At 44.1% G+C, this 502,853-nt stretch overlaps 4 protein-coding genes, 1 long non-coding RNA gene and 2 pseudogenes across 11 annotated transcripts; 5 read left to right on the top strand and 2 right to left on the bottom strand.

Annotated features, from left to right (window-relative positions):
- Positions 1–52,199: 52,199 nt before the first annotated feature.
- Positions 52,200–63,560, top strand: BCL2A1 (BCL2 related protein A1). Its single transcript, XM_003921689.3, is given in 3 exon segments — positions 52,200–52,828; positions 63,272–63,359; positions 63,362–63,560. Coding segments are annotated over 3 exon segments (612 nt in total). The 5' UTR covers positions 52,200–52,408; the 3' UTR covers positions 63,466–63,560.
- LOC141584641 (uncharacterized) lies at positions 52,775–81,391 on the bottom strand. The gene is made up of 5 exons (XM_074399918.1): positions 79,038–81,391; positions 76,972–78,354; positions 63,902–63,954; positions 59,295–59,552; positions 52,775–52,862 (listed from the first exon to the last, which is right to left on the bottom strand). Exons 2-4 carry the CDS (start codon positions 78,299–78,301, stop codon positions 59,397–59,399), a joined length of 1,539 nt encoding a protein of 512 aa, XP_074256019.1. The 5' UTR covers positions 78,302–78,354; positions 79,038–81,391; the 3' UTR covers positions 52,775–52,862; positions 59,295–59,396.
- Positions 81,392–81,746: 355 nt separating this feature from the next.
- On the top strand, positions 81,747–378,194 carry MTHFS (methenyltetrahydrofolate synthetase). Of its 7 annotated transcripts, none has more exons than XM_074399920.1 (7): positions 81,747–81,972; positions 89,893–90,154; positions 122,231–122,424; positions 186,890–187,062; positions 242,932–242,995; positions 357,380–357,464; positions 375,821–378,194. In XM_074399920.1, the coding sequence occupies exons 1-6, from the start codon at positions 81,856–81,858 to the stop codon at positions 357,398–357,400; spliced, it is 831 nt and encodes a 276-aa protein (XP_074256021.1). In that variant the 5' UTR covers positions 81,747–81,855; the 3' UTR covers positions 357,401–357,464; positions 375,821–378,194. The 7 variants fall into 7 exon arrangements, with proteins under 7 accessions (XP_074256021.1, XP_039336008.1, XP_074256025.1 ...); XM_074399924.1 differs by lacking the exon at positions 81,747–81,972 and adding an exon at positions 82,129–82,179; XM_074399923.1 differs by lacking the exon at positions 81,747–81,972 and adding an exon at positions 82,193–82,408.
- On the top strand, positions 147,371–147,470 carry LOC120368124 (U6 spliceosomal RNA; annotated as a pseudogene).
- LOC120368190 (U2 spliceosomal RNA) lies at positions 347,339–347,501 on the top strand (annotated as a pseudogene).
- A 35,405-nt stretch (positions 378,195–413,599) lies between the features above and the next one.
- On the top strand, positions 413,600–415,542 carry LOC141584640 (uncharacterized). Its single transcript, XR_012517813.1, has 2 exons — positions 413,600–413,659; positions 414,854–415,542. It is a non-coding gene; the product is annotated as an uncharacterized LOC141584640 (long non-coding RNA).
- Positions 415,543–430,693: 15,151 nt separating this feature from the next.
- MINAR1 (membrane integral NOTCH2 associated receptor 1) lies at positions 430,694–447,653 on the bottom strand. Its single transcript, XM_003921692.4, has 3 exons — positions 445,198–447,653; positions 438,684–438,938; positions 430,694–433,788 (listed from the first exon to the last, which is right to left on the bottom strand). The coding sequence occupies exons 1-3, from the start codon at positions 447,493–447,495 to the stop codon at positions 433,591–433,593; spliced, it is 2,751 nt and encodes a 916-aa protein (XP_003921741.1). The 5' UTR covers positions 447,496–447,653; the 3' UTR covers positions 430,694–433,590.
- Positions 447,654–502,853: the final 55,200 nt, after the last annotated feature.

Below are 502,853 nucleotides of genomic sequence, written 5' to 3'. Positions count from 1 at the left end.
GACTCCATCTCAAAAAAAGAAACAAAGGCTGGGAGCAGTGGCTCATGCCTGCAATCCCAGCACTTTGGGAGGCCAAGGCAGGCTGATCACCTAAGGTCAGGAATTCGAGACCAGCCTGACCAACATGGAGAAACCTCATCTCTACTAAAAGTACAAAATTAGCTGGGCGTGGTGGCGCATGCCTGTAATCCCAGCTACTTGGGAGGCTGAGGCAAGAGAATCATTTGAACCTGGGAGGCAGAGGTTGCAGTGAGCAGAGATCGTGCCATTGCACTCCAGCCTGGGCAACAAGAACGAAACTCCGTCTCAAAAAAAACGCAGGGGGTGGGGGAAGGAACCCCTAGTAATTATGACACAGCCATTTTATGCGTTGTTATGTAGCCATTAGAACAATCATGTCCATCTGCAGGGATGTCACCTACTGGTGTCTAGGCTGTTCACTGCACAAGGGCGCCACTGCCAAGGGAATTTCATCGACATCTTAGACATATAACAAGATATGAGAGCTTGCTTGTCCTCGTAAGATTTTGTACTGGCGCGCATAGCCACGCACACTCTCAGAAGAGCATGCACCCCACTCATCGGCACACACGTGGATGTCACTAGAAACAGTCCCACGTATTCTAGGAGCCCACTGAAGTCTCTTCTGATTCACCTGCTGCACAAATTCCTGCCTCCCGCCCAATTCCGAATCTGACATGGATTCCTCATCTGGAGGTGGACTGTGCCCTCTTTGGAGGGTGAAGCACGCTGGGATTCAGAGTATAAGTGGGTAAGCGTGGGGTGCACAGCCAGGCTATGCCAGAGCTGGGCCACACTCTGGAAAGCACCCTTGGCGGAGCTGACCAGATTGTGCTAACTTAAAAAGTATTTATTTGATGAAGGAGTGCCTTTTTGTAAATCCAGTAAAGGCATTGAATAGGCTGGCGAAGGTAGATTTCTACATGTGTGTAAAAAGCAGGTTGCAGAACAATAGGAACAGTGTGATTCCAGTAGGTAAATATGTTCATATATGTAAATGCGTAGAAGAGAGACTCTTACCCCGGCTATTGCCGGACAGGAACACGGATGGAAAAAACAGGAAGGTAGACGGCTCTTTTTTCTTCCTTATAATTTGAATTTGTTTGTTTGAGAGAGGGTCCGGCTCTATTCCCTGGGCTGTAGTGCAGTGGTGGGATCTCAGCTTACTGCAATCTCTGCCTCCTGGGCTCAAGCGATTCTCCCACCGCAGTCTCCCGAGTAGCTGGGAGTACAGGTGTGCACAACTAGACCCGGCCAGCTTTTTGTATTTTTAGTAGAGATGGCGTTTCACCATGTTGCTCAGGCTGGCCTCAAACTCCTGGGCTCAGGTGATCTGCCCACCTCAGCCTCCCAAAGTGCTGGAATTACAGGTGTGAGCTACTGCACTCAGCCTCTTCCTTGTAGTTTGAATTTGTTTTAATGTGAATATATCCACAGAGTACTTGTATAATTTAAAAAATAAGTTAAAATCAGGAATAACAAAGAAGTGTCAAAGTTTTAACAACGACAGCCATTCAGTAAAACATTTCAGTTTATAAAGAGTCTGGAAGCTAACTTTGAAAGTTAAGTGAATAAAGCAGGAAGGAATGTTCTATGAATATGAAAATATGCCAATAATTTAAGTGAAAAGGCAAGCCACAGAACAGTACTAAGTTAAGATCCTATCTGTGTTAAAAATGTGGACACTTGTATACCTACAAATGAAATAAATGCCTGAAAAGATGAATACCAAATTGAAAATAGCAGTTATTATCTCTGAGGGATGGGTTTGAGTAATGAGAAACCTTACTTATGATGTTTGAATTTTTTATAGTGAATATATATTAATTTTATAATAAAAATATATATACAGATATATAAAGTATGTTTATGTAAACATGTATGTATATATATCTATAAGTATCTCCTATGTGTAAATATATATACATATATAAATATATACTCACATATACATGTATAAATATAAACACATATATATGCCTAGAAAAATAGATGTTTATATTTTATATACACATACACATGTGTGTATATTTACATATTTGGCATTCTAGGTGATGATTACTATTGGTTTTTTTATTCATGTGTTTTTCATATTTTCACGAATTTTATAATCTGGCAAGAGTTTTTTTTTTTTTTTTTTTTTTTAGACGGAGTTTCGCTCTTGTTACCCAGGCTGGAGTGCAATGGCGCGATCTCGGCTCACCGCAACCTCCGCCTCCTGGGTTCAGGCAATTCTCCTGCCTCAGTCTCCTGAGTAGCTGGGATTACAGGCACGCGCCACCATGCCCAGCTGATTTTTTGTATTTTTAGTAGAGTCGGGGTTTCCCCATGTTGACCAGGATGGTCTTGATCTCTTGACCTAGTGATCCACCCTTCTTGGCCTCCCAAAGTGCTGGGATTACAAGCGTGAGCCACCGCGCCCGGCCAAGAGATTTTTTAAAAACCAAAAGGTAGCCCGGGTGTGGTGGCTCACACCTGTAATCCCAGCATTTTGGGAGGCCGAGGGCAGCAGATCACAAGGTCAAGAGATCGAGACCATCCTGACCAACATGGTGAAATCCTGTCTCTACTAAAAATACAAAAATTAGCCAGGTGTGGTGGTGCATGCCTGTAGTTCCAGGTACTCAAAAGGCTGAGGCAGGAGAATCGCTTGAACCCAGGAGCAGAAGCTGCAGTGAGCCTGGATCGCACCACTGCACTACAGTCTGAGCGATAGAGAGAGACTGTCTCAAAAACAAACAAACACACAAAAAACAGAACAGCTGACCACCCTAGAGTGAATGGGGATTCCCAGGAACACCAAACTGGGAACTGGGAGAATCACCATTCTCGCCCCAACTCCCTGTGTGGTGTTACCTCACCTCTCAGGCCTCAGTTTGCTTATCAGTAAAACAGTACCATCTGCCCAGACTCTATCTTAAAGGGTAGTTTCAAAGAAAAAAAAGAAAACAATGCGAAATTACATTCCAAACTAAGAACTGTGTCCATAGGGGAGGGTCAGGGTGGTCTTTGACCTTGGGGGAGTCAGCTGGAGCCAGGGAGGGATGACCACAGTGTTCTCATCACAGCCTACTCTCCATTCTCCTTGACATCCAGGGTCACACCCACCTAAATCCTCTCACGAGCCCAATCCAACGGGTCTTCAGCTCTGGTAAGGTGTGATTGCCAGGGTTCTACAAACTTTTTCTGTAAAAGCCTTTGATGGTTAATTTTATGTATCAACTTAGCTGGATCACGGTACCCAGATATTTGGTCAGACATTATTCTGGATGTTTCTGTGAGGGTACATTTGCATGAGATTAACATTGAACTTGGCCAGGCACGCCGGCTCACGCCTGTAATCCCAGCAGTTTGGGAGGCTGAGGCGAGTGGATCACAAAGTCAGGAGATCGAGACCATCCTGGCCAACATGGTGAAACCCTGTCTCTACTAAAAATACAAAAATTAGCTGGGTGTGGTGGCACATGCCTGTTGTACTCAGCTACTTGGGAGGCTGAGGCACGAGAATCACTTGAACCCAAGAGGCAGAGGTTATGGTGAGCTGAGATTGCACCACTGCACTCCAGGCTGGTGACAGAGCAAGACTCTGTCTCAAAAAAAAAAAAAAAAAAAAAAAAAAAAAATTGAAATTAGTGGATTTTGAGTCAAGCTGGTGAGCCTTGTTATACGTAAATTTTCAGTGCTGCAAAAATACGAATATAATTTTCCTGAGCAAGGCAATTTACTTCTAGAGAAGGTGCGGCTCACAGATGGAGCAATGGCACAACCTGGGAAGGGAGGGGAAGGGGTTCTTATTCCTGACGGAGATCACCCCTTCTTTTTTTTTTTTTTTTTTTTTTTGAGACGGAGTTTCGCCCTTGTTACCCAGGCTGGAGTGCAATGGCGCGATCTCGGCTCACCGCAACCTCCGCCTCCTGGGCTCAGGCAATTCTCCTGCCTCAGCCTCCTGAGTAGCTGGGATTACAGGCACGCGCCACCATGCCCAGCTAATTTTTTGCACTTTTAGTAGAGACGGGGTTTCACCATGTTGACCAGGTTGGTCTCGATCTCTCGACCTCGTGATCCACCCGCCTCGGCCTCCCAAAGTGCTGGGATTACAGGCTTGAGCCACCGCGCCCGGCTCTGGAGATCACCCCTTCTGCCCTGTCCTTTCCCTACTGGCTCGGGTTAGACCACACAGTCTAGTCTCATTCTAATTGGTTATTTTAAGGGGAGCAGGGGTACAAGCCGGAGTGGCAGGGTGGGTAGTTTGACAGGAAGGATGGTTATGGGACAGCTCAGAGCAGGTAGCCGGGGGTGACCTAGGGTCAAAGCAGGTGACTAGAGGAGGTGACTGTAATGAGTCAGGATGGAGCAGAGGACCAGGGGAACAGATGTGAACTACTGGTTAGAACTGGTAGAAAAGGTTATTTACTGAAACTACAAGGAAGTTAAACTTTAAAAAGGAGGACCAGGAACTGAACATCCTGACATGCTGATTCTTTGAAGAGAAACTTGGGGTTCACGATATCTAACACCCCCCAGAATGTGGGTGGGCTTCATCCCATCAGTCAAAGCGCTGAATGGTACAAAGGCTGACCTCCCCTGAGCAAAAGGAATTCTGCAGCAGACAACCTTCAGACTCAAACTGCAACCTTGGCTCTTTCCAGGTCGCCAGGCTGCCAGGCCACCCTGCAGACTTTGGACAAGCCAGCCTCCATAATCACGAGGCAGTTCCTTAAATCTCTCTCTCTCTTTTTTTCTTCTCTCGCTCTCTCTGTACTATTGGTTTTGTTTCTCTGGAAAACCCTGACTTAGTACAAAATCCAAATAGAACATATTTTGGGCTCTGCAGGTCATGTGATCTCTGTCACATCTACTCAACCCTCCCATTTTAGCTCAGAAGCAGCCATAAACAATACCTAAGGCATTCTCCACCTTGGCGCTCTGACTTCTGGGCTGGAACATTCCTTGTTACGAGGGCTGTCCTGTGAATGTAGGATGTTTTGCAGCATCCCAGTCTCCACCCAATTGGTACCAGTAGCATTCCTCAGTTGTGACAACCCAAAATGTCACTGGTTGGAGAATGGTCTGACATAAGTAAATGAGCATGACTGTATTCTAACGAAACATTATTCACAAAATGGTTGGTTTGGCCCATCGGCCAACGTTTGCTAACACCGCTCCCCGCAAGGAGGACAAACAAGCAATGTCAGCACTGACCTGGAGCTCTGAGGAAGGGGATGCGTGGTCGGGGAGTGATGAGGGAGCCTGCAGGAGACCCGTCATGTCAAGACATATTCCTGTACCAAAGCTTTGGACCGTACCAAGTCCCAGGCTCAGGATCCTGGCCATGTCTTAGGTGGAGGTTGTTGGGTCAGATGGTGACGCTGTCCCCTTGATAGTGCAGTTGCTGCAATGAAGGGAGGCTGAAAAGAAGCTCGAATTTTTTTTTTTTTTTTTTTTTTTTTTTGAGACGGAGTTTCGCTCTTGTTACCCAGGCTGGAGTGCAATGGCGCGATCTCGGCTCACCGCAACCTCCGCCTCCTGGGTTCAGGCAATTCTCCTGCCTCAGCCTCCTGAGTAGCTGGGATTACAGGCATGCACCACCATGCCCAGCTAATTTTTTGTATTTTTAGTAGAGACGGGGTTTCACCATGTTGACCAGGATGGTCTCTATCTCCTGACCTTGTGATCCACCCGCCTCGGCCTCCCAAAGTGCTGGGATTACAGGCGTGAGCCACCGCGCCCGGCCGAAGCTCGAATTTTCTTACTGTGTCTCCCAGTTGGGGGTTGAAGGTTTGTGGAGGGCAGGGACGTTAGGTGCCTCACCACTTCCCCTGGCCTTCTCTAGTGGCTGCCTCATTTCCTTCTCAGTGTTTCCACAATCTTCAGTCCGTCAAGAAACTGTGTTTCTGAACCTTTTCCCATTTCCATTTAACAGCCAAAGCAGGTTAGCCTGTTTCACATGGAAAGCAATTGTGTTTCCTGCTTGTCTATCAGCCCTTTTAGCCCCGGCATGTACACAGGGAAGAAGAAGGCAGAGGACGTAACCACAGACCCCAGGGAGGAGGGGCATTGCAGGGGGTGCTGTGGAAGGGTTCCTTATCTGTGACCTGGCCTGTGTCTCCAGCACTGGGCACATCTCAAGCTCTCAAAGCTCTGGTTAACGGGAGCTTCACGCGAATTTATATTTCAACGGGAGACAATTTTCCTGATCGTGTTATTTGCAAAGGGATGGGGGCATTTTTGTATCTGTATTTATAAGGACGGCTGTTCTAATGAAACATTACTTACAAAATAGTTGGCTGGTTGGTTTGGCCTGTGGGCCCATGGTTTGCTAATGCTGCTCTAGGCAGTGGGGATACCAGTGTCAGCACTGCCCTGGAGCTTTGAGGAAGGGGGCCCGTGATTGGAGAGTGATGAGACTGCCGGAGACCCATAATGTCAAAGAGTGACAACTTAAAGGCACCCTTAGGGAATGAGTTTTCCAGGAAATCTTGGCAGAGAGTTGTGCTTGGCCCTTAAATGCAGTTGGCAACCAGTGCCGCCCAATCAGGCCAGCCACGTGCGACACGCTAGCGTTCCAGCAATGGTTCTGAAACCCTAGTGTGTGTGAGAATCACCTTGAGGGCTCATGCAGCTGGCTGGGGGCCAAGCTCATTGACGTACACAAGGGCCTGGGCGTTTGTGTTTTGACCGTGTGCTCCAGGTGGTTCTCATTCCAACCAAGAATGGAGAACCACTGGGTTCAAGCCTCGCTACTCAAGGTGTGACGCGTGGACAGGCAGCATCAATACCATCTGAGCGCTTGTTAGAAATGTAGCATCTCGGAGTCTGCCAGGATGTGCTAAATCGGTATTGTCATTTTGACAAGGTCCTTGGAGATTTTTATGCACCTTATAGTTTGGGAAGCAGTAAGGTTGGATCATAGAGTAACAGCACAGCAGGTAGGCCCCGAGCCAAAGTGACTCCAGGCCCAAAGAAGAGACTTCAGCTGAGCGAGGTCACTCATCTGAACTGACAAAAACAGGGAAGAGTCCAGTCAGACAAAAGAATCTCCCAAGGGAGGAGAAGAGGCACTGTTACTCAAGGATCACGGATCCTGAGTCTGGGGTGATAAAGAAATCCTGGGGAGCAGCAGAGCTCCCGGCCAGGCCGGAGATCCACTGCAACAACAGCCCCAGGCACCCGTCTCATTTGCAGGGCCTCTCACAGCCCATATGTGCTTTGTCCAGCCTCCTTGTCCCAGGCCAGTGTCTGCCTGAGTCCTAACCCCTCCAATTTTGCCCTTTCTCGGCCCCAAACTCAGCCTTCACATCTGATAATGAAATTCAGCTTCTCTGCTTTGCAGGCTCTGGTAACCAGCCCGCAGTCCCTGAAGTTGCTCTAGGAAACTCTCCTGGGGAGTCTGGGAGAGAGAGTGCATTTGAAAAGCCCGCAGGTTGTTCCCATAGACAGCTCCTATATATCACTCCATTTTGCGGGGTCCAGTAACTACCACTCGATCCCCTGGTCCATCAGTCCTAATGGGTAAGATCTCCACTGCTGGGGGAGGCAGACCACTGCACTCTCTCTGGGGTTCCCCTCTATCCCACCCACAGCTTGGTAAGTAGTCCTTTAATAAATAAATCTTCCTCATCTTATCCTAGCTTGAGTGCACCTGTCGGGATCTAACTGCTACAACAGATCAGTGATGGGAAAGATTATATCCTTAGGGGGAGATCTCATCTCAACCCACAGTGGTACTGACAGGGTCAGCTCACCGGCATCCAGGAGTGCAACGCTGGAATGACAAGCGCACGTAGGGAAGACATCCTAACAGCAGGCGCAGTCTAATCACAGAGCACACCCCGAAAGGGAGCGAGCCACCCATGAAGGCAGGTTCAAGCAAAGGCTTCAGGCCCATTTATCGACAGAGTACAGCAAGTTTGCTTTCCCGCTCAGGTGGGAGGGTGGGCTCAGTGACCCAGACAGTTCCTGCCAGCCGTGAGGTTGTGAGTCTTCAAATAGCCCCGTGCTCCCCCTACGCCCTCGTCACAGCTCTGCAGAGACTCAGGTGGTAGCTGATGGTAAATGTGTTGATTCGAAAAAAGAAAAGATGGGAACTTCCTGTAGTAACTTGTTTTCCCTTCATCACCTGGCTGATTGTGACTGACCCTGAAGGTGCAGCTGGGTGGGGTGAGGGTAGAACCCACAAGCGTTGCCAGCTCAGAAGTTCAGAAAAGTCAGCATGCAGATTTCCCAGGGGGATGTTTGTAAAACCCAGGATCCCCATCTAGGCGGCTGCCAGACCTCAGGCTGTGGGTGGCAGAGCTGCCAATGCCCTGGAGATATGCCCAGGAAACTCCAGCACTTGGGAAGTTGGGCAGGCACAAGGCAAGGCCACTTTAGGATGAAAGGGGGCAGGTGGCAGTCAGATATTGGCCAAAGGGGCCTGGGTAGCCTTAAAGAGTCCCAGTGGAGGCTGCTCGCGGTGGCTCAAGCCTGTAATCCCAGCACTTTGGGAGGCCGAGGCGGGTGGATCACGAGGTCAAGAGATCGAGACCATACTGACCAACATGGCGGAACCCCGTCTCTACTGAAAATACAAAAATTTGCTGGGTGTGGTGGCGTGCGTCTGCAGTCCCAGCTACTCAGGAGGCTGAGGCAGGAGAATTGCCTGAACCTGGGAGGCAGAGGTTGCAGTGAGCAGAGATTTTGCCACTGCACTCCAGCCTGGTGCCTGGCGACACAGTAAGACTGTGTCTTAAAAAAAAAAAAAAAAAAAAAAAAAAAAAGTCCCTGTGAAGTGGGATAGTGAGAGAGGGCTGGGTTTCAGGCAGCATGGGTTTTCTGGGCTGGTCTCTGGGGTCTTGGTGTCCTGTATTTGAGTTGCAACAGAGAATTTTGGAGGCAGGTGGAGGGAGTTACCTGGCAGGAGTCAGAGGATTTAATCTAAGCCCCACTGAACAGAGAGAGACTAAGATCACACCTAACTCATTCATTACTGACGTCCTGCTCCGGGGAGTACCGTGCTAGCTGCTAGGGATACAGTGATGAAGAGCAGCAGGGTCTCTACTCCCCTCACTAGCTCAAGGCCACCTGCCCTGCCTCCATCAGGACTAGCTCAGATGCCAAGCTGTGGCTGAGTCAGCAGGCAGGAGGTGTGAGTGACCTGCATCTTAGGAGCTGGGGTTGGCAGGGTGCCAGATTGGAGAGGCAGGTGCTGAGGCTAAGATTCCACATAGCAGTTAACGCCTCTCCTTCTGTGATCCCCGATCCGGGCCAGTGGTCCTGGCGTGTGTGCAGACTGACGATGCAGCAAAGCGCACAGACTTTCGGGTGACAGTCCCAGTTTGCCCAGGGCTTGGTGTTAGTATTGTCCCAGGAATCCCCTCTAGTGCGGGATGGAGGTCCATGGGTGGCTAAGAGTGAGGAGTGGCTGCATGCCAAGTGGGTAGTTGCTGGTGCTGTGGCAAAGCCCCCAGGCTTGGTCCTCGGAAGTTTGAACGCTGTTGGGCTGGTGTTTGTTCCCAGCTGCCCTGAATGACCGCACAGCTGGGTATTTGGGAAACAATTAGTGGCCTCCCTGACCCCAATACCTCCAATCTGCTGCATTAGTCACTCGTAGATGAGGAAATGAATTCAGGAAAAACACAATCATGTATTATTTTGGTGCGAGTGTCTGCTCCCCAGTGTCCCTGTGATGCTTCGTTCTCTGATCACTCTAGATGGTGAATTTTTATTATTTAGCTGTCTTTCCCACCAGGCTCTCTCATAGAACCCTGAGTCTGATGACTTAGTGTATCACATATAATAGGGACTCCGTGTTTCTTGAATAAATGCACGAAGATCCGATCTGTCTGTTGCAGAAACTAGAAGGCAAAAGGGCAGAATGAATGGTGAAACTGATTATTTTCAAAGCTGGTGAGTCAAGGTGAAAGGGCCAGAATAGACATTGTAGGAAGTCTGGTTTCAAGCAAACCGGAAGCATTCAGACAACAACTCACAATCATTCATGGGGCTTCGAGTCGTTAGATTTCCCGGCAGAGGTGCTGTTTGTTTAGGGGCCTCCCTTCCAGCCGCTCGGCCTGCCAGGCCCAGTGTTCTCTCTCTTCTGCTGTCTGTTCCTTCCTCCAACACACATTTACTCAGGCACCAAGTCGGGCACTGGGCTGGGCATTGGCAGGGTGCAGAGGCTAGAAACAGGATGTCCCCCTAGGGGGTGCATCACACACACACAGACACACACACACACACACACACACACACACACAAGATACAGTAGAAAAAGCAGTTAGGAGTCAGAGGTGTGGGTGCCTCCTTTTGAAGGGTATTGTGTGTGACCTGACAGGTGTAAGCCATGCTCTTTGAAGGCCAGAAGGGTGCCATCCCCCGGGTGATGTGGGCCCGACTTGCAGCCCCTCCTTGCATCTCGTGCACCTACCTGCTTTGTTGCTCTTCTCCATAGACTCTGGGCTTGTCTCTAGATATGACTGTCAAATGCCACTGGCATGTAAGTGCTCCACTTGGCTCTCAGCCCCTCCCGTGCGGGCTGACACTGGCAGCTGACGGTGTTTTTTTACTCATTCTCAGCTCCACCCTCTTCTGCCCCATTGACTTTGAAGCTGGGTGTCTGCCTCCTATGCTTACCAACCCATTAAATTTTTATATGCAATGCTTCCTCTTTGCCTGTGGTGGGTTGGGTGCTGAGGCTGTATTGGTAAACAAGTTTCTGTGGAGCTCATTATTATGGAGGAGGAGGGAGACAATAACCAGTCAATTACATAAAGTGTGATAAGTGCTGTAATGGCCCAAGCTCCTGGGGCCATAGGGTGGAGTAGGGATTGGAGGTGGGCAACCCTGGAGTCAAGAGACCAGGAGGGAGGCTGCAGCTCTGTTTTTCAGTGGTATGTTGCACCATGATTAATTTCATTTTTTTACTCATCTGTTTCCCACACTCATCCCTCCATTCATTCATTGGCTCTTCAGCAAGCTCCTGAAACACCTATTACATGTCAGGCACTCTGCTAGGTCCTGGGAATACCATGATAAAAAAGACTGGTTCCACTACCACATTGGACTTTTGGCTTCCCAAATGTGTCCAGCTCCTCCCTGCCTCAGGGTTTTCACACTCACTGTTCCCTCTGCTTGGAAGATCATAGTCCCTATCTCCTTGACCAAATTATTTCCTCTAGCCTTTAGACCTCAGCTTAAAAGTCACCTCCTCGAGGAAGATGTCCCTGACCTCTTAACCAGTTCAGGGCTCATTGTGATGTTCTCACAGCAACCTGTAATTTTCTTTCATAGCACCTGTAATTATATATTTATTAGTGAGACTATTTCATTAGTGTTGGTGTCCCTAACACTTGGTCCTCTGTCAAAGACTCTTTTATTATAATATACTCTCTAACCCCTGGTAATGTATTTAATATATATAAATTAAGTGGATGGACAGATGATGATGGGATGGATGGTTGGATGGATGGGATGGATGGCTGGAAGTTTAGATGGATGAATAGTTGGATGGTTGGATGGTTGGATGGTTGGATGGATGGATGGATGGATGGATGGATGGATGGATTGGTGGATGGATGGGATGGATGGATGGATTGACAGATGGATGGTATGGATGGATGGTTGAATGGTTGGATGGTTGGACGGATGGATTGATGGAGGTGGATGGATTGATGAATGGATGGGATGGATGACTGGATGTTTAGATGGATGAATGGTTGGATGGTTGAATGGCTGGATGGTTGGATGGATGGATTGATGGATGGATGGGATGGATGACTGGATGTTTAGTTGGATGAATGGTTGGATGGTTGAATGGATGGATGGATTGATGGATGGATGGATGGATGGATGGATTGATGGATGGATGGGATGGATGGATGGATTGACGGATGGATGGGATGGATGGATGGTTGAATGGTTGGATGGTTGGACGGATGGATTGATGGATGGGTGGATGGATTGATGAATGGATGGGATGGATGACTGGATGTTTAGATGGATGAATGGTTGGATGGTTGAATGGCTGGATGGTTGGATGGATGGATTGATGGATGGATGGGATGGATGACTGGATGTTTAGATGGATGAATGGTTGGATGGTTGGATGGATGGATGGATTGATGGATGGATGGATGGATGGATGGATTGACGGATGGATGGGATGGATGGATGGTTGAATGGTTGGATGGTTGGACGGATGGATTGATGGATGGGTGGATGGATTGATGAATGGATAGGATGGATGACTGGATGTTTAGATGGATGAATGGTTGGATGGTTGAATGGATGGATGCTTGGATTGACAGATGCATGAACTGGAGCTGAGGCAGAGTAAAGGCAAGGACAAATTCAGAGACTGATCCAGTAGTCAGAGCAGAAAGGAGATGAGAGTTGGTGAATGGGCCAAGACGGTAAACACGGAAAAGCTGAGGAGGCAACTGACAGCAGGAATCTGCAGAATGTGGTCTCTGGTTGAATGTCATGGATGAAGCAGAGGGAGGAGTGCAAGGTGACAGCCAAGCTTGTGACTGAGGGCTAGGGAGGCTGCGAACAGAGGAGAGCAAATCTGGAGGTGTAGGATAAAGAGGGTAACTGCTGATTTAAGGACCTGCTGAGGCAATGAAGCAGAAATTTAAAAAGATTCGGGGCCACTGTGATAGCTAAGATATTATTACTATCTGCCTAAGAATAAATTCCACAATTTATGAAGTAGTTGCTATTTCATAAAGGCCTGTTTTAGAGATGAGAAAGTGGATATTTCATGAAGATAAATGACTTGACCAAAATTACACATATAAATTATGGGAGAGTCAGGATCTGAACTTAGGGCCGTTGCTTGTCAATTCTGAGCCTCTATCTAAAGCAACAAGGTATTTCCCACCTGTGTTTCTTCCCAGTTATGAGAACTATTTAATAAACCTCAGGGAACAGAGAAAGTCAAGAACAGTTGCTGAGCCTTCTGCACTGGCCTAGCAGACAGGCATGGTCGCTCTAGCTGGGAAATGTTATGTTCAAGATAAGAAGACTGCGAAATCTCAGTCTCTAACTGAAGTTTGGACAATTTTTAATAATTGATTAATTAATTAATTTTACTTTGTTTTATTTTATTTTTTGAGATGGAGTTTTGCTCTGTCGCCCAGGCTGGAGTGCAGTGGTGCAATCTCAGCTCACTGCAACCTCTGCCTCCTGGGTTCAAACAATCCTCTGCCTCAGCCTCTTGAGTAGCTGGGATTACAGGCCCTGCCATCATGCCTGGCTAATTTTTTTATTTTTAGTAGAGGCAGTGTTTCACCGTCTTGGCCAGGCTGGTCTTGAACTCCTGACCTCATGATCCATCCGCCTCAGCCTCCCAAAATGCTGGGATTACAGGCATGAGCCATCATGCCCGGCCTTTTTTTGGCGGGGAGGAGACAGTGTCTCACTCTGTCACCCAGGCTGGAGTGCAGTGGCACGATCTTGGCTTATTGCAACCTCTGCCTCCCAGGTTCAAGTGATTCTCCTGCCACAGCCTCCCAAGTAGTTGGGATTACAGGCACCTGCCACCATACCCAGCTAATTTTTGTATTTTCAATGGAGATTGTGGTTTCACCATGTTGGCCAGGCTGGTCTCGAACTCTTGACCTCAAGATATCCACCCACCTTGGCCTCCCAAAGTGCTGGGATTACAGGTGTGTGCCACTGAGCCCAGCTGAAATTTAGACAAATGTTTGGCTCTATGTTCTTTTTTTTTTTTTTTTTTTGAGATGGAGTTTCGCTCTTGTTACCCAGGCTGGTGTGCAATGGTGAGATCTCGGCTCACTGCAACCTTCACCTCCTGGGTTCAGGCAATTCTCCTGCCTCAGCCTCCTGAGTAGCTGGGATTACAGGCACGCGCCACCATGCCCAGCTAATTTTTTGTATTTTTAGTAGAGATGGGGTTTCACCATGTTGACCAGGCTGGTCTCGATCTCTTGACCTCGTGATCCACCCGCCTTGGCCTCCCAAAGTGCTGGGATTACAGGCGTGAGCCACTGTGCCCGGCCTGGCTCTATGTTCTAAGAAGCCATGGGTATATGCCAACAGGAGATAGGAGTACAGTAACCTTTAGACATCTAGGCAGGTGGGCCTTGAATATCTAGAAAGTTGGACCATGGGGAGCTGAGCCATAGCCACTGAGATTTGGTGAATTTTGTTGAATAATTCACAATTTATTTTAAAAGAGTAAACATGTACTGATTCTCCACGGACACACCAGGCCTAGGGAAAGGCAGCAAACCACATATGGCATACACATGGATTGGTATATTGACATCCATTCTAATTGAGAGGCTAGGACTACAAATAGCATTTCCCATACCCCTTGTAGCTACCGTACAAAATGGGAATTACTTTCAATTAACCAAATATACTTGCACGTGGTGTTGAATTTTGTAGGGAGAGAAATGTGGCAGCAGTGGTGGCAGAGGCTATATGGAACTGGAGGCTGCCAGTGGTTTCCTGGTTTGGGAGGTGGCTTCCTGGAGGTGGCAGGGGTGGCAGCTTCCTGCTTCTGAAGCTTCTCGATCATGCTGACGCAGAAGGTCCCTTGGCTGTGTTGTGGTTTTGGGAGTCCTTCCAGAAGGCTCATTCTAATGTCTATTTCTTTAGTGCCTCCAGTGATTCTGTGATCTGTCTTCCTTTCTGTTTAAAATAGCTGGGGCGGATTCTGTGGTCTGCAACTGAGAACACTGACCCACACCCCATGCCCGGGAGAAATATACCTGGTTGTATTAGGTTCTTCCTAGTAACTCACAGGCCTTCAGAGAAGCACTTTCTGAGCACGAAACTGACTTGTTGCCCTCTGCCAGGATTAGGATGGTGCCACTGCTCTGGTTCCAGCAGAGTGGCTGTATTCTTTCTGAAATAGAAGCCCACCCTGCTGGGGAGGTAGTTATTCTTCCTCGTATCCCTCTTAGAAAGCAAACAAGAGGGATGAGGTGTTCATGCCTTCCTGGAAAGAAAGTAGAGAACCCTACTCGAGCACCTCTTTCAATAAAATCCTTGTCCAGGGGCTTCTTTCTCTGAGTTGCAGTCCCACGGGTAGGAGTGATATGTGTGTGTGTGTGTGTGTGTGTGTGTGTGTGTGTGTGAAAGTCCAATCCCTGGGGGCATTTGTATGAATTCAGGACTGGGTCTTGCCCCTTATATTAACTATGTCTTTTATTTCTGTATTCTGAAGCTTTGACATCTTGGGTCCTCCTCCTTGACTCTAGAGGGACTGCCCTCCTCAGGTTATTCAAGTACAAACCAACCACTCCAGAGTCCTCCCTCCCAACCATCTCTTTTACTGGGCTGTCACACTCCCTGTCCTAATAACTCCAGGGCCAGGTACCAAATAGCTAGAGATAGCTCCTATACCCTGGAACCCCTTGTAGTTATTCAAAGCGGCCAATTCCAACCCTGTTGACTGACCCTGTCTCCCTGATTCCTTCCTATAGAAACCACAACAAAGGTTCTTTTTTTTTTGAGATGGAGTTTCGCTCTTGTTACCCAGGCTGGAGTGCAATGGCGCGATCTCGGCTCACTGCAACCTCTGCCTCCTGGGTTCAGGCAATTCTCCTGCCTCAGCCTCCTGAGTAGCTGGGATTACAGGCACGCGCCACCACACCCAGCTAATTTTTTGTATTTTTAGTAGAGACAGGGTTTCACCATGTTGACCAGGATGGTCTCGATCTCTCGACCTTGTGATCCACCCACCTTGGCCTCCCAAAGTGCTGGGATTACAGGCTTGAGCCACCGTGTCCGGCCACAACGAAGGTCCTTGTCCACAGTTTTCTCCTCTCCCCCTGCCTTCTGCCTAGCCCTAGTGCTTTCCTGCGTGTTCCCCATGGTGCGGCATGCCCTCTTCTTATGCGATCTGGGAGTATAACAAAATATCTTTCCAATGGCGGTTGTCTCCCAATCTGTTGGCCTTGCCATACCTAAACAATAAAAAAACCTACCTTGTAAAATGTACCTTTAATCATTCATCCCATTCATCTAAAGCAGCGGTCCCCAACTGTTTTGGCACCAGGGACTGGTTTTGTGGAAGACGGTTTTTCCAGGGACAAATTGTGTGCTTGCAGGGGATGGTTTAGGGACGATTCCGGTGCATTGCATTTATTGTGTACTTTATTTCTGTTATTATTACGTTGTAATACATAACGAAATAATTATATAACTCACCACAATGTAGAATCACTGAGACCCCTGAGTTTGTTTTCCTGCAACTAGCTAGTCCCATCTGGGGGTGATAGGAGATGGTGACAGATCATCAGGCATTAGATTCTCATGAGCACAATTCTAGGAATCTAGAATTCTGTGATGTGTGAATCAGACACTGGAGCTGCCTTTAAGAAATATAAATAGGGCAGGCTGGGCACGGTGGCTCATGCCTGTAATCCCAGCACTTCGGGAGGCTGAGGTGGGTGGATCACTTGAGGTCAAGAGTTCAAGACCAGCCTGACCAACATGGTGGTCTCTACTAAAAAAAAGGGGGGTGCAGGCATGGTGGCTCAGGCCGGTAATCCCAGCACTTTGGTAGAACGAGGCGGGTGAATCATGAGGTCAGGAGATCAAGACTATCCTGATCAACATGGTGAAACCACATCTCTAATAAAAATAAAAAATTAGCTGGGTGTGGTGGCGCACACCTGTAGTCCCAGGTACTCGGGAGGCTGAGGCAGGAGAATGGCTTGAACCCAGGAGGTGGAGGACCAGTGAGCTGAGATCATGCCACTGCACTCCAGCCTGGGTGACACAGTGGGACTCCATCTCAAAAAAAAAAAAAAAAAACACACACACAAAAGAAAGAAAAGAAAAAAGAAAGAAAGCAAAGAAAATATGCCACACTAACACCAAAAGTGGGAGTAGCTATATTAATTTCAGACAGAGCAGATGTCAGAGCAAGGGAATTTGGAGAGATAAAGAGGGTAATGACATTGACAAAAGGATCAACTCTTCAGGAAGGCATAACAATCCTTAATATGTCTGTGCCTGGCAATGGAGACTCAGAAGACATGAGGCAAAAACTCACAGAACTGCAAGGAGAAACAGATGAATCACTATTATAGTTGGAGACTGCAATACCTCTATCAGAAATGAACAGACCCAGCAGGCCGAAAATCAGAAAGGACGTGGTCGAACTCAACAACGCCGTCACTCACTGGATGTAACTGAAACAAGGACAGATCAGTTCGTCCAACAATAGCAGCAGCACATTCTTTTTTTTTTTTTTTTTTTTTTTGAGACGGAGTTTCGCCCTTGTAAGTTCAGGCAATTCTCCTGCCTCAGCCTCTTGAGTAGCTGGGATTACAGGCACGCGCCACCATGCCCAGCTAATTTTTTGTATTTTTAGTAGAGACGGGGTTTCACCATGTTGACCAGGATGGTCTCGATCTCTTGATCTCGTGATCCACCCGCCTCGGCCTCCCAAAATGCAGCACATTCTTATCCATGGAACATTCACCAAGATAGAGCACATTCTCAGGCATAAGACACACCTTAAAATTTTGAAATAGAAATCATACAATGTTCGTTCTCAGACTACAAGGGGATTAAACTAGAATAATAGAAAGAGCTGGAACATCCCCAGACACTCAGAGATTAAACAATACACTTCTAAATAACGCGTGGGTTGAAGAGAAAAGCTCAAGAGAAATTTAAAAATTTAAAAATAAGTTGAACTGATAAAAAAAATGAAAATATAATTTAGCAAAACGTGTGGGATGAAGTGAGAGCAGGGCTTAGAGGGACTCGTATAGCACTGAATGCTTGTATGTAAAAAGAAAATACAAAATCAGTAATTTGAGCTTCCACCTTAGAAAACTAGAAAAAGAAGGGGAAATTAAGCCCAAGAGAAGCAGAAGAACAGAAACAATAAAAACTAGAGCAGAAATCAATGAAATCAAAAATAGAAAATTAATAAAGAAAATTGTCAAAATTGGCGGTGTGTGGTGGCTTACGCCTGTAATCCCAGCACTTTGGGAGGCCAAGGTGGGCAGATCACTTAAGGTCAGGAGTTTGAGACCAGCCTGGCCGACATGGTGAAACTCCATCTCTACTAAAAATATAAAAATTTGCTGGGCATGGTGGTGCATGCCTGTAGTTTCAGCTACTTGGGAGGCTGAGGCAGGAGAATCACTTGAACCCAGGAGGCAGAAGTTGCAATGAGCCAAGATTGTGCCATTGTACTCCAGCCTGGTTGAACTTCATCTCAAAAAAAAAAAAAATCATAAAGCTTTTTAAAAAATATTAACAAAATCAATAAGCCTCTAGCCAGGCTAAGAAAAAAAAAGAGTTGACAAATTATTAATATCAGAAGTGAAAGAAGTGACATAATTACATATCCCATGAACATTAAGCGACTAAGAAGGGAATTTTGTGAATAATTGTGCCCAGGCATTTGACAACCTAAATGAAATGGGCAAATTCCTTGAAAGATACAATCTGTCAAAACATAGGAAGAGAAGCAGACAATCTGAATAGGCCAATATCTGTTAAACGAGTTGAATCAATAATTAATAACTTTCTGTAACAGAAAGAATCAGGCCCAGATGAGTTCTGGTGAATTCTACCAAATATTTAAGGAAGAAAATTATTCTGACTCTCTAATCTCTTTCAGAAGATAGAAGCAGAGGGAATAATTCCTAGCTCATTCTCTGAGTTCAATATTACTTTTTTTTTTTTTTTAAGACAGAGTCTTGCTCATTCTCGAGGCTGTAGTGCAGTGGTATGATCTTGGCTCACTGCAACCTCCATCTCCTGGATTCAAGTGATTCCCCTGCCTCAGCCTCCTGAGTAGCTGGGACTGCAGGCGCACACAACCATGCCCGGCTAATTTTTTGTATTTTAGTAGAGATGTGGTTTGACTATGGCCAGGATGGTCTCGATCTCCTGACCTTGTGATCTGCCCGCCTTGGCCTCCCAAAGTGCTGTGATTACAGGCGTGAGCCACCGCGTCCAGCCAATATTACCTTAATAATCAAAACAAGACAAAGAAAACTACAGACCAGTATTTCTAATGAATATTAATGCAAAAATACTCAACACCATATTAACGAATCAAATCCAACGATGTGTAAAAAGAATTATATACCATAACCAGTGCCGGGCTTCATGGCTCACGCTTATAATCGCAGCACTTTGGGAGGTTAAGAAGGGAAGATCTCCTGAGGTCAGGAGTTCGAGATCAGCCTGGCCAACATGGCAAAACCCTGTCTCTACTAAAAATACAAAAATTAGCTAGGCGTGCTAATGCACGCCTATAGTCCCAGCTACTCAGGAGGCTGAGGCAGGAGACTCGCTTGAACCTGGGAGGCAGAGGTTGCAGTGAGCTGAGATTGTGCCATTGCACTCCAGTCTGGTTGGCGAGAGGGAAACTTTGAAGAAGGGAATTAAATAATAGCAATAATAGTAAAAACAAAAACCTTATAATCTGTAGTTGCTACATAATAAAGTAAATTTTGCTGTGTTGTGTGCTGTGTAATATAAAACCTAACCCCCAGCTATGCTTAAAATTAAGTAACTCCCTGTAAAACTTACCTTATCTATTCTCCCCACATTCTCAGCAAAGTTCCCAGGCATCTCAAGACTCCTGTTTTTCTTGCTGACCAGCTGCAAGGTCACAGGGCAAGATAACACCCAAAGAATGTACAATGTGTTTCTCAAAATGTTATTTTTCAAATGTAAGCACATCACTAGACATGTTGCAAATTGATTAACTGTTCTTTGTTCTGATTTCTGTAAACCCCTTAGCTGCCATGTCATCCTGGATGTATCAAAGTACTCCATTTTTTTTCCTCCAGGGCTCAGACTTGAGATGTAATCCTTTGAGCCAGTGGCCATCTTAATAAAATCCTGTGTTTCACCCATTGGTCTCTTTGATATTCTGGATATTCTGTAACAACTTCATCTCAAAAAACAAAACAAAACAAAAGAATTACATACCATGACCAAATGGAACTACCCAAGGTATGCAAGCCTGGTCAACATTCAAAAAAAGAAATCACTATATCCATCACATCAACAAGGAAAGAAGAAAAATCACAAGATTACATCAATAGGTTAAAAAAATTTTGACTGGCTGGGCGCGGTGGCTCACGCCTGTAATCCCAGCACTTTGGGAGGCGGAGGCGGGTGGATCACGAGATCAAGAGATCGAGACCATCCTGGTCAACATGGTGAAACCCCGTCTCTAAAAAAAAAAAAAAAAAAAAAAAAAATTGACTAAGTCTGACACCCATTTGTGATAAAAACTCTCACTAACCTAGGAATAGAGCAGAACTTCCTGAATTTGATAGAGAACATTTACAAAACCCTACAGCTAACACCTATTCATGGTGAGAAACAAGAATCTTTCTCTCTAAGCTCAGACACAAGGTAAGGATGTCCCCATTCACCTCTTTTTCAATGTCATATGGGAAGATCTAATAACATAATAAGACCAGAAAAGAGAAGATGTACTGATTAAGAAGGAAAAATAAAACTATCTTTGTTTCCAGATGATATGATTGTCTATGCAGAAAATCTATAAGAGCTGGGTGGTGGCTCACACCTGTAATCCTAGCACTTTGGGAGGCCAAGGCGGGTGGATCACTTGAGAACAGGAGTTCGAGACCAGCCTGACCAACATGAAGAAACTCCATCTTTAGTAAAAATACAAAGCCAGGCATGGGGGTGTGTGCCTGTAATTCCAGCAATTCAGGCGGCTGAGGCATAAGAATCACTTGAACCCAGGAGGCAGAGAATGCAGTGAGCCGAAGTTGCACCACTGCATTCCAGCCCCGGTAACAGAGCGAGACTCTGTCTCAATTAAAAAAAAAAAAAAAAAAAAAAGTCGGGCATGGTGGCTTACGTCTGTAATCTCAACATTTTGTGAGGCCAAGGTGGGCGGATCACCTAATCTCAGCTGCTTGGGAGGCTAAGGCAGGAGAACTGAACCCAGGAGGCAGAGGTTGCAGAGAGCAGAAATCCTGCCACTGCACTCCAGCCTGGGGGAAAAAAAAAAAAAGAAAAAAATCTGAAAGAATTGACCAAAACCTCCTGGAGCTAATGAGTGCTTATAGCAGCTTTGCAGGATATAAGGGTAATAGGAAAAAGTCAATCACTTTCCTAATTATCAGCAATGAACTAGTAGAATTTGAAATTAAAAGCACAATACCATTTACATTAGCACCTCAAAAAATGAAATAATTAAGTATAAATCTAACAAAATATGCACAAGATTTATGTGAGAAAAACTGTAAAACTCTGCTGAAAGAAATCGAATAAGTAAATAAATGGAGATACATAGTCCATAGTCATTCATAGGGAGATCCGATATTGTCAAGATATTGATTCTTTCCAACTTGATCTGTAATTTCAATGCAGTTCCAATGATATGGTTTGGCTGTTTGTCTCCTCCAAATCTCATGCTAAAATATGATTCCCAGTATTGGAGGTGGGGCCTGGGAGGTGACTGGATTGTGGAGACTGATCTCTCAAGAATGATGTATCACTATACCCTTGGTGAGAAGTGAATTCTTGCTCAGTGACTTCACTCAAGATCTGGTTGTTTAGAAATCTAGAACCTCTCCCGCTGGCCACTGGCTTGTTGCTCTCACTCCAGTTACATTACGTGCCTGCTCCCACTTTGCCTTATGCCATGTTTGTAAGCTTCCTGAAGTCCTCACCGGAAGCCAAGCTGATGTTGGTGCCATGCTTTTATAGCCTGCAGAGCTGTGAGCCAATTAAACCTCCTTTCTTTATAAATGACTCAGTCTCAGGTATTCTTTATGGCAAAGCAAGAATGGTTGAAGACACCCCATCAATATCTCAGCAAGTTATTTTCTGCATATTGCCAAACGGATTCTAAAAGTTATATGGAGAGACTTAGGATAGCCAACACAATATTGAAGGAAGAGAACACAGTTGCAAGACTGACATTACCCAACTTTGAGACTAATTATTAAAGCTACACTAATCAAGACAGTATGGTATTGGCGAAAGAATAGATAAATAATATTAATGGAACAGATTAGAGCCCAGAAATAGAGTCAAATAAATATAGTCAACTGACCTTTGACAAAGGAACAAAGCAATACAATGAAGTAAAGATAATCTTTTCTAAATAAATAAATAAATAAATAAATAAAAGATAATTTTTTCAACAAATGGCACTGTCATAAGAGAATTACCAATTAAAACAACAATGAAATAACACTACTCACCTATTAGAATGGCTCCAATTCAAAGGAGAGACACCACCAAATGCTGGTAAGAACATGGAGCATCAGGAGCTCTCATTCATTACTAACAGGAATTAAAAAAGGTATAGTCACTTTGGAAGAGAGCTCAGCAATTTTTTTTTTTGAGACAGAGTTTCGCCCTGGATGCCAGGCTGGGGTGCAATGGCACAGTCTTGGCTCACAACAACTTCTACCCCTTGGATTCAAACAATTCTGCAGCCTCTGCCTCCCGAGCAGCTGGGATTACAGGCATAAATAACCATGCCAGGTTAATTTTGTATTTGAAGTAGGAGTGAGGTTTCTCCATGTTGGTCAGGCTGGTCTTGAACTCCCAAACTCAAGTGATCTGCCTGCCTTGGCTTCCCAAAGTGCTGGGATTACAGGCATGAGCCACTGCACCTGGCAGAGCTAGGCAATTTCTTAGACAGCACAACATAGACTTATCATATTGCTCCTAATTTGCCCAAATGTTTAAAAACTATGTCCACACAAAAACACACACATGACATTTTTTCTTTTTTTTTTTTTTGAGACGGAGTTTTGCTCTGTCGCCCAGGCTAGAGTGCAGTGGCATAATCTCAGCTCACTACGACCTCTTTCTCCCGGGTTCAGGTGATTCTCCTGCCTCAGCCTCTGGAGTAGCTGGGATTTATAGGCATGCACCAACGCATCCAGCTAATTTTTGTATTTTTAGTACAGACGGAGTTTCTCCATGTTGGTCAGGCTAGTCTTGAACTCCCGACCTCAGGTAGTCTGCCAGTCATGGCTTCTCAAAGTGCCAAGATTACAGGTGTGAGCCATGGCGCCTGGCCAACACATGAATATATATAGCAGCTTTATTCATAATTGCCAAAACTTGGAAGCAACCAAGTTGTCCTTTAGCAGATGAATGAATAATCTGTGGTATATCTAGAAAAATTGACATTATGTAGTAAAAAACTTAAATCAAGACATAAAAAGATAAGAAGGAACCCTAAATATTAGTAAGTGGGAGGAGCCAATCTGAAAAGGCCGCATACTGTATTATCCCAACGATATGACATTCTAGAAAAAGAAAACTATGGAGCCAGTAAAGAGGTCAGTTATTGCCAGGGGTTAGGGAGTAGGGAGAGGTGTGTAGGGAGGGATGAATAGGCAGAGCACAGAGGATTTTTATGGCAGTGAAACTGTTCTGTACAACATTATAATGATGGGTGCATGTTATTACACATTTGTTCAAACTCACAGAATGTTCAACACCAAAAGTGAATTTAGACTTTGGGTGATAATAACGTGTCAGTGAAGATTCATCAGATGTAACAAATGTATCGCCCTGGTGTGGGATGTTGTTAGTGGGAAAGTCTGTGAGGGTAGAAAGCAGGAAGTGAATGTGAACCTTCTGTTCAATTTTGCTGAGAAACTAACTACTGAAAAATAAAGTCTGTTTAAGAAAGGATCAACTGACTCCCTCTCTGGCCTCTAGCTATCTTGTCCCCTGTTACCCCAAGCAAGCAGAACTAATTTATTTGTTGTTAAAGAAATAACAGTGGTGGCCGGGCGCGGTGGCTCAAGCCTGTAATCCCAGCACTTTGGGAGGCCGAGGCGGGTGGATCACGAGGTCAAGAGATCGAGACCATCCTGGTCAACATGGTGAAACCCTGTCTCTACTAAAAATACAAAAAATTAGCTGGGCATGGTGGCACGTGCCTGTAATCCCAGCTACTCAGGAGGCTGAGGCAGGAGAATTGCCTGAACCCAGGAGGCGGAGGTTGCGGTGAGCCGAGATCGCGCCTTTGCACTCCAGCCTGGGTAAAAAGAGCGAAACTCCCTCTCAAAAAAAAAAAAAAAGAAAGAAAGAAAGAAAGAAAGAAATACGGTGGCTCACACCTGTAATCCCAGCACTTTGGGAGGCTGAGGCGGGCATATCACGAGGTCAGGTGATCGAGACCATCCTGGTCAACACGGTGAAACCCTGTTTCTGCTAAAAATACAAGAAACTTAGCTGGGCATGGTGGTGCGTGCCAGTAGCCCCAGCTACTCCGGAGGCTGAGGCAGGAGAGTTGCTTGAACCCGGGAGGCGGAGATTGCAGTGAGCCAAGATCACACCACTGCACTAAAGCCTGGGCAACAGTTTGAGACTCCATTTCAAAAAAAACAAAAAAAAGAGAGAGAGAAATGGGCTGGTTGTTTTTAAAAAGTTATTTTACAGAGGCAAAATTTACATATAATAAAATGCACCCATTTTAAATGTACCATTTGATTTTTTTTTTCAGTTCAATGAGTTTTGTCAAGCGTAAAACCCCTGTGTAACTGCCAGTCAGTACAATCAAGATAGAGAATATTTCTATCACCTCAAAAAGTTCCCTCATGCCCCCTGGCAGCCAATTCCCACACCCCAGCCCCAGAAAACCACTGATTTGCTTTCTCTGCCATTACGGGATTAGTTTTGCCTATTCAAGAAATTCATACAAACGGAATTTATGTGATAGGGATTTCTTTTTGTTTTTGGTTTCTTTTACTTTAACATGATTTAAAAATATTTATTCATGTTGTTGCATTTATTAGTAAGTCATTCCTTTTTATTGTTGGTTAGGATTCCATGTATGGATATATTATTTTGTTTATCTATTTTCCTGTTGACGGCATTTGAATTGTTTCCAGCTTTGGGCTATTATAAACAAACTTGCTATGAAAATTTGAGTAGACTTCCTTGGGTAGACATATTTTTATTTCTCTTGAGTAGAATACTGACAGTGGAATTGTGTGGTCGTATGATAAGTTTATGTTTAACTTCGTAAGAAACTGCCAACCGGGCGCGGTGGCTCACGCCTGTAATCCCAGCACTTTGGGAGGCTGAGGCGGGTGGATCACGAGGTCTAGAAATCGAGACCATCTTGGCCAACATGGTGAAACTCCGTCTCTACTAAAAATACAAATAGCTGGGTGTGGTGGCGCGTGCCTGTAGTCCCAGCTACTCGGGAGGCTGATGCAGGAGAATTGCTTGAACCCAGGAGGCAGAGATTGCGGTGAGCTGAGATTGCCCCACTGCATTCCAGCCTGGTGACTTCATCCCCCCCCCCAAAAAAAAAGAAAAGAAAAGAAACGAAAAGAAACTGCCAAACTCTTTTCCAATGTGATCACACCTTTTACACTCCCACCTGTTTGTAGGAGAGTTCTAATTCTATGTCCTTATCACACTTGGTATTGTTGGGTTCTTTTATTTTTGCCAGTCCAGAGGATATTGAGAGGAAGTCTCTCATTGTGTGTTTTGTGTTGCTGTTGTTTGTTTGTTTTGAGACAGAGTCTCACTCCATTGCCCAGGCTGGAGTGCTATGGCATGGTCTCTGCTCGCTGCAACCACTGCCTCCCAGGTTCAAGCGATCTCTTGCCTCAGTCTTCTGAGTAGCTGGGATTACAGGCACCCGCCACCAAGCCCGCCTAACTTTTTTTGTGTTTTTAGTAGAGACAGGGGTTCACGATGTTGGCCAGGCTGGTTTCAAACTCCTGACTTCAAGTGATCCACCCACCTCAGTCTCTCAAAGTGCTGGCATTACAGGTGTGAGCTGCTTCGCCCAGCCTCTCAATGTGGTTTTAATTTACATTTCTCTGTTGACTAATGATGTTAAGCTCCGTTCATTTGCTTATTAGCCATTTATATATCTAGTGCAAAATGCCTGTTTACATCTTTTGCCCATTTTTAGAAGTTGAGTTTAAAAGTTGTCCTTTGTTACTGAGGACGAGAGTTCACTATATACTCTAGACACAAGTTCTTTGTCAGATACACAGATTTTGATTTTTTTCTTACAATCTGTAACTCATCTTCTCATTTTCTTTCTTTCTTTCTTTTTTTTTTGAGACAGAGTCTCGCTCTGTTGCCAGGCGCCAGGCTGGAGTGCAGTGGTGCAATCTCGGCTCACTGCAACTTCTACCTCCCGGGTTCAAGCAATTCTCCTGCCTCAGCCGCCCAAGCAGCTGGGATTACAGGCATGCGCCACCACGCCCAGCTAATTTTTGTATTTTTAGTAGAGACGGGGTTTCACTGTGTTGGCCAGGATGGTCTCGATCTCTTGACCTCGTGATCTGCCCGCCCTGGCCTCCTAGGGTGCTGTGGTTACAGGCGTGAGCCCCTGCGCCTGGCCATCTTCTCATTTTCTTAACAGTGCCCTTTGAATATTTGAAGTTTGATAAAACCAATTTATCATTTTGTTTTGTTTTGTTTTAGAGTTGATGAGCTGGGTTGGCCTTTTTTGTAAAGGCTCTTCCGATAGGATCTCTAGGGCTACTGTAAGGTAACATGAGAGAATGAGACCTTTTGGGCTGCAGTGGTAATAGATGTGGGTAAGGAATTCCGAGGATCCTGGGGAGGCAGGAAAATTAGGCAGAAGCTTCCAAAGGTCAGGATCTTCAACTAGGAGAGTGGAAACAATAATAATACCTAGTTTTAATATTTATTGAGTGCTTACTATGTTTCAGGCCTTGTATTAACTTATGCAATCTTCACAGCACCACTGTGGAATAGATGCTATTATTATCCCCGATTTGCATGTAGGGAAACAGGGTGATTAAGAAAACTTGCCCAAGGTCATGTACCTGGTAAATGTCAGAGTCAGGATTCAGATACGAGCCTCACAATTCATACAATGTGGATCCTTGCTTTTTTTTTTTTCTTTTTTTTTCCTGAGATGGAGTTTTGCTCTTATTGCCCAGGCTGGAGTGCAGTGGTGCAATCTCGGCTCACGGCAACCTCCACCTCCTGGGTTCAAGCAATTCTTCTGCCTCAGCCTCCCTAGTAGCTAGGATTACAGGCATGTGTTACCACAGCCAGCTAATTTGGTATTTTTAGTAAAGATGAGGTTTCTCCATGTTTGTCAGGCTGGTCTCGAACTCCTGACCTCAGGTGATCTGCCTGCCTTGGCCTCTCAAAGTGCTGGGATTATATGTGTGAGCCATTGTGCCTGGCCTCTGAGCCACCACGCCCGGTCTCAGCTCCTTGCTTTTAACCACCATACTTGGGTGTGTCTGGTCAAGTGGAGCTGCTGACTGGTAAGTGTCATGAAAGTAGGCTGAAAACATTCTGCAGCAGGAGTATGAATGTCCATTGGCATCCTCCCCAGAGTACCACCCAGGTTTCCATGCCAATGAGCTGTTCAGTCATCATCTGAGGGGCGCCAACCTAAACCTCTGGTACTACCAAATGCAAAGCAACATTGTGTGACACACAGAAACAGAACTCACACAAGAAACAGGGTGTGTCTGGCCGGGCGTGGTGGCTCATGCCTGTAATTTCAGCACTTTGGGAGGCCAAGGCAGGCGAATTATTTGAGGTCAGGAATTGAGACCTGTCTGGCCAACTAAAAACACAGACCAGCCTGCATCTACTAAAAATACAAAAATTAGCCAGGGGTGGTGGTGCGCACCTGTGTAATCCCAGCTACTCGGGAGGCTGAAGCAGGAGAATTACTTGAACCCGGGAGGCGGAGGTTGCAGTGAGCTGAGATCATGCCACTGCACTCCAGCCAGGGCAACACAGTGAGACTCCGTCTCAAAAAAGAACAAAAAAGAGAGAAAGAAACAGGGTGTGGAGATCACAGGCCTCTGGTTCTGCTTCTTGACTTGCCCCCAGGAAGGTTCTCATGGGGTTTTACGTCTAACCTCCCACACTGGGAAGTCCATTTCCATGCCTGCTAGGACCCTCCCGCGTCCTGGACATGGCCCATATGTTTGCATCGCCTGTCTCTGACTCTCCCTCCAGACCTTTAGTACCATTTTGGTCCTTTGGTCCTGTCTGTGCCCAGTTCTGAGGGACCTTCGTGGAAGTTCCTATCCCACTACTCACGCCTTACAGGTTAAGGGCTGCAAGGAACAAGAGAATGTCGGGAGTTCCCATGCTTTCACTTCTGTAGGTTGGGTGTCTGACTATTGTTAAAGATGTGGAAATATGATACACAGTGAACATATTTCAAAAAGTCACTTGAAGAGACAAATCTTTTTCATGTCTTTTTTTTTTTTTGAGACGGAATCTCTGTTGCCCAGGCTGGAGTGCAGTGGTGTGATTTTGGCTCACTGAAACCTCTGCTTCCCGATTTCAAGCAATTATTCTGCCTCAGCCTCCCAAGTAGCTAGGATTACAGGCGCACGTTACCACAGCCTGGTTAACTTTTGTATTTTGAGTAGAGACGGGGTTTCACCATGTTGGCCAGGCTGGTCTCGAACTCCTGACCTCGTGATCCACCTGCCTCGGCCTCCCAAAGTGCTGGGATTACAGGCATGAGCCACTGCGCCTGGCCTTCATGTCATCTTTTAAGCTATGAGAAAAGTTTGTGTATTTTGAGATTATTCTTCTTTCAGACTATCAGGACAGTATTGGCTTCTTCATCTTAGAAAAAATGGACGTCTCTAAGCATCTGCAGACGAAGAGTTGATAATAACAGAGAGAGACTAGAAAATGAGAAGTGGGACATTATTATTATTATTATTTTGAGACTGAGTCTTGCTCTGTCACCCAGGCTGGAGTCCATTGGTGTGATCTCAGCTCACTGCAATCTCCACCTCTCGGGGTCAAGCGATTCTCCTGTCTCAGCCTCCTGAGTACCTGGGACTACAGGCACGCACTACTATGCCAGGCTGATGTTTTGTTGTATTTTTAGTAGAGATGGGGTTTCACCATGTTGTCCAGGCTGGTCTTAAACTCCTGACCTCAGGTGATCTGCCCGCCTTGGCCTCCCAAAGTGCTGGGATTATAGGCATGAGCCACTGCACCCAGCCTGGGACGTTAGTATATATCATAAAATACTGCTCTCTCCAATGATGTGAGGTAAATAAAAAACCCTCAAATGGTCCAAGGCCTGAAGGACTCAAAGTGAGCCAGATGAGCTATTAGAAATATTAATGCAGTCAAGGGCTTGTTAAAATGTGACGTTGAAATGAACTTTTCATTGGACTCACCTTTGCTGAGGTTTAAGCGAGACCCCTAGGCCACAATAACTCATATTTTTAAAGAGGATTTATCCTTAATGGAAGATCTTTAACTCTCAAATGTGGACAGTTTTTTTATTTAATAGTTTTGAATTACATTCCTTTTGTTACGTGGTAATTAGATATGACCGAGTTTCATTTGGAGCCACTCACGGCTCATTTTCCCAAATGTCATACAAAAGGTGTTCGCACATCAAAGCAGAAAAGGCCAGCTTTTGAACGACAGTAACAATCACCTCTGTTTTGTTCTTGTGACATGATTGAGTATGGAGCAATTAACTCCAGCTAAATGGAGCAGGTTGAAAGGGTCAGGAATCTCTGGGCACGCGGCTTGCGGAAGCCAGAGAGGATGTTTTTGAATGGTGTGGGTAGTTCCAGGGAGAACCACCTCTGAGAACAGCAGTGTGGCATGGATGAGGCCACACAAATCCTTATACGCGGGACATGTCATTCTCAGTATTTCAGCTTAATTCACTCACGTCACACCAACATCCTGACTTTGCAGAGCAGGGACGGGATATGTTGGCCAAAAAAATGTGACGAGAGGGCAGGCATGGTGACTCGTACCTGTAATCCCAGCACTTCGGGAGTTGGAAGTGGGAGGATCGCTTGAACCCAGAAGTTTGATACCAACCTGGTCTACTGGTCTACACAGGGAGACCCCGTTTCTGAAAAAAAAAAAAAAAAAAAAAAAAAAAAAAAAAAGCTTGGCACAGTGGTGCATGCCGATGGTCCCAGCTACTTGGGAGGCTGAGGCTGAGGTAGGAGGATTACTCGGGCCCAGGAGGTCGATGCTGCAGTGAGCCGTGATTGTACCACCATAACTCCAGCCTGGGCAACGGAGCAAGAACCTGTCTAAAAAAATTTTGTGTGTGTGTTTGGACATAAAACATGATAGAATACAGTATCAGCCATGCAGCTGAAGTCTATGGTTCAGCTTATGTAAATACCACATTTTTGCTTTTATTGAATCACGATAAAGACGAGAAGCAGAGACAAATTCTGGATATTATCTTTTGCCCTACAAGAAACGGCAAGAGTCCTTATCAGTAAGAGCACACAAGAATGGGAAGTTTGGAGCCAGCACTATCTGGAGACCCAAGCAGAGTACACTGGTTCTAAGAAGGCTGGGGGCCAGGTGGGTTTTTAAGGACAGAGACTCGGGTCTCTATGACACAGGGACCAGCAGCCAGACTGCCTTGCTGCTGAAGTCCCTCAAAGCTTCTGGGGCCCCCTAATTCTCCCAGTCTTGAAGCTTGGGGCATGGGAGTTAGACGGTGTGTAGAAGAGAGCCACAGGCAGAGGAAAGGAGGCTGGCAGGAAGCCTGCCACCTGCTGTGCTCCAGGACAAACGGGACTCCCCAGCTTACTGCCCAGTACTCATGCTCATTGGCTCACCTTCCAGCTAATTTGAACAATGTTTGCTTATAGTAGTGTCCTTACTCACGGACGAAGGTGAGAGGCGGTTTTCCAAGACACTCAGCCAATTCAAGGATTTTGTTGTGAAGAATTGAGATGCAAGGGTGGTCCACACCGGTGATCCCAGCATTTTGGGAAACTGAGGCAAGTGGATCACCTGAGGTCAGGAGTTGGCGACCAGCCTGGGCAACATGGTGAAACCCCGTCTCTACTAAAAATACAAAATTAGCTGGGTGTGGTGGGGGGTCCCTGTAGTCCCGGCTACTCGAGAGGCTGAGTCAGAGAATTGCTCGAACCCAGGAGATGGCGCCACTGCACTCCAGCCTGGGCGACACAGCAAGACTCCATCTCAAAAATGAAAAAAGAAAAAGAAGAAAAAAGCGATCCCAGGGTGTGGAGTGTGGAGTGGGAACTGAGGAAACCCATCTGGACTGCCATAGGTCTTTGGCACCCAGTGTAAGACTTTCCTGCCCCTTTCGATGCCAGCTTCTGCAAAGCCTGCCTGGGTAAAATCTCAGGAAACAGCCTGATCTTTTTGTATTTTGTGTAGCAGCTGAGACCTGCTCCACCTGTGAGATCACCTTATCCCACTAATGACCTTAATTGCTGAAGCCTTTAAAATGCCAATATTGGCCCAGCCTCATAATGGTGATGGATGGAAGCTCGGGGCCAGTCAGACTGCGATGTTTCAGCAACCTTACAGCCACAGAGTGCTCCGAGGCTGCTGGAGGGGATGCCAGAGAAGGCAAAGAATGGGTAGTGGCAACCCTTTCAGAGCCCTCTAATTTGGGTAGGGAAGAAGGCTTACAGGACTTGAGTCTGATGCTGAGAGGAGGCCTGATGCATCTTAACATTCAGCAGTGCCTCCAGAATAAAGGCCCATATTTTCTCCGTTATATATATTAAAGCTTTCAAATTACAGGAAAAAAAATATAATAAGACACTGTCTTCTCCATGAGGTGAAGTTTTGTGCAATTAGAAAGGATTTCTCTTCTCTTAGAAGACCCAGCATATGCCAGGTGAACACCTTTGCCCTCTTGGCTGGCACCTGGCCGCAGGGCACAGATTTCAGTCTTGTGTGGTGGTTCTATTAGTGGTTCTTCATAGCCTGGCCTTGAACTGTCCTGGCTCTGTCTCCCGTTGCATGCTTCCTTGAGGTGGGAACTTCAGACATTTCTTCCACAATTCTGCCAAGCCACTAGCTTGGTAGGTCCCAGGCCCTTTATCTCCCTCATGCTCTCTGCACTGTCTATAAATCCTTTCTTCCCTTCTCTCAGGTTAAGTCCTACATGTTCTTGATTTTCCCTGTTAATTTTTTTATTTTTTTTTTGAGACCAAGTTTTGCTCTCGTTGCCCAGACTGGAGTGCAGTGGCACGATCTTGGCTCATTGCAACTTCTGCCTCCTGGGTTCAAGAGATTCTCCTGCCTCAGCCTCCTGAGTAGCTGGGATTACAGGCACCTGCCACCCACCTGGCTAATTTTTTGTGTTTTTGATAGAGACAGGATTTCATCGTGTTGTCCAGGCTGGTCTCAAACTCCTGACCTCAGGTGATCCATGTGGCTCAGCCTCCCAAAGTGTTAGGATGACAGGTGTGAGCCATTGAGCCCAGCCTTCCCTGTTAATTTTTAAGTTTCTTTTTTTAAAAAAAAAATATTGCGAAATGTAACACTCACTTGGACAAGTGTTATCAAACATGAACTCACAGTTCCATAAACTGCATTAAAGCAAATACCAAAGTAATCCACGCTCAGATGCTCAGATGATGAAACAGAACATTCCCAGTCTCCGGCATCACCTCCTCCCACTTCAACTCCTCCTCCCAAGGCCTTGTTTTTGTATCTGCAATTCTTTCCCTGCATCATTCTGACTTTTAAGGAAACCACTTCCCTGTCCTTTTTTTTTTTTTTTTTTTTTTTTAAGAGACTTGATCTTGGGGCTGGGCGCGGTGGCTCACGCCTGTAATCCCAGCACTTTGGGAGGCCGAGGCAGGTGGATCACGAGGTCAAGAGATCGAGACCATCCTGGTCAACATGGTGAAACCCCGTCTCTACTAAAAATACAAAAAATTAGCTGGGCATGGTGGCACGTGCCTGTAATCCCAGCTACTCAGGAGGCTGAGGCAGGAGAATTGCCTGAACCCAGGAGGCGGAGGTTGCGGTGAGCCGAGATCGCGCCATTGCACTCCAGCCTGGGTAACAAGAGCGAAACTCCGTCTCAAAAAAAAAAAAAAAAAAAAAAAGAGAGAGACTTGATCTCACTATGTTGCCCGGGCTGGACCCAAGCAATTCTTCTGCCTCAGCCTCCTGAGTAGCTGGGACCTCAGGCACACGCCACCACACTCAGCTCCTGACTTCACTTTTTTCTTTTCAAACTTTGGATTATTTCTAGTTTTTGATATTTATGAATAATTCTGCTGTGAATTTTTTTTTGCATGTCTCCTACAGTTTACATGCATGCATTTCTGCTAGGTACAAAACTTATGGTGGAATTTCTGATCTTAGAGTGTGTATATCATCAACTTTAATAAAGACAGCAAACCAGCGAGTGTACCAATTTACACATCGCCAGCTGTACACAAGAGAAGCTTGCTTCTCTGTCTGTTCCAATATTTGGTAATATGGTCTTTTAAGTTTTAGTCATTTTGGTAGTGTAAATAGTTTTTGTTTTGTTTTGTTTTTTGTTTGTTTGTTTTGAGATGAAGTTTCACCCTGTTGCCCAGGCTGGAGTGCAATGGCGTGATCTCGGTTCACTGCAACCTCCGCCTCCTGGGTTCAAGCAATTCTTCTGCCTCAGCCTCCCGAATAGCTGTGATTACAGGAGTGTGCCACTATGCCTGGCTAATTTTTCGTATTTTTGGTAGAGACGGGGTTTCACCATGTTGACCAGGCTGGACTCGAAATCCCGACCTCGAATGATCCACCCACCTGGGCCTCCCAATGTGCTAGGATTGCAGGTGTGAGCCACCATGCCCAGCCCATATATGGTTTTTATTTATACTTCCCTGATGATAATGAGACTGAGCCAATATATTTATTGGCCATTTAGTATCCTCTATTGCAAAGTGCTTATTCATGTCTTTTACTCATTTATTTACTGTGTGCTGTTTTTCTTTCTTTATTCTGTAGACATACACACACATACACAAACATGTACACAGAGTCAGCTCTTTATATAATATGGATATAATGTTTTGTCTATTAGAAATATTGCAAATATCCCCACCACTCAGAGGCTCGTCATTCTCTTAATGTCCTCTTTTGATAATGGGAAGTTTTTAATTGTTCATGTGGTCAAATTTATCAGTCTTTCCCTTACTATTAATGCTTTAATGTCCTATTTAAGAAATATTTCTCATGAATATGTTCTTTTGTAGTATCTAGTAGAAGCTTTTAAAAATATTTAAAATTGAAATATAACATGCATAAAATGCATGAATTGTAGGAAGCTTAAGTGTACAGCTCAGGAGATTTTTACATACCTCTATACCCAGAGAACTTCTGCAGAACAAGTTGGATATTTACAGCAAACCGTAAGGTTTCCCAGTCAATTACAATGCCATCCTTAAGGCCGTCACTTTTCTGACTTCTATTCATCTTTTCTCCTTGATGGATATTTGGGTTCGTTCAGTTTTGGGGCTATTACAAATAAATTGCTGTGAACATTCTTGTATGTGTCTTTTGACGCACATAACACAGATTCTCTTGGGTGTATACTAAGAACGGGATTGCCAGGCTGAGGTATTAATTTATTTGTAGATAGTGCCAAACCTTTTCCAAATTTACACTCCAAAAGCAATTGAGAGTTCCCATTTGTCCACATCCTCACTAACACTTGATATTGTCAGACTTTTTAATTTTAGCGGTTCTTCTGGGGTCTGTAGTGTTAAATTCATACTGTTAAATTCATGTTTCCGGCCGGGCGCAGTGGCTCATGCCTGTAATCCTAGCACTTTGGGAGGCTGAGGCAGGTGGATCACGAAGTCAGGAGTTCAAGACCAGCCTGGGCAAGATGGTGAAATTAAAATACAAAAATTAGCTGGGCATACTGGCAGGTGCCTGTAATCCCAGCTACTCGGGAGGCTGAGGCAGGAGAATCACTTGGGCCCAAGTGGCGGAGGTTGCAGTGAGCTGAGATTGTACCACTGCACTTCAGCCTGGGCAATAGAGCGAGACTTCGTCTCAAAAAAAAAAAAAAAAAAAAAAAAAAAAAAAGAATTCACATTTCCCTAATGACCTAATGAGTAATGATGTGAAGCATTCTTCCATATATTTATTGGTTATGAAGTTCCAGACCAAGCCTATTTTTTAAAATGGGGCTGATTTGTTTTTCTTCATGGTTTGTAGAAGTTCTCTGTGCACCGTCGTTTGTGAGTTCTTTGTTGGATGCGTTTTACAACGATACTTTTCATGGCTTGTCCTTCTGGTCTTCTAATAACGTCTTTTGATTAAAGAAATTCTAATATTAATACAGTACAATTTGCCAATTTTTTATAAAGAGTTTTTTATGTCCTATGTAATAAATATTTGCCTACCAAGAGGACATAAAAATATTCTCCTGTTGCTTCTGAATCCTTATTATTTTACCTTTCTTATTTAGCTTGGTGATCCAGTTCAAGTTATTTTTACGTATGTTATGAAGAGTCAGAGTTCTCCTTCGCTCCCCCTAGAAAATGTTTACTTTATCCACCACCATTGAATGAAAAGATCATCCTTTCACCATTGAATTGTGGTGGTGGCACACTGTTTATAAATCTAGGGATGTGTACATAGGAATCTATTTCTGGACTCTGTTCTATTCTGTTGCTCTCTCCGCTATCCTTATACTAATACTCACTGCCCTAACTAACACAACTTCACAGTAAATGTTGAACTCTGGTAGGACAAGTCCTTCGATTCTGTTCTTCCTCAACATTGTCTTGACTATTTAGGCCATTTACATTTCCACATCTGTTTTGGGATAAACTTGAGTGTGTGTGCGTGCGTGTGTGTGCATGTATGTGTGTGTGTGTGTGCGTGTGAGTGCATGTGTGTGCATGTGCATGCGCGTGTGCGTGTGTATGCATGTGTGAGTGTGTGCGTGCATGCGCATGTGTGTGTGCGTGTTCTCCTTTTAAGACAGAGTCTCTCTCAGTTGCCCAGACCGGCAACTGAGTTCTCTCAGCTCACTGCAACCTCCGCCTCCTGGGTTCAAGTGATTCTTCTGCCTCAGCCTCCCGAGTAGTTGGGACTACAGGCTCGTGCTATCACACCTGGCTAATTTTTGTATTTTTAGTAGAGACGGGGATTTCTATGTTGGCCCGGCTGGTCTCGAACTGCTGACCTCAGGTGATCTACCACCTCGGCCTCCCAAAGTGCTAGGATTACAGGCGTGAGCCACCACACCCAGCTGGGAATGCATCTCTTAATGAAATAGATGGGACTTTACAATGATCCGATCTATTTGTTTGCATATCCATGAATGACTATTTCTTTCCACTAGGGCTCAGTGTCACTTTTTCTTTTGCTTTTTTTTTTTTTTTTTTTGAGATGGAGTTTCGCTTGTTACCCAGGCTGCAGTGCAATGATGCGATCTCGGCTCACCGCAACCTCCGCCTCCCAGGTTCAGGCAATTCTCCTGCCTCAGCCTCCTGAGTAGCTGGGATTACAGGCACGCGCCACCATGCCCAGCTAATTTTTTTGGATTTTTTAGTAGAGACGGGGTTTCACCATGTTGACCAGGATGGTCTCGATCTCTTGACCTTGTGATCCACCCGTCTCGGCCTCTCAAAGTGCTGGGATTACAGGCTTGAGCCACCGCGCCCAGCCTTTCTTTTGCTTTTATGACCATAAGCACTGAGAAATTTTTTAAAAAACAAAGTAAGGCGATGGAAGGAAGGATTCGTTATATAAACATCATTCAATTAGAAGTCTCCCCCCAAAATCACATAGTAATCTATCATCAGAATTGCTTTTAACAACTTATTAGCTGATTATTTGATTGGTTCCTAACGATGCTGCCAATATCTACACTAAAACTCTGAGTTGTCCCTTTGCTCTGGCACCGTAAAGATTTTCATACCTTGGGGAAAAATGCAAGACCATGACAGACTAGGATTGTGGAGTAGGAAGTAGGAAAGAAAATCACCAGCAGAATCCTTCAAATATTGGTTCATTGACAGGCAATCTGTGCTTAGAAAAGAGAGCACACGACCGGGTACAGTGGCTCACCCCTGTAATCCCAGCACTTTGGGAGGCTGAGGCAGGTAGATCACAAGGTCAGAAGTTCAAGAGCAGCCTGCCCAAGATAGTGAAACCCCATCTCTACTAAAAAATGGAAAAATTAGCCAGGCGTGGTGGTGGGCACCCATAATCCAGCTACTCAGGAGGTTGAGGCAGGAGAATCACTTGAACCCGGGAAGTGGAGGCTGCAGTGGGCCGAGATCGTGCCACTGCACTCCAGCCTGGGCGACAGAGCAAGACTCCCTCTCAAAAAACAAAAAACAAGAAAACAGAAACAAAAAAGAAAAGAGGATACATGAAATTGAAGATTCTCGTAAAGTTCCATTCCTGGATACCCTCTGGAAAATCTTCAGTACTCTGGGAAGAATGTATCCCACGTGTGCCTGTTTTTATTTCTACGTCTCTGGCCTGTCTTCTTGGTCTTGTACGCCTCCTCTTCCACAAGCTTGAAAACAACACCCAGCGTCCCCCAGGTACTGTCCTATGCTTTTTTCCTAGTCCCACATGACCAGCAATTCGTGGGTGAGTTCAGTGTCTTCCAAGACCAGAGCTGTAAATATACGAATGGCTCCCAGTCTCCGGCTGAAACACCTCTCCGAAGCTCCAGACCCGCTGAACTGCCCCTTTGAATGTTCCTTCAGTATCAGTTCGACATGTCCTAACCGGACCTTATCCTCTCCACCAAACCTGCCCTGAGGTGTGTATCCTTTACTTACAGCTCCTCCAGTTTCCTCATTCCCAAGTCCTCAGTCACTGTGCTTTTGCTCCCTTAATGCCTCTCAGATCTTTTTCTCTCCACCCGAGCACGTCTTCCTTAGTTACAAAAGCGGTTACAAAAGTACAAAAGCAGCTGAAGCAGGCTCCATCGTTTCTGGTCCTCCCCCTTCCTCTGTTATTAGACTATTCTTTCTGTAATGCAGATCTGGGCTGGGCACAGTGGTTCACGCCTGTAATCCCCAGCACTTTGAGAAGCTGAGGCAGGGGGATCACTTGAGGTCAGGAGTTCGAGATCAGCCTGGCCAATACGGAGAAACCCTGTCTCTACTAAAAATACAAAAAAGAAGAAGAAGAAAAAAAAAAAAAGTCTGGCGTGGTGGTAGGCACCTGTAATCTCAACTACTTGGGAAGCTGAGGCAGGAGAATTACTTGAACCGAGGAGGTGGAGGTTGCGGTGGGCCAGATCACGCCGCTGCACTCCAGCCTGGGCAACAAGAGCGAAACTCCATCTCAAAATAAAATAAAATAAAAGCCGGGCGCGGTGGCTCAAGCCTGTAATCCCAGCACTTTGGGAGGCCGAGGCGGGTGGATCATAAGGTCAAGAGATCGAGACCATCCTGGTCAACATGGTGAAACCCCGTCTCTACTAAAAATACAAAAAAAATTAGCTGGGCATGGTGGCGTGTGCCTGTAATCCCAGCTACTCAGGAGGCTGAGGCAGGAGAATTGCCTGAACCCAGGAGGCGGAGGTTGCGGTGAGCCGAGATCGCGCCATTGCACTCCAGCCTGGGTAACAAGAGCGAAACTCCGTCTCAAAAAAAAAAAATAAATAAAAATAAAATAAAATAAAATTCAGATCTAACTGAGTGCCCTGCTCCAAGCCCCATCACCCGCAGGAGACGGTCTACTCTTCTCAGCATGGCTTGAAGATCCTTTATGACCTGGCCGCCGGCCAACTGTGCCCTTTCTCCCGCTGGTTGTTAACTGGACTTTGTTAAAATTGAAAGACCTGCAGTTCTCCCCCAGCTTCTGTTCACTTTTCTATCCTGTCCCTCATCCTGGATCATCTATTTTTTTTTTTTTTTTTTTTTTTTTTTTTTTTTTTTTTTTTTTTGAGATGGAGTTTCGCTCTTGTTACCCAGGCTGGAGTGTAATGGCGCGATCTCGGCTCACCGCAACCTCTGCCCCCTGGGTTCAGGCAATTCTCCTGCCTCAGCCTCCTGAGTAGCTGGGATTACAGGCACGTGCCACCATGCCCAGCTAATTTTTTGTATTTTTGGTAGAGACGGGGTTTCACCATGTTGACCAGGATGGTCTCAATCTCTTGACCTCGTGATCCACCCGCCTCGGCCTCCCAAAGTGCTGGGATTACAGGCTTGAGCCACCGCGCCCGGCCCCTGGATCATCTATCTTTAACCCCTGTAAGCCTGACAGACTCCTACACACGCTGAAGCTTCAGCTCCATGGAAATCGCATCTGGGAGGCTTTCCAATTCACTCTGTGTTGCTATCAGAGCGCTGGTACATGCAGTTATGATTTTCACGCATTTGGCTGTTCCTTCACTAGACTGTGAGCAACTCGAGGGCTACGTCTTCCCTCTCAGATCTCCCCTACCTTAGCAAAGGGCTGTCACAGACAAGGAACTCCTTAGATCGTGAAGGAGGTTTCCTGCGAACACGGCAGAACAGCAACTCTGATTCGCAGGTGTTTGCGCACAGAGAGTTGCCAGAGGTCTCTGCTTTTCTCAGTTCAGGCTAAGCGTTTGGTAATGGTGCCTGCGGCACTTCGCAGTTGGATATTAAGCAGAGAGAGAGGAAGGGGCTCCGGGTCTGCAAGATTCCTCTGCTGCAATTCCAGTTGTCAACACGAGATGGCGCGCTGCGGAGGCCTGTTGAGACAGTCCTGGGACCTGTTTCCTAGGTGACAGCCTGCCAAGCCCAGCAGCAGCAGGTGCCCCAATAACCCGCAGTCAGAGATGAGAGTGACACCCAGTTTGTTTGTTATGCTGAATAGAGCTATAAAATGGTTGCATTTATTCATTCATGTCTATATGTGAATTTAAGAAAAAAAGATTTTTCTTTAAAGACGGAACTTCACTCTGTCACCCCCACTGGAGTGCAGTGGTGTGATTGTAGCTCGTGCAATCTCGACCTCCTGGCCTTACATGATCCTCCTGCTTCGGCCTCCCAAAATGTTGGGATTACAGGAGCGAACCACTGTGCCTAGCGGAAAAATCTGTAAGTAGCATTTAATCTATGTGTTTTGGAGTCAGAGGGCCCTGGGTTTTCATCTTATGTAAGTGGTTCTGCCACGTACTAGCTGTCTGACCTGTCAAGTTCTAGGTCTTGAGTTCTTCCTCTGTGAAACAGTTAATAAGTCGTTTTACAAACTTTAAATGAGATGAGGTTTATAGAATTCTCAGTGTGATCCCTGGCACATACTAGATATTCAGTAAATATTCATTTTTCCCTTTTAAAAATCCTTGTGGCTGGGTGTGGTGGCTCCTGCCTGTAATCCCGTTACTTTGGAAGGCCAAGGTGGGCAGATCATGAGGTCAGGAGTTCGAGACCAGCCTGGCCAATATGGTGAAACTAAAATTAAAAAAATACAAAAAGTTAGCCAGGCGTGGGCACATGCCTATAGTTCCAGCTACTCGGGAGGCTGAGGCAGGAGAATTGCTTGAATCCCGGAGGCAGAGGTTGCAGTGAGCCGAGATGGTGCCACTGCACTCTGGACTGGGTGACAGAGTGAGACTCCATCTCAAAAAAAAAAAAAAAAAAAGTCCTTACATCACCTTACATACTTGGTTTGAAGTAAAGGATCCTTTACACTCATTGCTTTCTATTTTATTTTATAACTTTTCCTGTTTATGTATTATTGCTACTTAATCTAGTTTGGGGAACTCTTTGAGGGCAGGACTTGTCTGATTTTTCTCCACCTTCAGCACCCGGCTCAATGATAGCTATATAGCAGAAGTTCAATAAATATTCAATGAAAACAATAATGAATCCAGTTCATATGGGGACATTCCCCCAACTCCCTGACCAGTGTCCTCTTACTGGACCACAGAAAAAGCAGACTTATTCAGAGAAAAAATCTTGGATATTTTTTGCTTAAAACACACAGCAGGGAAAATCTGGTAAAACCTGAACTGTTACTGTTAGACTCCAGAGATTTGTCGGCCTGCGTGTGCCATCTGCAGGGTGGCTAGAACAGCATCCTTCCAGGCTGGGTGGGGTGGCTCATGCCTGTAAACCCAGCACTTTGGGAGGCCAAGGCCAGCAGATATCACTTGAGGTCAGGAGTTTGAGACCAGCCTGGCAAACGTGGCAAAACCCTAAAATACAAAATTTACTCTACTAAAAATACAAAAATTAGCTGGGCGTGGTGGCGCATGTCTGTAATCCCAGCTACTTGGGCAGCTAAGGCATGAGAATCGCTTGAACCTGGGAGGCAGAGGTTGCAGTGAGCCGAGATTGCATCACTGCCCTCCAGCCTGGGTCGAGACTGAGACTCCGTCTCCAAAGAAAAAAAAAAAAAAAAAAAAGAAAGGAACTTTCCAGGCAGACTTGCCTGGCTGTGGAGGGGAGTGCAGCCCCTGAGGGCAGACACAGGATCTCCTGTTATGGGCAGGAGCCAGCAGCCGGGACTGGCTTGGCTGGCAGAGACAGAATCAGGACAGAAAGGACAGGTGGGCTGGGAATGCCCTCCCTCAGTTTGGACTTAGGTTGGAGTCCCTGTTGTCCTGACAGCCCCTCTGTTAGACAGGGCGTGCCTGGGCTTGGAAGGGTCGCTGCATTTCCTTAGGATGGCCAGCCCAGCTGGATGGGAAAGTGGGAGCTACCCACATTGCCTCAGGTTAAGGGAAGACCTCCTGAGCAGGACCCTGCACTATGAACAGTCCATGCAACTGAGACATGAGGAGATGCTTTGTGCACAGGCCACGGAGTCTCCAAACCACGGCACTGAGCCCTCCCGCTTCTCCAACGCGATCCAAGTGCTACCAAACACAAGGCTGGCAACGAACCAGGAAGAGATCACCTCTGACCATGAACTCCTCTGTATCCGGACGAAGACCCATGATGGAGACTCAGCTCTAGGCAGAGAGGCTTTGCCTCGGAGGCCTCTTCATGTCTCCAGCTTGGCCAAGAATTTGAATCCTCTCCTGTCTCTTGTCTATGACTTGTGACTTTATTTATATGATAGGTCAAGTGATTTGAGAAACGGGAAGTGGGTATAGAAGATTCTGGAAACTCCCCAAACTGTTCTGATGCTGGAGTGGTGTGGCTGTTGAAGCTGTCTGTTGTAGAAGATGGAGATGGGGATACCAAAGATGACAAAAGGAGGGAGTTTCCTGTGGAAGGTACCTTTAATTAAACAGGATGGATGCCTCCCCAGAGTACCAGAAAACAAAGGTTGTAAAGACACTCAAATTCAATGGAACTTCTATTTTAATTAATTAATTAATTAATTAATTTTGATTTTTATAAAGACAGGGTTTCACCATGTTGGCCAGGCTGGTCTTGAACTCCTGACCTCAGGTGATCTGCCCGCCTCGGCCTCCCAAAGCGCTGATATTACAGGCTTGAGCCACCACGCCCGGTTGGAACTTCTATTTTATAAAAACTTTTTTTTAATCCGGGAAAATTTTTAAAAGACACAAAATGGAGAGATGTTTACCATCTTCCTTCCCAAAGTGAGAAACACAGCCACTAAAGCCATTGGGCCTCATATCTGGAATGTGTCTGTTGGAGAGAATGGAATTGTTTTTGCTGTGTTATTAAAATTACAAATCTCAGGCAGGATGCAGTGGCTCATGCCTGTAATCTCAGCATTTTGGGAGGCCGAGGCGGGTGGATCACGAGGTCAGGAGATCAAGACCATCCTGACCAACATGAAACCTCTACTCTATTAAAAAAATACAAAAAAATAAAAAAATAGCCAGGCGTGGTGGTGGTAATCCCAGATACTTGGGAGGCTAAGGCAGGAGAATTGCTTGAACCCGGGAGGTGGAGATTGCAGTGAGCCGAGACTGTGCCACTGCACTCCTGCCTGGCACCCTGTCTCAAAAATGAATGAATGAATGAATGAATAAATAAATAAATAAAATAAAATTACAAATCTTGAGGGAGGGCTCTAATTGGCTTTGGTGGGGTCAGATACTATATAACCTGGGGGTTAAAAGTTTTGTGGCAAATCTGATACTTATAATTGAAACCTTATGATTGGAGTTGGTGAGTGGAAAATTTCTCAGAAAAAAGGGAAGTGTTGTTTCTAAAAGAAAGGAAGCCTGCAGGGTAGACAAACCATACATGTCCATTACAATAGCAGATCAGTAAAGATCAATTTTTCTTTACCAAGGGCGGGACTTCCTTTACAGCTAGTGTAATAGTTTGGATTATTCAGTAAACACTCACTGCCCTCCCTCTAGAGCAGGCGTCCCCAAACTACGGCCCACGGGCCACATGTGGCCCCCTGAGGCCATTTATCTGGCCCCCGACGCACTTCAGGAAGGGGCACCTCTTTCACTGGTGGTCAGTGAGAGGAGCACTGTATGTGGCGGCGCGCAAAGCGCGGTGTTGCTCACGTACAGTACTACTTCCGGTGATGCGGGACGCATGCGTCACGGCTCTGGAAGCGCGTCATATGACGCACATCCGGTCTGCGGCTGTGGCGCCCCACATCACCGGAAGCAGTGTGAAATAACAGCAGAAGTAGGAAGAAAGGCAAAGCACTGTAACCATTACTACACAGTACAATGGCCCCCATACTCCCCCAAATGTACAACAACATAATGGCCCCTATAACCTCCCTTTGCCCAAAAGTCTCCCCCCACATTACTACACACCGTGTTTCCCCTATTATAAGACCCTGTCTTATATTAATCTTACCCCCAAAAGACGGGGGCTGTCTTATTTTTAGGAGGTGTCTTATAATAGGGGAAACATGCAGCAGTGGGCTTCCCACAGAAGAGGCCCACTGCTGCTGCAGATGTCCAGGACGCTGTATGCACAGTGTCACAGGCTGATCACCACCATCCCTGTAGACAGCACTGGAGGTGGTGCCAGGCCTGTGACACTGTATACCGCTGTCTGGGATAGTGAAGGTAGCAACGCTGACTGTGAAGGGTCTGAGGGACAGTGAACTGGCCCCCCGTGTAAAAAGTTTGGGGACCCCTGCTCTAGAGGACTGGCCATGTGATTTGCTTTGTCAAAGGCATGTGTTAAGGGACGAGGCACAAGCAGAGGCCTGAAATGAGCTTTCGTGGTTGGGGTTGCCTGTGTCTCTGCCATCTCGGTGAGAAAAGTGCATCCCATGGAGAAAAGTGTATCTCACTAGTCCCACAGGATCAGTGCCACGGGGAGCAGAGCCAGCCCCGCTAACCTGCAGCCCTGCAGCTTGGAGCAGAATTGGCCCAGCCGATCCTGCAAACTGGTGGGCAAGGTGCTGAATGATTGGTGTATGACGCTGAGTTTTGGGGAAGTTTATTGTGCTGCATTATTGTAGCAATGTAAACCGATACTTGTGACATACTTTCAACATTGAATAGTTGTGCAAATAAAACATGCATATGTGAATGTTCACAGACACTTTATTCATAACAGCCAAAAGTTGTAAACAACCCAAATGTTCATCAACACGAGAATGGATAAACAAATAGAGGTATATTCACACAATGGAATACACCACTCAGTTATAAAGGACAGATTACTGATGTATTGAACAACACTGATGAATTTCAGAATCATCACGCTAAGTAAAAGAAGCTAGACAGAGAAAGAGTACATGGTGGTTGATTTTACTTGTATGAAATACTTTTTTTTTTGAGACTGGAGAGTGCAGTGGTGTGATCTCAGCTCACTGTAACCTCTGCTTCTGGGTTTAAGGGATCCTCCTGCCTCAGCCTCCCAAGTAGCTGAGAATACAGGCGCACCCCACCATGCATGGCTAATTTTTGTATTTTTTGTAGAGATGGGGTTTCACCATGTTGGCCAAGCTGGCCTTGAACTCCTGGCCCCAAGCAACCCACCCACCTCAGCCTCCCAAAGTGCTGGGATTACAGGTGTGAGCCACAGTGCCTGGCCAATTTATATGAAATTCTAGGATGGGGAAAAATGAATCTATCATGATGACAAGCAGATCAATGGTTGCCTGCAGCCAAGGGTGGTAAGAAACTGACTGCAAGCCCAGCGTGGTGGCTTACGCCTGTGATCCCAGTACTTTGGGAGGGTGAGGTGGGTGGATCACCTGAGGACCAGAGTTCAAGACCAGCCTGGCTTACAGGCTGAAACCCTGTCTCCACTAAAAATTTAAAAAATTAGCCAGGCATGGGGGTGTGTACTTGTAATCCCAACTACTTAGGGGGCTGAGGCAGGAGAATCACTTGAATCCGAGAGGCAGAGGTTGCAGTGAGCTGAGATTGTACCACTGCGCTTCAGCCTGGGCAACAGAGTGAGACTTCATCTCAAAAAAAAAAAAAAAATTGTCTGCAAAGGAGCATAAAGATATAAGGGCACATTTTGGGGTGGTAGGAATGTTTTATATTTTGGTAGGGATGTATACATTTGTATTTACAATTGTCAAAACTTATCAAAGTCACTGGTCAAGTACAGTCCCTCGCTTTGCACCTGTAATCCCAGCACTTTGCAAGGTCAAGGTGGATAGATCCCTTCGGTTCAGGAGTTTGATACCAGCCTGGGCAACATGGCAAAGCCCTGATTCTCCAAAACAAAACCAAACCCAAAATACCATGCCCCCAAAGTCATCAAAGTATAGACTTAAAGGGAGTGGATTTTATTTTTGGAAATTACGCCACAATAAAATTGATTTTACGAAATAATCTCTGCTATTCCTGATTCTAATTTCCCCAGAAACAAGTTCATTAGAAACAGGACTGTCCAGGCCGGGCACGGTGGCTCATGCCTGTAATTCCGGCACTTTGGGAGGCAGAAGCAGGCAGATCACCTGAGGTCAGGGGTTCGAGACCAGCCTGGACAACATGGTGAAACCTTGTCTCGACCGAAAATACAAAGATTAACTGAGCCCTGCATGGTTGTGCATGCTTGTAGTCCAAGCTCCTTGGGAGGCTGAGGCACGAGAACTGCTTGAACCCAGGAGGCAGAGGTTGCAGTGAGCTGACATGATGCCACTGCACTCTAGGCTGGGTGATAGAGTGAGACTCAGTCTTAAAAAACAAAAAAAAAAGGCCGGGCGCGGTGGCTCAAGCCTGTAATCCCAGCACTTTGGGAGGCCGAGGTGGGTGGATCACAAGGTAGAGAGATCGAAACCAACCTGGTCAACATGGTGAAACCCCGTCTCTACTAAAAATACAAAAAATTAGCTGGGCATGGTGGCGCATGCCTATAATCCCAGCTACTCAGGAGGCTGAGGCAGGAGAATTGCCTGAACCCAGGAGGCAGAGGTTGCGGTGAGCCGAGATCGCGCCATTGCACTCCAGCTTGGTTAACAAGAGCGAAACTCCGTCTCAAAAAGAAAAAAAGAAAAGAAAAGAAAGAAATAGAATTGTCTAAATAAAGCTTCCTAAAATTCAGATCTAATCATGTTACTCCCTTGCTTAAAACCCTTCAAAAGTTCCTTTTAGTTTTCAAAGTCAGTTCTGAACTTCTGACCCAGTACACAAGGCTGCTACAACTGGAATTCTGCTCCCCTTTTACAACTTAGCCACAGCCCCAGAGTCTGCATTTCAGCTTCCTTAGAAGCAGAGCTCATGATTCACACCTGTACATTTACCAACACTGTGCTGCCTGCATAGCGGCATAGTCCCACCTTGCATGTCAGCCTCGTCTACAAGGCCTCTCTTGTCCCCTAGGCTGAACTTCATGTCATTTTGTACTGTGGCTCTTAACACTTCTGCAGGTGAATTTTCTGGTGGTACATGTGACACTCCTGTTGTCTGGCGAGCAAAATGCAACCCAGTGTATGTATATCTGGAGCCCAGCGCAGGGTGCTGCAGGCAGTGGTGCTCAGTAAAGTCCGCTGAGCAGCGGGCTGAGTGAGCGGCTGTGGATTCTCTAAACTTCGCTTTTTGGTGCATTCCGAGGCCTTGACTCTCCCAGAGAACTGCCCTCCAGGGGCCCAGTTTTGCTTGCTGTCACTTCTGCTTCTTTGGTTTGTGTCGAATCTTTTGCTGTTCCATTCCGAGCAGTGGAAAGTCCAAGGCCTTCTGCCCAACTTACTTAAAGGTCCTATTCAAATAGGCTTTTCTCTTGTACTTCCCCCCCAGATGTCATTTAGGGAAAGAAAAGAAAATTTTGCTTTTGCTTTGCAGAGTAAAAATGAAGAGAAACACTAATTTAGCTTCAGCTACGGTATCGGCCTGATTATGAAACAGGGTATTTGTGGAATACTCAACATTACCGGCAATGCTAATAATAGAACGCAGTCAGCATTCATCATGTGCTTAGCATACAGCAGTCCAGTCACTATGCCTTCTGAGGGAATCAAAGAGAAATCAGACAGCCCGCTTCCTAGGAGAGCTGCCCATCTGGAGTCCAGGAAAGGGTATAAAACAACATAATGCCTGCAGTATAAAATACACCATGAGACCCGCTGTTACACAGGCACACATTCCTTGGGGACACAGATCAAGAGGTTTTTTCTTGGCCGGGGTGAACAGAGAAGGCTTTATTTGACTGGGCTTTGGAGATGGAGAAGGTTTAAAGACACAGGAATGAAAGACAAGAGGCATTTCAGTTAGAGACAGCAGGAAGAACGTTGATGGTGGCAGGGAAGTACGTGCCTTTGGTGTCAGGGAAGGCACTAGCAGGGGACTGGAGTTGACCTGGAGGCTGAGTCAGAGCACAGGGAGCCTTTTAGGAATCTGAGCTCCTCTTCACGCGCAATGAGAAGCCTTTGGAGGATCCTGAGCTGATTACTGGAAGGACCAGTGGATAGTAAAGTCAGATTCCCAGGGGGTAAGGCAAGGCCGTGCTGGTCACACACCTGCATGCACAAGTATGCCAGAGGGGATGGGGAAGGACGAATTAGTGACTTGGTGACAGCTGCACCACCTGTAACTCTAGCTCCCCCACTGGCTTCCTTTCCCCCACTCTTTCCTCCTGTCTCTTTTGTGTTCTCCACAACCTCAGTCTAAACCTTCTGCCCCACTAGGCAGGCTTTGTGACACTCCTTTCCTTCCCTCCCTGCCGCTCAGCTCTTTTGGTTCACAACTAGTCACCCTTTCGAGCACCCTCTTAAGCCTTGTTCCCACATATAACCGGAAAATTAGGGGGAAATCCTGCTGACATGGATGCTGGGCTTGTGGAATTTCCTGGAAATTCATCTCCTCTGATGAAAACCAAGCTCCCACTGAATGAAGCCTTGTCACACTGGGCCTCTGGCTTTTCTGGATAGGCTGGGGGACTTTACTCCATTGTGTGCTCTGGGCTAGGCCCCATGGACCCAAGGGGGACAACCAGAGGACAAGCAGGTGGCTTCTGGTGCCTATTTTCCCCCTCCCCTTTGTGTTACAATTGTGTCACTATTGAAGCTCGCTCTCCCCTACAGACAATTTGCCCTGGTCCAGGCCTTGGTATAGGGAAATAGCCATGATAAGCTCCAAGAAGCTAAAGAGCATACCAGGGGTGGGAGTTCCCATGAGTCACTTCCTCTGAAGCAGCCAAAAACCCAGACAATGTCCGGTTCCGCCTTTGGAGAAAGGAGAAGTTGACCTCAGTACTGCAGTTCTCCCAGAAATCCCAAACCTTGTCTTGTAGTTCGCGTTCCTCTGGGCACTCATCAGCCAGGGTGGCTTCGGGGTTCTTCCCTCTTATTCCCCATCAAGACTTACCTGGCTAGGGTGTCAGCCATTGCTTCTGTTCCCTGGTCAGAGGAGAGCCAAGTCCCAGCCATTTGGATCGTTCCTGCTAAACCCCAGAAATCCCGGAGCAGAGACCAGTCATTCATCCTGATTGAGTCCTGTTGAAGTTAAGGTTCATGAGCAAAATACATGACGACTGTTTTAAGCCACTAATTCTGAGGAACTTAGTTACCAAAGCCATGGATAACTGGAACATATGTGTATAAATGTGGCAATTTATGGAAGTACAATGAATATTCATGAGGTTGTAGTTCACATAGATGTACATGATAAGAAGTCCAAAGCACCAGACACATGGAAGAAATTGTTAGTTACTAGGATGATTCATATTGTTATTTTCATAAAAAACACTAGGAGGCCGGGCGCGGTGTCTCACGCCTGTAATCCCAGCACTTTGGGAGGCCGAGGCGGGTGGATCATGAGGTCAAGAGATCGGGACCATCCTGGTCAACATGGTGAAACCCCGTCTCTACTAAAACTACAAAAATTAGCCATGTGTGCTCTTGGGTGCCTGTAATCTCAGCTACTTGGGAGGCTGAGGCAGGAGAATCACTTGAACCCGGGAGGCGGAGATTGCAGTAAGTGGAGATCGCGCCATTGCACATCAGCCTGGGTGACAAAAGCGAAACTCTGTGTCAAAAATAAAAACAAAAACAAAAAACAAAAATAAACACACAAAAAAGCATTCTGAGGTCAAGGTCTATCTTTTTCTATCTCCACCCATTGCCCAAGCCAGGACCCAGTGAAGGCAGGGAGTTGATCTTTGTTGAATATCTGTATGCTCCTTTGTTCTGTATAATACATGCCTAAATAATTGCCTAATTTTTGTATCTTCTTTTTTAAGTAGAGCTGAGGTTTTACCATGTTGGCGAGGCTGGTCTCGAACTCCTGACTTCAAGTGATCTGCCTGCCTCGGCCTCTCAGTGTTGGGATTATAGGCATGAGCCACTGCATCCAGCCAAGGATGCTTAATTGTAATTAGAAAACCACATGCTTCTATTGTTATTTATTATTATTATTATTTGTGACAGGGTCTCACTCTGTAGCCCAGACTAGAGTGCATTGGCATGATCTTGGCCCACCACAACTTCCGCCTCCTTGGTTCAAGCGATTCTCCTGCTTCAGCCTCCTGAGTAGCTGGGATTATAGGCGCACGCCACTACTGCCTGGCTACTTTTTGTATTTTTATTAGAGACAGGGTTTCACCATGTTGGCCAGGCTGGTCTTGAATTCCTGACCTCAAATGATCCACCTGCCTCAGCCTCTCAAAGTGCTGGGATTACAGGTATGAGCCGCTTCTATTATTTTTAGAGAAATGTTCAGCACCAAGGGAATGAATGGGCGAGAGAAAACTCAACCTTCCCATCCTTTCCGTGGTTCTTACGATGCTCAAAGATGATTTAAGGAGGGAAAACAGCCTGCTCGTGGCTTTGTGCTCCTGTGAGCCGACAGGCACAGTTTAGGAAACATGGGAGAACTTTCCCAGGGGAAATCCCGGAGGAGAAGTAGCTTGCCCATGTATCTGTACGGTTCTTTGTTCTCTACAGTTCTACACCTACCAGTCCACATACTCCAAAACCATGCCACAAAAGGGTTAGCTGTCTCACAGATTTACTGGGGTAAATTCCTGCGAGGGAAACAAAGGAAGGGAAGCAGAAGAAGCTGTCAGACCACAGTGCAGGACTGACCCCTGCAAAGGAGGGCAGAAGGAATATGGGGTAGGAAGTCTCCCACGACAGTGGAGTTGAAGGAAGTTTCGGCAAAGTCCATGGGGAGTCACTGAACCGAAGTTACCTGTCAAAGGAAGTTGACTTGCAGGAACTGGTCTTAAGGTTTTGCTCAGTCATTGGCTGGGAACAGCCTGTGGGATGTGTGGCCTCAGGGCAGAAACGTGGCAGATTCAAAGCATCTTGGCTGAGGACCTTGGTCAACTCAACTCCCGCAGGAGGTCTGAAAGGTGCAGTTTCATGGCTGCCACCCCATTAACGAGCATTCTAAGGAGCATCTCTCCTTTACTATTTAATCCTATGGTGATAGTTCGGAAATACAAGTTATATATGAATCCTTTTTCCTGTTGCAGCTGTTCAGAGACAAGATACAAAGACTCAAAGTCACTTCAGGTGTGGATAGAAAAGAAGTAAATTCAATTTCTCCATGGCCCATGAATCGTCTCCTTTTTCTTCCACCCACTACAAACCTTTTCTCAGAACTGCGGCAGTAGCTAAATGAAATGAGATTTATATTTCACTTACAAAGTTATACCCTTGCTAGGTAAAGAATTTGGGAGGCCAAATTCTTCTTTAGTCCACGAAGAAACAATGGGGAACTAGCTTTGATTAGGCACCTACATTTTACCAGGCTTGGTGATAGAGGCTTTACATAGGTCACCTCTTTGAACTTCACCTCAACCCTCTGAGGTCAACATGTGTTGCCTCATTTTACAAATTAAGCACAGACCCAGGGCACGTACTGAGTTAAGAAAGGGATTTGGCTGGGACTGAGTCTAGGTCCTCTGACTGTAGGTCTGGTGCTCTTTCTGGTCCTGCAATTTCTAATCCACACGTTGGATAGTTTACTGGGGTTAAAAGTATCAATTAAGTCAGGCTTAAAGCAGGATTTTGTTTTTTTTTCTCTCTCTTTCTTTCTTTGTTTTTTGAGACGGGATTTCACTCTTGTTGCCCAGGCTGGAGGGCAATCTCCACCTCTGGGTTCAAGGATTCTCCTGCCTCAGCCTCCCAAGTAGCTGGGACTACAGGCATGAGCCACGATGCCTGGCTAATTTTGTATTTTTAGTAGAGACGGGGTTTCACCATGTTGGTCAGGCTGGACTCGACTCCTGGCCTCAGGTGATCCTCCTGCTTCGGCCTCCCAAAGTGCTGGGATGACAGGCGTGAGCCACAGCGCCCAGCCAGGATTTTGTTTTCCCTCAGAAATTCTAGAGTAGGTGTAAGGTGAAGACCAAAGAAAGTATTTTCTTCTTCCCTGTCAGTATCATCCTTACTCAATTACAAATGATCATGGGTGGTACTGTCAAGAGCCACCTCAAGATGCCCTGTTCTCCATCACCCAGGCTGTTCTGTAGTCTCCATCCCATAATTTCCTTACTCCGGTTTACCCCCTGGACAGCATTTAAGACTTCTTAAATTTGAAACTCACAAAACCATTTTAAAGTGAACAAGTCAGTGGCATTTTAGTACCTTCGCAGTGTTCTGCAACTACCACCTCAATCTAGTTGAAAACATTTTCATCATGCAAAAGAAAACCTTGTACCCATTGAGCAGTTACGTCTCCCTCATCCTCAGCCCCTGGCAACCACCACCTTGCTTTCTATCTCTAGGGGCTTAACTATTCTGGATGTTTCATAGAAACAGAATCACATAATATATGACCTTTTCTGTTTGGCTGCTTTCTATTAGCCTAATGTTTTTGAGGTTCATTCCTGTTGAAGCATGTTATCAGTGCTTCATTCCTTTTTTTGGATGAATAGTTTGTCTGTTGATCAACAGTTGAGTTGTGTCCACCTCTTCGCTGTTGTGAATAGTGCTGTCATGTACATTCCTGGGTAAGTATTTGAGTATCTATTTTCACTTCTTTTGGGGGTATATACCTGTGAATGGAATTGCTGGGTCTTTTGAATAATTCTGTATTTAACTTTTTGAGAGCTGCCAACCTTTTCCCAGAGGTGGCCCCATTTCACATTCCTACCAGCAATGTACAAGGATTCTAATTTCTCCACATCCTGCACTTAAGACTTGTAAAGCAGAATTAATGACAGGATGAGGAAGTGTCCTCTCCGAAACATTTTCCTCTTTCACATTTTAAACTTTCTCTTTCACGCACGACATTAAACAGCCTACGCATGAAAGTGACTAGGAGGAAGGATACTATAAAGCGATGCAAGCAGAAATTCCACCATGCTCTACGTGTCATCATGTGTCATAACTCAGCCAAGCTCAGTGAGCATTCTCGTCAAATTGCCTCAACAGCTTCGAGGTGAGCCAGCTCGAGCCTTTGCTCTCCACCAGGCAGAAGATGACAGACCACGAATTTGGATATATTCACAATCTAACTCAGGACTATCTGCGGTATGTCCTGCAGATACCACCATCTGGAACGGGTCCAAGCAAAACGTCCAGAGTACTACAAAAGGTTGCATTCTCAGTCCAAAAGGAAGTGGAAGAGAGTCTGAAGCCATGCTTGGACAACGTTCATATTGTGTCCATGGACAATGCCAGAACAATATTCAGTCAAGTGATGGAAAAGGAATTTGAAGATGGCATTATTAACTGGGGAAGAATTGTAACCATATTTGCATTTGAAGGTATTCTCATCAAGAAACTTCTACGAGAGCGAATTGCCCCGGATGTGGATACTTACAAGGAGATTTCGTATTTTGTTGCTGAGTTCATAATGAATAACACAGGAGAATGGATAAGACGAAACGGAGGCTGGGTATGTGTGATGGAAAATTCTTCATTGTTCTTTACTGTGAAATAGAAATCGAGAATGTCCTTGCTAATTAAAACAACAAAACATTTACCCAAGAATACTATTTTCCTTGGGTGGTTTGAGTTAATTTTTAAAATAAAAGTCTATCTTCTGGCTTATTTCCAGTGAATCCTTGAACTTGAACTTTACAGTTGGAAAGCACTTGTGTTTCCAGATTTTATCTTTAACAGTATAAATTATAGTAGTGAGGCTTGGGCACTGATAAAGCTCCTCTCTCATGCAGCTTCAGAATCAGCAGTGCTTGCACTGTAATCTAGTACTTAGCTTTGCTAAGGTTGTCATGACCGTACAGACAGTGCAGACGTTCCTACAAGCAGTACAGAAAGAGCTGCTATTAGATGCTGTTATTTTTAGGTATTTATGAGGTTGCAAAAGGCAGGTGTACATTTTTGAAAGTTCTTGCTAACAAATTGATGTTTTTCAGTTTACTAATACGTAACAAATTGATATTGCTAATATATAACAAACTGCTACTAACAAATTCTGGGCTGTTAAGGTTTGTTGATTAAAACATAATGTACTGTCCCACCAGCAAGAACCTTTATCTAAGAATTTTCAAATAAAAACTCACTTTATTAACAGTGCCTCAAAAAGCCAAGACTGTGTAGGGGCCTTTGTTCAAACTCTTGTTGGTAAAAAGCCCGACGCATCTGAATGTATATGCTTTCCTTTATATCCCAATATAATTAATAATTATTTTTTTAAAGCACTTAAGTCTCCATGGGCCCTCTTCCAAACCCCTAATTCCTGGCCTTCACCGCTCCCAAGAGGTAACCACTGTTATCAATTATTTTGCATGCAAAACATGCCTACTGAATATACCATAGAAAATAAACAATATTTCTTTGTAAAAAAATTTTTGTAAAAAGTTTTATGTAAACTGTACATGTGTGCTTATGTTTTACATTAACATGTTATACCATATAACACACAAAACATATAACACATACATTTTTACATATAATATACATTTCGCATACATATTTTTTACATGTGTATATGTAAAAGTAGTATATGGCACTAATTCTGCAACTCTTTTTTTTTTTACTCAGAGTTATTTAAAATAGTATTTTTTTTTTTTTTTTTGGGACGGAGTTTTGCTGTGGTTACCCAGGCTGGAGTGCAATGGCGTGATCTCGGCTCACCGCAACCTCCGCCTCCTGGGTTCAGGCGATTCTCCTGCCTCAGCCTCCTGAGTAGCTGGGATTACAGGCACGCACCACCATGCCCAGCTAATTTTTGGTATTTTTAGTAGAGACGGGGTTTCACCATGTTGACCAGGATGGTCTCGATCTCTTGACCTCGTGATCCACCCGCCTCGGCCTCCCAAAGTGCTGGGATTACAGGCTTGAGCTACCGCGCCCAGCCTAAAATAGTATTAAGAGTGCTGTGTATATTCTTTGTATGTAAATACTGTAGAGTATTTGGCCACTTCTAGCTGATAGCTGTTGAGGTTATTTCGAGTTTGCTATCACACACAATGCTTTATTGACTATCATTTTACCTCTATCTTCCCTTGTCCATGTGTGTATTTTTCTAGGGTGGATGTTGGGTTATAAATTCTGGGTCATGGTGTACATACATTTTTTAATTACCTAGGTCCTTGCCCTCCAGAGTGGGTCTACCAAGTCTAGCAAGTGACAATCCCCTCAGCATGTTGTTAGAATATCCAACAGTTCCCCCTACCCCAGCTGACTAACATTAGGTTGCTGCAATTTGTCATAATTTCCTTCATTTGTTGGGCTAAAAGAATACAGTTTATCTTGTTTTAATTCTCGTTTTCTTTTTTGAGACGGAGTCTCACACTGTTGCCCAGGCTGTAGTGCAATGGTGCGATCTTGGCTCACTGCAATCTCTGCCTCCTGGGTTCAAGCAATTCTCCTGCCTCAGCCTCCCGAGTAGCTGGGATTGCAGGCGTGTGCTGCCACACCTGGCTAATTTTTTTGTATTTCTAGTAGAGACGGGGGCTTTCACCACGTTGGCCAGGATGGTCTTGATCTCCTGACCTCATGATCTGCCTGCCTCAGCCTCCCAAAGTGCCAGATTACAGGCGTGAGCCACCATGCCCGGCCTAATTCTCATTTTCTTGATTTCTAGTAAGGTGAATCTTTTTTTTCCTTTTTGAGCAGCTTTTCATGTATTAACTGATTATTTGTAAGTATTCTGCAGCGAATTGCCTGTTTACATCCTTTGCCCATTTTCCTATTGTCTTTTTCTTATTGATTTGTAGGAATTCTTTGAATATTCTGGATACAAGTTATCATCATTTAAATTATTTGAGGCAGAGTTTCACTCTTGTTGCCCAGGCTGGAGTGCAATGGCATGATATCGGCTCACTGCAACCTCTGCTTCCTGGGTTCAAGTGATTCTCCTGCCTCAGCCTCCCAAGTAGCTGGGATTACAGGCATATGCCACCACACCCAGGTAATTTTGTATTTTTAGAAGAGACGGGGTTTCACCATGTTGGTCAGGGTGGTCTCGAACTCCTGACCTCGGGTGATCCTCCCCTCAGCCTCCCAACATGCTGGGATTATAGGTGTGTGCCAAATCATTTTTATATATGTGGCAGATATCTTTAATTTTGCTGATTATCCTTTAAAGCTAGTGATGTCTTTGGTCATTACAAATGTTTACAAGTTTGTTGCAATAGAATTTATTGATCTTTTACTTGATGCCTTTTTAATTTTGTTCAAGGTCTTCCTGCATGATAGACCTTACTACAGCTACTCCCCTTTCTCAATCATCTTCTTCCTGGAACTTAGTTCTTTCTAACTCAGCGTGACTGAGGCTGGGCGAAGCATGTGAAATGTTTTGTCATGTTTTCTTCTGATTGGTTGTGGGAGGCTATACTGAAGGACTGGTGGAAATTTCAGCTGCACTGTGTACATTTCAGGTGAAGGCAAACGTTCTCTAGCACAGAAGACCACATATGAACCTGAAGAGAAATACTCTACTAGTTTGCAGGCTCTATGTGGGCTTGGACTGTATTCCCAAAGCCTAGCATAGAACTTGGAACACACAGACGGTGATTGTATGTTACTTAAAAATTTAACTTCGCCACAATAAAATCTGTGAGCTCCTGGAACTCATTGTTAGCAAAGTATGGAATTGTCTCTGAGAATTTCTCGCAGTGCCCTCATTTTTGGAGGGTGGTACGATGTAACCATGAGTGTGGCAGGATAAACCTCTCTCGAGTGTAGATACAATACACACATTGCCCACACATGCACACAGTCAGCCTTTCTAATGTTTCCAAGGTCTTTTTTAACACCTGAACAGTTCAGGTTGTAGAAATGAAACACTCTTAAGGTGTCATTTCAGCTCAGATGAGACATTGGTTCTGTTCATGACGGGCAGGGCTTTTCTGAGTCAGTGCAAACTGGCATGGGAAAACTATCTTCTTTTCAGGGTGATGTTGACAAATCTGCTCAAATGAATGAATTTACTCTTGAATGATTCACTTCAGGGGAAATGGAACAGTCTCATGCTTATGCTAGTGGAGTCAGCGGCCAGAAGAAGAAGTAAGAGTAGAAGAGGCACTCTCAACTTTATTGAGAGCACCAGCTTCTCACTTTCTACCTGCCTGAAAAAACTCTCAAGAAATCACTGATCATAAAACATACAATCTATAATTTAATTAAAATTTAGAAGTGCCCAGAGACTTTATGAAATCTTTGAATTAAGAATGCAGTATGTGCCAGGCATGGTAGCTCACCCCTATAATCCCAATGCTTTGGGAGGCCAAGGTGGGCAGATCACCTGAGGTCAAGAGTTTGAGGCCAGCCTGGCTAAGATGGTGAAACCCCATCTCTACTAAATATACAAAATTAGCAGGGCATGGTGGCGGGTGCCTAGAATCCCAGCTACTTGGGAGGCTGAGGCAGAAGAATCACTTGAACCTGGGAGGCGGAGGTTGCAGTGAGCCATTGCACTCCAGCCTGGGTGACAGAGTGACTCCGTCTCAAAAATAAAAACAAAAACAAACCAGAATTCAGTATGTGAGTACAGCATAGATGTTCAGAGCACCAACTCAGAATTAGATTGACCTGGTTTCATTTTTGGACTCGAGAGCTTACTACCTGTGTGAATTTTACAAGTTGCTTAACTTCCTGAAGCCTTACTTCCTCATCTGTAAAAACAGGAAAATATTGCAACCTATATCCTGGGACTGGTATAATGATTAAATCAGTTAACACATGCAAAGCACTTGGAACAATTCCTGAAAATGAGTACTCAATACAAGTTTAGGGTTGTTGCTATTGGTAGTAGTAGTATTATCTAGGTTCCATTGAGTGAATCTGACTACATTTAGTCTCCATAAATTATATGATCAAATATAGTTAGATATTAATTATCATGTAAAACAGATCCCCTAGTGGGAAGAAACAAGACTGGTTTATCAGTACAGGTATTGATAGACTTACAACCTATGCAACTTATGACCATTCGACTTTACGACCACAATCGCTAGCCACGACTGCTCTGCGTCTGGCAGCGCAAACGTTGCCCAGCTGGGCGTACGACAGTGCGGACCAGCTTCCAGCAGCACTACCATCTCTTACGACTTAAAGATTTTTATGCCGGGCGCGGTGGCTCAAGCCTGTAATCCCAGCACTTTGGGAGGCCGAGGCGGGTGGATCATGAGGTCAAGAGATCGAGACCATCCTGGTCAACATGGTGAAACCCCGTCTCTACTAAAAATACAAAAAATTAGCTGGGCATGGTGGCGCGTGCCTGTAATCCCAGCTACTCAGGAGGCTGAGGCAGGAGAATTGCCTGAACCCAGGAAGCGGAGGTTGCGGTGAGCCGAGATCTCGCCATTGCACTCCAGCCTGGGTAACAAGAGCGAAACTCTGCCTCAAAAAAAAAAAAAAAAAAAAAAAAAAAATTTTTATAACATCATTTCACAGTACTGTACATATAGCCTACTCAACTTACGACCAAATCATGTTACGACCGGTCTGTCGGAACCAATCATGGTCTTAAGTCAAGCACTAGCTGTAATGGGATTCATAATCTCTTTCCTTGTTCTTTCTCCGTTTTATCAGCTTGTCTTGCCTGCCTTTCTGCCTGCCTGTTTTCCTGCCTTCTTTTTCTTTCATCTCTCCTTTTCTTTTCTTCCACATTTACCATGATTTCCTCCTGTCCCCTCTCCTAATTTGAAGGGCTGAGAAAGGATGGGCTCTCACAAGATCTGATAGGGAAGCTAGTGCCATTTGGCTACCTTCCGCATTCATGAGGAGAGGATGCTTCTTAAAAACCATTAGGGCTGGGCACTGTGGCTCACGCCTGTAATCCTAGTGCTCTGGGAGGCCGAGGTGGGTGGATCACCTGAGGTTAGGAGTTTAAGACCAGCCTGGCTATCATGGTGAAACCCCACCTTAAAAAAAAAAAATTAGAATGGTCCTGAGGTGAAACTCCGTGTCTTCCCTTGAGATCACCCTTCCTTTCGAACCAGGTGGCTCTTCCTTTCTCCCTTTCGGTGAAGCATTCTCCTCTGCATATGCTGGGGGAATAGAAAGAATGCGTGGCACTCAGCTCCACCTGGGAGAAATCATGTCTACTAAATGCATCACTGTATACCTCATACATAGGACCTATCGCAATAGAACGTGACAACAAATATTTGCTGATGAAAGGATTCCATGAAGCAACACTGGAACTGGAGATTTGAACTCTGGTTTTCTTCCTCACTAGAGGTATAGCCTTGGGTAAGTTACTGAGGTACATCGAGACTCAGATTCCTTATATAATGTATATGATAATATGATAGGATATATGATAATTTATTATATCTATAATATTTAATGAAAACAGTATTACCTACCTTTAAAGGAAAGCTAAATGATTATAGAACACTTTTTGTAAAAAAGTGCTTTGCAAAGTGTCAAATACTATGCAACCAGGAGGGTTATGTGGGAAATTCCAGGCAGTTTAAATAATGTAATTCTTAGCTCTTCTGAAAGCAGACGTACCGTCAGAGTGGTGCTTTCCAAGTAACCACAATTTTAAACCTTGGGTCATACTGTTAGGCCAAGAGGGGTTTTTTTTTTTTTCTTTGTTATCCTCTTACTCTAAATAATAGTCTGGTCAATTTGAGGCCAAATAAATGGATACACAGAGACATGGAGATGATGAAGCGTTCACTTTTTCAAAGGCATTTCCAAAAGGTATAAAGATCTAGCAGCGAGGTAACACCATCTCCAGGATTCCTATATGTCCTTTGATTAAGTAAATTTGGGGGCCAAATTCTTCTAATTCTTTTGAATTTTTACTTGAGATTTTAAAATCATTCGGTGAAAAACAAATGACCCTCAAGTCAGGCAGAAATGCATGAGGCCGACACAAGACCGAGAGAAAAGCACCTCTCCTGAGGCCCGGTCAGGCTCTCTAAGGGCCAGTTCTGTACCTTGGGAGTCAGCCTGGACTCCTGTCTCCCATCCATCAGACATCCTCCTGGCTGCCCTTCTGAAATGCTGCAATCCCTTGGGCATCTAGGCCACCTTCTCTCTCACTTGACTCTGCGAGTAGCCTCCTCGTAGACTTCATGTGTCCATCCTTTATCTGCTGTAATTTGTCCTCCACGTAGCAGCCACAGCGATATTTTTAAAACTTCAATTAGATCAGGTCTTGGCCTAATCATGAGCCTCCAAGCTGCCCCTTCACCCTGGGAACAAAAGCACAAAATTCTGACTGTGGTACTCAAAGCCCTCCATAACCTAGCCTCTAACCGCCTCTCGAATCTCATTTTCTATGAACTCTTCCATGTTCTCATGGCTCCAGCCTCCTTGGATAAGCTGAGCACATTCCGCCCTCAAGGCCTCTGCACCTGCTGTTCCCTCTGCCTGGAATACTTTTCCACCGAAGTTGGCCTGACTTCCCTCTTCTTTTTGCTCAGGTCTCCGTTCCAAGGTTGCCTCCTCAGAGAAGTCTTCCTTGATCACCCCATCTGAGAAAGTACCACTGCTGCTCTCTGTCTCCCTACCCAACTTTATTGCCTTCCTAATAGTTTTCATGACTGGACATCCCATTGTATATTTGCTTATCTGTTTGTTGTCTGTGTCTGCATGAGAATGTCAGCTTAGTGAGGGCAGAGATCCTATATGCTTTGTTCACCGCTGTGTTTCCAGTGCTGTAAATGCTACCTGGCATGTGACCAATGCTCAATGAATATTTCCTGAATACATAAATAGTCTTTAGAGAAGTGGGAGTAACATCATAGTATTTGCCTGTATTTTTTTGTTTTTGTTTTTTGAAACAGGGTTTTGCTCTGTCACCCAGGCTGGAGTGCAATGGCACGATCTTGGCTCACTGTACCCTCGACCTACAGGGCTCAAGCAATTCTCCTACCTCAGCCTCCCAAAGTGCTAGGATTACAGGCTTGAGCCACTGCACCTGGCTGCCTGTATCTTCAAAAATTCTGAGGTTCTAAGGGGATGGAGGCAGCAAACCACATTGCCATGTATGTAGCTATGCAACAATCCAGCATGTTCTTCACATGTACCCCAGAACCTAAAGTGCAATAAAATCTAAATTAAAAAAAAATTCTGAGGTTCTGATTTTCTTTGCATTAGTGATACAGTGTATCATTTTATGCTTCAGGCTTCCTTGAAGCCAAGGTAGATGAATTTAACAAACTATCACTATTCCCAGAAATAATAAGGCCTGAACAATTCTTATTTACTACTACATTACTGATAGGATATTGAATCCTTATTTGTATATTTATTTTTATATAATGGTTTTAAGATGCAAATAGCATCATTAAAGAAAATATATTTGAAAATAACATTTTTGAAAGGAAGAAAAATTACTCCCATCACCCTAACATATCCACATGCAGACATTATATGAAATTATAATTAGGGTATACAGAGGAGTTTTTTCTGTGTGACATTATATTATAAATATTTTCAACACCGTCTCACATATTCCATGTTAACATTAGACATTAATTTTTAATCTTGGTGCCCCCTACTCTCCAATATTTTAGAAGACTGCCTCATGAGAAATTTCTAAGGTTTATAAGGTATGTGTGTAATTACAATACTCTAGCATATTGGAAAACATATTTTCTTCCCAAAAGTATTATATCAATGGAACAATATCACAACAAACTTATCAACATGGGTGGTACTATTAATAATTTTGAGGGTTTGATAAGCATAAAATAACAAAACCAGTATAATAGGTCTAAAAAACAGTAAGACTGTGTTAAAAGTACATTTCTTTAACTGCTCTTACTGTTTTCCCACATACTTGTTAATTATTTGTATTTCTCTCTTTAGTGGTCTTTCCCTTTTAAACTATCAAGGGCCTGAGGATTTTCTCTTACCTTTGAATGAATTATTTCATGGTATATGTAAATATTTTCCTAGTCCATTGTTCTTTTTAATTTTAATTTTTCATAGTTAAAAAAAACTTTAATCTTCATCTGGCTGGAATCATCAATGTTTTTCTTTGTTCCCTGTCCTTTCTTTAGACAATGATGTGTATAAGATGACATGTTAACTGTTCAATGATCATAGACAGTGATTGTTGTCATAATAAAAAACATCATTTCAGAGGGCCTCATTATACTCACGAAACATGGGCTTTATGAAAACTCTAGGAAGGAGTGCAATGAAGTGGACACCTTCTAGAGTGTATAGGAAATCTATGAGCATGCGCTGGCAGGAGGGAAGGAGGAAGAAGAGAGGGGGCAGTTTCCTGTCAAGGCATGACAGCATGTCTCAGAGCACAAAGCACATTTAACATGCAGGCAGAAAATGGCTTTCTTAGGCAATCTGTCAAATGGAAAGTCCCGCTGGCTGGTCTTTATACATCTTTATACATCTACTCTGCCAGTGATGCTCATAAATGATTCCAAGGCACTGCAGAGCTCTTAAGTCTCCCAACTACGGAGGAGTTATGCTTGGTTTATGTTTCAGTATTAATCACACCAAGTTCTGAGCTACTTGCAGGCATTTGTAGCCCCAGGTTCTGCAATTGGTAAGATGCAGGTGTAAATGTTTGCTAGATGACCATCTGAAACAAAATTTTTAACAATTTTCTAATTCCTTTGGCAGTTGTCTGGAAATGTATGGAGTGGAAAGAAGTAGGGTCTTTGCATTCTAATCCCAGTCCAGGCACAAGGAGGTGGCTAATCTTAGATAACTTATTTTTTTTCTCTGGGCCTCAATTTCCTCATTTGTTAAAATAAGGGAGGGTTTTAGGCTAGATGATCTCAGAGATGCTTTTCGGTAAGGATTCTGTGAATACAGATTGTAAATTAACTAAATAAAATGTCCAGTTAATTGGATTATCCTATATTTTAAAAACTATGTCTGATCAGAGAGTGAGTAGATTTTAAAAGAAACTGTAGCAGGAGCGGCCAAAAGAAACAGATCTCTCAAACACTGAATGGGGAAGGGAGGGGTTTATTATGGCTGGGAGCCAGGCAATTAGTTGTCTAACAAAGGAAGGTTCTGCCTTTATAGAGGCTTACACTGCAGATATTACACGTGGAAGAATCTTAGTTTACAGTCTTAGAAATCACAGGTGAAAGGGTTTTGGATTTACAGCTTTAGAAATCACATATGAAAGCGTTTCTGGGTTTACAGCTTTAGAAATCACATGTGAAAAGGCTCTGGTCTCCAGATGGAGGAGTGCGGTGGGGGTTTGATCTTGTTTTAAGTAAAAACAGTGTCTTCCGTAGAGTTTCCCCAATACCAAGCGTGTTATTTACAGGAAGGTCATTCAGGAGGAGCCAGTGGCCTGCTTTTTCTTCTATTGAAGTGCATCGTGGAAGTCGAGGGGGAGATGATCCCAGATGCCTGGGTCTCCTTCCTCAAAACCATCAACCTTTTCAGAGGCACTGATTTAATCTGGATTTACTCTGAGTTCTCCTGATTTTCAATTCAATGCAGCTTACAATATAAAATAATTTATATTACAAATATAAGTGCATTTAAATCAATGCTGGTCGATTGAACAAGGAAAAAAAAATAGGCTTTCTATCCTCTAGAGCTGCGTTTTTTGTCCACTATGGTAGTGAAATGTGGTTGGTCTGAATTAAGATGTGCTGTTAAGTACTAAATACTCATTGGATTTCAGAAGGTTATGAAAAAAGAATATCTCATCAATGATTTTATACTGATTACATATTAAAATAACACTAAATGTATCTTAAAAGTTTTACCTATTTTTTTTACTTTTTAAAATATGGCTACAAAAAATTTAAATTTACAGATGTAGATCACACTGCTGTTACACAGTGTTGCTTAAGAGGGGTAGAGGGGTAGAAGATTAACTATTTGCATTATTTAAATGAAAATATTTTTGCTTTTTATTCCAACATACTTAATCTCCAGTGATTTTTAAAACACTAAATTTTTTTTCTCCTAGGAAAATGGCTTTGTAAAGAAGTTTGAACCTAAATCTGGCTGGATGACTTTTCTAGAAGTTACAGGAAAGATCTGTGAAATGCTATCTCTCTTGAAGCAATACTACTGACCAGAAAGGGCACTCCATATTGTGAAAACAGCCTCATTTTCCTGACTCTTATGAAAACGATTGTCCACACATACTTCTACTTCTAAAGTAGAAGTTTCACAGCTTTGATGATGTAACTTGACTTTCCCAAGTTACAGAAATTTTGTCCCTATGTAACGAATAAATTGTTTGTATCTCTCCATATGCCATTTTGTCTTAATTTCTTGGGTCTGCCTGGACATTCAGCCAAAGGGTAAAGCTCAACACAGGAGACAGGCAATGAATTACGGGATGACAACCAGGAAGGAGTGTCTTTTCTGCCCCATGGCAGACCCTTTAAGGTGTGCTCATTACCCAGAAGTCCTTCTCTGTGTCCCTAGACTAGACTGCATGGGAAGCAGACACAGGCTAGAGGCAGACTCAGGTCGCTTCCCTCTTCCCTCCTTCCTTCCTTCTTTCTCATGCTTTCTGCAGGTCCCAGCGCCCCTGGCTGCTTACAGTTTCCACTGATGCCTCCTCCCCAGCCTTCTCTCTCCGGCTTACCATTTGGGGTTCATAGATACGGCAACCTGATATGCAGGATCCTCTGGGATATTCTGAACAAAGAAAATGAGGTAAATGATTCAATGTGGAGCTACTGTTTAAAAATACGAACAGATTGGAAAATTATGTAGTTTGTTAGACCTTGTTTTCTAGTTTTTAGGTTAGCAAATCTGATTGCAATAGGAGAACTCTACACCTTGTTCTAGATCTTTCTGTCCTTCCCTTCCTCTTACAAAACAATCCCCCTGGGGCTTGTGTAAACCCTTTCCTGGAAGCTGTTGACAGATCCCATAAAGAAGCCAGAGCTTGGGCCATGTACATTCTTGCTGGGCACTTCAGTTAATTAATAATTTACCTAGGAGGTATGATTTTGTTTGTTTGAGATGGAGTTCTGCTCTTGTTGCCTCGGCTGGAGTGCAGTGGCACGATCTTGGCTCACTGCAACTTCCATCTGCCTGGTTCAAGCGATTCTCCTGCCTCAGCCTCCCAAGTAGCTAGGATAACAGGCGCTCGCCACCACGCCCAACTAATTTTTTGTATTTTTAGTAGAGACTTGGCTTCACCATGTTGGCCAGTCTGGTGTCAAACTCCTGACCTCAGGTGATGCACCCGCCTCAGCGTCCTAAAGTGCTGGGATTACAGGTGTGAGCCACAGCGCCTGGCCAGGAGGTCTAATTCTTTTTTTTTTTTTTTTTTTTGAGACGGAGTTTCGCTCTTGTTACCCAGGCTGGAGTGCAATGGCACGATCTCAGCTCACGGCAACCTCCGCCTCCTGGGTTCAGGCAATTCTCCTGCCTCAGCCTCCTGAGTAGCTGGGATTACAGGCACGCGCCACCATGCCCAGCTAATTTTTTGTATTTTTAGTAGAGACGGGGTTTCACCATGTTGACCAGGATGGTCTCGATCTCTTGACTTCGTGATCCACCCGCCTCGGCCTCCCAAAGCGCTGGGATTGCAGGCGTGAGCCACCGCACCCGGCCAGGAGGTCTAATTCTTAACGGTTGATACTAGGACACAGGGGCTATCAGTGGAGAAGCATATTTGGCAGAGACAGCTCTGATTTACTTAGGGAGTCATATCTGAGAGGCAACTATCTATGCCATCTGAGACTCATGTCTACTGGGAGCAGGGTAAGACGTCGCAGTTTCCTTTTCTCTTCTCTTCCTCCAAGTGCCTCACCCACCCCCCAACTGCTTTCAATTTTAATTCATTTTGTGTGTTAATCGGAGCTGAGTGATGGGAAAGAACAGTCACTGAAGGTTGTAACAGGAAGTACGTACATGGGCACTATTACCTGGAATTCACACGAGAAACCACAAAATCAAGTGTTTGAACTGCAGTTACTTCTTCAGTGATGTAACACTGGGAAATCAGTAACTATTTCTGATTTGGTCTGTGACCTGGTTTTTTAAACTGCACCTTGCTGTTTGTTTTATTAATTTACTTTAAAAAAAGGTTTCTATGGCTTGCAATGATGGCTCATGCCTGTAATCGCAGCACTTTGGGAGACTGAGATGGATGGATCACCTGAGGTCAGGAGTTTCAGAACAGCCTGGCCAACATAGTGAAATCTCATCTCTACTGAAAATACAAAAGCTAGCTGGGCATGGTGGCGTGTGCCTGTAGTTCAGCTACTTGGGAGGCAGAGGCAGGAGAATCACTTGAACCCAGGAGGTGGAGGTTACAGTGATCTGAGATCGCACCATTGCATTCCAGCCTGGGTGACAAAAGTAAAACTCTATCTCAAAAAAAAAAAAAGAAAAGTTTTTATAAACCTCAACTCACTTCAGGCAGCACACAAAAATTAAATGGAAACAGACCACATTCCTAAATTTATCTGAAAACTATACAATGTCTAGAAGAAAATATAAGAGAAAATCTTTACAACCTTGGTGTAAGCAAATTTCTTAGGTAGAACACAAAAAGCTTGAGCCAGAAAATAAAATATTGATAATTTAAACATGAAAACAATTTTAATTTTTACTCTTAAAAATACACTTTTTTTTTTTTTTTTTTTGGAGACAGAGTCTCACTCTGTCACCCAGGCTAGAGTGCAGTGGTATGATCTTGGCTCACTGCAACCTCCGCCTCCCGGGTTCAAGCGATTCTCCTGCCTCAGCCTTCTGGGTAGCTGGGATTACAGGCATGTGCCATCATACTGGCTAATTTTTGTATTTTTAGTAGAGATGGGGTTTTACCATGTTGGTCAGGCTGGTCTCGAACTCCTGACCTCATGATCTGCCTGCCTCGGCCTCCCAAAGTGTTGGGATTACAGGCGTGAGCCACCGTGCCCGGCCAAAAAAGATGCTTTTAAGAACTTAAACAGAAGGTATTTGAATTATACCTCAACAAAGCTATTTTTAAAACACTCTCAAAAAGGCAAATCACACAGTGGGAGACAATATATACCACACTAACATCTGATAAAGAACGTGTATCCAGAATATATATGATACTCTTATAATTAATTCAATAACAAGATCATCATCCACCCAATATTAAGCATGAGTGAAAGATTTGGACACTTCACAAAAGCAGACAGGCCAATGGACATGGGAAAGATGTTCAACATCATTAGTCATCAGAGAAACGCAAATTGAAACCACAGCAAGAGACCACGACACACCCTCCAGAACAGCTAACATGAAAAAGATAGAAAATGCCAAGCTTTTGGGAAAATGAGGAGCAAATGGAACTCTTGAACACTGATGATAATGTAAAATTGTAGTACTACTTTGGAAAACAGCTTGGAAATTTCTTATAAAGTTAAACATAAGTTTACTGTAGGACCCAGAATTCCTCTCCCAGATATTTACTCCAAAGAAATAAAAATGTATGCCCCTATTATTCATAGCTTTATTCATAGCAGCCCAAACTGGAACCCAAATGTTCACCAAGAGGGGAGTGAATCAATACATTTGGGAATATCCATAAGACAGAATGTCACTCAGCAATAAAAAGGAATGGACTACTGGTGCATGCAACGGAATAAATCTCAAAACCATGTTGAGTGAAAAAAGCCGGTCATAAGAGTACATAGTGTATTATCTCCTTTGTATGAAACTCAAAAAAGAACAACATAGAGTATCAGAAAACAGGTCAGTTGTTGCCTGGGGCTGGGGTGTATTGACTGAGAAAGAACTTGTCCTGGCGTGAAACAAATATTCTTCATTTTGATTGTGGTGGTAGTTACAGGGGTGTGTAAATTTGTCAATACTCACAGAGATGTACGCTTAAAACTGGCACATTTTACTTTCGATAAATAATGTCTCAATGAAGTTGACACAGAAGAAAGCATTTTTGTGAAAAATGATTAATATGCATCAGAAGCAAGGTAAACAATAAGAAAAAATACAAAATGAGAGAAATAAAAATCACTCCAGCCGGGTATGGTGGCTCACGCCTGTAATCCCAGCACTTCGGGAGGCTGAGGTGGGTGGATCATGACGTCAGAGGTTTGAGACCAGCCTGGCCAATATAGTGAAACCCAATCTCTACTAAAAATACAAACATTAGCCAGGCATGATGGTGCACACCTGTAACCTCAGCTACTCAGGAGGCTGAGGCGGGAGAATCGCTTGAACCTGGGAAGTGGAGGTTGCAGTGAGCCGAGATCCTGCTATTGCACTCCAGCCCGAGCACCAAGACTGAAACTCCATCTCCAATAAAAAATCACTCCAAGTATGAATTTAAAGTAGGTTATTAATGCCATGAATAAGGTCCTGAAGCACCATTATTTTGTTTTCCTTGTTATTTAAGAGGACTCTGTCATCGCTGACACTCTACCAGGCCCCCGCTGCGTGGTTTGGTCTTTACAATGATTGTCCCACTTCATTTCAGTTGTGTCCTCCTGGGGATCTGTCTTTTCTGCAGCTTTGCTGAGCTGTTTTCAGGACCTTCTGCCACAGATGTTTGCCCCTGCTGTTCCCCCTGCCTCCAGCTCTGCTTAATGCTTATTTGTTTTTCAGGTTTTAGCTCAAAGTTTACTTCTTTAGGGATACCTTCCCCGACTAGGTTAAATTCTGCAATCATAGTCTTGTAAAACACCACTGTCTCAATTATGGGGTTACATTTGTATGATTTTTATTTTTTTGGAGAACTAGTCTCGTTCAGGCTAGAGTACAGTGGTGTGATCTCGGCTCACTGCAACCTCTGCCTCCTGGGTTCAAGTGATTTTCCAGCCTCAGCCTCCCAAGTAGCTGGGACTACATGTGCATGCCAGCATGCCCTTCTAATTTTTTGTATTTTTAGTGGAGACAGGGTTTCACTGTGTTAGCCAGGATGGTCTCAATCTCCTGATCTCGTAATCCACCCGCCTTGGCCTCCCAAAGTGCTGGGATTACAGGTGTTAGCACCACGCCCGGCCTTTGTATGATTTTTAAATCAATATATCTGTTTCCCCAACAGATAGTAAGTTCTGTGTGGGCAGGAACCATGGCTGCTTTTGTTTACCATTTTATTTCAGAGCCCAGTTCAGAGCCCGGTAACAGCTCAATAAATATTTGTTTAAAAAGAATTGGGGGCCAGGCACAGTGACTCATACCTGTAATCCCAGCACTTTGGGAGGCTGAGGCAGGAGGATCACTTGAAGTCAGGAGTTCAAGACCAGCCTGGCCAACATGGTGAAACCCCATCCCTACTAAAAATACAAAAATGAGCTGGGCGTGGTGGTGCGAGACTGCAATCCCAATTACTCAGGAGGCTGAGGCAGAATTGCTGGAACCCAGAAGATGGAGGCTGCAGTGAACCAACATTGTGTTACTGCACTTCAGCCTGGGCAACAGGGCAAGACACTGTCTCAACAACAAGAACAACAAAACCACAGTAACAAATGGGAATGAACATTAATTGGTTTTGGTTATGTCATTTGGTAGCAAATGAGGCTGGGGTGAGGCTGAACATCATATTCTCAGTAACAACATGCGCTGTGGTTTGACTGCTCCAAAACTCATGTCAAAACTACATCCCCAATGCAACGGTGTTGAGAGGTTTGGCCTTTAAGAGCTAATTGGATCATGAGGGCTCTGTCCTCATGAATGAATTAATCCATTTATGGATTAACAAATTAATGGGCTAATGGATTATGGGTTACCATGGGAGGGGAACTGGTGGCTTTATAAGGAGAGGAAGAGAGACCTGAGCTAAGATGCTCAGCCCCCTTGCCATGTGATACCCTGCACTGCCTCAGTAGTCTAGAGTCCGTACCAGCAAGAAGGCCCCCACCAGACGCACCTCCTCAACCTTGGACTTCCTGACTTCCATAGCTGTACAAAAGGAAATTTCTTCCCTCTACAAATAAACCATTTTAGGTATTCTGTTATAAACAACAGAAAATGGACTAACACAGTATGGGAGAGTGTAATGGCTGTTTAATGGTTGTTTTCCATGTGCGAAGAATTTTAGATACATGATTTTTAATCTTCATGACAACCCTCTGAACTAGATACTTTCCCTATTTTACCATTGAAGAAACAGTCTTAAAACCAGCAAGAAACGTGTCCAGTGTCACGGAGTAGGGGACATCTGACCTCCCGCTAGTCCTCACTGGCCCTTAGTCACAGGGCGTCCTCCTCCTACACAACTTCCTCCTGATCTCATGGGGCCACTCAGACCCTCTGCTTCCTTCCCTGTCCATTTCACAAGATGAAACTCTGCACGAAGGCCAACTGGGTGAAACCGGTTTCCCCACTGATGGTAAGGACCTTTGGTGGCCAGGGGGCCATCCCAATATACTACATCATCTTCATCTTTTACACTTTTCTACGTGTTCTCCCAGTCGTATTGTCCTCAACTTAAACTGGTTGCTATTATTTTGGATCTGGACACATTCTGCATAGTGTGCAAAGTTGCTGACAGGGAAATATTGCTTTGTAACATCCCACAGGACATGAAAATCCAAGAAATCCTTTATTTATAATTGGGAGCTCTGTGTGATTATTTCTGCTTGAAGATGCTATTAGGATCCCATCATCAGGACAGGGCAACACTGAATGGTTTTTCTGCAGTTTGCGTTTTTGTGGATTCATCTGCCTTATGACTGAAGGCAGCATTTTCATGACAGCTGACTGAGCCCAGGACTACGATTTTTTGCCTTAAAAGCTAAGCCTAACCAGCTCACATGATATCCAAACCCGTGATCAATGTTTCCTTGCCCTGTTTTAAAGTAGGAGGTAGATGACTATGGTATCTGTGCAACAGAAGAATGTCAATGTAGAGTTTAGTATTATAAACACTTGCAACACAATTATTTTCACATAATCTCATCTTGTTGACCTTGCTTCCTATTTCACTGAGAATTTCTACATCCTCTCTCCACCATATCTAAGTCCCCTCTGCACCTACATTGGCTTATTTTCCCTGCCTGCTATTATGGCGAATCAGTTATTCTAAGGCCAGCCCCTACACTTGTGTGTTAGACTTTCTTATTTCCTCTGCAGGAGGAAACTATTCTGCATCGTACAGTTTACCCTCTCTAATGGACCAGCCCTATTAGCACATGAACTTGCTACAGTTTCTCCTATAGTAAGAACAAACAAAAAACAAAACACACAGTCTCTCAGTGACTACGGTATTTTTTCTGCTTCCTGTCATAGAAAAAGTCCTCAAAAGAGCTGTCTATAATACTTGCTGTCCCCAATTCCTCTCCTTTCATTGTCTCTTGAACATGTATCAGTCAGACTCTTATCCCCACAACTAAGTTCAGGGATGAATTCTCAGTCCTCAACTTCCTTGATGTGACATTTGACACAGTGAATGAGTTTCTACAGATTCTAATTTGACTTCTGGGACGCTACTCCGTCTTGGCTCTCCTCACATGTCACTGATTACTCTGTCTCCCTTGATGAATCCTCATCTCCTCAAGCTAATCTCTCTTAACTCTAAATATTGGAGTGCCTTGGCTAGTTTTTGTCTTTCTTCTCTTCCTTACCTGCCTTCACATGCTAGATGTCTTTTTCAGTAGTATGGCTTTAAGGGTCAACCATGTGCTGAAGACTCCCAATATCATAACTCCAGCGAAGACCTCTCTCTTGAAATCCAGGTTCAAATATCCAACTGCTGACCTGATGTCTCTCTATTTGGATGTTTAACAAGCACTTCAGACTTAATGTCTAAATCTGAACCTCAGAAGCTCTAACCCGTGAACCCTTCACTATCTGAGTTGATGGCATTTCCTTCTTTTTACCCACTTAGGGTAGAAATCCTTTGGACTCATTGACTCTTTTCTTTCACATATGCATTCAATCCGCCAGGTAAAAAACTGTGTGGTTCTTTCATCAATGTATTATATAGGGTCTAGATATATTATCTAGGGTCAGGCGTGATGGCCCACGCCTGTAATCCCAGCACTTTTGGAGGCCGAGGCAGGTGGATCATGAGGTCAGGAGATCGATACCATAGCCAATGTGGTGAAACCCCGTCTCTACCAAAAATAGAAAAATTAGCTGGGCATGGTGGTGTACATCTGTAGTCCTAGCTACTCATGAGGCTGAGGCAGGAGAATCTCTCAAACCCGGGAAGCAGAGGTTGCAATGAGCTGAGATCCTGCCACTGCACTCCAGCCTGGCAACAGAGCGAGACTCCATCTTAAAAAAAAAAAACAACAAAAAGCAAAACATCTAGTATTAAATTACTAAACTACTGCTGGCCTGACTCTAGCCACTCAAAGTCCCTTGTATAGATTTTGCAGTGACCTCCTAACTGGTCGTCTGGCTTATTTCCTTGCTCCTCTACAGTTTGTTCCCAACCTGCAGTCAGAAGGATCCTTTAAAATGTCCGATCACTGTGTTTCCTCTCCATTCACAACTCAATGGTTTCTGCTGCACACAGAAAAACAGTCCAAGTTCTTAAACTAAGCTCCAAGGCCTTTCACAACTTACCTCCTTGTGAACATCTTGACTTCATCTTTCCCTTGCTCAAGAAGCTTCTCTACAGTGTCAACCACACACTCGCTTCCCCATATCTGATGTTACTGAGTCTTTTTTAAGGATCTCGATCTCCGCCTTGGTAATATGGCAATGAAGCTTAAACGAAATTGGGTGGAATGGCCACAGAGCTCTCTGGGGGTTCAGAACCGTCATGAACTTCACACCTAGTGTCGTGTGTACGAGTGCTGATGCTTTCAAAGTACAATCCTTGGCTGGGCGCGGTGGCTCACGCCTGTAATCCCAGCACTTTGGGAGGCCGAGGCGGGTGGATCATGAGGTCAGAAGTTCAAGACCAGCCTGAGCAAGATGGTGAAACCCCATCTCTTCTAAAAATACAAAAATTAGCCAGGCACAGTGGCAGGCGCCTGTAATCCCAGCTACTCGGGAGGCTGAGGCAGGAGAATTGCTTGAACCTGGGCAGCAGAAGTTGCAGTGGGCTGAGATCACACCATTGCACTCCAGCCTGGGTGACAGAGTGAGACTCCATCTCAAAAAAAAAAAAAAAAAAAAAAAAAAGAAAGTACAATCCTTGATGGAAATGCGGAGTATGAATACTACATTGTTGTTACTCTCAAGGATTTACCTAACTGGACAAGGCTGTTTTATTTTTAAAGGGTTCTGCCCGGGGTGTACAGTCATTCAGAGTAGATATGGATACATGGAAAATCTATGCCTTTGAAATTCTGCAGGGGCACCTGACCCACAGCATTCTTCCTCCATGTGCTGGGGTCGCCTGCATCGGTGAGTCCTCAGCCTGCTCTGCCTGCCGTTTCACTGTGTCCTTTCAGTTTCACTCTTCTTGATATCCAATCAGCTCCTCAACCAGTAACTTGGTTCCCGGCAGTCATCCTCAAACCTTCCTCCATTCCTTTCATTCAACTAAAAAAGAACACATCCTGCCAATCTTACTTCTTCACTATCTCTTAATCTACCCACTTTTCTCATTCTTAACTTTTACACCAGCCCGACCACTGATAGAACTTTTTTTTTTTTTTTTTTTTTTCAGATGGAGTTTCGCTCTTGTTGCCCAGGCTGGAGTGCAATGGTGTGATCTCGGCTCACCACAACCTCCAACTCCTGGATTCAAGCGATTCTCCTGCCTCAGCCTCCCAAGTAGCTGGGATTACAGGCCATGTGCCACCACACCCCGCTAATTTTGTATTTTTAGTAGAGGCAGGGTTTCTCCATGTTGGTCAGGCTGGTCTCAAACTTCCAACCTCAGGTGATCTGCCCACCTCAGCCTTCCAAAGTGCTGGGATTATAGGCATGAGCCACCGTGGCGGGCCAAAACTTTTTTACTGATGTATCTGTATGTACTCCTGGCTCCATTCGCTACATTCGATACAGCCAGCATATTAATCTTAAAATGGAACTCTGATGTCAGATACTGCTTAAAATCATTCAATTGTTTTCCACTATTTTTAGGGACTCACATCCTTCTATAAAACCCTACTTTCCCACCTGAGCATGAGCTGGACTTGGTGACTCACTTCTACAGAATATAGAAAGGGTAAACAAAGGAACTCTTATATGGAGAAACCTGGAAACACTACTTTGGCCAGGTGATCAAGGTTAAGGTGGTAAGTTGTGTTGATAGCACCCCTTGTTATCATTCGATGAAAAGGCATTTAATCTTTGTGGTATTGTTTCCCCAAAACCCATAATCCCAGGAAAACATCAAACATAAATTTGGGGACAGTCTACAAAATACCCAACCAGTATTTCTCAAAACTGTCAAGGTCATCAAAAACAAAATGAGGAAATTTTCACATTGAAGACGAGCCTATAGACTGGGTGCAGTGGCTCACACCTGTAATCCCAGCACTTTAGGAAGTCGAGGCAGATGGACCACCTGAGGTCAGGAGTTCGAGATCAGCCCGGCCAACATGATGAAACCCCATTTCTACTAACAATACAAAAATTAGCTGGGCATGGTGGCATGTGCCTGTAATCCCAGCTACTTGGGAGGATGAGGCAGGACAATCGCTTGAACCTGGGAGGCAGAGTTTGTAGTGAGCTGAGATTGTGCCACTGCACTCTAGCCTGGGTGATGGAGTGAGACTCCAACTCAAAAAAAAGAATAAAACAAAAAGAGAAGCCTATAGAGACACAATGTGGTATCCTGGATTGATCCTAGAACAGAAAACAGACATCACTGGAAAAACCAGTGAAAAACCTTTGGAGTCTAGTTAATGGTAATATGTCAGTGTTTCTTAGTTCTGTCAAATGTGCCATGGCAATGTAAGATTGGGAGAACTGGATAAAGGATATGTAGGAACTATTTGTACTGTCTTTGTAACTTTTATGTGAATTTCAAATTATTCCAAATGTTCATTAAAAAAAAAAAAAAAAAAAAAAAAAAGACACTGGCCAGGCGCAGTGGCCTGTAATCCCAGCACTTTGGTAGGCTGAGGCAGGCAGATCACCTGAAGCCAGGAGTTTGAGACCAGCCTGGCCAACATAGTAAAACCCCATCACTACTAAAAATACCAAAAATTAGCTGTGCATGGTGTCAGGTGCCTGTAATCCCAGCTACTTAGGAGGCTGAGGCAGGAGAATTGCCTGAACCTGGGAGGCAAAGGTTGCAGTGAGCCGAGATCGTGCCATTGTACTCCAGCCTGGGCAACAGAGCGAGACTTCGTCTCAACAAAAACAGAAAAACACAAAACAAGCTCATGCCGTCTGGACCCTAGTTCTTCAGCTTCAGCTCATACCTCTCTCCTCCTGGCTCCTGGCTGATTAGCCATTGTAGCCACCTTTCAATTCCTCTAAAATATCATGCCATGGTTCCCTGTAGAACCTTTGTGCATAGTTGTTTCTTCATGAAAAATTTTCTGGTTTTTTCTCTCTTCTCTATTCTCACTGACTCTCTCACTTAATGAATGCTTATTTAGCCTTGCGATTTCAGCTGAAAAGTCATTTCTTTGGAATGGGGGTGGGAGTGATGGTGGCAAGGGGGAAGTAAGGGTCACTAGCAACCTCCTGATCTATCAGAATGGAAAGAATACTCCGTACAGGATGGCTGTATTATCCTTTGCATGATAATTCTATTTCTTCCTGCAAATCAGCACTTGGTTTATACACTGATTAACTGTAGGACTTCCTAAACTTTACTATGGATATGAATCCCCCAGGGATCATGTTAAAATATTGACTCAGACTCAGCAGGTCTGGGGAGGGCCTGGTATCTTACGGGTCTAATAAGCTCCCAAGTGATGCTGATGCTGTTGGTTCACAGATCACACTGAAGCAGCAAACATTGGTAAATGGGTCACATTTTGTCATGCTGGCCAAAATTAAGTTGTGGGTCTATAAATCAATTTAAGGACGAGACCATTGATATACATAAATTCAGTGCTTTGTTTTGAGACGGAGTCTCATTCTGTTGCCCAGGCTGGAGTACAGTGGCACCATCTTGGCTCTCACTGCAACCTCTGCCTGCCAGGTTCAAGCAATTCCCTGCCTCAGCCTCGCGAGTGGCTGGGATTACAGGCACGCACCACCATGCCTGGCTAATTTTTGTATTTTTAGTAGAGACAGGGTTTCACCGTCTTGGCCAGGCTGGTCTTGAACTCTTGACCTCGTGATCCACCTGCCTCAGCCTCCCCAAGTGTTGGGATTATAGGTGTGAGCCACCACACACTCGGCCGCTTGTTTTATCTTCAATGACAGAAGCTCTTGTCTATCCATCTCTGCTATTTCCTCCCTCAACTTGCTCAACTTACTCAACTTACATGTAGTATGTTGAGCTGAAAGTAAACACAACCAGTGAGACCGCATGGCAGGGTTATTGGGTTTTCTCTGGTGACACTACCACTTTTCTTTTAAACTTCTATAATGGCTGCATAACACCTTGAGCTGAGGGAGTCACGCCTTCTGAAAACTAGCCTGCCATGCCACCCTTAAAATGTGGTGCAGCATTTCAACTATAGCTCCATCAGCAAAGAGTACAATGGGGTTTCTTTTCTTTTCTTTTTTGAGATGGACTGTCGCTCTTGTTGCCTGGGCTGGAGTGCCATGGCGTGATCTCAGCTCATAGCAACCTTCACCTCCCGGGTTCAAGTGATTCTCCTGCGTCAGCCTCCTGAGTAGCTGGGATTACAGGAGTCTGACACCATGCCTGGCTAATTTTTTTGTGTTTTTAGTAGAGACAGAGTTTCACTATGTTGGTCAGGGTAGTGTTGAACTCCTGACCTCAGACGATCCACCCGCCGTGGCCTCCCAAAGTGCTGGGATCATAGGCCTGAGCCACTGCGCCCGGCCGGGTTTCTTCTCTTGACCTGGACTTCCAACAGCAGCTGGGGATTTTATTAGCTTAATAAGTTGCTCTTTCCACCTTGTCCTTGCATGACACAGCCTTCCCTCACTGACTCAGCAGCTATCTGCCAAGCATCCCTTCCACACCAGGCCTGGTACTGAGCAGAGAAGAAACAGGTGAATACAGAACATGGGCCCGTCGCATACTGCACGGGAAGAACAAGAACAGAGCTCCGGAGCTAATAAAACAGTGCTGTGACAGGGGACGAGGTGCGGTTTAGTGTCAGTTTTGGAGATCTGGGTTAGAATCTGATGACCTTTACGTAGCACCTACGTGAGCTAGGGCAAGATACTTAGGATTTCCAAACCTGCTTCCTCTTCTATAAAAGTACTGTAATAATACGTACTTTGTGGTTTGTTTTGAGGAACACAGAGAGTACATGGGAAATTTAACACGGCACCTGGCACTGAGTGAACTCAACAATGGCACCTGTCATCACTGGCCTTACTTTCGTCCAGATGCCCGTTCTCTCATCGTTCACTTTTAAAATTTTGTCTCATACGAATCAGCCTTACGTCTAACTACAATCCACGGACACAACTGTGCCAAAATGCAAAAATCAGCCGGGCATGGTGGTGCCCGCCTGTAACCCCAGCTACTCGGGAGCGTGAGGCCGGAGAATCGCTCTAAGCCGGGGGGCGGAGGTTGCAGCGAGCCAAGATCGCGCCCCTACCCCAGCCCGAGAGGGGAGACTCTCCGCGCCCCCCCCCCCCAAACAACAACAACAACAAGAACGCGCTTGGCCTAGGGTCCGGCCGGTAGGAAGCACTCACGAAATTCTGATTATTTTGACCTTGGACCTCTCGTCCGACATTCAGGTTTCTTACTTTCAGAGGAAGAAACGGGACACAGGCGGTCTCCGAGGCTGCCGCCAGCGGAGACAATCTCCAATGAAAAGCAGCCATCGATTAAATATTTGCTCAACAAAGTCAACTTCTCTCCCCGGACCCCGTCGAGCGCCCACTCGAGACCTGGCCCGGAGCCGGGCGGGACCGATCCGCGGGTCCCACTCGCCGTGTAAGTGGGTGGAGAACACCCCACACGCCCGGACCAACAGGCGGGGTGGACGAGGACCGCGTTGGCCGCCTCAGCCCATCTTGCCGCTCGCCTCCCGCTCACCTCCCCGCCCTCTGCGGCTTCCCACTTCCGCCGGCAGTGCCCACACGCCCCTTCCGGCCTAGGCCCCACCCCGACGGGAGCTCGGGGCTCGGTTCTCCCAGCGCCCGCCGGCGGCCACGCCCACCCGCGACTCTCAGGCCACCCGGCGGGCCGACCCGCGGGAGGTGGCGGGACGCAGGGCGGATGGCGGCACGGGCCGGGATGGAGGACGCTGACTCCAACGCGAACGCAGACCCGGAGGTGCGGGAGCTGCAGGAGCTGCCGAAGAAGCCGGGGAAGCAGCACGAACCGCGGAGGACACTCCGCCTCGCAGGCGCCCGCCCTCCCTCCTAAGGCGCGGGGTCCCCTCGAGGCTTCCCCCTGGGCTTCCGCGCCAGCTCGGGCAGCCGCGCCGGGTGGAGCCGAGGCGGACGAGCAGCGCAGAGCCGCGAGGGCGGCTTGCTGGAGGAGCTGGAGCGCCTGCCACCCTGGGAGGAGCGGGAAGAGAGCGGGAGGGTGCGGGGCGGGGCCGGCCCTGGGGCGGAGAGCGTCCCCGGGGGTCCCTGCGGTCCCGCGCCTGGCTTCCTGCAGCCAGGTCCGCCCTCCCGCGGGGACTCGTGGTGTTCTTGATCTGGTATTGCAGAGGGAAGGCCAGCTGGAGTTGGGGGTTCGAGGCATGCGAGTAACGGGGCTTGTAGCTGCTTCTCTGGATTGTGGACCCTCGGTGCTGGACACTGCTGGGGTCTGTGGGTTAGTTGGATTGTGCGCCGTGGGGAGGAGTCGGAGGTGGGAAACTGCTATGTATAAGAGACCGGCTTTCGGATGGTGGCCTGGGCATTTTGGATGTCGGGGAGGGGTGGGCATGATAAGGTATTGGTGTTTGGGATCAATTTCTAGCGGAGATGGGGAGACCGTGTGGATCAGCACCCCCCTTTGGGTAGTGGAGTAAAGCTTGCCACGTGTGAAGAAAGCAGAGGATGGTGCTGCTTTGTGTGAAGAGTCCAGGGTGGAACAAGAGCCCTGGCTCTGATTTTTTAAAACAAGAAGTGAGTCTGGCATGTTGAAGAGCTCTGATTCAGACAGTTACATCCATCCTTCATTTCCACGTCCACCTAGGGGCAGAGAAAAAGAGTCCTATTTAAAAATCTAAACCAAAGCTGTATTGTCATAAGCCACTTCTTGATGAAACTGTGACCCACACTTAATATGACTTTCATAAATAGTACATGGGAGCTTTTCCCCTCGTTTCACAAATATTTTACAATATTTTACAAATAAAGCACCCTACATGGGTGCGGTGCCTCACGCCTATAATCCCAGCACTTTGGGAGGCCGAGGTGGGTCGATCACGAGGTCAGGAGTTCAAGACCAGCCTGGCCAACATACTGAAACCCCATCTCTACTAAAATAAAAAAAAATAATAATAAAAATTAGCCAGGCATCGTGGTGTGCGCCTGTAGTCCCAGCTATCTGGGTGCTGAAGCAGAGGAATCACTTGAACCCAGGAGGTGGAAGTTGCAGTGAGCCGAGATTTCGCCATTGCACTCCAGCCTGGCAACAGAGCGAAATTCCGTCTCAAAACAACAACAACAAAATTAAACAATTGTCCTCTCAGAGAAGTTTCTATCTGCAGTATTCCTATAGGTTCTAAAATTAGTTTGAATTAATAGAAAATTAAAATATTTTACCTACTTTGTGAAAATGAGTAAGAATGACAAAAATCTATGTAGGTAGATGTGATCCACGTTTATATATTTATAAACATATAAAATGGTATATTAAATATGTGTTTAACCTCAACAACATTGAAGTGCTAAAGTTGCTTTCTGACACTGCTGTGCTAATGCCCGTGCTGAGGGTCCCTCTGCGATGCGGAAGGTGTTCACGCCTCATGCAGGGCTCCTCTGCAGTGGCGCTGGGAGAACTGCAAAGGCTCCAGGGAGAAAGACGGAGCGCTTTGACAGAAGTAGATGTTCTCATGTGTGTTCTCTCCTTCAGCTCTACACAGGGTGTGGTTGAAGAAGAAATATTGATTCGTTCTTCCGATTCCAAATTTAAAATGTCTAGGTGGAAAAATATGTATATTTGAGATATATTTACTTAAAGTATATTTTTAATTTTAAAGGTATGTTTATATATCTTTTTTGCTATTGCTGTTCTTGACCAATTTTTTATGCTTTATTACCGGTATGGCCTGTAAAGATTTCTGCCATATATGTAATATACCATGTAATATACATGTAATACACACATAACCATGCTATATGTAAATATTTTCCTATTGTTCTTTTTAGTTTTTCATAGTAAAAAAAAATTTTTGGCCAGGCACAGTGGCTCACACCTGTAATCCCAGTATTTTGGGAAACCAAGGCATGTGGATCACAAGGTCAGGAGGTCGAGACCATCCTGGTTAACACGGTGAAACCCCGTCTCTACTAAAAGTACAAAAAATTAGCTGGGTGTGGTGGCACATGCCTGTAGTCCCAGCTACTTGGGAGGCTGAGGGAGAATCTCTTGAATCCAGGAGGTGGAGGATGCAGTGGGCTGAGATCACACTACTGCACTTACTCCAGGCTGGGCGACAGAGGGAGGCTGCATCTCAAAAAAAAAAAATTAATCTTCATCTGGTGGAATTCATCAATATTTTCTTTGTTCACTGTCTTTTCTTTAGACGTTGATGTGTATAGAATGACATGTTAACTGCTCAATGATAATAGACAATATTGTCATAATAATAAAAATCATTTCAGAGGGCCTCATTATACTTGCAAAACATGGGCTTTTGGAAGGAGCACAATGAAGTGGATACCTCCCTAGAGTGTAATCTCTGAGTATGTACTGGCAGGAGAAAAAGAGGAAGAAGAGAGGGACAGTTTCCTTCCTCTGTCAAGGCATGACAGCTGTCTCAGAGCACAACCCACACTTAACGAGGACGCAGAAAATGGCTTTCTTAGGAAGTCTTTCAAAAGAAATCCCCCGGGCTGGAGGTATCATCTGCTCTGCCAGTGATGCTCATAAAATGATTCCAAGGCACCACATTGCTCTCAAGTCTCTGCCAACTACCAAAGAGTTACGTTTGGTTTATGTTTCAGTATTAGTCACACTAGGCTCTGAGCTACTCGCAGGCATTGTAACCCCAGGTTTTGTAATCTGTAACATGCAGATGCAAATACTTGTTAGATGAACATTTGAAAAAAAAATGTTTTGACAGTTTTAGAATATTTTGGCGTTTGTTTTGAAACGCATGGAGTGAAATGAAGTGGGTGTTTGCATTCTAATCCAGGTCCAAGCACCAAGGGGTTGACTAATCTTAGATAACTGATTTTTTTGTGTGCCTCAGTTTCCTCATTTGTTCAAATAAAAGAGGGCCTTAGGCTAGATGATCTCAGAGGTACTTTTCAGTGAGAATTGTATGATTATAGATTGTAAATTAAATAAAATGTCCAGCTAATTGGGTTATCCTGTATTTTTAAAACTATTATAAAGAGAATAGATTATAAAAGAAACCATCAACCTTTTTATAGCTTCAAAGGTATTGCTTTAATTTGGATTTACTGTTCTCATGATTTTCAAGACAATGCACTTTACAATATAATAGAATTCATATTACAAATATAAGTACATTGAAATCAATGTTGGACGAATTAAGAACGAGAAGAAAAAATAGGCTTTCTATCCTCTAGAGCTGTGCTTGCTGTCCACTATGGTAGTGAAATGTGGCTAGTTTGAATTAAGATGAGCTATAAGTACTAAATACTAATTGGATTTTGAGGGTTATGAAAAATAATCTCAGTGATTTGATATTGATTCACATATTGGAATAATTGTATCTTAAAAAATTAATTTTTCCTACTTTTCTTTTTAAAATGTGGCTACCAAAAATGACAATTACAGATGTAGGTCAGTCACATTGTGTTTCTGTTACACAATGCTGCTATGTAGCATCTACACATTCATCACATAAGGAGACATTTCCATCAACCACTGTGGTCCCTTAAGATGATAATAGAGCTGAAAAATTCCTAATACCTACTGATGCGGTAGCCAAGCAACACACTACCTTTTCTGTGCTGAGATACACAGGTATCATGATGCTACGATTGCCTACAGTATTCAGTAGAAAATACGCTGCGTCAGGTGTGCAGCAGCTTTGGGTAACCACGCTGATGTCCGCACAAGAAGGAAATGGTGATGACTTCGCTGCTTGCCCTGCCTTGTCCTCCTTTCCTGGCCCCCGAGGCCCCGGTCCTGCACAGTTCGGGGATCCCAGGCCCCGGGGAGACTGCCAGATGCTTTTACCGTCCCCGCCGGCGGCTCTGCCACCGCCGCGGTCCCGCCGAGGGCCCGGGCCCAGGGAGGTCCGGGGGCAGGCGGCCGCGGCGCCCCACCACGAGTCCCGCCAACCGGGGAGGGCGGGCCGGACCACGCGGGCCGCGCCAGCGCCGGGTCCTACGGGCCGGAGGCGAGGCAGGCGCGCGACCCGGAAGCGGGCCGGGGGGCGCTGCCCCGAGACCAGACCCTCCCCTAGGCCGCGGATCCTCCTGGGAGCGGCCAGGGGCGGGGACCGAACCCCGGGGCACCGAGGGCGGGATCGGACTCGGCCGGGCCGTGCGATGGCGGCGGCGGCGGTGAGCGGCGCCAAGCGGAGCCTGCGGAACGAGCTGAAGCAGCGTCTGCGGGCCATGAGCGCCGAGGAGCGGCAACGCCAGTCCCGCGTGCTTACCCAGAAGGTGCGAGACCGCCCACCGCGGAAGCCGAGGCGGGCAGACCCCCCGAAGGCCCGGCGGCCGGCGCCCGCGGATCCACGCAGGTTCCGCGCAGGCGCTGCGCTACGCGCCCCGGCGCGCGCACGTCCCCCTCCGGGCGCGCGCACGTCCCCCCTCCAGGCGCGCGCACGTCCCACCCGGGAGCGCGCACGTGCCCTCGGGCTGGTCCAGGTGCTCTCGGGAACTATGGCGGGGAGAGGGGCCGGAGATGACAGTTGCGGGGCTGACGAGGGAGAGGGCGGTGGTGGTTGGCAGATTTCTCTCTGGGAGGAGAGTTCGTTTGCATGAGTGGCGTCTGTGCTGCTTGAAAACTCCTCAGTGGGGATGACGGTACTGTGGTGAGAGCAGGGTGAGAACAGAAATTTGTGGTAGAGGAGATGGGTGAACACCTGAGCGCCAGGTGAGTCCTAAAGATAAAGAGCTACGAGTAAGACTCCAGCTATATCAGTAAATGAGCAGAGAAAGATGCAGGTGCTTCCAACGAGGGCGCACCGGAAAAGGGGTGGAGATGCCGAAGGGTAGAACTCAGATGTTGGCTGCACTCCACTAAGTGTATGGAGGGCTAAGGTTGCGTCTCCCGAGCTCCAGAGCCTCAGCATTCAATGCTGTTTCTTGAGTGAATGAAAGGAAGACGTGGCTATCACACCCAGGCTTCCCAAGAGCGTAGGAAGCAGAAGAGAGAAATTTGAGGAGTAAGTGAGGGTCCCTGTTTGTTGGTTAGCAGACCTCGGGTGTATGACTTTCACCGACTCCACTGCTATGTATTTTCAGTCTGTCTTTGTAATGGCAGTTTTTTTTTTTTTTTTTTTTGGTCAATAAAATGGCAGCCATATCCTGTCGTGAAGGCATGTTCTAAAGAGTTTTTGGGGACTCATTTTTGTTAGACACGAGGGGAAGAAAAATTTAATGTCCCCAGAATAAGTACATATTTGTAATTCTTTGGTAAGTCAGACTGATGATCTGTCTTCCCAACATCATGTCTCCGAGATACTGGTGGATATTTGGAGACTTGATGTTCGTTGGAATCAGTTTTACCGTCAGGCTTTCTTAATTATCCTTCACTGTTCTATTATCCATTATTTACTTCAATTCAAGGTACCCATGGGTTAAAGCAGTAAAGCAAATATGCTCATTTCACCCATCTCTTCATGTATGTAGGTGTGCATGACGGAATCTATACAGATATTAATTTGTTCTTTCAAGCAAATATTTTAGCTATTACGAGGAAGCACTGCTGGGTGTTTTAGTAGATATAAAGGATATAGACTCTTGTCCTTACTATGTAGTTGTTCAAAATTTAGCTAATTCATTCACATATGTTGAACAGCTATGTAGTGCACACGTGGCCATGCACTGGGTTGTGGAGATGAAAAAGATAGGATTGTTGCTCTAAAGGAGCAGAGAGCCTAGGAGAGGAAACAGACATGAATAAAGAATTGCACTGAAGCCAGATATATGATAAAGGTAAACACCAATGTTGTAATATTGTGGAAACTAGCCTTGGGGAGGGGGAATTGAAAAGCTTTCTATTTTTTTTTTTTTTTTTTTTTTGAGATGGAGTCTTGCTCTTGTTGCCCAGGCTGGAGTGCAGTGGCATGATCTCTGCTTACTGCAGCCTCCTCCCCCCGCCCCGCCGCCAGGTTCAAGTGATTATCCTGCCTTAGCCTCCCGAGTTGCTGGGATTACAGACACCCCCCACCATGCCCAGCTAATTTTTTTTTTTTTTTGGTCTCTTTAGTAGAGATGGAGTTTCGCTATGTTGGCCAGTCTGGTCTCAAACTCCTGACCTAGTGATCTGGAGTTTGCAGTGCTGGGATTGCAGGCATGAGCCACTGCACCGGGCCTGGAAAGCTTTCTATAGGAAAATGTTTGAGATGAATTTTGGAGAACAAGAGATGAATTTTGTCAGGTGAAGGGAAAGATGGGATAGGGGAATGTGAGTAGGGATACTTAGGCAAGAGATGACAGAATACAGTTTAGCATGGACTTTGGAACTACACAGATCTGGGCTTAATCTGGCACCATTGTTTTTTAACTCTATGGTCTTGGACAAGTCTCTCAGAACCTTTGGTTCCTTGTCTATAAAATGGATAATATCACTCTTGTAGGTGTATTGTGAGAGTTAAAGAGGTGTGTAAAGGGATGTATTCAGTGCTTTACTTATTTTTTGATGCGTCCTTTAGGAAGAGTACACTGGCAGTATTTGGATAATGGGTTGAGGGAGGAAGGGAGAAAAAAAAGTACAGAGACCAGTGAGGGGCTGTTGTGCCAATTCAAGTGAAAGATGAAAAAGATTCCATTTCCTCCTGTTTACATAGACTATACCCTTTAGGATTTCCAGCAATATCTGGCTTCAGGATGCTGCCTGCTCCTGGCTGTTAACTCAGCCTTGCCTTATTATTACATTTTCATCAAGTATTTTCACACAGGGAGTCTATAGCACCATTCGTCATCTGGTGGATGAATCTCAAATCTATGTCTTCATCCATGCCAACTGGATATCCATCTAACCTAAATTTTTGAGACGTTTACATAGTTACTTTAATTGTATCTCAAATTCATGATGTCCAAACTTTAACCGAATATCCATAATACTTTCAGCTTAGTACTTGACAAAGTAGAGAATTCCAATTCTCTTTCTTCTTGCATCAAACCGGCTTGTTTCATGATTTTCTTCATTGTGTTGTGAATGACACCACGTTCTCTATAAATTACACTTAATAAATTCAACGAAAAATTAAAAAAAAAAGATGCAAACGAGAGCATGGGTAGTGAAGAAAGGTGGGGAGGTAGGGGTGGGGGAGGCGGAAAGGAGGCAGGTGGGAGACTATTCAATGAGAAACAGCAGGACTTGGCAACTGATTGGAAGAGGTTAGAGAATACTGGAAGGGGAGGGGAGTGACCTATGATTTCAAAATTTAGAGCTTTGATATAATGATGTTTAACCTTGGGCATAAGGAATGTAGGAATTGGAACAAATTTTGGAGAGGCATGGGGTAAATAAAGGTGAATTCAATTTCTAATCTTCTACGGTGTCTTTGTCCACAGAAGATTAGAATTCATAAACTATAGATGGGAATAGTAGCTACATAGATACAGAATTACTGACAATAGAATGACAACTGAGACATAGAGGAGAGAGAAAAATTAAAAAGCAGACCCATGACCCTCAGTAATAAATACATTAATGTTCTACAGCTCTTACCACATACAAGAAACTTTAATATTCTTTTTTTTTTCCTGAGACAGAGAAAGGCTGTCACCCAGGCTGGAGTGCAGTGGTGCAATCTCGGCTCGCTGCAACCTTTGCCTCCCAGGTTCAAGCGATTCTCCTGCCTCAGCCTCCCAAGTGGCTGGAACTACAGGCACATACCATCACACCCTGCTAATCTTTGTATTCTTTGTAGACTTGATGTTTCACTTTGTTGGCTAGGCTGGTCTCGAACCCTTGACCTCATGATCTTCCTGCCTTGGCCTCCCAAAGTGCTGGGATTACAGGTGTGAGCTATTGCACCCAACTTGAACTTTAATATTTTCTATTCTGTTTCATTTAAAAATTCTGATTGTAGCCCACTGTTGATTTCCTGACTGACCAATGGATCATTGCTGGAAACATCAGTGTACTGTGTAGTGTTTTGCCATAGTGAATGCTCAATAAAGGTGTTAAATTATGTTTTTCATTTAGAAAAGCATATTTATTCTTAATTGGCACTGTACCTTTTTATAATTTAGAAATTTGTCAGAGAAGTAATTTATATGGTAAAGAAATTCAGCTTTATGTCATATGTTGAGTCCATAACTAAGATGAGGAAATTAGTGCCCTTTTACTCACTATGTTTTCTACTCCCTTTGTCAGTTTCTGACATCTATATTTTTATGTTGTCAAATTTTGTAATATTTAAACTTTGTTCTGTAACTATGAGTCTAACTGAGCAGTATTTGTGACCGATTTCCAAACTTGAGATTTCAGGAAATAGTATTTACAGTAAAGAGTATTTACAGAAATACGTAAAGCACTGAGTTATTCCTTGTATTTTTGTTCTATAGATGGCATTCATCCTAGAACCAAGTTGTGTGATGAAATATGTAAGAAAAGACATAACTTTACGTCACTAGATACGTGTAGCCCGGAAGGTAATGCTCCAAGGGTCAGCACCAAAGCTTTCCTCTTTTCCCCCATAATGGCTCAAAACCATTCTCTGTTTCGCTTTGTTTTCATTTGGAGTATATGTCTAATTTAGTTCTGTATTTCTCCAGTAGCTTCTGATTGCCTTTATTTTTCCTTTTTGACAAATCAAGAATATACGTTTATCTTATCAATCAATTCTTTTTCGTTGTCTGTTAAAATAAATCCGCTCTCTTTTTGAAAACACTCCAGCTTCTTGCTTTTTGTGGTCTGGTTGCCTCTGGCCCATCGCACAGCCATTGCTCTGGGGTTCCTCCTTACTCCACTTCGGAGTTGGGGCTGCTTTTTGAGTCTAGCCTCTTTGTCTTTCTTGCATTGGTTTCCCTTCATCTTGTTCGAGTATATCTTCAGATAATTTTTTTTGAGGACGTATCTATGGGGGTGGTAAACTTTTTTTTTTTGCGACCGAGTTTCACTCTTGTTACCCAGGCTGGAGTGCAATGGCACGATCTTGGCTCACCACAACCTCTGCCTCCTGGGTTCAGGCAATTCTCCTGCCTCAGCCTCCCGAGTAGCTGGGATTACAGGCACACACCACCATGCCCAGCTAATGTTTTGTATTTTTAGTAGAGATGGGGTTTCACCATGTTGACCAGGATGGTCTCGATCTCTTGACCTCGTGATCCACCCGCCTCGGCCTCCCAAAGTGCTGGGATTACAGGCTTGAGCCACCGCGCCCGGCCGGTAAACTTTTAAATATACATTAGGAAATGTTTTACCCTTATACTTGATTGATAGTTTGAATTTCGAATTTAAAATGATTTTTCTTGTTCTGCTCAGCCCCCATGGCCCCTTGGCCCCCATTCAGTATGGAGACTAGTGTTTTTTTTCTTCTTCTTCTTCTTTTTTTTTTTTTTTTTGAGATGGAGTTTCACTCTTGTTGCCCAGGTTGGAGTGCTGTGTGGCGTGAGCTCGGCTCAACGTCTGCCTCCCGGGTTCAAGTGGTTCTTCTGCCTCAGCCTCTCAAGTAGCTGAAACTACAGCCATGTACCACCGTGCCCAGCTAATTTTGTATTTTTACTAGAGATGGGGTTTCACCATGGTGGTCAGGCTGGTCTCAAACTCCTGACCTCAGGTGATCTACCCGCCTTGGCCTTCCAAAGTGCTAGGATTACAGGCATGAGCCAAGTGTATCTCCTTTGATTATTTCTTTTCCTTTGTGTCTTTCTGGAACTCTTGTTAATCAGATAATAAAAATCATAGATTAATCTTCTCTGGTTCTTAACATTTTTTTGATTTTTCCTATTTTTGCCTTGTCCTCTACTCCAAGGCTTTCTCCTAAGTTGTTTTAATTTTGCTAATCACAATTTTAGTTCCCAGTGATTATTTCATAAATCTCTGATTGCTTCCTCCCCAGGGTAGTCTATTGTTTTAGAAATGCCTGTAATCCCAGCACTTTGGGAGGCCGAGGAGGGCAGATCACCTGAGGTCGGGAGTTCAAGACCAGCCTGACTAACATGGAGAAACCCTGTCGTTACTAAAAATACAAAATTAGCCGGATGTTGTGGCGCATGCCTGTAATCCCAGCTATTCGGGAGGCTGAGGCAGGAGAATCGCTTGAACCTGGGAGGCAGAGGTTGCAGTGAGCTGAGATCATCCTGGGCAACAAGAGTGAAACTTCATATAAAAAAAAAAAAATGAAAGAAATGCAATTATCTTCTTGAGTTTGTCTGAGAAAACGAATTAGAATTTCAAAAAATTACCTGTTATCTCTGTCCATTTTTTCTTCCCTTCTTGTTTTTTTTTCCCATCCATCTATTTTGTATTTTTCCTTTTCAGAACGTGTGATGATCTTTTATTGTCTGTACATATTTGTGAATGAAGGTATCATAGCTAATGGGGATTTCCTCTGTCTTTTATGGTTTGCTTTGGGATTCTAAGGGAGGAATGGATTCTGCCTGACCTGCATCCTTCTTCTCTGAGTGTTGTGACCTGCTGCTGTTTTGTCAGTAAAGTACTGTCCCCTCTACTCGTTGTCTTCCAGAAAGTAGTCAGGTCTCTGTTCTCTTATTCTCAGTACTGTAATGGTTTTTCTTTACCGTCATATAAATGGGATTTGAGGGAGGAAGATAAGTGTGTGCACAGTCTCACACTGAGTGTTAACTGATGTTTATTACTGCTTATTCAACTCTTGATCTTCTATATTCTGCTGTCAAGAGAGCAAAAAGGATACCTAACTTTCTCATATAGTACTTGGATGCCAATAGCCCCAGGCCTGCCCAAGTCTGGGTTTCACATTTCCTCTCTTTGCCTGTTTCAGGCCTCAAAACAATTTTGTAACTTTTCAGAGTGTGAGAGTTAACTTTCTTCCTTGAACTAGTTTGATGTGCTCTATCTACTTAATTTCTGTGTTTCCTTTTTTATTAGTAATAACTTGACTTTCCGTTCCTGTATCTTTCTGCCATTCATATTTATAAGCTACTTTTATGGCTTACAAATATGTAATAATAGCAAAAGTTCTAAGAAGTCTTATAAAGAATGAAAGTATTCTTTTCTTTTTAGTTTGGAGAACAGGGAAGAGCAGAAAAGGAAAGGAAAAAAAGAGAGCTGGCCAGGCACCGTGGCTCACACCTGTAATCCCAGCACTTTGGGAGGCCCAGGTGGGTGGATCACTTGAGCTCAGGAGTTCGAGACCAGCCTGAGTTACATGGTGAAACGCTGTCTCCACAAAAAAATACAAAAAATCAGCTGGACATGGTGGCATGTGCCTGTGGTCCCAGCTACTCTGGAGGCTGAGATGGGAGGGTCACTTGAGCCCAAGAGACAGAAGTTGCAGATTTCGCTACTGCACTCCAGCTTGGGCAAAAGAGGGATACCCTGACTTTAAAAAGAAAAAATGAAAAAAGAGAAAAAGAGAGCTAAGGGCTAACTTCTGAGTCTGGATAAGTTCCTGAGAATGTTGACATTTCTGTGATGAGCAAAGCTCAGTTCCCTTCTCCTGCCTGATAAATGATTCAGCTGAATATGGTTTCTTTCATCAGGATCTGCCCCCACCCCATAATTGTGAATATCTTAATATTCAATTGAACAGATGAATTTTAGGAAATGGAATGGGGTTGGTAGAGCTAAGAGAGAATTGTAAGACATGTTCTCTGCCTCGGAGAGCTCAGTGCCTGCACTGGTTAGGGATACCACATTTAGGGCACATGAAACAATTTGTGATCCATTCATGACAGTACATCATTATTAAGTTATATAGTAACTCTAAATGTAGTTAAGGGTTCTGCAGAAGTTAGGAAAAGTTAGGGCTTGCATTGGGCTTTAAATGGGTTGAATTTGGGAGGAGAGAGAAGCCTGACAATCCAAGGAGTGGGGGACCTTGTGGGAGCCAAGGTTCAGAGGTAAAGCAGACTGTAGGGGAAGCGTGTGAAATGACCAGAGACTACTCAAATGGGTAGGTGGGAATCAAGCCTGGAATTCTCTAGAAAGACAGCTTGTCTCCATAGTGGCCTTTTAGTGAGTTTTCACACCTACCAGAGTGGGTGTGCCAGGAAGGGATAAAAGGAGCAGGTAAGTGCTGGGTCCCAAACTAAAAGCCTTCAGGATGCATCACTGTCTGACCCGCCATATCACTGTGCCCTTTTTTTTCTTTATAATATTTAAAGAAATTGGAGAAGGCTGAGAGAGAAAGGAGGAACTGTTGAGGGGAGTTGCTAAATTTAGTCTTGGAAATATAATGGCTATCATTTCCCATTTAGGTGATTGCCCACAGTCAGTATCAAAAGTCCCAAAGAATTTCCATCTTTCTGAGCATGCAAGATGAAATTGAGACAGAAGAGATCATCAAGGACATTTTCCGGCGAGGCAAAATCTGCTTCATCCCCCGGTACCAGTTCCAGAGCAATCACATGGATATGGTGAGAATAGAATCACCAGAGGAAATTTCTTCACTTCCCAAAACGTCCTGGAATATTCCTCAACCTGGCGAGGGTGACATTCGGGAGGAGGCCTTGTCCACAGGTGAGTATTATGGTGTTAGGATATTGTTAGATTCTGACCGGTCGTTAGAGCTCAGATCCACCTGTCATGTGTGGGTCAGTGGAAGTCACTTTTCCTGTAGGGATTAATTTGTATTTTACCTGTGTGTTCCAAGACACCTGTATTACCTGGTTTAGGATGTGATGCCTTTTGAAAACTGTGAAGTGTAAAAGAATAATATAGTTGATTTCTCACATATTGTTGCCCTAACCTTGTGGATTGGATTGTATATTTTCCCTTAATAATTATTTCCTGTGGTTTCAGTTATGGTTGGCTTGCTAATGAGCATATTATTATTAATGCTAATGAGCACTTATATCTCCAACTTAGACCTGAAAACTACTTTCTGGACATCTCTACTTGGATGTCACATGCACATCCCAAACATGAGATGTTCCAAACTGAGTCCTTGTCCCCTCAACCTCGACTGCCTACTGTGTGTTTATCTCAGGAGATGGCACCCCCAGCCACCCAGCTGACCCTTCCAGAAATGTCCAGGTCATCCTTGACCCCTCTTTCTCTTATGCCTCACATCTGGTCTATTGCTAAGTCCTGATGATTTTACCTGGTGCTTATTTCCTTAATCTGTCCATTTCTCTCCAACTCACTGCTACCACTGCAGTGTAAGCTGACATCTCCTGCCTGTGTTCCCGGAAAGGACTCCTCTCTGTTCTTTCTGTCCGTGGCTTGCATCCTCTCTTCCCTCTCTATTGGTTATTTAAAAGTAATTGAAACAAGATTTTGAAAACACAAGTCTGCTGCTTCTTTCCCCTCCTTAAAGTCTTTCTGTGACTTACTGTTGCCCTTAGGTTGAAGTAAACACTCCTTAATGAGATTCTTCCTGATCTTGGCCCTGCTTATCTTTCTATTTTCACAACTTTCTACTCCCTACTTCGTAGTCTGAATTCCAGCCACTCTGAATATCTCTGTTTTTTAACCCCACTTTGCCTTCTCTATTGCTGGGTCTTAATACATGCTGTTCTCTGGCCAACAGCTGCTTGGGAAGTTTTATCATTATGAAACAGGCAAAGAGCTGAAAGCAAAACAAGCTAAGGGCTTTTTGTTTAATATAATGCCTGAAACCCATCTTAGAGATATATATTTTTGACTAAGACTTAAATGGCTGCAAAGAAGCCCCAGCACAACTTCATGCAGTCTTTGCTCAGTTTCTGCCCCTTCCAACATAGCACCATGGCCTATAAAGTCAGTATGATGGAGTGGGAGGGGAGAGGGTCAAGGACTTGTGACAGTAGGGGTTATGTACATTGCTAGCTTCACTTTCCCTGTATTATCCAATCTTGGGCTTTGCTAGATGTTTAGGCACCAAAAAGACATTCAGATCTACCTCTGTCATGTCCTGCATCAGTAGGCCAGATGAATGCCAGCATTTTAAAACTCTTTTCATATTTTCAAGGGGAAAGATTGCAAGCATTTTAAGGCAATGAAATAATAAGGGATACAGAGTGTTGGAGAACAGTGTAGGCTTACAGATAAGGAAAGACAGGAAATTATAGCTACTGACTTTGTTCAAACTTAATGCAGCTACTCGCAGGCTTAAGGGTGGAACCCAGGATACTGTCCCAATCCCAGTGACCCTGTTAACAGCTCCTCCAATGCTTGCATCATCTATAATGTGCCTGCTAATTGAAATTTTACTTGGTTTTCTCCAGTAACCAATTCCTCTAGAGGCAGCTCATTCCTTTCAGAACAGCTCTGTTGCTTCTAGAACATCTTCCTTGGGTTGAGCTAAAGTCTGTCACTTTGAACTTCCCTGCATTTTTTCTAGCTCTATTCAAGTATAGCAGTGAAAAGACTAAGGAAGAAGCATGATTTTTCCTTTTAACTTATTTGCACTTCCTGGTTAGGATAACCTCAATCCAAATAAGTGAGTCAATCATTTATGTATGGGTTGATTTAGTTTTTTTTTTTTTGAGGTGGAGTCTCCCTCTGTCGCCAGGCTGTAGCGTAATGGTGCGATCTCAGCTTAGTGTAACCTGCCTCCTGGATTCAAGTTATTCTCCTGCCTCAGCCTCCCGAGTAGCTGGGATTATAGGCTTGTGCCATGACCCCTGGCTAATTTTGTATTTTTACTAGAGACAGAGTTTCACCATGCTGGTCAAGCGGTCTTAGACTCCTCAGATGATTTTCCCACCTTGGCCTCCCAAGGTGCTGGGATTGCCGGCGTGGCCCACTGTACCCAGCCTATATATGGTTTTTAGCATGTCATTTGGCATGTAAGAGCCATCGAATAAATGGTAATTTATTAATTTTAAGCAAGGAAGTCAGAATTATTTATTATAACATAAACTCATTACTACCCAAGTGGTTAACATTTTGATAATTTTCAGCAGGTATTTTCACACATCTACTTTGTGTCAGACACTATTTTAGGCATGGAAAGATAAGGTCCTGATTTGAAGGGACTCACTGTAGCTGGTGAGACACAAAATGAATGTAAACAGAATATTCTAACCTGTAGTATATGTCAAATATAAGTGTCAAATGAAAAGATACTGAATATTAAAAACATAGAAATTTAGAATATGGTCCTGAATCGAAAAAAGTCCTCTAAGAAAAACCCCACAACTGGTTGTTCATTTGTTTTCTCCTCCATAGTACTTTATTCATGCTGTAGTTTTGGTAACAGTGGCTTTCTTCCCCTCATGCATTTTTCGTTGCAGGTATTTGCAATCTGGGTTGTAAAGGGATAGGGGATTTTACCAGTAGTTTCTCAAAACTGCAGTCTGGGGTCAAAGCTCACTGCTGTTGTTTATGGAAATGTTTGAGTAGGCAGTCTCGGCTGCTTGTTATCTCCTAATATCACACTCTGTGCTGTGGATTTCTACTTGTATCAGCAACTTAAAATGTGGCAACTTCAGTGCTTAAGCATAAATCTAGCTTCACTGCGTTTGTGACAAGCTGATCAGAGTCAGACTGTCCTTGGTGTAGCCTTTGTTGTCTGTTTATCTTTCTTGTTTGCTCACATTATCAGAGCTTAGAAGAGTGAGCCTTTGTGTCTTCAGTTGCAATTAAAAGTTCCTAAGCAAAAATTTCCCATGGGCTATTCTTGTATTACATAAATAGCAAAAGAAACAGATTGCTAAATGAAACAGAGGGTCTGATTCTTTCCCAAGTTTATACGTAAGATAAGGGCTGCTTGGGCAGTTCGATTAGCCAGGAATTTTTCCATTGCAAGTATACAGTCTGGTTCCACTTGACTTAAGCAAAAATGAGATTTTATTCGCCCAGAGACTGAAAAGTTCACAGAAGGGCTGGCTAGATCGGTGGCATCAGGAGCTAGTCTATCTCTGCCTTTTGGCTTTGCTTCCATCTATGTTAGTTTCATTTTCTGGTGCCACGTGGTGGCCCATGGCAGCTCTAATTCCATGGCATCCTTACTGCCAGCAATAAATAACAACTTTGTTTTTATTGTTCTGCTCCTAACTCTCCGTGACAAGTCCTGCTCCTAACTCTCCTTGACCCAAGCGAGCGTCTTGAAATTAATCACTATGGCCAGAGATATGGAATAGGCTGACTGGCTTAGGCCTGGGTCTTCTGTGCACCACCACACTCCAGAGTACCTTTTTGGCCGAATAGATCTGTATACCTGAGCAAACAGTGTTTTCTGCTGGCTGTTGCCAAAAGAAGGGACATTGGATGAAATCCAAACATTCAGGCCACTTTCTGGGCCTTACCTGCCTTTCTTTTTTCATTTTTTTCATTTTTTTTTGAGACGGAGTCTCACTCTGTCACCAGGCTGGAGTGTGGTGGTGTGATCTCGGCTCACCGCAACCTCTGGCTCCCAGGTTCAAGTGATTCTCCTGCCTCAACCTCCTGAGTAGCTGGGACTACATGATGGTGTGCGCCATCATGCCCAGCTAATTTTTGTATTTTTAATAGAGACGGGGTGTCGCCATGTTGACCAGGATGCTCTCGATCTCTTGACCTCATGATCCACCCACCTCGACCTCCCAAATTGCAGGGGTTACAGGCGTGAGTCACTATGCCTGGCTTCTTACCTGCCTTTCTACCTTGATACTTGTGCCTCCTTGGTACAATTTATATTTCAGCCAGAGCGGTCTGCTAGAAGACAGTATTTCCTAGTAATAGAGAATACAGATTTGAGAATCAGACTAGCCTGGATTTGAATTCTAGTTTTGCTCCTTTCTAATTGTGTTAGCTTGGGAAGATCACTTAACTTGAGTTTCAGTCTTCTTACCTGTAAGTGGATTCAGACCTACCGTATATATCTGTTATGGAGCTTAAATGAGATAATCTATGAATAGTGTTTGACACATAGTAGGTGCTCAGTAAAAATGCCCTTGTTGCTACTGTGGCTGCCGTTGTTTTTGCTGCTGTTGAGTGGTCAAGCATAGCATAATGTTATGTGCTTTACTGTGAAAGTGATTTTATTTATACCATTTTCCAGACTAGAGTGTATTGTGTTTCTTCAAGATAGTCTCTTCTAGTCTGCTGCTTAAGGTCACTAGCTTTGGAGTCAGACTGATCTGAGTTTGAATCTGGCCTTTACCACTTGGGCAGAATTAGTTAACATCTCAAAGTACAAATTTCCCCATCTGAAAATTGGAGATAATTACAGTACTGACTGTGTTGTTGAGAGGATAAAGTAAGATGATGTGTGTAAAGTGTCTAGTACAGTTTGCCATGTAGTCAGCAATCAGTACATCGCAGTTATTAACAATAAGCCGAATTGTTTTTCCCCCAAACCTTCCCTGGCTACCTGCAATGTACTAGTCCCTTTCTTCTCTGATTCTTACGTCTTTGGCACTTTACATATATTACCGTATATGTTTTGTTAATTCTTTTTGGAAGTATGTTCCTTTTCTTTTATTTCTTTTTTTCTTTTTGAGATGAAGTCTCACTCTGTTGTGCAGGCTGGGGTGCAGTGGCACGATCTTGGCTCACTGCAACCTCTGCCTTCTGGGTTCAAGTGATTCTCCTGCCTCAGTCTCCTGAGTAGCTGGGATTACAGGCACACGCCACCATGCCCAGCTAATTTTTGTACTTTTAGTAGAGACGGGGTTTCACCATGTTGGTCAGGCTGGTCTTGAACTCCTGACCTCGTGATCCTCTTGCCTTGGCCTCCCAAAGTGCTGGGATTATAGGCATGAGCCACTGCATCCAGCAGTATATCCCTTTTCTTTGCTGATAGACTTAGACTCTTAGGAGCAGAGGCCTTCTTCTAAATCATTTGTATCCCTGGTGTCTAGTCATGTGGTTTATGTTGTAGACTTTCGTAAAAGTTTCCTGAGGTGAAGCTAACAGTTTTGAATTCAAACAATGCCTGTATAAATGAGTAGTTGACCAACACTTCATAGCTATGAGGATGTTGAATATTGGCCCCCACTCTCTTCTGGCTTGTCAGGTTTCTGCCAAGAGATCCACTGTGAGTCTGATGGGCTTCCCTTTGTGGCTCCCCTTAGCATTTTTTTCTTCATTTCAACTCTGGTGAATCTGATGGTTATGTGCCTTGGGGTTACTCTTCCTGAGGAATATCTTTGTGGTGTTCTCTGTATTTCCTGAAATTGCATATTGGCCTGCCTTGCTAGGTTGGGAATGTTCTCCTGGATAATATCCTGAAGAGTGTTTTCCAACTTGGTTTCATTCTCCCCATCACATTCAGGTACACTGATCAAATGTAGATTTGGTCTTTTCACATAATTCCATATTTCTTGGAGGCTTTGTTCATTTCTTTTCACTCTTTTTTTCTCTATTCTTGCCTTCTCATTTTATTTCATTGAGTTGATCTTCAATGTCTGATATCCTTTCCTCTGCTTGATGGATTCAGCTATTGAAACTTGCGTATGCTTCAGAAAGTTCTCGTGCTGTGTTTCTCAGCTCCATAAAGTTGTTTATGTTCTTCTCTAAGCTGGTTATTCTAGTTAGTATTTTATCTAACCTTTTTTCAAGGTTTTTAGTTTTGTGCATTAGGTTAGAACATACTTCTTTAGCTCAGAGAAGTTTGTTATTACCCTCCTTCTGAAGCCTGTTTCTGTCAGTTTGTCAAACTCATTCTTCATTCAGTTTTGTTCTTTTGCTGGTGAGGGGTTGTGATCCCTTTGAGGAGAAGAGGTGTTCTGGTTTTTGGTGTTTTCAGCCTTTTTGTGTTGGTTTCTTCCCATCTTCATGGATTTATCTACCTTTGGTCTTTGAAGTTGGTAACTTTCGGATGGGGTCTCTGAGTGGACGTCGTTTTTGTTGATGCTGAAGTTATTTCTTTTTGTTTTTAAGTTTTCCTTCTAACAGTTAGGCCCCTCTGCTACAGGACTGCTGGAGGTACACTCCTGACCCTGCTTGCCTGGTAGTCACCTGTGGGGGCTGCAGAACAGAAAGGATTGCTCCCTATTCCTTTTTTTTAGCTTCATCCCAAAAGGGTACCCACCAGATGTCAGCCAAAGTGCTCCTGTATGAAGTATCTCTTAGGATAAATGGGGGTCAGGGAGCCACTTGAGGTGGCAGTCTATCCCTTATCAGCGGTCAAGTGCTGTGCTGGGAGCTCTGTTGCACCATTCAGAGCTTCTGGGCAGGGACATTTAAGTCTGCTGAAGTGGAACTCACAACTGCGCTTTTTCCCAGGTGCTCTGTCCTGGGAAGGAGGGGCTTTATTTATAAGTTCCTGATGGGCTGCTGCCTTTTTTCAGTGACATCCTTCCCAGCAAGGTGGGAGTCTAGTCATGGTCTGCCTGTAAAGAGGCCTTGCTGAGCTGCTGTGGGCTCCGCTCATCTGCTGTGTAAATTTCCTTGCGGTTTTGCTTACACAGGCATGGTTAGAGCTGCCTCGGTAATGGCCACTGCCTCAGTAAGGCAACTGCCTTGGTAATGGCAGACACCTTTCCCCCTACCAAGCTGGACTGTTGCAAGTCAGGCTTAAACTGCTGTGCTGGCAGTGAAAATCTCGAGCCAGTGGGTTTCAGCTTGCTGGTCTTTGCAGGGGTGGGACCCCCCAAGCCAGATCACTGCTCCGTGCCTTCAGCCTGCCTTTTTTCAGGGAAATGGGTGGTTCTGTCTTGCAGGTGTTCCAGGCGCGAGGTAAAATGGTGGCCCAGTTTTGTGCTGGACACCCACATGGCACCGGTGGGAATCTCCTGGTCTGTGTGGACTGTAAAGACCGTGGGAAAAGCGCACTATATGATCTGGAGTGCTGGAGTGTCCAGTGAAGTCCCCCATGGCCTGCCTTGGGTAGGATAGGGAGTCTTTCGGTCCCTTTCACTTCCTAGGTGAGGCAACACCCCACCCTGCCTCGGTTTGCCCTCCTTGGGCTATACTCACTGTCCAACGAGTCCCACTGAGATGAACCTGGTACCTCAGTTGGAAATGTGGAGATGACTCGCCTCTGCGTTGCTCTCACTGGGAACTGTGCTCCAGAGCTGAGCCTGTTCGGCCATCTTATTTTGATATGAGTTACAGCTTATCTTCTCACTAAAAGTGTTTCTAAACCTTTAACATGTGTTTCTTTAGCTTAACAAAAATCCTCCTCACTAATTGTACTTGAACTTCTGAAATAAGTTATTATGACTAAAAGTTAATGAAAACAATTGTAATTTTGGAATGTGCTTTTTACCTTGCACATGCCATTGTAGGCATTTTGGGTGATGTCCCTCTCTGGACAGTTGAGAACATTGCCTCCTGAGTTAGGCACTGTGGAGAGAGAGTGAACCCTTACTGTCCTCGGTTGTCTTTGTTTTCAGATGGGCTAACTGCAATCCAGGGAGGTTAAGTGACTTCCCCAAGGACACACAGGCAGTTAATGATAATGTGAGGTCACCCAGTTCTGGTTTCCACTCCAGTGCCCTTTGAAGTGCCATTTTTCTTCACACTTCATTCATTCAGATTGCTATACTACCTAGATTTTCTTCTCTCTCCTGTCAGCATATTGCATTAAAACCATTATTCATGAAACAGGTACCCTTGGTAATTGTATGCATGGGAACATTGTCATATTTTCCCAAGGAAGAACTTGCACTGAGGTCATGTATCTAAAAGTACACCGGTCTCGAAGTTAAGCTTTTTCTTCAGTAATTTTGTGTTCAATTAAATACACAAGAAGAACCAGCTACAGCTTTGATTTATAACAGGGCCTTTCATCTGAATGATAAGTACACCCATGATAGGCTTCCTTGGTCCTGTTCCAGAATTGTCTATTTATCTTTTGCAGCAACTTTAGAATATATCCTCATTTCAGAGAATGGTAATTTATTTCTTGTTAACTCCCAGCCCATTAAGATTAAAAGATACTTCCTTAGGGGTTATGGCCTTTATTCTTGCCAAGATGGGTTAGCCTGCTAAGTGTTCTACTCAAGCATAGTGATTCATTCATTGAATGTACTATTGAACACTTAAGTATCTTTAAAAGGACTAACCCAGGTGACTTAAACTTCACTACATATAGAACTTCAGGTGTTTAAACTGCTCTTCCAATTCAATTTTTATTTTATCACCTTTAATTGAGACATTAAAATGTCTAATAGTTATATATATATTTCTGTATACATTTAATTCAGAGAAAGGGCAGAATTTTTAAGTGGAGTGGAGTTGGAGTTAGAAAAAATAAGTTCTTTTTTTTAGTTCATTACTCTGAACCTTAAATTTCAAGCTAGCTGAAATGCTGCCTCCTCCAAAAGTCTTTTTAGATTTCTTAGCCGTATTTAAACACTTCTTCCTTTGCTTTCTCCCTGTATTTTGACACTTCAGTATACCTTTTGTTATTGGATTTGCTTTATTATATCCTATATGTATAATTTAAAAGTTTTCTTTTTTTCGCTTTAGTAATTGCAGGGATTAGGAGTCCAGCATTTAACAGGGAATCCCTCTTCACTTACACCACTTCATAAAAGGTTAGAAAGTTTCTCTCCATATTAAGCTTATGGCTTCATGTAACTTTCACCTGATGGTCCTTTAGAGAAACATAAAAATAGTCTTCAAACATTTTCCTTGGTGTGTTTGTGCTTACTGTGGTACCCTGATGAAGCTGAGGTACCATCTTTTTCTTCAGTAACTTAAAAGTATCCTTTTAAAAGTATCCTTTTAAAAGTACACCTGAGAATTGTATATTTCGTGAATGACTGATAGTGCTGCAAAGAAATGCAGATGTAATGGCACATGATCGATGAATGTTTATCTTTTATGCTAATCGTCATCTACAAAACCAGACTTGTACTGATTATTATCCCTAAATAAACAAGCAGAATAAGCTGACTTATTATTGGATGAAGTAGGCAGCAAACTATGAGATGGAAATTGAACAGAAACAAACAAACAAAAATGTCTTCTTAACTGTTCCTGTCATTACGTTGGATTAAAGCAGTGAAATCCACTGTGAAAATTTAAGTGTTCTGTGGGTATAGTGACACAGGGAACCAGAATCACTTGTAAGAAGACCTGTGATTAATTAAAAAACTAGGAAAGAGCAGGGCGCAGTGGCTCACGCCTGTAATCCCAGCACTTTGGGAGGCCGAGGTGGGCGGATCACGAGGTGAAGAGATTGAGACCATCCTGGTCAACATGGTGAAACCCCGTCTCTACTAAAAATACAAAGAATCAGCTGGGCATGGTGGTGCGTGCCTGTAATTCCTCGGGAGGCTGAGGCAGGAGAATTGCCTGAACCCAGGAGGTGGAGGTTTTGGTGAGCCGAGATCGCGCCATTGCACTCCAGCCTGGGTAACAAGAGCGAAACTCCATCTCAAAAAAAAAAAAAACAAAAAAAAAACTAGGAAAGAAATTTTGATTTTAGTCAGAGTTTTGTGTTTGTATATGTGTGCATGTGTGTGTTGTATCCATTTATATACAACACACACATGCAGTATATATGCATGTGTTGTATATAAAGTGGATCATGATGTTTTTCTTACTGTAGGTTCTAACACGTTTGAAAGACACTGATTTAGGCCTGTTTCTCAAAAGGGCATGCATCTCTTACAGACCCTATTGGGTAAATTTTCTTCAACTATTAATTTTACTGAAATATTTTGGCAGAAACAAACCAGAAAAACAAACATACAAACATACAAAACACATTATTTTTATAACAAATACAATCACAAAGTATATAGAAGATACATAAAATTCACAAATTTTAAGGATAAAAATTAGTTGGACATGGTGGCGGGCACTTGTAGTCCCAGCTACTCAGTAGGCTGAGGCAGGAGAATTGCTTGAATCTGGGAGGTGGAGGTTCAGGGAGCCAAGACTGCACCATTGGACTCCAGCCTGGGCAACAGTGAGAGACTATGTCTCAAAAAAAAAAAAAAAAAAAAAAAAAAATTAAAGGTAAAACACAATATATTTAAGCAAAAACTTTGGCTCTCTGGGCAGGCCTTCAGACAGACCCTCCAGGGATTTTAACTTTCTCTGCAGTTACCTTAGTAAAAAATTTGGGAAGTACTGGTCATTTGGTGGAATTTCAAAGGCATGATACACATGAGAGAGGAAATTTTTTGTGTTAAATCTTTTTTAATGTGCTATTTTTAGTTCCTCTTTTGATTTTTAAGTTATGTTTTAAATTATTTTAGTGGTTTCTGGAGGGATTACTTCTTTTATGTAGTACAGTCTTTTTTAGATTAGTGTTCACTTGATTCGAGTAAAATATAGCAACTTTGCTTCTGTATAATTCTGTTCTCCCTTCTCCATTGATGTTATTGTTGTCATAAAAGTTACATCTGTATGTACTATAAATCGAACAAACAACATTATAATTATTGCTTTAAGAACTCTTATGTTTTAAAAAGGAATAGAAGAAAAGAGAAAAAAGTCTTTTGTGTTTACCTTCCTATTTGCCATTTCCATTGCTCTTCATTCTTTCCTGTGACTTTGAGTTACCATCCAGTGTAATTTTCTTTTGGCCCAAAAAGGACTTTCTTTAGTCTTTCGCAGACAGATCTGCCAGTAATTAATTCTCTCAGTTTTTGTTTATCTAGGAATGTCTTATTCTGCCTCTATTTTTGAAAGAGTTTTGCTGAATATAAAATTCTTAGTTGACAAATACATATTTTTTCCTTTCAGCATTTTCAATGTTATTTTTCTGCCCTGTGACCTCCATTGTTTCTGATGAGAAGTGAATAATTCATTGTATTTTTGTATTTCCCTGTTTATAATATGTTATTTTTCTCTTTCAGCAGTTTGACTCTGATGTGTATAAATGTAGATTACTTTAGTTTTATTGATGGGCATTTGGCTTGGTTCCAGGTCTTTGCTATTGTAAACAGTGCTGCAATGAACATTCGTGTGCATGTGTCCTTATAGTATGACAATTTATAATCCTTTGGATATATACCCAGTAATGGGATTGCTAGGTCAAATGAAATTTCTATTTCCAGGTCCTTGAGGAATCACCACACTGTCTTCCACAGTGGTTGAACTAATTTACACTCCCACCAACAGTGTAACAGTGTTCCTATTTCTCCACATCCTCTCCAGCATCTGTTGTCTTCTGCTTTTTAAATGATTGCCATTCTAGCTGGTGTGAGATGGTATCTCAGTGTGGTTTTGATTTGCATTTCTCTAATGACCAGTGATGTTGAACATTTTTTCATATATTTATTGGCCTCATAAATGTCTTCTTTTGAAAAGTGTTTGTTCATATCTTTCACCCACTTTTGAATGGGTTTGTTTGTTTGTTTCTTGTAAATCTGTTTTAGTTCTTTGTAGATTCTGGATATTAGCCCTTCGTCAGAGGGGTAGGTTGCAAAAATTTTTTCCCATTTTGTTGGTTGCTGGTTTATTCTTATGATTGTTTCTTTTGCTGTACAGAAGCTCTGGAGTTTAATTAGGTCCCATTTGTCTGTTTTGGCTTTTGTTGCCAATGCTTTTGGTGTTTTAGTCATGAAGTCCTTGCTTATGCCTATGTCCTGAATGGTTTTGCCTAGGTTTTCTTCTAGGGTTTTTGTGGTGTTAGGTCTTATGTTTAAATCTTTAATCCATCTGGAGTTAGTTTTAATGTAAGGTGTCAGGAAGGGGTCCAGTTTCTGCTTTCTGCACATGGCTAGCCAGTTTTGTCAACTCCATTTATTAAGCAGGAAATCCTTTCTCCATTGCTTGTTTTTGTCAGGTTTTTCAAAGATGAGATGGTTGTAGATGTGTGGTGTTGACTCCAAGGCCTCTGTTCTTTTCCATTGGTCTATATCTCTGTTTTGGTACAAGTACCATGCTGTTTTGATTACTGTAGCCTTGTAGTATAGTTTGAAGTCAGGTAGCATGATGCCTCCAGCTTTGTTCTTTTTGCTTAGAATTGTCTTGGCTATGCGGGCTCTCTTTTGGTTCCATGTAAAGTTTAAGGTGGTTTTCTCCAGTTCTGTGAGGAAGGTCATTGGTAGCTTGATGGGGATAGCATTGAATTTATAAGCTACTTTGGGCAGTATGGCCATTTTCATGATATTGATTCTTCCTAACCATAAGCATGGAATGTTTCTCCATCTGTTTGTGTCCTCTCTGATTTCCTTGAGCAGTGGTTTGTAGTTCTCCTTGAAGAGGTCCTTCACGTCCCTTGTTAGTTGTATTTCTAGGTATTTTATTCTCTTTGTAGCAATTGTGAATGGGAGTTTGCTCATGATTTGGCTCTCTGTTAGTCTGTTATTGGTGTATAGGAATGCTTGTGATTTTTGCACATTGATTTTGTATCCTGAGACTTTGCTGAAATTGCTTATCAGTTTAAGGAGATTTTGGGCTGAGACAATGGGGTCTTCTAAATATACAATGATGTCGTCTGCAAATAGAGACAATTTGACTTTCTCCTTTCCTAATTGAATACCGTTAAATTTTTTTGTTGTTGTTGCCTAATTGCTCTGGCCAGAACTTCCAATACTATATTGAATAGGAGTGGTGAGCGAGGGCATCCTTGTCTAGTGCCAGATTTTGAAGGGAATATTCCCAGTTTTTGCCCATTTAGTATGATATTGGCTGTAGGTTTGTCATAAATAGCTTTTATTATTTTGAGATATGGTCCTTTGATACCTAGTTTATTGAGAGTTTTTAGCATAAAGGACTGTTGAATTTTTTCGAAGGCCTTCTCTGCATCTGTTGAGATAATCATGTGGTTTTTGTCTTTGGTTCTGTTTATGTGGTGGATTACGTTTATAGATTTGCGTATGTTGAACCAGCCTTGGATCCCTGGGATCAAGCCTACTTGATCGTGATGCATAAGCTTTTTGATGTGCTGTTGCAATCGGTGAGTCAGTATTTTATTGAAGACTTTTGCATCTATGTTCATCATATTGGTCTGTAGTTTTCTTTTTCTGTTCAGACTCTGCTGGGTATTGGTATCAGGATGATGTTGGTCTCATAAAATGATTCAGGTAGGATTCCCTCTTTTTGGATTGTTTGAAATAGTTTCAGAAGGAATGGTCCCAGCTCCCCTTTGTATGTTTGGTAGAATTCGGCTGTGAACCTGTGTGGCCCTGGACTTTTTTTTTGGTTGTTAGGCTATTAATTGCTGCCTCAACTTCAGCCCTCGTTAATGGTCTGTTCAAGGGTTCAACTTCTTCCTGGTTTAACCTTGGGAGGGTGCAAGTTTCCAGGAATTTATCCATTTCTTCCAAGTTTACTGGTTTATGTGCATAAAGTTGTTTATAGTAATCTCTGATGGTAGTTTGTATTTCTGTGGAATCGGTGATATCCCCTTTTTCATTTTTTATTGCATCTATTTGATTCTTTGCTCTTTTCTTTTTTATTAATCTGGCTAGTGGTCTATTTTGTTGATCTTTTCAAAAAACCAGCTCCTGGATTTATTGATTCTTTTTTGAAGGGTTTTTTGTGTCTCTATCTCTTTCAGTTCTGCTCTGATCTTAGTTATTTCTTGTCTTCTGTTAGCTTTTGAGTTTTTTTGATTTTGCTTCTCTAGCTCTTTCAATTTTGATGATAGGGTGTCGATTTTAGATCTTTCCTCGCTCCTCTTGTGGGCAATTTATTGCTATAAATTTCCCTCTGGACACTGTTATAAATGTGTCCCAGAGATTCTGGTATGTTGTGTCTTTGTTCTCATTGGTTTTGAAGAACATCTTTATTTTTGCCTTCATTTCATTGTTTATCCAGTCAACATTCAGGAGCCAGTGGGTCAGTTTCCATGAAGTTGTGTGATTCTGAGTTAGTTTCTTGATTCTGAGTTCTAATTTGATTGCCCTGAAGTCTGAAAGAGTGTTTGTTACGATTTCTGTTCTTTTGCATTTGCTGAGGAGTGATTTATTTCCAATTATGTTGTCAGTTTTAGAGTACTTGTGATGTGGTACTGAGAAGAATGTATATTCTGTGGATTTGGGGTGGAGATTTCTGAAGATGTCTGTTAGGTCTGCTTGGTCCAGATCTGAGTTCAAGTCCTGGATATCTTTGTTAATTTTCTGTCTCATTGATCTGTCTAATACTGTCGGTGGAGTGTTAAAGTCTCCCACTATAATTGTGTAGGAGTCTCAGTCTCTATGTTGGTCATCAAGAACTTGCTTTATGTATCTGGGTGCTCCTGTATTGGGTATGTGTATATTTAGGATCTTTAGCTCTTCCTGATGCATTGATCCTTTTACCATTATGTAATGCCCTTCTTTGTCTTTTTTGATCTTTGTTGGTTTAAAGTGCATTTTATCAGAGACTAGGATTACAACTCCTGCTTTTCTTTGCCCTCCATTTGCTTGGTAAATCTTCCTCCAACCCTTTATTTTGAGCCTCTGTGTGTCCTTGCCCATAAGATGGGTTTCCTGAATACAGCACGCTGATGGGTCTTGACTTTTTATCCAATTTGCCATTCTGTGTCTTTTGACTGGGGCATTTAGGCCATTTACATTTAAGGTTAATATTGTTATGTGTCGATTTGATCCTGCCATTTTGATGCTAGCTGGATGTTTTGCCCATTAGTTGACACATTTTCTTCATACCAAGTAAGTTGAGAAATGTAGTGTTGTAGTGAGATTCATGGCCTCATGAATAAACTCGTTTTTCTGCTACTAAGGAGGAAAAGGAGAATGATGTCTAGGTGGGCAACCACCAGCCTCTGCTGCACTCAGCTAAAGGCAGGTTGTGATTCAGTTGTCATGGCCTGAGCTGAGGCTGGAAGTCCACCTTGTGAAGGGTATTATATGTCACACACCTGGGATTCGAACTTTATTCTGTAGGTGCTGCGAGCTAGTTATTGAAAGACTTTAAGAGGAGTGACATGACCAGTTCTAAGTTTGGGAAAGGTTGTTCTGCTAGTAATAAGGAGAACAGGTGGGGCGAGATGCGGGCCAAAGAGACTAGGAGCGGGCTATCCATTGGGAATCTGATGGCTTCAAATGGATGAGAAATGATGACCACTTTCAGAAATTGAGAGGATGAAACAAGTTCTGACACATGCAGAATGTAGAGTCTCCAGGCCTTGGTGACTGGCCACTTGAGGCTGTTGAAGGACAGTCTGGCTTTGCCCTCTGCATGTGATGCTCTTAACCAAGGCAAAGAATGCAGGAGAGAGAGCAGATGGGGGGAGTTGGGGTACAGATCGTGAATCCCATTTGAGGTGGCTCTGGGGCCTCCCAGAAATGTTGGTAGATGGCTAGTTGGATGTATAGATCTGGCGGTCAGGACATAGGCGATATTTATTCAGGTTTTGTCAGAGTGTGGTCTTTGGGTGAGCCCTGAGATTACAAACAGGGAGCTTAGTGGCTAGGGGATGAGGCCATGCCAAATGTGAACCGACCAAGATCAATTTGCCTTTTTCTAGATGAGGGTTTCTAGGTGAAATGTTTTTGAAACTATTTTGTAGCCTAGTATAATTTATAAAAGTAGAGAGAAACTCTAAATATAAATTTGGAAAGGGTTAGCTAAAAGGAGAAAACAGCGGAATCTTTAAATATATAGAAGTGGATATTAATTTGCTAGAATTAAGAGGCTACAGGTAAAGAGAGGGTTTTTTTTTTTTGTACCTCTTTTTGCTGTGGAAAGGGCAGGATAAAATGATAAAGGGATGCTGGAATAAGGAATGGTAACTTTAGGCAAGATGGTCTTTTGTGAGGGCTGATACGATCAATGAGAGAAGGACATTAGAAATATAAGAACTGTCCTGCCGCTCACCCATCAGCATTTTCCATTTCCCCTTCCAAGAGTGGTAACTTTATGCTTTTAGCTGTACATTCAGTTAGTGATAAACTGTAAATAAAAGCAGATTTAATTGGTTGCCCCCAGGTATGACTTGCCTCTCTCATGTACCCTTTGTAAGTTTAACAAATAAAATGTGAAGGAAAGGTTGATGTTACTTACAGTTAAGTTTTTTTGGTGGTGAGGAGGAGGCCTATCTGTGTACAAGCCGCCAAATCTTTAAGATGAGGATATAATCTTTGAATGACAAAGCAGGAATATGAGAGGATTGATACACAGCTATTTAGGCCAGCCCAGGTTAACTGTACTTAGTCTATGTTGGTGTTAAAAACAACGAAAAGGAAGAAAAAAACCCAAACAGTAGAGCAACGATTCATTCATTCATCAAAGTAGTTATATGCCAGTGTAACTAATTACATGGTCAATAATTTAAATGGTTTAGAAGGGTATAAAAGAAAAAGTCCCACCTCTCTTTTTCCCAGCCTGTTCCCCAGATGTGACCAGTGTTAACGTACTTGTGTATCCTTCTAGATGTATATATTTGTATCCTTTTAAAATATACCTACAGATAGGATTGGACTTCATGTTTTGTTCTACATCCTGCTTTTTCACTTGTTAATAAACCATAGAATTCTTTTCATAGCAACACATAGACTTAGCACAGTGTTTTAAATGGTTACATAGCATTGATGTGCTCTAAGTTATTTAACCAATCTTCTGCTGATAGCTATTTAGGTTGCTTCTGTTTTTTAATGATAATAAAGAACATCCTGATAGAGATGTTTTTACATAGTTATGCAAGTAAGTCCATGGATCAACTTCTATCCATGAAATGGCTGTGAATTCTAAATTTTTGTAGATGTTTCTGTGTTGCTTACCAAAAAAGGTTATGCTACCCTACGTACTCATCACCAGCGTATGAGAGTGTGTTGACCTTGCCCTGAGTGAGTGGCTGAAATAGCAAATGAACATGCAGTCATGACTACCAGTTGTGTGGCAGCCCCGGTGTAATGCCCTGGAAACAGAAAGATAAATAGGGGTCAGTGGTGTCTGGCCATTGGAGCTGACACTTTGTTGGGGAAGACAGGTGTGTGGAGAAGAAGAATGGATACGCAGTGGTTAGGCTGAGGTTCTGGTCTCAAGTGGAGTTGAGTTTACTGACTCTGCTGCATACTAGCTGAGTGAACATGAGTAAACCCCTTCACCTAAGCCTCTGATCATTTGAAAATGAGGATAATAATATCTGCTTCACTGGATTGTTTTGAAGATAGGAAATTTACATAAAGCTTTTAGTACAATGCCACTGCATAAAAGTGCTTGATGTTGATGATGATGACGATGATGACTATTCCACGTGAATGAGTGATTTCAATCCTGGTGCTAAGGATCCCATTGGGATGTGCCCAGAGTGCTCTGGGGACCCAGGATGGAGAGTTTTCTTTGCCTGAAGTGCCTGAGAAGGCTTTAGAAGTGCAGTTGTATCTGAGTCAAGTTTTTAATTTTGAATAGTAGTTTGCCATAAGGTTTTATCAGAAGGAAATATACTCCTTTTAATAAATCTTTCAAAAAAGTATACTGTAAAGGAAACATCATTAATGTTTTGAAAAAATTATTCTCAGCAGAAATTCATTTTGGGCATCTTATAACCCTGCCGTGTGAATTTTCAATCTTAGAAGTAACTGAATTTGGTCTTATCAGTGTTTCTGGTTTTGTTTTGAATAACTAATCAAAAGGATAATTCTTAAATTTTAATTTCCCCTTGTTTCTTTTCAAAGTTATAATAATTAAAATATATTCGTTATGAAAATTTCAAAGTATATACTAAGCTTTTAAAAATGTTTTTTAACCCTTCTAATTCATCTTTAGTAAAGTGCTGTTCTTTGCCCCATTTCGTGCTGGGAATTTATCTTTCTTTCGGTATTCATTTATTTTCTTCCAGGTTGGTGACAATTCTTTATGTATTAAAATATTAACCATTAGTCTGCCATGTATGCTGCAAATAATTTGTATCAATTTTTAAAGCTTTTCTTATTTTTTTGTATTTTTGGGGGGAGCATGCAGATGTCTTAAAACATTATTAGTAAAGTCTTTTAGGATTTTTGCCTTTGGCTTTATTTTTAGGAGGTTTTACTTCACTTCAGTTTATATAAATCTTCATTTCATCTTAGTAGTTTGTGTTGTTAAATGTTAAAGTCTTAATCCTTTTTGAATTTATATTTGAATCTCTATATATACAGGAGAAAATATATATTTTGTAAATAAATGCTAGCCAGGTGTCCAAACACATTTAGTGAATAATCTACCCTTTCCCTGCTGGCTAGGGAGTCACCATTTCCATAAACAAAATCTTATATATGTTTGGGTCTGTATCTGGATGTTTTTGTCTTTTCCATATATCTGTTTGCCTATTTTGTCACTAGTGTCATAGTCTTTTGATTAATGTAGCTGTATATTGGCTGTTCAATGGATTTTAATACCTGGTAGCATGAGTTCTGCCCCATTATTCTAATTTGAAAAATTCAGCTGACTATTCTAAATTTATTTTTTAAGATTAACTTTAAAAGAATTTTGTTAATTTCTCCTCCAAAATCCCCTTGAGAGCTTGATTGGAATTGTGTTAAATTTATAGATTAACTTGGGGGAAATGGATTTCTGTGCAATATTCAGTTCTTCAGGAATATGATGTGCCTCCCCATTTATTCCAGGACTCTGCTGTGTTCCTTTGTAAGTGCTTTTGCTTCTAGTCATGTTGTTACTGCACAGCTCCTGTTCAGGTGTATTGTTAAGTATATTCCAGATCAGTTTATATTTGTTATTCTTGCAAATAGAAATTTGTCCATTGTATTGTTAAGCTGGTTATTTTTGTCATATAGGAAAGTGTAGGAGCACAGGTCCCAATTTACAAATGGATACAGAAATTTCTGAAGGAATTTTAAAGTTATTCAAAATTTTCTTAATTTCGATAAAATAAAGTATCAGAAGACTTAATTTGAAAAGAAACTTGCATCCTTGATAACATGTTTTCAAAACAAAGTATTCAAGTGTAGGTTTTTAAAGGCTGTTTCTTAGATGGATTGAGAATGGATTCTCAATTTCCAGCAGATGTCAGTGTTTTACGAATTTATTGTTGGTCCACACAGATGGATTTGTCTGCAGCCTCCCAATTTGTATATCCTTTAGTCATTTAATTGGCACATTGGGGATTATCTGAATTGGAAAGGATTTGAAGATCGTCTAAGCCAATTTTTCATTTTGTATATAAGAGAACAGGCCTAGGTGAGAAATGATTTGTCCGAAATCACAGTCAAAAAGAGGAGGGCTAAAACCCAGGTGTTCTTGTTTTCAAAAGGCTGTTCCTCTCGAAAAGACATCCTTTCATGGCTGATACAATAGGCCACCTCCCTAGTGAGGTTTTCCTGTGCTTAACTCCCTTCTCAAAGAAATCCAACTTTCTTACTTTGTACCCGTTACCTTGGAACTTATGTTACTCTACCCCTTATTACAATTATTTAATTATCTCTTTGCAGACAACTGATGAGATGAATTTTTAGCTGACCAGGTTGTCAGTCCTAGAGGGTACGGACAGTATTCTATCTCTGTGTTCTCTGTAGTTCCTTGGACAGGGCCTTCCATAAAGTGAGTTATTAGTAATGACTGTTTATTGATTTGATTCCATTAAATTTTGATTGAGGTACCAATCTTTAGAAACGTTTTTCTGCGTTTTTCCTGTCAAGTTGTTTTAGCAGGTTTTAGGGAGGATTATGGTTTTTCTGTTTGTTTTTGAAGTGGAGTCTTGTTCTGTCACCCAGGCTGGAGTGCAGTGGTGTGATCCTGGCTCACTGCAACCTCTGCCTCCCAGGTTCAAGCAATTCTCCTGCCTCAGCCTCCTGAGAGTAGCTGGGATTACAGGTGGGTGCCATCACGCCAGGCTGATTTTTGTATTTTTAGTAGAAATGGGGTTTCACCATGTTGATCAGTCTGGTCTCGAACTCCTGACCTCGTGATTCACCTGCCTTGGCCTCCCAAAGTGCTGGGATTATGCGTGGCTAGATTATGGGTTTTAAGAGCAAGTTTCTCCACCACCAGAAAAAGACAACAAGGCTAGTTGCAGTGAAAGAGGTACTTGGAACTCACTGGAAAAGGACTTTATATTAAATCCAGGTACTGTTATTCCAAAGTAGTAGATTACTTTGTCATAGACTTGCTGTAATAGAATTCGTTCTAGATGGCACAAAGCTCTTATTAGCTGGGCTGAGTCCTCTTAGGTGTGCAAGAAGAGAACAAGCAGGAGAAATACAATGCACTGTGTGATTTTATTTTAGTTAAATGTGCTGGACCAGAGAGGTTGCAGGACTTTCAAGTGGTTATTTAACAGCTCAGTAAAAAAATGGTGAAAGGCAGGCAGAAGCTTCCTTTTTACTAAACTCTAAAGGCTCAGAAATCATGCGGTGTAATAATTAATTAAGAATAGTGACTTTGAGAGCTCATCTTTTTTTTTTTTTTTTTTTGAGATGGAGTCTCACTCTGTCCGCCAGGCTGGAGTGCAGTGGCACAGTCCCAGCTCACTGCAACCTCCTCCTGGCTTTAAGCGAGTCTCCTGCCTCAGCCTCCTGAGTAGCTGGGATTACAGGCATATGCCACCATGTCTAGCTAATTTTTGTATTTTTAGTAGAGATGGGGTTTCACCATGTTGGTCAGGCTGGTCTAAAACTCCTGACCTCGTGATCCGCCTGCCTTCGCCTCCCAAAGTGCTGGGATTACAGGCGTGAGCCACCTCACTCGACCAAGAGCTCATCTTCTAAAAAGTGAGAAAAATAGAAATAGCTCCAAAACACCCTTACATTTCTGTATCTGAAGAAATTGTTCTTCACTCCTTTCAAGAGTAAGCCAGACTTTTCTTTCTTGAGTACACCCTCACATGAACGTGAGCATAGATAGGATGGGCTGCTTTCTAGACTCTTCCCTCAATGCCTAATTTTTTCTTCCTTTTTTTTTTTTTTTTTTTGTTGTGATAAACATGTAACAAAATTTACTATCTTAACCATTTTAAAGGCACAGTTCAGGAGTGTTAAGTAGATTCACATTGCTGTGCAACAGATCTCCAGAATTTTTCATATTGCCTATCTGAAATTCTATACCCATTAAACAATTCCTCTTTCCCTGCTTTCTTCAGCCTCTAGTAACCACCATTCTGCTTTCTGATTCTATGAGTTTGATTAGTTTCAAGACCTCACTTAATTAGGGTCATATAATGTTTGTCTTTTTGTGATTGGCTTAATTTATTTCTTGATTGAGTCACACAGATAAAGAATTGTCCTTAAATTCTCAGAGTCACTAAGCTTTGATTCTAAAGCTTTGATTTCATCATTAGAGAAATACAAGTCAAAACCACAGTGAGCTTTCATCTCACACCAGTCAGAAGGCTATTGTTAAAAAGTAAAAAAATAACAGATGCTGGTGAGGTTGTGGAGAAAAGGGAATGCTTATGCATTGCTGGTGGGAATGTAAATTAGTTTAGCCATTGTGGGAAGCAATGTGGCGATTCCACAAAGAACTAAAAACAGAATTACCGTTTGTCCTGGCAATCCCACTACTGAGTCTATACCCAAAGGAATATAAATCCTTCAACCATAAAGACATATACACATGTTCATTGCAGCACTGTTCATAATAGCAAAGACATGGAATCAGCCTAAATGCCCATCAGTAGAGGACTGAGGAAAGAAAATGGGGTACATACATACCATAGACTATTATGCAGCCTTAAAAAAGAATGAGATCATCATGTGCTTTGCAGCCACATGGATGGAGCTGGAGGCTATTATCTTAAGCAAACTAACACAAGAACAGAAAACCAAATACTGCGTGTTCTTACTTATAAGTGGGAGCTAAATGATGAGAATGCATGGAACAGAGAGAGGAACAACAGACCCTGAGGCCTCCTTGAGGGTGGGGGCAGTGGGAGAAGGGAAAAGATCAGAAAAAATACCTACTGGGTGATGAAATAATCTGTACACCGAACCCCTGTGACATGAGTTTACTTGTGTAACAAAACTGCATATGTAGCCCTGAACCTAAAATGAAAGTTAATAAAAAAGATACTGGAAACTTCATCCATTTAACAGATGAGTAAAGTCAGACAACAAGAGGTTACCTACACTTAGTAAAAAATCCTAGGAAGTTCTGTCATTTCTTATCTGTTTCATTTTTAGGTCCATCTGATTACTGACAACTCAGATGCCAAATAAACATAATATTTAGAAATGCCACTTAGATTAAGCTACTGCTGATGTGGATCCTATTTTCTGCAGACCATTTTTACATGTCTGCAGTAAAGAGGGTTTAAATTATACTTTTTTCCAGTAAGATTTATTTTTGTCAGTATCTGCTAAGATAGGATAAGCTGATGTATAGAGTTTTTGTTAAAAACCTTACGGCAGAAGCTTTAAAGTTGGGATTGGCAGGGCATTTTTTCTGCAGAGGGCCAGATAATAAATATTTGGGGCTTTGTGGTCCAGACAGTGTCTGTTGCAGTGAGTCAGCATGGCTGTGTCTCATTGAAACTTTATTTACAAAATCAGTCAGTGGACCAGATTTGACTTGTAGGCTATAGTTTCCAACCCCTGGTAGTAAAGTATTGGATCACCATTCCCAGTTTTCAGTCCGTGGCAACCTAGCTTGCCTTCTTTCATATACAATTGTAGTTGTTTATGGTGATGGTGATGGTCACTAAGAACATAAGGTAAATCAAATTATCCGTTGACATAATTTTAGAGTTTTTTTCTAGACAGCATAGAAGGCTCAAGATATAAAAAACACGTAAGAAAATAGCATGTTTGAAGTACATCTTCAAAAAGAAGACTGAAAATTTTTCTGAGTATGGACAGTTTTTTTCTAAAGGAAAATAGCTTTGTTCTTATTACAAAAATAAGACATAAAGAAGAAATGAAAAATAAGCCCAAATCTCCAAGCCAGGAGTAACCATTGATAATAACTGTATTTCAATCTTTTGCTGGGTGATTTTGGTTGGCCTCTAGATCCACTCCCTATCTTTTCTACTTGCTCAGTGGAGGGAAAACCATCCTCTGTGCATGGCATCAGCAGGCACCAATGAAGACCAGAGGGTGCAGGAGAGTGAGGTGGGGTGTTATCCCCACCCCCAGTGCACATCTATGCTCCAGTCAGGCAGCCTCCTCATCACAGCTCTGCAGGTTCTTATAACCATGCCCTCCCCAGCCCTGCCCCTTGCACCTTCAGGCCGACTTGATGGTACCATCAGCTACCCCAGGGACTGTACCATCTCTCTAGCTTTTTCTAAGCATCTCTATGTTAATCTTGACTCATTTCCCTAGCTTGAGTGTGCCATCTGTCCCTCACCTTGGTCCTGACCTGACCGGTAAAGATGCTGCATCCAGTTTGACTGATTCCACCACCAAGGCAGATAAGCAGAGCTTTCCCTGTCTGCTTTAACTTCCTAGGCAAGGAACAAAGTTTCCACACTTCACTAGAGCTACACACCCATTCACATTCCCGTGCCTGTATTTCCTAGCTGTATGACTTTGAGCAAATTACATTATCTTGGTTTTCCCATCTGAAAAAAGGGGAGAACAATACAGACCTCATAGAATTGTTGGGAAGGTAAAATGAAGTCATGTTTGCAAAGAACTTAGCACGGTGTCTAGCATGCGGCTGAAGTGCTGATAGGGATTGTGAAAGAGCAACTTCATTTTTCTTGGTTTGCAAACAGATACGCCTCAAAGGATCCTTTTAAAGAGAAAGGCTGTTTCTAACAGAGGAATGCTTTCCTATCACCCTGTATCAGAGACTGCGTGTTTCAGCGAGCCATGAGGGCTCCCGCTCCACCTAAGGCTTGAGCAGTTTCTTATGGACGGCTCTCACCTGCACATTTCTAGTCGACAGGAGGTGGCAGTAGAGAGCTAGGCCCACCCTTGCCCATGGTTTGGGCAGTTAGGAAATCTACATGGTAGCTCTTGGAGTGTTAGTATTATGACTCAAGAAATAACTTTCATAGTCAACAGAAATAGGGTAGGCATTATTCATATCCCCAAGTATAATGTTGTTAGCACTTATTGAACACTTACTAGAGTTTTATCTCTTGTAAAATAGCATTATTTTTATCTGAAAGAGAAGAAATTGGGTTTCAAAGAGAGTTTCAGTAACTTTACTAATGTTTCTTAACTAGTGGCGACAGTTACGGGATTCCAACCCAGGCAGTCTCTGTAGAAGCCTGCATAGATAGCTGCCGTGCAGGACTGTCTAATACAGAGACTGCCTGGGTTTGTCCTTGATGTGCTAGAAGGATGGTATTTTTAAAAATTTGGTTCCATATTCACATGATTAAAATTTAAATCGTAGAGAAGAGTAGCGTGAAAGTGTAAAATATCCTTCTCATCCAAGTATCCTGTTCTTTAATACCTGGTTCCAGAGGCAGCCAGTCTCGTATCCACCCTGAGATATCCTTGTAGGGGTAAACCTGCATTATGGGTAGAAGGATTGGTTTTTATAACCCATTTGAGCTTGACTTCCGGCCTGTTGTCTGTGATACTTTTCTAGGCTCTTTGGATTAGGTCAGAGGAGAGTGCTGTTGGTGAGATCTTCAGCAGTCAAGTCACTAAATGTTATTCACATTTCTTATTTGCTTTCAACCTTACTTGGAAGAGTCTAAATTCCTGTCACCTCTTACTTCCTTCATTTAAACACAGAGTCGAGTTCATAAGGTTGAGTGAAAGCCTTGAACCCGTAATACACTTAGGTTTTAAATATGAGACACACAGAGATTGTCTTATATTCTGATCATTAACTGATCAGTAGAATGACCTGTGTCACCCGGGGATACTAGGAGAAGGGTTACCTTACATGGTGTTGGTACTTATTTCCCGTGCTTTTGTGATAAACACGGTCCCTATATTCTGGTGCAAATGTTAGTATCTGTGTTAAAAGAAAGAATTTTACAGTAACAGTGCGGATGTGGTCAGTTATGATAATCTGTCTTTAATGATGGTTCTTGCTACAGTGTGTTTGATTCAGTGTGACTATTCCCAGATGGCCAAAATATGTTGTGACCATTCATAGCAGAAAGAGTGAAGGTGTGTTTACAATGTAATTTCTAAAAATTAGCAGTCTATATCAGGTGACTTAGTTAATTCCTCCTTAAGTATGTTATAGATTTGCAGGGAAGTGTATTTTTAAAAAACCCAATTTTTATAAATAATCAGAAGTTGAATATGTTTTATTATTGCAGTCATGTAAATGGTTTTGTTTATTACCTTGTACGTGCTGTACTGTTTTATGTGAAGAGTGATTCAGGGATGTTGTGCTTCAATCTGTTCTTCCTAAGGCTATCATAATGAATTCAAAGCATATGGTATTGATTTTTGACAGTTCTGCCTCAAGAGCTATCATGAATTATTGGTTTTGTATTTTATTTTAGGATTTTAGGCTCCTCGTGTTTCAGAAGCGTGTCTGATGGAAGTGCCTGTGTCTCTCTCTAATCAGCCATGTGGCCTAAGGAGTAGGCATGCAGCAGTTGATTAAGTTGACATTTGGTATTAATAGCTTAGAGACTCTTAACATCATAATGTGTTTATCCATTTTAGATTTTAGGTGAAGGCAATTTTGACTGATGTTTCATAGCTAATAAGTGTTAGTGCTGGCTTCAGAACCGGGCAGCCTGGCTAGAATCCTACACACTGAACCCCTCTCCTCTACTGCTTCCAAGATGCGTGGCCTGGTTGAGTTCCCTCCATCCCTTTGCTGAATCTCATCTGCATCTTTTGACAGTAGGAGCCCTGTGTGATGTGGAGTCATTGTCCATCTGGAACAGCAAGCCCTCAGCTTCATCTCTTATGAGCTGAGTCTCTTATGAGTTGAATGACGTTAGGGAGTAATTTGAGCTCTCTAAGCATCAGTTTATTCTTCCATGAAATGGGGATAATAGTTCCCACCCTCCTGCCTCCCTAGGTAGTTGCATTGACCAGCTGGTTTTATTCATCCTTCTCTTGCCAGGACATGGCATCTTGCCTGACACATTGTAGGCACTTTACAAATGTGAGTTTCTCTGCCCTCCTTCTCTTCTAGAAGCAGGGCTTTGGTTCAGAGTTAGATGTCTCATGGGACACCTAACGGAACAAGTCACTCCTTGGATATAGTCAGGAAACTAAAATAAACACAGCAAGGGAACTACTCATTATATCCCTTATATCCTTCGCTGTCATTCCTTCTTTTCACAGTAAACAGAACTGAGCTCGGACTGTCTGCGGAAAGACTCAAAAGTTCTGTTCCCAGAAGGAAGGGAGAAGGATTCCATTCCTACTTAATGGACCACCGGCGTTCTTGCAGCATAGAATAAGAGCTGGTCACACCAAACTGCATGGACTGGGAGGGCTTGATGGAAGTTTAAGATTTGTGATGTTATGATTGTTATGATTAGATAAATTAACAAAAAGACTAGAAGGCCCTTACAGGAATGAAGAACGCATAGCAGGAGTAAAGTGTGCAGGTAGGAAGAAGCCCACGTACCTCGTGGGCTCTAACACTTATTTTTCAGCCTTCTCTTCAGTGTTACAGTAAAGACAGTCCACTGACTGAACTGATTATATTCTGAAAAGCTCAGGACAGACAGGGAGTCTGAGTTCAGGACATCCTGGGAGGTGTCAGGGGCCCAGGGCTGCCTCGACGCCAGATTTAATAAGAATGTTTTGTGAAGCTGAACTGAATTCTCAGAGCCTAACACTTCAGTCTCGGGAAACGGAGGCATTTATAGAATCTTACTTCTTCATTTTCTTTCAAGGCCTACCACGTAGGCTTTTCCCCCAGTCAACGAAGAGTCTGCAGCTCAACATCTGTCCCCATCTCCCCGCTGACATTATCCTTATCCCAGTGGTTCCCTAGTTGCCAAACCTGATGGATATGTTTGTGTCCTTACCTTACATGGCCTTTCTGCCACATTCGACACTGCATCTCCTTCTCTCTCCTTGAAACTCTCTTTCCTTATGTTCTGTGACAGGGGTTATCACACTGCAGCCCCACTGGCCAATTCTGGCCCTCCACCTGTCTTTGTAAATAAAATTATATCAGAACACAGCCACAGTCATTCATTTGTGTTTTATCTTTGGCTGCTTTCATACTACACAGCAGAGTTATGTTGTTCTAACAGAGACCCTAAGGCCTGCGAAGCCTAAATTATCTGCTCTGGTCCTTTGTAGGAAAAATTTGCTAATCTGCATTCTATAACTTCACTCTCCCCTGGTTTTCTCCCCCGCTATTTGGCTCTGCTGAACCCTGTTGCTGGGAGAACATGTAAGAGCCAGTTCTAAGGTAAGGTTGTAAAAGCTCTGGTCAAAAAAATACTTGAAGTATTGGAGAAACTGTACCCCCTTCTCTGCTACCTGATTGAAGAAATAGTGCCTGAGATTTCTTTAAAAAGAAAAAATTGAAACTTCCCCTAATAAATAGAATTGTCGTGAACAGATGCGTTGCATTATCTGGTACAGTTTTCATGAGCAGCTCCGTTTTACAGATGGGAAAACAAACGGAAGCCCAGAGATTGCAGTGGTTTGCCGGTGATCACACAGTGAAGAAATCGCCTAATCACCACACCAGACTGCCTCCAGGGGGCACTGCTGTTTCAGAGCCAACACCAAATGAAAAGACACAAGATGTTTTTGAGCATATAAATGCAGTGTGTGGGGCTGGGTGAGTTTTCCAAAGGTTAGCTCTGCAGTTTTGGAATGCAAGATCACATTAGAAAGCTAGCGAAGCCTGGAGAAAAACACCCAACAAACCATGACTCTGCAGAACAACCTTATGACATCCAGAGAGCTCTTTCTGAACACCATGTTGCAATCCTGATGCAGCCAGGGCTCTTTGGCTCTGCTGGTCACATTCTGGGCTAGTGGGCGCCTGTGAAGCAGGTGTATACAGAATTAAACAGAATCAGAGCAGGTTGGCTCTAGCACGTTGTGCTGTCAGTGGACACTATGAATGAGCCCTTGGTAATTTGAAAAGAGAGTCATTCCAGAGGCATATGAGGAACTGTGCATGGACTCAGGCTCTTTCTTCTTCTGTCTGCCCTACTGAATTCTGACCTCGTGGTGTGTGAAGGTGGCTTGGTCGTCTACCTCTGTTAGTGGGACCAGTGTGTGCGAGGGAAGCTTGTTGGACCTGTGCGTGATTTTCAAGCCCCACTGAGCCATCACCTTTGAGGGAGAAAAGCGTCCAGCATCGTGGTCCCAAAGTGTGAGGAGCCCTGGGGGTGTGTGTGGGGTGGGCGATGCCTGTGGGGATGGTGGTAAGGCACAGGAAGAACTTCAAGGGTGACAATAAATAAAGTCAAGCAAAGAGTACACGATGTGTAAGTTTTAAACACTTAGATTCACCAAGTAGCAGAAGTGGGAGCAGACCAGGAGGAGTGTCTTAGGGACCTGAGGCCAGGAGCAAGCTGCGATCCCCGTGGTTGAAGGGAGCAGCAGGAACAGTGCTGTGGGCAGGGCTGTAACAGCAATACCCCATGTACCAGGTAAGGACCTCCACGTGGGAAGGGCCATTTCAGAGACTTGGTTACCTGGGAATCCAAAAACATTCTCCTCTTGCTTCACAGGTGTAGAACTCATTTTGAACAAGCACCCATACAAAGTTGTGTTTTTATTATTTTATTTTATGTTTTGCCTGTTTGAGCCAAACTTACATACTTTGGAATTATTAAAATAGGGGTTGTCATTCTGGGATTGATCCATTCTGTAGGCAATATACTCATTTTTCAGGGTTTCTTTGGCCTAAAATTCTATTAAAAGCCAAGCATGAAAGATGACTTCTTTTCCCCAAAGAAATTTTCTGTCCGGGGGGCAGACAGAGACGTGTACCATCAACTGTGGCACAAGGTAGACCTCAGTGAGAGCTGTGATCAAAGTACAGGAGTAACAAGGAAAAAGGGAGAAAGATGAACTCTCGCTCAAGGGATTTGAGAATGCTGTTTTCTTATCTCTGTTTCATTTCTTCATTCTTTTCCTGCAGCTGCCTAAATGTGGATGTTCCAAAATTCTGCCTTTTCTTTCTTGTGTATTGACCCTGGTGGAAATCCTAACAATTCTCCTGGCTTCTCTTTTGGTCTCTGCCTTTTTAATTTTTTACTGCGGTGAATACATATAATGTGAGATCCACTGTCTTAAACATTGTAAGTGTCTGGGAAAGTATGGTTAACTTCAAGCATAGTTGTGCAGCAGATCTCTGGAACTTTTTCATCTTGTCCAAATGAAACTGTACTCATTGAATGGTGACTCCCTGTCTCCCCCTTTCTCCTGCCCCTGGCAACCATCATTCTACTTTCTGTTTCTAAGAGTTGACTACTCTAGATACCTCATGTAAGTGGCATCATACACTATCTTTTTGTGAGGACTTAGTTCACTTGGCTCAATATCCTCATGTTAGTGGCATCATACAGTGTTTGTCTCTTTGTGACTGACTTATTTCACTTGGTGTAATATCCTCAGGGCTCATCCGTGTGTTGCGTATTGCAGAATTTTCTTCTTTGATATGGCTGAATAATATTCCTTTGAATGTATGTACCACGTTTTGTTTGTTCATTAATTCAATGATGCATACTTAGGTTGTTTCCATATCTTGGCTGTTGTGAATAATGCTGCAATGAATACAGGGTGCAAATATCTCTTCAGGACCCCGACTTCAATCCTTTTGGATAAATACCTAGAAGTGGGATTGCCGGGCCATGTGGTAGTTCTATATTTAATTTTTTTGAGGAACCCGTATACTCTTTTCTGTAATGGCTGAACTGTTTTACGTCCCTACCAGCAGCATACGAGAGTTCTAATTTCTCCACATCTTTGCCAACATTTGTGGTTTTGTATGTTTTGGAAATTGGACATCCTCGTGAGTGTGCAGTAATATTTCATTGAAGTTTTGATTTGCGTTTCCCTGATGATCAGTGATGTTGAGTATATTTTCATATGCCTGTTGGCCATTTGTATGTCTTCTTTGGAGAAATGTCTGTTTAAGTCTTTTGCCCAGGTTTTAATTGGGTTATTTGGTTTTTTCCTATTGTGTTCTAGGGAGTCTTTGAGACTTTGACCCCAAATCTCCATGCCCCTACCTAGTGAACTCTACGCACGTCTTCTGCTACTCCTCAGCTTGATTCTTCTGTCCCAGCAAGTAAACTTCTCCCCACTCCCCTACTTCCTCGCTCAGCTCTTGCCACCCTTCTTTTGGTTTCTGAAAGATATTTAGACCCAACTCTGACACAGCTTCAAAATCCAGGTCAAGCTGAGTTTTCTGTGAATTCCTCCCTGACCACCCAGCGTTTGCTCTCCCTCTGCTGAGGTCTCTAGTATTTGTCCCTGTTGCTTCTGGGGCATTTGGCAGGGACTGCTGCCATGCATTGAAATGGGTATTACATGTGGGTATATTTTGTATTAACTGAACTACCACCTTAGTGGAAGGGAAGAGATTGTGTGTCCTCCAGAGGACCTTACAGAGCCCCTTGCCATACTGTAAAGAGGCAGGAATCCTTAGAAAGGTGTGTGCATGTGTGTTCTAGGTATAGAAGACAGAACTGAACTTCAAGCCTGACGGTGCTCTGGCAACAGAAAGAGGACACGAGGGAGTCAAGTCCAAATGCACAGGCCACTGTCAATCCCAAGAGGGACAAATGGGCTGGACAGGGACAGGGACGAAAGACAAAGGTCAGTGACCAAGACCTTTGTAGCAAGTTGGGATTGGAATAGACAAGCAGGTTTACAGGGGAAGGTCATTACTATAATCTGAGGCATGCTGTACTGGATTTTGGCAGGAAGGGGGTGACCAGGTGTGTGCTGGGAGCCAGAGAGAAGCTGAGTCCACCTCACAGTTCTGCAGGTAGTCAGAACATCTGCTGATAGCAGAGGCCAGCTGAGCTGGCAGTCTGATCTTCTCTACCCTGAACACCGTGTTTGGAGAATTCATGGCTTCCAACCCTGTTGTATCTTGCCGGCAATGCTATGTGTATGATTAGTCCGCAACTAAGCTGTAGGTCACCCAGAAGCCCCCAGGACAGCTGTCAGGAGGCCAGGGCTCAGTACAGGGAGGCCACAGGGCAGACCACTGGGTTGGACATGTGATGTGGCTCTTGTGCTGACACTGGTACCCCCTGCTCCTTGCCAGGGGCTGGAGGACCATTCCCTCATGGAGATCCTTCACCTAGTGACCTTTATTGCCGTCTTCCTGGGAGTCCCCACACACCCTTACCTTAATTGGGTTTCTGTAGCCTCCAGGACCCTGCCTCCCACCTTGAGCTCCAGCATTCTGTCCTTATAATGTCACAGCCAGTTCTGGTCTTTGTGTTACTTGAGACGGTTCTAGCCAGAGGACTAGATGTGGGTCCCCGTCTTGTACCTTTGGAATGTCCCTGAGTAGGTCAAAGCCTGCTCTCACAGTCTCGGCAGCTTGGCTTTGCCTCTCCAATGGGAGGGGGAAGGAGGAGGGAGTAGGCTGTCTGAACTGCTTAGTACACCTAACAGCAGTCTCTTTCTGCTCACTGACCCTGAGAACAGCTCTGTCCTTTATGGCCCCTCCTTGATCCTCTCCCGCCCTCCAACTGTCATTATCCTGGGGCATTGTTTTCTAAACCTGACAGGTATGGAGAATCACCAGGATGCTAGACAAAAGAAGGCCCTATCTGGAGATTCTCTTTATTTAACTAAGTATGAATGGGGTTTGGGAATCTGGCACTTTTGTACAGATGTATGTGAAAAATCTGTTGGAAGGATGAATAAGAGACTTACTGAGTTGCTGAGTAAGTTTTATTTCCTTTTTTGCTTTTTGTATATGAAGGGTCATACATTGTTTTTAGAAATCAGAGGAAGAATAGATATCGTTGCAAAACAAAGAAGACATCCATTTCAGGATGAAACATTTCTTTCAGAAACATTAACATTTCTTTCAGAAACGTTAATCCTCTGAATTTGTTCCTCTTTTCTGCAGGGGGACTGGATCTCATCTTCATGCCAGGCCTTGGGTTTGACAAACATGGCAACCGACTGGGAAGGGGCAAGGGCTACTACGATGCCTACCTGAAGCGCTGTTTGCAGCATCAGGAAGTGAAGCCCTACACCCTGGCATTGGCTTTCAAAGAACAGATTTGCCTCCAGGTCCCAGTGAATGAAAATGACATGAAGGTAGATGAAGTCCTTTACGAAGACTCCTCAGCATCTTAAATCTGGATAATTACAGCCAAATAATTAGTGTTTTATATGAGAGTAAAGCAAATTATGTCTATTTTTGCCTTGTCAAAAATTAAAATTGTAATTATAAAATACCTTATATAAAACCGTCTTTAAAAACAAATAGAAGTGTGAATAGTAGACTATTAATTAAAATGGAGGCTGTCATCCTAAGATTTTCAACTTAACTTCCTGGTGTTAATGTGACAAGTTTATCTGTCTGCTTTGCAATTTGAGTTAAATATTTATGAGGAACTATGCTCCGACTGAGTGCAAGAGGAAGGTAAAGTCGCTGGGAGTGGACACCGTATTTCATTATGTCCTGTCGTGACCTGGTCAGTCTCTGGCAGGCACGTGGAGACTTGGGGACTATTAATTGATTTGTTGGTATTTGTCTGGATACAGAATTTCCTAAGGCTATCATCTGACTTCATCATGACTTCCTTTACTCGGTCTTGAATTTTCTGTTGGACACTTGTAGCTTTTGGTGCTAAGTGGAGGGAAACATTTTATGATGTAAATACTTCCACTCCACTGATGGGTTACTATCACTGCGTGTGTCAGTCCCTGATGAATTTCAGATCTGCTGTCTTATTAGTTAGAAATTATTTCTGTTTACTCATGGTTTCTGCTTTGAAAATGAAATTTGCTGTGGGTTGAAAGTTGGCAGATGACAACAACACAGCTAGGGAGCAATCATTTTGTTGTGGGGAGGATTTGGTCATCCCCAGAAACCCAGGAGTCTTCATAGTCACGGCTCTCTTACACCCCAATGTCCATCCTGTCACCAGGTCTTGTTGATTTTGCCTCTGAAATGCCTCTTAAATCTATATTCTCCCTTAGATTGCCCTGTCGCTCCTTCTATCCTGCCTTTTAGCATGTCTGAGCTGGACTAGGCAGGAGTGTCACACCTGCTTCCTTTGCCTTCCGTCCTGCCTCTTCCCATTTATTTCTCAAGCGGCAGTCACACTGATCTTAGAACACACGAATCTAATCGTGCAGCACCCCCGACTAAGATCTTTCAGTGGCTCTTCAGAGCCTCCTGGGTAGCAAACAGCTGGCTTCTTTTGTATACAAAGCCTCTTAAGAAAGGTCTCCTCGCCTACTTTTTCTAGGCTCTTCTCTCCCCAGTCTCTCATTCTCCTGTAACACGGACTGAGCACTGCAGGCCTCTCCTGCCCTTTGCACATTGTAAGCATTGCATTTCTTTCTGTCTGAAATGCTTTCTTCTTTTGTTCATCTGGAAGACTGTTTACCCTTGAAGACTCAGCACTACCATCACCTGTGAAGTCCTTTGCTAGGGTGAGTGCCTTTCCCAGGCAGGGTGAGTGTTCCTTCTCTTGTCTGGATGGCCCCGGCCATTGATCTGCTTATCATGTTGTCTTAGGTATCGAGTTAATTTGTTGTCATATTTGTCCCCTTCACCATACTGTGAGCTCCAAAGAAAAGAATTGATCTTTATACTTCTTATACTTAGTAGACAGCTAGACATATAGTACATGTGTGTGATAATTTTTTAATGAATTAATTGACTACATTGGAAGTGTCTCATTCAAAACACTCATCCGTTATTCTTTGGATAATAGCATAGATTTGATATTTTATGTGCAAAAGTAAAAACATTTGAAAAATATCAGTTAGGCTAAATGTGAATTTGTACAGTAAATTATGCACAGTGAGAAATGGGAAGGAAGCCTAATTCCTAAAAGCTATGAAGTCACGTTATTGTACCGGTTAAAAATAGTGTTAAGTATTGTTTCGACTGTAAGGCTAAAGTGAATGTTGATGTAGCTGACATGACTGTTGGTCTGAAATGGTTGAGCAGTAAAATTCCTGACCTGCTACAGGTCTCGAAAGTTTAGCACTGTTGAACTCAGTCTGCGTTATCCTTTTATCAGATCAGAGCATTTAAAAACCACCCTGCCAGCTCCTCAAGTGCAGAAAGAATGCAGAATTAACTGGCCAGAAAATGCAGGGTGCTGAGATTCAGGAAAGTCAGAGAGGGCCACAGAGTCTTTGGCCTGAAAAGGCGAGCACTCCCTAGTGGTCAGTAATGCACAGTAGCCTTTGTGCAGAGGGTGTTGGAAGGGAGAAGATGCCCCTATGATGCGGGTGATGACAACATTGTAACTCTGATTAGGGCATAAACAGAGACTGAGGACAGGGCCTTGGGCTCAGGAGGAAAGCACTTCAGCACCGACCAACATGAAGCGAGAATGATGAGCATCTCAGATGAGGGGACAATCCGGGTAGAAGAGAAATAGCAACTGGCTCTGTACAAAAACAATTTCAGATATTGGGAAACTGGAAATGTATCAGGGCCTCAACATGGGTCAGTGTTTGCTGTATGTACCATGGAACTGTGCTTAATTTAATTAGAAAGTAAACTCTATAAAAGTTCTAGTCAAGAGCATTACACATTTAATCACGAAGTCTTACTGACTAGGAGAGTGGTAAATGTGTCTAGATGTGAGTGTCTTGCTGCAGAAGCTCAGTTCCTGGTCCCCGTTTTTTTTTTTTTTTTTTTACCCAGGCTGGAGTGCAATGGCGCGATCTCGGCTCACCGCAACCTCTGCCTCCTGGGTTCAGGCAATTCTCCTGCCTCAGCCTCCTGAGTAGCTGGGATTACAGGCACGCACCACCACACCCAGCTAATTTTTTGTATTTTTAGTAGAGACAGCATTTCACCATGTTGACCAGGATGGTCTCGATCTCTTGACCTCGGATCACACTGCTCTTTAATCGTATGTTTACATGCTTAATTTCTTCACTCTCCTACGATCTCCTCAAAGGCAAATTCTCTGCCAAATTCATGGTTTATCCCAGTATCTACCACAGACACACAAAGGCCGATAAATTCTCGATGAAGGAATGAACCAGTCTGAATGTTGCCCTGCCTGTGCTGTGCACTTGCTCGTTTTTATGTTGGCTGCTGTTTGCTGCTAAGATTCTGTCCCCTCAGCATTGTCTCAGGCTTGGATTATTCCAGAACAAGGTTCCTGGTACTGCATTGCGTTGCGTGCGGCTGTCCATATGTGTGTGTTGTGTTGTCTGTGCTACTTTTCCTTCTCAGTGCTCTCTTTTTTGCTTTTCTTAGTTGTCTTCTTCCCTGTTCCTGGGAGGTCATAGACCTCTTCCTCTTCAATGGTAGTTTCCAATCCCAATAAGCACCCACTCCAAATATGTGTATTTATATGCTTAAAGTAATGATATGTTTTTCTGAGTAATAACATACATCATAAAATATACACACAAGAGATGAGATAATGTTGAAATAGAATATATGGTATATAATTTATAATATACTTATTTATATATTTTATATATAATGTATACTTATATATATGTATACATATATAAATATAAATATTCTATATATAAGTATTCTATATATAAATAGAATATGATATATAATTTCTAATATGCTTATTTATGCCAAAGTAAATACAGAAAAATTTATATATAAAATATATATAAAATATATACTTATTTATACATGTATATTTATATATAAATTTATATATTTATATGTATATTTATATATAAATTTATATCTTAAATAGAAATAAAAATATATATTATTTATAAATTTATATATAAATATACATAAAATATAAATAAATTTATATTTAATATAAAAATTTATATATAAATATATAAATTTCTATACAAATATACATGTATAAAGTATACATTTACATATGTATAAAATATATGTATATATTTATACATATATAATAAGTATAAATACTCATTTTTAAAAAGAGCAATATGATTACCAGAGCAGCGTGAGATAATGTTGAAGTAGAATATATTATATAATTTATAATATACTTTTTAAAAAGCAGTATTTTTAGATGAATTTTTTGACATTTACTGTTTTTGAAAATCTTATTTTAACACCTTTTGAATGATTCAGAATTCTGCTTCTAATTTTAGTTTTTATCAGTATTTGGTTTTAAGGGCTATTAGAGCTGAAAAAGATACCTTCCGGAGCAGCAGATTCAGATGGAAGGAAAACTATACCTACTAAAATTTTCAGTCCTATTTACCAGTTTTGCAAAGATAAGTTTTTAATTTAAATCCAGCTAGGAAATACCCATTTTCCTGATGTGAATCTGGTATTTTTGCATGTTCACCAGAGGTGCTGCACATTTTACTTTGTTATCAAGTAGGAACAGGAGTTTGAGGTTACAGTGAGCTATGATTGCACCACTGATCTCCAGCCTGGGTGACAGAGCGAGACCCCGTCTCAAACAACAACAGCACATAAAAAACAAATAGGTTCGAAGCTTATTGAAATTCTTTCAGATTTTAAATCTAGTTGGGAAAATTCTGCTTACAAGTGTTTTGGTTGTGTAGATGTGAAAGTAGGTGTCACACTATTAATAGTTTTTGGCAACGTAGTCATATAATGATGAAAATATTTCCAAATAACCATTTTTATATGCACGCACCATACAAGTCTCTGAAAGTAGTTCCTTTCTGTCTCAGTGATGAAATATAAATTTCACTCTGAAAATTCAAATGAGATGTATTTATTTCTTTGGAGTTTACCAGCAGCCATTTACAACCACAGAAAGGTCAGAAAATTTGGAATACTTGCCCTTTGTGCAAAAAACACAGGTAAAACTCATCTTTAAGTTTACAGCTCTTTTTTATTTATTTATTTTTAGACAAGAGTCTTGCTGTGTCACCCAGGCTGGAGAACAATGGTGCAATCTCGGCTCACTGCAGCCTCTGCCTCTTGGGTTCAAGCGATTCTCCTGCCTCAGCCTCCCAAGTAGCTGGGACTACAGGCCCCCACCACCATGCCTGGCTAATTTTTGTACTTTTAGTAGAGATGTGTTTCACTGTGTTGGCCAAGCTGGTCTTGAACTCCTGACCTTGTGATCTGCCCACCTCGGCCTTCCAAAGTGCTGGGATTATAGGCATGAGCTACCATGCCCGGCCAGTTTACAGGTCTTTTAAAAGTATTTTACCTTGAGATGATCAGAGAAATTTAAGTGAATCGAAGTATTGTTCATGGGTACTTCCTATTGCATCCCAAAGACTTATAAATATTCTACTATAAAGGTCTTAATTTTATAAGATTTGTATCACTGATACCCCTAGCACATGGGATGTTTTGCCTGTAAATTATTTAGTAATGCTATTGCTGAATTCTTAATGTGGAATCCACCAGCATTTATATATATATACACACACAGCGTCTCTTTCTGTTGCCCAGGCTGGAGTGCAGCGGCGCCATCTCGACTCCCTGCAACTTCTGCCTCCTGGGTTCAAGCGATTCTCCGCCTCAGCCACCTGAGTAGCTGCTGTTACAGGAGTGTGCTACTGCACCCCGCTAATTTTTGTATTTTCAGTGAAGATGGGGTTTTGCCATGTTTCTCAGGCTGGTCTTGAGCTCCTGGCCTCAAGTGATCCACCCACCTCAGCCTTCCAGAGTGCTGGAATTCCAAGGGTGAGCCACTGTGCCTGGCCCCATATCACCTTTAAAAAAACATGTCAGTCAAAGTAGCCATTCCATCAGGGATTAGACTTAGTCTACTCAAAAAACAAACTTTTTTTTTTTTTAAGGTGGATTAATTTTGAGAAATATATCCTCACTACTTCATCTCTACTTTAATGCCTTTCTTCCTGCAGTGATACTGTAAGAGAAGACATGTCAGAAACATCTCTCCTTCTACTCAACCTCATGCCCTGAAAAACTTGTTCCTGTACTTATCTCTTCAGATGGTCAGTAGTGTTTTCTACTTCTCATTCAATGTATTTCCTGACAAATGATGCATCAGGGCTTTTTTTCCCCCTAGTTTTACCAGTATTTCATCCGTATTTCCATGGCATGAAGCACAAGTATTTTTTCAATGGTATGTTACTTTTTGTCTTTTGCTATTAAGTGGGGAAACTTTTGAAAGGTTTATAAACATTTATATTTAGTGAGCATTGCTTAGCAAGTATTGGAGTTATCTCATGATGTTAAGTGTTGCTGAACACACTATGGAGGCTTGTCTCATTCCAGATCTGCAGCTTCTGCTAATTATGATGGCTTCACACTTTTCATTGCGTGTATCTGAAGAGTGAGGTCCATCATTAACTGTGGTGAAACACAGATACCTACTTAAAAAAATCTTTGTGCTAACAATTCAAAATTTTTGGCTGACTTCTTGGCAAAACTTAATGTTTCTTCCTGGCTGTTGAATAGCTTGCACCAGGAACAGAAGTATCAGCTAGTCTTGTCATTTTGCTTGCAATTACAGGCTCAGTATCTCCTCTCCGGAATCATGGGACCAAAAATCTTTTGGAATTTGGAATATTTGCATTATATATTTACTGGGAAAGCATCCCTAACTGAAAATCTGAAATCTGAAATGTTGCCGTGGACACTTCCTTTGGGCCTTACGGTGGCACTCAAAAAGTTTCGGGTTCTGCAGCATTTCAGATTTTGGCTTTTTGATTTGGAATGTTCAACCTATATCAGAATTATCCTTGGTCTGTTGTTTCTTTGCAAAAATCTTTTAAAGCTACTTGTACAGTGGCTTGATTTGGTAAAAACTACATCATAGGTAAGCCCTTGTGTCTGGGCACATCCTAGAAACTTCAATACCTCTCAATATGCTGAAGTCAACTAAACACCCCTTCCACATTATCCAACTCCTACACCCCCTTAACTCCCACCACAGCCTGTAAACTGTACCTGACATAGGACCTTCTGCTATGCAGATGGAGGCGGGGGCTGATGTCAATCTAAATTTTAACCTTTAGCAAAATGCAATTTCTTGTCTTTTGAAGATGAAAAGTAAAAATCAGTAGAGGTTCTAATGTCTTCTTCCCAAACCCCAATGGGTTAGGTTCACTGGTCACTCCACTCAGTGGCTCTGCTTGAGCTACAGGGTCATGGGCTCCATCAGTCCCTCCTCTGCTGTGTGTGCTGACTGTGTATATGTGTGTAGTCTCTTGTTGCTTCCGGACTCCTCACGATTTCTTCATCTTTCTGGTCCCCCAATGTCCCAGTACAAGCCTCCCTGTCTTCTGTCTGAGTGCTCTGGTTGGAGCTGTTATTTTGCCCACAGTGTTTGGGTGGTATAGCTTCTTTAAATTATTCTTTTAAGAACAGAGTGCCTTCAAGACTCCTGTCACCTACGAAACAACAGATCCCTTTCTTTTGGTCTTTTGTTTTCAGACTTCCCCTGGCTACTTGGATCTATGTGTGAGTAAATCAAAGGATTTCCAAGACTGGATTAAGCATTAGAAATACTTTTTAAGTCGCCTACTCTTCCAGTCCTCCACTCTCCTCTTTCCATTTTCTCCCTCTTCCCACCACCAGTTGCAATGGTTTTTCAGTTTTAATATTGAGGCTTATTATGACAACAGACCACATCATTGCCAACGAAAAATACATCTGAAGGAAAATCCATTGTATTTATTGCTTTGATTATTAAGTGTTTGTGAATGTCTTACTTATCCTTTTAGTCTTAAAACAGTATGTTCAATAATTGGCATCGCTTTCGATGCCAATTATTGTTTCAATGGTGAGTCAGATCCCAGAGTTGACTACTATAAATGGCAAACATTTCGTTTATCACTGAGAAATAATCTCTACAGGACTGAAAGGCAAAAAGTGTTTTCTATTTCCTCCCAAGCTTAGAGATAAAGAATACTATATTCGTCTGAAGATCTGGGTTGGCATACTGTGGAGGTGGAGCGTGTAGAAGGGAGACATTGCTCTAAGTCCTAAGTACTTGCTGTTCCTCAAATCTAGGGTAAGATAAGATAGCAAGTCCTGCTCCCTGTAGGTATGCTTAATATAAGAACCAGTGGATGGTAGAGATTAGTCATCTGTGTGGCCGTCTCCTCTAGGCCATCTTCTGTACTTCCATGATTATCTTCCTAAAACATAACTCTGCTCAAGCCACCTACCTGCTTAACAGCTTTTGATGGTTCTCTATTGCCCAAGGAATAAAGTCCAAACCCTTAGCTTGCAGATAGGGCCCTATCCAACCTGGTTACAACCTTGCCTTCTCTCTCTCTCTCTCTCCATCCCCATCTGTCCCCTCTGCACCTACGTGTTCTCTCTCTCTCTCTCTCTCTCTGCCCTTCAGACTAATAATGCTAGGTACCAACAATGCTGGGTGAAAACTAGATGTATACAATTGAATAGGAGAATTAGTATATAACAGGAAAAGTGTGTTAACAGATAGTGGATGGTTCAGGAATAGAAGACTCAGTGAACCACCAGAATATTCTAGAGAGTATTAACCTTTATTGGCATGTGGATCACCTGGGGATCTTGATAAAACGCAGATGCTGATTCAGTAGGTCTAGAGTGGTCTAGGGTGAGGCCTGAAATTGTGCATTTCTGACAAATCCTGGGTGCTGCTGTTGCTGCCCACTTTGATAAACGAGATTCTGGGCTGCATTGTTCGATGTGGAAGCCCCAGTTACATGGGGCAGTTTAAACGGAAATTGATTAAAATTAAATGAGATTTAAAACTTCCTTGGTAAGCAGTTAAGGTGGCAACCATCTTAACGGCTATGTAGGCTCATCTGGCTAGTGCCTACTGTACTGAATAGTGCTTTGTTTCCATCATTGCAGAAGGTTCTGTTGGATAGCGCTGTTTTCTAGAGCACTATTTTTCAAACTGTTCTCTGCGACTACCTATTAAATCAGAATCTCTGGGGCAAATTTGCATTTTACATAAATATCCCAGTGCCTTCTGCATGTTAAAATTAGAGGAATACTTCTATAAGGGATCCAAAGTCTGCTGTCCAGAGGTAAATTTAATGTGAGAATAGGCAAATATCACAGACAGACATGGGGCAGCTCAGCATGGGAATCATACCCAGTTTTTACAAGTGCGGCAGCTTTTTCCTGGCAGAGTTGACTTCTGATACCAAAGCTGCATAGGCAGCCTGGGCAACGTAGTGAGATCCCATCCCTACAAATTAAAAAAGTTAATTGGCCATGGTGGCATGTGCCTGTAGTGCCAGCTACTCAGGATGCCGAGGTGGGAGGATCGCTTGAGCCCAGATGGTTGAGGCTGCAGTGAACCGAGATTGTATCACTGCACTCCAGCCTGGGCATCAGAACGAGACCCCATCTCGCTAAAAAAAAAAAAAAAAAAAAAAAAAAAAAAAAAAAGAGCTACATAGAGGGGTGGAACTACAGTCCTCCAGCCAGTGGCATTCTGCAGCTGTCCCAGGTGTGTTCTCTGGTCTCATATGCCTTCTGGTCCTCCAGGTGCTAATATCTGGTGAGGACCAGAGCCTGCGTCTGGTTTCAAGGGTGACTCGCAACCCTGGAAAGTACAATCAAATTCTTCTTCTTTGGTCCTTAAAGGACCAAATCCTTTAAGGATGACTTCGGTCTATTAATAGTTCCATTTGAAGTGACCACTTGGCTAAATAGGTGATTGGCTGCATGCTCGCCCCACCAGACTGCAAATGTCACCCACACCCATGCTACTCTTGAGGGCTGCTCCAGACAGTCCACCACTGTCAGAGTTCTGCCGCTTCCCCAAGGGCTGGAAGTCACATGTCACATTCTCCCAGGAACTGCTGCTGCCGTCCTCCCAGGCCTGTAGTAGCACCAGGGTACCTGATTCTGCCAGGAGGGAGATTTCGTCTTTTGGCAAACAATTCCATGCTCTGAAGCAGCCTTTACTTGGCTTGGAACGGTGGCAGGGAATCGTGGGGGAGGGGAGGGAAAGTGTCACAGCACTCTTACAGTTACAAGTCCTCTTCCTTCAAACAATCTGCTTGATCTCTTATCTTTTCTAATACAGCCTGGAGAAGGATGGCGATGGTGACTGAGGAGCCATTCTGGCTCCCTGTTGGTGAATCCTGCATGGATGTGTGTTGGACACCCCTTGTCCGGCACCTACGTCCTTCCAGACCACATTTTCACTCCAGCTATTGGGTACAGCAAACTGGCTGCATACAGGCGAAGCCAGACAGCACTTCTCATCTGCATGACTGTCAACCCTGGAATGCCACACGTGAGTGAGACCCTTGCAAGGACCTTCTCAGTCATTCTGGTGCACGTGCAAACCTGGAAGTGTGTGGTAGTTAACACCTCAAGGAATGATGTTTGACCAGTGCAGATCAGAAGCCAGTGGATCAATGATCCTCTTTTCCAGCCTTGGGCAGACAATTCCAAGGGTGTTTTCTCCATCGTGCCTGAGAGGATTGCCAGGCTAGTAGCAGCGAACTTCTGTGCCCTTGGTGGCAACCAGGTGGATAATTCACCCTTGAATTGGCCTTCCCTCTTGTTCCCTCTTCCCAGTCCCTACTCCTGTTTTTTGGGGATCATTTCCCAAAATATACTTTCTGTGTGAAATTCCTCGTCCCAGGCACTGCTTTCTTTGGGACCCAGTCTAAAACAACATGTTAGCTCTCTTTAGAATATGGGGATACTTGTCCTTTATCGCCCTTGCTTTGCGTAAAACTCTAGAGACAAGAAGCCCCATCTCATATCCTTCTGCACATCGTTACTGGAAATGGAAAGCTGACAGTCATAGACTGATTGCCACGCAGAACCCCACTCTGCTTAACAGCTTGCACAGCGTTCCTGTTGATGTGAGTTCGTGTTCTTGTTCTGGTTTTTGAAGGAGGGGAGGTAACGTGAAGTGGACAGATAAACCTTGATTTAGATGTTGAAGAGGTTCTCTTAAGAGCAGGAGGTAAACTGGAGTCTAGTCTGAGATTACTTTGTATACGTCAATTACGGTTCTTTGCTTCAAGCAGAGACTAGAGTAAGAGAAAAGAGAGTTACTGGAAGGAGTGGTAGGTGCTGTGACATGCCTCCCGATTCCTCATTAGGAGGGAGGTATGCCCTCCTCCAGCTGCCAGCATGCTGGCTGCAGGTACCTCTGAGCTGAGGCCTCCCCTGCAATCGTTCTTGGCTAAACACGGTCACCTGCCCAAGGTTACAGTCCCGTCTTGATGGCTGCCTACATCCAACGTCTGGTCATTTTGGAGGTGCAAAGCCTCTGTTACTTCAAGGCAGGACAGTTCTGAAGGGCCAGCCTAGCTCCGGCTCCCCAGGAACTGGCTGAGGCCTATGTGCTGTGTACAGTTTCATTTTAGGTCCTGGTCTCTGCTCAGTCCTGCTTCCCTCCCTCCCTCCCTCACAGGTGTTATTCCTGGAAGCACTTTCCAGCAATCTTTCTGCACACAAATCCCCAGCTCCATCTTTTCCTGGGGAACTTGAACTACAACAGAATGATACTGGGGAGTTTGCAAAATCAAACTAAACATAGGCAGCAGGAAGGACACAAAGCAGGGGAGCCCCAGAAATCTCTCGGTGGTAGAAACTTTTAAACCTCTTAGGGTACCACCAGGGTATCTCTGCTAAATGTTTAAATCCCTGGAAGGGAGCCTCTGATTGGCCTCTTTTGAGTCAGGAATCAGGGCCCTGTGATCAGAACTACCTGGTGTACTAATGATTGCTTCCTATGTACCAGAAAGCCACCAAATATCATTCTTCCTCCTCTGAGTTCAGAACCACCTGATAGACAGACACAGGGGTCATATGGGGCTAGGTCAGAAGATCAGCTGGATAATGGATTGGTGGAAATAACTTACATCAGCTGGATAATGGATTGGTGGAAATAACAGACACTTCTACTCTCCAGCCAGTCATGAGCAGAACTGGCCAGACACCTGTAGACTTTCTCGCCAGGACAGGAGCTCAGCACATGGCACAGAGCACTCTTCCTGTGGGGAGTCAGATCCCAATGAAAGAGACCAGATGGGGCTGATTCCGACATGCTCAGCTGCTTCTGTAAAACTCACCAGCCAGAGTGAGGAGGAATGAGGGGAGGAGGAGTGAAAGGCCAGGTGGTTACTCTGGCCAAAGTCTTTCCATGTGTGCTCATGGAACGGGGGAAGTGGAAGTGTGGAACAGCTCCTTTGCACATATTTACATGTATTAGCATATCTAGTTCTCATAATACCATGAAGTATCACTGTCCCCATTTTATAGAAGAGGAAACTGAGGCCAAGGCCATCTTCCAAGGAAGTACTGGCTTGGGATCTGAACCAAGGAACCAAGTGTCCTCTGATCTGAAAGCCCATCCCATGTTCTTTTCAGTGCCATGTATCTGCTTCTCATTTGGAATGCAGGGGAAGGGGAGGACTCCTGCTGTCTTCCCCAGCACTCACAGGGAGCCCTTCTGGGTCCTGAAGCCACCAGCTCACCTCGGGTCTGGTTGCTTGAGTTACCCCGTGTACCTGAGTCCACAAATGCTTCTCTGGGAATGTGACAGATTTGATAGGGGCAGTCACTGGGCCCATACCGGGAAGGCTGGGAATAGGCCTCCTTTCCTGTGGTGCTTAGCCTTGGTCTCCCCTGCGGGACCTATGCCTGCTTGCTAGACCAGGCTATCTCACATGGCCAAAGAGGCTGCCACAGAGGCCTCACCTTGGCTCCCACCAGGATGTCCTGGACCAGAGCGAGAGCAGCTACTTTAGCTCAGCCTTTCAGGTCAGGGCTGCAGTAATCAACTCCTTCCAACCAAGGGCAGGGCCCACCGGGGTCTCTGTTAGCTTAGGCATGCCTTTTAGGCTTAGTTCTCTCTGCTTACGAAGCTCTAAGACTCAGCCCATCCCCAGCTGGCCAGTCTATTCTGTTGGACTCTGACGTTTGCCCCAAACCTGGCTTTTCTCTTGGTGTCCCTACAGTCCTTTGTCATTCACCAAGTTATACATTTCTTGCTTTTCAGTCTCTGCAGATGTTCATCCCCCTTCTTCCCCTCCCTTCCCATCTATCTCTTCCTCTCTCCATTTATCCTCTGTCTCTTCTTCCTCCTCTCTTCTTATTGCTCACCCTCCACCTTCCTCTCTGCTTTCCCCTCTCTTCCTCCCTAACCCTTCCCCTTGAACCCCAGGGAGAGAGGCCTGTCTGCAAAGGAAAGACCTTAGTCATGTGATGATTAGATCCCCAACACGTTATCTAGTAGAAGGCAGCACAGCAGGAGTTTCCTTCAAGGGGCTGAGGGGTTATAAAGGATTTCCGAATATTGTAGAAAATCATCCGAGGATGCTGGGATGAGGGCAGCTGCAACAGGGGTCTGAAGGTGGGTCACAGCCCCCCCATCCCCAGGGAGAGGAAAGGTGACAAAAGGAGAGGAGAGGTTCCATCCCTCATTTTATTCTCTTGACACTTTTGCCCAGAATTAGTCCTGTCTATGTTATTATCACTTGTAAAAGCATTTTTTCATGCCATTTAATCTATCAGCCTTTTATTAAAGCTTAGATAAAAATGGGGGAAAAAAAAATCTCATCAACGCCAGCCGCCAGAAGGGAAATTTCAGAGACTGAGATGATCAGATTTCTAAGTTTATTGAAAAATCTACAGATAACTGCATGGCTGCTTATGCTATTTTATAAAACAAGTGCAGCCAGGCGAGCCGTTTAATAACGTGGGAATTGTCGGCCGTGTGGATAGTGGACAGAGGATGAGCTCATCTCAGGAAGACATAGGCTCTGGCGGAAATGAATACTGCGACACGCTGCAAGCCAGCAGCACAGTGTCGCCCTGCAGACTGAGCCTCGCAGCTTCTCGGGAGCTGTCCACGGCACAGCCAGCCACCAAGGGACAGGGTGCCTCGGTCTTTAGTAGAAGACTCACACTTATCCCCTCCCATGTTAGCCACATGGGAGGAGTAGTGTGGAACAGCTCCTTTGCATATATTTACATGTATTAGCATTTCTAGTTCTCACAATACCATGAAGTATCACTGTCCCCATTTTATAGAAGAGAAAACTGACCCCAAGACCATCTTCCAAGGAAGTGCTGGCTTGGGATTTGAACAAAGGAACCAAGTGTCCTCTGATCTGAAAGCCCGTCCCATGTTCTTTTCAGTGCCATGTACCTGCTTCTCATTTGGAATGCGCGGGAAGGGGAGGACTCCTGGCTGTCTTCCCCAGCACTCACAGGGAGCCCTTCTGGGTGGGAGAACAGTGGAACTTACACTAATCCCCTCCCATGTTAGCCACACTCTGGAGCTCACATGTGGAGTAGTAACAGGCTTTCAAAGGTATTTAATCTCGCCACAATGCTGAGACAGGTATTAATACCCCTCTTTTCCAAATGAAGAAACTGACCACCACTGGAGGGAAGGAACTTGGGTAAATCTACAGAGTGACATGGCGGTGCTGGGGTGATTACCCAGGGTTTCCAGTTCTGGTCCTGTGGTCCTTTTGCTCCATTGGGCTGTCGCATCACCAGAATCAGTCTAGAGGGGGAGATGTTAAAGAAGCCACCCTTTGGCCCTCGGGACAAGTGTGTGAGAATTGGTGAGTGGGTGGGGATAGGTGAGTCAGGTTTGGGCAGTAGAACATAGAAGTAGGATATACTCTAAATAGGTTCATTTCCTGACTCACACCCCCTTATCTGTGTGACCTTGTGTAAGTCACTTGACTTCTCTGTGCCTCTATACAATAAGGAGTGATAATATCTACCTCATGGGTTTGTGGTAAAGTTTAAAAGAGATAATGGATCAAGCATTTAATGTAGTATAGTAATAAATGGTATAGAGTTTAACCCACTTTTGAAATCAAAAGAAATTTGTAAAAGTGCCTCGATTCCTTAAGGACCTAGAAATAGAAATTCCACTGGACCCAGCAATCCCATTACTGGGTATATATCCAAAGGATTATAAATCATTCTACTCTAAGGACACATGCACACGAATGTTCATTGCAGCACTGTTTACAATAACAAAGACCTGGAACCAGCCCAGATGCCCATCGATGATAGACTGGACAGGGAAAATGTGGTATATATACACCATGGAATATTTTGCAGCCATCAAAAATGATGAGTTCGTGTCCTTTGTAGGGACATGGATGAACCTGGAAACCATCATTCTCAGCAAACTGACACAAGAGCAGAAAATCAAACACTGCATGTTCTCACTCATAGGTGGGTGTTGAACAGTGAGAACACATGGATACAGGGAGGGGAGCAGTACACACTGGGGTCTGTTGGGGGGAAACGGGAGAGGGATGGGGGGTGGGGATGTGGGGAGAGATAGCATGGGGAAAAATGTCAGATATAGGTGAAGGGGAGGCAGGCAGCAAATCACACTGCCACGTGTGTACCTATGCAACAATCTTGCACATTCTTCACATGTACCCCAAAACATAAAATGCAATAAAAAAAAAAGTGCCTCAACAAAATATCTGTCCTGTAGAGGTGAACAAGTACTTTCAGTCCCTTCCTGACCTCTTTCCTGTGGCTACCAGTCCTTACTGGCACCTGGGGCACCTGCTTCCCCTGCTGTGGACTAAGATGCCTGTAGGTACCAGGTTAGAAGAGCTGCTTCTTGGAATTGCCCTGTGACTGTACAATGTGCCATCTGCGGCCTTGCTGTTGACTCGCGATATAACCTTGAGCTGACCTTAGTCTTACCTGGCCGGGCCTCTGTTTCCTTAGTTATAAAGGGGTAAGGGCAGAGCTTATGTTTGCGGAATTGTAGTTTGTGTTTCGACATCAGAATCAAGTCCATTGTTGATTCTTGAAAATGTCGATTTGTGGGCCTGCTCCCAAGTTGTCTCGATCACAGTCTTTAATAGCGCTCTAGAATGTATATTTGTAAAAAGCCCTCGCCCCTGGCCCCATGCTCTATCCTAACTCTCAGAGATTCTCATATAATTGGCCATTAATGCATAATGAAAGTATAATAATGAATTAATAAATTAAAAATTGATTTACTTTATAACTTTGGCTGTTTGTAAGATTTTCCTGTTTGTTTTTCTTTTTTAGCCGTTTTACTACATGTGTCTAAATGCGGTTTTCTTTGAACTCCTCTAGGGTTCATAACACTTCTAGAATCTGATTTGATACCTTTTGTCAATGTTGGAAAATTCTCAGTCATCATCTCTGTAAAAATTGTTTCTGACCCATTTGTTGTTTTCCTCTCCAGGACTCTAATTACATGTATGTTAGACCTGTTGCCATGTCCCATTATGTCCCATACAACTTATGCTACCACCTGTATTTTCTATTCATTTTTTTCCTCTCATTCTTTCAGTGAGGATATTCTCTATTGACCTGCCTCTGAATTCACTAATCTTTTCATCAGCTGCGCCTAGTTTGCTATTAAACCCATCTATTCAGTTCTTAGTTTTAATTATTGTAATTTTCAGTTCTAGAATTTTCATTCGATTTTTTAAAATTGATTTTAATTCTTTGCTAAAATTAATTTTCTTGGACGTATTAATCAGTTATTTTGAAAGTCTTTGAGTGATCATTTCAACATCAGTCTCCTTAGATCTTTTTCTTTCTATTTCTGTTTTTTCTCTTGGTTTCTGGCCTTTCATGTCTCCTGATATTCTTTATAATTCACTTATTAAAAATTTTTTTTTTTTAGTTTTTGTAACTTTTTATTGAATTTTGGACATTGTGTATGAAAAACTAAAGAATGAATGTGAGCCTCTGGATGATGCTATTTTCCCCTTAGAGCATTTACTTTTGCTTTTGGAAGTTAGGATAGGGGCAGATGGTTATAATCCAGTCTGGGATGGGGCAGATTTGAAGCCAGAAGCTTTAATCTTTGTGAATACTGGCTTATTTTGGGTTAGTCCTTATTCCCAGGCTTCAGGGGTTCCTTCTGAAAGCTTGCGTGCCCACCAGGGCCACTCCCTCTTGGTGATGGCTGGTCTATTTTGTTCCCCCAGGATGGTGGGACAGCAAAGCTCTGCTTAGCTTTTAGCCTCCTGGGTGCCAGTTTCTACTTCATGTCTCCTCTTGGTTTTTTCACTGATCAGTTTCTACAAAGCACAACTTCTCAGCTTTTAAGTTTTTAAGAATCAACAAATGCTTTGAGGCAAAAAGCTGTGCCAAATATTAGGTTCAGTTCTGTGCTTTCTTTCGGAGATCTTGGTACCTTCAGACCTCACCACATTTGATAGTTCTCTGATGTGTTCCAACAGGGCATTTCTATTTGTTCTTGGTAGTAGAGTTGACCTGAATATGTTAGCCTATCAAAGGCAGAAATGGAACTCCCTGATAATGGTTTTTAATCTCCTCAGGTGATTTGAGTATAAGATGCACTGGACAAAATCAACTTCTTGCCACAGCATAAGAACCGCCTTGAGCTGTTGTTTCAAAATGTTGATTTTCTGGTCCTATCCTAGACAACTGAACCAGAATTTCCAGAAAAAAAAAAAAGACTGATTTGTCATGCTAGCAAGTGCTTCTAACAAAGGCACACTTGGGACGCTCTGAGTAAGTGGCTCTTTAGAGTCCTCCTTGTTCTGGTTGCCTGAGCATATTCTGGTGACCCTAGTGTCCCCACCCACCCAATGAACCCTGAGTATATATTTGCAGGAAAGAGCATGGTTATTCTGATATGCAGAGGGCAGTATGCTGCCTGTACCACCACCTTTGACTATTTTGCATTCTGTAACTCCATGAGAAGTAGCTTTCTTCGCTGAATTATTTCTAATTTTTTCCATGGACATTTTAATCAGGGATGAAAAATGACTGGTCTTTTGCTAGCAGTTCAATCTAAGAGGAAGTTATTTGCCTCTTAGAGGTACATTAGTTTTCATTGGCTTTTGTTCAGAAGGCAGAGGGTTGTTGTGGAAAGGGACTTGGATTCTGGGGATCAGGGATAAGCCCAGGGCACTGGCTCAGGAATTGTAGGAGTCACTGGCCCCTCTCTTCTTCTCTCCACTAATGTAAGTTTCCTTTGCCTGCTTGAGTGTATCTCCGAATTAGGTTGTTTTCCAGCTAACAGAAGTAGGACTCTAGTGCAGTTCTGAACCTCATCTCTGGAACCCTTTCTCACCCTGCTGGCTCCTCTCCAGCGGATTCCTTCCTGTCCACACCAATTCCCTCCCCTTCGTCTCTTGCCCACCTCCTTTTCTTCTCTTGTCCTTCCCTTCTCTTCTCACCCCCACCCACCCCCACCCCAGTCTTCTTTCCCCCATTCCAGAATCATAATGAGGCTGTAGTGTCCTCTTGTGGACCCTCCCTCGACCGCTTCGGTCTTCGCCAGCTGCTGCCCACGTGGAGCTTATGCAGGAGGGCAAAATGGTCCAATTCCTTTTCTCAGGGCCGTCTAGCAAGACCAGTTCCCGTGGTTCTCTCTGGCTCACGTGAGGATGCTTCCCACTTTGGAGGTCTGTGATTGCCCTAGTCTATGGCTGCCCAGTAAATGCTACTCAGTAAGAAAACAATTACATGTGCCCAGTTGTCAAGGGGCAACGGACATAAACGGGTAATTTACACAAGAGGAGACACAGCCACAAATAGAGGAACTATTTAGTTTCACATTTCATCAAAGAAATGCAGTTCGAACCATGTGAGTAGTAAAAAATCACCAGAACCAGTCAAGTGTTGGCGATGCTGCGTGGAAATGGACACACGTACTGCTGGGAGAGTGAATGTTCTTCAGTCATTCTGGAGAGAAAGTTGGTGAAATAGAACAGAAACCTTATAATTTTCCATAACTTTTGATCCTGTCATTTTCTCAGGAATTCATCCCAGTGAAATAATGAATGTGATTTGCAAAGGGTTCTATGCAAGCATATTCAGTGTGAGGCTGTTCTGTGTGATGACTGCTGTTACCCAGTGAAATACAGCCATACAGCAATAAGGGGCCACTGCATTCATGCCAGTTGTACACTCTGTTGTCATTAAAAACATCACACACAAATATTTAAAGAGGAGGAATGTTCAAGCTCGGATTTAAAAAAAAAAAAAATAAAAGCAGTATATCACAGTAATTGCATTTTGGTGAGGAGGAACCAGCATAGGAAAAAACTCAATGGACACGAAATGTTACCATGTCTGTCTGGTGTGTTTTATCATACACAAAAATCTACGAAATGTGATTAAAAGAGAGAAGAAGAAAACAAAAATACTGCTCCCCAGCATGTGGAAAGACTGGCCTTCATTCTAGTCCTGCCTCTTGTTCTCTGTGAGGCTTTGGACAGGTCACCTTGGCTCTTTTTCTTTCTTTCTTTCTTTTTTTTTTTTTGAGGGAGCGTTTCCCTCTTATCCAAGTTGGAGTGCAATGGCACAATCTCGGCTCACTGCAACCTCCGTCGCCTGGGTTCAAGCGATTCTCCTGCCTCAGCCTCCTGAGTAGCTGGGATTACAGGCGCCCACTACCATGCCTGGCTAATTTTTTGTATATTTAGTAGAGACGGGGTTTCATCTGATTGGTCATTCTGGTCTTGAACTCCTGACCTCAGGTGAACTACCTGCCTCAGCCTCCCGAAGTGCTAGGATTACAGGCTTGAGCCACCGCGCCTAGCCCACCTTGGCTCTTTTGACAGGCAGTTTCCTCATCTGTAAAGCAGAGCTGGCTCGTGTAGCAGCATTCATGTCTGTTCAGTGCTTTCCCAGTCCCTCTGCTAACCATATTTTAGTTTGATCCCACATCTGTGCCTCGTAGATCAGCACTTTGTGGGCTGTTGGCTGTTTTACCATCACTTAATGATTGAGAAACTCACCTTGTTTTCAGGTACTGTGATACAAAGAAAAGCTTCTTAAGGGTCACTGGAGGGCAAGCATTTGAAGGAAATGGAGTAGCCTGGCTCATGACCTGCTGCAGTGGCTGAATGACAGCTGGTCCGGAGGGCAGATGATCCACTAGGTTGGGTCTGGGGTCAGTTAGTAGTTGAGGATGGGACGTTGGGAGCGGATCAAGGCCAGGACCAGAACAGGCCTGAGAAGTGTTGGAAAAGCCAGAAAGCAGGGATGGAGAGAACTGCTCCAGGTTGAGGGGATGTTCCAGGAGTGGTAGCTTTGCTGGAGGTTCAGTTAGGGGTCCTGGGGGTCAGATACCAGGACTTGGAGGCCTCAGGAAAAGAATGGGAGTCAACCCAGCAGGACTTAGCTGGGCAAAGGAGAGACGTTTTCAAGGCTGTGAGCAGGTGTGACAGGCATTACTGGAGATCCCAGAAAGAAGGATTTGGCACATGCAGGCTTATGTGCAAATTGCAAGTCTGCATTTAGATAAAACAGGCAGCAATGGAGAATGTGTAATAGCTGGGCCAATCTAGAGATAGCCTGGAAAAAGGAACTCACTTAAGTAAAAATCGAGCTGTTTACTTCCTGCTCACTAGCAGGTCGAAGCCTAATCTTTAAAACTGATGTCCTTATCTCAGAGCTCCCCAGGTGATAATATTAGCCCTCCCTGACATGGTCTGTCTTCTCCATAAACACCTTTCCATTTACTCCAGCAACAACAACACAGCAACAACACACTACCACCACCACCATCGCACAACACAACACAACAATCACAACACAACAACATACCGCCACCACCACAACACAACACAACATAACACAACAATCACAACACAACCACAGCACAACAACAACGACAACACAATGTAGCTTTCTAGTCCACAGGGCTGTTTTTTGATTCCTAGTATGCCCTGAACTGAACCCGTTGGTTTATGGAAGAGGCTCAATGTGAAACTGCAGATCAACTCTTTTATCACAATCCTTTTAATTACTACATGTACCCAATTTTATTATCCAATTATGGGTAAGATTAAAGTTCATCAAACTACTTGTTTTATGTGAAGTTCCTTCATTTCCAAAAGATCAGTGGAACATTAAAGAACAAATGAAACAGCGAGTTGCAGATTATCCAGGATGATTTATCATTGATCTTCCATAAACAGCAAAACTGCCTCTGGTATTTTCCCCAGCGTAATAGGCCTGTGTATACAGTACACTGTATATCTTTTCATTTCAGCCTTGAAAAAAATATGATATACCCCCAGTGGGAGTCATAATTTCACTGAATGTATAGTGCTTAAGGCTCCACAGCGCCCAGCCAGTTTGTTACAGCAGATGGATAGGAGCCCACTGTTTCATGAAATTGCTTTTGAATATTTGCAGGATGACCTTTTCCCACACTATCCCACCAAAACGTATTAACTCCTTCTGCACAAGATGGAAACGCGCTGTGCTGAACCACGCTTCTGCAAGGCACAGTTGAGATCTGACAGCCTTTAATATAAAACCTTTCCTGACATGTTCCCCTCCGTCAAAAACAATCTCTGTTTCCCAGCAGTTCCCTTTCAGAGAGAGGAAAGCAGAAGGCGCAGACAACTCCTGGGTGACATTTACCAAGGTCACGCAGCTGGTGGTGGGTGGTGCCAGGATTATAATTCAGGCCTGGCTATCTCTAAAGCATTTGCTCCTTCCATGCCTCTGGAGCACATTGTTTACGGCTTTTATCCTTTTTTTCTCTCTTATTTGAGCAGTTTGAGCCCATGTTCCCTCCATCATAATGTGAACTTACGGTTTTATGTCTATCCTTCTTCTCCACCACTTCAAGTGTACCTTGCATTTAGTGGATACTTGCTGTGTCAGCCAGGGCTCAATCAGCGGAATAGCCACCGGGAGGTCCTACATGTGTTAATATGTATCCGGCTGTGTTATAGGGTTTGTTAGAGGAATTTGGCTTTTGCATCTCGTGCTAGAGCTTGAAGTCCACATACCAGGTCATTGGGCAGAGAAGATAGAGGAGAGCAGGAGCCTGCTGGAACCTCCAAGTGCAAGCTGGAGACCATGGGATGGGCTGGACTCTGGGTTGTTTCTTTTGCATCTGACCTTGCTGGTATAGGTGTTCTACAAAGCCAGGGCCCCTTATCCTGCAGCCAGTCGTATGTTCCTGGCCTGGGAGGTGGAGAAGCTGAAGCAGGAAGCAGGGGAATATAGAGCAGCTGCAGGCCTGGCTGCGAGTCGCATCAGTGGCAGCATGCCGGAGCAAAAGGCTGCTGCTTCTCTTGTTTCCACATAGCCCATAAGGATCTCCCTTGGGTCCTGCCCTAAAGGGAAACCTACAGGAGAGGGAGTTCTGGGAAACATTGTTCATCTTAACCAAGTTGTCACATTAGAAAGTCACTGCGGTCCACTTCCATCAACCTGACGCCCACAGGTATCACCTGCAACCATACTTACTCTCCAAATAAAGACAGAGCAAAGTCATGCTTCTGCGCAACGTGATACAACCAATGCACACACGGCCACACGTGCTCACGCTTTCCCAGAAGACGACAGAAAACCCTGCTTTGCCTTGCAGTAACATCTGCTCTGCTCTTAGCTACTTCACACTCCTCCTTCGATGCATGTGACTTAAATCCTGAGATATACGTGCAGTTGCTACTAACCCTGCTATGTAGATGATTAAGGGACGGCAGAAGTGGAAACAAAGATGTGGTTCATCTATATGAACATGTATATCAAAATGAGAAAGACGTACAAATATTATAATCCTTATTTCTGAAACTGGTCACATGGTCATAGCTGGTATTTACAACCAGCTTTATTCTTTTCATTTAACATTGCCTTTGCCTTCAGCAAGAATGGCGGGTTGTAGGTCTAGGCCAAGAATCAGCAAACTTTTTTTTATAAAGGGTCATATATTAAAATGTAGGCTTCGAGGACCATTCAGTCTCTGTCTCAACTGTGTTACCACAATAATGTTATTTACAAAAGCAGCTGGAGGGCTGGATTTGGCCTGTAGGCTGTAGTTTGCTGATCACTGACCGAGGCCATGAGCAGTCCTGCCTGAACTGGATTGTATTGTAGTTTTCCGTTAGCTTTAATCATAGAATATGGGAGTATTAAAAGGCACCCCAGAGGACTTCGTGAATTCCAGTCATGCTCCTCCTTTTCCTTTTATGTAGAACCAAAAATGCATTTTACCCGTGAGAGTTGGGATCAATCACTCCCGCCAGTGCAGTGACCCCTGTTGCCTGATAACTCAGTGGCAGGAGGGGCTCAGAGTGGCTGGGTGGCGGACTCAGCATCCAGGTCAGTGGAACCAGTGGTGTGTCCTCTGGTGGATGCGTTCTTCTCTGTGGGTGTGAGACATCTAGGCACAGAGCCTAAGGTCATTGGGACAAGAAGCATGACTTTGGTTAGTACGTATCTAAGAATAACAGGGAGAGAAGCCACTTTGTCCCTGGTTAGAAGCTGCTGGCTCCTGACGGAAATAGGAGAATTTAGCAGTCTCCATCTTTTCATTCAGTTAGCAAATGCTTATTGAGCATCTACTGTGTGCCAGGCGCTGGCTGGAATGCAAAGGTCACCAAGACAAATACCGTCGCTCTTTCAGCAAGTGTGAGGTGAGCTTGCACCATCATGGAAGGCTTTCATTGTAGCTACTGAGGTTACTGCCAGCATTTCCTGTCTGCAGGTCGGTGGAGCCAGCGGTGCCCATCACCCTTTCCTGTTTTAAGTCAGTAGAGGACAGCTTTTCCATGGCGTTCCATATTAGGCTTTGCTAAAGCCTTTTCCTGGAATGGAGTCAGCAAAATTGTTGGGCCCCAAAGAGGGGTGCTTCTGCAAATTGGGATGATTTAGTTGGATCTGCAAGTGTCCTGATACACAGAAATGTATGTCATTTAGGCCTTGCCTTGGTTGCATGTGACAGAATACTCATCTAACTATGGTGTAATCACACAAGAGTTGGTTTTTCACGTGTAACAAGAATCCTAAAGAAGTCTGTTCAGGACTGGTTCAGTTGCTTAAAGGATAAACCAGATGTACAGTTGTCCAGATTTCTTTTGGCTCTCTGCTTTGCCGTTCTTAATTGTGAGTTTTATCTTCATGGTTGCACAGTGACTGCTCTTCTTCCAGCCCTCACTTTCACATTCCAGGCAGGAAGACGAAAGGCAAAGGCACAGACCATGCCAGCCGAGGCAGTTCTGTTTTCCTAAGTCCTCACACAGTAGACTTCGGTTGGCATCCCGTTGGCTGGCTGGGTTCACCTAGTCTAGCAGCAGTGGGACTGGAGAGGCGTTTTTAATTCGACATATGGCCATGCCGAGCAAAATCAGAGTCCTATTGTTGGAATGGAACATGGAGCGAAGGAGAGAATGGGTATTAGCCAAGCCACTAGCCGTGTCCACTGCAGCTAGGAAGAAAGAGTGGTGGGTTGGCGTTCGGGAGAGGAAGAGGCAGAGCATGAGAAAGAGAACAGGGGCCAGTCGCGGTGGCTCATGCCTGTAATTCCAGCACTTTGGGAGAGCGAGGTGGGTGGATCACCTGAGGTTAGGAGTTCAGGACCAGCCTGGCCAACATTGCGAAAACCTGTCTATAGTAAAAATTAAAAAAAAGCTGGGCACGGTGGCGCACACTTGTAGTCCCAGCTACTTTAGAGGCTGAGGCAGGAGAATTGCTTGAACCTGGGAGGCAGAGGTTGCGGTGAGCTGAGATCGCGCTGCACTGCAGCCTGGGCGACAGAATAAGATTCTTTCTTAAAAAAAAAAAAAAAGAGAGAAAGAGGGCAGGGCCACTGATGCCTCAGTAGTGCTCATTATAAAGCTGAAATGTCATGTCAGCAGTTTTTAAAAGGTGCTTGAACTATTTCACCTCTTTCTAAATGGGTCTTTCTTGACTCAGCAAATATCCAAAACGTTTCCTGTTACTGTAATTTGTACCCTCATTTGAATCTCCTTCTTTGCAAATGCCCGACTCATGAGACCATAACGTTTTTCTTTCTTTATAAACCATTCTTTCTGGCTGTTTAGGAAAAGAAAAAGATGGATAATTAAAAAACACATAATTACCCCAAAACTACATTAATTCTGCTTTGGTGTCACAGCAGGGAACTCCATCCTGGAGAATTCATGAATGGCTGACCTGGAGAATTGTAATGAAAAAAATGTCACAGGAGACCAACATTTTGAATTATTGATTAGAAGGGGTTTTTCCAGGCTCTTTTGGCTTAATTACACACTGTGAAAGGGGCGGTACAGGCCAAGGGAGAGACGGAAGACGCAGAGGAGACGGGAAACTGCTGTATTGCATTCACCTTTTTTTATGAAGCTGTAGCTGTGAAGTTCATGGGCAGTGCTCAAAAAAAGGAGCCTTGGAGGAAGAACCTAAGGATTAAATCATAAGAGCCCCATGCTTTAGCAGCACAGATACTAAAATTGGACTGATATACAGGTGAGCATGGCCCCTGTGCAAGGATGGCATGCAAATTTGTGAAGCATTCCATGGGAAAAAAAAAAAGATCCCTGCCGGTCTTTTGACAAAGAGATTTCTATGTATGAATACTGTGCTTACTCCGTCGCGTGGGCAGGTGGGCCAGGACCCTCCCTTCACTGCACAGTTACTCTGAGAAGCTTGGCATTTGAACACAGACTTCCCCAAACTCCATTTTCCTGAGAATCATGTGCTGGACTTCACGGGAGAAACAGAAGAAAGGTTTCCTGGGACTAAGTCCTGATTTGAGGGAAAAGGGATCAAGATTTTGGAGCTAAGGCAGTAGATGAAGGCTGCTCTGTGCTCTCAAAGGAACATCTAAATAACCTAGAAACCATCCAGGGGTGCGTCAGTGGCTGGGCCTGGCTTCTGGCTGGGATGCTCTTTTGTGGGTAATGCTGGGTGCTGCCATTCTGGTGGCTGCTAAGCCAGCCCTGGGATGCTCATCACAACATGCTGTGAGGTTGGCAGTGCCCTTTGGGACCCCACCCCTGCCTGCTGCTTTCTGCCCTGCTGGCATTCTGTAGGCCTTCTCTCATCTCGGTCCATCCAGAAGCTGCTGCACGGGTCCCTTGCTCTCCCAGAATGTTCCCCGGCCTATTCACCCTCAGACAGAGTGGGTGCCCTCCTCCTTCTATCAGAACTCTGCTCACTTGCCACCTCCTCCAGGAAGACCTCTGGCACCTCCTTTTCCTACACTAGGTCAAGGCCTCCTGTTAAACACTTTCCAGCATCTGGTGCTTTTTATTTCTACAGTTGATTGCAGTTTGTGATGAAGCGTTTATTTGTGGGTTGAGTTACTTAACATCCACCTTGGCCATTAGGCCGTACGCCCACCAGTGTAGGCGCCCTGCCCGTGTTGCTTACAGTGATGTCTCCAGAGCCTTCCTCACCACTGGGGACGTAGTAGGCTCTTGGACTAAACACCTCTTCCTCTCCATCCTCTGGGCTGATTTACAATTCCCATTGTATGAATGTGGAAGCTCAGAGGAGTTCATTGACTGACCTGAGGTCACACAGTAAAGGTTACCAGCAAGGGTTGAGCTGGGATTTGCACCCATGTCTCTCCAGTTATGAGCCTTGCTCTTTCCAGTAATGTTCCTAGCAGCAGCTGCACCCAGGGAGTGGCCCCCTGTGAGCTGGAAGCAGAGCAGATGGCAGCAGCCTCGTCCTAACACCAAGGGCCTTGCTGCAGTGGGCAGTGTCCTTGCCTGTCACCCCTGCATTCTTTGCTGGTGGGCCCTCTCCTTGTCTGGATGATGTCCCCTGTGTCTCCTTGTACTAGAGGGCCTGTGAGCCTGTCCCCAGAGGGCACATGAGGACCCACTGTTAGGCCACTTTTCTCCAGCCAGACTCCCGACCTTTCCATCCCTGGAATCCTTCCTTAACTTGACCCTCTGGATTCAGGGCACACCTTTGCCAGCAGGATACCATCCTTTGTTGCTATGTGAAACTTTTGAATTTAGGCCAGATTGACCCAGAGCTGGCTGTTCTACCCTTGTGCCACCCACAGATAGTTCCATCTCACCCTCTTCATCCTCCACGAGACTCAGCAGCTGGCACCGTGTCCCTGACCCAGATCATGTGTCTGGCACCTGCTTGCCTTCTGTGGGTGCTGGTTCCATGGTGGCCCAGGAACCCTTGCTGCCAGCAGGGCCCCTCAGCCAGGGCCTGGCATGCTGTGCCCAAGCAGATGGTGCTGGAACGTGGTGAGACTCCCCTTCAGGGCAGGAAGCGGAGAGAGGAGGGTTGGACACAGGGCCTGGGTATTATTTGGTGTCACTTTGTCACTGGAGATGTACCAGGTGCATCCTTAGAGCTCAGAGCAGAATCCTCTCGCTGCAGCCAGATGGGCTCTGAAGCGCCCAGCATGGATCTCCGTCTCCCGGCTGGGGAAGGAGGCAGGCTGAGGGGTGGAGAGGCCTAGAGGGTGGATGAAGGAGAGCCAGTGTGAGCGTCTGGCCTTGTTCTCTCTCCCTTCGCTGTTGCTGTTCTTCTAGTCCCTTCCTTCTTGTACTGTCACTTCAAACCCCTTTCTGTAAAATCATGCAGCTAATGTTACCGAGTGCCGATTCTGTTTCAGATCAGCTGCGCTGGGCTTTGGGGCTCTGTGGCTCTGCCTTGTTGGAATTTCAGTCTCACGGGGGAGATGCTCTAGAGAGGGGCAGATCATCACTAGAGAAGTGTGAACTTCCCTGTGACACGCACTCGGAAGGAGCAGGACATGGTGTGACGAAGGTCCATCATGGGAGGAGTGGACTAGTCGGGGACGTGGAAGCAGGCTGCCTGGGAGATGGTGCCGATGCCCTGGTCTCAAGGATGAGCAGGAGTTACCTGGGAGACAGGGAGGAAGGGTGTGCAGGCTGGGAACAGAGAGCGCAGGTCTCATGGGATGGAGGAAGGCAAATTGGAGGGAGTCAGGGAAGGCCAAGGTGGCGGAAGTGGAGAAGTCCAGGGCCATGGTGAGAGGGACTCTGCTGGCTTCTAGGATAAAATGCAGGGTGTGCAGGGCCTGGGAAGCTCCTTCCTACTGCGGGCTGAGGGGACGCAGGTTTCCCAGCATGCACGGGAGGAAAGGGCATGTTGGTGATGATGCCAGCTGTCACCATCATCATACCAGTAGCTGACACCTCCTGGTGCCTGCTGTGTGCCGGGCCCTGCTCTGAAGGCTTCAAGAATTCTCAGGAAAGAAGGGAAAAGGGTAAGGCACAGGGAAGACTTCCAAAGCCTTTCAGGGCTTGATTTGGAGTCAGCACAGAGGGAATGCCAGCAATTTCACACACACACACACACACACACACACACACACACACACAAACACAATTCCTCCATGTGAATTCACACACACACACGCGCACGCACACACACACGCATATACAATTCCTCCATGTGAATTCACACACACACACGGATATGCAGTTCCTCCATGTGAATCACACACACACATGCACACACACAAACACAATTCCTCCATGTGAATTCACACACATGCACGCACACGCACACACACACGGATATACAATTCCTCCATGTGAATCACACACACACACACACACACACACGGATATACAATTTCTCCATGTGAATTCACACAGACACACACACACATGGATATACAGTTTCTCCATGTGAATTCACACACACATACGGATATACAATTCCTCCATGTGAATTCACACACACACACACACACACACACACAGATATACAATTCCTCCATGTGAATTCACACACACACACGGATATACAATTTCTCCATGTGAATTCACACAGACACACACACGGATGTACAATTCCTCCATGTGAATTCACACACACACACGGATATACAATTCCTCCATGTGAATCCACACACACACACACACACACAGAGATATACAATTCCTCCATGTGAATTCTCACACACACACACGGATATACAATTCCTCCATGTGAATTCACACACACACATACACACGGATATACAATTCCTCCATGTGAATTCACACACACACACAGATATACAATTTCTCCATGTGAATTCACACACACATATATGGATATACAATTCCTCCATGTGAATTCACACACACACACACACGGATATACAATTCCTCCATGTGAATTCTCACCCACACACACGGATATACAATTTCTCCATGTGAATTCACACACACACATATATGGATATACAATTCCTCCATGTGAATTCACACACACACACACACAGATACACAATTCCTCCATGTGAATTCACACACACACTCACACGGATATACAATTCCTCCGTGTGAATTCACACACACACACGGATACACAGTTCCTCCATGTGAATTCACACACACGGATATACAATTCCTCCATGTGAATTCACACACACACACACACACACAGATATACAATTCCTCCATATGAATTAACATGAGCATTTTTTAAGTCAGTTTGGGTTGTCAAATGCCAGACATAAAGCTGAAATGATTCAAGAGACGGGAAAGCCAAGATGATTAGAATGCGTTTTACCTATAAGTTTTTAATACATTAGAAACCTAAAAACTATATTTACCCTTTACAAGCAAATTAAATGTTATTTGTTTGTTTTTCAAAGAGGTAAGTCACATGATGGGTTTAGAATAGATGTCTTCAGAGATCAGAGTCATCGCTTCCTTTTTTAGGAAGCAGAGGAGCCAGAGACATGCCGTTTAATGCTGTGCCGTACCAGGGTACTTTTCTTTCTCTGGAGTGGACTGCGTGTGTCTACCTAATATCTGTGGCAGTTGTCTGATAATAGACTGCTTTAGAAAATGTTATACTTTTATTTCAGAGCCAATGATTTCAAGGGGTTTACAGGAAAGAAGTGGGTTCTTCTCTGCCACATGACCTCGAGGACGGGTAAAAATCTCTTTCCTGCTAAGGGTTGATACATGATTTAGAATTCTAGGAGCAAAACGTCCTTTTGCACATAGGAGTCTAGCTGACATCCCACGGTAGAAACCATTCAAACATGCAGTTTCCTCATCTGTAAGTCTCCTCTAATAAAGTGGGGATAAAACAGAGGGATTCAAGTGAGAACACAGAGCATGTGGCTAGCTCCGTGAGTGTGAGCTGCTGTTATTTACATGCATGTTAACATGGGAGCACATTCACAGACCTCTCCAGATGCATAGCCATAATGACACACGTATGTGAATACATCTCATATCACACACGCACACACACACGCACACACACACGCACACACTCTCTCTCTCTCTCTCTCTCTCTCTCTCTCAGAGGTTTGCTGAAATTCTCCAACAGAAAACTAGTTGTAGTCGTTTTTTTGCTTGTTGCATTGGGTTTGACTGGGGCCAGGGTGAAGGTAAATGAATCCACCACTCAGCCTCCCCAGCCAGTGCCCAACTATGCCTGTGGGCGGCTTCCTGCTGACTCTCAGGTATTTTTGATCTCCAGCCCAGCCCGAGTGACCAAATTGCCCCACAGGGATCAGAGCAGCCAGTCCAGGTGTTTAAGCCATCACGGGGACCTGCACTGGCAGCTAAGAAGCTGAACATGGTGGCAGAGTGAGTACAGGAGCTGTGCCCCCTCAGATTAGCTCCTGCCTGGGCCCCACCGCCTGGGGAAGCAGAGGGGACAGCGCCGATGCAGCCATCTGAAGGACATGCGGGAGTTAACTGGGAGAAGGGAGGAAGGGTGTGTAGGCTGTGAACAGAGGATGCAGGGTCTGCCGTGCCTGGTTGGCTTCACCTTTACTCTCTCTGGCGCCTCTGCCTGGAATACCCTCTCCACGCAAACAGGTTCTACGTCACCCACACTCCCAGCCTGGCTCAGATGCCATCTCCCCCTGCTAGGCTCTCTGGATCTCCCTCCTCACCTCCTCTGAGCCTTTGTCTTTGGACCTCTCATAAATTCAGCATGTCGACCTTGTGCCGTGGCCATCAGAGCTCCCGGAGAGTGGTCACTCCCAACACTCTGCATGAAGCTGGGCTCAGAGGGCATTTGATGATCAGAGCTGCTCCAGGTATCCTGTTTCCACAAAGGAGCTCTCCTGAATTTGAGTTTGATGAGATCACTCCCTTGCTATACATGCTTCATTGGCCCCCTCAGCACTTAGGGTAAAATCCAGTCTTTCTCATGGCCCTAGACTGCCTGGTTTGACCCCTCCCTACTTCTCCCTACAGCCTCGTTTCCCCTCCCTCCCTCTCACCAGGCTCCGGCTCCCTTTGCCTGTGCAGGGAGAGTGCCAAGCTCATTCTGGCCTCCGGGCCCTTGCACATGCTAAGCCATCTGCTCGGAATTTCCCTCCCCTTCACCTGGCCACCCCTACTCATCCTTCAGGTCGGAGCTCAAATGCCACTCAGAGATCTCTTCCCTGACATCCCCTCACTCTATTTGTAATTGCTTATTTGCTTTTGTGATGGTTTAAGGCAGGCACCCCACTAGAACTCCAGGAGAGCGGGGCAGAGTCTGTGTTGGTCAGCACTGTATCGGCAGCACTTAGTACAGGTTTACATAGAGCAGAAAAATAATTATTTTTGTGAAGAGAGGCACAAATGCTATGAGGCCTGAAAGACCCCCCCTCTTGGCTCATCTTCCTCCTGCAACTGCCCTTTTTACACCTCTTGTTTTGGAATCCAAGCCCGGCCTGAGTTTAGTTCCTTGCCTGTGAAACGTGGCTCTGCAGTGTCACCAGTCCAACTTAAAGCAGCTGCTGCCACACCCACGCTCCTGGCTCTCGGGTCTGGGGTTCAGCAGGAGCTGGCCACATTCCAAATACTGGGGTCCACCGCTGCAAGTGCCGAGAAACTAACCGCCCACCAGCTGCTGGCAGGGGCAGACAGCATTGCTGTGCAACTCCACCAGCTCCCCCAGCCATGGGGAGTGTATCCTACGCCCCTGGCCACAGTGTTCCTGTGGGGTAAGCTCCTGTCACCCGTAACGGTGGCTGGTTTGACAAGCCACCCCTTATAGGCTGACTTCTCTTCCCTGTCTCCTTCCCACTCCCCACCCCAAACAAACTACTTGACCTTGAATCCTGATCGCAGAGTCTACTTGTGGGAGAGTGCACACTAAGACAAGCACTGTTGCAGCATGACGCTGTGCTGTTCCGTTATGATAGGCACGCCGACCACACGCTTCTGCACGTGTTTGCTCATCAGATCCTCCCATGAATACCCTCTACCACGTGATGTGGCCATCAGAGTGGATGAGAGTGTGGAGACAGAGGCCCAGGCTGTGAAGCGTGTCCTTATGCCCTGAGACCATCTACCCTTAGAGAAGAGCATTAGGATGATCGGTCATGGACGGCCACACATGTCCCTGGAGACTCATGCACTCACACAAATGGCAGTGTGTGCACACTTGGACCCACATGTGCAGAAACCTCTTAGTGGCAATTTCAATTTCCTAATGAAAAGCAAATAAGGAAGGCATGTCCTATCCAGCATCCCACACGCCAGCTTATGGAGTCCAGGGACTTCCTCGGGTCATCTGGCCCAGCCTCCTGCATCTAACCTAAACCAACATGGAATGAGGTCTTGTCAGCTAAGAAGCGGTGCTTAACTAGCCACTGAGTGAGCTGTTAGGGACTCTGGGATAATGACAGGCTTCTCAAATGAGAAGATGAGGAGGGGTGTGTGTGTGTGTGTGTGTGTGTGTGTATTTTTTGTGTGTGACAGTTTGAGGTTTAAAATTACATAGTAGAACTAATAGGCCTTTTCTGTCTCATAATTATGTTTGTCGTGATATAAACCCTTAAACGTTTGGCTGCTGATCTTGGATGCAACTCTCAGCATCAGATGGAATTGTAAAGCCATGACGAGTCACTATGCTGTGGCCGGGGGTCCTCCCTGTGTGACTCGCTGCGGGGGAGTGCTGCTGTTCTCGGCATGTGCAACAAGGGCTCGTAATTGGAAGGAGGTCGTGTTTTCCATGGAGCTGTCACTCGGGACCCAAGGACTTGGAGGCAGGAGCTACTGGCTCAGGAGCCCTTGGGAGTTAGACGGGACGTGGGGCTCTGCCATTTCCCCCTTCGCTGGAAACACAGAGCTTTGCGAATGCTGTAGTCCAAGCAAGGGCGGCACCGGGCTGCCGTCTTCTACATGGAGATTGCTATTCCTTCAACAGGGCAGTTTCAGCTAATTGAACTTTAAATTGTTCCATCCCTAAGAATAATGAACGTTGAGACCATTCCGCCAGGATGATGAGTTTAGTCCTGGAATAGATGTCGTACAAGTTGGGCAGTGAACTGCACCGAACACGCCTGGAGTGATGTTAGCAAGACAGCAAGCTGAAAATTAGCATTCCAGAAGGGATAAAGCCATCGGCATACAGTATTAGAAGATTTTTATGACATTATGATTCTAGGTAGTTTGGACTTCCTGAGTTAGTTAAGAAACTTAATTTTCTTCCCATCAGAAATATCTTAGGGCTCTTTTGGTTGCAAGTAAGAGAAATCAATGTACAGTTGTGCTCTGTGGCACACTCTGACCTCCCGCTCCCAATGCCAACCAGCCTGTGTTCCAAATGACTGTTGAAAATCAGCTCCGTTCTTCGAGGACAAAGTCTTGACTTCAATGAGAACATTCAGAAGATTGTGTTTCAGGTTTGCGAAGCTGTTCCTAGGAAGACTATTTTGTGGTCTTCAGAGCACATATTTGAATGGAGCAAGCTTCATTTGCATATGCAAGATCGGGTATTTCTGTTGTAAATTTTTTTTTTTTTTTTGGTCCAAAGGAAGATCTGGGTTTATATTCAGAGCCTGCCATGTGACAGCTTGGTAAACTCTGAATTTCAGTTTTCTTATCTGTAAAATGGAGATAATTATACTTTCCTATGGGTTGTTGAAAGGATTAGAAAAAGCAATTTATGTAAAACCTAGCACTATTTAAATAACAGATGCAAAGCTTAGCACAGTTGTTCAATAAATGATCGCTATATTTGTCTTGTTCTATAAATACAGTAACATGAAATTAAGTTTGTGAGAGTCAGACTGGATTGTGAGTGGGCTTGAGTTGTTAAAGCTGTGTGTCTCAGTACATAGTTCACTGTGAACAGCCATGTGTAATTTATTGTACCTTCTATATGTATATGTAGTGATTTTTTTAAAAGCGAAAAATCCTAACTTTTTTTGTTTTCCTGTTCTTGTACATGCCCAATTCTCTGCTGAATTTTTACTGTTTTACGTGTTTCCCAGAATCTGAGTGCCATTCAGCATTTGTGTGTGTGGTTATTTGAGGAATGTGTGATTTTACTGCTAGAGCGTAGATTCCATAAGGATTGGAATCATGTCTGCTTTTCCTTACTGCTGTGTTTCCAGTGCCTAGGCCGGTGCCTGGCTCATGGTACACGCTCAATAAATACTTGTTGAAGGAACGCCGTGCGTGGATTAGAGACAAAGCCTTGAGAGAAAACCGATAAGAGGCAGGTGGGAGTGGCCAACACTGCCAGATGCTGCCAGGAGGGCACGTATCATGAGGCCTGGACACGTGTGCTTGGGATTTGGCAACCTGGAGATTACTGGTGACCTTGATGAGAACAAATTCAGGGAGTTAGGGAGGCTGGGGCTGGCCCACAGCAGGCCGGGGGCCGAGTGGAGTGGTGGGAAATCGGAGGAGGGTGGATGAATTTTCCTAGAATGGCAGTTGGCCAGGAGCAAGCCCCCAGGACAATGTTTACTCTTCTCCTATGGAGACACGTTTTCACTGTGAGCAGGACCTCCTCCTTATCTGCCGTTTCCCCTCAAGCACAGCCCCAGGAAGCTAGCGAGTCTTCTCAATTCCCCGTGGAGATGGGATGCTAGCCTTTTGCGGTTGCACGTGCCTGGGATCACCGTGTAGCCCTGGTATATTCCTGCCCCTGGCTTTGTGGCAGCCCTCTGCTGATGCAAGGAAGTGACAGCCTTATCCTCAAGCATGGGCGGCACTCATGAGGCATGAGCAGTCAAGGGCTCTAAGGTCGCTCAGCACTTTCTCATCAAGGAGGCTGGTGTCGGGTCCCACACCCACCGAGGGTGCTAATGCCCTGGGAAGGGTGGCACTGGTGTCTAGCTGGCCACCTGGAGTTCCTTTCAAGGTCTAGAACAGGAGCAAGTAAGAATTGATGTCCACCGATCACTTTTATATAAATACATTTGTCATTTATGTAAATGTCATTTAGAGGCAGGAGCTCAGGATCATTTCAACTCTAAGATACTGGAAGTATCCAGACCCGTGTTTGCATCGAACTGAATGGCTTCTAGAGTCACAGACCTTACGGATGTATCAGGTTCTGCACCCCCTGCGTATCATGCGATGAAATCCCTGCAAAATAGCCTCAATCCTCAGACTCAGCACTTTCAGTAACAGGGACCTCCCTGCTTCCTGTGACAGTGCAGTCTTCGGATTACTTTTCAACTAATGTTTCTGTCAAGCTCTGTTTCAAAAACAGTTGTTCCTTAAAACTAAAAAAGCTCTTCCCTCTTGCCTTTTCTAGACCTATCCCCTCTTTGGCGATGGAAACGTAGAGCTACCCAATGTGGTTCTCAGGGGGCCTGAGTCCGTACCGTCCACACCACGTGATTCACATGAGGTTGACCTGTGTCCGCTATGAAAAGGCCTTTTTCTTTGCGTGAGGAATGTGTGTACTGAGTGAAGGACTGTGGAAAGAAAAGATAGGTAGAAGCCTTCTAGGCTGCTATGCAGTCTAAGGAAAATTTGGCAAAGCTGTTGGGGAGTCCTAGAGCTACAATTAGCCATTGGAGGGCTCACCTTAGTAGCTCTGCTGTACTTAGTCAGTGGCTGGAAGCAGCTTTGGGAAGGTTTACCTGGGCACAAACATGATCACACATTTCAAAGGCAACCGAAGTCGGCTGGGCGCAGTGGCTCACACCTGTAATCCCAGCACTTTGGGAGGCTGAAGCAGGCAGATCACCTGAGGTCAGGCGTTCAAGACCAGCCTGGCCAACATGGCGAAACTCCGTCTCTACTTAAAATACAAACATCAGTTGTGCCTGCTGGTGCACTCAGAGCACCCAGCTACTCGGGAGCTGAGGCAGGAGAATCACTTGGGCTGGGAGGTGGAGGCTGTAGTGAGCTGAGAATGCACCACTGCACTCCAGCCTGGGCAATGGAGTGAGACTCTGTCACTCACACACACAAAAGGCAGCCAGAGTCCCAGGTCAGTTATTCTCCCTGTAGTTGGAGATCTGTGAGATGAATCCCCATGGCCACCATGTCACAGTCTCCCCTTCGGTGTCTGGGACAGTCAACAGCCTTGCAATAGGGAGAATAAAATGTTGGCCTGTTCTTTCTGTAAAAGGGTGGTGGTGACCACAGATATTCTCCTATTTAGAGCTAGAGTTCAGCGTTACCTGTACCTTACGGCGAGATGTTGCCTCTACCCAGCTGTCCTCACTGGGAGAGAAAATTACTACCTGCAGTGATTATTTTTCTGGTGGCAACAGTTATGTGCTTATTAGCTCAAACTAGTGAGGAATGTGGAAAAATCGCCACATGCATGGTACATTTTGGTTCAAAGGTATTTTCCATCCATTATGTCATTTGATTCTCACCAAGACCTTATGAAGTTGGTAGTTCAGGTACACATTTAGAGACCAAGACTTAGAAAAGTCAGAAGGGTCCCAGTAATCCCAGCACTTTGGGAGACCAAGGTGGGTGGATCACGAGATCAGGAGTTTGACCGTCCTGGCCAACATGGTGAAATCCCATCTCTACTAAAAATACAAAAATTAGCCAGGTGTGGTGGCAAGTGCCTGTAATCCCAGCTACTTGGAGGCTGAGGCAGGAGAATCCCTTGAACCCAGGAGGCAGAGGTTGCAGTGAGCCGAGAACATGCATTGCACTGCAGCCTGGGCAACAGAGTGAGACTCCGTCTCAATCAAAGTCACATCGTCTCTTAAGTGGGAGAACTGGGACTTAAATTCAGGTGCCTCATTCTAGATCCTGGAATATTTTCATGATATTCCACCCGCCGTGGTGGAGGAGACCTGGGAACAAGTAGAAAGAACTAGACTCCTCTTCCTGTCTTTCTGTATCTGGTGGGATTGTGAACAAGGAACATAGTTTTATATGGCCTGAATGACTTTTATATGGCCATTGAGTTTTCTATGGCCTTAATGACTCGACTGGGCTGTGCACTCTTGGCAGCCTCAGTTGGCCAAGGGGAACACCTTTCTTTCCATCTTCTCAGCAGCTGCACACAGGGACAGCTCACGTCGAGCAGCCTAGGGAACTGAGCATGGGAATCCATCGTACAGTCAGATGTATGTACTGTTCGTCCCTGACTCCAAACTGAGGCTATTTAGCACTTTTCAGTCATTATCTTGCTGTATGCCTTGCGTCAGAAATCCTGGTTTGCTGCGTAAGATAGCAGGGACTGTGTCTTCTCCACTTTCTCCTCGTGGGTTTCCACACACCTGCCATTAATGAACTGTATTTCCAAAGCTCACGTTCTTTGTGTGTGGGCTCAGCTTTTCTGATTGCAGTGGGCAGAGCGTGGCAGGGCAGGAGGGGAAAAAGGATGAAAAGATGGAGAATCTGGCAGTTTGGAGTCAAGCTCCAAAGATTCATCCCAATGTGAGGAGCCTGTGGTCTTCAACTCAGAAGAGAGAGAGCCTCTTTCAGTCCATTCTTGTGGGATAGAAATCCTGCTCTGTACCACATACACCGTGAAATACTGTGCAGCCATAGAAAGAAATGAGATCACATCCTTTGTAGGGACATGGATAGAGCTGGAAGCTGTTATTAGCAAACTAACACAGGGACAGAAAACCAAACACTGCATATTCTCACTTATAAGTGGGAGCTGGACATTGAGAATACATGGACACATCAGGGGGAGCAACACCCACTGGGGCCTGTCGGGGGTGGGGTGGGGAAAGAACATCAGGAAGAACAGCTACTGGGTGCTGGACTTAACACCCAGGTGGTGGGTTGATTTGTGCAGCAAACAACCATGGCACACATTTACCTATGTTACAAACCTGCACATCCTGCCCATGGACCCTGGAACATAAGATAAAAATTGAAAAAAAAAAATAGAAATCCTGCTGTGCTCACTGGTACTATGAAACAAAAGCCCAGCTTCCATCATATCTGACCAGGGACCTCCAAACATTAGAAAACTAACAAAGAGATAACTTAGCTAGAGAATAGAATCAAGGCCTCCTGATTTTGACTCTAATACTAATCATCGCGATCATAGTAATAACTCACATTTTCCTCATACAGCAGCTTAGGAAACATTGTTTGTGTAAATTGCTGTTCTTTCATTTCCTTTCCTGCTTCTAGGTTCTGTGCTCTCCAGCACCACAAGGGGCCCTGTAAAGATAACAGTCTGCAAGCTCAGCAATGTATGATTAATTTTACCTGATTACTATATACGGAATATGCAAAGCACAGGTCTGGGCCCCAAAGGAGGAATTCATAAAGAATGCATTTAGTGTATGGTGGAACCTGAATTTCAGCTATGCATTCTGATTCATAGCATCAGCCTCCACTGAAAGTTCATGAAGGGGAAAAAATTAGTTTATTTAAAGCAACGTTAGTCCACTTTTAGAACACACAGGTGAGAGTGGTTTTCTATCTGATATGATTGGATATACTAGCTATTTTTTATTTTTGTTCTTTTTTTTTTTTTTTTTGAGACGGAGTTTCACTCTTGTTACCCAGGCTGGAGTGCAATGGCGCGATCTCGGCTCACCGCAACCTCCGCCTCCTGGGCTCAGGCAATTCTCCTGTCTCAGCCTCCTGAGTAGCTGGGATTACAGGCACGTGCCACCATGCCCAGCTAATTTTTTGTATCTTTAGTAGAGACGGGGTTTCACCATGTTGACCAGGATGGTCTCGATCTCTCGACCTCGTGATCCTCCCGCCTCAGCCTCCCAAAGTGCTGGGATTACAGGCTTGAGCCACCGCGCCCGGCTATTTTTGTTCTTTTATAAAGATTGTCTTACTGTGTTGGGCAGGCTGGTCTTGAACTCCCTGGCTCAAGCAATCCTCCTACCTTGGCCTCCCAGAGTGCTGGGATTATAGGTGTGAGCCACCACATCTGGCCAAATATATTAGCTATTCACACACCAAGAGACAGCTGAGGTCTATGTGAATATTTAAATGTAATCAGACTAAGCCATCTTCTACTATGTTGTGCTTGGGGGAGAGAAGTTAAGCTTTGCTAGTCTAATTTGAATATGCAAATTTGGTTTATATACTATTATTCTGGCCAGGTGTGGTGGCTCATGCCTGTAGTTTCAGCACTTTGGGAGGCCAAGGCAGGAGGATCCCTTCAGCCCAGGAGTTTGAGATCAGCCTGGGCAAGATGGGGAGACCTCATCTCTACAAAAAAAAATTTTTTTTGAAGTAGCTAGGCATGGTGGCATGCTCCTGTAGTTCCAGCTCCCCAGGAGGCTGAGACAGGAGGTCCCTTGAGCCCAGGAGTTGAGGTGTCAGTGAGCTATGAATGTGTCACTGCACTCCAGCCTGAGCAACAAAGTGAGACGCTGTCTTTAAAAAAATAATAAAGCATAGGTATTATATATATTCCTTATTCATTATCATGTATGTACTATTAGACGCCAATTTTTTCTTTTAAAAGAAACCCCATAGCTGAGCATTCAGCTTTGCTAGGCCCCTCATGAAAACTATTACAAAGGAAAGAAAAAGCACTTTTCTTGATATGATTGAACGTTATCTAGAAGTTAAAAATCTGTGCAAGACAAACTGGAAACTCCTCTCTCTCTCTCTCTCTCTCTCTCTCTCTCTCTCCCCCCTCTGTGTGTGTGTGTGTGTGTGTGTGTGTGTGTGTGTGTGTGTGTGTGACAGAGACATGTACAGTTGAATGGAAGGGATGATTTATGTCCATGCCTGGCCCCAGAACATTGCTTACAATAACCATAAGGTTTCTGGTTTATAAAAATATTTGGAATGGAGGCAAGAAGAGGATTTTTTTGTCACTGCTTGAGACCTCTCGCCCTCAGGAGCTATGGCCTGTGACACAGGGAAGGACAGGCTGGTTTGGCCCATTGGCTCTCAGAGCACTTTATAGACTTTCAGGTATCAGTTGACATCACAGAAACACACAACATAACATCCCTAGTTCACCGAGTCATTTGACTAAAGTGTCCATAAATCAAAATCCCGTCATTGAAACCAAATGAAGTAAAACAAGGATATGTAAAAAGCACAAAAGAGCAATCCTCATGAAGATTTCAGCTGCCATTTTTGCAGAAAGCGGATCCTAAAATTCATATAGAAATGCAAAGAACCCAGAATAACCAAAAAATTTATTGAAGAACTCAGCCTTCTCAACTTCAAAATTTATCACAAGGCTGGCTGCAGTGGCTCACGCTTGTAATCCCAACACTTTGGGAGGCTCAGTTCGGAGGACTGTCTGAGCACAGGAGTTTGAGATCAGCCTGGGCAACATAGCAACACTTCATCTCTACTGAAAAAATAAAAAAATAACTATTAAAGAAGCTCACCACAGAGCTGTAGTAATCAAAATAGTGTGATATTAGCACAGGGATAAACATATAAGTCAATGGCGTAGAATTGAGACTTCAGAAATAAACCTTCACATTTATGGTCAATTGATTTTTTGACAAGGGTACTAAGTGTCGGAAAAAAATAGTCTTTTGAACAAACTATGCTGGGACAACTGAATATCCATATGCAAAAGAGTGAAGCTGGACCCCTGCCTTACAGCATGTGCAAAAATTAACTTGAAAGGAATCAAAGACCTAAATGTCAAAGCTAGAATTACAAAACTCTTACAGAAAAACGTAGGAGAAAATCTTGATGATCTTGGGTTAGGAAATGGTTTCTTAAATATTAAAAGCAAATGTGGGGGCCAGGTGTGGTGGCTTATGCCTATAATCCCAGCACTTTGGGAGGCCAACATGAGTGGCTCACCTGAGGTCAGGAGTTCAAGATCAGCCTCACCAACATGGTGAAACCCCATCTCTACTAAATATAAAAAATTAGCTGAGTGTGGCACATGTCTGTAATCCCAGCCACTTGGGAGGCTGAGGCAGGAGAATCACCCGAACCTGGGAGGCGGAGGTTGCAGTGAGACGAGATCGCGCCATTGCACTCCAGCCTGGGCAACAAGAGCGAAACTCTGTCTACAAAAAGCCAAATGTGGCAAAAGAAAAAAATAGATATACTGAACTTTGTCAACATTAAAAATTTTTGTGTTTTGGAGGATGTCATCAAGAGAGTGAATAAAGAACCCATGGGAAGGAAGAAAATATTTGCAAGCCATGTGTCTGATAAGGGGCTGGTATTCAGAACACTTACAACCCAATAGTAAAATGACCAATAACCCAATTAAAATGGGCAAAGGATCTAAATAGACATTTCTCCAAATAAGATACATCAATGGGCTGGGCGTGGTGGCTCACACCTGTAATCCCAGCACTTTGGGAGGCGAGGTGGGCAGATCACTTGAGGTCAGGAGTTCGAGACCAGCTTGGCCAACATGGTGAAACCCTGTATCCACTAAAAATACAAACATTAGCTGGGCGGGGTGGCACGTGCCTGTAGTTCTAACTACTCAGGAAGCTGAGATGGAAGAATCACTTGAACCCAAGAGGCAGAGGTTGCAGTGAGCCAAGACTGTGCTGCTACACTCCAGCCTGGGTGATGGGAGTGAAACCCTGTCTCAAAAAAAAAAAAAAAAAAATACAGAAATGCCCAAAAAGCACATGAAAACATGCTCAACCCACTAATCATTAGTGAAATGCAAATGAAAACTACACTGAGATGCCACTTCACAACCACTAGTATGGCTAAAACAAAAAACAGATGATAACAAGTGTTGATGAGGATGTGGCAGAAACTGGAGGCCTGATACATTGCTGGTGGTGATGGAAAGTCATGTAGCCACTTTGCAAAAACAGTTTGGGGATTCCTCAAAATGTTAAATCAGAGTTATCACTTGATCCAGCAAATAAGAGATATGAAAATACACATCCACAGAAAAACTTGAACCTACAGCCAAATATGTAGAATGTAAATAGCCAAAATTTAGAAACAGTAAAAATATCCATTGACTGATGAAGACAAAATGGTGTAAAGTACTGGTGTATGCTACGGCATGGATGAACCTTGAAAGCAGTGTCCCAAGTGAAAGAGACACAGAAGGTCATATATGACATGATTCAGTGATAGGAAGTATTGGGAACAGACACATCTGTAGACATAGATCGTGCAGTGTCTTTTTGGGGCGGGGGGTTGGGGGAAAATGGGATGGAAAATGCTAATCGGCATGGTGTTTCTTTTTGGAATGGTGAAAGTGTTCTAAAGTTGCTTGTGGTGATAGTCGCACAGCTCTGTGAATAGACTAAAACCATTGAACCATATGATTTAAATTGATTAATTATATGGTATGTGAATTACATAGTAATAAAGGTATTAAATTCTCTCCCCATGTCAGCTCTCCTCTCAGAAACAGCGCTTTCAACAGCATCAAGCCTAAATTTTAAGTAAGTTTATACAACTCATAAGCTGTGATTATACAGGCCCATATGACTCCTTTGGTCTGGAGAGACATGTTTATTCACAGCGCCACAGGCAGGGCTGTCCTCAGGGGAAGGTACAGCTGCTCTGGGGAGAGAAAAGATCAGGACCGTAATAAGGAGCAGGTGTGATAAGCAGCGTCTTCTAACCAGTCAGGCTCAAAGTTGAGATTTCAGGAATTTGGTCTTGAGATGGTCCCAATTCTTACATGCAGGGAGCTTGACTCCCCTGGCATAGCTTGGAGTCAGGGGCAGTCCAGATGAATTCCATGAAACTGAAAGACCCAGTGCTTTTTTTTTTTTTTTTTTTTTTTTGCAGAGAACCTTGGGAAAGGGAAATGGGTAAATGCTGGCCAAACTATCCTGCGGGTGGAGCTTCCATTCGTCTCAAAGTGCACCTGCCCCAGATGCTGTATCCTCTGGTTGACCAAAACTGGCTACAAGGATGAGAGGTAGCTCACCAAATAGAAAACGGGGGAAAAGCCGTTTCAAGCAGAATGAACCACCTGTTCAAAAACAGGGAAAGAACCAGAGACAGTGAACCCGTCCTCCGCCAGCGTCGCTCCCAGCCCTGCAGGTCAGTCATTTAGTCAGCCTCGTCCCTCCCAGGACTTGGTTTTCTACCGATTCCAGCACTGCTGAGAACTGTTAAGCTTATGAATATTGATGAATGCTAAGTGTATTATAGAATATGTTGTTTCCTAGGAAGAACGATGGCAAGGAAACCCTAGCCGCCCCCACCCAGTAGGAAACAACCTGTGGTATTCCAAAGTGGCAGGACAATGCGTAAATACCACACACCGGTTAAAACAATTCTGTAAGCCATCTGACCCGCCCCCTGGTTCCCTCGTGGAGAATACTTTTTAGGTTGTTTTGATCAGTGGTAAGCGGGCATCAGCTGCCTACTTGGCGTGTTTTGTGTTCTGAGAAAATACCGAACACCTGTTTGTTAATGGTGATCACCTGTTCAGAGAGAATAAATGCATGGGTCAGCGTCTACTCGGGGCCTTCAGCCCGGAATGCTGTCGGCCTCTGAGGCTCTCCGTTCAGAAGGTTGCTGTCCCCTGATGGACCCACTTTGCTGTAATACCTGGGTGTCTGCCTCTCAGTTCCATCAGCATCGCCTGGGTGGGGGTCTCTAAGGCTGAGCTGGTTCTCTGTACACCACAAGTGAGTTCTTTATCCAGAGCTCTCGGGAGAGCTGGTATCTTCTCTTCCTTGTTTTTCTACCTCCATGTCTAACCAAGGTAGCTGCTTAGTAGGTCCTTAGTTTATTTGTTTATTAGCGATTATGACATAGTATGTAATGGTCTTTAGTTTTCTTGAGAAGGCTAAGGACAGTTTAATCATAAGAAACACTAAGGGGCGGGGCCCGGAGGCTCAGGCCTGTAATCCCAACACTTTGGGAGGCCGAAGTGGGCGGATCACAAGGTCAGGAGATTGAGACCAACCTGGCTAACATGGTGAAACGCCGTCTCTACTAAAAACACAAAAATTAGCTGGGTATGGTGGCACATGCCTGTAATTCCAGCTACTTGGGAGGCTGAGGCAGGAGAACCGCTTGAACCAGGTAGTCGGAGACTGCAGTGAGCCAAGATCACGCCACGCACTCCAGCCTGGTGACAGATCGAAACTTCGTCTCTTAAAAAAAAAAAAAAAGACTAAGGAACAGAGGTCTGTGATAACATGATTTGATGATTTCTTGCTTTCTTTAAATTGACTCATCAACTTGAAAGTGTTTTTTTGTTTTGTTTTGTTTTTGTTTTTTTTTTTTACAATGAGTGCTTGCTGTGTTTGCTTCAATTACCCCAGAGATGGTAAGGTTAAGAGAGGAATAAGAGTGAGACACCATATTCGACCCATCTTTGCAGAGAAGCTATAAGATGGGTACATTATGGATGTGTCTCCTGATTGGTTGGAAGATGTGACAAGCACAGATAAGGAAGGCCAGCAGTTTGGGACAGATCAACCTGACTTAAAGCAGGCTCCCGATTCGGCCTGTCTTGGTAGAATAAAGACAGGCATCATCCCAGAGGCTGTTCCGGGGACTGGTTTGGCTGCTGTTCTCGGCAATATTAAGTCAAGGGAGAGGGACTTTGGGATCATGCTTCCACTTGCGGGCGTGGAGAGTGGCCAGGATTCAGAAGCTTCTTTGGAATCTAAGGACAGTTCAGCCACAAGTTGATGGGTTCATGGAAACTTTAGTTCTTTTCTTTAAAAAAAAATTTTTTTTTTTTTTAACTTTTAGGCTCAAGGATACATGTGCAGGTTTGTTACATAGGTAAATTCGTGTCATGGGTGTTTGTAGTACAGATTATTTTATCACCCAGGTATAGTACCTGGTTATAGTTATTTTTTTGGAGCCTCTCCTTCCCACCCACCCTCCCCCCTCAAATAGACCCCAGTGTCTTTTGTTTCCCTCTTTGTGCTCTGTGGAATTCTCAGTTCTTATTTCCATGACTGCAAATAGAGGTCTAACTCAATTCCCCACTCTTCATCTCTAAGGAGTGATTTGGCAGATGGTTAGAATGGAGCCTGAGCACCAGGCCCCTCTCGATGCCCTGAGGGGTGTGTTAGGAGCTGGCTGGTTGGTCTCATTCATCTGCTGGCCAGCTCAGCCTAGCAGTGAGCACATTCAATTGTGAATACGAATGAGAGGAAGTGCCTCAGACCCTAAGACAAAGAAAATGATAAATAGCCTCATTTTATCTATCCAATTTCTTTTTACTGTTATCTAATTTTCAATTATTTTGTGATGTATTTAATAAATCACTGTTTTGGAAATGGCAGAAAATGGAGTTTGGCAAAGGGAGCTTGCCTCTCATCTGCAATCAACTTTGGAACCTAGTAGCTGCCATCCAGGGCTCCTTGTATGTGAGCATTTTGAGGTGGCACCCATGTCTCACCATCTTTCTAGTCCCCCTCCCCTTCTAGTCTTCCCCAGGAACCCAGTGCGATGTTCTATGCCACGTGAGAAGTTAGAAGGTTAAGAGCATAGGAATCCCTGCATCATCAGAGGCTAGCTGGCTGACCTTTCACCCACCCATCTAAAACTGTTCTGGTTATTCCAGTACAGGACACTACATCATAGAACATGGCAGACTTTTATTTCTATCAAATGTTATCGGGGTTGGGACTAAGGTGAGGCAAATAACCTTGTACATGTGTGACTCTGAGAGTGAATTCCTCATTAAATTTTGGACTCCAGGCCCCCCGACTTGCCTCACCCCAATTGTGACCCTGGCTATTACACAAACATAGTGAATGAATGCACTCTCCTCAAAGAGCTCTTGGAGGATATGTCCATAGCTCAGCAGTTCAAGGTAAAGCAGGCAGCAACAAAGTCCACACAGTGATTCAGGTCCTGCCGTGGTTCAGAGAAAGGAGATATCATGTCCTGCTAAGGGCATCCTGGAAAGCTTCATGGAGTAGGTGCCATCTAATTGACAGCTCTGAAGGATGGCTGGGATGAGGCAGCTGAAAGATATAAATAGTGGCACAACCTTGGAAATAAGAGCAAGATCAAGATTTAACTTTGCCGTTAACTAGATATATGACCTTAAACAAGTCACTTGGCAAATAAGGGTTCTAATTTCCTGATGATTTATAAGGCACTCTAGTGATGGCTCCTATAAATAGTGGTGCAGGAGCATCAGCAGAACCTAGTGCTTCTCAAAATGGTGCAGAGATGGTGAGTCCATCTCCTAACGTTTCCTGTGGACCAGTGGCCACCTGAGGAAGATGCTAATTGGGTTGATAGAAATGGGTTAAAGTGTTTAGCTGGGCTTGGCATGGGATATGTTTGGGGACTGATTTTAATTTTAGAAACAGAAAATGTTCATAGCATTTTCTCTCCTACTCCTTTTTCTTTTTCTGAGACAGGGTTTCACTCTGCCTCCTACGCTGGAGTGCAATGATATGATCACAGCTAATTGGAACCTCGAACTTGTGGGTTCAAGGGATCCTCCCACCTCAACTTCTCAAAGCTCTAGGATAACAAGTGTGAGTCAGTGCATCTTAGCTCATAATATTTTCTTATTATAAAGTTTTTTGGAGCCAGGCATCATGACCCATGCCTTTAGTCCTAGCTACTCAGGGGGCTGAGGCAGGCGGAATCTTTGCCCAGGAGTTTGAGACTAGGCTGAGCAACATAGCAAGATTTCATCTCGGAACAAATGATTTTTTTTTTTTTACTTCTTCATAACCTTGCAATTGATATGTAACTTCTTGGATAATGATGAATTCCTATTTGTAATATACAGCTTTAAAAAGATGGAATTGTATTATTACTATGGTTCTAAAATACATTTCCCCTATTCTTCATAATGTAGCCTGGGCAGCTTTCCAAATCAACACACAGTTCTACCTAACTTCCTATTTAAGGTGGCATAGTTTTCCATTGTATGCTGGTAACAGTGTTTTCTATCCAGTCCCTTGTTGATGGTCATTTTAGTTGTTTTTTTATGCAAATAATTCTGCAGTGAGCCCACATGTACATATAACATTAAATATATGGGACGATATATTTGTAGGGTAAATTCTTGGATGTGGAAGTGAGATGCCATCTATATCCTCTTGAAAGGTAAATTTGTTTTATTAATTATTAATGAATTCACATTGAATGCCTGAATGTGAACTACGACCTGGAAGAGGGTGAGACAGGGAGCAGGGAGGGAGTTTAGGGGCTGCTTCGGAGGAAGGTACTGATGGGACATTCCTATAAAGTTCCAACTGGGGGCATCATTTTTTGGGTCATTAACGGGACTTGAGGCCTACTGTAGTTGTATTTCTAGATGTACTCTCATTATTGGAGTTTTCTAGAAATTTTGCAATTTCAGTTTGCATTTCCCTTGACCTGTTTAATAAAGAGTTTTAAAACATTTCCAGGTAAAAAGACATTATTTCAAATAGTTTGTCAGTAATTTATAGTTTTATTGTATTGTGGTTACAAGTTTTTGGCATTTCAATTTTTGCAATTAATTTAGATTTTCTTTGTAGCTTAAAATATGGTCAATCATTATAACTGATTTATATGTACCTGGGGAGGAGATTATCAGGAGGTAGGCTTGAATATTTAACTGTTTGATACATTTTTTGATTAATTTAGATTTTCTATATACTTGCTAAATATTTCCCCTTTAATTTGTCTAAGTCTGAGGGTGGTGTTTTAAATTCTCTTATTAGTGTGAGTTTGTCTATTTTTCCTTCTGTCTTCTATAATTTCTGCTTTGTGAAAGTTGTTGCTATATTATTTTGTGCATACAGGTTTACAATCTCATGCATTATAGATTTTAACATTATAAACTATCCTTCTTTGTCTTGTCTAGTGCTTTTAGTTCTAAATTCTAGCATATTTGACCATGACACCTGTTTTTATTTTAACTTTGCCATTTGAAATTAATTTTTTACTTTTTGATTTGATCTTTCTAATTAGTTTTGTTTGTGTTTCTTGAAAAAACATAGGGTTGTATTTATTTTGTTAAGTTTTTTTGAGTGGGTGCATTTAGCCTATGTACATTTACTGATATTAATGGTAGGTGTAGTTTCAATAGTCAAATTTTTTGCATTGCCTTTACTATAAACACGTGAAATCCTTTACTCTTTGGCTTCCTGGTGTGAAAACCTAACACAAACCAGCTTAAACAAAAATGTAGGACTTTTTGGAAGGTCCCTGGGATGGCTCATGGAAGATAAGGTGGACCTAGAAACCGGGGCACCAGACGGAAGAAATGTTCATAGCCAGATTGACAGAAACTTGGGATGAAGCAGAGAAGAGATGGTTGGGAGAGACTGTGGATGGATGAGGACCCGTGGAAAAGTAGCAGGGAAGCTTTCAGGCTGTTGAAGAAATGTCCAGTGAGGTTTAAGAAGACTGTCTTTTGTGTAATTTTAAAAAATATTTAAAAATTTGATACAGGAATATTCAATGATGTTACATCACAGCTTTTTGAATAGCTTTTTTTATTGTGGCAAAACATGCATTGCATAAAATTTATTTATTTATTTTATTTTTTATTTTATTTTTGCAGGATCTCACTCTGTATCACCCAGTCTGTGTGCAGTGACATAATCATGTTCACCACAGCCTTGACCTCTGGGCTCAAGTGATTCTCCTATCTCAGCTTCCCATGTGGCTGGGCCTATAGGCACATGCCACCTGCCTGGCTAATTTATTTTTAATTTTTGTAGAGATGGGGGTCTTGCTCTGTTGCCCAGGCTGGTCTGGAACTCCTGGACTCAAGTAGTCCTCCCTCCTTAGGCTCCCAAAGTGCTGGGATTACAGGCATGAGACACCACACCTGGCTTCATCATAACCATTTTTAAGTGTACTGTTCAGTGGCATTTAGTACATTCGTACTATCGTGTAACCATCTCCACCATATATCTCTAGAACTCTTATTATCAACCCAAACCTAAACACTAAACACTATCTCCCTATTCCTGGCCTCCTCCTGGCCCCTGGCGATCACTATTTGACATTCTGCCTCTATGAATTTCACTGTTCTAGGTACCAAGATACAAGTGGAATCCTACAATATTTGTCCTTTAGTGACTGGGTTATTTCCCTTAGCATGATGTCCTCAAGGTTCACCCATGCTGCAGTAATGTCAGAATTTCGTTCCTCTTTAAAGCTGAATGATATTCCATCGTATGTATGTACAACATCTAGTTTATCTATTCATCCATTCAACTGTCAGTGGACGCTGGGATTGCCTTCTCCTTTTGGCTATTCTCAATAACGCTACTACGAATGTGGGTGTATAAAATCTGTTCGTGTTCCTGCTTTCTGTTCTTTGGGGTCTATATCCAGGAGTGAAATTGCTGGATCACATGATGATTCTGTTTGATATTTTACGGAACCACCATTCTCATGCACAATTTTAAGTTGTTGGGTCTGTTGGACTTTCCACATTTCCAAACTTTCTAAGTCTGCTAAAGACACTAAGGTCTGTGCTACCTATAACACCTCTCTCTCTCTCTCTCAAGCTCCGCATCCAGTCCTTCATTGTTGATTTTACCCTAGAAATAGCTCCCTCTGGCCCGGCGCAGTGGCTCATGCCTGTAATCCCAGCACTTTGGGAGGCCGAGGTGGGTGGATCACCTGAGGTCAGGAGTTTGAGACCAGCCTGACCAACATGGTGAACCTCCATCTCTACCAAAAAATATAAAAAAATTAGCTGGGCATGGTGGTGGGTACCTGTAATCCCACCTACTTGGGAGGCTGAGGCAAGAGAATTGCTTGAACCTGGGAGGTGGAGTTTGCAGTGAGCTGAGATTGCTGCACTCCAGCCTGGGTGACAAGAGCAAACCTCCCTCCTCAATCCCTGTACTTCCTTTCCATCTCCATGGTCACCATGGCTGTCTGATGATATGGTCTTCTCTCTCTGGGCCACCTCACATCTATTGTTTCTCTACAATCTGCCGTTCACACCGCAGGCATGGTGTATAAAACAATATATGCCGTATGATTCCACTGTAGTCTAAGGACAGGCAAAGCTGTGGTGAGCAAAATAAAAACAGTGGTAGTTGTGGGTGGGGGGTATTGGAGATGGACTGAAAAGGCTTGATAGAGAACTTTTTGAGGAGACGAATGATTCTGTATCTTATTTGGGTATTTGGTGTTACTAGTAATTACATTTGTAACACTCATTGATTTGCCCGTGCCCCTGTTTTTCTTGTAAATTACAGCTACGCCTTTCATCACCCCTCACCCCACCCTAGATTCTCCCCTCCACCTCCACCTGAAATTCCTCAGTGTCTTTGCCCTGCTCTCAGGTGAAAGACCCCATGTTAGCCTTGACCTGCATGCTGTGGCCCACCTGAACCTCCTCCCGTCTCTCATGGCACTTGTCTTCTTTCTGCATACTGCGCACCTGGCAGTCTTTGGTTTCCTTGGCTTAACACCTGCCATGGGGCCTGAGGATATGCGATTCCCTCTGCCTGGTATTCTCTTCTGCCTTTTCTTTGCCGAGTCAATTCCTATCTATCCCTTAGAATTCAAGGATGTGTCATTGATCCAGGGAAGTCTTCTCTGACCCACCAGGCTGCAAGGTGCTCTCCAGCCTTACGGACAGCCCTTTTGTTTTTATGACTCTATGATTCTGAATCAAATTGTATCGTGATATGACTCATGTCCATCTTTTCTACTGGAAGCTGTGTGACAGCGCGTCTGAGCTCACGCATCAGTCTGTCCTCAGTGCCTAGCATAGTTCCGAGTACACGGGAAATGCCCAGCAAATGTTTGTTTGGGGAAGACTGAAAGACAGGTGGAAAGAAGGAAGAGAAGAAAGGAAGGCAAAAGAAAGAGTGATAAATAAATAAAATTTGGGGAAGTCCAAGACTGGGCTTCATGTTCGAAGGAACAACAAATGGAGTGGGTTGTGAGCGAAACCCAGAAGGCACAGGGCATTTGAGTAAAGCTGTTCCCGTGAGAATCTAAGGCTAGAGGAATTCACAGAAATCTTAGAGCGGGATTGGCTTTACCACAGATCCCCAGAGAGGAAGTCTGAATCAATTCTCTCTGTATTCAAAGGACAAGGTGACCCTTGCAGGACAATTCTCTGGGTGGCCTTGAGCTGGCTGACTTTCTCCCCTGCACCCGTCTCATTCATAGCTGGTAGAATGTTCTGTCAATGCAACATCCTGAGATAAGAGGGAATTGGCTGGGACAGCCTAGGATCTATTAAGCTCCCCATGGAGACCAGGATGGTCTTCAACACCTTAGCCCAGTGTGTCATGATACCCCGAGGTATATAATCCGGGACAGGCTGCCATTTGGGGTTCCTCAGCTGTGGTGCAAGTGTGCTATGTGAAGATAAGACTCCTGCTCCAGGCAGCTTTTCAAAGCCTGGGAGGGACCAGGTCGCAGTAAATGCTGGGCTTCGGTCATCCCTTGCTGTCTATCTGTAAGAAATGATCCTGCTTCTTGTTGCTTGTGTATGAATGTGTTCTGTCTCGCTGACTCGGACAATTTGGGAACTAGTGCATAGTGAACGTGTTCCAATGAGGATACACGTGCTGGTGAAGTTCTTAGGAGGGAGCAACCTCAAAGTGAGTGTTAATACCCCTTCCCCCTTCTTTCTCCATTGGGTGAAGGCCTTACGTTGCATTGTGGTACCCTGGCTCTTTGTTCATCTTTTTCTTCCCCATCAAAAAGAGAGGAACATGTTACCTGGCTGTTCTTTTTTCTTTTCTTTTCTTTTTTTTTTTTTTTAACTTTTAAGATGAGGGGTATGTGTACAGGACATGCAGGTTTGTTACATAGAGAAACGTGTGTCATGGGGGTTTGCCGTACAGATGATTTCATCACCAGGTATTAAGCCTAATGCCCATTAATTATTTTTCCTGATCTTCTCCTTCCTCCCAACCTCTCCCCTCTGGTAAGTCACAGTGTACATGGTTCCCCTCTCTGTGCCCATGTGTTCTCATCATGTAGCTCCCACTTACAAGTGAGAACATGTGGTATTTGGTTTTCTGTTACTGCATTAGTTGATAAGGATATTGGCTCCCAGCTCCATCCATGTCCCTGCAAAGGACATGATCTTGTTCCTTTTTACGGCTGCGTAGTTTTTCATGATGTATATATACCACATTTTCTTCCACCAGTCTATCAGCGATGGGCATTTAGGTTAATTCCATGTCTTTGCTATTGTGAATAGTGCTGCAGTGAACATATGTGTGCATCTGTCTTTATAACAGAATGATTTATATTCCTTTGGGTATATACCCAGTAATGGGATTGCTGGATCAAATGGTATATCTGCCTCTAGGTCTTTGAGGAGGCACCACAGTCTTCCACAATGGTTGAACTAATTTACACTCCTATCAACAGTATAAAAGCATTCCTTTTTCTCCACAACCTTGCCAGCATCTGTAGTTTTTTGACTTTTTAATAATAGCCATTTGGACTGGTGTGAGATGGTATCTCATTGTGGTTTTGATTTGCATTTCTCTAATGATCAATGATATTGAGATGTTTTCCATATGATTGTTAGCTGCATGTATGTCTTTTGAGAAGTGCTTGTTCATGTCCTTTGCTCACTTATGGGTTTTTTTTTCTTACAAATTTGTTTCTTATAGACGCTGGATATTAAACCTTTGTCAGATGCACAGTTTGCAGATTTTTTTTTCAACATTCTTTATCCAGCTTGCCATTCTTTGTCTTTTAATTGGAGTATTTATCCCATTTGCGGTTAAGGTTAGTATTGCTATGTATGGATTTGATCCTGCATCATCATGATGCTAGCTGGTTATTTTGCAGACTTTTTTTTTGTGGTTGCTTCATAGTGTCACTGGTCTGTGTGCCTCAGTGTGTTTTTGTAGTGGCCGGTGATGATTTTTTCTTTGTACATTTAGTGCTTCCTTCAGGAGCTCTTTTAAGGCAGGTCTAGTGGTCACTAATTCCTTCAGCATTTGCTTGTCTGAAAAGGATCTTATTTCTGCTTTGCTTATGAAGCTCAGGTTGGCCAGATATGAAATTCTGGGTTGGAATTTGTTGAATATCAGAGGGTCTGGCTGGGAGGTCCCACCCAGTGCAGTGGAATGGATTGAGGTCCTGTTTAAAGCAGCAGCCTGGCCATGCGTCTGCGAAGCAGCTGTGGTGTGCTAGGGTATCATTTCCACCTTCAGTTGGTTTAGGCTCTCCAAAGCCCACAATCTGGAATGGCTGAGTTGCCCAAAAAGCCAAAGTGGTGGCCCGCCCTCTCCGCAGGCACTCCATCACACAGAGAAATCGGAACTCTTGGCTGGTGCTAGGATATGGGTGGGGTGGCTGGAAGCCCTGGCTGGGAGGTCCTGCCCAGTGATGAGAAATGGATCTCAGTCCTGCTTAAAGGAGTCTGGCTATGTTTTGGTAAAGTAGCTGTGCTCTGGTGGGGAATCCCTTTCTTCTCTGGTCCATTTGGACTCTCCAAAGCCCACAGGCTAGAAAGGCTGAGTTGTCCAAACAGCAGTGAGGATGGCCTCCTCCTCCCCCTGGAACTCCCTCCCATCTCAGGTAGACACTACCCTGTTGCCAGTGGCTGGTTGGAATTCCAAGCCAGTCGATCTTTTTTTGTGACGTGCCATGGAGGTGGGGCCTGCAGACTAATGCTGCTTGGCCCTCTGGATTCGGCCCCCTTTCTAGGGATATCTACAGACCTTTTGCCTTGCCTGAGTTGCAGTCACCTTTGCTGGGGATCCTGGGGCTGAAGTATATAAAGCTTCTGGGTCTCTGCACACCTGAGCGGCTGCTCTGCCGAGACTCCACACAGCTGTGTGTGTCAGACCCAAGGCCCTGGTGGAGTGGGTTCATGAGAGGGGACCTCCTGGTCCCATGGTTGCAGAGAAGTGTGGTTTCCTGGGGTTGCACATTCACTCACCACTTCCCTTGGCTGGGGGTGGGGGTTCCCCTGGCTCCCTGTCACTCCCAGAGGGGTCATTGCCCTGTCCTGCTTTTCTCCATTCTCCATGGGTCGAGCTGTTTCCCTGATTAATTTCAGTACAAGTACCTAGATGTTTCACTTGAAGTTGCTATATTTACTCATCCCTTCACTCCTCTCTGTGAACGTGGCCCAGTATAGCTGCTTCTCACCTGCAACTTGCCCTTCAATCTGGCTTTTCTTTTTCTGCACAAAAACTTGACACATGCCTAGAATGTGTAATGACCACATGTATCACATAAATATGTACAAATATATATCAATCAATAAATTACAAAACACTTGCCACTTTCTGCTCATCCAGGAAAAGAACCATATTAGTGGTCTTAAAAACTTGTGGAAAGCAGACAGGGATATATATCAGTATCAATCAATAACCAACCTTTGTTAAGCTATTAATTATTTTAAATCCTCTTTAAAAAAAAATCAATAACCAGGCAGGTGCAATGGCTTATGTCTGTAATCACAGCACTTTGGGAGGCCGAGGTGGGTGGATCACTTGAGTTGAGGAGTTAGACCAGCACAGACAACATGGCAAGACCCTGTCTCTACAAAATACGATTTAAAAAATCTAGCTAGTTATGGTGGCTCATGGCTGTGGTCCCAGCTACTTGGTAGGCTGAGGAGGGAGGATTGCTTGAGCACAGGGGGTCAAGGCTACAGTGAGACATGTTCATGCTACTGCCCTCCAGCCTGGGCAACAGAGCAAGACCCTGTCACTTAAAAAAAGAACTTAATGACCACTTTACATTGAAGACTTATTTGCTTTCTTTAGTTGTTTTACATCTGACTTTCTGTCAGATATTTAACAGGGAAGGACATTTTTCTGAACAGTTGAATCACAATGGACTAAAACAGGGTAGCTTCGAAACTGGTTTGGTGGTTTTCTTGTGCTGGTTCCTTAGGTTATTAGCTGACATTACTGGCACCCAGACTTGGGGGTCCATTTTAGAGTTCAAGGCAAATGTCTATAAGCACATTTCTTGAGTTAGGCCCTTGACTCCCCATTTACCTTGAAAAAGTGAAGGGGTTCCATGCAGACCTAGACTGTCTAGGCCAGTTGTGCTTGCTTGGGGGTGATGCTGCCCTTTATGGGACGTTTGGCAATGTTTGGAGACACCTTTGGTCGCTACAACTTGAGGGAGGGGTGCTACAGGCCCCTGCTGCTAAAACTCCTGCAATGCACAGGACAGCCTCTCACAACAAAGAACTAAGTAGGCCGAGATATCAAGAATGCCACGGTTGGAAATCCTGCTTTAGACCTGCGTGCATGTGTGCTGTGAGGGATCAGGGCCAGGAGTCTTGGCTCCCTGTGTTCTCGGGGCTTCCACATGAGAAGGCAGGTAGTACCCATAAACACTGACTTTGCGATGAGACACACGAAGATATTAAAGAGGGAATATGAACCTCTCAGGTCAACATGAAAGAACTTTCTATTCTTAGTTGAAAGCAAAACATGAAAACTGTGAAAACCACCACTGTGGGGCTTCAAGACAGGTCCACACAGAAAAACAAAATTAATATAAAAGTCAGCCCAATTCCGTCACCCATCTCCCTATTCAACGAGGCTATCCTTTGTTTAAGGGAGTGTCTAGACAGTTATGTATGCGGTTTTTTATCCACTGTGTGGGACGTTTAGGTTCTAAAGTAATGATGTTTAATTACTCTCAAGTCACTATGCTAATCTCTAAGTGAGGGGTATTGAAAATTTGGCTGTTTACTCTTGGCAAACATGATTTGCAAGCATTGTCAGTGATGTTATTTCAGACAGAGCTCATTAAATTCTGGCCGAGAAGCAGAGCCCTCAGTGCTGTGGGGCCACCTTCTCGATGCTTTGGTGTCGTCAGATGCTGTGCTTAATGAAAAACATGCCCGTTTCAGCCTTAAATGTCTGTAATTTGACTTTCCCTTTACAAGTGTGGCCAGGTCCTTAGATGTAGAGATGACCTCTGGCAAGGGTAGGTATTTATTTATTTTTTTTGAGACGGAGTTTCGCTCTTGTTACCCAGGCTGGAGTGCAATGGCATGATCTCAGTTCACTGCAACCTCCACCTCCTGGGTTCAGGCAATTCTCCTGCCTCAGCCCCCTGAGTAGCTGGGATTACAGGCACGTGCCACCATGCCCAGCTAATTTTTTTTTTTTTGTGGATTTTTAGTAGAGACGGGGTTTTACCATGTTGACCAGGATGGTCTCGATCTCTTGACCTCATGATCCACCCGCCTCGGCCTCCCAAAGGGTAGTTATTTTTATGTTAGCATTTGACCCTTAGTGCCCACCCAGCTAAGGAACAGGTCTCCAGATACACTCATGCCCTTTGCACAAGTGTCTAGGTATGTGTGTTGATGTCGTTTGGACATTTGTTGATCATGGAGGGACATCCCTCATGGTTAGGTGCTGCCTTTGTGATTGTGAGATCTGGTCATTTAAAAGTATGTGGCATGTGGCATGCTCCCTTCTCCCCATGGCCACCTGCGTTCCTTCTCTCACTCCTGCTTTTGCTGTGCGACACGCCTGCTCCCCCTTCACTTTTTGCCGTGATTGGAAACTTCCTGAGGCCCTCACCAGAAGCAGATGCTGCTGTGCTTCCTGTACAGCCCACAGAACTGTGAGTCAATCAAACCTCTTTTCTTATAAATTATGCAGTGTCAGGTATGGATTTAGAGCAGAGCAAGAACTGCCTAACACATGAGTGCAGAGTATGGGGTGGAGGACAGGCAGTGCTCAGCCTCTGTTCTCCTGTAGGACCCTCCTGATATTCCCACTGCTGTTGGCTTTGCCACTTCTTCTTGGCATTTGACGACCCACTTGATTGACTGTTTTGTATCCCGATTCCTCTGCCTTCAATGACAAACCAGGACGAGGACCACTGCTGTTGACGTGACTTGGCCTCTGCTCTTCCCACTGTAGCTACCTTTATCACTCCTTTCTCTCTCACCCCAAGTCAGAAATCCTGAAAGCCAGGAAAGGATTCCTCTCTAAACGTGAACACAGCTTTCCAAGTTAAACTCTGATGGCTTGACTTCAGCCAGCGCATTTGGCTACCGGGCTTCAACTTCCAGCTTGCTCAGGCTGCCACAAGTACTTAACTGAGTCTGGTGGAATCTCAGGCCAGCTGCAGGCTCTGCCATTTTCAGAGTTGATCCTAGGTCAGCAGACATTTTAGCCGCACACTGTCTCAGGCACGTCTAGCCCTCTATTCAACACTCAGTTTGCTTACTAGCTTTCCGGCACCTCAGTCCTCACAGATTGTGGCCTTGGTCAGTCAACCTTCCTGTAGTTTTCTCCAGTTACGATTTGTTTCTTCCCTCACCTCCTGGTCCAGTTCTCACTATTCTCACAATTTCCCCAGCAGGCATTCCATGGACAGCAAGAATATGCTCAGCCTTTATTTTCAGCAAGGCTCAAAACTACATTTTCAGCAAGTCCCATCCCCCATATCGTCTACCTTCCCCCTTCTGCCTTTACCAAGATTCCTACGGAATGCAGGATTTTATGAATCTCTGTAAATAGGTAATCTAGATAAGAGCTCACCCTCCAAGCAGTGCAGCGTTAAGTCAATGTTGCATGTAGCAAAATATATCCAGCAGCCAAGAGCAATTTTAGAGTTGCTATCACACTCTTCTTACTGTATGTTAACAGAGGTCCAGTTAGGAACCCACAGAAATAGTTCCTAAAAGTTACCCTTCCTGGAGATAATGAGTAGTTACTAGGATCTGGAAAGGGGATAGGGATGCAGAGGGCTACCCGGCACACCTGGGAGTGGTGATGGCTCTGGCTCTTCTAAGTGTTGTGTTTAATTTTTGCTTCACCTTTGTAGATAGTCTCTTTCTTAGTCTCTCTTCAGATGAACACTTTTGAGTATGTCATATGGGTCCTACCAGGACCCTGCTTGATACAGAGTTAATCACATGTGGATCCTTCCAGGACCTAGCATGATACAGAGTTAATTCACATATGGGTCCTACCAGGACTCTGCTTGATACAGAGTTAATCACATGTGGGTCCTACCAGGACCCTGCTTGATACAGAGTTAATCATATATGGGTCCCACTGGGACCCTGCTTGATAGAATTAATCACATATGGGTCCCACTAGGAGCCTGCTTGATACAGAGTTAATCACATGGGTCCTACCAGGACCCTGGTTGATACAGAGTTAATCACATTCTCATCCGTGCCCCCTGATATAGTCGGCTCTATGTCCCCACCCAAATCTCATATTGAATTATAATCCCCAAGTGTTGAATGAAGGGCCTGGTGGGAGGTGATTGAATCTGGGGAAGACTTCCCTCTTGCTGTTCTCATGATAGGATTCTTCCGGGATTTGGTTGTTTGAAAGTACGTAGTGTAGCACTTTCCTCTTTGTTCTCTCTCTCTTTCCTGCTCTGCCATGGTAACATATGGTTGTTTCCCCTTCACCTTCTGCCATGATTGTAAGTTTCCTGAGGCTCCCTAGGAAGGAAACTTATGATCAGGCCTCCATGCTTCCTGTGTAATCTGCAGAACTGTGAGTCAATTAAACATCTTTTCATAAATTACCCAGTCTCAGGTAGTTCTTTAGAGCAGCGTGAGAATGGACTAGTACACCCCACAGCAGCTTGTACACCTCCCTGCTTCAGCAATACCACATTGTTTTATAATCCATTTACAAGTCAGTCTTTCTGAGAAGATTGTGGATTTCAGAGGGCAGGGACAGTGTCTTGCTTACCATTCTACCTAAAATCCAAGGAAGTATCTGGTGGTATCATCGTGAATATAGGAGATGAGGAGAGTCTCTTCCTGGACAGGCAAGAGAGAGAGTTCCCAAACAATCCTACCAGGCCTGTAACATCCCTGAGCAGGGACCTCCCACAAGCCAAGAGTAGGGAGAACAGTAATTGAGACAAGGGGCTTGTCTTCCAGGTGCAGGCACCCACTGGACTGCAGGCGCACAGTGTGTACACACCGGACTGCAGGCGCACAGTGTGTACACACTGTCCTGAGACAGATGAGTTATTTAACCTTTCTCTACCTGTAATATGGCTATGATAACAGTCCCTTTCTTACGGGATTCTTGCAGAAATTAAATTTAATGCCACGTACTTGGCATATGGCGAGTGTTTAGTAGTTGGTAGCTTAAAAATACATGAATGAGCCTCCCGTCTCAGGGCAGAGTGCACACTGTGGGGCCAGGAGGTCTGAGATCTCAGGAGAACTTTCTTGTATGACTGTGAGCAAGTCAATTAGCTTCCCTGGGGTCTAAAGATCCCTCAGACCAACTTTCCACTGACTTCTGAAGAGTTTTGGGAAAGCTAATTCTTCATATATTTCTGCAAAGGAACCATCCTCTTCCCCCCCCTGCACTGGACACTTGCACCCTGAGAACCCTGGGCGATGGCTTCGGCCTTTCCCTCCACCCCTTCTTTCTTTCCCCCTTGGAGGCAGGGGCAGGACACCTGCTTCATGGGCGACGTCTGGAAAAAGTGCCATCACACAGGTGTGTCCACACAGGTGTGTCTTTACCTGACTTTGTTGTTGTTGTTGTTGTTGTTTTTTGTTTGTTTTTGAGACAGAGTCACTCCATCACTCAGGCTGGAGTGCAGTAGCGTGACGTCAGCTTACTGTGGCCTTAACCTCCCATCTTGGCCTCACCAGAAGCTGGGACTATAGGTATGTGCCACTGCGTATAGCTAATTTTTTTGTATTTTTTTTTTTTTTTTTAGACGGAGTTTCACTCTGTCACTCAAGCAGGAATGCAGTGATGCGATCTTGGCTCACTGCAACCTCCACTTCCTGGGCTCAAGCTATTCTCCTGCCTCAGACTCTGGAGTAGTTGGGATTACAGGTACCCACCATCATGCCTGGCTAATTTTTATAATTTTTAGTAGAGACGGGGTTTTGCCATGTTGGTCAGGCTGGTCTCAAACTCCTGACCTCAGGTGATCCGCCCATCTCGGCCTCCCAAAGTGCTGGGACTACAGGCTTGAACCACCATGCCCAGCCATTTTTTTTTTTGCATTTTTTTTTTACAGAGATGGGTTTTTGCCACATTGCCCAGGCTGATCTTGAACTCCTGACCTCAAGCAGTCCACCCACCTCGGCCTCCTGAAGTATTGGGATTACAGATGGGAGTCACCATGCCCAGGCTATTTTGGAAACTTACTGGCACCTGCCTCCTCTCCTTTTCTCTGTGTCCTGTGCACAATGAGCAATGGGGGACAGGCTCTGCCCCTGCAGGGACACAGTGAGGAGGCCCGAGGAGGAGCCTGAAGTTGTCTAGATCCTCTGCTTGCAATCGGATGGGGAAAAAGCACTTTGCCCTTGGGTATAATTTCCATTTTCTAATCTCATCCAACTTTTCCAGCAATAAATAGGTATTTTGATTTCTATGAGATGCGTGTGTTCCACAATATGAAATGGAGAGAAGTGCAATTAACCACTGCCCTGAATCTTGAAAATATGATGTACTGACTGGAAAACCGTAGAGAGAAATGGTAATGGCATAGTAAGCAAAATCCTGCATGGCGAGACTTGATTGGCACAGCCTGGAAGGTTTAATTAGACTACTTCGTGTTTAGTCTGCAATCGTTTTTAGTGTGACTGACGTTTTTAGGTGAGTAGCAGGTTGAAATAGGTGCTGGCTGAACAGGCGTCTTTCATGTGAATGGACTTCATTGGTCAGTTGGTTACCCAAGCAAGGCTTTGCCTTGTTTATCTTAGGTCAAGATGGACTTGTTTGAGAGCTTAGCATGCAGAAGTCTAGTCTCAGGCTGAAGTAGGTATTTCCTCCTGGGTCTCGGGACAATCTTTCTTATGGAGCTGATACTGATGAAGCAGCTTTACTCCTTGGGGACTGCAGAGTCCCACATGAAGAGGGCAAGGCCTTTGCCATGCCCTAGACTGTAGAGGAGGAGGCAGACCCTTCATGGTGTTTTGCCCAAGTCCCTGTGGCACAAGGTTCAAGTGCCCATGCATTGATTTCCAGCATTTACACTTCATGTACTGCTGAGGATTGGGGGTAAAAGGCAAATAAATTTTTTTTTTTTTTTGCTTGTTTCTGCTTTCATCCTTTTTTTTTTTTTTTTTTTTTTTTCCCAGCCCTGGTTTAAGGGATTGGCATCCAGGATAAATCAAATCTTGCTGAAACAGAAAAAGAGTGGGTGCAAAGGGTTTTTATACTCCCATCAGAGCTGAGAAGGTTAACTAAGGCACGAGAAATTAAAAGCTGAAAAGGCAAAATTCGGGGGAAGAGCACATGGTGGAGGATATTACCTCTCTTCGGGTTTCCAGAGGAAGCCCAGGGCTGAGAGAGCTTCTATCTTGTGCCTGGTTAGGGAGGAGGAGGACTTGGGAGGACAGCTGCGCCCTTGATGAGAGGTTTCTTCCACTTGAGTGAACGCTCGCTGGTCATGAACTCTAGATGACCAGCATGGGCGGGCCGGCATCCTGGCACAACTGAAACAAAGAAGCTTTTACTTTCAGGATTTTTCTGTTTGCCCAAGAGGCCACTAAATCTTACTGGATTGTTTGCCCATAATAGCAATGTGGGTCTGGGTGACATTGGGCACTAGAGGCCACCGAACTGGCCTCTGAAATCAGAATCTCATCTTATAAACCCTCTGCTAATGAAACATGAATGTCCCCTGGGCCAACTGGTATCTAAGGATGATGGTGGCTGAGGCTGGTGCTCTGATACCTTCTGTAGTCTATGGACATTTAGGGTCTAAAATACCGAGCCTGAAAGAGTGTAAGCCACTCCAGAAAGAGAGCCCACATGGTGAGCTGCTGACAGAAGCTTCTCTCTACTCAGGCTGTAACCTTACCGGCTGAGATCGACACATTGAATTGAAGGGTCAGCAAACAAAAGAAACCATGAGAATTTGCACGAACTTTAAGTTACAAGGGAAGAGAACTTAACGTTTTTGGACTTTAGCTTTTCTTGGGAAATTAGACCTGAGGCCCAACTTAGAGCACCATGTGTGTGATTGGCATTGTAATTCTTGGAGAATTTCTGTGTGGCCGTTTGTATGTGTCACTTACTTCTGTGTGGGTTATCTAGACAATGTGGCCATGCATAATTTAAAGTTAGAAATAGAGTAGTGGCTGCCTTTCGGCCTAAAGTTCAGTATGGCCTTTAGTTAATATGCATTGGACCATTCCAGAGCTCTGGAATGGTGGCAGAAATGGAACTGGCCGTCACTCCCGAAGGAGAGGTTGCTGCCTGCAGAGGAGCCATACAGAAAGGAGGAACAGGCCTGTCTTGATGAAATTCTGGTCTCCCTCTTCTGTCCCAATTCTCAGAGTACACCAGTGCTCCTGGTTGACCATGTGTTTCATTGTGAAGGCTGTAGATCAGTCACCTTGAGGAAGAGAAACCATGTTTCCCTGACCAGGCTGGCTCCTGGGAACTTCCAGAGTTACAGAGGGGTTGAGGAGAAGGCCCTGCTCTTCTTACCCCTAGTGTGATCGGATCGGCTCACTTGATGACGGGGTTAGAATACGGCTTTGCCCCTACAGAGCCTAATTTCCCCTCTCATTTGGACTTCTTTTTTGGGCATTTTTCATGCATTCTTGCATGGGGTAGGCCTAGATTCTTGGTGAGGAGAGACGCAGGTGTCCAGCTGTTGTTTCTGTAACTAAGAGCTCCCCCATAGGAGGGAGAAGGAAGACCGCTTTATCCTTGGAGCTAACTAGCAGCCATCAGACGGACACACTGATCCCCATCTGAATTCTGTGGCATCTCTCAATTGGTTGAAGGCATTGAAAGAAGAGGAATGCTTTATGAGCATTCTAAGTTCCAGCCCTTTATTCTCTTTCTGGTGGCCACAGGTGTCCCACAGAGCAAGGCCAGAATCCCACGATCACAGACATGGTGTGCATTCATCCCCAGCCCCTTCTTTGCACAGACCACTCCTCTGCTGAGGAACGAGGGCTCTGATGACAGGGAAAGCCTGTCTTGTACATGGGGCATCCTCAGCAGCTGGTTCCGTACCTGGTGCACAGTCAGCCCTCAGTAACTGTAGAGTCCAGTTGTTCCTTAAGATTGCCAGAGAGGGAAATGCACTTAGTTTTCCAAGGCATTGCAAGGTACTCAACCTCTTTTTTTTTTTTTTTTTTTTTTTTTTTCCGAGACGGAGTTTCGCTCTTGCTACCCAGGCTGGAGTGCAATGGCGCGATCTCAGCTCACCGCAACCTCCGCCTCCTGGGTTCAGGCAATTCTCCTGCCTCAGCCTCCTGAGTAGCTGGGATTACAGGCACACGCCACCATGCCCAGCTAATTTTTGTATTTTTAGTAGAGACGGGGTTTCACCATGTTGACCAGGATGGTCTCGATCTCTTGACCTCGTGATCCACCCGCCTCGGCCTCCAAAAGTGCTGGGATTACAGGCTTGAGCCACCACGCCCGGCCTTGGTACTCAACCTCTTCTAAACGCCTAACCTGGAGTTTCTAATTATTAGACTATTTTTTTCCCACATTTTGCGAAGTCTTAAAATTTTTTTTTGAGAACTCACTGGTTAATCAGAGAAAACTTTCCAGATGCAAAAATGGAGCACGCTCCCTCGCTGTCCAGTGTGGTAGCCTCAGGAACTGCATGCAGTTTTTTTTTGTTTGTTTGTTTGTTTTTTTTTTAATAAGATACCATTTATTTCTTAAAAAATTAAAAAATAATGCCGACATAATTTCATCCATCCGCAAGCATGCCTCCTGCCTCCCAGCAGCCTCCCAGAGCTGGGGTCCCCTCCTCCCCTGGCTGTCCTATGTAATAAAGGGAAAAACAATGAGTGGGCTCAGTCAGGCACAGGGGAGGGAACGCAGACCCAGGGAGAGAATCAAGATGCCACAGCAACTCAGCCTCACATTATGGCAAACCCAAGCACACTGATAGAAAACATTTGTCTAAAAAGTGGGGAGGGCATCCTGGTGGCGATGTGCTGAAATAGAGAATGCACTGTGGTTTGAAAACTTCATAAAGAATGTAAAAGATTTAGTTAATAGTTTTTTCTATCGATGACATGTTAAAATGATAATATTTTGGATATACTGAGATAAATGAAATATGTATTATTTATGCATTTGTGGCTTGCGTTGTGTTTTCACTGAACAGAGCCGCTCTGGGTTCTCTGATCTTCATTCTCATCTTGAACCAGAAAGGAAACGGGGAAGGCGGAGCTTATTGTGTATCTTTAAGGAAGTCCTTGCTTTCCTCTGGCCTCTGTTTTCGCTGCTCTGAAGTGGATCCCATGCCCTGTAAAGTCAGTTCCAAATTCCCGTTTCATGGGTTGCATAGAAGAAGGGCCAGTTTCCCCAGAGGTTCTACCAGAGAGGTGTTGAAATATTTATTGACTGGTAGAGCGTGGCCAACTGCTGATTGTGGTAGATCTGGGCCATCAGCAACAGAATGGCTGTGATGGTGTGTCCTGACGGAATGTGCGTTGCGATGCCACCAACCAACAGGAAAATCTCATAAACAATAGAAGTAAAATTGGCTTAAATAGATTAACAAAATGGGAAGGAGCATGGATGTTCATTGCTCTGCTGATTTAGATGTTTTGTTTTTGTTAACCTCTGTGACTGAACTACATCTTGACAACAGTTGGAAGATGAATCAATTCTTCATGTTCAGGCAAATGGCCAGTAGAGGTACTTAATACAACACAGGAGAGAGATGCTGCATTTGGAATGATGACTACCCCCCTCCCCGTGCCCTGATCACTGTCCCTACACATTTAAATACGATGCTCAGTGCTGGTTATGGAAACAGCAATCTAAATGGCTCGATTTTTTCTTCATCAGACTTTGCTTAATACAGACTCATTGAAGTGGAAATCTAGTTTGTACAGAATTATTTCCAGTTTGTTGGCTTTTTTAAAAGGATCTGTTTATAAGAAGACACATAATGGGCTCAACGGAGCTGGCCTCTGAAATCAGAATCTCATCTCATAAACTCTCCGCTAATGTGCTGTGATCTTCTCATTCCTCTCATCGGCCCTGCCTGTTGGCCTGATTTCTGAGGTTATGTCCTCACAATGGGCATTCTTTTATTTTCTCAGCCTGGCATCGGATGTGGGAGAGGATGTGTACGTCCTACTGCAGAAACCAAAATGGCCAGATGTTTGCCATCCCATGTCCAGGGAGCGGAGATGCAGTCATGTGATCCTGGCTTGTCCAAGCAGATGCTTCCACCTGAGACCGTAAAGCTGGAGTTAGCGATGCTGAGAAGCAGGTGAGAGAGAATTCATTCCTCTGTCAATGACATCCACAGTCTTGGGGTAGAAGTGATACTCAGGGTCTCAGGTGGGCAGCAGGCAGGTGCCGGAAGTAAGGAGTGACCTGCGTGTGGCAGTGATGTCTCAGCTAGACGAAATCAGACCTATCTTTCCCTGTCCCCTCTCAGCATCCTCGAGGCTCTACCAGAGAGGTGTTCAAATATTTACTGTCCAGTATAGCATGGCTACCTACTAAGGGGAAGATAAGTCTCTCCCTTATCTTCCTCTACGTTTTACGGAGGCTACATTTGCCATTTTCTAATATACCATGTTACTTACTTTCTAAAATGTCTATTCATGATTTTCTCCACTGGAATATAAGCTTCCTGGGGATGAGTGCTTTGTCTGTTTTGTATGCCAATGTACCCCAAGGGCCTCGCACATGGTAGGCACCCAATCCATCGTTGTTAAATTAAATATTTGTTGGAGGAATGAACGAAGTCTTCCTGTGGTGTGATTTTGGTGATCTGGGCCCCCTCTATTACCTCCTCTTTTTTTCTGAACCTTATTCTACAGCATCCCCATGGATCTTAGGAGTCATCCAATACCATTCCCAAGGCATCCCTTTTTTTCTTCCTTGAAATGAACCAGAATCATTTTGTTATTTGCAAGCCAGATCTGAGACTGGAATAGGGTCAAATCCTTTAATCTGTGAACATCTAGGGGGGATTTTGCCACCAGGGGTTATTTGGCAATTTTTGGTTTTCATTCTCCTAACTGGGAGATATTTTTGTGTGGTCACAACTGGGAGGTGCTACTGGCATTTAATGGGCAGAGGCCAGGGAATCTGCTAAACATCTTACCGTGCCCAGCACAGCCCCTGTACAGCAGATTTATCTAGTCCGAAATGTCAGCTGTGCCAAGGTTGAGAAACTCTGCTTCACCTCCTAGGAATGTCTGCGGTGGAATCAGGTGGCTCTGAGCGATGGAGGTACAGGCTCCAGGGCCTGGGGACCTGCCATTGGATCCTGGCTCTGTGTCTGATTGGGTGTGCAATGAGCCATGAGTCCCTTGTTGCTGCTGACCTGTGCTTTCCTGATCTGTTCAATGAGGACAATAATGCCTACTTTTGAGAGGAGTTTAGAGGCTTACAAGAGGAGCTGTATATGACAGTAGCTCATAGACTCTGATGGGACATGCTAGGTGCCAGCCTTGCCTTCCACTCCTGAGGGTCACTATTCTAAAGTGGAGTGTTTCTGGGAATTTTGAACTTCAAGTTCAGTCCACAATGTGATGTTCCTCAGAGTGGAGTGAAAGGAAATGGGAGCTGTCCTGTCCTGCAGATGGAGCCCAGGGAACAGGACAGCAGGCAAGCAGGGAAGGGCCCGGCTGGAAGCTGGGCCTGGCTGGGGCAGCAGAACGCCAGCTGTCGCATAAGCTGTCACCTTAAGGGGCTACATTTGCAAGGCCAGCTCTCTCCTGCAGCTGCCTGATTGCTCTTTGTATGTCAAGACTCCACCCATGTGGTTTCAAGGTCAAGCTCACCATGGTCAGCGACAGAAGAACCTGAGAGCAAGGACAGTCTTCCTTGCCCGAATATGACTTTCGTTCTTATGAAAGTGAAGTTTATTAATTTGATATTTCTGAGGGCCTGATGTGGGTCACGGATGATGTTGAGATGGAGAAACAGAGGAGAATACTTAATCAAAGTACTCAGATTCTCAAAGGGGAGAATTACTGTTCAATAATCATTAAAATAACTTGGAATAAATGGCAACAGATTTATACATAATGTGCCTTAAGGATAAAGGAGCAAGGATAAAGGAGCAAGAAGCTGTCACAGAGGAGGTGACACTGGGGTAGAGTCTTGTAGGATGAGAAATGATGGGAGAGAGTTTCGACTCCCAGAGAATAGAATGTGGAAAGGCCCAGAGGTAGAATAAGCATGCCTCACGTGGGAGAGCCCCCAAGAATCTCTGTAAGGTTGGAGCAGAGCACCTGGAAGACAGGTCAGAGATGAGCTCTAAAGCAGTTGTTCTCAGCCTTGGCAGCACACCGAAATCCCCGGGGCTTTCAAACACCTACCGTCCTCCAGACCACTCCCACCCCCACCAGCTCATAAACAGTTTCCCAGGGGATTCCAATATGCAGCCAAGGTTGGGAACCCCTGCTCAAAGACAGAGGTTCCACATCAGGCAGGAAGGCAGCTAAGTGTAGTAGTGGGATCAGCTGGGCCTTGGAAACTGGGGTTCAGGTTTCAAACTTAGATTTAGAATTGGATTCAAATCCCACATCTATGCTTCTAGCTCTGTGCCGTAGGTAACGACTTCATCTGTGACTTTCTTTAGTTAAAAAATTGGAATAATGACTTAACCTCTCAAGGGGGTTATAAGATTCAAATGACCCTTGTAAAGTGGTTGGCACACTGTAGACTTCCAGCAAATGTTAGCTCCTCGCGCCTCTTCCCTTATAGTAGTTCCTATTAAGGAATTTAGCGTTGTCCTCTTAGCGACGGGGAGCTGCTCAAAGATAATCAGATGACATTATTGCATTATCGAATGTGGTTTCTCTCTGAAATGCAGAAGATACACTAGAGAGGGGAAGCTTGTGTGAAAGAATACGAATAAACATGGTTTTCCAAAAAGCAATGGCAACAAAAGCCAAAATAGACTAATGGGATCTAATTAAACTAAAGAGCTTCTGCACAGCAAAAGAAACTATCATTAGAATGAACCGGCAGCCAACAGAATGGGAAAATTTTTTTTTGCAATCTACCATCTGACAAAAAGCTCATATCCAGAATCTACAAGGAACTTAAACAAATTTACAAGAAACGACCCCATCAAAAAGTGGGCGAAGGATATGAACAGACAGTTCTCAAAAGAAGACGTTTATGCAGCCAACAAACATGGAAAAAAAGCTCAACGTCACTGGTCATTAGAGAAATGCAAATGAAAGCCACAATGAGATACCATCTCACGCCAGTTAGAATGGCGATCATTAAAAAATCTGGAGACAACAGATGCTGGAGAGGCTGTGGAGAAATAGGAACACTTTTACACTGCTGGTGGGAGTGTAAACTAGTCCAACCACTGTCAAAGACAGTGTGGCGATTCCTCGAGGACCTAGAAATAGAAATTCCGTTTGACCCAGCAATCCCATTACTGGGTATATATCCAAAGGATTATAAATCATTCTATTATAAAGACACATGCACACATATGTTTATTGAGGCACTGTTTACAATGGCAAAGACTTAGAACCAACCTAAATGCCCATCAGTGGTAGACTGGATAAGGAAAATGTGGCACATATACACCGTGGAATACTATGCAGCCATAAAAAGGATGAGTTCATGTCCTTTGCAGGGACATGGATGAAGCTGGAAACCATCATTCTCAGCAAACTGACACCAGAACAGAAAATGAAACACTGCATGTTCTTGTAAGTGGGTGTTGAACAATGAGAACACATGGACACAGGGAGGGGAACAGCACACACGGGGGCCTGTTGGGGGACTATAGGAGGGATAGCAGGGAAGTGGGGGGCTAGAAGGATAGCATTAGGAGAAATATCTAATGTAGATGATGGGGTGATGGATACAGCAAACCACCATGGCACATGTGTACTAACCTGCATGTTCTGCACATGTACCCCAGAACTTACAATAATAAACCCATGGCTGTCTGTGTTGTCTAGAATTGCCGTCAATGCCTTAAAGTGGAGGAAAACAAATACTAAATATTCCACATCGAGAGCGGCGTCAGAGCCATCTCCCTGCGTCATGGAGAGTACCTTTCTGAAAAATTCATGCCCTGCTGCCTCTCACCTCCCCAAAGAACTGGCACCTGAGTGCCTGTTAGCTACGTGGAGGGCATGGATGGTCAGTCGGTGTACCTAAGAGAACACTTGGGAGAGGAGATAGCATAAGAAGTTTAAGTTTTAAATGCAACTGGACTTTAAAAAGAATTACCTGAAAGTGACCAGAAAGTGATGTAGTTTTGCTCTAAGTGTCATCAAGGTGGTGACAAGAGAAACAGACAAGGCAGAGTTAAAGACTCTGAAAAAAATGTGTGTCCCACTGAGTTCAGACCATCAACAAGGCATTTCCATGTCTTCAGAATATTTTATATAACTTTGAGAAGAAGATTTTAAAATGTGTATTTCAGAGAGATTTTGAAATTTACTATAGAGTTGAACATAGCATCCTCATATAATTTTTATAGAAAGAGTCCCCATTTGGGGCTTCTGGCTTCTGCTTGGGAGAGAGCATGGAGGAAAATAGTTTTCATTTTTCCAGCAAAGGCAGTATTGGAAACCTACAAATACACAGCTTTTCTTGAATTCATCAGGGAGCTGAGGCTGCAGGATAACGGACTGAAATAAAACCTAGGGCAAGGCAGCATCGCCAAGAAGAGATGGGTCATGAGCATTTACTTACCCAGGGTAGATGGCAGTGGATGCTGGTAAGAAGAATTCAGCGAACCTTGACAGAATGTTAAAGGCACAGTGTGGGCTTGTGAGACGTTATGCAGTATCTGGGACCACAGACGCAAAGGGAATTCCCACCCACCTGAGACTCTTCTCCAAGGATTTCGACTGGTACTCAGAAAAAACACTAGGGGCAGGGTGAGCATCCTCAGAAAGTGTCCCTTCTGGTGCAGGACTCGGGGAGTGGAACAGCATGTCTTCTCTCTGGGTCTAAGTCCCAAGTCCCGTGGGATAGGGAAAACCCCTTTGCCTGTACGGCACTGGTGAAAACTCATTGCAGTGGGGGGAAGAAAACAGAAAACCCTCTGCCCCTAAGAGAGGGGTAAGGATAGGTACCTAGTCCAGATCTACAACTGGGAACAGGGAGGACCACTGAAAATATCCCACCCTTAAGATTCGTGGGTACAGTGCCTATCCATGTCTGAGGCTTAACTAAGAATATTGAAAATGCTTCCCCCCATTTTTCACCCACCTCATCAGGCTAATAAATGTCAAGTAACATTGGTATATTCTAGGAGAGGGGCAACAGCATGGGAAGAAACCTCCTCTGAAATTCGGTGCAAAGAAAAGCCCGAAAGTTGTGGGTAGAGCATGTTAAGAAACCCTCTCTGGGCCGGGCATGGTGGCTCATGCCTGTAATCCCAGCACTTTGGGAGGCTGAGGCGGGTGGATCATGAGGTCAGGAGTTCGAGACCAGCCTGACCAACATGGTGAAACCTTGTCTCTACTAAAAAATATATATTAATTATCTGGGCGTAATCCCAGCTACTCAGGAGGCTGAGGCAGGAGAATTGCCTGAACCTGGGAGGTGGAGGTTGCAGTGAGCCAAGATCGTGCCAATGCACCACTCCAGCCTGGGCCACAGAGTGAGACTTTGTCTAAAAAAAAAAAAAAAAAAAAAAAAAAAAGAAACCATCTCTGGCATACCAGCCCCCTACTATGAACAAAAAGCAAGCAACACCAGAGAATTTTGAAGACTGTAAAACACTGAGATTAACCATAACAACAAATTCCAAAACTTGTTTAACTTCCAACTATGTTGATTCAAACCTCATATAAAAGTCCTGACAGAAGGAAAGGGATTTCCAGGCATAATACTTACTTAATACATTCTCTAATGTCCTATCGGCTTTCAACATGTATTTATGAAGCATACAAGGAATCAAGAAAAAAACCAACACACTGAGAGAGAAAGAAACCATAACAGACTCAGATCCGACACAGAAGTTGGAACTATCACACGGGAAATTTAAAACAATGATTAATATGTTAAGTATAATGGAAAAGGTAGGCAACGTGCAGGAGCAGGTGGGTACTTTTATTAGAGAGATGGAAACTATGAAAAAATTGGATGAAAATGCTAGGACTGAGAAACATAGTAACACAGAAGAATTCTTTCTATGGGCTCATTAGTAGACGCAACAGAGCCAAGGAAATGATCAGTGAACCTGAAGATAAGTAATCAAAGTTAGCTAAATGAAATTTAAAAAGGAAAAAGTTTGTTGTAAAAAAGTAACAACCCACAAGAAACCCAGAACAGAGCGTTTAAAATCTGTGCCAGTGGTGCCGTGGAGCTGCCTTTCACTAGCTCATGAGAGCCAGTTACGTACATATATTTCCAACTCTTTGTTCAGTGACAAAGAACTGAACTGAAACTGACCTTAGTGGAATTATTTATCATGGAAATCAGCAAATGCCACAAATCAGGAAGCATTCTCCACTCCCTGGAAAGCTTATTGTTGCATGTTAACCATTGGACAATATCAGACAGAGGCCAAGTGTATGAGCAAATTGAATCTGAGTGACAAGAGAAAAAGAATGCCTGAAGAATGGTTCTGCTAGGGCTACAACCCGCTTGCTACCTACAAGAGCTTTTACTTTAGATGCTATCAACTAGGAGATGAGCAGAAATTTCTCCAGCCCATTTCAATCTACATGAATGCTATAAAATTTCTTGCCTTTGATGGCACTCTCCATCGCACTGATACAGACTTTTCTGTTTTTAGACATTTTATTAGAAAATTGGGAGATGAGGAAGATGATTGCATAGGGTTCACTCTCCATCTGGTAACAGGCTAGAGAAGCTCTTGAACAGAAGAATAACATCATTTAAGTGGGGGTTATGAGCTGCCTTTTTGTACCGTCCTTCCACATGCAGATTTTCTAATTACTGTGTCAGCACACCTTGGACTAACAATCCTTCCAACTCGTTCCTTCCCAGACAGCTCCCCGGCTGAGGCAAAGCACCGTTTCCTTGTCGCGATCTTCTTGAGGTCCATGCTCAGATGATGGTTTAAGCTCCCACCTTTGCTGTCCAGATCCCTCGCTTGTATCCTCTTTGGTTACAAAACCTCTCCTTTGTTAGACCTTGTATGGTGTCAGAGGTCATTCATTCATGCATGATATTTTTTGACTGCTCCTTGCCTACTTTGATTGAATTCTCGATATTCCAGTTGAGGACACTGGCTCTTGTTTCAATGGGAGTTTCAGCTCTACACATTAAAAAGTGATATGGCGGAAACTTTTGTTTTTCTGCCCAGTAGCTATTCTTCTCCTTTTTCTTACTAAAATGAAACAAAATCAAACAAAAACCCCTTTATTGAGAATTACATTGTACTCAGATGAAAACTATTATTCTACACCATCTTTGAAACCAGTGGTTGTAAACAAAAACCTTCTGGGGATTATTGAGAAGGTTTTGCTTTCTGAAACACTGTTCCTTCCTCCTCCTGGTCCTTCCCCATTATTGGAACTCGGATACAATGACTGGAGCTGAAGCATCTTTCTTCCAAATATGAGGAAAAGGCAAGATACTTTTAGAGATCTTGGTCCTGACATCCTTGAGCTGGCAAAGCAATGCCAGGAATGATCTATCTCTAGGTTTACTATTACAGGACAGAAATAACCTCCTTCCTTACTTAGGCTTCTCTCCCTCTTTCCCTCTTTTTGAGATGGGGTCTTGCTATGTTGCCCAGGCTGATCTCAGTCTCCGGGGCTCAAGCAATCCTCCTCCTTCAGCCTCCTGAGTAGCTTTGCTCACAAAGGTGAGCCACCATGCCTGGTTCAGCTTCTCTTGAGTTTCTGTAACAGTTAACCAAATTGAATGACTGGCTGATATTGGTAATGTATTGTTTACAGTGTGTTCAAATGCAAGTAAGCTCAAAATGGCTTAATGGACCCAGGAATTTATCATCTCGCATAGGAAGGAAGCCCATGGGTCACACAAACTGGAAGTGTGACCCTTCAGAGCTCCGGCTGTTCTTCCCTGCATGTGTTTTGGCTCTGGCCTTCCCTGCACATTGCTTTCATCAGTGGTTCCACACATCACATCCACACCTGGCCACACTCACCTGAAAAAGAGAGATCACCTCCTTCTGTGTCTCTTTTTCATCTTTCACAGGTGGTCCCCAGCAGACTTCTCCTCACATCTCTGAACCAGCATTATGGGCCATGCTTCTTCCTAAAGCAGTAGCCCATGCCTGGGTGGGAGATTGTAGTCCCTGGGTAAAATCAGGTTTTCGTAGGACGAAGAGGAGGTTGGCCCTTGAGTAGGCAGCCAACAGTGTCTGCTACAGAGAGGGGTGTCAGTGCCAGGTTGCTGACCTCTGGCGTTTACTATTGAACTTCAATTTTCTGGGTTTAAACCCATCAGTGATTCCAGAGTACAGCACACTGAATTAAATTCAGAGGCATGCATCTGGCCACCAGCTCACCTGCTGTTACCTCTATGATTTACAAAGTAGTCATATATGTTTTATGGCAATCTAGGTTTCTGAGACAATATTTGCACAGGCTGGGCTGAGGACGAGAGAACTGACATTCCTCATATACCTCACCAGGCAGCGAAATCTCTTAACAATTCTTCAAAGAACAAAGAGAGAAAATGTTGCTACGTCAGAAGGGCAGTTATTAACTAGGTCACTCTGACCACATACATCTAAGTGAGAATCGTTAAGAGATAATCATTACTGAGAATGATTCTCGAATGATTCTCAAAATGAGAATCAGTTAAGAGACATACTGTATGGCACAAGGTATTCGTGCTTAGCGAGACCACCCTGACAATTTAAAAGCTCTGAGTGTCAAAGTTTTCTTTGGTAAAACCAGAATAATAAGAACTATATTACCAGAGTCTATGCACTCAGAGAACAGTTTTTTTTTTTTTTTTTTTTTTGGAGACGGGAGTTTCGCTCTTGTTACCCAGGCTGGAGTGCAATGGCGCGATCTCGGCTCACTGCAACCTCCGCCTCCTGGGTTCAGGCAATTCTCCTGCCTCAGCCTCCTGAGTAGCTGGGATTACAGGCACGCGCCACCATGCCCAGCTAATTTTTTGTAGAGACGAGGTTTCACCATGTTGACCAGGATGGTCTCGATCTCAGAGAACAGTTTTATACAAACATACACTGAGTGAGCACAGATGAAAACTGAAATCAAATACAGGGAAATGCTACATAAACTACTAAACATCATAGACTTTCATTTATTTTTTCAAAAATTGATTTGGCAAACATTCATGACTAGCCATTCTGTTCCAGTAGCTAGACATGCAGAGTGTTAAGAATGACCCACCTAAACTGGACAGGGAAAACGTGATACATATACACCATGGAACATTACACAGCCATCAAAAACGATGAGTTCGTGTCCTTTGTAGGGACATGGATGAACTGTCATTCTCAGCAAACTGACACAAGAGCAGAAAATCAAACACCGCATGTTCTCACTCATAGGCGGGTGTTGAACAATGAGAACACATGGACCCAAGGAGGGGAGCACTACACACTGGGGTCCGTTGGGGGGAAATGGGGGAGGGAGGGGTGGTGGGGAGGTGGGGAGAGAGAGCATGTGGAGAAATGTCAGATATAGGTGAAGGGGAGGAAGGCAGCAAATCACACTGCCATGTGTGTACCTATGCAACAATCTTGCATCTTCTTCACATGTACCCCAAAACCTAAAATACAATAAAAAAAAATGACCCACCTGAACCCAGGAGGTGGAGGTTGCAGTAAGCTGAGATCACGCCATTGCACTCCAGCCTGGGTAACAAGAGCGAAAACTCTGTCTCAAAAAAAAAAAAAAAAAAAGAATGATCCAGTACCTCCCCTCAGGAGATGTAAACCAGTAGGAAAGATGGACACATGAGTATATGTGTTATATAATAAAGCAAGAGCAGCCATGGACTTCTGTTCCAGGACAGCTTAAAAGGGAATACTAAACTATACAGGAGAAATTGGAAGGGTCTACTAGTTATGATAATACTATCTGTAGCATTGCAGCAGCAGCAACAAAATTCCGAGTTTCAGTCGCTTGACTTTATGGAAGTTATTATCCATTTAATAGTTTATTGCAGGTGGTTTTGGTGGGTGGGGATTGGGGTTGTGGGCAAGGGAGTAGGGAGATGGACAACTTCTGCTCTATGTCTCTGGAGATTCAATCTAATAGAGGCCATGTCTCTTCAATGTGCTGTGGCTTCTGGGGTCTCTATGAGAGTTGAACTCCAGCCAGCTGATAGGAGAAGAGAGAGATTGAAGAAGATACATGAAGTTTTTAATTACCTTAGCCTGGAAGTGACACTTATCTCTTTTCCTCACATTTTATTGGCTAGAACCAATCAAATGACCCCATCTAGGCTTTAGAGAGTTGGAAATGTATTCCCTGGCTGTATAGCCTTTTTCCAAAATCAGCTCTGACCTACCGAAAGGAAGTATAAGTCTTTGGTGGGCAGCAAGCCAAGCCCCAGAGGACTTCCTGAAAGAGGTAGACTTAAGGTAGAGTTTTGAAGGACAAATTGTCGTTAGCCAGAAACTCCAGATATTGACAAACATTCCAGCCAGAGTGAAAATGTTTGCAAGGGCATTCATCATGCGAAGATTTGGAAAGATTTAGGATCATCTTTGTCCATTAAAAAGCTTTCAGAAGTTTCATATTTGATAGTGTTCAATAGAGCAATTTATTATCCATGTGCGTGGGACAAAGATCTGTAATGCAATTTCTGGGTTAAGAGAGAGGACTTCAATTTTCTTGCTAAGAAAGCTGTCTGGATGTGGGATTTGATCATGAGTTCATCTGAGGATTAGATGAGTCAGACGGATAGCTGGCACGTCCTCCATTCAGGGCCAGAAGCTGAGTGGGTCAAGCATGAGGCTGGGCCAAGGGGAGATGCAGCCAAGTTGAAGAGCAGGACAGGCTTGGAGTTGCAGGGACAGCACCTGTGGGAGGCTTAACAAGGAGGAGGGTCAGCCGAACGGACTTTCTGAATTTTCATTTCTCCATCTGCAAAATCATGCTACTTGTGAGTGCCCAGTTCTGCCTGCTCGAGCCACGTGGTTGTTGGAAAATAATAAATAGCAAATGAGGGAAGGTCTAAACAAATAAGTAGAGACATTTGTGAATGATGAAGTGTTATGCAAATTGTTGAATTAATTTGCATTTCTATTTAACAACGTTTGATGAATAGTTATTCTGGGACAGTTCTAAAAGCTAGAAGTTGATGAAGGGCCGTGAATGTAGGTGGCAAACTAGGGTATGTTCTACAAGGTGTGGGAAAACACCGACAGTTTTTGTTCAGCCAAACAGTGCTCTTTCGGGAAGATAAGCTGGTGGCCATGTGAGGACCGTGACCCTATCAGTTCTGTTTTCTGAATTGCTCCTGAATTTGTTTCCTCCTCTCTAGTCCTACAGACACTGCAGTACTTCATACCTTAACACTTCTCTTGTGAAATAAACTCCTACATGGTCTTCTTACTTCTAGCCTTGATTGCTTTAATTCATTCTTCTTATGCACCTAGAGAATTTTATCCAATTATTTCTTGGCTTATGCATTCATTTATTTGTTCAATTCACACAGCATTTCTTTTCTTTTCTTTCTTTCTTTATTTTTTATTGTACTTTAGGTTCTGGGGTACATGTGCAGATCCTGCAGGATTGTTGCATAGGTACTTACACGGCAAGGTGGTTTGCTGCCTCCATCCCCCCATCACCTGTATCTGACATTTCTCCCCATGTTTTCCCTCCCCAACCTCCCCACCCCCCTGCTGTCCCCCCATCCCCCCGCTACAGACCCCAGTGTGTGATACTCCCCACCATGTGTCTATGTGTTCTCATTGTTCAACACCCACCTATGAGTGAGAACATCACCCAGCATTTACTGAGCTCTATCATGCATATGGCCTTGGGAACATGGCAGTAATGTTTGCTTATGGGCAGGTCTTAGCATACTGCTGCTCATTATCCCCAATACAGCAAAGCGAAAACCTCTTAGCCTGGCCCCAACACCACTGAGCAGCCTGTTACCATTCTCATGGCTCAGCATCCCTTTCTCTGCCTTACAATCTTTTTTGCATTCTGTATACTGTTTGCTGTTAAAGTGGCAAGTAGGACTCTAGTATAAAGATCGGGTAAAATTATGTTTTGGAGATTTAATAGTGAGGTGACCTTGAGTAAATCACTCAGGCTCTCAGTTTTTCTATTTGTAAAGTCAGTATTATAAAGCATACCTTAAACATCTACTGTAAAAATCAATGAAATAAGGCATATAAATTGATTAGCATGTTATCCTATTTAATTTTATGTGTGTGTTTGGTTATAAACATATTTGATGTTTAAACAAATATGTAACAAGAGACTGAAAGTAGTTTTTGATATTGATTTGGTGGTTCAAAAATGACAGAGCTGAATTTCTGGACCTTTCCCTCATGTGGGTCACCTCATGGTTATAAGATGGCTGCCACAGTTCCAGACTTCACATCTACATCCAAAGTGGAAAGAAAGAGGAAGGGACACTGCCTGCCATATTACTTCCCCTTTTTATCAGGAAAGCAAAGCTCTACTAGACCTTGAATGGGAAGTAGCAGACTTCCTATTAGATTATTTTGTGCAGAAGCAGATCATATGGGCTTTTCCAGCTGCAAGGGAGGTTGGAAATTTAGAGGAAAAAAAATTTCCAGATTGGTAGAGACAAATCATGATTTGTCACTTGAGGATGAGCACATTGCTACTCTGAACAAATCTCAAGTCCTGTTAACGAGAAAGAAAAGTGAATAGTATTCAGGAGCAATTTTTAGTGTTTTCCCCCCAAATGCCACCCATGTTCATGTGCCTACTAGGCATTTGCAGATGGTAATTCCTGTTGTCTCTACCACTGTCTTCCCACACTGTACCTATACAATTTGTTATGTTTTTTTCAATATCAAAAGCAATTTTCCATTTTTCACTTATTCAGTATTATTCATATATATATATATTTTAAGATAGAGTCTTGCTCTGTCTCCCAGGCTGCAGTGCAGTGGCACAATCTCGGCTCACTGCAACCTCCGGCTCCAGCTCCCAGGTTCAAGTAATTCTCTGCCTCATTCTCCTGAGTAGCTGGGATTACAGGCGCCTGCCACTGTGCCCGGCTAATTTTTGGATTTTTAGTAGAGATGGGGTTTCACCATCTTGGCCAGGCTGGTCTTGAACTCCTGACCTCATGATCCACCTGCATTGGCCTCCCAAAGTGCTGGGATAACAGGCTTGAGCCACTGTGCCTGGCCCAGTATCATAATTTTTAAAGGATACACAGGGGTCCATTAACTGGTTGCAGCATGGTTTAACCTTTTGTTTTTTTGAGATGGAGTCTAGCTCTGTCTCCCAGGCTGGAGTACAGTGTTGTGATCTCAGCTCACTGCAACCTCCGCCTCCCAGGTTCAAGCAATTCTCTGCCTCAGCCTCCTGAGTAGCTGGGATTACAGGTGCCCACCACCATGCCTGGCTAATTTTTTCTGTATTTTTAGTAGAGATGAGGTTTCACCATCTTAGCCAGGCTGGTTGCACTCCTGACCTCATGATCCTCCCGCCTTGGCCTCCCAAAGTGCTGGGATTACAGGTGCGAGACACTGGGCCCGGCCTATTTAACCATTTTTCAGTAGTTGGATGTTTATGTTGTTTCAATTTATTATTATGTAAGAGGATATTTAGTTTTGTTAAGTTCATGTTCCTGGCCACATACATTACATAGATTATCTCATTCAAACCTTGAAACCTTTCTGTGTGGTAGGCATTATTTTCATTCAACAGTCATGGATCTCTAGGTGCAGAGAAGTTAGTTTGCCCTAAGTCCTACAGCTAGTGAGTGGTAGAGTAAGGATTCACACAGAAGATGACACGCCTGGGGCTTCTTCACTGGAACCCACGCTGAGGTGGACACAGTGAAAAACCACAGCTACACTGAGGTGTGTATCAGACCTTTCAGGACCTCGCAACTTCCCCATCTCTATGGCTTTTGGGCATCGATTCCTGAACTGCCACTCTGGATATACCCTGTCCAACTTCACAGAGGCACAGCTTATTGCATTTCAACTCCTGCTTCCGGGTTCCTTGTGGAATCTGGGGTGTGAGACACGGTGGGACCCTCTCAGTATCCACACATGTGTAAACCTGGAAGTATGAAGGAATTAATGCCTCGTGGGGCAAGACTTTGACCAATGGGAGATGAAGCCATGGAATAAAGTCTTCATCTCACACCCCCACCCACCCATGGACACCTTGAGTCACAGTCTTGCTAGGTCTTGGAGAGGCTGTCTAGTGAGATGAAGCAGTCCGTCTCGCTTAATACCTAGCAATGGGCAGCTCAGTAAGGCACCCCATGCTCTTCCTTCTTTCTGCTTCCTTCCCCTTTTCCTCTTACCCATTTCCTTGACATTACACCCTTTAATAAAGTAGTTGCACATAAATGTTCGTAACTTCAGCCTAGTTTTCTGGGAAACCCAGGCTAAGACAGTGCGTAAAGTTTTTTTTCATTATTTAGGATGATTTCCTTTTGTCTAAAACAGTCTCTGCTGTTGGATTACTGAGTTTAAAAGTATGAATAGCCCCATGCCTTTGAGAACATTACAACAGCCTTCAAATCTATGCACTCCCGGCCTTTGGGACACCCTGACAGATGACTATGAGGTCAGACCAGCCTCATTCATTACTGAACCAAGGGCCAAGCTAAGATCCTACTGGCAACGGCTCACAGAAAACACTGTAAACAGGAACATTTATGGCCACATTTATTTAACCAAGGCTGGTTCAATGATAACGTAGGGAAAAATACAATCTTTGCCGAATAGACATTTTAACCCCATTTGTGTATGTGTTCCCAAGAGAAAGAAAACCTGGGCACACAGCTTTAAAGAGCGTGCTGGAGCCTGGTCATTGCTGTGACTGTTGGTCAGCTTCCTGCGGGAACTGCTTTTGCGTTACAATCATGCACTTTCCAGGAGAATCCAAGTATCAGATACCTCCGTGGGTAAGAAAGGGTTATAGCCGAGGCCCTAATAAGAGCCAGGGGAAGGATTTCAATTGTTCGGGTGGGGCCAGCTAAGGTGCATGCAGTATACATTATAACAGTCTTCGGATTTACCCAGCCCTGGCCCTTGGGTCAACCCATGGATGACTGTGAATCGAGACAGGCCCCACCCAAGCAACTGAAAGCCTTCTCCTGCACTTTAACTAGGACCCAGGCAATGAGAGTTTCTCATTCACGGAGGTGTCTGGTATTTGTTTTCTCCTGGGAAGTCTGTGGTTGTGACTGAGCAAACGCAAACGCAGTCCCTGCAAAAGCTGTCCAAATCATCAGACTCTCTCCAACTATGTGTTTCTGGGGCTAGACAGATTCCAGACCCGTCTGTCTGCCCCAGAAGCCTGCTACCTCTTCTTGGCTTCTTTGGGCCCTGCCTAATGGACTTCTGATTATAGCAGTCCCAGAGTAAGCCCAGCTTTCATATGAGGAAAAGAAATCAGCAGGGAACGCTCACTTTATGATGCATAGCGAATGAGCTGCTTTCTGGAAGTGCAAATTTTGAAGGATAAAAATCTCACTTCTGAATACAAAATGGGTCTCTAATTAACTCACAGGTAATTAGAGCAATTACCAGGGGCCAGTGCACTCCTTAAGGCTATGTGCCCAGGTTTTTTTTTTTTTTTTTTTTTTTTTCCCTACTTGGGAACATAATACCCAAATGGGGTTAAAATTCCTCTTCAGCGAAGATTATATTTTTCCATACATTATCATTGAACCAACTTTGACTGTATAAATATGGCCATAAATGTTCCTATTTATAGCATTTTCTGTGAGTCATTGCCAGTGAGTAGGACCTTGGCTTTGCCCTCAGCTCAGTAATGAGTGGGGCCAGCGTGTCATTGGTATGTGTGTACCAATAAGGTGGGCTATGGAGTTCCACGTGGTCTGTGAGCTGCTTGCTTCCTCTGCCTCTCCACTGACTTCTACCTTGTGTGTCCTGATGAGTTGAAGTCCAGTTCCCAGTCTTCTCACTTCATCCAAAAGTTATGGCTTATTCTCAACTTCCTGGGAGGAGGGAAAGGGGAAGGAAGAGATGGCCTCCTCCCACTGGCTGGTTCTGAGCAGGTTGCAGGGATATAAGCTCCTCAGGGTGGATCTGTCCCCAGAGAGACCTCAGTGCACATGATATGAGCCCTGGGCTTCCGCCGGGGTGTGGGGGAGCCTTGAGGTGCGAATTAGAACAGGATTAATATTTTAGTTCTGCTGAGGTTAATAAACTCTGCACTGTGCAAAGAAAATCAGATTTGTGTGCTAGGAGGCTTTGATTCCTAGTTCTAGTCTTGATTGATTATGTAATCTTGCCCCTTCCCTGGAACTATTGTTCCAAAATGAGTAGGTCAGACTAGAATAGGAACGGCAGGTGTTTCTCAAGCATGCCGTCATTGCCATGACCTCTGCTAGTGGTGGGTATTGCTCATGGATTACAGATTTATTTTACCTGGCACCCAGGCTTGGCCTCACAATTCTTCTTAACAGCCCATACCTGGTAATCACACCAATTTATTAGAGTTGGCTTAAAATGCAGCCTGTTTACCCAGAGTCAAATAATCTCCAGAGTCCCTTCTACCAACATCCTGGAAGCTGGTTAGTTCTAAGCAGGCGAACATCAGAATTGAAAGCTGGCTTACTCGAATCATTTGCTTAGCAAAGCTTCCCCACCCCCTCTGCAAATAACTCTCTGTATTGGTTTTCTTAGCTGCATAGCAAATTACCACAAACTTAGCAACTTAATTTTTTTTCTCACCCCAAAACTTCCATTTATTATTTTATAGTGTCGTAGGTCAGAAGTGGAGGCAGGCATGACTAGGTACTCTGGTTAGAATCTCACAAGGCTAAAATCAAAGTGTCTGTTGGCTGGAGCTCTGGGAGGTTCTGGGAGTAACTGTGTTTCCAAGTCATTCAGGTTGTTGGCAGAATTCAGTTCTGTGTGGCTGTAGGACTGAGGTCCCCATGTCCTTGCTGCCTGGTGGCCAGGGCTTGCTCTCACTTTTGAGAGGCTACCTGCATTTCCTAGCTTGTGCCCTCTTTCACAAGAGGGCATCAAATCTTCCTCAAATCTCTCTAACTTTCCCTTCTGCCTTCCTCTTATGGACCCAGCCATAGAAAGTTCTCTACTTTTGGATTATAAATCGTTCTACTATAAGGACACGTGCACACGAATGTTCATTGCAGCATTGTTTACAATAGCAAAGACCTGGAACCAACCCAAATGCCCATCGATGATAGACTGGATAGGGAAAATGTGGCACATATACACCATGGAATATTATGCAGCTAACAAAAACGATGAGTTCGTGTCCTTTGCAGGGACATGGATAAACCTGGAAACCATCATTCTCAGCAAACTGACACAAGAGCAGAAAATCAAACACCGCGTGTTCTCACTCATAGGCAGGTGTTGGAACAGTGAGAACACATGGACACAGGGAGGGGAGCATCACATACTGGGGTCTGTTGGGGGGAAATAGGGGAGGGACAGCAGGGGGTGGGGAGTTGGGGAGAGATAGCATGGGGAGAAATGCCAGATATAGGTGATGGGGAGGAAGGCAGCAAATCACACTGCCATGTGTGTACCTATGCAACCATCTTGTATGTTCTTCACATGTACCTCAAAACCTAAAATGCAATTAAAAAAAAAAAGAAAGTGCTCTACTTTTAAAGGCTCATGCAACATTACATTAGGTTTCTGGTTAACTCACCCTTTTGAGGTCAGTTATGCCACATGACATAAACACAGAGTGATAGCTCATTATGATCACAGATTCCAGGGGATTAGGGTGAAACTTCTTTGGAATGTCATTTGAGAAATTCTGTCTACTATCCTCAATTAGAAATATCACAGATTTGATGTGAACAAAGTTGGAATTAATGGGTTTGACAAAGATGTTGCTTCATTCATTTAACAGTCAAGCCCCTATTAACATAAGACATTCTTTCTTCAAGAAGGACAAAGTCTAGTGGGAGCCAATAATTATGTAACAATATAGGGGCTGTTTCTGATAGAAGTGGGCACAAAATATATTGGTGGTGATGAAGAAATAACCAGCTCTGCTTGGGGTAGTGCAGGACCAGGTGATTACTGACGTTTTTGCTGCGTTAAAGGATCTAGTTCTGCCTCTGAATTGCATTTGGTAAGTACCCTTTTTTCTCCCCAGAAGATGAGCTCTATAGGCCACTTCATTTCTATTGTCATTGGAACGTAAATTCCAGGCACATGAGTGTACAGGAGATGGTAGCAAAAATGAGTGAGCATAAAGAGGGTGAGAAGATCCTAGAGATAGTCCTTTGTCTGCCTGCCTCCTTTAGTGTCAGCTGCATTCCTCTGTCCTGCTCAGGAGGGAGATGAGAGATGTGGTCTAACATCCACTGGGATGCCAAAGAAAGATTGAAATTCAAACTGGTGTCAACGTGAAGGGCCTTAAGACCTGAGACCCAGAGGTAGGGAGACGTGGAGCTGACTGCATCTAGCAGCACCCCTTCTACTGTCCCGCAATCCTCTTGGTTCTGCTCTTCGCAGGCTGGCGGCAGAGTGGGTGCTGATGTTCTGCCCCACACATGCAGGTGCAGCGGTATCCGGAGAACCCCCTCCAGCAACCTGCTCTAGAGTCTCACTGGCTCCCAGTTGAATCAATCCTGAGGACACAGGAAAACTTTATGCTGAAAAACATCATCCTGGTTTTTTTTTTTTTTTTTTTTTTTTTTTTTTTTTTTTTTGAGACAGGATCTCTTTTTGTTGCCAGGCACCAGGCTGGAGTGCAGTGGCGCGATCTTGGCTCACTGCAACCTCCGCCGCCCAGGTTCAAGCAATTCTCCTGCCTCAGCCTCCCGAGTAGCTGGGATTACAGGCATGCGCTACCATGCCTGGCTAATTTTTGTATTTTTAGTAGAGATGGGGTTTCGCCATGTTGGCCAGGATGGTCTCGATCTCTTGACCTTGTGATCCGCCTGCCTCGGCCTCCCAAAATGCTGGGATTACAGGCTTGATCCACCATGCCCAGCCCCATCCTGGGGTCCTGACCTATTCATCGGTAAGGAAGATGGGAGCACTGTGACTGACTTAGACCAGTTGGGATGCACCTCTAACCTGTTACACACTGGGGGAGTTGGGGAGCCAACCAGAATGTCCGCTCACCGGTTCTGGGTCCTGGCCTCTCATCTCAGAGCACTTAGGGCCCTTCCTGGGGTCCAGGGATGGACCCAGCTTTGCCAGAGCACGGATTATGGAACCGTTAGTGGGATGTGACTCCTTTGGGATTCAGAGAAGTATAGGCAAAAGGGCCTTGCAGGGAGGCCTGGGTTGTTCCTGTGGGGCATTGTGTCAGTAGGTCAGCATCTCCAACAAGACCCTATGGCAGTGATTACATGGGATGAATCTCAGAGACTGCTTGTGAGAGCTTTTGTCAATAGGCCATATTCTTAGAATAAAATATAGGTAAATTACACCCGGATAAAAAAAAAAACCGGGAGCTCTTCCTCTTTAAATCAAGCCTTCCTTTTATTCAGGCAAAAAATTTAAAAATTCAAAGGCAGAGACTTGTTGCTTTTCCATGCGGTGGCTCTGCACCGTTGGCTCTGTCTCGTTTTAGAGGCACAGGAATTTATAATTGGTTTTTCAATTGTCACCGAGGCACCTTAATGGCTTTTTACAAATTATTTGTTGTATGACAACACTAAGGGAAACCAAACTGCAGAAAAAGAAAAAGAGAAAAATTAACCCATGCTCTGACCATTGCCACACAAATCAAGCTGTTGATATTCATTCATGCTTTGTTCAAGTGATTGCCCATGTTCACACAAAATTTAATCACAGAACAGCCATCATTTATATTGGCATATTCTGAGCATATTCTGTGTTTGCTGTGTAATTGTCATAATTATACTTTTTAATGGCTGTGTGGTCTATCATGGGTTTCTGGAAATGAAAATCGACTGTCTTTGATACGACCACTCCTTTGGCTCTCCCTGTATCCCAACCAGATTTGGAATTGGTATAGGGTGAATTTTTCCTCCATGCCTATTTCATTTTTGCAGAAAGAGAGTTATTGCTCTCAGGTGAAAGAAGATGAGTGTGCATTGTGTGTTTCTAAAGGAATATCTCCTACTTCTGCAGGAAAATTTGTAAAAACAATTTTGCAATTTTAATTGCATATATATTTTTCTTGACTCTATTATTTAAGAATTACACCTTGAATAATTCCTAAAGGCATTGTGTGGGTTAACAATACAGAGACAGTGTGAAGCCTAATTAGGGGTTTGTCTTAAAATAAGGCCAAGTCCTGGCCCAGGGAAAGGAAGAGTGAATAAGATAGTACAGGGATTGCAAAGTCCTGGTCTAGATCCATAACCCTTCCTTTGGAAGACGTCGTTATGACACTCTTCCACACCAACTTAGATGCAACCTCAAAAGCATTTAAAGACTGGTTTGTGAAGAGCTTGGAGGGGGTATCTGTTGTGCTCATCTAGCTTTTCCGTGGATTAGACTCCCACTGAATTCTGGAGGGTGTTTAGGTGACTTTTTTTTTTTTTTTTTGTCAAAATGGAGTTTCTCTCTTGTTGCCCAGGCTGGAGTGCAGTGGCACAATCTTGGCTCACTGCAACCTCCACCTCCTGGCTTCAAGTGATTCTCCTGCCTCAGACTCCCAAGTAGCTGGGATTACAGGCACCTGCCACCACGCCTGGTGAATATTTTAATATATTTTTGAGTAGAGATGGGGCTTCACCTTGTTGGCCAGGCTGGTCTTGAACTCCTAACCTCAGGTGATCCACCTGTCTTGGCCTCCAAAAGTGCTGGGATTACAGTCACCACGCCCAGCCTAGGTGACTTGTTTTACCGAGTATTCCAATAAGCATCCTGCAGCAATAACACATTAGAGAGTTTCTTTTTAACTTTTATTTTAGATTTGGGGATGCATGTGCGGGTTTGTTATATAGGTGAACTAGTATCACGGGGTTTGTTGTACAGATTATTTCATCACCCAGGTACTAATTCTAGTACCCAATAATTATTTTTTTCTGCTCCTGTCCTTCTTCACCCTCAAGTAGGTCCCAGTGTCTGTTGTTCCCTTCTTTGTGCTCATGTGTTCTCATCATTTAGCTTTCACTTATAAGTGAGAATATGTGGTATCTGATTTTCTGTTTTTGCCCTAGTTTGCTAAGAATAATGGCCTTCAGTTTCATTCATGTTCCTGCAATAGACGTCATCTCATTATTTTTGATGGCTGCATAGTAGTCCATGGTGTATATGTACCACATTTTCTTTATTCAGTCTGTCATTGGTGGGTGTTTAGGTTGAGTCATGTATTTGCTATTGTGAATAGTGCTGCAGTGAACATTCACATGCATGTGTCTTTGTGGTAGAATGATTTATATTTCTCTGGGCATATACCAGTAATGGTAATGGGATTGCTACATCAAATAATAGTAGCACTGTTTTTTGCTCTTTGAAGAATTGCTGTACTGCTTTCCACAATGGCTGAACTAATTTACACTCCTACCAACAGGTATCAGCGTTCTCTTTCTCTTTTCTCTGCAACCTCACCAGCATCTGTTATTAATGCTTTTTGACTTTTTAAATTTTTTAAATTAAAGGAATTTTAAATTTATTATTATTTTTGAGACGGAGTCTCACTCTCACCCAGGCTGGAGTGCAATGGTGCGATCTCGGCTCACCGCAACCTCCGCCTCCCAGGTTCAAGCGATTCTCCTGCCTCAGCATCCTGAGTAGCTAGGATTACAGGCATGTGCCACGGCACCCAGATAATTTTTGTATTTTTAGTAGAGACAGGGTTTCAACACCTTGGCCAGGTTGGTCTCGAACTCCTGACCTCGTGATCCACTCGTCTCAGCCTCCCAAAGTGCTGGGATTATAGGCATGAGCCACCGCGCCCAGCGTGTTTTGACTTTTTAATAAGTCATTTGGTGTGAGATAGTATCTCATTGTGGTTTTGATTTGCGTTTCCACGTTAGAGGGTTTTTATGAACACCTCTTTGCCTTGTACTATTCATGGGATAAAGAGGGGAACTAGACATTATGATTTAGAACTTCAGAGGGTGTCCTTCATGGACACTTGCACATTTTATTAATAGAAGCTCCCTGGTCCTCTTCTTGTTTCTCCCACGGTCCTCTTCATAAGAGTTCCACCATCTGAAGACGAATCCTTCCTCAGAACACATTACTCCACTCCACCTCGGAGCAGTGATTCTTCCATGGTTTGGAGTTCTTTTTGCCCTAAGTTTTTGTTGGCTCCAGAGCAGGGATTGATGAGCTATGGACCCGTGGGTTGGGGTGGTTGATGGGGTGGGTCCATGTGTGGCTCAGCTTCTCACAACCTGGAATACCTGGAGCATTTTCATTATATGAGGGCCAGTATTTTTGTTTGTAAAAATGAAGGAAAGCTGAAGTAGGGTTGCAAACGATCATATGTTGAAGTTTATGTTTTATAAGTCAAGAGTTCCAAAATGAAAGTGTCCCATAACAAATCTGCTCTGAAGAATTAATTCACACTGTTCTCCGGGTTTGATGATGGGCTACACATTTCATGCCCCACGTTGAAAACATCTTCTCTCGGTCTGTCGCTGTAGCTCAGTGACTCTGTGTTTGCCCTCATCTGGAGATGACATCAAAACATGGGCCTTTGAGACCTCTGGGAATATAAGGCTGTGCCTAATGGTCCCTTGGGCTTCTCCTGTTTGGACCTATCCTCTGGTCTTGCTTCTTGCATGACGATGGCTTCCAATTCCTTCTTGAAATGGCCAAGATGAAATACTTCATCTCAAGTGTTAATTTTTCTCTAAAGACTAGTCTAGTCTCCTCTAAGGAGCTTGCATTTCTTTTTCACAGTACTATGGCCTTGCTTCTTATGAAACATTCATCCTGATCTCCTTTCTGGGTCTGCCCTCAGTCCAAGGAGCCTTCATATTAATTGATAAAGCCTTGTCTAAACCATCTGGGATGGATGGTGCTATCCTCAGATAGTTTCTATGTAACTTCAGATTTCTTCTGAAAAGCAGAGGGATGTTTCAGTTTATCTCACTACGAGTGACCATCTTAACAGTACTGACGTTTTCTTTCATCACAGTGTATTCAGTGTTCTTCAGTTAGCTCTGAACAACGTCATGGTGTCAGACAGGGTGGCTGGCGCATGTCCAATATCCCCATCTTCTCTTATAATGTCCTGACCCTCATCATCACCACATAGACTGTGGCTAGTGTGATGGATCACTTCAGGAGTTTGGATCTTAAAATCACTCTGTCACTTGAACAAATAGAAGTCTGATTTATGTTTCTCAAACTCTGTGAGGGCAGATTCTATGTACTGTAATGTTTCATGGACTACATAGTGTTTCTATGTACGTGTAGTGTGTATTGGACTGTTGTTTTGTTCTTTTTCCTTTTCTAGAATTAATTTTCTTTCTCCCCTTCCCTTTCCCCTCCCCTTTTTTGAGATGAGGGTCTCACCTTGTTGCATAGGATGGTCTCAAGCTCTGGCCTCAAGCAATTCTCTTCCCGTGGCCTCCCAAAGGGCTGGGATTACCGACATGAACCACTATACCTGGCTCAACTTGTTCTATCAATGAGACTTTGGGACAACATACTGAGTTTGGAGGTTGTGTCAGTCAGATGGGTTGGCACTCTGCTGCAGTCATAAATACCACCTAAGTCTCACCTGTTTAAATTAGTAAAGGATTATTTTTGCTTTTGCCACAAATTCATTCCCATTTTGGCAGGGGGACCTTTTTCACATCTCACGCAGATATGGAGTCTGACAGGGACCTCACCCTCTGTCTGTTATTGGTCTCCATGTCAGGAAGAAGGAAGGGAATGTGATAAATTGTATATGGAATTCTTGTTTGTTTCATTTTGTTTTGTTTGTATTCAACTTTCCTGAGTGGTAACTGAAGTATCATAAACTGCATATATTTAAAGTGTACCTTTTGATGCATTTTGAGACACACAGGTACCTCTGATATCCTCACCATGATGAAGAGAATGAACATTTTCATCACCCCAAAGATTCCTTGTTTCACATGCCTCTCTTTACTCCTGTCCTCATGGAATCAGGGACCTGCTATTTGTCAATGCAGGTTGATCTGTGTATTCCAGAATTTTATAAATGAAAGCAAAAGCACACAATACTTACTCTTCTTCTACTGGCTTCTTTCATGCAGCTCAGTGATTTGTGGAATCACTCGTGTTGTATATGCATCAACAGTTCATTCAGTTTTAGTGCTGAGTAGTATTCTATTGTATGACTGTACCACAATTGGTTTATCAATTCACCTGCACATGGAAAATTGGTTTGTGATGATCACAAATCAAGCTGATAAGAACATGTGGACACAAGTCTTTGTGTAGATGTGTGCTTTTATTTATCTTGGATACATACCTAGGAGTGAAGGTTTTCCAAAGTGGTTGTACCATTCCACATTCCCTTCGCAGTTTGTGAGCGTTCCAGTTGCTCCACATCCTCACCAGCACGTGGTCTGGTCAGTTTAAAAGACTTTTCATCTTTCTAATAGGTGAATAGTGGTATGCCAATGTAGTTTTAATTTGCATTTTCCTAATGACTAATGATCTTGAGCATTTTTCATGTGTTTATTGGCCACATTGTGGAGTATCCTTGGTTGCTATATTCCAGGCTTTGCTCTGGTGTGTCAATTTGGTAGAATGACTTGTATCCAGTTTTTCCTAGTGAAGCTTCTAGTTCAGGGGTCCCCAAACTACAGCCCGCGGGTTGCATGCGGCCCCCTGAGGCCATTTATCCAGCCCTCGCCGCACTTCAGGAAGGGGCACCTCTTTCACTGGTGGTCAGTGAGAGGAGCACAGTATGTGGTGGTGCCACAAAGCGTGGTGTTGCTCACGTACAGTACTACTTCTGGTGACGCGGGACGCACACGTCATGGCTCTGGAAGCGCGTCATGTGATGCACATCCGGTCTGCGGCTGTGGAGCCCCACATCACCGGAAGCAGTGTGAAATAACAGCAGAAGTAGGAAGAAAGGCAAAGCACTATAACCATTACTACACAGTACAATGGCCCCCATACTCCCCCAAATGTACAACAACATAATGGCCCCTATAACCTCTCTTTGCCCAAAAGTCTCCCCCCACATTACTACACACCGTGTTTCCCCTATTATAAGACCCCGTCTTATATTAGTTTTACCTCCAAAAGACGGGGGCTGTTTTATTTTTAGGAGGTGTCTTATGATAGGGGAAACATGCAGCAGTGGGCTTCCCACAGAAGAGGCCCACTGCTGCTGCAGATGTCCAGGACGCTGTATACACAGTGTCACAGGCTGATCACAGCCATCCCTGTAGACAGCACTGGAGGCGGTGCTGGGCCTGTGACACTGTATACCGCTGTCTGGGACAGTGGAGGCAGCAGCGCTGGCTGTGAAGGGTGTCACACCTTGCACAGTCCGGCCCTCCAACGGTCTGAGGGACAGTGAACTGGCCCCCTGTGTAAAAAGTTTGGGGACCCCTGCTCTAGTTAGTACAATCTCTGTGTACTGTAGCACTAGTTAGCATCTTGTTTTTTATCTGAAACACTTCAGCCCTTTCGTTTCTCCCCTGACCTGTGGCTAGTTTATGGGCTCCCTATAAAAAGTCCCCTCCCATTTTCTCAATACCTGTGTCCTCAGGGCATTCTGTTTCTCCAGGCTCCGCCCCCTATTCCTGTCCATCTGGTTGACTTGAGTGGCAGATCCCTTTGCTTTAAACCTGACTTTTCCTTCTTAACCTGTTTCCCTTTGCCCTCATTTGGGCTACCTTGACCCTGCTACTCTTTTGACTCAGATTGACACCATGTCCCAGAGTTGAATGTGAGCTCCTGCCTGTTCTGGCATCATCCATCATCCAGTTCCTGGGGATTCTATCCCCAGCCAGAAACCTGAAGAGACTTCTCTCCTAGGGTCACCCAGACAGCCTTGCAAAGAAAGTGCTATTAAGCAGGACAGTTTGTAGACTGTAAAGAATTCATGAGAAAAGTAAGACGACATAAAATCCATTCTGTTCGTCTAAAAAAAAAACAGCTAGCCAGGCCCAGTTGTAGCTCCTCTCAAATCTCCTGCCAAGAGTGTCTTCTCCTCTAGCATCAGTCAGTCTCAGACTGAAAATCAGTGCAGGGTTTCCAAGGTTATGGCAGACTCTGGTTGTTACTTGCAAACAACTGACAAGATGAATCAGTAGGTGTCCTAGCAGGAGGCTAAAGGTGGACGGTTAAGTGTCTGGCAGACCCAGCCACGATAATGAAAGCTGCCTGTCAAGGAAGGTCGGGCTCCGGAAGCGGGGTTGGGTACCGCAAGAACAGAAGTAAAACTCAGGGATGGGGCCTCAAGCCAGAAGTACAAACTGGAGCAAGTAAACTGGGTCTGAGGACCTAAGAAGCTACCTGCGAGGTCTGGCGTTGCATCCATGTCAGGCACACAAGACTGCTGAGGACACTGAGGCCTCAGGCAAGGGTTCGAGCTTCCACAATTTGCACGGGTCCTGCGAGCTGGGGCGGGTGGGGGTTCAGGCTTCTCCAGCTGTGGGTGCTGATGAGAGTGACGGGGCAGGCACCAGGCAGAGTGTGACGAAGGATGGCATGTGCTTGGCTTATTTATAGAAGACTAAAAATGAAAACCCCTTCTAGATGCAAACACTCACCCTCGTGCTAAAGAACCCAAGAAAAGAAGCCCACAAATCCAGTGTATGGAGAGAGATTCTTCCTAATGATCTTAGCGTGTTATCTCATTTGTAGGAGTCACAGGTGGAAACTGTGATCATTCTGGCTCTTCCCTGTTATGGCCACCCTGTAGTGGACAGGGCCACTTGGAAGCACTTGAGCAGGAGAAGACCTGCCTCAATTAGGTGGTGGGGCAGGGAGGGTGGAGAACTGGGCATGGAGGAAGTCCAGTAAGCAAGTGAAACACAGCATCCCTTCTCAACCTCAGTGTGTATACGCCTGGGGAGCTTGTTAAAATATGGATTTTGATCCAGTGGGTCAGGGGTGGAGCACAAAATTATGCATTTCTAAGTTCTAGGGTGATGTCTGGTGCTGGTCTGTGGAGCACAGTCTGAGTAGCCAGGAAATACGATATTCAGAGGGTGGCAGTGGATATGAGGGCATCAAGGTGAAAAATTGTTGTCAGAGAGTAAAAGGGTGATGGGAATATTTGTGTAGGTGGTGAAAATTAGTGACAGGGACAAGGAACAAGTGACATTTAGATTGAGAGCCACAGTGTGCTGTGCCTGCATGTGACACTCTTAGTGGGAGCTGATGTGGTGTGGAAAGAACGTAGGTATTGAAGCCAGATGGACTTGGTTTGGTGCCTGGGTCAGCTCTTCATTATTTCACCTTGATCAATTTAGCAAGGGTTTCTGGGGGTGAGTTTCCATATTGGTGCAAACTTTACTGGATCGTTGTGAATATTAAATATTGTAAGCTCTGTGACAAATTGACGTTGTGCGCCTCCTGATACGAAACCCTGAGACGAAAACTGAATCATACCTGTTATTTTTGCATAACAAAAATCTAACCATGTGGAAACCTGAAGCAAACCAAAATGTGATGTCCTACAATGGAACTGGATTAAACTCTTCTAAAATATTTCGGTTGTGCAATGGAGCAGAGCAGAGAGCCTGGGAGTAAAACTACACCTACAACCATCTGATCTCTGACAAAGTCAGGAAAAATAAGCAATGAGGAGACGATTCCCTGTTTAACAAATGGTGCTGGGGTAACTGACCTGTCATATGCAGGAGAATGGAACAATCACTGTCTTTCACCATAAAGAAAAATTAACTCAAGATGGATCAAAGACTTAAATGTAAGACTTAAAACTGTTAGAATCCTACAAGAAAATCTAGGAAATACCATTCTGGACATGGGCCTTGGCAAAGAATTTTCTGGCTAAGATCTCGAAAGCAATTGCAACAAACTCAAAAATTGGCAAGTGGGATTTAATTAAACTAAAGAGCTTCTGCACAACAAAAGAAAATATCAGCAGAATAAACACATACTCTATGGAGTGGGAGAAAATGGTCACAAGCTATACATCCAAAAAAAGTCTAATATTAAGGTTCTATAAGGAACTTAAACAATTTAACAAATGAAAAACAAATGATGCTATTAAAAGGTGGGCAAAGGACCCAAACAGACACTTCTCAATAGAAGACATGCACACAGCCAACAAATATGTGAAAAAATGCTCAGCATCACTAATCATCAGAGAAATGCCAATTAAAACTATGAGACACCATCTGCATTAAAATCTTCTCTGTTGGTTCTATTGAATCCTCCCTGGAAAAACTTTGTAACTGTCCAATCCAATAGACGCTTTTCAGTATTTATATTATTTGGCCTCTTGAAAGCCACTCAAATTTATTGACGAATCCCTCCAACCCAAAACTATTCTACACTGGCTTCCTTGTGACCTTTTCCTGGTCTCGGAAATGAAGGGGCATCGCCTTCATCCACCTTCATCCCAGCTATCTACGTGGTTACCTTTTTGTCCAGCTTTTCCTTAAATGTTGGAGTTCTCCAGTTCACTATCTTTTTTTTCTTCTTTCTCCACAATATGCTTCATTCTTTTTCTCCTTCTCTTCTTCAAGTCAGGATACTTTTAGTCACATGTGACAAAAACTCTACTCAGTTCTTGTCTCAGTTTTTAATTGTGGCAGAATACATGTAACATAAAGCTTACCATCCTCATCAGGTTTAAGTGTGCAGTTCAGTGGTGTCGAGTACATTCACATTGTTGTGCAACTACTTGGTATGTTTTCATCTTGTAAAATGGGATCTCTGTTCCATTAAACAGTTCCCCATTCTTCCTCATTCCAGCCCTGGAAACCATCATTCTCCTTCTTGTCTCTATGAACTTGACCACTCTGGGGACCTCATGTAGGTAGAATTCTACAGTATTTGTCCTTTTAAAATGGCTTCTTTCACTTAGAATACTGTCTTCAAATTCATCCATATTGTAGTATGTATCAGAATGTTCTTCCTTTTTAAGGCTGAAAAATATTCCATCATATGTATATACTTCATTTTTCTTTTTTTTTGAGACGGAGTTTCGCTCTTGTTACCCAGGCTGGAGTGCAATGGTGCAATCTCGGCTCACCGCAACCTCCGCCTCCTGGGTTCAGGCAATTCTCCTGCCTCAGCCTCCTGAGTAGCTGGGATTACAGGCACGCGCCACCATGCCCAGCTAATTTTTTGTATTTTTAGTAGAGACGGGGTTTCACCATGTTGACCAGGATGGTCTCGATCTCTTGACCTCGTGATCCACCCGCCTTGGCCTCCCAAAGTGCTGGGATTACAGGCTTGAGCCACCGCGCCCGGCCGTATATACTTCATTTTGTTCGTTTATCTGTCAGTGGACTCTTGGGTTGCCTCTATCTTTTGCCTATTTTGAATAGTGTCACTATGAACATGGGTGTACAAATATCTCTTCGAGACCCTGTTTTCAGTTCTTTTGGACATCTGCCTAGAAGTGGCATTGCTGGACCACTCCATTTCTAAACTCCTCCACACACCCAAAAAAGGAGAAATAGGAGAAGAAAGGAAAAAAAGGGAGAGCTGTGGGCACAGTAACTGGGGCGTGCGGAGGTGGCTTCAGGCCGTGTAGACGTATGAGCTTGGATGGTGCTGTCACAGTGCAGTTCCTCGTTTTGAGTCTCAACTCTTTCCTGTCTGCTGACCTGGCCTTGCAGAAACTCTCTTTCCACGTGGTGAGAAAATTTTCTCCAAAGGCCTCAGATTCATATCTTGTCAGCAGAGAGAGACTATCTCTCCTGAGACTACACATCAATCCTATACAACTAAGGACAAGAAGCTACTCTCCTGAGAACGCCAGAGCAGACAGGTAGAAAGGGCTTTGCTCTTGATCATACCCTTGAACTACTTGCGAAAACTAGCGCTAATTTCCTACAGACATCTCTCAATGTGAGGTAATTAAATGTCTGCCTTGGTTAAGCCTCTGTTATGCATTGCTACTTGAAGGAAACACGTAACTTCTATACCGTATGACCACCATAAAGTCTCCCCTTGCAGAAAAAGAGAGGAGAAATAACATGCTGTGGTCACATGTTCTGCTGTAGTGGAAAAGCAGCAGTTCCCTTCTCTAGCAGTGAAGTGACTCGTCATCGGTCAATGTGGCTACCCTTCATTTTGCACTTTAAGAAAATTTCTCTTGTCCGTTTGAGGAACAGATTCAGCTGATAGGCTTTTCCTTTTTCCTTGGAATATAGATGTGGTAGCTGGAGTTGAGCAGTTTGGGGGAGGAATATGAGGGAAAGGCCAAGAAAATCCAAGACTTTAGCCCTAAATCTACTGGATTGATGTCAGTAACCACCTACTTCCAGCCTTCTTGTTGCACAGAATACTGTTAAGTGCTTTTTGAATCCAGACTTCAGCTTTTTTTATTTCTGTGTCTTAGCTACAGGCCTAGATGTTTTGCTTTGTAGTTTTCTTCAGAGATGGCTTTGCGACAACATGAAACAACAGAACTGGGAGGTAAGGCCCTTGCCCAGATAGCATCACCATGGATGGGTTTAACTCCAGAGGCAGGGCTCAGACACTGGACCAAATTGAGGACTAGCTAAAAGAAGGATAGAGTGGAAGTTCCCTTTCCTAAGACATGTCCACCAGTGTGCCCTGTCAGGTCACCAATGCCATGGCAACACCTAGAAGTTACCATCCCTTTCCATGTCAATGACTGATGACCCAGAAGTTACCACCCTTTTTCTAGACATTTCTGCATATGGTTAAAAGTGGGTATAAACATGACTGCAGACTGGCTCTGAGCTGCTACCCTGAGCACACTGCCTGAGGGGCAGCCCTGCTCTGCAAGGGGCAGCATCTCTGCTGCCGCTGTACACTGCTGCTCCAATCAAAGCTGTTGTCTAACACTGCTGGCTTGCTCTTGAATTCTTTCCTGGGAGAAGCCAAGAACCCTCCCAGGCTAAGTCCCAGTTTTGGGGGATGCTTAACCCTGCATGAGGTTCTCCTGCTGGCTCCTGTATCTGCCAGCAGGAGCAGTTGAGAGGAGCTCCACCTGGTTCTTAGTCTTATTCCCAACCACGTGTCCCGCTTTGTAGTTTTCTACGAAGCATTCTCTTCCTCATCAAACTTTCACTTACTAATTTCTGCATCTACTAATAATTCAAGCCTTAGTCAATTATGACTGTAGTGTTGGCCATATGGTGATTTTCCTAATTCCATTATTTCTTCTGCATTTATTAGTTGTTACTCTGCTATGAGGTAGAACTTCTCCTTTGTGCATTTATCCATTTATTTATTTAAATGAAGCTGTGCTACATTTATCTTGGGTGGAGAATTTGGCTTGTGTACTTCCAAAAACAAATGGTTATCTGATGAATAGTGGTCTTTCATTACTGACCACGGATAGAAAGCATCTCTCAGGAAAAAGCTGTGAGTCCTTATACTTCCACTCTCAGACAAGGCAGATGGAACTGAAGCTTGTCCTTTTCTTGAATATCTGGAGAAGCAGTTAGCACATTACAACAAAATACTATCTGGAGGAGTGTGTGTGTGTATAGATGCCATTTTGTTAAATTAACTTTTTAGTTTGAAATTAATGGAAAATTTGCAAGAATAGAAGGAAGAATACCCATACACTCCCTTCATCTAGATCCCTCATTATTAATATTTTATCTCATTGGTCTTATCATTGTCTCTCCCTGAATCTCTCTCCCCCATATATGTAATGTATGTATGTAGGTAATATGTGTGTGCATGCATGTATATGTGTATATGTATGTAATTTTTTTCTGAACTATTCATATTTCATGACCTTGATATTTTAGAAGAGTATATCCTACTTATTTAGAAGGATGTCCACAATTTGGTTGATTTGAAGTTTCATTGTGATTAGATTTGGGTTATGTGCTCTATTTTTTTTTTTTGGCAAGAAATAGCAGATATAATTCTGTATTAATCTCAGTATCACAGTGTCAATTTGTCCCATGGCTTATGATGTTAACTTTTACTACTTTGTTAAGATGGCATCTGCTAGTTTCTTCACTGCAAAGTTAATAAATAGGTACTTTGTGCTTGGTGATTAAAATGTGTTCTATGATGAGATTCTTTGAGAATATGTAAACATTCTCTTCCTCATCAAACTTTCACTTACCAACTATTACATCTGCTAATAATTCTTGCCTTAGTCAATTATGACTGTAGTGTTGGCCATATGGTGATTTTTCTAATTCCATTATTTCTTTTACATTGATTAGTTGGTATTCTACTATGAGATAGAACTTCTCCTTTGTGTATTTTTCCATTTATTTAAATCAAACCAGATTCATGGATTCTCATTTTATTCAATGGGTTACAATCCATTAGTATCATTAATTGTTTTGATGACCAAACCTTTCTATATTTGGTCAGTGGGAGACCTTCAAAGCTGGCTCTTGTGTCCTGTGTCCATGTTTCTATTAATCTTTGAGTATTTTCTTTCCTTTTGGCATATGAAGGTATTCCAGATTTATCTTGCACTTTCACTGCACTCAGGTATTTATTTCTTCATGGAGTCCTGCTCCCTTTAATGAAAAGTAAGATCTAAAAGCCAAAATTCTAAATGTTTCTGGGAGGTCATAGCTTCTCAGCCCTCTTAGTGGAAAGAGTCAGGAAATATGTATCTACATAAATTTATGTACATACATACATTCACATGCCTCTTTATTTCTTTTTTTTCTTTTTTTTCTTTTTTTTTTGAGGTGGAGTTTCGCTCTTGTCACCCAGGCTGGAGTGCAATGGCGCGATCTCGGCTTACCGCAACCTCCGCCTCCTGGGTTCAGGCAATTCTCCTGCCTCAGCCTCCTGAGTAGCTGGGATTACAGGCACGCACCACCATGCCCAGCTGATTTTTTTGTATTTTTAGTAGAGACGGGGTTTCACCATGTTGACCAGGATGGTCTCAATCTCTTGACCTCGTGATCCACCCACCTCGGCCTCCCAAAGTGCTGGGATTACAGGCTTGAGCCACCACGCCCGACCGCCTCTCTATTTCTATATATAGCTCCCTTTGTTTATTAAAAACCATAAATCCACATTGATATTTCCAGTTCCAATCCACCACTCCAGGTTCACATCTTTCCACTTTTCATATGCTACCTCTCTTTGGTGACAGTGAGAAATATGGCTCCAATGACCTGCAATAGGATTACTTGTGTACTCAATCTCTTTTATGTAACCCATTTCTCAGTTCTGGACCTGTTGCACATGGTAGCTACACTAGCCAAGTTCTATTATCCCCTCCCCCAGATGCATATTTTCTAATTAGGTTCGTTAAGATTCCAGGCTTAGTGGGCAGATGAATCCTGAGATAAGTGAACATTCAGCTACTTACTTTGCTGCTATGCAACAGGCATCACCAGCTTCTCAGTCAGAAAGCAGAGGGATTTCCTTCACTCTCTGTTTTGCCTTGACTCAGCCAATTCTGTTCTTTAGGCTGTTTTGTTTGTTTGTTTGGTTTTTTTGGCAGCACCTCACTTCTGGTACCAATTTCTGTGTTGGTGAAGACTATTTGATTTGTAAGAAACTCGAATCAAATTCACATAGACAACAACAATAATAAAAGGTAATTTATTGGCTCGTAATTGGCAAGTCCAGAGGAGAATCCAGCTTTAGGCTTAGCTAAATTAGGGTGCAAGGGTTGTTGTCTAGACTTTTTCTTTTCATCTCTTGTTCTGTCTTCCTCTGTGTGAGGGCTTTAGTCTGCAGTTAGGCTCCCTCAGTTCCATGTTTTACCTCAGAGAAGATTCTTCATTGGTCTCTCTTGGCTTAAGTGCTTATCCCTGGAATAATGGCTGTGCAAGGGCCTTGGTTGCTATGATTGGCCATGTTTGGTCTGGGGGATGTGACAGCTTTCTGACTGATATCCCCAACAGTTACACGTGATACTTCCACATCAGATCAAGCAGTATGTCCTCCATACAGGCGATCTCATCTGGATATATCACTTTAACTATTAGCAATAGAGTGCCAGTAATTCCCAAATTGAATTCCTTTGTCTTGACATCTATCTTGAATTCAGGACCAGGATATCCACATGGCTGCTGGAGATCTATCCCCATCTGTGCATCCTCAGACACATTTCCAAGGCTCAACATATTAGTGATCACCTTGCAAAGTGCCAGAAGAAATTGGGAAAATCCTGCTCTTCTGCTTGGATTTATGACTTCAGTCAATACCAGCACCTTCCCCTTAGTGTTCCCAAGCAGTCACCTAGGAGTCATTCTAGATTTTTCTCTCCTGCATCCCACCCCACCTCTGTCAACTCTTTGTAAAAACTTACGAGTATCTTTCCTCCTTTTCTTTCTTCTGCTTCTGCTCCCGACGAGGCTTCTCTGACGTTCCGACTTCCTGCATATTACAACAGTCTCCTAGTGTGTTACCCTGCTCCCAGTTTCTTCATGCACCACCACTGGGAACTAACACATGCACTAACACATTAGAAGGCTGTTGCGATATGCAGGAAGTGGGAATGTCAGAATAGCCTAAACTGGAACAGAAGCGAAAGAAAGAGCACTCAGATCTGCCCACGTCGTTTTTCTGTGAGAGAACCTCTGGAAGCTCCTCACCCTCACCTGATAAAGCCCGCATTAAGGGCACCCTGGGCTTTTTAGGGTTTGCTCTTGCCAAAAGATAGACAATGGTGAGGACCTCAAGCCCCCACCCCATCCTACTCCCAGGATCCTTTGGGGTCTGCAACTCTAAGACAACCCCCACCCCCATCCTGAATTATTCTTACTTGGAAAGTAACTTTGAAATAGTGCTTTAAAATTTCCCAAGAATATACACGTATTTTTTATTTTAACTTTTGAGCATCATAACAATACCATGAGGTTTGGTTTCCAGTCCCATTTTAGAGATCAAGCAACTGAGACTGATTTTGAACTGTGTTGGCAGGACCGTGGTGTGTAGTTCAACCGAGGATCACGCTGGCCAGGTTATTCTGTCTAGATATGATGTCAACATGTATTACACTAACATTCCAGAAGCTCAGAAAAGATACTGTAGGACCTGGGATGCTGGGAGGCGTGCACTTGACTGGTTCTTCAGCGCATTCATTCATTTGCATGTCTCCTGCCACGTGTGAAATAAATTTTCTGCAGTTACCCTTCATCATCCGCTAAGCATACATGTTTGTGATTTGTGCAGAGTGGGCTACAGATGTCAAGTTCTCTCTTTAGAATGAACTGGAGATTTTCCATTTAAAGTCAAGTCTTTCATTTCGAAATGCTGAATAGGATGGCACTTGAGAAAGAATTCCAGATGGTTAAATTAGGAGGCTGAGAATAAAAAAAAGGCCAGCCCAAGATTACTCACAGAGCCTGAAGCCTTTTAATTTGGTTATGAATGAAATGCATTTTTATTTATTTTGAGTGTGTGACTCTTTATATTTTGTTCTGAAGCCGTCACTAAACCCATACCTGTAAGGCTTTGGGCATTTTAGGTATGCCCACCTGTGCCTGACTTCCCTCACAAATCTATTTTGTTTGCCAATTCAAGACGAAGATGCTCTGCTTAGAATAAGATGAGATATGCCAAGATGTTTTCCTATATGGTTTGTCTTTTTGAGGGAGATGGGTCTGTGCGGTTCAGAGAAAGGCTATGGAGGCTGTTAAGATGGTCCTTTTTGGGCTTTGTGGGGAGGGATCCCCCACAGAGGACTTTCCCTAGGTTTCCCCTCCAGGAGCAGGCAGCATCTTCCAGCGTTGGTGGATAGGGGCTGACAGGCTGAGACTGGCGGTGATGCCTGGTAATTTCTCCTGGGGAGATGAAGCGCTCCCAGTGTGTCATCGGAAATCGTCCTCCTATCTGAGATTCTCAGAGAACAGGTTTCTTCTCTCTGAGTGCTCTGAGTGTGTATGTGGGGAAGGTGAAAAACTGAAAAGGAGGAGGAGTAGAAAGGCAACTCCTTCCCTGTGGTTTAGGTTGCCACTGACCCCTATCAGTGAACCCAGAAGCCACGAGAGATGACGGATCCCTTCGTAACCTCTGCAGCTTGAGCAGCAGCTGGTTAGAATCCAAATCCGGATACTTAGGGGAGCTGTAACTTAGGTATCCCCCTGGAAAAGCTGAAAAGCTCCCAGGCTTCCTAGAAAGCCTTTCCATAACATGGAATGTCCCCCAAGTGAGGTGCACACAGCCGTCTTCTTCAGAGTAGCAACCAAAGGCTGGTTCTTTGCTCTACCTTGTAGAACAAAATGAACTCTTTCTGTAACTCTGACCGGGCTGTGTAAAACAGTACAGTCATCTGTACTCGTCCTACCTGGCATGTGTCCGTCTGTTAATCTGTTTATTATCTGTCTCCCACACTCGCCTGTTCACTCTGTCAGGGCAGGAGTTTTGTCCCTTGTTTTCACTGTGGTGACCTCCACTCTCTGAATCTGTGCCTGCCTCCGAGGGAAGCCTTCGGTAAATATGTAGTAAATGAGTGAATGAATAAATGAATGAAAAAAATTTTTGGAAGGATGAGAATCTTTATTTACAAGATCAAGCTAAATAAAATGATGGATAACAAAATCTTTGCAAGGCAAATATGATATTTATATCTGGGTCATTCTGGGGTCAAAGGCTGAAAGGAATAACTAGAGAGACTGGACTGAGGAGGAAGGTAATAATAAAATATAGCATTTACGTATTTTTAATTTTATGTGTCAGGCAATGTTTCAAGTGCTTTTTATGTATTGTTTTATGTATTTCTTGCAGAAACTTGTTTGTTATTGCTGTCCATTTCGCTTCTAAAAAAATTGAGGCACAGAAGGGAAAAGTAATTTGTCTAAGCACTCACGGTTAGTAAAAGGTTGAACTCATTTCTGTCCCAAGTGTTCTGGCTCCCAGGTTAGACCGGCACAGTTACGACAAGCACAGGCTTGCTCTTTAGGCCTCTAGATTGAAGTTCCTAACCTCTTTCACCCATCAGGTGCTTTCTTTGAAGTAAGTGAGTCACTGAATTTATCACAGTTCATAGTTTGATTTGAAATAATCAAAACTGACACTGATATTGGTTAAACTTGAACTGTTCTCAAAACACATGTCCCTAGGCCCACAATACTCGTTTATTGGAACAATTGATTTCAAAGCATCCCTGACTCAAAGGCTCTCAGAACCGGGACCCTTAGAGACCTCTGGGTCCAACTCTATCGTTCTACTGATGGGAAACTGAAGGAGGTGAACTCTGCACCTCCCAGACCTCTTTTATGGCGTGGTAGGATCAACACAGCATGGAGATTAAGAGCCTTGTATTTGCTCCGTCATTGACCATCTAAGTGATATTATCCATTTCTTCCAGGTTTACTGGTTTATGTGCATTGAGTTGTTTGTAGTAATCTCTGACGGTAGTCTGTATTTTACCAAGCCAGCGGTCTCAGCTCTCTGCCTATGGTGAACTGGTTGAATGAGGGTGGTAAAGAGTCTTTGTCTTTTTCCCTTCCCAGAACTGGATTAACAGGGAAAAAAAGTCTATGAACTAGTTTACTATGGAATGAATAAATGGGCTTTATTGAAAAGAAAATGCTTTAATGAACTGTGTCATCTTAAACAGCTGTCTCATTGGTACCTATGCAAAGATACACAAAGAATATGGCCTGAGAAACCCTATTGGCAAAATTCTTCTTTAAAAGTAGAAATCGGATTTAAAACAAAGATCCTTTGGATGCTCAAACTGCCTGCTTTGGGTCTCCTGTGGGATTTGTAACAAAACACTCCACCTTGTAGTCTAATCGTTAAGATTCCCTGCTTTCATCATCACAGCCTAGGTTCAACTCGTGGTCAGGGAACCAGCTACTTGGAAATGTAACTCCTTTAATTAAGGAGAAGGAAGAAAGGAGGTCATATATAATGACAAAAGGGTAGATTCAGCAAGAAGATGTAACAACAATTCTACATACATATGTACCCAGCAATAGAGTACCCAAATTAGATCTAAAGGAAGATATAAACTCCAATACAATAATAGTAGGACTTCAACACTCCACTCTCAGCATTGGGCAGAGTAGACAGAAAGTCAACCAAAAATGGATTTAAATAGGACTTTAGGCCAAATGGACCTAACAGACAATTACAGAACATTTTATTCAACAGCTGCAGAACACACATTCTTCTCATCAGCACATGGAGCATTCTCCAGGATTGACTATATGTTAGGCCACAAAACAAATCTCAACAAAGTTTTAAAAACCAAAATTATATCAAATATCTTCCCAGACCACGTGGAATAAAACTAGAAATCACTAGCAAGAGAAACTTTGGAAACTGTATAAATACATGGAAATTAAACAACAGGCTCCTGAATGACCACTGGATCAGTAAATAAGAAAAAAATAAAAATATTTATTGAAGCAAAAATAAAAAAAACCACCACATACCAAAACCTATGGGATACAGCAGACACAGTTCAAAGAGGGAAGTTCATAGCAATAATACCTACATTAAAATTGTAGAAAGATTTCAAATAAACAACCTAAAAATGTATCTCAAGGAACTAGAAAAGCAAGAACAAACGAAACCCAAAACATGTAGAAGAAAAGAAATAATGAAGGTCAGAGAAGAACTAAATTAAATAGAGATAAAAAGCAATAAAAAGAATCAATGAAATAAAAAGTTGGCTTTTTAGGAAAAAAAATTTTAAGCCACTAGCTAGACCAACCAAGAAAAAAAGAGAGAAGGTGCAAATAAAGTCAGAAATGAAAAAGGTGACATTACAACTGATAGCACAGCAACTCAAAGGGTCTTCAGAGATTATTATGAGCAACTATATGCTAACAAATTGAAAAACTTAGAGGAAATAGGTAAATTCCTGGGCATTTACAACCTCCCAGGAGTGAGCCAGGAAGAAATGGAAAACCTGAACATACCAAGGAGCAGTAACAAGATTGAATTAGTAATAAAAGTCTCCCAAAAAAGAAAAGCCATCTAGTCTCATGAGACTAGATGGCTTTACTGCTGAATTCTATCAAACTTGAAAAAAACTCCTATCAGTTCTTCTCAAACTATTCCAAAAAATTGAAGAGAGAATTCTTCCTCACTCATTCTGTAATGCCAGTACTACTCTGATACTAAAACGAGATTAAAAAAAAAAAAAGAAAACAACAACGAGAACAAGAACAACAACAACAACAACAACAACAACAACAACAACAGAGAAAACTATGGGCCAATATCCCTGATGAACATAGATGCAAAAATCCTCAACAAAATACTGTCATACTTAATCCAACACACATCAAAAAGATAATAACACTATGACCAAGTGGAATTCATCCCAGGGATGCAAGGATGGTTCAACACATGCAAATCAATAGATGTGATATCACATCAACAGAATGAAGGACAAAAACCATATGATCAGCTCAATAGATGCAGAAAAGTAATATAAAACAACATTTTTTCATGATAAAAAATCTCAACAAATTAGGCACAGAAGGAACATGCCTCAACATTATGAAAACCGTGGATGAAAAGTCCACAGCTAGAATCATACTGAGTGAGGCAGAGCTGAAAGCCTTATTTTATTTTATTTTTATTTTTTGAGACAGAGTCTCACTCTGTCACCAGGCTGAAGTGCAGTGGCACAATCTTGACTCACTACAACCTCTGCCCCCTGGGTTCAAGCAAGTCTTCTGCCTTGGCCTCCTAAGTAGCTGGGACTATGGGTGTACACCATCACGCCCAGCTAATTTTTGTATTTTTAGTAGAGATAGGGTTTCACTGTGTTGGCCAGGATGGTCTTGATTTCCTGACCTCCTGATTCACTGGCCTCGGCCTCCCAAAATGCTGGGATTACAGGCATGAGCCACCATGCCCAGCCTGAAAGCCTTTTTTCTAAGAGCTTTGTCTAAGAGCTTGTCTTTTTTCTAAGACAAGAATGCTCACTTTTACTGCTTCTACTCAACATAGAAGTTGTACTGGAAGGCCTAACCAGAGCCGTCAGACAAGAGAAAGAAATAAAAGGCATCCGTTGGAAAAGAGGAAGTCAAATGATCTCTCTTTGCAGATGACATGATCATATGTATAGCAAAACCTACAGAGTCCACCAAAAAAATCTAAGAAATGATAAATTCAGAAAAGTTACAGGATACAAAAATCAACATTCAAAAATCAATATCATTTCTGTATTATCAATAATGAACCAGCTAAAAAAGAAATCCAGAAAGAAGTTCGATTTATAATAGCTACAAAAGTTAAAATACCTAGAAGTAAATATAAGCAAGGAGGTGAAAGACCTCTATGAGGAAAACTATAGAACACGGATGAAAGAAGTGGAAGGAAGTGCAAACAAATGAAAAAACTGGATGCTTATGGATCAGAAGAATTAACATTGTTCAGATGACCATACAACCAAAGCAATCTACAAATTCAATGCAATCTCTATCAAAATAACAATGACATTCTTCACAGAAACAGGAAAAACAAAAAAAAAAAAACAAAAAACAGTCCTGAAATTTGTGTGGAACCACAAAAAACCCTGAATAGCCAAAGCAATAGTAAGCAAAAAGAATCAAAACTAGGAGCATCAGATTATCTGACTTCAAAATATACTACAAAGCTATAGTAACCAAAACAGTATGATATTGGTAAAAAAGACACATAGACCAATAGAATAAAATAAATAACTCAGTAATAAATCCATGTATTTACAGAAAACTGTTATTTGACAAAGGCACCAAGAACATACATTGGGGAAAGGACATATTCTTCCATAAATGGTGCTGGAAAAAACCTACATGCAGAAGAATAAGACTAGATCACACCAAAAATCAAATCAAAATAGATCGAAAGCTTGAATCTAAGATCTGAAACAATAAAAATATTAAAAAGATTGGGTTAATACCCCAAGACGTTGGTCTAGGTAGACATTTTTTTTCTGTAGGACTGCAAAAGCAGAGGCAACCAAAACAAAAATAGACAAATGAGATTACATCAAGCTAAAAAAGTTTCTGCAAAGCAAAGAAAACAGTAAAAAAAAAAAAAAAAAAAATGAAGAGAAAACCTGTCAGATGGAAAAAAATATTTGCAAACTATTCATTCAACACAGGACTAATAGCCAGACTATGTAAGGAATTGAAACAACAGCAAAAAGTGAATAAATAAATATCCCAGCAAATAATTTCATTAAAAAGTGGGCAAAGGATCTGAATACACACTTCTCAAAAGAAGGTATACATACAAATGGCCAATAAATAAGTATATGAAGAAATGCTCGACATTGCTAATCACCAGGAAAATGCAACTGAAGCCACAATGAGATATCATCTCACCTCAGTTACGATGGTTACTATCCAAAGATAAAAAAATAACAAATGCTGGTGAGGATGCCGAGAAAATCAAATTCTTATGCACTGCTGGTGGGGGTGTAAATTAGTACAGCCATTGTGGATACCAGTATGGAGGTTTCTCAGAAAACTAAAAATAGAACTACCATATTATCCAGCAATCCCACTACTGGGCATTTATCGAAAGGAAAGGAAATTAGTATACCGAAGGGATACTTAGCACGCCCATATTTACTGCAGGGCTGTTCACAATAGGCAAAATATAAAATCAATTGTCTATCAATGTATGAATAGATTAAAAAATGTGGTATATATTAATAATGGAATATTATGCATTCACTAAAAGGAATGAAAGTCTGTCACTTGCAGCAACATGGATGGAACTGGGGGTCCTGATGTTAAATGAAACAAGCCAGGCACAGAAAGACAAATCCCACATGTTCTCACTCATCTGTGAGAGCTAAAAAAGTTGATCTCATGGAGGCAGAGAGTAGCATGATAGTTACCAGAGACTGGGAAGCAGGGAGGTGAATAGGTTAATAGGTACAAAGATAGAGTTGAATAGAAAGAGTAAGTTCTAGTATTTGATAGCACGGTAGGGGGTGGCTATAGTTAACAATAATTTTATTTAAAAATAGCTAGAAGAGAAGATTTGAAATGTTCCTAAGATAAATAATCAATGTTTGATGAAAATCCTAATTACCCTGATTTGATCATTACACATTGTCTGCATGTATCAAAATAATCACATGTACCCTGTAAATGTGTGCGACTATTATGTATCAATAAAAAAGAAAAGACATAAATAAAGCAAAGAAGAGTAAACTTAAAAAGACACTGGGGAGTGGGAGATACTGTTTTAAATGAACAATTCCTGTGAGGTTAAGAGAAAAAATCATTCTCCGTAGATATTACTCATGGATTTCACAGAGATGGAGCCGAAAGACCACGTAAAAATGAGATTTTAGATCAGACCAGGACACCATTGCTGGTTTTACCACTCGGAAGTTCTATGGCCTTGAACAAAATAATTAACTTTCCAGAACTTTAGTTTCTCATTTTTAAAGTAAGGATAATCTACTTTGTCTTGTAAGAATTATAAGAGCTGATGATTTATATATGAAAAGTATTGCTTCATTATAAACCACCCAAAACAACAATTTCAAATTTGGGGTTTGGCAATCTGGTCGATTTTTCTTCAGGTCTTGCCTGGCATCCTTCATGTGACTGCATCTTCTGATGGCTCAACAGGGGCTGGAGAGTCCATGGCGACCCCACCTGCATGTCTGGTCATGGTGCTGGCTGATGGTTGGGATTCCTTGGTTCTCCTCCGCATGGTCTCTCATCCTCCAACAGACTAGATTACATGTCTTCACAGCCCAGTGGTCCCAGGTTTCCAAGAGCAAAAACAGAGGCTGCAAGGTTCCTTTGGGGCAGGGTTCGAGAATTTGCACAACATTATTTCTGCCACAATCTGTGACCCAAAGAAATCACAAGTCCAGCCAAGATGCAAAGACAGGCATGTCCTATTGCAGTGGGGCTGGAAACAAGGAAGGGGATTATTGGGCCCATTACCATAGTCATCTCTCATGCCCATTAACGTGTGGACATTCTCAGCCTTTCTCCTTCCTGCTACTTCCTCTCGTCCCAACCCAGTGAAGATCATTGTCTTTCCATTGTCACCCATTGCCCATCTTCCAAGATGACTGCTGATTTGCTCATCTGACTCTATGGATGTCTGTGACTTAGAATTAGAAAAATAATTAGAGAGGACCAGAAAAAAAAAGGAAGATGGGGGTAAGAGAAAGGAGTTCAGAGTCTATCCCAGTGGCGGTGGTAGAGTTTCAGTGCATTCTGGGTAAAAGAGCGGCCACAGCATGGGTGAGAGGCTCCAGAGCTGCAGAAGGTACATGAAAATAAGTTTAAAGAGGCTTATTTCCAAATGAAAGTAAAGAACTATGTTTTAATTTCTTTTGACTACCGGACTGTATTTCTTTGAATGTGACTTTGCCTGGAGATCGGGTTATACTGAATCTTAGAATTTATTTGGGTAAAATATGCAAAATGCCTCTTCAGTATGCAACCTAGTGGGTATTCAATAAATGATACATGCTGTAATGATTATAATTACTGCTGGCTGATGATTTCCAGTTTTTTAGGCTAAATATGGTGGGTCTATTTTCAGGCACTCAGGCAGTCTTTGCCTTCATTCTTATCCAGCCCTTATGGTGAGATACTACTTTTGCAAAACCCAAAGTAAAAATCTGGGGCGTGGCTGCTAGGCATTAAATGCAGGCATAGCAGAAAGAACACATTCCATTTTCCTGCTTCTCCATGCATCATGTGAGGCCATAGATTCTGAGGAAACTGTCAAAAGCACAAGCAGCACTGGCAGGGAGAAAATTCACTGGCCTAGGTCTCTGGGACTGCAGAACCACACAGGCCCTTTTTCACCATCAGGAGTACATGAATTTCCAAATGCTCTGATCTCATATTGCTCTGTGTTCTTTTGAGAGGGACCTTCCCTTTCATTTTCCTATTTGGACAATGATACTTTGAGTCATTTCGGAGCGACATAAGATATACTTTGAAGTCCCCCAGAGGTGACAATCTTCTCTTACTTGCAAATGAACGTTCAAAAAGGAGTTTTCCTAATTTTACTTACTGTCTTTTCTCTTTATTACTATATGAAATTATTTTATATAACTATTCCCTCATTTGTTTTCTGGTCTTTCAGCTAGAGTGTAAATTACATGAAGTTTGGCACTTTATCTGTTTTGTTTACCATTGGATTGAGAGCACTAAGAAAAGCACCTGGCACAATTAGTATTTATTGAATAAATGAGTGAATAAATTTTCCTTCTGAATTCTTTTTTATGTTGTCAGAACATAATGGGGTAGGCACATCTCCAGACCTTCAGAAACTTGAAAAACAGAGAAGTAAAACTTAAATATTAAGGTCAATTTATAATGGACTAGAACAAAACAGTGCAAAATCATTTGGAAAAGGAAGACTTTTTTTCTTTTCTTTTTTTTTTTTTATGCTTGAAGTTCTGGGGTACATGTGCAGATCGTGCAGGATTGTTACATAGGTATACACATGCCATGGTAGTTTGCTGCATCCATCCCCACGTCACCTACGTTAGGTGTTTCTTCTAATTATCCTTCCCTGATCCCCCTCCCCTGCTATCCTTCCCCTAGCCCCCCGCCACCCCCCAACAGGTCCCAGTGTGTGATGTCCCCCTCCCTGTGTCCATGTGTTCTCGTTGTTCAACACCTACTTATGAGTGAGAACATGCAGTGTTTGGTTTTCTGTTCTTTTGACAGTTTGCTGGGAATGATGGTTTCCAGCTTCATCCATGTCCCTGCAAAGGGCATGAACTCATCCTTTTTATGGCTGCATGGTATTCCATGGTGTATATGTGCCACATTTTCCCTGTCCAGTCTATCATCGATGGGCATTTGGGTTGGTTCCAAGTCTTTGCTATCGTAAACAGTGCTGCACTGAACATACGTGTGCATGTGAGAAAGACTGGTTTTAAGGCTTGAAAAGCTCTATATAACATGAGCTTTATTGAACGTATTATCATAGATAAATGAAGAATATGTCAGTTAGAAAAGAGGTTGGTCAGTCATGGAAATACAAATGAAAAGACAGGCAGAGAGGCGATTTCTGCCTCAAAACAGGAGAGAAGGGAGAATCCTGGCTGTTGGACTTTATTGCTTTCCCACTGAAGGGCCCTCCCTATGATGAGAATTTTTTAGGCTGTCCCAACTGGATACCACTGAGGCCTTAACTCATCCACCTGATCTTGAGTTCCTGCTTAGCAAGCTGTCTTCTGATGGTGATTCAATTTCCCACCTTGGTTTGCTTTCTGGGAGAAAGTGTGCTGGTCATGCCTGCCAGAGGCCTCTGGGCCCTACTCTGGTTATACTTCTTGTTGTAATACAACTACTTGGTATTCCAGTGTTGTACATCATTCTCATAATCTTGGCTAATGGGAGTCTAGACTTGAGAGTCAGACCCATTCTCAGCATGCTGGCAGTTGCCGTTTGCACAGCCACAAGTCAGACCTACGTTTTGGCAGTTCACTGTCATGGATGCCTTCCTATAACGGCACCAAAGACATTGCCACCATCTTCTTTTAGAGCCATTGTGACTTCACCATAGGTCACTCCCTTTTGACTCAAACATCTTTAGAGAAAAACGGAAATGACCTTTGTAACAAACATATTTCACAAACACTGCCCATCTGGGAAGGTGTGCCCTTACTCCAGTGGGGCCATCATTGCTCCAGCCATTTCTCATCTCTTCTTTGGTCATGACTTCAAGACCATGTGCCGTAATCTGCTATATTATTAAGGCTTGATTTAAATTCAAGCACTAGTTTGTGCCTCATGCCAGGCAGAATGCCACTTCCTTAGGGGCTTTGCTGTCTAGCAGGACCCGCTCAGAGACACTGGGCCTAACCCCACAATGAGAGCACCCACTTGGTTAACTAGCAACTTACCTGACATGCTTTAAAGTGGTATGTTACTGATTCTGGAGGTTAAATCCTCAACCAAAGTTAAAACTTTTGACCACTCGAGACATTTTAAGGAATCTATCTCAGACACAAGTGGCAATTTATCTCTAATAATTTTTCCACAATGACAGCATCATTAAAATAGGTTTACAGCTTCTCTTCGTGAAATCACAACTTTTAAAGGACATAATAATCCAAATATATAACTCCTAGGATTTTTGTTTATGACAGCTTTTCTCAAAAGCTCGTTTTTGTATATTCATTCTTAATTCACTTGTTGGACAGTTTTATTATGAATGTTAGCATTTTCCATTTCTAAGCATATTCTGTTTTTGCAAACACATGAAAAGAGAGTGTTTTATATTCTTAAATCTTCCTTTTAATATTCAAAAGCCATTTAAAAGTTTCTGAAGGGTGAATGTGGAGACAATGCTGTTGAAAAGAATGTGCCCAGTGGTTCTCAACCCTTGCTACACATTAAAATCACCTAGAGATGTTTTAAAATAACTACTCAGGTCCCACTGGAGAATGATTAAGTCAATCTCGGGAGGTGCTTTCTTAGGGGATTCCAATGTACTGCCGTGGATGTAAGCCATTGAATTATAAAACACGGAGGTGTATTCGCTCATCTAGGTATTAAAGGGGATGATCAAAAAGCCCTGAAAACCCAGTAGCCATTGCTTTCTTCTTTTTAAAAAATGTTGATTAATTCACAAAGTTGACAGATAAAAATCATACATATTTATTGTACACAATGTGATGTTTTGAAATGAGTTTATGTTGTGGAATGAATTAAACTATTAACATATACATGACTTCACATGCTTGTCATTTATTTGTGGTGAGAACACTCAAATTTACTCCCTTAGCGATTTTCAAGAATACAATTCCTTGCGATGAACAGAGTCAGCGTGTTATAAATGGAGCTCTTGAATTTATTTTCCCTGTCTAACTGAAACTTTGTACCCTTTTACCAGCATCTCTGCTTTCTCTGTATCTTCCCAACCCCAGCCTGTGGTAACCACCATTCTACTCTCTGCTTCTATGAGATCTTTTTTAGATTCCACATTTGAATGCAATTATGTAGTATCTATTTTTCTGGGCCTGGTTTATTTCACTTAAATAAACCAGGTCCTCTAGGTTTGTCCACGTTATCACAAATGTCAGGATTTTCTTCTTCCTAAAGGCTGAACTATTTCATCAGGTATATATACCACATTTTCTTGATCCATTGATCTGTTGGTGAACACCAGGTTGATTCCATCTTGACTATTGTGACAGTGCTTCAATAAGCAGGGGAGTGCAGACGTATCTTTGACATACTATATCCTTTGGATATATACCCAGAAATTGGATTGCTGGATTAGATGGTAGTGTTATTTTTAATTTTTTGGAGAACCTTCATACTGTTTTCCCTAGTGGTTGCACTAATTGACATTCCCACCAGCAGTGTTCACCGGTTCTGTTTTTCTCTATATCCTCACCATTGGTTTCTCATCAGAAACTGCTCATGGACGTTCCCCAGCCAGGTGCCTCACTGTCTTGTGTGGGGTCACCAATCACCCTAGTTTTCCCAGGACTGAGGAGGTTTCTGGGACATGGGACTTTTAGTACTAAAACCAGGAGAGTTCCCGTGAACTAGGGTGAATTGGTTACCCTGTTCGTGGATGAACACAAGCTGGTTTGGGTCCTGTAGATTGAAATGGGACTGTTATGACTCTGTCTTGTGAACTTCAGCTGTTGACTTATGTTCACCCGAAATTCTGAGCTCACCTGGGGCCCCTCCTCTTGATGTTATGGATACATAGACTGTCAGCTCACTCTGATTCTTCTGCTGAAACCATCTAATTTTCATGAGAAAGAATTTTTTCATGCTCTTTTATAAAGATTTTTAGCATGACTTTGAGCCTTTAAAATCAAGAGGTGTCTCCTGTTTATCTGCACATGAGCTTGGGTGCCTTTCTTTGGGGCTGGGGGTGGGTAGGGGGAAGGAAGTCAGGCACCAATATTTATTGAGTGCTAGGTGCTTTACATGTGTAATAATCCTCTAGATCAACTTCATGAGGTTGATATGTTGCATTTTTTTTCCAGATAAGTCAACTGAATCTCAGAGAGGTTAAGTAAATTGTAAAGCTCAAACTCTGGTCTATACGATTGTGATTCCATGTTTTCTACACAGTGTTTCTTCTTTCATTGCTTAAGTTGAAGAGGGAAACTGTACATTTCCGGAGATTTTGATGAGGTAGTGGAATGATAAATCAGTAATCACCAACTGATTTTAAAATAACTTTTCTGAATGCTCCTGGCTAGGAGGAAGGCATCGGGAGGTATTGTCGGGAATGGTCAATTGTCCGTTTATACTGTTGGGTATAAAAAGAGGGGGTCATGTGTATGCTTTTTAAGCGTTAGCCTCATTTCAGCTGAATCGCATTAAGAAAATATGATTTTGCTGGTTAGTATGTCAAAGAAAACAGCTGGGATATAAAGAAACGTGATGCTGTGTGTTGCAGCTAAAAAAACCAAAAACTAAACAAAACCGAGGCATTGAGTCCCTCTGTTCTGAAGCCACTTTTTTTACTCACCCTGATGCCTCTGGCCCAGTGATTGCAGCAAGATAGCCTAGATCCCCTAAAAACATGGAGAGGCTCCTGGGCTCTGTGGGTGAGGACAGAGGGGACAAGGAAGAGTTGTGGATAGAGTTACGCTGGTGATGTTCATCTATTACTTAGTGGGAGGTGAAATGCACCTCCAATGCCCAGTGATGTATTTTTAAAAGACAAATTTTGCTATAAATGGCCTCTCGTCTGTTATAATTTTTACATATAATTTATTTCAGTAAATGCTCATAGTTTTTTTCATAAACTATATTAATTATATGTTCCTCTTAACCTTGACAAACTGTCTAGTTAGGATACTGTGATGGTTAATACGGAGAGTCAACTTGATTGGATTGAAGGATACAAAGTATCGATCCTGGGTGTGTCTGTGAGGGTGTTGCCAAAGGAAATTAGCATTTGAGTCAGTGGCCTGGGGAAGGCAGACCCACCCTCAATGTGGTAGAATATAAAGCAGGCAGAAAAATGTGAAAGGGAGAGACTGGCCTAGGCTCCCCAGCTACATCTTTCTTTCGTGCTGGATGCTTCCTGCCCTCCAATATTGGACTCCAGTTCTTCAGTTTTGGGACTTGGATTGACTCTCCTTGCTTTTCAAGCTTGCAGACAGCCTATCGTGAGACCCTGTGATCGTACATGAAAACTTGATAAACTCCCATATATATCTACACACACACACACACACACACACACACACACACCCTATTCTGTTCCTCTAGGAAACCCTGACTACTACAGATACCGTGGTTGTAGTATTAGTAGAGTATCATAAAAACAGGTCTCATTCACTCATTCAAAAATAATTTTTGAGTATCTACTCTAATCCAACATCGTGCCAAGTCATGGAAAATAGTAGCAAAAAGCCCCAGTTCCTGTGCTCACAAACTGTTTAGGGGGATATACAGATAACCATACTTGTAACTTACTATGGTAGAGTACGTCCTGATAAAGGTTGGTCTAGGTTGCTACCGGGGCTCATGAGAGAGGACCTAGGAATGGCTTCCCAGGGGAATTGAGTTATACACTGAAATCTGAAGTATGAGCTGGGTAGAAGGTGGTTGGGGACCTGGTGGGGCTGGAAAGAGAATATTCCAGGCAGAGAGAACAACAAGTGTACAGGTCAAAGGAGCATTTGGAGAAATAAAACGTGTTCAGTATAGGACGTGGGGTGTGTGTGTGTGTGTGTGTGTGTGTTTGAAGAGAAGGGAGTGGGGATGGTGGGAAATAATGCTGCAGAGAAATGCTGGGGCAAGATCATGCGAGGTCACATCCATATCAAAAACTCTGAATTTAATTAGAAACAAGGAAACATTGGTGGGTGTCCACAAAGACATAAAAAGATCAGATTTGAGATTTTAAAGACTTTCCTGATTGCAGCATCAGACTGGACAGGAAAGAGGAAAGCATGGTGGTGAGGAGACCAATGAGAAAGTGGCTGCAGCAATCCAGTTGAGATGTGATGGTTGTTTAGCCAGGGCAGTGCCTGTGGAGTTGACGAGAAGTGGATTGATTCAAGGGCATCAATCACGTCGACATCACTTGTCATGAGGGAAAGATGGTCTCGGTTGCTAGAGAGAAAGATGACTTGGGTATTGGGTCATTTTCAAAGATGATGAAGGCAGAGGTTAAGATGATAATGAAATTTAATTGGGTTACGTTGTGTGTAGGGAGCTTACGGTGGGTGGCCAGATGGAACTGTTCGGAAGTTGGGCATAGAGGTCTGTTGGCTAACAATGGATTTGTGTTTTGGAAGTCAACAGCACATGAATGTTAACCAGAGCACTCAAGGAATGCGTGTAAAGAGAAAGGGAAGAGGACCTAGCCCAGGACACTGAAGATATATAAGGTACGGGCAGAAAACAGGCTCGGGAAGACTAGGAGGAAGTGAACAGAGTGGCTGGAGGAAAAGTACAAAATTACATTTTCTTGAAAGCCAAGAAAAGAGGGTCTTTCAAGAAGGAAGAAGCAGTCAGAAGTGTCTGGACTGCCAAGAGAGGGAGCCAGATAAGGACTGAGGAGTTCCCATTGGTTTTAGCACAGGGAGGTTCTTGCTAACTTTGTGAAGCAGATTTGGAGAGGCGGGCAGTAGCCGGATCACAGGAGGCTGAGATTTCCAGGGAGGAGAGGAAGTGGTCAGGGCAAGGGTGCATCTCGTTTATTAAGAAGGTTGGCTGCCGAGGGAGGGAAAGAAGACAAAGCTGGAGGGGCGTGTGGAGTACAGGGAGGATGTGGTGGTGGTGGTGGTGGTGGTGGTGGTGGTGAATGGGAGGCATGCTTTGGATCTTTTTTCAAATAAACGAAGCCAACATAGGAAGAGGCTGAAGAGATAGGGAGAAGATTATGGATGCAGGGATGCATCAGGTAGGGGTACAGTGTGGGAGGGACAGGTGGGAAGGAGAATGGACTGCGGGTAGGTACGGGCGCCAGCTCGTAGCAGGCAGCTGAGGACAGTCGGGTTTTCCTTTCTCCAATGTTGGAGGTGAGGTGAGGTTAGTTGTCGATGGTGGCAGTGGAACAGAAAGACTGAGAAAGGACAAGACCCGAGGAGAATGAATATAGGACAACATTAGAGAGAGAATTTGCCTTTCAAAAATTTCTATTTTTTTCTGAGTGTTTTGGAGTGTTCTTGAGACCATAAAAATAAATAAAAGAAATTGAATTCTCTTCATGCTTTCAGGAAATAAAAAATTACCTTTACAGCTACTTCTGGAAGTCTTTCCCTGGAAGCCAGGGACCAACCGAGAACATTGTGCAACGTGCCATGAAAGTCAACGTTCTCAAATAACAGTCATTGTAGCATCTATGGAGGTTTGGGAATAAGAATAGGGCAGTCTTTTGCGGACACTTTAGTTCCTTAGCAGCAAATGGAAAATTAGACCTTCTATGTTGATGCACCTACTGAGCACCAGGCACTGCCATCATCACAGCAGCTTGCTTTCTTTTTTTTTTTTTGAGATGGAGTTTCGCTCTTGTTACCCAGGCTGGAGTGCAATGGCGCAATCTCGGCTCACCGCAACCTCCGCAACCTCCACCTCCTGGGTTCAGGCGATTCTCCTGCCTCAGCCTCCTGAGTAGCTGGGATTACAGGCACGTGCCACCATGCCCAGCTCATTTTTTGTATTTTTAGTAGAGACGGGGTTTCACCGTGTTGACCAGGATGGTCTCGATCTCTTGACCTCGTGATCCACCTGCCTCAGCCTCCCAAAGTGTTGGGATTACAGGCGTGAGCCACCGCGCCTGGCCCCACAGCAGCTTTCTAAGACCGATCTTACTACCATCACCTTTACAGGTGAGGAAAGTAACAGAAGTTAGAGAATTTAAGACCAACTATTGTTCAGGGGCAGAGCCAGGATCTGAACCGAGTCTAAAATGTTTCCATTATGAATTATTTGTTCAATGCATTTGTCATGGGGAAAAATCCCTGGTTTCTCATCTTGTTTTCTCCATCCTGTAAACTAGACTTTTCCTGCATGTTTAATGAGCCCTTTTGTATTTATATTTCTCTGCGGTTGATTAAGTAGGGGTAGATTTTAATGTGTTAGCGTAAGCTGTTTTAAAATCTTAAAAGATTTTCTTGGGAAGTGTTTTCTCAACCAAAAAAAGAAAACGACTATTCAGAAATGATGTTGGGACAATTCGTTATCCATATGGAAGACAATCAAATTATATGTCTAACTAAAGCCATACATCACAATAAATTCCAGAGGGACTCAAGTGTAAAACGAATAAAGTCAAACCATAAAAGTTACAGAAAAAAATGAAGAGGGATTATTTATAACCTAGGGCTCGAGAGGCCTTCCCACACAAGACACAAACTCAGAAGCTGTAAACGAAAAGATTGATAGACTTGATTCCATGTATGAGGATGCTAATTACGGCATTGTTCATAATGGTGAAAAATGAGAAGCAATCTCAAGTTTCTTTAATAGGGAGCTATTAAGATACGTTATTGAACATTTACATCACAAAGGAGTAATGAAGCTTAGTAGTTAAAAGCAGGCATTCTGATGTCAGACTATCTGGGATAGGATCTCACCTCCACCAGTAATTTGCTGCGTTTTGGGGAAAATTACCAATGTTACAAAAATTAAGGAAAGAAATTTCCTTAATTTCTTTCTCAATAAAATAACCACAATAGTTTTATTAACGTCATAGGGCTATTGGAGAATTAAGTGATTTAATAACGTAAATCACTTAGCATAGATCCTTAGCATACTTATCTCTACAAAAATATTAGCTGTTGTAACAGTGTAGCACTTGAAAAAGAGATAGGCTAATGTGAAATGATTCAGTAAAATTTCAGACATACTATTAAGAAAACAGGTTTCAGGACTAGAGTCTGATTCCATTTTTCTGAAAATTTATTTGTATTTACATATGAATGTATGAAAATGAAGACTGCAGAACAGGAAAGCCACCGAACTGTGAATGGCTGGTATTTCTGGAGGACAGTAGGAGTGTTTGGAAGGGAGTATTACAGTTTACACTAGATACAGTAATTTCGCATTGCTTCAGTCTTTTATAAAGAGAATGAAGTTACACACTTTGTGTTAAGAATAAAAGGAAGGAAGAGGAAGAAAGGAAGAAAAGGAAGGACAAAAGCAAGGGAAGAAGGAAGAAGGGAATAAGGGAGAAGGGAGGGAAAGAAGGAAAATGTTTCTAATATCTTCTGCTGTCCATATGGGGTAAGATTCATAGCACAAAAACAAAACACACCCACTGTGGTACAGGTACTGCCCCCTCCCTTTCTGACATACCATGCCTAATCTTAGAAATGCATCATGGGGCACAGCATCCGGAGGGAAGAAGGAAAGAAATAGAAATGGGTAGTCCGAAGCATGTGGTCCAGATACTCTTTACGATGAATGAGGAAATCAAGTCTAGGCAGCTGACACACAATCCAGGCATCAGCTTAAATGGAATATTGAGTTTTGTTTTGAATCAAGAGTCAATTCTCTTTTCTCAATGAGACCATTAGTGCTTTCCTTAAATCTTCATTCCACATTTGTGCGTGTTTTAATTTTTTTTTTTTTTTTTGAGACAGAGTTTCACTCTTGTTACCCAGGCTGGAGTGCAATGGCACGATCTTGGCTCACCGCAACCTCCGCCTCCTGGGTTCAGGCAATTCTCCTGCCTCCGCCTCCTGAGTAGCTGGGATTACAGGCACGTGCCACCATGCCCAGCTAATTTTTTGTATTTTTAGTAGAGATGGGGTTTCACTGTGTTGACTGGGATGGTCTCGATCTCTCGACCTCGTGATCCACCCGCCTTGGCCTCCCAAAGTGCTGGGATTACAGGCTTGAGCCACCGCGCCTGGCCTCACATTTGTGCATGTTTTAAATCAGAAGAGGAGTTTTCTCATAAATTTCCAGGCTAGTTAAAGAAAAACACTGACGTATCCTCCTGAAGCAGCATGTCAAATATACGTTGACTATAGATGAAGAGATTTATTTCTGGACTCTATATTCTACTTTATTGAGCCATATGTCTGTCTGTGTACAGTACCACATTGTCTTGATGATTATTGCTTTGTAGTAAGTTTTGAAATTGGAAATTGTCAGTCCTCCTACAGTGTTCTTCTCCCTCAAAATTGTTCTGGATATTCCAGGTTATTGGCAATTCCAAAAAACATTTAGAATGAGCTTACCAATTTCTATGACAAAGTCAGCTGGGGTTCTGATAGGAGTTGCCTTGAATCTGGACATCAATTTGATAGTGTTATATTGGATGCCTTTTCATTTCTTTCTTTTCTTTTTTCTTTGTTTTTCAATAATGTATAATAGTTTCAGAATGTAAGTTTTTCACTTTTGTTAAATTTATCCCAAAGTATTTTGTTCTTTTTGATGCTATCATAAATAAGAGTTGCTTTCTTAAGTTTTGCATTTTTTATTGCAAAATCACTTCATTTGCATTGTCGATTGCAAGTATATGGAAAAAAATTTTTGTATATTGCTCTTGTATTCTACAACTTCACTAAACTCATTTGTTGTTTTTTGGTATGATTCTCTAGGATTTTTAATATATAATTTGTCATATGCAAATAGCAATAGTTTTACTTCTTCTTTTTCAGCCTGGATGACTTTTATTTCTTTTTCTTGCTTATTTGTCCTGGGTGGAACCTGTAGAACAATGTTGAATAGAAGTGATGTGGAATGGACATCCTTACCTTTTTCCTGATCTTAGGATGGAAAGCATCCAGTCTGTTACCATTATGATGATGTTAGCTGTGGGTTTTTGTGGATGCCTTTTATAACTGATATAAATACTACTGTGTTTTAAATTTCAAATCCCAACGGTCTTTTACTGATATATGGGAAAACGATGGACTCTTTTATGCTTACCTTATGTCCTGTAAACTTGTTATCATTGCTTGTTAGGTTTAGGAGGGTTTTTTTTTTTTTTTTTGTCAATTCTTTGGCATTTTCTACATGACCATGTCATATGTGATATACGGTTTTTTTTTTTTTTTCCTTTCCAATGTTCATATGCTTTCTTGTCTTTTCTTGCCTTATTTAATTAGCTAGGACTTCCAGCACGATCTTGAATAGGAGTAAGGGAGGGCTGCTTGTTCTGTTCCTGCACTGAGGGGAAAAACGTTTGGTCTCTCTTCATTGAATATGTTAGCTATAAATCTTCTGTAGATTTTTAAATAAAGTTGAGAAAGTTCCCCTTTATTCTGAGTTTGCTGGGAGTTTTAAATCCTAAATGGCTGCTGGATTTTGTCAATTTTTTTTTTTTTTTCTGCATGCATTGATTTGATCATGTGATTTTTCTTCCTTGGATTTTTCTTTTCCCCGTCCGTTGATGTGATGGCTTATGGTAATAGATTTTTGAATGTTGAACTAGCCTTGCATATTTCAAGTAAATCTTCTTGGTCACGGTATATAATTACTTTTATACATTGTTGTTTCAATTTGCTAATATTTTGTTGAGCGTTTTGTATCTATGTTCATGAGGGATAACCGATTGCATTATTTCTTCTTGTAATGTTTTTGTCTGGTTTTGGTAATAAGGTAACACTGGCCTCATAAAAAGAGTTATAAAGTGTTCCCTCTGCTTCTGGAAGTGGTTGTAGAGAAATAGTACGATTTCTTCCCTAAATGCTTGGTAACAATAAGCAGTGAAACCATATTGGCCTGGTGCTTTCTATTTTGGAAGGTTAATTATTGATTGTACTTTAAAAATAGATATAAGTCCATTACAATCATGTATTTCTTTTTGTATGTTTGTCTGTTTGTATGTTTCAAAGATTTATTGCATTTTATCTTTGCTATTAAATGCACGGGTATAGGGTTGCTTATAATATTCCTTTATCATCCTTTTAATATCCCTGGCATAAGAAGCGATGACTTCTCTTTTATTGTTGATATTAATAATTTATGTGTTCTCTCATTTTATGTTGGTTTTCCTAGCTAGAGGTTTGTTAATTTTTTTGACCTTTTGAAGAAACAGACTTGGTTTTATTAATTTTTCTATTGGCATTTTCTACACGATCATTGATCATAGTTTCTGATTTAATTGATTCCTGCTCTAATTTTTATTATTTACTTTCTTCTGCTTGTTTTAGGTTCACATTGCTTTTCTTTCTCCAGTTTTAAAGTGGAAGCTCATAATACTGATTTTAGATTTTTTCTTCCTTTCCAGTGTATGCATTCAATGCTATAAATGCTCTAGCAAGTACCGCTCTCACTGCATGACGCAAATTTTGGTAAGTTGTATTTTGATCTTCATTTAGCAAAACATATTTTAAAATTTATTTTGAGATGTCTTGATTCATGTTTTATTTAAAAGTGTGTTGTTTTAGAAAGCTGTAGTTTCAGGCCAGGCACGGTGGCTCAAGCCTGTAATCCCAGCACTTTGGGAGGCCGAGGTGGGTAGATCACGAGGTCAAGAGATCGAGACCATCCTGGTCAACACGGTGAAACCCCGTCTCTACTAAAAATACAAAAAATGAGCTGGGCATGGTGGCACGTGCCTGTAATCCCAGCTACTCAGGAGGCTGAGTCAGGAGAATTGCCTGAACCCAGGAGGCGGAGGTTGTGGTGAGCCAAGATTGCGCCATTGCACTCCAGCCTGGGTAACAAGAGCGAAACTCCGTCTCACAAAAAAAAAAAAAAAAAAAAAAAAAAAGAAAGAAAGCTGTGATTTCAGGCTGCTGGTTTTCAAGGGTACTATGGAACTGGGATTGTGGGTTGATGACTCAATAGAAGGCATGTTAAATACCACAAAGTTCACTGTTTTTACTGAGATCCATCTCTTATTTTATATAATAAAATAAATACTCTTCAGATTGCTGCAGGTCTCTAGTTAATAACCAGAGTTCTAACATTTTGATGTAGACAAATTTTTCCAGCGGTCTTGTGGCCTTTAGGGAGAAGGGAATTTTCGGAGGTCCTTACTCCGCCATTTCCATTGATATCCTGAACGTTGTTTGATGTGCTTGTCATCCATAGCTTTTCTTTGCTGAAGTGTGTGTTCAGGTTTTATGTCTATTTTTAAAATTTGATGGTTTACTTTTGTTGTGCTTCTAAATAAATTTTATTTTGGAACAACTTTACATTTATAGAAAAAGTTGCAGGAATAGTCCAGAGAGTTGCCATGTAACTCTCACCGTTTCTACTGTTGGTAACATATTTCATCACCTTGGCATATCTGTTAAAACTCAAGAAAGCAACATTAGTTCATTATGATTAACTAACTCCAGACTTACTCTAGGTTTCTTAGTGTTGTGTTTTGAGGGTTGTTTCTGTATTGCGGGTAGAAGTCTCTTGTCGGATGTGTGATTTGCAAGTCTTTTCTCCCAGTCAGTACTTTCTCTTTTTCTTCTCTTATCTATATTACTTTTATTTTTAAAATGTCAGCAAAAGTTATTTGGGTGATGTCATTTTTTGTTTCAGTCTTTATATTTCACTTTAATGAATATGAATGTTTTAAATTAGCAACATATTATTCTAAAATATCATGCTTGGTTTGACTTATTAAATAGCTTATGAAAAAGTTTTATTTTTATGTTGTTTTTGACTTAAAAATACCATGTGTATTAATCTGTTTTACGATTTAAGACAAACCTTAAAATTCAGGATACAATTGTCGGATGCTATTAATACCTGAGGGCAGCCTAATTTTTATGGTGACGAATCAACTTAGTTTTTCACCTGAGATTCTAAAGTCGAGTTTAATAATGACTGAAACATCATGACTAGGCTATCAATGCATGTAATTTCTACCCCTTTGCAAGTTTAAAGCCACTGATCTTTAAATATTCAGGCTTGGACATTTTCTCCCGCCCTGCCATCTTTGTGGTCCCAAGTGTCCTTCTCCAGTAATGCTTCCATGCCTGTTCCTGAGCCCAAAGTACTGGTATTGAGTGTGACAGAGACTGAATGGCTAAGGACACTCTAGCTGCCTCCAGCCGCACACTTGCCTAAGCTGTAACCAGCTCTCGGTGAGGCTGGGCGTGGAGCAGGTAGAGTCAACTTTCTCCTCTCTGTCTCGTCTCCGTTGCATCTTCATTTGGTGCCTCCCTCATGGACGCCTATTTTCTTCCTCCTGCCTGTTCCTGTTGTCTTTCCAGGCTCCTGGCTGTCCTTTCTGTCATAGCAGCCCCAGGGATTTTGACCATGTCCGCAAGAGCTGAAAGCTGTCGCCCCTCTGTGAGAGTTGGATAGGGAGCTGCATGAAATGCTGAGGGAAAGGAAAGGGAGTGGAACAGTCAAGTGTGCAAGGGTGGGATTTGCCATAGGTGCCGACTACTTGTGAGAACATCTGTCACTCTTCAGCATAGTGTACGAAGGAGTGTTGGAGGGGAGATCCAAGCCTGGAATTTTCCGCCAACACTGGATTTGACCAGCTGCGTGCCTTGGAGTTGCAGGAGTGAGAGGCTCACTCTGTTTCTCCCTGGGCTCAGTTTTCTCATCTGTAAAATGGTGCTGGGGGTAATGTCCTGGGGCTGGATTGATTGATCTTAAGGTCTTTCAAATTCTAAAGTTCTAGGTAGGACAATGTTCTTCAAACATTTTTTGTTCATGTACCTCTAAACAACTTTTGAAAAGCTCTGATTCTATGCACATGTTAAAGTTTATATCTAATATTTTGCATCTTCTATTTAAATAGTTGCAAAAGATATGATTTCTAATATGTCGTAAAATTTGCCAGTTTTAAAGAGAGAATTTAAAATGTAAGAAGTATCCAATGAAATTTAAATGCCATACTCATATGAGACCCCCTTTCTCTGCTAAGAAATCTACAAACTCTGATTTTTCAACATTTTTAGATTTTATATTTCCCTTTATCCATGATTTTATATTCTACTTTCCCATAGGATTTTATATTAATGCACATATATTTTATTTGTTGATTGATTGATTAAGATGGAGTCTTGCTCTATAACCTAGGCTGGAGTGCAGTGGTGTGATCTCGGCTCACTGCAACCTCTTCCTTTCAGGTCCTGGTTTAAGCAGTTCTCCTGCCTCAGCCTCCTGAGTAGCTGGGATTACAGGTGCACACCATCATTCCTAGCTAATTTTTTAAAGAGACAGGGTCTCACCATGTTGGCCAGGCTGGTCTTGAACTCCTGACCTCAAATGATCCATCTGCCTTCGCCTCCCAAAGTGCTGAGATTACAGGTGTGAGCCACCATGCCCAGCTCAATTTTTTTTTTTTTTTTTTTTTTTTTTTTTTTAAGTAGAAACAGCATTTCATCATGTTGGCCAGGCGCTGGTCTTGAACTCCTGACCTCGTGATTCACCCACCTCGGCCTCCCAAAGTGCTGGGATTACAGGTGTAAGCCACCACATCTGACTATGCACATATATTTTATGCTTGAAAACTTTTTATTGATCACTCTATCATACTTATCACAGTGCGATTATGCCTTATAAATTCACATTTTGAGGTTTGTTTTCTTTTCTGTGACTGTAAGGCTTTAAGGGCTAAAAAAGTCTTCTGTTACGATTATTATTGGTACATAATTGATCAAAAAGAAATAACATATTGAATTTTTAGAATCATGCATTGCACAATGACATTTTAGTCATCGATGGACTGCATATACAGCTCTGGTCTCAGGATTATAATGGAGCTGAAAAGTTCCCATCGCCTAGTGAATAGCCATCCTGATGTTGTAGTGCAATGCATGCTCACGCGCTTGTGATGATGCTGGTTTCAGCAATCCGCTGCACTGCCAGATGCATAAAAATAAAGCACACACAATTACGCACAGTATATAATACTTGATAATGGTAATAAACAACTATGTTATTGGTTTATGTATGTTTTATACTATACATTCTATTGCTATTTTGGAGTGTACTCTTTCTACTTATTAAAAAAAAAGTTAACTGTAAAACAGCCTCAGGCAGGTCCTTCGGAAGCGATTCCAGAAGGAATCATTGTTGTCACAGGAGATGACAGCCCCATGCATGTTACTTCCCCTGAAGACCTTCCAATGGGACAAATTGTAGAGGTGGGAGACAGTGTTATTGATGATCCTGACCTGGTGCAGGGCTAAGCTAATGTGTGTTTGTGTCTTAGTTTCTAATAAAAAGAGTTTAAAAAGTAAAAAAATTACAAATAAAGAATTTTAAAAATAAAAGCTTATAGAATAAGAATATAAAGAAAGAAAATGTTTTGGCCGGGTGTGGTGGCTCACGCCTGTAATTCCAGGACTTTTGAAGGCCAAGGAAAGTGGATCATTAGGTCAGGAGTTCAAGACCAGCCTGGCCAACTTGGCAAAACCCCATCTATAATAAAAATACAAAAATTAGCTGGGTGTGGTAGCAGGCACCTGTAATCCCAGCTACTCAGGAGGCTGAGGTAGGAGAATTTCTTGAACCTGGCAGGCGGAGGTTGCAGTGAGGTGATCGTTCCACTGCATTCTCCAGCCTGCGTGACAGAGTGAGACTCTGTCTTAAAAAATGATGCAATAAAATATATATATTAAAGTAAATAAAAAAGAGCATTAAGAAACAAAGAGAATGTTTTGTACAGCTGTACAATGCATGTTTTAAGCTGTTATTACAAAAGAGTCAAAAAGTTGAAAAAATTTAAAAGTTCATAAAGTAAAAAAGTTACATACAGTGTTCTAAGGTTAACTTATTATTGAAGATAAAACAGATTTTAAAATAGATGTAGTGAAGCCTAAGTGTACAATGCTTATAAATTCTGCAGCAATGTACAGAAATGTCCTAGGCAGGGCGGGCACGGTGGCTTATGCCTGTAATTCCAGCACTTTGGGAGGCTGAAGCAGGTGGATCACAAGGTCAAGAGTTCAAGGCCAGCCTGCCCAATATAGTGAAACCCCATCTCTACTAAAAAAGAAAAAAATACAAAAGATTAGCCAGGTGTGGTGGTGCATGCCTGTAATTCCAGCTACTTGGGAAACTGAGGCAGGAGAATTGCTTGAACCCAGGAGGCAGAGGTTGCAGTGAGGCAAGATAGCACCACTGCACTCCAGCTTGGGCAACAAAATGAGACCCTGTCTCCAAAAAAAAAAAAAAAAAAAAGGAAAAGGCAAAAAAAAAAAAGAAATGTCCTAGGCCTAGGCCTTCACATTCACTAACTACTCATTGAATCACCCAGAGCAACTTCTGGTCCTGCAAATGCCATTCATGGGAAGTGCCCTAGAGAGGTGTACTATTTAAAAACCTTTTATACCGTATTTTTACCATACTTTTTCAATGTTTAAATGTACAAAAATTTACCATTATGTTGCAATAGCCCGCAGTATTCAGTCCACTGCCATGTAGTGCAGGTTTGTAGCCTAGGAGTGATAGGCTATACCATGTAGCCTAGGTGTGTAGCAGCCTATACATCTAGGTTTGTGTAACTACAATCTGTGATGTCCACACGACAACAAAATCCCCAATAATGCCTTTCTCAGAACACATCCTTGGCATTAAGTGATACATAACTGTATTAAATATAAGTAATTTTTATTGGAAATACACTTGTTAATGAGATGATGTGGTATTTTCCTAATGATTTCATATGCCTCTGTAGGAATATGACATTTATGCAAGGAAGCAGAGCCCAACATCGGTATTATCACTATTCTCCTTTTTATGGGTGTAAGCACTGAGAAAATATGTTCACATAAAAAAGTACAATGGAAATGTTTGCTATGTCACTGTCACCTGATTGTTTGACTACCTTTTATTTGTTGAAAATTATACACTGATTTATAATCAAGATTATTTTCAATTTTGTTAAGAGCAAAGAGTTGGGAACCACCTGACTTGGAACAGGATCTGTTGTTCATTCCTTAGAGCCTGATTCACTATTTCAGTTCCTGGGAGGTATATAAAAAAGGGCTTTACAAAAAAAGGTTTTACAAGACTGTCAATTAACTGTTAATAATTCCAGCTATTTTCACTTAGAGGCACCCTGTTTAACTGGGCGTATTTTTTTAAATTGTTGGAAAAGATCAATGTGTTATTAATTTCTTTCCGCTTCTGCTGAGACAATATTTTTCGTATAGTGCTTTTCTGACATCATGTGCTTTGAATGTATTCTCATGAAAATCTTGGAACTATACGTTTGGCTTATTGAATATGTGAAAAATAACTTCCATATAATCTATTTGGCAAAGTCAATCCTCACTGTAAAACCGATCAGCCAAATAATTCTTACTTCTCTTAAGATAAAAATCTGATGTTTTTCAGTTCCACCAAACATGTTAATACACATTTCAAGGGCTACTATAAATACTACTGGCAAAAAATGATGGAACCCATCTTGTAGGATAGATAATGAAATCAATCAAGTCAAGATTAAAATAATGCAGCACTAATGTGATTTATTCATTTCACAGTGTTAGTAAAAACAAGATCATAAATCCATATGCTGCTCCTCTGTTCTGAATATGTAATAGGGCACTGTTATGCTTGTGTCAAAGAACTTTTGCAAACTAGATCTGGTAAATATGGATGTGTGCATGTATCAGGCATTGTTTTGCTGCTCTGGAGAATAATTAAACAAGAGTCAAATACAAAGATGAGAAATGACTCCATCAATTTTATGAAACAGCATGATCAGACTTTCCTTATATGGTAAATGAAAGAGAATGATATCCAATTGCTAAAAAATGCATCAGTCTGGAAGTTATGCTGTAAGTTTCTCTTTGGCTAATGGGGTGAAAAATACTGAACATTTGAATATCTGGGGTTCCCCTGATTTTTAGTGTAATGCCTTCCTTGGGTGAAGGTGACGGGAACTGGAACCGAGCCCCAGTGCCCCACATCTGAATGAGCAGGGGAGAGGGACCCTCAGTACCTGATGGGGGGGGGGTGCCAGATGCTGTCCACAATGTCTGTGAGCAGCTCTGAGCAAGGTGGGTGTAGAAGATGGACCCTGACCTCTAGGGAAAGGTGGGTCCTCCCCTCCAGAAGCTCCTCACCCAATTCTCTGCATTATTTCCTCCTGCTCCTTGAATATCTTCTGAATATTTTCTTTCCTCAACAATTGCTTTAATTTTTCCAGTTCCATCTAACTCTGTTCACTTCATTTTGAACTTTCTGAGTCCGGTTTGGGACTCAGTGGCTGGCTAATTCTTCACAAACTTGGCCCAAAGCCTAGAACCCATTCTTCCTCCCTTCCACCCTTCCATTCCAGAAAGGGATTCCTTTAGCTCCGCAGGCTGTCTCCCAGAGGACTCAGCGTTTTGGAGGCCTCTTTGCTCCTGGACATCTAGTTCCAGAGGGCATAAGTGTCCCCCACCCCTCCTGGGATCAGTCCAGCCATGTGCTCTGCAGCAGGGCCCTGGGTCACCCCTCCCTATTACCTGCCTGTCTGCATATTTACCTGACTCTGTGGATGCAAACTCATATCGAGATCCAGCCGTTCCTCCTGTGGTGCTGGTTTGACTGAGTGACAGGGAACCCTGATTTTTTAGGTGTTGTTACGTCCCTATCTATACCAGACCTCCCCAAACTCCTGGGTGATTTCTAAGGTGTTAGACTGCTGCAACCCTGCTGGCAATCTCAGAGGGGATTCCTAGAGACTCATCACCCACAGTGGGGTGGGAGGACATTGGTGCCTTCGGACAGACCACGCAGCCCCCAGCCACCATTCCCTTAGTGCTGGGTGACTTCCCCTCCAGGGCTGTGTTCACCTTGAGACAGGAAAGCCACCTAATCACTTATTCTTCCAATGTCATGCTCCATTCAGAGTGGTCCAGCCAAGCCTGACTGCTGGCCACCCAGTGACATCTTTTACTCCATGGGGCACAGGTCCCATCGCTGGAGTAGCCTCCTTTGCTTTTCTGCTCCTTCCAAAAGGCCATAACCTCAGCATGCAGGATTTCTCCCTGCAGTGTTCACCTGCAAGGGATTGTTGGGTCTCTTTGGGGTCACCACTTCTAGTGTAACAGGGCTCCAAACAAATTCCACAGTGTCTCATGATATGGGTTTAGGAGCGTTATTGGGAAGGAGAAAGCTGGAATGAGCAAAGAAACAGAAAGGGATGTTCCCCGTTCCTGCTGTTTAGTCCCTGGGGAGGTATGGGGATTGGTGGCTTCCTTCCCAGGTAGGCAGAGCTGGACTTTCCCGAGGCCCCAGGTGCTGGCCAGCTTGCAGGCCAGACGACCCCAGTAAACAGCTGGCATAACAGAGCCAAATGCTGAGCCCTAAACAACCAGTGCCCCATGGGCAAGGCTGCTTTCCTATGGATGTGCTATAAAATGACTGAGTCCCAGGCACAGCTCCTCCCCTGGAGGGCAGACATGGGCTTTGTGGGCTTTGTGAGCTCCCAGACCTCAGCCCACAGGAGCCTGAGAGCCTGACCCCTCTCCCCTTCCTGACTCAGGCCTTGTGAATATTCTCTCCACAAAAGCTGATTCCTTAATCAGTACCAAGTAACACTGTGGAGTTCATGAAAGCGTGGTGGCTGGCAGGTGGAGTTGTAGCTGGTATCCACCTTGCCGGGGGATTGCCTATGTTTAACTATGTGGAAGAGGCGGATAGTAAAATCCCCTCTGTCTGCCTGCATTGTCTATTTTGCTCTAACAAGATTCTCCCTTACGAGCAATGTGTTCTTTGACAATAGCCCGGGGACAGGAGAGGCAAAGTCTTTAAACAAAAATTGTTATGACTCGCGCTACTGCTCTCTACTCTTACCTAATTCAAAACATCCCACGGAGTCTGCTTGCTTAACGCTCCTGCACCCCGACAGGAAAGTAAGTAAGCAGGAAAGCCAGGAGCCCCAAGGATCTGATGCTGCAGTGACACGCTGAGGGGTTTTCCTCTGCTGGACTCTGAGGGCTTTTACATCCTCAGCAATGCCTCGTAGTGAGAATGAGGAGGGGCGTGCTTTTACCTTTCTTTTGTCAAATGGACAAAGGGTTGGTGAGCAAGGGGGTCATTCTTTGGCAGATCAGCTTTAATACAGATTACATAGAGGCTCAGTGCTTGGGCGATGATTCCCTTAAGGTCATCAGGGTTCAGGTATCCCTTAGAATGTCTCCACCAACCCCTAGAGATGTGCCTTCCCTAGTTTGAAGACCAATGATTGCTTTAGGAGGCCGAGGCAGGTGGATCACGAGGTCAAGAGATCGAGACCATCCTGGTCAACATGGTGAAACTCCATCTCTACTAAAAATACAAAAAATGAGCTGGGCATGGTGGCGCGTGCCTGTAATCCCAGCTACTCAGGAGGCTGAGGCAGGAGAGTTGCCTGAACCCAGGAGGTGGAGGTTGCAGTGAGCTGAGATTGCGCCATTGCACTCCAGCCTGGGTAACAAGAGCGAAACTCCACCTCAAAAAAAAAAAAAAACAAAACAAAACCAATGATTGGTCTGGTAATCTAGGATTCTGAGGTGTCAGACTCAGGCTAGAGTGCCCTGGAGCCTGCCTGAAAGCTGATAGCCTCCTTGGAACAGTAGCTGGAGGCAGCATCTTTATAAAGAGGTCTTTGTGGGTGATGGAGGTTTTCTTCTTCCCACTGATACATACACAGCTGCAGGAGTTAACCAATGCTATCTTTTCTGCCTTCCAATGTTACTGCTGCTATTATTGCCCTCCCCCTGTTTATTCTCTAGTAGGTCTTTCAACACACCAGGCACACTCAGTCCTCAGGGCCTTTGCACTGGCTGTTCCCTGTGCTGTAATGATGATCCATGTATCTGCGTGCCCAGCTCCCTCATCTGCAAGTCTGTACCCCAGGAGGCCTGTCTGTTTAAAGTCTATTTAAAGTTGCAGCTACATGTTCCTCTCCGCCTCCTCTCTGTCCTTCATACACTCCCTTATTCCCCCTGTGGAACCTATCATCTCCTAAAACACTGATTTATGTATTTATGTTTAACGAGTTTGTCTTCCTCCACCACCTCACACTCCCTGGAACAGAAATTCTTTGAGGGCAAGGATCCTTGCCTGTTTTGTTCACCAATACACACTGAATGCCTAGAAGGGAGCTGGCACACGGTTGGTGCACAGTAAATATTTGCGAATGAAGGAATGAATGAACAGACTCATTTGGTTAAAAAAAAAAAAGACGTTCTACTTTCACAGCTTGAGCTGAGCCACATGACTTCTCTCTTAAAAAATACGCAGTGCACCATAGCATCAAATTATACCTCAGCTCTGAGAAGTGGCCAGTTTTCCCTTTTTCTTTTCTCCTCTGGTCTTCTTCCTCTTCCTCCTCCTTCTTCCTCTTCCAGTTCCTTTTGTTTATCAGCCAGTATACATGACCCTGACTGACCCCTTTAGTCTCATCTCTGGTCCTTTGTGAATAAGCCCAGAGGCTGTAAACCAGAGACCAGGAGCCAAAGCTGGCATGCAAGACATGTTTTTTAAGACCTGCAAAATATTTACCTTCACAGTAGTTAAAATGAATAAAAATATGTAACCATTGTTTGAAAAAATATGTGTATATATATGTGTGTGTGTGTGTGTGTGTGTGTGTGTGTGTGTGTGTAATTTTTTAGAGACAGAGTCTCATTCTGTCACCCAGACTGCTGTTCAATGGCATGATCATGGCTCACTTCCACCTCAAAACTCCTGGGCTCAAGTGATCCTCCCACTTAATTCTCCTAACTGTTTGGGACTACAGGCGAGTGCTAATAGGGAATATTTCAAAGATATTTAAACTTCAAAACTATCAAAGATATCAACATCTTCTATCTTCCAAAAAATCAGATTTGCTAACATTGGGCCACATCCCCAGTGGGCAGAAGCTAGGCACCAGCTGCCCCTTAGGGCATGGTCTCCATCACCTCCTATTGTGTCCCGGCCACTGGCACCAAGATGAGCGGTGTTCTTGCTGAGCTGCGGCTCCCTCCATAGCCTGCTTTATGTGCTCTGCGATTTGTACCCACCCGGCCTCTATAGAAACTGGAGTTTATAGTCCTTGATTCTAAAGATAACGAAGAGCTCTGCAGTTCCCAGAATTTGTCCTGTGATCTTTTTTGTTTCCAGGCCTTTGCCAATGCTGTCCTTCAACCTGAAACATTTGCCTTCCCCTCTTCCCCTGGCCAGCTTCTACTCATTACCTTAGATGGCACTTCCTGCAGGGAGCATGCTTTGGCTTTTCAATATAGGGTTAAGTGCCCATCCTTGTTACAACACAGGACGTTCCCTTCCTTTCATTCTGCTGTGAAGTCATCTCGATGACTCTGTATTATAATTTTATCTTCTTCCCTATTAGATTTAGAGCATTTTTAAGGTAGGGACACGTCTTGTTCACCTTAAGTCCAGGAGTTGGCAAATTATAGCCCACAGGTGAAACCGAATCCGCAGCCTGTTTGTATACAGCCCTTACACTAAGAGCGTGACTACATTTTTAGAGTATGGCAAGAACAAAACAGTATGTGAGAGAGAGTCTATGTGGCCGGCAGTGCCTAAAATATTCACTCTTGGGAGCTTTACAGATAAAGTTAGTTGATCCCTCTTCTAGCCTTAGAGTCCATCTAGCATAAATAAGTATGAATAAATGTGAAATGAATAAACACCTCGTCTTATACATGGCATTCCAAGTAATACACATGTACTGGAGATTCTAAATTGAGTGGAGAGATAAAGATATTGTATAGCTTATCCATGTATGGTTACTTAACCTCACCATTTTACCCACTACAGGGGAACACCCCTCTGCACTTCCCCCTGCATGATGCTGCTCACACATTACATGTATGTAATAATATGTTTCTATCACAATAACAAATGTATTGTGATGATATATATTATTTAATAGAGCATAATATATTCATAAATAAATATACTTACATAATAACACGTAATATATTTACATAATAATTTGTTCTTATTATTTTCTGTTTCACAAACACTCAGATCTTCCAAGTTTGTTCTAGACACAGGACCTTTGCATTTTCCAGTCTGTGTTTTTCCTCCGGATTTCTGTACAGCTGGCTTCTCTTCAACATTCAGGTCACAGTTCAAATATCACACCTTCAGAGACACTCCCTTCTCTTTATCGTATTACTCTGTTTTTTCTTCTTCACAGCACAATTCACCATCTGAAGTTAGCATATTTCTTTGCCGACTTATTTATGGTCTGTCTTTCTCCACAAAGGATGTCAGCTTTATGAAGGCAGGCACGTGGTCTGTTTTGCTTACTTTCTGTATCCTCACCATTTAGATCTGTGCCTGGCATTTGACAGCTTCTCAAACACATACTTTAAATAAATGCAATTAGATAGAAACCAAGTGCGTGCTATTCACATCAGCTTCGTTCTTGCACAGCTATTCAAGGGCTGAATCTGAGAGTTGACCCTCAGATTCAAGAGAAGTGAAAACTTTACGAGATTAAAGTTGTTTGTGCTACAGTTGGGCTGATTGAGGTGTGATGTCACTGGGAAAAACAGGCTTCTCCGAGAAGTCTGCAGCTGCAGGGACAAGGCTGTGTCCCACTTGACAGGAAATCCTGGGAGTCCCTGCTACAGAAAAGCAAGAATGAGTCTCTGCAGGGAAGCTCTGAATTAATGAACGTCACTGGCTGGCAGGCTTTTGGTTCACTCTTGGTAGATAAATCAAAGGAAGAGGGGTGGTCATGTTTGCTTGCTAGCTAGTGCATGTAACATTTTCAGGGCCTTAAGGCATCAGGGACTACTTTATTTTTATTTTTATTTATATTTATTTATTTATTTATTTTGAGATGGAGTTTCGCTCTTGTTACCCAGGCCGGAGTGCAATGGCGCGATCTCGGCTTACCGCAACCTCCGCCTCCTGAGTTCAGGCAATTCTCCTGCCTCAGCCTCCTGAGTAGCATTACAGGCACACACCACCACGCCCAGCTAATTTTTTTGTATTTTTAGTAGAGACGGGGTTTCACCATGTTGACCAGGATAGTCTTGATCTCTTGACTTCGTGATCCACCCGCCTCGGCCTCCCAAAGTGCTGGGATTATAGGCTTGAGCCAAATTGACATAGCTCCCTCTAGGGCTGACTGCAGTTTAAACTCTGGGTCTCTTTGTTAAAATATGAAAATGCTTCTGCATACTTGAAAGTTCTGTCATTCTCATTGTTCTCCAGAAACACATCTCTGAGAAAAACATTTTTTTTCCAACAGAAAATCTGTAAAGATGAGTAACAATATACAAAATCTGGTGTCAAGAAATAGTTAGCCAATTGATACCAAATTTAACTACCTTTTGAATATTTAGTGCCAAAGAGAGTATGTCTTGGTCAGGAAACGTCACTTGATTTCCCTTTCAGCTGATTTTGTGTCGTTAATGCTTCTATTTTTCTCATTCCATCCTTAATAAATCAGTAACTGTTCTTTTGAACTGTTCTCTTGCCTACTCAGGGTGAACCCAGCAGTAGAAATAAACAGCAGCCAATAAACCTTTCCGGATAGAGTCATGGGATTTGATATAATGACACAGCACCCTCAGACACAGAGATATCCAGAAGCATTTTGTGAGTGAAAATTGAACGAGAATTCATAGGTAGCTGTAGGCAGATCTTTTATGCAGGGCGGACACTTAACTGGCATCCAGCCCTTTCAGAACTGGATGAAGTGTGGGAGGGAATGCCTGTGAACAGCTGAGATCAGTGTTACCAAGACCAAGCCTGAGGGACATGGCCTGAAACCAGCCATAGGAGAGGTCTCCATCAGAACTGATCTGTTTCCTCTGGGCTTACAAGAAACTTTCATTCATTCCATTAATTTTATGGCAGTTGTTATATTCCAAGCACTAGACCAGGTTCTGGGATAGGTGAATCAGATGCAGTGTCTGTACCCGGGAGCTCACTAAAGGAACAAGAACGTGAAGTCCTGTGCTGAGCTGAGGTGATGGGCACAAGGACTGAGGGCTGGCTTCTGGCTTCTTTGGTTTCTTTTCCTTCAGGAAGGACATTGATCTCCTGGCCTTTCTGACTTGCATTACAGACCTCCTGAAAGCCACTCCTTCATTCCTGTACTCCACAGGCGAGGAGGCTAAACCCACGGACACAGAGATGACTGAGCAGTGACTGCCCTCTGGGAACGGCAGCCTAGTGGTGAAGGCAGACAAATAATTACGATACAAAGTCAGCCCTAATACCAGCTTCTGCTGGGCTATGTGTGTAACTCTTGAGGTGCCTCAAAAATCCATATTTGTAGGCCTCATCCACAGGATGAGGTTGAGAAATGTGTATTGTTGAGAAGAAGTTGAGAAATGTGTATTGTTAACAGTGTATCCTAGTGACTGCAGCGTGTGGCCAGGTCTAGGAAAGGGACAGGAGACCAGGGGGCGCTAGCAGAGGGGCTGTGTGGGTGAGAGCTATGGTCCTCTAAGACTTCAGAGGCATTGGGTTTTATACCAGGCACAGTTTGGATGAACGAAGACTATGCCCAGGATATAGGATCACATGGTACAGCCCAGGGGACGATGAATGTCTGGGGCACTGAGGGAACTGGGAAAGGCAGGAGTGAAAAAAGCTGAACATGGGCAGGAGAGAAGGGGGTTGGCGACGAAGGATATCTAGCAAAGGGTTAAGGAACTTGGCATGGATTCCGTAGCAAAGACGGTGGCATGGTCCCAGCAGATTTCAGGAACACAGTGCTGGTGGCAAGATGGCAAGGGCCTACAGTGGTAGGACCAGAGACAGAGGCATTGTCTTAGCTATCAATTGCTGTGTAACAAATTACCCCAGAATGTAGTGGCTTCATACAATAACATTTTATTTGCTCCTCACTTGCCATGGGTGAGGGATCCAGGCAGGGTAAGGCTGGGAAGTTCTACGTGGTTTGGCTGTGGCTCAGCTGGTGATTGGGCTGGACTGGAATGTCTGAGAAAGCTCCATCCTTCTGCCTGACACCCCAGTGCTCTTCCACGTAGCCTCTCTCCAGCGGCGGGAAGGGAGTTGCTTAGGATTCTTCATGGAATGGTGGTTTGGGGCGGCGGAACTTCTTATACGGGGGCTGGCTTAGCGTTCCAAGTGGAAAAGGCAAAAATCTCTTAAGGCCAGCCTTGGAAATTACTTTTACAACCGTGCTGCTTTTGTGGGTTGAAATAGGTCACGGGGCCAGCTCAGACTCAAGAAGAAGGGAAATAGACTCCCCTTCTTGGTAGGGAGGAGGCAAGGTCATATCATGTAAGACATGGGGGTTGGAGATACTGACACAGCTGCCTTGGTAAACACCATCTACCACAGGACTAACTGGAATGCTGTGATCTTTTAGACAAGAGATGAAGAGGCCGGAAGCGTGGCAGTAGCAACAGTGATAGAAAGGGATGCTCCTGGGAGATGTTTTAGAAGTCGAATTACGTAACCTGTTTCCTGACTGGACTTGCGGAGGAGGAAGGAAGGGACAAGACCAATTCCTGTGTTTCTGGTGGGCATAGGTGATGCCCCCCCACTGAGAGACAGAGAGATCTGGGGTAGTTTGATGAGTGTGAGTGTGGCCAAAGCTGAGGTTGGTTTGTGACGTGCTGAGTTTGAGACCCCTCTGCATGGAGAGGTTGAACAGGTGTTGGAGCTCGGGAGAGAGATGTGGCTTAAAGACACAACAAGTCCCTGGCATGGAAGCCTTGGGAGTGGATAAGCCGACATACCTAGATGCTGTGGTTTGACTCCGTCCTCGCTCACATTCAGGTGTTTCTAGCATGGCAGTGTTAAAAGACGAGGCCTTTAGGAAGTGACCAGCCCATGAGTGTTTCTTCCTCGTAAATGAGATTATCAGCTGCCCTTGACGAAGGGAGTTAGCCCTCTCCCCCGTTCTGCTTTCTGCCGTGTGAGGATGCAGTAAGAAAGCCCACACCAGATGTCGGCCCTTGATCTTGACTTTCCCAACCTCCAGAACTCTGAGAAAACAAATTTCTGTTCTTCATAAGTTATTCAGTCTCAGGTGTTCTGCTATGGAAGTGCAAATAATCTAAGATAGGTGCATCCTCTTATTTTCATTTACAGGTGAGCAATGCAGGGTTTAGAGGCTCAGGACATTGCCCAAGGTGAGGATTGGCAAGTAGTGAGTCAGGATTTGAACCAGCCTGTCTTATGCCCCAGCTCATTCTCTTAAGGATTGCCTTACTTTGTTCTCAGCAGGCAGTCCCTGAGCCCTTGTGATCTTGCTCTAAGGGGAAGTCAAGGACCTGAAAACATTAACTTACGACAGCAGCTGCAGATGGAACTCTAGTCATAATCACAGACTGGGCTCCAACCACGGACACACACTGAGCCTTGACCCTGATCCATACTGAGCCCCAGTCCTGATCACATGCTGAGCCCTGACCTTGGTCCGTACTGAGCCCCAGTCCTGATCACACACTGAGCCCTGATCCTGGTCCATACTGAGCCCCAGTCCTGATCACATGCTGAGCACTGACCCTGATCCATACTGAGCCCCAGTCCTGATCACATGCTGAGCCCTGACCTTGGTCCATACTGAGCCCCAGTCCTGATCACACACTGAGCTCTGATCCTGGTCCATACTGAGCCCCAGTCCTGGTCACACACTGAGCCCTGACCCAGGTCCGTACTGAACTCCAGTCCTGATCACACGCTCAGACCTGACCCTGGTCCATACTGAGCCCCAGTCCTGATCACACACTGAGCCCTGATCCTGATAATACAGTGTGCCCTGTGCTGTTATTATAGCCCAAAACTAAGACACTAGATTTTCCTTTTTTATCTTCATCAGCTTTACTAATGTCAAGAGCAGCTTAAATTTTTGATTGGATATATCTTTTCTAAACATAAAATGAATGTAAAAACATATCTGGGTTGGGGGCCAAATGACAGACACAAGGCAAAAACAGAAACCAAGGAAGGAAGATGAGCAAATCTCCTCCTCAAAGTGAATCAGAAGGCATCTGCTTTTTCCTTCCGCCTGCTGTGGCTTCACGGAAGTAGTTCTTTTGCAATTACTCATCATTTCTACTCCCCCTTCTCCCATCCCAAAGAGCAAAATCGGAAGCATGAATCAAGTCTCAACTTAGCTGTTGGGAAGAACACTGTAGAAGCTATGTTTTAAAAAATATCTCCTCAGAGGTGACTTCCAAGGGGAGAAACTCACTTAAAATATACGTATTGGGAACATTTTCTTTTGAGTTGTTTTTTTGTGTATTCATTCTACACAAAAATGTAAAAGTTAAGGTTCCTGTATGTGATTAAAAAAAACTTTATTTCTCTTTATAAGTCCGATTTTCAAGGATCAACTTCTATTCTTAGATTGTAGGGAGACTACATCCAGAAACTATTTTAACGCTAAAATATCTTTATCAATATAACCATACAAAAAGGAGGAAAATTCTAGAAGTCTCCTAGTCTGAAACTGCTAACAGCTTCTGAAGACTGTTTTTTCAGGTGATACTTAGTCCCTAGAATAGACATACAAAAAATGAAACAAACCGTAAGACTTGTCTTATAGTTGAATCTCAGTAGTTTGATGCCATACATGTGCAAGGCTTTTATGATGAAATGAAAATATTCTATTCTGGGGGAAAAGCAAACATTTGTTTCAAGATATATTTATTTAAGATCATAAAGTATTAGTCAAGTTTTTGGTAAAGATAGCAGGATGAATCCAGGTCATAGAAATTTCCTAATACCTGATTACATAAATAAAAAACAGTAAAATAACAAAAAGGAAAGCTGGAAGGGATACCATTTCACGTCCTAACTTTAAAAATGGGATCCTAAGAAGGAAATAAACTTTACTGGGAAGATTCCATGTGGGACTTGACATAGCCTCTACCCCACCTCAAAGCTTTACTGGGGAAAGAAGATGGACTTGCCAACCCATCTTGAGAATTTCCAGTTAGATCCCAAATTTCAGAAGTAATACACTAAGGAGGTGAGTGAGCTACTTGGAGGAAACATAAAAGAAAATCCTCAAGAGAAAAAGCATCAGTTTCAGTGATTGCAGCATCCTAGGATGGCATCTAATGCATAGAAAAAAAAACAAACAGGAATATTCATTTTTTCCGGTCTCTTTGCTGAACTTGGGGATCTAATAGAGCATACTAAATTAAGGGTGACAAACCCAGGACATTTTATATATTCTTTGAAGGAAGAGCTCTCTCTTTCTCCCTCTCTTTCCAAATTCTATGGTTATAGAAATAATAGGACACATTACTCTGAGTCCTCAAACTATAGCTGGAAAGGGAAGATAAACAGATGTAATATTAAGGTGAACATGGTGCCAGAGAGAACTCATCTGTACTAAACAGCAGCAAGGAAAAGGTGTGGATGACAGTGCCCACGTAAGCCTGAGCAAAATGCAAAGAAACGTCACAGTAATTATTCAAATGTACAGTTTTATCGTATCTAAAATGGAGCAAATAATTGCATCTGCCTAATTGGGTTGTGTTATAAGAATTAGAGGATTAATATATGGAAATTGCAGAGAACAAGGTCTGGCACACAGAGAACCATTCAGTAACTGTTAACAATAAAAATAATGGTTTTATTAAAATAGTACGGGAAAAGGTAAGATGCATCTAGCACACTAAAGACTGATAAACAATCTGCAAAAGAGGACCAGCTATGGGAAAGACTACCTGAGAGTACTTTACTCTAGAAAGCTTAATAAAACTATGAGTTTTATCAAATAAGTGTTTGACAACAGATTTAAAAAGAAAAACAGAATAAGATTTAAAACAGGAATGCAGAGAAACAAAAAACCAACTGTATTACATAATTTATAACTAAATTAGAATTTTCAAGGATTAGAATGGCTATCGCCGAAAACTGAATTGCTAACACAGAATAAAGGCTTGATTGGATGCAGAAAATAATCGAGAGAGAAAAGCAGTTCAGAAAGGACTAATAGATATAAATGATTAATAAAGAGGATCCAGCATCAACAAAATAAATTATGTGCAAGAAACTATAGAATGACATAGAAACAAGTGACACCAAAAAGTATAGCCCAAGTTGTGATAGGAGAAAATTTTCCTTGAAATAAGTAAAAATCTAATATGTATATTGAAAGAACCCACCATGTTTCAGGAAATGTGAACAAAATGATATGGAATGCTGACACAGAACACTAGAATTTACTCAACACACGTTAAATAATTAATTTTCCATTTTTATTTTAAGTTCGGGGTACATGTGCAGTTTGTTACTGAGGTAAACTTGTGTCGTGGGGGTTTGTTGTACAGATTATTTCACCATCCAGGTATTAAGCCTAGTACCCATTAGTTATTTTTTCTGATCCTCTTCCTCCTCCCACTCTCCACCCTCCAATAGGCCCCAGTGTGTGTTGTTCCCCTGGATGTGTCCATGTGTTCTCATAATTTAGCTCCCACTTATAAGTGAAAATATTCAGCATTTGGTTTTCTCTTCTGTTAGTTTGCTGAGGATAATGGCCTCTAGCTCCATTCACGTCTTGGCAAGAGGCATGATCTCATTCTTTTTTAGGGCTGCATAGTATTCCATGGTGTATATGTACCACATTTTCTTTATCCAGTTTATCATTGATGGACATTTAGGTTGATTCTATGTCTTTGCTATTGTGAATAGTGTTGCAGCGAACATTTGCATCCATGTGTCTTTACAATAGAACAATTTATATTTGTTTGGGGAAATACCCGGCAATGGAATTGCTGGGTATAATGGTATTGCTGTCTTTAGGTCTTTGAGGAATCACTACATTGTCCTTCACAATGGCCGAACTAATTTACACTCCCACCAACAGTGTATGAACATTTCTTTTTCTCCCTAACCTCACCAGTGTCTGTTATTTTTTGACTTTTTAATAATAGCCATTCTGACTGGTGTAAGGTGGAATCTCATTGTGGTTTTGATTTGCATTTCTTTAATGATCAGTGATGTTGAACTTTTTTTCATGTGATTTTTGGTGGCACGTATGTCTCATAAACTTTTTCAAAAAGAAGAAATACGTCTTCAAGCACCTAGGCAGAAAAATCAAGATACCTACAATTGAACAAAATCTTGCTGACCTAGTACTTTTCCCTAGCAACATTCAATTCCCGAACACAATGGAACAATGTCTAAAGGTCAAGGGTAAAGAGGGTTTGACCCGATAATTTTCTGCCAATTTAATAATCTCACATATGAAGACCATATGTGGGAAACACTGCAATGAGCATTATAGCACACATGAGTTTACTTGGGAGAAAACAAGAATATGAATACCCACTGCTCAGATGTGAAATCAAGGCGGTCACTGATTATCCAGTTTACAAAAGGAGAGTCCACTGTACAAGGACTAGGGGATCATTTAGAGTTGGAAGCCAATGGAGCAGTATCTATAAGATGTGGAGCAGAAGAAAATGTGACATGTGAGTAGTATATGCAGTTAAGTTGTCTTTTGAGTATCTGAGCACAGGTCTTTCTCAGACATATGTGACTAAAGCATACGTGAGCAAAACAACCTGACAATGAAACCCAACTAACCAAAAAATTAAACACCCTTCTTTCCCAAGGAATTCAAAAGTTTTTTAAAAAAATTGCCAACCCTGGTAGTCCTTTTATTGTGGGAGTTATACTTCTAGAACCAAATACAAGATTTGTAAACCTTGGGAAATGGAAAGTATTTAACAAAATCTAAATTTTGTTAGGAGTGAAGAAGGATGAGAATGTTAATTACTCATGTAGCAGCGTGTTAATATGGGACTCTTCCTGTCTCGGTATCTGGAGAGGTTTCTAAGGCTAAGGATAAAACACTAGGTGCCACCTTTCCCCATGTTTCAAAGTTTGGTGCTGGACTCCATTTGCAAAACTTTTAGAAGGAATGGCCAAAAACATTTTTATTTTAAGAATATAAAAGGCTGGGTGTGGTGGCTCAGGCCTGTAATCCCTGCACTTTGGGAGGCTAAGGCAGGTGGAACACCTGAGGTCAGGAGTTCAAGACCAGCCTGACCCATATGGTGAAACCCCGACTCTACTAAAAATACAAAGATTAGGCCGGGCACGGTGGCTCACGCCTATAATCCCACCACTTTGGGAGGATGAGGCGGGTGGATCACGAGGTCTAGAGATTAAGACCATCCTGGTCAACATGGTGAAACCCCGTCTCTGCTAAAAATACAAAAATTAGCTGGGCATGGTGGCGCGTGCCTGTAATCCCAGCTACTCGGGAGGATAGGCAGGAGAATTGCCTGAACCCAGGAGGCGGAGGTTGCGGTGAGCCGAGATTGCACCATTGCACCCCAGCCTGGGTAACAAGAGCAAAACTCCATGTCAAAAACAAAACAAACAAACAAAAAAACCCACAAAGATTAACTGGGCTTGGTGGTGCATGCCTGTAGTCCCAGCTGCTCAGGAGGCTGAGACAGGAGAATGGAATGGCTTGAACCCAGGAGGTGTACGTTGCAGTGAGCTGAGATTGTACCACTGTACTACAGCCTGGGTGACAGAGTGAGACTCATGTCTCAAAAAAAAAAAAGGGAAAAAAGAAAAAAAGAGCAGTACCTGCAACACTAGAAAGATGGTGGAACCAGAGCAAAGAAAAATCCCTTTGGTTCCAAAAAATCTCCTGAAAAATAGGAAGTCTTATCAAGCCCTCAAAGCCACCCTGGCAAAGCAGGCACTTTTGGCAAAGAAGAAGCAGAGGAAAGGAGAAGGGCTGAGGTTTGAGTGACTGGAATCGTTTCTGCTTGACTCCTGGTGGCAGAAACGTGACAAGGGGCGTCTCAGATGACTAGAAGTGAAACCTCACGCCTTGGAATTGCCAGATAAACGTTCCTTGGCCTTTGCTGTGTGCATCAAAAGGATTGACTGCGTGCGTTTACTGCTGCAGAGAATCACTGCAGGCCTTCGCCGAAAGAAAACTTTCAGTGGCGTCTTTGGAAAAGTCATCCCCAGAACCTAAAAATGCTGTGTATAGTGGAACCTTACGTGACCTGGGGGTTTCCGAGTCTGAAATCTGTTTGGGAACTCATTCGGGTTTTTTTTTTTTTTTTTTGAGATGGAGTTTCGCTCTTGTTACCCAGGCTGGAGTGCAATGGCGCGATCTTGGCTCACCGCAACCTCCGCCTCCTGGGTTCAGGCAATTCTCCTGCCTCAGCCTCCTGAGTAGCTGGGATCACAGGCACGCGCCACCACGCCCAGCTAATTTTTGGTATTTTTAGTAGAGACGGGGTTTCACCATGTTGACCAGGATGGTCTCAAGCTCTCGACCTCGTGATCCACCCGCCTCGGCCTCCCAAAGTGCTGGGATTACAGGCTTGAGCCACCGCACCCGGCCCTTGGGAACTCATTCTGAAACATGGACAAGCCAAGGTCAAGAACGAGACCATTCTTCTGACAGGCAACAGGGTGATGGAGGAGCACCTGGGGTAGTTTGGTGTCATCTGCTTGGAAGGCCTCATTCATGGAATTGCCTTCCCAGGGAAGCGTTTCCGGGAGATCCCATGGTTGTTGTGCCCTGTCCACCTCTCAGTGGCCCGTCGTGCTGCCAAAAAGAGAGTGGGCTTCCTCTAGGAGATGGGCACACCTGGCTGTTGGGGCGAATGCATCAATCAGCTCATCTGCCAGCTGAAGTAGACCCAGGTGCCAAAGTGCGGTAGATTTTTATCAATGAAGTGGAAGGATGTGTTTTTGTTTTCTGGGGAAATTTTTATCAAGTCTCTTCAGAGAAGATTATTTCCTTCTTTATCTTCAAAAACCGGAAAGGAAGGATCAAAGAAAAGACAGTAGCTTATGTTCATGGCAAGCACCTCTCATCACAGTCCAGCTCCAACTTTCTAGCGTTTTCTACATTGGCTTCCGCCTCGCCTGAAATCAGCACATCCCATGGAGGAAGGAGTCCTGCTGAGTTGCATCTTCTATCCTGGGGTTTAATGCTGGTAAATGAGTAACTCTAGCATTTGTACAAGGCTCCTGAAGACTCCTGCAGTGATCAGCCAAACCCAGGGACATAATTCAATCTGGAGATTTCTGAGGCCTTGTTTTGAAAAAGACTTGAAATACACAGAAGAAGAAAGGCCTCAAAATAAATGTTCACTTGTCTCTGGAAAAGAAAAAGAAAAAAAAGAGTATAAGAATATTTAGGGAGATATATATATATATATATATATATTTTTTAAGACGGGGTTTCACCATGTTGGTCAGGCTGGTCTTGAACTCCCCACCTCAGGTGATCTGCCTGCCTTGGCCTCCAAAGGGGGATTATATTTTGATCCCTTAGTCCGTCACTCTTCTGGAGAGTGTGAGTGAACACTGAAGGAGAAAGAGAAAAGTCTCTCTGGAGAAAGAGGCTGCAGTGCTGTGGCAGTTTTCTCTCTCCTGGGCTGTGGAGAGTTGCTGAGAGGGATGATGCTTTGAGATCACTTGAGTCCTGGTGTGAAGGTCTTCACTTTTAGAACTTGATGTGCGTTCTGAGGGTCGAAGTGACGCAGTGGACTCAGGACTATGAAATCTAAAGGCAGGAGGTTGTGGCAGGCTTTCGATCCCAGGAAGCAGAACACAGAGGAAGATGATTGCTTTGGGGGTAGGTGCCACTTCCACCACAGGCAGGGATGAGCTCTCAGGAATGTTTCCGATACAGCAGATGTGGGCATTGGGAAAACCAGCATAGAATGTAGGCTTCGTCTAAGGAACTTTGTCCAAGAGGGCCGCTGGGAGGGCACTGGGGTTCTAACAGGAGTGTGTACAAGGCCTGTCTCTGGATGCCAGGTTTCAGGAGTTGGAGTGATATGTGGCCAGGCCAGGGGAAAGGCATCACTTACATCACAAAAATTTCCACTGGAGTTTCCCAGTTTCCCAAACTGCAAGAAAGCCCTAAAAGAGTCTATAGATGTCACAAAAGTACCTGCAAAGTAAGGTTTTCCCCTAAATTCCTTTTCCTCCTATGCTCAGCTGTGAACAGGTCATCTGGGAAGATGAGTGAGCAGGGGAGCAGGGGAGAAGAGAAGAGGAAATCCCCTGTTAACCTGACACCCCAATGTTATAGGACCTAGCAAAGGGGTAGGTGTCCTTGATTTTTCATTGCTGCTACCTGACTGTCACTTCTTCCTTCTCCCTAAAACCTGGACCTCCAGTCATCAATCAAGTCTACTGCATTTCTTTACTTTCATTTTCATCTATCATGCATTCCATGGTTTATCATTATAACAGCTCATTTGCTTAACCACTCAACTCTCTCCCCGCCGTCTCCCTCTGTTATACTCACCTAATCTGGCTAAAGGCAGTACTCTGTTTACTTTTCACCTGTAACTATGCAGTTAAATGTGACTAGAAAACGCCATAACCATATGGTCTTGCTCTAAATTCAGGACCATCCGGCTCAGCAAGCCTTATCCATTTTTCTAGTCCGTTCCTTTGTCCATTCTCCTGAGTAACCACTTCAACCTTCTTCCCAACCTCCCACCTCACCCTCATCCCTTTTAAGTCTAAGCTAATGACCTAACTTTATTTTTAAATAAGGAAGCAAGTAATCAGAATATAACCTCTTCATTCTCCGTAACTGGGCCTGCACACCTACCAGTATCTGCAGTGCTTCCATCCTTTTTCTTCCCTTCTTGTATAAAGGATACACGCTCCTGCTTGTGCATAAGGCCAGGTTTCATTCTGGTGCCCTGGATTCCAATTCCTCTGTCCTTCTCATACTTAGCTTCATTAATGATGCTGTCTCTCCTTTAAGAACAATTTTCCCTTCAACCGAATCATTCCATCACCAATGAAACATACCCCAATGTCTCCCATATAAAAAATTACTATCCCAGGAATCCACGTGCCCCTCCAGTTATAGCCTTATTTGTTTATTTGTTTGTTTATTTATTTTTGAGACGGAGTTTCGCTCTTGTTACCCAGGCCGGAGTGCAATGGCGCGATCTCGGCTCACCGCAACCTCCGCCTCCTGGGTTCAGGCAATCCTCCTGCCTCAGCCTCCTGAGTAGCTGGGATTACAGACACTTGCCACCATGCCCAGCTAATATAGCCTTATTTATTTCCTTCCCTAAAGGCGAAACCATCTTTAAAGTGTTTTCTGCACTCACCTTCTTCGCATCCCATGTTCTTGAAACAGATCTAATCACCACCACTCAACTGAAACTTTTGTCAGAGTTACCAATGACTTCCATGTTAAGTCTGGTGATCAATTCCAAATGTTCATCTTGGTAGATCCCTCAGCTCCTTTAGTGCATTAGATTATTCCCTCTTTCTTTAAATACTTTCTTATTTGGTTTCTGAGACTCTCTACTCTTCTGTCTTTCCTCCTACCTCGCTGCCAGCTCTGTCACAGTCTTCTTATTCTTAGTTCAATCCTTTATTCACACTTCTAAATGTTGGATGTCCCAAGGTGCAGCCCTTAAATCATTTTTTTTCTGCCTGCATTTGCTTCCTAGGCAATCTCATCCAGCTTCATGGCATCAGAAGCCCTAATGCACTAATGATTTCCAAATGTACCCAGACCATGTCCCTCTTCTGACCTCCAAATTTGGAAATATGACTGGCTTCTCTGTTCTCTATACAATTGTCTCATAGATATCTCAAACATAGCATTTTTAAAGCAATTCTTTATTTACTTCCTCCCACAAATCTGGTCATACCTCTCCCATTCATTCTCCCCCATTCCCATATAGGGCACTACCATTCACTCCACTGCTTAGACTGAAAGCCAAGACATTTTTCTCACCTTTTCTCTTTCTTTCACACCCTGTTATAGATTGAATTTTGCCCCCCCTAACCCCCCACAACAAACACCAACAAACAAAACAATATGTATTGAAGTCCTGGCAACCCGGACCTCACAATGTGACCTTTTTTGGAAATGGGGTAATTAGTCAAGATGAGGCCATACTGGAATAGCATGGGCCCCTAGCCCAGCATGATGGGTGTTCTTGTAAGAAGATGGCCATGTGAAGACAGACGTACAGGAAATGCTCTGTGTGACAGCAAAGGTAAAGACTGAATTTACAGCAGCAGCACACTAAGGAATGACAGCAAATCACCAGAAGCTAGGAAGAGGCAAGGGATGATTCCCCAGCAGGCTTTGGAGGAAGCAAGATCCTGCTGATGCCTCAATTTCAGACGTCTAGCCTCCAGAACTGTGAGATAATACATTTCCATTGTTTTAAGCCACTCAGCTTCTTTATTTGGGTACAGCAGCCCTAGGAAGCCAATGTGTGCCCCATATTCCACCCCCTAGCAGGTCTTCTTGGCTCTGTCTTTGGAAAGACAGCCATAACCTGTCAATTTGTCTCCTTGCTTCTACTCTTGCCCACGCCCACCAGAGCTATTTTCTACCGCTCAGTTCAAGTGATCGTTTCAAAATGTAAACCAGGTCATGCCATTTCCTTGCTCAAGACCTTCCAATGGCTTCTCGTGACAAACAGAATAAACCTTAAATGTCTCACCCAGGCTTATCAGGCTCTGTGTAATCTGGCCTCCAGCCTCCTCTCATCTCCTGTCCTTTTACCTGCTGCTCACTCAGGTCTCACTACATTGACCTTGTTGCTGTTGCTGTGACATTCTGAGCTGGTCCAGCTGATATGCTTTAGATATTTGTCCTCCCAAAATCTCATGTTGAAATCTGATCCTTAATCTTGGAGGTGGGGGCTCGTGGGAGGTGTTTGGGTCATAGGGATGGATCTCTCGTGAATGGCTTGTTGCGATGCCTACATTAATAAGTGAGTTCTCACTCTGTTGGCTCCTCCAGAACTGATCATTGAAAAGAGCCTGGCACCTCCTCCTCCTCTCCTGCTTCCACTCTTATCCTGTGATCTGCACACACCCATTCGCCTTCGCCTTCTGCCGTGAGTGGAAGCTTCCTGAGGCTCTCGCCAGAAGCAGATGATGGCAGCATGCTTCTTGTACAGGTTATAGAACGCTGAGCTGAATAAACCTCTTTTCTTTGTAAATAACACTGCCTCAAGTATTCCTTTATAACAATACAAAGATGGACTATGACACCAGTCTTAGGTCATCTGCGTTTGCAATTCTATCTAGAATGCTCTTCCCACGTGTATTCGTGCCTCAGTTCTCCATCTCATCAGGCTCCTTCTCTCATCCCCAGAGAAGCTCTCTGTGCCTGCCTGATCTTAATTGGCCCTTCTAACACTTTACTCTGTGTTCTTTCTCTTCCTAGCACACATCCCCATCTGAAAATTTCATGCTTATTGATTGCACTATTAAATTGCCCGTGCCTTTGCAGAGTCATGCATGTGGCAGATAGTGAGCGACTGAATGAATTCGAGCATTTGTCCAAAATTCAGATAGAAAGCTAAAAAATATGACTTCTACCCCTTTCATTTTTAATTAAAGTTTTCCTGGTTTGTTTTTTTTTTTTTTGAGACGGAGTTTCGCTCTTGTTACCCAGGCTGGAGTGCAATGGCACGATCTCGGCTCACCGCAACCTCCGCCTCCTGGGTTCAGGCAATTCTCCTGCCTCAGCCTCCTGAGTAGCTGGGATTACAGGCACGCACCACCATGCCCAGCTATTTTTTTTGTATTTTTAGTAGAGACGGGGTTTCACCATGTTGACCAAGATGGTCTCGATCTCTTGACCTTGTGATCCACCCGCCTCGGCCTCCCAAAGTGCTGGGATTACAGGCTTGAGCCACCGCGCCCGGCAAGTTTTCCTGGTTTTGACAGAACTTTTAGGAATGAGTATCTCTGTGGTGAAGAAACATTTGTCTGAAGTTTAGCAATTTCTTCAGCTTCTTGGCAATTCTTGCTTCTGTTAAATACAGTTAATTTAAATTAAACATCTTTTATTTAAATAACATGAGAAATATAGTCCAAGTTGCTGTATAAATGCAAAGAGCAATGTCTGCAGCGATAGTTCCCCAACAGGAATGATGATTTATAAGGAGGAGTTGGATTTGGGGAAGATTTTTGTTTGTTTTCTTTTTTGTACTTTTAGGGATCACTTGAATGTATATAGCTAGTGAAGAAATATAGCTAGCTAACAATATACTACCATTATTCTTTTAAAAAAAATCTCTAAAATAAGGTTTAAATGGCAGAATATAGCAAAATTAAAATATAAAAAGGCAAGGTTTATGCTTGACACAAGGTGATGTAAATCTTAAGAGAAAACGTTAAGTTATGTCTCATTTTCCCAGGATCTAGGAGAGTCAGAAATTACTTTTTATTCATTCAGACTAATATTTCACAGCAAAGCAAACTGCAGTAGTTTGGCTATTTGGTGCATAGGACTATAACATTAAGAAGTAGGAAGAAGTATTTCCTAGAACTCTGTGAATTCAAACCGCATGTATTTCCAAAGACGTTTTAAATCTGCCTTTTAGAATTTCACTCTCAGAGATGGATCAGATTTGACCTTCTCTCAAACATCATCTCCTTGGAGAGAGATCATCTGAAGGATACAGGTGTGCTCGTGAATGGAGAGGAAAGGAAAGTGACAGTTTCTGCTTGGTGGTTGCTTGGGAACCTTCAGCAGGAGCTGGGTATTGAAGAATGGGGGAGGAGAGGGAAGGGAAGAGAAACCCAGAAATAACTGTGGGGATGAAGGAATGAGTCATACAAGCTAATGGTCTATCCCAGGAATGCCACGTAATCTCCATGTGGCTGGACAATTTGGGGAATGGGAGAAAGCAGAAGGAGAGGAAGCAAGAAAGATGGAGGGACCAGACTAGGAGGGGTCCTGAATGCCAAATCAAAGAGTTTAGGTTTGATTCTGGAGGCCAGGAGCACAACCCAAAGAGAGAAGGAAGAGCACACAGATGTACGATCCCAAACACAGATGTAAAAGCTGTTTCTGATCTGTGCTTTTGAAAGATAACTCTGGCTGGGCGCAGTGGCTCATGCCTGTAATCTCAGCACTTTGGGAGGCCAAGGCGGGTGGATCACCTGAGGTCAGTAGTTTGAGACCAGCCTGGCCAACATGGCGAAACCCCGTCTCTACTAAAAATACAAAAAAAAAATTAGACTGGCATGGTGGCATGTGCCTGTAGTCCCAGTGACTCGAGAGGCTGAGGCAGGAGAATTGTTTGAACCCGGGAGGCGGAGGTTGCAGTGAGCTGAGATTGTGCCACTGCACTCTAGCCTGGGCAACAAGAGTGAAACTCCATCTAAAAAAAAAAAAAAAAAAAAAAAAAAAGATAACTCCAGTGATGGCATGGAGGAGCGATAAGGCCAGGGTGAGACCCGATGAGAGGCAAATTTGTTCACAGGCTGTTGTGATGATGGAGGGAAGAGAGAGTAGGGACCAGAGAGAAAGATATCAAGACGCACGGATGCAGGATTGATTGGGTTTGATGACTGATTTGATATGGCAGGAACTGGGAGGAGATCGGAGAGGAACGAATTAAAAGATGACCCTCAGATTTACAGCTTGAATAGCAGGTCACTGGGCTGAACTAAGAATTTTAGAAAATGAACCACATTACCATATTGAGAATGAGTTTCTGGTTTATAAAATCTGGACATGTTCTTGTTCTGCATAAAGTTTCACCTTTTGGTGATTTACTAAAATGCAGATGCGATGCCAGGCTAGGGAGCATGCCCTAGCTGAACAATGTGGTCTTGTGCCAGGTACTGCCCCACAGCCACAACTAGGAGAGATGCATTAAGAAACGCCTGCAGAACATCGGGGCAGGTATAACAATCTTTCTGAACATTTCAGAGAAACTTGCAATGTGCAGGTTTCCTTGGCAAACTTTTCTTTCTTTTCTTTCTTTTTTTTTTTTTTTTAAGACGGGATTTCACCATGTTGGTCAGGCTGGTCTTGAACTCCCGACCTCAGGTGATCTGCCTGCCTTGGCCTCCAAAGTGCCTGGATTACAGGCATGAGCCACCGCGCCCGGCCCCTTGGCAAACTTTTCTAGTGACACCATTGAGATTCAAATAAGCCAGTAGGTATCCATAAGGATTTTTCAGCCAAATTGTCAAATGTGAGTTATCAGTCTTTATTCCCCAGGAAGAAACAATTATCAGTAAAAACAGATGTGGTGGTTGCGACATTTAGATGAAATATTGATGACTTGTAAAAGGCCAGCTGGTAATCACTATTCCCTTTGATTCTGGAACCAATGATTGCGGTGATTCAGCTCTGCTGTCATTTCTTAGGGAACATGGTGTGGGGGGAGTGTGTGTTCCGTGTTGAAACTTTCGGAACTTCTCAGCTCCTGGAGTCCCTGAGTCTTTAGAGCATCCTCCCAAGGTGAGAAATCAACTAAGGCTCTGCAACAAAATTTATCATGCTTAAGTCTCATCTTGCGAGTCCTTATCTGTTTTTTAGCAAAATGTCAAAATGCTTATCGGTGAAGCACATGCTTGAGGTTTATCTCGATGAATATTGTTTTTCTGACCGACTCGATTTCCAAGGACTCTGGTGCTTCAGACAGTCAGTCCTGGCCGCCTCTGGTCTTTGCTCCTGTGATTTCCCTCATCTGATATGTTGCCTTTGTCATTTCAGTGTTTATTTAGATCCTTTTGATGCTCAAACCCAGCTCATAAGCTCCATATTTTTGAGAAAACTTCTCCACTTGAATTTATTGATTCATTCTTTGTATTTGTTAGAACTTTGTGTATATACTCAAAATAGCATTTGCTAATTTGCCCTGTGATCAAAATTACCCTTACTGGACTTTAAGTGTTCGAAGGAGGGACTGTGGATTGACCTATGTTGATGAATTTCTGCCCTCCCCTGGCCCCTTTCCTCCAGTGCCCAACACAGTGTCTTCAAAAGCAGCTGCTATTTTATTGAGGCTTTTTGTATGATTTTCGATGCAAATACTCATGCAATCTTCAAAACAACTCAAGAAAATCGATGCTATTTTTATCTCCATTTTCCATGCTCTTTGACCTGGCAATTCTATTTATAAGAATTTATCCTATAAATATATTTGCACATATGAAATTGGCCCATCTACAAGGGTATACAAGGTTGCTCACTTCAGCACTGACTATGGCAATGACTGAAAACTTAACTAGAAGACTGGCTAACCAAACTATAGTGAACCCGTGAAATGAAATGTGATCGGTGTGGAATGGTGTCTCAAGGCACATTTTTAACTGAAAACCAAAAAGCAACCAAGTTGTACAGATGGTGGGTATAATATATTCCTCTATTCCTATTTATATAAAATAATATATTTGTACATATAGTTGCATATCGGTGCATAGATTGCCTTTGGAAGGATATATACTATAACGAGTTGACAACACTTGTTACCTCTGGGGAGAGTAACTCCGAGTCAGGTTACCCTGGTCATCACCTGGTGATCTGACAGGGCCCCCACTCTCATCTTGGGGGTTGTCCCTCCCCAGCATAGTTCAGCCACTTAAACTGGAACCACATGACCACTAACGGTGGCTCTAAGTGCTTCATTTTTAAGTCTAGTAGAGGTTAAGAAATCAGTGTAAAAGAATCCTTCTGTAATTTAGCAAGTTGCTAGAATTCTTTCTTTTTAATTAAAAACCAAAATGCTGAGACCATGCAGCCGCACATTAATCACAAGAGCACAGTGGTATTGTTCCGTATTAATGGAAATTTCAGAAGACAGTCATATTAAAATGTTCAATTACAATCTACAAAGGCATGAACCTCTTGGATGTCGGTGGAGACTGAAAGGAGACCCTTGGTGTGCCCACTGGGTCGCTTCCTTCTGCCGTCAGTTTCCTCAGTTCCCTTCAGGGTGGTGTCCATGAAATTTTCCTCTAAGGGCACTCCAGCCGAGCTGTCAACTTCCCGGGCTTTAATGCATAGTGATTGCTGCTATTTTTGTTATTTTCCATCTCTCTGACGCTGCTCCATTGTCCCTCCTGCGGTTGCCCTTTTCTGTTCTTTAGTATTTTAATTAATGTTGTTTAATTATACTGGGCCCCCTGAGGATTCTTGAGGGGTGAATTCAATGGGAAAGACTCAATGAATAAATTCCCCAGTCTTTCGCACACTTGAGCTTCCCCCCCAGGGCACACCCAATTAATTCTGACACATCAATAAAGCCAAAGGAAGGGATGATGGAGTGTTTAGGAAGAAGAGAGGCCTGGCGAATGACTACTTTTTATTTCATGGACCCAGTCTATAAGATGAGGTCATTATATGATTGGTATTATAGGGGAAGCCACATTTTACTTATACCCTCTTATTGTTTTCTTGGCCGAGTCTGAGAATTAAATCGACGTAAGACAAACTAACAAGAGAAGAACATACGAATTTATTTAATACAAGTTTTTTTTTTTTTTTTTTTTTTTTTTGAGATGGAGTTTCGCTCTTGTTACCCAGGCTGGAGTGCAATGGCGCGATCTCGGCTCACCGCAACCTCCGCCTCCTGGGTTCAGGTGATTCTCCTGCCTCAGCCTCCTGAGTAGCTGGGATTACAGGCATGCACCACCATGCCCAGCTAATGTTTTGTATTTTTAGTAGAGACGGGGTTTCACCATGTTGACCAGGATGGTCTCGATCTCTTGACCTCGTGATCCACCCGCCTTGGCCTCCCAAAGTGCTGGGATTACAGGCGTGAGCCACCGCGCCCGGCTTAATACAAGTTTTATGTAGCAAGGGAGGCTTCACAGGGAAATGAAGACGCAAAGATGCGGTTAGACTTGAACACTTGTGTGTTGAATTGGATAAAGATCAGTAAGTTGTGAAAATGTGGGAAGGCAAAGGGGCTAGCTAGGGTAGGTAACTGAGGGGACAAATGACCAGGACAATAAGGGTTGGTTTCACAAGTGCTATAGTTTGGTTTGTTTGACCCCTGCACATTTCACGCTGAAATGTGATTTCTGATGTTGGGAATAGAGCCTAACGGGAGGTGTTTGGGTCATAGTGGCAGATCCCCTGTGAATTTCTTGGTGCTGTCTTCATGATAATGAGTGAGTTCTTACTCTTTTAGTTCCCATGAAAGCTGGTTGTTGAAAAGAGCCTGGCACCACCTCCTCTTTTTCTTGCTTTCTCTCTCGCCATGTGATCTGCACATACCCTTACCCTTTCTCCATGAGTGGAAGCAGCCTGAAGCCTCACCAGAAGCAGGTACCGCTGCCATGCTTCTTATACAGCTCGCAGAACTGTGAGCCAAATAAACCCCTTTTCTTTATAAAACACCCAGCCTCAGATGCTCCTTTATAGCATCACAAAAGGGCTAAGACAACAAGGTCTGTTTGCACAGACGTCCCTCAGCCTCTCCTCTCCTTACGATTTCCTTCTGGTATAGGGAGGACATCTTTCACATTGGAATTTCATCTCTTGCTTTAAAGAAGAAGGAAGGTGAGAGTGTTCTTTTTGTGCCTGCTGTTTTCTAAGTGCTTTTAAATCAAAATAGTTAATACTCCAGAATGGCATATTTGGAGTATGATGCCAATGAGAGTAACACTTCTGAACACCTCTGAATTAAACTTAATTCAGTTTATCTGATTAGTGATGCCCATTGTACATAGTTAACAAAATGTAGCCCAGAAGTGATGAATCCTTCCAGGGAGGGTTGCTTTCAGCTCTATCAATCAGCGGTCCTCTGTCTCTCTCCTTCGTCCCTTTAAAGGGGACACATTGACATGGAGTGTCACTGACTGTGCCCTTCTGTTCACCTTCAGCCCTCCTGTCATGGTGAGGAGGATATTCTTTTACCATTTGTACCTCAGCCTTTCTCTCCAGAACCTGCTTCTTGTTCTGACTTCTCATGGTTATAGTTTGGTCTCTTCGGAGTCCATGACCTAACAGGCTCAACACCTTAGGCTCCCTGGGAGTTCTCTCCTATCCTCAGCCTGATTGGCTTTTTCTTCTGTTCTGAGTGCTCCTCACATTTGCCATTTCTTTCTTGAGACTGTGCCCAAGCCCATCCTTCCTTTATCTCTCCACAGCTGTCTTCTCAGTGCTGGTCCCAGGGGTCTTGCTGCTAGGCCGTTGCAGTCAGTGATTTCCTTATCAAGCCCCTCCCTTGCATATCAAGCCCCTCCCCAACCTGATATCCTACATGATTTCTGCTACCCAGACGGTAACTGCTGAATGCTACCGTGTGAAAGACCACCCTGTGAAATCGCTGGTTCTGCAAAAATAAACACAGATGACCCAAATGAGAACCAGTGAAGGCTGTTTGTTTTGGGCAGGCAAAGGAGTCGACCAGCGTCACTTGCATTTGGCAGAGACTCGAAGTGGAAAACTTTACAGAGGACAAAAGGAGACAGGAGGTGTGCCCTGACTGGAGGCTGTTGGAAGTAGGGGAGTTACAAGCAGGCTAACCAGAAGTGGGGCGTCTTATGCTATGGATTAGGGGAGCATATTTAGCTTTCCTTGATTGCCCCTAAGTTGCAAATGGGGGGCAAAAATAGGGAAGCTGTCAGTTATTAATGAGTCTTGATGATTTGGAGCTGCTTGTTACGGAGGTTGAGGTCTGGCTTCCCAGCCTGGTAGCTGTAAGTCATTGATCAGAGCTGTTTTAGTAAATGGTCTGGCCATTGTCTGTTTGTATATTCAGTCCATCAATTCATGTTTCCCACCTCCCATATTTTAACAGTTTAACCTGAAATTGACAATCTTATATTCTTCAACATGTCATCATTTAGTTGACAAAGTTTTTTTCCTTTGTAGTTCAAAAAATAATGGTACACTTAACATTTAATGGCATCTTAGATTTGATGAAATATAATATTGTAGGGAAAAACTCTATTTTCCCTTCTCAAGATTTCATAGTATAGTGAGGGAAAGAAGACATCCAGAAAAAAAAACCAATATTTCAATATGCATTTTCGGCACCTTTATATGATTCATTATTAAAGCATTGGTCTGGATAATATGGCCGGAATTGTGGAGGTGGAAGAGAGCTTTGGTCTGAGTCTTAAGGATGTTAAGCTGCAGAAGCAGCAATAGAAATGGCTTATAGAGAGCCTACTGTGGGTCAGATGTTACTCTGTGTGTAATATATAAATTCTCTTTTATATAACAAGAAAGATTTGGAAGGCCAGAGAAAAGGTGACAAGAAGGTAGAATTCTCTTAGGGTCAAACCCAGACAAAAATAGTACCTTAAACAATAAAGATGTTTAATTCTTCCACATTATAGGGAGTCCAAAGAGAGGCTGTTGAGGGATGATGCCAAGACTCAGTGATCTACTGGACCTGATTTCCCTTTCTGTTCTTGCTGTCTGGTTACCTTGCTGTCTTTAGGATGGTGGCTTGTCTGCTGATGGCCACCCGATGTGTCCTGTAGCTCCAGGCTTCGTGGCTATGTTCAAGACACACAAAGGAATCGTGCCAGCTGCATCTGCCCAGTTAATCAGAAAAACCAAAGCTTCCCCAGGCACTTCTAGCAGACACCCATTAAGTATCATTGTCTGGAGCTGGGAGACGTGGCAACTTCAACCTATAAGCACGCTGGGAAGTCATGTGCTGGGCAAAGAGGGAAATGATGGGATTGGACCAAATCACTGTTCACGGGGTGGGAACACTGCCACTGCAAACAAAATTGGGATTCTTGGTTTGAGGGCCAGCAAAAGGAGAAATATTGTGCAGGTCACTAAGAGTGATTTCTGTTGTATGCAGAACAGGAATCCTGCATGAGGGGGAACACCAGGTTTCTGCAGAAAGCATAGGAGGCGAATTTAACTGCAGAGAAAAATGGATGTGAGTGGCACCAAGGGGACGGGGAAGCAGGTTTAGAAAGCAGCCCGTGACTGCGCCCCGAGGGTCCAGCACTTGGAATTTGAACCTAGTGTAGTCATTGTTGGGAAATCTCTCAATGCTGTTGATGGGGGATTGCGAAAAGGGCACATTTTCTAACTGGAAGGGACCTGATAGTTCATCAAATCCAACCACTGCTTTTTAGACGAAAGAGAGATTTAGTTTTAGACCTGTATTGGCACAAAGTAAATTAGAAGAGGAAAGTTCTCTTGGTTTTTAGGCCCGTGCTTTTTCCTCCCCATTCCCGCTGCTCTGCTTCCATAGCAGAATAGGGCATGTGGTCGTTTTCAATTCAATTCACTTATTGAGTGTATATTTTAGATCAGGTGCCTTGATAGGAGGGGGAAGGAGGAGACAGGAAATGAAAGCGTTAATGCAAAAGTCAGAAATAATACACTTCCGGGGGACAGCCAGTCAAATAAATGAGTACATAGGGCATAAGAGCCTAAACTTTATGTGACTTTTAGCTTCAGGGTTGCAAAGACTGTAGGGAAGAGTGGGGACTGGGGGAAACGGGGGAGTACACACCCTTTTGAAAGAGTCCATCAGCCATTCAGATCTATCTGATTGGTGATGTGTAAAAAATGTGGCTTACACTTGTAGAATGTTTTATTTAGAAAAAAATCAAGAGTCCAGCTTTTTATGTGAGGTTTCCAGACTTCACACTGTTAGCAGGGAAAAAAAAAAAAAAAAAAAAAAAAGGTCTCTGGGTCAGATGCTGCCAGTCTGTGACTCTGGCGTAAAGAAGCAAGTCATTCAGGAGTCCTGCTCTCCACCGGCTCACGGCCTGGCCACCATCCCCAGGGAAAGTCCCTGACCCTACCTGGGTTAGGCATCTTCTTTCTGCCCACCTTGATCACACTCCATTGTAATGATCTGTTCTATGGCTGTCACTGAGTCTGAGATCTGTACTTGATCCCACTCATCAGGATAGACAGAATTGATGAGTGCCTGGGCACTGTTTCCCACAGCAGCCTGAATGCTCTCCAGCCTCCTAATGGCAAGCCAGGAAGAGGGCTGTCTCTCTATCATGGCAGTGAGAGGAGAGCTGGATTGCAGGTCCCTGAGGGCTGTCTCCTCCTCAGCCCACACCCGAAGCTTAGGGCTTAAAGCCTCTGGCTGAACTTTCCATGGAGACCAAAAGCAACCTTTTTGTCACCCACAGACTCTTGTACCCAAGACTCCCCCCAGCCCCCCAATCTATATGTGATCAAGGGTTTACAGTTTCTTAGGACCCTTCTTTGTCTCTTGGGTGTGGTGGCTCCTCCGTATTATCCCAGCCCCACTTCCTTCTGGCTTGACCCTCAGGTTTCTCTCTTATGGGTGATGATGAGAGGCACCGTTTCTTTTTGGGCCTGCCACTGACCATTAAGGAATCTAACTCTGCCAAAGGGAGATTTGCTTATCCAAGGTTAATGATGTTTGTAACTGGTTCTTGGGTCCTTGAGTAGAATCAGGTAGCCCATATTACATGAAAGACAGAGCTTCTTCCGTGTGGCTTGTCTTCCTATGGAAGGAGGAAGGCATGAGCACAAAGGGGAGGGAGTGCAGATGTGTATGACCTGTCCAGGCATGGACAGGTTTGCTGCATTCGGACATGTGAGCCTGGAAGAGGGCGCAGCCTGAGCTTCATTCAACAAAGCCACCAAGGTGGGCAGACTGGCAACAGCGTGACTGATGACAGTCATGCAGGCAATGGAGTAGGAGGCAGCTGTAGAACCAAGAAAGGGATCCAGCTTCCATGGGGTGCACCGGATGAGCTTGTTGACCAAGGAACAAGGCAGAAGCTCAGCTCCCTGAACACGGCCCCCTAAGCAGATCTGGAGCAAGGGAACACAGTGCTCAGTCATTGGAGAGCACACCTGGGGCTCCTTTAATCTTAGGGCAGGCTGGGTCCTACAACCTATGATATGGCTGAGTCTATAGGCCTTCTGTGGATGTGAATGGGGATTGATATGAGCCACGTAGTCCAGGATTTTGTTTCTAGTTTTATTTGATCAAGAAATTCCTGTCACTCAACTGATGATCAGATTCATACTCTTGACATTCCTTCTTATTTGTTTTTTAGGAAACACAAGAATTTTTGTGGCTGGTGGTACCCTTTAATTCATGAGGAGGGTAGGGAGGAGTCTATCTTACCTCTTCCCTATCATCCAAAGACCCAGGGCTCTTTGGCCAAACTCCCTTTTTCAATAACGTCCTTTCCTGGGACTCTCTTCTCTTATCCTGGCACTTCCCTTAACCTCTTTACTTTCTGTTCTTTCAGCATCCTTCCTTCTTCCGTGCCAGTTCAGTTGTGAGGTAGTTCATAAGATAATGGTGGCAGAGTGGCAGTAGAAGGTGATGGAGCATGAGCCAGCAAACTATGGTGTGTGGGCCAAATCTGGCCCTCTGTCTGTTTTTAATCAATAAAGTTTTATTGAAACACAGCTATGCCTTTTTCTTTATATCTTGTCTGTGGCTGCTTTTGTCCTACAATGACAGAGTTTAATAGTTCTAACCAAGACCTCATGCCTGGTAAAACTTAAAATAGTTACTATCTATATGACCTTTTACAGACAAAGTTTGCTTATTTTTGTAGTAAAGGAATCTGGAGTTGAAGCCAGTACATTTGGCTTCAAATCCTGTCTCTGGCACTCTGTACTTCAGTTTCTTCATCTATGGAGCAGGGATAATAACACCCCTGCACATGGCTTATGGAGATTGCAGTGGATAATAAACATGAAAGCCCTTTATAAACTGCAGACTGCTGCATGAATGTTAGAAATTGCCATTTCTTCCTTTCCTTTGAGCCTTTTGGATTGCTCCAGTTCCTTAATTTGATTCTCTCTGGTTATTTCTGTGACTGTGACTAGAGCTATTAAAACCTGCAATTTGTAGGTAGAGCTAATGCTAATTTTCTAATCAAGCTACCTTTCTGTAGGCTGTCAAATGGCAAGGATATTTTAAAATAATCATTACGTAAAAGAATTGCGTAATTAGATATTACGTAAAAGAATTGGTTCGTGAATGAAGCCCACAATCATATATTTTACTCCAAGAGTTAGAAAAATTTCAGTTTATATATTCTCTGTTCAATGAAGAAATTGCACTTGACTAGGAACTATATTTATATTCTCCATGTCACTTGCTTTGGTCAAATATTCCATTTCATTATAGCAGTAATTTTGTGCATGCATTTAGGAGGAGAAGCTCTGCGGATTTCACAGGGGAGGGTATGTTGACATGGGTCAGTACTCAGACACTAGGCATGCTGGCTGCTCAGTAGCTGAGCTGGTTAGTATAAGAAATAGAAAATCTCAGATGGCAGTGGGCAGCCTCCATGTTTCCCCAGGGCTTGGGTGGAACAAATAGTCCAGATTATGGGGCACAAAGAATGTCATGTACACAGGCTTAATTTAGGGTACATCTTCTTTCCACAACGTAAGGCCGGCTGCCTTGCAGAGGGTTAAACGGACACATCCGTCTCTCTCTGTGCCTGATAACTGCATCATCACCCAAGCTTGTTATCTGGCCTCGCCACATGGCTTCCCCACACCCACCTCTGCATACCAGACCCAAGCCCACATTCAGCACTAAATTATGCATCCAACCCCCAGCCTGCTGTTGAAAAACTCTGCAGAAATTTTTTTAAAAGAAGCCCCATCAGACCCTGCCTGGTAGCAGTCTGCCCTGTATGCCCCCAGAAGGCCCACTTACCCAAGGTCCCGCAGGCTTACCCATGGCAACTAGCTCCAGGTATTTCCTGCTTCTTAATAGCCAATAAGATTGCCTTTACTTTGTTTCCCCAACGGCCAATCAAGGCCCTCTTACCCAAAGTCCCACCCGCCTACCAATGGCAACTAGTTCTAGGTATTTCCTGCTTCCTGACAGCCAATAAGATTGCCTTTGCTTTGTTTCCCCAATAGCCAATCAATCGCCTTCCCTCCCCACAAAACCCCATGACCTGAACAGCTGGGCACGACTTCTTTGGCCCCTTCCCGGACCACAGAACCTGGCTCAGGAGCTGAATAATTTAGCTTCTCATTTTCTTATAATTGCCCCAGTTTCTTCATTTTACCTCGGCAATAAATCTTACACACAAGACTGAGTAATTTGTAGAGGAACTGTTGGAGGTTGCAAGCTGGTGGGCCTTGGGGCCAAATAAAGGCTGTAGACTTGCTTTCTTTGGCTTACTTCATGGCGAGTATATATTTTTATATATTCTTTGAATGTCTTTAGGTGCTTCATTACCAGGCACCAGAAATGGCATTGTTTGGTGTTAGTGACCTCTTTCATGCAGTGAGCAAAGAGTGAGGCATTTTTACTTAATTTGATTATTCTATGGGTAACTTAGATGTCCCTGCGTTCTATTATGGCTAAAGCATTACCCCAGAAGCACATGCAAACTAAATTATTATTAAGTGAAAGTTAAGTGAAACATGATGGCATATAACAGGGATCACAGAGTTAGTGCTAAACAAATAACCTCAGCTTCCACTGATACCCCTCCTTGCTGCCCAGATTCTGAGGCGGAAAGTTCCCTCCTTATCTGGGGTACGGGGATGCCACTGGTGCCTAAAGAGGAGCATTGCTAATGCTTCCTGATTATGCTCTGGGCATGGAGAACATCCCTAGATATGCACCTTCATTGGGTGGGCCTCCCTTCTGTGGAAACTGTCTCCTGCACCTTCTCAAAAGGTGATCTTCTATTTCATGGGGTCAGCTCAAGATCGCTTTTGACCAGGGGCCAGCATGCCCCTCCTCAGGGCACCCAGGGTCCTCTGAGCTTTATTCCATTACATCATCTAACACAGGGTATTATGATTACCCAATCCTGTGACTCGCTCTTTTTCAAGTTTCCTAGCTTCTGGAGGACAAGGCCCAGGTCTTATTTGTCACTGTATCCTCTAGAGCAGGCATCCCCAAACTACAGTCCCACGGGCTGCATGCGGCCCACTGAGGCCATTTATCCGCCCCCCCGCAGCACTTCAGGAAGGGGCACCTCTTTCATTGGTGGTCAGTGAGAGGAGCGCAGTATGTGGCGGCCCCTCCAACGGTCTGAGGGACAGTGAACTGGCCCTCTGTGTAAAAAGTTTGGGGATGCCTGCTCTAGAGTGTTACTTCTTAAACTATAATGAGCAATGGCACCACCAGAGGATCGTGTTGAGATTCGGAGTCTTGAGTCAGCAGGTCTGGGGTGGGGAAGATGCTGTTTCCCTAATAAGCTCCCAGGTGATGCCAAAGCTGCTGGACCAGGGACCACTCTGGGTAGCAAGCAAAGCCTTAATGTCTTTAATGGTACCCAGGCTGAAGTAGGTGTCAGAAGCACAAATGTTCTGAGCTCAACCAGAGTATCACACATCAAAGTACTTGGAGAACTGTAAAACATTAATGAGCATGTTCCCAGCAGATGTAGCTACTTTCTTTTAAATAGGCCTGCTACCATTTTTCAGCTACCAAACTAGCCAGTTGAAAAGTAAAAGTCACAGATCACTTATCTGTGTGGATTTTTAAAAAAAAAAAAATAATAAACATACAGGAAACAAAAACTGTTTGCCTGATTTTTCTTCCCTCCCCCCCCCCACTAGCTGCTTGAATTGGCTTTGTATTTTTGCACTGGGGACTGGTATTTGGATATATTAGTATCTGTGTGGAGACAGATGGATGATTCACTCCTGTTCCATTTTTCAAAGGCAGTCTCTAAAATTGATTCAAAGCTAATTCACTTCAAGAAATAAGGGAGACAGAGGTGAGCCTTTTACAGTGATTGGAACATGTTTACTTATCGTTCAGATTCCCGGCTTTTCTTCTGCTCCTCCATGTAGGTGAATCTGAAATCTGTAGTTGGGTCCCGAATTGCAGCTGAGGTTACTGAGTTACTGATATACCATCTACATGGGCTGAGGATCTGAAAAGAAAAGATCACCAATGGCGCCTTCCCCAGCCCCTCCCTCCTCCAGTGTCCAAGGACTAGACAGGGCATACTCAGGCTTCATGGGACTGACTTGAACCCCCACCCAAGCCTGCCAGCCCCACTGATGTTTTTCTAATGGGAAGCTGCCTTTTCTCTCTTTTGGAATGGATTAGCACTGAGGTTGGTGAAGTTCAGCAAATTGTCCTGGATGGTAAAATCCTATTGGTGAAATTTAGTCCCACCCTTTTCAGAAAAGTAATGGTTTGAACACCAGTGGGCTTCAGTAGGCAGCAACTCAGTTTGGCTCAGTGGTTAACAGGGTGAGTGCTGAAGTCAGATCCCTTGGATCCAAATCCTGGCTTTGCTACTTGCTTTGCAGGGGTTGTTATTTAAAAGCTCTCTTCCTCAGTTTCCATACCTAAATGAGGACACCCTGTAAGTACTTGCCTGACAGGGTTGGTAGGTATCAAAGGGAAGGCGAGGCTTAAACCAAGACACACACACACACACACACACACACACACACACACACACACACACACAGAAAGAGAGGGACTCAACAGCACATGCAGGCTTTATGTCCAGCATAAACCTACAGAAGTAGGGGCCAGCCTAATGCCAGAGGCCACTGCTGCTTACAGGCTGGGGGTACTTAACGGTATGGGTTGGAGAGGTCTGGGTAGCATGGCTTGCTGTCTGAAGGCTATTGATGAGAGGTTCCCATGACGAGGTGGTTCTGGTCCTTGTTCTGGCGGGACGTCATCATGGTGCTCCTTGGACCTCTGTCCAGCAAGATACAATAGAAATGTTCCCTTAGTTTGCCTTTGTCTGCCTTTTGGTCAGGTGGTTGGGCAGGACGGTTCTCATGGCCTGAACCCCCATGAAACGTTTCACTTTGACCAAGGTCTGCAAATAGCGGGAGCTTACAGAATGGGGCAGTTTGCACCAGCAAGGATGGTTATGAAGGATAATGAAACAATCAGCACAAGCCATCAGCACAGTGCCCGGCGTGGCAAACACTCAGTGAGTATTAACTCTTTTGATGACTGTTTGGATTTTGCCTGTGTAGGTGGACACCTAAGTGTGCTGCAGCTGCTGCCCCAGGAGCTGGATTAACCAGGGTGACTTTAGCAAGTAGCAGGAAACTTGGCTCATGCATCGGTTACTTCACATAATGAGAGTTAACTTAGGAGAAGCTCCAGGGTGGGTTGACTCTGTCCCGTTGTTGTCCTCAAGGACACGGTTCTCTCTTCTCTACAGTCACCTCAGGGGGTGGCTTGATCTGCAGGCTGCTACCCCTCATGAGTACAAGCTGGTGGAGGTAGCATTATGGACAATATAGATTCTTCTTTGTTCATACTCGGCTGGGGAGTTTGAGAGAAAACCTCTCCCTGGACTACGGAACATTCCTATTTCCCTTCAGTCTAATGAGACCAGCCAGGGCTAGGCGCTTCCCTGAGCCAGTGACAACAGCCGAGGGGCTGATGCATTACTTAGCTTAGACCAGGAACCCTAAAGTTGACCAAATATAAAAGCTACTTGCAGAGTTTATAAAATACAGTCTGCCAGGCCCCAGTAAGTCTGATGGCCAAGGACGGGACCCATAGCAAGGGACATAGGCATTTCAGTGTGCATGCTAGATGGTTTTGATGCAAAAGGAAATACGGAGCGTGGACTAATCGGGAGCCACCTCTGGAGCTGGGTATGAGGTTGACCACCCCAGGACAGAACAGTGTGTGGGGGGGGAAATGCCAGAATAAAATCAGGTTCAGCCAAGAAGGTGGGAATGGCAAAAATAGTACCCTCTGTAGGAGTGTGGAAAAGTCAACCATCAAGGACCCAGATACTGAAATCCACTGGCCAGTGGAACAACTTAGCAAAGCCAAAAACCATTCATTCATTCATTCATTCATTCATTCATTCATTCAGTGTCTTCTATTGAGTACTTCCTAAGGCCGGGTACTGTGCTCACTGCAGTAAATAAGCTCCCTCAAGCTCTAAACAGTATGGTGGGGTAGGCAGACAAATGAAATCAAGAAAGGGGGAATGGCCCTGGCGTTTTTAAGATGCACGGATGATCATGTTTGTGGGATTGTGGGAGAAAGGAAGAAGGCGCCAGCATGCATTTTATTATCCGACTGCTGAAGCACCCTCCAAAGCACCAAGATTTGATGAACTCGCCCACTCTCAACTGCCCTGTCTTTTGCTTTCCAAAGATGGGTCACCTCAACGCAACCCAGAGAGCAGAGTCCTTGTGTCAGCGAGGTGGAAGCAGAGGCTGACAATTCTGTCATTGCCCTTGGGGAGAGGACCCTGAAGCTCATGCTGTCCTGGCTGGGCTGCCCCTGGGTCTGGTCCTTCTCAACCCTGACTCCTTTGCTGTGGGGTGAGGGTGGACGATGGGAGTGAAAATGCTTTGCAGACTATGAATCACTGTACCCCTGATGGATAGTGATCATTAATACAGAGCATCCGTCTTGCTCAGTCTCCCGGTCTGACTCATGGGCTGGGGATGACAAATACAAAAGAGACCAACTGTGTATTAAAGACATTTGTCATTCACCTCTGGTCTGAAAGTGTCCTCTCAAAGACAGAGGCCCAGCACCACCGATTAAGTAACAATAGTAGCAACAATTATGACACCTTAAATCTCCTGAATGCTTTATATCTTCAAAGGGCTTATACATAAATGATCTCATTTGATGTCTGGAGTCTGGTGATGTCTGCTGGTCTGAAGCTCAGAATTCTTCAGTGTGGGCTGTCTGCCACCTCCTTGTGATGCGTTTGCACCCTGCTGCTAGGAAATGTCATGCCTCCTCCTCTGTCTCCCCCTTCCTCACACACAGCTGCCCATCTCCTCTTTGTTGCTGCTGTTTCGCTTTAAAATAACTTCTTCAAGTCATCAGCTCAGACAGTCTGTTTCTAACATTGTCTCTTCAACTGATTTCCCTGGACAATTTCAATACCATGTCGAAATCATCCCAGGCTGTAAATAGAAGAACCAGGGATGTATTTAATAATAATAATAAAAAAGAGACTTTGGGTATAAAACACTTGCTTTTGCTAAAAATCAGAGTTTAGCAAATGATGTTTGAAAAGAACACCCTTTAAACATTCTGCTTTCCTAGAAGGCTCTCGGATCTGTTTTCTTTATAGTTTCCAGTCTCCTGGGAGAAAACCTGACAATGGCTCAGTACGAGTCTCCCTGTGTGTTGACTTTCAGGACATATTGCGTCCCATCCCCAACCCATCTGGCTTCGTTTCACCGCAGGAACGAGGGCGCAGACTCCAGAGATTTCTGGAACGAGACTTCCCTCCACACCTGCTGGTACCCACAAAATGCCAAATGGATCTGCCTTGTCAGGTGATGGGGCCGGAGTGGTACATGGAGGTCAGGAAGCTGGGGGGTTTGGAAGAGCAGAGGTTAGGCAGTCAGGGGTTGAAATCCCAGCCCTCTACTAATGAGCTGTGTGACATCAGTGGCTTGCGCCTCTGAGCTTCTGTGTACCATTCTGATAAGTATGGACTCTCTTGCTGGATCATAGGCCTCATATTCCTGGATGCCTGTAAGGGTCAGAAGAGCGACCCAGGCAACAAGGCTGCACAGACTGACCACGCCTGGGACACTCACACAGGCCACAGAGGAAGTGAAGCTGAGCTGTCTTCTGTCTTGCGGTCAAGGTGCTGCTTAGTGACCAGGGGAGGCACTGGGTCTCTGTACCTGTCATTTATTTCCCCCAGTGACCCTGCGATTTCCAGGAGTTCTAAGCGAGTCTGATTAGATTGGTGTTTCTTTCTTTCTTTCTTTCTTTTTTTTTTTTTTTTTTTTTGAGACAGAGTTTCACTCTTGTTACCCAGGCTGGAGTGCAATGGCGCGATCTCGGCTCACCGCAACCTCCGCCTCCTGGGTTCAGGTGATTCTCCTGCCTCAGCCTCCTGAGTAGCTGGGATTACAGGCACGTGCCACCACGCCCAGCTAATTTTTTGTATTTTTAGTAGAGACGGGGTTTCACCATGTTGACCAGGATGGTCTTGATCTCTTGACCTCATGATCCACCTGCCTCAGCCTCCTAAAGTGCTGGGATTACAGACTTGAGCCACCGCGCCCGGCCTATTTTTTTTTTTTTTTTTTGAGACGGAGTTTTGCTCTTGTTATCCAGACTGAAGTGCAATGGTGCGATCTCAGCTCACTGCAACCTCCGCCTCCTGGGTTCAAGCAATTCTCCTGCCTCAGCCTCCTGAGTAGCTGGGACTACAGGCGTGCACCACCATGCCCAGCTAATTTTTGTATTTTTAGTAGAGACGGGGTTTCACCTTGTTGACCAGGATGGTCTCGATCTCTTGACCTCGTGATCCACCCGCCTCATCCTCCCAAAGTGCTGGGATTACAGCCGTGAGCCACCGCGACCGACCAGATTGACGTTTCTACAGCAGAAGACGCATCCTCTTCCCTTTATTCTATTACAATCTCTAGGGTCCCCCAATAGTGTCTGGGGGGTTCTCACCATGCTGCTGACCCAGGTTCTGAGACCCGTAACTCCATTTCCCATCACCATCCTGTGTGTGGGGCTATCGTGTTCTCAACAACAATTTGTGGCCTTCCCTGTCTTTCCTTCATGGTGACTACACCATGCCCTGCTATGAAAACAATGCCAGATATTTACATCCTGTTAGTCCTTGAAGAAGTGTGTGTGCGTGCACCTGCGTGCCTTCTGAGCAGTGTGTGTGTGCACCTGTGTGCCTTCTGAGCAGTGTGTGTGCACCTGTGTACCTTCTGAGCAGTATGCGTGTGCGCCTGTGTGCCTTCTGAGCTCTGTGTGTGCGTGCGCCTGTGTGCCTTTTGAGCTGTGTGTGTGTGTGTGCCCGTGTGCCTTCTGAGCAGTGTGTGTGTGTGCCTGTGTGCCTTCTGAGCTCTGTGTGTGCGTGCGCCTGTGTGCCTTCTGAGCTGTGTGTCTGTGTGCCTGTGTGCCTTCTGAGCTGTGCGTGTGCGCCTGTGTGCCTTCTGAGCTCTGTGTGTGTGTGCCTGTGTGCCTTCTGAGCTGTGTGTGTGTGCACCTGTGTGCCTTCTGAGCTGTGCGTGTGCACCTGTGTGCCTTCTGAGCTGTGTGTATGTGTGCTGTGTGCCTTCTGAGCTGTGTGTGTGTGCGCGCCTGTGTGCCTTCTGAGCTGTGTGCGTGTGTGCCTGTGTGCCTTCTGAGTATGTGTGTGTGTGCCTGTGTGCCTTCTGAGCTGTGTGTGTGCGCCTGTGTGCCTTCTGAGCTGTGTGTGTGTGTGCGCGCCTGTGTGCCTTCTGAATATGTGTGTGTGTGCCTGTGTGCCTTCTGAGCTGTGTGCGTGTGCGCCTGTGTGCCTTCTGAGCTGTGTGTGTGCGCCTGTGTGCCTTCTGAATTGTGTGTGTGAGCCTTTGTGCTTTCTGAATTGTGTGTGTGCACCTGTGTGCCTTCTGAGCTGTGCGTGTGTGCCTGTGTGCCTTCTGAGCTGTGTGTGTGCCTGTGTGTCTTCTGAGATGTGTGTGTGCCTGTGTGCCTTCTGAGCTGTGTGTGTGCTGCCTGTGTGCCTTCTGAGTATGTGTGTGTGCCTGTGTGCCTTCTGAATTGTGTGTGCGCTTGTGTGCCTTCTGAGCTGTGTGTGTGCTGCCTGTGTGCCTTCTGAGCTGTGTGTGTGCATGCCTGTGTGCCTTCTGAGCTGTGTGTGTGTACGCCTGTGTGCCTTCTGAGTGTGTGTGTGTGCCTGTGTGCCTTTGAATTGTGTGTGTGCGCCTGTATGCCTTCTAAGTTGTGTGCATGTGTGCCTGTGTGCCTTATGAGCTCTGTGCGTGTGCGCCTGTGTGCCTTCTGAGCTGTGTGTGTGCCTGTGTGCCTTCTGAGCTGTGTGTGTGCTGCCTGTGTGCCTTCTGAGTATGTGTGTGTGTGCCTGTGTGCCTTCTGAATTGTGTGTGTGTGCCTGTGTGCCCGCTGAGCTGTGTGTGTGCGCCTGTGTGCCTTCTGAGCTGTGTGTGTGCATGCCTGTTGCCTTCTGAGCTGTGTGTGTACGCCTGTGTGCCTTCCGAGTGTGTGTGTGCCTGTGTGCCTTCTGAATTGCGTGTGTGCACCTGTATGCCTTCTGAGTTGTGTGCGTGTGCGCCTGTGTGCCTTCTGAGCTGTGTGTGTGTGCCTGTGTGCCTTTTGAGTGTGTGTGCACGCCTGTGTGCCTTCTGAGTGTGTGTGTGTGTCTGTGTGCCTTCTGAATTGTGTGTGTGTGCCTGTGTGCCTTCTGAGCTGTGTGTGTGCGCCTGTGTGCCTTCTGAGCTGTGTGTGTGCGTGCCCGTGTGCCTTCTGAGCTGTGTGTGTGTGTGTGCGCGCCTGTGTGCCTTCTGAGCTGTGTGTGTGTGTGCCTGTGTGCCTTCTGAGCTGTGTTTGTGTGTGCCTGTGTGCCTCTGAGCTGTGTGTGTGTGTGCTTGTGTGCCTTCTGATCTGTGTGTGTGTAGCTGTGTGCCTTCTGAGCTCTGTGTGTGTGCATCTGTGTGCCTTCTGAGCAGTGTGTGTGTGCGCCTGTGTGCCTTCTGAGCTCTGTGTGTGTGCTTGTGTGCCTTCTGAGCTGTGTGTGTGCGCCTGTGTGCCTTCTGAGCTGTGTGTACATGCGCCTGTGTGCCTTCTGAGCTGTGTGTGTGCGCCTGTGTGCCTTCTGAGCTGTGTGTGTGCATGCGCCTGTGTGCCTTCTGAGCTGTGTGTGTGCGCCTGTGTGCCTGCTGAGCTCTGTGTGTGTGTGCGCCTGTGTGCCTTCTGAGCTGTGTGTGTGTAGCTTTGTGCCTTCTGAGCTGTGTGTGTGTGTGTGCGCCTGTGTGCCATCTGAGCAGTGTGTGTGTGCGCCTGTGTGCCTTCAGAACTGTGTGTATGTGTGCCTGTGTGCCTTCAGAACTGTGTGTGTGTGCCTGTGTGCCCTCTGAGCTGTGTGTGTGCATGCACCTGTGTGCCTTCTGAGCTGTGTGTGTGCATGCCTGTGTGCCTTCTGAGCTGTGTGTGTGTATGTATGCCTGTATGCCTTCTGAGTGTGTGTGTGTGTGCCTGTGTGCCTTCTGAATTGTGTGTGTGCGCCTGTATGCCTTCTGAACTGTGTGTGTGGGTGTGTGCCTGTGTGCCTTCCGAGCTGTGTGTGTTTGTGTGTGCGTGTGCCTGTGTGCCTTCTGAGCTGTGTGTGTGTGTGTGTGCCTGTGTGCCTTCTGAGCTGTGTGTGTTTGTGTGTGTGTGCGCCTCTGTGCCTTCTGAGCTGTGCATGTGTGTGTGCCTGTGTACCTTCTGAGCTGTATTTGTGTGTGTGTGTGCGCCTGTGTGCCTTCTGATCTGTGTGTTTGTGTGTGCGCCTGTGTGCCTTCTGAGCTGTGTGTTTGTATGTGTGTGTGCCTGTGTGCCTTCCGAGCTGTGTGTGTTTGTGTGTATGCGTGCGCCTGTGTGCCTTCTGAGCTGTGTGTGTTTGTGTGTATGTGCCTGTGTACCTTCTGAGCTGTGTGTGTGTGTGTGTGCGTGCCCGTGTGCCTTCTGAGCTGTGTGTTTGTATGTGTGTGTGCCTGTGTGCCTTCTGAGCTGTGTGTGTTTGTGTGTATGTGTGTGTGCCTGTGTGCCTTCTGAGCTGTGTGTGTTTGTGTGTATGTGCCTGTGTACCTTCTGAATTATGTTTTAATGTACTCTTATTTCTGCAGTTCAATCCACACAGTTCTAAAATATAAATTGACATTGAACATGCTAATAGCTTTTTTTTTTTTTTTTTTTTTTTTTTGGAGACAGAGTCTAGCTCTGTCACTGCGGCTGGAGTGCAGTGGCGTGATTTCGGCTCACTGTGGCCTCCGCCTCCTGGGTTCAAGCAGTTCTCCTGTCTCAGCCTCCGAGTAGCTGAGACAATAGGCACATGCCACCATGCCTGGCTAACTTTTGTATTTTTTGTAGAGACAGGGTTTCACCGTGTTGGCCAGGCTGCTCTCAAACTCCTGACCTCCAGTGATCTGCCCACCTTGGCCTCCCACAATGCTGGGATTATGGACAGGAGCCACCGGGCCTGGCTGGACAGGCTAATAGTTTTTATTGTTTATTTTACTCTTTGTAAATAGTCATGGTACTTAAATCCTTTGTTTGGAGTGCATGAGTTTAAATGAGATAATACATGTAACTCATTTAGCACAGAGCCTGGAACATAGACCATGCTGCTGTCGGGGGAGGGACATCAACAGTGTCAGAATCATCAGAGACATCAGGATGATTGTCCCCGGCTCTGCATGGTCCCGGCAAGGCAAGGCGGGTAGTGTTGGATTTTTTTTTTTTTTTTTTTTTTTTTTTGAGACGGAGTTTCACTCTTGTTACCCAGGCTGGAGTGCAATGGTGCGATCTTGGCTCACCGCACCCTCCGCCTCCTGGGTTCAGGCAATTCTCCTGCCTCAGCCTCCTGAGTAGCTGGGATTACAGGCATGTGCCACCATGCCCAGCTAATTTTTTGTATTTTTAGTAGAGGCGGGGTTTCACCATGTTGACCAGGATGGTCTTGATCTCTTGACCTCGTGATCCACCCACGTCAGCCTCCCAAAGGTGTTGGATTTTTAGATCAATGCAAAGGCATTTTCTGGGCACATGTCTTCACTTGCTGACTGGGAGATTTTACCATTTTATTTCCCACTGAGCATGTCCAAAATTGAATTCATACTGTTTTCTCTAAAACCTAATGTCTCCAGCTTAGAGTTCTGCAGAGCTTTATATTCCTAAGCATCAGAATTTGCTAACAGGTGGCCTGGGGACTGCATCTGGCTCACAGAAATGGCCCAAATCGTGCTCTTTAAAAAGTGGAATATTATCTTGTGTTAAAGTCAATAGCGTTTACACTAAAAAAATCCATATTTCTGGATTCTCTTGGAAAAGGGGGAGATCTGGCAACATCAGGCCCCGCTGGCAGCTGTTGCCTAGTCCAATGGGGACTTCAGATGGGAATGTGCCCTCCGATTCTCCACGGTGCCGTCCACTCCATACCAGATCCTCGGCATTGAAGCCTAGGCACTAGATGCGTTTAACCACCGTGTAAGTCTACGACAGAAGCTGGGAAGCTGAGGTGTTAAGAGGACAAGGAACAGAGATGGGAAAAGAGCTGGCAAAGCTAGGGAAAGAATGCAAACTAAAAACATTGCTCTAAAGATGAAATGAGATGGCATTATGAGACATGATAGAAAACCAAGTTTGTAATGTGAAGGGAAATCTTAAGGAATATTTCTCAAAGGTAGCGGAAAAGACACTTAAAAGTAACCAGAAAAGAAAATAATGACACGGGAACACAGACAACAGTGATCAATATAGAAAGATGTGACAGTTTTGAAAGACAGCAGGTGGAACAGAATATTCAAAGACATCATACTGAAAGGGTCCTCTAAGTTCCAGACAACACTAATAAAAAGAGGCCAATACATAGACATATCCTGGTTAAATCCCGAATTGCAGTCATGGCAAAAAAATATCTGATCTGCTGGCAGGTAGAAAAAAAAATCAATATGCTGCCATGGGATTTTTTAAAAAAGAAAAACATAGGTTTTCAAAAAGCAAAAAAGAATGAGGCTTGGAGGCTTGCCGAGAAGAAACTTTCCCTCCGTGTGTCTTCGTTCAACAGAAATTTATTCATTACAGTTTTGGAGGCTGGGAAGTCCAAGATCAGAGTGCTGGCCAGTCGGTTCCTGCTGAAGGCACTCTTCTGGTTTGCAGGTGGACACCTTGCTGCGTGCTCACATGACAGAGAGAGATACCATCTTTCTCATGTCTGTTCTTATAAGGCAGGCGTCCCCAAACTTTTTACACAGGGGGCCAGTTCACTGTCCCTCAGACCATTGGAGGGCCGCCACATACTGTGCTCCTCTCACTGACCACCAATGAAAGAGGTGCCCCTTCCTGAAGTGCGGTGGGGGGCCGGATAAATGGCTTCAGGGGCCGTGGCCGTAGTTTGGGGATGCCTGTTATAAGGGCACTAATTCCATTCATGAGGGCTCCACCCTCATGACCTCATTTAACTCCCACAGCCCCTCTTGGGGTTCAACATGCGAATTTGGAAGGGGACGACATACACGTTCAGTCTACAGCACCACTTCAGACAAGGCAGCAAACATAATGTGTAGGAAGAGAATTCCATAATGTGCTGAGTTGACATTTATATATGGAGGTACAGTAAGATATTTGAGAAAGGCAAGATCTGAGATAGCTTACTAATCCATGTTTAAGTAACTTTGGGAAATTGGGGGTTAACGAAGTTGAACATATTTCTTTGCTCCAGCATCACTCTGAAACTTTAATGTGATCATATACATTGTAAGTTTTAAATGTGGCCACAGACAGCATTTCCTAAACTTTTTTGACAAGATAATCCTTTTTTTAAAAAAACCTACATCTATTAATGTCTGCCCAAAGAGTATTCTATGGATTATAATTACAGACATGACGATTTAGACAGGTGCTCAAGATTCATTCCTAATAAAAGCTTTTTGGATAATTTTAAAACACAAAATAATGTTTCATTAATGTGAAAAAACTAATTCCAAACATAGAACCAATTTTATAAATGATAGTAAAAGGATGAAAATCAGGAATAAGGATGCCTGCTATTATTAATTTAGTAATCTTCTAGTCATTCTAGATAAAACAATAAGTATAGAATAAATGAGAGGTATAACTATCAGAAAGAGATAAAATTATCACTATTTCTACATGTTTTGTTTGTCTGCCTAAGAATGCCAATCTAAGCAGCTAGAGAACTATCAGACCTTAGTGAGGTTGCTATAAAATAAACATGCAAAATATTTTCCCCCTAACCTAGCACCAGCTAATTAAACAGATAGAATACAAAACTATTCAATTTTCCTTAGGAAAAAGAACAAAACAACACACAAGCTACAGATACATTTAATACAAAATGCATAGGATCTGTGTAAAGAAAATGGCAACGTGTCACTAGGGAACATAAGATTTAAACAGAGATATAGACATGCCATATTCCCAGAGGACAAAACTTTATTAAAAGATACTAATTCTCACTAAATTGATTTAGAAATTGAATTGTGTTTCCAGTATAAATCCCAAAGAGTTTGGGAAGGGGAAGAATTTGATTCTAAAATTCGTTTGAAAGAATAGACCAATGAGAACAGTCAGGAGTTTTTAAAATAAGAAAGAAAAAAAAAAACAAGTCTAGGGCTCTTGCATTAGCAAATGTTAAAATTTCCAGTCAAAAACTGTAGATCGTCTGAGAACTTGTTGTCAAGATTGCAGGTTAATCTGCCTAAGATTCTGGATGCTGGCAGAAGTCACCAATCCTTTTTTTTTTTTTTTTAATATATATATATTTTATTGCATTTTAGGTTTTGGGGTCCATGTGAAGAACATTCAGGATTGTTGCATAGGTACATACATGGCAATGTGGTTTGCTGCCTTCCTGCTCATCACCTATATCTGGCATTTCTCCCCATGCTATCCTTCCCCACCCTCTGCTGTCCCTCCACTAGTTCCGCCCTACAGACCCCAGTGTGTGATGCTCCCCTCCCTGTGTTCATGTGTTCTCATTGTTCAACACCCACCTATGAGTGAGAACATGCGGTGCTTGATTTTCTGTTCTTCTGTCAGTTTGCCGAGAATGATGGTTTCCAGCATCATCCATGTCCCTACAAAGAACACGAACTCATTGTTTCTTATGGCTGCATAGTATTCCATGGTGTATATGTGCCACATTTTCCCTGTCCAGTCCATCACTGATGGGCATTTGGGTTGGTTCCAAGTCTTTGCTATTGTAAACAGTGCCGCAATGAACATCCGTGAGAAGTCACAGATTCTGAGGCTGAGACAGGAAGTTGGTTACTTGTGGCGTAGCTGCAGCGTGAACGTCGTGCTTATATTGGTCCCTGGTCTTCCAAGTACCATCATGGCAATGCAGAGGGGCCCAGGAAGATGCTGGGTACTTAGGTGGCTTTCATCACAGCTGAGGAACCCTGAGGTTAGAGAGCCAGAATCTTTTAGAGTGGACAGTAAGCAGATCTGCCCAAGATTTGCCCTGAGGGAGATTTAATCTTTATTATATTAGAGTGCAGCAAGCCTACCCCTTACCCTGGAGGGAGACACTGTCTCTTCAAAGGCCTTTTGCCACCTTCGCATCCTTGAATATGTAGCAAATGCCTCTGCTCGCAGACATGCAGAAACACAAGAGACCCGTGCAGAATTGTCTCCCATAAAATCTGCTCCTCGTTTCTATACCGTCTTGGCTTCTGGTGAATTTTCCAATGAATATGCCATTCCTTCCACCACTCTGATTAATATGAACAGCTGAGCCTGGGACCAAAGCCAGTCAATTTGTCCCAGATAGCATTTAATTAAGGATACTATCAATACGACTCCAAGCATCAGGATGAGGCCAACCTGCAAGATTGACCTTAACCATGTCCCCTGGGTCCCTAGACCCAACCAACTGAACAAATCCCACAGACTGTCAGCATAGACCTTGCAAAATTACTTTACTCTTCCCTTAAATTTCTGTATTGATCTTTCCGTTTGGCCTAAGACATTAATGCAGCTATGGGAAGATATATTAGTGATTGCAGAGATTCTGTCTTGGCACACAAAAAGGAAGTCTAGGGAAATTCTGTCATCCATAACAACCCTGGCAAGTGAATTGAGGCTATCCTGATTGATCATGTCAGTGCAGGAGGAGAATCCAAGGGACTGAGACAGAATTAACTTAGAATTCTCCAGAACCCCTATTGGCTGTGTTGCCCTTTGGGGCTGGCCTGAGATTGCTGTGAGGAGAAGAAAGAGGAATCATACCCAGGAATAGTCAGGGTAGAATCCTGAATTTTCAAAATAGGTCTCTATTCTCCCCACCCTTTTTTTTTTTTTTTGAGACGGAGTTTCGCTCTTGTTACCCAGGCTGGAGTGCAATGGCGCGATCTTGGCTCACCGCAACCTCCGCCCCCTGGGTTCAGGCGATTCTCCTGCCTCAGCCTCCTGAGTAGCTGGAATTACAGGCACGCGCCACCAGGCCCAGCTAATTTTTTGTATTTTTAATAGAGACGGGGTTTCACCATGTTGACCAGGATGGTCTCAATCTTTTGACTTCGTGATCCACCCGCCTCAGCCTCCCAAAGTGCTGGGATTACAGGCTTGAGCCACCACGCCCAGCCTCTCCCCACCCTTTTTTGTCCTAACCATTATCCAGGAAATGGCCGAGAGAGGCTGATCTCTTTCAGGAGGCAATTGCGTTTGGTGACCAGACTTACAAAGGGATAGACACCAGGAAAAGATGAGGGTGGTGGAGTCAGAAACCTTTCTGAGTTGACTTTTGAGGAGGTTAGTCCACTGCGCAGCAATCTCAGATGCCTGTGGATGGTAGGAGCATGGAAAGCCTTGATTCTCAGTCCCATTTTTTAGTAGCTTTTGCAATGAAAAGGGTACCACTGTCTGATTGCAAATGCTCTCAAAAGCTGAACACGTAATACAGATTAATTTCAAAGGGCGGACAGGTGTGACTGGAGTCAGCTGATTGGATGTGAACAGCAACACCAAAACCTCAAGTGTCGACGGCAGGGAGGCACCGCTGGTAGCTCCAGGAGGAAGTCACAGGGCCGCCGCCGTCAATCTTCCGGGAGCATGCAGGGCCGCGCTCCGTGCCATCTGGCTTCCCTCACTGAGAGATGAAGAGGTCAAGTCCCGGAGCCACCGTATGGCGTGCAGCCTGGAGTCTGCGTCAGGACCACCGAGTCCTTGGTTGTGTGGCCTGTCTGTGGTCTGTGTGGGGGCTGCGCTGACCATTTCTAGTGCAGGGATAGATCCAGGCAGCTCTTGTCGCGATCTGAGCAGCACAGGCTCCTTCAGCAGCCCCCTTCCAGCTGGTCTCATCAGAGAATGAGCCTTTGCCATGGGATCTACGTAAATGACCCAGAGAGTTCAACCAGCAGCTGTGATCTGTTCCCACTGTTTGTGCGAGGTGTCCTCATCTGCCAGTTTTCCAAGTGGTAGACCGAACAGCTAGGCCATTGGCAACTGTCCAAGGGTTAGTGAAAATGTAGCAAAGTTCATCATGAAGAGCGTTTTCCACGAGAGCAGGCTTTAATTTTGCCCATGAGCAGTGACTACCCCATCTTCAGTTGTGTGTAGCAGATGCTGAGGCCAGGCAGCCCCGTGGACACCGCTGGGTTTCAGCTTAGCTGAACCATATGTGAACAAGGCCCAGGCATTTAGGAAAATCTGTGAACCGAGGGCCTTGTTGAGCCAGCAGCTTTGCTTCAGGCAGTAGAGGGGAAGATAAACTCTCCCCAAAGAGACAGGTGCCTCTTTCTAAGTTATAAACTTAGCTGTTGCCAAAGCCAAGCTGGCTGCTTTCTGGAATATTCTATTTCCTTTGTTAGTCATGGAATCTGAGTTGACCCATTCAAAGTGGACCATCAAGTCAGAGAGTCAGGAAGCCTCCATGGGCCAAGCATTCACTTTGACCAAGAACCCATTAGCAAGCTAACAGCTGCTTTGAAAAAAGGGGTTTAGGATGTGGTTATTGTGCTATGGGTTTGTCAGTTATTACCAAAGGGAAAACTAGGTAAAGGGTATGTTTGATCTCTCTCTACTCTTTCTTATAATTGTGATGAATTTAAAATTATCTCAAAATTAAAAGTTTTAAAAAGTTGATCTCATGGAGGTAGAAAGTAGAATGAATGATAGCTACCAGAGGCCGGGAAGGGTGGGGTGGTAGGGGTAGGCAATGAGATAAAGAGGTTAATTAATGGGTACAAACATACAGTTAGAAGGAATCAGTTCTAGTGTTTTAATAGCAGAGTAGCATGACTACAGTTACCAATAATTTATTGTATATTTCAAAATAGCTCTAACATTTCAAATGTTCCCAATACAAAGACATGACAAATGCTTGAGTGATGGATATCCTAATTGCTCTGATTTGATCATTATACATTGTATGCATGTATCAAAATATCACATACCCCCATAAATACTTACAATTATTATCAACTAATGAAAATTATTTTTAAAAATTAACATTTTTTTAAAAAGTTTAATTTCTTCCTAAACCCCAAAGGGCATTTCCAGATGGAGGCTGCCTTCCTTTGGCAGAGACTCTAACTGATGAAACTATTAGTTGCCGAGGCGTCTCTCTCAAAGGCATCATGTTAGGATTGTGGGGACCTGCAGGTACCAGCACTTTTCTGTGTCTGGCTCTTCCCAGTCCAGATCAGCATCTGGCATGTATGAGCATGCGTAGTACAGGCACGGGAAACATCAGTCCAATTTCGTTCTGTGGTGGAAACTACAACAGCAGTACAGCGAATGGTCCCAAAGGATCCCATCCACAAGGTCACAAGTCCTGCCCAAACCTTGTCAGATGAATCTGGTAGCTCCTGTCACGGGATGAGGTAAGGTGACGACCAAGGTGCTTGTATTCAACAGAGCCACGCGAGTGTCAGTCCCCCAGAGTTCTCTAGTGTACGCAGATGGGGGCATGTGGGCTTCTGCCCTCCTTGGGGACAGGGAGACCTTGGCCCCACTCCCAACCATCTTTTTCCTTGAAATGGCTGAGGCCAGGGTAGAAGGTAACAGACGAATGAGTGGGTGCAGAGCGAGGGAGCAGCCTTGTGGCCGTAAACATGGCACATTTCTTTCAGTTTTTAAGTCTTGTGGTGGCTGTAATGGTATGAACCAACAAGCTTCCAATGCTTTTGGCACACCCAAAGCTCACTCTCCTTATTGCTGACACCCATCCGTTTCATCTTTGGAGACTCCCTGATTCCCTGCTACAGCCATTTTGCCCTTTTGCTGAGGTCTGGGGCTTGCCACCCCATCGTCATGAAAACATTCCTTCTTCCTTTTGTCCAAAGGAGAGTAAGAAACGATCAAGGTATCATGCAGGTAGCTTGTTTCAGTTTGACCTCTTGTCACTCAGCCTGTAGCATCCACTGACAGGTAGGACAGAGATCTTTATTCCTCATTCCTTTCTTGTCCACCACTTGGGTACTAGCAATTACAACGATATCTCAGGATGTCTCTTTATGTCTTCTAACCTGGCCCAGGAGCCCCTCAGCTCTTCTCTTCTAGAAAGTGATGTCTCTATCTGCATCTCATCCACACTGCCAAAACCTGTCCATGATCTGAGATTTTAACTTACTTGCAAGCCAGCAAGTGAGCCTGCCACGGTTTCAGAAAAGTAGTAGAAGACATGTGACTCCTGGGTCAGAGACAAATGATTTTTTACTTCATCGCACAGTGAACAGTGTGAATTTTATGTTGCCAAGTCCCTTATGGGCAATGTGAGGGAGTGCACAGGCTCTCTATGCATAGAGTGAGCTGGGTTCCCCAAGTACAAACACACATGAGGAAACTGAACTTAGGGAACCCAGCTCTTGTATCATACACAGTACATAAACCTGAGAGACATTGTTTGTATTACACCAGCAGTAACCAGACTTGTTCTTTCCTCTGGAGAAAGACTTCCTTTCTGTCTTCCAAAGATGTTCACTATACAGACATCCTAGAAAAAGTAGTCTGGAACAAAAGGAGTCTATTGTAAGATGTTTATAGAAAATAAAGTTTAAAAATCCAGACTAAATCATGTCGTATTTGGGTATTTAGGAAAGAAACTCTTAGGAATCATTTTATTAAAAAGTTGAATAGTAAGAGGAACAAGTGAATTATTCACTGTAACACCTCAGAACAATTTAAACTTGAATAGTCTTTCTCCTTCTTTCCTTCCCTCCCTTTTTTCCCTTCCCTTCCCTCTCCTTCCTTCTCTTTAATATTTTAAATAAAATATTAAATTTATTGACATAGAAATATTCTTTTTATTCAAGAAAATATTGTTGCTAAGTCCATGATAGTTGGCTTAAAGCATCTATTGAAGATGCTGTAGAAATGTATTCATATTAAAATACATCCCCCCCCCCCCAACTTTTAAGCTTTATGGCAGGCAGTTAGAAGCTGATCACTGTACTTAAAAGAGAGATTCAGATATCTTATTTTATTTACCCAGAGTCAAGAGAGGTTTCTATTTCCTTCTTGGATATTATTTTTAAGGCTGCAACCATTAACATAGTGTAATGATATAGAACCAAGTAGAGATATAAGTTAATCATACAAAGTTTTACAAATGACAAAAATAGAATTTCAAATTGACAAGATAAAAACTGAAAATTCAATAATTTTTTTAATATACATGGTTAATTTAGGAGAAAATCCAGTTTGAATCATAATGAATTCTATGATGAGTCGTATGTGAAAATAAATGTATTAACATTTTAAGATAAAGTAAGTATTAGCTTCTCCTTTTCTCTGCTCTTTGAACCACCCATGCTGGATATGCCATGAAATTGCTTTATAAAAACTTCACTGACAGCAGATTTTCTTGCCCTGTTACAAATTGTCCTACGGACCCAAGTGCTCAGTTGACGGTGCCTGCTCTTTAGCTCTGGTAGCCAAGGTTGCCAGTGCCTGCACAATTTCATCAGGTCCGTGTGGGGCTATGGATCAAACTGGAACATGCAGTTGTACTTTGCTTCCGCCAGCACATGTTAACATTTATGATGTGCTATAGATTCAAAGTGGAAGTTTGATTTTACACTATGGGAGATTGCAAGTTTTCATCCGGGCTCTTCTTACATCAGAAGGGATTTTCCCATTGATTCCCTCATGCTACCAGCATTTGCCAGACCTCCTGCCTCTTCCCGCTGCATGCCCGTCTTTGTTCTCATTCTTTATTTTCATCTTGATTGTCTACCATACCTATGTATTCCTCAGCCCTGCTGGTCTCTTGACCCTATCCCCACCGTCTAACTCACTGTCTCTCCTCAGCTAACTTCAGCCACATTCCTTAAGTACCGCCACCAACCCCCTTTCTAATGAGTGTCCCTAAGTCCAGCTTCTTCTCTCTAATTAATCCTCCATATCACCAGTAAAATTTTCGCTTATTATAGATCTGATCATTTTATGTTTCATGTTCAAACATTCTGATGCTTCCTCAGGGGACACAGAGTAAAGCTGAGCCCCCTTCTCGTGGCATTCAAAGCTTTAGCTTTCCTTTGCCTCTTTGGATCTTCTTAGTGCCTACTGGGAAATTAACAATTAACCTTTTTTGATAGGTTGTAGGGTCAGGAGTTGGGGGAAGAGGATTTTTCTGTTCTTAAACTAACAGAAATGTTAAGGATTCATATAAAATTATGATAATTTTAGAATGTGTCAATTCCAGATAAAGATCTAGTTTTAACTGCTGTTCTATTTGAAACAAATTCCACTTGCAAACAATAGTTTATTGAATGCTTACTCAACACCAGACACTAACCCAGACACACTCAACATATAAACCATCCTTGGGAGTGTCCACAGTGGGTCAGGTAAACCAGAACAGCCGTGTACAAAGACATATGTGCCAGTACACATGTGGGCACTCACATACCCAAGCTTATGAGTTCTGTCTTTTCATTTTGTTTGTTGATTTGCTTTTTTCCCCTTTATTCCTTTTTGTCATTTTTCTTGCTTCTTTGGTGCAGGGGGCTGACTGCAACCATATACAAAGCCTTGAAGGGAAAGGATATCATCAACTTGCTCTCAAATGCCTTGATTGAATACAGGTAGCAAGTAAGAAGCCAAGGATAAGTGAAAATAACTTAGGCTTGAGTAATTTGGATGCCTTGTCAGCTGGCAGTCAATGTATTTTTCATAGCCTACACCCAACCTCTTTGAGTCAGATTTTCTATAAGATCTTTAAAAAACCCTCTGAGCTGAAGTAACTTATGTTCTGATTAAAAATAAATGATAGTAAGTAAATGGACAGGGAGAAGCCAAGATGGATGGATTGATGGGAATGGGATTTATGAATTTTCACTTGCTCATGGCCAGCGAGCTCTTCAGCTTGTGTCAACTGCTTTACAAATGCTTGTTTATTACTTACTCTTCACAGTGTTTCTTGGAGGCTGAGAGATAGTCTTGTTTCCATTTGAAGATGAAAAATAAAAGTTGGCAAATGTCTCTTGCCAGGCTAATGCAGAATTTGATCAATTTTCTGAGACTTTTGGCGGGGGGTGCGTGAGTCCCATCTATAAATTCTAGATTGGCTATTTCAATGGCTTAGTGGCAATGAGACACTATCAGAGGATTTGTTTAATACTTTGGATGGGCACATTTGGAGAATGAGTTTTATTGAACTGAGAGAATATGCCACTTCAGGTTTTGGTGCCTGACCATTAGCCACCTGATAAAGTCAGTTAACTGAAATGAAGCAAGTGTTTATTTGCTCGGTGTTTAGTACTGGGTATTTGCTACAATTAATATAAAAGCAGCAAAATACATGAGGTTTACAATCAAATTCATGATATCTAATTCAGAGCTGGCAACTCCAAAGCACATGTGCTATCATTTCCCACTCTCATGGCTCAAAAAGACTTCACTGAGAAATCACAGTCCTTTTCCTAGCTTTGTCTGGTTGCAGCCCCAGAAATAGTCTCAACCTAGCTCTGCAGGCAGGCTTTATCAATAAAATAGAGTTGGAATTGTCCATGAAACACATTTGCTGTGTTAGATCTATTTATCAATACGTACACTGGACAGAAAAATGTTAGTGTCCACTCTGCCTGGAACAGTGGAGAATGAGGCAGATGTGGCTTTAGCCCTCATGGAGCTAACTCTTTAGTATGGAGAATGGATGGTGAGTACATAATCATGCAATTATATATTTCATCATCATTGTGAAAAGGGCTGCAAAGGAGCAATACAAGGTACCAGAGAGTCTTAGTCTTCTCATCTTTAAAATGGGCATAATACCTGCCCCTACCTAAAAGGTGGTAGTGAGGAGCAAATTTCAGTGAATTGCTCATGCACACCAAGCACAACTGCAATGTGTTATATATTATGGTCAAGGACATATAACTATGTATATGATAAGCTCTTTTTGCTCCCTGAAACCAAGACAATGATAGTGAGAATGTCAACATTTATTGCAGCAAGCATCCTAAATATTATGTCAAATGTTTTTGCATGTTATGTGTGTTTCCCGTAACCCTTCTGACTAGCCCACAGGTTCTCTGAGGGCAGGGCTCTATTTTCCATTTGTAATCTTGAGTGCATAACAGAGACCCATGCTGTAAGAGATTGGAAGACATTTTTGAGTGAAAGTGACCTGATGTTCTCTTGGTGTTAGGTGAAACATTTCACCTCCTGTAAAGTTGCAATACATATGGCTATAGTGTACCTTTAAAAATTCATTATAATTTTACTTTGAAAGAATTATCTGATGATATGGATATTATTTGAAGCAAATCTACCTGACAGATTTGAGAGATATTAACACAGTAGTGGTTGGAATCTGGTAGAAAAAATGTCTTATGATCTGGATTCTTTTTTTCTTTTTCCTCAACATAGTGAGCTCTGCACACAGGAAAAGGGGTGGGGGTGATAGAATAAAAGTATCAGGAAGCTTTCAGGATATCATCTATGAAAACTTCCCCAACCTTCCTAAAGAAGTCAACATTCAAATTCAGGAAATGTAGAGAACCCCAGTAAGATACTACACAAGAAGACCATCCCCAAGACACATTATCATCAGATTCACCAAGGTCAAAAATGAAAGAAAATATTACAGGAAGCTAGAAAAAAGCAGAGGTCACCTACACAGGGAACCCCATCAGGCTAACAGCAGACCTTTCAGCAGAAAGCCTACAAACCAGAAAAGAATGGGGGCCTGCATTCAACATTCTTAAAGAAAATAATTTCCAACCAAGAATTTTATATTCAGTAAAACCAAGCTTTGTAAGTGAGGGAGAAGTAAAATCCTTTCAGACAAGCAAATGCTGAGAAAATTTATTACCACCAGACCTGCCTTACAGGGGGTCCTAAAAGGAGCACTAAATATGATAGGGAAAGACCATTACCAGCCACTACAAAAACGTACTGAAGTACACAGACCAGTGATACTATAAAGCAACTACAATCAAATCTGCATAACAACCAGCTAACAACAGGGTGGCAGGATCAAATTCACACATATCAATATTAACCTTGAACATTAATGGGCTAAATGCCCCAATTAAAAGGCACAGACTGGCAAGCTAAACAAAGAAGCAAGACTCAATGGTATGCTGTCTTCGACAGACCCCTCTCACATAGGCTCAATGACACAAATAGGCTCAAAATATAAAAAGATGGAGGAAAATATACTAAGCAAATGGAAAATAGATAAAAAGAAAAGGTTGCTATTCTAATTTAACAAAAAAAACAGACTTTAAACCGACAAAGATCAAAAAAGACAAAGAAGGGTGTTACATAATGGTAAAAGATTCAATTCAACAAGAAGACCTAACTATCCTAAATATATGTGCACCCAATACAGGAGCACTCAGATTCATAAGGCAAGTTCTTAGAGACCTTCAAAGAGACTTAGAATCCCACACAATAATAGTGGAAGACTTTAACACTCTACTGACATTATTAGAATATTGAGGCAGAAAATTAACAAAGATATTCAGGACCTGGACCAAATGAACCTGATAGACGTCTACAGAACTTTTTCATCCCCAGCAACAGGCAATACATTCTTCTCATTGCCACATGGCACATATCCTAAAATTGGCCACATAATCAGACATAAAACAATCCTCAGCAAATAAAAAAGAATAGAAATAATAGCAGCCATTCTCTTGGACCACAGTACAATACAATTAGAAAGCAAGACTAAGAATATCACTCAAATCCATACAATTACATAGAAATTAAATAACCTTCCAAATGACCTTTGGGTAAATAATATAATTAAAGTAGAATCAAGAAGTTCTTTGAAACTAATGAGAACAAAGTTACAACATATCAGAATCTCAAGGACACAGCTAAGGCAGTGTTAAGAGGGAAATTTATAGCACTGCATACCCACATCAGAAAGTTAGAAAGATCTCAATTTAACAACCTTACATCACCTGTAGAGGAATTAGAGAAACAAGAGCAAACCAACCCCAAAGCTAGCAAAAGACAAGAAATAAGCAAAATCAGAAGTGAACAGAAGAAAGTGGAGTCACATAAAATCCCATGAAAGATTGCTGAATTCAGGAATTGGCTTTTTGAAAAAATTAATAAAATAGACCACTAGCTAGACCAGGCGTCCCCAAACTACGGCCCGCGGGCCGCATGTGGCCCCCTGAGGCCATTTATCCGGCCCCCCGCCGCACTTCAGGAAGGGGCACCTCTTTCATTCGTGGTCAGTGAGAGGAGCACAGTATGTGGCAGCCCTCCAACGGTCTGAGGGACAGTGAACTGGCCCCCTGTGTAAAAAGTCTGGGGACGCCTGAGCTAGACTAATAAAGAAAATCCAACTAAGGACAATCAGAAATGACAAAGGGGATATTAACACCTGCCACACAGAAATACAAAAACTCTCAGATACTGCTATGAACACCTCTATATACACAAACTAGAAAACCTAGAAGAAATGAATGAATTTCTGGACACATACTCTCCCAAGACTAAACCAGGAAGAAACTGGATCACTAAACAGATCAATAATGAGCTCCAAAATTAAATCCGTAATAAAAAGCTCACCAACCAAAAAAAGCCAAGGACCAGATAGATTCATAGTTGAATTCTACCAGATACGTAAGAAAGAACTGGTACTAATTCTACTGAAACTATTTCAAAAAACTGAGGAGAAGAGATTCCTCTCTCAGTCATTTTGTGAGGCCAGCATTATCCTGATACCAAAACCTGGCAGAAGCACACAAAACCAGAAAACTTCAGGCCAATATCCTTGATGAACATAGATGCAAAATATCTCTTCCATGCTGAGGGACAGGTGTTTGCACTTCACCCCCCCCCCACCACCAAGAAGAGACACAGAATTGGTGGGTCTTTTTTATTTTGGAGGCAGCATATACCACACTTGGGAATGTGCTGGTGATCTATTTGTCAGGTGACTCTGAAGCCTGCCAGCTTCTAGTAGGACTAAGAAGAAGAAAGGGGTCTGTGGTAGATACAGGCTGCGGGGAAGTTGCCTTTCTGCCTGAACCCCATGGCCCAGTAGATCCAGTGGCGTTTGAGGGATGCAGGGCAGACATGGTGGCTAATGTGTAGTCTTTGATAAGCTTCAGCTGAGACTAGTGAGAATCTGTAACCACTGAAGCCAAGAGCTGTTCTGATCCTATCCATAATCTCTCCTCTACGCCTTGCATTTTTCTTGACCCCTGTAATGTAATTCATGCAAGTATGCCTTCTTACTTTAAGCATCTCGTCTTATGCACTATTCACCATGATAGGCCAATTGCTGTAGTAGATGACCTTAGAATTTCAATGGTTTAACAAAATACGCATTGATTGATTCTTCATCCAACAGTCTGATATGGGTGTTTTCTTGTTAGAGCCTCTCCTCCAAGAAGTGACTCAGGAACCCAGGGTTCTTCTTCCGTTTTGTGGCTCTGCCCTCCATCAGTGCCTCAGCTCCTCTCCATTCTACCCATGGAAAGGGAAAGAGCGTAGAGCATTATGCATGGGAAGGACCTCACTCTGCTCATCTGGCTAGAACCCAGTCACATGGCCCCACCAAAGTGTAAAGGAGGCTAGGAAATGTGGGCTGGCTGAAAAATCAGGAGGAAAAGGAACACTGGTTTGGTGAGGTACTAGCATCTGCTGTGCGTCCTCACTCAAAGACCCACTGCTATGTAACCTGCAGGATCTGTACCTCTACCCCAGCACTTAAATTATGATACATAAATAATTTAAAAAAAGAAAAAGACACACCTTGAGGGAAAAGGTTACTCAGTTGAGATGAATGAAGGTTTTGCTTCCTTCCCACAGATGGCAGATGTTGGTCACGGCTGAGCTGTCAGAACCCAGGATCCCTTGTGGGTCTCTGGGCTCTCCATTGTGGCGGCATTCTCTGCACCACATTGCCATAGGGTGATGAGTGAGGGTTCCAGAACTCCTTTATGTAAAAGGAAACATTGTATGCATTGAGTGGGAGCTTTGTTTTAGAGAAACAAAGCCAAGACATGATTATTCTGTCTGTGTACCACTCTTCAGCACCTACACGGGGACAGCAGCTCAGGAGAAGCCATTTAATCATGTCAAGCCTCAGAGTTATTAAACTGAGAAAAACAAATGTGAATCTGTGCTCTGGCCAGGCGAGTGATATGAAATAGGAAAGCAAGCCAGGCATGAGAGGTGGGAGGTTGTGCCTGGGTGAGCAATTTGTAAATGATGGCAATTAATTTAAAAAGATGTTGTGAGAGCCAAACAAAATGTATCTGCAAACCACACACTTCCCGGTGGGTGACCTCTGCTTGTCAAAACTACAGCCTCTCTTGGTGCCCATGTTCCCTAAAACTCAGGCCCTCTATTTTAGGCTCGTGAGAGACAAGCATTTTCTAAGACTGAGAAGTAGTTTCTCAGCAAGCAGTCTCCTGTGAACACCACTCCAGACAAGATCATCTTCAGCCAATGAAGATCATCAGCCAAACATCTGGTTCCGGCAGCCCCAGCAGCTGCATGCACTTTGAGTTCAAGCATCATCCATATGGGTATCATTAGCCTCCCAGTCGACCTCAGGGTCTGGATGTGGAAGAGGGCAGCCAGGCAGTGTGGAGGCATCCATGGGGCTAAACCGAGAGACGCTCCCATCTGTATGTGGACACGGCTCTGTGCAGCTGGCTCTGGGCATGACACAGGAAGACCAGCTTGACTCGGAAGTCTCCATGTGGCAACCACAGACCCAGTCAATGGGGCTGCAATCCCCAGCACAGGAGCAGGAGGCTGAGGGCAGGTGAATAGCATCTGGGGAGTGGAAGGAGTCACAAGGGCTATTGTGGGTGATCTCTAAACAGAAACAACACGTGTAGAGTTTCTTACTTACTTGAAATGTTCTGAGAATCTGCTACCTTTCTTACTGTTCTTTTTCAAAATTGTGGTAAAATACACATAACAGAAAATGTACCATTATAACCATTTTAAAGTATACAGTTGAGTAGCATTAATGATAGTCACAGTGTGTGCAGCCATCCCCACCATTCCCAGAACTTTTTCATCACTCCAGGCAGAAACTCTGTACCCCTTGAGCCATTCCCTCTTCTCCCTAGCCCCTTGAAATCTACTTTCTGCCTCTATGGACTTACCTATTCTGACTATCTTGCATGAATGAAATCATTCAATATGTGTCCTCTTGTGATTTGTGAGACTCCTGCCTTTTAGAAAAGTATGTAGTTCTTGCCTGAGAGTGGACCTGACTCAGTGGGAATTGGGGTGAGTCTGATGGAAGCCAGTGCAGGTGCCTTAGCCCGGGTCTCCTGGAGACACACTTTGAGATAGGGAAGAGAGAACAAGTGGTTTATTTGGGAGATGATCCCAGAAATTGCATTAGGAAATTGGGGAAGTGAGACGGGGAGGGAAGGAAGCATGGCCCTGAGCGGTCACCAGCTGTGGGCGGCTTGGGCTCGTCCTGCCAAAGAGATGGCAAAGACCACACCTCAGAGTTGTCTCTACTGAGGGTGGGAAAGTTGGGGCACTCATCCACCAACTCCTGCCAGTACCTGATAATGGCTACTTCTGGGGGTTCTGTCTCCCTGGATTTAAAGCCAACCCTGGAAGAAGGAAGCCATGAGGTTACGTTGGGTTGGGTTGTCAGGTGCTGGAAGGGTGGGTGAAGAACTGACAGCCTCTGCTGCAGGTGGAGAGTCCCCAGGGCCAGGTCCAAGGCGGAAGGTACTTCACAGTTGAGCTGGGTCAGTGGCTTGGCCTCATCAAGAAGAAGATGGAAGAGAAAGCAGCAGATAGCAGTAAGGCTAGAGCAGGGGTGATATGGGAAAGGAGCCAACAAGCTGTGAAGCTGGGGGTGCAGGGGGACACTCAGGAGCAGGACAGGGAAGGTGTGAAGAAGAATGTGGGAAGTGGTTTGAAGCTCATGAGCGAACAGAGTTTAAATCCTGTAGAGCCCCTCTTATGTGGGGTCTGCGTAGGCTGCTTAGAGGAGACAGCTCTGGCTGGAAACGCACACCCTCCATGGACAGAAGGCAGCCTGAAGTTGGCATGCCACTGACTATCACATCTCTACTCAGCCCACTCTGAACAACTCGGCCACAGGGACCAGCAGGCTTTGCTATTAAAGTCCAGACAGTGACTATTTCAGGCATTACAGGCTATTCCGTCTCTGCCACAACCACTCACTGCTGCTGCTGTAGCACAAAAACAGCCATAAAAAATACAAAAACAAATACGCATAGCTGTGTTCCAATAAAACTTTATTTGCAAAAATAGGCAGCAGGCCCAATTTGGCCCAGGGGCCGTCATGCCACGCTCCTCTCTAAAACAGTGCCTTTCCCAGTGTTTTAAACCATGACACTGTTACTGTGAACTGTGTACCTCTCCTCCACTCCCTTAACCTGGGCAGCATTCTACGGGCTGTTGAGGGACCCCAGAGACTTTCAAAGCCCCGTTTAAAATCACTGCTCTGGGTATAACTGGGAACGTTTCCACACTGCCTGCTCTCAGCAATAATGGGGAAGAAAAGAGGAAAAGAGTAACAATAGTAATATTCTCAATAATAATGCGTTCCCATTCTTTTAGGTGTTTTGTATGTTTTCTTACTTAATGTTAGCTAAATTCCTCAAGGTAACTAGAAATAGCCCATTTTATGTGTCAGAAACCTGAGGCTGAAGGAGGTTGGTTTTCCCAAGTCACACATATAGTAAGTGGTAGAGCAGGAACTGAAACCTGAGTGAATTTGATCTCAGAATCTATACACCTTGCGCTGCGTCTCTTTGTTAGCCGAGCTCTGAGAAAACAAAGAAGCAATGAAGCAAAACAAAACAATAACAACAAAATAAAATCCCCAAACCGAAATACTGCTCTGAGTTTCCTGACACCCGCGCTTTCTCAGTTAGTTGTATTTGGTTGCTGGCAGCAGATATTAGCTCAGCCTAATGTAAACAAGAGGAGAGATCGCAGCTGGAATAATGATGGGGACCACAAAGCTGATGGAAATCTGCACATGCCGACGTGGGAATGGGCGGGGGCTGGGCAGCTCCTGAATTGGAGAGGCAGAGTAGCAACAGCAGACATAGGGCCTGGAGGGTCTGGGAAGGACCCGCTCTGGGGACTGAAGGGAATTCCAGCCATTCTCAGTCTCTTTGTTTCTCCTTTCAAAATTCAAATTACAGGGAGGGAGCATCTAACGCCTCCCTGCCTGCACACACGTGTGTGTGTGTGTGTGTGTGTGTGTGTGTGTGTGTGTGCTGATTACACTCCCACCATTTGGGGAAAGCAATAATTCAAAAGGTATTTATTTGGATGTTTGGAAGGGGAGGTGGATGCCAGGTGCTCACAACCTAACAAACGATCTCATGCATAAAGCAACAAGGAATCAGACTGCTGCAAGGGTGACCACTCCCTGACCAAAGGAGGAATTCGCCATTCGTTTTTCAGAAGCTTTTTCTAGTTCTGGACTTCAGGAAATTATATGGTTCTTTATATAAGGAACATCAAACAACAGAGGAGATGATGTCTCCAAAGCATTTTTACAAAAGAGGTCTTCTGTCACTGGGTCATAGTAAAAACCGAAGTTAGATAATTAAACCACAGGTAAGCCCAAACATTTTTACAAGGAGTCATAGTAACAGAACTTAGCATACAGATTCCTGCTGATTTGATTTCAGGCAAGATCAAACTTAGAAAAGGGATAGTGACTCACTCCTTGACTCTCCTTCCCCATCAGTCAGTCTTGGCTTGAGATTACTGGAGCCTGGTGCAAGGTGGTATCAATGGAAATGTCATCTCTGAGACATCCACCTGCTCAAAGGGCCAGTGACAGCTACTGTTCAGTACTTTTAGCCACCTCATGTCTGCTTCGCCTTCCTAATAACACCCCAATTCCTTGGATTAAATCAGGGTGTCCTGCTTTCCCAGAAGCTAAAGGGATCACAGGATGTTCCTGCTGCCAGATCCTCCCCGTCACTGCTCTGGTCCAGCCAAGGGTGGGCGCTCATCTAAGCCTGCCCTCCAGATTCCTCGTCCTGGGTTGTTGGGGCTAGAGCAAAATGATACAGAGTCGATGCCATTAGCCCATTCCTGAGGGTTCACTTGTTTTTTTATCTCATTTTCATGCTGTCTCAAAATCTGGGTGTCCGGCCTTCCAATTAATTAATTGTGTGAGTTCCTTAATACCTACTGAATAAGTACATTAAGTAAGCCAGATGTATTTCTACTGTACGTGACCAGGAACAGTGCCTGATACAGTAAGCAGGGGTAGGTGTCACTAACAGCAACAAATAACTTCAACCACAGAAACAAAAGCTCAAATTCCTAGATGCTAAATTCAAGGAATTGAAAGAAACCCGGGGATGCTTTGTGGCAGTGCCAAAATAATCTCATAATTCTTCTAATTTCGAAACAGAAATAGCCAAAGACCGAAGTCGGAGTTTGAGCCCATGGACTGCTGAATGATGGTGTCTGTGGAATATATGGCTCCTGTGTACGTTGAAGAAAGAGTGGGGCCCTGACAATGGAAACAGGGGCATTCTGGGGTTGGGGTTATAAAAGGCAAAGCACTTATAATGTCTAAATTTCTCTTAAGGAACAGCCGGCTGTCCAGCTCTGTCAGTATGGAAGAGAGGGATCTATGGAGGATAATTATACCCAACACAGGGTTGCAGCTGAGGGCTGAGCACATGACCTGAGTTAGGCTAATTGCACTGTGTCTCAGAACCTTGATTTTTCAATGGAGAGACACAAAAAGGAGAGGATAATTAGGAGTTCATTAATTCCAGGCCCCAACAGTCAAGTGGTTTTTGTCCTGTAAGGCCAGTCTTCCTGTCAGTTTTGTGAGCATGCAGGTATCTTTCCAATCACTTCCGTTGTATGCTTACACCAGCTAGTGTTGGTTTCTGTTGCTTACAATCTAAGAACCTGACAACTAACCTCCTCCACACTGTACCCTTCCAGCACTGCCTTTACATTGCTTCAGGTAAGCTACATGATCTTCTCCAGTATTGGGGCTTACTTACAGTGAAAGTATCCGAAAGTATCCCTAAGCCAGGGATCTTTTATTCTGCTTTTCCTTCTTCCCATGAATCAAGAACAGTGTCTTTAAGATTTTTTTTTTTTTGACATTCACTGAGATCTTGCCATGTGCCAGATGCTTCGAGGTGCTTTGGGGAACAGACATTAAACCCTGAACTAGCCCTCAAGATGCCCCACAGCTGGTGGAAAGGTGACTCCCACACAGAACTAGCTATAGGCAAGTTTGAACATGGTAATGTCATGGGGAACACAGACAAATGTGTACGGGTCAGAAGAGAGATCTTAATTCAGGTTGCCGAGGATCAGGAACATGTACTAAATAATGTTGGAGAAATAGACTACACAGATCGCGGAAGCCTTGAGAGCCAGATTAGGAACTTGGACTTTATTTTGTAACTCAAAGGGGGCACCAGTGTAATTTTCTGAGCATTGGAGTGGCAGAATTAGTTATATGAGTCTCATTAGGTGTGAATTGAGGGAAGTCACTGAGCCGTAGACCAATCTGCTGCTGTTTCTGAAACCTAAGCTCTCTTCCTGGAAGATTGAAGTTAGTGACAGATGGAATTTCCAAGCACTGGAAAGGAGGTAGTATATGCAGATGCACAATGCCTGGCACATAGTAGGTCTTTAGTGGCAGTTCATGTCTCCATGTTTCTTTCTAGTTATCACAAGGAAACTTTCAAGGAAAAACAAATACGTATTATATAGAGAGGCAGTGTGGTATAGTGATTAGGAGCACCTCTTGGGTTTCCAACAGATTCTGGGTTTAAATGCTGCTGTACAGCTGTTAGGCACTGCTATGTGACCTTCAGCAAGTTGTTTTTCTAGTCTGATTCTGCATCCTCCTTTCTAAAACGGGAACAATACCTTCATTACTGGAATATTTCAGTGTAAAATACGCTAATGTATATAAAATGCTTAGCACAGCACCTGTCACACACTAAGCATTCAACACATATTATCTGTTTTTAAAAATAAACATTGGTTTTCCCAGTAGAATTCTTTCCTGGCTTTGGTCAGTAGGCCAGTCAAAAGAGAGGGAAGACTTAAAGACTTTGGCTTCCTTAGAACTTTTTTCAAATCTGGATACAAAGAAACAAGTTAAAATTTTGCCATTGGAATATACTCTAAGCCAATATTCTCCATTCTTGCTGCCTCTGTAAAGAGGCAGTCACCATTCTCAGAAATCAGAAAACCTGCTTATCCTGGCTCTTCTCTCAATAAATATCCACACCCCTCTGGACCTTAGAAACCCCCTCTGTCCTTGGTCAGTGGTTTTCAGTTTTCATTATTATTGTTATTGTTTGTAGCAGTAGAGGTTGCTTTCATCCCAATCATACATGGCAGCCCAACCTATACATCACATGACGGTGGAGATGCTCTCAGGGAGGTGGCGGCTCCAGAACCTGAGACGGAGCTGGCCCTGGGAGCAGGCGCACAGCTCCTCCTCCTCAACTGTCTCTTCATTCATCTCCAACCACCTTCTCCTCTCCAGCCTCTGGTGGAATCTTAATCAAGTCTATGGCTTGAACATGGGTTCTTTGATTAATAATTCATTTATCCTTCCTATTCTTGTTTAAGGCATAAACTCTAGTGATTCTGTTGAACTCACAATCCCATTCTTACCAATATTGCCTCCATTGGGAATTTCAAAAGTCTAATTTGAAAGTCAAAAGCTGAGAATTGACTTTTTTCTCTCTGTTGCTCAGCTTCTGGACACAGCAAGGGCAGACTGATTAGCTCTGCCTGGAATTAGAGGGAGGGTCATGGGGCAAAAGGGAATTATAAGAAATGACAAACATGTAGGTTACTATCAGAATGCTACTCCAGCACACGCCTACAGGCCAGGGGCTAGGAAGACAGTGACAAAGAAACAGCTGTTGCCCTTGGAATGAAATCAGTTCTCTGTCTATCACCACCTGTCTCAATTGCAGCCACTGATTTCCCTGAAAAGTAAAGATACCATCTATTGTGAACTGAATTGTGTCCCTCTCCCCCTACAAAAAAATAGATGTTGAAATCCTAACCCTTGATACCTTCGAATGTGACGTCATTTGGAAACAGGATTATTGCAGATGTAATTAACTAAATGAAAATGAGGTCACGCAGGAGTACGGTGGGCCCTTCATCCAATATGACTGGTGTCATTACACAAAGGAGAGACGGAACACAGAAACAGGAGGAGAGAAGGCCACGCAGTAATGGAGGTGGGCATTCGAGAGAGGCAGTGACAAGCCACCAAGGATTGGCAGTGACACCAGAGGCCGAGAGAAGAGCATGGCACAGATTCTCCTCTGCAGCCTTGGGAGGGCACAGCCCTGCTGACACCATGATTTCTGGCCTCCAGAATGGTGAGGCAATAAATCTCTTCTGTTTGAAGCTACCCAATTTGTGACACTTTATTACATCAGCCATAGGAAATGTATACACCATCCCCCTCTCCTTCCCTTCCAGCCTCAGTACCCTTCCTCTTGCTCAGGGTCTCACCTGAGCTCTGGATTCCATCCATCCTGCCTTCTCTGAGGCCTCACTCCCTAACACCCGCCGTGTTTTCAACTGAACCTTTCCCTTCACTCTTCCTCCTTAGCACAATATGCTCCCACCTCCCTCCTCTGGAAGGTTTTCCTTTGCTCTCTTCCCTTTATCTGGGGCCTTCTTTTACCCTTTATTTCAGCATGGTACTTCTAGAAAGAGATGTTTACACGTGGCTCCTTTAGTTCATGCATTTGTTTCTTGAGCTACTTGAGTGGAGCTTTTGTGCTCATTACATCTTCCAGAAGATGATGATGTCCTGTATGGCCAGATCCTGTGGCTGGCTTCCTGTATCTCAAGAGACACTGGATCTTGTTGATAAATCTCCTTTAAGGGCTTTTCTTTTTTACTTATATGGACTCTTGGTTTTCTTCTTATCTCTCAGAGTACTTTTTTTTTTTTGATGAGGGGCAGGTTTTCGCATTTCTTTTCTTCCACTCACAACATAAATACATTTACAATCTGTCTAAAAGTCCTCCAACAGCTAGGCAGAGCAACTCAGACTTAAATTCTGGGACTCTGAATCAGGATTGGGGTCCTAAGCAAGATGGTCAGGAGAAGGAAAGACAAGTGAAACAAGCCTGCATCATATGAGTCCTTCGAAGCCAGTCCAAAGGGCAGGCGTGAGGCAGAAGAGAGACCAGGACTGGAGCTAGGTGGAGCTGTCCAACTCCAAGGTCCTGAAGCCAATGATATATATATATATATATATATATATATATATATAAAATATATATATTATATATATAATTTTTTTTTTGAGACAGAGTCACTCTATTGCCAGGCTGGAGTGCAGCAGCACGATCCCAGCTCACTGCAACTTCTGATTTCTGGTTTCAAGCAATTCCTGCCTCAGTCTCCCGAGTAGCTGGGACTACAGGCACCCTCCACCACACCTGGCTAATTTTTTGTACTTTTAGTAGAGACGGGGTTTCACCATGTTGGCCAGGATGGTCTCGATCTCTTGACTTTGTTATCTACCCACTGCGGCCTCCCAAAGACCAATGATTTCTTTGTCACTCTGTAGCTGCAGTGCTATTCACTAAGTAATTGTTCAGTTAATGCATCTTGCTTGTTAAAAAAGGTCAAGAAGAAAGTGAGGCAGGTCCTTAATAATGACCAAAAATGAGGCATAAAGGTTACACTCTGCTTTGGTGGCCGTCAGCATTATACTATAAAGATAGTTTCAGGTGGCTTAAAGAGATATCACGAGTGAGTATCACCAGAATTTTCTCCTTGACTGCCCTCTTGTCAGTGCACAGACCTGAACAAATCCATGTAGCTTACCCTTGTGGCTTCACCCACCATCTATGACTAGCAATCCCAAACTGTAGCTCTCAGTGTCAATGTCTGTTGGGCCATTAGCAAAAGGGTTCCCCGGTTGAATACATTTGGGCAGCATGAGCTTTAAACAGATGGCTTGCTTGCAGGATTTCTTGGAGTCTTTTATATACTACAGTGCATTGGGCTCTCCAAGATGAAGCAACGGGACAGAATATGGTATTTCTTAAACTCATTTATCAGCGGCTTCCTTTTTTCAGGCACGAGAAAGTACAGTTTTTGAAAAACTGTAATTCCTAACTATATTTTGTCAGAAACAATTTTTTTCCTGAAGTTCTTAGGTCAGCCGAGACATCTCTTCTGTGATTCTTTTTGATTTCTCCCCTAGAGTGCTTTGCAGGAATTTCAAATTTCCGCATATCGAAAACCAAGTTTGTCTTTTAGTGCCTCCAAGCTCAGCACATGGGCTTGCCATCCTCCTAGGTTTCAGGAATCCGGAACCTTTTTCCTTGACCCCTTCTTCCACTTCCCCTCTGTGTCTAATCTAATCACCTGCTTCACTAATTTAATCTCAAGAATCGTTTTCAATTTTCTGTTCTCTCTCCTGTGTTAATGCATTAGCCTGCTCTTTTTGGGGGTGGAGAGGGGGGAGAGGGTTGGCAGGAATCTCACCTGAACAAATATGGTGGCTTTCTAAGTGGTGGTTCTGACTCTAAACTCACCCTTCTCAAATCTATTTGCCATACCTGTGTCACACAGAGGAAGTCCCCGTTGCCTGAGACTGTTCCACAACTCCTTGCTGCCTCTGGGCTATGCGGATGCTCACACTCCTTAACATGGCGTCTGAGGGTACCATGTCACAGCATGTGGACCCCTCCAGCCTCTCCTCTCTTCACATAGACCCTGCAGCTCTTCTGAACTCCATGTGGTTTCCTCCCACACGAGGTCTTACTGGCTCTTTGTTCGTCCTTTGGTCCTTTATTCATCCATATAATTCCTTCCTGTCTCTCAAAATGCAGCTCAAACCTCTAGTAAGTCCTTGTTGGTGGCTACCCAGCCCTGGTCAGGTCTAGCTGCTGTCCTTCCTCTGTAGTTGTTCTTGTGGCTAACTCTACACTGCATGGTAACGTGTGCACAGTAATGACCTAACTACACAGTAACATGTGCACAGTAATGACCTAACTCTACACAGTAACGTGTGCACAGTAATGACCTAACTACACAGTAACGTGTGCACAGTAATGACCTAACTCTACACAGCAACGTGTGCACAGTAATGACCTAACTCTACACAGTAAAGTGTACACAGTAATGACCTAACTCTACACAGTAACGTGTGCACAGTAATGACCTAACTACACAGTAACGTGTACGCAGTAATGACCTAACTACACAGTAACATGTGCACAGTAACATGTGCACAGTAATGACCTGACTCTACACAGTAACGTGTGCACAGCAATGACCTAACTACACAGTAACGTGCACAGTAATGACCTGACTAGACAGTAATGTGTGCACAGTAATGATCTAACTCTACACAGTAACGTGTGCACAGTAATGACCTAGGTCTACACAGTAACGTGTGCACAGTAATGACCTAACTCTACACAGTAACATGTGCACAGTAATGCCCTAACTACACAGTAACATGTACACAGTAATGACCTAACTACACAGTAACATGTGCACAGTAACATGTGCACAGTAATGACCTGACTCTACACAGTAACGTGTGTACAGCAATGACCTAACTACACAGTAACGTGCACAGTAATGACCTGACTAGACAGTAACGTGTGCACAGTAATGATCTAACTCTACACAGTAACGTGTGCACAGTAATGACCTAGCTCTACACAGTAACGTGTGCACAGTAATGACCTGACTCTACACAGTAACGTGTGCACAGTAATGACCTAACTCTAAACAGTAACACGTGCACAGTAATGATCTAGCTCTACACAGTACGTGTGCACAGTAATGACCTAACTACACAGTAATGTGTACACAGTAATGACCTAACTACACAGTAACGTGTGCACAGTAATGACCTAATTACACAGAAACATGTGCACAGTAATGACCTGACTCTACACAGTAACGTGTGCACAGCAATGACCTAACTACACAGTAATGTGCACAGTAATGACCTGACTAGACAGTAATGTGTGCACAGTAATGATCTAACTCTACACAGTAACGTGTGCACAGTAATGACCTAGGTCTACACAGTAACGTGTGCACAGTAATGACCTGACTCTACACAGTAACGTGTGCACAGTAATGACCTAACTACACAGTAACGTGTACACAGTAATGACCTAACTACACAGTAACGTGTGCACAGTAATGACCTAACTACACAGAAACATGTGCACAGTAATGACCTAACTCTACCCAGTAACGTGTGCACAGTAATGACCTAACTCTACACAGTAACGTGTGCACAATAATGACCTAACTACACAGTAACGTGTGCACAGTAATGACCTGACTCTACACAGTAACGTGTGCACAGTAATGACCTAACTCTAAACAGTAACGTGTGCACAGTAATGACCTAGCTCTACACAGTACGTGGGCACAGTAATGACCTAACTACACAGTAATGTGTACACAGTAATGACCTAACTACACAGTAACGTGTGCACAGTAATGACCTAATTACACAGAAACATGTGCACAGTAATGACCTGACTCTACACAGTAATGTGTGCACAGCAATGACCTAACTACACAGTAATGTGCACAGTAATGACCTGACTAGACAGTAATGTGTGCACAGTAATGATCTAACTCTACACAGTAACGTGTGCACAGTAATGACCTAGGTCTACACAGTAACGTGTGCACAGTAATGACCTGACTCTACACAGTAACGTGTGCACAGTAATGACCTAACTACACAGTAACGTGTACACAGTAATGACCTAACTACACAGAAACATGTGCACAGTAATGACCTAACTACACAGAAACATGTGCACAGTAATGACCTAACTACACAGAAACATGTGCACAGTAATGACCTAACTCTACCCAGTAACGTGTGCACAGTAATGACCTAACTACACAGTAACGTGTGCACAGTAATGACCTAACTCTACACAGTAACGTGTGCACAGTCATGACCTAACTACACAGTAACATGTGCACAGTAATGACCTAGCTCTACACAGTAACGTGAGCACAGTAATGACCTAACTCTACACAGTAACGTGTGCACAATAATGACCTAACTACACAGTAATGTGTGCACAGTAATGACCTAACTCTACACAGTAACGTGTGCCCAGTAATGACCTAACTACACAGTAACATGTGCACAGTAATGACCTAGCTCTACACAGTAACGTGTACACAGTAATGACCTAACTCTACACAGCAATGTGTGCACAGTATTGACCTAACTACACAGTAACATGTGCACAGTAATGACCTAACTACACAGTAACGTGTACACAGTAATGACCTGACACTACACAGTAATGACCACAGAGCTTTCTTTCTTTCTTTTAGAGATAGTATCACACCATGTTTCCCAAGCTGGTGTGCAGTGACTATTTATAGGTGTGATCATAGCACACTGTAACCTTGAACTCCTGGCCTCAAGTGATCCTCCCACATTTTTGTCCCCAGCTAGACTTTGAGCCCCTGGGAGATCGAGAACCGTGTCTTAATTAATTTTGTAGACTTCATGCTGACTCACCAGGGCCTCACCTTACCAGACTGTGAGATTGTGGGGGCTTGGGAATCATGTTCCTTTGGGACTGGATGCTGGGCACAGGTCTTGGCTTGTGGTAGGGCTGAATATCTGTTCGATGAGTGTCTTTGGTCATCTTGACACCTAGGCAGATCCACACCTCAGCAGCCAAAGCTAACAATCGAAAGGGATGATGAGTGAGGGTCAGGCTGGACTGTGGCCTGGGAGTATGGTGCCTGCTGCAAGAGACCCTGGGAGGGAGATCAAGGCTTATTACATAACAGTTAGGGCCTGTTTTACACTTGGACCTGACTGGCACACCAGAGGGCTGCTCTGATGAGTGGAGCATAAGGACAGAAGGTACAGTTTGATCATGAAAACGTTGTTTCTGGGTGAGAGAGCCACTCAGAGCAGGACCTAGCAGTTGCAACCACTGGGCTCAGGGTCTGGGATCCTCCCCCAGTCCCCAGCCTAACAGATACAATCCAAGAATGACAGGAAAGGGAATTGAGGCATCAACTTCGTTGAATGCAAAAAAGAAGGGGAAGGTCAGGGAAAGACTCTGACCTGATGGACATAGGAGTGTCTGATGCTCTTCTCGGGTACGGAAGTCTAGATCCTACCCACAGGTGAAGCTGTGGTTCCGGATCATAACACTCCAGCCTCTAGGGGAAGCTCAAGAACCTCACAGGGTGGACCAGGCGGAGTAAAGCTGATGGGGCAGAGAGAAGGTCATGTGATTGGATCACGTTCTTGGGAGGCGGCTTGTGCACAGGAAAGAGGTTTACACTGTGATTTCTTGGCTTATTTGTTTTTAGATCGTTTTACTCTCATTTGCCAGTGTCTCATATTCTTACTTTCTTTCTCCTTCATCGTCAGAGCCAAAAAGGAGGCAAATACCCTTGTCCTAGAAAAAGATGCCTGTGATGGGGAGCTAGTGTCTCCAGCTGAGCAGGGATGACAGACGCTGATCAAAGTGACAACTCTCGTGATAGAGTCTTGCCCTACGTAGCAAGTCTGAAGCCTAAGACATTTTAAAAGCAGACATTTTCAACAGCAGCCTGTAAATGCACATTTTAAATAACAGATCGTGCATATGACCTAACACTGAATCCATTAAAATGGGAATGGTGGCTTATTTTTAAAGCCTCCACTAATGCTGCTTTGGCTTAAAAAAAAAAAAAAAAAAAAAAGCTTCATGTGCCATCCACAGTACAGAATTCCAGTCCCATAGGGTCCCATATCAATAACATCTGCTGATTCTGCCTTTTAAACAAAGTAATCAATCCTCCCCTGGAGGCTGCAATGGAGAAAAGGAAGCACTTTGTCTGGGAGGCCATCTGTGCAATTCTCAACCTGGCCGGTGTCACCTCCAATGATGCAGAATGCACTTGACTCCTCACGGGAAGCCACAGAGGGGCCTTCAAGGAGACCCCTCGTCCCGCCGTTTTGCAGCCTGACTGCACTGCTTCTAATTATTACATTTCTCAATGTGTTTATATGCGTCATAGCTTCTGAGGTGAGGCACCCACCAACTCTGACACCACTCCTGGCTGTGGGAACAGCTGTCACGGAAGCTGCCTGTCCAGGTGTCTGGAAGATGATTTATAGTGTGTATCTGACCAGACTGGTGATATTTTATTAATCCAAATGTCAGAAAACGTAATGATAATGTGTTTGCCACAGGGCTCAACATTTTCATTTTTTTAAATAAACATTTTAAATGCTGACTTCAGGTTTCTGTATAAAAGATAATATTAGGGAATACTATTAGGGTAACCTTAATGTCAGCATTAAAATTAGGGGATAATATTCAAGAATTTATTTTGCTTTTTTTTTTAAACAAATACTACAGTTTTACTCTATGCACATTTAAGAAATCCCAAGCAGATCTCATTCTACAGAGACGGGAACTATTATTCTTGTTTTGTATCTGGGAAAAATGAATATTTCAAAGGGCATATTCATAAGTAATCATTGAGTAAGATTTTTGATGATTTGTTTTTCACATTTTTTAAATGCCTTCCGCATGCCTTGACTTGCAAAGTTCTTTCACAACTGCTGTCTTTTTAAACTTCATTTTCAAAACACTTTTGTCTAATAGATATTATTATCTCCATTTTATGGATAAGGAAATCAGGCTTATGGGACTTGCCTACATCACGCAACCAGTGAGTTTCAGAAATGGGCTTCAAGCTCAAGTCTCTGGCAGACCTTTCCCTCTCTTAGACCAGTACACTGTCTCATTCACTTACTTGTCTGTTACTTTGATCAGCAAGCATCTGAGTGTGTCTGTCTCCTGCGTTCCCAGACTTGAGCAAAACATCGGGAATACAGAGGCAAAAGCACAAAGTTTATCCTTGAGGAGTTCCCAGTCAGATGGGCAGTCAAGAATATTAACTACATATGCTAAGATACTTGAGAATATTTTAAAATTTAAAATGGTTGTTTAATATATACCCATGGAGCACTTATATGTGCCTAATATTATGAGAAACACCAGAGATATAAAGGAGAATGAGACATAGACCCCTGTGTTAGGTGTCCCAGTCTAGCTAGCGAGCAGCAAAGAATCAGTACATCTCCCACTGCAAACTCAGGTGTGCAAGAAATGCATGCTTGTGTTCATGATCCAACTTGATTCTGTTTTAGCTCATGTGATGCGAGAGCAGAGAAAACGTCGGTCAATTGTGGTGTCAAGGCTCTTGCACTTACGTAGCTGTTGGGAGGTAGACAAGGTTCTTGATGATGAATCCACACAGGTCAGAGCAAAGGGCTGTTTTACTGTCCACATGGCCCCTTTCTATGCTGCCTCTGTGTCGTACTTGGGGGACTGGGAACATTTCTATTGCTTCTGCTCAACAGGTGGGAAAGGGTACCAAGGCCACCTGAATACTGCTGGCAAAATGGTTCATAGCTGCCTTTTTTATCTGTCCCTTGATTCAGAGACCAAGGATGTGCCACTCAGAACATTGCTTATCTGTTAGCCTGATAGATGAAATTACCTGGCTGTTGTTTGCTCATGCGACACCCACTATTTTTCATTGCTGATCACAAACTCCCCCCAAACAGCTCCACGGTAAGTGGAAAAGGAAGTGGCCCTTGAATTCCAGAAGTTTCCGGGTCCCTTGAAAGACCCAGAAACTTCTGAAAGTAATGTATTCTGGGAACAGTAATTTCAAAGTGCTCACCCTTCATGCAAGCAGAGAAACAGACTTGGGATATAAGGCGTCATTAGAATTCCAGGAGGCGGAATTTGTCTGGAATCAGGAAGTATGCTGGAATGTGTGCATATCAATTTACCTTCTGCCGTAATGACAGAAAGGCATTTTTTTTTTTTTTAAATTTCTGAAGGAGACAGAAAGTCAGGCCAAGAGCAATCTGCTCACCTTGACTGTTGACAATCCCCTTCTTTAAACTTACCTGGCCTGGTTAAGGAAGAATGAAGAGCAGAGGTGGGAAATGGGTTTTAGAAAAAATCTTGCAAAATAAAAGACAGAGAACAGCACCAGACAGACAAAGAGGAAAGAAGACTCCTCTGGAAATTATCTACTGTAGGGTCTAGAGAAGAAATTGCAAGATGGTCTCTGGCAAATTCAATGCAAGGCAAAACCGCAATACAGTCAGGGCACTCAGGCAGGAGCCCCGTCCTGCAGCCGGAGCAAATCCCAGCAGGTTAGGGAAGGCAGAAACGAATCTTCTGGCCTCTGGCTTCACGCTTCAGGCAGCACCCACTGCTCTGGCCCTCTCTTGACTCTATTGAACTGTTGTAATGTTCCACAAAGGCCTTGCTTCTGTCTCTAGATGATCCACGTGCAGCCCCAACCCCACTGCTGACACGTCTGACGCAGCTTTCACGTTACGGTAGATTCACCAACTCTATGTGGGTTACTGTGGCTCCTGGAGCTCCTTTCTATTTCTACTCTACCACTCATCGTACTGCATGATAATTTTGGTTTTTTGTTTTTCTGTATTCCCGGTTAGACTCTGTTCTTACTGCTAGCGAAGAATGACTTTTTTTTTTTTTTCCAACCACCATTTATTGGCCACTCTCTTTGGGTATGCTAAGTCCTTTATGTGCAGTGTCTCACTTAGGCTCAACCCAATCCCACACCTATCCTGCCCTACAGATAGAGAAGCTGAGGCATAGAGAGAGAGGGCACCTTGCTTGAGTTCACAGTGCTGGCAAGGGATGGAGCCAAGTTTCAAATCCATGTTCTTTGGACCGCAAAGCCTGTTTTCTTTGCCAAGAACCTGTACCCCTTCTAGAGGCCCTCAGAAACCACAGAGGGGACATGTTTAGGAGCTAAAAAGCACCAAACTAATGGGCCAGAACTGGCAACCTTGAGGGGTGACGATGGGGTGGTGTGTACAGAAAAGCTGGAGATACAGAATCTGTGAAGCTGAGACCTGGAAGGAGTTCCTCTCATTCTTCTGGGTTGGGCCAGGGGAGGAAGACCTTCCTTCTACTTCCTAAGTTCCAGCAGTTCTGGGACCAGGAGATTGCTAGTCCAGGGAACATACCCCGTGGCTGGTTCCAGGGCTCGGGGGTCTTGCTAAGGTTGATAACACCACCTCTGATGTTGTTGGGGTCCTGAGGAGGCGTTTAGAAGTTTCCAGGCCTAGACTCAGATCACACAAGAGTTCTGGGTCTCAAGAAACCCCTCTAGGACTATTAGTGTGCCTAAAGTTGTAATTTCTTGATTTCTCCGTCCACACTGAGTCATTGCCTGTCCTACTCATTTAACAAGCAATTACCAAGTATCGGCTTCATCTCAGGGCCTATGTCAATTCCTTGAATACAGACACAAGCAAGATACAGTGCTTGCCCTAGAGGAGCCCACAGCCCAGTGAGAGAAATAGCGAGGAAAGAATAATACGATAGGCGTGATGTGTGAGCTCAGGGTTCTGTGGGGTCCTCAAGGAAGGTATGTGTCCCAATTTGGAGCAGGCCAGAATGTGGAACATTCCCCGGGTAGGTGACTGAACTGAGTCTTGGAAAAACATGAGTATGGGTGGACCCAGAAAAGAAGTCAGAGAAGCAAAGACACAAAAGTGAGAGGGACCTAGCAGTTCGTCACAGCTGAAATCTGCAGTGTGTTCTGGAGACAGATGGAACTGCATCCAGTCCTGATTGAAAGGTAGTTAGTGAGCCTGGTTGAGGTCCCAGATGTGATCCTGAAAGGAACGTGGCCCGTTTCTCCCCGCTGAGATCTGGCTGGGCTTGGACAAGTGCCTTCCTCTCTAGCTTGGACCAGATTTCAACCAACACAGCCCTGTCTCTCCAAAAGCCTATCTTAACTTGTATAGGTTTTTAAATTTTTCTGTCATGGGCTCCTCTGGGTGTCTCATGAATTCTATAGACCCCTTCTTGGAAAGGGGAGTGTGTTTTTGAAACTTCTTACTTTTAAATAAGTTTTGATTTACAAGAGTTGCAAAAATAGTCAAAAAGTTCATGTGTGCTCTTACCAGCTTCCCCTACTGTGTTAACACCTTACATAACCACAGCATATTTATCAAAACTAAGAAATTAACATTATTACAGTACTAAGAACTAGACTCCAGACTTTACCCAGATCTTATCAGTTTTCCACCAATCATTTTCCATTTCTGAATGTTCCGACGCGGATCCAATCCAGGGTTCCATATTGCATTTAGTGGAATCAAGTTTTTAAATGCAGAAAGCAAAATGCAAGAAACTATAAAGTGAACCAAATTAAAAGATAATTACAAAAATACTAAAAACAATATGAAGAATATGTGATTGTAATTTATAGGTCTATTAATCCATTTCAAACAAGAATATACATGTAAAATCAAGGAGAATGAAAGTTAAGTTTTATTTTTTAAAAACAATGTAAAATTGGTTGTGGCCTAACTTGAGCTGAGCAATAAACTTGGAGTGGTTTTTACTCGTTTCTTTTCTATATTAATAGAATATTATTGAATATTAAATAATCTATATTAATAAAATATTAACATTAGAATATTAATTAGAATTAATATTCTAATGTTAATATTCCAATATTAATATATACTATGTTATATATTATATAACTTTATTATTTATTAAATTTTATTTAAATAATAAATTATATTTTTATTATATTATTAATTTTTTATTTATTATTAAAATTTTATTATATTATATGTTATATAATTCTAATAATAATAGAATATTAATATTAGAATATTAATATATTTATAATATTCTATATTAATAGAATATTATTGAATATTATTCTATATTCATAGAATTATATTCTATATTAATAGAATATTATTGACTATTAAATAATCTATATTAATAGAATATTAATATATATTACATAACTTTATTATATTTATTTATTTAAATTTTATTTAAATAAAAAATTATATTTTTATTATATTTATTATTAATTTTTTATTTATTATTTAAATTTTATTATTTATATGTTATATAATTCTAATAATAATAGAATATTAATATTGGAATATTAATATATTTATAATCTAGATTAATAGAATATTGAATATTCTAGATTAATAGAATATTATTGATTATTCTAGATTAATAGAATATTATTGAATATTATTCTAGATTAATATATTATTATTGTAGATTAATATATTATTGAATATTATTCTATGTTAATAGAATATTATTGAATTTTGAATAATCTATATTAATAGAATATTATTGAATATTATTCTATATTCAGTGAGCAATGAGAGACAGGGAATACTGGAAGGCAGCAGAGGCATCCAGATCAGCCTGTGAGAGTGACCAAGTTACCTGACCTCACTGTTTGGTGGCTGAACTTCTGCCCAGTGTAGAGTTGCTTAATAATTGGTCAGCCATATTGCACAGCCTTCTCTAGGCAGGCAGATTGAGATCCAGTGGAGGATTTAATAACTACCCTAATTTTGGCAAGTGTAAATTATATTTCTAAATATCTGCAACAACTAAACTGCTTTAAAAATATCTGTGATTTCCCCTAGGGGACAGAAGTTACAGATATTGATAATGTGGTTTGTAACCTATATTCATCATGAAATAAAATGCTAAATTTAAGTTGGAGGTTAGTAAAAGTAGAGACGTATTTGTTTTTAAACTGAGTTGACAGATCCTTTGAATTCTGTCCACAGAGTTCCAGATTAGAGTCTTGGAACTCCTGGAAGTTTATAAATTAGCCCCCGTCTTGGAGTGAATTCAAAGTACTTTTTAAGGTCCGGTAAAAATAATTAGAGTCAACTGTTTTAAAATGTGAGAGTTTCATATAATTATTCAAATGTCAGCTTCTTTGTAAAAAGGAGCTCCTGTGTCACTGGCTTCCGTCACAGCATGGCAGCACCAGCTGGGGCTGAGTAAAGGCAGTCTCATATGCAGGTCGGGGGTGGGAAGACCCAGGCCTCAGAATCCCTGCAACTTCCTTGCAGGTCCCTAGCAACGAACTAAAGATCAGTTGTCATGAACCATCCTTCTTTCACTGTGATTATTTTTTAATACTTGCCCCCATTTACTCATTTATTTTATTTGTCTAGTCCCTATGGGCATGTGAGTTTGTGATCTCTTATTTCTGAGTTTGGAAGAGGAGAAGGAGCCTCCGTGTCCTGAAATATCTTCCATATCAGATTCAGCACTGGGTGCTTTACTTACGGTATCTCTTTGAGTTACAAAACCTACATCCAACTCTTGGATAAATCACTCATTGTCCTCTTGACCATGGGTAAGTCACTTCTGGGCCTTAGTCTTTTTCCCATTTGAAAAAGAGAAAGCCCAGCCGGGCACAGTGATGCATGCATGTAATCTCAGCACTTTGGGAGGCTGAGGCAGATCACTTGAGGTCAGGCATTTGAGACCAGCCTGGTCAACATGTTGAGACCTCATCTCTACTAAAAACACAAAAATTAGTTGTGTGTGGTGGCGCATGCCTGTAGTCCCACCTACTTGGGAGGCTGAGGCAGGAGGATCACTTGAATCTGGGAGCAGGAGTTTGCAGCGAGTTGAGATCACACCACTGTACACTAGCCTGGGCAATAGAGCAAGACTCTGTCTCCAAAAAATAAAAAATAAAAAGAGAAAGTCTGATTTGATGGTTTCTGAGACCTTTTCCTCCTCTGACACTCTTCCATTTCATATCCTCTGTTCCTCAGGGGCAGGACCATGACTTACTGAGTGCAGCTGGTCACGGCACCACACACAACACCTGAAGCTCACTCAGTGAATAACCGATGAATGAACGAGCACATGATAGTATAGCCTGAAAATCTGTGGACAGAACTCAAGGGATCTGTAAACTTAGTTGGAAAATAATTATATCTCTATTTTCACTAAACTCCAAATTAAATTTAGCATTCTATTTTATTACGAATATAGGCTACAAGTCATTGTATTAGAAAAGATGAGAGAAGTTGGGAAGATATTTGATTAAGAAAGAGAAGAGAACTAAACATTTTTGAGTACCTACTATTTTCCAGGACTTGTGCTAAGTTACTTAAATACATTTTTTTTTTTTTTTTTGAGATGGAGTTTCGCTCTTGTTACCCAGGCTGGAGTGCAGTGGCGCGATCTCGGCTCACCGCAACCTCCGCCTCCTGGGTTCAGGCAATTCTCCTGCCTCAGCCTCCCGAGTAGCTGGGATTACAGGCACGCGCCACCATGCCCAGCTGATTTTTTGTATTTTTAGTAGAGACGGGGTTTCATCATGTTGACCAGGATGGTCTCCATCTCTTGACCTCATGATCCAACCGCCTCGGCCTCCCAAAGTGCTGGGATTACAGGCTTGAGCCACTGCGTCCGGCCAATACTTAAATATATTTTCTTGTCTCAGTGGACATGTTGAAGCTCCAGCCCCAGCATCTGTACCTGGTTTCCACGAGGCCTTGGACACTGTGGCACTCACGTGTCAACTCCTGTTTCTTTGTGAAACGGTTGATTCTGTCCCTTATGATACCCCATCTCTTTACACCGCACCCCCACCATCACCAAGAGCTAGTCATGTGACCCAAGTGATACCAATTAGACTCTCACCTGAGAATTGAATATTGAAACAGGAAAGTCAGACTCCCAGCATCCCTGTAAAAAATGCCTTCACTCTTAAGTTTGAATGTGTTTCTGTTACTTGAAGCTAGAGCCCTGACAGATAAGTCTGAATAAGACACAAACCTATGATGTAGGTTTTATCAAGCTCCATTTCCTAAAGGAGCAAATGGATTTCTCTATGTTCCTTTAATGCACTGTGGATAACACAAAAAAAGGCAACTAAAATCTTAGGGCAAAGGTATGTCCCACAACCAGACAGGGAAGCAGCTGCTGCTTCTACAAGAGATGTAATCAATTTCTGCCCTTGCCAATAGGCCAGACCATCCATTCACCTCACTGCAGTCTTCAAAGAACAAACAGAAGCATCCCTGAGAGTCCTCATGAATCAACTTCTTCTTGAAACTTACTCTCACATCACTCTCTCTTTCTCCAGGCTATTATTTCCCTCCAGGAGTTTGGCCCTAGGAATAAGAGAAGCGGGGCTTACAGTTATGTATAGGAGGGTTTCTGAGTTTCAGAAAGAAATCACTTCCCTTTGTTTCATCTGCTGTCTAAGAATGCAGGCAAGTTTCCTCGGGTCTTTTGGAGCAGGCAGAAAGGTTAAGGAGTGCCTTAATGGTTTTGTTCATGAGAACAACTGACAGTCAACAGGTTTCATGTGCATCTGGGCTTAGTGTAGAGAGAACAGGAGATCTGAAAGGCCATTTTTGCTTTGGGAAGAAATACCTTGACTAGTATTTTTCCATTTTGGATAGAACTTCCTTTTTCCTTGGCTTGATAAATGCTGTTTCTCTTTATGCTCCTTTCATGGGTAATTCAAATGTCGCTGGGGAAAAGTCCAAGGGAAAAGCGGGCTGCCTGGATGTGTACTGTCCTTCTACAACGAACACACTGGTTTGATTGATAAGGTAGCATTCTCCTGAAATACATAGCCAAATGTAAAAGCACTGAAATCCCTAGGTTATAGAAATAGCACAAAGGTTTTTTTGAACAGATGAAATGGAAGCCCAAAGGGGTATGGAAACAAGCTATAGATGCTAGTGGTAGGCATTCCAATACTTAGACGGGGGTAAAACCTGTGATTTGAACGTATGTTAGACAGTGAATCATATGAAGATATGCCCTTTGAAGCATATACCTATGAAAAGAGGCTACAGACGTGCCCTGCTAACCCAGAGAAGTGGAGGGCAGCTTGCTCCATATCTGAGGCTCTAGGTAGAAACTGAAGCACCAACCCTATGCCTTATGTGATATAAGGCATGAGTTTTTAGTAGCCACCAAATGTGTAATTTACTAGCCACCAAGTCTGTAAATTGCAGACATAAGGGATCAGTAGAATTCTTGGGACTTTGGGAAAGTATCTCTGTGAGATACTTTCAAAAACTATGGCATGTGGGACTTCTCAGAAAAAAAAATTAATATTCATTCACAATAATAAGTTACAAACCACACAAGGAATTGAACCACCATGACATAAAGCAGATATAATAAATAAGACAATTTATACACAGAAACATTAAAACCATTTGGGACTACAGAAAGAATTTTTAAAAAAGGGTTAAAGTAATAAAAAAAAGAACTGGGCAATATACAAAAGAACAAGTTGATATGAAAAAATAGAAACTATATAGATTTAAAAATATATCATATTTAAAATGAAAAAGTAGAGCAGTATTAGCTGGGCATGGTGGCACATGCCTGTAATCCCAGCTACTTGGGAGGCTGAGGCAGGAGAATTGGTTGAACCAGGAGGCGGAGGTTGCAGTGAGCCGAGATAGCGCCATTGTACTCCAGCCTGGGTAACAAAAGTGAAACTCCATCTCAAAAAAAAAAAAAAAAAAAAAAAAAAAGAAAAGAAAAAAGAAAAAGTAGAGCAGTAGATGGGTTAAATACCAGTTTAAAGACATTTAAAGAGAATTAGCAAAAAGATAGAGCTGAGTAACTCACCCACAGTATAGCATGGGATTTAGAGATGGAAAATATGAGACAGGAAAGAAGGAGATTCATGTTTATCGAACAGGAGTTTCAGGAGGGGAGGACAGAGTCGAGGGCATATTTGAAAAACAGTAGGTGAGACATTTTCAATATTGTTAAGGTCATAATTCTGTTAATTGAGGAAGTACACTGAGTATACAGCAAGACTAATTTCATAAGTAGACATAGCATAATGAGATGGTAGAGTAATCACAACAAAGATAACATCTTTTTAAAAATCATAAAATGAAACAAAGCAAAGCAAATTAGAATGTAATTCTAATTACACTGATGTAATTAGAATGACTGTTTTTTCCACAATTTTAGAGACCAAAAGATTAAAGATTAACTTCAAAGTACTGAGGAAAAATAACTAACAACTTATAATTTCATACCTAGGTAAATTATTATTTGAGAGATAGGATAAGAAAAAACTTTCAGGCACAGACTAAGGATTCATTACTTATAGGTAATTACTGCAACAACTGCTAAATAATATAATTCAATAAGAAACACACTGGATGGAAAAGAATATTTAGGATACAGGAAGCAATAGTGAGCGAATAAGTGGGTCTATACATTAGTAAATATAAATAAGCATTTATTGTCAAAACAATCACAACAATAAAGACAAATTTTTGGAAGGCCAAAAACAAGCTGGAGCTAAAATAATATAAAATTGTGGTATATAGTGTGGTACCCACTAGCTCCATGTGATTACTGAGCACTTGAAACATGACTAGTACATCTGAGAAACCACATTTTGTATTTTGTTTAATTTTGATGAATTTAAACTTAATTTTAAACCAGTATAAAATATTTTTTATTAAACAAAATTTCATTGTTTTAATTCGGCTACATTTCATATTAATTGTATTATATAAGACAATTGTATTATATAAGACATTATTTTTTATGATAGCGGGCATATCGGGTACATGCCTTGTTTCCAATAGAAACTCAAAACACACAAATTGACCTAGTCAGTATCAATCACTTAAGCGCATCATTTATCTAGTCAGTATCAATGAACTGATTCCTTTTGAATTAGCCTTTTTCTCTGCATGGATACAATCTTGTAACATGCTTGATTGTATTGTGCAAATCACATGAGTTATAGCGTTTGAGTTGATAACTTTGGCCACCTATAAGATGGCTTGGATTCTTGTACAAAAACTAAAGCCACTTTTAGATGGAGAGATGATGAAATAAATTATTGCTTATTTTCGTTATGACAATTTTGGTAGAATATTATGAAAAAAGTGAAAATTATGTTTTTTTACAAAAAGTGAGAGATCTTCAATTAAGCCACCGAACAATCTTCTATAGGACATAAGACTTTTATAATAATAGTAAAGACTGATTGAATCAAAGGTTGAAATATTGCAAGTAATTTTTTTTTAGCTTTAGGTATATTGTGCAATATGAGATATTATTCAACTAATACTTGGTGTGAGTTTGATCTCAACTTCCAAATTTATAAAGAAAGGTCAATACATGGCCTAAAATATCAAACTTGTGGCATAGATATATTTGAGTATTTTAATTTGTCAAAGAATTTTACATAGACATAAATTGCTCTAGCTACATAAAATAAAATCAAAATTTATTGAAATTTCAAAATGAGACCACACTTTCTGTACTGCTTCATTATAATGTATGATATTGCAAATATTTGTGCTTGTTTTCCTGAAGCAGACTCCATAAAAAGTGTTATATGTAGCATAAGCTCAATTTGAGATAAAAAAGAAAAAAAAAAAGCTCAAACAGCCTAATGGAAGAGAGAAAAGAAAAATATAAAAAAACTAAGGAAAAACCTGACAGAAAATACAAAATAGGAAAGCATAAGTAATTCCAAATATATCATTAATTATTAAATATAGAACAGTTACATTTATCTGTTAGAAGATACAAATTCTCAGACTATACAAAAAATACATTTTAAAATGCAGCCATGCGCTGTTTACAAGAGACACACCTATAAAGTGTAAGGATATCAATATAAATTTCTAGACAAATATTAGTCAAACAGAAGCCAGTATAGCAATATCCCTATATTAGGGTTCTTGACTGTGAGCCATAGAAGGCTTTCTAGTTATTTAGGCAAAAGCATATTCATTAGAGGATATTAGCAGCTCATGGAATCTACAGGAGGCTGGAGAGTTAAGCTTTTACACTAAGCAGTCAGGAACAGCAATCAATTATATCAGGAAGCCATGACAACCCTGTACAGTTCCAGCAATTGAAATTCTGGACCAGATAGATAAGTCTTCCACTGTTCTACTGCATACTTTGTAGAAAAATGGATATCTAGCTCCACTATTGGTTTATATCCCTCACTTTCTAAGTGAAGTCTAGTGGGCACATTTAATTATCAGAGCATGGGCCTTAAAGGAGGCTGGGCAGGAGTGGTGGGAAGAAACCAGGATGCTACTTAGTAAAAGGTGCTACTTGGGAGGCCCCAGGATGGTACTTGTTTAGAAAGAGATCAGAAGGTTGACAATTTCTCCAGATAGCAGAAGGCTATTCAGAAGTTTCAGGGGATCCAGAAAACCTGATAATATTAAATAATCTATTAAAACATAATCTAAAAATTCATGCTGAATAACTATAAGACTTATGTAGTTATAATTTATTCTTAGGAATAAATATAAAATATTTGCAAGAGATTAATGAAGGAAATTATAAAGTTTTATTAAAGAATGTCAAGGAAAACTCAAATAGATAAATGAGAAGGCTCAATATTTTAAATTGTCCTTCAACTAACTTATAAATGGATTGAAGTTTCAATGAAATTCTTATGGGCTTTTTTACTGAAGTTCAGAAGCTGGTTCAAAAAGTAGATTTAGAGGTCAAGAATAGCTAGGAAAATTTTGTAGAGATATAGGAGGAGTATTTTCTCCTACCAGGTATCAAACCTGTTCTAAAGACATAACAAAACAATTTGATATTGTTTCCAGGAATGCACAAAATAAAGACCCCACTTGGTATATGATAGAATTGTCATTCAAATCTGAAGGGAAGGAACAGGTTTATTTAATTAATAGTGCTCAAATAATTGGTCATCCCCATAGGGAAAAGCAGTTCCTAACTCATGCTATAAACTCCAGATGGACTAAGAAGGGGTGAATTTTAAAAGTTTTACAAGAAAATATAAGAGACATCTTTATTGTGTCAGGGTAGAGAAAGATTTCTTAAATAATACACAAAAGCACAAACCATAAAGGAAAAGACTGATGAATTTGAATATATTAAAAATAGAAAGTTTTATATGATAAAAGAAACTATAAACAAGGTGAAGTCACAAATCATAGACTGGGAAAATATTTACAATGCATTTACCTAATAAAAGATCAATATCCGGAATATGTAAGGAATGAACCTATACAAATCAATATATAAGAAGATAAGGGCCAGGCGCAGTGGCTCACGCCTGTAATCCCAGCACTTTGGGAGGCCAAGGCAGGAGGATCACGAGGTCAAGAGATCGAGACCATCCTGGTCAACATGGTGAAACCCCGTCTCTACTAAAAATAGAAAACATTAGCTGGGCATGGTGGCACGTGCCTGTAATCCCAGCTACTCAGGAGGCTGAGGCGGGAGAATTGCCTGAACCCAGGAGGCGGAGGTTGCAGTGAGCCAAGATCGCATCATTGCACTCCAGCCTGGGTAACAAGAGCGAAACTCTGTCTCAAAAAAAAAAAAAAAAAAAAAAAAAAAGATAAACAAGCCAGTGTAGAAATGAGCAAAGCAGTAGACAGGAAATTGATAGAAGATACCCAAATGGCCAATACATGAAAAGATGCACAATCCTGCTAGTAATCAGGGAAGTGCAAAATTAAACTGTGAGATACCCATCTGTACCGTTTTTAGCCGTTAGACTGTTTAACATTTTAGAAGACCGATGATGGGGAAAGTGGTGTAGAATCTAGAACTTTTCCATACCATTGCTTTGACTGTAAAATGTTTTGATCGCTTCAGAGAACAAATTAACAGTATCATTCTGACCTGGATGAAGTCACAGGGACTGGATTTACCTCTGGCCGGAAATGACTAGAAACAAGAAACAAAATAAAGGAAACCGTAAGGCACACAGACATTAGGCAGCACAAGACCAAGACCATGGCCTCTGAGAGACAGACAACAAGCAAGTCAGTCCTGCCATCATTCCAGCTTGCTACCTCGAGAACTGACAGATGCCACTCAGGCACAGCCCAGTGCCCTCCCAAGTTGTGTCAAAGAGACGGAGTTGGGAGTCTACCGACAGCAAGAAGGCTACAGTTGACAGGAAATAGCATAGGAGGGGAAAGCTGCCCAGAGCAAGAGAGCTTGACTGACCCGGCAAGGGTTCCTCTTGAGTCTTAGCTGAAGGCTGCTCAGTGCATTTACTTAAGGAAACTACTCAAGTATTTCCATTGGAGAAAACAATGGAAGTAATTAGTGGGTGCAATCTCTGGAATTCACACAAGACTGAGAATGGTTTGTGTCACCAGCCAGAGTGGTAAAATCTCATAATTCACAGGGTATCAGGGAGAGTGATCAGAAGTAATCAATAATGGGAAAAAAGTTAGCCATGGACTAAAGACTGTCTGGTTTCCTCTAATAAAGCTTAAAAGTGAGTCTCAAAAGGATAAAATGTTTCCGAGTACCTTAATTGCATCCCAGGACAGAGCTCAAGGATATTTATAGGACATAAAAATATGTACTGAAATCACAGTTGTGAACAGCCAGCAGTTCCACTGGCAGGCATCTAATTCTCGCATGTGTACGTGGAACTGTGCACTGATGTATTGCAGTAATTGTGAAAAATCAGAAGGAACTCAAGGGTCTATCAACAGAGGGATGCATAATTAAATTGAAGTATATTCATACAATGAGATACTACACCCCATTAACAATGAACTGAATCTACATAAGTCAACATACTCAAATCTCAGAACACACTGTTGAGTTTTTTTTTTTAAAAAGGATATGTGCAGATGATACTATGTATGTATATTTGTAAAATACTTTAAAACAATCATATAAATTGTTTATGGATAAACACATATGTTAGAAAATACATAAACATATGCATTACTAATAATAGTTAAAATGTATCAGTGCCTGTTGAAAGTTAATTTGAAACATGGTGTTGTTGACAGAGGGGCATTTAAGAGACAATTAGGTCATGAGAGTTCTGCCCTATGAGTGGATCACCACGTGTTCATGGGCTAATGTAATGATGGATTATCATGGGAGTAGGACTGGTAGCTTTATAAGAAGGGGGAGAGTAACCCGAGCTCGCAGGCCCAGCGCCCTCACCATTTGATGCACTGTAATACCTTGGGACTGGGCAGAGAGTCTCCATCAGCAGGAAGGTCCTCACCAGATCTAACTCCTCAAACTTGGATTTCGCAGCTTCCAGACTGCAAGAAATAAATTTTGTTTCTTATAAATTATCATCTAGTTTTGTATGTTATTTTATAAGCAACAGAAAATGAACTAAGATAGAGTCTCTATGTGCCAAGTGTTATTTAAGGGACTTAAATGCATTATGTCATTTAATCCTCCCAACCTTATCTTACGGATGCTGAAACTGAGGCACCGGGCTGGTAAGTAGAGGAGCTGGGATTCAAACATTTATTTTTGGCCCCAGAGTCCTGCCATCAAACTCTATTAAACTCATGTATTAGAATGCTACATACCCACTTTAGGATTAAATTAGGGGGATAACTTCTGGACATAGGGTGAGGGCAGGCTGGGGATAAAAGTAGTTGTAATTTATATTCCTTTCAGAAACAAAATCAGAGCAAATACGACAATGGATTAATATTGGTTAAATCTGGGTGGTGAATTCTTAAGTATAACTTGATTTTCTATTCTTCTTATTACATTTAAATTATTTTATATTGAAATTTCTTAATTTAAAAAATCTTTATAGAGGAGATGTGAAATTGTGTATCTTGGCCACAGAAGACTCCTGTGGGAAACAGAACAGCAGACCTAACTCCTTTCTCCTTATAAATGAATGATTTCTCAGGTGGATCGTGGGTGTTCATAATGAAGGACAGCTTGAAGGACACTAAGACCCTTCTTTTGACATCTCTAACCTCTTTCCTGGAGAATATATCAGAAATGGGCAAGAATAGGACAGAAGAGTTAGAACCAATGCCCCAAACTCGGTGTACATATCAAGAAAGATACCAGAGGCCCATTTTCATGGCCATAGCTGTGGCCATCACATTGGAGAGAAAGGTCCTTTCTTCCTTCTCCCAGTATCCTTGGAGGAACTGCTTCCGGGCCCAGGCACGGTAGTTCTCCACCACCCCTCATACCCACGGACACTGCCGTTTTCAGCAGGGGCACTGTGAGGCCAGGGCAGCAGCTGGGAAGGCTCGCTGGTGACCAGGCTGCATTCTCTGGGTCTCTGTCTGCATGGATGGCCTTTAGGCTGAGTCCATAGGGTTTAAGGCTTAAGAAGGGACCCCAGTGAAGCGAGAAGGACATTTTCACATTTGCTGAGCCGAGGCCTTGAAATCTCTCTTTTTTCTTAAGTGACCTGATTTTGCAGCTCCAGCTGATAAAGTGGGACGTCCTGCTTGTATGTAAGGTCAGGGGAGTCTGTGAGGTGGTGATGTGTGCTAAGGGTCAGAGATTGCCCCTAGCAGTGAGACTGAGGTCTGAATAGAGGACTTCTGCCCCGTCAAGGCCTGCGGATGAAGACCTGACAGTTCACTTGGTAACTATTTACCGAGCCTTGACTATGTGTACTTTTGTGATGATTCTCTACGTTTCCCAGTTCTTAGGAGGCGGGAAGGTTGGGGAAGGATGCAGGCCTGAAGAGAGGAGCAGATGATGCCTTACACACAGCTATGCTTGATATGCTAAGGGCCTTAAGCCTGTTGGTTATAGAGAATTGGCCACACTATTTTCACCTAATAGACAGTGTCTGATGCTGGAGAGGTTTCAGGTGGAGGCAAAGGTCTAACAGAAGAAAGGGAAGAGAACTGGGTGCAGCAGCCTCTTGGCCACTTTTTAGACAGTGCCATGGTGGCAGCCACAGTGTTCACTGTCATTTTGTAAAATTTAATGAGGAAATGTCCATGGAAAAATATTCCATAGTGGGGAGGCTGTTGGACAGATGACTTTCAAGGTGACGTCAACATTATATAGCACCTGCCAGCTGCGGGCCCCATGCTCATATGTGAGCAACATTGGATCCTCTGAGGCAAAAATCTCACTATTTAGTGGAGCTGCCAATCTAGCTAGCCAGCTCAGCCCCTCCTGGTTCTAAGATTCTGTGATAGGATGGCTCTAGCTGAGTCTCAAGAAGTTACAAACTATTACCAGTTGAGAGAGAAAGCAGGAAAATAATTCTCTGATGTGTCATGTGTCTATCCTGCAAGAAAGCACACTCTTGGGTGAGGGTGGAAACCTAGTATGACTATAAATAGTGACTGAGGGTGGGGAAGAGGGCGTGAGGCAGCCTTGCAGGTTGGTTCCTTGGGATTCCTGCCTGTGTCTGCCAAGGTTTGGAGCCTAAAAGTGGTTTACCCTGGTGAATTTCTTTATAAGGCATTTTTCTTTGAAGAAGGGGAGCAGGCCATAAGTAAGGCTTGGAGTTTCAACAGATAAACATGGGAGAAGGAGGGCTAAAGCTTGGCTTCCCATCTGGCCACGTTGGGATGGAGGCTCCTCATGGTGACTGTGGGAGGCATTGTCCCCAGAAATGTTCTGGAGGTTTTGTGTTCCAGGTGGCACAACGTTTTTCTGGAAGAGTAAAGATGGTAACTAGGGCAGAAAACTGGGAGGAGGAGATGGGGACATTGAGCAGAAAGAGGCTGATCTCGAACACAAGGTTGCTCCCCGACCCTGCCCTGCCAGGGGCCCACAAACACACTGGAGCAGGGGGTCTTCAGAGGGGGCTGTGGTCCTCGGGTTAAGCTGAAGGCTGCCGTGGAGTCTGCATGCTTCTGCTCTTTCCTCCTGTCTCCACAGGCTGGTTGGCCCAGGTCTGCATGAAGGACAGTTCTGTGGCATAAAGAGTAACAGGTGTCTGGAGAGGCGTTTCCTTTTAACCAAACTGGAATAAAGGATATCTCCAGAATCACCTTTCACTGAAGAGTTTCTCTGTCTGACGGGGTCTGCTCTGGGCCTGAAGAATCTAGAGATCAGAGACACCTTCTTCTAAGGCTGTCATTCTTCTGGCCAAAGTTACCCAGGAGCACAGCAAACAGGCTTTGGAGCCAAAGGAACCTGACTTAAAATCCCAGCAACACCTTTTCCTAGCTGTGTGGCTTTGGATAAAGCTTTTACCTTTTCTGAGCCTCAGTTTCCTCATCCATAAAGTGGGGATGTCCTGATCACAGTGCTGAGGTGAGGATCAAATGACATGATGTATATAGAATATGCAGTCCCGTGGCTGGCACACAGTAGGTGCTTAATAAGTGCTGATTCACTTTTTGTGCCCTTCACTTAGTTGGAGAAAAACAACCCCATCAGCTAAAGGCAGGACTGGGACGGAGCTTACACCCTATGTTCTTGGTCTCGCGTGGGCCCCAGATTTTAGGCTCCCCTGACAGAGGTCAACAGCTGGGCCTGACCCCGGACCTTACCCACAGCCGCATAATGCCCAGGCATCTTCTGGAGCCTTAGAGTCCTTTGATTTTCCTTGGATTCCAAAATGGCTGTTTTCCGACAGGCTTCCTCCCGGCCAGCTGCCCCCAGGCCTGGCAGTGGTGAAGCCTGCGTTTGTCAAGAGGCGGCTTTAATGAAAAATGAGGCGCAGACTCACATGCATTAGGAAGTAACTGAGCTTTCTCGGCCACGTCACGCTACGAAAACCTGTTCTGTGCAGCCCAGATTGATTTCCTTGAGCCCTTTATCTCACTCCGAGATTTTATCTCAGAAAGTCAGTACCATGGGTATTGCCATCTAAACAGGACTCTCTCCTGAGCACATATTGTTGGATGGGAGTCCGGGAAATTCTTTCCAAACAGTCGTGTGTTTGATCATCAGAAGCCAGCTTCTTTTTCGCTTTGATTCGAGGAAGTCTAAGCTTTGGTTGGCCAGCCAGCCTTGCATGCAGCTGAAAACATGGCACATACAGATCCCGGCAGGAGATCGACTTTGGGCCCCAAGAGCTGTCTATTGACGGAAACAATGGAGAAGTCAAATCTTGGTGCATTACTCTCCTGCAGTGGTGAAGGTGGCTTGAGAGGCAGAGGAAGTGTTTAGAAGTAGCTTAGGCGATGCTGGAGTGTCGGCAACTTAGATTCATACCTTCCTGGGGGCTGCACAGGTGTGGACTGAAGTCAGCTTGGATTCTCTCAACTTTGCCTTTGTTTGATCACCCAGAGGAGTCAGATCCTGAGAAAACAAGTCATGTTAGCCCATGGAAGGCTAAGTATAGACCAACTATGCTTTACTGATTTGTTATTGGAGGTCTAGGACCAGTAATGGGGGCCTGTTCAGAAGGCAAATGACACATCAGAGGGATGCTCAGCACAAAGTTAGAGCAAAGAGAGCAGGATCTTCTTGTGGAACTGTTTGTCCTTCCTTGTTCCATCCGTCCATCTCTTCTTCCTTTCTTTCTTCCTTCCCTCCTCTCCGTTCAGAGCTTAGTGAGCCTTTTTATCATGAGCCTGGTCCTTGCCAGGCTCTAGGAATATACAGATAACCGTTTCTATCCCCGGAAGCTCACATACAACCTCACGGAGAGTCAGATGAGTCAACAGAGAATATAGAGTGCAGATGTCAGCTGTTGTGTCGTCACTTGTAAAGCATGTGGGCTCAGATGCTCACTCACAAAGCATGTGTCTCAGTGAGGGCTCACTGAGGCAGTGTCCATCATGATAGTGATAGCACAGTGCGTGGCTCACAGCACTCAATACATGTTAGCTACTGTTCTTTTATTCCTCGTCGCCTTAGTGCCGGTGAACACACAGCAGAGGAGAGGTGAATTCTCTGGGAAGTCAGGGCAGGCTTCCTGCCCAGGAGCATGGGAGGATGACTGGACCCCCTCTGGATGGAGAAGGGGTGTGAGGGTCCCAGCCAGGAGGCCAGACGCTTGACACTGTGTTCAGTGAATGACAAGGGACCTTGAGGTAGAGGAGGGAAAGGGGCACAGGACAGGAATAAGATAATATAGGGTCAGATAGCCTGGGTGCTGAAGGAAAAATGGAGGCTTTTAAACTGTGAAAACATGACCAGAGTTTTGGAAATCTGGCAGTGACAATAGCACAGAGCAGGGATTAGATCAATTGTAAAAAGGGCCCTTTTGATAGGGCAAGGTGTGAGAGGAGGAGGACCTGCTCTGAGGTTTCATTAAGAAGATGGAAAAGAGGCCAGGCGCGGTGGCTCACACCTGTAATCCCAGCACTTTGGGAGACCGAGGCGGGTGGATCACGAGGTCAAGAGATCGAGACCATCCTGGTCAACATGGTGAAACCCCGTCTCTACTAAAAATACAAAAAATTAGCTGGGCATGGTGGTTCGTGCCTGTAATCCCAGCTACTCAGGAGGCTGAGGCAGGAGAATTGCCTGAACCCAGGAGGCGGAGGTTGCAGTGAGCCGAGATCGCGCCATTGCACTCCAGCCTGGGTAACAAGAGTGAAACTCCGTCTCAAAAAAACCAAAAAAAAACCAAAACAAAAAAACCCCAAGACGATGGAAAAGAGAGACTGGATTGGTGATACACTAAGGTAGAATTGTAGGAAAGTGATTACTGATTGAATTTGGAGGGAAAGGAAAAAGGAATGGCTGAGTGTATTCTTAGGGTATTTGGATGCATGATGGTCTCACCAGCCCAAGCTAGCCAGTGAGAGAGGAGGAAGAAGAGGAGGAGGAGGAGGTGGTTTCAGTTTGGACAAGAGTGCTTGTGGGACATCCAGGTGGAGATGGGCTGGGGATTGGAGATGCCGCTTGGGGGCTTGTGAGTAGGCGCTACCGGAAGTACTGGTCACTTAAGGAAATGTACAGACAAGGTGGAAGGCAGGCAAACAATTGGGTTGTCGGGAAGAAGAGAACCCCAACTAGGAGTCTAAGGAAGGAGTGATGTGGCAGCAGGGGGAAGGGAGCCGAGGACAGGTGTGACCACCTGTGCCTAGGAGCACGAAGAGGCAAGTGGAATGAGGACTAAAAAGAGGGGACATTTGGTGTCTGGGGTGCTGCATTTCAGACAAGCCCTGTTCCTGGATAGATACAAACAAATACTAGCGACTCATCCAACTTGACTTTTCTAAAATTCCTTATTAGGCAGCAGAAGTTTTCTTGACCACAGTATAGCTCCTTTGCTGGGCCCAATAGGTGTTTCAACCAAGATTGAACAATGAGATCTTACCATTTCCAGCCTGACAGCTTATCTTCCTTCAGGCCTGTTATTAAGATTTCAGAAGCTCCTCCATCCGTCCAGGAACACACCGGTGTCACTTTAGGTGGATGGTTTCCATGGAAACTAATCTCTTTGATTTGGTAATCATTTTTCTTCGTGCTAACGTCAGCAAGTGACTAGTTCTAACGCTGTCTCCTTACTCTGGTCCTGATCCACATGGATTAGGATAGGGGTATGGGGGCACCTGGCCATCTCTGACTGTGAAGTGGCCGTCTCTTCTGTACTGTGTATGGTTTTGCAGCGTGGGGAGAAAACAACCTCTATCTAGACATCATCTAAGAGGGCAGTGCAGTTTAGTTTTAAATTCTTGCCATCCCACCTTTGACACATGGGATGTTTGGCAAGTTACGTAAATGCTCTAAACCACCATGTCTTCATCTATGAAGTGGAGATAAATCCTAAATCACAGGGCTGTTGGGAGGATTAAAGGAGGTGAGATATTAAAAGTAGGGCGACAACAGCTTGCAGTTGTTGGGATTGTCATTATTACTGTTCTAGAAATGGTTAACTTTTGAAGGAGGCAGTTGATCTCATTCCCAGTATCTTCCTGAGGCGCCCTCTTCTGTGACTTATTAAGGCTTTTACTTTGCAACAGGGAGGAGGGAAGCAAACCCACATACACTTGCGTGGGGCTGTGATGATAAATACTATAAGGGATAATAAGCCCTGGACAGGTTTTTAAACTGAACATGTAGCCTGGGCTCCTGTTTCCTGCTCAGGAAGGAAAAGTCTCACAGTCTCTTGTTGGCTGCACCCAGAGACCTAGACATTAAGCATCCTCCCTTCCTCTCTCCTTCTTCCTCTCCCTCCTTCCTTCCCTCCTTTCTCTCTTCCCTTCCTCCTATACTCTGTCCCTTTTAGGTAGCTGTTATAGAGAATTTAGGCAAATCACTGGCTCATCATGCATGTTCAGTTAAGAAACACCGCGGTGGCTCACGCCTGTAATCCCAGCACTTTGGGAGGCCGACGTGGGTGGATCACGAGGTCAAGAGGTCGAGACCATCCTGGTCAACATGGTGAAACCCCGTCTCTACTAAAAATACAAAAAAATTAGCTGGGCATGGTGGCACGTGCCCGTAATCCTAGCTACTCAGGAGGCTGAGGAAGGAGAATTGCCTGAAACCAGGAGGCGGAGGTTGCGGTGAGCCGAGATCGTGCCATTGCACTGCAGCCTGGGTAACAAGAGCGAAACTCCATCTCAAAAATAAATAAATAAATAAATAAATAAATAAATAAACACTGTATATATTTTTTTTCTGTTTCTTTTTGAGACTGAGCAATTGATGACTGGCTGACCATGCGTCTTTGGTGAATTCTTTGGTCTTATCTTTTGCTCAATTTAGTTGCTATTTAGGATGTTAGTTTTTTCTTGGTAATCGTTTTTGAGTTGTTTTAGTAAGAATATTTTCTGACATACTTTTCAAACATTTTCTCTGTTTGCCTTTAAAGGGGCAATGCACACATGTACAAAATGCAAAACATTCAAAAGGCTTCATGATGAAACAGAAGGCTCTCTCCATCCCCTGGGTCCACCACCCATTGTCCGTCTCCAGAGGCTGCTACAGACACACCTCGGAGATATTACAGATTTGCTTCCCAACACCGCAATAAAGTGAATGTGATAATAAAGCAAGTCCCATGAGTTTTGTAGTTTCCTAGTGCATATAAAAGTTATGTTTACACTATACTGTAGTCTATCAAGTGTGCAATAACATGTCTAAAACATGTACATACCTTAATTAAGAAATAATTTATTACTAAAATAGGCTAATGATCACCTGAGCCTTTGGCAAGTCATGATCTCTTTTGCCGACAGAGGGTTTTGCCTGGGCGTTAATGGCTACTGACTGATCAGGTTGGTGATTGCTGAAGTTTGGGGTGTCTGTGGCAATTTCTAAAAGTAAGGTAACATTGATGTTTGCTACATCAATGGGCTCTTCTTTTATCAAAGAGTTCTCTGTAGCATGCAATGCTGTTTGACAACATTTTCCCCAAAGTAGAACTTTCAAAATTAGTCATTTCTCTCAACCCCTGCTGCGGCTTTATCAACTACATCTTTTGCTGTCATTTCAGTAATGTTCACAGCATCTTCACCAGGAATAGGTTTCATCTCAAGAAACCACTTTCTTTGCTCATTCCTAAGAAGCAACTCCTCATTCATTTCAGTTGTATCATGAGATTGTAGCAATTTAGTCACATCTTTGGGCTCCACTTTTAATTCTGTTTTTCTTGCTTTTTCTACCATATGTGCAGTTATTACCTCCATGAAGTCTTAAACACTTCAGAGTGAGGACCTGAATCAACTTTTTCCAAACTCCTGTTAATGTTCATATTTGGGTCTCCTCCCTGGAATTACAAATGTTCTTAATGGCATCTAGAATGAAGAATTATTTCCAAAAGATTTTCAATTTATTATTCCCAGATCCATGAGACAAATCACTATCTGTGGCAGCTATATAGCCTTACAAAATATTTTTTTAAATAAGACATGAAAGTAGAAATTTCTTGACCCGTGGATTGTAGAATGGGTATCATGTTAGCAGGCCTGAAAACAACATTCCTCTCTGGGTAACCAGGTGTGTTGTCAATGAGCAGTAATATTTTGAAAGAAATCTTTTTTGTTCAGCAGTAGGTCTCAACAGTGGGCTTAAAATATTCAATCAACCATGCTGTAAATGGCTGTGCTGTCAGGCAGGCTTTATTCTTCCATTTATAGACCACAGGCATTAGCCTGACTCTAAAGGGCCCTGGGATTTTCATGATGATAAATGCATATTGGCCTCAAAGTCACCAGCTGCATGCCCCTAACAAGAAAGGCAGCCTGTCCTTTGCAGCTTTAAAACTAGGCATTGAGTTCTCCTTCCTAGCTATGAAAGTCATCCTCAATGGCCTCTTCTTCCAATACAAGGCTATTTCGTCTACATTGAAAATCTGCTGTTTAGAGTAGCCACCTCATCAACGATATTGGCTAGATTTTCTGGATAACTTTCTGTAGCTTCTACATCAGCACTTGCTGCCTCACCACGTCCTTTTATGAAGGCAGCTTCTTTCCTTAAAGCTTGTGGGCTAACCTCTGGTAGCTTCCAACTTTTCTTCTGCAGCTTCCTTACCTATCTCAGCCTCTGCAGAATTGAAGAGAGTTAGTGCTTTACTCTGGATTAGTCTTTGACTTGAGGGAATATTGTGGTTAGTTTTATCTACCTAAACTATTAGCAGTTTCTCCATAGCAGCTATAAGGCTATTTCACTTTCTTATTATGTGTGTATTCACTGGAGTAGCACTTTTAATTTCCTTTAAAACCTTTTCCTCTGCATTTACAATTTGATTGTTATACATAAGAGGTCTAGTTTATGGCCTATCTTGGCTTTTGACATGCCTTCCTCACTAAGCTTAATCATTTCTAGCTTTTGATTTAGTGTGGGAGATGTGAAACTCTTCCTTTTTACTTGAACACTTAGAGGCCACTGTAGGGTTATTAAGTGGACTGATTCCAATATTGTCATGTCTCAGAGAATGGTGAGGTCCCAGGAAGGGGAAAGAGACAGAGAACAAACAGGTCATTGGTGGAGCTGTCAGAACACACACAACATTTGTTAAGTTTGTTCTCTTAGATGCACGGCTTGTGGTGCCCCCAAAACAATTACAATAGTAACATTAAAAAGATCACAGGTCACCACAACAGATATAATAATAATTTTAAAAGTTTGAAATATGAGAATTACCAAACTATGACACAGAGACACGACTGAGCATGTGCTGTTGGAAAAATAGTGCTGATAGACTTGCTTGACACAGGATTGCCACAAACCTTCAATTTGTAAAGACACAGTGTTTGAGAAGCATAATAAAATGCAACAAATCGAGGTATGCTTGCACTTAATGCCGGAATCTTATGCATCCTTCCTGTGATATTACATGCATATACAGATTGTAAGAATATCCACATATATGTAAGAGTCTATATATTTATACATATGGTAATTTATATAAATTTATTTACCTCTAGCTTTTTCACTTAATAAATATCTGGCAGATCATTTTATATAAATTTTTATAGAGCTGACTTATTATTTATAATGACTGTATACTTTTCCATCATATGTTTGGACTATAATTTCTTTAAACATCAAATATTGATGAACATTTAAATTGTCGCTAATATTTTTTATCTCAACACTGTTGTAATGAATATATTTATAATACATTGGTTTATCTGTAGAATATATAATCGAGAAGTGAAATAATGAAGTTAAAGTTTGATAGATATGATCAGATTATCTTTTATAGAGTTGACATCAATTTATACTCTCTACAGAAGTATTGAAGAGTATCCCTTCTTGGCCTTTTGGCTTAAATCAAGTGTGGTAGCTGTTCTTATCAGAAGTATTTAAGAGTATCTCTTTCTCTACAGTTTTTCCGAAGTTAAATTTCATCAAAGCTTTTGATATTTATGAACCTGATATGCAAATTTTTAAAACGCAGCATAAGTTCTAATTATACTGTTCTTGCTATAAAAATGGTTGAGATTTTTTTTTCATATGAAGAAAATTCATTTATTTTTCTGTTTTGGGGAAATATGTCTTCATATACTTTGTCCATTTTTCTATTAAAGCATTCCACTTTTGATTTGTATAGCTCTTTACTTATATTAGTGAATTTACCCAGTTGTGACATAAATTGAAAATATTTCTTCATAGTTTATTGTCTTTTTTAAATGTTCTCATACAGAAAATTTTTTATATCTAAGTTATTACATTGATCCCATATTTTCCTTTGATAAGTTTTAGGTTTTGTGTTATAGTTATAGCAGATATAAAGATATCTGCTCTAAGAAATTGTTAAACTCTTTTTATAAGTAAAATTCCGATGCTGCAGAAGAAACAGCACTCAAAGATAAGTTCTCCCAGCAAGGCAGTTTACTTCTATAGAAGGGTGTGGTGTAGGGATGGAGCAATGGTCCCGTCCCTTGAACAAGGAGGGATGTTTTTATTTTGAGAAATCTACAAAGTGAAGAAGACTGCAAAAAAGTACAACCCCTAGAATTGGAAAGTTGTCAACATCTTGGTATATTTGATTCAAGGCTTGTTTCATTTTACTTAAAAGATATGAAAGACAATCCCATAGTGAGTGTCTTTTTACTGAATATGTGCCCAAGATTATCCAAAGTGTAGACCTTGAACTGAATGGCTGAATGTTTTCTGAAACAGTCACAGGATGAGTGTTTTCAATGATCCTGGATAATGTCAATTTGCTCTGAAAGTTATTATTCAAGTTTAAATACCGACCAGCAGAGTATGAGAGTACCGACTTCCCCCTAGCTTCAGCAAGACCAATATTGACAATTAAAATTTAATTTCTGCCAACGGGCTAGGTGTGAAATGTTATCGCTTTGTTTAATTTGCCTTGTCTTGAGTAAGGGTGAGCTTGAATATCTTTTCACATGTTAATGAACGGTTTTCTTATTTCAGAATCACCTTGGTTATTGTCTTTGCTTTTTTTTCTGAGACAGAGTCTCACTCTGTGACCCAGGCTGGAGTGCAGTGGTGCAGTCTCGGCTCACTGCAACCTCCACCTCCCTGATTCAAGCGATTCTCCTGCCTCAGCCTCCAGGGTAGCTGGGATTACAGGCGCACGCCACCAAGCCAGGCTAATTTGTGTGTGTGTGTGTGTGTGTGTGTGTGTGTGTGTGTGTGTGTAGACAGGGCTTCACCATGTGGCCAGGCTGGTCTTGAACTCCTGACCTCAGATGGTCTGCCTGCTTCAGCCTCCCAAAATGGTTTTGTTCTTTGTTGACTTGAAATTTGTTAGATATTTTGGAAATTGATTATATGTCCCTACATATATCACAAATATATTTTCTAGTCTTTTTGTTTAACTTTATTATGTTTTTTAAATCATAGATTTTAATTTTGATGTAGTCAGATTTAAAAATATTTTTCATTATGATCTGTGCTTGTTATCTTTAAGAAATTATCCCCTACCCTCAGCCCATAAAAATATGATCAGATATATTCTTCTAATTGATTTCAAACTTTTTCTCTAATGTAGATTTTAATCAATATGATACTTGCTTGGAGACCTTATGATCTCTTCAGCAAATGTGGAAATTTGAAATTAACAGGGTGAATTAAATTTTTCTTTACTGGTTAAGAATGGGTAGTATTGGATAGAGATTATGAGTATCCTAAATATTTGGGCAGGTTTATCAACAAATCCACAAGGATCACTGAGAAATTACAATGACATATCCTTGCTTCCTTTTTGCTTTTAGCTCCGCTTGTTTTGGGGGTACATTTGCATGTGCTATGTGATTCTCATACGTACACCTGCACGACTATGGACATGAGCATGCGCACACACAAACATGTAAAAAATATTCTTAAAATTTGTAAATTCTTCACCATACAATGATATGTAATATTATTGCTACATACCTTACACTTTATCCTTTCCTCTTAGCTGCTAGATTCTCATTCTCATTTCTAATCATCTGTTTTGTCTTTCAGGTATTGTTTCATTGTTTGTTTTCCTCTCAAAGTTCTAGTTTTTCGTAACACTAGTATTACCACTACTCTTACAATACCAGCAGCTACCACTTCCACCTCTCAAGATTTAGTAAGCCCGTATCCATGATCCACCAGACACTATGTGTGAGCTTTACCAAGTATTTACTTTCATTTAATTTTCACAACAATCATATATAGTTGTTGTATTTTACAGATGAAAAACGTGCGAAAATGGGGACAGAGAAATGAACTAAATGTTGCAAAGTTGCAGAGCCATGTGTGTTGAAATGAAAACGCAAACCCAGCTTCACCTGACCTAAGATATGGGCTTATGGTCCCTTTGTTACCCTTTTCATTCCATTATTTCTCCTGCTTCTATTTTTTGCTGATATGATTTCATTTCTTCTGTTTTCTCCTGATGGGATTTGTTTTCAGTTCATGCTCCCTTCTTGCTTTCACTGCCTCACTCTCTTGCTCTCGTGTTTTACACACAGCAATGTATAGAAGGTTGTTTTTAGTTTCTATATATTTGAGTTTTTTCTTTTTAACATATCTTATGAATGTTTAACTCATTGCATTTTGATCTGAAAATAATAGCTGTAAAAACTCTGCTGTGAGGTATTTATCAATTTTTTTATTGCATTTTAGGTTTGGGGGTACATGTGAAGAGCATGCAAGATTGTTGCATAGGTACACACATGGCAGCGTGATTTGCGGCCTTCCTCCCCTTCACCTATATCTGGCATATCCGCTGTCCCTCCCCTGTTTCCCCCCAACAGACCCCAGTGTGCGATGCTCCCCTCCCTGTGTCCATGTGTTCTCATTGTTCAACACTCGCCTATGAGTGAGAACATGAGGTGTTTGATTTTCTGCTCCCGTGTCAGTTTGCCGAGAATGATGGTTTCCGGGCAGACCACTATCAATGTTTTCTTTATGATTTAGTATATGATCATTTTTTGCTTACAGCCCGTGTACATATACTTTAAAAGAAAAAGTAATCCATATTTTTGCATTACAAGATTTGACATAAGTCTAATAGATGTACTTTTTAAAATTGTGTCATCCATTTTTTAATGTCCTCATTTAATTTTCGTATGCTTGGGTCTGTAATAGACTGATACTAGTAAATTCTATTCTTACACCCACGTGTGTTTTTGATTTCTTATGTAGGTTAACAGTTTTTGCTTTATGCCCTTTTCTTATGTAAAGTTTTTACTTTTAAGCACTGTGCTGTCCAGAATTAATCTGGCTATTCTTTGATTTGAATTCAACTGGCATGTTTGGATCCAATAATTCATTTTTAGGCTTTTATTATCTTTCTGCCACCAAAGCAGAAGCGTATCTTATGGACAACTTAACACTAACTTTGAAAAATCATAATCTTTACATAGCTCGAGACAGGCCACTTACATCCATGTTCATGGCCACCATGCTGCCACCTCACTTTGTGTCGTCTTGTCCTCTGTCGACTCTTTTGATTTTTGATGATGATTCAATAAATGACTATGTTATACTTTGTTTTTTTTTTGTCTAAAAACTTACTTCTTTTCTTTTTTTTTTTTTCCAGGCTGGAGTGCAGTGGTGCAATCTCAGCTCACTGCAACCTCTGCCTCCCAGTTCAAGTGACTCTTCTGCCTCAGCCTCTAGAGTAGCTGGGATTACAGGCACGCACCACCACACCTGGCCAATTTTTGTGTTTTTAGTGGAGCCAGGGTTTCACCACGTTGGCCAGGTTAGTCTTGATGTCCTGACCTCATGATCTGCCTGCCTCAGCCTCCCAAAGTTCTGGGATTACAGGCGTTAGCCTCCATGCCTGGTCTAAAGATATTTTTTTAAAAGGTTACTCTCCATTTTAAAATAAAAATATTTATGATCAATTTATGAACTACTCCACTAACATTATTAAAGCTATAATCCTCTTTTTAAACTTTGCAAAGACAATTTTTTAACCCTTCATAACTGTTGAGAGATATCAGAGGTATATCCTTCTTTCCCCTCCCATTCTGCATTGATACAATTTGGGTTTTGATCCCGCTTTATCTTTTCTCATCCATCTTTAGTTCTGGTTATTTGTAGTTTGTTTTTGAGCCACTTTAGTTACTAAAATTAATTCTCAACAGTTAATTCTATTTTATCCTATTCTATCATTACGTTATCCTTGACCTTCTTCTTGCCATTGATAACTTTTTAAAGTGAGCAGATGGACATTTAGGTAACCCCAGGTGTTTTTCCATTTCCAATTTCCCCTTTTCTCTTTATTTTTGAGAGTGTTCATCACAGAGTGGGTTCCTGTGAGATTTATCACTCAAAGGTGGATGGTTCTAAAGTGAAATACTGTAGACCTTACTGAGAAGTAACTGTGTACCCACAGCATTCTCAGAGAACACCCTAATTCTTAAAGTATTTGAAGGCATCACTCCATTTTCTTCTATCATTACTTTGACATTTGGTAGAAAAAAAATGAAGGAAGAAATGACAGCTTCTATTCAGCAGTTACGGACTGGATCATGTCTCCTTAAAATTCATAGGCTTAGTCACTAACCCCCAATGTAACTGCATTTGAGGATAGGGTCTTAAAGATGTAATAGAGGTATTAGCCCTTTGTCAGATGGGTAGATTGCAAAAAATTTTCCCGTTCTGTTGGTGCCAGTTCTCTCTAATGACTGTTTCTTTTGCTTTGCAGAAGCTTTTAAGTTTAATTAGATCCCATTTGTCTATTTTGGCTTTTGTTGCCAATGCTTTTGGTGTTTTAGTCATGAAGTCCTTGCCTATGCCTATGTCCTGAAGGATATTGCCTAGATTTTCTTCTAGGGTTTTATGGTATTAGGTCTTAGGTTTAAATCTTTAATCCATCTGGAGTTAATCTACAAAGAACTTAAACAAATTTACAAGAAAAAAGCAAACAATCCCATCAAAAAGTGGGCAAAGGATATGAATAGATACTTTTCAAAAGAAGACATTTATGCAGCCAATAAACATATGAAAAAATGCTCATCATCACTGGTCATTAGAGAAATCCAAATCAAAACCACAATGAGATGCCATCTCATGCCAGTTAGAATGGCAATCATTAAAAAAAAAAATGAGACAACAGATGCTGGAGAGGATGTGGAGAAATAGGAATACTTTTACACTGTTGGTGGGAGTGTAAATTAGTTCAACCATTGTGGAAGACAGTGTGGCGATTCCTCAAGGACCTAGAAATAGAAATCCCATTTGATCCAGCAATCCTATTACTGGGTATATATCCAAAGGATTATAAATTATACTGTTATAAAAACACATGCACATGTATGTTCATTACAGCATTGTTTACAAAAAAACTAACCCAAATGCCCATCAATGATATACTGGATAAAGAAAACGTGGCACATTTACAACATGGAACCCGGTGCAGCCATAAAAAGGATGAGTTCATGTCCTTGGCAGGGACATGGATGAAGCTGGAAACCATCATTATTAGCAAACTGACACAAGAGCAGAAAACCAGACACTGAATGTTCTCACTCATAAGTGGGTGTAGAACAATGAGAACATATGGACACAGGGAGGGGAACATCATACACTGGGGCCTGTTGGGGGGCGGGAGGCTAGTGGAGGGATAGCAGGTTGGGGGATTGGGAAGGGATAACATTAGGAGAAATACCTAATGTCTGTGTCAGGGGAATGGGTGCAGCAAACCACCATGGCATGTAACCACCTATGTAACAGTCCTGCACAATCTGCATATGTACCCCAGAACTTAAAGTGTAACAAAATAAAGAAAAAAGAAACTATCAACCACAAATTTTATATCCTGACATAATGAGCTTCATAAGCAAAAGAAAAATAAAGTATTTCCCAGAGAAGCCAAATAAAAACGATGTAATGGAGGTGCAGTGAGGTCATAAGGGTGGGCCCTAATCCAGCGTGACTGCTGTCCATATAAGAAAAGGAAGAGTGGCGCGTGCCTGTAATCCCAGCTACTCAGGAGGCTGAGGCAGGAGAATTGCCTGAACCCAGGAGGTGGAGGTTGCGGTGAGCCGAGATCGCGCCATTGCACTCCAACCTGGGTAACAAGAGTGAAACTCCATCTCAAAAAAAAAAAAAAAAGAAAAAGAAAAAGAAAAGGAAGAGACACCAGGAGTGCCTGTGGACTGAGAAAGACCATGTAAGGACACAGAAGACGGCCGCCATCTATAAGCCAGGAAGAGGCTCACCAGAAACCACCCTGCTGTCACCTTCATCTTGGCCTTCCAACCTCCAGAACCAGAAGAAAATAAATTTCTGTTGTTTAAGCCACCCAGCAAATGATATTTTGCTATTTCAGCCCTTGAAAACTAATTCAAGCATTTACTCTTTGCCAAGAACTGTGCAAAATGTTTAATCCCTGCCAACAACCCTATGCGGTATTTTTACTGTAGCTTTGAGAATGAGGAAATTGAGTCTTCAAGTGACTTGTATTTGATGAATCTAGAATTGAAACCAAAATCTTTCTGATTCCAAATTACATGTTTTTCCTTCTTCGTCACCGCCTCCTAGTAAATTCAAATTCTGGTTCCTTTAAGTGGAATCTGGTCTTGGTTCTTTGCAAAGTGTGAAACGTTACTTCAGTTGGCATCAACTGTGGAATCCACTCACGCTGAGCATCAGGGGAGCATGCACCCCACTCCCCGTGGCTCTGTGTAGATGTGTCCTCCCCTTCCCTGTAGGTCTAGGTGCTGCTAGCTTTTTCAGATCTCAATTTCTGCTCCATCTGTGCCATGGAGTCATTCCTGATTCCCATTATTCTAACATTGTAACACCTTGCATTCTCTTTCTTCCTTTCCCTTTCTTCCTCCCTTCCTTTCACCAGTGGACAATTGTATATTCATTTATGTAATTTTCAAAAATACTGTCTCCCCCACTGATCTGTAAAATCCATGGGAGTATGGACTCTGTTTTCCTCATCACCGGGAACACACAGACTGACCTGGAGCAGGCATGCATAGACATCTGTAGGATAAAGGAACAAGGGAACAAATGACTATTAGGACCCTCCTTCTCCCATCCAGCCTCACTTTGAAGATATGCCCCAATCTCACTGCAGGCAGGGCCATCCTGAATTACCCAGAGACAGATCTCCAAGTGTTGCATCTAGAATACACAGGACAATACCGAACCTGGAGTCCTAGACTGGAGACACTGTCTCTTCCCAGCTGGGTGAGAAACTCACATGCTCTGGCCCTCAGTCTTTCCAAGTAGAGAAAGGAGTTGGACCAGGTGTTCTCCATGGTTCTAGAGGTCCACACATTCTGTGCTTCTGTGCCATCATTGGGCACAGCCCCTCCTGTTGCAATGGGGGATTGGGAATTCTAAGAGGACTCATCCCATTTTCAGATAGTTACGGAACACAGATGGTGGACTGGGGCCTCTGGGCTCCTCAGAGCACATGGGGCTGCTGGAGCAGTAGCTGGGCTTCAGTGAGTCAGAAGTCCAGGGAAGGAGGAGCCTGAAGCCTGGGTCGAATCTGTAGGTAAGAACAGGATGGTGCAACCCACCCTTCGATGTTTATTGGGCTACAGGCTTTCTTCTCTTCATCGTCACCTCCCCTCTCCAGGCTGAGTGTGTCCCTGGGCTTCAAAGACCATCCTGCTGTGAGGCAGCACACCTACCACCTTGAAGCATTAGCAAGCACAGAGACAGGTGTGGCTCTTCCAAATTATGATGCTCAGGAAGGGAAGCTCCCTAAATTCTGAAATCTCTGCAAACACGGGATAATTAGATCGTACAATGGCTAATGAATTCAATGCAGATAATTGCAATTTAATGCACATTGACAAAACAATTTAAAGTCCTGATACACATCAATGGCTTCTGATTCCTTGGGAGTGCTCCCTAGATGAAGAGCTCTACTCCATGCTTTAATATAAGAGATATGTTATGTCTCACAGCAAGAGGGTGTGGGGTGGGGTCCTTTAAGGCATCTACTTGACAAGAGTGAGTTCCTGTCCTCCTCTTCCCCTTACTTTTGCCAAATGCACAAACAAGGCCATTGAGCAAGGCCATTGACCATGAGCAAGAGATAATTCACTGGAATGAAGGCTCCACAAATCGATAAGACATATGTTCTAATGCAGTACTACACTTAACTTCGGGGACGAGCTTTAAAATACCGCTTGCTAGTTTGTAAAGCCAAAGCTAGTCTTAAAAGGAATAGCAGCCCAGGTTTTAGAACATACAGAGCAGTAATTTGAAACCATTTTTAGATCATAAGAGACAAAAAGAGGAAATGTCAGGCCCTAGGGCCCCTGTTTCTGAAATCAGGGCTCTTTGGAAATGCTGCCATGTGTTATGGGGGTCCCAGGGCCAAGTCCCACTTTGCGCCAGAATGGAACTTACCTGCATCAGTCCTGACTTACTTCTTAGCTGCTGACCACTCGATGAATATCTAGTAGAAGCAACGCACAGAGCAGACCAGTCAGTAGGATTTAAGACAGGTCTGTGTTGTTTGACCTGTGCAGGGAACTGTAAGTGAGAATCACATTTTCTCTCTCTTTGTTTTTTAGACAGAGTTTCACTTTTGTCACCCAGGCTGGGGTGCAATGGTACAATCTCAGCTCACTGTAACCTCCGCATCCCGGGTTCAAGCATTTCTCCTGCCTCAGCGTCCTGATTAGCTGGGATTATAGGCACATGCCACCATGCCCGGCTAATTTTGTATTTTAGTAGAGATGGGGTTTCTCCATGTTGGTCAGTCTGGTCTCAAACTCCCGACCTCAGGTGATCCGCCCACCTTGGCCTCCCAAAGTGCGGAGATTACAGGCCTAAGCCACTGCGCCCAACTGATAATTGCATTTTCTAGATTCTTTTGAACAATCAGAGGGTCTAGCCACAATGGACCTGTGTTCTTCCATGTGAGTAATCATGAGGGCCTAAGGAGCTGCTCTCTTTAGATGCACAGGCCTGACCTCTGTATCCCATCACTCCAGGCTGTCTTCTTTCATTTAGACCACCTTCTTGGTCCTAGCAGACATTTGGGTTTGAGTTCTCTAGTCTTCCTGTGCAGGAACTGAGCTGGAAGTGAGATGGAAAGATGAAATCTGATGAAGTATGTTTGATACGAATAGTCTTCTCATTTACACAACAGTCTATAAGCATCTATTCTGTGCCAGGCTGTGTGCTGGTGCTGGGAATATGTGAGGTCACTGCACTGAGTGAGGTTCTGAAGAACATCCGTCCTCACTGAGTGTTCTTAAGAGCTTACCATCTCTAGGGAAAGACAGACATGTACACAGATGGACTGAAATACAAAATGATTGCTATAGTAACCCAGAGAACATGGACATGAAATGATCAAGCCTTCATGTCCTGACTACTCTAGTCTGAAGAATGGTTAATTGTGTTGTTTAGGTAGGGCTTGGGGTGAGCAATTGGGAATTATTGGGAATCAATATTAATGCTGACCATAAGCAAGAAATGGCATCTCCTACTAAGGGGATGAAAGAGCTTTCTCATTGGCCTAGCAGCCCATTCAAATAGCTACAACAGGTTGCCTGGTCATGGAGAATGCATGCTGCAGCAGTATGTAGCTGCTTTAGGACTTTATAAAAGAAGATGCAAGACTCTGTTTGCATTTGGAGCAAAGCATGAATACAGACTAATATTGTCTCAGTTGCCAGGTTAAGCAGGGTCACCGGCAAGCTTCATTTTAACTGCTAAAAGGTAGTGATGGGCTATCTCAATAATTTTTTTTAATGCTGAGGAGTACACATGTGAGAATGATCCTTCTCACATTCTGACACCTTGATAACGTCTCATTGATTTATAGCTTTAGCTAATTAAGTTACCAAAAGTCAGCATATACACAACTAAAATATTCTATTATTTTCATGTCTCTTTTCAGATTACTATGCTGCGTGGATAATTCATCATTTGGGGGCAAGATAATGAAACAAACTTTACAAGAAGATCCTTAGGGAACCTGGCTGGTAGGTGGGATTATGACTTTCTCCATTTCTCGTCCCTGGCCGTGGTGAAATTAGCTGTGCTCTGTTGTTCTTGGCTTTGTGATCTTAAAAAAGTCACTTAAGCCCTGTGAGCTTCTAGATCTTTAAAGAAGGGTAACTTTCTCCCCTCTGTAAGACAGTTGTGAAGATAAAGAATGTTTATGCAAGTTTGGGTAAATGTAAACTAGTTTGCAGAAATAGGCAACTATTATTAGTAGTAGTATTCGGAATTTTCAGAATCATAGGAAAGCTTAGGCATAGCTGATATAGTCAATTTTTCATAAATTATTTTCAGAAAGTTATAGCAATTTTCACTAGAGACACAGGAAGGTCTTAGACTGCTTTTTGATCAGAGTCAAACAATAGCTATTAAGTGGGTTTTAAAAAACTAACAACTAAAAAGAGTGAAATTAGTTGATTTCTTGGTCCATTGAATTGACTGAGTCACCCTTCAAGGCCAGAATAGACAACATTTCTTTCCCCCCACAAATGTTTGTTTCAAAGAAGGGGCGGTGGCCAAGGCGGGCAGAGGTCGGAACTACTGTGGCTTTCTCCTGCATCCTGTGTGGAGCCCCCTGGGGCAACGGAGGAGCCAGCTCCAGGCTGATGCAGGAGGCGGGTACAATCCTACCTTTGTGATCACTCCACTGCCTGGCTCCAGAAAGTTCCCAAGCACCTCATCCTTAGCCATTCCCCACCCAACATTATTTCCAGAACTTTGATGGGAAGCAAAAGAAGCCGCATCGTGCCCTGCCAAGGATGTGGTCTGCTTCATAGCCAGTGTGAATACTCCCCCTGCTCCCAAACTCTGCTTCCCCCTTTGACACTTCTCAGTCTCAGCGTGTCTTGGTTCTGGTGAGGGAGGATGGGGGAAAATCTCTTACTGGCCTTCCTCAGGCCTGCTCTCCTGCCCAGTACACCCGTACAGTGCCTGTTGTGGGCTGTCTCTTGGTGTCCCTCAGAACTCATTTGTTGAAATCCTAACGCCCGAGATGATGGTTTTAGAAGGTGGGGCTTTCAGTAAGTGATTACATCATGAGGGGAAACCCTCACAAGTGGGATTAGTGCCCCTATGAAAGAGGACCTAGAGAGCTCACCCCCCGACGGTGTGAGGTCATGGCTAGAAGGCACCACCCATGGACCAGGAAGGCGCACCCTCATCAGACCCTCGATCTTAGTCTTAGACTTCCCGACCCACAACTGTGAGAAACCAGCATGTGCTGTTTAAGCCATCCAGTCCATGGTAGATTTCTTATAGCAGCCCGAGCAGACTAAGGCAGGGCCCGGGGCTAAACCTCCCCACTCGATTTTTGGCATAAATCTGGTTACAGGTTGGGTTCTGCAGAGGCAAACTCTGAAACAGAGTTGGAGGTACAAACTTATCTTAGGGAGAGCACCCATGGAAGGAAGGAGACGAAGCCTGAATGGGCAGAGAGAGAAGCTGAACGCACTGCAGGCTCCGCAATGCCTGGCCAACCCAGGGAGGGGCGGTGGGTGGAGGCGGTTCCCTCGGAGTTGTGCCCCGCTGGGTGGAAATGGCCAGGCCTGTTGACTCTCACCACGCCTGGCCACCAGACGTGGACTGTTCTGGGAAAGACAAGACGCTTTCCCTGAAGATGTTGGGGGCTGGAGGCTGTCTGCCCACCATACCCCCGACAGTCGGCTGGCAGCCCTTTTTTGAAGCGGGTCTGAGCAGTGCACCTCCACGTCCACCAACCTACTCCCTGTGCTTCTCAGGACCCCTGCTCCAAACTCACTCAGGAAGCAGCTTGTCCAGGATTCCGGTGGCCTCTCTTGCTCAGAAACCTAGAAGAGGCAGGTTAGCAGGATAAGATACAGCTTCAGCCTCTGCAGCTGGGCTCTCGGCCACAAGTGACATGCAGCTCCCCGTCTCCACTGTACACTCTAGAATCCCCTGTCCTTCACTTACCCTCGTGACTGGCCTTGGTGGCTTTCCTGGAGGTGGAACTAGACCCTCATCCCCGAAGACTCTGCGTCCCTAGTCACATGCTCCCCAGCTGCGGTTGCTGTTACTTCTGCGTGTACAGCTGTAATGTTCAAGAAGGACCCCAGTGGCTCAAATGAATTCCACACTCACTCCTCATTTCCTGCTTTTTAATACCAGCCACCTCCTCTTGATGATCAGGGTCATCTGACCCTCCAACAAGGTGACTTTTCTTCTTGCCTACTGGTCTCTCAACGCGAAGAAGTCAAAGTGCCCAGGTAGCAACCACGTCATATAATTCAATGGGATTCCTACTGTGTCTCCCTGAGAAAGCATACACCCTCTGGGAGCCAGGACCTCTAACCCTGCAGAGCCCAGCATTGTAGGGGTGGGATGTACAGAGTCTGCCAGTATGTCACCAAGAGTCAGTGGTAACTGGGGCCACTCCTAATGACACTCTACCTTTCACACCTTGGTTCCTGGATCCCTGTATTCTTCCTCTTGGGGACACAGCTCCATAGAAGAACATTCGATTTGTACACGTATTACCCCCTAGAGGACGGTACACCATCCTTGCAGGCCGTTCCAATTCTCTATCAGCTGGTAGTTCCATGGTGGCAAGGTACATGCAATCAGGCCATTTCATGGTCATGCGCCCACTCCCACAACTTCTTTGCAGAACAGAATCTAAAGAAACCCATCAGGTGTCATGCTTCTATTTTCACAATAAGAGGTACAAGTTACAATAATTCATTCACTTTGGAGGAAATGTCCCAGCTTGTCTATGTCTACCGGGCCCTACAGATAGTAAGAGCATGACAGCCCCCGAGTCCTTGTATTGTTCCTCTCTGGTCCTCTGGAGTGTATGTCTGGTTGGCCACCTGTTGCTTATCTGTCCCAATCAATGCAATGCCACTGATGCAGTGAACCAGGGTGATATTATAGAGGATGTCCAGATGGCCCAGGTTTCTTCTGATTATGTCATGACAGGTTGGGAGAGTCAAAATATCTCTGGGACAAAATTGTAAATTGGATACTGTTGTCTATTCCTTGTGAATGCAAACGATTTATAATCGTCTTTTCTGAGAGGGACAGAAAGGACACGTTTGCCAAATCAATGACCGCATGCCATATACCTGAAGCTGTATTCATATGTCCTAACAAAGAGACGACAGCTACAGTGTTCGGAGTGGGCTGAGCCGGCAGTGTCTCTAGTCGGCTCTAGGAGCCAAGTGCTTTCTTCAAAGGGCTGTCCCCTTGACTTACAGGGAGACATGCAGGGGACCACCTCTGCCTCCTTCACAGCCCTGAGGGCAGCTCTTATCTTTGCCATCTTTCCAGGGAGGCATTGCTATTTTTGATTTACTCTCTTAGCTGGAGTGAAGTTAATTGCAGAGGCTTCCATTTGGCCTTTCCACAAATGACCTTTCCATTTGGCTGTCACTCCACAAGCCAAGGACCCGATGGGGCTGTTCCATGTACTGCCAAGCATGTCAGTCCCAATCCTACCCTTGGGCACTGGGGAAATGATCACAGCGTGGGTCCACGGGTGCAGCGGACCTGCTGTAAGCTGGACCTGGGGCAGGGAACCTCTTTTTCATAAGCCCCTCTCTCCTCACTCTAACAGCAGAGCCTTGATGATGTTTTGGGCCCTGGGTATCAGTGTTAACAGTGACTAACAGTCTTTCCCTTTCCCTTGTACGGCCACCACAGTAAAAGTCTGTAAATCCTTTCGTGAAAGGACGGGAGGATTCTTGGGTGTGTACACCTGCCAGAATGTTGTAGAGTCCTTCCTTTTGGGGACCTAGCCACCTGTTGAGTCAATGAGATTTTAGTCTAAAATTAGGTCCGGAAACGAAGCAAAAGGCTATGACATTTTACTGGAGCAACTTCTCTCAGCCTACTGGTCACCTAGTCTCAATTTCTGCTGCTGCTATAAGCTGGGCAGTGCCCTTATGACTGCCATCTATTAGATCCCTCAGGACTCCACAGTCTATTATGAGTCATAGTCCCTTAGCTGCCACTCTGTCCTTGCTGGTCATTACAGTAATTGCCATTCTTTGGCTTTGGGTGGTCTTGCCCCACTGCCTCTATTGCTTCAGTATCTAATCATCCCCCTGCAGTCAGCAAGCCAAGTTCTGTAGCAACCTCTTCTGCCCTCACCTCCGGCCTGCAGATGGACTCCGTGAGGTGGGGGCATAGTCCCTACGGATTTGGTAAATGCTGTGTTTGCTGCGTTTTCCTGTGGAATCTAACCTTCTGCCGGGTGTTCCAGTTAAATGGGGGCAGAAGGAGAGATGAAACTATAATGCCGCCTCAAAAATTTTGCCAATCTTTTTTTTTTTTTTTTTTTTTTTTTTTTGAGACAGAGTCTCACTCCATCAACCAGGCGCCAGGCTGGAGTGCAGTGGCACGATCTTGTCTCACTGCAACCTCCGCCTCCCGGGTTCAAGCAATTCTCCTGCCTCAGCCTCCTGGGTAGCTGGGACTACAGACGTGTGCCACCACGTTCAGCTAATTTTTGTATTTTTAGTAGAGATGGGGTTTCACCAGGATGGTCTTCATCTCTTGACCTCATGATCCGCCCGCATTGGCCTCCCAAAGTGCTGGGATTACAGGCGTGAGCCACCGCACCCAGCCAAATTCTGCCAATCTTATGAGGTGCTCTGGACCAAGTGGTGGCTATTAGAGTTGCATCCTTTTGGACCAGAAAGGACAGGCTGTACCCCCTCTCACTTACTCACCAGGTAAGGATGTCAGGAAAGCGTGTCTTGGGTCGGGGGGAATCTGCAGCAGAGGCGGACGCTGGAGGAGCTGATCATGCAGGCTGTGTGCTGACCACTCTCCCTGCGGGTGGGTGGATCCTTCCCGAAAACGGGAGCTGAGCAGTGCTTCTGTGTGTCTCCTGGTCTCTGTCCTTGATGTTTCACAAGCCCCTCTGGGATGTGCTAATAATGCCCATGTTAGCCATTCCCCTAGAATTAGCATTGTGCTAGAAATGCACAGAATGTCCAGGGCCTCAAAGGCTCTGGGTTTCAGAGTCACAGCTGGAGAAACTGCAGACATAACAGAACTTTGTGTTCTTGGGATAAACCTGGAAAACTCTCCGTTTCCCTGGTCTGGCATAACAACTCGAGCCTTAGGATTGGAGCAGAAGCCATAGAGGCAGGACACAGTAGGGGCCAGGGGTTTGGACAGTGATTTGTGAGCACAATCCGAAACGTCACAATATCGACATCTGGGGCTGAATAGTTCTTCATTGTAAGAGGCCCTCCTGTGCATTATACAATGATCAGCGCCACCATTCCAAACCCACCGAAGGGTTTGGAACTCTGGAGTGACATGTCTAGAGGTATGTTATGAGAAGGGTTTTCCAGCAGCCTGTGTGGAGGATGGCATAGAGAGAGAGGTCTCAGGGGACCAAGTAGGACACCATTGCCGTGGTTCATGTGAGATGAGCAGGAGGACTAAGACAGCGATAGGGCGGAGGAAGGAGGAATGATCTGGAAAACGTCCGGGGGGTCGAATGCCAGGCCATGCCTGTATGGAACGTCACAGGACAGGGAGGGGTGAGTCATGCATTCTCCAGTTTCTGCATCTGGGCACATTATTTTAACAGAGTCATTTCCCAAAGCATAACAGTGTAGTCAAATTAGAGAGGATTTGAAATGTCTCTATTTCAAAGTAACAGGAATCAAAGCAAGGAGGACTGGCAAACTGCTGGAACTCTCCTAGGCTGTTTTCATGTGAACTGTGACTAACAATTCTTCTTCTCATCTGCTCTTCTCATCCTGGGGTTTCCTGTGTGCCAGGCCCCTGCTCTCTTATGTGCCCTTTCTCTGAAGCTTGGATTTCTCCTACATTCGGGGGCCCACATAGCTGACAGAGGGGGCAAGGGTCCAATATACACCCCGGTCTTCTGACGGTCATGCGAAGTCATGCTCCTAACTCCCGTTTCTTTGCTCTCGCCCCTCCCACACCACCTACTCTAGCAACGTGACATGACATAGAGCCATGGTTCATACCTGCTTAGATGTTGCTCCTGGATTTAGGATTCTGACCAAAGGCCCCCTGGTTTGGGCCCCAAGCTTTAGAGAACCCTCCTCTGGCTCTCCTCTGGCTGTACCTCTTTCCAAGGGGCAGTGGAATGGAGCCTGCCTCCTAGGTCATGTCCTAAATATTCAGGGCCTCAGGAACTGTGCAGTCCTTCTGTGCTCTGTCCTCCTGATCTGGGTACCACTAAGTTTAGGGGGGCATGAACAGGTTACATGTAAAGACAGGGGTGTGCACACACACGTATGCAAGGCTTATCTCAGTGTGGAAAGAAGTCTGGGGCAGAGGTCGAGGAGGGTGAGCATGAGGCCAGCACCTTCATTAGTGTGCTTGCTCTGGACCCTGCAAATGTTAAGGATAGGCACACCCTCGAGCAGGCCTTCTCTTCTCTGGCAGTGGTGCCATTTGGGGCTGAGTAATGCTTCACTGTAAGGGGCTGTGCTGTTCACTGTAGTATGACTAGCAGCATCCCTGGCCTCCACCCACCAGATGCCAGTAACTCTGGCCACCCCAATAACAATAATTTAAAATGTTTCCAGCCATTTCCAAATGTCCTCTGGACTGGGGAGTCAGAGGAGGCAAAATAACTACCAGTTGAGAACCACTGTCCTACAATGATTAGTTAGGTATAGCTGGTTTGACCTAAAATTTCTAGTTCCAAAACACTTGGATTTGAGAAAATAAGTGGATTAGCAAAAAAAAAAAAAAAAAAAAAAAAAAAAAAAAAAAAAATGTGTACACAACTTATTAAATAATTTCCTTTGGCATATGCAAGGAAGATATAGTAGTGGCAGTCACGTGGCAATCATGCTGTCAGTGCTGTGGGCCCCGGAGCGGTGGCCAATTATTCTGTCCTGGCCTTGGTCCGGGACATCGTCTGTCTGTTTGGACTCCTGTGAGCCAGTGTCACGTGGTACCTGGTTGCTCCCTCTCGGGTTCCATTCTGGTCCTGTGTCACCCTTCAGTCTCCTGCTGTATCTCTCTATTAACTTGACTTGGACCCCAGTGATTTTCTCTCCTCAATCATAGACCGGAGTAACCTTGCTTCTCTTTCTCTAAGAATCACACAAAACCATGTGGTGCCAAAGGCCCTCCCAGGTCAGACTGCTGAACCCGGGATTGCCTGAATGGCAATCCTGAGCTATTTACCTGAACGGCAATCCTGAATGGCAATCCTGAGCTATTTACCAGCTTCTTTTAGCTTATGAGCTTTTGATTTAAGATGTTCTATAGTCTTTCCTGTGAGCATTCTTGTGAGCAATGTTGGAGCTGGATCAAAGGGGTTAAACTTTCTTGGACTGAGACTGCCTCTTTATTGCTTTTTTATCCTTAGGAGATACTTGTAAGTGGGTGCTTTTCTGAGAGGACCAGAAAGAAGAAGGACCACTTTCTGGTCCTCCCAGAAAGATGCCACTTACAAGAATCCCCTTGCCATGGCTTGTTGCCCCATCCCAGGATTACTATTGTCCTGACTGGAATCGTGCCCATCTCCCTGGTGGAGCTTCCTCTTGCTCATGACCCCTTGCGCCTGCTCTTCTGAGCTTTGGGTGGCATCACCTCTGAGAAACAATATCTCTCTTCCTCAGTGGTAACAGTCTTAGCCCCCACCCGCCCCCATCCACCCAGAAAATATCTATGCTACTTGAAAAGTGGACATCCATTCATTCTTTTAAGCTCCAGGAAAGCAGAGACTCTATATGTCCTGCCGTAGCCACGACATTGGTGCCTGGCTCACAGCAGGTTCACAGTAGACTCTGAGGAGTAAATTTACTAATATGGGGTGTGGTGGCTCACGCCTGTAATCCCAACACTTTGGGAGGCTGAGGTGGGCTGATCACCTGAGGTCGGGAGTTCGAGACCAGCCTGACCAACATGGAGAAGCCCCGTCTCTACTAAAAAACACGAAATTAGCTGGGCGTGGTGGCGCATGCCTGTAATCCCAGCTACTCGGGAGGCTGATGCAGGAGAATCTCTTAAATTCAGGAGGCAGAGGTTGCAGTGAGCTAAGATCGAGCCATTGTACTCCAGCCTGGGCAACAAGAGCAAAACTCTGTCTCAAAAATAAATTACTAATGTGTTTAATCCTTAGAGGTCTTATCTAGAATAATGCCTTAACCAATAATTCTGAATAGAATCACTTTGGGTTTTAGGCCCTGCTTTTATGCTCTTATAATAGATTCTGCAAGACTCAAACCAATTTGGCTGAATTTTGAGGCAGCGATGATATAGTAAGGAAAATATCATTTATTGAACACTTACCATAGGTAGGCTGTATTCTAGGTGTTTTACATACTCTGCTAGGTTCAGTCCTCATAGCAATCCTACAAGAAAGTGTTCTTGCCTACGCCTTAGAGATGAGGTAAAGGAGACTCAACGAAAGGTAGAAACAGTCACTGTCACAGTATAAGAGGCAGAGTTGAGATTTGAACCCAGGACCGTCTGAGCAGCCTGTGTGCTTTTCCATCTATACTGCTGTTTCCATGACTAAGCAGAGGGAGCCACTGGGGGCAGACGTAGGGCCCATGATCAGAATGTTCCCCTCTCACATTCAGTGAGGAAGAGGTGTCTGCTTCCTATGATCCACCATATCCATGTCCACTGTAGCTCTTCCCTCTATGTAGATAACGAAGAAGAGAATGATATAAAATAAAACTGAAATTGAAGCCACCCTGGTGGGCAAGGGCCGTGCCAGGAAGATGTGGAGGAAGGTGAGCTCTATGGGTGAGTCAGAGGAACGCAGGCACAACCAAGCTGCATAGATCCACTCACCTCGGCTACTTGTGATAAAAGATAAAAAGCTGGAATTAGTCATCATTTAAAGTCATTTAAAGGCTGCTCCTTGGTTTAAATATACATAAAAGCAATTCCAGGAAAAGAATGTGAGTAAACATGTGTATGGCTCCAGCCTAGATCAGCTTGTCGTCCCATGGTTGTCTTGTGCATTTAAAAACCTTACTTCCAACTCTTTAATCTCATATTATTAAAGGAGATTTCGAGTGTAATTAGCATCCCCTCAAAAGCACATCAGCTTTCTCATCCTTGAAGAAAGGTTATTTAATTAATGTGAACACACTGAGAATCAAGTTGTTAGAAGTACGAGAAAGCCACGCCATACATGGGAGATGTGCATGGTAGGAACTCCATCAGCGTAACAGCAAACTTGCTCTTTGATGTTCTAAATCAGGAACCCCAACTTGTGAAAACCATTGCTGGGTGGCCCACGGAGTGCTGGCTCTTTCCACATCCTGTCAATTAGCTGTCTCATTTCATCCTCACAACAGCCCTCACATGGAGGCATTATTTTCCCCATTTCATCTGTGACTCAGGAATTTGCTGACAGTCAGGGAATTGGTATGTAAAAAAAGACCTAGGATCCTACTGCAGTCTGTCTAGTTCCAAAGCCTGGACAATTCCAGTCCTCTCTCTATTCAACAGCTTGCCTCAAATCCAAAGTCTAGAGACCTTAACTGGACATGTGATTTGCAGAAATTGCTTAACTCTTCGGGGCCAGATTCCCCAAAATGTAAATTGGAATCCTGGTCTTTCCCTTACATGGAGGTTCTGAACATTAAAAAATAGGGAGATAGACATAAATGCATTCTGAAAAATTATAAGCCTACATTATAAGCATAAAGATTTACTTTCCTTTAACAATCCAAGGGAATTACAGAATTACATTTCTCTCCACTCTAAGCTTTTAAGTGTTGCCAAGGCTTTTCAGTGTATTTATGTTCTTACTATTTCATTGACCTGGAAAATTTTTCACCAAATCTGCCTTTCTATCTGGCAAATCTTCTCAGTTCTTTAAGCCTCCACTTTCAGGCACTGCCTCCTTCAGGAAGCCTTCTATGACTGCCTCTACCATGTGCTTCCCCACCCGTGGCCACCGCCGTAGCACTTGATACACCGTCTTGTGTTTGGCTTTTCCCACATTAACTAGACCTGGAGATCTCCCAGGGCAGGGGGCATGGCCTAGGCTCTTCTGTCCTGACAAGGGATAAGACATATACTGCCCTGCTTCAAGGACATCCATGGAACTGAGCTGCGTCGCATGAAACCCTCAAGTCTGAGTTCCTGATTCAAACTTTCAAATAGAAACTCAAGAAACAATTAATGCTGCATCAGGGAAAACCATGCTGATCTGAAATAAGGCCAGTAACAGCAGCAGCTTGGCTCTGTTCCATTTAGCGAGATGCTCCCACTTAGATAATTGCATTTAGGGGGAGCCCCCATCCCGGGGCATTCCTGTGTTGTAGGAGTTTCTATCTAAAATTGGGAGAGTTCCAAGCTTACCATCAGTGCCAAAACTTTCAGTGTCAACCAGGACAAGTTGTGCACCCAAACCACATGTCCAAAGACAACCCGGCTGGGAGTCCAGCTGCTTTTGCTGTAAGTTTGTCTGTCTGCCAAACCAGGGCACAGGAAGCCTCTGTGTCGCCACTACAGGATAGCATGGGCATCAGAAAAAGGAGCTGCAGCTGTCAGAGCTGGGGACAGGGAGCCTGCAGCCTGGAATTCCATTGCTCACACTTGACGTGCAGCTCAGGGCAGCTTTCTGGAACATCAGCCCTAATGGGGATGATCAGGTCCAGAGCTGTTGGTTCAGAGCTAGGAAGGTTTCTTCCATGCCACTTTGCTCTGGGATTTGACAACAGGGAAAGCCCTGTTCTGGGGCTGATGAGCTCAAAGCAGAGGCTTGGAAAACTCAAAGAGTGGGGAAATTCTGGGTGCACAAGGAAGAAAGGTGGGCAGAAGTTGGAAGAGGGATTTTGAAATGTAACTGGGACTTGGAAGAGAGATGTTAAGAGGTAAATTCTGAGAACAGAGCAATCAAAGGAACTGGGGAGTGGAGAAAATTCTGAGACTATAACAGAGTTGCAGAGTGGAGAGAGGTGTCATCTAGAGCTTAATTAGCAAAACTGGCAGTCTGCAAAGTGCAGAGTCAGGGTTGAAAAAGCGAAGTCAGAATTGCAGGAGAGGCTGTCTGAGGGTCCAGCTCACTCCATCGCCAGCAGAAATATCTCCTTAGACCAGAATTGCTCAACCTCAGTACTATTGGTTTTTGGGGGATTCTCTGGGGGAGCTGTCCTGTGCATTTGGCAGCATCCATGGCCTCTACCCACTAGATGCCAGTGGAACACCCTCACACCAGTTACGATGATCGAAAACTTCTCCAGACATGGCAACCATCTCCCTGGGAGCAAAATCACCCCCAGCTCAGGATCAGTGTCTTAGATTGATCGTGGCCACCTTTACCTTCTCAAGCTTTTTGTGAGCTCTGAGTGTATCACTTTCCGGCTCTGAGGAGCAGGGCGGGACATGGGCAGCCTCTTGGAAAATGCCCTTTATGAAAGTTAATGACTGGGGATTTCTGGCTTCTGTATGGCACTGAAGGGCCTGGTGAGCAAAGCTGCAGCATTTCCCTGCTGGGAAGATGCTGCCATGCAAATCTGCTTAGGTGCTTGCTACTCTGAGAAGGGCTTGGTTGAGCCGAGGCACTATTTACATCCTCAGGTCTCTGGTGAGGCTTTGCTAGAACGTAGGTGGGAGCTATTCTCCTGGAGGTAGAGAGTGTCTCAGAGTAAAAGTGGAGACCACACGGGTGGAATAGAGCAGCTAGCTGGCTCGCAGTTGCATTCTACCATGGGGCTAATGAATGCAAGCCTCTTACTCCTTATGGCTTAGGACGGAGAACACTTCGATCACTGTCAGCCTTCACCCTTGTTTATTGTTGTGTCTTCAGACCATCTTGGTGGGCAAACACCAGATAATGCAGAACAGAGAACAAGAGACTCCCATTGTGAGGATTTCTTACCCCTCATAAAATCTGTGCTAAAGTCAGCAAGATACACTGGAGCATAAAGGATCAAGCATGTGTCCTGTGGGGAAGATAGGGAATGAGTCAGAAGCAGAGGCAGTCAGAGCCCCCCTCAGGTCTCCTCAGCTCTTGCCACTGTGGTTCACCGCAACTGCATTCCCACTGCCAGCATCTGCACTGCTCTGCCTGAGGGCCATCACTGATGGTAGGGCCCATGGCAAGCCAAAAGTCCTGGGGAATTAGCGTCCGCCTCCAGTGGCCCTTACCTAATGACTGAAGTCAGCTGGGGTATAAATACCTCAGCTCTCTTGCCCCTGTGGTGGGAGAACTCTGACAGGAGTAGTCTACACTGGCTCCTATGGTTCCTCATTAGGATTATGCTCCAGTAATCCCCAGTGGTGTTTTGCTTCAGAACAGATTCCTTACTGGCTGCCTTTTCTTCCTCTTGTCTCACTTCCTCACTCTCTCAGTGGCATTTCCCGGAATCACCTCCTAAAAGAACTTGTACCGGACCGAGCATAAAAAGTCAATAGCAAGACAAGAGTATGCCAAATTGCAGGGTTTTTATTGCCAGCAGCCACGGAGGACTCACGTCTCTCCAACCCGTGGCCTCGAAAAGAGGGTGCCAAGACTTTTTAATACTCAAAAAGCCACCTTGGGAGTGGGGGGCGAGGAGCGGGGATGAGATGAAGGGCTTCAGACATTTCAAGGGCTTGTGGATTCTGTAAATCACCTCCTGGGTGGAGACGGGGCTCCGGACATTCCAAGGACCAGGGGACTTCTGTCACTCGGATTGATACTTAAGTGGTTCGCAGAAGTCAAGAGAAACATTAGTTTACACATTATCTGGGTAGGGTGGAATTCACAGACCTTAGTTACTTATTACAAGTCGCAGGAGCCAAGATGGCGTGGGTTAGGACTGCTTGCCTGTCACATTAGGGCCACAGAAAGCAGTTACTGATAAGCAAAGGTGAGCAGCTTTACATAGTAGTTATTTTGCAGAGCGAACTAGCAGTTTTATTTACAGAAGCCAAGGCCAGCAGTTATTATGAGAGAGTGGGGCAGCCGTTACAACTTAATTTTGGAAAACAGCTTTGTCTTGTATAAAATGGCATTGCTCCGGTTCTAACTTTAGGCTAACTATGTTACAAACTGTATTTGCAGCCTCAATTTAAGGTCTGCTTTTGAGACCCAAACAGACACACGGACAGAATGCTATTACATGACCTCCTATTGCTTGCTTGCTCCATGGATGCGTCACACACATAGAGGGGCACACAGAGACGTGCAGTGCCACATGCGTCACTGCCACACAACACGTGTCGACCTATCACAGTCACTAGATGGCCAGCTTGCTGGCCTCATGCAGAATTTAATTTCCTTGCATTTGATTTTGAGATTGGCCTGATTTCTCATAGCTAATGTAAATATAGGCTCTAGATTGTAAGAATTTCTGTAGGTCTGTGCATTCTCATTTGGATTGGCCTTATATTTTAAAACAAATGTTCGATGTGTTCATTTCAATTTATACTGGCATACAATTCTTGTGGCCGCAGTAAAGGTTGACTTAATGGAGCTGATACAATCTCTTGTTTTGGGGGTGGCACAAGCAGAAGGGTTGACTTTGAGCTAAATCTTTATCTGGATCCCTGCTTTTTTGAGAAGTGATTGCATTTATCATCACCGAAACCCTAATATTTATATCTTGGAAAACTGAGATTATTACCAGCTGTGAGTAACATTTATTAATTCTATTTCTCTTTATTAGCCAAAAAAAAAAAACAAACCGTATAATGGATCCTTTGCAATACACAAGGGTTAAGGTTTTTTAATGATTCCATTTTTAAAAGTTTTCCTTTATTTGTTATATATATTTAAGCTGTATAATATGATGTTTTAATGTACATAATGAAATGATTACTGTAGTCAATCAAATTAACATATTCATGCCTTTACCTAGTTACTTTGTGTATGTGTGTGGTTAAGAACACCTGAAATCTACTCTTTCAGCAATTTTCCAGTATACAGTACAATGTTATTAGCTCTAGTCACCACACTGTACCCTAGATCTCTAGAGTTATTTATAGTTCATAACTGCAACTTTGTACCTTTTGACCAATATCTCCCCAGTTCCTTATTTCTCCTCACCACCAGTAATAATCACCTTTCTGTTCTTTGTTTTTATGTATTTGACATTTTTAGATTCCACGTATAAGTGAGATATGCAGGTTTTTTTGTTTGTTTTTGTTTTTTGAGACAGAGTCTTGCTCCGTCGCCAGGTACCAGGCTGGAGTGCAGTGGCGTGATCTTGGCTCACTGCAACCTCCGCCGCCTGAGTTCAAGCAATTCTCCTGCCTCAGCCTCCCGAGTAGCTGGGACTACAGGTGCGTGCCACCATGCCCAGCTAATTTTTGTATTTTTAGTGGAGACAGGGTTTCACTATGTCGACCAGGATGGTCTCAGCCATCTGCCCGCCTCAGCCTCCCAAAGTGCTGGGATTACCGGCATGAGCCACCGTGCCCGGCCTATATGCAGTATTTTTCTTTCTGTATCTGGCTTATTTCACTTAGCATAACATCCTTCCCCTTCATCCATATTGTCACAAATAGCAGAATCACCTTTTTTAAGGCTTCACAATATTCCATTAAATTTTCTACAAGTTCTTTATTCATTTGTCCCTTGATGGATGCAGATTATTTGCCTGTCTTGGCTATTCTGAATAATCCTGCAATTGATATCAAAATGCAGAGATCTCCATGTGGTATTTCTAATTTCCTTTCCTTCGGGTATATACCAGGAAAGAGGGATTGCTCAATCATATGATTGTTGTATTTTTTTTTTTTTTTGGAGGAAGCTCCATACTGCTTTCCATCATGGCTGTACCAATTTACACTGGCACCAGCAGTGTACACGGGTCTCCTTTCCTTCGCACCTTTGCCAACACGGGTTGTCTGTTGTCTCTGATAATAGTCATCTTAACAGGTGTGAGATGCTGAGATCTCATTTGATTTCAATTTGCATTTCCCTGACGTTTAGTGATGTTGAACACCTTTTCATATGCCTGTTATCCTTTTTTTTTTTTTTTTTTGAGACGGAGTTTTGCTCTTGTTACCCAGGCTGGAGTGCAATGGCGCGATCTCGGCTCACCGCAACCTCCGCCTCCTGGGTTCAGGCAATTCTCCTGCCTCAGCCTCCTGAATAGCTGGGATTACAGGCACACGCCACCATGTCCAGCTAATTTTTTGTATTTTTAGTAGAGACGGGGTTTCACCATGTTGACCAGGATGGTCTCGATCTCTTGACCTCGTGATCCACCCACCTCGGCCTCCCAAAGTGCTGAGATTACAGGCCTGAGCCACCGCGCCCGGCCACCTGTCATCCATTTTTATGTCTCTTTAGAGAAATACATATTCAGGTCCTTTGCCCACTTTCCATCTGGTTATTTGTTTTCTCATTATTGAATGGCATGCTTTCCTTATATAACATATTTTGAATATTAACCCCTATCGGGTATATGACCCACAAATATTTTCTCCCAATCTGTTGGTTGCCTTTTCGTTTTGTTGACTGTTTCTTTTTTTGTGCAGAAGTTTTCAGTTTGATATAGTCCCGCTGGTTTATTGTTGCTTTTGTTGCCTGATTTTGGCGTGCTATACAAAAAATTTTTTAGTGATTCCGTTGCATAACTTCATGCCAAACCCAGAAGGAACCAGCAGAATACTCTACCTCCACTTAGTGACCTCACTTTAGCTATCTCACTACTGGCAGAAATGGCTAGAATTTTTTAAACAACATATTTGCTAATTAGTTTCTCATGTTAAAAAATGCATGCTTGTTGTAGATGTAACCTAGATCTTAGCTGAGAATGCCGAGACTTAGAGAAAATTAGCTCCACCCTCTTATCCTGTCTTTGTGGGAACTCCAATGAGCTTCTTCAGGTTTCTGTGCATGCCCAGGAACACACGTTCTCATCACTTCTGGCTGTCGTTTTTTTAGTTTAGCTGAACTTTCGAGTTCTCACGAGTTTCTGACTTCCCATGGCTGGTCTCTTCCCTGCTCTGCACAGATCCAGATAGAAACCCTATCTCCTGTCCCTTATTTCAAAAAAAAAAAAAAAAAAACAAACAAAAAAAAAAACACCTCACATAAGGCCATTTTTGTTGGGGTGGACTTTGTCTGATGTTTGGGAAACAGAAGGGGTTCATGTTACAGCAAAGTAAACAAGTTAAAACTGAGGATAAGTCACCAGAGTGTTTGCAGGAAAACACGTGAGGATGCCTTTTCTTTGAGTGCCTCCACACCGGGGAGTTTCCATTGGCCACTTTTCTCCCACCATCCTAGTTTCCTGTCTGTTGCCATGGTGCTCTGCTCTTTCTTTTCTTTCTTTTTTTTGAGATGGAGTTTCGCTCTTGTTGCCCAGGCTGGAGTGCAATGGCGCGATCTCGGCTCACCGCAACCTCCGCCTCCTGGATTCAGGCGATTCTTCTGCCTCAGCCTCCTGAGTAGCTGGGATTACAGGCACGTGCCACCATGCCCAGCTAATTTTTTGTATTTTTAGTAGAGACGGGGTTTCACCATGTTGACCAGGATGGTCTCGATCTCTTGACCTCGTGATCCACCCACCTTGGCCTCCCAAAGTGCTGGGATTACAGGCGTGAGCCACCGTGCCCGGCCCGCTCTGCTCTTTCTTAGTCCACTAGACGTCTGTCTCATTACTCGTAGAATACGTTCGATTATTGTTTGTCAAATAATCTGTTTCCCTCTCTGTAGGAAGGTGCCTTTTCCCGCAGAAGGTTGGAATATCCCCATTCTGTTGAATGCAGGAGTGGCTGTGTGGCACACTTCAGCCCATGACACGTGGCTGCAGGTGATGTGGATCACGTCTGTGCAGAAGCTTGCAGAGCCAGGGCATGGGGTATCAACTCTTTCTCCTCACCCTGGTGACTGTCAGGGTTCCAGAGAGACGCAGCTCTGGGAATCTGGGTCCAGAGTGCAGACAGCAGGGAGCTTAGGCGCGAAGTGCACTGATTAATTCTAGTAAGATGTCTGGTGTTCTTTTGGATTTTCTTATGTGATCATGTCATCTGTGACTAAAGACAGGTTTTTTCCTTCCATTCTAATTCGTTGTGTTCTTGCTTTAGTGACTGTTTAGAAGTGATTTGGAAGCTCCAGGGCAGTGTCGAATAACGTGATAGCAGCAGGCAACTCTAATACGCTCACAGTCTCAGGGGAGAGGTCCATTAAGCCTCCCGCAGGCTTTTTGTAGATTTAAAAAAAATCAGATTAAGGAAGTTATCTTCTATTCTTAGTTTTCTAGATAATTTTAAATACAAATATAATAAATTTCATCAAATGCCTTTTCTGCAGCTATTGAAATGATCATATTACCTTTATTCTTTAATCTATTAAACTGGTCAATTGTAATAATTGATTTTTGAATGGCAACTTAACCACGCATTGCTGAAATAAAAAGTATTGTTTTTATACCTCACTGGATTTGGATTACCGTATTTTACTTAAAATTTTTGCATTTATATTCATAAAGATATTGGCTGATATTTGGTCTCCCTTGCAATGTCCTCCTTGGTTTCTTATCACATTTTCCCTGGCCTTATCAAATAAGTTGGAATTCCTTACACCTGGGCTTGGAATCTCTTTCTGCAAGCCTTTATTTCCTTTGGGTCAGGTTTGATGAATTGTGTTTTTCTAGAAATATGTTTATCTCTAAATTTTAAATGGGCAAATTACCATAAATTCTTCAATTAACCTTTTATAATTTTGTTAATGTTTGTGGGATCTTTCGTGAGGGCTCCCTTTTTCATTCCTGATTCTGATCTTGTACCTTGTTTTTTCTTTCTTTCTTTTTTCTTTTTTTTTTTTTTGAGATGGAGTTTCGCTCCTATTACTCAGGCTGGAGTGCAATGGCGTGATCTCGGCTCACCACAACCTCTGCCTCCTGGGTTCAGGCAATTCTCCTGCCTCAGCCTCCTGAGTAGCTGGGATTACAGGCACACGCCACCATGTCCAGCTAATTTTTTGTATTTTTAGTAGAGACGGGGTTTCACCGTGTTGACCAGGATGGTCTCGATCTCTTGACCTCGTGATCCACCCGCCTTGGCCTCCCAAAGTGCTGGGATTGCAGGCTTAAGCCACCGCGCCCGGCCCGTACCTTGTTTTTTCTTAATCAACTTTTCTTCAGAGGTGGAGAGTACATTAGTAATCTCTTGCAGCATAAAAAACAATGAGAACACATGGACACAGGGAGGGGAGCACTATACACTGGGGTCTGTTGGGGGGAAATGGGGGAGGGACGGGGTGGTGGGGAGGTGGGGAGAGATAGCATGTGGAGAAATGCCAGATGTAGGTGATGGGGAGGAAGGCAGCAAATCACACTGCCACATGTGTACCTATGCAACAATCTTGCATGTTTTTCACATGTACTACAAAACCTAAAATGCAATAAAAAATAAAAATAAAAATAAAAATTACCCTAAAACTCAGTGATTTAATAATCTTACACAGCTTCTGTGCGTGGGAATAGATTCTAAAAGTGGATTCGCTGAGTGGTTCTGACTCAACGTCTCTCATGAGGCTGCAGTCAAGATGTCTTCTGAGGCTGCATTCAAGTGAAGTGTTAACTCAACCAAAGGATCTATTTCCAAGCTCACTCACATACGTGGTAAGTGACTGCGATTTGTTGGCAATTGCTAGAGGCCTCTTTTCTTCACCGTATGAACCTCTCTATAGGATTGCTTGAGTGTCTTTGTAGCAGGGCAGCTGCCTTCCTCCTATAAGGGATCCTGGGAGGTTGGGCAAATTGCCATTTGTTTTTCTGGTAGATTCTTATGAACTGGATTCTTTATGAGTGTTCACATCTCTGCATTAATATGCATTTCCCCTCCCGCCCTGCTTATCTGGTCCCAACTCTAGGGCTACCATGTCCACAATTGCCTCTGAGAGGCAAATGTCCCCAGGGATGTGCAAGGGGAGCTCCTCCAGAGAGTTCGAAGCCAGGTGTGAATGTCATTGGCCAGAACAAGTGGTCCCTGGCAATGCTGGTCTCAGAATGCCACCTGCTGTGTGGCTTCTCAGAGAGAGGGAGCTGGTTCCTCCAAGTCGGGCTCTGACTAAGCGAAGCGTCAGTAACAAAGGCCACTGCATTATATACCAACCCTGTACCAGACAAGGGCTCACCTCCTCCATTCTCACCACAACATGTGAAAGGAAGTAAGCGTCCTAGCCCCCATTTACAGATGAGAAAACTGAGGCTATAAGAGGTCAGAGAGCATGTCCGAGGTCGCATGGCTGGTAAATGACAAAGTCGGGACTTGAATGCAGGTGTGGGTGAGGCACCACCTGTTACAGGTACAGATAAAGACAACAGACAGAGATCAGGACATGCTCTGCCTCACTCTGGTGCCTGAGCCCTGAGAGAGCAAGATAGCCATGGCCTTAGAACTTCCCTCACAGGATCCAGGACGAGGGTCTTAGGAGAGAAAAGAACACTGCCTTCCTAAGCCCCCTGTCCACTGCCTCACGGCAGGTCCCTGGAGTCCAGGAAGAAACCAGGTCTATGGCAGGGAACCCCGAGGCCAGTGAATGACTCTTACCTGTTTACAGACCCTTGTTTAGAGACATAATTGTTGTTCGAGAGAACACCAGCCATCCCAGGTGTTACAGACTAAATTGTGTCCCCTTCCCAAAAGACATTGAAACCCTAAACTCCACTGCCTGTGAAGGTCACCTTATTTGGAAGTAGTGTCTTTGCAGATGATCAAGTTAAGATGAGGTCATTAGGTTGGGCTCTAACCCAATATGGCTGTGTCCTTTAATAAAAGAGAAGTTTAGACACAGGGATAGATACAAACAGGGAGACATGCACACACAGAGAGAGTGCCATGGGAAGATGGAGGCTGCGATCACACCGATGTAGCCATCAGCCAAGGAATGCTGAAGATTGCCAGCAAGCTACTAGAATTTAGGAGCAAGGGCTGGAACAGACCCTTGCTCTCAGTCTTGGAAGAAGTCAGCCTGTCAATGCCTTGGTTTCAGATTTCTAGCTTCCCAAGTGGTGAGGCAATAAATATACATGCTTTAGACCACCCAGATTGGGGCATTCTCTTATGGTATCCCCAGGAAACTAATAGAGTCCTGAGATGTGTGTCTTCCTCTCAGCCCTTTGGCTGGGTCTGGCTGAGAAACCCCAGTACCTCTGGTGCCACTGCCTGACTTGAAGGGACCCAGCATTGCTGTGCAGTGACAAGGGAGGCCAGAAAGACATGACCATGTCCCGGAGCTGGGTTCTTGCAGTATTAAGAAAGGATAAGTGACTCATCTTCCAAACAGAGGGGTCCTGTCCTGAAGTGCCCCCACTGATGACAGAGAGACAGATCAAAATCCAATTGCGCTCTCAAGTCTGCTGCAGGAGAGAACAGTGTTTGTGTCCTGTGCTGCTCCAGTGACAATTAGCGTCAGAAGATTAGGTTTATAATGGCCCATTCATTTTCTCTAGTCATCGGTGGTGTCTGGTGGAGAATTGGAATTTTTGATCCCCCATGCTCTAAGTGAATGCATAGTGAACTGTTTTGACAGCTTGGAAATTTTGTTGCAGATTCTTGATGACTTCCCATGTCAGGATCAATTTGCAGCCTTGTTTGTTCAGCTGATTAGGTCCCATCCAATTTTCTTGAGCTAAGATTTCAGAGGATCTGACATCATATATCGGTACCACAGAGGAGTGGAAGATGGGAATGGTCCCTGCGAGACTAGAGTTGAGGTCTGACATCCAGAACCATTGAACCTGCTGTGAGTCCTGTTATTTTTGCTCAAGGAACAAACAGTACGCTCTCTACTAAAAAAAAAAAAAAAAAAAAAAAAAAAAAAAAAAAAAAAACAATATTAATATTTACCGTAATGACAAATCTCTAAAAATGCAGACTTTGTCCAGAGATTGTTTGGAAAGTCAGTGAGCACATATATACAGCTTCTAGCCTGCGCTGCATGTAGGTAAAGGATAAAGGAACTTTTAGGATGGTCTCATTGGTTCCGTATAGTTCCCAGCCCTGCAGTTCCCTATTTACAAGACCTCAGGCCAGTTACTTATACTTCTTAAGTTTTTACATCAGTAATATGGAAGTAATAGTACCAGGAACCTGCTAGAGCTGCTGTGAAGATAAAATATTACACAGATAAGTTATTTGATCAGTCTCTGGAGCACAGTAAGCACGAAATGAACATGAGCTTCCTGCCAGAGTTATTTATGCAAAAAATTCCTTGCTCCTCTTTCACCTTTCTTCATCTCCTTCCTTCATCTTCTACGTTCTCGATCCTCTGTCAGAGAAAGTCTGCGGGTACCATCTAATAGAAATACAGTATGAGTCACATGTGGAATTTTAATTTTTCTGCCAGCTATATTTTAAAAAGAGAAAAGAAGCAGGTACAGTTACTTTTGGCAATGTGCTTTATGTCAAGCAACATATAGAAGCATATGATTGTTTCAACATGTAATTGACATAAATGTTATTAATGGGATAGTTACCTTCTATTTTTCCTACTCATTATTCAGACTCTGGTGTGTGTGTTACACTCACAGCATATCTCATTTCAGCCTGGCCCATTTTAGGTGCCCAGTTAGCCACGGGAGGTCGGTGGCTAGGATGCTGGTTAGTACCACTCTAGACATCTTGGAGCTTGTGATTTCCCTAGAAATTTCCCACTTCCCACACCTTGTTCCCCAGCCTCCTACCCAGTCCCTCCTATCTGTAGCTCAGGAGGTCCCCACCTGCAGGGTCAGGAACATCCAAGCCAGCCTGAGGTCAGAAGGACATTAGCGATCTCACGAGGGGGAGGGAGGAGAGTGGGCACTTGAAGCCAAACTCTCTAGATCCAGAATCGAGTGACCAGGCTGTGACCTCTGGGCTCCGGCAATGCCTGCCACCTTCCCCACTGCACCATCTTCCAACTTCCTCAGTGGCTCACCAAGCCCATGGCTGGAGGCCTCTCTGTGAGTGCAGTTCTCAGAAGGCCCCTGAGTCTATGATTCACTTTTTGCCCCACAGATAGACTTGATCAGGGCACCTGTGTGCCCCAGAAGTCTTGCTCAGAGGCCCTCTCACCCTCCCTCTGGGGAGAACGTTCCCTTGACCCAGACCCAAAAGGAGATATTTGGAGGAACACAAGGTCAATGGGCAGGCCCCTGAAGTTATTTTGCACAGCTTTTCAGGTTGCTCACAGACAGACCACGTTGACTTCCGTGGATTATGTTCTGTGTCCCACAAAGGCTCTTGGCCTTCCAGAGTGTGGACACTGGAGATTGTGCTGGCCAGCCCACTCTGTGGCCTGGCTTCAGCTCAGCTTCTAAACTTAGGGTTTCTAGAAGGCAGGCCATTTGCATCTGTCTTTGAGATGATCAGGCAGGTCAGTGGGTTAATCCACAGCTACCATTTAGTGGCTACCATCAGTGGCTGGCCTTCTGCACCACAGGAGAACCCCTTCAGGTGACAGCCACCTTTCTTCTTGACCAGGACCACCCTCAGATCTGAGAAAGAGAGTCCCCTCACCTGGGATCCATACGTAGCAGGGCCCCAATCTGGCCCTACCTGGCTGCCCCTCTGAGGCACCTTCAGTGAGGCAGAAACCTGCAGGGTAGAGGGAGTGTGCCCACCTGAGGTTCATGTACTCAGATCTTTCAACCTGAAAACGTTCTGAGACTCAGAATCCTGGTGTTGTCTGGACAAACAGCTTCTGACCTCTCTCCCAGGCCTAGCAGAGTCTCTTTCCACGTCCATTTTCTGAAGGTGCCTGTGAATTCCGAGGCCTAGTGGTGGGTGGCTAAGGGGCAGCTGTTTGTCAGGGGTATGGTCAGAATGTGGCCACTTGGGCTGTATAGCCACAAGCATGCATCAAGGCCCCTGCAATGTGGAGCAGAGCCAGGAGTGGGAAGGAAAGAGTGTTGGGGGACCCGCTCTCTCTGTCATATCCGTGTTTCCTGGCAGAACTCCAAGAAATCCAGCAGCTCCAAATCTGAGCCTGGCCTCCAGGTATGTTGGAAGGTGTACTTGTCAGGGTGGAGTCTAGAACATGCTCCGCTGAGCACTTCGTCGGCTGAGTTTATAACTTTTAAACACTTCGGCATAGGGAGCATGGCCTCCATTTGTGTTCTTGCTCTGGGATTCATCCACGGTCGGGCTGGGCTCTCCTGGCTCTTGGGGACACACTGCCTCGTGTCATGACCCCTGCTCCTCCTATACCCACATCCGTGCGATGGGAACCCATGGTTGTCGGCCATCATCAGGCTGAGCCACAGTGCTCCATGGCAGTGCTTGGCCTGCCCGAGTGGACACTAGACTTTCTGCTGGCCTGCCACTCCATGGCCCAGCTTCTGCTCAGGGTTCCAAACCTAGTTCCGGCTCCTAGAAGGCGGGGCATTTGCATCCCTCTTTGAGATGATCGGGCAGGTCAGTCGGTTAATTCGTGGCTACCACTTAGCCTAACTGCGTTCACACGCCCCCTCTCACCACATCCTAATTTCTGGACTTTCTTGTGCAGGGGTGACAAGGAAACATCCTGACCCCCCGGTGTGAATAGAGCAGTGGAATCGGGAGCTTCCCTCTGGAGCAGATGCCAAGGCAGGAATTGTTCCCACAATGGGTGCTGCCTCCCGCTTCGCTTTTATGTGCTTGGTTAGGCAGCTCGCTCTGCAATCAGATCTGGGGATCAAGAGATGAATAAGACACCATCCCGGCTCTTAATGAATTCATAGTCTAGTGGGTGGCATACGTGCAAACTAGTTTCTATCCACTGTAATCAGTGCTGTGATAAAGGTTTGTTTGAAATGCGGAGGAATCTTGCAGAAGGGATGACACACTCAGGATATAGTTTAAAAATATGAATTTTACATGTAATAATAAATATGATTTAATATTCTCTTGGTTGCTAGAAATAGAAATCTTGAGCCAGCTTAAGCCAAAGGGTAACCTCGTTACACTAAGAATGGAGGGAATCATGCAAATCGAGGGAATCAAGGTGAAGGTGCAGCCAGCCTTAATGGACAGACTGAAGCGGCAGGAAGATCCTGGCTGCTCTTTCTGTCACCTCCTTCTCAGCAGAGCTTCTTCATGCTTTTCTCTCACTGTAACCCAGTTTTCTTTGCCTTCCAGTTCACACGAAAGGAGCTGACCACTGGTGATAGCTCCAGAATGTATCACCCAGACACAGAGAGCAACCAGGCTGATATTTAAATGTATTAATTCAAATTTGAAATGCATCAGAAAGGACTTTGACTCAGTGTAAATCAGATTTGACTCAGTGTAAGTCAGACTGAGCTGTGTAGCCATCTTGTGACATTATGGGGCCTATTGTATATACGTGACTCCTTTTTTGGAAACATTAAAGATGGAGGGCTAGGTGTGGTGGCTCACTCCTGTAGTGCTTTGGGAAGCTGAGGCGGGAAGATGGCTTGAAACCAGGAATTTGAGACCAGCGTGGGCAACATGGTGAGCACTGTTTCTACAAAACTTTTTTTAAAGCTAGCTGGCTGTGGTGATATGAACCTGTAATCCCAGCTCCTCTGGAGACTGAGGCAGGAGGATCGCTTGATCCCAGGAGTTTAAGGTTGGAGTGAGCTGTGATCATGGCCCTGTACTCTAGCCTGGGTGACAACAAGACCCTGTCTCTAAAAAAAAAACTTGAAAAGTTAAAAAATTAAAAGATGGAGGAGAATAAAATCATGCCACCCTCAACTGGAAGCCTGCTTCCAGAAAGATAATAGAAGGTGGGTGAATCAAGTAATAGATGCTCACTCCATTCCACCCCTTGACCTTCCAGTGTACATGCACACACATACATGTTCACACTTGCACAGACACACACAGATCCGTTCCTCCCACACACCCAAAGAGGCCTCTGCTCAATTCTGTTCACCAAGATCCTTTTCCCCAATGGGAGACAAACTAAGGTCACATCAGGCAATGAATTCCAACGTGAGGTCGTGCAGCCTCTCTTTTCTAGGTCACAGTCTTTGGAGATTAGCCATTGCTCTGCTCTCTCTCTTTTAAAGGTGCTTTGGAAGGATAAAGATGTCAGAGGGAGATCCCCAGAGTTCTCAGACTTGACTCGTGATCGCCATAAACCTTCAGTTTTCTGATCAGGACATGACAATTAGCTTTAAATTTCACTTCAGCTTTATGAAGGGGATTCAGTGGCATTTGACTCCTGCAGCTTGGCAAGGAATACAATTATTTAACCCTCAGCAGACTCAGATTTCTGTTGACGTCCATAAAACTCCTTGCTCAACAGAATGACATGCACCCTGTGCTATTCTGCCTCAATTTTTATGATCGCTAGCTCAGAATGGAGCTTGTCTCTCTCCTTGTTTATCATAACGGCTGCAAGAAGTAACTGAGACGTGCCAAAGTCATGGAATATTACCATTGAGTCAAGTCCCAAGACAAGATAAGCAACAGTTTTACGAATTATGAGGATTGCCGTCTCTTCAGACGAGGACAGATGGATGAGCAAATCCTTACCTCTCTCCTAACCACGAGTCATTTTCTCTGACATTCTGGTAGATGACAATCTCCACTCCTGGCAGAAACTTCTTTATTTGTTAAGTTTCATTGGGTCAACAATAACAAAAATGGGCCGTGGATCACTTAAAAATGACATTTGCTAATATAAGCAACTAGATGATGACAGAGAGTCCAAGGAAGAACTCAGCAGCCATGCCTTGAGACGGGCAGGGACCCGGAAGACTCGGGGCTCTTGGCTGAAGGGGCAGTCCTGAGCCTTCACCCTGATGGGCTCTAAAATGGCTCAGGCAATGGCATTCTGGTATTGAGTCTCTCAATTCAGGATCTAAATGCCTGGCAGAGATTATCTAGTGGAACAAGCATTAGGCTTCCCTTCCAGAAACTTACATAAGTACTAAAAAGACGCTATCAAAAACTAAGACTCCAAAAACAAAACAGCCTTCCAAAATACTGCGTTCCAAGGGGTCTAGTCTGAAGACTTCTCCTTTCCCAGGGGTTGTGTGTATAAATATGTGCATGCATGTCAGGCAAAAGAGAATCGGCAGAAAATTAGCACGGAGGGGTAACCAGGAGGTGTCAGGAGAGTTTGGAAATCGAAGCTGACTTTGGAAATTAGAAAGTATCTCTGGGCAACGCAGAAAGGCCTTGTTGAGCTTGGAGGCCACACATCTGTAATGGTACTAATCTGCATGGTTATGCAATTTTCTGTAGCATTGCTCAGAAGCCGACGTATCGGATTGGAGGAGGCAGGAAGCTGGGTGGATACAAGTCTGTGTTTTTCTCAGCAGGTATGACAGGGAGGAAAGAGGATGAATGCATTGTCAGGGCAACAGATCTCATGGCGATCCGTAGGGTCTAGAGGTCAGGGTGGGAAATGACAAGAGGAGGCTGAAAGTTGACACGGTCAGGGGTCAAATGCCAGAGGTCCTGGTTAGACGAAAAATGAGGTTTAGTGGGAGTAAGGGAACCTTTTGTAAGAGGTGAAAGATTTCAGCAGGCCTCGAAGTGGATAAAAATAAGTAGACTTGTACTGATTTCTAAAACAGTCCTGAATTTCTGTCTCCGACCCTCTAGCCACCCTCTGGCAGACATCGTCAGGCAGACATTCTCAGAATATTCAGCCCACTCTTGAGATTTATCAGTGGGTTCAGGACTATTAACTCACGAGAGTCCAGTTCAGAATTCCATCTCGGGCTCTCCTCTCCTCCCGGCGGTACATCCCAGCACCCGGAGGGGCTGGTTTGGTGGTGGAGGGTCAGTTTGGGCTGACATCCGTGACCTTTGCCGCCATGGTGACCTCGCCCTTTGTGGCTTTCAGCTGGCTCCAGCCTGGCTCCTGGTTGGAGTGGACTGGTGGGAGATACAGCGGCATCTTCCCTTGGTCTTGCCAGCTGTATGTGTCTCCTTCGACACCTCCCAAACAGTTAGACTGTATCTTGATTCTTTCACTCTGAAGGGAGGGCAATTGTAAGACACCAAAGACAGAGTCTTCAAGGGCTGTTTCTGTCCATTGATGCCCCACTCAAGACAATGGCAAAGCAGCCACTGGCCCCATTTTCAGCCCTCTATTAAAGGTGGGATCTTTCCATGCATCTGAGCAGTCCTGGACCCCGGGGCTTAGTGTCAGTGTCATGTAGAGGGACAGAAACAATGGTGTAGACCCCCAGTTTGCAGCCACATTCTGCATTGTCACACAACGGAAGGACTGCTTATAGCTGCAGCACAGGGCTGCCTTCTGGCCCCTTGAACTGTTCTCCTGGGGCAGAAACAGTAGGTCTTGCTGGTATTCAATCTCAATTCATGTATGTCATTAGAGGCAGGTTTAAGGATTATGTACAATTCCAACTTTATTATGTCACTCAAACCGTGAAAGATAGATTAATCTATCATTAACAAAAACATTAACAGCAAGAAAGCATAATTTGAAGACAAAGAGCGACCTCTCATATCATTTTGGCAAATATTTTATATACTCATCTCTTCCTGCAACATCTATAATTTACCTTTTGAGAAGGCACATGGAGACCTTGGGGCAGCTCCTATCATAGTCTCAGCCCATTTATTACATCCATTTCCCCTGCAGAGAAAATACACGCATGCAGAAGACGTAAGTCATCTTCATTTTCATTACGTTCCAAAGCAAGCAAGCATGGGCAGTCGGGGTGACGAGGTACAGCTGTCTTTATGAATGTTAGTGAGAATTTGGCCCACAGAGGAGGTCACAACCTCTCAAAGTGGCCCTGCAGCCCATTCCTGGGGAGTTCCCCTTGCTGAGCCAAGAGGCACCAGGCCAACACATGCATTCTTTTTCATTTTCTACGTCTGTGGGTCTTCACTCAGGGCCCTGGGAAACTTTGGCATCATTTTCCAATGTCTTCAACATCATGGGGAAATGGGGGGGGGTGGGCGGTGCTGGGTCACCCTTTCTACTTAGCACACCGTACTCTGTTTCTTAATGCCCTAACTGTGTGGGACACTCCTGCAATCTTCTGTCTTCAGAAGTAATGAGAAGAGAGATACAGGTATGCTGCCTTCATAATGACCCACGGACTTTGAGAGAACTCCTCCCCGGTTGCCCCCCACCCTTCCTCCTGGAAGCACTTGGAAAAGTAGCGTATTTCCCCTGGTCCTCCCTAGGCCAATCTTCAACTCTCCTTTCTCCCACCCCAACTTGATTGGATGTGGAGTGAGAAAGGGAGAAAAACAGTTCTTCCCCTTATTTCTCTGTGAATCATTTGATTTCATGCCCTTGGAAGTCAGTATTGCAGCGGACGACCTCAGTGCACAATCTACCCCTTTGTAAATTCCCTCCAACAGTTGTTCAGAGGATTGTTCTCAGGCTGTGGAACTGCTCCGGGCTCCTCAGCATCCTCAACCCCAAGACTCTAGTGGAAGGCTAATTGGGACAGAAATTTGGAAGCTCAGCTCTTTTACTTTAGTTAGGAACAAACTCTGAGCCACAACTTACTCTCCAGAATTTACATTGGGATCAGGTTGATGTTACCCTTCGGACACATGTAATTGCAATTTTGCTTGGCATCTTCCCTGTTCTGCTTTCTCTATCCCCTTGTCAGTTTCTTCTGGGAGTAGGGCAACCAGCTCATCCTGGTTTGACTATGACTGTCCCAGTTTTAAAACTGAAAGTTCTAAACCACAGTAACTACCTGCTATATCCTCTGTCCCAGGTATAATGGAATTGTTACTCTACCTAAGAGTACTTTCTTTCTTTCTTTCTTTCTTTTTTTTTTGAGGCAGAGTCTTGCTCTGTAACCAGGTGTCTGGCTGGAGTACAATGGCACGATCTCGGCTCACTGCAACCTCCGCCTCCTGGGTTCAACCAATTCTCCTGCCTCAGCCTCCCGAGTAGCTGGGACTACAGACATGTGCATTTTTTAGTAGAGACGGTGTTTCACCGTGTTGACCAGGATGGTCTCAATCTCTTGACCTCGTGATCCACTCATCTTGGCCTCCCAAAGTGCTGGGATTACAGGCGTGAGCCACCCCGCCTGGCCAGGAGTACTTTCTTAATAAACTCCCTGTGCACAAATCTTTGTCTCAGTGTATGCTTCTAAAGAAGCTAACCTAGGGCAGTAATTTAGAGTCTTAAGAAGGGCTACTGTGAGGCCTGAAGAGAGAAAGAACACACTCAGTGCTTTCTCTGAGGAGACTCACATGTGAAAGTACCTTGACACATGAATATCTCAGAGCTGGAGTGCCTCCAGGATGGCAGAATCAAGGGCATATCTGTTGCAATGGGTAGGCAAAGTGAAGGTGAAAGTCACTGGAGTTGAAGACAGTAAGGATGATGCGACCTGAGACCAAAAAACCCATCAGGATGTCAGATGTTGCCCATTTTTTCCATAAAGGTGGACATTTCAACAGGAGACAGGTAGTTCACAAGAAGAGGGTCTAAGGTTATCTCCAACCCAGAGAAAGCATTCAATAAATATTTGTTGAATGAATGAATGGCATTGCAGATAAGGGGGAGATTGTGAGGTCAAGCTAAAGCTGCAAGGAAAGACAGCAGATTTGTCCAGCACTTGAATCTACCTATTGTCGTGACATAGTGTCTTATTTACCCGTCGTCCTGAGAATAGGTATAGTTGAGGCATAATCTATTGTTTAAATAAATGAATTTGTTAGCAATTTCTTAGACACAATAAAAGCGTTTGCAACTTTATCTTCTTGGGTAAAAAATGTCTGAAACAAGAGAGTTATGTTAATGTAAATAATGTTATTTCTGGGTCCTGTTAATTTTGTAGCTGCAGTCAAGTTGTTCTCAAACTTTGCTCCCACTCCCATTCGATATATGGGTGCTTGCAAGACTGGATGCTGTGGCTGGACACACAGGCTCACTGCATTGATGGCCTTGAAATAGCCTACCTGCGTTAGATAGTGCTGTCATATGAACTTGTCCCCAAGAGAACAACAGGTGGGGGGAGTAAGCAGGAACTATATTTACTTATCTAAATAGAAAATTTGGAATTTGAAGGCTTTACGCGGGCAACCAGACCATTTGAAATAGGCCCGATTCTTCAGCGAATTGATGAGTGAATCTTGATCATAAAATGCCAAGAGCTCACTGAGGGAATATGAAGACCTCAGGGTACTAGAAACGGAGGTTGCAAACTCTCATAATAAAGATTTTCTATCTCTGCAATCTGGACATGGATGGCCACTGCATTGCATGGACAAGAAATGGGATTGATTTAATGGAACCAGGAGATGAGGTCTGACATGGGAATGTAACCTCCATGGCTTGAAGGATGCTGTGTGGCAATAAAATGTCTGAAGATTTTTCTGGTTGGTGGACTCTTTTTTTTTTGAGACGCAGTTTTGCTCTTGTTACCCAAGCTGGAGTGCAATGGCGCGATCTCGGCTCACCGCAACCTCCACCTCCTGGGTTCAAGCAATTCTCCTGCCTCAGTCTCCTGAGTAGCTGGGATTACAGGCACGCACCACCATGCCCAGCTAATTTTTCATATTTTTAGTAGAGACGGGGTTTCACCATGTTGACCAGGATGGTCTCGATCTCTTGACCTCATGATCCACCCGCCTTGGCCTCCCAAAGTGCTGGGATTACAGGCGTGAGCCACCGCGTCCAGCCTCTCTCTTACGTTACCTGACTCCAGGACCTTATTACAGGGAGGAGTGGATTCTGATTAGTACAGCCTGAGCTTCCCTTTCTGCCCTGTAGGGTGGAGAACAAGGAAGTGGGAGAGGTACCATCCACTGGAGAAGATTCCCCTTGGAAAGAGTCAGGTTTCTCAGATAGGAGAAGGGGGCTCACCCTGGAATCCGTTAAAAAGGGCCTAGAATTCTAAAGGGCAAAAGGAAAGCAATGGGAAACCAGATGAGGAACAGACAGCCCAGAGCAGAAAGAGGATGAGACTATAGCGGGGACAGGCCAGTGGGAAAAATAAGGAAGTGATTAAAGATGAGAGACATAGCGGGGAGGCTGGAAAGATAAACTGGGCTACAGAATTTCCAAAGAGTCAGGCTCAGTAATTCCCTGGTGTGTGGGATGGAGGAGGAGTGGCCACAAACGGAGTGGAAGACAGGGCGTTCACAGCTCTTCAGGACATGGAAGCCATGGCTGGAATTAAGCCTGTTTCTGAAGAAATCAAATGCCTAAAATAGCTGCAAGCTCCAGGTGGACCCGGCCCCAGGTCTTGCTGGAAGGAGCCAGCTGCAGCCACGACTGCCTTGCTTACTACGGCCCTGTTGATGGTGCAGTCATGATCACTCCCCTGGATCCTGGCATATGGGTGGTTATTATCCCTGATGTTCCTGCTGTGGTGCATTTCCTCCTCTTCGTCTTTTTTATGAGTATTTTAATGGGAAGTTGGTGGTGGGGGGTGCGTCAGGCTGAAGTTGAATATGTGTAATTTTAAGGAATATTCCCTTGAGGTGGGAGTTGTGTTGGAAAAAAGCAAGAGCTTTCAATAGTTCACAACAGCCCAGTGAAACAGGAGGCAGTGGTCCTGGTTTATAGAATCGGAAACTGAGTCCGGGGGAGGAAAACACTGACAGTGGGAATCAAAGTCTGACCAGATGGCACAGAAAGGGCAAATGATTTATGTTTTCAAGGTTGCACCGCTCGTAAGAGAGAGAATTGATATTAGAACTGACGTTTACTGCTATTAATTTGCTCACATTCTGTGTTGATATAACCAGGCCAACTTCATGGGCATTGGTCTGTGAAGCCACACAGGTTCCCGTGCCCCAAAGGGCCCCACATTTGCTTCCATGATCATCTGCTGCCATCTTGAAATTTGTAATAATTTTTTGGCCAGGGGTCCCAAATTTTCATTTTGCCTGAGGCCCTGCAAATTCCATAGCCAGTCCTATAGATACTGTACTAGCTGTGTACCAGACAATGTTTAACTTTGATTAATATTTTATTGATCACTTCTACGTGACTGTATGTATTTACACTCTTATGTAGACACATTCACAGTGGTGTAGGTGGGATCACTTTGGAAGATTTCATTTCCAAGGTCTCCCAAGACCCAAAATGAGCAGAGAAATTCCTTCCAGTAGGCCCACGAAGGCTAATTTAAAACGTGTTTTTGCATGAATGTTAAGGACCTGTACAGTAAAGAATTCACCTCGTTTAATCCTTGTTTCCTCTCTTCTGCTTCCTTTCCACTCCATTTCCAGATACATTAGCAAATTTTTCGTACTTATAATCAAAACATAGGAACAATGTTATATAGGCTTCTAGTTTTATTTATTTTTTCAGACAGGCCTTCTCCCACACTGCAATATTGCTTTCTTAGTTTTTAATTTTAATGACACTGTCGTCTCCTATTGAGATGATCTTACATAATTAATTTTAAAATTATCCTCCTGTGAACATATATCTTCATTTATTACTTTCACGAACTGTAGAGCACTGACTCTATGCCATGCCTGATGGAGGCTGTGTTAGGAACACAAAGATAAAATGTGACCTTGACTCTCACAATTCTTTAGGAGAAATTAGAGCTCAGTGAACACCTTGATTTCTACATTCAGTTTAATTCCTAAGCAGAATTTCCTGGAAGAGAGATTGCTGAATCAAAAAAAAAAAAAAAAAAAAAAAAAAAAAAAAAGCCAAACACTTTTAAGGCATGTTGTCAAATTGCTTTCCAATTCATAGTCCCTCTAGCAATGCACAAATGTACCTGCTTCACTGAAACCTTCCAAAATTAATCGTTTAAAAACCTCCCACTAATTTAATAGGTGTAAAATGATACAGAATTGTTTTAATTAGCATGTGGTTCTTTTGAAGCCTCACCCTCAAATCTCAGTAATTGCTTATTTTACCCCTGACAGTTCATTTTATCTACGGGGAGCTCTGACAACCATGGTCCCCTTTTTTTTCTTCCCATAATGAAATCAGAAGACATATATTTATTTCATAGAAAATACAGTGTGACCTAGTAAACTTCTTACAACATGTAAAACTATTCCCTTAAAGGGGAAGCCTTTTGCTTCCCTAAAAATTCCACCTAAGGCATTAGTTTCTTCTTATCCTATCCTGAAGCGGGCAGGATCGTTCTGAATAGCATCTGCGTTTACAAGCATCTTCAAACATTTAAGTTACTGCAATGTGCACTTTGCAACAAGTTCCCACTGCATATTTATAATTGAGGCCAAACAAACGCAACACCCTGTTCAACTTCCTCCTGTTGAATCACAAACTCCCCCAAGCGACGCGTGGTGCGACTCCACTTCCCATAGAATGGAGCCCCGCCCACTAAGTCAGGCACGGGACGCAGCTGAGCCCATCACATCCTCACTCCTGGAAGAGCTGGGCCAATGGTGGCCTGGGGTTCGAGGAGGGCCAATTGCAGCTCCCTGAGATGATTCCCACGGTAGCTGGCAGAAGGGAAGCCGCTTTCCTTATGCAGCTCTGTTAAGATGTGAGTGCGGGCCGGGTGCGGTGGCTCAAGCCTGTAATCCCAGCACTTTGGGAGGCCGAGGCGGGTGGATCACAAGGTCAGGAGATCAAGACCATCCTGGTCAACATGGTGAAACCCCGTCTCTACTAAAAATACAAAAAATGAGCTGGGCATGGTGGCGCGTGCCTGTAATCCCAGCTACTCAGGAGGCTGAGGCAGGAGAATTGCCTGAACCCAGGAGGCGGAGGTTGCGGTGAGCCGAGATCGCGCCATTGCACTCCAGCCTGGTTAACAAGAGCGAAACGCCGTCTCAAAAAAAAAAAAAAAGATGTGAGTGCGGAACTTCCAACTGGCAGGCTCTTGCCCCTTTCCCTGCTCCCCATCCCACCCGTGGGCAGGAGCGATCGTGGGCTTGGAGTGGAGAGCCAAGGATGGGGCGGCTCCACTGCCAGCTGCGGTGATTTCCGAGGGCGGCCCCACACCCCCTTCCCACACCCTTCCTGCATTGTAACCACATAAAACTTTTAAAAATAAAGAGTTCTGTTTCCTTTTCTCATTCACTTGCAAGTAAGAGTTAATATTTATTCTGAGTCGCTTGGACTTCCCTGCGAAGTCCAAAGGTGTGAGTTGCTCTCAGACAGTGTGAATAAATTTCCATAATTATAAAAATTAAAAGTGAACGGTTTAGTACGTAAAGTCATTCATTCAACACATATTATGAGGCTGCTATAAGCAATTCTAAGCACAAGTCTTGGAGATGGGAACTCCCATCCAGGCCATCGACCACCCAAATGATTTTTTCGATTCATAAAATGTCAAAATTGACGTGAATAAGTTCATTTCATCCCCTTAGCCTTTCATTTTACCAGTAAAGTGAATCTGGCATAATCAGTTAGTGAGGATCTGGGGCTAGAATAACGAGCTCCTTCTGTAGCCTTACGCTGAAATCAGGCCCTGGGAAATGGCGATTCTGTTAACTGTAAACACCTGGGCCAGCCGCCTGGGATAAAGACAGATGGGAAATAACTATTGTCTGTGTAGTTCTTGTATCAGGAACAAGCATTTGGTGCTGGGGATGTATTTTTAGCAGAGGCATTGGGTTTCACATAAATAGTACGTGTCTTCGTCAAAGGCCTCGTTTTCCTATTCTCTAGAGTCCTCTGCTTCTACACTCCCACCTTCACGCATTATTCGGAAGTGTAAATAGCAGCTGCCAGGTTGGAACAGCTTCTTTCTTGCTCCAAGGCAGTGTGAGGTGAGGGCTTTGCCCACTCACTCTCCAGCGTTCCTTCACAGTTACATCCAGAGCACGGAACTGCATCCCCCTGGACAAGCTGGTCCTTTTTATGCTGGAGAGGCAGCGTGTATGAGGTGTATGAGCCACCACACCAGGGCTAAGGTTTGCATATAGCCCAGGAAGAAGGAAGGAAAAATATCCTTGGAAAGCAAAGCCCCTTAAGCCCAGGGATCAGTCCCTTCTCTAGGGCTGGGCCCCTTCTCTGTTTTTTGAGAAGTCAGGCTCTTCTAGAAGGGTCTTGGGACACTGGATCTTGCTTGTAAACGCAGGGGGTGGCTGACCAGGGGTGCCCAGACATTGTGCCGATTGGATCATTTGTCTCAGTCCTGACTTGCTTCCAGGCCGACTCACTGGAGGAAGAGTTTGTCATCAGAATAAAAGAGGGAATGTGTGGGCTTCAGGCTCAGAACCCACCTAACTTAGGCCAACTCGGAGGACTTTGTGAAAATGCTGGGACCTTTGCTTCTCTCCACAAAGTTCTCATTGACTGTGCCGTGTTGTTCCTCAATGAAATGTTTGAAATGAGAGGGGACTGGAGACTCGTTTTGGAGGATGGCAGAGAAGAAAGGTTCAGGGAGACCACACTTCAACCCAAGGGAGGAGCCAACAGTACCGGGATGGTTGAGTAACCGACACCTTATCCATCTGCGGCAATAAGGAAAATGCTGGACAGTGTTAGAAAGAAAGGCACGCTGTGATTTGATTGGGATGATACAGAAAAGAATGATAATAAAGGGTTAACTTCAAGTAGGAAGATTCCAGTTTACCCATTTCTGTTTGTTTTATTCTGTTTTCCAAACCATCCGTCTTTCTGTTTGCCAACCTTGACAAGGGGCTTTGCTCTATTTCTTGCTTTCCCAAATGTTCTGTCCCCAATGATGGCTGGCTTCTCTCATCCTCAGAAGACACCTGCTCAGAGAGCCTTCCCCGAACACCAGTTGACAATATGTCCCCCTGCACTAATCCAGACATTTCCAGTTTAAAACCAAGGAAATAAAAAAACAAACAAAAAACATCAGAAAAATTGGACTAAAATTAATTTTAAAAGAGATATTTAGGAGAAGATATTCCAACTTTCAGCTGGGATAGACAGCATATACCAGCATACATCAGCATAAGAATGTCGCTTTTTTGTACGTTTTGAATGTAAGATTTTTTTTTTTTTTTTTTTTTTTTTTTTTTTTTGCAAGCAGTGATAATTGTTAGACCAGGTTGATACAGGGAGCATGGATGTTATTCTTAGGGATGATTGAAATAAGACATTGTGATTCTATAACTTAATGTGATATATTGTTACCAGATGATTGATTCATCCTCATAATTTCACAGCCTATCACTTGTCTGGACTAATTTATATACCTATATGGTAACGTGAAATAGGGAGAGGCTTTTGCCTTCCAGATGGATGAAGCCAAGGTGGTTACAAATGATGAGCTGTTGATGGTCTGAGGTCCATTCACTCAGTAAATGATTATTGAATCTTTACTCTTTAGTAAACACTATTGATCAGAATGGGAATATGTTGTACTGGAGAAAGAGAAAGAATTAAGGTTAGTTAATAGCACTGACATTGTTTAAGGTACTAACATAAAGAAATAATGTAAAAATGTATGGGATCCTGGAGAGGACACCAGCAGAACTGAAGAAAGGTTTCCCTCTCTGGACCACAGAGGAGGGGTCAACACTGGATGGCTGATCACGTCAAGTCTAGGTTTTGGAAAAGGCTGAAATAGGCACACATTGCTCCTAGTTATTCCCTGGTGATGGAGCGTTCTCTTCATGCTCATAGGAAGAACGCATGGAGATTAAGTAAAGTGTAAATGGTGAGATAATAGGTGGCCTATTTAATTTCACCTCGGGGTGTATAGAGATTGGGAATTTGGGGTACCCCAATAGGTCAAGAGCTTCACCTCCGTGGTGCCTTGCCTGTTCTCATTGCCGCCATCACTGTGTGGAGAGAAAGTTGAGTGGAGGAACAAACGGTGGGTCGTTCTCGTGGATCAACTTAGCAGCCTGCTGTCTGGATTCCTTTCTCCTTCGCTTGCCATTCCCCAGAAGGTTTGATTCTTCCCAGAGAATGAGAAAAGGAGTTCAACAGGAAGTCAACAGTGACTGTATCCTGGGCACTGTGATGGGTGCTGGGGATTCAACAGTGACCGTATCCTGGGCACTGTGATGGGTGCTGGGGATTCGCTGGTGAATTCAGGTCCGCCTCCAGGGAGCTTATAGTCAAGTAGGAGAGACGGAGAAAACAGCCCATTTTGACAGTGTGAGAAGTGGTTCAAGGGAGTGGAAGGAGGGTAATGAGGGACCTCACATGAGTGACCCGTATGGAGCTTTCCGGTGGTGAGGAAAGCTTCTTAATTTTAGCTAGGGTCATTTTAGCTAGGCCCTGAAGGACAGCTGTGATCTGGAGGGTGGAGGAGAAGGGGATAGTCCAGGAAAAAGGATCCCCATGTGCCAGGGTCCCAGGTGAAGAGAAGAGATGCGTGTTTAGGGAACTGGATAGGGGTCAAGTGGTTGGAGCATGCTGGGCAAGGAGAGGGGTGGGATGCTCTGGGAGAAGTGGGCAAGGGCCAGACATTGAAGGGGTCCCATCCACACAACTGATGGCAAAGAGTCGCTAGAGGGGGAGAGGCTGGGACTATGAAAGAGAGTGGTATACAGGAGGGGCAGATCCAGAGGCCAAGACCTGGAGCAGAGGTGCAGGGTGGAGCCCACTCGGGAGAGAAAGTTCCTCATTGTGGCAAGGATGAGCATGGAGGCAGTTAATCTGGAAGGTGCTAGTGCCATTAGGGCTGATGGCACACCTGGCTGGTGACTCCTTCCTCTCTGAAGTCAGGGGTGATGTGACCTGGTGAAAATGAAGTTGGAGGCAGACCGGAGGGTCTGGGAGAAACTCACGGGTGGGCATGGAATTGGAATCAGAGCTCTTAAGGAAGATAAAATAAGGATTCCTGGGCAAGTTTGAATCTCAGTTGTGGCTTATGACTACACACTTACAGGGGCATGATTCCATGTGATTATGCAACGTTTTCTAGGAGTAAAGGACAGCAGGGATTGTGGGCACAGATTCAGGGCTGGTGTTTTGACGGGCACATGTGACAGAAAGCCAGGGAATGCCAGGTAAAGGGGACATCTTTTTTTTAAATTTATTTTATTGCATTTTAGGTTTTGGGGTACATGTGAAGAATATGCAAGATTGTTGCATAGGTACACACGTGGCAGTGTGATTTGCTGCTTTCTTCCCCTTCACCTATATCTGGCATTTCTCCCCATGCTATCGCTCCCCACCTCCCCACCCCCTGCTGTCCCTTCCCTATTTCCCCCCCTCCACAGATCCCAGTGTGTGATGCTCCCCTCCCTGTGTCCATGTGTTCTCATTGTTCAACACCCGCCTATGAGTGAGAACATGCGGTGTTTGATTTTCTGCTCCTGTGTCAGTTTGCTGAGAATGATGGTCTCCAGGTTCATCCATGTCCCTACAAAGGACACGAATTCATCATTTTTGATGGCTGCGTAATATTCCATGGTGTATATGTGCCACATTTTCCCTGTCCAGTCTATTATCCATGGGCATTTGGGTTCCAGGTTTTTGCTATTGTAAACAGTGCTGCAATGAACATTCATGTGCGTGTCAAAGAGGACGTCTTGAGCATACACATTTACTGTGGCTCAACTGTGGGCGGGGGGAGCGGGGGAGAGTTTCAACAGACTTTTTAAAAAGCACAAACCCACAAGCACAGAAAACATCTGTGACAAAACCCTGAAAGCTGAAAAGCCAATGTAAAGGGGCTGACGTAGCCTTTGATTTTTCCAGCAGAAGACTGGAGGTTCGTTTTCTGGAGACAGTAAAAGGAAGGTATTTGGACTGTAGTGAAACAAGCAGAGCTGAGAGTGAGAGGATCAAACTGGAAGAAGTGAGATTAAGTAAGGCAGAAACCCTCAGACTTCTATTCCTGGGCTCACAGATGCTGCCAGCCTGGCCTTTGCCCTCTTGCTGAGAGTTAGAAGACCAGCCAGGGGGAATGGCATAAAGGTGTTGGCAACAGGGCTGTCCGGTGGAGCAAACCAGCCGGAGTGTTATAAGGTGAAACTCATTCCAGCGAAGTGCTTAGAGCGTCAGTCAGCCTATTGCCCCCACTTTTAAATGTGAGCAGGCAGTCATGAGATGCCAGATACCCGAGAAAATGTGCCAACGTACAATATAGAGACTAAAATACTAAAACAAACATGGCAAAGAAAGAATTCAAGGAAACTGAAGGAGGCCAAGACCTATGAGAGAGAAAAAGAAATGGAACGTTATCTACCGTGAAGATCTTTAGAGAAGAAGAGAAGATATTGCAGCCATGAAATGAGACAGCCAGGAGGTAGGAAGGCCTGGTATTCAGGGGCCTGGGCATGGGAAAGAAATGGAGGGATTCGTAGGAGGCTGGTTAGCTCTGATTCCACGGTAATAGCTATCACCCCGGTGAGGAGGATACACAGCCCAGGGTCCAGATTATCACAGTATTTTTTTTTCCCTAAGGAGTTGCAATTGATAGACCTGAAGTATCTAAATGTATTGAAATTTTGGAACATTGAGAATTGCTTTAGTGATGAATACAGAAAAACAAAGTTAGGGAGGAAAGTTAAAGATGAATTTCAAGCATATTTTGCAGGAAAGACTCAGTCTGAGCAGCACTTACATTCTCATAATTATGTAAACACTAAATGTTGAACTAAGCTAAATTACTGTAAAACTAAATTAGAGAGTGGAGAGCCAGAAGGAACACTTGCATGGGGCGGGAGATTACGAGGGAGAATGGAAATGAAAGAGAGTTCCATTCTCATTTTCCATAGACAAGCCTAAGATGAAAAAATTAAGAATAATTAAGTGTATTCTATAAAGACCCAGGGATAAATACGAAAAGAATGAGCTAACACAATTAAAACTAGTTGCCTGTCTAAGGAGTGGGGGAGTGTGTGGTCATGGGCAGTAATTTTCATTACTAGTCAAATAAGAATCTGGTTCTTTCAATTATGTGCATGTATAACTAGAGAACACTAAAGGGAAAAAGAAACTGACAGGAAAGTGGGTATTGGGAAGGGAGTGTCAGAGTGACAGATGATGGAGTTCAGGCAGAGGAAGAAAATGAAGAAAGAAGATTGATGGATAAGGGGAAGGGGATTCAGAATGAAGAAAATGGTATTAGGAGAAAGGGCTTGTGCGCGGTGGTCAGAGGCAGCTTGGGGGAAAGTCTTAAAGACTTCCTATTTTGTCTCTGTTCTTTTTACGTTACCATTCTAGGTAACTCCATTACCTTAGGAAGTTTTCCAAACAGTGAAATTTAGGGTTACAATGTTAGTAATCAACCTCAGTCAACCAAATCAAGTGAAGGCTGGCTGTCAGAATTGCTCTTCCTTTTTTTTTTTTTTTTTTTTTTTTGAGACAGAGTTTCATTTTGTCACCAGGTGCCAGGCTGGAGTGCAGTGGCACAATCTTGGCTCACTGCAACCTCCGTCTCCCAGGTTCAAGCAATTCTCCTGCCTCAGGCTCCCAAGTAACTGGGATTACAGGCGTGCAACACCACGCCTAGCTAATTTTTGTGTTTTTAGTAGACACGGGGTTTCACCATGTTGGCCAGGATGGTCTCAATCTCTTAACCTCATGATCCGCCCACCTCGGCCTCCCAAAGTGCTGGGATTACAGGCGTGAGCCACCGCACCCGGCCCAGAGTTGCTCTTCTTGATAGGAAAGTCCAGAAAGACCTCTTCTGATGTAAAGACTCTCGGAAGTTTGGTCCTTCATCATGACTTTGTAATCTGTGAACTTGTCTAGACCACACTGCATTGCCTAGAAATGGCTTTCTTATATATTACTAGCTAGAACAGTCACAAGGGAGACTCTTGAGAGGCTTGGAGGGCACCAGGGAAGCAGTGAGCACTTTGTAATCCGCACACGTGTTGATGAGCTGCAGATTGACACATTGGTGTGATGTAGTAGCTAGGTGTGCCATTGCTCTGCCTTCCCCTGGACCCTCCTTCAGCGTCTTCAGCTCCTGGGCCGGGCATGAGTATCTCCATGACCCCGGGCCCTGGCTTCTGCAGGAACCCAGGCACCCATACCCTCAAGGTGAGAGACCGTTCTAGTTTGTCCGGGTGAGTTGCAGCTAATGTTCATGGACTCCGGCCTCCCCATGACTTTCCCTTTCTGATTGCTTACCCTGTGAGCTTCTCACCTGAGCGTCAGATGTGGAAGAAACAATCTTAGAGACACTAGTTAACCGACTCCCTTTTACGGACTGAATGTTTGTGTTTTCCCATCTCCAAATTCACGTATTGAAGCTGTAACCTGCAATGTGACCGTATTTGGAGATAGGACCTTTAAGAAAGTAACTAAGGTTTAAAAAAGGTTATAAATGTGGCGCCCTAGTCTGACAGATTTCCTGTACTTACAAGAAGAAACACGAGAGTTTGATTTTCTCTCTCTCTCTCTCTCTCTCTCTCTCTCCATGCACACACAGAGGAAAGGCCATGTGAGGACACAGCAATAAGGCAGCCATTTACAGGCCACACGAAGGCCTTCACCAAAACCCAAATTTGTCAGACCTTGATCAAAGGTTTCCAGCCTCCAGAACTGTGAGAAATAAATGTCCCTTGTCTAAGCCGTTCTGTCTCTGGAATTTTATGACAGCAGCCCAAGCTAATTAATAAACGCCCCAATCATGTAAGCCAATACCCTTTAGCAAATCTATCATCTATCTAATCTATCAATGATATACCTTTTTTTCTTTTGAGACGGAGTCTCGTTTTGTCTCTAGGCTGGAGTGCAGCGGTGCAATCTCACCTCCGCCTCCCAGGTTCAAGCGATTCTCCTGCCTCAGCCTCCTGAGTAGCTGGGACTACAGGTGCGAGCCACCACGCCCAGCTGATTTTTGTATTTTTAGTAGAGACGGGGTTTCGCCATGTTGGCCAGGATAATCTTGATCTCTTGACCTCCTGATCTGCCCACCTCAGCCTCCTGAAGTGTTGGGAAAACAGGTGTGAGCCATCGCGCCCAGCCTCAATGAGATACTTACATCCTAGTGATTCTGTTACTCTGGTTGAACTCTTACTGATATCACCTCCCTGGTGGAAGAATGATCTCCAAAGATATCCAGTTCCTAATTCCTGAACCTGCAAATGTTAAGGGATTCGTAGGATGTGATTAAATTAAGGATTGTGAGCTGTGGAGATGATCCTAGATTAGCTGATGGGTCCTAAATGTAATCACAAGCGTTCTTACAGGAATGAGGCTGAGGGAGATTTGGCGACCTAGAAGAAGGTGATGTGACCACTGAAGCCGGAGGCTGTGCTGCTAGCTTTGCAGATGCAGGAAGTGGACATTGGCCAAGGCATGCAAGGAATGCAGCCTTAGAACCGGGACTGGAGAAGGAAACTGGTTCTCCTCTGGAGCCTCCAGAAGGGGACATCCTGATTTCAGCTAAATGTAATTGGTTTTGGACTTCCGATCTCCAGAACTGTAAGATAATCAATGTGTTTTGTTTTAAGACATCAAGTTTGTGATAATTTGTTACCACAAACTAATACAGACTGTAATATGTTATAACTCATAATAAGTTATAAATAAAATAGAAATCCACGTGTTCATTCTAATAGTAGAGAGACAGATGATAGATAAATAATAATAGAATGAAAGAATAAATGAATGTCAGGTAGGGGAGAGGGAGGGCTCCTTTTTACAATAAAAAGTTGACTTGGCCGGGCGCGTGGCTCACACCTGTAATCCCAGCACTTTGGGAGACCGAGATGGGTGGATCACGAAGTCAAGAGATCGAGACCAACCTGGTCAACACGGTGAAACCCCATCTCTACTAAAAATACAAAAATTAGCTGGGCGTGGTGGCATATACCTGTAGTCCCAGCTACTTGGGAGCCTGAGGCAGGAGAATTGCTTGAACCCAGGAGGCGGAGGTTGCGGTGAGCCGAGATCGTGCCATTGCACTCCAGCCTGCGTAACAAGAGTGAAACTCCGCCTCAAAAAAACAAAAAACAAAAAAGTTGACTAATACATGTGGAAGGAGTACTGAAAAATCATCATTTTGAAATCAATGTGTAAAGATTGGCTTAGGTAGGAGTCATCAGTGAATGCTAAATTTAGGGGAAAATAGTGAGGATCAAAAGAAATCGTAACTGCGCCACTCAGTAACACATTCATCAAGTGGTCAAAATTAGTATCACCAACGAGAGCAGATGGCCATTGTGGACCTCCAGATGTGCTATCCTGAGTAAAACAAATGATCACTTTCGTAGTACCATCTGGGGGTGCAAAACCTGTACCTAATGATGAGAAAACATCAGACAAAACCAGCTAGAGGAATATATTATGAAATAACTGACTTTAGCTTTTAAAAAATGTCAGTGGCATGCAGTACAACAGAAAGTTAGGGAACTGAGATTACAGAAGACCAAAGAGAAATGATGAGTAAATGCAACATGTAACTCTGTCCTGGATCCTGTATTGGGGAAGAAGAGGGCTGTTATTAGGGACATCAAATATTATTAAGAATATTATTTGGACAAAGAAATCATTGGGATATGGTTAGTAGATTAGCTGAAATCGTATCATCTGTGTTACATTGAATGTCAGTGTTGTGGTTAAATAAAAGACTAACCTTATTCTGAGGAAATACTAAAATTGTAAGAGGAAAAGCAGTATGCTTTCAACCTGGGAGAAAACGTTTTCAACAAATACTGGGGGAAAGGTTAGTATTCTCAAAAATCAGTGAGAAAAAACAATCTTATAGAAAAATGGTCATATAATACGTACAGCAAATAACAGAAAAATATACGTGATATATACTCAACTCTCTTCTAATTACAGAAATACAAATGAAAGCAATGAGATGCCATTTGTTACCCGGAGTGGCAAAACTGAAAGCGTTTGGAAATATAAAATGTTGGCACTGAAATGGAAATGGTGGAGCTACAAGATCTTGTAGCTACTTTTGGGGAACAACTCACTATGACCCACATGCACAAAGAGGCACATACAGAAATGTTCATTGCAGTCATGTTTACAGTTAGAAACTAGAAGCAACATGAACACATGTAGGAATATGGATAGAAACTCAAGTCCTTCCATTGAGTTAAAAAAACAGCTTGTAGCCAGGTGCAGTGGCTCACACTTGTAATCCCAGCACTTTGGGAGGCTGAGGTGGGTGGATCATGAGGTCAGGAGTTCAAGACCAGCTGACCAATATGATGAAACTGCGTCTCTCCTAAAAATACAAAAAATTAGCTGGGCATGGTGGCTCACACCTGTAGTCCTAGCTACTCAGGAGGCTGAGGCAGGAGAATCGCTTGAACCTGGGAGGTGGAGGTTGCAGTGAGCTGAGATCGCGCCACTGCACTTCTGCCTGGGCAACAGAGTGAGATTCCATCTCAAACCCAAAGCAACAAAAAAACTTGTAAAATAGTATTACATATGCAATTAAAAAGTCAATACAATAAATATACTACCAACACTATTTATTATTTTATGGCTCTATCTATCTATCCGTATCTAAAATTATTCAAGAGCAAGGAAGACGATCTTAAAGGACATAAATCAAACAGGAACACAGGGTGGGGAGAGGATGAAGATTGCTCAGAGGTGACCTCAGCTTTATCTCTAGTGTTTTATTTTTTGTAAAGGGAAATTTATTCCTATATTGCTTGCATAATTAAGGATTACATGTGTAATTAAGGATTTCATATATAATTAAACATTAATTTAAAAATGTAGGCAGGAGTCTTTACCTTCCCAAGACCATTTATAAATCAATTTTCTTTTCTGTCGTCTAATAAATCCGCTACTGTAAGCATTGTGAATGAGGGCCACACACTGCGTGATGGTTCCCTCTGCCACTCAGGCTTCTATTTTTACTCTTCCACAGAACCTCCAGGCATTTGATTTCAATCTGTAATATCAAGATTTGTAAATTAAATTTAGGTGAGTCAAAAGAAAGTGTCTCTAAATGTAAGCAGCTTGGGTATTTACCTTCCCCCTGTTCAAATGTGTGCATTTGAAGAGCCTTCTGTCTTCCTGTCTGTGAGAAAATTGGTGAGAAACATGAGAGAATCACTGATGGGGTTTGCGTAATTACACATGTTGGCAGCTCTGTTCTTTGGGGATATTGTGAAATTAGGAACTTCTTTTCCCAAGCCTGATGACTAGAAAGTTTGAGTCTCACATACGATTGCCGAGTCTCCTTAAGAATGTCTGTGATACCCTGTATGATCCTTAATGGACTTAGAATATCCCTAGAAATTCTATTATAGCACTGAGGACTGTGAAAATTCAAAGAGAACATAGTCATTCTCAAGTTCAGTCACTTTGAGTTTGTTGTTGACGTTGATTTCAGTGGAGAAATTGAGGAGCAGAGACTGGAAGTGAATTCTCAACATTACAGATCTGCTGGGCACGGTTATGGGTAGATCTCCAAGCCTTCATCACTCCCAACAACCATTGTATTCATGTGATATTGCATTTGTGCAAATGTAAATTTGATGCTGGAGCGAACGGAGAAAGGAAACTTCCCATCTTCGGTTATACCTGCCTGCACAAGTCCCAACACAATGACACGGTCCAGTACAACGTGCATTTCTCCCACGGACGTTGCCAGCTGAGGAGTCTGTGGTCTAAGAGAGGGTTGAGGTCGCCAATATTGGTGATCGGCATGAGAATGAGGTGATGGCCAGACCCTAAAGCGAACGGGACACACAAAACATTACCTTCATTGTCAAGAATAAAAATATAAGTTGTGTTTTTCTGGTTCTCACTGATAGATACAATTTTCCCCCATCACCGAGAAACTTTTTCTTCCCCTCTCCAAGGGGCAGAGAAAACACAGAGGGATGAAACGAATACTTCCCAGCTCTCACATGCTGCTGTTTTGCTGGTGTCCTCCTAATTCTGAATGGCAAGGATGTTAATGACAAAATTGTAAGATCTGGTCCAGGTCTGATGTGTTCAATGTCACGATAAAAAGAAAAATGAAGTCCTTCAGCCAGGTCTGAAAGCGTAGCTGTACAGATGTGGGTGAGGGGAACGCAACTGAGAGATAGAAGTAGTTCACACATTTAACGAGTGGACATTGTGACTGGACCTTTGAAGACACTCCCATGGTGGAACATGCAGTGTAGTGTGTGTGTGTGTGTGTGTGTGTGTGTGTGTCTACGAACAGATAGACCTGTGTTCTGATATTTACTGACACCATCTGACATTTACCTACTGCTCACCCTTGATTCTCTGTTCTATAGAATGGTGATAATATAAGGGTCACTGCCAATCTTCGATGGGTTAAAGAAATGTGACTGGAATAGGAACAGAACCAAAACCTATCTTGCAAGATTCCTTTAGGAATCAAGTAGGAAGACTTATTTAAAGGACCTAGTAATTTAAAGTGCTCATGATGCAGTTAGCACAAATTACAGTATAAAACCCAGTCAAAGAGCACAGGCTTAAAATCATGACAATTAGATTTCCACTTCTGTCATTTCCTAGTGGTCACCTGGAGCAGATTCCTGCCCCTCTCTGAGTTTCCACATTGGAAAATGAGGATTAAAGACCAATCTTGAAGTGTTGTTTGAGGTCTTACTGTCACTGCATTTAATAAGACATAGTTCAAAACAAGAAATGAGGTCATCTACCCTCCCTGCAAGGATCAGAAAGCTTGGAGAAACACCTTCCACTTTTTTCATTGCATTTTAGGTTTTGGGGTACATGTGAAGAACATGCAAGATTGTTGCATAGGTACACACATGGCAGTGTGGTTTGCTGCCTTCCTCCCCATCACCTATATCTCGAATTTCTCCCCATGCCATCCCCTCCCAACTCCCCACCTCCAACTGTCCCTCCCCTATTTCCCCCCGTCAGACCCCAGTGTGTAGTGCTCCCCTCCCTGTGTCCATGCATTCTTGTTGTTCAACACCTGCCTATGAGTGAGAACATGCGGTGTTTGATTTTCTGCTCTTGTGTCAGTTTGCTGAGAATGATGGCTTCCAGGTTCATCCATGTCCCTACGAAAGACACGAACTCATCGTTTTTGATGGCTGCATAATACTCCATGGTGTATATGTACCACATTTTCCCTGTCCAGTCTATCATCGATGGGCATTTGGGTTGGTTCCAGGTCTTTGCTATTGTAAACAGTGCTGCAATGAACATTCGTGTGCATGTGTCCTTATAGTAGAATGATTTATAATCCTTTGGATATATACCCAGTAATGGGATTGCTGGGTCAAATGGGATTTCTATTTCTAGGTCCTTGAGGAATCGCCACATTGTCTTCCACAATGGTTGAACTACTTTACACTCCCACCAACAGTGTAAAAGTGTTCCTATTTCTCCACATCCTCTCCAGCATCTGTTGTCTCTGGATTTTTTAATGATCACCATTCTAACTGGCTTGAGATGGTATCTCAATGTAGTTTTGATTTGCGTTTCTCTAATGACCAGTGATGATAAGCATTTTTTCATGTTTGTTGGCCTCATGTATGTCTTCTTTTGTAAAGTGTCTGTTCATATCCTTTGCCCACTTTTGAATGGGCTTGTTTGTTTTTTTCTTGTAGATCTGTTTTAGTTCTTTTTAAATTCTGGATATCAGCCCCTTGTCAGATGGGTAAACTGCAAAAATTTTTTCCCTGTTGGTTGCCGATTCACTCTAATGACTGTTTCTTTTGCTGTGCAGAAGCTGTGGAGTTTGATTAGGTGCCATTTGCCTATTTTGGCTTTTGTTGCCAATGCTTTTGGTGTTTTGGTCATGAAGTCCTTGCCTACACCTATGTCCTGAATGGTTTTGCCTATATTTTCTTCTAGGGTTTTTATGGTGTTAGGTCTTATGTTTAAATCTTTAATCCATATGCTGTTAATTTTAGTGTAAGGTGTCAGGAAGGGGTCCAGTTTCTGCTTTCTGCATGTGGCTAGCCAGTTTTCCCAACACCATTTATTAAACAGGGAATCCTTTCCCAATTGCTTGTTTTTGTCAGGTTTGTCAAAGATCAGATGGTTGTAGATATGTTGTGTTTCCTCCGAGGCCTCTGTTCTGTTCCATTGGTCTATATCTCTATTTTGGTACCAGTACCATGCTGTTTTGATTACTGTAGCCTTGTAGTATAGTTTGAAGTCCGGTAGTGTGATGCCTCCCACTTTGTTCTTTTTGCTTAGAATTGACTTGGCTATGCGGGCTCTCTTTTGGTTCCATATGAAGTTTCAGTTGTTTTTTTCCAGTTCTGTGAAGAAGGCCATTGGTAGCTTGATGGGGATAGTGTTGAATCTGTAAATTACTTTGGGCAGTATGGCCATTTTCATGATATTGATTCTTCCTAACCATGAACATGGAATGTTTCTCTATCTGTTTGTGTCCTCTCTTATTTCGTTGAGCAGTGGCTTGTATTTCTCCTTGAAGACGTCCTTTATGTCCCTTGTTAGTTGTATTCCTAGGTATTTTATTCTCCTTGTAGCAATTGTGAATGGCAGTTCATTCTTGATTTGGCTCTCTTTAAGTCTGTTATTGGTGTATAGGAATGCTTGTGATTTTTGAACATTGATTTTTTATCCTGAGACTTTGCTGAAGTTGCTTATCAGTTTCAGGAGACTTTGGGCTGAGACGATGGGGTCTTCTAGATATACAATCATGTCGTCTGCAAATAGAGACACCTTCCACTTTTGATACCACACTCTATGAGGGTCACTGCTAATTCTGGGAGGGTTGAAGGAAGGTGGCCAGGAGGGAGGGAAAAGAGCTGTATTGGCCAGGGTTCTCCAGAGAAACAGAATAAATAGGATAGCTGTACATATATTACAAGGAATTCACTGATGTAGTTACGGAGTCCCAAGATATGCAGGAAGTAAGAATGAGGCTCAAGAGTTTTGATGGTGCAGTTCTAGTCTGAGTCCAGGGACTGAGAACCAGGAGACCCAGTGGTGCAAGTTCTGGTTCAAAAGGTGGCAGGTGGCCAGGTATGGTGCTTCTTGCTTATGATCCCAGCACTTTGGGAGGCTGAGGCAGGAGGATCACTTGAGCCTAGGAATTTGAGACCAGCTGGGGCAACATGGCAAAACCTCATCTCTACAAAAACACAAAAATTGGCCAGGTGGAGTCCCAGCAACTCAGGATGCTGAGATGGGGACCCAGGAAGTCAAGGTTGCAGTGAGCTGTGATTGTGCCACTGCACTCCAGCTTGGATGACCAAGGGAGACCCTGTCTCAAAAAAAAAAAAAAAAAAAAGAAAGAAAGAAAGACAAAAAGAAAAATGGTAGGCTCCAAACCCCAAGAAGAGAACATGTTTCAGTTTGACTCTGAAAGCAGGAGAAGGCCAGTGTCTAAGTTCAAGGCAGTTGGGCGGGAGGATTCCCTCCTCCTCATGGGAGAACCAGCCCTTTTGTTCCATTCAGGCCCTGAGCTGATTGGATGAGGCCCACCCACATTAGAGGGAGGCACCTGTTTTACTCAGTCTGTAGATTCCAATGTTAATCTCATCCAGAGACACCCTCACAGACCCACCCAGAATAATATGTGCCCAAATGTCAGGGGACTCCATGACCATGTCAAACTGACACACAAAATCAACCATCACAAGATCCAAAATCCATTTTCCCTGAGGCATAGTTAGCTGTCTTACCTGTCAGCTAGGGTATTTGCTCTGGGAGACAATTCTTTTGGTGTTACGGAACACAAATCCTGATTCAATATAAGAAAGAACTTTCTAGCATTTGGGGTGGTTGAGAATGAAGTAAGCTTGGGGGAATGCATTCTCTCTCATTGGTAATGCACAAACAGAAGCTAAACAAACCCTTGAGCAAGAGTCTGTGAAGGAGAATAAAGCATCAGCTGCAGCCCTTAAACAGCAGAGGTTTCTTCCAAGCATGTGAGTCTATGGTTCTGTGACTTTGTGGGAGTGCCCCACAAATGTAGATGGTGTTATAATTTGAAATTGCACAGGACCAGGCACTTAATACATTTTCTCCAGGCAATAGCATCCCAATCGTTCTCTCCCACTAGAGTGCTCACGTGATGACACTGTCACCCAACAACCATCAGGTGCTCCCCATCACCTGGTGACGACACTCCAACTCATCGGCCTAACATACAAGGTCTTCTTCCAATAACCCCCAAACCTGTCTTCGCAGCCTGATTCCCTGCTATTTTCCCTTACAGACACCATGCTGCCACCCAGCACGTGCCTTGGATTTTCAAGGCCTCTGTGTTCTGTTCCTCGCAAAAGGACAGCACTCTGAATCCCTCAATACTGGGTGTATTAGTCCGTTTTCACCCCACTATAAAGAAATACCTGAAACTGGATAATTTAGAAAGAGGTTTAATCAGCTCTTGGTCCTGCGGGCTGTGCAGGCTTCTGTTTCTGGGGAGACCTCAGGAAACTCACGATCATAACAGAAGGGGAAGCTGACACATAATTGACATGACCAGAGAAGGAAAGAGAGCGAAGGTGGGGTTCTACACACGTTCGAACAACCGGATCTCATGAAAACTCTATCGTAAAACAGCAAGGGGGAAGTCTGTCCCATGATTCAATTACCTCCCACCAGGCCCCTCCTCCAACACTGGGAATCACAATTCCGCGGAAGATTTGGGTGGTAACACAGAGTCAAACCATGTCCCTGGGCTAAGGAATCCTCCTGTTTCCTAGGCCCAGTGCTCTGACCCGCATGCCAGCACGTGCTACGCTGAGTTTCAATTGCCTGGTCACTTATGTCTATCACCAAGTGAGCCAAGAGCCCCTCAAGGGAAGAAGCTATGGCATGCTTGCTGTTGTGTCTAAATACCTCAACGTCTGGCATGTAGTCACTGTCTCATACAACATTTACTGACTTGAAGTGTGTCTTCCATCTGCAATTTTTTTCCTCTAAATTCCTGCAGTATTCTAATGATATCTCCATAACATCATTCATCCAAAAATGTATTCATCCAATTGACATTGTTTAAATATCTTTTAGGTGCTAAGCTCTACGCTGGGTCTGGGGATAGACTGGGGACTAGGATATGAGCTTGTCTCTCAGGAGCCTTCTGTTCTAGCGGGCAATACAGACAGGCAAATAGGCAATGAGAAGAAACTCTCCTGGAGGCATAGCAGTGATCTTTTTCACAGGTCACAGTGCTCCAGGAGGCATGGACCAGCTAGTTATTTCATCTCTGTTTCTTCAGTGCCTAACCCAGTAAATAGTATGTAATTGCTGCATGAATATATAAGTGTAGGTAATCCGGTACTTATGCCAGTGACGTGATCATGTCTTCCTATCCAAGCAAACCAGTGAGTATTAGCCAATCCCAGAATTTTAGAGTTTCAAGGTGTCTCAAAGATCGAGGAGTCCAGTCCCTTCTCTATGATTTCAATTCCTTCTGCAGTATCCCTACAATCAATTTTGTGGAAACAAGTGTGAGATCCTAGGCATGATGTGTCATGCAAAAATAAGATGATGTTTTTTTGCTAATTTTTAGATGTAGTAGAGATGGAAAATTTAAAGACACAGGTTCCAAGGAAGCCCGTGTTCTGTCTATAGCTGGTACCTATTGGTGTTTTGCTGGTTCTTCCTAAGTACAGATAATGTGACACACAGGTCCCATCCTGAAACAGCAAGCACTATGACAACCAGAACTTTTGCCTGGTAAACAGTTGCTAAGCTGCAGCCCACAGCCTACTAATTCCACACACCAGTCATCTAGCATACCCAAATAAAAGAATTTAGACAGTGTGTTGAAATTCACTGTGATCGTATTTGTCTTGGAATTAAAACGACATTAATTGGGTATGTGCAGCAGTTCATTTTGGTTCCTTTGGATTGGATTGCTGTGCAAATCAGTAGTGACTACAAGGGAAATATTTAACCTAATTGAACATGAATATGTTCAAACGATTTCTGAGTCCTCTTCAAACCACTTTGGCAACTGTGTTGCTGCGGACGAGAAGTGCTGAATGCAAATTTTCATCAACTTTTATAACGCACTTGCTAGTTTCTAGATCACTGCTCAATATCTTGAGCAATAGCTGTAGCATCATGATAAATTAATTTAGGTGATGTGATTGAAGATTTTAAAGTCTTTAGCATTTTCTTGCCACCTCCCTTTCAGGAGAATTCGTGAGGATTTGCAGCAGGAGGACTCAGGGAAGCTCAAGGACTTCTGTGAGCTTATGAAGTCTATGTTTTAAATGTCATTGCAGCACTGTTTACGATAGCAAAGACCTGGAACCAACCCAAACGTCCATCGATGATAGACTGGACAGGGAAAATGTGGTACATATACACCATGGAATATTATGCAGCCATCAAAAACGATGAGTTTGTGTCCTTTGTAGGGACATGGATGAAACTGGAAACCATCATTCTCAGCAAACTGACACAAGAGCAGAAAATCAAACACCGCATGTTCTCACTCATAGGTGGGTGTTGAACAATGAGAACACATGGACACAGGGAGGGGAGCACTACACACTGGGGTCTATTGGGGGGAAATGGGGGAGGGATGGGGGGTGGGGAGTTGCGGAGAGAGAGCATGGGGAGAAATTCGAGATATAGGTGATGGGGAGGAAGGCAGCAAATCACACCACCACGTGTGTACCTATGCAACAATCTTGCATGTTCTTCACATGTACCCCAAAACCTAAAATGCAATAAAAAAATAATAATAATAAAATAATAAATGACTTGCAAGATAAGATGAGTTGTTATGCTTCCATCCTAAGGACAAAACCAAATGACAGGAAGTAAGGTTGGGGGATTTGGAGACCATCAAAGCATTTTGATGCCCTTGAGAACAAGCTTGTAAGCATCTGGTGAGGACATGGATTGAAGTGACAGAAATGAGGGTTATCATATTAGCTAGGATGCAGATGATTCCTGTTGAAGCTTTGGAAATACAAACTTAATTTCACGTCACGGCTCCGCTTCTGACCATCTGCGTCACCTCAGCCTACAAACCTCGTCTTTCTGCAGCCCCGTAAGATCACCTGTGGGAGAAGATGATGTAATGCAGCCAAAGGAATCAGCACAGTGCCCAGCACAGACGCTTAGGAGTAAAATCTTCCTCCCCATCAGGAGCACTTGAGTCCACACATGCACATGTACATGGTCTCTGGAAACAGCAAATTCAAGGATCCAGTTTGGGGGCCCATTAAAAACGAAGCCTCCACAGAAGAGTCATGGGAGTGACTGATTAATCACTGCAATTGATTACGAAGGCCGGGAGGGAAGATATTCCTGTGACAAATTGCTTGGTTTTCTTTTCTGTTTTTACATTAATGCATTTGTCAGCACAAGAGGAGGGGAGAAAAACCAGAGAAGATCTAGGGTCAGAGAACCTCTTAGTGACTGGGTTCTGCATGACATTTTCATTAAGAATGAGGAGAGGCTGCGTGGTGGCTCACTCCTGTAATCCCAGCACTTTGGGAGGCCGAGGCGGGTGGATCACGAGGTCAAGAGATCGAGACCATCCCGGTCAACATGGTGAAACCCCGTCTCTACTAAAAATACAAAAAATCAGCTGGGCATGGTGGCGCGTGCCTGTAATCCCAGCTACTCAGGAGGCTGAGGCAGGAGAATTGCCTGAACCCAGGAGGCGGAGGTTGCGGAGAGCCAAGATCGCGCCATTGCACTCCAGCCTGGGTAACAAGAGCGAAACTCCGTCTCAAACAAACAAACAAAAAGAATGAGGAGAGGCTGTGCGGTGGCTCACGCCTGTAATCCCAGCACTTTGAGAGGCCGAGGTGGGTGGATCATGAGGTCAGGAGTTCAAGACTAGCCCGGCCAACATGGTGAAACCCCATCTCTACTAAAAATACAAAAAAATTAGCCAGGCATGGAGGCATGTGCCTGTAATTCCAACTACTCAGGAGGCTGACGCAGGAGAGTTACTGGAACCTGGGAGGTGGAAGTTGTGGTGAGCTGAGATCACACCACTGCACTCCAGCCTGGGCAACAGAGTGAGGCTCTGTCTCAAAAAAGTTAAAAAAAAAAAAAAAAGAATGAGAAGAGATGGTTTCTGCCTGAGTGTGAGGGCAGCCTCACGCAGGGACAGGGTGCTCAGATTCTGTACTCCGCGTTCCCCTCCCACCTTTTTTAAGGCAGGATGGTAGGAAGAAAGGACAGAGAGGAGACACGGGTAAATGAAAACAATGTTTTATTCTTTCACAATGGCTTGACTATGTGATAGTGAAAAGCCTTAAGTCTCAGTTTCTATTTCTCTAAAATGGGTATGAAACCACCTACTTTTTAAAGATGGAGTACCTAGTAGAACAAATGTCACTTACCACTGTCTGTCACTATGTTATACGCTCACTGTCTCCTTTTTGTATCATGGGTCTCCCCACAATTAGGGTAAAAATATTGTGTACTTTGTTCACTACTATATTCGCAGCATCTAGAACTCTGCCTAGTGCGTAGGCAGTGCTTTATAAAAATCAGTTCCATGAATGAATAAATGAATGAATGATGGATATAAAGGATTTAGTACAGTGCCATTACGTACCAAGATCTCAAGACTGGTGGCTTTCAGATGAGATTGGGTGGGTTCAGGGTGGTATGGCCGTAGACTCAGGATCGGTGGCTTTCAAAAATTGGCGACTAGATGATGGAAACGTCATCTTGGGGTCTGTGGAACTAAGTTAGACTTAGCTTTGAATCTGGCCAGAGAGTGAGTAGATTGATGCAAGGATGTGGCCTAACAACCGGAATCCTCAAATCCCAGGGGCATGAATGAATCAAAGCCTGCAGACTGGAGTTAGGAGAGGTGAGAGTGGGGTCCTGGGTTGCTGCTGGCCTGTTGCCTTATCCTGGGATGGAGGCTCATTGCAACTCCATCCCTGGGAGGTAAGCCGGCAGGGGCATCAGGCTTTTTTCCCTGGGGGTATGGTCCCCCAAGGGCCGGGTGTCTCACATGGGCAGGGAGCACCTTGGAGAGCACAAAGGTGGTTCCCGCTCCCCAAAAGTGCTTCTTCTTTGAAAGCCCTTGTCACCTGTATCACTGCTCCCCACCCGCCCCAAGGGCTATGTTACGAGGTCCAAGCGCACCTCGTCTCTCCTACACATGAACGTGCATAATAACCTGCTCAGTGTGTGCGTTTCCTGAGCCTCGTATCATGAAACAGGGATGGCATGAGTGTCCCTGCTTTATTTCCAGCGTCTAGCGTAGTCCCTGGCCCATTATATGGGTCTGATAAAGTCTGTAGAATGAATGAATGGATGAATGAATGAAGTATGTCCATCATGTAGGTAAACAAGATAACTCTTGTTTATACCCCCTTGCCTCTCTCTCTCTCATTCAATCCCTGCCACTTGTACTTTATTAACCAAAAAAAAAAAAAAAAAAAATGAGGTTATAACTCTGAGCACCTGGATTTCCTATGCAGACTCGATATACAGAAAACAGGCACACTTTGGGCCAGGAGACCCCACTGAAGAGTCCCGAGTGTGATTGGCAGGCATCTCCATACTCTATGAGAGTTAGCTCTCGCCTAAAGGTGCCCCTTCAGTCCTAACAGAGATGTGTCTTTGTGCCCTGGGGCTGGGGGCCATGCTAAGGGGTGATCCTGAGCACCAGGACACGGACAGCACAGCCCAGAGCCTCTGGAAGCCTGTCATGTAGCTCGAGGCCAGCCTGACGCTGCAGCCGGCGGTGCAGACAGTTCATTTATTTCAGAGGGACGCATTTGTGTTCCAGCTGCTGGCCCGGGGAGGCTTCTTTTTTTCCATTTGCCAAGCACATGCATGCACACACCCCCTTATATATACTCACACTGTCACACCCACACACACACACAACCACACAGGCACACTCACGGACACTCACAGACACATGTATACACTCACACATATTCACACACATCTTACATGTATAACAGTATAACACAGCCACACACATACACTCGCACAGATACACACACGTACTCACAATCACACATACACGCCAACTACATATACTCACACATACACAACATATAATACATACTGCCTCTCACATATGCACATAAATTCACACACACTCATATATACACTTACACATATTCACACTTTACGTATACTCACATAGTCACACACTTAAACTCACAAACACACACAGAAACACCCTGGCCAGGAGAAGAGAGAAGTGAGGCTCCGTAATTCCTAAGGGCATCGGTGTCCCCGTGCCTTTTCTGTACCTCAGAGTCTGAGACCCCTGGTTCCTGGCCTGGATCTGAGCCCTTTGCTCCCTGCTAAGTTCCCCACCCCAGCTATTTAGGACCCTCCCTCTTCACCCCTTTCCCGTCTTTCTCAGCAAATGATGAACTCCCTAACTTCCCTGTCCCTTCCGCCTCCCACACCCTCGGGTCGTTCCCCCTCTCCCCACTTCCCACTTCCCCAACGGTCAGTGGCAGCGCGTCATGGAAGAAATGACACAGGCTTCGGAGTCAACAGGCATGGGTCTGTCTCCTGCCTGGTCACTTTCTGGCTGTGCGGATTTGGGAGGTCAGTCATCTTATTTCTGATTCTGAATTTCCTCATCTGTCAAATGAGATCATTTCTATTTCAGATAAATAAATGAGATCATTTCTATTTCAGATAAATAAATAAATGAAATAAGGAATGGAGCAGTGCCAAGACGGGCACCGAGGGCACAGTCCCTGCTCGGTACGTGTTCACTTCTCTCTCTTTCTTCCTGCCAAGGTTAGTCCTCCCGTCCGGGCAGCCTCTCATCTGGGCTGAAGTTCCTCACCCTTTACTATATCAGTCAACCTCTCCTTCAAACGCTAACATTCTCTCCATGTGGCTTCTGCCCCTTGGCCTGCACCCTGACACAATCTCCACTTCCTAAAGAAAGCCTCACTTGACAACACAGTGAATCAATACAGAATTGACCATATCGATCTTCATTTCCTTCTCCCACTTCCCCCACTGCTGCTCACTGCAATCAGGCTTTTATTCACCCCAGCCCCAGTCCTCTTCCATTACACTCACTCTCTCCTTGCTTCCGTGTGGTCCTCAGTGCCCCAATTCAATCACATCCCCTCAACACCCCTACAGTGCTGATGCCATTACCCACTCCCCTCAGCAAGTGGTGGAAGGGTGAGGTGGCCAGGGACACTCAGCGTTACTTCAGATCTTGGCTCAGCCACTCCCCAGCTGTGCAACCTCAGGCCAGCCACAGGCTCTCTGTAAGCCTCAGTTTCATCACCTGTAACACGGGACTACAAGAAGCACCCGCCTTATTGGCTGTTCTGAGGACTACATGAGATAATGCATGTTGAGTGTTGCCCATTTGACAAGTGCTTAATATCATTACTGCTGATTATGACCCTTCGAATCTCAGAAACCTGAGCCTCCGACATCCCCTTGGACTTCCTTCCCAGCCTTCACACAGGGGAGCTCTTCAAATGGAAGAAAGGGGTTCCTTCCTTCCAGCAAGGGTTCAGGGCTGAGGCTGAGATGACAGAAGTAGGCTTCAGAATGGGGATAAAAATGAACTTCACTGAGCTAAAGGAGCACATTATAACCCAATGTGAATAAGCCAATAATCACGATAAAACAATGCAGAAGCTGACAGCCAAATGGCCAGTGTAGAGAAGAACGTAACTGACCTCATAGAGCTGAAAAACACACAATAACTTCACCATGCAGTCACAAGCATTAATAGCAGAATAGACCAAGGAGAGGAAAGAATCTCAGAGCCTGAAGACTATCTTTCTGAAATAAGACAGGCAAACAAGAATAGAGAAAAAAGAATGAAAAGGGATGAACAAAACCTCTGAGAAATACGGGATTATTTAAAGGGACCAAATCTATAACTGATTGGAGAATGGAACTAATCTGGAAATTTTATTTCAGGATATCATCCAGAAGAACTTCCCCAACCTAGCTAGACAGGAAATTCAGGAGAAGCAGAGACCCCAGTAAGATATGCCGTGAGAAGATCATCCCCAAGACACATAATCATCAGATTCTCCAAAGTTGAAGTGAAAGAAAAAATGTTAAAGACAGCCAGAGAGAAAAGCCAGGTAACCCATAAAGGGAAGCCTATCAGACTAACAGTGGAATTCTCAGCAGAAACCCTATGAGCCAGAAGAGATTGGAGGCCAATATTCAACATTATTAAAGAAAAAAATTTCCCACCCAGAATTCCATGTCTGGCAAAACTAAGCTTCATGTGAGAGGCAGAAATAAGATTCTTTTCAGACAAGAACCTTAAACGTAAATGGGCTAAACGCTCCAATTGAAAGACACGGAATAGCAAGCTAAATAGAGAACCAAGACCTACTGGTATGCTGTATTCAAGAGACCCATCTCACATACAAAGACACACATAGGTTCCAAATAAAGGGATGAAGGAAAATCTACCAAGTAAACAGAAAACAGAAAATAAACAGGGGTTGCAATCCTAGTTTCTAACGTAACAGACAAAACCAACAAAAATAAAAAAAGACAAAGAAGGGCATTACATAATGGTAAAGAAAATATCCAGACCAGAAAAAGGAAGAAATAAATACAGAAGAGATATATGGTTCATGGTAAAAAGATGTATAATTAGAGTTTCAGAAAAAAAGAGAAAGATAATCAGGCAGAAGTAACTTAAATGAGTCAATGTTTGAGAGTTTTCCAACACAGTATTGAAGAGAGTCATCAAAGCACATAATCAGGAAGCACTATGAGCTCCAAGCAGGATAAATGCAAAGAAAACCTTTGGACTGGCCAGGTGTGGTGGCTCATGCCTGTAATCCCAGCACTTTGGGAGGCTGAGGTGGATGGATCACCTGAAGTCAGGAGTTTGAGACCAGCCTGGCCAACATGGTGAAACTTCATCCCTACTAATATTACAAAAATTAACTGGGTGTGATGATACACACCTATAATCCCAGCTACTCAGGAGGCTGAGGCAGGAGAATTGCTTGAACCCTGGAGGCAGGGAGGTTTTGGTGAGCCAAAATGGTACCACAGCACTCCAGCCTGGGTGACAGAGCTAGACTCTATCTCAAAAAAAAAAAAAAAAGAAAGAAAGAAAGAGAAAAGAGGTGGAAACAAAAGGTATATCATGCAAACATTAAATAAAAGAAAACTGATTAAGTAGACCAAAATTAGACCAAGTGGATTTTAAGGAAAGAAGAATGAGTAGAAATTAAGGCAAATATTATTTAATGAAAAGGGACCAAACTATCAGTAAGTTATAACAAGTAATAAATGTTTATGCACTTAGTGACGTAGGTACAGGGTATATAAAACAAAAATGGACAGAAAAAGAATTCTAGAAAAGAAATGAAAAAACACAATCATAGATTTTAGCATATCTCTTTTATTAATTATTAAAATATACAAGGAAAAATTCAGTACTGAAACAAAAGATTTGAATAGCCTAAGTGCTTTAATTCTGTTTTTGCTTCAAGAGTTTGGAGATCTGTAGTGACATTGACACACATTTAGGATCCCTATGAATTTCTGAAGCATTTACTCTTTTATTATTATAAACTATCCTTTTGATTTCTAGTAATATTCTTTGCTTAGAAGTCTTTGATATAATATAGACATTTCTGTTTCTTTATGACTGACATTTACAGGGATAACGTTTATCTTTTGCTTGTTATTAACCTGTATCTTTAAATTTAAAATGTGTTTCTTCTAGACATGATGGAAATGAGTCAATCTCTACTTTTTTTTTTTTTTTTTTTTTTGAGACGGAGTTTCGCTCTTGTTACCCAGGCTGGAGTGCAATGGCATGATCTCGGCTCACCGCAACCTCCGCCTCCTGGGTTCAGGCAATTCTCCTGCCTCAGCCTCCTGAGTAGCTGGGATTACAGGCACGTGCCACCATGCCCAACTAATTTTTTGTATTTTTAGTAGAGACGGGGTTTCACCATGTTGACCAGGATGGTCTCGATCTGTTGACCTCGTAATCCGCCCGCCTCGGCCTCCCAAAGTGCTGGGATCACAGGCGTGAGCCACCGTGCCTGGCCCAATCTCTACCTTTTAATTGGAATGTTTATACGATTTACTATGTCATTATTAATATGTTGGGCGTAGGTCTACCTTTTTGTTATTTTTTCTTTGTTCCATCTTTTTCATGTGTTTTTTCTGCTTTGGATTAACTGAGCATTTTCATATGCCATATTATCTCCTTTACTAGATTATTAGCTGTATTTCTTTGTTTTACTTTATATTGATTTCTCTACAGTAGATCTTTAACACATTATCATATATCTCCCAATAGTCTCATGCCACTTCATATATAATGTACAAACCTTGTAGATATATACTTTTATTTATCTCCACCAGAACTCTGTGCTACTTTTTTCAAGCAATTTACTTGCACATTTTATAAATCCCAAATATATTGTTAATTTTTTACTTAAAAAGTAAATAGTGTAAGGACTTCTGCTTCCGACCAAAATGGAGTAATAAGAAACAGATTAACCTCTCACATGAAACAACTCAAAAACAAGCAGACAGAATCAATAAAACTATAGTTTTCAACACACGGGAATCAGGCAAAAAAGAACACAGTAATCCTTGAGAGACAGGAAACAAACAAAGTGAGTCATGTGATTGCATCAGTGCCTTAATGAGGAGAAGAGAGTTGCACAAAGAAAGATCTCAAATGTATTCGAAGTCTCCCTTGAGCACTAGGGAAAGAACCATCCGAAATAATTCGGAGGAGCAGTATTCAGTTCTCAACGGGGCTGGGAATAGTACCAGTTCCCTAAAAGAATGTTGGGGGGAAATGGAGCTGGGGAGGTGGGGAGAGATAGCATGGGAGAAATGACAGAGATAGGTGAGGGGAAGGAAGGCAGCAAATCACACTGCCATGTGTGTACCTATGCAACAATCTTGCATGTTCTTCACACGTACCCCCAAACCTAAAATGCAATTTAAAAATAAATAAATAAATAAAATTAAATTAAAAAATAAGAATGTTGGAATTTATTTGGAAACAAAAGCCTTTTCTGAATAACTTGTGGGTCAAAAAACAAAATCAAAAGGTCAACTGAAAAGTACTAGGAACTGAACAGAAGTGCAAACAGTCTATCAAAATTTGCGGAGTGTTACAAAGCGGTACTTGGAGGGAAATTCATAGCACTAAACACCTGTATTAGAAAAGAAGACAAGTCTCAAATAAAAAGAAGACAAGTCTTTTTGCTTCCACCTTAAAAAGCAAGAACAATGAAGAGTAAATAAATCCAAAGTAAAGAGAAGAAAGAAAATGATGAAAGTCAGACTGGAAAAAGGAAATAAACAGCTGAAAACCAATAAAGAAAATAATTTTTTTTTAAAAAAAGCTTGTTTGTTAAAGAAGATAAATGAAATTTGAAAATTTCTTGCTGGACTGATCAGGAAAAAGAGAGAACACATTACTGATATTAGCAATGAGAGCAGCAATGCCGCTGCAGAATCTGATTATTAAAAGTGTAATGAGAAAATACTATGAACAACTTTAAATTCTCTTGAAATCATTGAGCATATTTATAGTACCTGATTAAAAGTATTTGTGCCTGCTGTTTGCATAATCTCAGTCATTTTGGGTTTATATATATTGGATTTTTAAATTATGGGTTTAATTTTCTTGCTCACATTTTCCTGCTTCTTTACACATCTGTCAAGTTTTTATGTGTGCTTGACATTGTAAATGTTATATTATTCGGTATTTAGACTGTGTTGATGTGCTTTAAAGAGCTGGCCTGGCACAGTGGCTCACGCCTGTAATCCCAGCACTTCGGGAGGCCATGACAGGCCAATCACCTGGCGTCAGCAGTTTGAGACCAACCTGGCCTAAGTGGTGAAACCTCATCTCTACTAAAAATACAAAAAATTAGCCAGAAATGATGGCAGGCACCTGTAATCCCAGCTACTTGGGAGGCTGAGGCAGGAGAATCGCTTGAACCCGGGCAGAGGTTGCAGTGAGCCGATACTGTGCCGCTGCCCTCCAGCCTGGGCAACAGAGCGAGACTCTGTCTCAGAACACACACACACACAGAGACTCCATCTCAGAACACACACACACACACACACACACACACACACACACACACACACGTGAAATTCTGCCTTGTCAGGTAGCTAAGTTCCTGTGGAGCAGCTTGGCTTTTTGGAGACTTGTTGGGGACAATTCTGGAGCAGTCTTTCTCTAGGTTTGCCTGAGCCCTATTTCTGAAGCATGACCTTTATGTTGTCTCTTCCAAATGTACCTGGAGTTCAGTGATTTCATCCCACTATGGCTAGTCACAATTCAAATGTCTCCCATGTCTCCGTAAGCTCTGAGAATTGCTCAGTTTACAGTCACCCGATAGTTGTTCTTTGTCCAGCCTCATGGAGTATCACTGAAGCATGTGCCATTTAGTATTTGACTGAAGACTCAAGAGGGGGCGCGTGCGGATTTATGGAGCTTCTTTTATTGAGTAGCTTCTTCCCCTCCGGTGCCTGGGTCTGATGTCCAGCTGTATAGGTCTCCACAAACTACAATCTCTGTTTCTCAACTCAGCAAGGCCACTGTGCTCTGCTGGTCCCCTCCCTGGATCACGGTCCAGAAAGTGCCTTAGACAGAAAGCCAGGGGACCTGAGTGCTGCCCTTGTAATTCTCCTTTCAGATATCACAGTCCTATGCCACCTCTTGTTTAATGCCCGAAAACAATTATTTATTTTATGTGTTTTGTTCAATTTCCTAAATTTTTATTGTGGGAGAACAATTCCAGTGTCAGTTTCTCTGTCACGGCTGGAAGCAGAAGTTGACTCATTTATGTATGCAGGTGTATTTATCAAGGCTTTCTGTACAATTTATTCGGTGTCATGCATAGAAAAAGCCTTTATATTAATCTATTTTCTGCCAGTACCTTAATGGCTTTATATTTGTTAATACTAAATTCTTTAGGCCATGTAGAATTTATTTTGGTAAAAGATATACGGCATTATTCACAAATGGTTAGCCAATTGCGCTAACCCAATTTACTAAATAATCCATCCTTTCCTTAGAGGTAGCAAATGCCTCCTTTATATACTAAATTTACATGTAATTGAATCTATATCTTGACTCTTTTTTTTTTTTCAGATAAATTGTTCATTGCTGAAGCAGTAGAGGAAAATTACTCTGAGTTCCAAAATACTGACTTACAAACTAGTTAAAACACTGTCCACAGAAGAAAATGTGCTGGAATAGAAATAACGTGGGCTGTAGAGGCAAAGAATATCGACTTGATTCTCTGTTCTACCAAGTATTCTCTGTGTAGCATTGGCAACTCAGTTTCTTCAGCAGTAAGATGAGAACAATGACATTGCATTGTTTCCACTCCATTTTTAAAGTTCTGCATTCCAGCAGGACTGAACTTCTCTGTACTCCTGAGATGGCTTCCCTTTATCATCTCCATGTCCTGGCTCACACTGTTACCTCTTTTTGAAATAGCTTTCTTCTCTTGGTGAACTCTTATTCACCTTGCAATAAATAGACATGCCATCTCTTCTCTGGTGCTCGATTCTCCAGCTACTTCATCCTCTTGCTCCCAACAGCCTACAGCCACATCTCATCGTGCTGTAATTATTTATTTACAGATCTGTCTCTTGTGGCTGACTTCGAGTTCCCCGGCAATGGAAGCTGTATTTTTCTTATCATTCTCTGACCACCTGAATTAGTGGGAGGTGCTCAGTGGGCAGTGGTTGGATGAACCGGTGAATGAATGGATGAATAGCTGTGGGGCCGAGTGGTGGCTCAGCAGATTGGCTGTCTCATTCTGCCCTTGGGAAGCACACTCCAGACAAGGTGTTTGCCTTTGTGGCTCATTTCTCTACAGTGTTTTCTGATTCCAGATGACAGAGGCTGATGTCAGAGCTCTTTCTCTCTCTTGTGGAACTCTAAACCCCTTGTGCCAAATCCTTGGAAGCTTATTTAGAATTCCTCCAGCAAATGTTGACCTCTTTCCCTGCAGACCCTTTGCTCCCTGCTTTCTCTGTGTGCTCTTGGCTCCTAATTCAGGGTTTTTGTAACCTCAGGACAGTCACATTAAACCCTCAGGTGAGTCACTGAGCAATCCCAGCTGGCCTGCCAGCCTTTGTGACTGTGGCTACCTGGTGATTCTTACCACTGGTTTCCAACCTGGCCCTTACTTCCCGCCTGTCTGCCCTCCTCGGCTAACCAACCGGGCCCACAACCTCCCATCTGCCTGTCATAGCCCCTTGAATTAGAGGAAGGCAACTAACATTTGCTAAGTGACTATGATGAGCCGGGGGCTTTGTACATGGATTTATATTTAATCCTCTCGAAACCTTGTGAGCTTGAGGTTATTATTTTCATTTACAGAAACCCAGAGAGGCTGAAGTTTGCTCAAGCTTAAACAGAAAGTGGCCGATTCAGTAACCAAGCCTATGTCTGCCTGATTCTAAAGGCTGTGTCCCTTCCACATCTTCCTGTGAACCGGCTGGTCTGTTTCCTGGGCATTCGTGGTCACATGGTCATCTCTGAGCTGGGATGTGCTGGATTAGGTCCGTTTATTTAGACCCCTGGTGTAAACCCATGGGAATGGCTCTGTCTAGGCTCACGGAGCAGCGGGTCCTCCTCGAATGCAAACTTCACGCTGAACACCACTTGGGGTTTTGAGTTACCTGGCCTCACTCAGATCTGAGTCCAAGTCCCAGCTGTGTTGCTTACGGGTTGGAAGATTTGGTGCAAGACTCATGTCCTTGGTTTCTTTGGCCTGAAATGATAATCCCCACTTACCAGGCTAAAGGGGAGAGGTAATGAATAACCCACAGGGAAATGTCCGAGAGAAACAGGCACGGATGCATGAGGTCTACACATCACACCCCTTCCCAGACACCCGCATACCCACCCCCAGGGCAAAAATGGTTGCACAGGGCGATCAGCTCTGGAATCTGATTGCCTGGCTTTGTATTAGCCGTGTCTTTTATTTACTGTATTCTGATGCTTGGTATCTGGGTCCTTCTGACCCTGGAGGGACTGCCCCTTCCAGAGTTAGCTAGTTCCTAGTGATAGCGAACAACTCACCTGTGAATGTGCTTTTTAAATGCAAACCAACCAATCCAGAGGCCACACTCCGGCCACCGTTTGTGTCAGGCTGTCACACTCCGGGCCACAGTTGGCTTGCCCACAGCTAGGGACAGCCCATATGAAATTATTTGAAATAGCCAATCCTAGGTCTGCTTACCCTACCTTGCCCGGTCAACACTCAGAAACCCCAGCAGAGGCTCCTGCCCACAGCTCCCTCTCTCTCTCTCTGCCCGTGAGCTATTCCAGTACTTCGTGGGTGGCCCCCGTGGCCTGGTGTGCTCCCTTCTCTTGGAAACTATATTTTTAACGGCAATCACCTTCCTAGCTGTTGACCTTGTGTCTCATAATTTCTATGAATATGCTCTAAAACAGGCTTTGAATCCAAGATTTATGACAGTAGCTGTATGATCTCAGGCATACCTCTCTGAGTCTCCATTTTCTCAACTATAAAGTGGGACAGTCACCGTTTCTACTTCTTTTTTATTGAGATAGAGCCTCATTCCTTCGCCCACGCTGGGGTGCAGTGGCGTGATCTCGGCTCACTGCAAGCTCCACCTCCTGGGTTGGAGAGATTATCCTGCCTCAGCCTCCCAAGAAGCTGGGATAGAGGCATGCACCACCATGCTGGGCTAATTTTTGTATTTTTTTTTTTTTTTTTTTAAGTAGAGATGGGGTTGTACTATGTTGGCCAGGCTGGTCTCGAACTCCTGACCTTAGCTGATCCACCCACCTTGGCCTCCCACAGTGCTGGGATTACAGGCGTGAGCCACCATGCCCAGCCCACCATTTCTACTTATTAAGATGGTTGTGAGAATTAAGTAATGGATTGCCTGATACATGCTGAGTGCTCAAGCAGGGTTAACAGCGTTAGTGTTATGATGATCACTGTGTATTAGGTACTCACCAAGCACAAACCAAGGTGCAATGCAGGCTGGGGTGGATGCAGTGCAGCCCTGATTTATACAGGGACAAGCAGTTAACACCCCTTCTTCATGTATTTCCTGACCATCTAAATACAAATTGGAGCCCCTAGGATTCTGAAGAATTATACGTTTGTTCCGGAGAGGCCGGGAGTGGAACCTGGACAGTTAGGACCTGAAGGAACAGTATTCTGACAGCAGACCTGCACTGGCCAGAGAGTGTTGCTTGCAGAGTGTGGATGGCGGGAGGCTGGATGGGCAGGCAGGTAACACTGCTAACGTGCTGTCAGAGTAGCAATCCAGTGAGAACACAGTGCCGAGCAAGTTGATGACTAGGAGTCAGGAGAAGGTGATTGGCTAAAGCTAAATTATAGGAACATCAACCTACAAACAGAGACCAGGTTACCACGACCGTTCTCTACCTGGGGGTGCTGGAGCATCAACCTACATACAGAGACCATGTTACCAAGAGTGTTCTCTACCTGGGGATGCTGGGGCATCAACCTACATACAGAGACCATGTTACCACGACCGTTCTCTACCTGGGGGTGCTGGGGCATCAACCTACATACAGAGACCATGTTACCAAGAGTGTTCTCTACCTGGAGGTGCTGGAGCATCAACCTACATACAGAGACCATGTTACCAAGACCGTTCTCTACCTGGGGGTGCTGGAGCATCAACCTACATACAGAGACCATGTTACCACGACCGTTCTCTACCTGGGGGTGCTGCAGGAACTGGAGCAGTCTAGCAGATGGAGCAATGGCTGGGGTGAGGGTATACAGGCAGAGGATAGTGACTTCCAGGAACCCGGATACCACTTGATCCTGCCCAAAACAGCAGTCCCAAGAGCATATGAACTGCATCCATAGAGACAGGCTGGTTGGCAAATGTAACCTGCAAGACTCCACATAATTGTTCCTGTGCATCAATAGCATAACGTGGTAATAGCAGTAATAAAATGTGGATGTGTCAGGGAAATGCTATTGACCTAGTTAGTGGAGGAAGAGGATCAGAGAAGGTGTATGAGATCAGTGGCTCTCAGATTTGAGCATGCCTTAGAATCACCTACAGGGCTGTATAAACCACAAATTACTGGGCCTCCAGCCTCCGTCTCCTGCAATGTTCTGATTCGGGTCTAGGGTGGGGCCTGAGAACTTGTATACCGTTTTTTTTTTTTTTTAAAATAAAGATGGAGTTTCACCATGTTGGTCAGGCTGGTCTTGAACTCCTGACCTCATGATCCACCCACCTTGGCGTCCCAAAGTGCTAGGATTACAGGCGTGAGCCACCGCACCCAGCCGAACTTGCATACCTAAAGTGTTTCTACACTAGCCAGCAGTATCTATGCTAGTTAATATTTTTCAAAAATAACTACTTCCCTTCCCTATCAGGCACCACACTCTTAAGACCTTCCTTGAGCAAGGAGTCTGTTTTCATACCCTGAAGACATCAGGCTTGGGTTTGTGACATGGCTTGGCAATTAAATGCGAGTGCAGGGATTGTGTGCCGAGAACTATTGTGGACTTCCGCTGTGTGTCTTCTTCTCTCTGTCGGTAGACCCAAACGCCCCAGATGTAAGGCTGCTCATTCAGCCTGGGTCTTGCAATGAAGAAGACATGAAATCCAGCTGCACCTGACCATGATGAACATTGTGACATGGGAAATAAGCAAACCGTTGCTGTAAGTAGCTGAGATTTTGGGAATTGCTTGTTAGGGAAGCGTATCATGGCTTAAAAGTGACTGATATAGAAGACTTCCTAGAGAAAACGATGCCGAATAGAGTCTTTTTTTTTTTTTTTTTTTTTTTGAGACGGAGTTTCGCTCTTGTTACCCAGGCTGGAGTGCAATGGCATGATCTCGGCTCACTGCAACCTCCGCCTCCTGGGTTCGAGCAATTCTCCTGCCTCAGCCTCCCAAGTAGCTGAGACTACAGGCGTGCACCACCACATCCAGCTAATTTTTTTTTGTATTTTTAATAGAGACAGGGTTTCATCATGTTGACCAGAATGGTCTCTATCTCTTGACCTTGTGATCCACCTGCCTCAGCCTCCCAAAGTGCTGGGATTATAGGCTTGAGCCACCGCGCCCGGCCCCAAATAGAGTCTTAAAGGTAAATTTTCTAGACAGAGAAGAGGCAAGACTATGGCCAACTTCATCCTGCAGGGGCCTGATGAAAGAAACCTCCAATGTGACTTGTCTCAAACAAAGCCCTAGATGCCATTTCCCGTCCCAAAATTGTTCCTTCAAAGTCTCCCCCAAGACTTTAAAGAGCACCAGGGTAGGTACCCTGCTTCTAAAGCCAAAGAATCAGGAAGGCCTCCTTCATCAACTTGTCCGACTCCCCGACTGCCCTCATCAGCAGGTCCGCCTGGCTGCACCTGCAAACACAAGGTCAGTTCCAGGGTCTCATCCTGGTTTAAGCTGCCACCATCTGTCCCCTGTGTTATTGGCAACTACCTGCTTTCTGCCCTCCCTCTTCCCACCCTTGCTTCTCTGTACTCCATTCTCCACCTTGCAGCCAGAGCAATCCGATGATTAAAAATACACATCAGAGTATAGGTTAGGTCATTTCATTGCTTGCAAGCTCCAAAGGCTTCCAATTATATTTAAAATAAAAGCTCACCTTCTTATTGTGGCCTGCAAAGCCTTCCATCATCTCGTCCCTGTCCACTTCACTAATCTCTCCTCACACCATGTTCAGTTCAGTCCTCACACCATGTTCAGTGCAGCCACTGGGCTTCTTCCTAATCTTCATTCCCTTCTCAGGACCTTTGCACTGCAAGTTCCCTCGGCCAGACGTGCTATTCCTCAGTTGCTCTTCCTTCAGCCAAGGAAGGCTTTCAGGAGGAGGTGGCTTGTGAACAACTGAGCCACCTCCTCCTGAAAGCCTTCCTTGGTTGAACTACTAACTCAAGTAATTTCTCTGCTGCTCTCCAGGTTGACTTCTCCCAGGGTTTCCTTTCCTTTCCTCCATTGCCCTCACTGCTGATTACAAATATTTTATTTATTTGCTTGCTTGATTGTTATCTGTACACCCATTAGAATGGAAATTCCAAGACAGAGATCAAACGTTTTCATTCATTCGTGCGTTCACTCCTTCATTCAACAAATATTTATTAAGCATCTGCTATGTACAAAACGTTGTCCGTTCTGGGGATGCAGCAGGCAATACTCTTTCAGCATTAAACCACTGCCTTACACATTACAGTTGCTCAATAAATATTAGTTGGCCAAATAAATAAATAAATGAGTAAACCAAAGAGTAGGGAAAAGGTTGAGTCAGAAAGAAGTATACAGATCACATATACATTACTAACAGGAAAACTAAACTTAGTAATAAATCAATAAGATTGCTAAATTAGACTGGCTGGGACATCCAGATCAAACAGTGAAAGGCTGCCTCATTGGGATTTCTGAAATTATGCAAGAACCATTAAAATCTAGAACATGACTGTGACTAACCAGCATGAAAATACCAAGTACATTTCTTCTATTCACAGAGTGACTTCCCACTAACTTATTAGGTGTAATTTATTAAGGGCTTTTCTTGACAAATTCAAAGAAACTGTATTTGCAATTAACCAAACTTGCACTGCCGATTTCTATGAATAATTTGGTGTCCAGGATTTAATGAATCTTTCGGGAGTTTTTGTAAACTGCTATAAGGCAAAGTCAAGAGACAGTGTTTGCAAGAAGCAGTGTTTCAAAGGTTTAAATGCTTTACCTGGTTTTGGCCAGGACTCTGAAGTTCTCTTCTTGTTTTCAGATCATAATATTCTTCATGTAACACAGTATCACTTCTGTGTGAAGTCATGTGCACCTTGTCTCCCTCCCTTCCATCACAAGAACTATGGAAGATAGAAACCAAATCCAGGCTATGGAGAAAGCCAGTGAGAGTTATTGCAAAGCCTGAATTCTAGAGCACTAGGATATGGTGTATGTGTTGTTTTTAAAAAGTTCATACACGAATGTTCACTGCAACACTGTTTACAATAGCAAAGACTTGGAACCAACCCAAATGCCCATCGATGGGAGACTGGACAGGGAAAATGTGGCACATAGACACCATGGAATATTATGCAGCTATCAAAAACGATGAGTTCGTGTCCTTTGTAGGGACATGGATGAACCTGGAAACCATCATTCTCAGTAAACTGACAGACACAGGAGCAGAAAATCAAACACCACATGTTGTCACTTATAGGCGGGTGTTGAACGATGAGAACACATGGACACAGGGAGGGGAGCATCACACACTGGGGTCTGTTGGGGGGGGAATAGGGGAGGGACAGCGGGGGGTGGGGAGTTGGGGGGGATGGCATGGGGAGAAATGCCAGAAATGGGTGAAGGGGAGGAAGGCAGCAAATCACACTGCCATGTGTGTACCTATGCAACAATCTTGCATGTTCTTCACATGTACCCCAAAATCTAAAATGCAATAAAATATATGTGTGTGTGTATATATATATATATATATATATATATATATATATATATAAAGTAAGTTAACCAAATATTGACTTTTGCTAGTACCTGGTGGAAAGGAAGCTAAAATAATGATATATTAAAATCCCTTACAATCACATACTGCATATTGATTTGTCCTCATAGGGAAGATAAACATTGTTTCTTATAAGATTACTTATACATTATTTTCTTAATTCACTTTTTCAGGGCACTGGAATATTTCAGGCAAAATTCAATCTAGACCTAGTCCAGCTAAATGCAAACTTTGGATTTGTGGATCTGAATTAATATTTTATTGTAAAACTGAAAAGCGTTCTTATAGCCACCATTGTAGAGTTACTCCTACATTCTCCAAGATGTTATCAGAGACTTCTTGCTGTGTTTAGGTGTCAAGATATTAATTGCTTTTTACAATGTGCTGTGACTCATGCTTAAAGTAATCACTTTTCTTTAATGACTCAAGCAGGGAAACCAGTGACATTTGTGAATAGTAGATGGGATAAAAGGAGCTGGACACATTCTTTCTTCAACATCTGCCATGATACGATTTCACCAGCAAGAAATGTGCTAAGGCTTCTGCCCAAGTCAACTATAATTCATTTATTGCATTGTTGACGAATGCCTTAATATGACTAGGATAGAAAAAATACGTTGACATGCTTATACAAGAAAACATGAATAGACCAAAGGTGAAGAACAGAAAGCCCAGGAAACCACAAAAACTTTCAGCAGCTTTATGCTAAAGGGAAAATGATCTTTGTAATAAACGGTGCTGATCAATGGATATCCAAACTGGGAAAAAATATATCTTCACCACCTACTTCACACAAGCTACAAGTATCAATTACAGAAGTACAGGTTTAACTATAAAAGATAAAGAAGTTTCTAGAAGAAACATAGAGCATCTTCGTGACCTTGTATAGATCTCAATTCTCAATCATATTGGGAAAAATAATAAATTTCTATATTAAATTAACAACTTTCATTCATTAGCCAGATGCAGTGGCTCAGAGTACCCTCTCAAAGTGCTGAGGTTACAGCACTTTGGGAGGCCAAGGTGGGTGGATTCCTTGAGCTTAGGAATTCAAGACCAGCCTGAGACCTTGTCTCTACAAAAAATACCAAAAAACAAACAAACAAACAAACACAACAACACAAACACACCTGGTGGCACACACCTGTAGTCCTAGCTACTTAGGAGGCTGAGGTGGGAGTATGGCATGAGCCTGGGAGGCAGAAGTTGCAGTGAGCCAAGATCGCACCACTGCACTCCAGCCTGAGTGACCAAGTGAGACCCTGTCTCAAAAAACAAACAAAATAAATAAAAAACTTTCATTCATCGAAAAGACACCAACATCCATAAAGCAAAAACTACAGCTCACAGAATGGAAAGTAATATTTGCAACGTTTTTCTAACAAAGAAAACATTTCCATAATATATAAAGAATTTCTACCAATCAATAAGAAAGAGACACAAACCCAGGAGGAAATGGGGTGAAAACATAAACAAGTACTTCACAAAACAGAACATCCAAACGGCCAATAAGCATACTAAAAGATAGCAAATCTCGTTAGTCATCAGAGAAATACAAATCAAAAACACGGTGAGATAACACTACACACCCAGTGAGTGGAATGGCTAAAATGAAAGACAGACAATGCCAACTGTTGAGTAGAGTGTAAAGAAGCTGGAACCCCCGTAAATGTTTCTATTGCAACTGTATATTGGTAGCACCACGTTTAAAAATTGCCGGCAGTCTACTATAAGCAGCGTGTAGGCATTCACGACCCAGCAGTTTTACTCCTAGGGATATACATTACAGAAATACAGGCATGTGTTCACTAAAAGATGTATACAAGAATATTCATAGCTCAGATCAAAAGCTACCCGAATGTCCATTCAATGGTAGAATGGAAAAATAAACTGTGGTATATTCACAACGAGTTAGTGAGATGAGAATCAGAAAACTGCAACCACACATAACAATGAGAATCTCTCTCAAAACATCATGCTGAAAGACTGCAGACAGACACAAAAGAGTGATACTGCACAGTTACTTTTATATAAAGCTCCAAACAGGCAAAACAAATCTGGGACCTTAGAAGTCAGGTTGGTGGTTTGTCTTCGCAGGGTTTTAACTAGAAGGGACATGAGGGAGGCTTCTGGGATGTTTAAATGTTCTGCGACATTTTTGCTAAGTGCTGATTACGTGTTCAATTTGTGAAATTGTTCAATTTGTGAGAAGTCATCCAGCTGGACACACGATCCTTGCCTAAAACTGAACACTTATAATTTATGCATAAAATAAAATCTCATTGCAAGACGTTTGATATTTTTTCAGTTTATTTTTGATTATATTTGGAGAGGCCAATTTTACATGATAGCTTCAAACCAACCATTGTACATTAACCAAATTTTACACAAGCCATTTGAAAAAAGATCTAAAAATGTGCTTAGTTATTGGTATTATATAACATTTATCAAGCACCAAGAGTGTGCTGAGCTCTGTACAGAACAAACATAGAAAAGACACAGTCCCTGCCTTCAAGAATATCCGTTCCTTCAGGATCTTGTACATAAAATTTCACCTGACATTCCACACTCTTTTATTCATAAGGCATAAATAAGGAAGTTTGTTGCATTTCTCATTGTTACTTAATAAATACCGAATACCCTTTCCCCAATTATACCAATGATTACTCGTATCTTTGCCTTAAATACAAATTTCCATAGTACAATATACAGTATATACTGATTTGGTATTCACACAGTTGACCACAATATTCTTGCAGGTTGGTTATAATATGAAGCATGTTGAATTTCAACATTCACAAATTTTTATACCACTTAACAGAATCATTTACTGTTGGCAGAGCGTCTTCTGTTTTGTTTTTTTCGATTTCAAAAACAAGAACAACAAACGTGATGCCACTGCTCTTATCCTGATAACTTGTAAACGAGAACAGCACTGCCTTGATTCCAGTAAGGGTATCGGAACTATGGCACAATTATTCAGAACAGTGATTTTTAGCACATCTATTAAACTAGCCTTGCAGATACCAATCACATATTTGCATGCCTTAAAATACTAACAATTTATGATCAGCTAATGGATGATGTAAGTATGATTTACTTTACTGTATTCAGTTTAATGAAGGGGATATTGGTTATGAAATGCCTGAAAAATATGAGCAGGGAAATATTTTTTCCTCGTCTGCAAGGCTGTGTTCTGATCAGATTTAGATTAGAATATGAAATGCTTATGAATTTGATCATTGGCTAAGGACGTTTGATTTCAAAATAATCTCTTAAATAATAACATTTTATTATTTTTAAAACACAGGAAAAATGAAGCGATTTTTGATAATGTTGTAATTTTGGACTCAGATGCAAAAATTATCCTTTATGTAAAAATGCGAGGGTATGGTGGAAGATGGTACCCAATACAGCAGACAGGCCAGTCCATATGTCACCTGTGGGGAGCTCACTGCAACAGGAGGGGACAGGCAAAGATTAGAGGGATGGACAGACATTTCCCTCCTAGCCCGGGTCTGTCTTGCTCATTCTGCAAACTGAGGGAATAGAAGAGATAGGGTGAGTCTGGGGTCAGGGAAAGAAGGCTGGGGTGAGCTTGGGGTCAACGGCAAGAAAGGCTCCAGCTGTGAACCTCACCTTCTATAGCTCTCAAGATCCCAAGCATCCAAGAGCTCCAAGCCATGGTAATGATTCACAACCTCAACATCAGACCTGGTATTATCAGGCTGAGGATGACCCCGGACCAGAGAAAACCACCTTACCTTTGGCCTCTATTGTCTGATTTCCTGGATCATTACCAAGTCTGGATGTTTTTGTGATGTGACAACAACGTTGAGTTGAATGTTAAAGCTACTCAAAGCTACTCTGGGCTTAGAGCAAGACTGAATTCCTCTGAGTACCTCTCCAGCTATGGAAAGCATAGAAGAAAATTCGACAGAATCCTTTATGCCCTCCCAAGGTAGCTAGGCACATACCCACCCGGGGTCCATTAGGAACAGATTCACCCAAGGGCAGTGGCAAAACGGGTTTGGTCCAGCACCTAAGATCCCACCTGTCAAATGGAAGAGTTGGGGTGGATTTGATTAGATTTTTCTTATGTTGGGTAAGTACATCTCCACGCTTCTGCAAATTCAGAGCAAGAGGTTGGGAGCTACTGATCTCTGACACTCTGGCACTTAACCTGTGATAAAGAGGAGAATAGGGAGACTAGAATGCAGTGTAGAGTCTTACTGGTTGAGGGATGCGGTGGAAAGGCAACGCCCAGAGTGGTAACCTAGTAGTCTCTTTGGGGTGAAAGAAACAACCTTATGTAATATGCCCAATTGAAAACAGAGCACCAAAGACTATAATTCAGATGACAATAACACACACATATATATATATATCATTTTCAATTATAAATCCTCAGTTTTTCATACTAAGGCTTAAGTTTCCAGTCACTGAAATTGGAAATCCATACATAAGCGTGATAATACAAATGGACAGCATGAAGACCTTTAAAAACAAAGCTTCACTACAGATGAAAACATTCATCTCTCACTTGTTAACATCATAAAATTAACTGACTACTCCTTAAGGGTGAACAACAGGATTAGACACAGCAAGCTAAGCATTATTTGGGATTTTTTTGGAATGGATGCTGGACTCCTATTGCTTTAAAAATTGAAATGCTCTCACACCTCTCTTTTAGAAATTCATTATATCATCCAGAGTGATTCCACTTGCTACCAAAATCTATTTATATCCCACCTTGTTATCAAAAAAAGACAAGGTAGCTAGTTTCTGTCAATCCTTTTTTCTTTAACCTGTGACAAGACATTAGAATCAGATGTTGATATGGATTCTTTCTGTTCCATTATTGTCAAAGCACCATTCAGCAGGTGGAGACAGTTCAAATTCGGGTGAAATTACAACAGCTTCTTTTACACTAAAGAAACCTTGCTCCCAAGTTATTTAACAGAGAAGACAATAAATGAAATTCAGGTATTTAGATAGACATATAGATAAGTGGTTAAATAGATAATATTTTTTTGCACTGCTGATAAGGTATTCAAAACTCTGGAGTAGGTGTTGTGGTCACTGAGAAAACCCCAGTGCCTTTATTGTTATTATATTATTGAACAAGCTTTCAAAATCATTTTAAAGCCACTGAAAATGGCTGACATTGGCGGTGCATGAAAACCGTGGTTTACGGATAGAATGTCAAGGTTTAGCCATTGTCTCTGCTCTTCAAGGCACAAGGAGAGGTTCCAAACTCTTCAACTCATGAATGAGAGGCAGAGCCTCTGATATACCAGGAGATAGAAAATTACGGAATACAGCCATACACCAAAAGCAGGAACAGGAGATCTTTGGAGTGGCCGTGATTTTCAAAGACTTGACCTTACGTCATTGGCAAGCAACTCCCCTACACTTTGGACTGAGGACGGGAAGGTCTCCTGGCCTGAATACCTTGGCCATCATGCAGTCTGAACACTTCATTCCACGCCTGAGTGGGTAGTCCAGCTCCTTCTTACCCCAGGCACAAGGAAGAAGGTCCAGAATGTTTCCATGAAAGTCTGCAGTGATGCAGACATTCTGTCATGTTGATGGCAAAAGGGCATCAATGAAAGTCAGTAGCCCTTGATGAAAGTCGGCAGAGACGGAATACCCGTTAGGGACATGCACCCTGTTACTTCACCAGCAATGGTCTAAGAGCATTATGGAAAAGAGAACTCACCCTCTTTCCGTCTTATGTTGATATTTCCCTTAGTTTCTTCTAAAGAGGCATGTATTAAACATCTTCTGCATAACTTATTCCTCACCATTAAACATTATCAAAACGGAAAGAACCCAATTAATCTTTCTCTCTTTTTTTTTTTTTTTTTTTGGCTTGGGATAGTCAATTTGTATTTACTGCTAGTCCATTACATTCTTTTGGTAGGAAAAGATATTGCACTTCTAAAAATGCATCGAGTGTCATTAAGTCAAAGCTAATATGTGGGTAGATTTCTCACTAGAATGTGCATTTTCTAAAAACCGCCTTCATTCAACATTTGCAAAAAAGCTTCCATGATTTCATCTCGATCTCAACAGACTGTTGCCTCACTGCTGCAAGATTCTAAAACACAGACAAGACGTCAGTAGTCGCACGCCGCACGCAGGTTGCATTCTCAGCTCATGATTTCATTGTGCAGATGGGCACGACAATCACCAGAATGACCGTGCACGCCGCGGCAGCGATCAGAGCAGCTATCTTGCAGACCTTGGCTCGTCTGAATTCGGCTTCTTTACGTTTTAGTAATGAATCGTAGCCTGGAGTATAAATGTCTTCCATCCAGTACTCTAAGTTGTTTGGGTTTAAAGATTCTTGTGTCTAAAAGCGAAGAGAAGACGTTAGAAATATGGTGAATATCTGAAATCAGGTCAAAGACGTCCCGACAGGCATCACTCCTGAAGCATTTACGTTGTCTGTGGCGGGGAGTTAGAGACCGTGTGGTACAGCCCTGTCCCACCAGCCCCGGGCCGGAGGCAGGCTACCACGGGCTCATCCCACATATCAGATTGCATGGACCCCTCCCTCATGCTGGTTTTGACACAGAGAAACATAAGGGTCTTTATCTGCAAGCAAGCAAAATGGGGCTGAGACGAGCAAGACTCTGAACTTCAAGGGCATGCAACCAAGAACAGACTGGCCCCACTGCCAGGAAAACGAGGAAAGTCACTGTAAAATGCTTTCTTCCAACAGGCTCGAAGAACAGATCTGCTTGAAACAGGGCCATGATAGTACTCTGAGTCAGTTCTTCTTTCTCAGATAAAGCTTCTACTGAAAAAATCAAAGGCACCTCTAAGATGAGCAGTTCAAACAAAACACAAAAGATTTCAACCTCAACCATCTGTCTGAGCAGGTCATGATGCTGGTCAAAGTCAAGGTCTACTGACCCCATCGTTCCCACCCCAGACCTGCCTTGGCAGTGATTCCAGACTTCGGGCAGCTTCCCTTAAGAAAGAGCCCCAACTGACATTTGGTTTCTGATCTCTCCAAGATTAATCAACTGTCATCAGGAGAAATACCGTATTTAACCTGTACTGCCCGTGAATCCACGTGGACAGCTATAATCTATTTCCGTGAAGAAAGGCTGTGTTCTCATTTTAAGGCAAGCATTTAATAATACGAGGGTCTCATAAAAGCAACAACACGTTGCGATTCCAAGTGAGGTCATTTAAATCTTTGAAATGCAAACAAAATATCCATTTTGAAGATTTTCTTAAATTGTTTAATGCTCATAAACACAGCCACGTTAAAAAATATTCATACACATATACAAATACAGGCTCAGAAAAGAAACCCTTCAAAGTTTTAAAAAACTGGGTTGTACCATTTATTGGTAGAACAGTGATGATTCTAATGCATGCTGGTAATTCTCTGCCTGACCTTCTAGATTTCATTCTCTGCTTTTTAAAAATCTTGCCCTGTTCCCCTAAAAATATAATCTACATGGATACATCATGGGGAGGCTCCCCTGCCTTCAAGCTCCTCTAGGGGTTCAGCCAGTGAAGACAAAGAGAAAGGGAGGTTGGGGTATTGATTCTCCCAACTCCCTCCCAGTGGGGCTGTCATTTGGGGGGGGGGGCCCAGCTCCTATCAGACACCTGATCTCAGACCTGTGGGTCTCAGTGGGTTTCGGAAACAGCCCCTTACCCTTGGCCCTTCAGATTCAAGGGTGGCAATAGCTTCCTGCCAGTGCCAGTCTCTGGGAGCTTCACCAGCTATTGTAAAGAGTCCCCCTCTCAGGTATCCCTTGGAGTATGCCACGTGCCTGCTGCCAGTACACTAACGACTCACAGACCCTGCACCCCTCAGGCTTTGGTATCTGCCTGTTACGATCAGCTAGCACAGGGCTACGCATACTGCGACCTGCGGGCTGTATCTGACCTGCCACCCACCTTGGTACAGCCCTTGAACTAAAAGTGATTTTTTTCATTTTTCAATGATTGAAAGGAAATCAAAAGAATAAGATTTTATGACATGTGAACATTATATGAAATGCAAATCAAGATTTATGGGAACAGAACCACGCCCATTTGTTTCCAAACTGTCTATAGCTGCCTGCGCACTACAGTGGCAGAGTTGAGCAGTTGTGAGATATTTCAAGGCCCGCGAGGCCTAAGGGATTTACTGTCTGGTCCTTTAGCGAGAAAGGGCACCAGCCCCTGTTCTAGGACATGCTATGCGACACTGCACAATGGAAAGACGAGGGGGTCTGAGCACCACCGAAAATCTTCCGGTCCCTTCCCTCACCAGCTTCATGTTTACAGACTGCTGTTGAATTTTTCAAGTTTTATGGAAGGGTGGAAGGTGGTCTTGGACACTCAGGGCACCCAAAATAGAAACCAGGACATTCTGAATGTGGGCAAAGTCCTTACGGTGCAGGGTTCTCTGTCCAACCCTTCAGCCTTTGTGAGAAACACCTGCTACAGCATCCTCTGTTAGAGCCCCGGGAGCCTCTGCCCTCAGCTTCCCCAAGCAGGTTTGCTGCTGCCCGGTCTTGACTGCTAGACGGCCTCCTCCTGGAGGCCACCAAAGCTCTACCTGCCACAGGCCATTGGGACCAATCTGCTGTCCTTGGCATGAAAACCCTTCAGCAGTTTCAGAGGCACTCGAGAAAGGAGAGATGGACCCAAGATGGGCATGTTTTGCTGGAGGACTGGTCTGCAGAAGGGGGCAATGTGCCTCTAAAGCCTGGGTGCTGGTGGAGGCTCAGACTTGCCCTGGCACCCGGAAGTCAGGCTCAGCACACTCTGGGTCAAACAACCAGCTCTTCTTCTCCGCTATCCCAGGGCCGGCCCAGAAGGCAATCGGTGTGTAAGTGACACATCGGATTTCGTGCTTTATTCCCTCCGTCTCAGACAGAAGGAAATTGGCTTCCTTTTCATAGCTATCTCTGCTTTATTATGGGCTGGGATTCAGTGTGTGAAATAAACTATTTTTAATTAGGTTTTGCGATAACTGTAAGCTGTGATGGCACCAAGCAGAAGAGAAGTAATACTGAGGTTTCAAGGGGCGCAGGGAGTGTATGCAGTTACTAATTAGTCCTGGTAAATGTTGGAAAGAAGAACAAGCCTGCACCTTTGCCTACGCCCTCAAGCAGACACCACTGAAGGCGGATGTATATCTTGGCACAATGGGACTCTGAGGAGATCGTCCAGAAGCCAACCCTGCCCTAAGACTGCGCCTGAGTCTCTGCAAAGAGACAGCAACCTTGCAAGCTGTCAAGGTTGGCTCGGTTTCGCTATAAACACCCTCACACGGCGATTGAACTCTCTACTTCCTCATATTTTATGCAACTGGATTCTCTCTCCTTTGCATTTTTAAGTAATGTCACCTCAAGCTCTGTAACCCAAGTGTCTATTTTTAATTTTTATAATTTTATCTTTATGCTCATAAAAATATTGGTACAGTGAAAGCTCACATATCTGTAGGGGCAAAATCTTCCCACTCCGTCCCTGCAAACTTCACAGAGATGTTTCCCAGTCTGTGACTCAATGAATTAATGACTCTTTCAAGGTCATCCAGTGATACTGGTGAGATATTGATTATTCCGTCAGTTGAGCCATTCACACCTCCAGGTCTTTTCTGACCCACCAGCTGCTCATGGTATTCCAGTTCCCACAGATGGAGTGGTAACACCCACGGCAGAGCTGCACGGGACCCACCTGAGGGAGAATCAAATCCTGTCCAGCCTCTTTGCCAGCAGGAAGTCGACAGAAGAGGGATTGGCCTGAAGGGTCACGGGGTATGCAGTGCAAGTAGGTATGTAAAATGCATGAGGTGAGAGGGCTGAGGAGGGGCTCAGGGCTGCTCCTGATGCCCCCACAAACCTCACTGTCAGGGTCTGGCCAGAGCGGCCCCTCCCCATAACTGCTGTCATTTAGGGCCCAAGATAAACACATGTCATTGCAATTATTTTTTTTTGTAACATAAAACTCCGCTAAACTCTTAATAGAAAAGTGAAATAGCAAGGAAGTTGCACAAGAGAAAGCATGAGACCCATTGCCAGACGGTCCAGTATGAATTTCGACTCGTCTGTCCTGGGGCAAATTATCGACCTTCCAGGGCCTCAGTTTCCTCATTTGTAAACTGAAGATGGTCGTAGCAATTCCTGCCTCACAGGCCACTGTGCCTGGAACTGAGAGACTGCTTTTTAAAAGCGCCATGCAAAGTTGATTGATTTCATCATCATCGACCAGCCCTCCCAAGGGTCTTCTTTTTCAGTGCCTACCTGATGCCAGGTACTTCAAATATATTATTTTCAATTCTTACAATGATGCACAGCTTGATATTATTAGGTCCATTTAACAGGTGGAGGGACTGAACCTCAATCAGATGCAGAGAATGCCTGAGGTCACACAGCGAAGGAGCCCTGGATGAAAACGCATGCTGCCAGATGCAGGCTTTTCTCTCCACCGCAGGGCACCTCCCACGGCCCTCTGTTTTAGAGCAAGGCCATTTCAGGGAAGCCTTGCCATACTGATCTCCGCAGGCAGCTCTCACCAACTGTGCTTCAAGTGCATGGGCATTCTGGGGCCTGCACGGAACTGGCACCCCTGTGCTGTGGCCTCGCTGCCCACAAAGCTAAGGGCACAGGTGGGAACGGGGTGCTTCCTTTGCTCCCGCGGTGATCTGGAGACACAGATCGACACAGTATGAATGGAACCAGGCAGAGCTGCCCACCAAAATGAAAGTGTGGCCCAAACCCAGCCCTGCCTGTAGTGAACAAGAAACATGCCCTCCAGCCACAACTGCGTTCACAGAGCTTCCGGGGATGGCTCTTACCTGGGGTGGCTCCGTATGGAAACATAATCCATAGCTGGGCTCCCACAAATATGCTTATCCCACGTGCTACATATGGAAGGAGAAATCAGCTTGTATTTCATTAAACAGTTTGGCTCAGGTCTTATGAGCAAATATTAGAATCTGCGCTTGGTACAGAGTCGTAAATGCATCGTTAGCAAATCAGACGGTCGATAAAAAAAAGACATAAATCAAGCATTCCTACTGCTAAATGTTTACGGTAAGCAAAACAACAATCCCCTTGTTAAAAGCCTCTTCTGCTCTATGATTTATTAAAGTTCTGAATTCTATGCTGGAAGCCCAGGGAGTCGAAGGGTGTGGGGGTGGGCTGGGTAGTCTAAACCTTCCACGTTCATTCCTGCGTTTGCCAGGGCACAGGTGGGCTTCCCCCCACCCAGGGACAGTGAGAGGCTCACCTGCAGGTCCAGGGCTGTCAGCTTGCCCTTGTCGCCCGTGTTCCGTGCATAGTCCTCAATGGTCCAGGAAGGTTGGCCTCGCTTCACCTCGGCCAGCTCGGTCAGCCGCATGTCAGTGTACAGGGGGTTGCTCTTCATGTGGGCTTTGAGGGACGCAGGGTAGGGGTGCGGGCTGAACACCTGCTCCACCAGGAAGCCATCTTTGGGCTGCTTGGGCAGTCGGTGCTGTGGGGGGATGTCGTACTGCCTGTCTGCCTGCAGAGGGGCACAAAGAAGTCCAGACACATGGCAACAGATGCCCTTGGATTTCACAGGGCAACTGAGCAATCAGCAGCTTTCAGTCACAGGCCCTGTAGACATCCAGCTAGCAGAGAGCAGTTACTTCCAAGCAAATAGAAAGTATGAAAGCATAGCCACGTTGGGGGAAACCCTAAGAAAAGCTTATGATCATAATGTCACTAATATAAATTAACATGTCTGTGCCAGGAAGGGTTATTTAATGTAATCTTTACGCCATCACTACCATTATGAATCCCCATCGTCCAGGTAGGAAAACAGAGCCCCAACTCAATAACCTGCCCCAGGGCATGCGGCTAGCAAAGGATGGAGCTGGGATGTAAACTGATCCTCTGGTTTCAGAGAGTCTTTGTTTACCGATATTAATGCCCCCTCTTTCTTTTACCATTTTGCACGGGGTATGGATGAGTAAAAGATACGGGCCCTTTCCTCAAGGGACTTGCTGAAAACCTTGATGCTGCCTCTTTGGAAGGAAGAAGCTGACGCAGAAAGCACGTGTTGGGAGCCGCTAGTGATTTTCCCAGGCAGCAGATGGACCCGTGTCAGAGGGGATGCGGCCTCAGGATAAGAGGGCTGTCTGGGCAGCAGTGTGGACGTAGGAAGGTGGCGAAACAGGTGGCAATAATTTATATTCTCCGTCCTTGAAATGCAAGCCGAGAGTTTCTGCTCTCAGTACACCTGTTGCAAGACTGGGTGAGTTCTCCTTTCTGTGACCTCTGAGGACTGTGTCCAGACCTTTCAGCAAGCACTGTACCTTTGAATTATAACTGCCTGTTTGCCCGTCTGGCTCCTCTGCTGAAGTATGAGATCCTTGAAGGCAAGGGATTGTTTTGTTCACCTTTGATCCCCCGCTCCAGCAAAATAATACCATCGAGTAGAAGACACTCCGTGAATAGTCATCGAAGGGTCAGAGGCCAATGATAGAAGCCATGTATGTGTAACAGAGAGTAAATAAGTTGTGTATCTCAGTAACAGCAAGAGAAAAAGGAAGAAAGAATATTGTCAGTCAATGTGTGTGTACAGAAGGAAGAGGAGAATGTTTAAGTGTGATGAGATTAGAGCTGATGTGCAAGAATGTAGTGGGTATGTGTGTGTGTGAGTGTGTGGCTCATATGTTCATGCAGGGACTAGAAGCACACGTGGTGTGTGTGTGTGTGTGTGTGTGTGTGGCTCATACGCTCACGGGACTAGAAGCACACATGGCATGTGTGTGTGTGTGTGTGTGTGTGGCTCATATGCTCACAGGACTAGAAGCACATGTGGCGTGTGTGTGTGTATATGTGTGTGTGTGTGTGGCTCATATGCTCACAGGACTAGAAGCACATGTGGCGTGTGTGTGTGTGTCTGTGTGGCTCATATGCTCACGTAAGGACTAGAAGCACACGTGGTGTGTGTGTGTGTGTGTGTGTGGCTCATATGCTCACGGGACTAGAAGCACACGTGGTGTGTGTGTGTGTGTGTGTGTGGCTCATATGCTCACAGGACTAGAAGCACACGTGGTATGTGTGTGTGTAAGTGCGTGGCTCATATGCTCACGGGACTAGAAGCACACGTGGTGTGTATGTGTGTGCGTGGCTTACGTGGTACATGGTGTGTGTGTGTATGTGTGTGTGTGTGTGGCTCATATGGTCACGGGACTAGAAGCACACGTGGTATGTGTGTGTGTGTGTGTGTCTCATATGCTCATGGGACTAGAAGAACACGTGGGGTGTGTGTGTGTGTGTGTGTGTGGCTCATATGCTCACAGGACTAGAAGCACATGTGGTGTGTGTGTGTGTGTATGTGGCTCATATGCTCATGGGACTAGAAGCACACGTGTTGGGTGTGTGTGTGTGTGGCTCATATGCTCACAGGACTAGAAGCACACGTGTGTGTGTGTGTGTGTGTGGCTCATATGCTCACAGGACTAGAAGCACACATGGTGTGTATGTGTGTGTGTGGCTCATACGCTCAAGGGACTAGAAGCACACGTGGTGTGTGTGTGTGTGTGTCTGTGTGGCTCATATGCTCACGTAGGGACTAGAAGCACACGTGGTGTGTGTGTGTGTGTGTGTGTGTGTGGCTCATATGCTCACGTGGGTACTAGAAGCACACGTGTGTGTGTGTGTGTGTGTGTGTGGCTCATATGCTCATGTAGGGACTAGAAGCACACGTGGTGTGTGTGTGTATGTGTGTGTGCGTGTGTGGCTCATATGCTCACGTGGGTACTAGAAGCACACGTGTGTGTGTGTGTGTGTGGCTCATATGCTCATGTGGGTACTAGAAGCACACGTGTGTGTGTGTGTGTGTCTCATATGCTCACGGGACTAGCACACGTGGTTTGTATGTGTGTGTGTGGCTCATATGCTCATGGGACTAGAAGCACACGTGGTGTGTGTGTGTATGTGTGTGTGTGGCTCATATGCTCACGTGGGTACTAGAAGCACACGTGTGGGGGGGCTCATATGCTCACGGGACTAGAAGCACATGTGGTGTGTGTGTGTGTGTGTGTGTCTGTGTGGCTCATATGCTCACGTAGGGACTAGAAGCACACGTGGCACATGTGTGTATGTGCGTGTGGATCATACACTTGCATAGGATCTGGAAGCACACGTGGTGTATGTGTGTGAGTGTGTGGATTATACGCTTACATAAGGACTGGAAGCACATCCCCATCTACCAGCAAATCCAACCCACTGGCTCTTACCCAAATAGAGCGTGACATTTGGCTATTCCCAACCATCAAGAGCACTGACTCTGACACAGAGAACACAGGATAAATCCACACCAGGAAATGAGTTTTCCTCTTATTTTCTAAGTCATCAAAGCCAAGTATCTTCTAAGAGACTTCACTGGTGGTGTCTATTCTGCTCATTACCACCACCCAGCTCTCAGAGCGCTCCTATCGCATGCAGGGTCAGCCCCAAACCGGGAGAAGGGCAATGGCAGTAATAATGACTACGGCAGCCACGTCAGGCACGGTTGCAATTAACCAAGGCTGACTGTGTGTCCACCACTCTGCTCAGCGCTAAACATGCCTTGTCTTCATTTCATCTTCTCACTAAAATTCTGAGGTTGTAGCTATGATTATTACTAGCATGGATGTGGAAACTCAGGTCAGAGAGCTTAAGAGACTAACCCAATGTCACACAGCTGGTAAATGGTAGAGCCAGGATTTGAAACTGTTTCCACTTCTAAGATGGAAGGTTTCATGGCTGCCCACGCCTTATTGTGTGTTTTCAATAAAAGCTGGCATCCACAAAGTCTGAATGAACAGGACTAAAGGCTGCAGATCAAAGACCAGCAATAAGCCCTAGGAAAGTTTACAGCGACTTACGACGTAAGGGGCCTCGAGGGGAAGGAGCGCAGGACTTAGATCAGTACAGGGGAGGTGGACCAGGCAGTCTTGGTGGAGGATTCAGGACGAGAAAATCTGACCGTCCTCGGTGCTCCGCGAATGTTTACTGGATGGGTGACCAAATGCATGAGCCTGGCGATTTTGAGGAAAGCCAGGGAGACTCATCGAGGTAGAGCAGAGGCCAGTGAGTCAGGGTATACCAGAGCCTTCTAGTGGAGGAAAAGTACATGAAATTCACAGGCTCATGAAGGCCTGGCTAAGACGTTTGCAACTCTTCACTGAGGCAAAAGAAGAGTCAGAGAAAAGTGGGGATCTGGGGCCCTGAGCAAGCACAGAGTGGCATTTCCGGCAAGTGAAAGCAATGGTCTGGGAGATGAGGCGGGAGGCGGAGACGGAGCGGAGAATGTGCTCAAGCATCCCAGGTAGCCGAAGAGCCTTGACTCAGGGTAGAGGTGTGAACGGAAAAGAAGGCAGAGTCGCAAGAGACGTGACAAAAGGCACGTCTGCAGGATCTGGCAGCTACGCTGGGCAAAGCGGGCCGAAGAGGGGGACCAGAGGGCCTTCTTCAGTTCGGAGGATTGCTAAGATGCTGACCGCCAGCCTCACCCCTCCCAGAATGGAAACAGTGAGAGGGAACGCCGATTTTAAAGGCACAGAAAAGCCTGCTTTGGGAACCATCGATTGTGACCTGCAGGCAAGACATTTAGGGGAAGCTGGCCTTCAGCAGTTTCACATTTGCCACCAAAGCTTCAAAGGCAGGTGGGGTCTGGCCACTGCCATGGGAATCACCACCCCAAAGCTGGTGAGAGGCACGAGGCAGGAAGCAGAAATGAGGTTGCGGAAGGGGACAAAATAAAGGGCGCACACGCCCAGCATCAGCAGCTCTGTGTCAGGCATGTCGAGTGGATCTGACTCAAGCTGTGACCGCTCATTCCTGCTCGCTTTGTGACGCTTCCTCATTGGATAGATGTGGGGCGTGGCTAGCACAGTCTAACCTGGCATTTCTACAGAAGCACCTAACCGTCTGAGTTCTCTGAATGGCCACTTGTCAATGACATCTGAAACCCAAAGCACCACAAACCTGGCAAGACGCTGGCAGCTGAGACAGTGACAATAGAATCCGAGAGGAGGACCGGGTCCGGGCGTCTTGTGTCCAGCTTCGTGGCACACACACCAGACTCCGGCGCCTCCCAACACCACACGCCGTAGGCTGCTTCAGAAGGGCAGAGCGGTAACCAGCAGACACCAGAGGTCTCTTTAAAATCAGAAAATAGGGCCGGGCGCGGTGGCTCAAGCCTGTAATCCCAGCACTTTGGGAGGCCGAGGTGGGTGGATCACGAGGTCAAGAGATCGAGACCATCCTGGTCAACATGGTGAAACCCCGTCTCTACCAAAAATACAAAAAATTAGCTGGGCATGGTGGCACGTGCCTGTAGTCCCAGCTACTCAGGAGGCTGAGGCAGGAGAATTGCTTGAACCCAGGAGGCGGAGGTTGCGGTGAGCCGAGATCGCGCCATTGCACTCCAGCCTGGGTAACAAGAGCAAAACTCCGTCTCAAAAAAAAAAAAAAAAAAAAAAAAAAATCAGAAAATAAAATGGCCTCTTCTACTCGCCCTCCCACACTTCGGACCCTGAAAACTTCCTCAGAACCCAGTTTTCCAAGCTTTTCCTTCTCAGCACTGTTTGACGATCTCAGCCTCCTCCCTGGCTTTGAGCGTCTGTAGCCCACACCTTTGTCTCTGTGACAACACGCTCCTCGGAGACCTCAGGACCAGGGCCTCGTCTGTCCATTGACCTTTCAGAAGCAGGATCTGGAATGCACACAAGCAACACACTGAAGTTGTATCACCTTGGCCAGAAAGGGCTCACTGTAACCCACTTAGAATGAACAGGATCCGTCACAGGTCCCACAGAAACAAATCATCTCGACTGCAGGGGGAGAGAGAAAGAATTCGAGCGTACGTACATGTGCACCCTGATTCCACGACTGACGAGGTGAAGCCTGCCATACACATGCAAAAACACTGAGCTCGCATGAAAGAGCCTCCAACAGACAGTGTACAGAAAAAAAAACTAAACGGGAAAGAAAGACACAGATCAAGAGTTGCTGTCTCTGTGTGTTGGAACTATGCATGATTTTCTTATTTATCTTATTTTTATTTTTTTTTTTTTTTTTGAGGCAGACCTCACTCTGTCACCCAGGCTGGAGTGCAATGGTGTGATCTCGGCTCACTGCAACCTCTGCCTCCCAGGTTCAAGCGATTATCCTGTCTCAGCCTCCCAAGTAGCTGGAACTACACGTGCCTGCCACCACGCCAGGCTAATATTTTATATTTTTAGTAAAGACAGGGTTTCATCATAATGGCCAGGCTGGTGTCGAACCCCTGACCTCGTGATCCTATTTATCTTCTTTCCTTCCTAATCATCAATTTATTTTATAATCTTAAAAACCCCTCATACTTAAAAGAGAACATCCCGTGTGCAATGAAGTCCATGAAAGGGACGTATCTGCAAACACCCTTTTCAGGGTTTTCCCTCATTTACCTGGCCTGCAGCCTGCTATTTCAGAAAGGACAGGAAGATATCCTTGGTGATGCTTGCCTGCTCTGACACATGCCCCATTCTATGGACATCTGTCCTCACACCACCTGTCCAGTGTATCCCAACCCTGCACTCCGCTGTTGGCAACATCGCAGCACGTGCTCCTCCTAGCTGACGACAGCCCTCCTCCCCATTCCAGTGTGAAAAGCCTGCCAAACCTGGAAGGAACACTGGCACACGGAGGCCTCTTGCCTGTTTCGTGCAGCGTTCAAGGCTTTGAAATACACCAGGGCTATGATGAAGCCGGTGCCCGATGACGTGAACTTAAATTTAAATTACCTCTTTAGATTTCCGATGCCAGTCTTTACTCTCTCCTGGGCCCGGGTCTTTTATCTCCTCCTCACTGAGGCCTACGCGGTTGGTGTAAGTGATGGTACGCCAGTCTCTGGGTGAGTTGGAGATGCTGGCAATTTTGGACTCCGTGGCACTGTTCTCCTCCGTTAGAGACCTAGAGGACGGCCTGGTGAAGAGGCTTTTTTTTAAGGCCTTGACCCGCAGGGTTTCGCTGTTGCTCCCACTAGCATCAGAACAGCACCAGTCAGGATTGTTCTCCAGTTTGGGTCCATGGGTGCTACTGTGTGTGCGGAACACCCGGGGAGAGGCACTGTCGTCAGACGGAGCCTCGCTCGTCAACGAGTTCAGGTCCATCTGCACATTCACCTTCTCAGGCTGTTGCATTTTCTGGTCTAATTTATTTAGTTTGCCCAAGACCTGGGAGATCTCCTCACGGACACCCGACAGGGATTCCAGCTTCCGTTCGATTTCGCCGATCCTGACCACCAGTTTGCACACGCTGGTCTTCAGCTCTTCTTCCGAGTGGTGGGTGTTCTCAGGCCGGCTGCCTTTGTCTCCCTTGCTGTTGGGGACCCCATTGGCAATTTTGGTTAAGTTGTGCTCGGGGGAGCTGTCGCAGTCGGACTTATGGAGCTGAGACAAGGACCCTGTGCTGTCGTAGCAGGATGACTGTATCACTCCCGTGGAGCCACTGATGCTCATGTCGTCAAGAAATCGGAAAATGTCACTGATGTCGTCACTGACAACTTCCGAGTCATCGTCTGAGTGCTTCATGGCGTGCCTGTCACCATACTTGCCCTGACCGGAGGTGCACGGGTCTTTGCACTTCTTGGGCTCCAGCACGTGCTCGGTCTGGGTGCCCACGCTGCTGGTGTCTGAGCTGAGCTGCCTGCTGGTGCAGTTAATGCTCTTGTCTTTAAACTTTTTGATGGGTTCATGCTTCTCCAGGTCTACAGGGGAGGAGATCTCTTTAGATTTGAGCCCGTTTGGTTTTGCTGCATAAGCAATGGGGAGAATTGACTGCGGATCGTTTGGCACGAGGTAAGTCGGGCACCTGTCTGGGGCTGGGAAATTGGGAGTCTGGCTACTGGCATTTGGATAGCGTAGCTTCTCCTCGGAGGGATTTCTATTGAAAAAGGACCGTTCAAAGTCAGGAACTTCCTCCGTGTTCAGGCTCCAGCTTTTGGCTGGCCATGGAGTCTGCTTGCTGGGCCTCCCTGGACAGCGCCTGGCTTCCTGGGTCCCCATCACGGGAGTGGGCCCGAAGTATGTAGAGGCTTGAAGGTCATCTAAGCTTTCGTGCTTTGCTCGCCTTTTGTCAGGAACAGGGGAATACACCGGGTTCAGGTACTGGCTGTTATAGGGCATTTCAAAGCTGTGGTTAAAGAAGGGTGGCTTGTGGGGTTCCTTTCGACTCTGGGATTCCCCGTGCTCATTCTCTGCTTTGCTGATGGGGCCAACCATACTGGGGGACACTGCCATCAAATTGTGAAAATCCTCTTTAAAGATGTTCCTTTTCTGGACACAGGACTGGACCACAAATGGCTCCTCATTGGAAATGAAGGTCTCCTTGATGCTCTGGTTGATGGGCAGGGAATCCTGGTCTGAAATGGACTCGTTTTCAATGTTCATGGGGAAATACGTCCTCTGCATCTCACAGGGCTGAGGGCTGGTCACAGAGTAAGGGGCCAGCGCCTGCAGCCTGTCCAGGGAAGCAGCTCGGTGTTTCACCTCTTTGCTAACCCCCAAGAGGAAGTTAGGCTCAGAGGCAGGGATGAACTGCAGGCAGTCCTTGCAGTCTAGCTTCCGGCACTTGGACGACTGCCTGGTGGGGTGGCCCCGGCTGAAAGACCTCTCACTCAGCTGGCAGTTCAGGGGCTCACACTCGGCTGAATTGCAGACGTCTGCGTCCGTCCTGCGCGAGTCAAAGGACGCCTCCTTCTTGCGCGCCTTCTGGTGGCCCGTAGGCAGCTTCTCCTTGGCGGCCCCGCCATTCATTTGGATCAGGTTGAATATCGTCACTATATCTGCGGCCACCATGATTTTCTTCGATTGCTGGTTATTCACAGTGCATTTCATCTTGTCTTTGAAGAGCGTGGCTGGAAAATTGGGATCGAGACAGGCCGTGTAGAAGAGCACGCTTCTCAGTTTGGCAAGCTGCGACAGATCGAACCGCGCACACAGAGATTTGCACAGGTCCTGATAAGAAACGGTATTTTGCTTGCTGTCCAGTTCCTCCAAGATCTTCACCAAGAAGAGGGAAGTTTCCTGACTGGTCTCCATGATTTATAACTTGAAAAGCTTGCGGAGTACACTGAAACTTCAGGTCGGGTCTATGGTGACAATATTGAGAGAAAGAGGAGGAAAAAGGATTATAAACACCCGTGGAGTTTGAAGCCAGGCTTCTTACAAACCATATAAAGAAATACAAAGGAAAACATTGTAATGATTAAAAATGCATTAAGGGCAGTAAAAATATTCATAACATTCAACTTAGTAAATCCCTTCCCAGGAGTCTACCTTAATGATCGATGATAACCATTATGCTTAACGATGTTCACTATGATGACACTTATAAAAATGAGAAAGCAAAACATCTTCAATATCCAAAGAGCAGAATACATAAACATGCTATGATATACCATGCACTTTACAAACATTAAAATTACGTTAACCTACGTTCTTACAAGGCAATACTACTCAGCAAAAAAAAGAACGAACTACCAGTACATACAAGGACACGGATGAATCCCAAATGCGTTGTGCATGGATGGAAGAGGCCAGTGGGAAGGCTACAGACTCGACTGCGTGATTCCAACTGAATGGCATTCTGGAAGGCAGATCAGTGGTTGCCAAGAGCTGGATATGAGGAGGGAGGTTGACTCAAAGGGGCACAGAGAAGGTTTCCGAAATGACATAATTGTTCTACATCCTGGTTTTGGCGGTGGTCACATGACTGCATGCATTTGGCGAAACTCACAGGACTCTAAACCAGGAAGCGTTAAGTTTTCCCTCACAAAAGTAACACCTCCATTTAGAAATGAAATCACGAAAACTTTTCATAACAAAACTGTGAGATAATATTGAGTGAAAAATATGACAATCAATCTGTATGAGATTATAATGATATAAAATTATGCATTCTTGGAAACAAAAATGAAAGAAAATGATGTGCATGAAGATGTCGGTAGTGTTTAAGTTTGGACTGCGAGTGTGGATGTTTTTATGAACTGGTCAACTCGCTTCCCTAATACCTTATTATTTAAGTTTTCAAATATACAGCAAAGTGAAAAGAATTTTACAGTGAACACGAATACACCTACCATCTGGATTCTCCATTAATATTTTACTTTATTTGTTTTATTCCATATCTATCCATGTATTCATCAAGCTTTCTTATTTTTTATTTATTGCATTTTAGGTTTGGGGGTACATGTGAAGAACATGCAAGATTGTTGCGTAGGTACACACGTGGCAGTGTGATTTGCTGCCTTCCTCCCCTTCAACTATATCTGGCATTTCTCCTCGTGCCATACCCCCCAACTCCCCACCCCGCACTGTCCCTCCCCTATTTCCCCCCAACAGACACCAGTGTGTGATGCTCCCCTCCCTGTGTCCATGTGTTCTCATTGTTCAACACCTGCCTATGAGTGAGAACATGCAGTGTTTGATTTTCTGCTCCTGTGTCAGTTTGCTGAGAATGATGGTTTCCAGGTTCATCCATGTCCCTACAAAGGACACGAACTCATCGTTTTTGATGGCTGCACAATATTCTATGGTGTACATGTGCCACATTTTCCCTGTCCAGTCTCTCATCGATGGGCATTTGGATTGGTTCCATGTCTTTGCTATTGTAAACAGTGCTGCAATGAACATTCGTGTGCGTGTGTCCTTATAATAGAACAATTTATAATCCTTTGGATATATACCCAGTGATGGGATTGCTGGGTCAAATGGGATGTCTATTTCTAGATCCTTGAGGAATCACCACACTATCTTACACAATGGTTGAACTAATTTACATTCCCACCAGGAGTGTAAAAGTGTTCCTATTTCTCCACATCCTCTCCAGCATCTGTTGTTGGCAGATTTTTTAGTGATCGCCGTTCGAACTGGCGTGAGATGGTATCTCAATGTAGTTTTGATTTGCATTTCTCTAATGACCAGTGATGATGAGCATTTTTTCATATGTTTGTTGGCCTCATGTGTGTCTTCTTTTGTAAAGTGTCTGTTCATATCCTTCACCCACTTTTGATATTAGAGAGGAATATAAGCTTTATTTTTTTTATTCACTTCAGAGTAAATTGCAGACATCTGTACACTTCTTCCAAATAATTTATCACACGTATCATTAACCCAAGTTCAAGAACTGTTCAGACTTTCTTTTCATATAAAATGTATGTACAATGTAGTGCACAAATCTTAAGGGTGCATTGGCTGAGGTTTCAACAATTATGTATGCCTGTATAGTAACCAAAACCCCTGTAAAGAACTAGCATGTTTCCTTTGCCCCAGAAAGTTCCCTCTTGCCCTTTCCTGTTCAACCACTGTTATTTTTATAGGTTTTTTTCTGTATCATTTCCTATCTTTTCTAAAATTCTTACAATGAGCATTTGTTATTTTGTAAGCACCAAACAATTATAAACTTTATTTTGAAATCTAATGAAAACACGACATTGACAGATCTTGGATGGTAAAATGAAACCAAACATTTAGCAAAAGTTCGTAAGAGAAGGTGAAGCCCTTCATTGATAAACACAGATGCAGGTTCTAGAACTTACAAAGACGCATCAAATTGCACAATGTATTCATTTCCCTGGCACACACTGCTTAGAAAAGGTATTTTGATAATTGATTTATTGATTTCAAAGTTAATGCAGTCCACATGTATCTAACCCATTTTCTAGGGAAATAGTATATTTTCTTTGGATTAAATTTTAGCAGCTCGAGGTAATGAGCTTTCTCTCCATCCTGAAGGCAGCCACTCCCAATGGGCTTCTATAAACATTAGCCTGGTTTCTCCATCAATGTCTGCAGGGATATGCAGAGACCAGTGGTTTGCATTTTCTTGCATGGAAAAGAAAACAACTTTTGACAGGTCTGCTCCTGCCCAGAACAAGTCACCGCGAAACCCATTTCTTCCCATCCCGCCCCAGGCTTCCAGTCCATCTGACGAAAGCATTCTGTGTCCAGATGTTACGGCTTGTTAAAGGTGGGGACAACCTGTCATACTGGGTCTCAGGTAAATCAATGGGTGTAGAGATCAGAGCCCAGGACCAGTGAATGTAATTTTGGGAACAGCAACTACAACCCATGCATATATTTTACAGTTTGGGTGACACAAAGCACTTTCAGGACTTCTAGGCTGATCCTGTGTGTATCCTACCTTGCACCTCCCAGGAAAACCCAACACTTCGCTTCTCTGGGAAGATTTCTCAACGTTTCTATCCTACTTTGCATGGCAAAGGAAGTCTTAATCGCAGATCAAAAAACCTATTTGGTACAAAAATTTAGCTGGGCCTGGTGGCACGTGCCTGTAATCCCAGCTACTCAGGAGGCTGAGGCGGGAGAATTGCCTGAACCCAGGAGGCGGAGGTTGCGATGAGCCGAGATCGCACCATTGCACTCCAGCCTGGGTAACAGGAGCGAAACTCCGTCTCAAAAAAAACCAAAAACCAAAAAACAAAACAAAACAAAAATCTATTTGGAAAAGCAAGGCCCAGGGTCTCCTGATGTGAATAAAAGAAGTACAAACAAATATGGTAAGCCTGAGTTATATTTTATCAAAACGGAGATTAGGAGGTCTGTGGCTGGAAACAGGCGCATGGACACACGTGCAGCAGAGGTGCCCGTGATGATCAGTTATCACAGAGAAACTGCACACAGATTTCCTACAACGTGCAGATGAGAACCAGAGAGGAAGAACAGCAAAGGCAGAGATGGAGTGAAAAATCAGATTCCAGGCTCTACAGCCGTGGCACAGGATCCAGCCTCCAGCATGAAGCCCTCGGCAGTCTATTTGACCACACAAACAACCGTGCAGGGCAGGAAAAACACTCCACGTTACAGATAAAGAAACGGAGGAACTCAGAGAGGAAGTAACTGTGTAATCCAGAGAGGGAACACGAGTTGCCAGGGTTCGATATCGGGTTAGGGGCCCACGCGGACTCCAACCCAGGTCTTCTGATGCTGCTGAAGGACCACTAGGCTCAACTGTGCGCCAGGAGGAGGACAGGCACCCACCGCCTGCTGACAGAGGTGGATAAGGGGTGGGGAGCCGCTGTGGACTGACCACCTGCTATGTGCTGAGGCCTCACGTGGTTTTAAGCAACAGCTCAGAGGAGCCACAGACACTCCTCAGTTATTCAGGAGAAATGAGGAAAAGGCAGCTAGAGAAACTACACCGAGAGCCCGACGCATCTTAGACTGAACCCAGATTTGGACAAAGAGCAAGGCAGAAATATCCGCCTGGAATCTGGGGGCTGAGCCAAACCGCCTTGGGACACATAGGCATGCGTACCCCCCCACACACAGCTCCACACTCACACAGACTCACCCAGACACGCTCACACACACACAGCTCCATGCTTACACAGCTCCACACTCACACGGACTCACCGAGACACGCTCACACACACACACTCACCCAGACTCACACACACACACACTCACACACTCACCCAGACTCACACCCACACGCTCACACACACACAGCTTCACACTCATAGATTCACCCAGACACACAACACACACAGCTTCACACTCACCCAGACACATGCTCACACACACATTCACACAGCTTCACACTCTGACTCACCCAGACACACACCCACACAGCTTTGCACTCACAAACTCACCCAGCCACACACACACACAGACTCACCCAACACACTCATTCACACAGCTTCACAGACTCATCCAGACACCCACACCCACATATACTCAGCTTGACACATACAGACTCACCCACACACTCACATGCAGACACATTCACACAGCTTCACACTCAGACTCACCTAGACACATACCCCCATACACACAGTTTCACACAGACTCCCCAGACACACCCACCCACACACAGACTCACCCACTCACAGCCAAACAGCTTCACACTCACACGCATAGCTTCACACCCACACAGATTCACTACACACACAGACTCACTCAAAACCACACTCACAGCTTAACACAGACTCACCCAGAAACACACTTACACAGCTTCACACTCGCACAGCTTCAGACTCACACATACATATACCCAGACACACACAGCTTCATACACAGACTCACACTACACCCAGCATACTTGCACAGCTTCACACTCACATAGACCTACACACACAATCACATCCATACACATACGACCACACATTCACACACACACACTCTCAAGCACACACACACACATCCACCTCCACACACAGAATCACATTCATACACATACGACCACACATTCACACACACACTCTCAAGCACACACACACACAGCCACCTACACACACAGACCTACACTCACACTCACTTGCATACACACACTGTCACACTTCCACACACCCATGTGTACACATAATTCACGCAAGTACTCAAGCTCCCACACATCCATAAACACATTCACACCTCTGCACACACACCTTCACAAACACGTATACACCCACATACACAGGCTCACACACTCTCACGCACACGCTTCTCTCCTGGGTGTCCCTGTCCTCAGGGTTTGAACTTTCTTAAGACCGCAGCACATCTCCATGTATATTTTGGGGGCTAGGCAGCCACCAAATCCACCCTCTCTGGCCTTTGGGAAGCCGACCCCACGATGCTCCACTTCACCTGCAAACACAGCCATTGCAGCCCCTTCCTCACCCCATCCCGTGTGGAAAAGCTCCGTGAGGACCTCAGGAGGTGAATCACAAGACTTCCATCCCACCCGGCTTCAGAGCTGCTGCTGAGGCACAGCCATGCGCACCCCGGCAGGGCAGCTGATGGCAGGAGCCATGAGCAGCAGAGATCCGAAAATCACGGGGCCAGACTGGGGATTGCCTGCGGCACATCGGGGCGCACGGGGCCCCCGGACTGCCCAGGTCAGCCCCGCAGCCAGGCCTCCTCTCCCTTGTGAGTCCTGCGGACCCCTCTGCTGGGAGGCCCGCTGCCTCGGCTGCCCACACCCTCCCGCAGTCCCGCTCACCCATGCCACCTCCTGGAACAGCCCTTCTTCCCCAGGCCCTCCAGAGTCTCATCTCAGGGCTCGCTCCGTGGCGCCTGACAACCGTCCTCCTGTGCCTTGGCTAAGGCGCTTGTCACGTCCTTTTCAACCAGGTAAGATTCACCTGGGATGGTTTTAAAACATATTGAGACCTGGCCTCCCCTACCTTAGACCAGTTAAGTCAGAATTCCTGGGAGGGGTCCGGGGCTTCAGGATTTTTAAAAGCCACCCCAGATTTCTGAACTATGGGCATCTGGATCTGGGGACTGAAGAGCCCCATTTGGTAAGTAGGAGGGATGAGATTGATGAAAGGCCTTGAAGCCTGGTGGTAGAGAGGACCGAGCTCAGACTCTAGCCCTGCCCACCGTGTGACGCCGCATAGGTTACTTTCAGCTCCTGCACCCTGCCTCAGTGTTGTAACAAGGGGGTTAATTAACAGCATATGTAAAACACTTGATAATAAAAAGCCTCCCGTGTGACAGCTATTCAACAAGTGGCCGCTGTCACTCAAGGGGCAGCTGTGGCAATGGGAATGCTCGAAGGCTCGGTGGCTTTATGCCTCACGGCACCCTCTGCAGGTTATAAAGAAGGAGTATTTTTTGAAAAATGATGCCATTCTGTACAAAGAGGCAGACATGCCTGCCAGAGCAGGATTCTGGCCTCTCCAGTTTTCCATTTTCAATTTCTTTAGAGACTTTTAGTGTCTCATTATAGAAAGCTTCATCCTCAACCACACGCTCCCGTGAACCTTCAGTAGACCAATGATTTACTGCCTCTGTCTTGGCTGCACACGACCTCAGAGGGGAAACGCGTTGGCTGTGAGGCTCATTATTCAGCTTTTTTTTTTTTTTTTTCTAAAGGAAGACAGCTCATAAACTGATTCCATGAAAAAGTTCTGAAAGCCAGAGGTTGAAATTACTCAGAATAGGGCCAGGCGCGGTGGCTCAAGCCTGTAATCGCAGCACTTCGGGAGGCCGAGGTGGGTGTACCATGAGGTCAAGAGATCGAGACCATCCTGGTCAACATGGTGAAACCACACCTCTACTAAAAATACAAAAATTAGCTGGGCATGGTGGCGCATGCCTGTAGTCCCAGCTACTCGGGAGGCTGAGGCAGGAGAATTGCTTGAACCCGGGAGGCGGAGGTTGCAGTGAGCTGAGGTCACACCATTGCACTCCCGTCTCGGTAACGAGAGTGAAACTCCATATCAAAAAAAAAAAGAGAGAGAGAGATTACTCAGAATAAAGGGGGTACCCTTGTCACCAGCCACTCCAAACCGTGGCACACCCCCTCACTACGTGGTTCTCACTTGTGCATCTGCCTCATGTCTCCTTGAAGATTCTGCTGGTGTCCAACCCTCCTGAAACTTGTGTATGAGCACCCAGATGTGCTTGAGACTGGACGAGGCACAGCCAAGAAAGGTAAAGGTGCTGCCCCAATAGAGCCCACAGTCCCAGAGAAGAAAACACTCTTTAGAGAGGGCTGCATGGGACACAGTGAACTCCAGCCTAAGCCCTTCATGTTATGGTCAAGAAAACTGGGGTCCAGAAAGTAACGTGACTTTTCAAAGGCACATGCAGAGCTAGTGGCAGAAGTGGCCCTAGCACCCAGGGTTCCTGACACCTGTTTTCACACATCTGCAAAAATGCCAGTTCTTGCTGTCAAGCGCCAGAGGAGCATAAACATGGAGCTGGGTACTGGGGTAAGGGGGCGATGAATTCCAGCCCTGGGGGAAAGGTAAAGCTGGCTTCACAGAGGAGGTGCCACGTGAAATGGCCTCAAAGACTACAGAGGAGGAGAGTGTTTGATGGTCTGGAGGAAAGGGACAGAGTAGGTACTCCAGGCAGAGGGCACAGGGCAGTGGGGAAGAGTCTCTCTGTCTGCTAGGGATGCAAAGTAGGAGGCGGAGCTGGACCCACAGGTAGAATTTAGATAGGGAGTGCTACGGTTTGAATGTGTCCCTTCAAGAGTCAGGTGTTGCCAATACGATCGTTTTAAGAAGTGGGACCTTTAAGACCCCCTCCCAGGAATTCTGATTTAATTGGTCTAGGGCAGGGAAGGCCAGGTCTCAATATGGTTTTTTTTTTGAGACGGAGTTTCTCCCGTTACCCAGGCTGGAGTGCAATGGTGCGATCTCGGCTCACCGCAACCTCCACCTCCTGGGTTCAGGCAATTCTCCTGCCTCAGCCCCCCGAGTAGCTGGGATTACAGGCACGCGCCACCATGCCCAGCTAATTTTTCGTATTTTTAGTAGAGACGGGGTTTCACCATGTTGACCAGGATGGTCTTGATCTCTTGACCTCATGATCCACCCACCTCAGTCTCCCAAAGTGCTGGGATTACAGGCGTGAGCCACCGCACTCGGCCTCAATATGTTTTAAAACCATCCCGGGCCGGGCGCGGTGGCTCAAGCCTGTAATCCCAGCACTTTGGGAGGCCGAGGCGGGTGGATCACGAGGTCGAAAGATCGAGACCATCCTGGTCAACATGGTGAAACCCTGTCTCTACTAAAAATACAAAAAATTAGCTGGGCATCGTGGTGCATGCCTGTAATCCCAGCTACTCGGGAGGCTGAGGCAGGAGAATTGCCTGAGCCCAGGAGGCGGAGGTTGCGGTGAGCCGAGATCACGCCATTGCACTCCAGCCTGGGTAGCAAGAGCGAAACTCCGTCTCAAAAAAAAAAAAAAAAAAAACCATCCCAGGTGATTGTGATGAGGCCATAAGGGCTCCTCCCTCATGAGTGGAATTAATGCCCTTATAAAAGACGCTTGGCGCGGCATTCTCCTAGCTTGCCCTTTTGTCCTTATGTGAAGATGGAGCCAAAATGCCCTCACCAGATATGTCAGAAACCGGCACCTTGATCTTGGACTTCCCAGCCTCCAGAACCATGAGAAGTAAACTTAGGTTCCCTATAAATTGCCTAGTCTGATGTATTCTGTTACAGCAGCATAAACATACCAAGATAGGGCAGTACACTAAACTCTGGGCTGGGAGTCTGAACTCAATTCTGCGGGAAATAGGAGCTGGGAATTGACAAAAAGCGTGTCAGAGCAGAGCAAGCCTGCGGTTAAGATGAGCACTCCGACCTACAGATGCCCTGATGGGGATCCACATTCTCTTAGCTCCTTTCAAAGCCTCCCCACTGTACACAGCGAGGGGAAGAACTCCAGGCTCTTCTAATTCCTAATCCGTAGGTATTTCCACTAGACAATAGTCTGTAGCTTTGGGAAAGGCCAGAACAAGAGGCTTGATTTTTCTTCCCATTACCCGATGGCACCTTGTTCATTTCTCATGCCACATTCCAGGCATGATAAATGTTGCTGTCCAGCCTACAAAGCTAAAGTGAATGTCCACCCTTTCACAATCTTACGCATATTTGACTGCTCACACTGTTAGTGTCTAATGTTAATCAAAGCAGAGCAAAAAGGGAGAGATGATTTGGAGATACAGTTTGTAGCACTGCTGCTTGGATCTTCGGACAGAAGACGAGCTCTCAAAATTTCATTTCCTCCAACTCCCTTAGAAATTTAATCTTCCTTTCTGCTACCAACAACCTCAAAATGAGTGACACAAACCTTGAAGTGGATTAGCAAAACTCAGTTATAAAGTATTCTTATTAAAGCTTTCCAATATGCCAAAATGCATTGATCTTTCAAAAAGTGAAATAAAGTGCAGAGATATAACAGTCACAATGTTCTCACTTCATGCTCACAAAAAGCACACTGCAAGGTAATTCATCTGCAGTATTCATGTAATTCCTGCCTTGGCATTGGTCTGCTTGTTTTGAAATTTGTCTTGTTTTTATTTCAGGATGGTGGTTGCCACTGTAATCTGGTGAAACTATAAAAGGAAGATATCAATCTAGGAATCTAAGTTTTGTGATTAAGAATATCTACATTATTTGTGTCACCGCTATTAAAATTTCAAATTTAAGGAGGAGCACTTTCTTTCCCAGAGACAACCATCTTCCACAAAAACTGCTAAAGAGGGCATCAAGGAGTTGAGAAGGGGTTATACTTCTGTTTCTCAAGACGCATACCTGCAGAGCTCAACCCTAGTGCAAAGCCCTTGATTAAGAAGTCAAGTGATTATGAAGTAATTTCTAGATCCGGCAAGAAAACAAGCTTAAAGGATGTGGAAAACTCTCCTTATGAACACCTAGAAATGCTGGATAAAATGCAAATTTTTTTCTTAACTCGCGTAACTAAACTTGCAAGAGCAAGCTAAATGCCCAGATGCCAGAAATAGAGAGGAGATTATAAATCACAGAGGTAGACAGGAGAGCTGGCACTGTGGCTGCCCTAAGACTAAAGGAAATGGTCATCTAAGGTAGAGTAGGATAGGCCTTAACATGAGATGGAAAAACAGAGATGGAAAAATGTAGAAACACAGATATCTGCATAAAGCTGGGACCCTTGAAGGACTATTCTCTAACTTTCTGTGAAAGGATGAAAAAAAATTTGGTGCACAGAAAACAAGGACACTTGTCAACCTCCGCCTGAGCTCTGTGACAAATAAAGTAAAACCCCTTAGAAATGGAAATGGAAAACAAGACCAACATTTTAATATTTTAGCACCCAACTTTATGTTTTCATGGGGTACAAGAACTCTAGAAATAAGAAATTAATGTAAAAATCAGTTCCACGCTGCTAATGTCCGTGGGTGCAAGCAGAAACAAGAGCAAATGTGCTCTAGACAATCAAAGGTATATAGAAGCACCGCAGAGAAAAGCAGCCACACTAATGCTGAATTACATTTTTAAAAATTACCACACACAAGAGAAAATACTACTCAATGAGTGAGCAGTGGCAGACACAAAATCACCAGCAGGATTAGAACTTAAAGAACTTCATAAAAAGAATCCACAATCTTAAAGAAGATAAATATACTTAAAATAAGTAAAGGCATAAAATTAATAGAAAATCCAAATAAAAGAAGACACTATGAAAAAAGAACATACAGATCTGGAAAAGGACTAAGTAGTACTTCTAGAAAAGGCATTGTTAAAATGCAAAACACAATGGCATTAAATAGCATATTATACTAAACAAATATAAAATCTATGAACTGGAAGATAGATCCAAGGGAATTTAGCTGAATGCAGCACAAAGAGTTACAAAGATAAAAAACTTGGAACCAGTCAGGCACACTGGCTCACACCTGTAATCCCAGAGCTCTGGGAGGCTGAGGTGGGTGGATCATTTGAGGTCAGGAGTTCAAGACCAGCCTGGCCAACATGGTAAAATGCTGTCTCTACAAAAAATATAAAAAATTAACTGGGCAGAGACTCAGCAAGAAAAGAAAGCTTCAGGCCAATATCCATGATGAACATAGATGCAAAAATCTTCAATAAAATACTGGCAAGCCGATTGCAACAGCACATCAAAAAGCTTATCCACCATGATCAAGTAGGCTTCATCCTGGGGATGCGAGGCTGGTTCAACATATGCAAGTCTATAAATGTAATTCACCACATAAACAGAACCAAAGACAAAAACCACATGATTATCTCAATTGATGCAGAGAAGGCCTTTGACAAAATTCAACAGCCCTTTATGCTAAAAACCCTCAATAAACTAGGTATTGATGGAACGTATCTCAAAATAATAAAAGCTATTTATGACAAACTGACAGCCAATATCATACTGAATGGGAAAAACTAAAAGCATTCCCTTTGAAATCTGGCACTAGACAAGGATGCCCTCTCTCACCATGCCTATTCAATATAGTATTTGAAGTTCTAGCCAGAGCAATCAGGCAAGAAAAAGAAATAAAGGTATTCAATTAGGAAAGGAGGAAATCGAATTGTCCCTATTTTCAGACGACATGATTGTATATCTAGAAGACCCCATCGTCTCAGCCCAAATCTCCTGAAACTGATAAACAACTTCAGCAAAGTCTCAGAATATGAAATCAATGTGCAGAAATCACAAGGATTTCTATACACCAATAACAGACTTAAAGAGAGCCAAATCAAAAACAAACTGTCATTCACAATTGCTACAAAGATAATAAAATACCTAGGGATACAACTAACAAAGGATATAAAGGACCTTTTCAAGGAGAACTACAAACCACTGCTCAAGGAAATAAGAGAAGATACATTCCATGCTCATGGTTAGGAACAATCAATATTGTGAAAATGGGCAGTATGGCCATTTTTACATCTATAAAGTAATTTATAGTTTCAATGCCATCCCCATCAACCTACCTATGACCCTCTTCACAGAACTGGAAAAAAACCACCTTAAACTTCATATGGAACCAAAAGAGAGCCCTCATAGCCAAGTCAATTCTAAGCAAAAAGAACAAAGCTGGAGGCATCATGCTACCTGACTCCAAACTATTCTACAAGGTTACAGTAATCAAAACAGCATGGTACTGGTACCAAAACAGAGATATAAACCAATGGGACAGAACAGAGGCCTTGAAGGCAACACTACACATCTACAATCATCTGATCTTTGACAAACCTGACAAAAACAAGCAATGGGGAAAGAAGTCCCTGTTTAATAAATGGTGTTGGGAAAAGTGGCTAGCTATGTGCAGAAAGCAGAAACTGTACCCCTTTTTGACACCTTACACTAAAACTAACTCCAGATGGATTAAAGACTTAAACATAAGACCTAACACCATAAAAACCTTAGAAGAAAACCTAGGCAAAACCACTCAGGACATAGGCATAGGCAAGGACTTCATGGCTAAAACACCAAAAGCATTGGCTACAAAAGCCAAAATAGACAAATGGGATCTAATTAAACTCCAGAGCTTCTGTACAGCAGAAGAAATAATCATTAGAGTGAACTGGCAACTAATAGAATGGGAAAAAAATTTTGCTGTCTATCCATCTGACAAAGGGCTAATATCCAGAATCTACAAAGAACTAAAACAGATTTACAAGAAAACAAACAAACAAACAAACCCATTCAAAACTGGGTGAAGGACATGAACAGACACTTTTCAAAAGAAGACATTTATGAGGCCAACAAACGTGAAAAAATGCTCATTATCACTGGTCTTTAGAGAAATGCAAATCAAAACCACATTGAGATACCACCTCACATCAGTTAGAATGGCGATCATTAAAAAATCTGAAGAGGATGTGGAGAAATAGGAACACTTTTACACTGTTGGTGGGAGTGTAAATTATATTCAACCATTGTGGAAGACAGTGTGGCAATTCCTCAAGGATCTAGAAATAGAAATTCCATTTGACCCAGCAATCCCATTACTGGGTATATATCCGAAAGATTATAAATCATTCTATTATAAAGACACATGCACACGTACATTCATTGCAGCACTGTTTACAATAGCAAAGACCTGGAACCAACCCAAATGCCCATCGATGATAGATTGGACAAGGAAAATGTGGCACATATAAACCATGGAATACTATGCAGCCATCAAAAATGATGAGTTCTTGTCCTTTGTAGGGACATGGATGAATCTGGAAACCATCATTCTCAGCAAACTGACACAGAAACAGAAAACCAAACACCATATGTTCTCACTCATAGGCAGGGATTGAACAAAGAACACATGGACACATGGAGGGGAGTATCACAAACTGGGGTCTGTTGCGGGGGGACTAGGGGAGGGACAGTGGGGGGTAGAGAGGTTGGGGAGGGATAACATGGGGAGAAATGCCAGATATAGGTGATGGGGGGATGGAGGCAGCAAATCACTTTGCCATGTATGTACCTATGCAACAATGTACCTTGCATGTTCTGCACATGTACCCCAGAACCTAAAGTGCAATATATATATATATATATATATATAAAATAAAATAAATAAAACACAAAAGAAGGAGCAAATTGAAAAAAAAACACCTTAAATAAATTGAAAGGAAAAAGGAGAATGCAAAAATATATGGAAATGAAATATACCAGCTTTGGGACAGTGGTTTCTGGGAGGGGCAGGAAAGATGTGATGTAAGGCTTACATTTAAGGCTCAATATGATGTGCTGCCTGCCACCTGGTGAAGCCAGGATGACCCTGAATGGCCAAACTGCAAGTTCCTCTACCCCTGCAGATACATGCCCTAGCCAAACCACTCTTCTTATCAAGGGACCAGGCACAGCTCCTACTCACCCCAAGTGGCAGCTTCTGGTTCCCTGCCAGTCCTCAAAAATATTCAGACAAACCAGTTGTTGTGGGAATCAGGGGTCGCCTCACCATTTTGGTACTGCAAAGGCTGCCTCCCACAGCCCCTGTTGGTTCCCTCTGTTCCGAAGTACACCCCCGTGTGGCCCTGTGTGGCCTGTGGTGTCCTCCTCCTGTGAGTGCAAGTGATGAATAAATCACTGTCCGTCTCATCTGCTCAGTGTTGGTGTCAAGTGTTCAGTCATCTCCGTAACCTTAGAGTGGAAATCCTCCCTCAGCACCACAGGGAGCAGCAGGTGATTAAAACAAAAGAAGGAGCACGTGACACTTGAACTAGATCACATTCTTTTCTTTAAAAACAAACAAAAAACAAACACTGAAGCAAAAATGACAAAACGTTATCATGTGTTTAGTTTAAGTGGTATGTGGACTTCCATTGGGTTATTCTATGTACTTAACTTTTTAAAATAAGTACTAATTTTAAAATGAGGTAAAAACACTGGAAAAACAAGTTCCGACTTACCTGATTTACTGAGACCTGCCAAAAAGAGAGCTAAAGAAAACTTATGTAAGAAAGGTTCTAAATGGGCAGGAACCACTAAGAAAATTGACAAGGCAGGTTTTTGCTATTGTTTATGTTTCGTTGGAAGGTTTTGTTTTGTTTTGTTTCATTTTTTTATGGGTCATGGTCATGCATGTTAAAGGGAACACTAAATAATTATTTGCTTTAAGTTAATTACCTAAGAATTCTGGTCAAAATAAAAAGCTATTTGAATAGCTAAATATGAAAACTTTCTACAAAGCTCTAATTATTATTATTATTATTTTTTAGCTCTAATTATTATAATTTGACAGATAAATCAAGGGAACAGAACCAAAAGACCAGAAGCAGACCCAAATATAGATAAAGAGTCAATATATTGTAAAGGTGGCCTTTCAACTCAACGAGAAAATAACGGTTTATTCAATAAACATAAATGTGCCACTTTATTAGTTAAATACTACGGAAATGACTGGTTAATTGTTTGGTTAAAAGTTAGCTCCATTTCTTGCCATTTACAAAAGTAAATTACAGATAAAATATAAAGCAGAAAATCTGAGTCAAGATTTAGATAATCGGAGGTTGTGAAAGGATTTTCCACACAAGTTGAAATAAGACAAAGAATGACACATTTGGATAAATAAAAATAGCTTACTGTGTCAATAAGCATCAAAAACTTGAAAAGCAGAAAATTCTTGCATCTGACTAAAATCTCTTAAAAATGAATATGAAATAATGAACAACTCAAAGAAAAAAATGGTTAATTTACAAAGAAAAAAGGCAAAAGAGATGTGCAACGTGATAATAAATGAAGTAAAGTAAAACAGCAATTTGTTTGATGACTTAATTATTTATAAATCTGAAGAAAATTAAAATGTTTTCTAAGTGGAAAAGTACTAAAGACTAAGGGTTTTGACTATTATTATGAAGGGTTTTTGACTATTATTATTTATAACCAGTATATAGTGGTTATAGTACTTATAACATATAGGTTATAGTGTCTATACCCAATATACTCATACCACTGTTGGGCAGTATGGGGGAAAACAGGCATTCCCATGTATTGCTGAGAAGTATAAATTTATATGACTTATAGGAAGTAATCAACAATAAAACTTAAAAAAATACGCATACCCTTTTAAATGAAGCAAATCCACAGTTCTAAGTATTTATCTAAAGAAAATAATCAGATATACGTAAACAACGCTTATGAATATATTCTCTTTAACGTGGCTTAAACTTTAAGAAAAAATCAGCAATATTCTTTGTAGCCAACAATGGGTTCTGTAAATTGCAGTACATCAGTATGATAGAACACCATGTAGCCATTAATTAGTCACGGCGCAGAAATATATTTATTGGCATGTTTAAGTTTTAATGATGTATTCTTAAACGAAAAAGTATACCACTAAATGGTAAGTTGTATTATGACATAAAATTTTGGACGTACACTCACCCTCTCTCTATGTTAATAATAATTGTCTCTGGGTGGTTCTCTCTTCCTTTCATTTCAGGTCTGTTTTATTTAAATGTTCTAAATATGCGATTTTCTAATAAAAAAATGAAAAAAGGATTTGCGAGCAAATCCTAGTGAGGGGAATTTGAGGAAGTAAATTATCATATCTAATCTTTGATTTTCTTATCTATCAAAGGAAGATATCAGTTTCTCCTGCTGGGATTACTAACAAGGTCAAATGAGACATCCATTTATTCACTGGAAAATGTTTCTTTTGTAATGGGCATGTGTCAGGCACTGTCTTAGCTGGTAACCACATGGCAGGGTGAAAGGCAGACTACAAACAAAACAAAAACCCTGCCTTCATGAGCTTATAGTCTAGTCGGGGAGACGGACAGTAACCAGCACACGAAAGTCAAATGTGTAGTGTACGAGATGGTAGAAAGTGCTATGGAGAAAAACGAAGTACAGGGGAGCGATTACAGCTGTAAACGAGGTGGTCAGCGTAGACCTGGGGGAAAGATACCTTTGCACGAGGTCCTGAAGGAGGCAGTGGAGCGAACCACGTGCCTGCCTGGGTGGTGGGGAGGAGCAGAGGTCGGGGAGGGAACAGCAGGAGCAGAGGCCCCGGGCTGGAAGCAGAACTGGCATGTTTCGTTGGCCATAAAAATGTGCTTTATAAAATCTGGTGTGCCGGCGGGCGCGGTGGCTCACACCTGTAATCCCAGCACTTTGGGAGGCCGAGGCGGGTAGATCACGAGGTCAAGAGATCGAGACCATCCTGGCCAACATGGTGAAACCCCGTCTCTACTAAAAATACAAAAATTAGCTGGGCATGGTGGCGCGTGCCTGTAATCCCAGCTACTCGGGGGGCTGAGGCAGGAGAATTGCTTGAACCCGGGAGGCAGAGGTTGTGGTGAGCTGAGATCTCCCCACGGCCCTCCAGCCTGGCTTTGCCTAGCAACAGAACAAGACTCTGTGTAAAAAAAAAAAAAAAAAAAAAAAAAATCTGATGTGCAAAATAAATATTATTTATCATTGTATTATCTTTGACATAATATTTAGCACTAAAATAATTATTTTCTTTCTTAAAATGTCTCTGAAAATAGCTTTCTAATGCTCAGGTCCTGCTCGTGTTCTGTTTTAGAGTGAAATAATAATAATGACAGCTATGAGCATCCTCGACTTCTCTCTCCACCTCAAATCATTCCCAGGTCAGCCTCCCTGTGACCTCAGACTTCCCAGGAAGAGGTTAGGCCTTGGACCTGGTGGTAGAAGTCAAAACAGTGGGGTACAGAGTGGTACCATTTTAGGAACAGGAAAGTCCCAATGTTCCCTCCCACCATCAGAAACCTCTGGCTTATATTTCACTTAAGGAAGGATTTTCTGACCCCTTCTTGCACATAGTCTTAGAGGCATGACATTTTTGTTTTATTTTAATTCATGTCAACTTTTTTTTCATTTGAGTGATGAATCAACGTCATAACTGGGTACGGCGTCGTGGTTTCAGTGCCTATGTGTGCTTTGGGAACAACATTAGATTTTTATTGTCGTTTCCCAGACTGGGGGCCATGGAACCTTCGGGCGGTGTAATTTTAGGGTTTAAGAAACACTGAGGCCGGGCGCGGTGGCTCAAGCCTGTAATCCCAGCACTTTGGGAGGCCGAGGCGGGTGGATCACGAGGTCAAGAGATCGACACCATCCTGGTCAACATGGTGAAACCCGTCTCTACTAAAAATACAAAAAAAAAAAGTAGCTGGGCATGGTGGTGTGTGCCTGTAATCCCAGCTACTCAGGAGGCTGAGGCAGGAGAATTGCCTGAACCCAGGAGGCGGAGGTTGCGGTGAGCCAAGACGAGCCATTGCACTCCAGCCTGGGTAACAAGAGTGAAACTGTCTAAAAAAGAAAAAGAAAAAGAAATAGAAACACTGACTAAGGTGACGGTCTGACTAGGTCCCCCATGAGAAGTAAGGCAAAGTTACACTTCCGGTTCTGAAAAGGTCTCCTGCCTCCCCACACTTACGAGGCAAATCCTGATCATCTCAGTGCTTGTATTAGCTTTCTACAGCTGCTGTAACATATTACCACAAATGTAGGGATTAAAAAAAAAGATTTATTGTCTTTCGTTCTGGAGTCAGAAGTCCAAGATGGGTTTCAAATACCAAAGTGTTTATTCCTTCCAGAGCCATAGGCGCATGCGTCCCCAAACTTTCTACGCAGTGGGCCAGTTCACTGTCCCTCAGACCATTGGAGGGCCGCCACATACTGTGCTCCTCTCACTGACCACCAGTGAAAGAGGTGCCCCTTCCTGAAGTGCGGCGGGGTCCGGATAAATGGCCTCAGGGGGCCGTAGTTTGGGGAGACTGCTCTAGGGGAAAATCAGTCTCCTGGCCATTCCCAGCTCCTAGATGCTGCCCCCATTCCTTGGCTCATGGCCCCTCCCTCCATCTTCAAAGGCAGCAATCACATTGTTCAGACCTCTGCTCCAATGGTCACATCTCCTTCTCTAACTCTCTGCCTTCTGGTCCCCTCATTTATAATCCCTTGCAAATACATCAAGCCCACCCATTTCATCCATCATGACTGCCTCACCTCAGGATCCTTAACTCCATCACATCTACCATGCGTCTTTTGCCACGTACCGTAACATAATTACAGGTTCTAGAGATTAAGACATGGACGTCTTTGGGGAGCCATTATGCCACCACAGGGACCGTGGCCTGTGTGCACAGAGAAAGAAAGGAAGTTCATCCTCCCCACATTCCTCATGTCTAAGATTGACATCCTCACATGGAAGGCCTGCCATCCTCTGAAGGCAAATGCTTTGTCCTCATTGATGAAATAAAGTCACGTTTACCCAGCTTCTTTTCAGTTAGAACCTCTGTTAACCGGCAGCAGAGGAAAATGACCACTGGTGATGTTAACAAGGACTCTCAGGTACTATAATCCTGAAATGTGAGATTACAGTTCTGGAATCGAGAGGAAGAAGAAATTCAGAAGGTCACACTGTCACATCTTTCTCCCAACCTTGTCCTGTGCCTGCCTGGGCATGATGGCTCTTAAGACAGGGAACAGTCACAATTTCCCAAGGTAGCCTCTTTCCACAATTGCATCCGCTAGTCCGAGTCCTGCCCCAGGGACAGGCAGAAGCTGAATCCCCTTTGGAAGGGCAGTTCTTCGAGGATTTAAGGATGGATCTTACATCTCATTTCTCCCATTTGCTTCAGGACCTGGCTGCAGCTCTCTGCATCTTTTTTTTTTTTTTTTTTTTTTTTGAGACAGAGTTTTGCTCTTATTACCCAGGCTGGAGTTCAATGGCATGAGCTCAGCTCACTGCAACCTCTGCCTCCTCGATTCAAGCAATTCTCTTGCCTCAGCCTCCCAAGTAGCTGGGACTACAGGCGCGCACCACCACGTCCAGCTAATTTTTTTTTTTTCTCCAAATCGTCCCTTTATTATGTGGCAGTCACTGGGGTGCCAGCCTCTGCTCTTCCCACAGAGGCTTGTATTTTGAGTAGAAACGGGGTTTCATCATGTTGACCAGGATGGTCTTGATCTCTTGACCTCGTGATCTACCCGCCTCAGACTTCCAAAGTGCTGGAATTACAGGCGTGAGCCACCGCGCCCGGCCGCTCCCTGCATCTTTTAGGTTGATGGAGAGGAGGCTACCAGGTGCAGTTTGACTCAGAAAATGAAGTCAGACCCCAGATCTTCTCCGTATAAAGGGGGCAACTCACAACAGCCTTGTAAAATATAGGGATAAACCAAGTCTCTGACCTCACCCCAGAGATGCTGACTCAGCTGATGAGGCCTGGAAATATGCATTTATAAAGTCCCCTGGAAGTTCTGCTATAGTGGATGCACTGATGGCTGCTGGGAAATCCTGGACTAGATGCAGCTTGGAGCTAATTCCTTTTTTTTGAGTCGTAGTCTCCCTCTGGAGTGTAGTAGCATGTGATCTCGGCTGACTGCAATCTCCACCCTCCAGGTTCAAGGATTCCCCTGCCTCAGCCTCCCGAACAGCTGGGACTACAAGCGCACACCACCGTGCCAAGCTATTTTTTTTTTTTTTTAATTTTAGTAGAGACAGGGCTTCACCATGTTGGCCAGGATGGTCTCCGTCTCCTGACATCACGATCCACCTGCCTCAGCCTCCCAAAGTGCTGGGATTACAGGCGTGAACCACCGCTATTTCAATGATTTCCAATTGGTTCATGCACTTTTCAGGGTGTGCACAAAAGAACAGAAGCCCCATTCCTCCTTCTAGACACCATTATTTCAGCTAAGGATCTTTTTGGTGGTCATACCATACTGTTGACTCAGGCTGAGGTTGTGGGAGACTAAATAATAGAATACTTTTCCCTTCATGCTGTGACTACAGGATCAGGCCTCTCCCATTTCTTCAGGGTGCATTCAGAATCACCTTGCTCTTTCTTTTTCTTTTCTTTTCTTTCTTTCTTTTTTTTTTTTTTTTTTTTTTTTTTTTTGAGACGGAGTTTCGCTCTTGTTACCCAGGCTGGAGTGCAATGGCGCGATCTCGGCTCACCGCAACCTCCGCCTCCTGGGTTCAGGCAATTCTCCTGCCTCAGCCTCCTGAGTAGCTGGGATTACAGGCACGTGCCACCATGCCCAGCTAATTTTTTGTATTTTTAGTAGAGACGGGGTTTCACCATGTTGACCAGGATGATCTTGATCTCTTGACCTTATGATCCACCCACCTCGGCCTCCGACAGTGCTGGGATTACAGGCGTAAGTCACCGCGCCCAGCATCTTATTCTTTCTGTCTTTCACCCGACAGCTTTAGGGGACACCCAACCTGAGCCAGACACTGTGCTCCTGACCAGGACAAAACTATGAATGAGACCCTGGCCATGCCTGCAGGGCCACAGGCTAGAGGAAGGGAGCACTGTTAAATCACCTGTCATACAACAGGGGGGTCAGTGCTCTGATGGCATTGGTGCAAACAGCAAGCACCTATAGCCAACCACCCAACCCGTGACTACCTACCTTAACCCACACCCAACACCACCTGCACACACCTCACTCCCATGCAACACACGACACGGAGAACACTCCCTCACTGACTGCCACCACTCCCTGCACACTCGAGACCTCCCTGCCACATCTCATCACTACCCAGCCACACCCACTCACGTCTTCCCATTCTACACCCACGTAGCAAGACTTTCATCTTCTTCAATCTGCACGCCTGAGACAGAGCTCCTCTGGCTGTTTGCCAAGGTCTGCCTTCTCACCGCTGTTCAATCTTTTACGATGCCAGGATATGCCAAAGCTTTCAGTTCCTAGTGACTGATGGATCTTTGTTTTTTTAGTTACTCGAAGCTTCCTCAAGTCACCCTGTTTAGCTCTTCTGAGTACAACTTTTTCTTCTCAAGATGCCAGTGTTATTGAAGAGGGTTCAACGGGGTAATCACATGAGCCACTGATGGTCAAAATTGCTCACTAGATTCAAAGTAAATGGCAGGAAGAAAGGGTGCAGGGAATTGGACACACATGAGAGAGACACACTGAAGCTGGGGACAGTGGAGGGCTCCCTGGCTGAGAGCGTTTTGCAGTGTGACGTTCTCACAGGCCACATTAGTAGAAAAGTCTGTCATTGGCTAAGGGCATGGAAAAACGCTCAGAGCACCAGAAAAATCATACAGTTGTGTTCGATAAATCATGCTTTCAAGATAGAATTAAATGACGTGCATACATGTGTATGGAGTCTATTGACTGGGTAGTTCTCTCACCTGGACAAGGAAGGATACATTGGCATGTAGGCTTGTTACAGCCCCATGACATCGTCATTCAATTCATTCCGCTAACTCTCCTGCCTTTCATTCTCGGCTCACAGATCACCTTCTGTTTATTATCTGGCTTTTAATGGACAATTCCCTCTGATCACTGAGCGCATTTATCAGGTTCTTTTCCTTCTACCTCAACTATGAAATCAGCATATCAGAGCAAGCGCATCGGGCTTTTGGTTTTCATGTTCCTTCTCTAAAAGACTCACGTGAGTATATTACCAAACGAGCTCTCTGACCAGGCAAAACGACAGTCACATGCCAAAATGTGCTGCTCACACCGAGGTCCTGATCCCCATGAAGCCTGATCTCTGCAAGCACTAGCCTTCCTGGATAACACTGCTATCCTGATCGGCTGCCAGTCTGATCCTAAGTTCTTTACACGTTGCGTCAGTGAGGATATGCGTTACACTACAGCAATGAGCAATCCCCAGATTTCAGGGCTTTAAAACACCAGTCACTCTGTTTATTATCAGTGCCATATGTCCATCATGGGTGAGCAATCTCGATCATTCTCAATCTCAGACCCAGGCTGAGGGAGGAGCAGCCACTTTCTGGAGACTTAACTACCCATTGGAACAGAAGAAAAGGGAGAACCTGGTGAGGCATCTGCTGACTCAGAGCTTCACGTACTTTCTGGTCAAACAAATCACAAGGCCATACCTAACTTCAAATGAACAGGAAAATGCAATCTTACCACGTGCCCAGAAGCAGAAAGACCCAGAATCTTTATGAACAAAATTAATAGGCAGCACACCTCCGCTTCTGTTCCGTCTTGGAGCAATCCATTCCCAGTGTTCACTTTAATCATTTTAAAGGACTTCCTATCATAAGCCAAAATCTGCCTGTGCAGGCACTAGAGATACAGCAACAAATAAATCAAAGTCCCTGCTCTCTGAAGATTTCCACCACGGTGGATCATCCACCAGTCTTTGGTCAGCCAGAATAATGTTACTCCCTCTTCATTTCCTAATCATTCAGTAAGCATTTACTAAACACCGGCTCTGACACCAGGCACTGTGGTTGGCTCAGAAGATCCAGGGCTGAAAACGCTACGTACGGCTCTCCCAGACTCACATTGCAGGGGTTTAGCTAGCCATCCAGGAGGATCAGTTACAGGTGACAAGTACATGACAATTTATAACACTGAGCTAGGTGACCACAATGTTTCATCTGAAACACTCAGAGAATGAATATGCCATATTGCAGAGAGAAGCTTCCAGTGATTCTCAAACTGAATTCTGAAGAGCCCATAGGGGTTCCAAAGGGTGCTTCAGACACACTGCAAGTGAACTAGCTGTGATGTCCCTCCCTTCCTCTTCAATCTGTTTTGCATACTTAACTTTTTTTTTTTTTTTTTTTTTTTTGAGACGGAGTTTTGCTCTTGTTGCTCAAGCTGGAGTGCGATGGAGAGATCTTGGCTCACTGCAGCCTCTGCCTCCTCAGTTCAAGCCTCCCGAGTAGCGAGGATTACAGGTGTGTACCACCACACTCAGCTAGTATTTTTGTATTTTTAGTAGAGACGGGGTTTCTCCATGTTGGCTAGCCTGGTCTTGAACTCCCAACCGCAGGTGATCCACCTCCCTCAGCCTCCCAAAGTGTTGAGATTATAGGCAGGAGCCACCGTGCCCCGCCACTTCACATTTATAAAAGATTTAATTTAAAGGGTTCTACTCTTAGAGAGACAAGGGGAAAAAGAGGGAAAAAATTCCATAATTTAGTCTGATACTCTCTCATTTTATTCACGTGAAAACAAGCAGGCATTAAAGGTAAATAATTTACCAAGGTCATACAGTGAATTAGAAGCATGCCTAGGTAGGAAACCAACTGTATCTGCCTGTCTTAAGCTCCACAGCCTTTTTCTGCTTTTGAAATTTACCCCAAGTCTTCAGAGGAAGCTCTAAAAACAAAGATGTGAGTGTCTGTCAGTGGGAAAAGCTAATCAGTGGGATTAAGCAACATATTCACAGAGGAATCTAGAATCTTTTCCTAGCTAATTTGAGAATGCACATTACCACCTGGCTGGAGCAGAGGGCAGGGCCTTCCCCCGCCTTCTCCAGGCCGTTAAATCCCTGCCCAGCAGGCACAGAGCCATAACTGCAACAATGGTTTCTGCTGCACGTTAGTCAAGATTTGAGAAGGGCTCGTTTTGGGAATCCTGAGTGAGAAAATTCCCAGACCAGTTCTGTGCATGTGCTGGGAACAGAGGCAGGAGAGAGATTTCAGCCTCACAGGAGCCTATCTGTTTCAGACAGAGTATTAGAGCGTTCATAAATACAACTGGTTTTAGAAACTGGAAAGATACATCAATTTTGCCCGGAGCATTGGCCAAGCGGAAGAAATATTCGAAAGGAACATAACACCGACAACAAAACCTTTTGTCTGCCTTCCAGATGTTAAGTGCAGTACAACACTTCCTCACCAAACTCATCGGAAATACAAATAAACTGATCTATTCTTTGTCAACTGACGTTTATTTTCACATAGTCCCTGATCTATACACGTCTCTCAGACACACACAATAAAAATTAGACGTTATTTACTAGACACTTAAGGTTTTCCATCCAGGCTCCAGCAGGCTAAGAAAATCTCTAAGTTTGCTCTCTCGGCCGACTCACCACCGTCTCCTGCTTTACCCTCCTCCGATACACAAGAGGAAAACCCATTAAAGCCTGTTGTACAACTCCGGGCATCCTGCTCTCTCTAATCCACTTCTCTTATTTCAACAATCCCCAGCATATTGCTGCCGGGCTCTCAATGAGGCTCGTTTCAAAACGCATCCCCGTGGGCTAGCTTCCACCTGCAAGGCAGGCTCCGGTGATGGCTGGTGTCTGAGAAATGAGAAGGAAGGGCCATTTACTCACCCTCTCCATCAAGAGAGGGGACAGTGGCCGCTTGTTTGCTGGAATAAAGGGTGTATAACTGGCCATATAAGCTGCTGCCGCAGTCCACATAGCAACACTTCATGCCATGGATAAAATCACAGAGCACAAAATTGCAGAGCCCAGCAATGATGCCTCCAACCGCAGCCACACGGGTGGCTGCGTGGGTCTACCGTCTCCCAGCCAAATGGCTCCATCCGCAACAGAAACGGGTGCGAAGCCTTTAAGATAGACGCGTGTTGTTTACAATAGAAACTCTGGATTTTTCCTCTCCTTAGGTCTTCACCAAACGTAACTTAATTCCCACTGAAAAGAGCACCTGAACCCAACCCTACCTTCCCTGCTGTATACACAGGCGCTTCACACAGTGACAATCTTCCAGCAAAGCAATGCTGGAGCGCGCGCTGTGAGAGTGAGGCCACTCAAGCGTTCTGCTCGCCGGAGAGGGGACAGATGACTACTTTGATGGGTTCGGTGGCCCAGGGGAATTCTCGCTTTCGGAGGGGCGGCGGCGAGCGGGACGGGCACGCTGAGTTGGACGGCGTGTGAGCGAGCGTACACTCCCCGCCCGCAGGCCTGGCCCTGGTGCTTTCTGGCGGGTGAAGTTGAGCGTCCTTATTCCCTCGGGAAGAGCAACGAGCCCATTCCAGGTCAACGTGACTGGAAACCTCAATTTCAGAATTGCATCCACCGGTCGGTGCATCTGGGGTCTGTCCAGCTTTCCATCTTACTTCGCGCCTCTGATGCGTCAGGCTTTTTGCACAGATAGCTCACATGGTTAACCCTCAAAACCCCGTTTTCTGAAGCGATTCTCAACCAGGAAAACTTGCCCCAAACTGCAGGATCTTCTTCCGTGGCTTCTCTTCCCGAATCCCTACTCTGTCCACCAGAGGCGGCCCAGGCCAGTAACCGCACATACCTTTTCCGCGGCTGTCCCGGGCGCAGCGACACCAGGGCCCCGCGCCTCCGCGGCCCGCAATGCTCCCGGGCCAAGCCGAGGAAGGGAGGCGCGCCTGCAGCTCCTGACTTCACAACCCGCGCGCGTGTGCACCGACCAACGGGCACACCGCGAACACACCAGACACACGCACACACGCACTCATGCGCTCCCGCCCCCTGCCCCGCCCGGGCTCTCCAAAGTTACCTCCGAGGCTCCCGGGGGCAGGGCCCACGCCTCCCTGCGGGTCTCCGGCGGCCGCTGGGCAGTGGTCCTCACGGCCTCCGATGCCGCGCCTCCGGGAGGCTCCGGAGCCAGCTGGTCACTGTCACCCGGCAGCCCGGATTCCGCGCCCGGGGCTGCACCCCGGGGATGGGGCGGCTTTCACCTCCGCCGCCCGGGTCCAGCTCTGTGCTCACCCGCGCGGCGCCCACCTGGCTGCAGCCCTGGCCAGTGCCCGCGCGCCACGGCTGAGGCTGGCGCTGGGACTCCCCCGGGGCGGCGCGCAGCCGGCACAGCCTCGCATGACGCCCGCGCTCCAGCCGCCCCGGGACGCGGCCTCACCCTCAACCCCCGGCCGTCTCAGCCTCGCTCTTTGTGTCTCGGCTGGCGCCGCCACGTCACGGGCTTGGAGTCTGGGAGCAGCGCGGGCCGGGAACGCGGCTGCGGAGAGCTGGGCTGGGCTCGTCCACCGTCGCCCGCCCCGGGCGCTCTGGCTGGAGGGGCGCACGGGCAGCCACCGAGCGCACGCCGGGGGACCGAGGGGGCGGGCCCGGGGAGGGGCGCGGCGTCGCGCCAAGGGGGTGCCCTGCCAGAGGCTGCGGCGGAGGAAAGTGGGAGTCGGAGCCGCTGGAGCCCCGGGAAGGCGGTGTCCGTTCGGTCCCAGGTCTCGGCTGCAGCCAAGGGGAAAGCGAGGGAGCTGCGCGCCGGAGGGAGCCCAGCAGCCGGAGCCTCCCTCGGGGTTCGCGTCTCCCCACTCCCCTACCCTGAAGGTGACTGCGGCACCCAGGGGCAAGCAGGGGCGAACGGTGTCCGCGGCTCTCCTCTTCCCAGGGAGCACTCGGCTCACCCTCTGGGGCTTGGGACTCTGCAGTGCTTTGCAAGGCCAGGGCCAAGGGGCCACTTCACTCATCGATTTCTTCTCTTGGCTGGTGTCGGCCTAATTGGGATCCAGGCTGTCACATGACCACCCCCTCCCCAAACACACACTCAATCATTCACACACCCCGAGCCCCACAAAACTGGAATGGGTTTCCAAAAGTCTTACTGGATACGTGGATCAGAAATGGAGGCCTTTCGTGTCACCCCGTGCGCTGCAGCGGGGCCGAAACGCAGCAGCTGCCTCTGGTGGCCCCATCTAGACAGATCTTGTCCCTGCGGCTTGGGAGGCTCAGTTAACTTTGCATCCCCATGACAAGAACAGCATAAACAAAAAGGGTGGGGGAGGTGTCATAGTTTCGGGTCCATGGAATCTCATTTCAAAAGGAAAGAAACACACCGCCCACCCCCACGCCTCCACCTCCTTCCCGGCCACCGAGTTATGGAGCCATACCTTGGCAGGGACATCTGGGGTGGGGGCTGCCTTAGATTTTCCCTGGCCAGCTCCCCTCGGCAGTTGCTACTTGTGGTCGGATCACAGGCCCTGGGGGGATGCAAATCTCCTTCTCAGCCTCCCTCAGCTGTCTGGATGTTGGTGGCAACAACGCTTTGAAAGTGAACTTGCTAATAAATGGATACTTTAAATAATGCCCTATCAGGGTGATGCGTGTTGACAGCTAGATTTTCCCCAGAGCTCCTCTCCGCCCAAGTTTTGAAAATCCACTTGCCTTTACTACCTTACTGTGAGACAGGTTCAAACCTGTTCTAGTAAGGGCAAATGGATTTGAAAATGTAAACCAGAAGGGAAGTTTGTTTGATTCGCAGTAGCTTGCCTAGGCATTTTAAATTCGTAAATAGTGCTGGCTCTGTCTTTGGGTCCCAGTATTATTTGTGGCAACAGGGGGCATAAGCTTACAGAGTAAAGGGTGCCCAGGGTAAGAAGCCTGTTTGGTGATAGCTGAAGACTCTCCAAGGGCCTCATCGCCCTGTAAGTTCAGGGGCATATTATTTGAGACCTGAACAAATGCATATTTCTCCCCAAACCGAGAACAGTGGAATCCACATAGAACAATCAAGGCAGGAAGCTGTTCGGGACCTGTCTTTTCTCTTGCTTCGAGTTCTTCATCCTTGTTTTCTCTCTTATTTCTTCATGAAATGCCACCACAGAGACCACTTCCTAACAGCTTCCTGAAACTCAGATTCGGGAAAAATCTGCCTTTCCTTCTCTTACTTCAGCTGAAGTCGGCTAAAGGCTCATTTCATTTCTTTCTGAAATAACCCTTTTGGAAAACAACTTTCAAAATTTTAAAACAGCATAAAAGGAACATGCAGAGTAGAGCTCTCTGTTCCTACAGTTACTCAGTTCCAGCCAGAAGTTGGCTAGTGGTGCTTATCAACACAGAGGATTCAAGGGCTTGCCCTTTACCCCTCCTGGCTACTGATTTCTGATTTCTGCAAGCCTGCCCCAGAAGCTCTCATTCAAGCCTTGGGACGTATTCCTCTCTCTTCCACTCACCCTCCCCAAGTGGACACAGATACAGTCACACCTCAGCCACGTGCTCTGTCTCGTGCACCACTGTCTGGAAAGAGGCTGGAACTCCGACTGTCCCCCCTGTTCTGCACACACACAGTAGACATCTTTATGCACGTCCCATCTTGCCTACCTGGGGAAAAGTGAAGGTTATTTGTCTGTGTCGCTCACTGGACTGGGATGATACTAAATTGCTTTCACCATTTATCTATAGACCCAAGGCATTCAGGCTGCAGGGCTTGGGGGATGAGGTGAATTCATGGCGCTGCACTGCCCCCCAAGATACGTAGTTTAAAATCATGTTTTGGTCTGGGCAATAGAAAGAGACTTAAGATGAGATGGGAGGCTGTGCCCCAGACCATGGAGACAAGAGTAGAATCAGCATCCAGAAACTATCAGCCTCCACATTTTCCTCTGTTTCTAGAAATTTCCCACTCAGACCCCACATTTCACTTCATAATACCGTTGGTAATGGTGGTGTAAAAGAAACAGCTTTGAATTTGGCATCTGAAGACATGGTTTTAGACGTCTGTTAAATGACCTGTGTGAACTCGGACAAATCGCTTGACCTGGTTTTGTTCCTCCAGCGCTTTCAATGCAGGGTTCTACTTCAATTTAATATTTGAACTCAGAAACATGGATGGTTTCTATCTTACAGGATCTGAGGTTTACTATGAAACCTAATAAATAGTTGAGGTCCATGTGGTCCAGTCTCAATTAGCATCCTATTCAATGAAATGTAGTCCAGCAGCAAGAGAAAGGTATCATTAATCAAATCCCTTACTTGAACTTCTCAAAGACAAATATCCTCCTCTCTCCCCAGGCACCCTTCTTATCTCAGCTGTTTCAAAGCTCCTCTTTCTCCAGTGCCTCCACATTCTCTCTAAATACGTAACGCACGTCTTTTTTTATTGCATTTTAGGTTTTGGGGTACATGTGAAGAACATGCAAGATTGTTGCATAGGTACACACGTGGCGGTGTGATTTGCTGCCTTCCTCCCCTTCACCTCTATCTGGCATTTCTCCCCATGCTCTCTCTCCCCAACTCCCCACCCCTCGCTGTCCCTCCCCTATTTCCCCCCAACAGACCCCAGTGTGTGATGTTCCCCTCCCTGTGTCCATGTGTTCTCATTGTTCAACACCCGCCTATGAGTGAGAACATGCGGTGTTTGATTTTCTGCTCTTGGGTCAGTTTGCTGAGAATGATGGTTTCCAGGTTCATCCATGTTCCTACAATGGACACGAACTCATCGTTTTTGATGGCTGCACAATATTCCACAGTGTATATGTGCCACGTTTTCCCTGTCCAGTCTATCATTGATGGGCATTTGGGTTGGTTCCAGGTCTTTGCTATTGTGAACAGATCCTTTACAAAAGAAGACATACATGAGGCCAACAAACATATGAAAAAATGCTCATCATCACTGGTCATTAGAGAAATGCAAATCAAAACCACATTGAGATACCATCTCACGCCAGTTCAAATGGCGATTATTAAAAAATCTGGAGACAACAGATGCTGGAGAGGATGTGGAGAAATAGGAACACTATTATACTGTTGGTGGGAGTGTAAATTAGTTCAACCATTGTGGAAGACAGTGTGGCGATTCCTCAAGGACCTAGAAATAGAAATCCCATTTGACCCAGCAATCCCATTACTGGTTATATATCCAAAGGATTACAAATCATTCTGCTATAAGGACACGTGCACACGAATGTTCACGGCAGCACTGAGCACACATCTTCTGAATCTCTCCTCTCCTACCTCCTCTCTACTTTTCTGTATTTTGTAGAGCTATGCATTCTCTCTCCTCTCTTTAGGGGAGGGAAGAGGAAAGGAACACTGGGCAAAATCAGAATTGTCTTTAGTGACAGAGGTGGGCGAGAAGACTGGCCATTCACACACTAATACTTTTTGGTCCATCATAATTAGCTCTCCTTTGGGTACACTTTAGATGTATTGAAGAATTAGAAAAGGACACTAGATATAGCATCATTAGATAAAGATCTTGTTTTCAGCTCACCTACTGACTAGGTAAACTTGCCATGGTTTCTTAACCTCTCTTGAGCTCCCGTTTTATCATCTACAGAAGTGGAATAAGAGGTTTCACGCGTTTTGGGGAAAACGAGATAGATGCAAAGTGGGGGTCTCGTTAACAGGTAGTCGGCAAACGTTTGTGGCTCTGAGAATGGCAGGATGACAGAACAAACAAAAGGAAGAAGGGAGAAAAGAAAGAGGGAAGGAAGGAGGGAAGGGAGGGAGGGAGAGGGAAAGAAGGAAGGAAAGAAGGAAGGAGCGAGGGAGGGGAGGGAGGAAGGAAGGAGGGAGAGAAGGAAAAAAGGAAGGAAAAGGGAGGAAGGGAGGGAGGGAGGGACGGAGGGATGGAGTGAGGGAGGGAGAAGGGAAGGAAGGAAGGAAAAAGAAGGGAGGAGGGGGGAGGGGAGGGAGAGGGAAGGAGGGAGGAAGGAAGGAATGAAGGAAGGAAAGAAGGAAGGAAGGAAGGAAGGAGGGAATTTTTATCTTGGCATCCAGGCATAAGCTTCACTGTACCAGTGAACAAGGAATTGGATATGAGCAAACTGTGTCCTCCTCTGGGCTGAAAGTCTGAGCTGCAATCTCCTTTTGGATCCTAAGAGGAGACGGTGCTTTGCTGGCTGACAAAATGGCAAGCAACACAATGTTTTTTAATCATGTCATTGGCATGGGTACCCCGTGATTAGTGCTTAGCAACTCGCTCTCTGATTCTCTGAGCTGCCCCAGAATCCTGCACCCTTGTTTCTCCTGGGTACTCCAAGGTTGTCACCTGCCAGGACAGCACTTAATAACTTCACCCTGAACCCAGAGATTTTTGGAACCTATCCTCTTAAGCCTCACTTGCCCTGTATCTTATACAAGCACTTAAAAGGATATATATCATGCAGAAATTAATCTCAGAGATCATTTTAGATATCAATTTTCAGCCAGTAGAACAGTAGCTTCTAACCTCTATTTCACTTCCCAGAGAAACACTTAATATAATATCTGTTCCCAGAGGAGTTTCAGCAATGGCAGGACCTGAGCCACAGTAATAGGCTTATGAGACACAAATTTGAAGTGAAGTGGGATATAGACCAACTCCTCCTCTCTAACCCTTTGATGTGAGCTAAATGGGTAGAGACCGATACTAGCAGATTGCCAATCACAAAAATAAGATCCAGAAGGAAGAGTAAACTTGTTTTTTTTTTTTCACTTTTATTTTCATTTCAGGGGTACATATGCAGATTTATTATATACGTAAACTCATGTCATGAGGGTTTGTTGTACAGATTATTTCGTCATCCAGGAATCAGGCCTAGTACCCATTATTTTTCCTGATCCTCTCCCTCATCCCGTTCTCCACACTCTAGTAGGTCCCAGCCTTCACTGTTCCCTGCCTTGTATCCATGTGTTCTCATCATTTAGCTCCCACTTATAAATGAGAGCATGCAGCATTTGGTTTTCTGTTCCTGCATTAGTTTGCTCAGAATAACGGCCTCCAGCTCCATCCGTGTTCCTGCAAAGGACATGATCCTGCTTTTTTATGGCTGTATAGTATTCCATGGTGCGTATGTACCACATTTTCCTTATCCAGTCTACTACTGATGGGCATTTAGGTTGATTCCATGTCTTTGCTATTGTGAATAGTGCTGCAATGAATATACATGTGCATGCGTCTTTATTGGTGGAATGATTCATTTGCCTTTGGGTAGATACCCAATAATGGGATTGCTGGGTCAAATTGTAGGAATTGTAAACTTCTAAGTGATGCTGTGAATTATGAATGAATCTGAAACTAGAAATGAGTTCTGAATGCAGCCCAGTGTTCACAATGGGTTACTTCCTCAATTTCCTAAAATATGGCCTGGAGTTCAGAGCCCCTCTATGCTGTCTAGGAATTTCCCTGAGTCAGGTTGGAGACTAGGGGCCTCTCTAGACCAGGGGGAGTATAGCCATTCCCACGGTCCCCTTCAGAAGGCTGGACCCAGGGAGCCAGGCTGGACATACTACAGCTTCAGTTAATCCACGTTGCACTGAATTCTACTCTCCTGCTGTGCAAATGGCCTTTCCAAGCAGAGGCTGCCATGATGGTCTGTTTGGCAGGTGCAGAGGATATTCGATTTTTGTGTTCTGGCTGCCTAGATTCCAAATCCTCTTCCTGTTTTGATGGAAGCTGCCATAGTGAAATTCCAAGAGCCCCTCTCCTGAGCCTTGACAGTACGGGCATGGGCAGGTGGCCTGAGCTTGGCCAACCCAATGCTTCTGCCTGAGGCGGTGAATCTGAAGCCAGGGATGATGTGAAATAATCTGATGACAGTCTGAAAGTCATCCCACCCCTAGTGGTAGTGGCATCCAGGATGCAACAGTCTGAGTCCCGTAGTGGGAGCAACAGAGCCCAAACAGGTCCTTCCTGTGGCACGACTTTGGCAGTGATTCCAGCCCTCCAATTCCCCCAGTTTCTTTCAGTTCCTGCGCATTTTGCAATCCTGATTCTCTGGCCCACCACTGATTCTGTCAGCTCCTGAGAGACTTCCGATAGATTCCTTCACTCCCCAAGCACACCAGAATCAGTGCCCGATGTTGGCAATCCAGATTCTGGACTGGTGCATGAGAGGTTGGCTTTCGACTCTCGGAAATGATTATGCCCTGGAGGTCCCAGACAGGACGGCTGGGTTGAGATCCAGCTCTGAGCGTCCAGCTCCGAGTGTCCAGCCACGATGAAACAGAACTCACCAGGCAGCAAGAGCTTTCTGATGCTTCCCTCTCTTCTGCAGGATACAGGGCCATGTTGTACAACACAGGGGTTAATATGTGGTGTACTGAACATGGAGGCAGGAGGGTGGGGCTTCAGGCCCGACTCTTATGTCTGGCCCTGGCACATTGGCCAACGCACTGCAGTCCCTGGACTTCGTTTCCTTAGCTGTGGCATGAGGAGGCCGCACCACTCGTTTGCTAGAGACCTTTGCCACTGTGACGTTCAAGGACTCTTGGATGTGTGGGGATGTGGAGGAGAGTTCCTAGTCGCCTTTGTTGCTAATTTTTACCTCCGAATGAGTGAAAGTTGTTGGATGAGCTGCCCTGAAGGAGGAGAAAGGAGGAAACAGTGGAGAGGGGAAAGGAGCTTTGTCCACGGTTTGAGTTCCTAATCCCATCATGTGAGGTGAGGGAGGAATGCGAGGTGAGTGTCCTAGCACAGAGGTGAGCAGGAAATCAATATATTTTGGGCATCAGTATGTGGCACAGTCCAACCTAATTGCCTGTTCACTTACAGTGTTCAAATGGGATGACAGTTATATACTTTGTTAAAGAAGAACCATGGGCCGGGTGCGGGGGCTATGCCTGTAATCCCAACACCCTGACAGGCCGAGGTGGGCAGATCACCTGAAGTCAGGAGTTCAAGACCAGCCTGACCAACATGGTGAAACCTTGTCTCTACTAAAAATACAAAAATCATCTGAGAATAGTGGTGCATGTCTCTAGTCCCAACTACTTGGTAGGAGAGGCAGGGGACTCACTTGAACCCAGGAGGCGGAGGTTGCAGTGAGCTGAGATCATGCCCCTGCACTCCCACCCCGGGTGACAGAGCGAGGCTCTGTCTCAAATTAAAAAGAAAAAAACCCATGACTCCTCCTCTTTGAGACAACAATTGCACAGTAATGCTTGGATAACTTATAGATGTCGTTGCTTTTATGGAAACATGAATGCTGAAACTTGCATCCCGGAAGTATCTAGGTCTTCCTTCTACTTCTCCACGGCGCCCAGGCATCCAATAACATCCAAGAGACCTGGAAAGCAAAAGAATGAATTTTTGTGGATTTTGGTCACTGATATATCCCAAGCACTAAAACAGTGCCTGAAATATAGTAGGGGCTCCGTAAACATTTGCTAAGTGAGTTCCGTGTTCTGGTAAAAATGACCAAACATGAATCTCCTCCATTTCCAAGTCTCCAAAACTGAATGCAAGGCCCAGCACATAAGAGGTGCTCAGCATGTGTTTATAGAATCATCTCTGCACGTTCTTTCTTTTTTTTGGTGGGGTGGGGGGGTGGCTACAGGAAACGTACTCTCACTAGCCATCTTGCGACTAGAGTACAAAGAACAAAGGAAAACACACAAATGTATTTCTTACTCATTTGGGGTCATCTTTACTGCTGTGTCTGATCTCCATTGGCTGGGGCCAGATCTCACAATCTAAATTAAAACCTGATTGGCTAACAACTTAAAACTTTTCTAAACAGGTAAAAGCAATGGAGAGCTGGGATATGCCTGTGAGCACGTCCAGCAGAGCTATCTTGGTTCAAGTACAAGGACATAGAACACACTATCTGCCTGTAAGCATGGCAGGTCTAACAGCTACATAGGATAAGGCTTAACAAAGTTATTAGCACACTTACTCTTTTTTTTTTTAAAGCACACTTATTCTTTAACAAGAAAGGAAACTTTAAAAAGGAACTTTTCTGCTTCCAACAGTGCTCATCTTTCTTTGCGGCACTGAGCACCTGTTTACAGCATTTTGATATTATTCACATACCATAAAATTCACCCTTTAAATGTATATAGTTTCACAGTAGTTTTGAGTATATTCCCAAAGTTGTGCAGCCATCACTGGTCTACCTCCAGAATGTTTTTGCCACCCCAAAAAGAAATCCCATACCCATTCACAGAAACTCTCTATTCTCCCCTCCTCAGCCGCTGGCAACCATGAATCAACTTTCTGTGTCCCAGAGATTCTGGTATGTTGCATCTTCATTTCTGTTCATCTCTGCACTTTCATGCAAATCTTACCTGGGTGCTTCCCAGCCCCAGCTTGGCATTAACCTTGTAATATCCTGATGCTGCAGCAGGGATTTGGTTTGTTTTTTTTTTTTTTTTTATCATGACTGGACAGATAGGAGAAGGGGGCCACAGGGCTGTGAATGAAATGACTTCACCAGGTCGTCCAGAGAGTGGGAGTTCTCTGATGCTGTTCTAACATTTTCCGCGCTAGACTGAACTTCAAAAAGAATTGGATCTCAATTCATCATACCTATATAATATCGCCCGAAAAGGCAAGTTCAATAGAAGGAAACTCGATCAAAAAGGGTATTTAAGAAAAATCCGTTAATGCTGGGCTTGGATTGCTGGAGCTTCGGGTGCTATTTTGTGATCAGATAAAGCCTGGCCTCTCTATCTGAAAGCCTGGTAACTCAGCCTCATTCTGAGATTCTCATTATTTCCATGGAGTTATCTGGATCCCTGAGATAAACAAAAATATTTTTAGAGTTGGCACCGATGGGCATGCCTTCAGGTTTCCACGGAAATAACCACCTCCTTCGTGATGTCAGGAACGTCAGGGTGGTGGACAGCTTGGACGATCCAGAATTCTCTACCAGCTAAGCAGAAGAAAGAGAGCTTTGCTAGCACCAGCTCACAGGGTGGCAAGCATTTATCCTTTCCATGAAAACACCAGTGCTACCAATATGTCAGGCCCTCTGTTAGCTGCATCCGAATGCAGAGATGTCAACAGAAGCTAACAATTATCTAGAACCGGTTACATGCCAGGTATCTGTTCTGAGATGTATCTTACTTAATCCTTACAAAAATCCTACAAGGCAGGTCACGCCATTACATCCCCCTTGACCAATGAGAAGTGGAGGCGATGAGAGGTTTAGTTATTTCCCTAAGGTTACCAAGATAAATAGGAAGAGCTGGAGCAGGGATTTGAGCCCGGGTTCTAGAACCTGTGTGTTGAATGTTTATACCGATCTGAGATGAGAGGCACGTGGCCTCTGCCCTCAAAAGTCTCACTGTCTGCTGGGAAAGGCAGATGCCAAGAAAGTCCTGATGACTCAGGGTGACCAAGGAGTGCGCGATGGTGTGGGGACACTGAAGAGGACGGTCCATAAATGCATCACGGGAGTGTCAGTTATTCTTTTTTTTTTTTTTTTTTTTTTGAGACGGAGTTTCGCTCTTGTTGCCCAGGCTGGAGTGCAATGGCGCGATCTCGGCTCACCGCAACCTCCACCTCCTGGGTTCAGGCAATTCTCCTGCCTCAGCCTCCCGAGTAGCTGGGATTACAGGCACGCACCACCATGCCCAGCTACTTTTTTTTTGTATTTTTAGTAGAGACGGGGTTTCACCATGTTGACCAGGATGGTCTCGATCTCTTGACCTCGTGATCCACCCGCCTCGGCCTCCCAAAGTGCTGGGATTACAGGCTTGAGCCACCGCGCCCGGCCTAGTTATTCTTAAATAGTTTTATTGTTTTGAATAGGTGACAATACAATGGTATAAAATGTTACAGCATTCAAACGAAACCAGCTCGTTACCTTGTCCAGAGACAATTGTTTTACCAGTTTCTTAAATGTCCCCCCAGAGATAGACTGAGAAAATAAAAGCAGGTCAGCATAGTCTGTTGCTGACTAATATTTTGGAGATTAACAGTATTTGTAAGGCAGCCTTATTTTTAAACTTTTTATTTTGAGATACATATAGAGTCACATGCAGTTATTTTATGTTTTATGATTGCATAATACTTCATTGTAGATATAACTGTAATTTATTTAATGAGTTTGAGGAAATATATATAGGTCATTCCAAAAGTGTTGCTGTTATAAGTGTCGGTGCAATTAACAGACTCAAAGGCATTATTTCACACGTTTGTGAGTAAATGCCTGTAGGAAAAGGTCGAACTGCTGAATCAAAGGGCATATGAAATTTTAATTCGTCAATATTGAAATGTACCTTCCCTTGAGGTTACACCAATATACACGCTCCTCCAATTGAGACTTCAGTTCTGCTATGATTTTATTTCCTCTTGTTCCACCTGCCCATTTTTTACCTTCCTCTGTGGCTCGGCCATACTTCCCTCTCGTATCTGCTCTTTAAGCTTTAGTTACATACAAGTGGTCACTTCGCGATGCTTTTTGAAACTGTGGCACGTACTCGGCACAATTCTGTGGCAACGTTTTTCCAGTGAATGTTCTTCATTTGCTGTCTGTTTTTTTTCTTTTACATTTCTTGTTATTCGTTTCTGAGTGATGCTGTCTCTGCATATCTGAATTTTTTTTTTTTTTTTTTTTTTTTTTTTTTTTTTTTTTTGAGACGGAGTTTCGCTCTTGTTGCCCAGGCTGGAATGCGACGGCATGATTGCAATTCACTGCAACCTCCACCTCCTGGGTTCAAGTGATTCTCCTGCCTCGGCCTCCCTAGCAGCTGGGATTATAGGTGCCCACCACCATGCTCCGTTAATTTTTTGTATTTTCAGTAGAGACGGGGTTTCACGATGTGGCTATGCTGGTCTTGAACTCCTGACCTCAAGTGATCCACCTGCAAGGGCCTCCCAAAATGTTGGGGTTACAGGTGTGAGCTACTGCATCTGGCCTGAATAGCTGAACCCTCTGGCTGGGAAGGGATGTTTTACAGTGGTGCCTCCTGTCAACGAGTAAGATCTTAACTCCTCGAGAAAAGTTATTCACTGAAGGTTTGGGGATGGCATCTGGGGCCTCACTGGAGTTTGGCAGACCCCTTCTCTGTTCACAGGTCATATAAGGTGAGATGTTGGGAATGGGGGCTGTTTCAACATTCACACTTAGTCCCTTCCCTTTGCAGAGGCCAGCTCTCGCCAGCTGCTCCCAGTGCTGTCTCTCTCCTCACCTCACCTTGACAACAGGCTGCTGACTGCATATACCATGTGTCTCCGCCCACTCAAATTCCCACTATTTCTCTCCACGTCAAATTAGCTTCAAGCAAGTTCCCACCACCAGGTGACCCGTCCTTTCCCCTTTCCTCCAAAGAAGGCATTTCCGCGTTTGGGGCTGAGTCCATGTTGCCTTCTCTGGAGAAGTGCTCGGTTTGTCTGGGATTTGTGGGCAGGTATCCCCTCTCGGGATCGTCCATTACCCCTCACATTCATATGCCTTTCACTGCCTTTGGAAGCCTTCCCTCATTCACTTACTCCATGTTTCATCAAAGATGGATTCCTTGGGAGGCCGAGGCGGGTGGATCACAAGGTCAAGAGATCGAGACCATCCTGGTCATGGGTGAAACCCCGTCTCTACTAAAAATACAAAAAACGAGCTGGGCATGGTGGCGCGTGCCTGTAATCCCAGCTACTCAGGAGGCTGAGGCTGGAGAATTACCTGAACCCAGGAGGCGGAGGTTGCAGTGAGCCGAGATTGCTCCATTGCACTCCAGCCTGGGTAACAAGAGCTAAACTCTGTCTCAAAAAAAAAAAAAAAAAAAAAAAAAAAAAAAAAAAAAAAAGATGGATTCCATATTGCTTTTGCCCCTTTGGAGCCCATTTCTAAGAGTAGGAGGAGGCAGCATGACCGCTTCACCCCTTTACCCTAGAACTTGAAATCCAAGAGGTGTTCAATCGGAGCTTGACCTGCTGTGTCTGGAGAGATCTGCCGCCCACCCCAGGCACCACATTTCTGCTGTGGCTGAAAGGAGAGAGACCGGTTTCAGGTAGATGCAGGGGCAGAAATGCAGGAGCAAAAACCTCCTGGACCTGGAGGGAGAAAACCTGAGATAAGTCCTTCCTTTGCTGCTCACTCTGGGTAAGTCTTCAGGCAGGTCACTGCGCCCTCCATAAGGAGGTCACTGTCATCATCCTGGGCTGGTGCCGACTCACAGACTGCTACCTGTCCGTAACAGCAGAAATTCACAAATCAGAGTAAGCATTCAGAAACTTCCACAGCCCTTTGACAGAGTAATTTTATGTACGTTGAATTTAATAATAAACAGTGCTGGCTGACATTTTGGCGTGTCTATTTTATTACTACAATATTTTTACTTTATTCCTTTTCTCTGATGGTTTATTCAAGCTTTATTTTAACTGATGTTACTTACAGCATTTGAAGAGGAGAATTTAATTCCACATATAATGGAAGACTCTAACGTGTATCTGTTAAACTGCTAAAAGAGGAATTAAGTGGTGAGAATAGAGCAGACGCCCAGTTTAGATTCTCAGTGTTGTTACCATGTGATTACAATCATACAGACTCTTTCAAGCTTAGAGCTGGAGCTCCTGGAAGCTATTTCATACTCTGGTGCAGGAGCGAAAAACCACAACATGAAGGGAATTAAGTCCTGAATTATTGGCTTGATTATATCCAGCATCTCCACCCCAAAATGGCCCGAAAAAGACAGTGGCCACTCCTTGTAGACCTTTTGGTTTAAAAGAGGTGACGATGAACTGAGGCAAGGACAGGTCAGGAAGATTTGTCTATACAAGTCCTTTTCAGGTGAGTTTGTACACGCCATCAAGCAATTAGCCTTTTATCAATTACGGTTAGGAAAGCAAGCTTCAATTCTCAGGAGGTTACAATTTCATTCATTTACTCAATAGGAATTTACGAAGTGCTCACATATTACCAGTTTCCACTTGCAGTCATTTCTAGATAAAAAAGAAACCTGGTATCTCTAGAGGGACAACCAAGCTCCCTCCAGGTCTATAGCTGCAATAATTTGCAATTGCTGTAATTATTTACCCAATAATTTATTTTCTTTTGCTGTATAAAAGCATTGATTTGAGTAAATTGGAAATGTTTTTAATAGTGGTATTTCACATCAGATAGTTTGAGAATCACTGCTTGATAAAATACCCAACACTGTCTAATGGTGTAGGCAAATTATCTGAGTCCTTATTAAAAATTTGTATATCCTGGCTGGGCACCGTGGCTCACGCCTATAATCCCAGCACTTTGGGAGGCTGAGGCGGGTGGATCACGAGGTCAAGAGATCGAGACCATCCTGGTCAACAAGGTGAAACTCCATCTCTACTAAAAATACACAAATTAGCTGGGCATGGTGGTGCGTGCCTGTAGTCCCAGCTACTCAGGAGGCTGAGGCAGGAGAATTGCTTGAACCCAGGAGGTGGAGGTTGTGGTGAGCCGAGATCGCGCCATTGCACTCCAGCCTGGGTAACAAGAGTGAAACTCCGTCTCAAAAAAAAAAAAAAAAAAAAAAATTTGTATATCCGTTTCTCCCTATAGGATGGGAGTTTTTTCAGCATAGAATAACAATCGAATGGATGTAACATTCTAGCATCAAAAGTTTTCTTTCCCCTCCTTCAGCATCTTACAAATTTTTCCTCATTGTCTTCTTCTACTTAGCGTTAACCGAGGTAAATTTGCTTCTCATTCATACATAAATAGTCTATCTTTATTCTCTGGAATTTTAAAGAATTCTCTTTCTCTTTGATGTTTGAAAATTTCGCTACATTTGGTTCAGGTATTGTTTGTTGATTTGCTTTTTGATTCATCCTACTTGGTAAACAGTAGGTCTTTTCAATCTTTTTATGGTTGTAGACAATTAAGCTTTTCTCCTCAGATTTTGTATTCCTCTCACCGCCGTTCTTTCTAGTCTCTTCTTCTAAAACTGCTATTAAGGAGATTTGGGACCTTTGGATTTATCCTGTATGTCTCTGAACATCCCCTTTATGCTATGTGTTTTTTTTCCCCTTTAACCATGATTTGAGAGAATGCCTCCGTTCCATCTTCTACTTTATTAATCCACTCTTCAATCCTATTCATTCTATTCAGCTCGTTTGTTAAACATTTTATTTTAGCATTCATGTTTTTATTTTCAAGATCTTCTTAGTTATAAAATATCTTTCTTCTATCCTAACTATCCGCTGTTTGGGGAGGCAGACAGAACATGAAGCTATGGTGTAGAGACAGCAAAGCTCTCTCTTCAAAAAGGGCTGCGTACATCAAAAACGATGAGTTCACGTCCTTTGTAGGGACATGGATGAACCTGGAAACCATCATTCTCAGCAAACTGACACAAGAGCAGAAAATCAAACACCGTATATTCTCACTCATAGGCGGGTGTTGAACAATGAGAACACATGGACACAGGGAGGGGAGCACTACACACTGGGGTCTGTTGGGGGAAATAGGGGAGGGACGGAGGGGTGGGGAGGTGGGAAGAGATAGCATGGGGAGAAATGACAGATACAGGTGAGGGGACGGAAGGCAGCAAACCACACTGCCAAGTGTGTACCTGTGCAACAATCTTGCATGTTCATCACATGTACCCCAAAACCTAAAATGCAATAAAAAAAAAGAAACTAACAAAAAAAAAAGGGCTGCGTATTACCAGCTTCCGATCGCAGTCATTTCTAGATAAAGAAAGAAACCTGGTATCTCTAGAGGGCATGCTGGGGGACACTTACACAGTTGGCCAGCTGCCAGTCATGGGCTGCAACTGCAAAGTCCAAGCCCCTTCAGGTCTTACCTGAAGTTTTGGACCAGCTGACACTGGTGGTCGTCTGTTTCAGTTTAAATATCAGTGGAGACTATCTTGAGTCACGAGGCTTCTGAGAGTTCCAGGACAGCAGAAATGATTCCAGGACTCCCGTGATTGGTTAGTTCCCACTTCATCAGCTCAGTCTGAGGATACTCCTGGGGCAGGAATGCTCTGCCTCCCAGCTTTCCTGTGATCCCTTTTCCTGTGAGGTCTTGCCCTCTCACCACGCCACTGCTCTCCATCCCCACGATAGGTAAGAAGGGTAATCTACGGCCTGGCCGAGGCATGAACCAACACCCATCACACTATATCTGAAGTCCCTGTAGGGTCGATGTGTTCCTTTAGAATTAAACTCTTCCTTTGCTTGGATGCACTGACTCTTGTGCATGAGGTTTGCTTTCTGCAAATGTTTGCTGGCTTTAACTGCAGGCTGGTCTTCTTAGCCAAGACTTTCAGTTAATCGATCTCCTGCTGGGCTGAGAAGATGGAAGAATCATCCCTGCAGAATGTACTGTGCTCAACGGAGTGAGGCCAGCTGGCTGGGCTCCCAGGGCAGCTGTCCATCTGGGCATTAGTGTCCCCTGTTCTCCCAGGGCCCTGCCTGTCCTTTCCAGTCCACGCACCTACACCCGCTCTTCCGGCTGGAGGGAAACAGCATTTCTGCTGCCACTCTTGGGTTCCCTTCTGTCCCCAGTTTTTACCACCTCCTGACAAAGCACATCTTCAGCATTTTGCCCATTTTGCTGCCCCAGGTTGTTGAGCCATGGTGTCCCAAGTTGTCCTTCCCTCTGCTATCTTAGGGCTTTCCTCAGTGGCTTTCTGCTGTCATCTTTCAAGGACCCATCACAGATTCAACATTGAGAGTACCCCACGTGGTTTGCAAGGGTGAATAGTTTATAAAACATTATTTTCTTTTCTATGAAGTTTGTGGATAGACAGAGTGGGTGCAGGGGACTGCTAAACCATGTTAATGCCACTAAACCAATCTTCAAAGCAGTGGGTTATTTATTTATTTATTCAAGACAGAGTTTTTGTCTTGTTGCCCAGGCTGGAGTGCAACGACATGATCTCAGCTCACTGCAACCTCTGTCTCTCAGGTTCAAGTGATTCTCCTGCCTTAGTACCTCCCGAGGTACATCACAGGCATGTACCAGCACCCCCGGCTAATTTTTGTATTTTTAGTAGAGACAGGGTTTCACCATGTTGGCCAGGTTGGTCTTGAACTCCTGACCTCAGATGATCCATCCAACTCACCCTCCCAAAGTGCTGTGATTACAGGCATGAGCCACCGCACCCAGCCACAGTGGTGTTTTTAAAACACAGTTTACACCTAAACATCTTACTTGAATAACTTCTGTTTTTAGCTCTTCATAGCTTTGTTCTGTGACTTTGAACAAGCATTTCACCTCTCTGGTTTCCATTTTTACCAATAAATGGAAGATCTGGGCAAGACAGTCTTTAAATTTCTCTCTAGTCTGCAATTCTACATTTTTACCTTAAATGCAGCTGCGTGTGACCAGAGCAGTGGGGCTCTGTACTCCGATTCCCATAAACAACTGACAGCCTTACCATCGTTTATCTCCTAGGAGAATCACCTGATTAATTTTACCGTTCCACAGTCCTCGCATCTGCGCTCCGCAGTATAGTAAAACCTCATTAACTTGGATGACAGTCATTTAGAATGGATGATAATTCCATAACTGGACCAAAGTTTATCTTCGCTTAGTAAAAATGTGGCTTCATGGAAAGCGCAGATAAACACTGTCAACAGCGCTGCCGAGCCAGCGTTCAAAATCCTTAAGAAGCAGCTATTTTTCAAGTCTCTGCCAGCATTTTCAACATGTGCTTTTGTATCAACCAGGAACCAGCTTTTAATCCAGAGCATCAAACCAAATAGCCTGATGGTCAGGCCCCGTGGCGGCTCTCAGCCTGGCAGCTTTCCCTTTGACCTCACTGTGTGTGTTTGCTCCTTACTTTTAAAGACGGACAAGCAGAGAGCCCACACCGCAGAGGGGATCAAACAATAAAACAGAGACACTCTGGTCCTGCCGCAGCAGACGGAGGATTTCTAACCACAGCTGCAGCAGCCTCACAAAAAGGATGCAGGGACGCTGACGGAAGACACAGGAGATGGCCAGGGAGGAGATCTCCAATGAACGAAGGAGGAAGCCCTTTCAGGAGACATCTACCACGCAGAGTCAGACACTAACAAGCCACTTCAGCAGGAAGACCTGCAGCTTTGGAGGAGAAGATCGTCTTCAGGACCCACATATTTTACAAATGTCACAGCTGATTTCTAAGCCCAGCCCTGGCGGAGAAATATGGCGCTGATGAGAAAGGATTACTAACCTTGGTTGATAAGACTCATCCTACAGTGATGCCTGGAACTCTCTGCAATTTACTAGACAGATGCTTACGCTGACAGCTTCCTAAACTATGTATTTTACGTTCTTGTGATTGTTAAGAGGTGAGATGTAATTGAATTGATACTTGCAACTCAAAACCCTACGTCTGAGTGGGCAGAAAAGATGACAGCCGCCTCCTGCCAAGAAGGGAACTTGAACGGAGTACCCGCCTGTGTTGGAGCCTGCCGGCCCTCTCTGTGGGGGGACAAAGCCAGGCTCACGGTGCCTGTGTTGCACATGTCATGCCCGGCAGCTGTCTGTGTAAAGGAAAACTTTACAAGCCCCTGGGAAGGTAGAGATTGTCCAGATCCCCTGGGGAAAGGGCTCATTGTCGGCTGGTGTCATAGGCCTCCCCTGTGTCCAAATGGATGGAGTGAGAATGCTGAGAAGAGGGGACACTAATGGCCTCTTTTACCATGTCACGACTGGGAGTCCATGGTCCTAAAGACTGGGCATTCGTGCAAGCTGAGAAGACAGAACCACTGTGTTCCTCAGCCAACCACCACAGTCTCAGCCGGCCTCTCTGACTGCTGTGAATTTGTGGCACCCAGACTCAGAGGTCTGTTGTTAGATTTAACCTGAATTTTTCCCATTTGCTATTTTAATGCCCTTCAATATCTCAGATTATTTGCATAACGAGTTTTCCCTTCAGCCCTATATTTGCCATAAGCGGATCAAATTCCACAAGATATTTGAAGATCTCTGCGGTACCACGAAGCTGAAGAATGGCCCCATCAGACTGGGTCACCATTATTAATGAAGTGATTCTGTCCTGGTAAGATGAACGACTTAGGACCCCTGGAAAGAGATCACAGAGCTGGCAAGCTGGGGATTTCTCCTAACGTGCAGTGGATCCTGGCTAGCCAATAATTTTGACTGAGAAATATGTTCAATCACAAACCAGCCCCTCCTTTCCAGATGTGCCAGGCAAGAAATTTCCATACCAGCTGCCAATTCAGGGCTGAACTGAGAATTTTAAGACTGATTTATTAAAACACAGAGTAGGAAGCCAAGAAAGACATCTTCCAAAACCTCTCCTTAGTGGTGTCTGTGGGCAACTTTAGCTATGATAGAAACAAGTTTCCAATATTAAGAAAAGAATTTTGAAAAATATGCTGTATTCACCACTTAAAGGGGTGTGTTCCAGGACCACTAAAACGAAATTAGTATCTGAAAGAGAAACAAATTTCTGATATGCTGCATTAACAAAAACTGCAAAGGAATCATATGGCGTATTACCGTTGCAACAAAGAAAATACCTACTTTGGCATATGAACAAGAATTCAAAGGTATGGTGCAGAAGGGAAAGTGATCATTGATGATTTTTTTCTACGATTTTTTTTTAAAGTGTTACCTTACTACGCACACACAAAAATAAGTTTTCCTGCCATAGCACGGGAATTTTGTTCGTTGAGTCATCTGAGCTATCTCTGGGTCTCTATGTTCTCAGCATACAGGCCTGTGATTAAAATTTCTGTTTCATGCCTCTTGACCTTTTCTGGGAGTGCTGTGTTTGTTATGGCTTTGACAGTCTTGGACATGAGCCCCTAGAGTGTTGTGGAAGGAAAGATGCAGCCAGCCCCAAGGAACCTGGCCTGAATGTACCCCAGTAAGTTGCCTCTCTTCACAATGCAATCAAGTAGAACCCTCATCCAGATTCATCACATACTTTTCCAAAAGTTTTTTCGGAGACAGAGTCTTACTCTGTTGCCCAGGCTGGAGTGCAATGGCACAATCTCAGCTCACTGCAACCTCCGCCTCCGGGTTCAAGCAATTCTCTTGCCTCAGCCTCCTGAGTAGCTGAGATTATAAGCGCATACCACCACGCCTGTAAAAATACAATTTTGTATTTTTAGTAGAGATGGGATTTCACCATGTTGGTCAGGCTGGTCTCGAACTCCCGAAGTGCTGGGATTACAGGCGTGAACCACTGTGCCCGGCCCAGTACAAAGGTTTTGCCACAACTATGACTGATTTTGCTCTGCAACTTCAAGAGAATTCAGCCACCCTTTGCAAGAAAATAATAATATCCTCCTGATATTAGACTATGCAGTAGGGGAAGGGAGTGGGTGGGCTGGTGTGTGTCCATAGGGGCTGCCTTGCTGGAGTACCCAGGGTCACCCAAGGCTTAATCCCCAGGGCTACCCAAGTGCTGCAAGCTAGTACAGCCGGGCTGGGTCCCCAGGAGAGGCCAGAAAACCACGGGGTGCTCAGGTGGTTGAACTGGCCTCATCTGACAGGCAAGACCACCCTGAAGAATTTAGTTCAATAGTTACGCCAGGGCTAAAGTCTGCTATGGGAGCAAGTCGAGCCCAGAAGAATGACTGTCCCTGGCCATGCTTCATGGTGAATGCCCCCAAAGCAAACCCTCTGGGCTCCACTCAGGCTGAATTTGCTGCCTCGACCACTTCTCCCAGCAGCCTCTCCCTGCTAACTCAAGTGTCTGTGGGGGTCAAGGGGTCTCCTCCTGCTGGGATTCCAGAGGCCTGTGGAGAGAGCAGACTGTTCCTTGAGAATTCAACTCACCTGTTCCCCTGGAGTCATTGGAGGTCAGAGGCCAGTCCCAGTGCATGTAGCCCCATGCAGGGGCCTCCTCCCACTTCAGCATAGCTTCTGTGTCTTCCTTGCATCCGCTCTCAGTGCCTTCCCACTGAAGATCTGTTAGGACAGGGCCCGTTGTCCCCGTCCCTTGGTAACAGGTGTTCTGCCTGGCTGCATATCATCCAGTTCCTTCCAATAAGCTCCTCTGAATCTCCTCATCGTTCAAAAAGATAAAACGATTTAAAGGATAACATTTGGAACCGTGAACTGCCCAGGATAAAGTCCTCCATTTGCATTCTCCATTTCTGTTGACTGCCTAGCTCCTTTGTGGAAGAATTTACCTTTATTGCTGGCCCTAATTATCCTCCCATAGCCAGAAGTGTTACACGTACACCTGCCAGAAATGGGGAGCTGTTGGGAACCATAAAGATATATTGGGCCGGGCGCGGTGGCTCAAACCTGTAATCCCAGCACTTTGGGAGGCCGAGGCGGGTGGATCACGAGGTCAAGAGATCGATACCATCCTGGTCAACATGGTGAAACCCTGTCTCTACTAAAAATACAAAAAATTAGCTGGGCATGGTGGTGCGTGCCTGTAATCCCAGCTACTCAGGAGGCTGAGGCAGGAGAATTGCCTGAACCCAGGAGGCGGAGGTTGCGGTGAGCCGAGATCGCGCCATTGCACTCCAGCCTGGGTAACAAGAGCAAAACTCCGTCTCAAAAAAAAAAAAAAAAGATGTATTGAACTGGCTCCACTTCCTCCTTTTCCCCTAGATGGCTGTGTGACCCCAGGTGAGTTATCTAATATGGCAGCAACTATTTTGTTCCTGCATACCTTAAGTGATTAAATAAAATAATCAGTCCTGGATTCAGAAAGTTCCTTTGCTATTGCTAATTGTGAGCAACCATCATGCTGCTCCTTCCTAGGCTGCAAATCAGTAAGACAAATATAAAGAGAATGCTTTGACATCAGGAGTCAAAAGACACAGGAAACACCATGGCATAGATGTGACATTCCTGTCAATATATTTTCATTAAAAAGGCAGGACATGTTTCTGGAGATGTATTGTGATAGACCTGGGAAATTATAATTTAGATTGAAGTACTTGCCAATCATTGCTTCTGAGCGGCGGCTGCCAACTTTCATAATTTTATTTTTCCTTTATCCTGGGCTGTGATTCATCTATATGCATCTGTGAGAATCTTATATGTTTTCCACAATTTAAAGCTTACACACCTATGGGAAATCTTCAAACAGTATCTCCTAGGTCCCAATAACAGTTATTTCCTGTTCAATTCAGCTAGTGATGGAATTTATTGTATCAACTAAGCCAGTTTCGGTGCAGCTGCTGTGAACTTCCTGTCTGGCATGCGGGCTGTCTTTGTGATAGTTGTGCTCTTTCCCTGACCACATCACAGTCGTCCTTCAAATGCTCTCACCAATTAGGAAGATGCAATGAGATGACAGCCTCACCGTCTCCTATCCCGTCAGGAATGAGGAACGGAGGCTCCACTCCAATGGGAAGAACTGGCTCTTTTCACAATTATTTATATCCTGAATTAGAATGCGTTGCTTTAATTATCATTTTACCTAGTTTTCTATGACTCTATGCTATTCAAAGTCTTGTTTATTTAACCAGGAGGTTGATAAAGAAAGGGAACGCTATAAACCATTCGAAGCATATAGAATGATGGGCTATGTTTCTGGAAGGAAATATGGAAACCTCCCAGGCATATGAACTTATTTTTCAAATTAAACAGTTATTTGCTTAACACATCGGTGGTATACGTGTGCAGTGAAAAATTCATCGGTAGGAAAGGGGCATAGGGTATAGTGAAGAATACCAATCCAATCGAGTGTACCTCTTATCTGAACTCAGCCCAAAATTCCCTAAAATGGATCTTTGGGTAATTAGTTTATGCCTCTATAGGGGCAGCTAAGGTTACCGATTTCTTATGTGTCCTCTAGCTTATTTTAAAGTTCGGGAAAATTGGGCTCAGAACAGCAAAATGATTAATTTACAGTCACATGGCGAGTTTTCGCTGCAGCCGAACCAGAACCTTGGTCTTTTCAGTATTAACACAATTTCACCCATAATACATAGCCGTCAGCAGGCTCCAGGCAAACCAAAGGCATTCTTTCCTCACAATGCGAACCAAAACTTTCTAATAAAAGCAGAAGGCTGAGGAAAACATTCAGGCAAAGTGCTTTCATTTGGTTGAATGCTCAATAAAGAACACGGAATACTCTTTTTAAAAGAGATGTATAATAAATCTGTTCCAATGACCTTATTTTACACGTGAGCAAACTAAGGCTTACACTGGGAAACAATTGTCCAGCAAATTAACATCGAGTGGACCCATTGGTATGAACTCCCAGCAGTGTTTGTGACTTTGCAAAGGGAACATGGATCCTCCATTACCTCACCTCCAATCATGACCTCTCGGTTCCCCTGGCTACATCTGGGGTACTGCGGCTGTGTTATAATGGAGAATGCAGGAGCACATTGATTTCCTATAATGGTTTTATCTATAGAAACTTGTGAGGACATCCTTTGGTTCGAAGATTTGGCGCTGGATATCTGACAGTGCCAAACTGAACTGAGAAGCAGTGTTCCAAAGTCGTGCCTCAAATGAACCTTTGCTCATCAAGAAAAGTCTTTCTCTGCATTTGCAGACTGTAACTCCTTGACCTGTCCCTATTACAGGATGCATCGTGCAGTTGGAAATGCATTGCTAGGCATTAAAGACTGTTCGTTGCCTTCGTAGGAATGCAGGTTATTCAGGAAAAAGCAATCAAAAGCAACAGAGCTTTTGAGAGAAGCTCTGTACTTGAATTAGCAAAGAAATCTATATCGAATCAAGTTTTCTTGTATCTTTCTAATTGAAGTTGTATTAGGACAATGTAATTACAGAGGCCACAAGGGAGATTGACGGTGAGGTAAAAATGTGAATGCAGAGACGCTGTGGGCCCTTCTTCCCTGCCCTGGGAAAGACGCTATGCCTTTAGAACATTTCATGTGGTCCTATGCATCCTTTCTCTTTCGAATCTCACAACAAGCCTGGGAGGCAGGGATTCTCACCACTTGCATTTTAAAGGTGAGAAGAATAAAAGCCCAGAGAGGTCAAGTGATTTATGCAAAGCCACACAGCAAAGAACTGACCATCCTAGATCTGGGCCCGGGGTTTCTGGCTTCCAGGGGCCTTTCTCTCTCTGAGTTCTTCCACTCCTTCTCTGTCTCCTTAGCTCAGTTCTTTTCTCCTTTCACTCACTCCCATTTAGGCATCCCTGAAGTTTCTCTCTGGGGCTGACTTCTCTTTTCTCCTTCAAATGATGTCATTAAAATCCCTCTCACAGCTTTAAATATCATCTCTTTGCAGATGCCCTATGCCTCCGACCACCTCGGGAGTCAGTGTCTTCGGCTCGAAGCGGCTCCTCTGCACTCGGGTCATAGATTCTGCAGGTCTCTGAAAAGCCCATGGGTGATTTGTGCGTCCGATGGGAGGAACGGGGACTGGCCGAGGCAGAAGGTGCAACCCAGCTTGGCAAAAGGAGCTGACGTTCCAGCCTTCTGAGCAGGGCCTGCGGACCGAAGCTGCGTAAGGAAGATCTCTACAGAGCGGTGTGAGCAGAGAGGAATTTCACACACCCACATTCTTACATCATTACAGAGGAAGAATTTTTCCCCTTGCTGTGGGTTGGAAGGTCAGCATACTGAGGAGCGAACAGTTAGACCTCTCGTTTTTTTGTGTGCCGTTTTTTTTTTCGAGACAGAGTCTTGCTCTGTTGCCAGGCTGGAGTGCAGTGGTGCAATCTCCACCTCCTGTGTTCAAGCGATTCTTCTGCCTCAGCCTCCCGAGTAGCTGGGACCACAGGCACGTGCCACCACACCCACCTGGCTAATTTTTGTATTTTTAGTAGAGACGGGGTTTCATCATGGCGAGGATGGTCTTGATCTCTTGACCTCGTGATCCGCCTGCCTCAGCCTCCCAAAGTGCTGGGATTACAGGCGTGAGCTAGACCTCCCGCTTTTATAGCACATTACCGTTGCCGGGTGGTTTTGTGTCCACTGTCTTATTTGACCTTTCTGACGATTTGGTGAAACAGGAAGGGTAGGAGCTGGCACTCTGAATGACTTGCCCAAGATCTCACAGTTAGTAAATGGCAGTGCTGGAAGGCTGAACAAAAACCAGTCTGGTTCTCTACCGGAGCATGCCCTACTTCCTTGCCCTCTTCTTTGTAAGTTTTTTTAGATAACATAAACCCACTGACTCCTGGACAAAGCAGGAGTAAGCAAACATTTCCTGTCAGGGGCCAGGTAACAAATTTTTTCGACTTTGCAGACCACACAGCCTCTAAGACAACTTTTTGGCTTTGTTGTTTTAGTCTGAAAGCGGCTGTAGGCAATACAGAAACACATGAACATGGAAGTGTTCCAATAAAACTTTATTTAGAAACAGATGGTGGGCCGGATTTGGCCCTCGGGCTGTAGTTTGCCAACCCCTGACATAAAACTTTGCAGGATGATTCTTGTCCTCGCCAAGATCTGCCCCCATCTTTCCTCGTCGCCTCCAGATCAATAACCGGGGTCCAGCTTCAGTATGAGCAGAACGGGGACCCAGAGTCCTTACTTTGGGAAGAAACAGTCCACATAACTCAAAGAATTTCAAGGACTGGCTAATATGTACTAATAGAAACTAGGGAGCAAATGCCCCAGTATCTTGAGGACTTGGGGCAGGGAAGGGTGACAAGCAGAATATAAGGCTGTGTTGGGAGAGTTTATTGACGTAAAGGCACTCTCCCTGACTCAGGGTTTAATAATCTGCTAAACTCAGGGGGAGCCAGTTGAATTTGCTGCTGGAATGGCTCCTCCAAGCTTTCACTCGACAATAGGCTTCAGGCCAGGCGCAGTGGCTCACATCTATAATCCCAGCACTTTGGGAGGTCAAGAGATCGAGACCATCCTGGTCAACATGGTGAAACCCCATCTCTACTAAAAATACAAAAATTAGCTGGGTGTGGTGGCACGCGCCTGTAGTCTCAGCTACTCGGGAGGCTGAGGCAGGAGAGTTGCTTGAACCCGGGAGGTGGAGGTTGCAGTGAGCCGAGATCGCGCCATTGCACTGAAGCCTGGGTAAGAAGAGAGACACTCCGTCTCAAAAAATCAAAAACAAAAAACAAAAAAAACCACAATAGTCTTCAGCAAATGAAACTGAGACACTGGGCCTGCCTTGGCAACATATGAAGGGTTAGGAGAGCCAGCGAGGTGGGAATGTAAGAGGGACTCACTGTGCAAGACCAGAGAGCTCACCTTGTGTGTGACAGCGTCCCTGGAAATGCACCAAAGACGCTTCTTTACTAAGGCAATAAAAATCCACTGATGACGGAGGCATTAGCACCTTTAGGAAGCTCAGTGACCACTGTCTTCTGCTGGCCTGGATTGACACTAGACCGTGCTGCATAGAGCTGGGCTCTCTAGTTAATGGGGGTGACAGGATTCCCACGTAGCAAGAATCCTTTTGGTCAGAGGCGAGAAAGTTGTAACAGGCAGCAACTGGCATGGCAGGGGGATGGCCTCAGAGATTGATGGTGATGCCCATTCGGCCATAGTATTCCCAGGGGGTAAGATAAATGGGTAGCTGGCTAGGGTGTAATCTGACTTCAAAACGGAAAAAGTGGAGTTCTGATGAGCAGAGGCCAACGTCAACTGCTGCAACAGAAAATCGCTGTTCCTCCTTCAGTTTCCAGTTAAGTCAATTCACAGACCCAGGACCTACTGCTTCCCTGGGAGGAATCAGTATTCTTCCAGTCCTTCCCTGAAGGGATCTGTGGCTACTTCCAGAATAACTGTACCTGTGCACTCTTAGATATGAGTTCTACGCTAAAACTGATGGCGAGGGAGCTGACATGCCATATGGCCCCCACCCTCCCAGTGAGAGTGGGGGTGTGGAAGGTCAGCTGGAGCCCTGCCCCACATTCTCTCACTGTGGGGCCACTGTAGCCACAGACCTACCACCTCGTTGTTCCGCCAGTTGTCAAGTGTAGAATTATTTCTAGCAGCTGACAGAGTGTCTCATTCATTTCCTGGTCTGTGTGACCAGGAGAAAGAGTTTTGAAAGCACCAAGGGTTAGTGGAAGCCCGTGAAACAGCCCCTCGTCCCGGCCAAGACGGCAAATTAGAATCCATTCTGCCTCCTGGGTGGAATGGCAAATATCAGTACCAGGCTTCTGCAAAAACTAAACAGATATAGTGGATGATGGTGAACTCCTGAAAACTAAGCCAAATGATAGCTTCAGTTGCTACCACTGTGCCAGATACAGCATCCTTACTGGAAGAGGCAAACACAGCCTCAGGCTCTAGGACTGTGGCTGTTGAGCCCGCAAATAAGTTCTTTTCAAACCCCATCAGTAAGCAGAATAAAAAGCAGTTCACCTTTATGTGGGAAGGACAGGCCCCCACGTCTACTGCCTTGCTCTAGGGCAATGTTAATGCTCTTCCTCTCTTAGTAGAGTCTGCAGGGATCTGATTGTCTTGACATTTACAAACATCATGATTGCCCACTAGATGAATGATATTATTCTAACTGGACTGATGAGCCAGAAGTGGCAAGTATTTCAGATACCCGAGGAAAGTACACACTGCCGGAATAGGGGAGATAAAAGCCATGAAACTTCAGGGGCTGGTCACACGGGTGATGCTTCCAGGCATTCAGTGGTCTGAGGCTTGCCAGGTTATTCGCTGTGAGATTGGTTGCTGCACCCTGCAACCTCTACAACCAAGCTTTGGTAGGCTTCTTGGGATTTTGAAAGCGGCATGTATAGTCCTTAGGAATATTACTACAATTCATTTGTCAGACATGCTGGAAGAGCAGGACAGCAGTGAGAGAGGATTCTCTAAGAAGTCCAAGCTTGCATTCACACCAATTTATATTGAGCTCCCACCACTCAGGCCATGTGACTGGGGAATCTGAGATGCCTAGAAAGATCTGGAGGGAATGAGGATGGCCTGTGGATTCTCTGGCCATCACCACGGGAGAGTTTCTGCTCAGACTCCTGGAGCTCTGGATCAAAGCTGTAGCATCTGCAGCAGGGAGTAGCTTGCCACTTGAAAAAGTGGGCATGCCTGAGTTCCTGACCACAGAATTGCAAGTGGCTATGAGATTGGAGCTGAGTATCATGAACTGATATTTTTCGGATGCACTACGTCATGTTGAACATTGTATATTCAGAATTGGGTCCAAGAAGGTTCAGAGGTGGCCTCAACGGGAAGCCCAAACCCATGAGACTGCTGCTACCTTTGACACACCAGTACCACCTCCTCAACGATACCCATGGCCTATGGCAGAATACAGAGGGGGTCCCTGTGATTAACCGATAGAAGAGAAAAACAGGCCTAGTTCATAGATGGAGGGGCTCACTTATGTTGACACTAAACCAAGCAGAAATGCTGCCCATGAAACACACCCGGGAAGGTAAATCCTCCCAGTGCGCAGAGCTCACCACCCTAGATGGTCAAGTTTCAGTGGAGGGAGATGTGGGATGAAGTAAGATGACACAGGCTGACTGGTAAAGAGCCTGAAATGAGCAAGACTGGGAGATCAGAGGTCAGAAGGACAGAGGAAAGGCCTGAGGATGGACCCACGGGAAGACGGAAAAGTGTGCAGAACTTTGTATGTCATATGAATGCCCACCAGAGAACATGCATTGCAAAGGAAGCATTCCCCTGCCATGTTTGAGTTTGAGGATGGCAGCCAGCTGCTCTCCAGACATTCCAGTGCTTGGACAACGGACCTGTGAATGGAGAGGCTACAGAAACAAGGGAGGGTGTTGCAAATGGGCCCCCTGGCATGGGGGTCCCTCTCATCAGTGCAAGTCTGACGACTGAGGCAGCTAAATGTCGTGTTACCAGCAGAGGCTGATGCTGAGCCTTTGATATGGTTACCATCCCTTAAGAAGACCGACCAGGCATGTGGTGGCAGGATGATTGCCATGGCCCCCTCCACCTAGCAGGGATTGTCACCTAATTCATGCAGGGATGTGACTACCTTGCCCGCTGTGATTCCTCCTGCTTACCATGGAAAGTCTTACAAAATACCAGGCTTATTGGCAGAGAATCTTGAACAACATTGATTCAGACCAAGGAATACATTTTATACACAAAGAAGGGGTGTGAATATGTGACTACCTACACCACAGCATCTGGAAGATACCAACCTAACGAACAATGAAATTATTTCTTAAGACTTAGAGTAAGTGCCAGATTGGGGACAGCACCCGTAGAATTGGGGCTCTTTCCTCCAGAATGCAATGTATATAATGAACCGAGGGTCATGCCTGGTGTAGTGTTCCCAATATCAAGAACGTCCCAAGAGGCATACGTAGCAGCGATCTCTCTCACCATTATTCTCAACGACTTTCTTGCAGAAGTCTGCTTCCTGCCTCCATGATTCTAAATTCTGTTGGATTGTAGCTTGTGATTCTCAGTAAGGGAGAGGTTCTAGCAAGATTACAGTTAAGTTTCCACTGAACTGAAGCTTGAGTTTCTCGTGCCAGTGGACCCGCAGGCAAGGAAAACAGTTACCAGATTGGTGGAGAGAATTGTCCCTGACAATCGCTAGAAACTGTGGTGGCTGCTACATAATGAGGTCTGAAACGAGTGTATACGAAATGCAGGGGACACCCCGGGAGGCTGTTAGCGGTCTTTCATCAAGAGATCATAGTAAAAGGGAAAACGTAGCAACTCCACCATGCAATGGTAAGAAAAGTTCGAGCTCAGATCCCTAAGGATGGAGCCTAAGGTCTGGGTTACCCCACCTGCCAAGCCACCAAGACTAGATCAATCACTGATCTGGAAGCGAGGAGAAAAGAACGTTAATCA

This window comes from Saimiri boliviensis, chromosome 5, assembly GCF_048565385.1.
Source record: "Saimiri boliviensis isolate mSaiBol1 chromosome 5, mSaiBol1.pri, whole genome shotgun sequence".
NCBI classification, from domain to species: domain Eukaryota; kingdom Metazoa; phylum Chordata; class Mammalia; order Primates; family Cebidae; genus Saimiri; species Saimiri boliviensis.
The sequence above is the reverse complement of the archived record's forward strand: the minus strand, read 5'-3'. Positions and strand labels throughout refer to the sequence as shown.

What these genes read in the sequence shown, in the direction of transcription:
- LOC141584641 (XM_074399918.1), bottom strand. Translation starts at nt 78,301, where the DNA reads ATGCCAGACTCACTTCTTGTTTTAAAAAATCAGAGCCAGGGCTCTTGT. An exon ending in TCCCGTTTCTTCCTCTGAAA is followed by an intron (nt 63,955 to 76,971) that starts GTAAGAAACCTG and finishes TTCTTTGTTCAG; the next exon opens with AATATCCCAGAGGATCCTGC. An exon ending in GTATCTATGAACCCCAAATG is followed by an intron (nt 59,553 to 63,901) that starts GTAAGCCGGAGA and finishes TTTTGTTCCCAG; the next exon opens with GGTGAAGGGGCAGCTTGGAG.
- MTHFS (XM_074399920.1), top strand. Translation starts at nt 81,856, where the DNA reads ATGGCGGCGGCGGCGGTGAGCGGCGCCAAGCGGAGCCTGCGGAACGAG. An exon ending in GGAGGAGGCCTTGTCCACAG is followed by an intron (nt 90,155 to 122,230) that starts GTGAGTATTATG and finishes TCTTTTCTGCAG; the next exon opens with GGGGACTGGATCTCATCTTC. An exon ending in TGAATGAAAATGACATGAAG is followed by an intron (nt 122,425 to 186,889) that starts GTAGATGAAGTC and finishes TTATTTTCTCAG; the next exon opens with CCTGGCATCGGATGTGGGAG.
- MINAR1 (XM_003921692.4), bottom strand. Translation starts at nt 447,495, where the DNA reads ATGGAGACCAGTCAGGAAACTTCCCTCTTCTTGGTGAAGATCTTGGAG. An exon ending in GGCATCGGAAATCTAAAGAG is followed by an intron (nt 438,939 to 445,197) that starts GTAATTTAAATT and finishes GCCCCTCTGCAG; the next exon opens with GCAGACAGGCAGTACGACAT. An exon ending in TGACAGCCCTGGACCTGCAG is followed by an intron (nt 433,789 to 438,683) that starts GTGAGCCTCTCA and finishes CTTCGCTTTTAG; the next exon opens with ACACAAGAATCTTTAAACCC.